A 448848-nucleotide genomic window follows, 5' to 3' on the forward strand; every position below is an offset into this window, starting at 1 on the left:
GTTGAACCTAACACATAACATCAACATGGTAAAATAGATGCAAGGAAACACAGTCAGGAATACCTGACTTATTATAGGAATACCCTGTACCATCTGAGGAAAACAGATATGCATATGGACATTGATACACATGCACACTGAGAGATGCGCTGGGTCAGAAATTACTTCCAGAGCTAAGGTGGAGTCAAGACTGGAGTGTGAGGAATAAAAAGGAAGCATGAAGGTCAGCTGGAGGTGAGGAAAAGAGCAGAAAGAAGATATAATTCAAAAACTGCAATAGACCTTATGCTGTCCTACCACAATGGACAAAACAGTGAGGTCTACCTTCACCAAGTCCAAGACAGCCCAGTCCTGCAGGCAGGAGGCCAAACTGCTGTGAAGGGAAGATGATTTGAAAGTCAAGGAGAGACAAGAGACAGTGTGCATTGCAAGCAGATGAAATAGAGGTTCCCTACTGTCAACTTTGACAGCAAAAAACCTATGATGAAAATAGGGAAATCTCAATGGGGTTCATATGTGTCCACTTGTTGCAAATTGTCTATGGTCCTACTAGAGTCAATGGTGGTCTAGTCGGTGTAGTCAGGGGCAACTAATTAATGCAGAGGGCTAATTAATCTGATAAGAAGCAAGCTTTTGCTTTAGGATGAGACAAATCATGATGGTGACTTTTTTGACTAGGTTTCTATTGACTAAAAGAGCTCTAGGGTCATTTGCTGACATGTACATGCTGTACATGTACAACTATGTGAGTCCAGCTGTCTATCCCTAAAGTGAAGAACAGCAAGGAAAAGTCAGTGAAAACAGCAAATACTGGCCATTACATGCAACAGTGTTCCAGGAAATAAACATGATTTCCTGGACCTCTAAAAGGCAAGCACGCTCCTTTAGGTTTCCAGGAAATGTTTTCTGGGCTCTTCTAATGGCAAGACCATCAGTCAGTTGGTGATGAGTTTTGAGAGAGTGTCTCCATGAGCAGCTGACAGTTCAATTTCCTCACACAGTGCTTGCTCATGTAGACAGTGTGTACAGGCAGGCAGTGGTTTCTGATACTCTTGGAGGCCTCTAATGCGGTTTTGTTAAGCTGGTCTTGAGATGTTCTGTTTGTGACCAGGAACTCAGACCCAACTTCTGCTGTGTTCTGAGATGGCCAGTACAGCTCTTTCTTGATGCATTGCCTGGCTGTTCTGCCAGGGTATGATAATCTCTCTTCTTAGCTAAATCCGTAATTATACAATTTTGCAAACTTCTTAATACTGACCAAAACTCTGGCCTTACAGCTTCAGGGAATCTCTTGTACGTGCAAAACTTATTATTGCACTAAAGCATTTCTCAGAAAGAAATGAGAGCTTGTCTTACAGTGTAGCAGCTTGGCATTAGGGAATAGAGAGATATGCAAGACCGTAAGACCTGCTAATAGATCTTCAAAGCATGGGGGGAAGAACAGCTACAGGCATTCAAATGTTGGTAACATACATGCTACCTAGAGGTCCAAGATCTGAGCTTAGGCCACTTCCTTCCTTACATCAGAATACTTCTGCTAGTGAAGCTGGCTTTCTTCAACACTAGGCTAGAAGGGGAGATAACAGTTTAGTGTTTTAAGGATGGTCAGGAAGCCTGGTCTTTTGTTAGGCAATGAGTCATTGGGATATCTGATTAACCACTGATTAACCACTATCTCAAATACACACCAAGGCCAGACAGTGGTCACAGGAACTCAGACAGTACAGCCCATGAGAATCAGCCCCTCCTAAGCCCATCCTGAAAGAATAATTATGCAATTGCCCCTGTTCCAGAACCCACTAAGGCTTTCAACAGAAGAATGTTGCTCTGCTCTGCTCTGCAAACCAAGGGGGATTGTTGCCAAAAGGACTTATTATGGAATGCTGGAGTGCACTAGATCTCATAGGCCTTAGCAAACAGCTACAATGCAAATGCATCTCCATAAAGGGCCTCACTGTAGAGAGGATGTCCTTGCAGGTCACAATTGCATCTTTGGCTGCTAAAGGGAGCCCTTTGATTAGAGATTGGCTAGGTCATCCTGAAACTAATGTAGAAGAGCTTGGCAAGTAAAGACCTACACAAAAAACCTGCATTTTGAGATAGGAGATATGGAAAGCCTGAGTAGGAGTATGTCTGGAAAGGATATACTGGAAGGATATACTTGGAAAACCAAGGAGAGCTTGTTTTTTGTGTGTGTGCATATAGACTTGACCTTGTATTTAGACTTTGTATGTTGGTACCTTGATGTGATGTAGCAGTTTGGTTAGCTGTTTTCAAATGTGAGTCATATGAAGGGGCAAATAAGAAAAAAAGAGGAAGAAGTACTGCCCCACTAACTGTGGGGTAGAAGACAGCAACCAGGTCTGCCCAGCAGTTTTCTCTGGGTGGGATTTGCACTGCTGTGCACTGTGAAAGCTGTCACAGGAAGGTCTCTCTGCTGTGTAGAAACACATTGCCAGCAACCACCCCCCTGCACAGCTCATTCATCTGCACTCAAATCAATGCTCGCACTTAGCCTACAGATAGCTCACATCCATCACAGCACTGACAGTACCTGTGGCATCAACAGAGGCAATTAAGTGGCATAGGCTGTTGCACAAAATAAAACAAAAATGGTGCAAAACATGGAATTAGTATGTAGGAGCTAATACAGAGATGGGTTAAGTGCTACTTTGATTTTCTATTCTTTACACATACAGAAATACATGAAAGCATATGCACATATGAAGTGTACTATGCAGATATTGAATTGTTATCAGAACTTGTTGAATGGTGCAGATAGTGCACAACCCCAGAAGAATGACAGCCAAGGATAATTATTTATTATATTCTAAGAACAACACATTGATTCTTGTAATTCCTTTTGCATGCCATGGATTTTAGTGGGACTTGGAACCAGTTTAGCTGTAAAGCAATAATTGCAAACTCTCTCACAAGCATTTACCATGGATCTGAGGAAAACTCCCTTGTGTGCCTCAAATGCCCACTTTCTGTGAGAGGACCTGGAACTGAGAGCTGCTGTTGGGTGCTCACAGCCAGAAGGATGGCTCAGGGATGGCTTCCACACACTGCTCACCCAAGATTTCCAGGTGGTTGGTTGCCTGAGTACCTGCAAACTGGTAGGCTGCTGATAAACTGGCTGATTTCTGATGAAAACAGGAGTTTGATACTGAAGTGAAAGATGAGGCAAATGTGTGTAATGACAGGAATTTCTGCAGCAGCAAAAGGTAAATTTATCTTTCTGCATAATTTCAGGAGACTGGGAAAATCTAGTTTCTTCACATAGAGTATGGATGTCCAAATTATAATTAAAAAGCCAATCAAACACTATTCTTTTAAAATTTTCATGGCTTCTGAGGCCTGTATCTTGATTTTGGAGGTTTTTTCTAGTGACTTCAGAATCTTGACTCTTTCATTTGTCTCTATGAAGTTGAGCTTAGGACACTTGAGCTCCTATGCAATAGGCACATACCCATTCCTGATTGCAGGGGCATTGAAAACATCAGCCCAAGAACAATTTTCTTTGCAGGACAGCGTACTTTTCTTCATCTGTTTGTAAAAACAGAAGGTGGACTTACAAAAACCACCTCTCCACAACAAAATTGGTGTACATGCAAAGAAGTAAACAGGATGGCTTAGAGGAATAGTAATGATTGGGCATTCAAAGTGCAAGTTGTTTTTAATTGATTGGAAATGATTACAATTGCAGCAATACTTCAGGGTGGTCTGTGGATTCTTTTCAGTTTGGTGGTCTTCCATTTAATAGTCTGAGAAGCACTACATCTGCTGGTTTAGAGTCTCAGAGGGTCAGCAAGTCACTGCTGTCACCATGAGTGGGTAAGGAAGAAGTGTCCTTGAGCTGCATGAGAGAAGACAAGGAGGCTGCTCACAGAGAAACTGCAACCCACTTAGGTGGAGTTTGACTAAGTGCTATTTTATTAATTGGCTTTGTAATGTCTATTTTATGTTCCTCCTATCTTGAAGTTATAAGGTAGAACCTCAGGTTTCCAGATAGAAGCTTGGATTTTAAATAGTTCCATGTTTGTACGAGAAAGAACCATAAAATTATGATGTCCAGCTAACATTGCCCTTTTTAATGCCAAATGCAGCTGGCAAAATAATTTTATCTCTAAAAATACCATGGATCTGTCCTTTGCCAAGCATTTGCTGTATTTTGCTGCCATTTATGTGATACCTTTCTTTTTCTAACTAAGGCTATTAAAGATAGCCATGAATGCATCAAGTAACCCTACTGCCATCACAACTTGCTGTCTTATGTGGCATTAGCATTCCTTTCAGTGCAAAGTTTAGTTTAATTTTATATTTTGTTTCAAGACTGTATGCATTTACCATAGTGGCAGCCCAGTCTGATTAATTTTATATTTATGGTCCAGAAAAAATATCATAAACATATGTGATAATTTCAGAAGGACAGGTGATAAGACGTGGACTCATCTTCCATCTCCTCTGCACCATTCATGAAAACTCACCCCAGTTCAAGCATCACATGTACTTCCTTGCAGATTCCACCTTTGCCCTTTTCCACTAACTTTTCCACGAACTTCCTGATCTTTTGTGATCTCTCCCCATTCTGGCTCAATCACTCCGATAATGTCAGTCTGGAGAAAGTCCTTTCCTAGATCTGTACAGGCTTCTTACCAGTCTGGGAAGTAGTTCTGAGAGGATGCCAACACCTCTTGTTGTCTGCTTGCTTGATCCAAATATTCCTGCTGAACACAGTTAATAGCCAGCTGCCAGACACACTCTGACTGGATGTAAGTGGATTAATCCATGTATACTGAGGGTAAATCTGCACATTGTTTTCCAACTTTTAGCATCCAATTTTATTACTAGTGTTACAAAGTCATCAATGTAGTTAAATCCTTTTTTTGTATCTCTTTGCTCCCAGCGCCGTGATTGTCTCGCACTCTGCAGTGATTCTCCTCAATATGAACGTATGGACACTACTTTGCACTTTAAAAGGACATAATGGTCTTCCCCATGTTTCCAGACTTCCTCTTAATATCTAATGAAGGACACTAGACACTGATGAAGGACAGAGGAAAGAGGATGAAGGAGAAGAGATTAGACAATAAGGAATTAAAAGCAGGAGTCTGCTAGTTTGAAAGAGAGTTGCAATCAGGTGTTGAAGGAAGAATTAACAGAGAAATGGAATTAGGAAGAGAAAAAGAGAGTAGCAAATGGGAGGTAAAGAGAGTGTTTAGTAGACCAAAAGATAAATTAGACACCCTGATACATCTTCCTGCTGGAGGAAGAAAGATATGTTCCCAAGAAAGAGAGAAAGCGTGAAAGCTTGCAGTAAGTCTGACACACAAAAGAAATAAGGGAAGCAGGTGGGGGAGAAGAGTTTGTGGGGAAAAAAGCTATCCAGTAACAAGGAGTCCCATCTGTGTTAGAGATGTACTTTCTGTTAAAGGAGAGCTGTATATTTTCTGTAACCTAAGCATTTTTAGAAACACTACGAAAGAAAGAGAAAAGCTATGAAAGAGAAGCACAAAAAGTACTGGCCTGTTTGTCTTAAATAAAATATCCTTCAATTAATTGTTTACAGGAAGGTTATTCACCCACCTTGTGAAAGGGAATGTTAAATACTTTGGATGCCATTCTTGATCTAGAGTCTATCCATGTTGATTTTGAATGCCAGGGATTGTGCCAGATGAGTGCTCCCTGCTCTGTGTTCCACGCTGGGGGCTGCAGGTCACACTGCCCTCTCCACCTGGAAACACAAGTCAGCACCTGAGTCTAGTGGTGAGGACAAACATTTTAGGACATGTCTGGGTCCTTTAATTCCAAGACCTGTTTAGTAAAATGAGCAGGTGTGCTGACAGCTTACCTAATCCAATTGTACTGCTGATGTCTGCAGAGGTAATCCATCTGGAGTGCTGCTTCCCTGGATAATGGCTGCTACAGCCTGGCTTATCAAGACAAACGTTTAAAGAGAATCCCCAGGGAAAAGTGACCCTATCTTTGAATTCCTGCCAGCTTTCACTCACTTAAGGTAGTGCACATATGCCTCCTTAATTGAGAAGAAAATCTGATTTTGAAATTGCCATGGAACTTGACAAATGTGCCCATTGTGTACAAAGGGCCATGTGAATGCAGAATAAAAATTAGGGTTCACAGAAGCAGAACACATCACCTGATCTCCCCATTTTGCAGTGAGTACCAACTTCATAAAGTATTGGCAGCTCCTTGCTGCAGTTACAACTGCAGTGTGGAGTACCTAAGTCTGCCATCTGCAGCTCAAATATAGCTTATAGTCGCTTGTTTCACTGTTGGAATTGCTTTTTGGTTTGGCTGCTTGCAGTCTTCTCCAAAGCAAAAGAAGGAATAGAACTGCCAAAGGTAAGCAAAGTGGTTCAACCAGCAGAGGATGGAAAAGCTTAACTGGGCGAGTAAGCTCAATGAATGCTACCAAAGGTTTCTGGCACCGGGATGTCTTCTGCTGTGGAAGCAGGTGCTATCAGCTGATAGAGGAATTGCAGCAGCAACACGAGCTTTATCTGCAGAACCATGTTGACACTTAGTTTGCCTGCATGCCCTGTCTCCCCTCTATCAAGGGACGAGGGACCAGTTCACCTGCTTTTACCTATTTTTAGCTGCTGTCAAATACAGCAGAGCACCACAAAGTGATCTGTGAAAACACACTCTCCAAGCAAGCCACCACACTAGTGAGTGAGTTAACACCACCTCCTAACTAAATTATCCTGCACCTGCAGGACAACAGAGGGAGTCTTCTTACATCCTTCCAGATTCCTGATGTAGCACCACATCCCAACACATCCTCTTCTGGGTACAAGAACTTCACTGTGAGAGTTTTCTCAGGCAAGTCAAAGGACATTTCCACCAGCTAACAGGCCTTCCTGGCACTGTGCAATGCTCCAGACAGAAGTGCACCATTTATCTTCATTTGTACAGTAATATGGTTGGTTTCCTATTATTCTGAAGTTCATACTGATGATTCTACTTCTATACTCAGATCTGCTTTTGTCCCTCAGGAAATTTTGGTCTTCTCTGAAAATGACTGCTTCATACAGTGGGGTTTTAATTCTCCATTTCATTTGCGTTAGCATGGTAAAAAGTGGCTGCAGCAAATCAGAAAATTTAGTCTGTGTCTTAATGTCTTTTCTTTATCTCCTTCTACCTGGACAGATTGCTTATCATGATATCTATTATCACCTCCACTTCTCATTACCACTTGCTGACAGTAGCCAATTTGAAATCTTATTCAGATAAGTCTGTTCCCTCTCCCACACTAAGCTCACTGTGAACTACGATGGGTTCATTTCTCTGAGTTCAGCACTCAAAAAGGAATGGTACATTTGGCAAGAGAAATCCCCACCATCACACCCTTATCCATCACCTTTCTAAATCATTTCTTCCCACATCTTAAGAAAAGTCTACCATTCTGGAGTCACCCTCACCTGGAAAATGGTCTCTACCCTCCTATTTGCTGCATTCTGCATGATTCCCCATCAATCTATCTCCTAATAAACCACTTCTGTCTGTCCCCGGTTGTGCACCTGCACATGCTTTCTCCTGGACTATTGCAAGACCTATTAGTATAGTTTCAGGTCTATATTCCTCGCTTGAAAGACCTCTGTTGGCTTCCTACCAGCTACAAAATCACCCTAATCATCCCTAAGTCCCTTAATGGGGCTAATGGTGGTATCTGTGGACATTGCTGTAGTCACTCTGACTGATCTCCACGCTGTGGCTCTCAGACCTCAGACCAACTGAGCCATAACCCAGGACCTTCTTTCCTATTACAGGGTTCACTGCTGCTGTCACACCAGCTAAAAACAGGATTGTTTTTTATGCTATTATACACCTCCCCTATTAACACATCACCTCTTTCAAAATTACAGCTCTGGATTGCTCCAGTCTATTTTGCTTACAGCCTCCCAGCCTGTGCCCCATGCTGTGCCTTTACTCCTACCAAAGCATTCCCTAGTTTATGGTCCCATAGCTCCTCTGATTTTATACTGCTACACTTTACAACGTTTTCCCTTGCTACAATTATTGTGCTTCCTAAGCTTTTGTATGTACAATGCCTTATAAAAATAAATTGAACCTCTGCTCTTGTTACTATTTTCTACCCATAGGGGAAAGTAATTCATTTGCTTGAGGAAAGGGGTGTGGAGAAGGCACCAGCACGAGGTCAAAGCTCCTCAAACCTAAAACAGATTACACTTTGCTGAAAGGCAGACAGGATAAAATGTTTCTCCAAGCACTTTTCCAGACATTTGGAGATTAAAGTTAGAAATAAAATTGGTTTGTATGTATTTCCCTTCAGTTTGTGACACTTTATCAAATACAGTAATTTTCAAAAATGTCTCAATAATAAATCAGAAATAAAAATTCAGAGAAACCTATGAATCTTCACTTATTTTTCAAAGATGCTTTTAACTGGATATCATCCCACTGATATGCATGATCTGTCTCTGCATGGATATTCATTACTGCTTTATCTGCCTCACGTGCCTTTTAATAAACATATTAAAGTGTCAGCTAGATTCATTGCACCTCTGGAAGGAAGCAATTTTGCATCCTTCACTTAAAAACTAGTTTTGAAACGTCCTAAAGCAATTATTCCTCAGTGAATCACAACAGACAGCTTGGTATTGTTAGAGAAGAAGTGCCTAAGGGTAGTGCTCTTGCCTTTTCCTCAGGAACCAGAAAAACAGCAATGGCACACTCACAACTCTAACCCCTCTGCTCTCTATGTCTCAGCCCAAAGAAACTCTGCTTTTACGGTGATGTCCTCAAAACGTGCAAAAAGACATTTTCAAAGGGCAGTTACATAAGAATGCAGGAGTGTATGAAGATAGTTAATAGCCAAACCTACATAAATTTTTACTCTGAATCTTACAGCATTTTATTTCTCAAAAAATAAATTATTTATGACACTTTTTCACATCAGTTGCTCATAATGTAATCCTTTCAGGAGGCATTACATCAGTCACTGCTCTCCTCTCTCACAGTAGGAATTGTGCACAACTTCATTTGCAGTTTGTATTAATTACAGGAGAGGGCAGTAAAAAAAGTAATTACAATGCATCGCCAATTGGAAGATTCCTTCAACTTTTATTCCTTCCCAGTCTGGCTTTACGGAGGCTGTAGCACACCAAAGTCAGACTGGGCTTTGAGGCAGAAAAACTATGAGATCTGGGCCAACATAAAATTTCAGTATCTTCAGGTAAATTAAAAGGTTTGGGTTGCATTCAATATGAACAGGAATGATTATTTAATTATGTATTATTTAATTATTACTTAATTATGCTAAATATTATTAAAAATGCTAATTCTATAGTTCTATATTTCCTTTCACTTTCTCCAGTAAAATATTTTGGGAGCACTGCAGAATTTTGGAAGTCACAAGGGGAGATCAATCCATCAGCACTGGAGACTTTGTTCAACATGAAAACAGTATGGGGGGATCATGCCACCATACCGAAAAGATGTGGGATCATCTGTGCGGATCTGAGGATCTGAGTACTCAGGAGGTGACTCTCTTCCTCCCCCCACCTCATTCCCTTTTGTTTGTGGGGCACTCAGTCCTTCAGGCTGAGAAGCAGAGGAGAGGATGTATCAGTAGATGCCCTTGGGTTTCTGGGTGAACAGCCCAGGCAGCTGCTGGAGGCTGCAGAAGGGCACACTGTGGCTGTGCTGGGGGCTGCTCACCTCTGGGAACTACAACAGGTTTTAAGGAGCCTGTGAGAGAAATCCTTCAGAAGGGACAATTCTGAAGGTTACAGCCTGTAACAGTACTAAATGCATTTTTCTTTTAATTATTAGCTTTCCTAAATCTACATGAAATACGGGAGATGGTTTGTTGCTAGAGGATATTTTTCTTGTTAAATCCTCTGTACAAAGGTTAACAAAAGGTGACTTCTGGGGATCATAAGACCATACCTGCAAGTAGCTGGAAAAATTGCTATGTGCATTTCTGTTCAGAACCTTTAAGATACAAATTCTGCTGCAAGTGCACAAAGCTTCAGTAATGAGATTGATGCAAAACCCCGTGAAAACCTGGACCACCAAAACTGGAGTTTAGAGCCTTTTTTATGTCCAAGGAATAACTCAAAGAATTTGAACCGCTTATGTGATTTCATTATTATTTGTGCCTGTACCTTCATTATTTATTTTCCTCAATGCAGAGATCACATTCAGAGAGATAAAGACAAAAATCTAGTTCTACTACTCATTTCCATGAGAGTTAATAGCCCAGCTACTTCAGAAGAAATGACACATAGCTCATCAAGCCTGAATTTGGTTCACAAAATATAAAGTGAAATATGCTTATGCAAAACAAAATACCATAAAAGTCTTAAAGGATGAAATCTCACAGTCAAGGAACCCACAACAGAAGCAAAAACTGAACAGGAGAAATTCTAACTCTGCTACCACAAGATTTCACAATTTTTTATAAGAAGTGTGGGTAAAGTGATTTATTTCTTTAAGCGGGTTGTTTCTTTACTTAAACCTCCCCAGTCCTCAGCGATAAGCCTGCTGCAAATAACACGAGTGAGGGTGTGCAGATACTATTAAAAATGCTGCAAAAATGGAAAGGATTTTCCTCTCAACAGACCTCAAGTTCTTCATTTAATTTTTGGTAATACTGCGTTTATTAAATTATTTTCCCTAACTTCAAAGTTAATTCCAAAAGGAATTGAGGATGGAAAGAACTACTTAAAGAACAAAGTGAGTAAGCCTACTTTACATTAACCTGCAAATTGAGACAGACAACCAACAATTTGAGAGAGAAGAAGCAACCTTGAAGATCCACTTATGAACATAACGTGGTTTCCAAGAAATGGATGCTATGAAAAATTAGTACAAAACAGAGGGAAAAGGAGGGAACTTCCCTGAAATATTACTGGGGTGAATATGTCCACCATTCTTGAGCAGTGTCCTTTTCTTCCTGACTTGGTTTTGTGCTATGTAGGTGTGAGTTGGAAATACTAAGTGGATTTAAACTTAGTTTAATTAAATCCTGTTCCTGTCAATCTGTCTCCTCTTGAATAAATTACATCATGATATTTTTAATCAAGGCAAAGCCAGAGCAGCTCAGCCCATGGGATCAAAAACCTGGCTGTGCCCTTTTCATCATTGCCTGGCTCTTGTTTCAACTATGAATATTTTGAAAAGTAGTTTGCCTGAATGGCACTGCAAAGCTTCCCACCACCTTAACAGGAGTCCAGTTTTGCAAAACGAGGACAAGATTATGATCAGTGGAGAGTAATTTGCAAGAAACTTTCCCTTTCCATCACCTCTTGCTCACAGCTGCCTACAGTTACAGTGTACGTCTGCCAGGCATGAATTCATGCTCCAGGATGCTCTGGGTCATTGCTGTGAAGCTGCAAAGGGTCTGCTTTATTAAGCACATCCTCTGCCCAGATTTCCACTGACACAGCATCGTTCTATCCTACCAGCACACAAGACACTTTTTTTATACATCCGCTGAGCATCAGACGAGCGCAAGGTACATCCCGTGTACTTTTTGCAGGCATCTGATTCTCTTACTGGTACTGTGCAAAACAGAATCAGTTCTAGACCAGATCATATCAAGCACTGTTTCTAGTTTTATTAACCTGGGTCCCAAATCTTCAGTGGCCCTTGGTCTCATACAGCTCTTGTCCTCCTGACCATACTTGCACAGACCATATTCAGCCCTAATTAGGGTTTGGATTAGGAACTTGGCAGTGAAATGATTTATATATAGGCCATCACTTATTAATGCACCCAATCTCCAGTGATACAGAGGAGGCAGGAGACATGAATCTTCAGAATGCAAATTTTAACAGGCAAATAAAAAAGGCAATTGTTCTGTGGCAGTACTTGGGGAGGTGCTGGTATGCACCCTTGGAGTGCTGATAGGGTGTAAAGGCATTATGTATGGGCCAGTCCTATTTCAACCAATGGTAAAATAAGAAAAAAACCTAAAAGTGTTATGTTACCTTATTAAAAAGTAAGTCACTGGCAAAGAGTGTTACTCTTTGGCTTGTGAAAATGTCATCATCTATGAACTCTGTGATTTAGCCATTTTGAGGTGATATTCAGTAAAGATGTTGACAGTAGTGGGAATATAATCTGAATGGTTTCCTTTGTTATAGGCAGAAAAAGCACCTATGAAAAGTATGTGGGAGTGTTCAAGGATTTAACAGTGAAACTAGGTAGTTGTTCACTAGTCTTTCACTAGTAAGAGAATCAAGGCAAAAATATTTAACCACTACATTCTTTTGGTGCCTTTTATTTAGTTATCCTGGAGCACTTTGCAAAGCAGATTTAGCAGCCAAAGAAGTTGAGTTGCTTCATATTCAGTGTTACAAGGTCAATCACTCAGGGCAAGCCAGGGACAGGATCCCAGCAATTCTGACCCTGGGGTCTGCTCCGAACCTATGGAGTTCAGATTCATCAGGGTAAATATAGTGCAGCGTAAGTCAGTGAAAGCATTAACTATCAGATGGAATTTCACATGCATTGAGAAGAGAAATGTCCAATCCTGGTTGTTTTATCATAAACTATTATTTAAAATGCCAATTAATATTTAAAGAGACAATTAATTCTATTTTGTTTGGATATGGTGATGTCACAATTCAGATACCAACAAGCCTCTCCTATAATTCATTTTGTACATTACCTTTTCATTCCTACTGAAAAACAGTCTTTACCCCATATTGGTTTGAAACACTATCTACATTGACTTTATTGATCTAGTTCTTAGCTTGAAAAATGCTTCCACTATGTCCCCTGGAAGACTCTTTAATAAAAAGAAACACAGCTCCTTTAACTTTTCTTTATAGCCTATTTTGCAGAGCTACTGCAATCTTTGTTGACCTGGCCTGTACCCGCTCCAAGGTAATAATAACCTACTGATGTGTGCAGGGACGGATGTAGTGCTCAGTATTTGAAATAGTGCTTGACAAGTGTCTCATACAAAAAAACATTACTTTTTTTTGTAGTTTGTCTTTTATCGATACAACATTAGGTGTATTTTTCTTTCTGAAGCATTTGTTGGCATGAAAAGTCCAATTATTGTTTTCATACAAGCTCCTCTATTGTTTGATTGTTCCATTTAGCACCTATTTCCTGGGCTGTTTCCTTGATCTTGGACTAATTATTTTACAGAATTCTACACTGAATATCCATTATCGTCTGCTGGTCTAATCCACCTAATGATCCATGTCCTCTAGAAGCAGATTGCATTATTCCTTATTGTTTGCTCTGCTTCTGGCTTTATCATCTCTCCCTTTGTAGACTGAGGACGTGGCTTCAGCTCTTGGCTACTGAAGAGGGCAGTGACAGCACAGGTTTAAGCAGATGTCAGGAAAGGTTACCTCCAGAGGTAATAGTATTATCCCCTAGCACAACTCAGCATAGCCTAAAAACCGCCTGAAATGAGAGCAGGCACTATGGACACTCACAGCTACAGTTACTTGAATCAATGGATTTAACAGAATCATGGGGAGTGGTGTTTCATATCCATGCTCTAAATGGTGCCAGAGGCACCCACTTCATGCCTATATGCTACCAATGATTTCTCCTACCAAGACTGACTTGATGGCAATTTTATACTGTTTTCAAGGTGTAAAGTAGTTAAGTGCTGTCGAGACCAAGCCCTTGTTTTAAAATACGTCTTTTGATTATTTTGATGTAAAATTGTTGAATGCATGAATCAGGGCCCTTAAAACTGACTCAGAGCTACTCCAACTGTAACACTGGTGAAACAGTAAATAATTGTTCAGGATCAGAATGTCACCTTTATTTCTGTTTTAAAAGACTACAGGCCCACAGTAAGCAGAAATAAGTTGGAATTTTGAAAAGAACTGATGTTCAAGCTCGGATTTATTGTCTGACAGAGCTGCTCATCCTCACTACTTCTCCTGTGGAGATAGTTCCAGTGAACACACTGCCCACCAGACTCCTGACTGAATTAGAAAAACCTACTGAATAGGAAAAATACTTTTTCTTACAAGATGAAATCTTGTCTACTCACGCATAGAAGTCACTGAAAGTATTCATAATGTCTTCAAAATACAAGTTCACAGCAATAAAGTTTCTGGGAGGTTGATGTTAGTCACTGGAAAGAGTTTCTTTAGAAAGGTGCCTCGATTTCCATGTATTTTCAGAAATAGATACCTACTTTGTTTTCTTTTGCATCAATAAGCATTAAGGGGTCTATATTTGGTTTCCTACAAATAGGCTGTAAAATACTCTAAGGTATCAGAAACATGGGGGCAAACATAGGCAAGACCCTTGGGAGACCCTTCTGAGATAGCAGTGGGAGGTGCAATCGTATTCTTCAGGTGATGTTAAAAAGTCCACAACAGCCAGGTATGGACAACTGAGCTGAGCCCTGAATAGAGCTCTGGGATGTGTACCAAAGCCTGCCCTAGCACCATGGGGAGATACTTTGAAGAAATCACCTGTGGTAGTAAAACACCCTAAAAAATGGTGAACAGTGACAAAGAAGGGCAGAGGGATGGGGAGAAGGTGTTGTAAATGGCAACTTGGTTATCTCTACAATGACTATGTTAGGTGTTATTTTTGCAAAACCACAACACCAGTGAAGCATCACACGCTGCCAGCCCACCCATTGCACAATTAATATTTTTTTTTTATAAGCTATGATTTATAAGATCTCTTAAAAGGAAGGAAAATATATCCATTGCACATTCAACTGCCTGAGAGGGTAAAGCACTGATAAGAAATCAATGTTGCATAGAGGCTCTACAGGGAGAGCACGTCCTGGTCCCAGACGAGCCTGACGACGTTTGCATTCTCACAGAGAAGAGCTAATCAAAGCTGTGACACGGTTAAGTTCCCCTAAATTAGAAGATAAGGAGGAAGGGGAACTGAAGTCCCCAGGAAATTATTTGATACTTCATTTACACTCAAGAGGCAACCCAACAACTGTCACTGTCAGAGGGGGGACAGAAATGCAAGAGAGAGGCTGATTCCTTAAGATAACACTGAAGGAGCAGAGCACTGCTGATTTGTTTCCTCAGCTTCTATGCCCCAGAGAAATCTCACAATGACAAGTACATTGGAAGTTGCTTTTGTTGTTTATTGTTTCTCTCTCAGAACTTGATTTGTAATCAGGAATTTAACCTTCTCTTTTCCACATAGCTTGTTTCATAACTAAACCTACTGAGCTTCTGAAGTTGAGGTAAACCTGGCAAAGCCGTGCACGTGTTACTTCAGAGGCGATGAATCGAGGGAGAGTGTAGCTTGCAGGCACTCATTGAAGGGGAGCAGGTCTGCAAATTCAGAAAATTGGATATTTTGCTCACCATCTGGAAAGTTTGCCTTTGGGAGCTTGGAGCAGCATGCACTACAAGGAGAGAACTACCACTGGCAGGGTGATACCAGTGAGGCATATGAGGAATCACAACAGCAACTCTCAAACCCTGCAACTGCTTTAGCCAGTCTGCGGCTGAAATTCATTTGAGTTCAATTTCTTGCCAGCCAATCATCATCTGCATTTGTCTAATGGTAAGAAGACATCTATTATCAAGTTCTTGTGAATATAAGTGTGGATTGATCAAGTCCTCCTGTAGCCTCATCTTTGCTAATTACACAGATTTGGGATGTTGGGGCCTTCCAGGCTAAAGCATGTCTTCTACTTTCACTGCTGTTCTGATCTTTATGTGAACCATTTGTAATTCATTAATATCCTTCATTAACTGAGGAATCTGCATTACACTTAGCAGTGTGTAATGACTGACAAATACTCTGACTTGTTTTTCTTCTGCATATGCATCCCAAATCCCATCTACAGAGAATTTCCTATAATTCACATGGGATGTAGATTATTTATAACTTCAATTTGTAAAATTAAATGTAGTACTAAATTAAATAATGTACAGAAATTAAGTAATATTGTGTAAATCATACTAATATACCTTTAAAATCAAAATACAAGTACAAGTTCTCCTTTTTATTTTTCAGATGTGTGTTGAAGGTTGTTCCAGATCCCATAAGAAACTGTTATCTGGACTTAATGCTTTGTCTGTCTCAGGTATATCCAACTACTACATTATTAGAGTGTATAATTCTCTGAGTGGGGCTTTCAAAGATCTCTGGAAGTGATCCTAGGATAATGGCTTTATGGAGGATTCCTGTTTCTTTTGTTGGCATAATGCAGTTAATGCTGCTAGTCCTACAAATCAAATGGAGTGACATTACACTTCAACTTTCATATTTTAGTGCCCTCGAGGTTTTTATTCAGTTTTACCTTGGGATGATACTATTTCTTATTTGTCAGGACAGATATGAAATTTTATGGCATCCATGGAAAAGAGATACCGCACATTTATTTTTTCTCTCTGGTGTTAAGACATGTAACAAGAATAGATAAGAAATCAAATGCTCAGATGGTTTAGATGCAAAATGAAAATGCTAACCCTTGTGTGTAGATTTGTCATGAAAAAAGGTGGAATGTTTAGAGACTGATCCAGCCTGTGAAAAGGTGTCTCTTTTTCACTTTCAGTATTATTTATGAGACTTATAATTATTGGATTGAACAAAGCCTGTTCAGTGATACAGTATTGTGTAGAGATTATGAAAAGCAGGCACAAAGCTTGAATGCGCAAGTCCTTCAGCAAGGAGAGGTTGTTCTGCTAGTGGTAGATGGCAGCTTCTATCCCCCCATCCTGGGGGACTACAACTTCTGGGGAGGTGCAAACCACTCCACAATCGTCTTAGTTTACCTGCCCCCTCAGAAACAAATAATGCTTGCAGAGGTTCAGGGAGGCATCTAGACAGCCACTGAAACAGAGGTACTCTAACTTCCCATGCATGAGGGCTCTGGAAAAGCAGAGAAAATTCACCCAGGGATGCAGATTTAAGATGGCTGCAGAGGATGAGCTAATCTCCTGCCTGGGAGCTGGTCCCTGCTTTTGTATCAGTGAGTCTTAAAACCTACAGCTGAGTTTCATCTAACACTTCAAAGTTCAGGGCAGTCACTGTGACTGTGCTGGAGTTGTACCAAAGTGGCATTGAGAACCTACTCTAATGTCCACAGTCATTCTGGCATTGTCTTCCTTCCAAAGAGAAAGAAATTAGTAGCTTCTTAGGAAAAAAAGGCTTTTTCAGTCTAGCACTTAAATTACTTCTGACTAGCTAATATTATTATGTTTTGCTTTCATGTGATATGTAGGAACTAAGAACAATCTCTCTTTTTTTGGTGACTTGTCTATCTTTGAACAGTTGCAGCAGGAATTTTTGCTTCTTTTGGACTCTTACAAAGGAGGAGTTTTTAGGGTTTTACCTTGCTTTGATATAGTTATGTATTAAAAATAGTTATGTGTTTAAAAGAAGATAAAAAATCTGTAACAATTTTGTTTCAGGAGTCACACTATACAAAGCAAAAGTAAGGAGTAACTAGAAGAGGTTCAGTAACCTTCTCAGACAAGATGAAATACTTAAACATCATATAATTCAAGGAACAGGAACATACTTCACACTGAGAAAAGACGATCTATCCACTGAATTACTGTAGGAAGCATTTAAACCTCTGCTTGAGGGACAAATAATGCCATACACTGTCCATGTAAAAGACACAGTTGACAAAAAGACTTGAAAGTAATCTTTCTGCAGGCAGATTTCTGTGTGATCTTCCTTGCTCTGCTCCTCTGGACAACTGAAAAAAACCGCAAAAAAACCCCCCAAAAAACCAGATTAAAAAACCCCCACGGGTGGGGAGAAAAGGTTTTGCTCATATAAATTTTTCTTGGATTCAAAGACTCATTTATGTAGAAAGGCAGCTCAGCTTGCTCCTAAATGCAATTTCTGTGGGCAGCATTAAGTCTGGTAAACATCTGTTTTTACAGTCCTTTTTCTGTCCTGTGTCCTGGAGGTGACAGCATGTGAGCTGCTGAGTCCTGGATCCACAGAGCTCTGCAGTCATGAACCACCTTCATCCCACATTCAGGCTTTTGGGTGAGGCAAATGGCCCACATTTGATGTAGCAGCTGTGTCTTAGGAGAGGTAAGCAGGATGTTTATCACGGTGAAAATTGGGACCCACCAGTGGAGGTTCAGGATTTCTGCTTCCTCCTGAAAGGTAAATCCTAGGTAAGTCACAACCTGATGACGCTGGACAGTGGTCTGCTGACAACCACCAGACCATGAACTGCTTCTGAGGTGTCTGCCTCAGTGACAGAGAAAAGTGAGTCTATTGTTGGTCTACCAAAACTTGCTACACTGGCTCTGTACCTTCCTTGGAAATGTTTATGGGTCTGCAAGCTGGAAAAGGCTGAGGCTCTATGTGTGGCTCTGCTTGGAAAGTGGTGACTGTTCTGCTACAGCACTACTGAGAAAACTATCTCAGGAATGTGCTTCATTCACCCCGTGCAGGTAGCAGCAAGCATGGATTCCCCAGCATGCAGCAATTCGAGATCCAGCGGAGAAATATGTGAGAGTGAGAAGGGAATCAGCCAGTTCTCCAGGTGGCAAAGAGAATGTGATGCATAATTACTGAGCGGTGACAGGTTCAGAGGCACAGCTCACTCCTCCTGCAGACCTAAGGGATAGCTCAAGTTCTGCTTATTATGAGAAGCCTGCAGGCTCCCCGTCCTCCCCCAGCTTCCCAGCTGCTCTTTCCCAGGATGGTGCCACTGTCACTTACTGGCTGCCACAGAGGCAGCATAGGATGTGCCACTATGGCTCAGGGTGTAAAGCCACCAAGGTGCGTGTGTGAGACCAACTGTGTCCCGAGGTGAGGACATCCACTCTTCAGGAAATGATTTTGCTGAGCACTCAGATGGCTGGGAGGAAGTTTTCTAGCAGGAAAAGGATACAGAAAGCTGTAAAAGCATGAAAACGGCCTAGAATAAGGAAAAGCAAAAAAACTCCAACAAACCAACCTACCACCCTCCCAAATAAGAAACAAAAACAAAACAACTAACAAAAACCAAAAACAAAACAAAAACAAACCAAAAAGCAAGCAAGCAAACAAACAAACAAACAAGAACCCAAAGCAGCAGGTCAGGGTCAGGCTCCCCTGCAATGCACACCACTGAATACAGAAGAGGGACCAGCAGCCGCAGTGAAGCTGTCAGCTGGGTCAGGTTTGGCAAACAGAAGGGACAAGGTGTTACCTAGGGCAACAAAACATCCCTAGCTGCTTATGAAGGTGGCTGCATCTTTGTGGCAGGTCTGAGAGTCTGCCTGCAGCAATGGCCCTCCCTGGCTGGCAGCTGTGGAGGGCGAACTGATGCTGCCAGGCAGGTCATCAGCCCCCTAGGCGGGGCCAGGGCTGAGAGCACCGCGGTGCTCAGCACTGCTGCCCTTTGAACCAACTCAGAGGTGCCAGAATGCATTAGATAAACATCTTCATTCAATTTAAGCAAAATAATTTATTCATAAATGTCTCATGAGAAAGGAAGGCACACCTGATTTAATATTTTATGTAGCTGATGTGATTTGCAAAGGATTTGCAACTGACAGGTTGGTAAACAACCTTTTTAAAACCCCTACAGGAGAAGTGGGCAAATGGTTGGATTTAAACTTCTGCGGAGAACATTTGGAACCCAGACACTGACATGTCTCTTCCTCTTAACAACAACATAATATGTTTACAATTTTGTAGAATGTATAGAAAAAGAATAAAAAGTTAGAAGCTGTTTTCTCTACAAATGCAATTTTGCTGAAATGTGTTGAAAGATGTCATCAATTTCAATTACATTTAAAAGAAAAAATCAAAAATTCAAGGCTGAGATGGAATCTTCCTTATGCTTAATTCCTTACAATTATCTTTGCTGCTGATATACTTAGATGTTTATATTACATGTTTACTATTTTTTCTTAATTCATTTTGTGCAAATGAGGTAGTTCAAAAAGGTCATATCAGCATTTATGAACGGAATATTCTGTAATTTCAAAATTTTCACTTTTGTTACCCCTGGGCATAAAAATCAATCCCATCACCAGTACTGACCTTGGTGGTTGTGGATTACACTCTGCATCCACAACTGTGCAACACAAAGCATAAGCAGAGAATGTAGTAAGGTCGAGAGGAAATCCTATTGTGGGACTTCACAGTTCCTTTTTCCTTGTCATGCATCCGGCATTCCTGGGAGCAGACTGAAGGAGACAAAAATCTAAGTGAGTTCTGTACAAAAGAGGCTGTCTACAAATAATTGGCAGTGATTTGCAGTGAGGACTTTAATTCCAAGTCTGTCTCTTTTATAGAGTAGTTGGGATTTAATTATACTTGTTGCAAAGCTTTCCCAGCATTCTTGAGATTACTGAGCACATACTTAAAGCAGCAAACACTGCAAACTTTATAGACCTCGGAAAAGTGGAAGTGCTGTTTAAAACTGCTGTGGCATTTTTTAATCATGCTAAATGGATGGCCAGCAAATCATGGGTCAGTCAATGTAACAGTGATTCCTAGCAAAGGAATGGGAAATGGGGTTTTGTCAGATTAGTGTGTCAGAGTGAGAGTTCCATTCAGCCTTTGACCTCCTATTGTGTTGTGTTTTGATTTAAAAATTAACACTGTCCAATATCAATATTGTAAGTACTAAGTGGATTAAAAATTAAGTGTTATGTTTTATGGGGTATTTCTTAAGCAGAATGTTTAATAGAAGGTACCTCTGAAAAGTTCTGCAGTGATGAGTGCTTGGCCTAGTATTGGTCTTCCTTTTTTTTTTTGGTTGGTTGGGTTTTTGTTTTGTTTTGGTGGTTTTTTGTTTGTTTGTTTGTTTTTTAGAAAGTCTGCAAAACTTCACACAGTAGTAGAATAGTAAATCATGATGAGATTTCTGGATTGCTTTATAAACTGAGTACATATCGCAGGGGTGGGGGGGAACCAACAAAACCAACAACAAACAAACCAACCCTATTGCAGCCAGTGACAAGATTCTGGCTGCTTTTGACAGAGATGAGGTTCTACACGACTTGTTTTAACAGAGTCAGACAAAGGTTAACCTACTCCTACACAGAGATTGCAGTTGTGCCTGTGAACACTGGGACAATGCATTAGGATAAACAGGACTGAAGATATTCATAGGTCATGATAGGTCAATCAGCTGAACAAAAGCACTGATGATCAGACTCCTGCTGCAGGGCTGCACTGGGAAGGAAGAACATTTTAGCCTTTCTGAGATGGAGTCCCAGGCCTGAGCAGGTCCTGGAGCATACACCATGTTACCAAACAGCTCAGCTGGTCCTGGGCCAGATGCTTCATGCTTTCTGTCATTCATTCTGTATTTCCTAGTTAATGATGCTGTGAGCCAGCCTAGATGTTTCTTCCACCTCAAAAGTCAAAGTACTATTTATAAATTGGCAAAGGTTCAAAAGTGAGACAGGCGAGTAATCCAACATCTGGGAAGTGCATATTACAGTGATCTGTATCTTTGGCATCTCTGGCAGCTTGTCTTTTTCAAAGAGCAAGAAGTAACTTGATCAAGGTCTTTATGTGGGAAGAAGATACCATCTGATATATTGCACTTCTCACATCCATTAGACAAACGTGCAACAAAATCTAATACCTGGGAGCTGAATGTAGACAGATAATTACCATTCTATGATATTCTAAATCTTCTTTGGGGTCTTGTCACAGGCTGTCCTAGACACTTTTCTGGACAAGTAAATCTGCAAAACAGACCTCACATTTCAGTGTAGCATCTTGATTTCAAGACCCACATTTAGCTTCTGACAAGTTACCGTCCTTAGCTCTGGGGCCCCTCAGGGCAGGCAGAGTAAGGAGCACTGGAAAGGAAACAACCACATTATTTTTTTACTCCGAATTGTTTTCATTTATGAGCTATAACATTTGACACAGCCAAAGCCTGAGGGCAGCCTCCCTCTTCTGGGTCTCCCCATCCCAGGCACACCAACCCTTTACATCTCCTTGGGGGTGGCATTTCCTGTGGTAAGGGAGGGACAAAGGTGCTGTAGGCTGAAAGTCAGCACCACCTCTGGCCTCTGCCCACCATGGACCTCTGCAAAGAGCCATCCTCCATGGCCCTATGCTAAAAATCTTCATGGTATAGCAGGGAAGAGCTGCATGATGCTGAGGGCCCTTGACCACCTTCTCCCATCTTCTCCATCCCTGGTGTCTGGCAAGGACCAAGGCAGTGCTGTCAGGACGGGGCCTCCAGCCCATGATGACTTCTACTGGTCTTTCATAAGACCAAATGGGATTTGTAGTTTGCCAAGGGGAGCTCCCAAACTGCGAGATGTTTTCCTAAATACGTAACCTAAAGACCAAGTTTTTGGTGTGGAGGCAAGGCGTTCTGGGTGAAATTGTTACAACCTGTGTTTTGCAAATGAGTCTATTGTAGTAATTTCTCAAAAAGACACATTATGAATCAAAAATCAATTTACATGCTGAGAAATTCATTTTGAGTAATAGTATCAAGGGAAAAAAACCAAACCAGAAGTGCTCTGTTGCAATATTTTCAAAATTAAATGGTCTTGGTTTTGTTATCTAATACTGTTTCATTCTAAAATTGATCTGTGTTTAGTGTTAATAAATGGTAAAAATGTGTGAAAAGCGAGTAATGTATCTGACTGGATATTAGTTTTCCCTAATTTATTTTCAGTTTGGCCACCAAACAGAAAAATCAATTATTCTCACAACTCTATTCAGTATAAATAACTGCCTCTCTCCTAATACACTGCTCTACACCGTTTTCTCCTCTGTTATGGAGATTCTTACTTTTACCAGCTATATTAACTTGTGGTTTTCCCCAGATGATGACTTCTGACATTTTCATTCACATAATTTCCCCTTAAATTTTTCTGCTATTAGTTGTGATTATAATGAGTTAGTCTCTCCTGTAAGTTTCATTAATGTAATGTTTATTGCCTCCTACAGATAATGAAGCTACTAATTAAAATTGTATCCAACAATGATCCACTGGGTATGTGGCTAAATATTGCTCCAATGTTGGTTTTGATTGTTTTCATTGTCTTTCAAAAGGTTTTCAGTACACATTGTAATGAGCCCATCCAAGTAATTTAGAAAATTTTGGAAAAGATACTATAAAATACATTATCACGTTCTTCAACAGAATCAGAATGCTATCCCCCTTCCCCTCTATTGCCACCTAGCTGGCCAGCACTATGTTGGATAAAGCGTATACTGTGTGAACTCCCACTGTTTACGCTCTTTGGTTTCATTAGCCTGTTCTTGTTAGTGGCCATCTTCATCTATTTTGCCCATCATTGTACACACTTATTTTATGCAGAATGTGTAAAATTGCCTTTTTCCTACTGCGAAAGTCTTGATACTTTTTTTCAGAGCTATTCAAGTGTTGGCTCTACTTAACAGCTGTTTACCTTGGTACCACCATTAAGATGAAAAATTAGTTTAGAGACATTTTTGGGGCCAAAGATGATTTCTGCAGTACATGTGAAGTAAACATTTATTCAAATGACTGCCTGGGGCTAAAAACAAGGAGACATTCCAGAAGTCTGTTAGAATCAGGGGAAGGACCAAAAGACTACATAAAGTGTTCTTTTATTTCTCAGTGGAAAGAGAAAATTTATAATGGATGACATGAGTGCTGAAACTTGGTGGGATTGTTTTTTGCTTCCTCGTGGGTATTAAATCTGATCATATGGTTAATGCCATTATCTTCACTATAAAGAGGTAAAACTCCAGGTGTGGGATTGGAATAGGTTTAAGACCACAAAGATGGGTTTGCTGATCAGGGAAGACCGTGCAAACTACTGAGGGAATGGCAAATCTTACAAGACAAGAGGCTGAGACAATATCACGGTGTACATGGGAGATGACAAGTTTAGAATATTAGGAAGATTATAAAAGACAAATGTAGAGTCTGTGTTTAGAAAGGGATGACAGAGGAGTATGAACGGGGAGCATACAACTGAAGAAGTTACAAATCAGTAAGCTTTAATTCCTAGAGTAATATGGGAACGAACAATGGGTTTTTTTTGAATACATGGAAGATAAAACCAAGATGAGTAACACCTAAGATGGATTTATCAAGGAAAGATCTTGTAAAATTTAATTTATTCTGCTCTAATACAGGATAACTTGCATTAGTAGATAAAGGCAAAGATACAGGTACCCTATATCTTGACTCCTTTAAGGCTTTTAATGCCCTCTTAAGTAATATTTTCATATCCAGACGAGAAAACCTTGTTTAGGTGAAGCTCCTGGAAGGTGAATACATAGGTAGGTGGCAAGGAACACTAAAAGAGCAGCTACTCATAGCTCACCAAGATATTGAATGTCTGTATCTTTACCAGTTCCACAGCAGTCTGCCTTGGGTTTGGTGTTACTCAATACTCTTATTAATGGCTTGAACAGTGACATAGGTTATATGCTTATTAAGTCACTAGATTATATTAACCTAAGTGAGCTGCAAGCACTCTGGAGACTAAAGCATTTAAGTACTTAAGCTGTGCCCAGGTTAGTATAACTTGCTTGTCATCAAGGCTAATTAATCACATTAGCATCTTGCTAATGTGACCATACTGCTTGGGGTAGCTGTGATATCCCTGAATGGCACTGCATTATGCCACAGAGATTCTCTCAAAGAGAGAAATTCCATACTTTCTCCATTTAATCGCCTTCCACAGTCTGCTCCAGGTCAAGATGCTGATTTACTGGTGGGTCACTTAGGTACATTTAAACATTTTACCAAAAATCCTCCTGGAAACAGCAGACTTAGTTGTGGCATGTTGTGTAATGCTCACTTTATGCTGGAATATCATCTTGCACAGCATCAAAATCACTCACTGCAGCTCCCAAGCCTCCCTTGCAGATTCCTCTATCTGAGTATTGATCAGGCCCTGTGTGTTAGAAAGGTCTGCATAGTCCCTAGTATCTACACTAGAGGAGTGGTAATTTTCCTGCTTTACATGAAAATATATTAGATTGCAGGAGGACTATGATTCTAGCAGATCAATGCCAGAGGAGTTAATATCACCTACTTTTGCCTCCCTGCTGTACAGGTCTAAAATTAGAAGCAAGCAGAAACACTGTGCAGCATCCTAATTGGCTTGTCGCTAGGGTAAAGTAACTGGCCAGCTTCTGACTTACTGGAGATCAGAAGGTCCTCTTGCTACATCCTTGATGGTCTGTTGCTTAACCTCTCAGGAAAAAATATTTGGAAATAAATGTAATATATATTTAAATAGATTAGAATGTTAATCTATTTAAAGCATCATTTTTTAAGCCGGTGTGAGGTAAAATATTTTTAGTCATTCTCCACTGTGAAAAAAATTACCTGAAAACATTGTAAGTCACATCCTGACTGCAGTAATTTTACCTTGTTAAAGGCAAAGAAGGGGACTTCACCACTGGCAGGTACAATTTTTGAGAGCCTCATCAAAGTTATGTTTAGCATCATGTAGTCCTTATTCAAATGACTGAATATTCATGGTAGTAAAGTTACAGCCACCTACACGATGCTTGGGGCTCCAGAAAGAAAAACTAAAATGCATCTTGTTGGCAGAAGAGTTTATGTACTTATCTTGGACTGGGCTGGTCCAGAGAAAAACAAGTCCTTCTTTATATGAATTCCAGTCTAGGAGACATAACTTAACTACACTTTGGTTATATGAAAAACGTGTCTAGACACCAGCCTTAACTGTATGGCTTTCTTTGAAGATGTAGAGTATATTGCCTGCAACACAGTATGTCACAGCACCTTTTGTATTAAATCTACCGATCCTCTGGCAAAGCTGCTGCAGCAAGACAGGCAAGATTTCTGTCATTTCGGGAGTCTCTGCTGGTGTCTCTGAACGGCACAACACAGCAAGCCACCTGCAAGCTCTGTCTGGGTTAATTAGCAGCACTGATAAGCAGGCTATGGTAGTGAGGCAGAGCCCTGCACTGGGTGCCTGCTGTTGGGGGTGAGATGAGATGACTCTCTCAGAAATGCCCTAGCAGCTGCACTGGGCCATGTGGAATGCCCTCGGCATTGTAAGAGAGCTTAGTGGACCTCAAGAGGAAGCATTTCTTGGTGGACTACAAAGTTTAGCTCCCAAGTGCCCTATAAAATGTTTTCTTCTAGACAATGTGTTTCAGAGTCATTCTGCAACTCCTCCAAGTTCGAGAGGCTGCAGGAAGGAAGCTGAAGCAGGTCTTAGCTGAGTCATGTGTCATGGTGCATTAAGATCTCTTCTTCCTTGCCATGGATCTTAATAACTATGTTCTCACTTTCCCTATACTTACTTCATCAGGTTCATCCCACCTGCTTTTCCCTTCAACAGCCACTGTTCATCCCGCTTTTTTGCAGGTGAACCTACCCTGGGCTCAATGAAGTCCAGTCTTCTGCTGGGAAACCTGCTACTTAAATCCCTCTCCTGTGCTTTTCTTTCTTTTCAAGGCTGGTGGGATCTTTTCTTCCTTTTAGTCTTTGCTTCCACACACAGCCCAGGTACTTCTCACTTTCCTCAAATCCTTTTCCTCTCCTGGCAGCTACTGATCCTTGCCTGACCACCACTCTCCCAAGTGCCCCAGCTGTGTATACTGAAGTGGACTTCTGTCATTTGCAGCCAAGCACGTTGGTTCAGGGTAGACTTTGGAATACATGACTTTTTTTTCTGATAATTGCACCCCATTCCTCAGTGCTTTGGGATATCGAGTCCTGCAGCCTGCTGGAGATGTGGCTCCAGCGTGGCCACACTGTGCTTTCCCAAGCTCTGCTCTGCTTTATGGATGCCCTATGGGACTCCCCCTCCGCTATCACCACCAACAGCAGGACTAAATTGAAGAGGAATGGGGCAAATCTTCTAATTTTTAAAGTAGGCCTAAATTGGACCATTTCTGGCTGAAACAGTGACTGCAGCAGCAGTTTCAGTGACACTGGTAACAGCAATTCTAGCCAGTCCTTTGCTGTGCCTCTCCCACAGTCATTAACACAACAGAAATAGAAAGAAATGCCCTTTCCTGCTACACAAGAAGGAACATTTCACCAGTGCAGATGAATCCCAGGAGAAAAGAAAGCCAAAATGTGCAGAAACTATAATAAAAAAAAAGACATAATGTAAAAGTTAATGCTTTTTGATAGACAGCAAGTGCTCACCAGTGGTGAAGCTGTGGGTTGCCACGGTGACAGAGCTGCACACTGGGGTTGCTTGAAGGCAATCACCCTGCTGCTCTGGGCAAGCACACCAGGGACTGTTTGCAGCCCTGACAGGACAAGGGAAAAACTCATCTGGACTGACGCATGCCTTAAGATGCTGCCTACCAGCACTTAGGCTGTAATCAAGCCTAAAATATGCACAGGTTATCTCAATCACCAGTGAAATGGCACAAAAAATCCTGCTTGGCCTTCAGCGTTGTCCAAGCTCCAGCTCACACTGAATGCTGGAAAACAGGGAGTAGAGAAGAACCCTTTTGCTTTTTCAGCTTCTGTTTTGGATGCCCCACGTACATGTGAGTGACACCACAGAAAGCTGGGAGGAAAGTCTCAGAGAAGTGGAGCAGTTCATGTACCCTTCACACAGCAATAGATATGAAAAACCTCCTGACAGCCTAGATCCCTCTGTCTACCAGGAAAAAAAGCCTCTGAGGCAGAGCAGCGTCTTAAGAGGGTTGTATGGGAGAAAGTGCTCAGAGGGGTTGGCAAGAGACAGTCATGTGTCTGAGCAGGGGCATCTCCCTCTCATGAAAGTTTGCCTGTGTGAGCTTGTTTTCATGTGCTGAACAGTTTTTCCCAGTTCCCTCAACTGTCACCAAAACTTATCATTCATTGTCAGACACCTTTATTGGTATTTATTCATTAACACATAACTTCCTACTACCCCATTCCGTTCTCACAGGCTTCTTTCTTTTTTGTATAAGTCTTCTTTCTTGAAAACTCCTCTCCAACCATACATTCACTCCTTCCCCCCTCTGTCTTGCTCTTAATTTCCCACCACGTGAATATCAATAAATTCCCAGATGTGCATTTCTTGCTAGATATTGCCCACGACCCAGCATCTGAATTAATCTGTTCTTCTTACCCACAGTATCTAAGCGTTTCCTGGCACAACACACAGCCTCTCCCCCCAAACTAAATATATAAACAGTTCTCAACCACTGCTCCACCACTGTAAATAACTGACAAGTTCCAAACAGAAATGTTGTGATTAGAACCATTAACCAAATAACAAGCTTTTATTTTGTGTTTTGTGTAATGATATATATATATACAAAAAATTAGCACCTCTGTGGTCGGCAGTATGGTCCAGGCCAATCTGGTACACAATTGTACTTTTAAAGGCTATATAAATTCTCTTTGAACTTGTCTATTTTTAACCACACACACACACATACAAATGTTTTTAAAAACAATATTATGGTTGGAGAATTCAGTACTGAAGAGGACGTGCCAAAAAAAGAGCTGTCTCTGCCACTTCATTTACATCCTCTTTGTTTTGCATCGCAACGCTCACATGCTAATTGGTAAACAGGATCCTGCCTTATCAGGTGCGGGAGACAACAGCTGCTGTCCAGACAGATCAGGGTGATGAGAATGCTGTTTCACCTGTTGAAGAAGCTTTTGCCGAAAATCCTAGCTTAAGACTCCGACTTTTTTAGATGAGACAAGGTGACAACCACAGGGCAGGGACCCAGCTGATTCTGAGGGAGAAAAACAGTGGAGGTACAAGAGGGTTGTTGGAGAGAAAGGAAAATCTGAGGATTAAGATGATGAAAGATGTCCTGAAGAACTGGGGCCTATCCCTGCTTCTGCTACAGAATTCTTCTGTGATGCTAGGCAAGATGCTTAAAATTTTTATAGATGAGCAGCATCTTGGTATGACTCCTTCTGAGGCCTCATTTTCAGAACTGCTGCAACCAAAATCCATGGGAGCTCTGCTTTGAGAAATGATGTCTCAGCTGCCTTTTAACTCTTCTGTCCAGAATATGCCAACCTTCTATTTCATGGAGACATTGTATTTTCTAATGCAGTGAAGCACATGTATAACTGTGGTAAGAACCATAAAAATACCTCCAGAGTCTGTCTTCAGGAATTCCCAAGAAACTTCCATACCAAAAATTGAGACTAGAGGATTCAAAGCTCTAGAGAGGGACACAATCAGAGTGATTCAGATGCCCCAAAACCCAGATGTCTAGTACCACTTCCCCATTTTCAATGCCGCTCCTCCATTTTCAATGCAGTGAACTGAAGGACTCATGGGTATCACCTAGAGCCCACATGAAATCTGTGCTCTTTTGGTGCCATAGACCAGAGAGAATATACTAGAACGACCAAAATATTGACACAGGTCTTGTTTCTCAGCTTGTCAGCAGAATCCTAGTTTCTTCCCCTCCTTCTGGCCTTTCCTGTTCTTGCCCAGACTGGCTCCCACATTTACCTATCCCTAGGGTCTGAGCCTTGTTCCCCAGCTTCTTTTCCAGTCTTAGTATTTTGTCCTCCTCAGCTTCATTGGCCCATTTCTTCTACAAACAACTTCTTTCTCCTCTCCCAGTTCCTTCCCAAGTCCCTATCTCTTCTTCCTGCAACATAATTTCCCAGGTTAATATTTCTTGGATGTGTGCACATGTACAGATCCACTACCCCTAAACCTCCTATTTAGCCCAAATTCCTTCCCCACTACCTCATCTCTTTTAGATCTCTCAGAACTTCTTGTCCAGCCTTCCCTCCAACCTCCATTCCTAAATTGTCCTGGGCCACTTCAGGCCTCCGTCCTGCCTTCTGTGTCTGGTTTGTATTGTCTCCACCTCCATGCTCCACAGCTTTTTAGAGGTCAGGGAAGAGAGGCATGCTGTACAGAGCCTTGGTGTCCAGCTAGCCTCAGCCTGAAGAAAACAGAACTGAGCACAGAAGAACCACCACTCCTCCTGGTGCTTGAGGCTGGAATAAGTTCAGTTATTCCCCGAAGGCCACATATGAGCATTCCAGTCACATGCAGCAGCTGCAGCAGGAGCATGACATGCAGCAGAGCATTTGTGGGCACCTCCACCAGCATTGGACAGAGCACACTCAGTGGAACCAAATCGCCAGGAATTTTACCTGTACTTTGCATGCTTGGACCCACTTGCCTATGAAAGAGGCAATGTGAGTATTTGGGGTCCACACTGCCTATGCTACCTGTGTCTAAGTGTACCCACACCACGTGTGCCACCCCACTACTCTCCGAGGGCAGTGCCCCTGCAGCCTGACTGCACGGAAACCGCTATCCTCGTACTCCTGCTCTTTGCCCACAGCTTTCCAAGCTGTCACTGTCCCCAGACACGAGCACGGGGGGCCTAAAACTGTCAGCGGGTGCTGCCCCTTCCTAAACACCTTTCCTGGAAACTTGGGAAGTGCTGGTGTGCCGCTGCATTGGGCTGCGCCTGCTTACTTGCAGTCGTGAGACAGAAATCAAACTTTGCCTGAAACAGAGGAAAATTTTTAAGGAATGCCAGGAGTCATTTCAACGGGAGTCTCTCTCCTTCCCCTGCTCCTCCCGGCGCTGCGGAGCGCCAGTATTTAACTGAGCGCGGCCCCTGCCGGCACCGCTCGGCAGCCGGACCGCTCAGCTCTGCCCAGCCTCGCTGGGCTCCGGCTGTGCCATCGCTTACCGCTGTGAGCTCGGGCTCAGCGCACAGGTCGGGGACTGCGAATCCGAGTGTCACTGACACAGGAACGATTATTACCAGATGCTAATTGCCCGTTAATGTATGCTAATCACTGCTGCATGCCAGCACGCTCGGCGCACCGGGAGCCAGGCCGCGGGCACTCGGCTGGAGCGGAGCTGCTCCTCTCTCTCCACGGTGTCGCCTCGCCCCGCGCCCACGCCGGGAGCCGCCACCGCGGCCCCAGGGCTGCGCCGCGCTCGCACAGCGGTGTTCTCCGCGGCTGCCATCCTCCCCTGAGGCGGGGAACAGCCCCTGGTGATTCCTGCCTCCCCCGGGCTCCAAGCTCTGCCCCGAGGAGGTTTCCTTCAGGCGGGAGACGAGCGTCTCCGGGCTCTCCCAGCGCCAGGGCAGACGCCGCCGCTCCCCCGCCGCAGGGGACCCAGCAGGTGCCGCCCCCGGCTGGAGAGGTGATGATGTTTTGTGCGGGGACGGGAACACCACACACAGGTTCTAAACTTTAAAATTCGCTGCCTGAACGCGTCTCCCTGGACGCGCTTCGCTGAGCGGCGTCGGGAGCGCCTCCACCCGGCAGCCGCTGCCCCGGCCGGGAGAGGCGCCCGCGGGCTGCGGGGCTGAGGGGAGGGTCGCGGCCGCAGCGCCCCTGCCGCACGCAGGGCTGGCCCTGCCCGCTCGGGGATAGGACACCGGCGGACCCTCGCCCCTGGCTGCCCCTCGGGAAACGGCGCCTCAGCCTTGCCCGTCCCGCCGCGGTGGCGCAGGGCGGCGGGACGCCCGCGGCGGGCGGTGTGCGGTGTGCGGTGTGCGGGTGGCGCCCGGCGGCGGAGGGCGGGCTGCGGGGCGGGCGGTGCGCGGCGGCCGGCGGCGCTGCGCTGCGCCCCGATAGGCGGCGGCGGGCGGTGTCGGTGCTGCCGCCGCTGCTGCTGGCGCTGGCGCGGAGCCGCTGAAGCCCGGCAGAGGGGCTCGCCGGCTCTCGCACGCAGCGGCGGCGGCGGAGCGCGTCGCGTCGAGCGGAGCGAGCGGGGAGGCGGCGGAGGAGGAGGAGGAGGAGGAGGAGGAGGAAGGGGAGGGGGGACCTTCTCGGAGAGGATGCCCGGAGCGGCTGCAGGGACGGCGGCGACAGGAGCAGGCTCGTCAGGAGCAGCAGCAGCGGGGATGCTCCCGGCTCAGGAGGCGGCCAAGATCTACCACACCAACTACGTGCGGAACTCGCGGGCCATCGGCGTGCTCTGGGCCATCTTCACCATCTGCTTTGCCATCGTCAACGTGGTGTGCTTCATCCAGCCGTACTGGATCGGGGACGGCGTGGACACCCCGCAGGCGGGCTACTTCGGGCTCTTCCACTACTGCATCGGCAACGGCTTCAGCCGGGAACTCACCTGCCGGGGCAGCTTCACGGACTTCTCCAGCCTGCCCTCGGGAGCCTTCAAAGCTGCATCCTTCTTCATCGGGCTCTCGATGATGCTCATCATCGCCTGCATCGTCTGCTTCATCCTCTTCTTCTTCTGCAACACAGCCACCGTCTACAAGATCTGTGCCTGGATGCAGCTGACCTCGGGTGAGTGGGGGCAGCGGCCCCGGCGCTGGGGGGCTCCGCGCCGTCCTGCCCGGCCCGGCCCGGTCCGGCCCGGCCCCGCGGGACACGGGCGGCTCCAGAGAAACTTGCGGCCCGGGCCAGGAGGGGGTAGAGGAGCTGCGGGCGGGCAGGGGTGCCCCGGCGGGGTAGGTCGGGGAGGGGATTCCGGGGGTGCCGGGACACCCCGGCAGCGTTGCAGAGCGGTGCCGGTGCTGCCCTGGGCGGCCCTGCTGCCCTCCTGAGGACCGGGCGTGGGCCGAACCGGGCTCAGACCGCAGCTCCTCGCAGCCCTCCGAGGGTGCCCGAAGGAACCGTCCGGTTTGGGTCTGTGAACCGACCCGTGAGCATCACACCGCTCCCGGGCGGGCGGGCGGCAGCGGCCGGCTATCCTCCAGCGCGTGGTCTGCTGGAAAGGTCAGGAGAAAATGGCAGTGGGGACACTTGGAGCAAGCGACGGGGGGTGAAGGCAGCTGCCAGCCTGTTGAAGGCTAGTCCCGAGCCCACGTTTCCACCTGGGCAAGGCAGAGCCCACTTCGGCTCAGTGGGAGGGGTTGGCGAGGTTTTTTACTGGCGAATTGGAAGGGCAGCCGAGGTCGTTGAATGTGGCATTCACGAGTTTTAGTTGGGGTCTGTTTTGTTTGCTCATAAGGTTTATTTCCCGCTGTATAAGAGTGTTAAGAAAAAATTAATTTCAGTTGCTAATTTTGTCTCAGAAGATCTGAATTCGTTTGACTTTCCCCAGAACATCCCGTGTCTCCCTGGGGAAAGGATATGATAAGACAGAGGGAGAACACCAGGACATCCCTTTTTGCATTTCCAGCACAGCATTCCCTCTGAGTTAGTAGAGAACTGGTGATTTGTGTGCAGCTGGGAGGATAAGGAGGAGAAAAGAATGATCTGTAGAGTTGAGATAGTAATAAAAGCAGTTTTGGCAAGACAGAAAATATCAATTCTTCCATCATTTGGGAAGAAAAAGGCTAAAATCAAAGCATACCTTTTACATATCCTCCTGATAAAACCCTGAAATTGTTAAGTTTTGGTTTGCAGGAATAAGCTGTTAGGGAAACTGAGCAAAATGTCTCCCAAATGGGCTCACAATCACTTTTTCAGTCCCTTCAATTGACCTACATTCATTTCAGTTTTCTGAGCAATAATTCTTTTGAGTTTTTTTGCTGAACAGCTTCAGCATTACTCAGTTTGCCACCTAGTCCATAAGACTTAGTGGAAATCCCTGGTTTGTATGAAACTGCTTTAACCATTTCTTTCTGTGATGCTTTTGTGTGTGTTATTATATATATGCTGTTTCTGTCACTGAAATTTCCTTATAATTTCTTTTTTTATCACTTGGGGATTGATCTTCAGTCATTTGAGGGGGGTAGATTTTTCCCCAGTTTCCGTGAGTTTGGGTTTGGGTTCCTTATTTCTTCATTGGGAATCCCCTTTGATACTGGTGGCTACTCTTGTCTATTCAGTGGCATGCCTTCTGATATGGTCTGGTTAATTGTACACAGTCATGTCACTTGGCTCCAGGCAGGGCAGACTGTTTCATCTTTGCACTGCTGATGTCTCCTCTGCTTCATTAAGGACTTCTGCTTTCAGCTGTCTCCTCTCCTTATGGCTCTGCTGCTAAAAGGTGGCATGAATATTCACTGCTTTGGTGCATTTCAGCCTATTTTGTTCACGTCCAGTATGCAGTAGGACAGCACAATTTCCAAATCCCTTGCACTTTCCAACATCAGAGATAATGATGTTCTATTTATATGGTTCCACTTCTTCCTGCCAACAGACACTAGTGCAAGGTAGATAAAATGAATCTGATTCCTTTGCTGCATTTCTCTACAGGTGAATAATAATGTTAAGAAACCACTGCATGCAGCTGACCTACTGGAGCTCAACCAGTCTGTACCATGCTGCACATGTGCAGGTGCGACACTGAAGATATGTTTTCAGGCAAAGCAACCCAGAATTTTTGTCATCTCCAAATCTAGTAGATGCACTGTTGGCATTAAAAGTTAATAAAATGAGTTTTGTATCAGCAGAAGGATCATTTCTCAGACTTGCTTCCCCCCCAAATTAAAACAGTAAGGGAGTATGTGTATAGCCAAGTGGTTATTGGTCATCTTTCCCAATTTGTATGTGAATGCCCTGGAAGAACTAGAACAATGTTGGGTGTTGAAAGAGCCTGACTTTGTTGTCTGCTGAATGTTTTACCTTAATTCAGCATTTACTTGACTGTTCACTTCTGTATTACCTAAAAAAGTTTCCTCAAAGGGAGAGAAAACTACCATAAAGTCCATATTAGTTTGGGATTCACCCCTTGAAGAAGAAAACAGTGGTGGGAAAGAAGGAAAACTTAGAGTACAATGTGCAGGACAAGACAGTTATAATGGTAGGTTTTCTATAAGCTACATGACCTACTTCTGTTACTATTTTACTGTTTTGAGAGCATAAGTAATCGACAATAGTAATATTAAGACACTTGTTTCACAAAAAACAATACAGTAATGTCATCTACATATGCAAATAGTTCTGTGTAGTACAGGAACAAAATTGAACCTGAAGTAGTAAAATAAACAATTATACGAGTATAGCTCTGATTTTGCTTGCTATTATGTACCTTCATAGTGTTAGCATTCGGTTAGATCATATAATACTTAAAACTGATGTAATTTAAATCTTCTTAGAATCAGGGTTCTGACGTGGGATCATGCTTAGTTTAGGATTGCAAATAAAATCTTAGGAACTCATTTCTTTAAAAAGAAGATTTTGATCACATTCTGTCCTGCATGAGTCATTATAAATTGTCAGCATGATATAGCTCTTGTTTTGAAGAGGTGTTTTTTAAATAAGAAAAAGATAAACAGTATGTTGGACACATGCATTTTCATTCCTTGTTGCTGTCTAATCATGTCTATGACTAGACATGTTTATGACATGATTAAGAAGAAAAATCCTAGGAAAAAAGCTATTTCCTTTGTGTATGTGAGTACAACATACATTAGATGACCTTATAATTTGGCCATGACTTAGTCTGCTTGTTTTGTTGTGTGTGCCTAATGCTGTCAGGGTACACTTGATGCTTTGAGAGCCAGTGTTGGCAGCCTCGTTCTCCATCCCCTAGACTCCCCTTCTGCAATTGCAAGATCATATGTACAAACACTTGGATGTACATTTAAATTTGAGCAGCTGCATGAACAGAAACACTTGGTGAAAACATTAGAAATTAGATATTATTGTTCTTTATTACCCCACATCCAAGGGTTGCAAGAAACCTCACAAATAGAGATAATTGTTGAGATTTATTCTTTTACAAGTTAAGTAAATTAAACACTTCAGTTCTGTCATTGTGATTTTTTCCATTATTAGACATTTGTCATTACTTTTTTCTTTACTAGGATGTTACATGTTACAAGAAAGAAGTAGAGAAAGCAAAACAAAGACATAGAAGTGTCCCATGGACAAGTAGGATGAAATCCTACAGGAAGAATCATCCCATGCCCACAGGAAGAAGACAGTCAAACATGAAACCTCTGTGCTTTGGCTAACCACAGGTCCATCTAGTCCAGTGATCTCTGACAGTGGTCTGTAACGTGGACCCACAGAAGCATCAGAGCAGCTAAAACTCACTTTACGCTCAGTACTTTCTGTTCTCCAGCACTTGTACTCTGGGATTTCCTCAGATGGATCTTGGCATTTAAAAGCTCTTGCTGATATTTGTTTTGTTGAGACTTGGGTTGCTTTTTAACCTGTGTAAACTTTCATCATTTACAGTGCCCCAGAGCAAGGAGTTCCACAGCTTAATATGTGCTGTGTGAAGATTCAGTAGTGATTTTTTTGTGTTTTAAACCTTTTGCCTGCTCATTTCATTTGATCCCCTCAGCTATCGTACTTGAAGAAGCCATGAACAGGGGACTTGTAGATGCATTCCCTGTGCTGGCTCTGATTACACCTTTGCTGTATCCCCTCAGTTACCTGTTTTTGAGACCGTTGGGTTCTTGGTCAGACCTCAGTTGTTAGGTTGTACCATATTTGTGATCATCCCTGCTGCCCTGCCTATGACCATTTCCAATCTATTGTATCTTTCAGAGGTGGTGGGACCAGAACTACACATGATATTCAAGACTGACAAACCAGCCATTCATATAGTAACTTAATAATATTCTCTCTTTCGTTCTTTGTTCCTTTCCTAGTAGTTACTAAGACTCCCTTCTTCCCTATTAGTGAACAATGGGATGATGTTTTTGCAGAACTACCTATTATAACCCTAAGATCTCAGTCCTGAAGTGGTAATAGTCACCTTGGAGCATCTAATTTTGTGTAGTTAGGTTTTTTCCCTTCAAAGAAATTTCTTCATATTTGTTTATCTACACTGACTTTAATTTGCCTTTTTATTTCCTAGTCACTCGATGTTGTCAGGTTTTTCTTCATAGTCAGCCCTTATCTTAGCTACCCTGAATGAGTATCAGCAGCAAACTTTGTCACCTCACCATTTACCCTGTTTTCCAGCTCATTTATAAATAAGTGAGTAGCTCCCAAGTTCCAGCACAGATCCCTGCAGGACTCCAGCACTGACCTCTCTCCACTTGAAAAATTGACAGTATTTTCCTACCATCTGTTTCCAATTATTTATCCTTACAAGGACATTTATTTTTATCCTCTGGGAGGTTAGGGCTTTTAAGACTGATGAATGACAGATTCATCAAATGTTTTTTGGAAATCCAAGTAGACTTTGTTAACAAAAATTCCAAAGCTACTTGTTGTTTTTTACATCTTGGGAGAACTCTAATAATTTTGTGAAAAAATTACTTAAAAGAGGTGTGTTGGTCCTATCTTACTCACTTCCTTTCATCACACAAATATGCCATGTTTGTACATGTGCTGACATACACTGTTTCCTTCACAGTTCTACCAATTTATGTGGTACAAGTGTCAGACTTTCTGTGGTTTCCCAGGCTTTCCCTGGGCTTGTTTTTAAAACTTGTTTCCTATTACTCAATTGACAATTCTTTGAAGCTATGAGAGGTTATTACATGCTACAGTTAAAGGTTCACTTAAAACAGGGAATTGTTTCAGAATGAAAAGATGGAATTCTTCATTGCAGCTGTGTGCAGTGCTGTCTGCAGGACCAGGTGACTTTTATATAAGAGTCTTAAGAGGCTTGACCTTGATGCTCTTGGAGCCTTTGTTACTGCTGTTTGTTAGATCTTGGTATAGGGGTAAATTCAAGAAAGCTAGGAAAAAACCCAGCCTAGCACCAGAGTTTGAGCAGGGTGTCTAGTGGAATCAGACAAGGATCTTGTTTGTAGTCTCAGTGACCTTAACAATTTGTTGAGAGAGTAACTTACATTTATGGCTGCTGAACTTTGCAGGTGGTACAAAAATTATTTGTTTAATAAATTGAGTTAAGGATTGCTAATTCCATTGACCTGGCTTTGAACACTCCAAGGGATGGGGCATCCACAACTTCTCTGGGCAACCTGTTCCAGTGCCTGACTACCTTCTCGGTAAATAATTTCTTGCTAACATCTGATCTAAACCTATCGTCTTTCAGTTTGAAGCCTTTCCCCCTTGTCCTTATAAGAAGTTTCTCTCCATATTTCTCGTAAGCTCCCTTCACATGCTGGAAGGCCACAATTAAGTCACCCCAAAGCCTTCTCATCTTCAGGCTGAACAATCCCAATTCTCTCAGCCTTTCCTCATAGGAGAGGTGCTCCATCCAACTGGTGGCCCTCCTCTGGACTTACTCCAACAGGTCATGTCCTTCTGTGCTGGGGGCCCCAGAGCTGGATGCAGCACTCCAGGTCAGGTCTCCACAGAGCAGAGCAGGGGGCAGAACCCAGTTTAGAGAGTTGTGGGGAACTATGTCAAAGGCTTTAAAGAAGGCCAGATAAATGACATCTGTAGCCTTGCCCTTGTCCACTGATGTAGTCACTCCATTGTAGAAGGCCACTAGTTTGGTCAGGCAGGACTTGCCCTTGGTGAAGCTGTGCTGGCTGCCCAGAGTCACCTCCCTGTTCTCCATATGCCTTCGCATAACTTGTGGGAGGATCTGTTTTATGATATTCCTAGGCACAGAGGTAAGGCTGACAGGTAGGTAGTTCCCAGGGTCCTCCTTCCTACTCTTTTTAAAGGTGAGTACAATATTGCCATTTTTTCCAGTCACCTGGGGCTTCACCTGGCTGCCGTGACTTTTTAAATATCACGGAGAGTTAGACAATTCCCTCAGGACTCAGGGATGCATCCCATCAGGTCCCGTAGACTTATGTGTATTCAGGTTCCTCAGGAGGTCATGAACCTGATCCGTACTTACAGTGGGAAGCACTGTACTTCCCCAATCCCCATTCTGCAGTACACTGGCTTGAGAGGTGTGGGAACAGAGGTTGCTGTTGAAGACTGAGGCAAAAACAAAATTGTGGAGTACCTCAGCTGTCTCCTTGTCTGTTGTTACCAGTTTTACAGAATTGCTGATTGGAGCGGTACACCTTCTTTGACCTTCTTTTTCTGGTTGTTATACCTGTAGAAGCACTTCTTGTTATTCTTTGTGTCCACTGTCAGGTTCAGTTCCAGCTTCAAAAAATATAGGAGGTGTCCTATTGATGAGAGAATTATGAAAATTATGTGTTACAGGAAACAGTTATTTAGAAGAGAAATGAGAGACTTTGGTAGATGGACATCTGCATGTCAGCTCTCACTGCAGTGCTGCACTTAAGAAGTCCAACGTCATTCCTAAATGTGTATGCAAAAAATGGGACTGCCTTTGCCCACAGTGGTTCCTATGCCTGTTCTGTCTAGGTCAAACATCTTTCAAGAATCCCTTTCAAGTATAAAGTAGAAAGGATCTCAGAACTGATTTAAATAAATGAAAGAAGAAGATCTAAAAGGATGAATTTTCTTGCTATTCAGAAGAAGATTAAAAATTGACAGATGATGGCATATGAGGACCTACAGGGGGAGATTTCAAGTCATGCAGTGCTCCTTAACTTGACAAATGCTGTGTTTGGAAGCTGAAGTTACACAAATTTGCATTAGCCATGAGGTATGTACATTTGTAACCTTCTAAGTTTCATTTTTCATTTGTTAATTGTCTTTACTAACTCACCAGAAGCAAAGGACCTTAACAAACACTGCTGCCAGCTTTTGTTGCCACTGTGTGCCCAGTTATAAAGCAGGAGGCACATCGGAGACGAAAAGGAGAGGAAGACAAGTCCAGGGACATTGAGGATGTTTTGAGCTGAGTTTCAGTACCAATGCTGACTTTAATAAGAGCATAAATACCCCGCTTACTACCCCCAGGGTGAGGTGACAGGATGTTTAGTGGTCTCTGCGCAGTAGTGGGTGTTGGTCAGACCATCAGGTAGAAAATTCTGAAAAATCAGGACCATGGTAAAATGATGATTGCCTCTGCATTTTGGGGAAATGGGATGCTGAAGCTGTACAGGCAGGCAGGGAGGAAGGAGAAAGGCTCTCCTTGCCAACAGACTGTCTCATCAAGCCTATAAGGACATCTAATTCAAGCAGGCCTGGTGCATATGCTTCTTTTTCCCAGAGAAGATCATGCTGCCAGTATGATTTTCTGTCTGTTCAGCTCCAAACAAAAGCTTCCCACTGCACTTCATAGAGATCCCCAGAGCCTCCCTCTTCCTTGCCTGGGAATGCCCCATGGCAGCCTCTGCTCTGCTGCTGTCCCAGTGGCTGTGATGAGTACTACCATTCCAGCTCAGGAAGTTCTCATGTCCTGATAGTAGTCCAAAGGTTAGCTGAGTAGGTTGGAAAGATGAACTGGAGGTTTTAGTAGGAAGTTGTGGGTGAAATGAGTGATGGGGCTGTACATGCTTTTCAGTTTCGTTACTTTGAATTAAACATTTTAGTGTATTTCATGCTTTGGCTATAAAATTGAAGGTAAAAGGTATATCTTGTGGACAATAGAATTGAGGGGAAAATGCAGTGCCCAGTGTGTCCTCTCTAAGTCATTTCTGTCCCCAAATATCCTGTGCCCACAATACCAAAAGTTCTCCCTTGCATATTGTCATCTCATGCCTTTGGTAGCTAAACTCTCCCAGTTCCTCACAGGGTCTTCATCTATGCAGTTGACAGAGGCATAGCATGTGCTATGCCTGGCAGAAAGCTGTTTGTCTTTTGGTTTGATGTCCTGAAGTTGCCATCTACATTTGTTAAAGGATAAACTATTCCTGTCTTTCCACTGGTGGGAAATTGGGATTCTTTCTGCTCTGTCCAGGAACCAGCTTTTTCACAAAACTTGCAGGAGTTCAGTATTTTGGAGACTTGTAGCATCAGTCAAATTTGGTTGAAATTGGTCATCAGGCTCAAAATCACACAGCCACATCAGTCTTGATCCCAGAGGGAACCTGTCTAAAATGTATCATGTAAAAAGTGTGTATCTTTTATTTGTATGAGTGATTTGAGATTTTGATAGCAAAACTTGGTTTTGAAGGATAAAGGTGTTTTGGGAATGGAAAAGAGATACTTTCTTTTGGTTTAGAGTGTAATAAAAATTTCAGTGTCTTATAACTCTCCCAATTGCCTTTTATGAACAACCTGGGGCTATGGTCCACGGTTTGAAAAACAATAAGATAACAGAATAGTAAGATACAGAAGGAAATGCATAAAGTTATCTGGGCAATTTAAGAACAAATTCCATTTCACTGGGAAAAAGTATATATGTGAGGGAAGCGAGAAGGGGAGAAAGAAATTGGGAGAGAATTTCGAAGAGGAGTATATCACCTATTGAAATGTGGGGAGCTGAGAACTTGGATATAGCTGGGAAAGAGAAATGGGAGTGGGGTTTGGGAAAGTGGTTGATGTCAGTGCAGCTCTACTTTCTTGCACCTGAAGGGGCATCAGTGGCATAGGATACTCAGCTGCTGCCGAGTTCTTTCAAAAATTCCATCTAAAAGTGTAATGAAGAAAATTACTATATGGCAAAATGAAGCCAGAAAGAGTGGTAACATATGGATATTTTCAGCAGTAAAAAGGCATGGAGGAAAAGGCAGCTAGATTTCAAACATGAAGGTTATTTTACTGTTTGAGAAATGAACCTTTTTAGTACTGTGGTATAAACAGCATTAGCTTTGATCTTGCAAACATAAAGACAGCAAACATATCAGAACAGAAAATCTGTGGTATGATCAGACAGTGTGGACTCAATATTTGAAAACTAACAAGATCCGGCTGTGAGGAATGGCAGGGTCACAGTACTAAGGCATCACAAAGGAAAAAATAAAAACATTTTTGCTCAGAAATGGCAAAATGAAGAAAGAGATGTGAACAAGGCTATAGCCTGGAAAGTCTGCAGAACTCGATAACATCGGTTGCTATCAGCATTGTTAAAAATGCAGTGGCAGCATGACAGTGAATAGCTAGAATATGCATTACTGTGTGGAACAGTGTGCAGCTCCCAATTACTAAGAGGGAATTATGGCTAGAATCCTTAAAAAGGGGAATATAATAGACTTCAAAATCTGTCTATTCTAAGAAAGATATTATCCATCTTCACATTGGCATTCAGAGATGCAGAAGACTTGAAACAAGCTGGCCTTAGAATGAGAAGGTCATACTTACCAGGGGAAAAGGTTCCTTTATTTTCTCCTTGAGAAGCCAGATGCAAATTTATGAATTTCATTGATTTTAAAAGGTAGCTGATGGCCTCTGTGGAGAGCCTCTTTGACACAAGCACATCATGTGTTATTTCAGAGAATATTATTCAATCAAGTAATTGAGAGTGCATCAGTAGAGAGATCTACTGAATAAACGGTTTGAAATAAATTATTACAAACAGTTGATGAGTTGTCACACATTCCACTTTCCTTATTTTTCTGGTTATCTTTCAGAAAGGAAAAGTTTATAGAGAAGAAAGCTAGGCTGGCTGTGCTTGCAAGGTCAAAGACAAATATTCTGAGTTGAGAGGTTTAGAAAAAGCTATTTGTGAAACCTTGGGAGGTTGTTTACTGCTAAAAGTCAAAAGTCACGTGCTTTACTTTGCAGAAGTTGATGGAATAAGGTGGGTGATCTCATACAATTAGTGTGGCCAGGATGTGTATTGTATTGCCGTGCTAGACTGTACCTTTGCAACCTACAATAGTTTATTTGTTGTGATGAGCTTTGTGTGCAGCAGAAGTGTGAATAAAATAGGACAAGGTCCCTTAAGATCAGGGAAGATTTTAGTAGGGAGAAGTGGGTTAGGAACAGTGTCTGCTTCTCCTGTCTGACCTTTTGCCTCTTCTTCTGGAATAGCAGGCTTCTGGAGTGGCTGCAGAAGGGTGAATGCTCCTCAGCTGTATGAAGCTTAGTCTGTTGATGGGGGCAAGAGCCTTGGAGAGGGTTGTTTTGCCCAGATGACAGTGTGTAGGCATGAAACACCTCCATAAACACCTCTGTGCCTCTTGGAGAGACATTTCCATACCGAGCCATTTCAGCTTGCCAGCGCCCAGCAGAGGGATGCAGTTGCTATGCCTGTACCTGCAAATTAAGCATGTCCAGAACCACCCTCTGCTGCAGAGTCAGCTGGCACACTGGCCAGTGTCCATTGTATTGCATTTTTTTACCTTCTGAAACTGGGTCACTGGACTCATACTGCCTGTTGGGAACCATTCCTGGCATGTCCTAACTTGCAAACTGTGCCCTGGCAATATTTTGGAAGATTGTTAGATAGAACAGACTACAACCACTCCTGTGACACATGCTGGGGGACAATTCTAACAATTTAATAGTGTAGACAGTTGAGTTTCAAAGCCTGGGAATGCTTCCTGGCACTGCTAAATTTATCTGCGTAGACACAACCAATATGTAGCCAAAGTTCAAAATAAGGAGCTCAAGAACTATCTGTGTGGGAAAGTTGAGATGACGTGGGATTTAAACTTTTAATTTAAACCCATTTATAATTTATACTATGGCAACTCAGTGCCATAGTATAAATTTCTAATTTGCTTTGTTTAAATTGACAGTAAATAATCTCTGGATGAAAAATTCACATGAAGTTAAAGTCAGCTTTGAAGCTAGACTTAGTAATGATCTTGAAAAAGAAAGGTGTTTTAACCTTTGGCAAGAGGAGGAAGTTATCAAAAACACAGAATTGAGCCACAGAAAAGTTTTTAACCTAGAGATAGTGCGAGAAAGTTACCTATGAGCCTAAAAATCATAAATGAGTCTTATCTCTGATATAGACTTCATGTTTCAAAATCAGATTTCCCACAGGTGTTTTCAGCTTGGCTAAGACTTATTTGAACACTATAGAACTGTTATGCATTGAGTGCATATACTTTAGAGATGTTCAGTGCAGTTTCTTAAAGAGTTAATTCAAAGTTTTAAGATTAGTTCCATGGGAGAAGTATTAGCCCTTCCATTAAAATTATTCATCCTTGTAGCTTTATGTTCCTCAAAGAAAGTTAATTATTACTTGGTTGCTGTGTCTAAGTATTTAACCTTCCTATTACTGATGAAGTTATATTAGAACATCATTAAAGTAAAAAGCTTGAAATTGTAATTCATGGCCATTATACTAGAAAAATATAGTCCAGAATAGTCCAAACATGCAGATGGCTTACCAGCCACAGTCACTTGTATTTAGTTCATGCCAGGCATTTGTATTTGATTGGATTCATCAGTTGGTGAGGCATCATCAGGTGGCTCACCAACAGTCATTTCCAAGCTGACACTTCACATTTGTCAGCCTTGAGGAGCGAGGTGACAGTGGTGTCATGGACTCACTGGCGCAGGATGAAAGGCTGTGCAATTGAGGATGGGTAAAAGTAAGTGGAGATATTAAAAAGCTGTTGAGTCACAGTCTTGAGTAACCTGCTGTAGGGGACCGTGCTTGAGTGGGGAGGTTGGACCATGTGATCTCCAGTGGTCCCTTCCAATCGTATCCATTCTGTGATTCCGTGAGTGAAGAGAGGACCTGAGTATACCTGTTCACCAAAGGATGGCAATGGGATGGCGGTGTAATGTAGCTGTGAAGAGGACATATGTGATTCTGGCACGTATTTGCAGCTGATTTAAGGCAATGTTGACATAATTACAGGATGCACTGTGATAGTTCTTGTGGGATTGTGGACACTGATGTCCAATTCTAACTGAGATGGCAGTAGCTGTGAAAAGGAAAACCAGTGACATTTCTTGCAAGGAGAAAACTAGGAAAACTTGATTAGTTTAATGTAGAAAGGAAGGCTGATAAGATGTCTGTGTCTGCTGACTAAATACACATGGAAGGGCTAAGAACAAGAGGGAAAAGAATTGTTTGAGCCAGTGATTTTTACTTTATTTGGTTTCCTAAACTTTTTATAAAGGTGATGCTACACGTTATGTAGCACTGTCAGAGCAAATCATAGCCTGTTGGCCTACTTTGCTTCATGACACTTTAAAAATCTCAGAAGTAGTTTATGAACCTTCTGAAATCCATATACTGTAGAGTGGAAACTAATGATTTTAAAATCGTGGCTAACAGTGGGACAAGAACAAATGTATATTATCTGGGTATAAATCACTTCAGCCTGGATATTAAAAGGTGTTTTCTAACTATTAGAGCAAGAAGGTTCTGCAGCAACTTTCTGAAGTGAGGAGATTTTGTAAAATACTCAGCTGTGCACTAGAAACAGATGAATGTCTGAAAGAGATAACAGAATGAAGTGTTTGTAACAGCATGCCTTGTTCCTCTCTCATTTCTCAAAACGAACTCATCTGGGTAAATGCTCTTTTCTATTCTACTCCCATTTGTTCTGTGTTTTAAACAGTATCACTCAGTGACTTTTAGAATTAAAAATAGATGGTGACCAAGATCCGTAGATCTGTCAAGTGGGGCTCATTCCTGCCTAACATTCTGACCAAACAAGCAAGGGTTTTTTTTAAATTCCCAGCAAAATTGTAAACATAGGCAACAACAACTGTTCCAGTAGTGTGCTTCATATTTTCCCTTTGCATTCAAAATTTTCATTTGACTTGGATATTAAATTTCCTTAAGAAAATGTAACTTATATTATCTAAATACCAGTGTTTAAAAGTGAAAGCAGTTGGAAAAGAAATCTTTAAATATTCTAAAATACCAAGGCTTCAGGAAAAACAGGTTAGAAATTACCAGTTTTATGACTAACGTAACATGCAGTTTTGGTAAGGGTGTTTCCTGGAGAAGTTGTCGTTTAATAGCTTTCCATGCACCTAATTGTTTTATGATGCCATGCTGCTATGTAAACCATCTTCCTAACTAGCTAAGAAACATGTTAGATCTCTTCATCTTGTTGTTGTGCAATTGCATGTTTAATGTTTTGTGTGAATATGCTGGTGTCAGATTTGTTGGGCGTTGAAGAAGGAGCAGGCTCATCAGGTGGTCCTTGCTCACCCAGGATGGGTAGCAGAGCAACACCAGCTTCCCTGCTCCATCCTCGCCGCCTCCTTTCTTGCCTCCCGTGGCAGAGGGGGAGAAAGGACGGAACACTTTGTCAACAGGATAAACAAGTGTTCAGTGCATCAAATGACTGTATATAAGGCACACCCTGAGCTTCAAATGAAAAACTCTTGGTCTTGTACATTTCTATGAAAGCTGGTGCCTGCAGTGGGCATACTTAAGTGTCTGTTCGGGATTTTGCACCCTTGTAGGGGCAGATCTGCAGATACAAGTATCTGAGTTTAAATTTAGTCTCACTGAATTCAGGGTGTTTCTATCTGAACTTAAGATGGTATATTTAATACCCAAGTATTAAACATATAAAATGACAATTTAATTTTAGTTGTATGGTACACTGGAGGAATTGTGCCAAGGCAAAAGTGAAGTTGTCTGGGAAATAGTAACTGCATTTTTGTTTCTTCCCAAGAGACATAGTTTCTTTTATTCCCTGGGGCTGCTTTTTCACAAATCTAGTCTGAACCAAATGCAAAGCAAACTTCTACAGACAGCTCCATTTTACTTTACACTTCATCAGGTGATGGGTAAGCATAGATTCAACGGCAGGGATATGCCAGAGAACATGCAGTGAAATGCTCAACTACACACACCTGGCTTAGCCTGTCAGGCTGCTGTAGGGTGATATGTCCATTGGCATTGGCAGACCTAACCTGGCTCTGGCAAGGCCAGTCAAGTGTTTCTTCAGTACATCCAGAAGTGTTCAGAGTTTTAAAATGTTATGTCTGTCTCTGGTAGCCAAGCCATCAAGCAGTTGCCTACATCCAGTTGTCTGTGTTTAAAATACCACAAGGATCCTGTCTGACCTCTAACTGCTTTTGCAGCTGGACACAGATCTTCTACATCTACATCTACACACAGATATCTCACAAGCAGTAGAACAGCTCAAGTGATATTAGGCACCAACACACCGGCAAGGAAATCAAACCCTGGTTCTACTCTCAACTTGCCTGTAAAATTTCTGCTTTGGTTTCTCAGTCTGGACCTGAATCCCACCCTCTGTGGTTATGAAGTTGACCTGATCTCAGGCTCTAATTAGCCCTAGCAGTGAGCTCTTCTGAGTGGAGCCACCATGTGTGGGTGGCATGGCTGTTTTGTCATGTGGACAAGCCTTCAGAGGTCCTGGCCAAGGGTCAATGCAGCCAGCTAAAACTGCTTTGTCCAGTGGACTGCAAGGGGACCATCCATGGGGCTGGCTCTAGGAGTATTTTAATTTTGGTCAGAAGCACATTTTTAAAGTTTTAAAGACATTTTAAAGTCTCTTGCAATTGTTCCAATTTAGTGTAAATTGGTTCACACTGTGGAGCAGTGTTGGCATATGCAAACTGGGTTTCTCTCCCGGATGTCCTTCAGGATTACACCTGATGCACTTCTACCACTGATGTGTCTGCCTTCCACCAGACCAGACTAGACTTGGTCCAAAGTGAAATCTCTGACGCACACATGTTCTGGATACTAGTCCTAGGCTCTGTTTCACTTTTTAGAACCACTCCGTTGCAATACATAACTTGCTAATGTATATAGGCTATGCTCTTATACATTGGATTTCATTAAATTAGGCTTGCTTGTGTCTTGGATTTATAAAGTTGAGTTTATGGATGATTAAACAAATATTTTGTTCTTGATTAGCAATAATCTGTCAACCATAGTTCCTTCTTAATGTGCTTTTGCCTGGGATTAAAATAAAACTGCAGTGTCATAAATACAGGTATCAAAAATATGTTAAAAGAGTTTGAATTACCTGATGCTAAAGAAGATTAGTGGATAGTGTGTGAAGAGCTGCAAAATGCGTATTGAAAATTGCTAAAGAAAGCTGTTGTTATTTATTCCTTCCATTTATCATAGTACTAAAAGTCAGGTTCTCATAATTTAAGTAAATGCCTCAGTTCTGCTGAGCTTCAGTGATACCTGGAAGAGAGGAATAAATACAGGTAATAATGTGCACCTAGCATTATTTTCTGAAAAATTTGAATAGTCTAAAATGAAATTGAATTAGTATTTTTTATGTAAGTTCTACAGTGTCTTAGTTTTTGATGCTGTATCCTCAATAGACATTGTGATAGGTCTAATTTGTATGTGGATTTAGCCAATTGAGAATGGGAGCAAGGAAAGTCATTGTAAATGAATGCTCATTCTTTTGCACTGTAAAGTAATGTATTTAAAATGTGATTTCTCAAGCTCTTCTAGAATATATTATGGTATTATTATCCTGTTCTAGAATCTGTTAGCATCACTGAAAAACTGTCTAGTTGTTTCAACAGAATCCATCAGCTGAGTAAAGGATTTAAGCACATGCTTTGATGGACAGGAAACTCATGTTTTAAATGCTTGGCTTAATTGAAATCCAAAAAAAATCCACCCATCTGATGTTACGGATGTCAATCAAGTATTTCTTGTATACTCTTTCTCATTATTTATACAGATACGTGCGTTACAATAAATAATGGGGTAGCAGATCCCTACCAGAAAATTTAGAGGTTAACTTCTAAGGACTGTTCAGCAGTCCTGACTTAGTACTGAGCAATCTTACTCCTGCAAATAATCCCATTTTGTCTATGCCATTGGGTATTAGAAGATCTATTAATTCTTGTACCCAGATAAGCTTTTAAAGAGGAATGGCTGTATGGTCATTTGGTACATAACATTCTGCTAGCATGGAGCCACATTAGGATGCAGTGGGAGATGGTAGGGTGGGAGTTAATATGTACTTTACTACTGCAGATCTTAGTAGGAGACTTAAGTTAGCACGAGTGAAATGAATTAATTAGGCTTATAGCTAGTGTACCAAATTGTCTTGTGCTGTAAAATGTATAAGCACATATCATATAAAAAGATCTACAGCAAGAATTACCCTAGCAGCAGCTTGGAGACAGAGTTGTAAAATTAAGTATAGTATCACTCTTTAGAAAAGTAGAGTATACTCTAAGTGTTGGGTTGGTGCAGTGTGAGTCAGTGTGAGCAGGATCCAATTGCTGGCTGTCAATGTAATCACAGGCTATATGAGTGAAAGTGAAGTATTTGTGCAGTTAATATTATGAAGATAAACTGTTACCTAAGTAACCAGCCAGGTGACTGTCAGTAATGCATTTATTTTTCTTATCCACCTAAATAATATAATTAATAATAATTTTCCAAACTTCACAGTTACCCAAAGCAATGTGAAACCCTATGTTGAGGTTAATACCTTCTGTCTGTTCCTCTCTCCTTCCCTCTCTTTCCACTGAGATTTATGTTCCCACAGAATTATGTCCCTACTGAGGCTGCAAGCCCCCTGGAGCAGGGGCTGGATTTGATTTGATGTTTGAACAGAACCCAGCATAAACTGAATCCTGATTGTGGCCTCCAGCCTTGACTGCCTTGCAAATTGCAGTAGAAATAATAATTATTGTTTGAATTTTATTTGAGTGGTGTGAGTAGCATAAGCTTGATGAGCTACCCAATTTGCAACAATAGTAACTATGTACTGAGCAGAGCCTGCTGTGCGACCTTGGGTAAGTCATTTCACCTTTCTGGATTTTTCTGGCTGTAAAATGAGAGCGAGATAATTTCTTAAAAAATGCTCTACAGGCATGGACTGTTATTACTGCGAAGAGCTGATTGCATGGAGGTTCTGGTTTGCTTTGTGCAAAGTGACCCCTTACCCTTAGAAAAACTCAGAGATCTCTAGGCATCTTAGTAGTAGTCAGTGTAAACAAGGAAAAATGGTAATTACCTAGAAAAGGAAAAGGCAAAATTAAACATATTTGTGGATGTACATCACTGTGAGCAGCCATCTGTAGGACAATAAATAGTGAGATATATATATATAAACACACTGTGTTGCCATTCCAAACAACATATTCTGTGTGTTTATCTCTGCATTAATGAGGTACTCAGCTCGGTTTTGACATCTGTCACTTTGCAGTCATGGCAGTGCAGATCTGAATTTGAGAAAAAAATTCATGGGAGATTATTTTAGCCTTTCATTCCGTGCACTGGAAGTACATATGATGCAACACATTTGGCCAAACCATGTTTTCCCCTTGGATGACAAGACTGAAATGACTGCATAACATAAGCAGATGACATAGTTTGAAATGCATCAGTTCAGGAACCCAAACAGGTACTGAGGCCATCATCACCATGGGCAGACTTGAGAGGACTGCTTTCATACAGGGAGGAATGACTGACAGATAAGCAAGGTTTAGCTAATCCTATTTATTTGGTCACTTCAGCATTCAGCCAAGTGTTACACTTCCTTTTTGACTTGCGTTTTCTTTCAGAAGGGAACTGCAGCATAGCCAGATATATAGCTCATGGCTCATTTACTCACAGTGCCAGCGCGTGCCACCACAGTGATTCTCTTCTGAACTTACATGAGTGACAGATTGTTCAGACCACTGGTTCTCAGCATCCCCCGCATACTGGTATGCTGTAGAGGCTTCTGTTGGCAAGAAGTGCTGCAGGGAACAGAAGTATAGTTGATACATGAGGAGTTACCAAAGACAGTTGAGCCACATCCTGGGACCTTGCAGATGAGTGCCCTAGCTTTAAGTTCCCACAAGATTTAGCATTTCACTTTTTTCTTCTTCCTATACGTGTTTGTTCTGCTTGTTCAGCTGTGGCTGCTTTGAGTGGATAGATGATGGGATGCAGGAAAGATGGCATGCATAGAGAAGAGGATCTATTTACAGAGTGACTTGGAAGAACAGCAGCCAACACTGATTTTCTGCAACTGAGTGGAAAGAGGCAACCTCACCTTGATCAGAAGGACAAAATCTCGGAGCTTTTCAGTGCACTTCACTACAAAGCAGAATTTAGTCTGTCTCAATAAATAAGGAGGACTGTCTCCTTCACTGTTGTCTCCACTTAGTGATATATTTTTCGTATGAATGTATTTGCCCTTTTTTTAAAACAGTCTGTGAAACTGTGCTAATTCTCACATAAGGCATGCAGGTGAGAAAATGCAGGTAGCACAGAATTAGAGGAATGGGTAATTAGCCACTCTTGCACAGTCATGGTTGATGGCTGCCCAAGTGGGTTCCACTGTAACATTTTAAAAGCAAATGGGTAGTCATTTGTGGTGCACTGCTGCAAGCTAGATTCCCGGTGTCTGAAGAATAGAGAAGAACCTGCAAATTGTCTCTGAGAAATTCTCAAAGGCTGCTGATGCTGGGTATGCTCTGGTTGTCCTTTACTTGCAGCTCTGGCAAAAAAAATGATGTGAGCCTGGAAGTAAAGTGATAATAGTGAAACTCCAGGTAAATAATCCTTGCTATTGTACTACAAGTATATCTGTTTCTTCTCTAATGCTAATACCCATATGGGACGAGTTTCCTTCCAAAAAGCATGAAAGCAATAAGAAGATAAGAGTTTTCACCCAAGGCTAGTAATCTGGCAAAGATCTGGATACTATTCCTGATCTGTGAATTTTAGTGCTACCTGCAGAGATGGTGGATGGATAATTTCAGTCACAGACACTTAGAAAAATCTGACATAGGGCACTGTTCCAGGGAAGCAGTGCCAAGAAGGATAATTTTATTCTTCAGTGAGTTTTTGGGTGGTACTTACCTTATGCACTGAGAACCTTTTATAGGTTATTTCTTGAGCCACTTTTTGTCGATGAAACTTCTGCTCCACAGCCAGAGAACGCTTCTGTCTGGCGAGGGGAGAAAATCCATAGTGTTGGCAGCAGATTTTATGACATATTGGGTGATGTCATTAAGGGAGCTGTTAGCAATCTGTCTTATACGGAGCAGCTTTGACTATTCCAACGTAAGGCAAGTGATTTAATTCCATGTCTGCTCGGATTTCTCCAGTGGAATCAGTGGAGGCCCAGGAGCATTAGGAGGCACAGTATGATACTCTCCTGATTGCTTTGCTGTTATTTCCAATTTATGGCCTAAAATGCATGCCCAGAGGGGCTCATGAGGGCTTGTTACAGGGTGCTGCCCCCATTCTGTTGGGTATGGTGACTGTACAGGGTGAGCACTCTGGAATTCCAGGAATAACTGGAATGACTGTAGCATCTGACTCCGGGTTGTGCAAATGGTTGCTGACAAATGGCAGGGGAAAGAGGACTCTGCAGGAGTGTCCATGAAGAGGCACATGAGGAAGTGCTCTTCCTAGTGGAGGGCTGTACATTAACCCAGCTTGTACCCATGCCCTGAAGCTTTTTGTGACTGTTGCTTTCTATCAGCCTTTATTTCACCCACAAGTGACTTGATCTTCCCAAGAGGGGAAGGTGAAGGTATGGATGTCCCACGGGGAGGACAGCTCACTAGAAATGGAAAGAGAGCACGTTGCCTCTTCGAAAGATCCTCAGCTCTTCAGTGCAATATTCTTTTCTGTTGGATATTTGTGGTATAGGTCAAAGAGCAGAACAGCACAAAATTATCTTCAGCTGTGCTTTGGACATGCTGCATAGCACATCCAGCCTCCTCCTGCTTTTCCTGTGGGACACAGAAAGCTGGCTCTGGACTGCCATGAGAAACAAACAGGTCCTTCTTCCCATCCCTGAAGGATACATGGTGCTGTGATACTGGTGTGGGGATACAGGCTGATAGCTCCAGTTTGTTGCCAAAGGAAGTGGGTAGCAGAAGCACAGGTTGCTTCTGAAAAGGATTAGACAGTTAAGAGAGAAGACATCCAGTGATGGTTATTATATGTACTAGTCTGCACCTTTGTCACTGATTCCCCCTGTGGGGAGCAGGTTGGTGGGAGTAAGGATGGTGTGATGGGGGAAAAGCACTTCAAAGTCGTCTTGCTTCTGAATGTCTGATATTGTCTGCTGTTGAAAGTGTCATTCCAGGCTAGATGAACCTTTAGTCCCACCAAGTATATCTATTGTTGATTATTAATTGCTCCTTTGCAGGTAGGTTTAACAGAGATTATTTGTCCTTTCTGTGGGCCATGGCATATTCCAGCACTAAGTGCCAGTCAGAGCATTGCCTGGGCATCAGCATCCTAGTTGGAGTCTTGTAAGTGCTTTGGGAGACTTTTTCTCTTTATAAAATGAATTCATGGATCTACAGACTTCAGTGCCAGACAGATCCATTAGTCAGCTTTACTGGGTAACACACACCACAGAGTTCTACCAAGCAATTGCTGTACAGAGCAGAACAGTATACTAATATTGGTTCCTTTACTCTGCTAGAAACTGTAATGAGGTGCAGTGTGTATTTGCTGCCAGAGTCAGGATCATTCTTTTCCCTTCCTGGGAAATGACTACTGAGTTTATTTTCTCCAGATATCCTATGATTTTAAAAATACTGTTGTGGCTGACTTAGTAAATGGTTGTGCATAACATCTGTGAATGAGAAAGTACCCTAAAGTAGGAGCAATAACTCATAATGCACAGTTAGCATTTATATAGTGATTTTAACCAACTGTTTCAAAATATTTTGTACATAAGGATAGACATGGTTATCACTCTCCCAGTTCTCAGCAACTGAGGGCAAAATGCTTTGCTGTCTGGCAGTTTTTCTGTTCCATCAGTAGCAGAGTCCGGAAAGGAATCCAGCATCTTCCTCTGCTCTGTTGTTGTCTGGGTCTAATCAAGCTGGTACAATTCAGGCACAGCCTATTATAGGGCCTGTGGTTGTGCAAGTGGTTGATCTTGAAAGGAATGGAGGACTATTGCTTCAGTGACTCAAATGCCATGGCAGATGGCACTTCTGAAATGAGAGGGTTGTCCTCACAGTCCTCGGAGGTGGTGGGGATGATGCAGTGAGGCTGAGAGGTCAGAGGTGAGAGGCATAAGGTATGAATATACATTATATAGTAGGAATCAAGAATTGGCAGCCATGTGGACTTAGGTGCAACCGCTGATGATACTTAAATTCTCAAATCTGATCATAAACTAACCACGAGTGAACTAACCATAAGTAGTCATGAACCAAGAACCCCTAGAATCAAAAGTCTGCATGAAAATAAAACATCACAAAACCCAAATATGTTTGGGAAGGGCTAAGAGTCATACCCTTTCAGATTTGGTCTACAACTCCAAAGATTGATGTGACATTTTTGTGTGCTCATAGATCTCCAAGAACTGTCTCTTGAATAAATCACAAAAAATCTGAGATACTTGGTGAAATTCTGAGGGTGAGCAGCAATGGGGATGAAATAACAACTACCCCAGAAACTGCAGCCTAAGCTTCAGTGCTAAATAATTCCAAATGTACTTTTCTAGGATGGAAGAGCAGTCTTTAAGTCAGAACACCAGCTGGTGAGACAAAAATTGGAAATATAAGTAAAAAGACACTGGCTGAATGACAATCCTGTTTTTAAAAAAAGTTTTATTTGGAGGACAGAAAAATGGCAGAAAGGGTAAATATGCCTACAAGAAAACATAGGACAGTTAAGTGCTAGCATGTAGAGAAGTATTAAAAATTGGAAAAATACCTGTCTAAAAGAGATAAATTTGGCTATGCAATGATTGTCTGTAACAGTAAGGTTTAATACAGAAAACCAATACTTTGGGGTTTTTTAAATCTTAATTGTGTAACTTCTAATAAGCTACAAGGCTTACATTCTTATCACAAAATTCCTCTAAGCAGGAATTAAGAAAAAAGCAGAATGAGATTTTCAGTTTCCAAAAATAGTTTGCCAAGGGTGGAGGTTTTTTCCCTCCTTCTGATTGCAAGAGAATCACTCTGCAGTGTTTTACTGAAGAACAAATAGTACTGAGTAAAAGAATAATTGAAAAGTGATTTTTCATAGAATTTTCTCCCTTTCTATTCTCTATGCCAGATTTTGTTGTGCTGTCTGTATGAAATATTCACGATGGTACTGACCCCTTTCCTTGTGCAATTTGTCCAATGTTTGCTTGGCGATGTTCAGAAGTAGTGGAGCAGAAAATCCCTTGCTACAGCCAGCATTTGCTGGGATTACTCTTCACACTGGTATATGTTGAAGGAGATTCACTGGACGAAGTGATGAAATGGCTGTATGGCTTCAAGACTAGAAATCTTTTGTGAGTGTGATCCAGACAAACACCCTGGAAAGCTGTGTTCTTTTTGTTCTTTTTTTTGAAAGGCGTAAAAAACCTGAATATGTTGAGCAGTTCTTTGAAATGTGCATATTTGGGCTTCAGGTTAACAAAAGAAGTGAAGATAGTGTTGCCTTTTTGCTTCTTTTCAATACCTAGGAAGAGAACTTTGGGGTCCGACTGGGGCTCCTCATTTCCAGAAATAAAGCCAAGTATTTGCTGTTGTGGCATACTTGACCGTACTGACTTCACTGCATTGCACTGTGAAGGGCATTCTTAAACGTGGGACTTAAGTCTCAGTTAACTGAACTATTAGGATAAGTGTATACAGAAATACATGTGTCTTGCAGAGTGACTAACGGATTTGTGTTCTCTCTTTCGATAATTGGCCGATTTTCTTAGAACTCAGACTTGGTAACTCATCAGAGCAGCGACTCCTGGTTTCTGAGAAGGACGTGCTTCTCGCTGGGTATTGCCAGGGAAACTGCGATCAGAACATTTAATTACTTATTAACTTCTCCTGTCTCCATTATCACCTTTATTGTTGCCTTTTTCTCATTATGGGCAGATAACGATGGCTGACAGCAGAGCAGGTGCAACCTGCAGAGTGAGTGAGCCCCTTGGCTGCTCTGTTGCCTGTCAGATGTGTTGCAGTGGCCACCTGGCTCCGGCGCTGGCATTTTGCGAACTGGAAGCACTGGCATTACCTCTTCCAGCCTAAGTAGCTGTGTACGAGAAGCAGAGAGGACAGCATCTCAGACTCTACTTCCTTCCTGAACTTCTCTTGTGTTCTCTAGGTATCTCATGCCATTTTTATTTCTCTGTAAAATCCTTCCCAAAAAGTCTCATCTCTTTTTGGCTCTTTTCTGCCAGTTGGCCAAAAGGATTTGTGGCAAACACCCAAGGGGACAATTCTCACTGAATTCAGCAGCTGTTACAGGAACTTACTTAAGCCTGTCTGGATAAAGAATGTTTCCTGAGCAAAAGGGCAACCCTTTGGTGATGGGGGTGGTCAAGGAAGCTTTTAGTCATATGCTTGCATCTACTATTGCGCTCCTGGGATTGTAGGCAAGTAACATTCCTAATTTTGCTTCTATTACTCGTCTGAGCAGAAGAGGATGTTATTCCGGCAAATGCTCAGTGATTCCATGTAGTGGGGAGGTTGTTGAGATAACCTGATGAAACAGAAGTACGGATGGTGTCAAACATGCAGATAAGGCAGCAGGAACATGTGCATGGAGAAGAGCAGGCCTGTGATGTTGATTGCATGGAAGAGCAGCCTGGAAAGGATCTCAGCGTAAGTACACAGAGCGCAGTGCTGCGTGAGTGCAGCTGTGCTGTTCCCTTTCTGGGGCACCCATGGTATGCAGCTGGGATCTGAGCCTTGCTGTGCTGAGCCCTGTCCAAGAGGTACAGAGATCACTGTCCCCCAGAAAGTTCCATGCTCATAGCAGGCAAGGCAGGAAGGGAAGCAGTGGCAGGGAGAACAGAGATGGCTTAAGCACGACACCTAGAGAGCCAGGAACACAGTCTGTATCTCTTGATTCTTGCTCCAGTCCCAACCACTAAACTCCACTGGCCAAAAATGGTCTTGGGAGGGCTCTTTGGGCTAATGTCCATGGATTGAGCTGAGGTGTTCTTAAATAATATTCTACCAAACTTCGCTGAGAGATATTAGTGGTAGTGGCATGTCATTTGCTTTGCAGTTCTTGTTTCAAATTGCTTGGTCTCTTTCTCTAAATCATGACAGCACAGCTTGGCTCTGTGTCCAGTCCATCTCTGTAGCTATGCTCACTAGAAGTTTTTATACTGAATAGCTGCCATAAATGTACAATATCAGCTTTCCTAATGTGGTTAACTTAGTATTTTTTCATTATTTGATTCTTACAATATCAAAAGGTCTGAGTGCTTTTATGGATGGATGACTAAAGAATGTATTTTTGTGAAAAGGATCTCTTTTTTTTTTAGTTAGGAAGCGATTCTAAAAATGCCTGAAAAATCCTTAATGATATTTATTCTACTCATCTGACCTAAAAATAACTAAAGCAATTTGAGTAGGAATGAAAAAGCGCTTGCATATGAAGTTTCAGCTCTAAGTGGAAGGCAACCTACACTCAGATCAAACAGTGAGGTAAAAGTTAGGATTTTCTAGTTTAGAATTGCAATTTTCATACTTTGCAAAAGTATTCTTAGTGGCTTTGAGTGTATCATACTGTTTCTTTAAGTCAGCTGTGTGGGTTACTTGCTGCTGAGGTCTGTTGCAGAAATGTGAGTGTTATCGTTTCTAAAAGTGCTTAGTAAATCATGTCATGCTACTTTGTAGTTAGAATGTGTTTGGATATAACCTGTAGCCTTCATTTCCTGTAGACCATGCAGCATTGGTTGGGTTTCCTTGGGAATTATTGTTGGAGAAAAAGGGATTAATCCATAACCTGCTAAGAGCCTGTTTGGGCCTTAGGAAAAAAAGATTTCTCATTCCTGCTTTGCACTCTCTGATCACTCTCTGATCTAAGAGTGTTGAAGCACTTTGCAAACTTCCATGAGCTGAGCCTCCTAACCCCAGCAGCAGCAGGGCAGCTCTGCTGATAGTTAATGAGGAGAAAATTGATGCTCAGAGAAACACCAACAGTCTAGGCTCAAGAGTCTAAGTCTGAAGACACTGGTTTTCTGAGACTGGGTCAAGGTTGCTTGGGAAAGGTGTGACGTGTCCAGGTATGTAGCCTGTAGCTCCAGTCTCTTAATAACCAGATTCCCCCTGCTGTGACTACCAAACATGCCTCTAAATGGAGCTCCATGCAGAGTTGTAACTTCTTGAACCTGGAAAGGCTGACACTATTAGAACACAATCAGTGACCCTGACATGATAATATGTCCTAGATTAACCAAAAATGTAGTGCTGTATTTTTCAATGAGATACAATTTGGTATTAAGTGACCTTTTCTGTATTTTTCTTTCTTTATAAATGGAGATGAATCCAGGTTTGTCGAAGGCCATAGTTCTTGGTGCAGCTGATGATAATCTTACAGTAAAACTGTGTAATGAAAAGCCTGTTACTGTGAAATCTCCGAAATCACAGTCATCTTGTGTGCATTCAGGGAGTCGGAGACACCAAAAATGTAGTCTCCAGGAGTCGTGCATGGGGGCTAAAAAAGCAGCACACCATCTATCTACAGTGCCAGAAGAACCTTGCCTTAGCTCAATGTAAGAGCCTGGAGAGTAGCGTGAGATTGTAGTAAGAAGGGAGAAGCACCTTTTTTTGTGGCTGAGATGTACACTGGTGTTCAGGCTGGTCTCTGTGCTAGAATCTGGTCTGGAGAGTGAAGTGCCTTTTCTTTCATCTGGAAATTCCGTCTTTGTTGATTTTCATAATCCAGAAGGACAAAGGGGATCACCTTGAACATGTTGTGTGACCTTCTGATTAATGTACCCCATGGGCCATCCCTGAACTAATTCAGGTTTATACTAAAGAAAAGAAAACAAAAAAAAGAGTCAGAAACTGGATTCTCCTGCCAGTCTAGCAGATTCCTAACCAACTGATATTTCAAAACTTTTAATATTACTACTTCTACTTTAGTTACTATTTCTTTTCCAGTTTCTTTCTAATTCAGGTCTGGATTAGAGAACACCCTTGCACATGTGGTTTTTCCACTCCCACCAAAGGCTTTGCATAAGCAGAGGGATGTAAGGAAGGACTTGTTGCAGAAACACTGGAGGGTTGAATAGGGGCAGCATGGATCTAGCTCACTTTGCTGACAGTGAGAGTGTAAGGGAGCAAAGATACTCTACACAACAGCCTTGGTGCAAAGGACTGTGAGAAGACAGAGCCTGAGTGTGCTTGCAGTGAGATGAGCTGGAATTCCCATCCCTAAGAACTGGAGGTGTGGAAGGAAGCTATCTAAGCAGCTTGTCATCTTAAGCTTGTTTGGATAAGCTTTGAAGCTAGTCAGCAGATGAGATGGCTTAAGAAAAAGATACTCCACAGCGCAGCACCTTCTGGGCTTCTGACCAGTAAACCCAAAGCTCTTGGGCCTCAGAACCATGAACCCCAGAACCCATGGTTCTTCCTCTTGTGCTCTAGGAGGAATGAGCCAACAGCATCTGGACTGTTTGCAAAGTCAGATGTCTGTTTCCCATTTCTTCTTTTCTCCATCCCTTCTTCTCAGGGAGCATGTCTCAGCAGCCCTGCGGGGCAGGGCTGCATTCTAGCCTGAAGCCTGAGACAAGGTGCCTGGTTTGGCTTGGCTTCTGAAAGCCTCCTGACACAAAGCAGCAAGGATCAGACTGCACAAAGGTCTGTAGTCTGGTCACTATGTGAAATAACTGTCTAGGGTAAGTATCTCGACGACTGATTGTTGTTTGCAGTATGAACATGTTTCAATTGCTCTGTGGGGGACAGTTTTTTCCACTGATGTTTGCTTTCCAGTGGGGAAGGGGAATGCAAACCAAAGTTCTCAGAGAGGGAAGGGTGCTGGGAGCTCCTGTCCTGCCTTATCAATCATAACTAACTTTTCTACTTCTGTAGTTCAACATATCCTGAAACCACAGCCTTTTTACCCAGCCTATTGGGCTGCCAAAATTCTCCAGTCATCACCCTGGTGCCAAGCCACTCACTCAACCTGCCCATGTATCTGATTCATCCTGCTTCCACTGCTGATGATCCGTATCCTCATTCCTCTATCTGCCGTGATCAGTGAGCTACCTGCCTGTCAGGTCTGTCCAGCTGAGATGCCAAAGAGAAGTCCAACATTAATTGCTGGTATTTTATAAAAATACTTTAACTGTAAAAGTGTTGCATAAAATGCTGACTTCTAAGGAAGACCTGAATTCCCAAACAGAAATTGATTGTGTTTCCTGACTCCGTTTCCAAGATAATAATTTCTTACAAATCCCTAAAGCCATGAAAGGTCATGCAAAAAAACCCCACTGATTATTTATGTTAGAACATGTGTATTATGTTCTTTCTGTCAAAGTCTATATAAAGAAACAGAAGACTTTATTTAAAAAACCCAAGGAGGCTCACGGCTGCCCAACTTCACTGCAGTAGATAACAGCCCTTGGAAATGGCACCGGCAGCTCGGGGCAGATTGCTGGGGATTAGCAGTGTTGTGGAGGAGCACGTGTAACCTCTTAACTGGCCGTGCTCTCCAGTCTCCAGCCCTGCTAATTACCGTGTAACACAACTAAATAAATAATGCATGCTGCACTCCTCTGCACTTACAAATAGGTGAGAGTAACACAATCGTACGGACGTTCCCATTAATGGTGCTCTGTGGTGCCCTCTCTGCTTGAGTAGACAATTTGTTAGGGCATCTGTCCTGCTGTTTGCTCTGAGACTCAGGAAGTGGTGATGCTTTTCATTTCTTCATTTCCTAGATACGTGCTAGGAGTGCTGTGTCTCACATCCCTAATCCATAATGATGTGGCTGGGAGCTGTCGATTTACATGAATCACTCGCATTCTGGCTTTGGCCACTATCAGTTCACATTGTAAAAGGTTTGCAATTGCTTTACCCAGGGATGAACAGCAATAAGGAGACATTTCCAGTGTCTGTTTATAGGATTTAGTGACAAGATTGGTTCAGAAATAATGTATGTAAAGGCATTTTCAAATCCATCTGAGGAAACATTTGAGAAAAATCGTTGTTTTCTGGGCTAACCTCGTGATGTAATTTCAAGATGATCCATAAAACTGATTGGAAATTTTAATAAAAAGATTTTTCATTAGAAGATGCTGATTTGCAATGATCAGACCACATGCAGCACTGTGCCAGTTCCAGCAAAACCAAGGGTAATAGGAAAGGCATCTCCTGTCTAGGGCAGGAATTACCCAAGAGAATGACTCCTTCAGAGTAGCCCATTGTGTGAGATGCTGAGCACCTTCTATCAATTATTTCCCTTGAATTGGAAACCCTAGATACCTAAATCTTAGAATTGTCCCCTGACCAGGAGGATGCCCTGATGGTCACCCTCATGGCTGTCCCAGGATGCCTCTCCCTTTTATGGAAAACTCCAGAAAGGTTGTGGTTGAATTGCAATGAGGAGTGGGCATCTTTTAGGTTTAGTGGAAAAGCCAATCCCCCTCCAGGGTAACAGCACACCCAAGACCGTTCTGCAGAGCTGGAATCCAGCACAAACCAGTTGCTTCCCCCTTTGCCTGCAGAACAGTCACTCCTGGCAGTGCACAGGAGCCTCTGAGGTGTCATTTGCTGAGCCATGTGCGTGCTGAGCGTGGCGTGGAGTCCTGGGCACTCCTCTGCTGTGCACCTCCCCACTGTGCCGCCTCCAGCTGTGCTCCTGCCCTTCCTCTGCAGGCAGGGACCAACCCTGCCTGTCACTCACCGGTGAGGCTGGGAAAGGAGGAGAAATTTACTTGCATGCACTTCCCTGCTGTGCAGCTCCTCGGAACCAGGTCTTAAGGCTATTGTGGTGTTTGCCCCTTATGGAGGAAATAAATAGACCAAATAAATAAATAAAGGGAAAAGGCCAAAGGCTTTTTCTCAGTGGCTGTTCTTTAATTGTGTTTGACTCTTTTCCCCTTTTGCCTCGTAACTTACAGGAAGCCCTTTAGTATTATCTCATTAATAAATGAATGAGGCCTTATTAAAGACCATGCATTCCCATATACTTTCACAAAATGTAATATCTGTCCTTCCTGGCCTTTATAAGAATTCAGAGTATTTCTTGGAGTGTTATTATGGTGTATTACACTGCCTTTTTCTGTATGAGGTTAATAATGAAAGCTTGCTATAACCAGTATTTCGTCTGTCCAACATCTCATTACTGTTGCCTTCTGAAGAAAAAAAAAAAAATTTGGGTACTTTCCTCACTGAAAATTAATTTCCTTGATCATAGAGAGAGTAACATTACCTGTAACTGTATAATTAAGAACTACAGCCTTTAGCCATTTTTGGAATATCCATATCATAACATAGATGGTAATGTAGTCAGATTAACTCTAAAGATGAATGTTTTATACTTTGTCTTTTTTTGTGGCTGTGGTTGTCATCATGGCTAGGCTTCGTGAACGAAGATTTGAGAAGGGCTCTACCCACGCTTGCTACAAGCACGCTGATGGCTAAAAAGGCCAATGCGAGATAGACAAGTCCGGTTGCAGAAGGCACAGCAGAAAGACTCCCCAGGTGATATCGACAAGATGCGATTCTTTCTGCATTGTCTTTTCTCCTCGAGAGTGATCCTGCGTGTGTTCTCAAAAGCAGCAGCAGCGTTATAGATGGTGTGTCTCCAGGCCTCCCGATTGGAGGCCAGGGTAGACCAGTGGTGGTGATCAGTATGGCCAAGACTGAGGGATTGTTTCAGGCAGTCCTTGTACCTCCTCTTCGGGGCTCCTCTCTTGCGGCAGCCAGTGGCAAGTTCCCCATAGAGCACGATCTTAGGGAGGTGGTAGTCCTGCATCCTGGAGACGTGCCCTGCCCAGCACAGCTGTGTTCTCAGCAGCATGGCCTCAATGCTCGTGACTGCTGCCTGTTCAAGGACAGACGTGTTGGTCGCATAGTCAGTCCAGTGGATGTTTAGAATTGCACGGAGGCAGCGCTGATGGAAGCGTTCTAAGAGACGCAAGTGGTGCTGGTAAATGACCATGATTCAGATCCATATTAAAGAGTAGACAGTACAATGGCTCTGTAAACACTGATCTTTGTACTTTTCTTCAGGTGTTTGTTTTGCCACACTCTTTTATGGAGTTTACCGAAAGCTCTGTACGCCTTTGCTAACCTGTGGCTGTGGTTGTATTGTAGAGGCATATCCATATTAGTATGTTGGGCCTGGGTTGTTCACTAATTAATTCAGTCATTATTAACATAACTTGTTTAGATAGTATTTTTGGTTTCAGTCAGTGCTTTCCCATTTGCATGAATATCTGTAATATTCCAGATAAAAATACTACAATGAGTTTTCTGACATTATAGATGCACTAAGGGAGGCTCTGAGAAGCTCCACAGTGACAGCTGCCTGTTGGTGTAGGAGTGACTATGTTTGGGTTTAGGAATTTTTCTGTTTTGTCATTATTACTGCATATTCTTGATAAATAGACCACATGGAATGCTTTTAAAAACTATACACGAGCCTAACAGTCCTTAGCAGTTCAGATAATTTTGTTTGGCTGGATACTGATATAGAAAATTTAATTGGAATACTCTCCCATTTCCCAGGTGATTTGAAAATGTGATGAATTTGATGTTCCTGTAAATGCTGGCCTGATTATATGGCCCATACATTAAGAAAACTTTGTTGGCATTGAAGTGTTAACTACAGCACATCATATTGTATCATGTGAAGGCAAGTCCTGAAGTTCTTAATGGAGTTCATGAATGCAGGTGACTAGTGACCAACCTGTTGGGTTGCACCCTGCAGAGCTGTCGAGGTCTGACATGAGGTGGTTTTATAAAATCCAATCTGGATGATTCCTTTCTTCTGTTTCAGTAATGCCAGCAGTGTGCTAGGTACTGTACAGGCAGTGCCTAACCCAAATAGTTTACTTTTTTAAGTCAGCAGACAACAGATGAGGGTGAAGGATAGACTATATTTTCAAGAATGTCTCTTCAGAAAATATTTTAATGATTTCTTTATTTCATCATCATTCCTTGACTATGTTTCTTATACATGTCAGTATAGAAATGAGTGTAAGGGAGGGCTCAGGGATGAGATTGTACCCTTACAGAGCAGACTAATAATCTGCTCTATGGCCAAAGGATGGTGCCTTAATCACAAACATTATGTGTAGGATTATTTTTTATTTTCTGTAAAAACTTAGGAGAGCAGACCTCTAACCCATTTGCACTGACTTAAGAAGGGCAAGGCATAGCAGCAATATCATGTTCCAGAAATCAGTCACAAAAGTTTGCTTTTGCAAGTTTCTTTGCCGTGGCTAATCCATACCCAATGATCTGTTCATGGGCCTCTCTGTGCAGGGATTCTCTTTGCAAGTTAGGCAGGTTAATAAAGACTCCTCAGGGATGCCTGGGTAAACCAGTGATTTGCTTTTTGTCTCACTCTTACTCAACATTTGTCTTGGGAAATAGTGGCTGCACTGAAAAGGGATGAGCTCTAACTTTGTCATTGAGTAGAGGACAATAAGTCCAGCCCTTTTGGTGGACACAACTATTGTGAATTGTTGCTTTGAGAGGGAAGTGCCACACTGAAGAGAAGACCTCACCGACTGCAAAACTGCTAATACTTAATTGAGCTCAGGTTTCCAGCTGTCCTACATTCACTCATGGCCATAATCTATTGTAAAACTTCTACTGTGGGATTGAAATCTTTGACTAGTTTTGTATCTGGCTGTTTTAGAGACCATCTCTCTTCTTAGCCTGCTCTGCCTATGCTGCAGAGCACAAAGGTGAAGGATGCTTGTCCCAGCTTTGCTCAGGAGCTGCTGCTTCCCGTTGATAAGAAGTGTTGCCTCCCCAAGCCTTCACTTCTCCCCTGCTGTTTTCTATCTTCTTCAGACTTCAGCTTCATTTGCTCTTTGTCTAAGCAACTTCTAAGTCTATGACACCTAAGTCTGAACAGGAAGTTTTTGAATGTCGTGTATGTGACCATAGAAAACCCAAATACACCTATTTATTGATGTGTACATTTCTGTTGTAAATGCTGCAACTTTGTGCTTTCCTGCTTGTAACTGTTCTTTTCTCCTTTTAATTATTTATATCTTTTTATATCAAAACAATTTGAATCTATTTCTGTTGCAAGATGGTGTAGGGTAATGATAGACGTTTATGGATTTCTTTGTTCAGCTGTAGAAAGTGTTTTAAAAGCCTTGTAGTTTTATTTTTCTCTTGGAATGTCATGCTACTTACAAACTAACGTCTTCATCAAGGGTCACTTATGAAAGGACAATGCAACTTCCTGTGCTTATTGACAGTCCTTGGAGCTTATTTCACTCCCTGCTTTTTTCTGGAGACTGTATTTGAAGTAGGTAAGGTCACTGAAACCATGGTGAGATGTGAGAAGATCCAGAAAAATTAGATGGCTGAAATATCAGTGATTGCTTTTAACTTGATTTCTCTTTTTCTGTTTGCAGGCAGATGGGAGAAAAGGTCTGTACTGCAGTCATTTACATGATTGCCTTCTTTGTCCCTTGACCTGAGAACCTGATTAGTGGTGGGGAGCATAAGCATTATGTAGTAGTAAGGGAATGAGAGGCCAAAGTGGATAAGAGTTTTCTGTGTTTAACCCTTCCCTGTTGTTTTACTGAATACAGCTAATTTCTGTCACTTTCATACAGAGGCATTTTAAAGTTGAATAGTGCTTAAAGGGTATATTTTAATATATCTGGCTTTCTTTGTATGAAATGTCTGCATTTAACAGTTGATATTATTAACAATTCGAATATAACTGATGAGTTTTCTGTATATTGTGTCGGTCTTTGTGGTGAAGAAACATTTTTGCAAACTCTAAAAAGCTCAGGAGGTTTATTACTCATCTGAATTCATCTCTTCTACCTGTAAATGGTGGTGGGTGGGAGTCTTAGAATTGAAAACAGAAGTATTTAGCAAGATAAATTTGGAATAGCAGCAACATTCTGAATTTAAAAAAAAAAAAAAGAAAGATACAGAAACATAAAAACTCAGTGAAGAAAACGTGGACCAACTTTTTGGGAATGAGGAAGATGGAAGAGAATTGGAGAAGAAAATCTATATTTCCCAGAAATCTAGAAAAGGTGATGAAGCTGCCTGTGCGAACAAGTGTGCTTGATTTCATGCCTAATGCATGCACAGAGCAGGGAGTGATGGAAGCAGACTGAGTGACATCAGCCATATCATGGCCCAGCTGCTGTTCAAAATTGCTGATGACTACAGAGATCAAGCCAGTGAAACAAGGAGCCTGCTGGTCAGCAGGAAGCCCACCTGAGAACAGCCACACGACCCCAAGGGCCATGGGGGGAGAAGTGCACTAATAAACATGCTTTTGGGTGTGTCCCAGATTGATTCCAAAGCACACATGACATAGGGGTGCAGGAGTACAAGATAAAAACTTTTCAGCTACAGACCAGCAATTCAGTGGTAGTTATCTTTCCCAGAAAGGTTTGTGAACAGGAGTTATTTTTCTAGCCAAGCCCACAACTAAGAAGCTAAAAGGCGGGCGGAGGGGTGTGGTTTTACCACAGAACTTGTGATTTGTTGGCTGCCTTAGAATAAGTTATCTAATAGAGGAAGCCACAGTTTAATTACTTGATGCTTTTGAGGTATGTGATGTGATCTAATATTAGCAAGGAAAATACCATTCTAATACTTCATTATGACCTTTAAAATTGCAACCATAATTTCTGCTGCTAGGGCCGAATAACTTTCTGCTGCTAGGGTGAGATAACTTAATTACATACAATTCGTGATTGAGGTAATTTTATATAAAAGCTATAAATATAGACAACCTTGAATTTTAAAGAATAATTAGAATAATTTGGAAGCCAACAAAAAGAATTGATGAGTGTTTTAGATAATGAGCTCCTGTTATTTTAAATCTGAGCACAATTGTAAAAGTAGTCTAACAATGTGGACCAAGTAAGTATATGACCTTTTCAGAGTTCAGGTAAAGGTAAATGTCTTTGGTGTCATATCCAGGTACTGTGTAACTGTTTTGGGCTAACCTGTAGGATTCTTGGGGATTTTTGTTAGGTACAATTTTCCGAATGCACATAAGGATCCTTCAGAATTTACCATCTCTGGATGCACAAGCACGCTAATGTTTGAGTCAAATGGAAGCAGAAATGGTACCTCTCTCTCTTAAAGTCCATGTTGTTTTGCTCATCAGAGTGGTCCATGAAGACACTGTGCAGTTTGCCACATTGCTAATTCCACTTATACAGTTGTCAAACAGAATTTATATCTAAAGATTTTTAATTACCTTGCAAACTGAACATTCTTTTGCTGACACAGTAGATCTGAAACCTGGAACAGCAGAATCCATACAGTGAGTGAAATGAGGATAACCAGGGTCAGTCACCCATCTGCAACTACCAGACACATCCGTGGTGAGGAGGCAGCTCCAAGATCGGGCAGGGAAGTCTGTCAGTGAGGGTTGGCATGACACATGGCCAGATGCTCCCATACCTAGAGTATATCCCAGTAAAGGCCAAGAGGAGAAGTCTAAGCCCAAACATAGATCTCTAAGCCAAGCTTTCTCCACACATCCTTTTCCCACAGCTGAGCTCTTTTCACAGCAGTCACACCCAGGATCACATCACTGTGCTGTGCCAGAGAGGACCACAGACAGAGCAGCTCAATCCCTGGTTTGAGGAGAGGGGGATACGGAGCCTGGTGGTGCACACAGGCCATCAACACACATAGCAGATGGTGCCAGCTGCATGTCCCTGTTCCTAAATCTGTCAAACACAGCCACAGCTTTTGGCTGGGCTCCTCAGGTAACTCTCTTTTCATGTGACACAAGCCCTGGGAGCCCCCAAGGTTGTGGTAGGGTTCTGGGATTAGGCTATCCTGCTTTCCTCTCCCCAGACCTGCCCCAGTGCTTCCCCTTCACCTCCACTGCAGCAGAGCAGCAGCTCTCCACCCGCCTTGCCCTTGGAGGCTGCTGCTCTGGGGCCATTCATGGGGGCTCCCTATCTCCATGGGAGACCCCTGCCAGCCACACACTGCCAGCTAGTCAAAATAAATGGCAATGGATAGTTGTGACTGTTGCTGTTTTCCATTGAGAAGACTTGTGTAAACTTCAAACCCTTGCTGGTGGTTTTTGGGAAATTGTAATCCTTTCCAAAATGGTCTGTGTGCTGGTTGTGACACCAAACCACTGATCAGAGAGATTTTAGTTGACATCCTCTCTGGAGCACATATACAGAAATTCATCTGAGCTGATGCCTATCTCAAGGCACGTGCTGGTAAGGAAGATAAAACTGCTCAGTTTGTGGATACGTATTTCACTGTGGATTTGGCAGTGATTGTGAATACGATTTCCATGCTTTTAGTGAAAAGCTCTAGCTGTCTGAGTAGGCAGAAGCTAGAAATGCTAACCCAGAAATTATATCCTCAGAAAATAACTCGACTGTCTTAGCTGAAAGCGTACCTTCAAGGGGCTGATCAATTCAGCTGTCTTCTTTAGATCAATTGACTTTTTAAAAGAGGATATATGCAGAACAGTAAAAAAAGGTATCTTAAAAACAGACCAACTCAGGGTTCAGTAAAGAGCCAAGTGAATAACCCCATGTAATTCCTTCCCATGTTTTTTTACAATGCTTTTCTTTATTAATTTGCAGGAAATCCAGGAACAAGGTCTGATGATGGGCACTGAACACATATATATGCTAGAGAATGACTGGATCCTTGCATTTTTGGGAAGTTAAACCTTTTCTATTTTTTTCCAAACAAGTGGACATTAGATATTTTGTTTAAAACTTGACATTTTAAATATAAATAAAATTAAATTGCTGTGACTTCTAAGAAGTCTTAGGTTAACAAGATATAGTGAGATCTGGGCATTGTAAAAAAAAGAAAACTTTCATGTACTGGGACAGTTTCTCTCAACAAAGACAGAAAGGATGCAGAGGAAATTCCTCATAAAATGTGCTAGCCCTTCAGGTCTGAGTACACAGGCAAAATCAGTATGGATTAGGTAATTTTCTTCCAGTCTGTTTTAGGATATCTCACTGCTTCTCCACCTGAGTTCTCACTTTCTTCTTTCCTTATTGCACACATCCCTGTCCAAAACAGTGCTGTGCTGCCCAGGCTGTCCAAGTGCCCGTGTACACCTTTGCAGATAAGCTCATCTGGGCTAGTGCTAGCCAGTCTCTGCCCTCTGTCTGAAAGGCAAAACAGTGGCTGATTTTGGTATTTTCGGCAAAGTTTAATCCACATGTCATAATTAGGGCTGTTCCTTTACTCTCCATCATTTTTTTGCTGAACAATTTGCTGCACAGAAAGCAGAGAAATAGTTCAAAGCTTGAGAGGTGGAATTGTTATGCTGACAGGTTCTGTCTGCCAGGTGATTTCTTGTAGTGAACTCAGACAGCCCAAACCACTGAAACCTCTGCAAGTATTTTCACTCCCTGCTTATTTCTCTTCCAGCCTCCAGAGGAGTGAAAGATTGCTTTTCTGGTCTGACTGCAGAGCCAGGGGATGTCATGGTTGTCACACAGAATGTGGTATTTGACTATAAAAATGGAACCTAGTTAATACAGCTAACAGTGGTCATGGAGAAAAAGTGTGGGTTTTGGCTTGGGATCTTTGTCCTTTTCAAAACCCTCTTGAACTCACCATCTTCATGTCCATCATTTAGTTTATTTTTGTAGAGGATGCCCTATCAAAGTATCCCTCTAGAAATCTCAACATTTTCAGGGATTTTAAATTTTGAAATACATTCATAGTATTGTGAAAAGAGAGGAAGGGGTTGCACTTGTATTTTTTCTGGTTTCCATGCAGTCCTGCAATTGAAGCCCCTATACATAGGACGCATCTAGCTGCTTCATCACCCGTGGATAAAGAAGCAGCATTTCCCTTTCTGCAGATTACAAGATGAGAGAAGACAGTAATCTTTTTCCTGAGAATGCTTGCTCCTTTGAGAAATCAGATTTTGGTTTCCTACTTAGAGCAGTGTTTGCAATCTATCACTCTGGCGAGGCTGCCTCGACAAGGCATCAGCATTGCTTCCTTGTGTGAGGCTGCACAGTCACAGTGGTACAGTTTTTCCAACTATGCAGCAAATTACTCCTCAGGTTTGCAGGGTCTGTTTGAGATGTCAAGGTGGATGCTCAGTTTTGATCAGAACGGCTTCGTCTACAGGTCAAGGTGCAAAGAATCTATGATTGTCACCACTTTCAGGGACTTGTTGCTGGTTTTACAGTGATTTTCCTCCATAAAATTACTCCTTTGCTGTAGTCAGTTGCCATCCACTTCAACTTAGCATGTTCTTGTGTCAGTACTTTCCCAAATTGTTGCTACTTCCCAAACTTATACTAGTTTATTCCATCCAGTATCAGAATAGGAAACATGAGTAAGCCAAAACAGGGACAATCACAGGAGCCTTTGTAACTCTGAAAGTGACAAATCACAGGCTGCTGGTGCAGAATGTTTCTCACCCAAATCACAGAGAGTTTCACAACAGTGGTTATTTATTTATTTTTAAAATACTCTATAATAGGAATGGAGTCCTACAGAACTCTACATGTCTGTGAACGCCTGGGGAGCTGGGCAGTTCAGTGAAGAGCTTCCTTTCTTTATGCTGATGGAAATTTTTGTTTTGCTGGTAACACACCTCCAATAAACTTCCAGGTTTTGGAACAACTCTCAGTCCTTTGGCTTTAGGTTCAGATTAACAGTTGTCTGTTTATCTCAGACCCAGTTTAAATATTTCAGTTCTTGCAGAAACTTTTTTTAGCTGGCCTTAGGATATCGTTTGCAGATAACATGGGAGCTGAGAGAGGTGAACTGTGTAATGCTGCCTCTGTAGGACTGTCAGATGTGGCAGGTACACTTCCCAAGCCCGAAGGGTCACTGTGCATTGCTGCAGTCTGTGTTCAGCTGTGAAAACACTGTTTCCTATAGCCTTTCTATCCACTTCACCTTGCCAAGACTCATTTTTATATCTCACTTGGTTGAACCTGCTACAGAGTTAGGTTATCATCTATCTGCAATACTGGATATGAACTACTTCAAGTTACTTGAATTTTCATGGACTATAGAATAACTTAAGTTGCAGGGAACTTCAAAAGATACCTACCTAACCTGTCATAAGGTGTGTTTTCTTCAATTTTGATCTGATTGTACCTTATTTTTTCTTAATCAAAACTCTAGATTAGCCCAGACATTGGTTAAACTCAGTTATGCCTTTCCTTGCTAACTAGCAGTTCCCTTCCCTCTTGGGTATTGCTGTCTGGCAAAGTGGAAGGGAAGTGGGTTGGTGTCCTCCAGTGTCATTTCCTTGCTGCCCCTGCACTGGCAAACTAAATGGCAATGGGAGAATGATTCCTGGTTATTAATCAGAAGCACCTTAGACCTCTAGGCTGGAACAAGTCCTGTAGGTTGTATCTTAAATGACACAGAAAGTTCATATCCTGGCTGCATCTGAAATCCACATTGCAGTGGGTCTGCCCTGTAGGACTCAAGTGAAACGCTTCCCAAGAGAAGGAAATACTGTCCCTGTATCTGGAAAGCTGGTGGACTGGGACCTTTGGATGTCATATGTACTCAATATGGTCAATATTTACTTATGAAGTCTCTTGAAGCTGCTTCTTTTTATTTCTTTAACCCAGTCAGGGCAATGGATTTAGGGTTTTTTTCAGCTTTTTTTCCATCTTTTGGGATCTTGCATCATGTTCACAGCAAAAATGTGTCCCTGCTTTGTTCACCTAAAGGTAATGGCACCTCTAAATTCTCCAAAAGCCTAGGTCCCAAAGCTGCTGTATCCCATCTTTCTTTCCTCTGGAAATGTCCCAGTAGTGGGCTAACTGTTACACCGGTGTTTCCCTTGAATGAAGAACAATTTGTATGCTGACATCCGACTGTGTATAATTTGTTTCATCTGACCCACATAGCTACTATGTTTTTTCTCTTTGGTTTTGTTTTTTTTTTTTCCCCTTACAATGCCAAATAACAACTATCTAGCTGATTCTCATATATCTCAAGTTTGGTGCCCTGTTTTCCTCCATTTAATCACTTGCTTCCTGAACAGAATAGGGACTTTATTCATAAGCACATCTTTTCTCTTATGCTTAAACTATTCTTATTTTTCTACCTATTTTTCCACTGAGCAGGCATTAGCTAAATGAGCTCCTGTACTTTTTCTACTAAGTCCTTATTCCCTTTGACCAAGAAATCACTTTTAGCTTCTTTTTTTTTTTCCCCCTATTAAGTATCGTGATCTTTAACTTTATATGTATTAAACATAGAGCTGTGCTTACATGGCTTGTGATGGTTGGTCTTTCTCACAAGTGCCACATTATTGTTATGGGATGCTGTTACAAGGCAATATTGAATGTCCTCTCGGAGGCCTCTGTTGCCTGTAAGTCCAAGCCCACCTGATAAAATACATGCTGATTTACTGACACTTCATCCTGTAAATTCTCAGTGGTACAGGGCAAATTTTCTGCATTCTTTAGCCATTTTAGTTCTCCCTAGATGGTTCTGATTTAGAGCACTTTTCTCTATACCTAAAAATGTCTGGTAGGAGGCTGTTCCTCTTACATATGGGAACTAGCTCCATCAGTGATAGAAAAGACAGGATCCCAAGCTGCCTCATTGAGTCTCTTCCTAAAGTTTAAATACTCTGAGTGGCCCAAATGGACATCCAGTGGGTCTCTTCCATTCTTTGGTCTTGCGTATCCTTAGAGTTCTGCCCAGAGCTGATGTTTGTGGTGTGTTTTCTAATATCCTTGCTATAGCTTATTTCCAGATTTACAAATTCCAGATTGATGGAAGTCTTTATCCATACTGCAGGAGGAACTCAGTCTGCACTAGCTACACATGTGTTTTTGCTTTGCTTACTGTTCCAGTTGGGAGTTTTCATCAGAGCTCTGCCCTTGCTTGAGTTGTCCCTTGTGGCCATACCCTGGGATTGTTTCTGTGGGCTGTCCTCCTGTTTCTTCACCTATATGGTTTCCCTTAAACAAGAATGGCCATGCCCTCCCAAATCCACGCACACGTACCCCATATATCCCTGCACCCCAAATACTCAACATTGTTATTTCTTTCAGAACATTTGAATACTTACTATGCACTGTGCCTAGATTTTAACTAGAGATGTGTGTCTCTCTGTCATTTTTCAATATGTAAATCATGGTAGCTAATCCTGCTGATTTCAGTGAAGTTTAACCTGATATGAAAATACTCTTTTTTTTATTAACTTGAGAGAGTCAAACCACATCCTAAAAACTGTCACCATTAACTGTGGCTGTTGGGACAGCTGCATTTGAAGTTCAAGTGTGGGTTGACAGGTGGTCAAAACAATTTCTCCCCAGCCTAAGGGAAGAAGTATTTTCCATTGAGAGCTGCAGTGGACATGGTAGAATAAGAAGGAGATGGATGAAGAGGAGAGGTATGGGTCTAAAGACACTGTAGTAGGCTTTATAGATAATTTTTCTGGAAGCAAAATAAGGCAGTGACTTGTCTACTGATTCAAATATGATGAATATAATGAAGTAGGTGGATAGATTTCTTTTAAAATGCAGAGGAAAAGACAGTTGTACATCAGGATATAAATGAGAAGTTTTGAATATAAATGAGATGGCACAGTAAATGACAAGATGTATGAAGAGGAAGCTTTTTGGCAAGGAAGGTAACTTGTTTTGTTCTCTTGCTCTGTAGACTTGAGAGACTAAAAGAACAAAAATGTAAATAAGTGCTTGGAGTTTAGTGATGTGTACAAACCTCAGGCTGGAGTCTTGCTTAGCCTGGAGGTACTGAACTGGAATTTAAAAAGCTGCATTAATATAAAGCTGGAAAAAAAGAGATAATCAGGCTCTATATGAACAATATGGGTTCATCATGACAATCTGAGTTCATTGTGACAGGTGAAGGATTTGTATAGGCAAGGATACTTCAGATGGCAATGGAAGGAGTTCAGAAGAGGCCGTTTTAGCCAAGGAATTGCTATGTATCCAAACACTGTCATGCATTTTCTGGCTTACATTAATGGCTGTAAACATTCCAGTAGTAAGTGACTGCTGTGGCCAAGTTCATTAATACAGAGATCTGGAACATCTGTTTGCACAGGCAAATTAGCACAAACACGTACACATTGTTGGTCCTACTGAGTTCCATAGAAGTGTTTGTCTGAATCAGAGTCTGGGAAAAGTGTTTTTATTTTTTCAAGTGTGATTGACATTGTAGGATGTTCTATTTAAAAAAAAAAAAAACAACAACAAAAACCCAAAACCAACCCCAAATGATTATTTTCCACTCTTAGCCATCTTTTTTCTTTTAGCTGTAATTCATGTGGAAGGACTGATGGTAGAAGGAAGATTGTATCAAACAGTGTGGTGCTGCAAAGTTCTCCTACACAAATAATCTATAATCGGGATTTCTGTTATTTCAAAGATTGTGCTGAATACTTTCTGCTTTTCTAAGGGAAGATTCTAATTCATAGAAGATTGTTTTGATTTTTTGTATTACCAGAGAAATTGTAGACAGAAACAAAAACCAAAGTAAAATATGTGAGGTCCTGATTTGTGTGTTTATGTTGGAAGTGTGGCTATGGACAGGATGAGTGGAGGTTTTCCTTAGTTATTCTCTCCAGCAACAAAATATTAATTTGTCCTTTGCTCCTGAAAAGGTTCTGTTGAGTAACTGAGAACAGAGGAGCCACTCATGAAATATCTTTACCTTTTTCTTAATCCTTTCCTCTTCAGTGAGGTTCCTTTTCAGTTAAAGGAGAAATAACCATTGTACTGTTGTGTACAGAATGTGCAGCCTGGGGATCTACTTTTTGGGTAGGTTTACAGCCTACTGCAGTGTGGGTTAGGGACACTTTAATGCACGTGCATGAAATTGTCTTCGTATTTCTGTGAACATCAAGGGCTATTGTTCCACAATATAAATTATTGACTGCAGGTTGCTTTGGTAAATGTTTACCCTTAGGTCAATAAATCCTGATATTCATCTCAGCAGAAGTCAATATCTACTTATTAGTATTTTTTTTTTAAATTAAGATTATTGATAAGAGTAAAAAATATCCAGGTGCAGGTGACAGGGTGCTGATAAACATCGTGAAGATATCAAATTAAAATTGTTATGGGAAAGAGAGGTAAACTACTACTATTTAAAAGATTAGTCTAGCTTTTAAAATGTATCAGATACATCTGAAATGTAGTGAAACACAGAATACCAGTTCTTGCACCTCAGGCATCCGCAAAAAAAAAATATTTACTTAGTCACTGTATATTTATCAAGTAGAAAATTCACACAGAAAATATTTTGAGATTCAGCAAAATAATATGTTGGATGGCTTAGACATTTAATTTATTATTGTGTATTTATTATTGTGCTTGCTTCTTATAAAGATAGATGTAACTATATAACAATATAACAGCTAGATTGGCAGAGACACAACATCATCAAATATTTTGAATATGTGCTCTTTTCCCTCATAATGTGGCAAATACTGTGTCAACAGATAGTCAAGAACATTGTGCTTATAGGCAAGAGAAAAAATGCCTAGAGATATAAAAATGTTGTTTAATGGAGTCTGTTAGCATTTCTAGTGGACCTTTCATTGTTGAAGTTTTCTCAGAAGCAGGATAAAATTTCTAGTCAAAGCAAGAAGATATACAAAAGGAAAAATAAAGAAAATAGCCTCACATTTTGCTTTCATCAATGGACATCAATAAAATGCTTACTTGGATAAATTTATACTCTCTCTCTAACTCCCTTTCCCTCAAAAAATTACAGAAAATAAGGCAAATTTTATTTTGATTATTGTTATTTATCTCTAATTCTACATCACAATAGAAACCAGAAATATTTACAAAGCATCCAGATCCATACTGGACAAAAGGCTGCATGATGATTGATTTGGTAGTAGTCATATTCCAAGATACCTTTTATGTTTCTAGAGCACAAACATCTGTAAGGGATGTAGTAATATTATTTCATTGTATACTACTATTTCTTTTCTTTTTCTGCAAGTCATGAGGGAAGAAAAAGAAAGGAAATACTGGCTTTTTATTGGTACTATGCTTCTGAAGATAGAAATTGTCAAGAGAAGGATCCAAAGTAGTAGTTGAAGGAAACTACTTCATGATACTTTTGGTAATGTAGGAAGGAGGAAAAATCAAATGAAAATAATTATTTGCCTTAAGAAGGCAAATAAAGATAAAAAAGTCTTCACAAGAATACAGGAATCAAAAGCAGTTGAAGTCATATAAATGTAAAGGAAAAACTATATGCTCACTGAAAAGTGCAGCAAATAAAACTACCTGAACCACATTTTGTGAGAAGAGTATCAAAGCTGAACAAATTCTAGCTTATCTACCAGAAGAAGAAATCATGAGGAAGACATTTGTTGAATAATAACTGAAAGGATGTGATAAGACAATCTAGATCTATTTAAATCTACCTTTCAGGGTTCCTCACAAATGTGTTTGTATCATTAAACAGAAAATCTATTGGAGGATTTAAAAATAAATATTTTGAGTTCTGTCAACCTTGAGAATTGTAATTGCATTAAAGTCAGTAACTTAAATAGACTGAAAGGTTTTATAAGCCCTTTAAATTAGGTTTAAAATTTGAGGAAAAGCCCAGGACTAATTCTATATAGTAACAGTCTGTAAAACTGCAGACCGATATGCACTAGGTCTTTGCTAATGTTCTGACAAAGTTTCTCACCCAGAAGCATGCACTGACTTACTGTCAGATGACTCACAGGAAAATAATGCCACAGATGAGAATGGGTTTTTTATTACCACTGTCTCAAAAATAATAATAAAAAAATGAATTATACTGTATGTTGGAGAGAATGGCCATGGGCCTTATGACTGCAGCAAGGCAACTTGGGTCTTTAGACATCTCCAAAGTAGTCATCCACATCTGAAGCTTCCCTTATAGCTAAGAGAGAAAAGTTGATTGTTCCTATTTTTGGATGAGATAAATATCTACTCCAAAAACCTCTGAAGTTTCTGGGTTTTTTCATTGCCTTTTTTTATTTAGCCTTTAAGCAAAGTCTAGACAGCAACTCAGATATACCAATTTCCCACCTGGAGCCTACATCTGAACAGGGGAATCCCTCTCCAGATGCTTTAGACTGCAAACATCCGTATTTCTTGGAGCCACTTTTCAGAAAATATATAACAGATTTTGGCCTGTAACCTTGTAACCAGATGAGAAAAAACAGATGAACCTTCACTTTATTATCTTGATGCAGTGAGGGCCTTTGACTGAGTTGAAAGGCTGATTTTAAACTTTAAATGTTTCTGTCTGTGGCCCCTGCTCTCTCAGTAGCTAAATGTTTTATACTCAGTCTGAGATCTAATTTTCTTGCAAAGGGCTGCTTTAAAGGGAAAGAGAGTAAAGGTCTTTTAACAACTTTTATTTGCTGAGTTAATAGAGCAACTAGTGAGGAAAAAGAAGAGATCTTGTGTATCTGCTTGATGTTCTGAAACTGCAGTCTCACACAAAATGACCTTACACTTGGATGATATTTTACTTCATTTTACGTAAATTGTATCTTCTGTTTCATCTCCTTTCTGTGAAAATTTGTTTTAACCAATTACTAAGCTATGAAATAGATATTTCTTAGGGTCGCTTGTCACTTATACTGATTGAGGAAGTCAAAGTTCAAAAGTTTCATCTCATAAGCCACTACAAAAGGTATTTTTTAAGTATGTATTTACATCATTTGACAGACTACTTACTATTCTTCCTTTTCAAAAGTGATCACAGGAGGGAAACCTACTATCTAGAATAAAAATATATATACACTGGCTAGGCAGATAACATATTCTGTGTATGAATTACCCACCTCATGTCTTACACCTTGCCATGTGGGTTTGACACCTCTAAGATTTCTAGTGGGAAAGTAGAAAAAAGAGGTTGTGAGAAAGAGACTGCAAATCCAATTTAGGATGAACATGTTCTGTTTAAGAGTCATGGTTTCTGAAATAAAGAAGAACGTTTGTTTCCAAAAAATCGTTGTCCCTTGGAAAGCATTTAACCAGCATTCAGTTAAGGCAGATAATCACTTAAGGAGAAATAAAATACACCACTTGCATGAGGAGAGAGTAGGCAGCTGTTGGGATAGGAGTGGTAAAGCTTTTCCAAAATCTCCACTGTGGTACCTCAGTTTTTATAAAACATCTTTTTAATTCCATAGGTTTACACTGTAATTGGCTCACAGGGGTTGGGTTGCACAGTGACAGGATAGATCACAGGATGGTAGGGGTGATTTACATGCCACAGCCTTTGTTTGAAGTAAATGGCCACGTAAATTATGGCATCTGTAGTTGTCTCCCATTAGAGGAGATAATACTGTTGTTGTTGAGCTCATTATATTTGCTGTATTACTTTAATACAGGCATATGCTCCAACAATCTGCTCAGACATTGCTTTTGGGTAGGTAGGAGCCCAAGCAAAGCTTTTCCTGTGGTAAACAGAATGGATGTGATTGTGCTGAGGTCTGAGGTACTCGGGCACTGTGGCCATTAAGAGGGGCTGTGGTGTCCTCAGCTAGAGAGTAAATCAGGACACCTAATGGAGTGTGAGGTTCCTAATTCTTCTCTACACTTGCAACTTTCCTTTGGATGATTTTGGTCAAAATCCAGAATAAATAGGGCTTATTTGTAACGGGGCTTGAAATTGCATCCTGAAAAATTAAGAGGATCAGCCTCACAAATCTTATTCATTGGGTTTGCTTCAGGTGGAGTATTCCTGTGTTGGCACCTGTGTGAGCTGTGGAGTGAAGTGAACCATGGGCTACGTAGTGTTGTCCGCTCACACTGCACCAGGGCTTCACATGCCAGCTTGGCTTATTCCCAGCTCAGTCCTTCCAGGCTTCTGACAGTGTTCCTTACAGCCATCGCAGTGGATGAAGCTCTGCTAAGAACATCAGCTTTGTTGCTAGTGTTCAGCCATGAAATATGATGTGGGCACTTTCTTTTGGTAGTTTTCTTCTGCATATGAGATTGGCCATAGCCCAAAAAAAAAAAAAAAAGCAAAATAAATTCTCAGACAAACTCTTTCTATATTTTGTGCAGCTTGTTCTGTTTGTTGAGCATGGTACAACACTTAGGCCTGTCCTTGGCTTAGAAAAACCTGCTCTGTGCATCTGTTGATTATCTCTCTCTGAAGTTTCTGGAGAAGGAAACACAAACTCTTGCTTTCACTCTTTAAAGACTGGCATTTGTAATGGGTTGAGCTGCATCAATCCCTGTTACCTCTGTAGTAACAGAGGGTGCTGGGCTTCTCCCCAGCTTGCATCCTGTTGGAAGGGTGGAGCTCACCAGCCCTTGCCCACCCACCAGCCTTGAGCAGGTGGAATGAATCTCTGTGGACTTCAGGGGCAGCACTGCAAACAGCCAGTTTAGGTGAGATTAATTACCCTTTTTACATGGAGTACTTGAAAGCATCCTAATCTGTACAGCTAAATGCAGGACTGCTACTGAATGTATCCTACTGTTGCTGGATGTTTAATATATCATTATGTTTAATGACTGCCATTATTTGTGTTAAAATAGTGCTGAGATGCTGAAATTGGGCATCTGTGCCTATCTTAGTTTTGGCATTTCCTGTCTGTGAAATCCTTGGCTTTACAGGTCTGAACTTCTTATTTATACTTGGGATAATTAGCATTATTGTTCATAAGGGAATACACCAGAATAAAAGATTCAACAGAAACTGTTATCTTTAATTAAAATAACAGTTTAACTAATATTTTTCCTGTAGCTTTGCTTGCATTAATAATAATGGTGGGCAAGGTTATTTGGGTATAATAGCAATTTCTGTGTTAAAATGGCTAATCGAACATAAATGAGTCAGAATCAGTTAACACTAGTAAAATAATTAGCATTTGTTGAAGGAAAAAAGGGACAAGAATCAATACGGAAGAAAAACATTTACACCATCCAGAAGGGTTTGAAAAATTAAAGGGAAAAAAAATCTTTAGAAAAATGTACTTTCAAGTGTCTTTGAGAAATAGATCAGAAACAAAGTAAACAGCCATTGAATGTTCAGAAATTCAATGTTGTGAAAGTGAAAATCTTTAGGAATAATTAAGGTGGATAAAATCACCTTGCATTGCTAACAGTAGAAACAAAACCTTAATCACAGAAGGAGTTAAGCTTGATAAGGCAAAGATACCAGTGACAGTGTCCCAAATAAATCATTACCAGGCTGTGATCTTACTGTCACTCCAAAGATCACAGTCTTAATTTTTTTAAGTGGGAAATTTGTTTGCATGGGGACTGCACAATTCTGCTCGATGGTTTTGGAGTGTTTTTACTCTAAAAGTAAGGAATGTCTAGAAGCCTGCATGTAAAATGAAACAGTGGCATAAATGAAAATATATCAGAGGTACACCTTAATAAGAATGTATCCTCACCCCTACAGTGACCATTTTGATAAACTTTGGTATGCTGAAGTCAGGGAAGATCTTAAAAAACTTAGTTGAAAATTGTGTGAGTTTGGTTTTTTTTTCTGAGAATGCATTGGGCAAAAAATATTTCATAGCAAATGTAATGCATACAGCTCAGGGAGTATGTTCCAAAGAAAATCTATTCGATCGAGAAGCATCAAAGCATTCAAGCAAGACCTTGAATGAGTTATTAAACAGTAAATAGTCTGGGAATGAAGGTAGAAAAATACATATGAAAAGGAAAGCAGAGGATGTGATGAGCCTTCTGCAGCAGCTGTTTTTTCCCTTGGCCTGTAATTTAGATATGAATTTATTCTGCCGTGAACAACATATTTTTTATATCTTCACTCACCACTTCTTTATCTCATGTTTTTGGGTTTGGAGTGACTTTAATGGGAGCAAGGAACAAGACTTAGCATAAAATAAAGATGTCATCCCGAGAGAAAGGTCAGGGTTTGGCTCCTGTGAGGGTCAAGTCCTGAAATATTAAAGGACATAACCACTGCTGATTGCCCGCTGGAATTTCCACTAAATTGTTGCCTTAAAATACTTCAAGTTTAAATGGAAAGTGTCATTTTCCCCAAGTAAGCTATTTCTCTTTAGCTATTAATTGGAGAAAGAATACTGTGGGCCATCTGTTATTCTGCTCAATTTCTGCAGGTTACGTAGCAAATTTTAGTGATTTTTTTTTACAGTTCAATGATTTCTTTAGTGCTACAGTATTTTAGGGTAATTATTTCAGCTGCTAAAGATCCTTTAAAGTAAAGGTTTGCTATAAATGTACACATGCACAAAAAGCATAGGGCAGGGTGAAAGAATATTTATGAAAAGCATTTCATCCCTAGATTATCAATATAAATCCAACCAACTCTTGTAATAATAACTTAAAGCTTTAAGATGGGCATTTATCAGCCTACCCAGCCTTGTTTAGGAGTCTTTTTTCAAACAGCCTAGGAGCAGGGGTCAAACTGAGGTCTCTTGTCTACAGCATCTCTTTTTATATTAGCTTTCTCTCTCTGTGAATCTTGCAGCATTTGTTCTTGGTGGCCTATTTTCATCAGGACTTTGCAGGCTTTTGGACATTGGGATTCAGAATCATTGGTCTACAACTGGCATCTTTAGACTTTGGGACTGGGTTAAGAAAAAGGATGTTCGTTGAAAAGGTTTTTTAACTGGAAAATAAAACTTTAACAGGAGAAGGAGAACAGGAAAAAGGCGAATATTTTTCCAAGAGACATCTGCTTGGCTGCTGTATTTTTGTCTTAAAAGTAGACACACTTGTAGAGTGGTAGGTTTTGAGGCTCCAAGAACACACTATAATCAGCTAATGTAAACCCCCGGATAGCACTGGCCACATGTTTTTCTCAAATGAGTTTAGGTTTGAAATATGACAAATTTTTTAGAGAAAATCTTGGGAAGTGTTCAGTGTCTAGTGATGTGACATTTGTCAAAGAACTGGAAAGATGTTCCAGTGGTAAATCATCCTTCCTATAGAAAGCATACACCATATGTCTGAATGGATGCTCCTGATTCAGTTTCCAGTTCTTGGGTCTGTTTGCCAGACTGAGGAACCCTCTAAATCTACTTTGTGTTTGACACTGTGTGTCTTGGGCTATGAGCAGAGACTTTTTGTTCTTAAATATCTTGAGCACCTTGAACCTTTTCTTATTAACCATGTTTTATCGTTCTCTCAGCTTTTGGTCTGAACTCTCTCTGACTATTCAATATCTGTCTTGAGCTGTGGGCACCAAAGCTGGACACACAGTTTCACATCCTAATCAGTGTTTCCACATTCAGGGATTGCATTAATTCTTTTGTCAGAACATATTACTCAAATGCATGTTCAGCTGAAAACTCCTCAGTATCCCCCACTTCTTTTCAGCCACTCCTCCAATTTTTTTCTGATCTGCCAACTTTATTAGTAATGATTTTGTGTTTTGTTGCATATCAGTGATAAACCTAAAGAGGAGTAGGGCTAATAATGGTTTTAGTATCCCACTGGAAACACATGTTCAAGAACAATTCCCTGAAGAACAAACAATTACTCAGATTTTAATCCTTTTAATGTATGTCATGTTGATTTTTGTATCATTCAGGTTAATCAAAACATCATATAGTAAGCACCATCTAAAGTAGCTTTTAGAAGTCTATTATGTCATCATGGTTACTTTTAGCAACTTGAAACCCCATAAAAATCAAATTAGTTTGACAAATCCTGCTTGCTATGAGCCTGTGTTGATGGGCAATAATTATATTAGCCATCTTTATTTCCTTATTAATCAAGTCCCTCTCAGCCATTTCATTATTTTCTCTGCTATCTGTCAGGCTCACAAGCTTTAATTACCTGAGCTGCCCGTGTACTTCCTGCTGAAAATACTGGTAAAACAGGAATTTCCATCTGGTTGTCTGAAAGTTTATGTCCTCACATACGAAGAACAGTGTCAGTGGCACAAGGACCTCTTAAAATTCTTGATGTCATGTGGAGCAGATTATTTAAGATGGTGAAAAGACTAAGAAGGATAATATATAGCTTTGTTGCTTACAGGGTGTTAGCAATCAGGGCACATTGCAGGCAGGCAGAAAGATAGTATGTGGCTTATGTGCAAAACAATTTTCTGATTGCAGAGGATTTTAACATTACCTCATCCATTTGGAAATATGAGATACTTGATAAGTGGGAAAATGGTACTCGAAAGTAGTATTCATAAGTTACTACTTTCTGAGCATTTTTGCCACTTATCTCTGGACCCGTCAGTCAATATTTTTTTCTCAGTCAGTAATCAAAAATACAAAGAAATTAGAAAATTGCTGAAGTTTTCTACCAGAGAATTTTTACTAGAAATCCTTGCTTATATATTCAATTTTGCAAATATCAGTGTCTTGCTCCAAATTAGAAACTCTTCTTTTTCTCCAGTGAGAGTAAAAGATGCAGCTGTAGTTACATTAATTCCTTATTTGTAGATGCGGACTTACAGACCCAGTATGCTCTAGGAGAGATCCCACTTTCTTTCCTTCTCACTCTCCTGGCCACAGTGCCCTCATCAGCTGAATGATGTTAGCAAGGATCTCTGATCCCGCCAAGATCCTGTAGGCTTTAGAGCTCAGCATCCCACAGTTTGGCCTGTGTCTGTGCCGGTTTGCCCTGGCAGGGGTACTGGAGACTGCAAGCCTGGTGGGAAAACAGGTGAACACGGGCAGGACCTTCAGGAGTGTGTGCTGATCTTGCAGACCCACAGGAATGGGTAAATTTCATAAAAATACGAAGCTCTGCTGTTCCTCCCCAAACTGTGTAGCCATTCACTGAGAAGTGCCACTGCCAGGCTGTCCTCACCTGGCCATCCACTGCCCCAGCCAGGGGCAGGACTGCAGCCACCTTAAATCTGCAGACACACCGCAAAGGTGAGGCTGGAGCAGAGCCTGACTGGGAATTTTGGGAGGGTGGTTTCAGAGTCTTTGGTGAAGTGTGTCCACCTGTGAGCTGGGGCCTGAATCTATGCAATGGGAAAGCAAGCCCTGCAGTGCTGATGGGGAGGAAATGCAGAAGCAAATCCTGTGAGGACATCCTCTCCTTTTGCTCTCTATATTATGCTCTCCTTTGGATATAGAGGTGTTTATCTTGGTCTTGGTCAGCTAAAGGAAACTGAATATCAATAAAATGGCTACCCAATTCCATTTTAAATGCCCATGAGGACACCACTATTGCTGCTGCATCTGAGAAGCTCCACTGCCTACCAGAGGACATCTGAACAGGATGTACAACCTGATGCATCACTGAGGGTGCCAAGCAGTCAGAAAACAGGTGGTGGAAAGAAAAATGGTTTTCTAGAGTGCTCCACCTTTTACAATACCCACTGCTGCAGTTAATGCAGTATTTTCTTAATGCCTGAACTCTCATGCAGTTTTAGGATGTTTGAGCCAGAGAAAGGTACTGCTGAGGAGGTGGCTGCCCTCATGTTGCATATTTAAACATTGTTTTCCTTAGCTGATAGCAGGTTTGTTTCTTGTGCAACAGTCTGCTAAGCCATGTTATAGTTAGGGATTCATTGCACCACCTCCTTCGTGCTGCACGAAGGTCTGCAGGTCTCCCAGCAGAAAAAGAAAACTACTCAGGCAAAGCATGGGAGAAGACTAGTGTTAATTAATAGATCAATGATTATCTATGCAATAAGTGTATCTCAATGCTCTGGCAGTCAAAGATGTGAAAATACTTATTCTTTGATCCATAGCAGCAATAAAGATATTGAGTTTGAAAAAAAAAATAAATCAAAAAACAAGTGCTACTTTTTACTTCCAAGTTTCTAAAACCATGTTTTTTTAGTATCCTTACTAAAAAGACGTAACTTTAAAATTTAAATCCTTGGTCTTGATCTTACAGTTGATGTAAGCAGGCTGCTGGGCTCCCCTTGAACGTCACCCTGCCTGTCTTTGCTGTTGTGTGAGCAACAATTGGTCAAAGTCAGAGGGTAAAAAAACCTCACAAAATCACATATTGAAAGTCTTATCTTTGCATCAGGATGTGGTTATCTATTTGGTAGGGGATCTTGTTGCTTCCTGGCCTATATCACTGCCAATCACTTGCAGCAACTGTGACTTAACCATGACATTGAAGAATCCTTGCTCAGGAAAGAGGCTTTAGCACAAGGATGCTGATTTATGGTACAAGATCATTGTGCTTTTCCTTGCACTAAACGTGGGACGTATGTATATTTTTAGATACTTTCATTTTAAAATGTTCATTTCAATCTAAGACCAAGTTTCAATTCCTCATTATTTCTTAGGTTTTCTCATATCACGCCCATTATTTTTTATCTTATAAATAAAATGTGCTTAGGGACAGACGTTTACACAGATGGTATATCTTAATGGGCTTTGTACCAGCCGGGTATTAGGTACTGTTGCCCATAGTAGTTAATTTTCAGTTTTGAATTCAGAGGTAGTAGCATTTTAATATGGCTGGTCAGATCCTGTGACATTGGAATGCTGTAAAGTTTGTTATTATACTCACTACTCTTTGAATTAGGTTTACTGTTATGTCATTTGGGGTTTTAGGTTGCCTACTTGGCATTTCTTTGTGCACAGCACAAAATGTGCAAATTTTTGTGTTCACAAAGTAAAATGTGCTGAGAACTCTCAGGTTCAGTATGACTGTATCTGAACACAGCATTTTTCTTTGTATTTCAAGTGAAGTCAGTATTTGTGCAAAATACTATGTTAAGATGCCAATCCAACAGCTTTATAAGTCTGCTTTTGGTTTGGATGTCTAGTGCCATTCCCTGTATCCCTCATTCTCTGGCTCACAGGCTGGCACAGCTGGAGGAGTCAGTCTTGCACATCTAGGGTTTGACCAGGGCTAAAGGAAGAGGGGAATGATGCTGCTGTGTTTATATCCTGATTCCCCATTGATGTCAAGAAAATATTTCTTCAGCTCCATAAATATTCAAAAGCAGAGGGAAACTCCTTGCCTTTGAAATTGTTTGTCAAGCTATCAAAATTTACAGGGAGCATGAAGGATTTTTTACAGAAAGTCGTCTGCATAATTCACCCATCTAATTTCTTATCAGATCTGTCCTACTTTCTGCTGACTCAGGCTGGTGTGATCATGTAATCCTATCAAATGTTTATAAAACCTACAGTTTCAGTTTGTGGCAGGGAAATGTAGAGAGTATATTATGTTTTATATAGAGATGGATTGCTGTTCTAAGAAAATGAAATAAAATTCTGACTGATTTGTCTTCATTGCCTATGAAAATGGTTTATTTAACTTGATGAAATTCTCTCTGGAACCAAATCCAGTCCACTTTACTGAGTTGTTACTGCAAATGACTCTGATAAGGTTATGTGTGTAAATGATAGGGCATGAAGGACTTAACCAAAGATACCAGGAAGATCCACCATAATTTTATAGCCCTGGGTACTTTCCATTTGCCTCTTCTCTTTAATTTCTTACCAACACCTGTGTGCTCATGTTTTATGCTGATGGGTGCATAAGAGATCCCTTCTTTGGCAGCATTTGCTGTATTTTGGCAGTGAGTGACTCATGGAGAGCAGAATTGTGCAGGCAGAAAGTGGTTTCTCACAGCAACCTCCAGGTCCACAATGCCAAACAGTGGTTTCTTACATCTGTTTGTATAAGAGCCTGTTCCCACAAATGAAGTCAGAGCAATGACTCTTGGGTCCTCACATTCACTGGTGTGGAAACTGGGCTTGTAGCATTCTCCAAGTAATTCTTGTTCAAGAGCCCACACTTCTTTACCAAGATACCTAATAGAAATTAATACGTTGTTAGGTTAAATGATCAATAAATAATTAATTTTCTTTCCTTATCACCTTCTGTGGGAACCAGTAAAATACTTCCTTGCAGGTCAGATTTGAAAAGCTGTCTTTGATTTTACTAGGAGAGATTGTAGAATTTGGAGCTCCCAATTGGTTATCTTTTTATGATGTTTTACCTGATTTTGGTGACTCAAAAGAGGCTACTGAAGGGAGCACAGTGCTGTTAGGGCTACGAGAACCATAAACCAATACTTTTCAAATGAGGAAGAATGGTAAGGCTGGGAGAATATATTCCATTTCTAAGGCTTCTTCAGAAAACAGAAAAAAAGAAGCAAGAAAATGAACACCAACTTCTTACCTTAACACAGTGTAGCACCAACCACACCAGGCCTCCATTCATGCCAGTTAATTATTTTGGGAAAACGGGTTTTCACAGGCCAGGATTAGTGTGGCTGGCATTTTCAGGTGCAGACTTCTCTCTTTCTGCCTGGAGTCATTGCAGAACAGGCAGTGAGTATAAACCCCTGCATCCCTGCTGGGGCTGACCTGGGCAGGCTGCACCCCAATACCAAGAGGGACACAGTTTGCAAGTGGAGGCACGTGGCAGGTGCTGGTCCCTCTTGCAGTGGTAGTGCTGCAGAATGGCTGATAGAGCAAAAGCTGTGCTGTACTTCCAGTGGATTATAAATAAGAGAAATTATAGCAAAGTTCATCACCTACTGTTGCTGCTTCTCTCTCGTCCCTTCCTCGGTGCAGGATGGCACTTCTCAGGCACAGCTCACTTGAACTATGACCCTGAATGCTGCTGATGCACATGAATAAGCCAGGGGTCATGGGGACACTGTGCAGAGGGGTGAGGAGGTACATGGCTCTGCACAGGGGTTGCATTGAACTGGGTCATCCCCATCCACAGCCCTGTTTGTCTGTGAGTCCCGCAGAGTCTGCTGATGGGGGCACTGACCTCCTGGGAGGAGGCATCCAGCTTCATTTCAAGGGATGACAAAGCCAATTGCAGTCAGGATTCTGTGCTTTTTTCCCTCGTGTGACTGCTCATAGTTGTGTATACCCATCATTGGCTCAATGAGATCTGTTTTTATCTTGTTTTTTGTTTGTTGCTTTTCCCTTTATTCTCTCTCCTTGGAGGTACCTTCGGAGATGCCCAGGGAGCAAATGTTGTGGCCTGGTTTATCAGCTTCATTCACTGTTTATTTAATCAGTGATCACCTTGGCTTGTAAAGGTTTGGTTTTCCTGCTCAGGGTCTATCGATAGCTTTCTTTTGTTTTATTGATGAATTTCTGTCCATTTTGAATTTTATACCTGCTTTTTATATAGGATGAGGGGAATCAGCACTCGTAGTTTTAAATGTTTGGAGGTGCCTGGCCAGAAGGTAAAACCCTGTTGATTCACCTGATGAAGTTAAGATGGATGGGCTGCAGAAGGATGAGGAGCGGGATTTCACTGTCAGCTCACATATCGTACCAAAAATAACAAGAACCCATCAGAGAAATCAGTCATGTTCCAGAAAACACTATTTAAAATTGAGGGACATCCTTGCCCAAATTATGTTCTATGGTCAGCCATCAAAGTGAATTAGAGATACTTCCCAGCAGGATCTCTCCTCTTTGTATATTTTGTTGACTTTAGAGCTTTTATGTTAGAGATTTTTTTGAAGTGCCCCAGCTATGTTTAATGGCTAGGCTCAGAAAATCACAAACTCGTTGCAGCTGCAGCATCACCCTGTAGAAATGTCTGGCAAAGCAAATAAACCCAGGGTATTTTTAGTTTTCTTTGGTGAAAGCAGAGGGGCAGTGGGAGCACCTACAGAGAGGAGAGAGACCCAGGAGAGAGACTGCCCCAGGGTCCTGGCATCTCCTGTGCCACCTGGCTGGCTTTGGTGGGACACGTGATTACAGCCGCTGCCCACACCATCTGTCCATATTTGTTTTGCTTTAGGACATCAAGGAGCCCAACATGATGAGTCCTAGTAGTGTTAAGAGGAACTGAATCTATAATTTGGAAAACTATTCTCGTTCCGTTGTGCATCGAAGGCATTTCAGTAGAAAACTTTGTATTTCCAGCAAGTAAAAACTTTTGTGCTCCAGTGGTGGTTACCAAATTTCATCTTCTCAGAAATCACAGGGCATGGAAAAATTTATTAAAAAGCTCTCTTCACTTTGTGGTTGCTATTCCAAGTCAGAGGCTGCACATGTTCTATATGGGCAGCACTGGAGGGGCTTGTGTGTTGGAGGAGAAAAGGATGAAGAGTTATGGCTTTGTGACCAGACATCCTTAGGCAATCTGGTGGTGCTGCACAGCAGCTTCACTTCACAAGAGACCCACAAACAAGGAGCAGTGCACCTCAGTTTGGTAGTTTGTGTTGATGAAAGCACATGGCACACGGGACTAGTTCCTCCCTTTGTGTGTAAGCCAGCACAGGCAGGACACAGAAACAACCACAAAACCACGGATGAAATGCAAAGAATAAATTTATTTTTGTTGCCTTGCCAACCAGGAGATCTCTGAAGCAGCACCTGGGAAGAGGCACAGAGGTGGGGACACAGGCACAGCAAAGCCTGTCCATGTTAGAGAGTCACCAAAACTGCAGTTTCCACCCATATTTCAGGGATTTGTGCTTTGATCTTTCCCACAGCAGGGCAGGAGTCTCGAGCATGTTCGATAGGTGCTTTCAAGTCTATCACAGACCCATGCTGCCTAAACAAAGATGTGCTGCTTGTCCAACACACAAGGCCAAACAACAATTGGTATGATACATGTGTCATTCAGGACTCCAGCTGCAAGTCACTCCAGCTAAGTGTGTTTACAATCCTCCTTGGCAATCTTCCTTATTTTGTTACACTTTGCTATTGCTCTTGGTAGTTGCATCTAAGTTATGTGTAAAAATAATGAAGGACTAAAGTCTGCTTTATTAACATCATTTTATGGAAGAGGGGCATACATGATGTAGTTCTGGAAAACACTGCATAGCAATTACTCTTTTGTTTAACCTCTGGTTCACCTTCCTCCTTCTTAGTGTTTAAGTCTTGCTGCCAGTAGTTCTAACTGAATAGAAACCTGTGATGGAAATTAAACATTCAAAACCCATGCTGGTCACAGCAAAATAACCATTATCCTTAATAGGAATTGTGTGGGCATGTTGAGTGAGGAATTCACCACTTTGCTTTTAATTCCATGTCATTTAGAATTACTGAATGAATAGGAGTGTGTGTATCTGGGCTTGTTTTCATCCCCCTAATGTACAGAAGATCAAATCCTAATTAAGGAGAAATAAGTATAAGTCTGTCCTCTCACAGTTCTCCTTCCTGTGTTCCACTGAAATGGTTTTTGAGTATGTATAGGTGAAGTCAAAGATTAGCAGTAGTTTTGGCCAAATTCTGATTTTTAATCTTGCAGCAGGTCTGTCTCATTCACTGGCGAACTCATAGAACAGTAAATATAATGGCTCCATAATTAGCCTGGTTTGTAAACAAGTACTACTATTTAGTTGATAGTGGAAAATGCTCTTCTGCTGCATTAATCAAATAAACACTTATTTGGGCATATAATTTGAAAAATGTGGATTTTTTTTATCTAATACACTGAGATTTTTCATCGGTATGAAGCTGTTTTGCTGTTGTCTGACTGGCCTGTGCCCTCAAATCGCTTCTGGCAGTGAGGGGAAAACGGGGTGCCTGAGAGATATCAGGTCATTGGAGGTTGCACCTACAAGTAGCATATCCTCATTAGGACACCCTGTTTGCACAGTAAAATGCTCCTGTCTATCCCAGAGATTGTCAGGCCTCCCTGACTGTACTACAGACCTTCTATTTTTGGTCCTCTTGCTTCTTGTCAGCATATGCCAGACCCAGCCTGAAGCAGAGCCAAGACCCGTGGGAGCCTCTTCCTCCTTCAGGCACTTACCTGCCTGCAAGGTACCATGGACACAACCATGGCATCCTGTTCTGTCTTGGTTTATGTCCCGTGGTGGCACTGTCATCAGCTGCCTGTAACACAGCAAGTGCTGGAAGTAACAATGATTTACAGCAACTGCTCTGTCTCGCAGCTTTAGGAAGATCATGCCCATAACAGGAGCTACAACGCATGAAACATCTCTTGTCTTGTAGTTCACTGTACTGGAAGAGTACAAATTGTTCTGAAAAATAGGTTTGAAATATTGGATCCCCACCGACAATAGTTATATGCCAGTTTTAATGAATGGTTGTGAGTGAGCTGGAAAGGATTTGAAGGGAGACCTGTGCAATACGAACACTTTGAAAGCAGCATCAGCAGGGGTTTGAGCGTCCCCAGGTGGAGTCAGGATGACCAGACTGACTTTTTGCAGCTTGGAGTATGACAGTGGCATTTCTTTTACAAGAGGCAATTTGTTTAGTGTTTTAAGAGAAGGTCCTAGGTCAGACTACCTGGAAAAAGGGAGATGTCAGACCTACAGGATTTATCTGAGAAACCTCCAAGAGAAGCACAGGGAGAAAGTTCACATTGGTCCTAAAAATATTGTAGGTGGCAGTTCCTGGGAGAAATGGTTCAGCTTGATTCACAAGTAGCAGTGAGTGTTTGCAAGGTGCAGGATTATGAAAGGAAGTTTGCTTTTGTACTTTGTGAAATGAGCATATTTAAAATGGAAAGAAAAACTCAAAATGCCACAGACCATGAAATGAAAATTTAAAACGCTATTTTAGGACAGAATTATGCAATGGATTCTGTGCAGTCTGAGGATCAGGCTGCAGTCCTAGTTTTGACAGCCAGACACCTACTCTGGCCACAAGCAATTTGGCCTTCTTCAGAGAGCAAAGATGTTTAGGTTTGTGTCAGTGGTTTAGTGACCAAGCCAAAGAAACCTGCAAGTGTAGCACTCTGACAGCATGGGAGCATTACAATGCTTTTGATATTTCATTATTTAGGAAACACTGAGAAAACTGGAAATGTGGTGATGGTGGGCACAAAAGAGCAGGGTCTGGAGTCAGCAGGTTAGCATGGGACTGTCTGATGTGTTGGCTCACATGCAGAGGTGAGCAGCGTGGGGCCCAGCAGGATTTCACTCCTCATACCTGCTGACAGTTGTCTCTAGCTGTGTGTACAGTGTATTTTTGTGTTCAGTTAGAAAGCCAGGGCAAAGGGCATCTAACACACATGCACTTCAGCTGCCTTCATCTTCATCTACTGCTGGCATGAAAGCAACTGAACAAGATCTTAATAAAAAAAGACCAGTATCTGAAGGTTATTGCCTTCCTGTGGGATCCCATCAGTCTCAGCTATCTTGCACATCCTAATTAAAAGAGCCCTCTGGAAATATTAGAAAGACATGGGAGGAAAATCTCTACTGGAGAACTTTGAAACAAGAGCATTTCCTTCCAGTAAGAGACAAAGGCCAAGCCTTTATGTCATAGAGCAGGGTATACATTTGCCACTGTACTAAAAATCATTGCTAAAAGATTTTGTATGGTTTCATTTCCATAATATACAAGTGCCTCACAGTCCTTGTTCATCTTCATCCCCAATAAGTGAAGAACAGAGCAAAACAGGTTCTGTGTAGATGTAGTCAGCAAGATACAGAGGGCTAGAAGACTACCACAGACTACAGGTAGGTTGCTGAAGGCGTTTAAGCACATCACGTTCTTTAGCCTAAGACATCTCTCATCATATGGGATGATCAGGCCATAGCAGGGAGCTGAATCCAGCTTCACTGAGTCCTCCATCAAACCCTGGATTATCTGTCAAAGCAGAGCAGTTTAGAAATGCAAAGATAAATGGATGTCTGTTTGATCCTTATCCCAGTTTGATACAATGAATTTAGAAAAGATGGGATTTGGGTGCAACCTTTGATTTCATAATGTTGTGATCAGCATATTTAGTACTTCTGATCTATGCTGGTAACATAAGAATTGTATTTCAGAGATGTGGAACAGCAGGCAAAGTTTCTTATTTTGAAGCCATGTTTTATTCTTAATCAGAGCAAGGACAAATAGTCCATCAAAGTTCCTGCTCTGCATCATCTGAGCAGAGAAATCAGAATGAATGATGTGCCAATGATGAATAGGCCTATTACCTTGTAAATGGTACTGTATAGTATCAGCTGGTAACAACACAAGATGCTGATGCATTTTTTTGATTTGATGATTTAATGCATATTATGTTATTTTAGTTCTCATTCTAGGGGCAATATGGACAGGAAGATATGTATCTGTTATTTATTGAAGTTAGAGTTGAAAAGTTTGCTTCATATAACCATCTAAAAATAAACCATGTTCTATATTAGTAATAATTAGTAATAATAATAACAATAACATTCTAGAAGGTACACTTTTTCGCTATCACGCTTGGAAAATTTAAAATAAAGCTAAAAGTCTCTCACTGTGGGATCTTGCCTAGTTGCAGACAGTGGAGGATTTTCAGGGTTGTAAAGTTTGGATAAAAGTTGATGATCTAAAGTTTTGCCATAAAATTTTTGGATACTCTCTGTTCTGGGATACCATTGTTGCAAATAATTCCATAAAGAATTGGTAAATAATTCTTTCTATAGAAAAAATTAGTGATATTTTGGTCTACTTAGATCACCTGCTGTGAGTTAGAACCAGCTAATTTGCTGCATTTGGTGTAGGGAACAAATCATTACGTTGGACAAAATGGCTAAATTCAATTAATTTCTTTCATCAGAAAGATGGTGTTTCTGCTCCTTCAGGAAAAAACCTGCAAAACAACTTCTTATATGGAACCATAATCACGAAATGAAGTAGCATCTACAAGAGGTCACATAGGAAAAGTCTTAGTGGATGTCAAGGCTCTCTGCTCAAGCTCATAGCGTTGCTCAGGCACCAAAAAATTCTCTGAAGGGGCCTCCAGCACTGAAGGCTGCTATCAGTAGTCTCATGCAGCTTCTTCCTTGGCTATACCACCTTTTGTCTGAGAAGTAGTTGGCTTAGTGTCCTCACTGCTCAGTTTGTATGCTGATTAAAAGTGCCCTTCTTTCTTTTGGTATAAATGTGTTAGCAGTACATCTGTACTTGTTTGTTCTCTTGGTGTCCTTAGTGTCTCTGTTAGTGCCCAGATAGTAAAGATGCAAATTCTTACCCCCTACTGTAATTATACTGAATAATCATCGTCTCTCTGCTGCCCCATGGTATCCAAACAAACTGTGCTTTTTTAGCCTCTTCTTGTAAGTCAAACACTTAATCCTCCATAGCATCACAAATGCCTCATCTCTGTCCTTGCTCCACTCTCAGATCATCTTTCTTAAACATTGCAAGCATGCTGCATTTGCACACACAACACTGTGGGGGAGGTCTCACCATTTCCTGTGTAATACTGCTCATGTTTCCCCGTCCCTGTGGATATACTTCTGATATGTTCTAGGATCCCTTTTGTCATGTCTGCATCTTGGTTTGCAGTGATTCTGTGATCAACCAGTACTTCTGGATATCTAAAAGTGTCTGTCTAGGTACTGAGGTGTCTGTCCCCTAGCATTTCCAGATGATGAGGTCTCTGCTTATGCCAGAAATGCTTATTATTAGTCCCTAGTTGTATGGCCTTGCACTTTGCACAATTGATTTCCATCCATTTCTATTAATTCAGACCTCAAGGTCATCTGATTATTACTATGTGCAATCCCAGTTCTATTCTGAATTGACAGAGTTAACTAGGTATCATCAGGAAATTATTGCCACTCTCTTGCTTTTGGTTACAGTCTTTAATGAGATTGATCCCCAGAATGAATCTTTGAGGAAATCTTCTGGTAACCCAGAGGGTTGCTCTCAGGTTTCATTGCAAAGGCACAACTCGCATCTGCTGGAATTTATCTGCATCTTTTCAGATATTGCCATCTGATTTGTGGCAGTGTCTGATGATGACTGGCTGCCCCTCCTTGGCTCCCCTCTCTGCTGTATTGGCAGTCTGAAAAGCAATTTGGGAGGAGGTGACAGAGTGCTCCACCCTAAACATCCACCTCCAACTGGGGTTTGTGGGCATCTCCTTCCCTCTCCTGGTTTCCCTTGCAGAGAATTTGTCCTTTACATAAATACTTAGAGTCTGTGGTAACTTTTAATCTTTGCTGTAAATATCAAGATTGACTTAAAGTCAACACATTTTACCATAAATAGAGCGCATTTCATGACAAGTATGTAATTAACTTTTTCCTAATTAATTGTTGGCTGCTTGCCAAATTAGTTCAGTCACAATATGTATTATTTAGAATGATTCCCAGCAAATTATTAGTGTGGCAACCAATTGAAAACACTCAAATGTCAAAACTTCATCAGCCTACAGTTTCATTCGGAGGCAGGTCTGAGTGGTGCTGCAGTAAATTAAAACATGTTTTTTTCCATAGTTGTGTGAGCAGCATTTTTTGCCTGGGATTGATGCCATCCTCAGAAGTTACAGTCTAAGTCTGTACCTGGATAAAGCTGGATCCTGGAGTAGTTGGTTTCAATGATGTTAGCTTAAGGGCAAGTTTAGCCTTATGCTTCTGTATGTAGAGTACTTCCAAACACAGGTGAGCCACCTGTGTTCCTGCAATAATATGCAATATTGGGAAGTGGCGAATTATTGACTTTTAGTTAATAAAAAATACAAAATAAATTGGCATACATCTTAATTTCATTATTTGAAAAGAATATTTTGATTAGGCTTGAAACAAGACGCTTTCATTCCAGTGCCAGGAAAGACAGAGCTTTCCTTTCTCTGCTTCACTCCCATACTTTGAACTCTGACCCCGGCATTCCTGGCTCACGCTTCTGTTCCAGCAGGGAAGCGAGGGCACAGATGAGGCATCTCACTGCATGCTTTTAGTGACTGGTGACCTTCAGCTAATGGAGAGATCCCACCCTGCTGTGTTTTCCAGGTGATCTCATCGGCAGCAAGGCGTGCACATGGAATGATGCAGCATCCCTCTCCAGCAAGGTTCCGCGCTGCCTCACAAGCTGGTCAGGCAGGGTGATGTGACCTTGGCTCGTTTCTCTCTTACCCCTGGATATAGGGGCTGCTCTGCAGTACAGGCAAAGGATTTCACCTGCAAAGAAATCCTTTTAGTGCTTAGACCTTTCTGTGGGACTTGCCACAATTGCCATCCTTTAGTTTTCTCGTCATCCTGGAGCATTTAGAAAAGAGAATGATGAAAAAGGATTAATGCAGGTGAGGCACTGTAGGTTTTGATGAGGTGGTTATGATGATTGGGTTTGTTTTACTTTTACACATGTCATATTAGAGGACAAGAAATGCTGTGTACCAGTTATGGACTGGTATTTACATAGGATTGTTTAAGTTGGAGAAGACCTTTAACATCATGGAGTCCAACTGTTAACCCAGTGCCAAGTCCACCACTAAAGCTTGTCTGTAAGTGCCACATCTACACATCTGTCAAATACATCCAGCAATGGTAACTCCACCACTCCCATGAGCAACCTGTTTCAATGCTTGGCAATCCTTTCTGTGAATAAATTTTTCCAATCTAAATTTCCCCTGGTGCAACTTGGGGCCATTTTCTCTTGTCCTATCTCTTGTTACCTGGGAGAAGAGACCATCTCCCACCTGGATACAACCTCCTTTCAGGTATTTGTAGAGAGTAATAAGGTTCCCCCTGAGCCTTCTTTTCTCCAGGCTGAACACCCCCAGCTCCCTCAGTCACTCTTCTTCAGACTTGTGCTCCAGACCTTTCACCAGCTCTGATTCCCTTCTCTGGACCTCAATGACTTTCCTGTAGTGAGGGACCCAAAACTGAACACAGGATTTGAGGTGTGGCCTCACCAGTGCTGAGTACAGGAGGATGATCAGTACCCTGGTCCTGCTGGCCACACTGTTGCTGGTACAAGCCAGGATGCCTGGGTAGAGGTATGCTGACTTTAATGCCAAACTTGCAAACTCACACCTTTGATTGCGACTTGCTGTAAAAGCGTGGTAAAATGTGAGCAAAGTCTGGCACCACAAGGTGTCTAGAGGAACCAGAAATTGTTTAGAAACAGTGTCCTGAGCTACCGTGAGCTCGTTGCTGACATGGGGGCTGCAAACCTGGGACGCAGGAGATGTCACTGCAGGAATCAGCTGTCTCTGGAGGAGAGGACCTGGCGTGCACTGGGGCTTGAATCTTTCCTTGACCTGAAGATACTTTTATGTGACATATTGTGTAATTTTATATTTTCGTTGCGGTGCCACATTGGAATTTTTTTAGGTTGAGCTAACCTAAATCCAAATAAACAAACTAAACCACTGAGACGGTTATTTGGCTGCAGTAATATCTGCAGTCAGCAGCTGCCCATCAGAGTTGCGGTGTTGAACCTGAAGGCTTTGCGCTGTTCTGTAAGTAGATCTGTTGCAAATTTGAATAATTTAAAATCCTATCAATTTAGATGAAGCAAAGAAGATCCCAAAGAGCTGCATTCTGGTCTCCACTGCCTCAGTGTGGTCTCATAGCCATGCACCATCCCAGTATCTCTGAGCTCTGGTTTTCACCCCAGAGTGAACCCTTTAATTTCCACTATCATACATGAGAGCTGTGTCTATACCTGAGGTGACTGTCCGTGTGTGTGAGCCTGTGCTGGTGGACGATGGTGCTTCCTTCACTTCCTTCTCCTTGAACACCTGAGTACAGTGGCTTTTCACCTCTGGAAAGACAGGAGTTCTGGCAGTTAAAGTTGGCAAAAGTAGATGACTGTTTTCTACTGAAGATGGCTTTCTTCAAAGCAGAGGTCAGCTGAGCTGTGTCCTCAAAGTGTGTTTCTTTCTATTTACTATGTGAATCTCTAGAGTCAATTATATGGTTTAGTGGTGGACTTGGCACTTCTGGGTTAACAGTTGGACTTGATGGTTGTAAAGGTCTTTTTCAACCTAAATGATTCTATGATTCTTTTATTCTATACTTTAATGTAGAGTTGGGTGAGGTGAAAATACCCCTGTTTTGTGTCAGCATTGGGGATATGGTAGAAATATCACATCTGTCTTTTCAAGTATAGATTATAAACTTTTCAGAGCAATGCCTATCTCTTAGAGGCCCATGTACAGCACCTTGCACAGTGGGTGCCTGAGCTTATCTGAGGTCTCATATGGTCACTGCACTGTATCTCCACCTACTTTATCACTTCTCTATGAAGACTAGTATTTTCATTTTATGATCAGTAGAAGAAAAGATACATTTCACATTCTGTTAATGAACAAGTCAGTCTTCAGTAATAGAGAAGTTAGGTTTAAAATGTTTAGCAAATGTTTTTTAAGCTAATGTACTGCAGTGATCCCTTTTAAGTTAACCGCTGTAGTATACATTAAATGTCAAAGTGCTCTAGACTATACAACACAATATGTCAGCATTATGCAGCAGCTGAATGCTGGATGCATTTTAGATGCCCAGCAAAGGAAGAGAGATGCTACATTGTTGGGAATTCTTCCCGACTTTCAATCAAATAGCTGATCTGCAATGCCAAACACAAACTACATTTCATTTAAAAATGCTGCTAGGTAGTCCTTGATTGAACACTCTGAACCTGATCAGAATCTAATTTGGGTTTGTATTACAGAAGACACTTATATTAGCACCTCTAGGAGATCAATAACAGGTTTTAATGCATACTAATAAAAAAGGTCCTAATTCCAAATACAGCTTTAAGTTTCGCAAGAGCACCATAGTTCTTGCTAATCAAATCTTTGTTGAACAAGAAGCAGTGAAATGGAGTACTGTTTTCAGACAAACAGCTAAGAATTTCACTAACAAATACCACAAAAGGAAACCACATTAATCTATTTTTCACAGTTGTGAGTGCAATTAAATGGCATATTTTAGGGGAAAATGCTTTTTCATGGGGGAATCCTAACGTCTTCCTGACTGTTAGTGTGGCTGCTCAGCGCGTGCTGCAGTAAAAAGTTTCCCTTTATGGCAATAAAACCAGCAATAATCTGTACAGTTAAGAAAATATGGAAGAAATTATGTCCATACATGATTGCTCATACTAGCAAGTAGAGTATTGACTGGTGGAATAATGTTGCTCATAGGAGTTGCCATGGTTATACAAACTCAATATTAGGCTAATTGATAATGAAGACAACCCTTCGTCTCTCTTCTATCGTACCCCAGCCGATGCTTCACTGGCAGACTGGAGCCCTAGGAGTGCTGCTGCAATGATAACTGTATGTCAATTCAGTAATAGTGTGTTAATTCAAAATTCTATATAGACAGATACAGTCTGGTTTTCTAGGATTTATTCCTATTTTCTCCATTACTGTGTTAATTACATTACTGGATTTTGTGAGCAGAAACTCAGCGTGTCTCCCAGATTTCGGCAGCTGATGCAAAACTTGAGAAATTGATCTTGGCTATTCTGTGTAGCACTGCAGGTGATGCACTGCGTGGGAGGTGGAGGAAGATTTTATTGATCTGGTAATGTCATTCCCCGTACTCCTGTCCTCCTACTGAACTGACCATTTAGTCTCTGCTGCAATAATATACACGGTGCAGAGCTACGTTTCTCTCTCTAGTGCAACACTAGCCTCACAAAGAAAGATGCTTATGACCTCTCTTCACTTTACTAAACCACATCTATTCCTTTGGACTTGTATTCTGACTCTGTGTTGTGGATGATTCAGGTTTTTGGGGGTTTTTTTGTGCGTACATTTATACTCACTCAAAGTATCTGAGATTATTTTTGCTGGGCCTGCAGGAAGAATGACACCTGTATGGTTTGTCGTAAAAACCATCAGACATGTAAGTCTGCATTTGTTCACTAAAGCAAACAAAACATCCTGAATGCCCAGGGTTATATTCATAAAATGACAAGGAGAAGGCACTCTGTGTGAATATAAATCAGAAGTTATGCATTGGAGCCTCTACTTTTATAGTTTAGGCTTTTTCACTCTACAGAAAAAACTACAGGAATTTTCAATTAACAAGGCAAAATTATTTCTGCAGTTATGTAGTTAAACCCCACAGCAGTCTTGTTTCCACAGACAGGGGCCATGGCAAGTGAGGGTTTGTGTCTGAACTCCACCAGGGAACTGGGAGGGGACAGTCTGGAGTCACTGGGAGGTGATTACCAGAGCTTCCATCTCACCATGTGGAGATTACTGCTGTGAATGAGGAGATGGAATATGGGGTGGCTTGGGTTTAAAATGCCCAGCCTTTTCGTTCATAGGTAACAAAATGCCCTACCTAATGTTTTACCTAGAAAACAAGTGTCCAGCATCAGTGTTATCCTAATGGGGTCCTTCTGTGAGCGTTCTCCTTCCCTAACTATGCAACACCCTTTCCCTCTGCAGCTGGCACTGGAGGAAGGAGTGCTAGCACCCCTTTCAGACAGAAGTGTGCTGCTCAGCTCTGGGCTAGCTTCTACATGGTATCACCATGCCCTGCAACCACCAGAAATGGTCTTTGCACCAAAATGAGCACACAAGGTCCTCCAGGCAAGGAGGCTGTTTACACATGAAAAAGAGAAAGAAATGGTTGCTGGAGAAGACATTCCTCAGGTCTATTTTGGTCTCTCTCCCCTCTACCCTTCCGTTCCTGGCAGGCTGAAGTCGCAGTTCCCACGTACAGTTCCACTGAAATGTGGGCTGCTTTTCTAATAGGATGAGCAGACAGAGAAATGTGTGGGTTTCCCTGGTCCTTGGCAGCGCTTCACTACAGCCACCTCTGAAGTTTCCACTCATCTCAAATGTTTGCTTGCCAGACTGTGTAGGGTGTTTGTTCTTCAAATACCTGTGGCATTTGTTCTTCATACATGACCTTCTTGTCATTTTACCTTAACACAAAATAACAATGACAGTAAACATATTAAACACGTGAAGCTTGCCTATGCAGTGGGATGGTCAGGATTCTGCTTGAGATTAAAGGCTGCATAAATGTTTACAAATCTGATATGGAAATATCACTGATAGAGTGACGTGTTACTTATGACCAAACTGGCTTTGATTTAATAAATGTGGATTTCTCAACATTTCTCAAGACTATTTGATATTATTTGCCTGCTAATTTGTTGTTGTTCTTATTCAGGAATGCATTGTCTTTTTTACATTTGTAGTCCTGAATGAGGATTTCTCACTTAAACTCTTTTTTCCCATGCTGTTTTTTGCTCTAGTAGAAACTATTTGAGAAAAATACATTTGGGTTATTGTTCATTCTATAATAGTGAGGTTACTAATGCAAAAAGAAATCTAGATATAGTCCAGAAGTTTTTATTAACATTTTATTTGCTGATGTCTTAAATCTAGAAAGGTTATATCAAGTTTAAACTACATTAGCATTTGTATTGAGCACTAACTATTACCTAATGACTTTAGAATTACAGTTTACTGCTGTGAATACTTAATCTTTCTTACAAGCTTTTAAATTAGAAGAATAAATGCTACTAAAAAGAAAAAATCAAGTTATGTACATGGTAGAGGTTGCAAAACTATACTTTATGATTAAATCTGCCATAGTATTTGAAGTTGATTTAGGACTCAAACGATATACTTATTTTTCATGGAGAACTATATGTGGAACATAAATAAATCTAGATACAGTTGAGCCAAATATAAGTCAATAAGATGGAGAAGAGAGGGGCCCTAAACTATATCTCCTTGCTTTTTTTTGTTGCCTTCTATATACAAATAAAAAGCACGCCAGATTCTTAGCTTTTAATATTTCAGACATATGTGTTGTCTTAGGACCCTGATATCAGCCCTGTCCATGTCTATCTGCAGTTTGGGAGCCTGAATTCATGGACATGTTACAAATTTGTGATCATTTAGAGGGAATTTTAAAGAATGTTCTTAGTTTTAAGTGAGTTTTGCCAAGGGGCTGCTGAGAAAACTGATGGGGCTGCTTTGTTAGGGAGGGAGAAGTCCTAAAACCTGGAACATTTTGAAAGTTTAATTGCAATTCTTCTTGCAATGTTTATCAGGTGAATTATATGTATTATATAATGTGAAACACTGTGCTAATCATAGCAGTGATTATTATGCAAAGCCATTTTCGAAGGTAGGTCTTAAAATGCCCTAAGGACACAGCAGGGAAGTGTTGGGGAATTCAGGATGCATTTTCACACTTTTATTCTATTTTATTCCCTCACATTTCACCCCACCTCACGCCAATCATTTGTTAATTAAGTGTAGGGACTTTCCTTGTTGTCATTTGTCCTGAAATTGTACCTTACCTCTGAGATATACACTGAAGGAAGAACTCGCCATTCGGGTGTTGCTCTGCTTTCAGTCAACGTTTGTAGATCGGATACAAAAAGAAGGTGACCGTGAAATGCACCTTCTTGATGCTGCAATCACAAATCAACAAACACAAAAGGAAATAATTTGCAACTCTTTTTCACTATCATAAGGCTGTAGAATTCAGTTTGCATTTTTTTCCAGTGAAAACTTTGAAAATTATGATACAGTGATGCTCACTTAGAAAAAGGAAGAATAAAAGGGTGCGGGATAATAACACCATTGCTTTCTATCATCTAGGTTTCATATAAATTTGATTATTTCACAGCATCATCACTCTAGATAGACTTTTACCTATACCAGCAGTGGAAGCCTCCATCATGTTAGTGCACAACAAAATCCAGCACAGGTCACGGCAGTCAGGCTGTGACTCAGGACAAGGCAGATTCTGCTTCCAGCTGCCTTCTGGTACCCAGGAGGACCCCAGTCTTTTCCCTCCACTCACTGTTGCATGAATTTTATTTTATTTTGCAGCAGTTCCCAAATTTATACTTACTCTGAGTTCTTCTACACCAAATGACTGTACACTAAGAAGACAGTTTATTCACTTGCCCAATGATGTCACTGACATAACAGTGGAGATGGTTCTGTGACCAGTTATTTATAGGAGTGAATAGTAACTACATAAGAAATGGACTGTCAGCCATTAACTCAATGTATTTCCTAGGACACATGGTTGGCCAAAGTTGAAAATGTGTGACTTATTTCATACTGGAGATTTGTTTTAAAGCTTATCTCTACTTGTAGGACTGTTCTCCTCTCTTATTTAGTTACTCTGTTGTTGAAATGATAGGATTCAATCCTACGGTCTGTGCTCAGATCATAGCTGCCGTGGCTCTCAGTCAGGGATATCATTGCCTGAAGGTGACAAGTAAATGTTCACCCACATGTGCAGTGGTTTATGGGGGGGAGAGTTCGAGACTAGGTATGCAGTCTGCATGGAGGTCCAGTCAGCCTGTGGACCTGTGGGGTGGTCAGACTCACATCACTCCCCTCCCAGGGAAGGTTCCTCCTCCTTCACTGTGGTCACAGTGATGTGAAGCCTTTGGCCTTGTGAGATGGTGAGAACTCAGGTCACCTCCTCCTCAGCAAGCAGACAGACAGATCTTTCCTGACAGGATGGATCAGGTGCATCCAGAGAAGTTGTCTACACTCATCTCCTCACAGGGCTGGGGAGGGTCTCTTAGGTTTGTGGTCATGATTAGGTCCAAAGAAGGCACTAAGCTGTGTAAATCTGCCAGGAGAGCACTCAGTGTGGGGGACAAGTCCAGATGCAGGCACCTCTCAGGATTTGGCCTGAATATTGCTGAATGTTGCATCCATGGGCTGAGACACAGAACTCCAGCAAAAAAATCAACTGCAGCCACCAATTCCTTTTGTTACTGTGGGCCCAATCCATAGCAGGGCTAGAGCTTCCAGCTGTCAGTGTCACCCCCTGATGTCCCACTAACCACTGTGAGGAAGGCAGGCTACCCAGGCTGGCATTAGGAACCTGAATACTGCTGTAATTCATGGCTCCAGGGAATTAGCTTCCTACTGGAGGAAAGCAACAGTTGTCCTCCCCTTCCCAGGCATGCGCTGACACTGGCTGATTTCTGGAGCACAAAAGTGTTTCATCCATCTTCCCAATTCTAGATGGGACAAAAATTTACTCCAGCACTTAAAACCTAAATAAGGAAATTTATCAACAAGACTGTGGGAACATCCCTCTTCCATTGTCATCGTGGAAAATAAGTCTAAGATTCTTCAACTCATACTGTGTATTTTTAGTAGGTCAGGACTCTCCTTTTGTTTTTAACATGGGCATTTATTTTTGTGCTATTTCCTTCAGCAATGCAAGCAGGGTTGCTGTGGGATGGTAACCATAGTAACTGCAGAACACAGAAGACGTAATTTCAGCCCCAAAATGCATATTACTGGGTTTGTGTTTACTGGACAGGAATTGTCTCATTCCCTAAACAACAGAAGGAAGGGAAAAGTTATTTGTTTCACAGCCATTAAAGGAGAAACTCAGCAGACAGTGGAAGTAAATGATGAATCACACACCAATAAATAGTTTCTTTTCCTAGAAATGCCTTTACTCAGGGGACTGGTAAGCATAACCCTGAGGAACTTCAAAAATGCAACATATGCATTAGGTGCTGTTCTGGTAGGTACAGGAAGCCAGTATAGACAGGTTAGACCAAAAATAAATCTAAGTTCTGGTTTTATATATCTATATATATATAACATATTCAATGACAATATGTTATTGTTATTTCATTGTAATAACAATGAAATAACATTTCATTCTTATTACAATAAAATAACAATAAAATATTGTTATTTCATTGTAATAACAATGAAATAACTTGGTCTGAGGCTTTCTTATCCACACTGGGCATTTCATCATCTTTGTGAACACTGTCAGGTGATCTGAGGGGTCTGCAGGGCTTTACTGACATGGTGCCAAAGTCATGTTTCTGTGTTATAGGCAGTGTGTAACTTGCCTCTTACTCCAAAGCAGATGCACCAAATACAGCATTAATGCAGTGTGGGGCTCAGCCCCTTGTCTTTGATGTCCAGCTTTTAATGTTCACCTACAGAAGGCAAGCGGGGATCTCCCAGGGTTTGCCTCTAGGTGATGGAAACTCAGCACCTCAGGAAATCATTCTGAGGATTGAGGCCCCATGACGAGGAAAGGGAAGCTGGGGAGTTAGAGCCAGAATTTGTTTCATAAGATTTAAAACTGTTTGGCAGGAAATAAGCACGAAATAATACTGGAAAAGACAAAAAATTATTCTGCTGCTCTGCTGTCTTCAACCTGATAGAACTGGCCTGTTATGTGACAGGTCAGATATGATGTACTGTGCATGACCAAAACCTTTTTACTTGCTTGACAGAGGTCCCCATCTGACCCAGGGTGGTGTAGGATATTGCTGCAGAAGGCTTGTTGCAAAAAATCTAGTACTTTCTGTCCTACTCCCTTTGTCCATCTAAACAATCCTATTGTCCCTGTGCGTGAGTGTCCCAGAAGAGGCAGCACTATGGCTGCAGTTTCTGTTTCCAGCTGTGTAACAGACCTGGATATTTTAGGGACCAAACCAAAATAACAGTATATAGTAATTTGAGGTGTTGTCCTCTGTCTTCCCCTTGATAGCACATAGACAGTTGTATTTATTACTGAATAAAATCACTTACTATAAACGGGCTTCTGCACTCAATAGTTTTTGGGATTCATTTTTATGTGCATTTGAAAATTAATACCTTGATGAATCACACATCAATAAATAGTTTCTTTTCCTAGAAATGCCTTTATTCAGGGGACTGCTAAGCCTAACCCTGAGGAACTTACTGCTTAGAGTAATGAGATTATAACCAAGTTTTTAATAACTTAATAAATTACCCTTTACTTGTGAACTGATATTTACTTTTCCTTGCTCTCAGAGGGAAACAAATTTTAAAATGAGTGAAACTGAGTTTTTCAGAATAATGACTCCACAAGTCAGATATTAATGAAAAACAATAATGATGAGAAAGAACTGTTGACTTAATATGAAAAGTAAGGCAGCTTAGTACTCCTTAGTTGGTCTAATCCTGAAATTGGATATACTTATTTATCTTTTCAGACACCTCCTCCCATTATGACTTTGCACAGACTTGATTTTAGTATTAGTATTTTCATCATCTGGAAAGACTGACTCTCCTCCATTATACCCAAAAAATGTTACCATGGGACAAATAAGCATTTTTGCAACAGTGGAGAAGAACAAGCAAAGTAACAAGTGTGTAATAACAAGCACCTTTCATGGCTACACTTCTTTGCGCTTCCCCGTGGATTAACAAGGGCACATACAAATCCCCAGTGAATATTTCAGGGTTTTCCATGCTGCATTTCTTCCCTACTTTGATTTCTGGAACACATTTCTCATGAAAATGTTGGTGTTTCCCCAGGTTTTGCTCATGAAAACAATGAACTGAAACCAGTGAACTAATTGTCTCTTGTCCAGCAGAGAAAGTGGGAGGATACTTCAGCAACTGCTGCAAATTTGATAGCAACAATAACCACAGCAGTAATATGAATGGTTATTCACTTCATAGCTCAATTACAATGAAACTTCGAAAATTATTTTTTTGCCCTAAAGAAAAAAAATCCCTTAGAAAACTTTCAATGAACAGTGGAGAATAAACAACACAATAAAAATATTTAGGAAATGTAACAATAACTGATGAATAAATTGATTGTGAAAAAAATATGCTTTAAAGATTCATGAATAAATGCAGCTTACTGAATCACCATCACAATTAGCAAAACATGTCTGTATGAAAAATGTATTGTCAAATAAATGTTTTGTAAGTGCAAGCAGTAAAGGAGGCTGGCTCTTGTACAAAAATGAAAGAAGATTAATTGGTATTTTTAACTGAATTGAAGAATATACTTTATTCCTGGGAAGAATTTGATTTCTTACCTCAAGCTGTAGACTTGTTCCCTTTCAAAAGGTTGCGAAAATATTTTTTCAGCATTCAAAGGATGTCTTTCCATGTCCCTTCCTCCCAGCAGAAAAATAACAAAAACACCTAAAGTTCAGATGTTTAGAAAAATATTGCCCTGAGATCTGAAACCAAATACAAGAAATTCCCTGCTGAAAGCGTTTATTCTCCCTGCAAGGTAGAGGCAGTGACAGGTGTATTTATTTTAAAGGGAAGGTGCCCCTGCCTGTCTGCATCACAGCCTGGAGGAAAACACTAATAACTCCACCTTCAGTGGCTGTGGAGAAGGAGACTCATCCGTTAAAGCAGTTCCTATGTAAGGACTGATACCACAGGAGTAACATCACAGGCATCCACTGCAGGTGGATGAAGCAGGACACAGCGTGGTGGATGTCAGATCTACTGCCGGGTTAAGTGCTCTTCTTTCTCAGAGCCTGGCAGTGAACAAGCAGGACCAACCCTAGCTTTGAAATCTCTGAGGAAGCTACTAAATAGTCTGCTAATCCTTCTGATGGAGGCATTAGTTTCAGTGGCTTTGTCTCTTCCTAGATGGCATTGATGTGTCATGACCAGAACAGGAGCTGTGTTTGTGTTTGCATTGATTGCCTTGGTTTCTTACCATACACACCTGTTGAGCATGAGCTGAAGCATGGATGAGAAAATATATTCTTAGCATGTAATTTGTCATAGTAATTAGGAATATCCCCAAAGCTCCTTGATTTTGTGAGCTCTCCAAGCTTGCCTTCCCTTCTGGTTTAAGACTTCATGTTCAATTTATTTTGGTTTGCAGTGTATCATTTGTGCTGACATGGTTTGACTTGGTTTTGACACTGTATTATTGTCTTCCCAGCCTTGCTCTGCTGGCTGTATGAGTGTCTGATGATACTCAGTGGCATGCAAATAAATAGACAATTACAGTTGGTACAAACATCCATTGTATTTCACAATGTGCAGACTCCGTACTTGATTTCCAATCCTAAACATGTGTAAGTGGTTTCAATAAGCTGTTTTCTGAAAATACCCATTACCGTCAATCCCATGGAAAATATCCATTTTAAATGTCTTGATTCTGCAGTTAGGGCTTGACTGGCCCAAAGATCTGAGAAGGGTCCTGCTTACCTGCTGGGGTGCTGCACTGCTCCTTCAGCATCTCTCTCTCGTTTGGGTACTTGCCCACAGGCCTAGAACCTATCCCAGCAGAAGGAAAGCTCAAACAGCTTCCCACTTTATGTTTCATTTACACTTAAAAACTTACAATATTTTGCAGTCTCAATACAAGCTGGATTTAAGTGAAAGGAACTGTGAAATATCCCAGTGTGATAGTGTTAAAATGAAGGACAGTTGTGTTCAGGCACACATTCATGTTTCTTTCCTGTTGACCTAGACTGCAGACAGGAGAAGTAGGATCCACCTCTCCTAGCTGTTGAGTGTGTTCATCACTGCAGAGTGCCAAAGGATGATGTATAGAGCAGTCACGTCCTGCGATAAGAAACAACAAGATAAAACAGTGCTGTTTTCCAGCAGATCCCATGACTTTTTCCCTGGCAAAAATTGTAGAGGAGACTCTGACTTTTCTGCATGGAGGGACAAGCTGTTTTAGAGAGCACTGCTAGAAAGTTGTAATGTTTGGTGATGAGATTCAGGAAGCAGACTGTATGAAGTTTCTGTGCTATCCACCAGAACTACATGGTACAGCCCGTCTTTACCCAAGTTTTATTCCTGGGCTTAGTAGCATTCAGCCAAATCTACTAATAAAACTGAATGGATCAAATTATCTATTCCACATTCAAAAGTTGTATGTGCTCAGAGAGATAGAAATAGAGCAGTGAAAAAAGGCAGCCGATTGAAATGTGAAGTCAAGTGATTGAAGAGCTTTATAAACATTCAAGTTTCACATTTCTGGAACACATCATGAGAAAGCTCATACAGGTGTTCTGGCCTGCAAATCCTGCTGTGCATCCTGTTCTCCCTCTCCTCTATTATGAGTATCTTTTTCATCTGCTGTAAGTAGGATCTTGGTCCATGAAGCTCAGCTTATTGGCCACTTTCCTCCCTAGCTATCCATCCAGCTCAGTCTGTGCTTTATCTTAAATTCCCATCTCTGTGATAGAGTAGCAGAAAGTGGGAAAACACTTTAGCAGAAGTCTCCAAGACTTGAATTCAAACATAGCATTTCCATGCTCCTGCACTCCATTACCTCCCTTTTCAGGTTTTCCCAACCCCTAACAGAAAATTTCAATAGTAATAATTGTTCCTATATCAGTCATTAACAACATCAAAGAAATACAGTTCATTACTAAATAGGTGTTAGTTATAGAGAGGTTCACCGTGAATAATGAAATCCCAAGCACAGTGGCAGTAATGCTAATCTTTGTTTTGCAAATATTCCCCAGGGCCTTTTTCAGTAAAAGAGCTAAATGCTCTTCTGCAAACATTGGGTCTTCTTTAATTTTTTCCCTCATTTTCCCTTCTGTTTTTATAACCACCATCTATTTTTAATTTCCTAACTATGTGCTTAACCCAGCAGTATTGGTTTGAACTCTTTATGATGGGCTTGCGGGGTTGAATTCAGCAATTACAGACCCTGCAGTCCCAGTAAAGCTGATTTTGGCTCTGTGAATCTACATTTGCGTTTGTTTATGCTGAAAAGGTTATTTTTTGAAGAAGGAAGATCACTGTTGGACTGCCCAGCAGCTCACTGTTTCACTGAGAAATACAAAAAAACATTTGATTTCTTCTTACGTGGTTGCAGCTCTGCTCCTGCTTCGTGGGGAGGTGTTCAGCAGGGATCCTGGAAGAGGCAGGATGATATCCCCACTTCCTTTCCCTCATATAAAGAGTACTGTTGGCTTTATGGAGGTGTATCTTTTGCAAAGCAGTATAGCTGTGTAGTATTGCTGTACATCCAAAAAAATCCATAATGGCCTCTAGGATGGAGTAGATCTCTGTTGCCTAAAATTTGGGATAGTATCCAAGACTTAAAATACTTTTGTATGAATACATATTCATAGTCATAAACAATATCCAAAGTGTAATACAGGGTTGTAGCCACTGGTGATAGCTCATTTTGAAATATTGTAATCTAGAAAAGTAGGCATAAAGGTTTGGGTATTTCACTTAGTATTCATATTAGATGAACTTTCTTATTGGATCATAAAGTCACAATCAAAGCTTATGCATGGTTGCTTTTTGGGATATTGATCCATGGCCATGCAGGAAGCCTGGCAAAGCTTCTGTTAAATTATTGCAGCCCTCAAGAGTGACTGAGCAAAGGATTAATGTAGAAGACTGTTAATCAAATTAAGTGTTTCCTAAAATTCTGTAATACATTTTATGCACAAAGGAAACTTTGCTAAGAACTCATTATTACAACAGAAATTATTTATTCTATTGTATTTCATAATACCAAATGGAAATTTATTCTGCTCTTCAATGAAATCTGGTGTTCAAACGCTATAGCATGAAACCTGGAAAAAAGCCTGTGTTGTGTATAAAGACTTTCAGCAGGAAAAGAATAAGTACAATGTGAACAAAAAGGTGAAATGGAGGTTCATGTCTTTTTTAGTCACTCATATATCATTTGGCACCATCACGACTATCTCTTATAGACAGCACAGTCACAATCACCCCTGAGATCTGGTCTCCAGAGTTGCCCTCTGGCACTCTGACTCCCTTGCATGTTCTTGAGAGCACTGGATCACCTGGATCCCAGTGGGATCTTCCACCTCTTGTATAATGTTAATTGACTATTGCTGATAATTATGTCTGGATTAACAGAGCTAGTAATGCTCATCTGGTCTGGTGGGTGGACTAATTAAGTAATTCCTGTAAAGAAATGCAAAAATGAAAATACTCTGCAAGTTCTAAATAGTAATATTTATGTTACCAAAATCGTGGGAGGAGTATAATGTTGCAGTGTGTCTGTGTGGGCTGAGACTGTGTGCATGGTCCAAAGGGATGACTCAGATACATCCCCACTTCTGAATTCACTGGGACTTCTGGATGTTCACAGCATACACAGGTGTGCTTTTCACATGTGGCTTGTTGTACACAGTAGGTTCAGCCATATTCTTTTTTCTTCACTCCTAATCTACAACAGTTTTAATCACTCATTTTCCCAGACTCTACAAAAATATATTAGGAAAAAAAAAAAAAGCAAACAGAGATATGTAATCAATATGCTCTTTGCATATAGGAAACCACTTATTTATTTTAAAGGCTGCCATTCAATATATGAATAATTCATAATATACATGAAGTTTATGTAATTTAACAATTACATATATCTAAGTCTGTGCTTGACAGGCCTGACTTAGTTGGGCTGATAAATTACAGGCTGCATTAAGTAATTGGAATGATTTAAGGCTATTCCATAGAAATGCAGCTGAGGGACATTACAGTAGGTCTTTTTATTTTTAAAGTCTGTATTTTAAGAGCTTAAATTGCTACCATAAATGCTGTTTTAAACTTTAACCATGCAAGTAGGTCCTTTTTCAAAACCGGCCATTTATTTGTCTTATGATAAACAATAATTTATGATACTCAGTGTTGGCTTTCATTGACTCCCCAGTTCTTTGGCAGTGCCATAATGCCATTTAGTTGCTTATGGAAAAAAAGACTACATCATTATCATTTGTGTTATTATGTGAGACAAAAATACTTCCTGTGTTTAAGATATAATGGTTTGAAGGTTGGAGAGAGGCCTGGGATTTATTTTGAAAGTTCCTGTCAGTGGCTTAAGTCCTTTGGGTGACTTCACTGTGATTATGTGGAGGACTGGAGGATAGATCCTTCTGCTCCTTCAGCATCTCTGGGCAGGTGGGATGGTGTATTGGGGTATGTCTGCCTGTGGTTTCTGAGCCCTGTTTTAATGCCTGAGTTGCTAGCATGAGATTTTTTTTTTCTTTGGTAAGTAAACCACTTAATAAATTGCATCTTGAATGTATGCAGTATTTCTTAAGGTCAAGTTACGCCACTTCGTAATAAAACACAATCAGTAACCAATGAAAGAAGCCATAGGGTAGTGTATCATTTATCTTGAAACATTCTGCTCTGAATAAGAATTCTGAATTCACTTTTCAGTATAAATCGTGATCTCTCCTAGCTTCTGCCAGGGATGCCATAAAGTATGTCATTACATTAATCAAAGTCCCAGCATCCTGGCATCCAAACTATGAATTATTGCCGTAGTACAAGTGCTCCAAAAAGAGTACCACGTCTTATCCTAGCCTTGCTGAGAAGCATAATGCTTCCCATATGATGGCAGAGAGGGCAGGAGACTTTGTAGAAATGCTAATTAAACCCTGTCTTTGGAGATTAGATTGATTTGATAAATACTGCTTAACACTTATTTATCTCTTTATTATGTGCCCATCAACCATCTATGGCCCTTTTTAATGATTTATAAATAAATTAATGGATTTATTAAATATTTCCTACATACTTTCCAAGTAGACTCATGAAACTCTTGAAATTCAGCAAAAAGATTTACAGATCTTGCTACATAATGCAATACTTGATGTTATTATTTAAAATTTTTTCAACACTTGACTAAATGTTCGAAGGAGTTCAGGGTCAAAATCAGAGTTGTAATTTTTTGAGTCAAACCCTCCTCAACCTTTGGAAAAGACTGCTTCAGGATTTTCTGTGAGTGACTGACCTCACAAATTAAGTCTCGGCATTTTACTTCATTTTCAGGGAATTATCTTATTTAATTTGTGCAGTGAGCAGCTATGCTAAGCATTTACGTAGGCTCAGAAAGGATCAGAAAAACACAATAATGTGTCTCTGCGTAAATATTTTTATGAGCTGTGAGTAGACTGCATTAAAGATTAGGTAGGAAATATTTGGTTAATTCATTTATATATTTATGAAGTTCTTTCATGTGTTTGAAATGGATTACAGAAGGATAATACAGTGTCAGGAAAAAGCCAGCATCAATTTGTCTAGAACAAATCATGTCAAAACTAAATAATTCCCTCCTAGGACAAAGGCAGGAGACTTTGTGGACAGAGGGAGAGCAAAAGGGACATCACATAAGTCTTCCATTTCCATCTTGCACGTGGATCTCAAAGTGAGCTGGAGAGGGAACTCATCTAGGGAAAATTGCGGTAGGGCAAGTGAACATCAGCTTCAATGGCCTTGCTCACAGAATGCAGACTGTGGTTTAATTTCCAACCAGGAGCTCCCCAAAGCAGTCCTGAGCCTAGAGCTGCTCAGTGCTTACATCGATGATATGAGTGGGGAGCTACGGAGGGTGCTTATAAAATCTTCATGTGACAAAGGAGCTGGAGGACAGGTTTAGGCTTCAAACTGGTCTTCTAGACTGGGGTAAAATTCTGAAATATATAGCATACAGCTTGGCAAGTTTCTGTAACTTTTTCTCCCGGACTCCCTCTCCCATTAGCCATCAGCTGCACAGCACAGTTGCTCACCTTGCAGGCACAGGTGCCTTTTCCAGGTCCTCTTTCTAATTCAGTTCTTCCAAGTAGGGGGCCTGCCTGTTCACAAAAACAAACAAACAAACAAACAAACAAACAAACCTTGACTTGGCATTGGACCCTTCACTTGGATTTCTTTATCCAGACATTGTGGCAAGTGGCGAGCTTGACTCTCTGCAGGGACTGACCAGAACACGCTGAGCCAAAATGCTCAGCAGCCTGAAACAAAACCAACCCCAGCCACAGCTTCCCTTCCTAATGAGTTCTAATGAACTCCACACACTTTGTATCGTTCATTTCTCTCGTGTGCTTTTAAACCAAATATCTTTGTTATCCATACTCCATGCACACAATCTCTGCCAGTAGCCACACTATCTGCGTGGCTTGTCCAGTTTGACTTCATGTTTGAACAGTCCCCAGGTGCATGTCCCTCCAAACAGTGGTACGTGTGCCTGTGTAAACTTCTGTCAGTCTTTTCACAACCTACAGACATCCAGCTCATCAGCACATGATGCAGTTGCACAACTGCAGTATTGAGCCTGCATCTTTTTAAAGCTCCATGGCATTGCTGTGAGCAGCAGCAACAGCTCTTGCAAAGTACTAAGCACAGGTAGCACCTGCTCAGTTGTGACTTCATTACACAAATAGTCCAAAATGCAGCAGCAGGGTCCTCTGAGTGGCAAAAAATGAAGTAAGAGATGCAGTGGATTTCAAGCAGAACACAAGTCAGCAGTGTCATCATTGTCCAAAAAAAAAAAAAAAAAGCAACCACCATTGCAGGATGCAGAACCGTGATATATAAATAAGATATTGAATAAATGATGAGAGGTGTGCCCCTGAGAACTGGTGGAAACTTAGGTGGAGTAATATCTCCAGATTTGTGTGCTGCACTTCCAGAAACAAGTGGGTTATGCTGGAAAGCAGCAAAGGCAAACAGTAAGGCTAATTAGACATTTAGAAAATATGGTGTGATAGGAAAGCTTGAGAGAAAACTTGAGAGAAAACTTGTTTTAGTCCAGTGAAGAGATGGCCTGTGGAAGCAAGGTGTCACTTCACACCAAAAATCTCTCATCCCTTTTTCTACTGCCTCTCCCAGGAACAAGATGCTCTGTATCCCTGTAAGCTGGATAAGAAGTAGTTTAGTAAAATGGAAAGACACAGAGAAGGTTCTATTTTAAAGTACTGAAGCTCTGGAGGAGTATGCTGAGGAATATTGCAGTATCTCCATCACTGGATGATCCTGATAACAAGATATCAGTATGTCGGGAGTGGTTTTAAGTATCATTGAACCTTATTGGATCTGGCAGAGATTAGCCCATCTCTCAAAGACCTTTCCTTCCTCTCCACAGGAAAAAGGGTTTTTTTTCCTGAGTAAAACACTGGCTCTGTTAACAGCACTGAAGTTGCTGTTGTATTTATCCTGAGGCTTCTTTTCTTGGAGGAGCAGGCCATCACAAAGCAAACTTTCAGTTTTTAAAAAATGAAGATCAAAAGAATATTAACACATTTAAAGGAATCTTTACAATTTCATAGATTTCAAGCTGAGATTTTTCGTGGGACTTACTCATATTTTTAAAATGTTTGGACTTGGCAGGCTGCTAATCTGTTAGTGCATAATCACGCCAAAAATCCACAGTCCCAGTGAAAATTAAAGGCAATATCACTGAGTAAGAACTGCTAGTGTGACTTGGGTGTTTGCACAATTAAACCCTTCTTCACAAACTCCTAAGAACTGTCATCTTTGAACCCCAAAGCAATTTAGGAACATTATTTAATGTTAAAAATCATCTTGGCTCAGGACATAACTGAGTTCAAGCAGCTTTGTGGAGCTGGCTGCTTTTCAGTGGAGAAAAATAATCCCTTTGGAAAGCAATTGGGATGAGTGTTTGTAGTATTTGGAGTGCTAAAACAAATTTAGGGCAGATATTCTTAGATCCACACTGGCAGCCATCTAAGTCAATGCACTGATTCAGTGAACCCCATGTAACCCTGTCAGGGTTTATTCCCTGTGGTGGGTTGATCCTGGCTGGATGCCAGGTACCCACCAAAACCACTCTCTCACTCCCCTTCTCAGCTAAACAGGGGAGAGAAAATATAATGAAAAGACTCATGGATCAAGATAAGGACAGGGAGATATCAGTCACCAGTTACCATCACAGGCAAAACTTCGGGAAAAAATTAATTTAATTTATTACCAATCAAATCAGAGCAAGATAATAAGAAATAAACCCAATCTGAAAACACCTTCACCCCACTCGTCCCTACTTTCCTGGGGTCAGCTTTACTCCTGAATTCTCTACCTCCTCCCCACCAGGAGTGCAGGGGTATGGACTGTGGGAGTTGTGGTCAGTTCCTCCCACTTTGTCTCAGCTGCTCCCTCCTCCTAATGGGGAGGACTCCACACCCTTCCTCTGCTCCGGCATGGGGTCCCTCCCACAGGAGACAGTCCTCCACGAACTTCTCCAACATGAATCCTTCCCACAGACTGTAGTTCTTCACTCATTGCTCCAGTGTGGTTCCCTTCCATGGGATGCAGTCCTTCAGGAGCAGACTGATCAAGCATGGTTCCCCTGCAGGGTCACATCCTGCCAGCGTGAGCTCCTCTCTGAAGGTACACATATCTGCCAGGAGCCTGCAGGATCCACAGGGTCATGTCCTCCTTCAGGCGTCCACCTGCTCTGGCATGGGATCTTCCAGGGGCTGCAGGTGGATCTCTGCTCTCCCCTGGACCTCCATGGGCTGCAGGGGCACAGCTGCCTTACCATGGTCTGCACCACAGGCTGCAGGGGAATCTCAGCTCTGGCCCTTGGAACACCTCCTGCCCCTCTTTCTCCTCTGCCCTGGGTGCCTGCAGGGCTGTTTCTCTCACATACTCTCAATCCTCTCCAGCTGCAATTGCTGTTGCATAGTTTTCCCATGTTTCTTAAACATGTTATTCCAGAGGTGCTACTAACATCATTGATGGACTTGGCCTCGGCCAGCAGCTGGTCTGTCTTAGAGCCACCTGGCTTGGACTCTATCAGACATGGGAAAACTTCCAGCAACTTCTCACAGAAGCCAACCCTGCGAGCCCCCAGCTATCAAAATGTTGCTTTGCAAACCCAATATATTCTTCCTTCTGAAATACAGGACTTTGCATTTGTCCAAGTTGAATTTAGTAAGATACCTCCTAGCCCATTCCTCCAACCTGTTGAGGTCCCCCTGAATGGCAGAGTCCATATCAACTGGACTGCCACTTCAGTGTCTTCTGCAAATTTGACCAAAGAGCACTCTGTCACCTCCTTCAGATCATTGGCAAAGGTGTTAAACAGGTTATGTTCCAGGATAAACCCCTCTGTTACCCCACTTGTGATAGTTGTCCCAGTAGAGTGCCACTCATTAACTACTACCCTCTGAACCTCACCACGCAACCAGTTGGTTTCCTATATAGTTGTCTATCCATGTTGCATCTACTTGGATTCAAGAATATTGTGGTTGACAGTGTTGAAAGCTTTGCTTAAGTCAGGGTAAATGACATCCCTTGCTCTCCTCCTGCCCACAAGGCCAATTATTTTAATGTAGATGGCCATCAGGTTGGTCAGGCATGATTTACCCTGGGTGAATGCATGCTGACTGTTACAGTCACCACCTTCTTCATATGCACAGAAATGTGTTCCTGGAGCACTCGCTTCATGATTTTCCAAAGCTGATGTAACTGACCTGAAGTTGTCCACAAGGACCTCTGCCTTTATTGAAAGTGCATACAATCTGCTTTTCCCCATTTGTGGGGAACCTCTGCAGATCTCTGCAGCCTTCCAAAGATTATAGACAGCAGTTTTGCAAGGGTCAGCTGTCAGCTGCCTTGGGTGCAGCCCATAAGATCCAAATATACTCGTATGGTCAAGTTTTCTGAAGTTATCCTGGCCTCACCTTCACCCACAGCTCGTAGCATCTCTCCTTCTTAAACCCTTTCACTACATGGAGACCTGGGAGACATTACTGGTGAAGACTGAGGCAAAGAAGAGACTGACTACCTCAGCCTTACCTCTGTTCACTGTCAGCATGTCACCAGAATTTGTAGAATAAATAATTTCTCTCCGTCAGTCTCTTGGTTTAAGAACTGAAGGTGCTTCTGAGTATGGGTGGATTGCTGGAGTGAATTACCTTCTTTCAGGTAACTGTGGCTATTAGAGGTATTAGGAGCAAGCCTGACCCAGACCAGGAATCTTCAGAGAAGTTCACAGTTTGCTGCTGGGTGCTCTGAAGATTTAGATGCTTTGGATCAAAATTTAAGGGGCTTGATGTGAATTATCTAAAGAATTTCAGAAGTTTATCCGTTCATTGCTGCTATGATTTTTAATGATTTAAAGGCTGTTGGGAAGGAGGAGTGTTTGGTTGGTTGGGGTTTTAATGCAGAATAATATATTGAGGCAACAGTTCACACATTTTGCTTCACCCCTGTATAAGAGGAGGGGCTGGCTCAAGCTTAGCCATAGGGACATGGTGATAATTCCAACTTAGTAAGAAAAAATCTGTGGCTTTTATTAGCACAACCATGTAAAGCATATGAACTGAGTGTGTCACAAATAGGCACTTGGAGTCTATATTCAGTATGCTGTGTAGTCCATACTCCTTAAACAGAGCCAGAAGCTACAGTGGTTTTGTTTAAATGTGGTTAAAAAAAATAGAGGGAGGAAAAATTGAAAGAACTAGGTGTTATCTCAAAAACTTAGTACTGTGTATCATCTGGCACATGCTGTCATGGAACAAACTGAGTAGTACAGTGGTGTAAGCAGATGCTAGAAAATTAATTAAAAGTCTAGAAGGGACTGCCACAAAGCACAAGCAGGACATCAGGCATTTGAGAACTGAGAAGAGCATTCCTGGGGAGGAAAAAAAAAACGATGGGAAGAAATCTGAAATTCTTTTGTGTGAAGAATTTACAAAGGAAAACATGGTGAAGGTGTTAACACAGGGAAAGGCAGGCTGCATATAGAGGTGCAGATACTAACAAAGTACTCTGGAAAGAGGTATATGTGAGCACTGACATCTTTCCAGAAAACCTGAAAATCAGAAGAATAGGTACATCATGCCTTCTGGCAGTGTTCTTCAGATTACCCAACAGCAAAATGATCCAGGAATATACACAAACTCAACCTGGAATCCTACAAAATTATTAATGGTAAAATGTCCCTAAATGAAAGCAGATAAAAAATACATTTGAAAATGCATTTATAGCATTCTGGGAGATAAAAGTAGCCTGAAAGATGTGCTGAATGAGATTGCAAAAGCGTGTCTATGTGGATTTCCATACTATATCCTTCAGTGTTACATGTTATCAGAAAAACAGGGAAGTCATCAGGGCTTCATGACAGCACTTATTTGAAATAAAATTGTAGAGGTGCTTTTATAACCCCTTCTGAATCTTGTGAAGCATTTTGAGTCATAATTCTTGGTGTGTCCCTCTTAGTCCAGAGTTTCAATTGCCAGAAAGGCAGCACACCTGGCCAAGAGTGTCATGCAGGTGTTGGTGTGGAGAAAATAACTCCACAGCTTGGTAAAACACCATCACACCGGGACCTCCCTGTAGTTTGTGACTCAGTTCTTCCTCAGAAAAAAGACAGCTGTTTGCACTGATAGCTATTTATCCATGACTTCACCCTCCAGTCTTCCCAAGTTGCCACACTGAAGTTTCACCCAAAACATCCATCCTCGCTGCCTTTTTAAAGATCTCAGCTATTATGAATGTTCACTGCCTTCTGGGACGTTTCTCCTGGCACTGAATTAGTGTGGACTGTGATTGCCAACATGCAGAAGTTGGAAAGCTTTTTCTGACCACCTCAAAGACACATCTCTACCTCAAGATCAGAAAAAAAATCTCCATGAAACAGGCCTGTCACAGTTAGATCTGTTGTGGTCTAACTCTTGAAGGTCCAGGATTAAGCTCACCACAAACGTGAAATACCCTTGCCTTTGTTCTTCTTCCTCACTGGGTTTAGCCTTCTGGTATCTTTGTCAAATAGTGCCTCAGGTCTATTAAAAGTGAAAGAACATTCTGTGCTGTATTGAAATAGCAAATTTTATTTGTTTGTCATTTAGCAGCAAGGAAACACTGCAGAGAGTAATCCTACCAAGGATTAGAGAGTATTTTGACAAGTAGTAAGCGCTCAGGTTCAGCTAAAGCCTGCTCCTTTCCAGGCTCCTCAGTAATCCTGGTTTAGACTAGCAGAGTAATTAAGATGTTGGAGGAAAACAGAGTCCTCAAAAGGAAAGATACAGATGAATTTGTAAAGTTCAAGAGCAACTGCACTATGAGAGATAGCAGAAAATGCAAAGAACGGTGCAAGTCTTAGAGAAATAGTGTTTGAGGGAGACATTTTAAATTATTTCTTCTGAAAGAATTCAGAAATCCTAAACTTTTTATTAGAGCAACAAATCGTCCTTCACCCCAGCACTGAAATTTCGGGTGCTATATGCAGTAGATAGTGGAGAAGAAACTGCTGTTTATTCTGTACAATATTCATGTTGTATAAAGGCTGGATGAAGAAATAGGTACCAGCAAAACAATTCCGAGAAAGTTAGTTTGCCTTTGTGTAGAAATCTACCAAAGGAAAACATACATTTGAAGCTCATTATCCCCAAGTTCTGGTTATGGTATTCAACCATTCTTGACACATTTCCTAGTGGTTATTGCCAAGTGAAAACATTTGATGCTTGATTCAGCAATAGACTGTTTGCAGTGTAATTACCAGTCTTACAAAAATTTGAACAGGGTTATTGCTTGTGAAGCTGAAATTATATCTAGCATCTGGACACACTGCCCTCCCTCTTTTTCCTGCCCTTTCCTTTTCTTCAAAGAACCAGTGTAGTTCATCATTATTGCTGTTGGAAATAAAAATGATGAAAAGTGGTAAAAGTATTCCTAGGAATATCTTTTTACTTTAAAATTTTAAGAATACCAACAAACAAACAGAAAACAAGAGATAACACACACAGGCTACTGAGAGCTCCCACTGGCTTTCATTTGAGGAAAGATGTTTCCTGACTTTTTTCGCTAGTGTGTCCTGGTAGTATTTGATAACACAAAGGCAATAGTGACTGGGGTCACTGTAACATTCAGAGAAACAATCAGCTAACTAGTACCAGGGTTGGCTCTCCTACAGAGAAGCACATTATTTTTCCAGAGACCATATAAGTAGGAATGCTACTGCTTCAATTAATTCAGCCCAAAATTGTGGATCTGCCCCCATTCCTAGTGAACGCAGGTATGATGCAGACTCAGCATATGATCTGTGCTTTGGTGGGGGGAATGAATCCTCTAAAAGAGATGGTGGTTCACCTGGCCAGACCATTGGGTAGTTACTGCATGGCCCAAGAGTAAGTTAGTCCAGGATAAATTATCCTTGACAACCTTTGGGAGATCTGCTTGTCTCCCAAGACAATTAAGGAAGGCACTAAAGGCTGTAAGAGTTGTTTAGTTCAGAGAAGGTGTCACAATAAAAAGGCATAAAATAGAATTAATACAGAGGACTTGAAATGACAAGTAGGAGGGAGTAGTCAATGAAGCAATGAATGTAAAAGAAGTATGTTGAAAAGAGACATTAGGAAATACATTATTGTATTATTAAAAATTGTTGAAGCCAAGAGTTTAGCAGGATCCAAAACCAGATTGTATGTTTATATGGATGAAACTTGGAATAGTAGAACTTTGAAATTTAAGGCTAACAACAAACAGTTGGGAATCATCGAGTTTCAGGACTTGTTTTCATTGCCAGGAGGAAATTTTCCAAGGAGAAAGAACATCTCGTAACTCTTCAACATCAGGCCTTCTTGTAGGTAATCCCTAAACATCTGGTACTCAGCATTACTGTCAGCAAGAGTTCTAGGAGGTGGGCAACAGTGTGATGTTATTTAATAATTTGCATTAGGGGAAGGAGATCCAAAAAGTATTTGGTCTTATGCATGCAGTTGCAGTTTTAGTTTCAAATTGCCCATCTGACTTGGTTTGTCTGGCCAAAGTGATCAGCAAAAAAACCCAACAATACCTTGGTAGAGGTAAGCCAGAGATTTTAAGCAGCCTAACTTGATTCTTTAAACTTGATTCTTTTGCAGCAGTATAGCCATATCAACTTTACAAGCCAGGCTGTGTTCACAGCTAGCAGAAGCAAGCTGTGGTGGAAACAATGGTCTGCAGACAAATTCAGAACTACAGGGAGAGGCAGAGCAAACTTTTCTTGGGAAACTACTTTGATTTTTCCATTATAATATTTTGTATCTTTGGCAAAGGTGGTAATGTGGATTATTTGGAATGCTGGTTTCTGAAAAGGCCTCAGTCATCAGGGAAGTTTTTAGTTTATATTCCAAATAACCATGTACCTCCTGTTTTCTAGTTGGTGTATGTTCAGGCAAAACTTGCTTTGTGAGTAAAGCCAGTTTTGCCTGACCTACTCCTTACCTTTGCATTTTCCTTTACCTGAGCTAACATGAGACATTTGTACATAATACAGTTTATAAATATCTGCTCCCACCATTTCCTTAATGCATCCTTTTAGCTCAGGCTGGCATCCTCTGTGATATCCAGGTCCCACTAGTACAGCTTGTAGCTTTGTCAGATCACTGGAGTCTCTCTCAAACACACATTCCCTCAAGCTGGTTCTGTATCCTCTGCCTTTGTCCTCTGTGTCCTCTGTCCTTTCTCTGTTTGACAAACACACACTTTGTGTATGTCTTAAAGAAATAAGCTTTGCTACATGTAGAACAGTCATGTAAGATGCAGAGGCAGGTTAAGGAATTAAGGCAGACACTGAGTTCCTGGGTCCAAGAGTGTGAATATTCTTGTCCAGTCTCATCTTTTTGTATGGGCCTTACTGTTGACAACTCAGTTTTTAATGCACAGGTTCCCTGGAGCCAGAAATGTGTACAGAATGGCCTCAACCTTGGCAGTGTTGAGCGCCTCGATGCCCATCTCCTGTACAAAATGAGAGATGCACAAAATCTATGTGAATGAAGTGATTGCAGGGTTGTACCACACCTTCATGCTGCTTCTGTGGCTTCACACAAGTTCCATTTGTTGTGGCTTTGTTTCTCCTGTGATAAGAGATAATGCTGCCATCCTTGAATACAAACAACCAAGTGCTCAAGAATTTCCCAGAATTTACAGTGTAGGTGACTCAGTCCCAGATTTCTTATCTTCAGGAGGACAGGAGTGGACCACCACTGTTGCAGCTATGTTGCTCTGTATCAGTGAAAGGAAAATTGATTTGACCCAAGAGAGCTCCACTGCAGCCTGAAGGAGGGGATGCCTGCCATGCTCTCCACAAACTGCTGCCATGAGGCAGTCCCTGGATGAATGGCAGAGTTCTGATGGGCTCTAACAGCAATGTCGTATTGCTGGCTGAGAGCTGCTGTTCTCCATGAGAAGTGTGAAGGGAAAGTCTCCTGTGCCTTTGGAACAGCATCATGGGTGGGTAATGCCTATTTTAAAACCTATTTTTATTTTTATTTTAAGCTTTTAATTGGGTATTTTCGACCCAGTGAAGTTGTATTGTTTACAGGACTGATAAGAGAAAATTGAGTCTCTCACCTTTTGCACATGAGCATGATTCGTCTTTGAAATTGTGTATTGCAACATAAAAAAAGGACACGGCATTAGGGTCATGCATGTCACCGCTCTTTAAAGGCTGAACTTCTGCAAGAGATAAATTTTAATCTTAGAAGAAACTTTTCTAGTTCTGAGGCTGTAATGAAGGATTTGGACCAGATCCAGCAGAGGAGACATCTATCAATTAAGTGCTACAGTGCTTACCTTTTAGGGTGCATCATCCAGGCAACTAAGGCCAAACCCAAGAGTCATGTATCTCCAGTTCCTCTGCAATGCCTTGCAAAAGACAGGAGGCACAAGAAGATAGTTGCTTAACACTCTACAGACTCAAACTGTTCCCAGGGTTCCACTTCTATGTGGAAACTGTCTTTGCTCTAAAGAAAAGAGGATGAGAGGACCGTAATGTGCAACAGAGAACAAGTTCTCCATAAGAGTTTTAAATCAGGAAAGGCAATGTTACTTTCCCACTAGTTCAGCACCAGGTTTATGAAGAACCAATTTTTCATCCATTATATCGGATGCTGCCGTCGAATTTCCATGTAATGTTCTCGTCCTTTGCCAACTGCTTTGCAGGGACTTTGTTATATTAAGTTTCTATACGAAGAATCACCCTGAATTCAGAGAATTCAGATCCAATTTAATGAGCAAAGGCAACTCTGTGCAAGACAATGAGGGAATTCTCCTGTCAGATATAATCTGTGTTCACAGGACAGAGGATCATAGCTGGTACCTACTTTATCAGTTTTTGAGAAAACTTTTTGCTTTTATGCAGTTTTTCACAGATCTCAATCAATACAGAATTTATCCCACCAAAATCAGTCTGAAATGTCTATTTCTTCAAATTTAGTAGAAACTGCAGTTCCAGTGGGACTGTGAGGATAGGTCAGGAAGAAATTGAAAGGGTGAAACAGAGGACATATCAGAAAATGGAAAATGTAGATGGAAAAGTAAGGGGAACTGAGTGAGTTGGAGGAGTACTTTGCAAAGGCAAAGGAACAAAGTCTGTTTTGTAGGTACACTGAAGTTCCACACCATTAAATTCTCAATCTCTCTGAAACTGCTACTATTGTGTCACATGATCAGTGCCCCTCCTGCTCTAGGTATCTGCCCTTTATTTCATGCCATCAAATGGCCTCAATTATCCTCTGGTCTTGTTTGAATTAGTTTTCAACAAGATTCACAGCACCAGCAGATGTCCTGCCTACCACCATTGTCACTATCTGTTCTCCTTGCTCAAATGTTGGATTTTTTCCTGTCTCCATTAAAACAGAATTTGCTACTTAAGATATTTTACAATCTTATTTTTTACCCCCGACATATGTTGCAAAAATGTTGATTTCATCTTAGGGAGAAATTATTCACTTTCCTGTAAGAGTAGTGAGACACTATTCCAGGTTGCCTAGAGAAGCTGTGGCTACCCCATCCCTGGAAGTGTTCAAGGACAAGTTGTGTGGGGCCCAAAGCAACCTGGTCCAGTGGGAGGTGTCCCTGCCCATGGCAGGGAGATCAGAACTAGATGATCTTTTAGGTCCCTTTCAACCCAAGCCATTCTGTGATTCTGTGATCACTGAATTACAATGAGACTTAGATGAAACTTCCCCCTTGATTTCTGTCTCACTTAGTGCCTATAATGAAATAGTATTCAGGCTTTGGGGGGAACATTTGGACCTTTCAGGGAGTTTCTGGCTGTTTCCTGTAGTCACTCCATCAACCATAGCATTACTGCCTGGAAACAGCCTGGGCTGCTTTCCCAGGAGAAATATGAAAACCCTGTAACTTTGTGGTTAATTTTTCCAAGCAGAGAGCATCCTGACAGATGAAGCAAAAATTTAGGGACATGTAGCTTTTTATCTTCAACACCTATGGCACTGTACTACAGCAGTATTTAAACCACCTGTCTGGATTGTACCCCACTGCACAAACCTGCTGGGCACTTGCTACCGCGGGGAGACAAAAAATTGAGGTTTAACACTAGAGGCAAAGCTGGGGAAGAGTGAGCTGGCAGGGAGCATGGGGGAAAAAAAGCAGGCAAGGTGGTGCTCCTCAAATAGCGACAGTGTTTATGTTGGACTGTGTGGCTGGTGTTAAGGGCTAGGGGAAGGAAGCCCGTGCCTTACAATTATACTTGGTTCTTGTTTCTTAAGGTTTTTTTGGTATTTCTGCAATACGAGAAGCCCTTTTCAATCTCTGTGTATGTGTTTGCTACAGTAGTGTGACAGAAAAACGCTGAAATTGGCAGCCCAGCAGGGTCAGAAATGTTCCAGGGCAAATCTAACACCTGAACAACCCAGCTGCAATAAATTGATTTGTGGAGGGTGAAAATGGAAGGAAAACATTGTCCTTTTCAAGGCTTTTGGCAGGCTTTTTTTCCCATCTGTTCATTCATTCCTGCGACTTAAACTTATAGGTTAAGATATTTTCTTTGCCCAGAACCCTGTTTTTCACTTTTTCTTGGGTTTCATTTCATTCTATACTTTATATTTTACTGTGATCAGACTTTACCTCCTGACCACAGACTTCAATATCAAAGCATTTTTCCAAGAACAAAGCACTTTGCAGGCTTGTTCCAAGACACACATAATGTTCAGCTTTCTAAAAACATCCAGCTTGCTAACTGCTACTGAATTAGTACAGAAAAAAGAGTGGTACATTCTAAGTAAAACATGAAGTTTGTCTATCTAAAAAAATGAATAATACAGATATGGGCAACTGATAAATTCTACACTAACCAAAAGTAGACTTGAAAGTATACATAATTCCTCCTTAATACAAATGGATATGGGATACTTCATGAGATTTTAGCTCCCAGTTGACTTTAAAAGTGTAAAGATCAGTTGCATAACTTCAGAGATGCATTTAAGCCCAAAGGATGACAAATATATTACAGTGTCTTAAATCACAAGAAAAGCTCTAGGCTGGCCTGGGACTCCTAAGTGCTCAGACAGAAATTAAAGCTGTAAAGTGAAACATCAAAATCCTCTTGTGCCCTCCAGAGGTCTGCTGGGCTTTGCAGGAGGGCTCCCGACAGTGGGAGCAGCGAAGAGAGCCCCACGGACCTGATTCAACAGCAGCATCTGTCCCTTTGTACCTAGCAAGGTAATAGCAAGGGTGAACGTGCCTCTTGCTGTCTTGTCCATCAGAGCCTTTGAAAGGTGGTTTTAAGGCCTCTGAGCTGTCTGAAGGGAATTAATCATGCTGTACTTCTGGGAGGGGCAGAAAGCAGCAACAGGGAGGTTTGTATTTAATACAGGTTCACCCACAGCCTGCGGAGAGCTCAACTCTATAGCATACCTGAAAAGATGTTCCCAGTGGTTGGTATTTCCTACCCTGCTAAAGTAATGTGTTTCTGACACAGCCTGTTATTATTTGTTGGCTCTGCTGTTGTTCAGAGGAGGCCTAATCACATGGCAGGACTGGGTACTGCACAAACATGGGGCATAAAGGCATCCAGGTATAACACAAGGTAAGACAGGGGATGACTGTATTCAGTGGAGGAGAAAAAGGAGTAAGATAATATAGTTCATCAACTTGCTGTTGTCAAGTGGGATTTTTTTGAGACATCCCCATAAAAGGAAAAATTTGTCTTGCCTGGCTTAGGCTGAGGTGGATGTAGTTGTCTAAATCACCTGGTCCCTGTAATCCATGGAGAGAAATTAACTGAAGAATAGTGATTGCCTCTCTCCGGCCAGTGTCTGAGCTGCTTAGGACGTGTCTTGGCCAGAATGGGTCCTTGCCAAGGACTCTGTCTGGGGATCAGAGATGCCTGAAGACAATTTCAGTTCCCCTAAAATTTCTTTTTTCATGAGACTCACAGAGATATGGTGATAAACTTCCAACTGATGCAGTAGAAACTACTCTAGCTTATTTTTTTTTACAAAACATGCAGCAAAGGCACCCTTGTGAAGAGAAGATGGGAGGGTATAATTAGCTAGGGCTGAAAGCAAGGAAATATTAACAGCACTGTTCTTCTGAACACAGGCACTCCATACAGAAAATTTGATGGTTCTTGGCTTTTATCCCTCAAAGATGGTCGAAAAGCCAGAAGCTTCTTTCGTTATCACTTCTTCAGCTTTGTGTCAGGGAATGTAATTTTGTGTCCCCCCAGACTGCCTGGCATCATTTGCTGGCTGGCTGCTTCTGGCAGTAGGGAGCAGAGATGGGCTTCCCTCCCTATGCTAGGAGGTGACGTGGTCCTGGGTGTGACAGCCTTACACTGCAATAAGGTCTACCTCCCATCTCAAGCTGTCTTGTATCTGATGCAGTAAGAAACCAAAAGTCACCAGATCCATGGCTACAATGCCAGTTAAAATAAAAATTTTTACTCTCTGGAGCTGTCCAACCTTCCATCCCAGCACTTGCTGAAGCAGGGTGTGTTGAGCTTGGTGGAGGGATCCATCCAGCTTTTTCTATTTCTGTTTCTATTCCATCTAAATACAGAAATCTGCTCCATCACTACCATGAAACAGTGGGTAAAACAATTTCTTGACCTCTCCTGAGCTGGTATGAGGCTTTCCTCAGCCCTGCACCACCTTCTGCTTTTTCCTGGGAGCAAGCTGTTTCTAAAGGCCTGCAATGCTTGAGTGCCACCTGGGCTACACTAGCATATTAGTGAAAGCTATTTAGGACATCAGCCAGGATGAAAATTCAGATTAGGGTGAGTCTTTTTGAACAGGTAATATTCAGAGTATGAAGAATTATTTAAACCCCATCAAAATGCTTTTCCCAGTGAAGATTCCATACAGGATATATTGTGTTGAAAGTGTTGTCTCCTCAGCATAGTGTTTTTACATTAAAACATAAAGTCTACCCTTAGTGCACTGAGGACGGAGGTGGTTTCCACTATGCTGAGGAGGCAGCTGAAGCTGTGGAGAACAGGAGTAGGGAGGCATTGGCCCCCAGGAGTGACACTGGTGTCCTCTTTCAGGAGGTTTTCCATGTGTTTTCTGAGGACAGCTTGCATGGAGGAAGATTTAATAAGCTGGCAAGCCAGCACTGCCGCTGGCCTGTGCCTGATGAAGGTGAGCTGGGTACTGCCTGCACCCTACAATTCCCTCCCTGTTTTCCAGCTGCTGGCAACAAAGCCCTCCAGGCACATCCCAGGGCCAAGGTGGTGTCCCTGGCTTGTGCTGTTGAGCTGGTGTGGGCTGAGTGTCTGGGGCAGGATGGTTTCAGCACGGCTTTAGTGCCTTTCCCTGTCCCTGGATCAGAGAGGAAACTGCATGCAAGTCAACCAGGCTGCAGTCCCCCTCCAGCCACATAAAGCGTCCCTGGAGATGTGTCCAGTGGCTCTGCACTGGGCTTGAATGTGCATGGATGGCAGAGGAGACATATACAACACAGGCAGAGATGCCCTTAGCCCTGGCCATTGCCCAAGGTAGATTTTTTAGGGCAGTAGGAAGCCATTGTGCAGTGTGGCTTCTCTTGCAGTGAAAAGTGTTTTTTCTGTGTTGTCTCCTGTAACTGAGCTGCTGATGGTCCCCTATGAGTGCATGAGACGTCTGTACCAGTAATCCTGCAGTACGTGGGATGAGATTGCCGTGGGAGCAGTTTCCCACCAAGGCCATCTATGCCACTAATCAGCACACACAACTAACCAGCCTCAGTAGCGGCTGCCTCACAGAAATGCTGAATATCCAGGCTGTTTTCTGTGGTTTCCAACTCTGATTATTCTTGTGAGACCATGATATCAGTTTTCTTCTGCTCTGTAGCATTTCACTCTGGAAAGCCAAGTGTGAAAATACAAACATAAGAAATGCCATTCTAGACAGAAAAAGGGTCTATGTCACCCCATCCTCTGAACTCTGTGGTGGTGAAAGGGCTTGGGGAGAGAACATGAGTCTGACCACTTTGTCCAGCCATTTCCTTGAGCTTCTTCAGCATCTCTGCCTACTCCCCTTCCCATCTATTCTCGTTAATGGTCCTTTCTAATCTTTTTAAAAGCTTTCTTGTGCATCCTGCTCCTGCAGCATCGTCTGCACAAAGTGGGATTGCTCTGACCTCTCAGGGCCTGTTCTGAATGTCTTCCCCTGCTGTGGTGGGCCTTGGCAAACAACAACTCTGCTTTCACCTTCCCCACTGCCATCCCGGAGTGGTGTCAGCAGCACAGGCATAGGAACATGGCCCAACACCTTCCATCCTCCTCTCCCTTGGTCCTTGTCCTGATCTCCACCAGCACCAGCCTCCTTTTTGCAGCTGTCTTCGTGACAGCTGAGAACACCTTTAACAAGAGACCTCTCCAAGGTCTTCCAAGATTTGCCCCATTTTTAGAACATGATGTGATAAAATTTCTTCAGCTAATGTTGTGCCTAAATATCTAAGATATCTGAAACTACTGCCCATGTCAGTCTCTTTATTTTTACAAAAAGTTGATCTTGCAACAGGAATGTTCAGTGGCAACCACTGGTTATAAGTTGGAACTATTTTCCCACTGAGTAATATTCAAAATGGGCATATGTAAAATTCTGCTTCTTTAGCAACACCACCAGTATAACAAAGATTGCACAAATTTTAATGCAAGCTGTTAATGTTCTGTGTCTGATCCAAGGTACGCATTTGATCTTTGTCAAATTTTGACAGACAAGAAAACATTTGTGAGCAGTGCAAAATAATTTGTGGAGCAGCTCACCTGTGCAAGGTTTACAGCAAAAAATGAAAGGAGATAAATCCTATAAATTAATCAGGAAGGCTTTTTAAATTATTAAAATATTCTCTGCTTTCAATTAGCTTTTTAAAAATGATTTAAAAGCTGCAGAACATTTAAATTAGGAATGCATTTAAATTAAGGCATAATTTTTCTATTTATGTATTCATTTACAAGCTCTCTGATATTGAAGCTTACAATACTTTCTAGGTTCTTGAATGGCTTTTCAATGCCATAAATATTTTATTGTGTTAGTAATAAATACTTGTTTATATACTGGAAATTCACCTGTGTATTTAAATGCTGTCATAAAGATACAACTAATAAAAATACGACTTTTGTGCTTACCTTTATTGTCAGGGGACTCAGCAAGCTGTTGTGCTTTTTTTAGTGCTGAATACTGATTTCCATTCTGGCAAAGACTTTGTTAAGGAAAATAAGTTTGGTGTCAGTGCATTGAAAAAGCTGGAAAAATGTTGACAAAGTGAAGTGCATTTATCTTTGAAAAGCTATGTATTTTTAGATAATGCCATTATCCTCTGAGGCCCAAAGATTTTGAATCAGGGAACTTTCCTATCCTGCTTCTAAGTATGAAGAGACAACAGTTATTAAATTTAGCCATTAGATTAAGAAATATCAATACTTTACTTGTAGCCAAAATGGAAGATGACAAGATGCAGAACAAAACAAAGGCAATCCTTTTCTTAAGTTTCTAGAAAAAATTGATTGCTCTCAGATAAGAAAGGGCCCTATTTTGTGAAGCATGATGTCATTCAAAGGAATGAAACTATGAAGAGATAGGTGTGACAGGGTGTGACACCCTTATGTCTACCATCATATGTCTTCTCCATTATCTTCAGTCTCTCTTTTTGTGCTAGCTAGGTTATGTTTGGAACAAACTTTCTCCATAGTCATTGTATTTTGTTCATTTCCCATGGTTTTTTGCCAGTTTGTTTGTGTGCCTAATGTTCAGAAAAGGCAAGTTAAGCTTAACAACATTCTTCACTGTAGTAGGGATTAGGAGCTTTTAGTGGTTGTTGGAGCACTTTCTGGCCCATCAAAATCTGCCTTTGTAGTTAAGATGAAAATCTTATGAGCATTCAAGTGAAACGGAGAGAATCAGCCATCCCAGCAGAGGTAAATGGAGCCACTTTTACTTTATGTGATGTCTAAATACAGGCATTCCTTAATGCACCCAAATCCTTACCTGAGGGAACTTGCTGCAGATATATTTCCACAGGGTCTGTGTATGAGCTTGGTCAGGGATAAAAATATTTTGGGGTCTAGTCAGTTCCAGTGACTCCCTTGATAAAGTCTCTCTTATGAAGATGACTTGCAGCTCTTGTTTCTGAATGACTAATGCTGGAGGTATTTGTATTCATACCTTGCTTTCATGGATTCTAGTAGTGAAATGCAACAAATATCTCCTTACCTTTTACAGTACAAGAGCTTTAAAAACCAACAGGATGAAAAATAGATCTCAACAAACAGCGTATTCTGAATATTTCAGTTATTTGTAAACAATCTCTCAAATTTAAAGTGTTGGTCATGGTTGAAGATGTTTTGGTAATTAATGACCTGTGCTTGTTTTGCAGCACAGTGCAGCTGCTGCATAAATGCTTTGTTGCCAACATTTTGTTCACTTTCTTGCTTCTGGTTCTCTCAGCATTTACTTGCATCTGCCTTGTATCCAAACCCGCTTAAAACCTCTTACTTTAGATGAGATTGCTTCCACTTTTAAGGGAGATTAGGGACACTATTGTACCTCAGGAACATGGTTTATTTTCCTCACCCATCTGGACACAAATTTTTGAAAGGGATTTTTAGCGTCAGTTTTACATCCCTTATGTATATGCTAGCTTGGATTTTGATGTTTTCTGCAAAGTAGACATGTATCACAAGATACATCAAAAAATATTATGGGTTGTGTGATACTACCATCGCCCAGTCCTTCCTCTACATATATTCGACAATAATATTAAAATTAGGTCTCGCTCATTTATCTTCCAGTACAAAAAAGCCATCTGTTGTGAATTCCACATTTAAATGTTTTAAAGTTGAATGAATAGAGTATGGCAACATTCATGACTCACAGTATAACATTAAAAAATAATAATGATGCTCAAAGAGGTTGTAAAGGAAGGATTCGTTGCCAGCCAGCTGATGCTGAGGCTGTGGAGAGAATTATAAACTGCCTTTTCTAACCCATGCTGATGGTGACCAGGGGAAACTGGTCCATGGTTAATTTATGTGATGTGCAGTGAGGTAACCCAGGCAGTAGTAAGGGCTTTAGAAATGCAGGAAGTAATAACAGGTGAATTGAAAAGTCTCTGTTCTGATTTACTGGAAAGGAAAGAGATAAAGAGGTGAATGTAAGAATGGGGGCATAGTCTGTAAGAGGGGCCAGCAGCAGGGCAGGTTCTCCAGAGTCACCGTGAGTTCCACCAGCCCTGTGACAACAGGACAGCCACTGCTGCAGCATCTTCTGCAGGCAGCCTTTCTCCTTTATCCTCCCCTGTCTTGCTCCAGCCCACTCTTAATACAGACTCTTATCAAATGTGTATTGGAACCAGCATTTTCTTATATTTTCTTTCCTTCTGTGTTCAAGGGAAATCTTTGTTGCAGTGTAATTTGAGTGCCACTACAGCTGGAGCTTGCAAAAAGCAGCATATATGTGTATATGTAGTTGAATTGGCAAAAAAAGGAGACTGATTGGCACTGGAAATAAGGGCTTCTTGTTTCCACTCGTGAATATATTTATTGATAAATCAGATCTTATGAATATCATCTAGAATTTTTCAAGAAAACTCAAGAGCATGATATTCTTGTATAAGTTGTGTATCCTGTAAGCATGCTGCATTGCTTTTACAGTGTGTACATTTAAAAAAATTATGCATTTCAAACAACATTGAAGTTTAATTAAGGTAATTGTGTTCTATTTGTGCAAATTTGCTGTAAGTATTTTTGTCTATAAATGTCTGACACGTTACTATTTCCAAGACTTAATTGATACAGGAAGATGTTACAGAATAATAGAAATGCAGGCCTGGAAAAGGCTTAAGTCCATTTCACTGCACAGACGCAGAAAATTAAAAATACACTTTATCAAATAAAGTAGCATTATTTATCCCAAAATTTGTCTCTGAACTTTTTTCTACTTAATCTATTAATTCATTATTTAAACTGGTCCAGTCAAGAAGCAGAAATAATACATGTAGCTTAGGCAGTGAGGTACACAATAAATGAGGTATGATTATGCATTTTTGTACACTGCTTTATGACAACTGGTGTGTTTATACATTTAAGTGGACACTGAGCACAGTTTGAAGCAGGTAGACTGTTTTTTGAATAGGGCAGAACAAATGCATGGTGCCTTCTCCTAAGCTAACACAGCCAGGCTGACTGGTGAGAAATCCTGGCTTATTTCTGCAGATCAGTTTCTTGAATTGATCTATGTAGTTGCTATATCTACAAGCTGTGGAGCCAATTAAACATCTGCTAATGAGTCCTATTGTTAGATCAACTTGAGAGTATGAACACATGCAGAGGGTGTCTAAGGGTGGAGTTGAAAATTCCTATGGGCACCTAGCAAGTGCATGAAAAGCCCTGGATCTTACTGAACTTACACCATCTAAGCTTTGAGTGTGGGTGCATTTGCTGGAGTAGGACCTTCACATTGCAGACCCACGGGCCAGGCATCCCAGCATTTAATCAGCTGTGTTACCTTGTGCTCTTCCAGATGATGGGCACTCTCTGCCTTTGCAGTACATATGCAAATGTGCAAGTTTTGGAGGAAGAAATTATATTATCTCAAAAAGCTAATGTGATAAGTTGTGTCCATGAATCCCTGGTATTACTAAACTGTGGTTCAACATAAATATGACAACCAGATTTTGACCTGACTTAGCTCCCTCACCCTAATTCTATAGGAAAAAAAGTTAGAATAGAATAGAATAGACTAGACTAGACTAGACTAGACTAGACTAGAATAGACTAGACTAGAACTAGACTAGACTAGAATAGAATAGAATAGAATAGAATAGCTCAGTTGGAAGGTACCTACAACAATCATCTAGTCTAACTTCCTGGAATATGGGTTATGAATTTATCCTCTAAATGGATCTACCTAGTCTATTTTCTAATCTGTATATTTATTTTTTTACAGCATTCTGCAGTGTTGCATTCACAATTCAATTACTCATTTTTTAGGGGGAAAAAGCATATTTCCTTTTTTGTTCTATAAACCTTCTACTTGATGATTTCACTGTATTCACTTCATAGTTGTTGTGTTACTAGAAACAGAAAAAAAATCATTCCCTATGCACCTTTTTCATGCCTTTCACGACCACATTGTCATCAGTCTTGGCAGCACAGGAGCTTTCCCACTGCTGTATCCAGCCTACCCGTGAGATGAGACAGAGGCTCTCCTGCAGCACAGCTCAGACAGATACATGGGGTGGGATCCTCTGCCTAAATGCAGCTCCTGAGCAAAGTGGAGGGATCTGTGCTGAGGCTTCCCACAGCTTTCTTTGAGGCTGGGCACCTACAGCCTGTCTAATCCTGCCTGAGCCCAAGCAACCGAACTCTGGGGGAGAGGGGGATGCCTTCAGATGCCTGACGCAAGGAGAGACAAAGACCAAGCCCCTAAATACAGCCCTCTGAAAAGTCATTGTCTTGTGTGTAATAGTATCACAGCACTTGACAATGTCATGATCCTTTTTTTGCTACTTGTGCCATGAAAGACTGAAATATGTACTTAATTACTAGACCTCAAACCAATCATTTAATTTCTCCAAGTCTTTTGTTTTCCTCTTGTTTTCTCTGTGGTCTTCAGCATGTAGTTCAAATGCAACTATAGATGTGGTATTCAGAGCTGCACAGTAGTTCTTTCCTAGCACTTCAGTTCCGTAGAGGATACTGCAGTTTACTGGCAAAACCACAAATTCTGCTAGGCCAGAGGAGAAAGTTCTGGGGAAAAGGAAAGCAATTGTGTTCTTCCAGAGAAAGACTGATAAATTTTTTTTTAATTTGTGACACCAGACTGCAAAATCATGAGGCCTAGATTGGGAATATTTTTCTGAAGTCATCATCCCTTCCAACGTGATCACCTTTTTCCTTTTATGGCATCCTCCAAATACTGGATATGTCTTGGTAAAATGAGTACCATTCTGTACCCATGTGGCCAACTGGCTGGACATGACTTACAGCTAATCTGCCAAATCACATCCAACAGGATGAAAAACAGACCTCAATAAACAGCATATTCTGAATATTTCAGTGAAACAGATAGTTATGCCAAAACTGTGTCAGGAATTAAACTAACAGTAACAGGCCAGTGCATGTGTCCGAGCCCCAGTGGTTAATTTATTTGTATTGAGGTTACTTAAAGTATTGTTTCCTTGGCTCGTATTAATGAGATGTTTCAGTTTTAAAGGTCATTAGAGGTCTTTTCAATTAGTAGCCAGAGACTTCATATGAAATAAATACAACAGCATGCTGCTCAGAGAACCTTCCAACCTGCTGACCATCTGCTTTTTACAGCTGCCTGACATACCAAAGGGTGTCTTTGCACCTGTAAGTTCTGCAGCATAAAAATCCAAACTCAAATCCTGAAGGATTTTCCACAGTGAAAAAAAGACATTGCCTCTGTAACCAGGGGCATGCTGACATAGATCTACAGCCTCCCTGTGCCACCCTTCTGGAAGACAGGGTGATGGCAGAGGGTTGGGAGCATGGCATGACAGCACCTTCCAGCCCTTGCAGAAATTCTTATATGCAGTAAGGCAGACTTTTCTGGGAGCTGACCAGACACTTCTGTCCCTGTGGTGGCCACTGCCACTGCCTGGCACCAGCTTGCCCTGTTTGTGAATCTCATCATTAGCATCTGTCACAGTAGAGAATGGGTTTTTCTCTTCTGTACAGTGGAAATTGGGATAAATTTACTCTTCCTTGTGGAGCAGCCATTCCTTCAACTCATCCTTTCTCCAGCAGCTCTGCCTCACTGAGTTAGCAGTTTGTCCTTGAAGCTGATGTGTTCTGGCGTGGGTCAGAAGGATGGTTTAGTTTCTACAGGTGCTGCCTCTCCATTAATGCCTTTTCCTTGGGGCATTTCTATTTTCACTGCCTTTCAATATATACCATGCAAGGAAGCATGTAGCCTTAATTCCCTACTCTAATCTGTAATTTGAGCCTTTATTAACATTTATGAAATTTTAATGACTATTGCTTTCTGCTACCCTTGAAGAAACACACACAGAAAAGAGCTGGTTGCTGGTACAGCAGTAGGACATGCCTGCGGAGGAGAAGGGGGAAATCTCTGCTAGAGAATTACCATCTGCAGCTGTTTGCATTGGGTCATTAATGGAATACACTGCTGCTCAGTAATGCTATGCACTGTATTTTACACCATTACCATCCTCCAGCACTTTTATTTAAACACAGTAGCATCAGCTATATGTGACACCAGACACTGAAGCTGCATTAGCATGCGTCTTTGCTCTCCAAGAAGTTTTTAAGTTAGGTGAAGTCTTTACATGTTGACTATTTTGGCAGGCTATATTGTTCTACAATTTATCAGTTGATAACTTTTGCTGCCTCACAGACATTGTGTTTTCCCAAGTGAAGAACCTTTGGCTGAGCTCTGGAAATATATGCGTTTCACAGAAATGAAAAGTTATTAAATCAGTACTGTGGGGGAATGCAGGGGAATGATCTGTTTGTAATTCTGGGAAAAACAATTTAGAACACTGTTTTTAAAGCTTAACGAAATTACTTAAAATCTTTCACAAAAACAACCAACCTTTTTCATCTGGTCTCCAAGGATTTTGTTTATCTTTCAGATCTACTTGCTGCAAAATACTGATAATGCAGAAATTCCATGAGGCGTTAAATCTCCATCTACCAGTGGCTTGCAGAATTAATCAAATTACCTTTTAAAGTTAATGCAGTCGGTGAGAAGAGTTTAATGATATTCAAAACCTTCATGGTAATAATTACAGATGAAGAGGGTCAGTCAGTTGAGAATTAATGCAAAAAGTGCACAGAATGATAATCTGAATTAATGTATCAGACCATGCAGAAGGCATAGGGAGAGTGAGCCATGAAAATAAAATTTATTTGCTTCCATTCAGAACAGTGAAATAAACTCACATGTGTGAGAATTTGAAGTAAAGGACGAATTTGAAGTTTAAGCTATGCTAGAGAGGAGGTGGCAGGTTGAGAGAGCTCAAGGAAGGGAAGAAAAGGAGAGGATGAATGGGTATTAATCTGGATTATCTCACAAAATTTGGAGCTGTCAGTCTTTCCACCACAACTCAAAGACAGAAACTTTTTCACAATTTTCTCTCACCCTGAGGCTCTTCACCTTTTTGATTTTCTGCATTCTGCATGCCTATTTTTCCCACCTTTTTAGAAATTATCAAATATTCAGTGAGGGTAGGGTTTTAACTGTCCTTTCCCATGCAGTTCATAGTTCTTTCTCTAACAAAAAAATGGTACAATCCTGAAAGGACATTCTTAAAAATTAATTCAATGTACCCCCATTTAAATTGAGTCTGGATAATCTCAGGCTGCACTCAGGTCTCACAGAAATGGCAAAGGAGCAGTCGTGTCCCAGCAAATGTGGAACTGAGCATTCATATGACCCAAGCAGATTGCCTCTGAGCACCTTGCCCTTCTGGTGACTGTCATCAAAAACCACTGTCACTGAGGATGTCACAGTTCCTGGGTACGTGTTTTGAGGTACCACACAGTGATGTTGCTGTCAGTGAAGATCTACTCAGCACTTTCTGAAAAACAGGTTTATATTATAATGCAACTATTCCAAATATCTTCAAAATTATAGTAAATTTTTGAAAATCTTGAGAATCTTGATCATTTTTTTCCCACTTACCATGTTTATCACGTGTGTGTGACTTAAATACATACATGTTTGTTCTGTTCCTCTGAAAGACATTGTCAGTTGCTGTCTTTTCCATATTATTGGATCAGCTCAGGCATCCTATTATAAATGTCCCCAAAAACTAAGGCAGTGTTGCCTTTGTGGTTAATTGCATATTGAACTTTCTGTGTGCTGTTTTCACATTTCAAGCTTCACTGCATGTCAGCCTTCAGATCCTTATTTTGCGTGTAAGAAGGGACTATCGAGAGTCTCCTGCAGAGAACTTCTTTATATAGCACTGAGATTATGCAATTGGACTGTAAGGGTACAAATGATGTTTCTGCATAACTACATCCTGCGCTCTTCAGATTAGCAGTGCTCAACTTGCAGTTGTCATAAAGTTCCACTGACAGTGGATATTTGCAGAGGCCCAAGTTGATCATGGTTGGATTCTTCATTGCAATCACAGAATCGTTTAGGTCGGAGAAGACCTTTAAGATCGGCAAGTCCAACCATTAACCCTACACTGGCAAGTTCACCACTAAACCATGTGCCTAAGCACCACAACTGCAACATCTTTTACGTACCGCCAGGGATGGTGACAACCACTTCCCTGGACAGTCTCTTCCAATGCTTGACAACCCTTTCTGTGAAAACCTTTTCCCTAATATCCAACCTCCCCTGGTACAACTTGAGGCCATTTCCTCTTGTCCTGTTGCTTGTTACCTGGAAGAACAGACTAACACCAACCTGGCTACAGCTCCTTTCAGGTAGTTGTAGAGAGTGATAAGGCCCCCTCGACCCTCCTTTTTTCTAAGATAAACACCCCCAGCTCCCTCAGCCACTCCTCATAAGACTTGTGCTCCAGATCCCTCACCAGCTCTTGCCTCTTGGCACCAGGAGGGGTGCCAAGCAGATGGAGCCAGGCTTTTCTCAGTGGTGCCAACCAACAGAACAAGAGGGAATCAGCAGAAACTAATGCATGGGAAGTTCCACCTGAATATGAGGAAGAACTTCTTTACTGTGAGAGTGACCATGCACTGGAACATATTCTTCAGAGAGGTTGTGGGGTCTCTTTCACTGGAGATATTCAAGAACTGTCTGGATGCAATCCTGTGCCATGTGCTCTAGGACGACCCTGCTTAAGCAGGGAAGTTGGACCAGATGACCCACTGTGGTCCCTTTCAACCTGACTGATTCTGTGATTCTGAGTACAGGGGGACAATCCCTGCCAGGGTCCTGCTGGCTGCACTGTTGCTGATACAGACCAGGATGCCATTGGTCTTCTTGGCCACCTGGGCATGTACTGGTTTCATGGCTGTTGGCCAGCACCCCCAGGCCCTTTTCCACCAGGCAGCTTTTCAGCCACTCTATCCCAAGCCTGTAGTGAATCCTGAAGCCGCATCAACTGTGATGATACGCCACTGTTACAACTCTGCTTCATCTCTGGAGGCTGCTTTGTTGTCCTTGTGCTTCTGTAGGGGACCACTCTTCTCCTGTTGCTGCTTTTGTCCTCCAAGAGTATTCACAAGAAAAAGCTCAGGAGCTGCTCCCAACTCTTCCACAGATCTCATGGTAGGGCTGTGCCTTCCTGGGGCTGTTTTTGCTGCTTTATGGAGCAACCAAAGGGCAAATTGAGCGCATTGTACTCTGGTTTTGTGCTTCAGTAGTCCAAAGTAGTGACATAAGGACATACATAACTGCAAAATCAGAGGCTGAATATGGTTCAGCTACATTCAGCAGAGCTGACCTTGCAATAACACCTGACGTATTGTCCCACTGAGAATTTTAATCAAAGCACTTAAAAATACTGCAACCCCTGTTTTTCTGTTGCATTACAAAGAATTTTGGCACTTTGCTTTGCTTTGCTGCAAATATTTTTGTTTGCATGTTTGTCATTTGAGAATTGCAGATAATTGGTTTGGCTGCGTTTGATCTCACAATCTGGCAAAAAAAAAAAAATTTAAAGGAAAATTCCCCAGGGTGTAAGCATTCCTTTATGAACTACTGAGAAGGAAAATGATTATAAAATGTTACAGTTAATCCCTTAGTGATCTTGACATTTGCAAAAGGAATAAGTGTGGAAATACTCTTCAAATTCCTATGATTAGGGAGCATATTCAACATAGGCAGACAGTTGTTTTAAAAATAAATATTGGTGTTCTGTGTGACACATAGTTATATGGTCAGATGCTATCTTCCTCTTCTGTACTGATTTCATCTGAAAGATGAAATAAGATTTTCCAAATAAAAATTTGTTATTCCAGCTATCAAATGTTTGATAGCTTTGGAGGATTTTCTGAACCATTTTCCAGTAGTTTTTTACCTAGGCTGAAACTCTGGTGAGAACTGGCTGTAGACAACATTAAGTTTCCTTTAAAAAACTGAGCACAGAAATATTGTTAGCCAAATTGAAAATCAAGTCCAGGTTTGTGATGCTTCATCCCTATATATGTTTCAAACCAGTCAAAATACCTCCTTCCCTGTTCCCCACTCCCATCACCCTCTTCCCAACACTGCTTTCCAGCAGCTAAGCCATGGAGGAGGCTGTGCTGCAGTGTAGTGCAGGTTAGTTCGGTGTTCTGGTCCAGATGTTACCACAGGGTGTGAAGTGACAAAATACACGCATCTCCTACTGTGTCATTAGCAATAAAGAATTGATCTACAAGAAATTAGGTCTTGACAGATCATGCCCATTTTTTATTTACTGCTTCCCAGACAGTGCTTTTCCTGGAGCAAGGCACTTTGGTGGTGGGGGTGGAGTAACTTGCATGGAGAAGTCACAGCAGCTGCCATGCAGCCGATAGGCTCCCCCCTATTCCATAAACGTGTCATAAAACCAAAGATCATATTTAATAGCTTTAAAGCAGGTTTTGGAGTTCAGTGCTCTATAACAAACGTCCTCCCTGCTTGTGATAGGAATACATTAAACTCAGCCTTACACTTTCGTTGAGGATGTTCACCAGACGCCCCAGAAATTCTCAACAGTCCTTTGTTCTGAGCATGGAAAAGAAGAAAACTTCCAGCAATTTGCTTCTGCCTTAGAAAAAGTATCCTGCCTTCTGAGATCACTTTACAGCTTTAACTGCTGACATCGCATGAGTTTTTTAGAAAATGCCAAACGTAATGATGCTTTTGGCCATCTGTTTCTCACTCATGCCCTATCTCTCTCTCATTGGAAAAAGATGCTGTACATCCCAGGCATGTTACAGGATGGCAGTCCAGGTAGGTCTGTGCAGGCAATACACCCCAGGAATCACAAGTCCCTGTAGGTACTTGGCTAAGTCCCCCTTTGAACTGCTGCAGGAAAAGGACAATTAACATCTGTCCTGAGGAAATGCATCCAACTCTAGTCTGAACAAAGTTTAATGGTTAGCTACAACTTTTCTAGCTTGGTAGAAAGTCACTGCCACAGCTGGTAGCCTGTGCTCAGCATAACATCACAGGGTTATTAAAGTTCAGGTGTGCTAGTAGGGCTCTGAAGGGGAGTTTGTGCAGACATGGAGCAGGTACATTCAAATTTATTAGTTTCTCTGTTTCATTTCTGATTTGTGAGTGGCCATGACAGCATGTGCACTTTGTGTAACATGATGCAAGTTCTTTTAACACTTAGCAGTGCATGTCAGTCTTGCCCAGGGCTGGACCTGTAATGAAAACAAAAGCCATAAGCTTTCTACCTTTGCATTTCTCATTTTGAACTTCCCCAGTGCCATCTGCAGTCCATGAGCAGCTGCTTCTACTGCCTTTGCTGAACCCAAAAATTCAGTTCTCTTGGCATATGATGCATATACCTTCTGGCATCAATCATAGAACCATAGATTCATAGAATGTTATGGATTGGAAGAGACCTTTAAATGTCATCCCTGCAATGAACAGGGACCTTCAGGTGGACCAAGTTGCTCAAAGCCCTGCCCAATCTGACCTTGAATGTTTCCAGGGAAGGGGCATCTCCACCTCTCTGGGCAACCTGTTGCAGTGTTTCACCACCCTCAAAAAAATTCTTACTTATATTTAGTTTGAATCTACCCTCTTTTAGTTTAAAACCATTAGCATTGTCCTGTTGCAACAGGCCTTACTAAAAAGTCTGTCCCCATCTTTGTTAGAAGCTCTCTTCAAGTATAGAAAGGCCACAATAAGGTCTCCCCAGAGCCTTCTCTTCTCCAGGCTGAACAGCCTCATCTCTCTCCATCTTCATAGCAGAGCTGTTCCCAGTCCTCTGATCATCTTCATGGCCCTCCTCTGGACCAGTTCCAACAGGTCCATGTCTTTCCTGTGCTGAGAGCCCCAGAACAGGATGCAGCACTCCAGGTTGGGTCTCATCAGAGTGGAGTAGAGGGGCAGCATCACCTCCCTCGACCAACTGACCATGCTGCTTTTGATGCAGCCCAGGATATAGTTGGCTTTCTGGGATGGAAGCGTACACAGTTTGCTCATGTCCAGTTTTTCAGCCACCAGTACACCCAAGTCCTTCTTGTCAGGGCTGCTCTTAGCTCCTTCATCCCCCAGCCTGAATTGATACTGGGGGTTGCCCCAACACAGATGTAGGTCCCTGCACTTGCCCTTCTTGAACCTCATGAGATTCCCATGGACCTACTTCTTGAGCATGTCCATGTCCCTCTGGATGCAACCCCATCCCTCAGGCAAACCACTCAACTTGGTGTCAGCTGCAAATTTGATGTGGGTACACTCGATCCCACTGTCAATGTCACTGATGAAAGATATCAAACAGTGCTGGTCCCAACACGGACCCCTGAGGGACCTCACTGGTCACTGATCTCCACTGAGACATTGAGCCATTAACCACTGCACTCTGAGTGTGACTGTCCAGTCAATTCCACTCAACAGTCCGACTCATCAAATCCACATCTCTCCAGTTAAGAAAGAAGGATGTTGCAGGGGATCATGTCAAAGGTGTTAGAGCAGTCCAGATAGACAAGATCCATTGCTCTTCCCTGATGTAGTCACTCCATTGTATAAGATCACTAGTTTGGTCAGGCAGGACTTGCCATTGGTGAAGCTGTGCTGGCTGCCCCGAATCACACCCCTGTTCTCCATGGGCCTTAGCATAGCTTGTAGGAGGATCTGTTCCATGATCTTCCCACAGAGGCACAGAGGTAAGACTGATATGTCAGTACTTCCCAGGGTCCTTCTTTCTACCCTTTTAAAGGTGGGAGTAATGTTTCCCTTTTCCCATTCACCTGGGACTTCACCTGACTGACATGACCTTTCAAATATCATGGAGAGTGGCTTGGCAAATACATCAGTTAATTCCCTCAGAACTCTGGGATGCATCTTGTCAGGTCCCACAGACTTAGGTGTGTTCAGGCTGGTGGTAACAAACCTGATCTTTTCTTACAATTGAAGGACTTAACTCTCCCAGACCATGTCTTGTGAACCATCCACTTGAGACGTGTGGGAAGAGAGGTTGCCAGTGAAGTCTGAGGCCAAAAAAGTTGTTGAGTACCTCAGCCTTCTCCTTGTCCATTGTTACTAGTTTGCCAGCCTTGTTTGTCAGGGGAGGTATGCTTGCTTTGACCTTCCTTTTCAGGTTAACATACCTGTATAATTCTTATCATAACATACCTTATCATTCTTCTGTACGTTTCTTGTCAAGTTCAACTCCAGCTGCATCTTGGCTTTTCTAATCCCATCCCTACACAATTGGGCAGCATCCCTATACTCTTCCCAGGAAACATGTCCTTGCTCCCATTGCCTGTGCATATGCTTCTTGCCCTTTAGTTTGACCATTCCTGGAGGTGTTCAAGAAATGAGTGGACGTGGCACTTAGTGCCATGATCTGGCTGCCAAGGTGGTGATTTGTCAAAGGTTGAACTCAATAATCTTGAAAGTCTTTTCCAACTGAAGTGATTCTGTGATTTTATCTCTAGCTTTGGTGTGTGAGACTTAAGCTTCAAGGAATTGTAAATAAAATAGTTGATCTATGGAAAATAATACAAAAAACCACTCATACACAATATTAACTGAGAAATAGCTTTGAGGGGAAAAATTAAGTAGCTTTTAGCCGGTAGTTAACGAACAAATTGTCCAAGCCTGCTAAAGAAATGATCTGTGGGTAGGAGAGATAATTAATTTATATGAGTTCAAGAATTCCTCCTGAGATACCAGCTGGTATGCTGCATTACAGTATGAAATATTCAAACCATATAGTTCCAAGAACAATCCTAGAAAGTCACAAAGAGTCCAAAGGATGAGATAGCAGCTCACTGGGCAATGCTGTGTTTCACTTCGTATCTAGTTTCTGCAGTGGCAAGATGATGCTTCTGTGATGAAGGTGTGGCGGGACTCCCTCAGCTATGGGACCTGCCAGGCCAGTCTTGGAAACTTGAGCATGGGAACACTTGATGGTGGCCAAGGGCATGAATGTTTTGGAATTTGTCCAAGCTCTGATGATGTGCTGGATCTTCCACCGCTGCCCTTGTGCCACCAGGGACATCTTTGGGGCAGTGTGCGGTTGTGGGCTTTCAGGTGCTATGGCACTTGCCCAAATGTTTTTGCATTTTCAAGGAGACAGCAGAGCTGCAGAGAGGTTTTTTGGGAGGCAGATTGGACATCCTGGAGCAAAACACAGTACATGATTGAAAGTCTACATGTCTTAGGTTTCTCAGTTGTAAAAGGAGGAGAGTATCTCTACCACATGGACAGTTTAAAAAGAATAAAGCTGTAATCTACTATAGAAATTCCTAGAATAGACAGTAATATGGAACTGTGCACAGTACAGCTTTCCATGTCTTGAATGTGCTTGAATGATGAATGATGCCTTTCTTGACATTAATGCAGGGAGAGTTTGTGGGAGGGAAGTCTTTGTGTTATCTGTCCATGTCCCAACTAGCACCTGCTCAGCAGGCAGTTCACAGGCTTCAGGCTTTCAGAAATAGCTCAGGTCTTGTTTACGTTCCTCTTCTAAATAAATGTCAACTCTTTCATCCTCCATGTGGAGCCAGTGCCACCCTTAATGCAATTACATCAGCTCTGTCCCTGGGACATCCCAACCTTAGCTACACTGGTTTACCCGACCTGTAGAGGTGAAACTAAAAGCATCATGTGCTTTCTCTCTAAAATGGGACAACATCACCACATTCTTCAACATTTACATTCCCAAATCTCTATATCCCTATAAAAAATAACGGTATTGATGGGGGTTTTCTTTAAGCAATAACCCTACCTGAATTAGATTAAAAAAGAGTTGATCTTTGCAGTGCTGCAGCTAGTGGACTGCAAATCCCAAGAGAAGACCGTGGTTTTACAGGTGATGATGTTCCAAAGCTCCTTTTGGGCTTTGAGTCCTTCTACCTATCCCTAGAGGGGGAGGTCACGACACTCCACCACACTTGTACCAGCAGGTCATGAAGATTCATGCCACTGCATTGGACATGGGGCTGCAACAAGAGGGCTCTCTGAACCATGGCCTTGCCTGAAACCAGGGAGCATGTACTCTGAGGTCACCATTTTTTCTAGCTAATTACTTGTAAAGAAAAGGCAAGTTAGATATTGGAACCTTTTGAAGGTCCCTGAAGACCTGGTGTTTTCCTTATAACTAGTGAGCCTATTACGTGGCTGGGCTGTTGCATTTCCTGAGAGTGCAGGATAGGGTTTAATTAGTTCACTGTACCAAATACTCAGAATGTACAATACCCTGGATGTGATACTTGGTACTGATAGTTATAGAAACAGTTATAATAAGAAGAAAACTTTAAAATCAAGTCAAGAGTGTGAGCTTCAATTTTTCTAAGTTTTGCTTAAACCAAGAATAAATTAACTTCATTGGGTTGGGCATGCTACAAAAATGAGCAGAAAAAAAATAGGTATGCTTGCCTAATACTGAGCTCTTACCCCCATATCTGCATATTGAAATTATGGATTCATTAATTCTCCGTAGTCTGTTTTTAAATTATTTTTGTGAACAGTTTATTGCTCTGGAAACAAATGCCTTTTTTGAAACAGAGAGCTGGCAAGGATTAGCAATGACTCTGTGGATTTCCCCAAAATACATTGCCAGTCAATTTTAGTTCCAATATTTTTGATTAACAGGTTATTTAGCATTCGTGCTCTTTTGATCTTTGGCTCTTCACTGGGATTGTCAACACGGCTGCAGGAAAAGATCACTCACAGCAGTGTTATCAGGAGACCATTGTATTGGTAGCAAATTATGTATTAAATAAAACCCATCTGGTACGATTGCTAAAACAAGGTATGGAGTATTAAACAGAGTAAAGAGAAAACATTAATTCTAGTTCCTGAAAAGAAACAACTGCAATTTGGCTTTGTTCAGTTCTGTGTTCGGGGGAGATGCACGCAGGAAAAGGGAATGTGGTGAAAATACTTCAGTCCCTCCCTGAGCCTCTTCTTATTGACTGAAAGCCAAAGGTGGCACTTTCAGTGCCACCATCCTTGCAGCTTAAATAGCAGTCACTACACTATGGTGAGGTTAAGTGGTATGGGCAAAGATAAAACAGTGAATTTAATCAATGTTATCACAGTTTCCCTCTAGTTCTGTTGACATTTTTCATGTCCTTCAGTGTTGCATTTTCACATGTACACTGTGCACCTTAGGTAGCCAGCGTGCCTTTGAAGGATTTCCACCTTCAGGATTGGCAAGAAGGAGCAAGCTGTGGGGGCCCAAGAAAACAGTAGGGGAGGTACTGGATGGAAAGAGTGCTCATAGTAAACCTTCCCTTATGAAACTACATGTATAACACCTTTTTTTCTGTGGAACTGTAGAGAATCCATTTTCTCTGCAGATCACTTGTGGTTTGTGTGCATGAAAATGCAATATTTCTGCTGCAGTGAAGAGCTTTCCCATGTAGTTTTACAAATTGCTTGTTGTATTCATGTCTTTTTTTATCGCTTTATTCTTACTCTTCTTACAAAGAGAAATAAAGGAAGTATGACTCCCTATAAGCTACCCACAAACCACAACCCACAAACCATAGAATTATCTCCTTTTGGGCCCTTCAGGAATCTCAGTAACTTGGGCTCATGAAGCAGTAGATCTTTTGTTTGCAACCCAGTTATAAAAATGTCATGCAGTAGCTTACCCTACATGGGATCCATGGATCCCATGTTCCTGGTATTGTGGATTGTCTTCTCCATTAAAAACACATGAGTTATTTCTCGTTCATTTTCACCAAAAATTCATTTATGGGAATTGAAACCAAAACCCTTAGAACTAAAGTATTTACCTCAAAAAAAGAAACGGATGGGACAAAAAAATTCCCAATTGTGTGATGTCTGGTAGCACGGATTAGAAAACTCTTGTGGCCTAGGAGACCAGAAGGAAGAGCTGATCACCCTTCTGCTCCTCACTGGAGGAATGTGATCACGTACAGCGTGAAGAACATTCCTCCACCAGGGCCTCCTCATGGATGTGTTGTCTGTGGCTTGTCAGCTCCCAGGGGCAGACATGCAACTTTTGGGGCAGACTCTGCATTTTTGCAGCAAATATGTAAATAATACTCAAGTCCTGAAAACATTGCCTTTCCTACCTTTGTTATATGTACTTAAATTCATGTTTACTGGAATCTGCAGTCAGTGTTTTATCCAAAGATCCTGACATCCCAGAAACTTACATTGAAATGCCTGAACACTGATGTTTGGTTAGACTATCTAATTGATCATAAGCTACCTGATAGTACCCCTCCCTGATGGATTCAAGGAAACACATTATTTAGTATAATCAAACCTTCCTTTCTCACAAAAATAGATCAAATAATTTCATACTGTCTCTACTCAAACAGCCCAGTCAGTCTCTCTTTGGCCTGGAGGAGGTTGAGTCGTTCTCTGCTGTTAAATGAGGTATTGATTTCCTATTTCTGCTGGCTGACATCCTGTCATATGAAAGACTTTTATCAATAGATCATATGTCAGCTGTAGTTATTTCATATATCGTATTATTATTAACATCATCATCATTTTTATTAGTTTGCGTTTCTGCCTGGGCTGCTCTGGAGTACTAGCATGTCTTTCCCCTTGCTCCTTCCTCTAGTTCTTTTTCAGCAAAGGAGACCTTGCCAGAGAACAAACTTGTGCCGCCTTATGCCAGAAAGATGTAGTAAAATGAGGGATTAAAGAGAAAATTGCCCTTTCCCGAAAACCTACTGCTGCATATGCTTTCTGTATCACCCTGAGTGAGCTGTTCCACCTTTCCTTGCCTGGTTTTTGCTGGACCAGATAAAATATGAGTTTCTCTCCTTCACATTTGTGATCGCAGAACTTCTGGCAGGGCAAGAGCATTTCCTGTGTGGGAAACAAGTTGGGTTCCCTGCTTCCAACAGTGACAGGTGCCCAATTTCCCTTTTCCCATCTTTGCTGCCCAGGGTCAGCTGAAGCCCCAGACCTCAGCCTACCACCAGCATTGTTGTACTGGAGCTGCCCCACCAACATGGATTGTCCATATATCCTATGAAGTGAAGTAGTTGACTAAAGGACATCTTCCTTTTAGTCTGACCTCATTCCTGTTAGTATTTTACACAGCTTGGCTTCACTAAGACACTCCTGTTACATGAAAATTGTTGAAGGCTGGATCGAGACTTTGCTTCAGGAGAGAGACATTCTGCTACCTGTGTTGTCAACCCACACGCCTCATTTTTCACAGGATCCACAGGGACTCCAGGCTGCTCAGAATTAGCCCGTGTGATTTGTCATATCTCCTTTTCCCAGGCTTTTCTGTAATGATGTGTTTCTGTTGTGCCTAACGCATTTCTGTCAGCTTTCAGGTCCATTATTGGCAAAAGGCACAACTGGAATCTAACAGAGGAAAAGCACACAAAAATTAATTTCTACATTTGCATTCTTTTTTAGCTATGGTATTCCTTTCCACATCTAGCACAAAATAAACAGTAAGCTATTCTCTTAGAAAGAAGTTAGATTAGAAGTTAGAAGTTAGAAAGGCTTTTTGAGCATTTTCAGAAGATATGGGTATTCAGTGCAATTGATTCACCTTGTTTTAGAATTTTTTTCATGTACAGATATGTAAGCTTTATTTTGGTCAAGAAAACAGCAAAGCCTTATGTTAGAGAATTTGTATACTTGTACAACTAAGAATATCTTAGGAAAACTTCTATTTAAAAATTATTTATGACTTGCATTCAAAATAAATTAGCTGTGTAATTTTAAGACATCTACTAATGAGTTCCATAAGTCTTTTTCTATAGAATTAGAGATGTTTCGGTTTCTGGTTGATAGCAGTTCTGCCTTCTCATGCTTTCAAAAGGGCAAAGCATAGTTCTCTGAAATAGAGAGAAATACTGTACAACATCTGGCCTTCAAATCTTGAGAGAGACAGTTATTCAAAACATAAAGCTTTGCACTAAAACCCATAGCAAGTCTTGTGATGCAGAAGGAAATGCTTTCATTCTGTTGTCTGCAGCTGATAATCTAATGATGAAATATTTTAGATTTGGGCTGTTTAAATGACAGACAATGTCAGGAGTTTAAATTCTTTGACTTAGAAAGAAAATAGGAGCTAGCAGGAACCTAAGTTATATCTTAAGAAACTTTAAAATGTGTTTATGCATAATATAGATTTTATTTTGTGTGTTAAACAATACATTATGTACTCATCCCACATTTTCACAGTTTGTTTTCAACTTATCACATTGGACTTCTATTTCAATGCAATCATGAAAAAATCCTGTATCTGTAATTTGATGTAATTGGGCTGTGATGGGAGCTAATGGACAGATAAAATACCTTTTGACAGCTTTTCAGAATTCGTGGGGAAGGGAAAATACCAATTCAATTTACATAAATTCATCTTTGACTAACAGGTTTGATTATGATTCTCATAACTGGGGAAAACACTACCATACGCCAGGATTACTCCTAGTGAGTCTACACAAGGAATTAATCTCCCCAGTCTGAAAAAGGAGTTATCTGACATTACATCTTTTCCACTTTCACTTGGCCTTCAAAATCATACCTTCATGACTTTTCCTTCTGACTTTGCAATGAACCTTTCCTAATTTCCCAAAAATTCTTCCTTTGTCTCCGCAAACTACTTACTTGTGGACATGAAACCTGTCATTTCTCGCTCCTCAGAAGGCATCAGCAGTCACCCAGTGATCAACAGCAAAATTGTTGAGTATTGGTATGAAGCAATTAAAAATGCTGACTTTCTGAAGTCAGAGGAATTTTACCTTCATTACTATTATAGGATATTTCCCCAAATGAGTTATGTGCTTGCACCAGGAAGGAATCCTTTCAGATGAATCCAAGTCCAACAAAAAGTAATGCAAGTTGTATATTTCTTTTTAAAGCAAGGTCTAAATTGTTAATTCAGCCCAATCTGAGTCAATCTGTCTTTTTTTAAAACTATTTGAGTGGTGATTTTTTAGGTTATAATCCAAGATTGTTACCTCGTTTAGCAAAACTCCTAAGCACACATTTAAGAACATACTCATTGGTTTTGATAACTTAAATTCAGGGCTGAAATCCCTGCACAGCTGCAGAGCTACTATTAATGTTTTCACTGGCCATTCCATGCTTCATAGATGAAACTCCTGTTTGAGCCAGTATGGCAAGAAAAGCCACCAGGGTTGCCCTGATTAAAGAGTTTAGCCTTCACTACACCATCAAGAGAAACAGACGGTGCTGACATGATCACTTTATCCTGTACACTTTGAGTTACTGTTTCTGGTCTGTGGACTCAGGTAGACAGTAAACATTCACGTGGAGATTATTAACAACATGTAGAGAATGGATAGAAAATTTAATTAAATAACAAACAGCCTTGCAAGCACCTGTTCTTTCAAAACCTAGTAATCTGCAAATTTATGTCTCTTGCTTGATTGGCTTTACAGCTGAATTATAGTGAGATATTTTGTGGTTCCTGCATGTATGTACAACCTTCTCCTGCAGAATTATTTTCTCAGCAACATGCAGGCAACCATTTGACTGCACATCCCAGTCAAGACTCACAAGTGACAGGGGTAAAGTTGCAGGTATTGGAACCACAGTGTCTCCTCTGTGTAGGCTGTAGCTTTCTGTGGAGTCTGTAGGATCCTAACTCTCTCAGAGATCTTTGCCTTTTTGTCCAATATGATTGAACTGGACAATGGATCAGAATATTACTGGTAGCCGAAGGAAGATGAGAGCCCATTTAAGTATGCTTTTAAGTGCAGTCCAGAGTGATGTGAGAAGCTGGTCACCAGAAGGAGTATTTCCCATGTCTGCTGGAAGGTGGAAATAAATAAATAGGATAGTCAGGATCACTCAAGATGTAGAAAACAGTGGCACATTTTTCTGGGCCTCCCAGGGCACCTGAGCCCAACATGCTGCTTCTTCCAGAGGCTGCTGCTGATGACTTGGAGGATGGTGCTCTGGGGCTCATGGAGACCCATCTGGCTTTTCTGAGTGATTTGCAGACAGATCCTTTGGAGAATGTACCTCTTGATACATTTTTAGCACAGAGGAGATGAGTAACAGGAGACAGTTCTTCACTCAAACTTACTCTTCATTCATCTCTCTAAATGTTTTCTACCCCATCACCATTTTCCAGGCTGAGGACTTTGAAGGTGTTTCTCCCTCACATGAATCTGCTGTTTTCTTGTACAATTTGCACCTCACTTCACCTGCTAGACATGTTCTCAGTCCTGTTTTCATTCCTTAATGTCAGGGAAGATGAGAGATTGCAGCTGACAAGTTTTGCCTTAAGATTTTGCCTCACCACCCCCTTGCTGCATGGTGGTGTTTCTTCTCATAGTTTGAGCCTGGTTGCCCCAGCAAGCAACACAGATCCTAACTGAGGAGGTACAACTTTGTTTTTCTGAAGGTTTCTCCTCCCTAATGTAGTCAAGATCTTTCTTCATCTGTATCACATGGGAGGCTCAACGTGATATTCCACTAAATTTACAAAATTAGCCTGGATATTTTAAAACATTACATAGAGCATACTCAGTGTAAGCTTTGGGTTTTCTTCAAGAGCCTGCTTGCAGTAAACCAAGATGCAGTTTAGATTTAATTTATTTCTCTCCCCAGGTTATCAGTCACTTTGCAGGTTTCACAGTCAGAGTGGATTTCAGAATTATGTCTGCCATTACTTCAGTGTTGTCTGTGACACAGAAGCATGTGGTGTGTGCAGGATTGTAACTGAACTCTGTGATGCTTTTTAAGGTTCTTTATGACTGCTTTGCCAGACTTGCTGCAAAGAGGCAAAAATCTTTCCCAATTAAGATTATAAGAGTTTTTTATTACCATGACAAGTCTACCTAAACACACATGAAAACTACATTAATTAATTGTAAATTTTTCCCTGAATCACGGAAGCTGCAGAGGAATGTCAGGGCTACTCAACAGCAGTTTTCAACATTTACAATCCCTAGCACATACCTGAGTTTTTCACCTTTGAAAAAAGCATCATAAACCTTCATCTTTCTGTGTTACTATTGATAGCTGGAGGAAAGGCAACAGAAATCTTATCTCTAAACCAGCTACATCTAATAACTATGGTTTGTTATGTTAGCTCAGACTGGAGCCTTTAACTATTTTAGAGTGAGATTGTTGGGCTAATTTCAGTTAGGTACTCCCATAGGAATGCCCCTGTACCTCCTGATTGATGGAAATCTATTTCCTATGCAAAGAAGGTTGTAAGAATTGCAAATTTCTCCGTCTGTGTCTCTGGAACTTCAATAGTTTCTGGAAGATTTCAGAGTTCCTCACGCCCTGGCACTCCTGCAAAGCTCATAAATGCTGTAAGAGCAGAGACCTTCTGGTCCAGGTAGCATATAATGCTCGTAAATTTTATAGCAGCAGGGAGAAGGGTTGGAGGCAAAAATGACTCTAGTACTCCAGTTTTATGAATGCCACAGGTGTCATTAACCTGTTGAGTTTTCTTGATCCTAGCCAAAATAAGGTCAAAGAGGGATACCTTCTGATACTTAAATATGAATACATTTTACTCTCTTCCTGTTTTCTTAGACCTGATTTCTAAAATGTCAGCTGCATTGGAACAAAAAAAAAAGTTTTGTCTGTCTGATTCTCTACACAAAGAAGAGATTTCTTGTGAAGTCAAATAAACTATGAAGAAAACAGCAATTTGTAATAAAATTTTTGCATCCTTAATGTGAATGTGGATTTGTGTTTTCACATCTTCGTTTGCGAAGCCTAGCCATGATGATGAAGCAAAGTGGTACGCTTCTATTTTAAGAAGAAAAGAGACAAAAATAAATAAATTATACAAGATGATAGTCCCACAAATTGCCAGGCTCATGCAATGCATTTCATTCCTTGTAGCTAAGAAGTTCTTCTAGAACATCCTGGTTTTTTCAGGGACATTGATGTCATTGTCCCAGCTGCAGATGGGGCTCATTGGGACACACTTGAGTTTGATCCAACCCACCAGGGATATCCAGGGCAGGGTAGCTGCCAAAGACTAGTGCAGGCTTGAGTATTTTCATAGAATTGTAGAATCATTAAGGTTGGAAAAGACCTCTAAGATCATCAACTATTAACCACGCACCATCGTGTTCACTACTAAACTGTGTCCATGAAGTGTCACATCTACACAGTTTTTTGAGCAAGTTTTTTTCAGATTTGAGTTGAATATTGAGTTTGCCTACAGTAGGGCAGATGGACCCCTCCACACAGCCACAGGGGTGCATTTCAGTTTGAAACATGTAAGTATATGCGCAGCAAGCACCTGTGGCTTTAGCAATCAGAGCATCAGGAACCATGGCAGGGAGATGACTGAGGTAAAGACTAGCTTCTTAATTTTACATACACCAATTCCTTATGCAGTAATCAACTAAAACAGATTCACATTTGACAGAATCCATTCAAAAGGGTACACATTTTACAGAGTTGAAAGCATTTCATTAGTACTGTTTAAAAAGCAGAATACTATGCTCTATAATTTATCAATTTAAAAGGATGTTGTGCTCTTCGAAGCACTCCCAAGAAAATTTTTTGGCTTCAATAAGGCTTTTAAGAGGAGGAAGCAAACAGGTTTTGGGTAAACCAGTTATTACAATTATTATGATTTTGGGTGGATCACAAGAAATATAAAAAATATCCTGAAGATTGATCAGCTTTTGTTACATACGATATTATAACTTTCATCTTTCAGACCTCACCTTACATTCTGTTGGTTTGTTATCTACTCTGGATCATGGTACTTCCTTACTAGTCACACCTTATGTTGACTTACTCTCATTGCTACATTTCTCTGCTGTGTTGTACCTGTCCTTTTTCTTGCAAGTTTTTAAGTACAATTTCAGGTCTCTGTTACTGCAGTGTAGCTGGAACCCCTAAAAGATACTGATATTTTGGAAATTTCAGTTAGAGGATCACAACCAATTTTTAGCCCCATACTAATCTCATGCCTGCACGTGCTCTTGTACCAAATGAAGTGAATCGGCTCCATGTATTAACAGTCCCAGGACACCGGATTGTTTCAGTCTTGGATCTGCCTATATCCAAGTATTGTGTTTTCTCCAGGAGGTGATTTTCCCATCAGTTTTGCTCCCTCACTGTGCATAGAATATATGGAACCAGGCAAAGCCAAAATAAGGGCCCTTGCTTCACCCCCATAAACCCCATGTCCTTCTGGAGGCCTCATAGGAGCATTTTGTGTTTCCCCTTTACTCAAACCATCCTTCCTGGAAACTGCTCCTTTCCTGTGTCCACAGCACTAGACATATAAAGTACACCGGTGCCTTGGACCTGTGCATGGAAAATGGTGTGATTCTGTCATTTGCCATGTCTGGGAACATCACCACCACCAGGGAGAGAGGTCAGAGACCCTCAGACCACCTGCATTTCACACCATGACCTGGTAACTTTAGTGAACAGAGATACAGCTCCAGCTGAGTGGTGGGATGCAGTGCAGGAGAAGGTGTCTGGGGGGCAATGGTTTCTTGAACCACACTCTCTTGAGCTCTTCAGGCATAACTAGTGTGAGGGAAGACAAAGCTGCTTTGAAGGCTGAGAGATGGGACCTGCTTAAAATACTTCTGAAGCAAATACTTTGAAAACAGGAGTACAGGGACAAACTTAGAGTGAAAGTTAATGGATAAAATCAGAACTGATTTCCAGGATGAGCTTCACAAAGCATGTGGGGAATGATCCCATGCGTATAGCAAACCAGAACAGGGGAATGCAATAAGGGGCAAAGCCCAAAGCCTTCACTGGGTCCTTCGAAGCCACATGCTCAGAATAAACAAGGGGGGTTATCCCACTGTGAAAGGGTCAAATAATAAAATATGTCCTTTAAGATACAGCATGTGAAATTATGCTTTAAAGACCTGCAGCTGCCCAAAAGCCCTTGGCCTCGTTCTTTTCAATCAGAGGGTTTCAACATGATTCCCCAGGGTGCCTGTCACGCTCTTTCTCCAGGGACTCTGAGGAGAGCAAAGGGTAACAAACCAGTTGAGCTTTGCTGCAGGGTTAATGTCTGCCTCCAGTCTCTAGTAGCTGGCTAAAGGTTATCCCACTGATTATATAGATGCACAAGAGCAGACTCCTGCAGGTAAGCATCCAGGGGTTAAGAGGGTCAGTGATTTACCCTGGATAAAATTTATCTGTACAAGTTAGCTGTAAATTTAGCTGTACAAGTAGATAAACATCACTTCAGCTCTCTGCTGTGAGCAGGAATGGACTCAAAACAGCATCACCCCATAATGGCAATGAATCAAATCAAACAGAGTCATACAATTGTTTGAGTTGGAAAGGACATTAAAATCCTCTAGTTCCAAACCCCCTGCCATGGGCGGGGACACCTTCCACTAGATCAGGTTTCTCGAAGTCCAGTCCAACCTGGCCTTGAACACTTCCAGGAATGGGGCATTCTTAACACCTTTACAACCTGTTCCAGTGCAACATCACTGTCACAGTGAAGAATTTGTTCTTGGTGAATTTTAAATAATAAATTAATAATTAAATAGTAACTAAATAATAAATAATAAATAAATAATGATGTGTCACATCCTCCATGTGCTTTCACAGGTAACACTCTCAGGTCCCATATGGGCTAGAAATGACACACCTGACGGGCATCTGACAGGAAGAGAGAAAGAAACACAGGTGTTTCTGGCAGATACTTTGTGGGTGGTATCATATGGTCAGGTATATCAGGGATGCATTAAAACTGTGCTTTTTATATACAGTAAACTCACAGAAAATGAGAGTGCAATCCTATCAGAAAAGCCGTGTCTTCTTCTTGCTCCTGTATGAGTCTGGTATGAGCAACTGAAAATACTGCCTTTTAACTGCTGGCTCTAACAGGTCAATGAGAGGTGAGACAGGAGGTCTTTGAGAAACTTACAACCATACCCTGGCAGGGGTCAGCCCTTTCTGCTAGAAGATGACTCCATTGATTTGTCCGAGGAAAGAAATCCATATCTGTTGTGCAAAAATTGCAAGGGTTTCTGGTTACAGGAAGATCAGGCAGCATATGAATGTGATCCCATACTGTCTCCTTCAGGTCAAAGTAGTGTGACCTGTTCCTCATCCCCATGGACTCAAGATCAAACAGATCAAGCCTTCACCTGAAACCTCCGACAGGTTCCCTAATGGGTATCACCAACAGACAGAATTCAATAAAAAAGGTTCTTCATTAGACTAAAATGCAGATGTGAATCCTTCCCAGATTTTTCAAGCCCAAGAGGAAAGGTTCTGTGTTACTCTGTTCTCCACAGGTCCAAAAACCAGATATTTTGAATTTCAGCTTTTGACACTATCTCATGCACTGGCAAAAAAAACTGATTTCAGTGGGGAGAGGCCAGAATGAGCTGCAGGTTGGTTTTGAACCATGCTGCTGGGAGCCAATGGCTTTGCCTTTCCCAGGCATTGTGCTGGAGCATAGCTGAGTCTCCTTCAGTGCAAGGACCTACCAAGAGAGGAAAATCAGCTGCAGGCATATGATAACTGAGGAAAAGGGCTAAAAATACCAGCAGAGTTCTTGCTGTTTCTGCCTGGTTCCAGGTGGCAGAGGTTCCAGGTTGGTCCCCAGCTGAGCACCAGGTCATGGCTCTCCCTGGCACAGGGGCTCTCCAGCCCCAACTCTGACCTTCCTTCACCCACGTAATACAGACTCCTTGTGCTGCAAGTGCTTTTGATCCATCTCCAGCCATGGACAGAGCTCTCTGGGGTTCAAAATCCACCTTGTCGTGAGGTTGCAAACGCAGCCCTGCTCATTTTTCCTCCCCAGAGTCTTTCAGTCTTTTTCAAGCTTCTTTGAATGTAGGACTTTGCTTTGCACAGACAGGTTTCTGGGTCAGCTTTATCAAATAATCCTGGCACATTTTATACTGGTAAGAGAACTTATATCAGTTTCACAAATGAAAGAACTTTTAATGCAAACGACTTTTTTTGGTATAACTATTTCTGAAGTTATCTTTCTAATTGTGGGAATACTTGTCTTCATAGTTGCTTCGTAGCAAGAATCATTTGAGCCCAAGTGAGGTAAATAGTCTTTCTGTGCCTTTTTTTTTTTTTTTTTAATTGGGAAGGTGCTGCCCTTCAGATATTTGCCAGTAAATATCACCTACATATGAAAAAAGAAAACAAAGACTGTGCTTCAGAATATGTGTTTCCCAAAACCAGGCTTGGTTATCACAAGGTAATCATACAATTTGATCATTATGATCTTTATAATTTTCCACAAACACAGATTTTAAAAGCACTTGTTTTTGTCTGTGTGCTTTTGTGAAAGGTGGGGGACTTTTTTCTTTCTGTGCCCACCCTCGGGAGTGGAGAGCACAGCATTTCCAGTTGTATCCCAGAGATGCATGTGGCAGCTGTGGCATCTCAGAAACCTGAAAACTTGTGAATTGATTAAAGGCCAAAAGGGTCTGGGGCACTGAGAAGTTGCTGTCACTGAAGTCCTAAGGATAAAGGCTCTGAGGTACCTCCTAGAAGGTTTAATTCATTTCTCCAAAGCTTTATAACTGTTTAGCAGCTGCCTGCTCCATCAATATGCTTGCAGCATTACTAGTGTGCTTACAGTCTGCCATAAAAGAGATGGGAACCTTCTCCACTCCCAGGCAGCATTTTCAGACTGCTCCAATGATTGTGTAAAAGTGGGAATTTACATACTTTCCCCATCTGACAGGAAATAGTACCTGAGAATCATTTTTGCAGGCATAGCTTTTAGACAGGAAAATCTAAAAAGATTTACTTTAAAAAGTAAGAGGGTAACATTCATCTGGATGCAGGTTCCCCCAGAACTTTGGGCTTGATTCCTGAGTCACATATATTCTTCGAAATACATGTTCACTCCAAATGAAGCCATATCTCCAGCTTAATACATTTTTTGTGGTGAACTCAACCATCCATCTCAGAGGTTGAATACTCTAATTCAGAGTGTTCAAGATTTACTAATGTAGCTCTCAAATTGTAATGCAGATAACAGTGCCTCTCTGTGAAAGCATTCAATTTAGAGATAAAATAGAAAAGGGTTCTATTCTGCATTTCAGTATTGATATAATTTAAATGCCACAGCAGTGCAATTCATTCTTGCATGCCTTTGGCTAACTGCCATCACAAAAATGGTGTGTGGGGAGAGGGAGAAAGAGATAAGACATTATAGAAGAAGTATAGAGGGAAAAGGATGATTTTTATGGTAGGAACTGTACCTGTACTATTATTTTTGTTTCACAGCTCCAGTAAAACTGACCATAAATTGTCCATGGGCAGGCTTGACCCATAAAATACATAATTTTTTAAGGTTTGGCAACTATTTTTCTATTATCGATTCTATTAATTATTTAATCTGCAAAGAAAGAAACACAGAACAGAGAATTGAAGAACAAGACTCTCAGAGATTTCCTAGGTTTAAACATTCAAACAGAGTTACCTTCAATAGATGGTTTTAATGCACTGAGGAGGCTTTCATCTATATGTGTTGCAGGGCTGGGAGTATGGACAGACCAGCTCTTTGAATGGGGAAAGCTGGGTATTTTGCACTCAGATTTCCCTGGCTGTATTGTTTTAGAATTGCTCACATTAGAATTAGTGGGAATAAATTATTTTTAACTAACTCTAAATATTGTGACTCGTGAAACAAAAAGAGATGTGTAACTGAACTTTAACAAACCCGGGACAGTCTCATAAATATTAAAAAGTGATACACTTCATGCAAAGTCCCTTTAAGGAGCCTGCCCATTTCCAAAGGACAACCATATCTCAAGTCTGTTTAAATCAAACTTGGTGATGATGTTTCATTCAAAATAAAAGATGGATTAAAAGTTACTGCAAGAGCTCATTCCCAGTATAACTCTCCCATTCTCAAGCCAATACTGTGGTCCAAAACAAATGTTCAGGTCATCCACAAGGTATTTCCATCAAAACAATGAAACAGCCATCAGCCTTCACCTGTTTTCTTACAGTAATTCTTCTTTTCACTTGAATTCCTATCTAACAGTTCTTTTAGGTTGTCCAGAGACAAGCTGGTTTCTGCAATCTGCAAATGCTGTGTTGTTCACGTAGAGGAAAGCCCAAGTGTGATCATTTCAAGTTAGCGTATTTTAAGAACACAGAATTAAATTGCAAAATATTTTGGCTGTGTTACAATGAGGATTGCAGCAGTAAGGTGTGCTGTTTATTTTTGATTAGGAAAATAAACTGTAAAGGGATAAAACAGTAGATCAGAACTAGGAAGTTGGATTTGTTCTGATTGTGTCCTCAATAGATTCTGATTGCTCTCTGTGTCCAGCAGTAGGATTACTATCGGCATAGTTTTGATTTCTATTTGGAAACACAAAAAGTATAATATGAAATAAGGCTACTCCTTATTTCCTTATAACCCAGTCTGTCAAGTACCCCTGAGCATGTGTGCCTACAGTGTGGTAGAGCTCAGCAGAGAGTTGGTGTGGAGATGGTGGTGGAGCAGTGCTTGGTGGTCTTCAGTGCTTGCAGCCAGATTCAGTGTGGCTGTGTAAGCCAGCATTAGCACTCTTTCCTTAGGCAAAACACCACACTGGTGTGGCTGGACTGCACCTCCATCACAGCCAGGGAATTCCAGGAAGTGCTGCACTGCGTGGCAGAAGCACAGGTCTGTGCTTGTTCAGTCATGTTTCCATCATGCACCACTTTGTGCTGTACATTCCTAGCAGCCCCTGAAACTGTAAAAATCTTACTGTGGTCAAGCTAATGAGTAGCATAAAAACACAGATAGAAGTTTATATCTCTGTTTCATGTTATCTAATGTCAGTGTGCTCTATAGTTGTTTGATCCTCTGGCTCACTCTAGAAGGCTCTTCATTACTGGATACCTTGAAATAAGGATATCCATGGGTTATTTAGCTTTTTTGTTTTCTAATTAAAAAGAAGATATTTCCTTAGATATAGATAAGTGCGGTCTTCAAAATACTTGAAATATTTCTTTGCTTTTGATTTATGGCAGGGCAGAGAACAATATTCTTCATATATCCACTTTTGTTCACTTACTTTCTAAACAGTCACAGACTTTGCAGTTTGTCTCTGATATAAAAATTTTTTCTGCCTTTATTGTGTTATGTCCATTAATTTTTGCATTATTTTGAATTCTTTCTGTTGAAACTCTGTTCTTTTGAGGTATGAAGCTCAAAACAGACATACTGTTGAAGACAAGGGTGAGATTGTTGAAGACAAGGGTGAGCATTTTGTTTATTTTGAGACTTTATGAGTTAAGAATTTTTTGTCCTGTTCCCTGTGCATCCCAACATTTTGACTGTTTGTGTAAGCAGAAGTCCATACTGAGCACAGGGCTTTTTCTTTTGTGGCTGCATTACATTTCCAAACTAGTAATGCAGAGGAGTTGTTCAGACCATTTCCCTCACATTTGTCTGTGTCCCAGCTGTCATTTTGGCAGGACTCTCTTGATGATTTCATCTTGGTTTTTTCTAGTTTTGAATAATGTAAAGAATTTTTTTCTATTTTTATCTATTCCTTGTTTCTCTCAGGTCATATATAATTACAATTAGCACCACTAGTTTCAGTCAGGACTTCATCATGCTCAAGTGTAACTTTCCATCATATACAGAAGTGACCCTTTATTAATGCATCTGTTGCTACAGTGTTTGCAGGCCACATCACTGCTTATCTTTCACACTATGATTTACTTATCTTCTCAAATAGAACTCTGCCAGTGATTCTTTGAAAGTGCTGCTGAACCATGTCAGCTACTTGCGTCGTAGGGTGGTGAAAATGAAACAATCCCTCTGAGTCCCTCTCTCTGTGCAGCTTAAGAAGTGCAAGAATCGCAGTTGCGACCTATCCATTTGCCATTTGTTTCTCTTACTCTAGAAAAGGGCATCTGAAAAATCTTCCCCGCTACAACATTTGACTTATGCCTTTCTTGTTGACTGATTCTCCCTATTACATCCTTGTCTTTCTGTATCTTAAATTAAATCAACATTAGATACCATTGAAGCCAGACATCCTTTGAAGTTTCATGCTGATAGGCAGATATCAGCAAAGCAGAAGGATCAGCTTAAGGAAAGGAAGATATAGCTACTTTATAAATGCATTTTCTTTTTTTCTCCTTCATTCTTTCTTGTGCTCCTAAAAGGAAAGTAGCAGCGCTCTTTGATCTTAGAAGACTGCAACACATTGATGAGTGGAACAAAACTGTTTCCTTGCTTATTATGAGAGACAAAATGTTTCATTCTTTCACATAATTTTAGTGTTAGATTGCTCTGAAAATTGCAGAACAAAGCAGCTGATACTAAAAGAATTCATCTCAGCTTGTTACAAGATTCAAAAACGGACTGGAGAAATGCATGGTATGAAAAACCCATTTTAGCCATTAAACGCTGTATCTGGCTCAAGAAGTCCCTGACCTGTAGCACACTGCAGAGCGGGGAAATAACCCTATGCATTCCTTTCTTTCTGTGATATCTACCCTTGGCAGCTGTTGAAGGAAAGGTACTGGGCAGAATGGAGACCTCTGTGAGGTCTTGCTCTCTGGGGACACATGGGAAGGACAGTTCACCACCACTGAGTGGTGGTGCCTATCTGGGTGTGCATGGAAAGTCAGATTTATCCTGGAGACGCAAGGGTGAGCCAGTACACCTCATTGTAAGGTACTTGGGACCTCTCTTTTCCTTTACAGACAGCATGGGAATTGGAGCTGCTGGAAAATTATCTGATCATTTCCTCCTGAGCAAAAGCAAAAGCTTCCCTAAGGAGGCAGGCGCTTCAATACAGAGGATATTGTTGCTTTGTGAAATTCTTTAATGAAGATTATGCAGACTGTATTCAGCATCTTTGAAACATGACGTCTTTGATCAGTTGTGTGTGCGAAGATGTGCTCAGGTAAAAGACAGGGAGAGAATGCATGGTTCCTTTTAATTAAAATGATTGATTACTACAGTATATGATAGTCCAAAACTGATTAATGTTCTTAATGAATTACTTCAATCTATTTGTGAGTTTCTTTTTAAGTCTCTTGTGGATATACATTATCAATACCTTCCTTTGCTAAAGCAAATTATTTTTCCCCTCTTTTTTTAGGACAGTTATCCAGATAGCCATATTCAGAATTAAGGATGTTAGAAATCTGAGGTTGCTTATTCATAGGAAGCAGATTTAAGTAATTATTATCTAAAAATACAACCTTCTAATAACCTTCCCCAGAAAGGCAAGATGTAGCATAAGACAGTAGTAATTACAGAAGTCACAAACATTGAATTATGCTTCTGAGTAACAGTTTAAACACTGATTAGTGTGGCTGATGCTGGTCAGTGTTTTGCCCTTTAGGAGGACAAGATATAAATCCCAGTTTATGACTGACCTTATGATGCTGGGACCCCTTACCACAGCCTGGTCCTGACAGAAGATCCCCTGCCTCCCATGGCACTGCCCACAAGGTGATAGTCCTGTGTCTCTCCCAGGATTCAGCAGCCCTTCTCAGTGGAGGGATGCTCAGGAATTGAGGGCTTTTTCAGGGATCGCTACTCTCGGCTGAATCAAGAAGAATTGGCATGTCCACACCAAGAGTTTGGCAGAGGTGAGGGCAGATTGGTTACCTGATTGATACTGTTTCTGCTCGGTTGGGAAAACAGCAGGTCTTCCCTGCTGTCTCTGATCCCATTGCACATCCCATACATGGTGGCAGAGCTGTGCTGTCAGAGAAAAGGTCCCTATCTCTCTGGGATTTCTGTCTCTTTAGTAGAAGTTGCTGAAAGAAAATGTCTCTTAAATCTCAAATTCAGTAACTCTGGAACAAGATCCTTAAATCAACTAAGTTGATTTAAACACCTGGTTAAATACTGCTGAACTACTTGGCAATAGTTAAATTCACCTTCATTAGGTGATTGATGCCAGTGCCACTCTCCCTATACTGCAGTCATCATCAGTCATTATTGGTTCCTTTAAAGGATCCCAGGAGATCCCTCACCAAAGGGTCTGTCTTGGGTCAGTCATTCCAGAGAGGATAGAGAATCCTATAATTTTTTGTTTATCAATCATCCCTCCTTCCTCAAGCTGAGGCATCTCCTCCTGTGGGGTGCAAAAGCTCATCTGCTTCCTGTAGGTCTTCTCTCCTGTTTCTTTTTAAATACAGCTCTGCACTGGCAGGAGCCTTTCACAGTACGAAAGTGTTATGTCTGCATAACTCGGGGACACTGTGGAACCTTGGCTGTGGAAAGAAATACTCATTCTTCCCACTGCAGGATGGTGTTCTGCTTCCCAGTTCCAGCTGATCAAGCAGCAGGAGTTTATTGATACTGCTGCTGTCAGAGCTGCCCATCACTTTGGATGTCTCATTTTACCTGGAATGATGAGGCCCCCTCCATAAGAAAGACATGGACCTGCTAGAGAGAGTTTAGACAAAGGATACAAAGATGATTGAGGGCTGGAACAGCTTTTCTGTTAAGGCAGGCTGAGAGAGCTTGGGTTGTTCAACCTGGAGAAGAGAAGTCTCCATGGAGACCTTAAAGCAGCTGTCCAGTACCTAAAGAGGCTTCAAGAAAGATGGAGACACACTTTTTATCAGGGCCTATTGAAATAGAACAAGAACACGTTGTCCAGAGAAGGCTGGATGGGGCTCTGAGCATGAGGAAGAGCTGAGGGAGAATGGTTGTTCAGCCTGGAGAAAAGGAGGCTCAGGATTACCTAATCAGTCTCTATAACTACCTGAAAGGAGGTTGTAGCCAGGTCTGTTCTCCCAAGTAAGAAGCAACAGGATGAGAGGAAATGGCCTGAAGTTGCACCAGGGGAGGTTTATATTGCATATTAGGAAAAATTTCTTCACCAGAAGGGTTGTCAAGCATTGGAAAAGGCTGCCGAGGGAAGCGGTGGAGCCACCATCCCTTGAGGTATTTAGAAGATGTGTAGATGTGGCACTTAGGGATACAGTTTTGTGAGGGACTTGACAGTATTTGGTCAATGGCTGAACTCGATGACCTTAAAGGTCTTCTCCAACCTGAACTATTGATGATCTAGTTGAAGATGTCCCTGCTCACTACAGGGGATAAATGACTTTTAAAGGTCCCTGCCAACCCAAACTATTCTGTGATTGCATGATTCTATGACTGCCTCTTGCCTTCAACACAGTATGCAGGTATTTGGTGCCTTTTTTGGCTGGATGGGAAAGTTCTGGATCAGCTCCATCCATTCAGAAGGCTTCAGCATTAGATATTTCTTTTCTGCTTTAAGTTCAACCCATGAAGGTAGTATCCCTGCAAGAGTGGTACCCATGACACAATAGTTCTCGTATCCAGGGCTGGCGCATCCCCACTGCAGTCACCTGTGATGTGAGGCAGTTAAGCAATTTTATATGGTGAGGAAGTAGGCTGTTTTTTTTTTTTCTTTTCCTAAGTTCTCCATGCTCATCAAGTTTGAAAGCCTAGGGCAAGATTAATTAAAATCAATGGAGCAGAGCAAATTAAGCACTTTAAAGTGCTCTTTGGGGGCTATCAAAACTAGAATAATTCAAAATAAATAGTCAAATGTCTGGGGCTTGTTATGAGACTATTTTATCATTCAGCCCATTCATCCACTCTATCTCTTCCTTATTTCTTTATCTGTTTTTCACAGAGCTCAGCAGATGCTCTTTTCTCAGCATTTCACACCAAGATGTCTCTGTGCAATCTCAGGACTCTCCTCCCACACACCTAAAATAAAAGTCACACTGCAAACACACAGCCTAATCCAGCAACTCTTACTCACACTAGTAAGCCTTGCAGATATATAAATAGCATGGTTCAGGTTAATGAGATGGTTTGTGAGAAAAAAGAGTAGATTCACAATTCTAAGTAGCAATCACAGAATGAAAATCTGCATTTTGTTTTAAGTAGAAGTACAATTTTGTATTATGTGTGATTATCAGAAAAAATCCTATCACTTGCAGGTATCTCCTAATGCCTCAAGCTGTCTCCCCAGTTGTCTTCCAGATCAAAACCTTAACTGGACTCAGCATCCTTCATATGGGAGGAAATGTAAGGGTAGATATTCACTCCATGAAATCTCAGCTCTGTTTGGCTTTGAGTTTTAATTCAGTCTGTGCCACCTGAGTGGTCCTATATGACTCTGTCTGGTAGGAAAATCTGCTAATTAAGCTTCTGCTTGAGTTCTTAGTACCTCTTTTAAAGTGATTCCAACCATAGGGTCCATTACTAGTGGATGGACTTGTTCTATACATCCTAGTATAATTCCAGATGTTATGAGGGGGCTATGAAGGCAATAATTGAAATCTCTAGCCAAATAGGCCTTGTCTACTTAGAGTGTATTCAACCTGATTACACAAAGTGAGCAGTGGCATTCATAATTCCAATTCCTATTTGGCAAACCTGAAATGGAACTTATCGCTTGAAGGTACAGGAATCTGGAAGTAAATCCTTCACATTACAGTGTGTCTTCGGCTCTCTGTGGTAGGAAGTAGGCTGTGAGTCTCCAGGTCCTGACTGCTTGTGCCTGTAAACCCTGTGCTGCACCGGGCTGTGCATATTCTGAGTCAGCAGGCTGCTCTCAGTGCTAAAGCAGAGGTATCGCACAGTGAGTAGGAAACACGGTTATCTGCAGCCCAAACTACAGTCTTGTTATTTGTGTGGTAGCAGAAAACAGATGAACACTTGTTTCAAGCTACCACATAGAGTGGTAGTTCTTTTTCTTACCTCTTAAATAGTTTTCAATTCTCCCCATTTAGCTGGGTGACTAGAGTGACAGTGAAGGGCACTTGCATCCAGAAGGCTCCTTTGCTTCCTGAATGTGAGAGATATTGCTACCCACAACAGAGCTACTGGTCCTCTGACTCCTGTAATCATCTTGTAGCTTCTGAATACAATTTTTATTTTAGAAGAAAATTTTGTGGTTTATTTCTCTTAAATGCACAGAGAGACTTTACTATGGGACGATGCAGCACTGACCCGGGACTTCGTTCTGAGAATACTATAGTTTTGATCCTCACTGAGTAGTTTCTTTTTTTCACATGCAGACATCTAAAAGTGGGAGGTGCAATTTTGTACACGAAACTTGAACATAAGATAAACTGAAGACTAATGTGTGGTCACTAAACTCTCCTAGAGACACACCAGTCTGAAAATTTCAGCTCAATAATGTACAATTAACAGTTTCTAGATTAATACAGTACATCACAATGCCTGATGGAAGGCTAGAAAGGTAATGCAAGTGCTCCCAGGGACTTAACAACTCTGACTGGTTGTTAGATTTTGTTGGTATAGTTGACAGACAAGAGAAATGAAGGAGAAAAGTAACTTAGATTAAAAACCTTTTCAATGGCAAATTGCACAGCTGAGACTTTACTTTTAGGGCACTTTGATATAAAAATTAACAACGTGGTAGAAAAAGTGGAAACTTTCCAGGTTTTAGTTGTTGAAAATTTAGAGAATACTGAATCTAAGTCTACAGAGACCTTTTCCTCTAATTACCTCTACAAATTATTCTGAAGGGTATTGCAAACAAAGTTATCTCTCTGCATGGGTGAGAAAAAGACTTTTTGCCTCTCCTCACTGCTTTAAAACACTGAAAGCTAAAAATAAGCAATTCAGATGTTCTTTTGCATTAGGGACTACTAACAAATCTTTCTTATGTCTAAAGAGCCTTTTCAAGATTTGGGTCTTGTATTGGGTGTTACCCTTACAAAAACTCAGCTGAATTTTTATTTATTCCAGTTAATAAAAATTAGCCAAACATTAAAGAAAATTTCTTTTGGATCAACTAATACTTTCAAATAACTAATCCATTTTGGGCTGACTTGCACACAGTGTTTGCTTCTCACAAACATTTGGGTGATGAGTATTTACTGGCATGGATACTCACAGCAAGTGAATATTTACTCTAAATATTCAATTAATATTACTTGCTTTCATGTAGCAATTAAAGGCCCCCACTGGGACTGGAGCTCCTGGGAGCCAGTTTACATGAGGAAATGTTTAAGGTTCCCATCCATGGCTTCCTTTTCAAGGCCAAGATCTCTGCCATTCCTCTCTAATTCATTCTCCCCTCTCTGATTCCACATGTGAAAAAAGGTTGCAGGTAAAAAATTAATAAAAAAAAAAAAAAGAAAGTCTAAGCTCCTTTTGTCCTAAGCCCTGTCCAAAACCTTTTTTGATCCATGTACCTCTTTCTCTGTTTTAATGTTGACATGAATATTTGGCATCATTGGAAAATTTTAGTTCTGAAAAAGTCATTGTTCATGTGCTTTTAGAGGAAAATCTATTTTATTTTCTACTGTCCTCTGAGGTGATATAAATGTCACAATCATGTACGGACACGTAGACACATAGCTGCTGTTCTGTCATCTAATAAAGAGGAATATAAATGAGAAAGGCTTCATTGTATATATTTTATTCTTTAGAAATAAGAAGTCCATTCTATAGACTGGTGCCTTCCTCAGACCACTAAACTGACCAACCTTGCTCAAAAAACAGTACTCTGAAGAAAATGTCACAGAATGGCAGATGTGATATAAAGACTGTGGACTCCTTTGTATAGTCCTTTAAATATTGTGCATTTCAGTGTTAATTAAGCATTTTGATATTTTGGAAAGCTAAGGCCTAGAGTCATTTCATGGGGCCTTGCTCTCAGAAAGTTAATCTAGAAAAAGTTGTTCTTCTAGGCTTGCTCAAAAGTCAATAGAGAGGCTGAAAGCATGCACCTCCAAGGAGTGAGTTTGCCATGCTAGGATGAGTGCCTGAGCTGTGTGGGATGAGTCACTCCCTGGATTTGCTTCTTTCTTCTCACAGAGTCTCAAACAACAGGCTTAGAAGAGAAGCTCTGCTCCTGGAGCTTCATGTGAGCAGGGAAGATGCCACTGAGCACAGTCATCCTTGCTGGAGTTCTCCATAGTGGCAAGAACCACACAAGGAGCTCTGGTTTCTGCCAGACAGCATCAGTTATACTGGCAAGAGGCTGCTGCTGAGACCCAGCAGGACATGAGGTCGTGGTGCTCAGGCTCAGCTGCCCTCCACAAACTGATGACTGGGAATTGTGAAATGGGTGATAGGCAGCCTGTGGTGGCAGGAGAGCAGACGTGGACCTCTGGGACAGCCCTCAGAGAGGCAGAAACTGCTGGGGGGGTCTGTCTCCCCATCCCAACATTGGCAGATCACTGGGGGAGAACATGCTTTGTTCACCAAGAGAAGGATGAAATAACGAAATAATATGCAGACAATATTCCCTATTTTTTTTAATCCTGCTTTTCTGGTTGTCGAGTTGCTGCCAGCGTTGCTGCCTGTGTGCACATTTGCCACAGGAGAGCATCACTAGCTATGGACAATGCTCTCGAAACTGCTGTCAGAGCAGGGCTCCATCCTTCCCTGCATTACTGGCTGTAGAAGTGGCTGCCAAGAACATCTTAAATATATTCTCATGATTCAGTCGCAGCTGAGGATTGCATAGAGCAAGGAAAATGTCTCATGGTGGTAATCCTACTCACAGCCCAGACCCTGTGTCTGTTATCAGGGGACTCTGCTTTAAGAATCATCCCCACATGCCTGTCAGGCAAGAATATCATCCATCACAGTGTGTGACAAAGGCTTTTTCACCTACAGCAAATCTCATCTGTTTAGAAACTCTGTAAAGCCCTTGCCAAAATACTTATCTTTGAGTACTTCTCCCTAGCCATAGAATTCCTCCTCACCACCAAAATCAAAAATAAGTTACAATGAACTGCTATTGTTCAAAAGCCAGTATCCTATAATAATCATATTAATTCTTCTCCCATCCATGCTGTAATGAAAAAATGTCCACACCACTGTTCGGTTTCCCTGGTTACAGCAACTTTCTGTGATTCAGGTGTGAATTTCTGATGCTAAACAGGGTGTCTTATTGCGTTTTTACTGAGGTAAAGGTTGTAGGGGATTGGTAAGCTTTTGTCTGTCAAAAAAACATATTCTTATTAATTGCATAAAAATGATAGGTTTTCACTCTGTGCATGTTTGCCTGTTTTAAACAATTGGAGGATGTCATGATTTAACCCCCAGTCAGAAACTGATTCACAACCACTCCCTCACTTTCCCCCAGTGGGGTGGGGGAGAGAATTAGAAGAGTAAAAGTGAGAAACCTTGTGGGTTGGGATAAAGATAGTTAATAGGTAAAGCAAAAGTCTTATACACACAAGCAAAACAAAACAAGGAATTCATTCACCCCTTCGCACGGACAGGTAGGTGTAACTATTCCAGAAAAACCAGCACAGAGGAGTAGTTCATAACAGGAAAGTGAAACTGGAAAAGCTTACTGTGCTTGGGTACTGAAGATACAGTTTCTGAGTAAGATTTGATCAATATTTGATTTCCATCTTCATAATCTTAAGCAAAGCAATTGGATATTCTGAATACCTAGGGCAATTTTACTTTTGATGGTCATAAGTTACATTCCATAATGCTGCTTCAGCTTCAGCAACAGAGGAATAGTTTCAGCTTTCTTACCTGTAGTAGTCCAGGTTGGGGTGGTTAGGGAACAGTTTCAGAATCCCCTTTGCCAACCATGTGAAAGCAATGGGGGCAGCTTGCAGGGTTAAGCACTTTCTCACATTTGTACTTCCACCCACACTGCCTCTTCCAGTGCTAGTGTGGATGCAATGATTTCTCTTGCCCAGAGGATGCATTTAGACCATCCCATTTTAGAAGGTTACAGCTGAAAATATTACAAATCTCACTCTTTCTCCCCTTTCATAATGTATGCTTAACATTCATTCCACTTGGACCGTGAAATTGGTTACATGGAGAGTTTTACATCTATTCCAGCACTGGAGGAGAATGGTTGGAAGTAAGCATCCTTAAATGTGTGGTTCTTTCCATCATACTTCCATGATATCATTGCTTTGGCCAGCAACTTTTTTAATACATAGAGATAGTGAATTTGCTTTTTTTACAGATATTCCTACTCTGTACAAGAGAAAAGGCAAAAGGCAGTTTGTTATGAGTTTTGTCAAATTATGTTACAGAATCCCACAATAGACAGAAATTAGTCTCTTCAGTTTTGTCAACTATATGCTATTCTGACACCAACATTACCAACATGTTTTGTCCTGGCATGTGTCTGTTATAGAAGACAGAAACTGCCATTTTAGATCAAAAAGTAATTTCCTTGTGTCTGGTATCCTGTCTTTGACAGAAAAAGTATAAATGAAGATGAATAGGCCTTCAAAGAATGTGGGTTTTGGGGATTTTTTCCTTACCTAAGAGAGTACAAGGTGATCTCTCTGGATTAGGAAACATTCCACGTGTTCCAAAATCTAGGTGTGGCATGGGATTATTGATGAATAATGGTTTATTTTTAGGCTTAAATAAAAATATCCTGTCCAGAAGTAGTAAGGAAGTGTTTTTATGTGACAGATCAGGAGTGGGTAATCTTTAACTAACAGATAACCCCTCTCCTGTAAACAAAGGGTTTTTATCTGAGAAGATACCACAGTGAAAAGCCAACTGCCCATCCCCTCAGTCCAAGCAAAGCCTCTGTTCTGAAGGCAGTCAAAGGGGAATGTACATGTTGTATAAGCACATCTTGTGGACACCTAAGGGAGCTCCACACCAGCTCACCTGTACAACACAGGATGATGCTGCACAGAGGTGATGGCTGGCCCTGTAAATTGTAGCCACATTAGTACAGTGGCCCTGGCCCACCACCTCTGCCTCTTAGCAGAGCAAATATCCCCCAGCAAGGTGCACACTGACAACCTGCATTGCTCCCCCTCTCAGAACTTGCTACTTCAGCATTCTCTGGGGAAACCCTACACTTTCTTGTACTGTGTATTTCCAACCTACTTCTGCATACGTTGGGAGAAGTGTGGGTGTGCTTCAAGGCATGTAAGCCCCAAAGCAACTGTAAAGTCTCACAAGGAAATTGTGAAACTGGCCTGACCAGGCCAGTATAAAAAGTGCATCTCCTATTAAGAGTTGCTATTTTCCTCTCCAGTGTCATTTGCATGGTGGAATTGGGTAACCCACATATGCCCAGCTACGCTGGATTAAATTTCCCCCAGACATTGTACAGTTTCTGTGAGGTCTCTGTGACTGCACTGTTTGTGTTAAGTGCAATGGTGTTAAGAGGAAGCTTCAGCTGGAGAGCTGGAGGAAATGGGAAGAATAAGGAGATGGCAGTAGAGACTAAAGCATCTCTGGGAGCAATCTCTCAGGTTAGTAACTCATAGTCTTCAAGAGGCATCAGGACAGTTGCATATACCTATTTGGCAGGATGAAAGCCTTACAGGTTCTTAAAAAAACTCAAAAGTAATAATAAACTTAATAAATTAAAGTAATAATAAACTTAAAAGTAATACAAGTAAAGGTTACATCAAATAAAATATGGGGGGGTTTCTTAGCACTTGACAGCTTTCTCTATGTTAAAGACACTTACTAATTATTTAAAATTCAGTCACATGAGTCAATTTGGATCAGATTCCTTTTTCCTACTTGTAGCTGTGTAGGTGGGTCTCTCTAGTAAATACTGAAGGAATAGAGAAAGGTATTTGCAGACCGATGTATTCAGAGAACTTCTGTTTTGAGTTCCCCAACAAGTGCCTGGCTCGGCTGTCACATTCATGTTGTCAGCATCATCTAACCCTGTGAGGAACAAAAAAAAAAAAAAAAAGAGATAAAGAGAGCATTCAGTTTAGCTTTGTGTGATATTTTAAAAAAATACCCTATGGACTCTTCTGTATAACAAGATTTTTACCTTTGTTTCCCCTTGAAATCAGGAATATGCAATCCTGCTGTCTTCTTATCTGTCAGTCCTTCTCAGAAACGTTATTATCAATGGGCATATTTCAGTCAGATATAAAGCAGAAGAGACCCAAATGCCATGTCTTTCTGAGAGGTCTGACACTGACTGGTTGGACAAAAGAGTCCCAAATTAGTATATTCACTGGATGAAAAACTGTGAGAGCTTGGTGGTTATCAGTTTGACCTCGTGGTTGGCTGGTGACAAACTGTGTACTGACAAGTCAATAAACACATGGTTCTCAGCTCTGTGCTGAGAAACCATTGCAGCATCTGCTGCTTTTTATTTGGTCACCACTTGGAGGATAAAGGAATAAGGAGATCTCTTTCTGCTTGGAGAATTTGAAGAGAAGGAATAAGAGACTTAGAGATGCTGAGGTATTGCATCTGAGAGCTAGTGATACAGGAGACAAAGCTGTAAAAATATTGCCTTGTTCTGCTGCTCCCCGAAAAACCTTTTAACCTGTATTTTTAGAGACAATAGATTAAGTACTAACCAACATTTTCACTTCACAGCACTAACCTTAGAACTAACACACAGAATAATGATGAGCCCCCACAGCTGTTTGTAGAGCATTCTCAAATTATCCTCTTTTGTATCTGTGTGCACATTGTTCATGTTGAATTCTCTGAATTCAACATCCTTCCAGGACATGATTACTTAAAGCACTGTCCATATATCTCAGTAGAACCCAAGTATTAATATTTTGAAAGTTTGAAATGGTTGAACATCAACATGAATTACAGAGTCTATTTTAATTATCTTGAACAGTTATTATTTCAATTCTGTGACTGTGAAAATAAAAAGAATAAGATAGGATGGAAAAATAGATGAGAGGAATGATACAGAGATGATACACATAAATGATAATGCATGGATTAAATACAGACCGAAAAAGCAAAACGGTAGAAAGTGCCAAATAGTGCCTCAGCTTCCAGGCAGATTAATAGCAAGGGCCATTATTTTGCTATTCATTTTGAAACGGCATTCCCTGCTGACTTAAAAATTGAGTCATGATATTGCCGGGATATTTCCATTACTGTTTTACTTCTCTTTTGCTGTTCTTTAGGAGTACTCTCTTGTTAGCAGAATATTTTTTACTGTATTCTTTCCTCCCATATACCTCCTCCTGGCTACACTTTCTCAGTTTCTTTTACCAGTCTTCTCTTAATTTCCCTATCAGAGCTTCCTCCATCATGACAGCTTCTCATTCCTCCTCCTTCCCTCTCTACTCAACCCCTACTCTTTTCAAGCAACCCTCTTGGTTTTTGCACTCTCAAAGGACAAAGGGTTTGTCAACAGTCAGCTTTTTCTGCCTTCACTCAGTGCTCTCATGAGCATGCTCTCTGTCATCTTACCTATGTAAAGTGAAAGAAATGCATGCAAACAAATGTGATAACATCTTCTATCCCATTATCTTCTTGTTGCCACTATTATCTTCATCAGCTTTCCCTTCTGCCACCTCTCTGCCTTGTCTTGGGTGGGAAATCACATACAGTCCTATGCAGCAAACTCTTTGAATCAGCGGAAATGCCTTTCCTTTTCAATGCTCTATGACAAGTAACGTAAGTGAGAGTCTATTCCATACTGCTAACTACTATGTATTTCACAAGCCCTGAATTGGATGAATCAACACCAGGGAAACCCACTTTTTTTTTTTTTTTTTATTCCCCTCACAGTGTGTTTCGACTTCACTGCTTAATCAAGTGACGCTTAGTTCGTTTGAACTGACTGATGTGCAGTTCTCAATTGTCAGTTCCCACGGTCTAATCAACAGCTTAATAACACAGAGTAAACAGTCATCATGCTCGATCCGAGCAACACGCTGCACGTTGAGGCAGTGATCTTGAATCCAAGGACAGAACTCATTCTGGAACCACCCTTCTTGGGCCAGGTGAGGAAGCAGGAGGAAGACTAGCCATGTGGTGCAGTGGATGAGTAAATTTGGGTTTGGGGTTTTGGAGACTTTTTTAGTCAAAGAGAAAATTTGGCACAGGTTTGAATTTTCTGTAGAAAAAAAAAACAACACCAAAAAACAGTACCTGAAGGTAGTGAAATGAATGCTAGAGAAAGTGGCTGTAGCTCAGTAGGCTTTGTAAGTTGTAGAACATTTGGGCAGAAGTCTGTTTGGAAAGTGCTAATGCAAATAAATTTAAGAGTGGTTTCTAAAGCTGAGTTCATCGGTTATTCCTATTAGAGATGACAAATTGGAAATATATACCATCCCTCCGAAAACACTTTATGTAGCTGTTTCTTTCCATTACAGCATTAACCAAAACATCTATATGAAAATATTTCAAATTATTTGTAAGGAATACGCAACTCTTGAATCAGTTCAGACTTCTCATAATCTCACGTTATAAGACTAGATGTCCTGAAAAATAAATTTACCAGATGGATATATTGATGACACTCTGATGTTCTTTTATGTGTAAAGATGTAATGACATCATTATGCTCTAATGACATCGGTGCCAGTAATATCTTACTAAAAACATTTTTAATAAAGGAACACTAAATCCACAAATCTACAGGTTAAATTTACCATTTCAGTGGGCATATGCCACACATATACCACAGGCAGAGCTCTGTGTACGCAGCTGTGCAGGTGCTGTAGGCAAAACACTGCCTGTAGTAACCTGCCTGTGGTAGCTCAAAATCTGTGTGTTATGACTGGAGAGTTAGAGATGTTGCTTGAATTCCATCTTTAATTTTTTTAGTTTTGAATTACAAACAAAATCATAATGTTGTAGTTAATAACTAGCATCAAACGAGCACTTGACAAATTGGATAACAGAATTTGTTGCCAAGATAAATAATTTCTTCCAACTGGAAAACAGAACGTCACTCATAATCTAAAAGAATTGTGTACAGAAAATGTATCTTCTAATGGGATAGCAGCACTGATGTAATGAGTGTATAATTACTTTTTTTTTTTTTTAAATTGTTTCCCAAACTACTGTCAGTAGGGAGACATCTGTTTGGCTTGACATCTCTATGATTTTCACTGTTTAGGTCCCACTCCTGGGAGTTACCTTTGCACTGCTCACAGACAAAATCACTTTCCATTCATAGTTTTCCATTCAAAGAGAACAAATATTTATCAGAAGAAAATTATACTTTTTGAGAATCTAAACTGAAAAACTGTTAAGAAATTTGTTTATGGTCTCCCCATCTGTAGTGTCTTACCTCTTTTGCAGTTTCAGTGCATTGTGCTTTATTGTTTAAATTTGCTTTAGCGTTTGTGATGTGATGTGTCCAAGACATCATAAATGGTTTGGTACTAATTAGAGGGAAAACACAATTATACGAATGGCTCTAAGGCAGTGGAGGCAGATCAAAAGAAGGAAAATCCAAAGTTCACAAAGTTTTTCTGCTCCAATTTTGATGATACTTCTGAATTTAGAATTATCAGACAGAGTGCATTTACATATTAAATGTTTGGACACAACTTATCTAGAAGCAAATAGTCATTTGGGGGCCATATTGAGCACTTTGACAAGGCTAGAGGATAATAGAATAAATCTCACACTAATATATATCCCGCTTAACTCCATCACGGACAAAAAAATTGCAAAAACAGGGGGCTAATGCCTGCAGTAATATTTTTTTTTCAGACATACTGTACTAAAATGGTGTTTCTATATTATAAATACTGGTTTAACCAAAACAAATACTAAAATCTGGTTTAATTGGTACTGCTTTCCATGAGGACAACATGTTAACCTATCTAATGCATGAATAAAAGCAGGCAGTTTATTACAAGGCAGATGATCAAGCTTTTTGTGATAGAAATCTATGTGTTACCTGAATACCTCTGAGGTGTCTACCTGTAAGTGAAGAGGACTTTGGTCAGAAAGAGGAAACCAATTTGTAAACAAAAGTGTCTGAGATATCCCTTGGCTGAAGAAACTGAACTGCTGTCTTCTATCTCTGAAGATGTTGTCTAATTTCTGCCAGCTACATCATTTTTCTGTCACCCAGATTCTGTGAACATTATATTAAATTTACTGCACATTCATTGTTTTATTTAAAATATGAGACTAACTCCAGTGTGACTGCACTGTGTGAGATCAGAATTTCTCTATGATTGGTGTATAAATGGAAACTCAGGTACTTTGGAAACAGATATGCTGAGGGAACTGCAAACTCTAAAGACATAAAGAGGGTTGTATTTCAAAAGGTTTAAGTAGGCTTTACTTTAAAATGAAACCATTTTAATCAGAAATCATTTATTCAGAAATGGTAAACTGTCAAAAAGAACAATGCTATATGAGAACTACGAAGGAATTAACACCATAATCATAGATTCATAGAAGCTTTATGGTTGGAAAAGACCTTTAAGATCTAGTCCAGCCATTAACTGAGCACTACCAAGTCCACAACTAAACCATGTCCATAAGTGCCACATCTACACATCCTACAGATACCTCATACCTATAGTCACCAGAGGTGGTGACTCTACCACTTCCCTTGGCAGCCTCTTCCAATGTTTGACAACCCTTTCAGTGAAGAAATGTTTTCTAATATACAGCCTAAACCTCCCCTGGCAAACCTGAGGCCATTTCCTCTCATCCAATTGCTTATTACCTGGCAGAAGACACTGACCCCTCCCCCCACGCCCCGGCTACAACCTCCCCTCAGGTATTTTTAGAGAGAGAGAAAGTGCCTCTTAAACCTCCTTTCTTCTAGGCTGAACAACCCTTGCTTCCTCAGCTGCTCCTCATAAGATTTGTTTTCAGACCCTTCCCCAGCTCCATTGCCCTTCTCTGGACATACTCCAGCACCTCAATGTCTTTCTTGAATTGAGGGGCCCAAAACTGAACACAGAATTCAAGGTGTGACTTCACCAATGCCAGACACAGGGGGAGGATCACTGCCTTGTTTCTGCTGGCAACACCATTTCTAGTACAAATTCCTTCTAATATGATTATGGTTACGCATTAGAGTATTCATGATCTATTCAGAGCATAAGAACATCCAAACCCTAGTTCATCTATACACAGTTTAACAGAGGAGAGATAACATATTTAACACAGCTGGAGCCAAAGTATTTTCTTTTACAAGACCAAATGTCTACTTTTGCTGCTTGGCTTATTATTTCTACAGCAAAAGAAAATAAATCCCTAGACTGTGGAGCGGGAGACAGAAAGAGGTATGACAAAACCTCTTAGGATGATGACTAAATTTCTAATTAAATACAGAGCTGTTAGTAGCATGTGTACCCTAGCCTTCCTCACCTACACTTAGCACTTACGCCTTTCCTCATGGCACTTCACGCAGTTTGGATTTACACTGCAGAAATATTATGTTAGACAAAAAAAAAAATTGTAATACACCCTGGAAGAAAATGAAAGTACCTTCTAATTCATTGTTATGCATGTAGCACTTCCAAAATATTTCTCTCACCTGTGATTCACTTGAGATAATTTACAGGGATGTATTCCAGTTTATAATCTTTTTCTTGATCAAAATTTGATTCTGTTCCAGAGTCAGACCTGTCCCTCATTTTTTCAAATGCCAGTGTTAATAAAACCAGGGGAGATGCACTGGGCAGGATTCAGCTTGAAAATTAATGCTTCAGTTTAGATGTCTGTATGTGCGTACTCATTGTCCAGTAAGTCCCTGTATGGTTACTGGAGATGTAGTCAATACAGTCAGTGGAACCTGAAGAGCTATGCAGCTCACCTGGAAGCAGGTACTTATAACTGATGAGTAAATTGCCACCTAGACTCCACTGGCCATATTGACCACATCTCCATGGACTGCAATTGAAGTGTAAACAGTTCAATTTATCTGTCCTAATCTTGTGTGTACATTGCTGACATGACTGCTGGTTGTTCTTACTCATGTCAGATTGAATTACTGAATGGAGCTAAAGAAGTCCTGAAATCAATGTCATTTGGAAATATTATAAGCAAGAACCTCTTATATAGCTAGGAAATTGGCTGGTTAACCAGACTTGCCTGAGTGTTTGAAACCACAAAACTGACGAGCTTAAAATCACCAGTTGCAATTTTATGTATTTCCATACCTTATTTCCCAAAAGTTTTTGAAGAACCAAGGACCATAGCGATCATCTACATTGAGTCTCTGATGAATACAGATAATTACAGTGTCAATAGATCAAGGAAAAAGTTTTTTCCCCTAGTCACTCCCCTTAATGCTACTAGATACGGATCAACTGCAGATCATAGACTAAGGAGGACTAACATGGCTCCGTAGCCATGTACCTCCTGCAGAGGTTATGGCTATAGGCTGTAGCCAAATCCTCCACTTATGGAATAAAAGCATCTCAAAAGTTTTTAGTCTCCCTGCACTGGTTTGGAGAGGGCATGAGGCTCAGAAAGAATATGCTCACATTGGAGCCTTTGAAGCTCCAGTGTTTGAGACAAGGATCATAGTTCTGCAGCTTCAAGATGGATGCTGAAATACCAAAAATGTCCTACATGTCCCAATGAATAACTGTTCACCTTGAAAATTTTTCAGTGAAGAAAATTGTATCTGGTAAAAATTTTTATACAAAGTTAATGAATCAGACTCCCTATTTTTTCATAACATGTGCAGAGGGACTGGCCCTGGTGCCTATTCAATCAATTTTGCACTTGACTTCAGTAGAAGTTAAGATGAGCCCATGGTGAATGCACATCCAGAGGAGATTACACCCAGGTGCTTTTCTATTAATGTTTAACCAATTTAAAAAAAAAAAAAATTCTTATTTCTTTATGTTTACAAAATGTACTCTCAGTACTTCAGGTTGGCTTATACATGTTGTCTTTCTCCACAATGTATTTACTTAGAAAAATGTAAGCTCGGGTGTAGCCTTTGATGTTGAAAGGGGTGTTTATGTGTGTCTTTACTTAGCAAATTACTTCCCAGCCAAATGTACTGAAGTACTTTAGTGTCACACTGTGAAGCACAGTCTGAGTAGTTAATGTTACCTGGAGCGTACAAGGCAAAGAATGTTTTGATGGTATTCATGCTTGCAGCTTTTCAGGTCTTGTGCATATATACTGACAAACATTAGATATCTTGCATGTATTTCGTCAGTATCAGCCATATATAAATCTTCCCTGAGCAAATTATTCAATATTCAATATAATCTACATAGTAAGTAAAATGTACTGATACATCTGGAAGTGTTGCCTGGAGTTGAAGCTCTTACATGCATTATGATCCCAGGCACTATTATTAACCTATCAGGGTGTTTAAGTATGTCAAATTAGAAGTCTGACAGCAGAAGACTGGTTAACATTGCACAAGGAAAAAGGTGTGTGTTCAAACATTTCTCCTCACATAAAAGCTTTAGAAGCGGTGTTATGTATGAGGCCTGAAATCAGTCAGCTCAGGTCTGGTGTGCTTTAAAAGAACAATGAGTGAATTTCATGTGTTTGAAAGTGAAGTTGTGGTAATACTCTTCTTGATTCCTCTCCTGCAGACCAGCCTTATGTGTGCTGGCACCAGCACGGTTGCACCATCAGGTTCCTGTGGTGGTGCAGGGAGGGAGTGCCCAGCCCAAGAAGAGGCTTTGCCCTGAGGGATGGCTTTTCCAGGGCAGGACTGAAATGCAGTCTTTAGATGATATGTCTGTGCTTGGATCCAGAGAGTTTTCCACCATAAATGTCAAGAGTTTGGGGTGCAAAAACATGGTTCCCCGCAGTTTCCCTTCCTAAACAAGGGTGGGATTCAGCAACAAGGTGTAGTGTGTACAGCAGACCCTATAACCTGACTTCCAGGTTCTACCACCGGGAGAAGGAATGATTTTAACATGCTCTTCAGCTGGTGGTGAGCATCTGGGTTGAAATCTAATTCACAGGTCTCTGTGGATTTGGGAGGCCACGGTGGGCACAGGCTCCTGTGTGCATTGGACCTGATGTGGGTCCCGGCGAAAAACTTGAAGGGGTGGATTTGTTTTAATTTACTTTTAATTTGTCAGTGCACTTGTAGCAAGCATGGGTAGAGCCCTTCTCAAATCTTCATTCGCGAAGCCTAGCCATGATGATGATAACTTTTAATTATTTTATCTTCATATGGCCCTTCAGGTGTACTTTCAATACTTTTTTAGAAAATGTCCACATCTTTCACACTGAGATAGCTATTTAAATACACTGTGAGATTCCCAGTGAAATCATGAGAGCTGACAGCACAGATATGTTTTGTATGGAATGAAAGCTGCTATCGGACCCTAAAGTGTTGGACCCACAGAATTCCCATGTGTTAGGGGCAGTCAGCCAGAGGCAATCTTTGAAGGCACCGTGATTCTTTGCCAACAGGAGAAAATATATAGTTTCTCTAATGCTCTAAGATAAACATTTCACTTATTAATGTGGCTCATAGAATTTATGATTGCTGCATCAGCAGAGATAAAATGCAGCAATCATGGACTAAAATATTGCATCTCCTGTAACAGGGCTTGGAAGAGCAAATTTACTAATTTTTCTTTTCTGTGTATCATGGGAAATGCAAATACTCAATAGCATCTGAGTTTGCAAACCTTCAGTATGACTGTTCATAAAAGCAAATGGAGCAGTAGGCCCTTACCAAGTTCAAATATTTCCCTCAGAATTAGCCCTAGAGCTGTAATCTGTGAACACTGGAGCTTGGGAAACAAAGATGACTTTAAACTCTGGCAATTTGACTTTTAATTTAAGCATAATGAAGCACAACACAAAAAAAAAAAAAAATAAAAAAAAGAGAGAGAAAGAGCAAAACAGATTTGAGGAACATCTAGTAAAAGACATAAAAACTACTAATCCCTCCGGAAAAAACTTCAGAAGGAGGAAATCTTCCAGAAGTCCAAAAAGATGATCAAAGTAAAAAGTCTCTGAGAAGTGTCTGATGAAAGTCTCAGGGAAGTCAGGAATATTCTAGGAAAAGAACTTAAAATAAATCTTCTCTACACACAGTTACTTTGGAGGAGTTTGGGGAGATTCCCACACTGGAAATCTTTCTTCCAGGAGACTTATTGGATGCTCTTTTTCAAATTGAAATGGAGATAGCAAAGTTCATGGAATAAATAGACAAAATTAATTATACTGTATCAGAAGGATCAGCAGGAACAGACAGCCTTGCAAAGGAATTTAAGAATGAAGTATTCAACATTTCAACAGCATTGTCTATAACTGCTTGTTTAATATTTAAAGTTTCCTCGATACCAGAAGCTAGGAGATAGTTAATTTGATACCAGTTTACGAAGAGTTTAGAGGAGAAAGAAGGAACTGCAGAACAGTAAGCTGATGGTAAAGTGATAGAAATGTTGAATTAGTGGCTGTGGTGGTGGCCACATTGGAAAACATGACATAAGAACTGGGAATAGTCAGCATGAGTTTTAGAAGCAGAAATTATGATTCAGTAGAGTAGATCTGCAAAATGCTCAGACAAGGGCATCAGAGATGAGCAGAGGCAGCAAATCTCTGCCATACTAAGACAGACTGAAGAGGCCAGGACTATTCATGCTTGCAAAGCCATGACATACCAGAGATAGAGGAAGGGTCTGTATAAAAGTGGGAGATATATGGGTAAGTAAGTCTGGTATAATAATATTGTCCACTGTAATTTCCAATGCAGGAATTAGGAACAATTAAAATAAGATAGCAGGTGAAAATTTTGGAACAATTTCTTTTTTTCTTTTTTCTTTTTTTTTTCCCCTGTCATCTAATGGATAAACAAGCTGTGGAACTCTATCTCAGGACATTATGGACACTGCAAGTTTATGAGAATCAGATGGGAAAATTAATTGAGGAAGGAAAAATTAATGAAATCTCCCTAAATATAAGGATACCTCTACTGAACTGCAGATTGAGGCTGGCAGAATGCCCCAGGGAGACACTGCTGCCTACTGCTAGGGACACGGTGTGGGGAGATGGGAATGAGGACAATGATAAAGGGAGGAAATGACCTAGTGCACCTGGATTTATATTGTTATATTCTTTTGAGATCTTGGTTACACCTTCTTGGGTGTCCACACACAGATATGTGGAGGACTGGATCAGTACAGATACTTAGATTGCCCATTACAGCTGATTTTCAAAGGAGCTAAAACAGTCAAATGGTGGTAAGCACCTAAATAATGTATACTCATTTTCTGTCTAAAAAAATTCTTTTCCTTTAAAACATAGCATCAGCAGTGGCATTTATTCAAATGGAAGCTTACAGACCTTATCTTCAAGTGTTACGGAGTTTGTTACAAAGAAGTTTTGCATTAGCAAAGGCCTGTTGCTCTGTAGAGGTTAAATGCATTACTGGAAGTGACAGAGCTGTGACAACGCAGTCCTCCTGTCTACTGGCACTGGAAAAGTGCCAGCAGGTCCCTGTGGGACCCCTTCTTGCTGTCAAGGTGAGCAAGGCAGTGAGGTGCATCTTGTGCGCTAATATTTTGGGGGGGAAAAATAAAGAAAGCAATCTCGACAGAATCTGTTAGAGAAGTCTTTAACACTTACATTTGTAACTGGTTTGTGAGGATTTTGATGCATGAATAACACGGATTAAGGATAGTTAGAGGGGTCTGGGCTCTAAACGTGTAGGCATGTAAACCATTCAGATACAGTTAAAGCCCTGCAAACCCCAAATAAAGCCAACTAAAGCCAGATCCCAACAGGAATATTTGCGTGTTTGAAAAAATATGCATTTGCAGCTCACTAGAAGGGAAAAGCAGGAATATGCCTGAATGACTGACAGCACCGAGGGAGCAATCAGCTTGCAAATGTTGCTGACATGTTCAAGGAGGAAGATAACAGGCTGGAAAAGACAGAGAAATAACTGCAGGAAGCACGTGGAAAAAATTGACTGAGAAATGGGGCAAATCCTTGCAGGGAAGTTAGACATAACATTTAAACAGAAAAATGAAAGAACAGGTTGGAAGGCTGAAGAGATGAGAGCGCAGGAGCACTTCCCAAAGTTGGGAAGACCATCAGATGCCACCTCTTATCCCACCCTCCTGTGCTCTAGATTTGTTCACTGTAGTCCCTTTTAAATCTCTTGGACCTTGGGTCCTCACCAGTGCATAGTTGTTCACACCAAAATCATTTCAAACAGTTCAATTTTATGTCCCCATTCAGCCCCTTTGGAGGGATGGAGATCTCACTTCAGTAACTGTGGAAACCCTGGAAGCTGCAGCCAGCCAGTGCTCCTACCTGCCTAATTCAATATGAGGGCACATTACAGGTGCACTCGTTATCCTCTAGTGCACTTCTGGATTACAAACAAGATACTTTTGCAATGTTCCATGGGATACCAGCATTTCTCCTGGGAAACCTCTGGAAAAATTTCCTCTACAGAGATGGGGACTGTCATCTTCAGCTGTATGGACAACAGACAGCTCAGAGCTCACTTACCAATCTTGTGATTAAATGGACAGTTATTCTCAGCCAGGGCCGTTTTGGTACCAGTGTGCCTGTACAGGGAGGGGACTTGAGAGGATTCTTACTGGCTGGGTTTGAATCACAGCGCGTTAGCTGAGTTTCAGCCATGAGACACAAATTAATTGATTCTTCAGCAGGCATTCATTCATACTGGAGGCTGCTTGGGTGTCTTCACCTTCACATATAAGGTACAGGTACCCAAAGCTGTTTAATAGTGGCACACATCTCTGAGAGAGAGGTTTTTTCACTTCCTCAGTTCAGACAAATACGTAGGTAAATGTTGAAATCTGTTGCATTGTAGACAATGTATAAACCCATCCATTGTGTGCTGTGTGGAAAGAGAATTGGCAGAGAGAAAAAATATCCTGAGCAACAGATGGTAGATGACATGATAACTGTCTGAGCAGTGATAACCTTAATCTAATTAGTTTCCTAATCAAGATTAAGAAGAGACCAAAGGCCTGAGAGAAGGTGAGGAAGAAACTTGTAATCAATAAAACAAATATAAGAGGTTGAAAGACATGGTGATTGATAAGATACAGGAGTGAAGAAGTACAAGAAAAATTACTGTATGTCTTGTCAATATGAAAACAAGATAGTCAGACCTTGCATCCAACAACATGCACAGAACAAGAAAAAGTGGGCTATATGACAGAATTACAAACCATTATCATGGATAACCGAGTGACCAGGAAGGATCAGCAACTTAAGCAAAAGTATAACAGATAGAAATAAAAATATAATACAAAATAAAATTAAAAGTATATTAGAATATAAAAGAATAATTTTAATAGCATATAGGAATTTGATAAGAAAGAATCTTGGCAAACTTCTCAAGAAAAATCAACCGCCGATAAACCTCAAACTACATCTTTTCTACCTCTGATGAAAATGCACTTTATTTTTGAGAGATTCTCAATAAAAACAGGGCACTTACAGTTTTTCTCAGAAATTCTCTTGAGTTGTATTCAGTCAATAGAGTTCACAATGATCAACCTGAATGCTTGAAGCGTCCCCACTGACCTGCTGCACTCTTTATTGGCAAAAAAATTTCAGACAAAATGTTCCACTCAGTACTGCAAAAAATGAGAGGTACTTTGACATGGGTAAGAGGGAAGGCATTAGCTGACATCCCTGCCTGGCAAAGGATGTCGGGGCAGCAAATCTGTATTGAGAGAAGGCGAAATCCAAGTAAGTGAGGCCATCAGTGGGTGTTTCGTCGTAAGGCTCTGAGTATGGCTTTGCATAGAATCTGCCAGAAAGTCAGCTCACTATCAGATCAAGCTGGTTATGTTCAATCAGAATGATTAAATTTCTGTGTATTTTGTTTCTGAATGGCCGCAACTATTTTATTACAGAAATAATGGTTAGTTTAAACAGCAGGATTCCTTTTTTTTTTTAACAGATAAAATAAGGATAGTTATTTGTCTGGTTTATGACGCCCCTGCTAGGTAGAAACAAGCTACCCCCAGGCTGATACAGTGACATCATCGAAGTCCCAAGGACACACAAGGCAAAGCTCCAAAGAACCAGTCCTTAATTGTGCCTTTTAAGTAATTCATGCATTTGTTTTCAGGAGTACATAAGTTAACACATGAAAACATAATTTGGATTCACAAATTACTTCAAACAAATTTATACTCAACACCTTATTATCTAGTTCCCATGGTTACCCTATTAGTACAATTCAACATAGCAGTTTCTTGCTAGTTAAAAATAATACTAGCAATGAATCCAAATAAAAATACTTCATTTTTATTCTCTGGTCAAGGTAGTTCCTATATATCTTATATACCAGTATACCTACAGCTGAGATTACTTTCATCTGACACTGTTAGGTGTCCGTTTCTCTGGTCTCGGGTTGCTGCAAAGTCCCATCTGCACAGAGTCCTGCATAAATTACAGGTTGTCTCAACGATTTTTATGTTTCTTTTGGAGCTTAATGAGAGGCAAATCATGACATAATATTTTGTCTTCTATACCAAATATATGGAGTCCATACAGAATGCTCCTTTACAGATTCTAAGGAAGTTTGATTTTACAGTCTATATTTTTTGATGTCTTAGGAATTGCATAGCATCTTATGCACTTTTCTGTGCATTTCTGAAGTCTCCATGTTTCCCCTGGGCTAAGCACTTGAACCTCTCCTTTCCTTCAGAGCTTGAACTTGGACTTATGGAGAGAATTACAGAACCTGTTTTCCATATACCCATGTCTTCTTCATCATGGCTAGGGGGTTTGTCACCAGATTTAAGGATGTGCCTCCCCAAACTAAAGTTTGTCAAAGAATTTTTCATGAACTCTCAAGTAAATTTGGTATACTTCCTACACTCTTGTTTTGAATAGGTCAGAAACTCTCAACCCCATTACTTTGTAGCACCACTGTGGAATTGCAATCTCAGTTATACTCCTCTTTCCTGTGGCTCCATCTCTACATCCAGTTGGGTTAAAGTCTGCTTGCTACCTTTGGAAACAACACATCTCCTGGTTCTTGCTTCCTAGTGAGCTAGTGGGCTGCATGCACTTGTTGGGTTTCAGAGGTCACCTGAAGCAAGCCCTCAAGCTTTATATACAGTTTTTCAAGTACCTACCCAGCTTTTCTGGCAGACCATGTCAATCTCACTGGGGTTTGTGGCCTTGTCAGATTTTTCTCTTTGCCTTGCATTGGTGTTTTGCCTTATATTATTCCAGTCCTTTCAATGTCTGAACATGCATTTTAATTTCTAAGGCAGAAATCACTAGCAATGGGATATTAATAGGCATATGCCAGAAATTTTAAATGGAGGGAGACCTACTTTCTATAACTTCTGGGCATCAGTGCTGAAAATCAGCTTTGTTGTTTGCTGTGGTTATTTGCTGTGTTGGAAGTACTAAGAATTACTTTACCTCAGAGGCATTGCAGCACTAGAATAGTACACATACTGGACTTCCAAAATGTTCAAAAGTGTATTAAATCTTTATGTTATAAACCTAGTCAGGACTTGAAATTGCGTGTGCATGCACACAAGGATTTGCTGACAACTACAGTGGTAAACTCTGCTGTATAGCACAAATCTTGGGGTTAATCGTCAAGACTCAAAAAAAGATACAGGCACAGAAATATACTTCTGTAGAAGTGAAATTCCAAAATTAACCCCTTCCAGTTAGGCACTAGTAGGAGTATCAGGATTACCAAAGCCCTGAGGCTTTGGTTGCAGTTGTACTGAACAAAATATAACACATTATTGATCAGACAGACTTGATAGCAAGTGGAAGATGAGATGTGTTTGCCAATATAGAGGAATTATGAGATAGTTATAGAGATTATGAGTTCTTCCATATTTTTTTCAAATATTTCCAATTTTATCAATTCTGCCACATCAAAAGCCATGAGTTTAAAATGCTCAGGAGTCTCATAGGCTTGGCCCTAGGTGAAGGAGGGGCCTCTAACAGGAAAAAGACAGAAGACAAAAACATCTCCAGTGTTATCGATCTCAGTCCCCAGGGCTCTCTCCCACCATCCAAAGCTCAGGTGCTCCGTGAGGGAGGCATAGCCACCACTGACACCTCTGCTGCTGTTAGCTTCAATGAGACATCAGCTCCTGAAAGGCAGCAAAGTCTTGCTGCCAAATGTCAACTTTAATGAAGAAGCAATGCAGCCGAGCAGTCTCGGGGCCTATTGTCCATTTCTCTTTTCTTCCGAGCGAAGCTGTTAGGAGATCAGGAAGAGCTATAGCGGAGATAAGTGAAGAATAGCACATGACAAGCTGTGCAGGCGTAAAGATGTATGTGTGTGCCTCCGGGGCATTGAAAGGAACTATACAAAAGTCGATGCCTTTATCATCTGTTCAGAACTTGTCTTGCTTCTGTGCCAGCCCATTTGCAATATCGGTTAGCACTGCTTGCGAAATCAGATTTAAATGATTGTAATGACTTAAGTTAAATCTTAACATTCCAGCTCAATAACAAGTCTGCCTCCTTCTGCTTCCACCTCTCTCTTTTCAGGGTAGACTGTCCCATGTTGCTTCCTTCCAGCTGCCTGTCTTCTCTGGATATTCAGGTTCTCCCCTTTGGGGGCTTTTAGGTTTGCATTTCCTACTCTCCCTTGCCTGCAGCGTAGAGGTGCTTCAAACCCAAAGTGTCCCACTGTTTTCCTATTCCACAAACCACTCTGAGCTGCAAGCATGCGTCCCCTTGTTCAGAGGAGAGGGGAAACTGGGTGCAGGCTAGCCTTGGAAAGGCTGCTGATTTTAAAAAGGAGAATGCAATAGGTCTTCCCATACAGAACTCACTGGAGCCCTCTGACAGAGTACATGGAAGGATCCCCAGCCCTGCAAGAAACTGGTGAATCCTAAACAGATTTTAATACTTGGAGGAGGAACCACTGTTTTTGAGAGGGCTCAGAACTGTACTGGAGTACAGTTCCTGCATGTCGAGGAAAGCATGGCATTGAGTCAACTGCAGCTGATTTCTCTCAGAACATTAACACTTTACAAAAGACAAAAGAGATGAGAGCCTTCCTCTTTCTCCCCCAGAGCACTCAATTACTTTTTCCTTGCTCGTGACAGAATGTTTTTTTTCTGTCTTATGGTATTTCTACTTGACTTCAGTCACTTCTTCTGAAACTTCACTTTCTCCACTAAAGTACATGGGGAACACAAAGATCCAAGTGAGGGCAAAGGCTTTGTGACTGTCATGCCCACAAACAGGGAGTTGAATGCCTATAAATTGTTGATCTTAAAACACTTCTCATTTCAATATTAAGTCATATTTCCTTATCATGATGCAGTATATTCTTGGAGTCATAGTCATGCTTTGGCAGAGAATGTCACAGACACCATGAACCTGCATCTCAGCTGAGAGATTACAGTAGAGAAATCTGACTGATGGCTGGCTAATGATCTTATCCACTGCCAAGCAATTTCTTGAATCTTTCAATCACCTTCTGTAGGAGAGATTTCTCCTGCTGGACAGTGACCAGAGCAGGCACAGGTATCTGCCCAGCAGCCTTTTGAACTGCAGCTGTTTCACTGCTTCCCATCTGCCACCCTTGCTGAGGGAAGCCCTGCAGATGGAGGAAAGCTCAGCACATTTAGGAAAACTACCCCTCCACTCCATCTCCTTTTATTTCATTTCCTCTTGCAAGTGTTTTTATTCTTTGTGTTGCTGCATGACAGCGAAGCAGAGGTCAGATAACAATTAGCTGAATTCTTTGAATTCGCTGTCTCAGTTGCTGAGTGCTGACCTGTGCTATTTCATGTACTGGATGATGAATGAGTTGACCCATTTTACAATAATCTCCATTTTATGACTGTCAAATTCCCTTAAACGGTCATGTAAACGAAAGTGTGAACACAATAGGACATTATAACAGATGTTTCTCTGAAGCAGAGTGTAACTGTAGGAGGGTAAACAGTCAGCAAGGGGCTTTGCTGACTACAGTACAGGGCAGGGTTTATGCAGGTGGAGAGGCTTGTTAAATTTATGATCAAAAGAAAATAAATCCAAAGCTTTTCAGCAAAATTGCCATAATGCTGAAGCCTGGAGTTTGACTTCAGGGCTGCTTCTGCCCCAGGGCCCAATTGGGTGCTGTTTGTGTAGTCTGTGTGTCCAGCTCTGCAGCTATTGCAAAGATCATATGCTGAGAAAAATGATGATCCTGGGTTTCTGGTATCTGAAGACACTTGATGTAAGGGCCCTATGTTCTTGTACATATGTTAAAGGCCCAAAGTAGTTGAATTCAGCCTCACAGAGAAACACATCCTAATAATTTTTTAATACACTGATCAAACTCCATCTTTAGTAACTATTGAACAGCATCAAGTTTGACAACTTAAAACTTTTTTGGCATGGCTACAGCTACTGAGTTTGTGCCAGAACCTCTCCCCTGACAATGCAGAATTGCCTTCTTCTTTACAGCCTAAATGTATTATTGGATGGTTTATATTCATTTGTTCAGATGCCAAGACTGCCCTTCCAGTTAAATAGCTCTTCCCCCTCTCCGGGATCCATTCTCTTGTGTTTATACAGAGTAATCATAAAATTATTCAGCAGATCAGCACCATAAGGCATGCAGATCTGTTTTCTAGGCAACACTAGTGTTTTTTTAAAGGTTTTCACCTCCTTTTTTGCAAACAAATTCTTACTGGCTGTAAAGTTGCTAGTTTTCAGGAACAAAAGACTAAACCCAGTATTTATCATGGACTCTATTATAGGCTTAGATGTAGAAATTTTCTCTTTATCTTAATATCTCTTGCTTTTGAATATCATTTCCACCTCAGAAGCCTGCAGAATTTTGCCATGTTTATCCTGAAAATAGTGGCTGGTGCACTTCCAGTCTTCCTCTCTCACCAGCAGGTTTAGATTTGCTTGCAACTGCAGTAGCTTCAGAAACAAGATTGGAGGCTTGATTTAAAAACCTTCCTACCATCTTTGCAGTTCAATGTGTTGGTTATTTCAGTGCTTGGGCTTGGAAGGTCCATTCCCCCAGCCTGAGTACATTGTGATAATTTTCTGTGCTGCAGACTTGGAGGCAGGAGTTCCTATTTCTGAATACTCAGGCCCAGGATGTCATCATCCTCCTGTTCTCTGTCATCCTTGTCATTGAAAAATGAGGCAAAGAATTAGGTCCTAGCCCCAGTCCCACTCCATATCTGCTTTTCTTCTTTTTTTGTTAACCTAATTGAAGATTATTTGACTATTTGTTTCAATTTGTCTTGAAAGAGTTAGCACAGCTTGACTTTTGGCAAGCTTTTAGTCCTGCATTATCTAACATTCAGAATGTGCCTTTCTTTGCTGATTAGTCTCTTTTCCTGTAATTTCTAAGGTCTCTGGTCACATCTTCTTCCCTTTTTCCAAGGCTTTTTGTGGAGATAGGTGTTGAGGGTAGAATGAAACCAAGTTTGCTAGTCATTCATACAGAGCTGAAAGTATCTCTGAAATTTTTTTCATCTTGTCAAGATACCTTAGAAAATTTACTTCTTTGTCCAAAAGAAATTCAAAGCTTACCTCACAATTGAGTATGAAGCTCTTCAGTCTAGTTAACTTGTTAGCTGGTTTCTTTACCTTATCAAAAAGTTTGTTCCTCTGAAATATGCATTAAAACTCAGTTCAGAAACATTTTTATTCATATTCTCATTTTATTTAAATTGAATTGAGTCATGGACATTGAAAGTAGGATCATTTGCAACTCTTCCTTCTCTTTACCAAAACCATGTTTAAAATATCTTTGCTATTTGGATCAGTAACTTGGGATGAAACATCAGCTGTATATATCTCAAGCAGTGTTTAGCTTATGCCATTCATAATAGCAGCAATTCTCCAGTCAATGTGCTGTAGCCTACACAGTATTTATATTGAATTTATTCATTAATTAGATCTAGTACATTTCAGTATGCTATGGTTTGATATGTTTTGGCTGAAGAACAGGTCCTACAAAGAGAAGTTAACATTAAATTAGAAAGCTGTAACACTCCTCTGTGACAGCATTCAAAATAACCACTTTCACTGGTAAGTCTAGCATGTGAGAAAAGTGCCTTTTGGATATCCTCACTGCATCAAACAATCTGTCTGTGTGACGACTGACACCCGGATCGTGGCCCTCAGCACGTGCATTTGCAAGCACCTCTGTCATTCCTGTGATCTCTGGGCATGGACCCCACCTGGCACACAGAGCTCATAACACTCATCCTATGGCACAAAGACATGTTATAAAAACTCCGGTGGGCGGTGACACAGTTCTCATGTTATTTTAGACACTTTAAACAGAAAAATGAGAAGAAAAAAAATCATTAGATGGCAAGGCCATTGGACACCACAGGAGCTGATACAGCATAAAGGTAACTTTTGACATGTACCTTCCTGTGGGTTTCTAGCTATACCATCTCCCATACCTGCTTAGCTGTAAAGTATTTTTATCTCTTGTCATGTATCATTTCAGTTTACCCACTTTTCATCAGTTAGTCGCCTACCTCTGCTATAACTGTTAGCAATTTGTTGTCATGACTTTTCCAGGGATTTTTTTTCCAACATAGTGGTTAGGCCTGCATCCATTAATTGTTCCCAGCTTCTATATGTTTTCTGGACAAGGTGCTATAAATACCTGTTTCACATAACTGTGGTTGGAAGACCAGAAGTTCTGTTCTTTAGCAAGGAGTCATTGGGATGCACTTCATGAGCCACCTGCCACACACTTATAAAAATCTATGGTGCTTTTAACATTATCTTTATACTCAAGCTAAGATAGTTGTTGTACTAACTAAATTATTCATAGAACTACATTAATCTCAAAGTTTAATTATAGTAGCTAATGATCAAAACTAGGAAGTGAAATGGTCCCATGATGGTACAACCCCACAAAGAATTTCTGTCTCTACCATATCAAAGAATTCTCTATCCAAACATGAATCCAACAGTTGAGGTCTAAAGCAGGTCCCCTTAGTGCAGTAATATTTCTCTTACAATTCTTCCCCTGAGTGATCTTAACTACAGTAGATTGCACCATCTTTGCTATTATTTTCAACATATTTACAGTTTAACACATTCCTCACATATAACATTATTTTACTTTCCATCTTCCTGAATAATTCATTCTCTATAGTGCTTGTCTTTGAGTATAGTTGTCAGTCAACTATATTTCTGTTATCCAGCTTCACATCTTGCAGTAGCTGATCAAATTATTCCATTTTACTGTCTAACATAACTAGCAGGCATCAAAACATCTGTTGTCTGTCAACTCAGCCAGGTTGTGGTGAGTCTTCTCTCCCTGACTGTAACACCTTACTACCACTTTCCACAGTATTATTTTCTTTCTCTTTACTGTCCAGCCACCAAATATTTGGTCTTCTTTTTTTTTTCCCTTAAAATCAGCATGTGAAATATACATATCTCTTTATATGTGTATATACACATGTATTCTTGTCAGATTTGGCGTTAAAAAGTCCACGGCCTAATAAGTCAAGTGGCCATAATTGCACCAAGTCTTTTATATTATCACAGAAATGCAGTGGGAAGTCCTCCTCCTTTTTATCCCCCTTAGCACCACCGATGTGTTCTCAATCCTGTCGAGATATTCAGGCTTCTCTACATCACCAAGAAAGATGATGTGAAATAAGTAGATTAAAGTAGTTACTACTGAAGCCTCTCGCATTCTTATCACATGGGGCTCTAGGGTTTTACTTCAAATCAGAACTAGTTCCATCTCCTAGACCATATGCCCCCATTGTATATGTTGTTTGAGGCTTTCTGAAGGAAGATTAACCCACAAACCTTTGCTTCTTCCTTTGCAGGGGGAGGTTTCTGGGAACATCACGTCAGTGTCCTGGAGCAATTCCACAGGGCACATCCCTTGTCCCACATGGGAGCCCAGGCCACTGAAGTCCAGACAGGATTTCATCATTCTGGATCTCCAAAAACACTGCCCTTGAATCTTGAATTTCATTACGCTTTTCTCACTGACTGCCTCAAACCCAACAGCAGTCATGTGGTTAACAACCCTCTATGAGTACCACCAGGAATTTTCAGTCTGCTTGAGCGCAGATTAAGAGGCTGTGTCATCTCCTTGGGGAGCCAGTTGGCAGCTCTCTGAAGAACCTTTTCAAAGATGGACACTGTATCTGGCAGTCTTCAAACAGAGTAGCAAATAAGGTCTTATATGGCATTTGCCTCTTTTTATTGCACGAGAACTATTTCAGGTATTAAGGACACTTTGCATAGTTCAGGAGTTTTCTCTTAGGCACAGGTTTTGTGGTGATGAAGCCCACACGTTGAATCAGAATTTTAAGGTCCACATTCAGGATTGAAGATTTTTTGGAAATGAACTTCTGTGCTCCTCCAGAAATAATCTGTTTTACATGTGTGTTTCTGTGGATGGAGTCAGTAAGTGGAGAGAATCATGGCATTTGCTTCAGAATTGCATATTTGCTCCAAGCCATGACATAAATGTAAACACAGAGGATTATTATCTCACTCATCAGTGCAGTCCATATCACTAGGGTCAGTCTCAGTTGCATGGATGTGCAGCCTCTGTGTTCCCTCAGGACTGTATTTGACCCTGTGTCTTCGGCCACCTTCATTCAGCCTTTTTTTCTTTCCCCGGTAAAAGCTCCTGAAAGACTGGTCTTAATCACCAATATGGCAGGCAAAAACTATTCAGTTTACTGGAGTTCAGAGGGACACTGTTTTGTCAATACGATTGCTGGGGGGCAAAACCTCTCAGGTTTTAGAACCACAGAGGCTTGAAGTCTCTTGAATGTGTGGGTATGGAAAGAAAAGAGCTGGTTGGCATAATTACCATTCCAGTTTTTTTACTCCTTTATCAGGAAACTTCCCATCATCATCTTCTACACACAACCAGACTGGGTATGTTGTCAGGAAAAGAATGAAGATGAGGGAAGAGTCCTGCTAGAGAGAATTTCTCAGCACTATTTTCCTGCATAACGTTCAGCCTTTTTATGAATAGAACCTTATTTCATGCAATGATATAATATTAATCTGTCACCGTATTTGGCACAACCATAGGATCATGAACTATTTGTTTGCTAATTACCATTTGAGCTCATGCACAGAGCATGGGCTGTGATAATATTGGCTTGGTCAGAGTCACAAGTCTGCCAGTGCCAGCAACAGTTCAGTGTCTGTTTCCAATCTCTGAAAGTGTTGTACCTGCATCCTTTCATCCCAGGAGGTAAAAATTCTGGGTTCTCTCTCATAGTATGAATAATTTGTCTTGTCACTCAGAGCCCTAAAGGAAAACCATGTGGCAGTTTCTGTTAGCTGTTCACATCAGAAAATACTTTTTAAGAGAACGAGCAAGTATATATAAGGTGTGTTTAGCCACTGTTTGTTATTTTTTTATAAGCTTGAAAAGCTTTACAAGACTCCAGAATTAAGGAGAAAGCAGCTGTTAGGGTGATGAGGCACTGGAACAGGTTGCCCACAGAAGCTGTGGATACCCCATCCCTGAAAGTGTTTAAGGTCAGATTGAATAGGCTCTGAGCAACCTGATCCAGTGAAGGGTGTCTCTGTCCACAGCAGAGTGGTTGGAACTGGATGATCTTTAAGGTTTCTTCCAATCCAAACCACTCCATGATTCTTACCCCATGTCTTGTAAGAATCATAGAATCATTTAAGTTGGAAGAGACCTCTAAGATCATCGAGTCCAACCATTAACCCTGCACTGCTGAGTCCACCACTAAACCGTGCCGCTAAGCACCACAACTACATGTCTTTTAAATATCTACAGGGGCGGTGACTCCACCGCTTCCCTCAGCAGCCTCTTCCAATGCTTCCACAACCCTTTTGGTGAAGAAATTCTTCCTAATATGCAATCTAAATGTCCCCTGGAGCAATTTGAGGCCTTTTGCTCTTATCATGTTGCTTGTTACTTGGGAGAAGACATTGTTCCCCATCTGGCTAAAACCTCTTGTCAGGTATTTGTAGATAATGATAAGGTCCCCCTTGAGCCTCCTTTTCTCCAGGCTAAACAACCCCAGCTACCTCAGCTGCTCCTCATCAGACTTGCGCTCCAGACCACTTACTAGCTTTGTTACCCTTCTTGAACACACTCCATCATCTCAGTGTCTTTCTTGGAGTGAGGGTCCCAACACTGAACACAGGATTTGAGTTGTGGCTTCAGCAGTGCCAAGTACAGGGGAATGATCAGTGCCCTGGTCCTGCTGGCCACACTGTTGCTGATACAGGCCAGGATGCCTTTGGCCTTCTTGGCCACCTGGGCACACTGCTGGCTCATGTTCCACCAGCTGTTGACCGGCACCCCTGGGGCATTTTCCTCTGGGCCTCTTTGCAACCACTCTTCCCCAAGCCTGTAGCACTGCATGGGGTTCTCGTGACCCAGGGGCAAGATCCAGCCCTTCAGCTTGTTGAACCTCACACAATTGGCCTTGGCCCATCAATCCAGGCTGTCCAGATCCCTCTGCAGAGCCTTCCTACCCTCCAGCAGTTAGTCCTGCCTATCTTGGCATGACCTGCAAACTGACTGAGGGCACCCTCAATCTCCTCACCCACATCATTAATAAAGATATTAAACAGGACCGGCCCCAGTACTGTGCCCTGGGAAGCATCACTTGTGACCAGCTGCCACATGGATTTAACTCCATTCACCACCACTCTCTAGGCTTGGCCATCCAGCCAGCTTTTTTACCCAATGAAAATTATGCCAGTCTAAGCCACGAGCAGCCAGTTTCTCTGGGAGAATACTGTGGGAAACAAGGTCAAAGGCTTTAGTAAAGTGTAAGTAGCAACACTCCCAGCCTTTCCCTCCTCTACTAAGTGGGTCACCTTGTCGTCAAAGGAGAGGAAGAAATGGAGGAAGCCCAGGGCTCTCATTACACAGGCAATAATCCTGCCAGGAGCTTTCTCAAGCAAGCAAAGGAAAAATGATGTGGATATGATTCTCCTAAGTTGTACAGTTGCCCAAATGGTTCTGAATGGTGTCAGTGACACTAGTCAGTCATTTATCAATTTCCCCCTGCTGCTTCTTCTCATGAAAGCTCTTGATTAGCTGCAGAGGTCCTAGGCTGGGCTGCCCACAGGCTCAGGAAGGTGATGCTGATCTGATGTATTCAGATGACACATAGAAGACTGATATAGATTTAACTTTTGCCTTACTTGAATCAAAAATTCTGTAGGAACTGATGATTTTTAAGTCTTTTCATTCAGTTTGCAAACTTTTCAAATCCAGAAGTTTCTGAATTCATTAGAACACTATTACTATGTAGTAGTAAAACAGCAGTAGCCTTTGTTATGTTTCCAGTTCAGTCACATTGCTATTAGAGAAAGTGGAATTTTAGACAATGATACAGGACCCATGTTTGTGTTATAAAATCATCTCTTAGCAGTTTCACTGAAATTGCATAAAATTATTTCCATTTTTCAAATTTGTTTAAAACTGAAAGCAATTTCCTTCTAGAGAAAAATCTTCTAATCCTCCTTAGAAGGATTTAAATGTAAAAATTTCTAGCAATGCAGAGTAGATCTGTGGGTGGATTTCATACCTGTCTTTTCAGTCTTGTAGCTGATACATGTTTCATATTATTGAGCAAGCCTGTGTTCGTAAAGGTATTCAGTGCAAAATATTCCCTCAACAAATAAAGACTCAAGGTTGACTAATCTTACTTATGTTGAGCTTTAAAGGTAACGTATTATTCCTGCATCTGAAGATGTTGACCAAGTGGACGTCAAGTAGAAAGCATGTTAACTGTATAGGGAAAGGAGAATATAATATCCCTTCTTTGATAACTGTCTTTATGCAAAGGAATCTAGTCCAGCCACCATTTGCCTGTGTGTCTTATTACCAAGAAAAGTCCAACTGCAATCAACAGAATGACTCCAGAAAGTTAAGCAAGTATATCAAAGCATGCAGGAACAGAATTCAGGAAAGATGCGTTAATTGGAAATCTGAGGAACACAGCTGGGAAGCTGTGCACTGAATTCCTGAGATAAGGGTCCAGTTTTTTAATTACCTAGGTGGAAAAGAACAAAGTTAAATTACTTTTAGGAAGTACTAAGAACATGTCTGATCTGCTATGTAATAAAAAACCAAAGAGATGTCAGTATTTACTAATTATTTGTGGACAATTAGCAGAAAAATCCCACATCTATTGATCATTAACTGAGCATTAAGCTTCCTCTTATGTTGGGGATGATTAATAAAAGTAAACTGGCTTTGGTTGTTGCTGTTATATAGTGAAAAGGACTGTTGCCCACAGTTAACTGGGTAAATATGGACATTTTTATGAACACCAGAAATTTGCAGATTGGCTGCATCATTTCAGTGGAGTTCCTTGCAAGTGTGAGGGCAATGCCTATGTTGACTGTGAAAAATAATCTTTCTGGAAGTGTGTGTAACCAGCTCAAGAAAACAAATTATTTTACTGTTTGTCTCTAAAATCTTTGGAAGATCTTCTGTAGTTGTGTAAATGAGTTAAGGCAGGCAATAGGCAATTTACAGTTTGTCCAATCTGCATATTTTGTGTAGATTGGTCCTTACCTAATCGTCCTTGTTTCGGATCTAATTGTCCTTGAAAGTATCATAAGCTGTTATATTTTCACACAAATGAACTGTTCAGGAAGAATTTTTCAAATGCCTTAGGTGCAGTTTTTATTCTATGTCAGATGTTTTCTGCAGACATGCTTTCAAGGCTTTGTCTACAGCAATTGTGTAGCTGTCGAAAGGAAACTAGCATTCCTGAGCTCTGTTTACACATCTCTTTTCCACTATTTCATTGTACTGATCCAGTGTAAGTCTGTTTTTATTTGGACATTATAGCTATGCAAATTGACAGTGCTTGTGCTTGTCCAGGAAAGACAAGAAAGTTGTCACAGTTCCCACAGTGAGAGCAGCTGTTGGTTGCATGAGATACTTGGTGTATCAGCTGTGGTTTCAAAGCAGAGATCTGGCTCAACAAGTGCTTAAAAGGCCGAAAGCCACACAATGTGTTCTTGTCAATTAGCACATTTACCTGCAATCTAGAGCATAGTGTATCCATATAACATTAAGACTTATAAAAGATGGTTTAGGAACCATTGTATCTCATCAGCTATACTAAGAAAGAATGGCTAATGCTGGAAATGTTCTTGTTTCCAAGTTAGAAAAGACAGTACAAAAAACTACTGAAAGCATATGGGTTTTCTGATTCTCTTAAGTGCAATAGAAACTGAGGAATGAACCCATTCAACATAATTTTTTTAATATTTTTTCTTATGTATTTCTACATTCTCTCCTGCTGAAGATGACTCTACCTGGCTTCAAGACTGGTGTTACCAGGACAGTTTAGGGGGGTTTGATCATAGGTCAGTTTTTATACAGCACCAAGTCTGCCAACAACAAATGGGATCCCACCTTCTCAAAGGATCTTAGCTCAGGAGTTAGCAGAGCTCATTGAGAGAGCTTTAAACTAGATTTGAAGGGGAGCAGGGACATAGCCAGGCTTGAGAGAGAAAAAATGTGGGAAGGAAAGAACTATGGCTACCACACTAGTAACAAAAGGAGGCTTAGGTGAGACTATCTCAATCAAGCACAAGCAGACACAACCACAAGATAGGACAATGGGGCATCCCTTTGCACTCCTACTGGGATATTGACACAATCAAATAGTTCTATAAAATACCCATACACAAATGCACACAGAATGGAGAACAAACAGGAGGAGCTAGAGATCTGTGTGCACTCACAGGGCTTTGATCTGATTGCAACAATGGAGGCATGGGATAGCTGACCTGACTGGAATGTTGTCATGTGGGGCTATGCACTGCTTAGGAGAGACAGACTGGGAAGGCAGTGGCCTCACTCACTGTGCCCCACTACATGAGGCAGCATTTGGGATGTGTCAAGGTCTGTCTTGGGGTGGATGATGAGCAAGTCCAGTGCTTACGGGTTAGGATAAAAAGGCAGAATAGTAAGGGTGACATTGCTGTGAGTGTTTGCTACAGGCAAACACTGATGAGGAGGAAGGGGCTGAGGCCTTCTATGGGCAGCTTGAAGCAGTTTGAAAGTCACAGGAATTGGTTCTTGTGGGGAACTTTAACTACCCTGACATCTGCTGGAGAAGAAATACAGCAAAGCACAAACAGCCCAGGAGGTTCATGTAAGACCTTGATGACAACTTCTTGTCATAGGTAGTGGAGGATCTCACAAGAAATGGTGTGCTGCTTGACACTACAACTTCAGGAGAGCTAACTTTAGCCTCTTGAGGGATCTTCTTGGAAGAATCCCATGGGAACAACTGTGGCCTTTGTTCCTGCCACAGTACAGTTGCCCCTGCCCAGCAGAGCTAGTGATCGATGTTGGCTGTCTTTCCATGCAGGTAAAGGCTTTTTGTTTCTTTTGGTGTTAAAAGGACCAGCACTTTTTTTGTGTTTGAGATGTCATGGGCTGGCTCCACAGGTAAACCAGATCAGAAGCTGACAGTAATGTTGATAACTTATTTTTCCTAGAAGAACAATGTCATTAGTTGTGTTTTAAGGAGCACAAATTTTATGCATAAAACATATTTCAGTTAAAGGGGTACTGCCAACTGACAAGAAAAATGTCCCTTTCTATTACCTATGTGTGTTACGAGCACTTAGATTACCAGAAGTGATAGGGGGTTTTTTTCCTCTATTTTAACCTGGTTGGTTTGCTTGACCTCTTGACAGTAACCCAGTGTTTCCTTTCAATATCCAGGTTGTTAATCATTTTGCCCTTTTGTTTTTGTGTGATCCTTTCATCTTAAAATTAAGAAATCGGTCTCACTAGGAAAATGTGATTGTAGTGATATGAAATCTAACCAGTGACTCAGGATGTAACAGGTTTTTTTAAGCAAGGTGTGCAATTGATACTGTATCTCAGGTTTTTGTATTAAATACTTAATCACAGCATGTAATTCTGTGACTTGTGTTTTAGTAGCCTAGCTTTGAAGCTCAGAATGAAAAAGTACATTGCTTTAGTGATAACTGTGTAGGTTCTCATCAAAATGAAATTTTCGTCTCATTATCCCATTGTTCTCCTTTTCTTTTTTCTCCAAGCTGCCTGTCTCGTCCTGGGTTGTATGATTTTTCCTGATGGCTGGGATTCAGATGAGGTAAAACGGATGTGTGGTGAAAAGACAGACAAGTACACGCTGGGGGCTTGTTCAGTCCGCTGGGCATATATCCTGGCAATTATTGGAATCTTGGATGCCCTGATCCTCTCATTTCTGGCATTTGTGCTTGGAAACAGACAAGACAGCTTGCTAGCAGAGGAGCTCAAGTTGGAAAACAAAGGTAGGACTGCTTTAGAAACACTATTGTTGGGTGGCCTTGAGGGCAATTGCTTAAAACCAATAATCAGTTTCATTTTATTTTATGCTTAAAAGTTGTCATGCTGGCTTACTTCCTACATTGCTGGGAAAGAATAAATGCAAGAGGCAAGAGGTAGTTTTGGTTTCCAGCCTCCAAAAATCTAAGAAAGCTTGAAATTGCCATAATTGCTGCACTATGCATGACTTAGCTTTTAGAGCTGTAGATGGGATGTTATTGTGTTACTCATTTTACAGTATTTCATTACCATTTCAGTTTCACTGTCTCCATCTTTTTCTGTACCTCATGCAAGATTTGTTCATTTGGTTCCTTTAGGATTGTGCATTGTAATACGAATGTCTGTGATATGGCATATTTGTTAGCACAGTACACAGTAAGTGGGGAGTGCTGGGGACTTGGCAATGAGATGTGTAATGGGACTGCCTGTAATGCAAAGCACCAGTGGACTAAGGATCAGAGTCAGGAATGAAGAAGACTCCTAGTTCCTGTTTAATTGTGTTGCTTTGAGCTCATTAGTCAGCTCATGGGAATCTGGGATGGTGTAGTAACTGAATATTCATGCAGTGCATTGGGGATAAAACACATTTCTAGATTAAGAACATGAAACTGTCTCGGACCAGTAGTTTTATCACGCAGTTGTGAGAAGAGAAATGTTTTGTGTGTGTGTGCAAGCTTGGCTTATTTCTGCAGGCCCTTCCCCTTGTGCTCCCCCAGTATCCCAGTTGAGTATCTGATGTGATAGATACCACAGAGGCCACGTCCCTGCCTTGTCTTTTTAATGGGCCTGTTGTCCCTGGAACTGTCTAATCCCTTCTAAACCTGCTGATATTGTCGGCTTCTCCAGCACTGTGTGGCTGAAGCTCACTGCTGACTGCTAAAGAAGTACTTTCCTTTATCTGTTTCAAATTGATCCCCTGCTAGTTTCACTGACTGTCTCCAAGTGCAGGATTCTGCATTCAACTCATCCACCACCTTTGTAATTTTGTAGGTTGCTTCTAATAATAGCAGAGATATTAGGAGCCTTTCACCACTGGATTGGAAATCAAAAGCTGTTTGGCAGCCTGTGTTATACAAAAATAGCTGGTCTCAGTCCTGCTCTAGAAGGACCATTATCTGTATACCTGACAGCACCAGCACAGAGGCCCCTGCTTGCTGGATTGCAGTCAGCACCCTCAGCCCAAAGATAAATGGACTTGAAGATTGAACTTCACACACTATTCCAGACCTGGGTGGAGCATACTAATGTTGTGTGTTTAAGAAAGAGTATGTCACCTGCAATTGCATGTGTACATCTGTTCTGCAGGTAAACTGAGGGCATCAGTTTCAAGGACTGTCCCTGTGGCCCTTCTGTAAGCATAATATTCATCTGCACTTGAAAATTACAATACTTATCAGAAGGGCATTCACAGCTATGCCACAAGTCCTTTTGGCATTGCCGTTGTGTCTGATTTGTCTACACCACACAGAGCTCATGTACACAACAACTACTTGTATCAAAGAAACTCATCTGTTTTGGCACCTTGTGAGAAAAAACAGCTTCTGGAGTCTCATCACCTCTCACATCGCTGGCACAGGGCCTTGCCAGAACATTTGGTCCACAGCATGTCAGAAAAAAAAAAATCATTCAGCAGCTCAATTTCCTTGGATTCAACACATACCACACCACTGGGTTCAAGACAAACCAGAACTCAACAGAAGGGGACCTACCCCACTTTTCCCTTCACAGTCAAGCCTAATGATCACCACTTTTTAAACTGTCTTTCAAATTAAAAGAAGAAGAGTGAACTTCGCTTCTGAAAAGGACATTCTCTCCCCTTTTCATGAAAAGCTTCTGCTAAGCAACAACAGGGCAAGTCTAAATCTCCTTGCAGCCCTCCAGCATTTCCTCATCTGCATATGTTGCTACCAGGCAGAGCTCCAGCCCTGAACACACAAGAGGGCTTTGACACTTACCCTATAAACTGTGTCCTCTTGTTCCCTTTCAGGTTAAGAGAACTACTCATCAGCAGCAGTCTGCATGCAGAGTAGCCATGCCTCTCTTGGAAATGGTCAGGGTGCTGAAGTACTGACACATGCAAATATCACTAGCATGCCTTCCAACACAGACAAGAAAACTAAGGATATAAGCAATACTCCCCTCAGCTTTCCAAGCTGCTCTTACAATGTGAAGTCAAAGTCCTCATAACAAGGAGCCATGAATATTAGACATGCTCCCATCCTCTCTTCCCCCCCATCTGCCTGAGATCTACCTTCAGGCTTTACGCTGTCTTCTGCTTCTGGATTAGCACATATGAATGAGGAACATCCCTTTTGCAAGGATGAATCCCTGTGTCCTGCTGGTGCCTTCCAGGCATAAAAGCTATGGCTGGATAGTCATGGCTGTCCATTGGGTGGGATCCCAGTGGCTCCTTCCTCTTCACGGTGATGTTGGCGTGGACATCCTGTAGACAGTGATAACTAAAGCGTCCCCTTAAGGGAAAGTCGTGGCTCCATCATGGCTTTACAGGAGAATGCATCTGGGGAGCATTCAACACTGTACCTGAGAGGAAACTCTACTTGCCCTATCAGCTCATCCTCTGCTGCTGGGACTTTGTCCTGTGCATGTAGATGACATTATGCAGTAGCTCAGTAGGGAGTAAAATACAAATTAGGTCTGAGAGTCACAACAGTGTTCATTTATGTGGAAAAAAAACTTCAAGGACAAGAAATTACTAGGCAATGATCAGACATCTGGGCAGTTGTTTTCTTAATCATGTAATAGTTCTGTCAGGAGCCTTTGATGATCAGCTCCCACAGGCTTATTAATGAGAGTCTGTGGTAGCTGAGCAAGTACCTGGCCCTGCAGCTGTTTCTGAGTGTTGGTGGCAAAGAAACAGTTAAACAACAGGATGGTAAAAATGCAAGAAGATGACTGAAAAAGTAAAAGCTGTGCTTTTCTGTAGACTCACCATGCTGAATTGTCCACCTGCTCTCTGCTTTTGATGCCCACAGTTCTGTATATTTGCCTAGGTTAATGAATGCTTATAAATAAGGAATTGGACTGTTAAAATTAGTCATGGGAGAAGATGGCTGTATTTTTACCATAAATGAAAGTTTGCTTTTTTCACTACATTATAAAAATAGTGCTTATTCATTTCTTAATTTCTTCGGTGTGAGAGTAAACTACCATGCAGCTTTCACATCTGAGAAATATAACTCAAGTTTGGCAGACTTTCTTCAGGTTATAGTCTATTTAAAGCAGTTTCCCAATCATGCAAATTTTACACAATAATCCATTACTTTTTCCTTTTGAAAAAAAAAAGTGTTTATAAAAAGACTTTCCCATTATCTTTATGCCATTAGCAAAAGTAGGGAAGACAACAGTATTGCGTGGTTTTCTTTAATTTATAGGAACTAATGGTTATGACTTAAAGGCCTGTATGTCATTAAACTAATGGCATTCAGGGTGATAACAAAAATAGTCAGAATTCATCTTAGCTTTAAGCTTCCTCAACACCATTTTGAGTCAGCCATCAACATCAGGCATAAACCTTGATGTGTTGTACAATTACATGATTTAACATTTTGAACTGTAATGTCTTAATGACATAAAAATAGAGTTCTGGCCAAAGGATGAGGACTCCAAATGAGAAGTTTCCGAAAGAAATTGTGAATGCAAGGCAGTTATGTTTATGGTAGAAAGTGTTAATATGGTCTGCATCATGAGTGGTAAATACAAGAGCATTCAGAAGACACTATTCTGTTAAGTAGTTTCAGTCAGAGCAGGTGGATGATGTACGTTGTGAAGAGTTGTGGTTTTTCTAATGGATAGAACAGCTTCACAAGCTGTTTATGTTTAACATTTGATTCATCTTTGGGGCCCATATGGTCACAGATATTTACAGTAAAAATTTCCAGGAATTACAAGCTTAGAGCTGAAATAGATAAAAGGTGCTAGGAGATAAAAGATTTGAGGGATTCATCTACTTTACAGTGATTGCAACTTACATGGACTCAGACTACACCACATCTCTCCCAACAGCCACACTGCAGCTCGCTCGTCACAGAGCTCGGTGCAGGATGCCCAACCCAGGACTTGCCAGTTGGTTGACATTTATACCTGAATTTCTCTCCAGGTTGTAGAAGGCTGACTCCATACATCTGACAGAGCTGCAGGACCTGTAGAGTAAACATGAAAAAGATAGAACCTAAGAACATGCTTTCTTGGTGACAAAGTAAAATTTAAAAAAATAGTATTGCATGGAGACTTGTGCACCTTTGGAGAGAGAATCATCTTCTATAAACAGGAATTGCCTACCCACATGTCACTGCTGCAACAGAAAACCTTCTGCAAAAGCCCTAGTTTCTGAAGCTGAGTGACAGGAGGCCAGCAGCTCACCTGTCCCATGGAGGGACAACATGACAGGGTGCACATCAGCTGTCATTCTTCAAAAGGAAAATAGCTCAGGTCACAAGACGTGCAAACCACTGCAAAATTGCAAAGCCCTGCTTATCAGCATGTAGTTCACGTGGCATGAATTCACAAACATTCAGGCCAACTTGTTCAAAATTAGGTAAATAACCATGAAAAACCAATTTAAGTTTTCCCGTATAGCTACAATGCATAAAAGAATTACCATCAGCCCCAGTAGTGATAAGGAGCACAAATCCAGGCAGAACAACATGTATACCCTTGTATACTCATGTTCTCTGTATGATATAATTATATAGTCCCTTCTTTGTGAAGATCTGTACCCATAACTCCTCATGAAATATAAAAAGTCAGTGTATGCATGTTTTCATTTCAGTTAGCATGTACATTACAAAAATAAAAATGTTGTTGAAAATAAAATGCAAGATTTCTGTTACTCTCTTCCCTTTTTTATACTGGTACTTCTCTTCAAGTCTCCTTCTATCCTTCCTTTCTAAAGAGTTCAAGAGTCACCCACTTCAAACTCTTGCTCCTTTGGTGTATGGCTCCATGTCAAAGCATTTAAGGTGATTATGAACTCAGAATCAACTTGGCCACTTGACTTCCCATTTGAGAAGGCAAATGTGGAAGAAACTCACTGGGGAGTGATCTGTGATGCATAACTGTAGAAAGCCCACCACATGCATTTGGCCAGGCTGCAGGTGGTCAGAGGAATCTGAAACTATGTCAAAAGGTTTATGTCTTGCCTCAAAATAAGAAGTATTGAAATATCCTCCTTTTCAAAGGAAAAATCAGACTCTTCTTTGAAGCCCACAGTCATGGGTTCCATGTTGGGAGTTCCTGGCCCTCATTTCAAGCTTCAAAACATGATCCTGTGCCATGTCAGCCAAGAATGAAGTTTTGCCACAGCTGTGAAGAACTGGCATGCCCTCTTTCAGCTTCAACCAATAAATGGCTCATCTATCATACCACCATTGCAATTAGATCCACTTGTTAATTTCATTTTTCAATTATACTCCATTTTCCTTCAGGTATCACCTCTACAAGGAGCTACAAGGAGCTCTGAGTAAAAGAACAGTAGGCAAGTAGTACAAGACATACTCATCTAAAAACAGCTTGAAGCCAAACTAACAGATTTTTTTTATACATCTCCCCTCCCCCCAAGATTTCCTTCTTTAAACATTGGCAATCATTTGCCTGTGATTTCAACTACATAAATAATATTATAAAAAACAAAAACAAGATAAACCTGGAGATTTCGTTGTGTTTCGCATCAGAGAGAACCTAATCTCTGCAGGGTGAAGATACTCATAGCACTGCTGGAGGATGTATGCCCACAGTATGAGGTTTCATTCAAGGAGTGTATGAACAGCCATTGGAGCAAATACAGAATCTTCTTTTGCAGTGTCTTAGAGTCATGCACTCTTTGGCCCAGTGTTTGTTGAATTCTGTCACATGACACAGAACAGCTCAAGCAAGAGGATTTTTGGTTTCCCTCTTCACAGCAGTCTACAGTATGTTGTGTAGGACACTGATCTTCTGACTGCCTCGGCTTGAGGATGTTCTTTCTTTAAGTTGAATGTTCTCAGATTCCAGCTGTGATCCCCAACAACGAACTATTTTGGAGGTTTTAGTAGAAACTGAAGAGAAGAAATGGGGAAGCGAGGCCAGAAGTCAGGGTTCTTTGATACAAACATACAAGACAATTCCAGGACTTCCTTTTGAAAATGTCTGGCCAAAGGGTGAGGACTCCAAATGAGAAGTTTCCAAAAGAAACTTTTGTGTTTACAAGCATGTGAGAAGCACGTGCATATGTATGCAAGAAGCTACTTAGATTTTTTGTTTGGTATTGAGTGGCAGTAATGCAAAAGCATGGGAGCAGTGTTCAGAATAGCTGATTCCTGATTCTCTTACTGGACCTGTCATTTGATTTTTTCATTTCTCTGTGTTTTAAATGGAGAGGAACAAGACTGACTTTGTTTGATGTGTTGTGGTTCAGCAATGAAAAATGAACTAGAAAAGGCAAGTTATGGTGGAATTATTATTAATGTATGTATTCTAAGATTAAGCCCTTATAAAAGTACTTTATCAAGAAAATACTTTACCAATATGCTAAATGATGATACTCTTAAGGGGAAGCAAATGAGACATCAAAACTAAAAGTTGAAAGCTGATTAAAATACCTTATTAAATAAAGGTCAATCTTGCAGTAGAGCTGATTGATACATCAGCTGATCCAACAGTTCCCTTCCAGCTCTACTTTCTATAATGAGAAAGTAAAATTAGTCCTAAACATATGCATTAATTACTTAGCTAAGGAAGTTGGAGACCATGAATAAAGAGTCCTAGTTCCCCACTGATTAATGAAGGAAAAACACAGTGAACTCCCCTCTGTCTCATAGAAAGATGTATCCCACTTGCTGTTACCCTCTGTAAGGAGTCTCATACAATAGCTCAGTTAAAGAAATTATCATTCCATTTAATGAGCTCATGATAGGAGGGACTTAAAGGACAGGAACTTAAAGGACAGGAACTGGTAGCAAAAAAAGGCAGCCTCAAAAAATTCTTCTTAAAAACAGTATAGGCAACTCAATGCAATTATATGGGCTCTGTGCTCAGCTGAAAATTCTGTAGCACAGCAAGCCACAGCAGGGATGTGTTAAAAAGCAGCATGGGATGACGGACGGGAATGGGGAACAAAGTCATTAGACAGTGCTGCTACAAGCCACCAACAAATCTCCAGGCTGGTCAAGACAAGTCCTTAATGAGCCTGGACAGATCTGGAGACCTATGTTGTTAACTTAAAAGGAAGTCTATGCCCTGTTACAAACAAGACTGTATTTACTGAGCTAAGAGGCAACAACTTTGACTGTACCATCACTAGGGTTTGCATTAGAAATGGTGTTTTGAACTTTGAACAAAAAAGTCAGAGATATTTCACAATACGTAGAAATATAAAAGGGAAGTAGCTGGCACGTATTTCATTCCAGGTAGGGCTAGTCACACAGAAAGATTATAATAGCCCTCTGTCCTTCTCCCTTACTGACAGGAACCATGTTTATAGGAGGAATATCAGAGAATGGGAGAGCTCATGACTCAGCTGCTCTTGCATAAATGTTTTTTGACAAAGTGTTCATGCAGACGAAATAATGAAGACAGGCTTGTGCCAAGAATCTGGACTATGACTGGGAACAGCTGATCTAGAGGACATTTCTGCTGCCCAGTCCAGCATGCCATTTCCAAGAGCTGTCTGCGCTCTCCATATGTTCCTACCAACCTTAATGTCTTGGCCTCACACACAGAGGAAGCCTGTAGCACTGAGCTGTAATTGTTCCTTCTTGAAGCAAATTCCAGTATTTTTTTTAAAATCTTTGTCATTATTTTAAAAGTCATTTGTTTCAATATCTCATTCCACTGTGAATTTGTTGAGACTTTCTTCAGCAGTTTCATGATGCTAGAATAATTTTCTATCTGCAAACACCTGAAAATAAATGCAGCTAAGCTCTCCCTTTCTGGGCATAGAGTCAACTGAAACAAAGACTGTTTGTTGTCAGTAGCTTTAGAATAAAGGAGCTATCAAAAAATCCAGATGAAAGGAAGGCAAACAGCCCCGTTCCCCAAACTTACATTCAGTGAGACATTTAAGTCATACCTAATGAGATATTTGAGATATCTGGCTCTCCATGCTTTCTGTTACAGGCACAACTTACTACAGTAACAAGTGGAAGTTGGCCTGTTAGGTGTTGACAGTGTAGATTTTTTTAGCCAGTCATATGGTTTTAGTCTGAAACCTTGAAACTATTCATGTTATTTCTGGACCAGTTACAGAGATAATCTGGAATGTCTCATCTTCTCCTGAATAATAAGTTTGGTGGACTCCAGTTTGTTGTTCTCACTGAGTTCTCCCTGGATGCCTGGAAAGCCTGGCCTTGGCACAGGACCAGGTTAGGGCATATATATATATATTTTAGTTCCTTGGCTCTGGAATGACCCTGCTTTGCACAAGGTTGTGTGGACTCTGCTGTGCTCTGCTGAGGTCTTTGTCTGTTGACTTTGATATGTCTGTACAGTTTTTCTTGATAGAATACTGCACTCAAGATTTCTATAGCTGTGTACTAACTTCCGTTGCTAGAAATGTACACAATAGAAAACAAGTGAAATTATAATACAAAGATATTTTAACAAAGTTTTTCCTGTGTCTTATACCTGGAGGACATTTTTTTCTTAATTCGTGCTTTTAAAGAAAGTGTTTTATTCATATCACATGGTCCATGTTATTATGTTAAATCTTTCAGACATTTGGCATGTAAGCACTCCAGCTGTCATCAATATTTTTATGCACCTAATTCAAGGGCATTTAGCATGAAATGTACTCAACAGACATGGTAAAACTGAAAATAGATGTTTAGCTGCAATCCTGTTTGATTAAATATATTTACAGCACCACAGCAGATTTGATTTTAAAAACCATCTTCACCCTAGTTTTGTAAATCTAAAAATCTTCAGGATGATAATGAGCTGGGATGAGGATGTCATTGCACAACGTTATTCATCTTAAAATGCTCTTTCATCTCCGTGCATTTACACACTTCTGGGTGACAGCATTTGACATAAGACAGACCCTCATTCCTATATGCTATTTCACTCAGTTCCTGACTTCTGATGTTCCCAAGTGATTCTCTCCTAATCTCTGGTTGTATTGTTCCTCTCTACTACGTGCATGCTGAAACCAAAACTCACTGCTTTTTGTATGACTTTGTGCCTGAGGGAGGCTGAAAGGATCAGCATGGCCATTTAAACTTCTCTCCAGTATCACGCAGGCCTGAGTCCCCTCCAGCTGTGTAAAATGTGGAATCAGAGTTGAACACTGTTCCAGGAGCTGTTCTGACTCTGCTGTACCCAGAGGTGTTAAAACCCCTCTGCTTCTGCTCAGTGTTTCCTCTTCTGCAGCCAAGACACTCAGTAGCCATTCTGTCTGCAGCATTGCTCCAGCCCGTGCTCAGCTGGCTTTCCACATGCTCTCTCAGTGTGGGCCTGTGTTTCTTACTCCTTGATGTATCATTTTGCATCTGACCATGCTTACAGAATGAGCCGTTTGGCAACAGACACGAAGATTTCCTTGGTCCTCTTCACCACAGCATCTGAGAAAGGAAATGGAGATTGCCACTGGCTCACAGCAGTATGGAGAAAATCCAGATGGTGCAAGTCTATCTCCTCCTTCCTCACTAGGAGATGAGAAGACATGAAGATGAGGACACCAGGAGCCACCTTCTTTGTTTTCTACATGTGTGCTGAATTGAGACACGAAAGCACACCAACATAGGTTCAGTTCTTAGAACTAATAATGTCAGGGCATTCTGTGCCTCCTATAACTTTGTTTTCCTTCCACACTCCTCCAGGCAGTTCTCACTGCCTTTGGATAGTTCAGTCAATAAAGGTAGATCTTTGCAGTATGAATACTCCCCACTGTCTGGTACAGTCAGAGACCCTGAATGCCCTGTAGGGTCTAACAGGTGGACAACTCAGGTGGGCAATCTTGAAATACTGAGTAAATCCAGTAAATCCAGCATTGCTACCAGCAATTACATGTAAATGTGGGTATTTTTTAACTTCCTGTACACAGAGGCACTAGATTAGCTGTACTTTTACATTTATAACAATATATGTGAAAGATGCATGCACAGTGGATAAGAATTGAGAAAAATAGCAGTGTTATGTAAATGCCTGCTAAAATGGATGCATCTGGAATCTCTACAAAGTACAATAATTCTGTTATTTAATGGTTACTTCAAAAAGAGCACGTTCAGAAGCCAAATTAGATTGGTGTAACTAAAGTGGACTAATTTTGTGCAAAATGTTTACTACTGTTCTTTTTATTCTTAAGTAGATTATTGAACCAAAATCCTCAAATCTTTTGCACTTGGCATGTTGGACATGATTATGCAGGGGAGAGAGGCAGGCTTTATCCTGTGAAATCAGTAAGGATTTTAGAAGGCAAGAGTAAATTTTAGCCATTAGAGTAATTCATACAATTTTTAAATGATCATGAATCTTAATTGTATGAATCTTACTTATACTAATTCTTGAGCACAGAGTTTCAAACATTATTTTTCAGGTGCTTTAATGTTTGATGTGTATCAAATACATCCACATTTCCTTTGAAGAACTATCATACCACTCTGGCAATAACAACTGGCTGATCCCTTGCAAATAAAACTGATAAAGCAATAAAGATCAGACATCATATATCCTGCAGAGACAAGTATTGGTCTACTAGAGAAAGTGGAAGTGTGCTAGAAATCATTCAGTGTGCTTCAAATATTAAGGAGCAGAAAACATTGTCAAAAAGTTGATTAGAAATTCAGTACAGAAGCCATGCTGGCAAAGTACAAAAGTGCTGCACTTAGAGAAACAGCCACAAAAACAGTGTTTGCCTCCTTAGTAAAAATTCTGGATTTCACAACATGGAAAGAAGTAATGCCAAATGGATAAGCATCAACTTTACTCTGGGAGAATAAAAATTTGTATCAGTGTAAAGGGGGAATTTCTGTGCCCTTTCAGCCTGCAACATGTTATTGTTGAATTTAAAATGATGGCTGAAAATCTCTGTGCATTCACTGCCATGTGGCCTCAGCACTTCCAAGCAGAGGCAGTAGCTGTCTAAAGAACAAAACTGCCCTCCTTTGTTCTGCCTCAGTTTTGTAAGTATGCTCCCTGCTGCTCTGTAGATGTTAATTCTTAGCCCATATGGACAAAGATGACATATTATTAAGTACAATAAATCTTCCCATATAACCACCAGCCCAGCTATTTTCCTGAAGGGGACTGACAAGCTTATCTTAAATAAATCCCTAAAAGGGTTCTGTGAAATGATTAGAATTTGTATGTTTACAATGATGCCAGAAGATGAGCAGGTTTATACACTGATCAATCATTTATACGCTAGTGAGCAGCTGACATCCGAGCCTGTGTCTGCTCATCTATCAAGCAGTTCTCACAAAGGTTAGAGGCAGAAAAGTTGTACTCAGACACAAATATAGGTATAAAAATGTTATAAAAATGCTAAGTACTGAGGATTACAGCATGAACTGATAGGATTTCATATTTCAGAGTAATTTCTGTATAAGATCCTGGTCACAAACAATTTGCCAAGGTGTCACCTTCTTCCCTGAGTCCAACTGAAGCTCATCCATTTCCTTTCAGTGCGGTTAATGTGCCTGCAGATATATACAGATTATGTGCTCATCCAATATTAGTCTCAAAACCCCTCTTTGGACAGGGCAATATTGACCTTTGCCTTCTGTACTATGGGAAGTGGTTTTGGAAGGACAAACTGGGAACCTCTGGAGAAGCTGGAGCTGCATGCGAAGAGGAAGTCCAAAGACCACTCTTCTTTGGTCTCTGGCTCTCATAGGGTGTCTACTTCTGAAGGGACCAATTTTCCTAATTTATAGGCAAAGACTAGATCTGACTTAGTGAAGAAATATGAAGAGAAGTCCAGGGAGGGAAGTTTATGGTGCTATGAGGTCCAGTAGGAGAACAGCAACCAACAGTCTGAGTCTGGGTCCAGTTGGTTCACCTGAAAGGGTTAGTGGCATCTTCACATTATTTTTCTTTCCACCCAAATCCTTACTTTATGCCCATGGATGTGAGCACACATGCTTTCAGTGGTGCCATCCTCAGCTTCTGTGCTTATCACTTCACCAAGTGCCTTCTGTAGTGTGCTCTTACAAGCCTTGAAGCATAGATGTCTTACATGCAAGAGCACCAGGAACATGCAGGACTCTTCTGAGCACTGGGAGACCAGGGGCAGTTACCATGGCAGGGAAATGAGGTGAGTACTGTGAGAGATCCTGGTGGCCAGTGACATTGGTCCCCACTATGGCACACTATGTGCTACATATATTATTTTTTAATATTCTGGAACTACATCTAAAACTCATCAGGTTAGTTCAGCACCATCTATCCCCACTAAAGTTGGGTTGCATTCTGTCTCATTGTTCTTCAGAATGTTCTCTAAAGCCCTGCATAGCATTGAAATCACAGTTATCAGCCTTTATTTTTCTAGATCCATAGTTAGGTTGTCTTTTGATGTAAATTAAGGTTCCCATCAAAAAAGTTGCAGAGAGAGGAAGTATATTTCTTTCAAACAAGACATTTTAATGAATAATATTAAACATTCATTTTTCTTCTTTTTTTCAGGTTTTCTGGGCTGTGTCTCAGTTCCACCCTGGTTCTGCTTTATTCTTGCTTTTCCCTGTCTTTCTCCCCTCTCTTTTCATAGAGCATATCTTTATATCCCATCTGCTTAGAAAATATCTTTATTTGAATTTTATTTAAGACCTTCAACTTTCATAAATCCAGTACTAGGTGTTTTCTCAATTTATGTTTTCATAATTACAGAGGGATAGGGGAAGATTGTATCATCATATAAGCAGACGAAAACCAGAAGTTAAAGGGATTTTTTTTCTGGAGTTTTTTTCTTTATGTATATCTACTATTACTTTATAAACATTAACAGTAAAAGTGTTGAAAATATTATTGTCATTCTTAGGCTGCTTGGAAAGAGGTGAATGTTACCATTTAATATGTGGACTGTTATAGCTATAGCCCTCCACATTGACCAACTCCTTTTGTTTTTAACAGGAAAAGAATGCAGCAATTTATCACTTGTCCAGTCTAGTTAATGTTTTCTGCCTTTTTATAAGAGTGGAATTTGTGAACTTGGCTAGCTTTGACAGTTTGAGGTAGTTGGTACTTTTCATTTCTAGATCGTTGACTCAAGTATAGCAGATATTGGACAAAAATTGACTGAAAACTGAATCTGGAGGATGACTGATGGCTGAAATATGTAAGAAAGATTGGTTTCTGCTCAACTGACACTAGACAAATGCCTATAGCAAAAAAATACATATACCTTAACCCTATGCTACTAAACATTCTAACTAGGGAGACTCAGAAATACAGAACACACTTACTTTGGATGCCTTTGCCGCTGGCTTGCTACCTATAGCTGTCTTCTACCTACTTCCAGAATTGGAATTTATCTAGACATGCCTCTCAAATCTCGAACATTTGGTTGTCAGTATTGAATATGGTGCACCCGAAAAGCGAGGTCCCTTCTGAAGAATGGTAAGGGTTTGCTCCTGACAGGACTGTCCTTGTGGACAGGGCATGTGATGGAGATGGGTGCCATGTAAATATGTCTGGAGAGAGGTGCTGCATTTTGTCAGGGCTTTGTGGGATAACCAAAGGTCAACTTTTTGTGTCATGTGTCTTGGAAAGTACAGCAGTCTCTTGGCATTCCTGGTCTGCTTATCTGCCCTTGTGTTTATCAATCCCCATCTCTAACGACTTTTAAACAAATTCAACAAAAACAACAATTTCAACAATTTCAACAATTACACAATTTCAACAAAATTTAACAAAGGCTAACATCATAAAAATATAAAACTCCCAGAAGTGTTTTGAAGATTAATGGCTGAATTAAAAAATAATAGCCAATGATTCTACTAAAGGAAAGCCAAGAAGGAGATTCAGCTCTTTACAGTACTTTGTTAACCAAGTTAGCACAAATCTCATTTCAGATATACCTCCTTTCCTGCCTTTTCTGGATCATCTGTCATGCTAAATAAAGTAGGTAGAGTGCATGGAAACATGGCAAGCATTTCTATACGTGTGTCTGTATATAAATATATATCTATCTGTACAAAGGTGTTAGGAAAGTGGAGTGAAGCCAAGAATCCTGTAGGAGAGAGGCTGTAAGAGACATTTGGGGCATTTGGGAAGCATGGGAGTTTAGGGCATGAAGGGAGTTGGAAGTACCAGTGAGGGATCTGAGGACATGAGAAAGATGAGAGTCATAGATAGAAGGTGCAGGAGTGCAAGAGGAAAAAGGGCATTGCTGTGGAGGTGTCATGGGGACGTGACAAAGGACCTGGGTCATTAAACTCTGGCCATGTAAGAGAAGAAGGACACATGCTGTTCATTGAAAGTCAGGCACTGATTCCTTGTACCACTCATGCAACATTAGACTTATTTAAAGCTGACCAATATTCAAGTATCTAAATAACTCACAAAGTATTTAATGAAATAATTCAATTTGACTTTAAGGAAAGTGATACAGTGGGAAGTCATGGGAACTCCATTTTTTAATAGAAACTGTAAAAACTCTGTTTCAGTTCATCCAAAAACTATTTTTTCCACCGCTTGCTTCAGCCACTGAACTGAAAAATTGGCTATTTACCTAACAGTTATGCTTTAAAATATTTGCAATGGAAGCATGGCCAGTACCTTTCACTCAGAGCTTTGGTGTGGGGGTAGCTCACAAAACATGCCAGGGAACTGGCACTGCCTCTTAAATTCTGGCTGATAAGATCTCTGGCTGTGCTTTGGAGAATTTGTTCCCTTGTTCAGATGAAGATAAACAAAGTAGAACCAACCAACCTGCCTCTGCTGATGATAATCTTCCTAGGAGATATTATCATTTCAGCAGCTGCTGTAAGAAACTTTTCTGAAGGTTGGTGCATACAAAATAACCAATTTTCATCTACAGATTACAGTTTGAATGTGCCAAGTGCTACCAGGGCTTAAGATATCACGTTTGTGAGATGCAGCCTACAATACTGATTAAAGACATGATGTTTGCTGCAGCTGACTAGCTGAATCGACCACGGGCCACGTCTGGGGAACTTCTCCTTGTTTCCAGAAAACAGATAATACCCATTTCTAATGAGCAATAGGCAAGCAGTGCCCATAGTATAAGTGGTTTGTAGATAAGCAAAGAGCTACATTCAAAAACCCTGTCAATCAACACTTTGCAGCAATTTACTTTAAAGAAAAGAAGATAAAGAAAAGCTGGCCTAGGAAATTCAGTATTTTGAAGATGCAGCATTTCTCTTGTTATGGCTGAGGAAAATGGGGGATAAAAGCATGTGCCATTAGCACGCAGCCTTGCTGGCACTGCTTCAGGGTGTGCTGGTCCAGGCCTAAGTCACCTTTTAGTCTCAACCCAGACCCACTACCTCCAACAGGCAATGCGGGGCATGAGTAGGCTTTTTTCAGTGGAGTGGGCCTCCAGGGTAAACTAACATCACCTGATTTCTTCTGCAGCTGCAACAAACCACTTCAACCCTGTAAGATTTGAATCAACTCTGTAATCTTCATTATAACAAAACTATGAAGACAGGTTTTTCTCCTGAAACAAAAAACCTCACTGTCCTCTGTTCAGCTCACTAGACTTAGAGATCAACATGGAGTCAGATTATAACTCCTGGTTCAAAGCATTTAAAAAAAAATAAAAAATTAGCAGAACACAAACGTATTGGTACCCAAGCGAAAAGTCTTCTTAATTCAACTAATTCACATGCTGAGACAGTTTTAGAAGAGCGTTTGGTACATCTAAACTTGGCCTGCAGCAGCATATTCCTCCATGCATGTGATTTCCTGGAATCTTGCAACGTGGTGGGGTTTGGAGATGCTGGCCCTGGAGGGACACTCTTGCTCCAGGCCTGGAGGCAGCTGCAGCAGGATGGCTCCGTACCAGCACCAAGCCCAGTGCGATGCACGTCAGCACAGCTTTGAGCTGACACAGCCGTATTGGGTTTAGGACTCAGCTAATATCTGCACAGCACCTTGTGCCAAGTGAATGTGCTTTGAGCTGCTGGTTTGGTCTCTGCATTCCAATTCCTCTGTGCTTTTTCCTCCGGATATTGCTGAGATGCTGTTTCACAGAATCATAGAACAGCAGAATTCTTTAGTTTGGAAGAGACCTCTAAGATCATTGAGTCCAACCATTAACCCAGCACTGCCAAGTCCACCACTAAACCATGTCCCAAGTGCCACACCTACACATCTTTTAAAAACCGCCAGGGATGGTGATTCAACCACTTACTTGGACAGACTGTTCCAGTACTTCACAACCTTTTCCATGAAGAAGTTTTTCCCAATACCCAATCCAAACCTCCCCTGGTACAACTTGATAGATAACGGGACAACCAGTGGGCCAAACTCTGGGGAGAAGCTGTTTGGGAACGCATCTTCCATTGAACATGCACTCTTTCCCACACAGTCACCAGCATAGACATTTCCTTTATAGACATTTCCTTAATATTTCCCTATTTATATTTGTAAAGGAACATTTTTAATATTTTTATCTTTGGCCATGTGCATATCACCCAATGTAAAACAGTGCACAGATCCCAGAGCTCATAGTAACCCACACAGGGCAGAACCTGGCTCAGGTCTTCACAGTCTTGTAGCTGCATTATTGCAGTACTGGTTGAGCTAAGAAACCCAGGTGACATTCATGATTTATGGGCTCAAGGGGAGAATTAACCCCCTGTCACGGCTGCATCTCCCCTTTCAGACACAGGCAGCTGCACAGGGGTACCTCTGAGTTGTGTTATTTTGTGATGAAGAAACACCAAGTGTCCTCCAGCATCACTACCCAATCCACCTCTTGGAGAGCTTGTCTAGCCCTCTGCAATCAAAAGAAATACATTTAGGGGCTGGAACGAGAGAAGTAATTCAGTGCTGGAATAACTACAGTTGGCTGGATTCAAAATGAGCACCGTGTTTTTGCTGAAAAGCACACAAAAAGCAGAACAGAAGGAGGCTGGAATAAGTCCTCACCTTGAGGCTAGAGTAGGAGGAGTGGGCAGTCAAAACACTGTTTCCAATTCTGTGACTTTGGACAAAGCACATAACTGCTCTGTGCCTCAGTTTCCTGCGCATTCTGCAGAGGCTCCAGCACTATTTGCTTACCTCCATCATCTTCTGTAAGCATTTTTCAACTAACTCATCTGAAACGGTTGGAGCTGCTCTTGAGTTCGATACAATAGAAGTGTGTATTAATGTAAAAAACAGTTTGTTAAAAATAACTCATCAAACTGAGGAAGTTGAAAGGAGGTGCTGTTTTGTTCAAGCAACGTAAGGGAGAGCCAAAGGGGGAACAGCACAAATCTTGTGCTCCTGCTCAGAAGGACAAGGCCAGGAACTGCAGGTGCCACGTCTGCGTGACATGGCTGGTACATCTCAAACTGACCAGTGTTTTTCTGGCAAGCACAGAGGTGAGGTGTATCTATTTATAGCAAGCAGGACAGGATGTGATGGGAAGATGGTGCTGCTGGGGGACAAGGTGACACCTGCTCCTCATGGTGCTGAGCAGCTCAGCAGGAGGCTGCCATGCTCCTGGCTGCCAGACAGAATCCAACCAGGGCTGAGTGCTGCTCTCATTAATGCCATGCTCTCATTAATGCCGTGCCAGGCTCCTCTCCACTCTGGTCAGCTCAGGGCTTTTCCTTTTCCACTTATGCAAGCAGCAACCCCTGAATCTGTACTGCACAGGGAAAATGTGTCTCATCAATCAGTGAGTTCAGCAGGACTCGTCCGTGTTGAGTGACTGCCATGGGAAACTTCAGCTGCCATAGCAACTGTTCTGGGTGAACTGCTGGAGATCAGCTGTAAGAAGCATTCACCAATATAGATACACACAAATAAAACTCATGCCATTGCTTTGATACCAGTCTTTGTTTGCTACAAGCATTCATCTCAGTGATCAGCTAATGCACAGCAAATTCCAGGAAAGAGAAAGTCTAAGCAAGAAAGTTGCACATCATACGCAGGTTTTCTCTTTGCATTAGTTAGAAATCCCTGGAGTTTCTTTCTCCTTTCTCCAAAAGTTTCAGATATTTGATCAGGAAGAAGAAAAACACACCACGTGAAGTTAGGAACCATACTCCAGAACAAATAAGAACAACAAGCAGAATACAGAGCAGCTCAGAGTGGCATAAGCAGAGAGAACAAGCAGGTTGAACTGCAAATAGGACATGGGAGGAAATCAAACCCCATTGCTACAGAAATCACCAGCAGTTTTCCAGTCAGCATTTGGTCCAAATCCATTTGTCAGGGAGAAAAATGAGTGGGCTTTTCCAGGAGCAGCCATTTCTGCCCCCAGATCAGTTAGGGGTGAACATGCAACGTGCTGTTGAGCACCAGCATCTACCATCGCCCCAGTACTGCCCAGATCACTTCGGCCAAGAGCTGGATAGTCCAGCTCTGTCTTCAGCAGATCAGTCTTTCCATGATTGTGAGACTGTTATGATAAAGGAAGTGAATAAGGTACAAAATGTTACCCCGTCCATCAGGAGGTACCTCCATCCATCAGGAGGTACCTCCACTTTGTATTAGGTTTGTGTTGCAAGGTTTTGGTAGCAAAGGGCCTGCAGGGGTGACTTGAGAGGCTCCTGTGAGAAGCTGCCAGAAGCTTCCCCCATGTTTAATAGCGCCAGTGCCAGCCAGCTCCAAGGTGGATCCATGCTGGCCAAGGCTGAGCCCATCAGTGACAGTGGTAGCACCTCTGGGATGGAGACACCCATGGAAGGGACCCACGCTGGAGCAGTTTGTAAAGAACTGCAGCCTGTGGGAAGGACCCACACTGGAGAAATTCATGAAGGACAGTCTGCCATGGGAGGGACTCCATGCTGGAGCAGGGGAAGAGTGTGAGGAGTGCTACCCCTGCAGAGTAAGGAGCAGCAGAGACATGGGATGAACTGACCACAACCCCCTTCCCTGTCCCACTGCACTTCTGGTGGGGAGGAGATAGAAAATTCAGGAGTGAAGCTGAGCCCAGGAAGAAGGGAGGGGTGGGGTGAAGGTGTTTTAAGATTGGGTTTATTTCTTGCTATCCTACTCTTAATTGATTAGTAATAAATTAAACTAATTTTCCTGAGTCAAATCTGTTTTACCCATGATGGTAACTGGTGACTGATCTCTCCCTGTCCTTACGTCAACCCACGAGCCTTTTGTTATATTTTCTCTCTCCTGTCCAGCTGGGGATGGGAGTGATAGAGCAGCTTTACTGGGTACTTGGAGCCACCAAACGTATTTACCTGGGTTTCCTTGGCAGTTGTCTGCATGGTTAATGTTTTAGCAGCACTGGAAACCTCCATCTTTAAGACCCTGAAAGAGCATTAAATTATGTATCATTCTGTCCACATTTTCTTAACTAACAAAAAAGTATGAAATTACTAGAAATTGATCCATTTTGATATGTGGCAACATGACTTTTTGCCTGAGCAGTTATTATTTTCACTTTGAGGAGAAGAGAAGCAGCTTTTTCCTAACAGCAGCAAGACAAAACTAAGATTTTCATCCTAATAAGTGAACTAAAATAAGGATAGTAGATCATAGGTCTATTTGTCTTTTGTATACACACTTCTGGTCTCCCTTAGAGTATATAATCACCATTAGTAATGAGTGCGTTGTGGCACAGTATGATGCTTTGCATACTCTACTAGTGATGAGTAACGTATAGTAGCTGATGCAACAGCTCATCACCACTAACTGAAGGAGATCCAGATGCTTTCCCCTCCTCGAGAGTCTGCCCCAGATGCAGGCTCCATCCTCCTCCTCATGGCTGCTGGGTGGCATGTTGGAGCTCCCAGAGCAAAAAAAGTGAATGCATTCCTGTTGTGGCAGTGGTCACATCAGATCACAGAAATGTCCCGCAGCTCGGTGGCACCCAGACAGTTATTGCACAGCACACGGCTCTGTGGGTTTGGGAGGGAGAGGAGAGAGGGAGAGTCAAACAACCATCTGATGGTGGCAGCAAGATTGACGTGGCGGTTTGCTGACCTTCCAAGTTTCTCGGACCCTTTGGAAAGCCTGGTGCATCCTGAAGTGAGCAGTACATATTGTAAAGGAAGTATTAGCCAGCTGTGCTATTTTATCTGAGTCTAGAAGGGATCTTCCATTCAGGTAACTGCACAGAAGCCCTCCAGCATTGGCACCTGTTTGCATTAAATGCTGCATTCACTGTAGTTAACTGCAGTGCCAATGTGTGAATGAAACTGGGTCATACTTCTGCAAAACTAAGTAAGGCATTATTAACGTGCCCATCAACATATGATATGTTTTCAAACTTCATTAATTCTGTACAAAAGCAATGACAGGTATAGTATTGTTTTCACAGCTGGGGGTGAAGGATGTAACGTACATAAACCTGCAACATCTGCCTCATTTGTGGACTTACCATCCTTTTCTTAAAATGAGTAAAATGTAGATGAACATTGGAGACATTCACCTGAACTCCTCAAAGCAAGTCAGTAATTACTTACTATTAATCCTTTTGTGCTTTAATTCTGTGAATTGTAAAACACTTTCCAGCATGATGGAACAGATTGTCTGATCCACTTGGGAGCTGATGAAACTTAACACCAACAGACTCTTTGAGACACATTTCCCTGTCTTAAAAAAGTACATGAATCCAAGTGCCTTACACCCTTGAAAGTAAAGCTGACTTTACCAGAGCAGGGTCCGGGGGAAGCAGAATAAGGCACCAGTTTCCGTGGGTACATGGATGCCTAAAGCCTTTCACACAGTGGGGTGAGCCTACTGTGCCAAACCCACTGGGAGCTTTTTCACTGACCTGAAGGAGAGCTGGATCAGACCAGCATCCAATTCCTCCATGAGAAAAGGAGAGTCAGGCCACGTGATAAAAACACCATTATCCTTCGCAATGAGAGCTTCCACGCATGAATTGAGTGTGCTTTGTAATCACATCTTCCCTCAATTCCCTCATCCTTCCTCAACACCTGCCTTTAGACATGCCCACCTGTGCACAACCACTTCATGTTGGTACCACACAATCTAATGGAGTTGATTTCCAAAAATAAGTGGTGTCTCTCCAGCAGTCTTATAACAGCATATATTCCTGTATTTAAACTTCCATGATTGCACAAGGAATATATGTAAGGAAATATTTACAGACACTCTGGGACTCACAATTTTGGAGTCATATCCATGCTTTTTTTCCCACTGTGTTTAAAAAGGATGTGCATAACGGCACTACAATATTATTACATGGTGTAATTACACAGGCTAATTACATGATTATATGTCTTTACACTAATTAGACAATTAAAAACCATTACAGAAATGTTGTGAATGTATTTGAATCAATTAAATTATTTTTAAACCCACTGAGGCAACTAACAAACAAAAAAAAACCATCAAGGGGTAGCAAACAAACGTACCAAACACATGGTATGATACCCCATTGGGTCTTGTGAGAAACACCTTGGTACTGCTTTACTCTCAGATGAATGGGAATGTGAAACATAAAAATAACCATTTTGTGCTCCATGTACTTGAAGCAGAATTTTGTAACACCTTCTAGCATGGTTGCTCTACAGCAAAAGATTCATAGCCCAGATCTGGTGCCTTGAGGACCTGGAAAAGGTGGTTGTTAATGGCAAGTCAAGCTGCTGATTCACTGGATTTAACCCAGCCCTATCTGTCACAGGCTAGAACCAAGTGGGATGGTTGTGAATATGTACAGAGAGCAGGGAAAGTACAGAGCAGAGCTGTACCAAGAGATTTGGACAGAAAGTAGACAGCCTGGGGGTTTGGTGCCTGCAGGAAAGATGGGGGAGACAGAGCCAAGGTTGGGCTGGGATGCTGGTGGCAGCCTTGCTGCACTCAGGCTAACAAGGGGAGGATGCTGGAGGCTGTCAGACAGATAACAGAGTAGGAGCAGGGATGTGCAGGTACATCTGCTCTGTCCTGCCGTGTCAGGGTGCCTGACAGTGAGGACCGTGGCAGCCACCTTGCTCAGTCGTGGAGGGCCTGATGAAGACATGGGGATGCCCCTTCTGCTGGTAATAGGCACAGCTGAGCCTTGTATGGAAAATCCCATTTTCCAGAGAGCATCTGCCAGCCTATTAGTGAGAAATTGTACTGATATCTGTTTCTACTGATTATGCTTCTGCTCCTTGGAAGCAAAGACTTCCTTTTTCAAAGCTGTCAATATAATATTTTCTGTAAGCACTAAACTCACCTGAGAACATTTTAAGCCCTGGGACATTTCCAGCGTGAAAGGGAATGTGACCAGCTCATTTATCCCAAACCTTGCTAAGGAACAGTCTCATTATTATCACAATGCATAGAAAACAATAAATTATTTGGTTTCTCTGTATTTTGCTTTACTTCTGTCTACACACCAAAGAGTATTAATGCACTGACAGGATTTGTGTATAGATTAATGGCAGATCAGCAGCATAATTGATGCAGAATTGGTCATAGGTTCCCAGCCCTGTCAGCAGTGAAGGAGTAGGTGTTTTTCTGGCATGAGCCTGCTTGGGGGAATCCCACTCCCAGACTTTACGGTTCCTGTTTATATGTGAAATTGAGAACATTATTTAGGCTTTGATAAGCCATGTCTTCTACCCGCAGCGTAACCATTAGAAGCTCAGCAGATGTGTTTCATGAGATATATAACCCTTTCAAGCTCCTTTTTATCCTTAAGGCACAATAAAACCTTCACACAAGATAAAAATAGTAAGTCTATCTTCCGTAGTTTTGTTCAGCTTCATGTAAATTTGTTCTGTTTGCAGTTCATTTTGTAGTTTCATTCTCCATTCATTCCATATGGTTATTTAAAGTATCTCTATCGGTGTCTCCCTGTATGCATCTCCCACTCCTCTCTGGGCTTTACTTTTTTCTTTCCTGAGCAGCAGGGCTGCTCTGTTCGAGAAGCTGTTCCTTTTTCCTCTTCATTTCTCACCGTTCAATCACATTTTAATAAACTTCTGTATTTTCCTCACAGTCACGATGGTACATCCCCCATAAGTTCAGGCAAGGCTGAGACAACAGTGTCTGACATATATATGGAGCCTGTACACTGGTTTCAGGCACATAACATCATCAAGTTGATTACAGCTGTATCTCTTGGCCAACACTTCACACATCTAAGAGGGTTAGCTCTGCTTCTATCCCTGTTTGGCCTGAGCAGAGATGCAAGAAAACTCCAAGCAGAAAGGCCAGAGTTAGCTTCAGGATAGCTCATAAAGGCAAAGCAATGGAAAAGGAGTAGCACAGGCTAAATGTATCCATAAATAAATGCATCTGAATGCTGGATAATACAGATGAATGATGCCTACATCATTACACCTAGCACTGCTGTAAGCCTCACTAAGTAACCTTCAGGCCACAGCTATCCTCATTTATCCTTGATTACAAGCTGTAGTCACTCTACCAGATAACTGCAACATAGGCATCTCTTCATTTGGTTTTGCCTTCCATCCCCGGTACGTCTCTTTTGTAATAGGGTGGCCAATGACAACACAGCCATTAGCACAGTTCAGGTGGGACTCACATCCAGAAGACACCTGCACACAGGTGTTGACACGTGAGGTACCTAAGCTCTTGCATCCAGGGAGATGTAGTCAGTACTTGTCAATGGAGAGCTGAGTGCTGAGTAAACTTGTCCTTCATGAGATGCACATCAGGTGCCCACATTTAAGTGCCCACTGCCATTTGAGATTCCTGAGTGGATACAAGATATCCACAGTGGTCTAGAGATGAACTACCATGTAGATACACCTATTTTCATCCAGTGACTTTTAAAGGAGCCTTGTGGGCTGGCTTTGATTGAATTCCTGCTTTTTAAACTGTTAATAAACACTACAACCTTCGTTCCAGTATAAATGACATTGAACTACAACGGCACAACTTATCCATAAGAGAAGAACAGACACATATACATCTAGTTTGGGATCCCTGACTACAACTGTATGAATGAACTGTACATGAATAATGGCTGAAACGCTGTCCCTGGCTTTCCAGGCTGTTAACATACTGCTTGTGTATTTTCCTCACTTTGGATAGCAATGTCTAGGACACGATTTTGGAGATAACATAGCCCAGAGCCACTAGGCATAGAGAGGAGGTCGTTTTGGGTGGAGGGGACTGAAGGGAGGCAGGGCAGGGGAGGCAGGAATGGATGCTTGCTGTGCTGTGCCTCTTGCCCTCAGAACTGGAGAGGAGAACATGGTCTGTTTTCATTTACTGGTGTAGACGTAACCCCAGGCTCCAATGTGTAAAGCTGCTCTGGCAGGATCTGCTGCAGTAATCTCTCCTATAGGGTGTTTTCCTACTGTCTCTTCTGTTCATTACCTGTCCCAGCATCCTCTGGTAAATCTTCCTCCACATTCTCTTGCATCACCCTTGTTCAGTCTGCCTCACAATGAAAAGAGCTTTCCATTCCAGCTCTACCTCATCACAGTAAAGACACACTGCGTGTGATCTGAATTCATCCCTCCTGATGGAATTTACTTTTGTTTACTTAAGTAACAGCACAATATAAACCTTAATCTGAAGCTCCTCTTGACCTTTGCAGTTTTCAGTCTTTTTCTCTGCAGGGCTTCCCATGAACTGGAGAAGACAGTTAGCCTTTTGGGCAAGGGCAGTAGGCAGTGAATACTGTAAATTATTAAGTGTGTTTACCTGGTTGGCCTGGGTTTAGGAAAAAAAAAAAAAGTGACAAGTAGTTGGAAATTAAGCCAAAGAGCAATATCTTGTGGTTGCACCTCACTAAAAGACAAAGGCATTTCATAAACATAATGACGTGGAAACTGAGTTAAATTAGGTATCAAATACATCTGATAATATATTGTTACAAAGAAAATTGAAAAATGAAAGATTTCAAGTGGCAAGTCTTCAAATGAGAAATGCAGCGCTTTGTTTGCAGATCCCTGTTTGCTGTGGGGTTTTTCTCAGGGGCAGAAGAGGAAGCAGGGGAGCTGTAACACTTGCAGCATAACCAAGGGCTCGATCCCACATCCCTCATGCAAACTAAATTCCCACAGCCAGTTTTCTAAGTAAACAGAGTCAGACCTTTCCTTAAATATCTGCCCTCTGCTGAGTCATCAGTGCAGGAGGATGAGGTCCTCTCTTAGCTTGGATGCAGAAATAGGATTAACACCCGCTCCAAGGCTTCTCTCAGTCCCTTCTGCTGGCTGTTCATCCATCAGTGTCAGTTCTGCTTTCCCCCCAAAATTAGATTAATCTGTCATTCTGGAAGTGATAGCTCAAACTATTTTCATACAGTACTGCTGCAAAGGAAATGTCTGAAGAACTTCTTTGTCCACTGACTTACTGTGGTCCTTTGCTCTGAGAAGGTGACAGTGACTACACCAGGCTGCAGCCAGACCAGATACATCTGTGGGATTGCACTGATTTCATTTAAACCAGATTCACGCCCTTTTTAGTTTCTGAGAACCCCAGTACAGTTTTCTCAAGGTTTAGATCATGCCTTTTACTAAATATTCCATATCTATAACCAGACCAGAAAGAAGTCTGAACAGTTAAGCCTCCTGTAACTTTGCAAGGCAAACTTCCTCCCTGGCATCACATCAATCAAATTCCAGAGGAAATGCCCCCATGATATATTTGATTTAATAACTCAGGCACTTCCATACAGCCCTAATTGATTTAACCTGTGTCAGTAGGCAAATAATTTGAAAAGCTCTGGCACCTGAATAACTTCTGGATAATTTCTGTACATCTTGGTTACATAACTAAATCTGGAAAATAAGTTCCTCAAACTGCATGTATGGCACTTGGTTTGGTTTCAACAAGTTACCTCAAAAAAGGTTTCCCAGCCATTCCATTGCATGTGATGTGTTTTCTCATTATGCGACTGTTGTCAAAAGCTCCAGTGGTTGAATGTTGCCATGGAAATTTGGTACTGGAGTAAACAATCATGGCATCACACAGCAGGCATTGGTGAGGCTGGCTGATACAGGAGACAGCCCAACCCTGACCACCTGCTTTTCACTGGTTTTCAGGGTTCAGTAAGTGTGTCACATGCATGAGTCATAGATAGCATTGCTTCTAAACATGGCCAAAAATGCAGAAGAAATGAAAAAAATAGTAAGTGGAGACATTTTTTTCCCATGGTTGGTTCCTGTCAACCATGTTATAAGCATTGTTGATTTTCTCTTTTCTGCAAATATACTTTCTTCCAGAAGAAATAGAATTAAACCTTTCATTTCTCTTGCTAAATAAATATAATATCAAGGCAATGATGCTGTGTGAGCACAGTAAAATAAAATCAAGCTTTACTTTCTATTAGGAAAGAAAATTATAACTCGAGGAAGACAGAGTTTTGCTAGGCTCTAACTAATTGAACAGTGTCAACTACTTAAGGTTAGAAATTTATTCCTTGCAGATAGAAAGATTACTGTTGTTGTTGGAAAATAAAGACTGTTTATAAATCATGATTGATTTATTGATACAAATTATTTTTCTTTTCCAGACAAAAATATTTACATTTCAATTTAGTTCACAATTTTTCTTCTTGTTTTTAATACACACACGTACAAAAGTTATCAGCAATCTAGAAGAATATGCCGAAAGTTTAGACACCTCAAAATTATCTTTATGGGTGTATTCTATTAATAACATACATAATCATTTTTTTTTTCTCAGATAAGAACATTCAGGACAAAATGCACTGGAACATAAAAATTCTCCCCAATTTGCAGGGAACAAACAACAAGATTTTCTTGTAATGAATTCAGAATAGAGAAAATATCTCAAAATAAATTTTTAATAACCAAAGGGCCAATGCTTAGTTTGATCCCCTGTCATTCCTCAGGCTGAACTGAAGCAGAAGTAGCCTCAAGTGTTCATCAGTCTGATACAGCACTTTGTATTCCAGGAAAAGAAAAAAAACCACTTTGTACTTTTTCCAGTCCAAAACTCTAAAAAAAGCCAGAAAAGCATTTTGCTCATCAAGGTCAAATTGGGTAGATCCCAATCCACAGCAGTAAACACACAGTGCTGAGGTGGTGGGGATTTATGGACACTTGCAGCCTGTCCTCAAAGGCTGCTTCCACACTGGGATAAAATGAGCATCCAGGAGCTCAGCCTTGCCCTGAGTGGCAGAGCACGCCCATCTTCCCTCCAAAAGAAAAAAATTATAATTAGTATGCTAAAAAACTAAAGAAATATCTACCCCAGAAAGAAAATCCGAATGATGCATCATTTAATCATGAACAGTACTTAACGAAATGCAAATGCTCTGCATTGCTTAGACACAGAAGTCTTATTGCCGGTGTAAGTTACACTGGCAAGGAAACACAGGGGAGGAGGGAAGCTACAGGAGGGCCTATCTGTGGGAAGTGACATCTCCATGGCTGACATCTCCACATCTCACACCTTCACCAAACTCCAGCCCACTGTGCATAGGGCCCTTCAGTGAGGGGGCTGCAGGTACCTGGAAACGTGTTTGAGCTCCCTTGGGATACAGTCCTGTCGCCTCAGTTCAGAAGAAGGTGCCATAGAGGAAGGGAGAACTGGCACTGGGCTTGCAACCTGGTCCTGTAGGACCTTGGTCTCTTCGTGCCCCAGGTTTGTCTGCTCAGCTGCACAGTTATAAACAAAACACACATTCTTGCAGTCCTACAGTCCACTACTCTCCATGGAAAGCTCCTTTCCTTTGCCTCCCTCTCTCTCTCTCAACAGGTGAGTAAGTGAGCTGTGCTCATCGTGCAGTAAGGGGTCACTAATGCTGAGGGTGAGGGTATAGGGATGGGGCTGGGGTCATAGGTAAGCAATTGGCTGATGCTAATGGGATGAGGGGCCCAGTAATTTAGCCAACAGGGAGAGCAAAAACTGGATCAAGCTACAGCTTGATCCTGCCTGACAGTGTGAGAAACGCAGGGTCACTTTGAAGAAGGCATTTTGTTGCTTTGGTATGTGTCTAATGAAGGGTGACCTTCAGCAACCTGACCTACTGAAAGATGTCCCTGCCCTAGTGGGCCATGGGCTTGAAGTAGGTGATCGTTGAAGGTCCTTCCAAGCCAAACCCTTATGACTCTAGGGCTCACAAGTCCTTTGCTGATGATGGGATAGGGCAAGGAATTACAGTGTTATGGTTTCATCCCACTTGTAGCCCCAGGCTCCATGTTGGGTGAGCAGGGTGAGGGCATGAGCCACCAGTGCTGGTGACCCAGAGCACAGCACTGTGGCTGTCAGCTGTCACTGCTCCAGGGGCAGGTGCTGCAGTGTGGCCAGTCACAGGTGCCCACAGATCCAGCATACCCTGGGCCCAGAGCTGCAAGGGTCCCTCCTGCTTCTCCCTCAGTTGAAACCTTCTCACAGATCAAAAAACAAACTTGAAGTGTTTAGATGATACACTCAGGTACGTGGTGTGACTCTTGGGGTTGGTCCTGTGCAGGGCTAATGGTTGGACTTGATGATCTTTGTGGGTCCCTTCCATCTCAGCATATTCTGTCATTCTGTGAAACTTGCACTGCACAGAACTCAGACATCACTAACTGCACTGAGCCTCTGCCACCCCAGCTGTTTGCAAACCTGGATTTTATGAAGCCTGATCACTTCAGTGAACGACCTCTTGACCCTGTGTGTCCATCCATCACACAAAGCAATGTGTTTTCCAGGAGGAATATCTACTTGGACAGTCAATGATTTAATAAGCTTTTCTTCCTACACAGAGTTTATTGATTTTCGTTTTTAGTGAGAGCAAAAGACTATATTGTCAGAGTAGGTGTTCTGCAACACTTGCATCCTTTCCTCATGTATCCTTTGTTGTATTTCCCTCTGTATGATTTCCATCATCCCTTTATTGCCACAGATATTCTTCCTGTCATCTCTGTGCCCTGAAGCATCTCATTTTCTTTTCACTTGTACCTTGATTAATGTCTTCATAAGTTCTGCTTTCCTCTACTTTACTGTGGAGTGGTTGCTCTAGAAGGCTCTTTTCTGTGAAAACCACTGGGGTTTGGGTTTGGATTTTTTTGTAGTTGTCATTAATTCTCACTTCGTCATTTGTCTTTAGCAATTCCAAATATTTTATCCTGATGTCTCTATTGATTTCTTTATTGTTCAAGTTAACAAGGTTTTGTTTAATAGTTGCTAAATCAGCTGATTTAAATGTTCATCTCTATCAGGCGGAATGCTATGCTTTTAATTGTTGGCAAATGTGGCCTTTGTGTCTAATTTGCACCTCACTTCTGATTGCTTAATTAGCAAAATAATAAAAAAGTCAATGGATTATACCACAGCCAAACTTGTAGATGCTCACAACAGAGAATGCAATCAAGTCTTTCAGCTTTCTGTCAAATAAATCATTCTCCATCCTTCTGAAAACATGTCACTGACACATTTGTTCTACCATTTATTATCCCTATTACCCCTTTCTACCTCTTAAAAAGAAGAAAAAAAAAAAAAAAGGAAATATTACTGTGCTTAACCACACATTAATGAGTGGTATTTCTCAAGAATGTAACTCTTGCATCCCAGGACCAGCTACAGAAGTTGCTTTTCCTGGAAAGTAATGGGGAAAAAAATATGTGGGGGGTCCTTGAGGAAGGAGCACAGGCTGATAAGAGAGCAGGATCTTCAATTTCTTACTATATCGTCATGAGACCAGGCAAATGCCTACTGAACATCCATGATCTGCAGCTTGTCACTGGAGGTAACTGTTTGGGAACCATTCATGAGCTAAAAGAAAACTACTCTCTCCAAGGACTGAATCCTCAAGGGTGCCCGATGTGCTATCTGGGTTAATGCAAGACACTGCACGTTCAACCACAGTCCACATGTCTTTCTTCTCCCAGGGCTGATCCACCATTGCTATCATTGTTCAGACTTTCCCTCTTCTATAGTAACTATATAGGGATTTTGACAATTCCTTTAAATGCTGAGTAAAGGACTCTCCATCCTGAAAAAGTCTAGAAGCGTCATGGTAGGGTGTCAGCATTCTCGGCTTTTTTCCCAACCTAGATTTCTTCTCACTGAAGAGATGCATTTTGTCAAAGATAAATTGATGGAAGCCTGAAACAAAGTTCCATGGCGCACTCACCTTCCTGTTGCAAAGCCAAGTGTAGGAGTTCATTTTTGCCGGCATCTTGTCATGAGACTGACAAGATAAAGGACTAAAAAGTAGCTACAATCAGCTTCAGAGAAGGTGGGGATTATTGTTTTGCTACGAGTGACATCATACCCACCTTGTTTTGAATCTTTTAGCTCTGTTGAGTCCAATCCCACCAACGACTGAATATTATAATTAATAATATTGGGAACCCTTTGTTGGATGCAAAGGCAGAGCCACAGCACAGCTTTTCTAGTCTGGGCTGCAGGACTGACACACAGATAGAGCATGCACAGCTGAGCTCACCACATAAGTGAGAGTGAAGCTCTCTAATATGTATTTGAAGGATGTTGGTGATCCACTGGGGAAAAAACAATTGTTTAACTCTGGAAGATGGGGAGATAGAGCAGGGGGAGGATATGTATTTCAGTGAAGAAAAAGTATTGAGTTTCAGATAGAAAACTCCCTCAGAATGAGAACAAAGGTTGTTCTCTTGAATAATCCCCCCAAGGGAGGCAACACCCCCTGGAGTTGTGTCAGCCTGGCTCAGTGCCTCGAGTTGCCCACCCTGCCAGGAACAGATGGGAGCCAGCATGTTCCCCACTGCAATGCCCTGCTGTCCCCTCTGCTCCAGGAACAGTTTCAATGAAGACAGACAAGCAAGGGGTTCATTGTGCTGCCAGGCATTTTGGAAACACAGGCAGCCAGGCTTTTAGGACTAAATGATGGGGCTGGTTCTTGGCATGGCTATCCCGATGGAAGAGGAGAAGGAGCAAACAGGGTCCTCCTCACCCTGCAAGACTCCCAGCTGGCATGCACACCCCTGTGCATCTCCAGACAGCTCATAAATGGTCCCAGAGCTTGAAGTTGGAAGACACAACTAGATTTTATCACCACTCTTTAAATCACACAGTTGTGCCCATATTGGCATGGACTGACACATAGCATGTATAGAAGAAAATCGTTGCTCAGAAAAGCTTTGAGACATCTTCATCAAGCACTGCAGACTCCTTTTCTTCACTCAGCAGCTTGTTTCCAACCCTCACTATTAACATGTTATGCCTAATTTCCACTTCAGATATATCTGGTTTCAGCTTTTAACCATTCATCCTTTTTGCACCAGAGCTCATTTCTCCCCATAAAGAGTTATTCACTGTAATCAAGACTTCTCAATCTTCTTTTTTATAAGCTAGACAGACAGCACTTTTTAAACCTCTCTCTCCCCATTAAGTGCCTTCTCTAGTCCTTGGCCCACTTTTGCAGTTCTTCTCTGCCTCTTTCACAGTTTTTCAGCATCCTCAGTGGATGCTAACACTGCAGATAGCACTGTCAGCCTCAGCTCCTGCCTCCATCTCAGCATCCCCTGTTTAGCCAGCTACGGTCTCATTAGCCTGCTGTTATTAGAGGACTTGAGTTTTTGGCCTCTTGTTTGGCCTCTAAATCCTTTAGAGAAAAAGTTGCACTTAACTAGAGCAGCTGCTATTTCTTTTTCTGTGGAGATTAACTCTGTATTTGGCTGTGCATAAAAACAGTGGATTTGTCTGACCAAGCAACAGGTCTCATATTGCTGCCTTATCTTCATTATTTAAACATAACATTGATTCTTTTGCAAGCTACAGATTTTATCAGCCTTGATCTAATGTAGCATCTGCACTGCTGATGAGCAGTCTTAGATCTAGGAACAACCTCTATACAACCCTACCAGGAACACCCCTGTTTAATGATGATGATTTATTGTCCAATGTGCTCAGGAAAAGCAGATCTTCATTTTTGTTTCCTATGTGCTTTATTAAACCTACATAGTGCCAATGTTATACTCTCCAATATCAAGTGAAATACCATAGAAAGTCTTTTATATTGCATATACATTGCATAAGTCCACATTTTATATAAGCTAATCTGAAATCTGGGGCAGTAGCAAAATGTTTGTCTATGCTGCAGGCTTCACTCTCACTGTGTTAGTTTGGCAGCTGGAGGCAATCTCCAGCCATAATCGCAGAGAGCTCTGCGAGTGCTTATTTACTCTGGCGCCCTACCTGCCTCGTTAGCAGAGCAATTAAAGAGCCAGTTCAAGAGAGAAACCCCTCCACATCAATTCACTGAGAAAGTGATGACAGTGTCAGAGACAAATGTAATTTGTTAATCAGCATTTTTCTGGCATTTACACAGTCACTTACTTGATAATTCCCTTGCCCATGCAGAGGGAGAACCTAACTGCAGGAGACTTTTATTTAGATGTGGACGGGAGACTTGGCGATCTCCAGGGAGCATTCTCTTCTACCCAAAATCCTAGACAGCACACTGCAAACCTGAAGATGCACATGGCCAAAGGAGGTAGCCTTGGCTAGGAACAGGTACCACAGCCAGGGACCAAGGCTTTGTCCCCTCCTGGCCCTCCAGAGGTCTCCAGGGGAGCTGTGAGAAGTCCTGGCAGACTTTTCATCTTGACAGACACCTGGAAAGATTTAATACAGTAGAAGGGAGGACAAACAATAACTGTCTTCCTGGAATACAAGGGAAGGAAACAGCAGGGGTCCATAGAAAAGCTCTTGAGTAGAAGAAGCTCTCCACTAACCAGGAAAAGCTAAACATATCCTCTGTGTTTTATGCAGACCTCAGCAGGCTTTCATTTCAAATGCATCCTGGCCTTTACATTTTCTACCATCGAGCACAGATAGCCTTTCTGCATTGTATTGGCTTTCCTGGATCCTGAGCTTAGGAACCCATCTCTCCCCTCATGCTGCAAGCTACCTACCTACATCCTGCTTTGTGAATACTTGAGGAGGGTTAGATCCCTAAAAGGTTGATGCTGCAGCATCATGTCTTCACACTATCACCACTTTGTGAATCTAACAGCCCCGGAGTGTTCTGCACAGACAGCAATGGTGGTATAGGTCAACACTGACATCTGATTGTCAAGGTTTTTATGGCTGATTTTCACAATCAAAATCCAGAAAAACTCGATCCAAATACCATTTATTTAATATTTCAGTACTACTGTGACAGCCACAGGAAAGCTGATGAATTTTGTCTCCTCTCAGAGCCAGGAACTCCTTAGGCAATGATACAGGTTCTCAGAAACTGCTGAACTGCTGTGCTGAAACTCTAAAGAAAAAAGCGCAACCGGAGGCAGGAAGAAGTCACAGAAGTTTCCAGTGCAAATTTTTAACATTAGAGGTGTTTATTAGCAACTGCAAACAGGAGTGTGCAAAGCACTCTGCAAACAGCACAGCAGGCAGCAGAACACCTGGTAGAGCTGCCTCCCCACTGCAATGGGGCACTGGCTGTAATGGGACTGGGGAGGGACTCTCCAGCACCCCACTGCTTCCTGTGCTTCCTGGCTGTCAGCCATTGCCTTCTGATGATAAAGCAAATTTTAGAAGTTCCTTTGTTTAAAGCAGTTGTTAAGTTTGGAGAAGTAACTGGCTTTCTGCAAAGAAATAGGTGAAGTCTATACCTAAGGCATTCCCACTGAGCTGAATGCAAGTTTTCTTTAGGTTTCTTTGAAATCTTCCTCTTTCATTGCAGAATTTCAGACAGAATTTCCTTTTTCAGCCTTTCCTGCTGGAATAAGGACTTTGCTTCCTCCACATGTGTCAGCAATGTGGCAGCTGTTAGGTTGTGAGGAAATAAAACAGTATAGGAGACTGGCAATGGTTGACCTTTTCAAAAGGAGTTTTGGGGGACCCAGTTTGAATTGACTTTCAAAAAGAGAATGTCCAACAAAACCAATTCCTATGCTGAGAAGTTTAATACACCCAATGTCATTAGGTACTTTTGAGAAGCCTGGTCCCAATGTTCAGAAGACGACAAGGGTAAGGCCCAGCTCTTCCATCCTGTGTGACCATCCACCCAGCCCCATGGGGACCCCCTGACCTGCATGTCTGTGTTGAAGGACGATCCCATTTCCCCACAGCCAGGGTTTCTTCCCAGATCGCTGTGGCTGTGCTGTAGTGACTGGTTACCTACCCAGCTGTGCTGGGGTGACTTTTATTGCCCTGCGCTGTGGAAGCTGTTCCACTTTTTATAAATATCTCAAAGTTCACTGCATGGGGGGACTGCAACTAGGGCTTCCTCCCTCTGATGAGAGGAGTAGGAACAGCTGCTTTGAGTTAGACCCTTTTGTCTGCAACCACTGGCTGTTACAAAGAATTATATCTTCCTTCCCCCTTCTGCACACAGGTGGTACTTGGTTTATAGTTTCTCTGAATGCTTTATGTCACAATTTTACCTTTGAAATATGCACCTTTTAGAAGTCACTCTAAATTCTGATTGTGTCTCTGTTTCTCCTGAGGAGATGAGAGAACACACTATCTGTGTCCAAATTACAGAGTTAGCTGCCCAGGTGCCACATACATGTCAAGTGGGATGAATAGTGGGAAGAGGAGCATGGCAGCAATTCACAGCCATTGCTGCATATTTTACTCCTTGTACTGCTAATATATTAAATTGCTGCTTACAGAGAGAGCAGGAAAGCCCCTGGAAAAAAATGCAGAGACAAGGATGCTGGGAGGCAACAGGAGTAGCTGTGACACCAGCTGTCTAGAGCCATCTCCTTAGGCTTAGCACCATTCCTGTCCATGCCAGCCCGCAATTTCAGGGGAGCTATAGCTGCTCACCCCAGAGTTGAATTTGGGTGACTGCTTGTCTTTGAATGTTCCTGATCATTGCCTACTACATTTGCTAATGATAAGGAAGTGCTCAGTGTAAGGGAATTTACAGGCATGATGTTGCAGCAAGCAGAGGAGGGATCTTGGCTGTGATCAGACAGGTGCTTCTCTCATGGTTTCTGGGTCCCCTTGTCCTGTGCAGCAAGAGGTTGGTGCCAAACAGCATTGGCAATTCCCAGCTCCTGCCATAGAAAGCAGAAAGAAGCTGGTGGCCCTACGAAACACAAAGCACTGGAAGGATGTTCAAGGAATCTGTGCTCGGATGGCACAGGGAAGAGGCGCCCTGTGTGGATGTACCCTCTGTGAGCCATGCCATCCAGAAGAGAAGGACCACAACAGTAACGTCATCTTGAAGATGTCTGTTCTCATGGTGTGGAAACTGTCTTGAAGTTAATTACAATGGCCCTACTATTACAGTTACACACAGCATTTATCCAGTATTCCTCTAAAGGAGTTTATCCTGATCCTGCATGACTGTGATTCCTGATTCGTACTAGTCTGAGATCTGAATCTGACCCCTTATCTAGTGTGCTGCATACTGATGGTTAGAAAACTTAATTTGTCCTAGAGTAGCCTGGTTTTGTAAGAGGACATTGCACTGAGAGCCTTTTCTTGTATAATAATTTTCCTTTAGAAAGTGATTACTCATGGTTCCTATCAGATCTGAATTGCAGATATCTGGGGGAGTATAGCACTGGGATATTTTAGATTGAAATCACTCTGTTATCTGTTCTACTGCAGCTCTCTTCTAAAGTAGATTTTATGTTATAAATTACTTTATAGATTTGTAAAGCATGACATAGAAACATTATATACCCTCTGAGTGCTTTAAAATTAATTTGTTCTTGAGCGTGTCCATGTATGAATGAATTTGACATAAGCTTTTCAATTTTATGCTTCAGTACAGAAAGTGTACACAGTACAAACTGTAAATCAACTGCCACACTTACTGAAATGACTACTCAGCTATGAAAAGAGTCTGCCCAATATTTAAAGAAGATTTAGATACAAAAATAATAATGTGTACGAGAGAGCTGACATACAGCCTCGGGACCTTCTATCCTAAAACTGTGAGATTAGTGAAGTAGCATCAGTGTGCAGATCCTCCATGTTGGGGCTGGTTGACAGAGAGACCAGGAAGCTGAAGGTGGTCAGCTTAAATCGTGGTGTTGTCTTGACCACCATGTTGGTGGAACTGAAGGATTCACAAGGATTCACCAGCAGCTCTCCTATGTGTGCAGGTAGAGCTCACAGGCATGCGCTCTCAAAAAAAGTGTGATTTTAGTGTGCAGATTGATGTTCAGAAGGGGTGAATGGCATTTAGAAACAGCATTTTTAGTTATTTTATTAATTTTAAAATGTAGCTTGGGATCACAACAATTCTTGATGAATTTGGGTCAAATTCAGCAATAGCGGCTCTAGACCTCCTTTGCCTGGGAGAGAGGAGCCACCACTGCTGCTCTTCCATCACAATGAAAGGAAGTTTTGGGGAATGTTTCTGAAATCTGTTCTTTCAATATGATTTAGTTTGGTGTAAATGGCTTCATTGGCTATTGCCACCAAGCTACAACCCAGTGGTGCTGTGTCTCTGCTCAGCTGCTGAGCATTTGTAAAGTTGCAATGAAATGTGAAATAGTCACAGTAGGAGAGCTGGAGAAGATCTTATTTCAGGTGACCTCTGGCTGGAGCTAGAGAACATCTCTAGTAAAAGAAGGGCTTTGGCTCAAATCTCTGTGTGTAGCAGACTATGGTTTTGACCTCAGTGAGCATCTTTCCTTTGAACACCGGGTCAGGGAAGAATAGCTGCCGTACCTTATTCTTCCACTTTGTGATGCCAGTCTTTTTTTCCTCGACTTTTATACCATGTCCTCAAATCATGTATTTTGCTGATCTGAAATTAATTTCATTTCAAAAGGTTGACAGAAATCTATTTTTTTTTCTGTTTCTGCTGCTGAACCAAAAAAAAATCAGTGATTCTTACAGCTGCCATGGTGAGAACCCTGAGCTCATGCTGCCATGCTCAGAGTCTAGGGACACCCAAAACAAAAGCAGCAACTAAAAGGGAAAGAAACTAGAAGAGACCTCACCCAACTGCCATAGAGATAAGTACTGAGATTGCTGTTGACTGTAGTGATTCAGTAAAGAAATCTTTGTCCTTTATATTACAGGGAAGTTTACTATAAAAGGTACGCGTCTCAGAAGCAAAACCAAACATTTTAATGGGTGAAATAACTTCAGGAACAGACCTGTAAAAATCATGCATTGATGATAATAACAGAAAGGGATAAAAATTGAAGGTGTGATTAAACAGATTAAGTCCAAACTATGTTGCTTCTCTGAGAAAACAATGGAAATAAGCTTCAGTCAGGAAAAGATGTAAGAAGAACAGTGTTTCTTTTAAATAGTGTGTTAAATGCTGTGCTCTTATAATAACAGGCACAACATGGTGTTTTTAAATAGCTTAGTTAATAGAGGTTCCAGCACCTCTGCATTGTGCGACTTAGATACCATCATTGGCGTGTTTTGCACACAAAAGAGCTACTCAAATGAAAGTATTATTATTACTAATACCCAATTCCTACTAAAAAAACAACAATGCTTTTTATATGGGCAATTATTAATATAACTACTAGCTATCCTAGCATAAAACTATTAATAGCTGCCTGCATAAAAAAAATGTTGGGGTTTTGGGTGTTATTTTTTCAAAAGTCAATGGAGAAACCTTTTCTCCAAATGCTTTTATCAAAAAATATGACAGAACTACTATGATGTGGTACACTTCTCAGCTCAGTCTTGCTATTGGCTCCCCCCAGGGTGCTCTGGGAGCTGGGCAGGTGCTCAAACCCTCCCTGCTCAGTGCTTTGCTGACAGCAGTGCACTGCAGAAACCAAGTCAGGGCTCTCTCTGCTTCTCTTGCTCACCCCTTTCCCAGTCAGCATGTGAAAAGGAGAGAAATGTCTTCTCCTCCTCCTTGCAGGCTCCAGCAATGAAGGTGGGTCTGGCTCTTTAGTGCAGATCTCCATCCAGCAAAGCTTTTAAGCATGCAATTAATACATCCCCATTTAGAAAAGTGCAGATGTAGGTACCTTTTGCCAAGCGAGACCTGGGAGCACACGCCAACTAAGGGACTTTGGTAAGTGCTTTGGTGAGCAGGGATGGGCAGCTGATAGGGGACCGCAGAAGGGCAACAGCAAGCAAGGAAGGGGGGGCAGCACCAGTGGCATTGGAGCAACAGGAGCAAGGAGAGCTGAGTCAGGCCATGACTCAGAAAAGGCCACTCCAATTTCAGTGCCTTTATTGGCTTTGGTATCACCTTTTCCAAGTCACTTCACTGTGCCATTAGAGTTAGTTACAGCGACCTCTTTGACAGTATCCTTCTGAGATGTACACAAATGAAGAACACATTGTGAAAGCCAAGTGTCAGTGATGACACTTTTGAAGAAGTTACCTGGCTTCAGTGGTAATTTTCATTCTTTCTCTAGAGAATGAAAGAACTTGCTTGAAGTTCTTGCTTCTGACCTTGGGGACACATCTGGGGCCTCACATCTTCCACTTCTTCACACTTTTGCAGTCAGGATCCCATTAGCTTAGGGACAGGGAAAGAGACACAAGCCAGGGCAAAATGCTCAGCTCACGGGCTCAGACTAATTCTCCGAACACCATGGGCAGATCTAAGAGCAGCCAAGGAAAAGTAAAGCACAACCCCTCTGCTTGTGGCAGGCTGTGCATGCCACATTCATGTGATCCAGCATCAATGCCTGCAGGGAAAACAGCAGCTTTCAGGCAAGTTAGTTTCAAGGATGGAAACAACTGAGTGTATTGGAAGGAAGGTGAGATTTCTGTTGCAGGGAGAAAAAATTAACATGGTAAATAAAAGAGCAGATCGGCTGAAGAGCACAGCTTCTCAAGAGGCCCTTGGCACTGCCTGGGGCCAAAACCCAGCTCAGCAGAAGAGCAGGGCACGAATCCAGATGTTCATGTTGTCCCAGACTACATGCTCAGAGTACTCCCCAGTACCCAGGTAGCCTTTCACCACAACTGCTACTTACCTTTGGTATAGGGGCTGTACATTTACTGGAGTGTTTGGAGCACTAGATTAAAATGTCTCTGATGATCTCAATTTGGAAGCCCTTCTTCTACAAAATGTTTCACAGGAAAGTTTCTTTTTGGAGATGTACATACCAAAAAATTGCTAAAGACTGTATTGTTGAAGACAAATGTAAGAGCTGCTGTCATCTAAAATAAGCAGCTAGTGCACTTTGATGTACAGCAGAAACTTTTTGGATGTTACAAAAATAGCCCCTTGTATTAATCTGACAGGTCCAGCCCCCGCAGAGGTGTACAAAGCCTTAGCACAAGCAAATGCCTTTTGATGCCTTGCTGAGTCGCTACATCACCAGCTCCTCACGGAAAGCCTTCACCTAAATGTGTAATGTATGCTTCACTAATTGCTGTGATGTGTAAAACAGGGCGTGTGAGGATGATACAGGTTACAGGGGCTGGACTGTGAAGTTTAATTATAAGTTACAAAATCTCAGCATCATACAGATTGTTTGCATTAGTGATCTGAGGCTTCTTACATCTTACTGCAAGAAGTCTATAGCTTTAGCTCATCAAGCGCATTCATTTTCCCTTAAGAATAGGAGAATTTCATCTTCAGGAAACAAATTAAACAAATACTTTTTATACTAAATATGCTTAACCTAAAGCTTTCTCCTTATTATTTCATAAATGCCTTGAGATTATAGGGGCTCAGCTAGCTTAGTAAAGATGAATTGCATGTGATCCTGGGAATACAGCCATTGCATTAGTTATTCTTCCTTTCCATGGCATCAGGCTTTTTGTAAATAATCTGCATGTTTAATCAATGGAGACTAATTAAGAAAAAGGGGCATGCTTTATTGTTGCATTAAAACCTGTTCATTGCCATAGGCAAGATGTCATCAATATTTCTAGATGAAAATTACTACTTGCAATGTGCATCATGGAGAATTTTACTGTAACCATTAAAAAAGCTAAAAGAATATTTTATCACTGGGTACAAACAGCCATATGCAGATTTACAACTATGTAACCAAATGCATAATTCATACGTGTATACGATATTTTGGAAGAAAGGGATTATAATGAACTTGATTACTTCAAGGATCCTAAAAGACAGAAATCTCTTTAAACTACCTCCAGAGCAAGTCTGCTCTAAATAAGACCAGCCAAGTGCTAATATCAGTTATTCCACTCTAAGTATGTACTTTCTTTATCGACTTTAACAGATTTTTCCTTAATTCACAGTGGTAACAAAACAGTTACCACTGCCCCAAACCAGCTGATTTATATGCCAAATAGCATGGCAGAGTAAATGCCACTTAAGGCCAGATCCATCAGCTTTTTTCATACAATCACTCACATTGATTTAAGCAGAATCAATCAAGTCAGCAGGATTCAGTCAGGCAATGTCTATATTAGCAATAGGAGCAGCACTGTGGGATGAAATAGCTTGTGCTGGGAGCCTGATGTCTGTGCCAGTGGTATGCTGGAGAGAGGATGTTACTCCAGCTGAGCTCCTGCTTGGCCCCACAGTTACCCATTAGCAGCTGGAACAAGCACAGCAACTGGGAAATTCCCTTCAGAAATGTTCTTATAAAAACAAGGATGTGGACACATCCCCAGATGGCCACAAGCCTGCCAGTATCTCACACACTTCATCACAGTTTAGTGAAGAAGAGGTGTTATGGATCAGTCTTCCCAGGACACCACAAGTGCTGGGTCATTCCCGTGGCTGGACTTGTTCAAGAGACAGACGTGCTATATACACTTAACCTGCTTAGAGACCTATATTGTATGTGTATTTTGAGGTCCAGACTGATAGAGAAAGAAAGGTTCAGTGAAAGGGACACCCCTCAATGAAAGGTGCCAAGGAAGAACTCAAGGATGGACAAGAGTTTCACCTCCAACCAAAGGAAAACGTTGTTTATTAACCACTGAAGTGACAGCTGCTACTGCAGCTATGTAATACTTCTGTATGTATGGAGGAGAAAAATTACTTAAATAAGCCCTTAACTAAAAGGGTGGCAGGAGTGTCTCCTGCAGAGAGGAGATGTTGCCCAGAACAATAACGCTGTGCAGATTCCCCAGGATACCTGAGCAATGAGATTGACTCTACTTACATGTGTGTTATGCTAACTGAATGATAACTAAGTCTTCATCTCCATGGGGATGGTGGGCCTAAACCAAGGCCCATGGGACAGGCAATAAGTGCCCAAGCTCCCCTGAGTCTTCTCTGTGGCATCCTAGGGAAGGGACTGCACATTTCCATGTCCTGAGGTAGCAGCACAGACTGTGTCCTGCAGGGCTGGACAGGCAGGGACATCCTTGGGGAATCATGGGGAAAGCTCATGTGTCTGATGAACGGCAGAGCATGGGGTGCTTGGGAACCTCTGTCAGTGCTTGAATAAGGAATCTGTTTTCCTAGGGTATTTCCCAAGTGTATCCAATCAGTGTAGTTCTTCTGAATTGAAACAACTGCCAACTAATTTGCACAAAACAGCATCAGTTCAACTTAACCAGGATGTGCCTGAGGGAAACAGGGAGCCAAGTATGATTACATCGCTACAAATTCCTGATTGTTTGCTCTCGCAATGCAGAAGGATCAAAATAAAATAGGGGTACAGTAAAAACACCATCACTTTTTAATAAGCTATTTTACCTCACTTTTTTCCATCAGTATAAATGAGACAGCTGCTTTGCTTTGTATCTCAGTACTCATCCAGGGTGCATATCCTTGAGCACCTCTATCTGTTCTATATTTCATTGCTGAAATAATGATAGAGATAAGCCAATAGAGCTGCTCCAGTACCAGTATACAAAACAGTCACAGCTCTCAAGAAACACAGAAATTAAACAAATTCTTTTTCCAAAAAAAGTAGTATACACATACACACTTACACATATATACAAACTTTTTTCTTACTGCCTACTGTGACTTCAGAAAAGGTAATATATTGATTATTTTCACCAGGGACATGCCAATCATGTAATCAATGCATTTAGGTATTTCCAACTGTGTCTCATTTCTCTGCTGTTTTTTGCAGCTCTTCTGCATTAGACCCAGCTGGAAAATACAACTCTGATGATATTTTGACTATTTGTGATTTATATGTCAAATCCACATTAAAGTCCTTAAATTCTTTTCAAAACAGTTTTCAACTGATAGTGGAACCATTGGTGTGTTCTTAGTTAAGAAATTACTGCTTTAAGACAGTGTCTCAAATTCTATAAATTTTAGCATCTCCTTTCAGGCTCCTCTTGAATAGCAGAAGTTTAGGCCAATTGATTACTCTGCTACTTTCTCAGGAGATAATCTTGTTTCCTCCATCTTGTTATGGATTTTTTAGATGTTCAAGTAGTGGTATGTGTAGATGTAGAAGTACACATCTTTTCTTGGTAAAAATCCTTCAGCTTCTGGATGACTTAGTATCTGTCCTCATCAGACATGAAAGGTTTATACACTATACATAGTACTGTAAATTCACAATAAATTGCAGTAGATGACTGAAGGTACTTTGAAATCCAAAGTATTGTTAAGTTCCTCTGGGCTTTCTCAGGGCATCATGGGCACAACATCTCACCGGAGCAGTCTTCTGTGGGTGCGTAATTAAAAGCACGATGCATGGCTAACCTTAAAATCTGAGCCATTAGGAAAGTCTGTGCATATAAGGATTTGGTAGGCTGGGTCCTTCAAATGCTACCTATGATTTTGGAAGTATAATCAAAAATTATAAGTAGTGTATCAACAAGATCTAGATGTGTAATTTTTATTTTATTACTGCAATTTCTCCCCTAGCAGAAAGACTTCTTCTGTAGATCTGTACATACTGAGATGATAACTGATACAGTTTTATCTTTGATCTAATTCATTGTAATGATTTGTAGGTATTTGTTTCTTAATTTTGCATCTTCATTCAGATATTTTTTAAGTAGTTAGATAACCATAGTGTTTAAAATTGCCCACTGATCAAAAGGTATTACTGGGTGCTTTCGTTCTGACATGACAGCAGAAAATCATCTTACTGACACAAAAATTCTTTGCTTGTTTATGTGTTCATTTATGTTCTGTCACTATTTCTTCTCTGTTAATCCTGTTTTTTTCATCTACCTCCTTAATAATCCATTAAATCACTCACCTGGCTTTTAGAAAGTTCCCTGTCTGGATAAACTGAGATAGAAACCATTCACACTCTTCACACCACTGCCAATAACGAGATTATTTACCAATTATACTATTATGTGCAAAATCTCATTTGATTATACCTTAACTATTCTGTTTTTCCCTCCCTACCTCACAGATGATGGAAATGCTTAAAACAAGTTAAGGTAGTATGACACAGACTAACGTAAGTGTGAGCATGGCATCCAGGGGACAAGCTGTGAAATGTTTGCGCGCTTCTGCCAAAATACATTGCATGGCTTTCTGCTGTTGTCTCGTGTTTCTGATGTTAGGCAGCATGTTCAGCAACATGTGTTTCATTTATATTCCTAGCTCAGCTTTGGGTTTGTGTAGCCTTAATATTCTGCCTTTTTCAGTAGCTTGTGGCAGCTGCTAGTGGCAAATCTGCAGGCTGTGTTTGTCATTCTTGAGAAGCCGTCAGAAGTACCTGCTAGGATCAGGACCCCCCTGGATATGATTGTTTAGAAATCTGAGGTAGAAATGTTGAAGTGTGTAATTCAAATGGGTCAGGAACAGAATCAACCCTTCTGTGCTTGCTGGTGGAAAGCAGCAGCTCCCAGTTTGCCTTTTCCAGAAGTCAAGGCTGGTACTATCGCAGCTGGCTCGGCTACAGCATCTGTGCCTTCACAATGTGAATGCTTTGTGACGACTCCTCTGTTGTCAAACTCTTGCTTCATGTGACAGATGACACTTTCAGATTACAAATGTTGTTTTCACAGTCTCTGTTAAAAAAAGACTATTTTTGATGCAGGCAAATATGATGTTTTCCTGTGTTTGTAATACTTCTTTTAATCTTAGCATGTGTAAAGCTTATAAAGGTGAGACCAATCACAGCAGCTTGAAACTTACTTATCCACACAGGTCTTCTGGTGCTGCCTGTTATTTTGAGAGACAGGACTCAATTATTCCCTCCCTGGGTTTCTCTTCTCCCAGGATTGTCACTCATATTTTAGGCATACTGGCGGGGTTTTTTTGTCATGAGGCTGGTCAAATATTGACAGGTTGCCCAGCAAGGTAGTGTCACCTCCATCCTTGGAGATACTCAGAACTTGACTGGACATGACCGTGAGCAACCTGCTCTGGTTGAACGTTCTTAGAGAAGGGAATCGGAATACATGACCTCCAGAAGTCCCTTCCTACTTGCAGTTGTCAATGATTCTACAATTTCATGACTGTACAGGTGGGGATTAGAGTTAAGCCACTAAAATAACTTAAGCTATGCTGTAAGCCATCATTCAAAACCAGATCACCATATATCAGTGTGCTGGTCACTGTTCCACTTTTCTGGATGATAAAATGGTGATTATCAGATGCTGGTTATTACTTTCTGTATACCCAGTTCAACCACTCGCAACTGAGTTTACACATGTAGGTATTTGTTCTATTTTCAACAATATGTGCAACAATCTATGCAACAAAAATATGTGCTGAATAGCATGTGTTGTGTGAGAACAGGATGACTTATCAGAAACATCTCTACTTTTGAATTATTGGAGCTATGCCAGCTGATACTGACAGCTGTCTACATGATGTTTTTATAGCTCTTCTCAAGTTTCCCGTGTAAGATCCCTACCTCTGTTCCTAAGACATTAATGATTAGACTGTCAGAGCTGAGAAAATCCACCTAGCGAGCAAGGTCACCTTTGCTGTTCTTAGTAACAAAGAAAAATGCCAGGCTAACGAGGCTCAGGAAGTCCTAATTAACGTCAATGGCAAACTCAAAGCCAGGGGAAAATAGGGCTGGCAAAATAATTCTCTCTAGAGCTAAGATTGTTTTTTGAAACCATTGTAAAAGAAGCCTGGAAGTTGTATTTTCAAATATGGTTAGTGCTGGGGATGGGTTGCAGAAAAGAAAGAGAATCAATGATGGGTTTGTGATTTCCCTGCCTCCTTCTCCTCAGTGAGTTCCTCCTAGCAGTCAGAGCCTCTGAGACTCAATCAAGGCCCCGAGACAGGAGCACTGTATATCTCTGTTCCCACCAGCCAAGAAGTCACCATGCTCCTGCTTCAGCTTGGCCCCTTCACTCCCCAAGAAAAGTGCCTCTCTGGTAATACTGGAGCCATGACACGTGCAAAGCTGGGCCACCCCACACCTCACACCTCCTCCCCTTGCTGCCAGAAATCCATCTACCCTCGTCCTGCACAGCAAAACAAACAAGGGCCAACATTTACCCACAGTTGTCGTGCATAAATAGATGTCCCATAGACCATTTTTTGTAGGAGACTCCTCACAGATCTGTCTCTAACACCACTTAAAGTTCCTGAATTTGCCTTTGAGTCTTGTAAAATGAAATAGTCCCTTCTCCCAAAGCACCCTGTTAAGCATTTTTACTCCCATTTTCTTCCCTTGAACTACTCTTAGTCCAAAGTTCAGATTCCCTGCGTTGGGTTAATCCCCCTGATTGTCATGTCCCTCCTCTCAGTTCTCTGCCCCCCTTACAGGTTTGATACAACCAGCTGTTCCTCAGACACCCTTATCTGGCAGAGAGCTGCTAAGTCCTGCAAAGTTTCAGCCTATTCAAATGTATAATCTGGGTGTTTCATGCTGATCTCCTCACTCAGCCATCTCTGGTTTCTGTGTCAGCCCAGTGCTGCTGGAAGAAGCTTGGTTTCCCCACTGATTGCCTTCTATGGCAACTGAGTTGGAGACTCTTTTTTTGTAAGTGTGAGGAAGCAATCCATAAATGAGAGTGGTTTTGTTTTCAGTGCCCATATGTGGATAATAGCACCTGCAACCATGTTTTAAATTCCAGAAAGAAATATTCAAATCAGATTTGATGAACAAAATTCCTACCACCTTTCAGGAGTGGGAGAGTAAAACAATTCTCCGAGGATGCTGTGACCTCCCAGTGTTGGAAAGCCTTAGGGGTATATTATTTAACATCATCATAAGTGACTCTGGTGCAATTAGCCTACCTTGGGACAAGGAGTGGTCTGCATGACCCCTGAAGTTCTCTCCTGCGTGTTTTTGTATGATTCTGTTATTTTTAATGATGTTAAGAGCCTCAGCCAGAAAATTTAATCACAGTTCTAAATTGCGTGCATGTCTAAGTGGCTGACACCAGGACACAAATTTGCCAGTAAGAGATGACAGACCTGAAGAACCACTGCAGACTGTTGAATGTCATCATCTCCCTCTTGACACACATGCACACAAGAGTGTAAGTCCACTGTACACTGCCACTGCCTGCCTGTGTAATAACAGGCCAATTTACATAGTTAGTCAACTCCAGCAGTACCCACAGAGCAGATATTGTAGCTCACTGGATCATGCTCTCATTTGTTCCTCTGCCTCTTAGAGCTTCAGAGCATCCATACTTCATTAAATCCTGTGACTCAGTTACCTCCTCCAGTTATGTCATTATGGGCAAATGATGGGAATAGTTTTTCTAATGACCTACAGTGCAGTTTTATTACTCACAAGAAGGTTAAATCCTTCAAAGAATTATTCACAGAATGTCATCATTGATCCAAATGTTCACCTGTAATTTCATTCAAACTTCAGCCACATGGTCTCTGACCATGTCAGATTACGAGACTGGTTTCTTGTCCTGGTGGCTTCTCTCTGAAGTGTTTCAGTAACAGGAACATGTGCCTTTGGATTTACCATGACAGCCTCTGCACTTCCCAGGCAGGCATCTAGCTCCTCATATTGATGCTGGGTGGCCTTGAATATGTCCACACAGCTACTGTCTTGCTGCTTCATCTGCCCCACAGCAGCATTAAGCAAAAGTCAGTGCTCTCCGAAATGGTCACTGTCTGTCTCACTTGTCTACTGTTGGGTTTCCTCTGTTCCCTGTGTTTAGGTATCATCTGCACCACAAAGCTAGGCATGCCCCCCTCAGGACATTTCTTGTCTCATGTCCTAATCCCTGGCTGTCCTTAGCTGATAGATACTTATGCTAGCCTCTGTCATCTCCACAAGGTCTTCTGTCCTGACATTTCCACTTCACCCATCCCTCACTCATGCTGCTGTTGCAGTGCCACCACTGGGGCTCTGGGAACCATGCGTAACAAAAAGGGTGCACACCACATCTTCCTCTGCCCCCATCTGCTGTTCTCCACCACATGCTGATCCTCTCCAGTGTTGCCAGCTTTGATCTCAAGGTCAGATTACTCAGGGAGTAAACAAGAGTATAAGTGTTTTTCACTGGGCTGGTGTGTAGGCACAGCTCTCCTTTCCCCAATGCTCCTGTTGCTCACAAACCCAAAAGAATAGTGCTTGTTAACTTTCAGCAGAAACATACTCTTATTCATTTTTGAAAGTGTGTTCATGACTCAAGCAAGGAGTGCAGTCCCAGGCAGCGTCCCTGCCCCACCCAGAATATTAATATGACTTCTGGGGACGTGAAAGAGCTTTACGCAAATGGGGACTTGAGAGAGACACTGGACTGAGCCCAACAAAGCACATTGTTTCCTGGAAGTGCCTAAGGAGCCCTAACGAATTCAGCAGAATGATCCATGGACTGAGAGGTGTGTTCCTATCTAAGTGCTTTTCTGGCTGACAGCCACAGACCAACTTGCTCCTGAAAGCCCATGGGACAGCTGGGAAAGCAAAATCTGCCCAGTGGAATACCAGTGTCTCTCTTGCCCAAAGACTGTCCAACTTCCTGATGTGTGAAAATTGCAGTCTTTATCAAAGACATCAAAAAGCTCAGCAGACCTCAAGCTTTCCTTCATTCAACAGAGCGCAGTTTTAATCCTTCATTAGGACTGGCCAGCCTTTCTGCATCATGTGTCCCCAAAATACCGACATTTTCCTACAGCCAACAGCCACCAGTCAGACCATGAAGATCTGAAGCAGAATGAAGATTTTCATAGACAAGAGCAGGGTCCCTCTCCTACACTCACTATGTAGCACAGGTTGGCTGGGCTTGTGCTGGTATCTGCAACCCCAAACCCTGCCATACCAGCGGGACTCCTGTGTTAGGTGGAGGCTGTCAGTCCTATGGGAACCACAGTGCTTGGAAATCAGAGCTGAACCACTCATCAAACATAGCCAAAGGATGAGAAATTATCAACTGCCTTAAGGGTTGGATTTGCAGTATAATGTTGGCTTCCTTTATAGTGGCGGCATGTGATATCCCTTCTCTGCGTTCACACCACACAAAGAACTTAGCAGGCACAAACCTAGACAGGCCAGTAGCCTCTCACAACCTGTCAATATATTAACCTGGCAAGTTATTATACATGAGTTGAGTTAGAGCAGTCTGATGCTCTTGCACACACTGCTTTACCTGTCTTCCTGATGAACAGCTATTTTGGATTTTGTAGTCATTCAACACACTCATCTGTAAGAACATTTTATTATTTCTTAAGATATATTCCCCTTTTGTAGTCCTATTGACAGTCATGATAGCACCATGAGACCTCAAGCACTCATCTTCTTAATCACAGCATTTTCAGCAGAAAATGATCCTCTGAAATTCAGATTAGAGACAAAAAAGACTCCATCCTGGTGTCCATGGAACTAGCTTTTTTGTCATTACAGATTTCTGTTTCATATCAAAATGTGCACTGAAAAATATACCTCTTGATGCAGAAAACCATCTTCAACAGACTTGAAGTAGTGTAAAGGGTAATTAATAGGTTAGTCCCATCTCTAACCTCTGTGACGCAATTACAAACAAAATGCAAAAATATTCCCCTGCTGACAAATCTGATCTGTCATTAATTTTGGTCCTCACTGGAGGGAGAAGTGTGGTTAAAGGCCAGGAGACCATGTACCTTTGCAACTCCCTTTGTCAGCCAGCAAAAAAAAGGCAGCAGGTTTTTTTTTTTTCATTTTGGTACTGACTTGAGACACACAGAGCACCACTATCTGTGTGACAAAGAAATGCAGAAAAAAACAATTTCACTGCAATGAAGACATGCAGTCATCTTCAGTCTGTTACGTATTAAGGGGAGGGCAGTCATTCTCCAGAATGTCTGAAGCCAGCTCCAAAGGCAGAGCTCATATATTCTCAGAGGTGTTGAGCTCAGATCAGCTCTGAGGGGGAGAAAAACATGCCTCTGTCCAGTTCATGCCAGAGGAGATCTCAAGAAGTAAATCAAAGGACACTAGGGACAGATCTTTGGTAAAAGCATATCAAAACTTTGTCTAATTTGTTTGCACTCCTGTTGTAAAGCAGACTCAGCATAGACAACATGATCTACAAATGGAATATGTTACTAAATCAGGACATAGCTTACTGGAAGGATGAGTAATGATTTCATCTAAGGCATTATATCTTCCTATCAATAGCATATCTCTGTGGGGAGCATGTTCACCTCTAGCTGAAGATCATATAATCCTTGTAGGAAAGACTTTAGGAGCCTGCCTCAAGGACATGGCACACCAAGCACACCCAAAAAACATGGCACACCCAAAAAACAGTGGATCAGATGGTCTCTTGTTGAGATCAGATGTGCACAGATATGTACAATCCATGGTACGTGCAATATCCAGCACATAATCCCTTCAGTTTGTAAAACTTGCTTCTGCCCAGATATGTGGGAAAGGGACACTTGGTTAGGCCAGCAGAGAAAGGGGTGATTATCCTGCATACTGAAATGATCATAGGCACTGTGACCTCTGGATCTGAGGCATCCCAGGCACACATTCATGGGATTGGGGTGTGATGCAGATTGGACCAAGTGAGCATGGATCACACCGTGGGTGGTTCTGTGCCTGTACACCTCCATCCTGCTAAACTTTTGGACCAAATATATAAAACACTCAAAAGCTGCCCAGAGAACTTCTCTGAACAGAGCCAGATTAATGGGTTAATGGTTGGACTCAATGATCTTAGAGGTCTTTTCCAACCTTAATGATTCTTAATGATTCTATGATTCTAAGAGTACGTGTATATGGGGAGCTGTACTGGGTTAAATATCAAAATCACAGGATCACAGAATTGGTAAGGTTGGAAGGGACCACAGTGGGTCATCTGGTCCAACCTTCCTGCTCAGGCTAGAACTGAGCCCCTTGTCTTATCTCACGTGCCTAGCCCTGTTGGATTGTAGCTCGTAAACCTATTAGCTTCTGCATCCAGGCAGCACCCTCAGTGCTGTTTTCCACATTCTTCCCTCTTCTCTCCAGGCTGATCCTGTCATTTAATCCCTCAAAAGCATCCTACAAAATTATCTATTACTGTTTGTTCCCACAGTAGAGCCCTGATAGCTTCATCCTCAGTTTCCATGCCCTTCTCTGTTCTGACCCTCTTGATGCTCACCTTGTCCTCCCTCAAAATGTCACAACTAAGATCGATTCCATGCTTCAATTCCTTAGCAAACCACACTAAATCATTTCATCTTCATCATCTTTGTCAAGTTTGTGGTGCAACCTTTCAAAAGTTTCCATAAAATCAACTCTATGGCTTTTGCTGCTTATCTCCTCCTTTCCTCTGAGATGACTCATTTACGTTTCCTCTTCACAGTGCCTCCTTCTCACATTTCAGGCCTCCTGCAAAACAAAACCTTCTCCCAGAGTGCCACCAAAGCAAATTTCAAATCATACCAGTTTTCAGGTTTTCCTCAGGTTTGGAACATTTTCAGGAAATCAGTCTTTTCTGTGCTGCTTTCAAGTCATCCTTTGACCTCCCACCTACTACTCCTGCCTCTGGTGCTGAGGTGTTGCCTTCAATGGGACACAGGCAGTAGCTCTCTTATGGTCCTCTGTGGAGACAAAGTATGGGCAGCTGGAGGAGGAATCAATGCCATGACCCTGCCCAAGTTAGCCTTGCTTGAATTCACCTCAAAGTAAACCAGAATCAGTCTTCTTCTGCCATTTGTTTTTAGTACCAGGGGCCATCCTGGGTTCAAAACATGTTTTTTGGGGAGGAGATGCAGCTGCTGCATGTTTCCTGCCTCCATTCTAAGTTATTAGAAATGGAGAGTATTTTAAACACCTATAAATGATGTGGCATTACATTAAAATTATATTGAGTTCCCTTTGGAAAGTGAAAAGAAATCCGTGAATGAGGTTTGGATAGGGAAAGTGTCTGGGGATGTCTATGTCCAGATTTATTTTTTTTTTTCTTTCCCAGGCAAAAAATAAAGGAAAGTGGCACTATGACCACATGATACTGTCTCAGTAGACTCTCTCGAGCAAAGTTCAGCATACTACTCACCATCCAGAGGACATTCACTCACCTCTTCCTTGTGTGTGGTGCTCGAGCTGGGTATGAGTCTTAAAAATATTTACCATATCCAAGCAGCTATTTCAGCTCTCTGATTTACAAGAAATTATTTGCCTGACAGCAGCCGCCTCTGAAGTAGTTTGTAATTAATACATCCATTTTCAGATTCCTTAAAGATAACATAACAGATTAGAAAGATCAGAGATGCCACAAAGATTTCTAAATAACAAGAGTTAGTTGTGATTAAATAGATCATTGTAGAGTGACAAATAGACTTGTCAATTACATATCAAAGTTAATAAACAAGAAAGAAAAGGAGTACTGATGATTTAAGAAAGCATATACAATAGCAATTCATTCAAGTCTGTAACCCAGACTGCTTTTAGGTGGCTGGCAATTTTGAGTGCCCTGCACTAGACTTAAAAGGTTAAGTTTTGGTGGGGGTTTTTTTGTTTGTTTTTTTGGTTTTGTTTTGGTGGGGTTTTTTTAAGATGAAGATGCTACAAAAATTACATCCAAAATTACAGGGTTTGAAAGGGCTAAATCCATTTTACCAAAGTCACCCATGATGGACATTATATCCTGCAGCAAAAACTCTGAAGTCATTTGTATTAGGTTTTCAATTATGTTGGAAAATATGCACAAGTCATAATTTAACTGCATTGCTTGTAAATTTTATATCTAATTAATTATAACTTATATAAAATATTATGATACTCCATTCACATGATTAGAATTTAATTAATTTGTAGTTTACATACCCCTAATAATAAATGTTTTTGTAGGACCTTGGTCTAGAGGCTTTTCATCAGCTTTAAAGGGAACTCTGTCACTGACAGTGGTAAAGTTTACTGAGTACTACAAAAACTGTCTGCTTCACATAACCTTTCATGAGCACATTATATGAAAGGTGACAGGCAGTATTTATAGATTGTGTGAGGGAAAGCACAGGTAACACTCAGACTCCCTTGAAAAACCTATGAACCAGGTAGCAACTTGCCACTGCTGGCCTGGGGATTCACCGTAGTGCAGTAAACAGCCAGTGTCACTTCCCAGGCAGAAAATTAAACACAAAAAATCATCCAAGTTGACTGAGTATACTTCATTCCAGTGATGTGAGGGTGTGACAGTTTCCTCTTCCTACCTGTTGGTTTAGGAACTGGTTTTCTAATTAAAGCATCCTGAAGATTTATTCCAGCATCTTTTCAGGAACAGCAAACTTAGTCAGACGAATGTGGTTTTAAACACTCTCTGATAGAAACATCTTAAAAAAAAATAATACTTTGCTCAGAAGAATAAAAAACAGGGACCATATACATCCTCTGGCTGATAAACGCTCTGTTATTTTAGAATGTTACAGTCACGTTTCTTGCTAAGGGTAGCATCTGTCTAGAGGAATCCAATTAGGTAACACTGACCATTTACACAGCTAGTCAGGAATCCTCATTTTCCTGTTGTTCCTCATCATCCATGATACTATGAGAAGGTGCAGCAAACTGTTTCCATGAATTGCAGACAGTTTCCCCCTCTGCTTTAGCCTGGGACACACACAAGATCACTGTAAGCCATGCTGCTGGGGTTGAGGGACCAGCCTTTTTTCCCGTCTAAACCTGAAGTCACACACACCACTTGAAAAATCAATGACTGACTGGGTGAATATTGTTGGGGGGGGAGGAATTTTGAAGTGAGGTCAGTGCTAATTCACCCTCAGGAGAGGAAGGCGGTTTAGTGGCTGACACAGTGCCTTGGCTGCAGGTTCAGGACAGTGGGGCAGGCATGTCCTGTGAGACCTGGACTCCACTTGCCTGTAGTTCCCCCTCTGGGATTATAAGTGCTAAAAAGAACTGGTTGGACATATTGGATAACAGATGGATATATTCATGGCAGAAAGACTTGCAGGGCCCTTACATGCAACCATGTCTGTTGAGGTCCCCAAGTCCCCACAACACAAATTGTTGAAGGACGGTATGTAATTTTGAGGAAACATCACTATGGATTTCCCTGCCCTGCCCTGTCCTACATATCCAGAAAAAAGGTATAGTCTGAGTGGACTTCTGGTCAAACCTCACGCATGAAAGGTAAGAACTTTGTTTTCACACCTGCCTATTCCTGGGGAATGCCTGTTCCCAGGCTCCTTTGGCCATTGCAGACCTGTCCTTTCACGTGCCCTCATACTCTCATCGACCCTGTGCTTGTCTCATTACATATTTATACCATCACAGTAATGCCTCTTCACGCTACCCCATCACAGAGCAGGAGCTCCCCAGAGTGTTGGCTCAACACAACATCCTTAGTTCACAAGCCTAGCCCAGGTCACTCTCACTCCCAACACTGTGTCACTTCTTTCTCGTGCAGCAGAGATCTCTGTTTTACTGCCGTGCACAACACACAGATTTATTTGCCAGAGTTACTAAATATATGAGCTGGTACAACAACCAGTTTCCGCCAAGGCTGCAGGAAAAGAGGCTGTAACCTTCTGTCAGAGCCACAAGCTCCATGAGAAAACAGAAGGTTCCACATGAGGGAAGCACGGCACATAACCACTTAATAAAAACAACCCAAGCCCGCCAGGGAACTGGCAGAATTTACAGGCATTGTGCTGGGAACAGAAATCCAGCCCTCACGGTCAGCACAGCACTATTAGCAAACACACACAGCAGTTAATATTTTGAGGTTGTTTTAGCTATATTTGTGTACCTTGATAGGTGACATTTCCAAGACACTACGAGTCTCTGCTGAGTTGGACTTATCATGAATAGTGAACTTGCAGCTGAGCTTGGAAAAATCCCTACATCACAGAGAAATAAAGTTAAGTTTGCAGAGTCATTTATGCAGGGAAGGGTATTCCCCAAAGTTATTTATCAGCCTTCTAGTCCCCTTCAACCAGAGACAAATGCCTTGTGCTACCACTACAAAAAGTAGACCTGGAAACCTACCTCTGCCTTCACCAAGGATCAGCTTCCTGCCTTTCCCCAAGTCTATTTTCTCATTTGTTTCTGTTAGTGCAGCTAAACATGGGTGGGAGTTCTCTCCTGGGTGATGTTCCCAGCAGGTAAAACCTCCTGTGAGGTTTTGTTCTTCAGTGGTTCCTTGGCCATCAGGCTCTCTGCCATAGGGATGCCCATATGGTCTCTTTCTTGATGGCACTCCAGCATCAATCAATCCTGCAGGGCAATCATCTCTGTCCATACTCCCAGGCACCCTACAGATGGTTGTAGGTAAGATGATGGCCAGAGCCAGGTCTGCAAAGGGATAAATGGAGTCATTTAGAACAGTGAGGTAGGAGTTGGACAACAGATTTCATTAAAGTCAAACCTAGAGCTACTGGTGACTCAGATGGACATGCTGACAGCAGCTGTAAGCAGAGCTGAAAGAGCTCGTGAATGACACCTGCGAATAGATGTCTCTGAGACCCCTGCAGACAGTTTAAGGTAGGGAAATTCCTGCTGGCCACATATGGAAAAAACCTGTGGGCTTGGAGCCCTACTGTAAAAGCTGCTGAGACCAAACTCTCCTCCCCAGCACTGTCCTTGCCCAGCTCTTCATCACAAGGAGCACAGGGGAAAGCCCTGTGATTCGTAAAGCTGCTGTAACCCAGAATGAGACAAATGGAGGGAAAAATGTACTCAACAGTTGTTTCGGCACCTGATTGTTTTTGGTTTCTTAGCAACTGTGTGAAGAGAAGCTGCTTGAGATCTGAGCTGTCTGGTCAAATCCAGCAGGCATCCCTCTACGGAGGACAGCTCTCCTCCTCTCTGCTCATCCACACAGGGAAATGGCAGAAGCCCTCCCAGGGCAGGGAGGGTGGCAAACAAGCCAGCCAAAGCAGAAAAACAAGATTGGCCCCTTGTCCTTCTCTCCACTGAGGACCAAAAGGAGAAGGTACTCATCAGACTCCTCATGTGTGGTTCCTCCAGACGTGGAAATCTTGTTTGGGATTAGACTGCTTTTATTTTAAAGAGAATGGAAAGGACAAGGAAATCTTGCACTAACAGCTGCAATCAGTGACATTCCCAAGTTGCACCCAAAACAGGAACCATGGAAGGGAAGTCAGCCTCTTCTGTGCCTCAGTGTCATGGTCAAGCTGGAGGGGTACCAGAGGACGCTCCTGCAGCTCCAACCATCAGCCACTCCAATACTGCAAATTAAAAATTAGAGTTATGGCTTTGTGCAGTGGGATCCCAGTGTCCTCCTGCACAAGGCATTCACCTCCCCTCCTGGCAATGCAGGTGGCTCAGTTACAGCACCCTTCACAGGTTGTGATCACTGCTATTGAGTGCATGAAAAGCTGTTTACGTCGCTTTTCCCTGTGATCAGCAGTGTCAGTCTCTCGCAAGTCCCTTGAGTCCACAGAGAGAAAGGGCTGATTTTGCCAGTTTCAGATCTCTGTGAGTGTCTCAGCTGAAGGAGTTTTCAGCACTGGTGCAGGGTTTGTGTGGGTCTTGGTATAGGAGCAGCCATTTCATTGTGTTGGTTTTCAGGGACAGTGTTTAAATCTTTAATTCATGCCTGTTACTGACATACTGGCCGTGCTTACTGCTAATAGCTTATTTCCATCCATACTAACGCTATCTCATTCAGTCAGATATAAGTAGGAGGATGCTGACCTGTAGTTAATCCTACATGTCCCTGACTGTTAATTTAATGACTATTAAATATTAATGGGAGCAGAGAACGCAAGTCAGATTACCTTTTCAACAGCTTAGTGCCCCTGTCACCAGGCTACAATGTCATCCTTGATCTTGCTTTTTTTTATTCCCTTTCTCCCAGTTTCATTTACAGGACAAAGAAAGATGCGTTTTAGAGAACACTTTGCAGTCAGGCAGCTATTGCAAGGATTAGGGCTGTACCAGGATATCCCACCTCCTAGGCGGAGTTCCAACCACCACGCTGTTGGATGAAAAAGGGGTGTGGTTTTTCGTCCAGACCTAGGAAAGGGCCCTACACCCCAGCTCAGTGGCTATGCTAGAGAAGGGGAGAATGCACACAAACACAGACACCCATGACCTAGATCCCCATCCTGATGCTGTGAAGAAAACAATCAGTGTTCAAGGAGAGATGTGAAGGGTATCTGGTGGTTGCAGTCCAACCCAGGGCATGGGAGTGCTGGTCATGGATCTACCTTTGCATATTTCATTAAACAAACTATGGTCTAGTACTGAGGGTGGACCCAGAGTCTCTGGTGCAAACCTTCAACACTGCAGTGCCAAGTGCCCTGTTGTGTTCCCAGTTTGGTGGTAGGAAAACTCTCCTGACTAGTCTGGAGTACAGAAGTGAATCCTACCTTCTAGAGGAGAGAGCTGAACATCACTCTTCCAATTCCTGTTGAGCATTAGCATGCCTTGATTCTCACAGGAAGCATCATCACTTCTGGTTATGCTTCAGAAAAAGAAAGCGATGTCCCCCACATTACCAACCAGAGATCATTTAATTTGCAAGCCTCTTAAATTTTCAGACAGTGGGGGACAGTGATGGTGGTGTTAAGATCTTTTTCTCTACATCTTTCCATGACTTTCTTTCTCATGGTATTTTCTTTTGATTCAGGCAGTTGTGATTGCATCCATGTCTAACTGCTGGAGGTATTTGTCTGTGCTTAAATCTATGTATCTTCATGTGATTATATTTTCCTGATTAGAAAGCTAATGAGATAAAGCAGAAATCAATCAAAGTAGCTGGGCTTGAAGTGCATTAATACTTAATACTACCTTTTACTATTGTAATTATTACTTATTTACTTTTTTAATTGCTATGTGGTTTACTTATCTCTATGAGAGACGTTTCTCAAGAGTATCTTTCTGGCTATAGTGTTTTATTTTTACAGAAAAATACAGGCATTTAGTGAGATGGAAATTACTTCCTTATTATTTAAAATTAATTCAGCCTGTCAAAATGAACTCATTGCCATGCACAGTGCTTCCTTTTTAATTCAGTCTCAGCCTTTCTAGCAATTGAAATTCTGTACTGAGATGATGTACATAGCAGGCTTTTTATACATATTAAACCCTACATATTAGGAGGATTAAGGCCACATATACATTTTAGAATAGGGCACATAATTATGAAACAAGTTTTGCAGCAGGGATAAAAGACTGCCAGTTTTTCCATTGGTTTTGTAAACTGCTTTGCTAGCCAGGAATGAAGCTGCAAGAATGCCTAATGGGAATAAAAGGGACTCTGTTGCCTGCTCCTTCAGGACTCTAAATTTTGCTAAATCAGGACCAAAGTAGAGAAAATATTTGCATATAAATAATTGGGATGCCAGTGCTCCCTCCTTTTCTCTTCTTAGAATAAAAAAGAAGAGAATGGAAAGCAGAAAAGGACAGAGGAGATTGAAACCTGTGATGGGTATAGGAAGAGAAAACCTTAATAAATGGGAGAAAATTGCCTGTCACCTGTGGAGGGAGCAATGAAAATAAGGGGGGAAGGGAGAGAACTTTCTGACAGCAGCATCTTGCTGTTTGGTTGGGCCTATGGGAATTTCTTCAGGATCAAGAATCAATTAGGACAGGAGGGGAGAGAAGAAAAGGCAGCTTTAAAAGGTCTTCCTACTTCCCACTCTGTCCTCTGAGCCTCTCTCAGCTCCTGCTGCATTCCCTCCTCAGAGCAGCTGAACACACTTGTGGCAGAGATTCAGTCCTCTGGAGTCAGCCCAGCGTGTGAGGAAACATCCCCTTGGTTCACCTGCCCTGGGCTGGTGTCCTGGTCACAATCCCTGAAAAAAAGGACAGCAGGAAGAGTTTGGAACAGCAGGAGTGATCAAGGAAAACCCTTGCTTGGGAAGGCACCTGAAAAGATTGCCACTCCCATAATTAAGAAGATGACCGTGGAAATTATTTTTCCATTTACCAACTGAATCCAAAAGTAATTAAAAAATTTCAATCAGTGTGGGCATGCCACAGACAAGCCTTTCAGTGTTACTCGTATCTCCAAGAGGGAGGATGTGGGGAGCAATAGACATGGCAGTGTGATCTCAGTCCCTGTGAAGGTGATGGAGCACATAGTCCTGGAAACTATTTCCAAACACAAAGGGCAAGAAACTGATTGGAAGTATTCATCATGGATTTACAAAGGGGAAATCACACCTGACAAAACCTGAAAACCTTGTACAGTGATGTGACTGCCTCAGTGGTCAAGGGAAAAGCAGTGGGCATTGTTTATCTTGATTTTAGACGGGATTTTGACAGTTTTTGCCACAAGCTGATGAAGTGTTGGGTAAATAACTAGACAGTGAGGTGGACTGAAAAGTAACTGAACTGCCAGGTGTAAAGGACTGTGATCAGTGGTACAAAATCCAGCTGGATGATGCAGCAGATAAAAAAAGGGGAGAAGTGTTAATGCACTAGGGGATTGTGCTGCTGTCCAGAGGGACCTCAACAGACTGGAGAAGTGGGAGGACTGGAACCTCGTGAAGTTGGGGAACCCCATGTCCCACCCCTTGGGAGGAACAAATCCAGGCTCAGTAGGGACCTCAGCAGTGTATGGAGTCCAGTAAAGGAGATAGAACCAGACTCTTCTTGGCAGTGCCTAAGGACTGCAAAAGACACAACAGACACAAACTGACATGCAGGAAATTTCATTTAAACTTAGGAAAACCCAGCGTGCATGGTCAAGCACTGGAGCAGGCTGCCAGAGAGTTGGTAGAGTCTCCATCCTTGGAGATACTGAAAACCTGACTGGACGTGGGACTGAGAGGCCTGACCCTCTGAGCAGTGGTGTAGGACCAGGTATCCCAGTGGTCCCTGCCAACCTCTACAGTTTTGTGAGTCTGTGACATCAAGACAAGAAAACAGCAGGCAACTGGCAGGCAGAAGATATGAATTTTGGTTTAATTGTTTGCAACAAAAGGCTGGTAAGAAACAAGGGGTTGGACTTGCCAGAGAGATGCAGTGGTGAGCAGGGGGATCACCACTGTTGCAGGGGAGGTGTTACAGCACACCCTGTATATGGCTAAATCACAGGGGGTGGGAGGTATCTCCCACTAACACTGTCTTGCTAAAATTTCATGCAAATGAAGGTCTGTGAAACAAACTGCAGTGGCAGGAACAGCCAGCTTCAAAACAGAGTCTCTTCAAGGAGGAGCAAGTAACAAGTGAAAAGATGAGAGGAAATGTCCTCAAGTTGCACCAGAGGAAGTTTAGATTATGTATGAGGAAAAAATTCTTCACTGAAAGGGTGGTCAGGCATTGGAACAGGCTGCCCAGGGAAAAGGCAGAAACACCATCTCTGAAAGTGTTCAGAAGATGTGCCAACGAGGCACCTATCTATGGACGTGGTTTGGTGGTGAACATGGTGATGCTGAGTGAATGGTTGGAGTTGATGACCTTAGAGGTCTTTCCCAACCTTAACGATTCTATGACTCTGATTCCCTACCCCTGGAATCCAAAACCTCAACAACTGCAGATGTGCTTTAACTTGTGCTACTTTGGTGGATGTTTCTGGTCAAAGAGGCACCTAAGAACTGCTAAAGTGCCAAAACTGTGTGGATAAGGGACCATGAGAAGAAATCAGACGTCTTTTCTCCTGTGCTCAGAGCCTTTTTTGTGCCACCAATTGTGTAATTTCTCCAGAAACACATCCGAGGTGGAAACACACCTGGGCTCTTATCTTCCCCTCTGTGCTTTGTTTCAAGTGTTTGCAATTAACTGAGGATCCTGACACTAAACTTTTTTGGGACAGCAAGGTGTTAGTGTTTTGCAGATTTAACACAAATTACTGTGAATCATCAGGAGTGTTTTATGGATAAGGTTTCTGAGGTTAAACAGACTGTGTTTTAATTTAAAGTATTTCATCTGTGCAATGCAACACAATATAGAAAAAACACCACATTTTTCAGATAAACTAGGAGATTTTAATATTTTTTAATGAAGTCTGATAGCTTCAAATATTGTCTAATGAAGGAACCTAAACCTGAGAAGTTATTATTATTTCTTTTTGAACATTTAATAACAGTTTCTGACATATTCCAATTTTACACTGTTTTGAATTATGTTACAAGTAGCAGTAATTAATTTTCTTAGTAATGTAACCTATTTTGGAATCACCAATACTGCCGTGAGTGAGTGGGTAACTCTAGGTACCGCAGTCCCCTCTAGTGGGGAAAATCAGACCGTGCTGATTTTGCAGGAGCTGCTGCATTAGCACTGGCTGGATGTAGAAGCTTTACGTTTCCCCCAGATATCCTGAGGACTCCGAGTCGATTTTATCTTTTTATGGTTTGTTATTTATTTATGGTATGTTATTTTTGTTCTGAAGGAGAGAGGGACATGTGAGGCTTGGGTTCAGTTCCTACTTGTGAACCTACTTGTGAGCCGTAATTCCCTACATGCCCTCCAAATCCTCCTGCTAAAAACCAAAAAGTTTTGCTTGAAATACCTAATTTCCACAAAACATTTTGGAAGGTAATTTTTTTTTCATCAAAAGGAAACCAGGTGATTCATGAAGGACAAGTTCAGCAGAGATCACCGTCCAGCTCCTGGCTCAGCAGCTCATCTAAACCCATTTCAAAATCCTTATGCACTGGCATTTTCTGATTCAAAACTATGCCCTTGTAACTTTCGCCTGTTCTGGGAACAAGAAGAAGTGACGTTTAGGTTTTAGGAAGCCATTACCACCAATATAATAAAGAATCCCCCCTCCCCAAGAACCATTTGTTACATTTCTGTTATGCTGCAGCTCTAAGGGAGAACTGTGTCAAATGCCCCACATCCCTTTTTATTTTTCTCTTACATAATTGTGGTCATGTTTTTAATTAAGTTAAAATAGGATATTGCACTGAGCTCCTCAGCAGCTTCTGAATTTTGTGATCTATCCCATCAATTGACTGAAATCAGAACACTGTCTCTGCTGGTACCACGTGCACTGAGAGCAAGCGACGGATATTTGCATGAACCAATTTATCTCTTAAAAATATTTCTTCTTGACTGAAGAATAAATTGCCTTTATCCTAATGTGGTAGGTAATGAATTGCATTTAAAATGCGTTTATTTTTAGCAAACAAATGCTAATGGCAGCTTGCTGTTAAAAATAGACAGTACAGTTGGCACAGAAATAAGGGCTGGGGAATTGTTCTTCCCTGATCAGTGGAAGTGCCCTCTGTGTAAGTCACCTGGGGAGAAAACATGATGTTCCTATGGAATTTAGTCCTTCTAACTGGGGGGATAGTGAACAGCAAGACACCACTGTCACCTGAGCCCTACTTTACAAATAGCCCCTGCAGTGCAGTCTCCTCATGGGGCTGTCGTACCTCCTGGGGGGGCAAAGGGTGTAAGATGGACATGGTGCATTTTTCTGTTCCTCTCTCCCTGTTGGATGTCAGTGGGTGCAATAGGGGGGGTTTATGTTCCTCTGGCTATGCCTGGCTACGGGGAGCAGGGGAATTTTGATGCAGGGAGCACCACAGCATCACCAGCTCCCACTCCTCTCTCAGCAGCTGCTTTTTTGACCAAGGGGCATTATCCTGGACAGGGTTTTCCTAATGTCTGTGAAATTTCCCTGGCTGCACTTTGAAGTGCATTACTTGTCACATTCCCAGAGAGAATGATTTATTCCCTTCCTTTTGGCAGCAGCTTTTTTCATAGTTAAGAGCGTTATGTCCAGTAAGTCTCCTTTCCTCTAGACTAAACAGATCAATTGCCCATGTTTCCTTGTACATTAAGAGTTCCAAGGCTTCTGACACTCTTGTTGCTCCACTCTTGTTTTTACCAAGTCGGTCCACTTCTCTCTTACGGTCTAGTGCCAAAAAAACTAACCATGCAGCTGAGGCCTTGCTGAGCAGCCTGGTAGACTCACTTTGCACACCTTGCAGATAAATTTTCCTGCTTGTTCATAATGGTAGGGCATTTGCCTGTTTTTCACAATGCAAGGGCCCCAGGGACTCATGTGGTCAGTTGGTCCCTAATTTTTGTATTGTACAACTCCTTCTTGTGCCCACACATTTATTGCTAATAAATTATGTCCTATTTTTTGGACCATTTCTCTGATTCATTTTAATACTGTTTCTGTCCTACAACACACTTGAAGCCCCTCCTGAATATCTGTGACCTACATATGGAGGACATCCTGTATTCTGTTGGAGATCCTCTTTTCCACTATCTTAAGTGGTTAAGGAGAGTATTTTAACAACATCAGATCTATGAAGATGCCCATGAAACTCTAATAAATGCAGTCCTTCAGCTGGAGAGTGAACCACTAATCACCACTCTAACAGTATGTTTCTGAGAAGTTTTGCATTTATTTTCATAGCATCTTATCTAAATAATGTTTCCTAAATACTATGAGAATGCTTTTCAGATTTTTCAGATTCATGGTTCAACTCTTTTAGTAGTCTGGCTTATAGAAGTGGAAAACAGATAACCTTCCAAGCACACAGGAGCTACATCAACTAATGTTCAGCAAATACTTGTTCTATACTTTCACTAGTTGTTTTTTTTTTTCATTTCATCCAACACTGATGGTGCTGCTGCAATACAAGGGCTGGTCTTCTCATCTCATTTTAATTCCTGGGTGAAGTGCCAGTTCTGGTAATTTGGTTACCAGAGAGACATACTCACAAGGTCTAGCTGCACCATCCAAATCTCCAAGGTGTGGCAAATGATGCCTGGGAGCAACTCGGCTGCAAAGCTGTGCTGGACTCCTGCTGTCAGCCCTGGCTGTATCAGCACTCTCCTCCCTTGGAAAAGAGGCAGTCTTTTTGCTTGCAAGTGTTGTCCTACGATTCTCAGCACTCCTGAGGTTGGATCTGCCCTGGGAATAGTTACATGGTGCATCATGGAAGAGCTTGCCTGTCCCTCTCAAGCCACACAGAGGCTATGTTCTTCAGCTTCCAATAAAATACACTAGAGCACATCTGCTCCCCTGCACAATTCATCCCCTCTCAAGCAGGGTCCCAGTGAGTCCCTGTGGGCCAGTGAGTTTTCCAGGACTGAGAGTTACGGAGACCAGGGATCTCCCCCTCGGTGGCAGCAGAGACCACACAGACTCCAGAAGCCCCTACTCACAGGGCTGAATGTCTGCCAGCCTCCAACATGTCCTTGCACTGGGGCTCCTCTGGCCCCAGACAATTTTGCATTGAAACCTACTGTTACACAGTTAGAAAGGAAGGGATGGTGTTAGCTTTTCTGTGAGAAGTTTTCAGTCACAGACAGGGAAGTGTTCTAGAAGTGAAGATGTGACACGATCCTGCTCATACAGGCTCAGGTCAGGAGACTGGCAGCTGCCACCATTTCACTGCAGAGGCACAAGCCTTGTATGAAACACAACCCTTACTGAAGGGATTACAAATCTAATTTTGAACATTATTTTCCAGATTTTGCTTGAAAGGTACATTCAAATAGGGCAGCATCCCCTTCTTCCTGCCGAAAGATCTTACATACAGAGCTCTAGACAAAAAATGCTGCCTTCATTTGGCAGAAAGGACCCAGTTTTCATGAAGGACCAGATAAGAAAGCTCAGTCTAAGTTGTTGCTGGCTGAAAATTACCTAAAGAGACTAAAAATTATAAGCTTAACCAGGGAAATTCCAAAATCCTGAAAAAAGTCTAGTAAATATTATTTATTTTATACATGATCGAGAGAAGGTTCTTATTTTGGAGGAAAAAAACCCAATGGGAAGTCCTTGATTATCTTCAGTGCTTCTCATTATAATATGATCTTAGGAGTTGATTTAGTTCTACTGGGTCAAAAAAGAATCAGAAAGGTCCAAAAGGGTTTTCAGCAGATGTACATTTTAACAGAAAACATGGCTGGGAGCCTAGATAAAAAGGACTAATTAAATTAAAGTAGAACTGATTCCTTATTTATAGATTTAGCATTTCCTGTGACCAAACCCATTATTCCCTAATTTTAGACTACAACCTAAACTGGGGTTATAACAATTAAAAGTCAGGGATCCAAATTAACGAAGATTTACCCGTGATGTCGTGTGTTTCATTAGCAGGTAACATGAAGAATTGCTATTTTATGACCTGTCACATATTTGAGTCATCTGTCAAGTTTTATCCTTACATGTTGAAGTTATTTGACAGCTCTAAAGTAGAAGGAAGCAAAACAGAAAAGAAGTTTTTTGGCTGGTGTCACACTGTCAGACAAATTTAACAGGTAATAGTCTACAATAGGCAATTAAAACACATTGGTCTCTTATTACAGAACAAATTTTACTCTGTGGGGCCCTAGGGAAATGCATCTCATAAATGTGCTATTTTTCTATAAGAAGACAGCACAAAATATACTTTCCCCGCATTAAAAAAAAAGAAAAAAAAAAGAAAAAAAAGAAAAAAAAAAGATAAAGAAGCAGAAATGCTGCTACTTCGCAATGCGCAGATGAATAGATGAATACTGATTTGGGGACCTTACATAACAGGGAAGCAGAAAGAACCACCTGCAAAACCTCAACACTTGTCTTCTGCTGGGGTGCAGCTGCTGAGTCCCCAAATACCAGAGTCAGGGGAATCACAGACCTATATGGGAACATACCCATATGGAAGATACAGTCTATCTGTTGTCCAGATAAAAAGCACAGTAAAGGGAGGAGATTGGATCATGTGAAGAGGAGGAAGGGATGAATGTGAAATGCCTGTGGAGTTACCTACAGGTTTAGAAATGTCACAACTGCTCACTGCTTCTTGTTTTTCAAGTTCCAACCCTGAATCATATGTTGAACTTGAATTTCAGCTTAAAAAAAAAAACAAAAACAAAACCAAAAAAAAACAAACACCCTCCCCCCCAAAAAAACCCAACCTTCTGCTCATCATAATTGCAAAGAAAACCACTAGATCTCAGGAAATTAGAAAGAAATAAGGCTTTTCAGGAGCTCATGTTTGTATGTCTCCCTGGTTTTTGAAGGTTTGTGGTTCATTAGGTCTTTCTGGAAAGCAAGGACTTTATTTCATGAGCAGTGCTAGCAGGATGGGTCTTGCCTCTCTTCTAGTCTTTTGTTCCAAGTGTAGAACAAAAAAGGGGTCATTTTCATTTTTATGTATTTCTGTAGGTAGGTAGTCTAAAAGAGTCTGTTTCCAAAGTTGCCAAGACTTTGTTTATCAGAGCATTTTCTTTCATTTTCCACATCCCCCTAGAATAGCTCCTTTCATATGTTAAAAAAGGAGCTACCCAAGAAAATTGCAGTCTCAACAAATCGGTATTTTGCACTGAAAATTCCTTCAACATAAAATTCCTGTGGGCAACACCAGGGAAGTACAGGAGAGTGAAGAAATCTGAACTACAGCTTTTTTTTCCTGTCTCCAACCAATATGAGACTTTGCTAGCAGTGGGTTTTGAGGATCACCTCAGGGAAGAAAGATGGACACGTGCTGATGTAAGGCTTGTAGGAATGACCACCAAACTCATCTCCAGGGTTCAGTGACCCATCACATTGGGAACACCATGAAACAACCACATTTACCTAACTGCAACCACAGCTGATGCTTTCCACAGTGTTGCCCACGTGGAGCGAGCCACTGCACTGCCACAGGTGCTCGATCCATGGCACCAGGTGCTCAGCAGCGTCTCTCAGAGACAGCCCAAGATGGGCACCCGGCCACCTGTCCCTGGTCTCCATAACAGAGGCTCAACTGCCTTATCAGGTACATCAGAAAAAAAAAAAAAAAAAAAAAAGGAGGTTTTCTTTTTCCTTGAGTTCTGCTTATTTTTAAATTTGCCAAGACTGATTCAGCACTTGGCTCGCCCTGGCTGTGGGGACTTTGCCGCTGGCAATGCCCTGCCCTGTGGTCTCAGAAACCCAGGCAGCCTCTGCTCTGCCCTAGGGCTGGGGCGATCTGAGAGGATGTGACCGCCAGGAAAGGACTCCAAATCAGGAGATGTTTCAGTGTCTGAGGCGATGAAATATTTAATCCCTGCTCTCTCTGGGAAATGCATCATCACAGATTTACTTATCTGCTGCTCACTGACAGCAGCGGCTGACAAGGACGATGACAGCTGACACACATTAACCCAGCTGCGCAACACCGGCTATCACTCCACAGCAGAAATCCATCATTATTATTTAAGCACTGAGGAGGTGTCTCAGTTGGTGCCAAATACCAAATACAGGCAGCACCTGCACTGAAAAGTCAACACTGACAGGATCTGTTGAAGGAGAGGGGCTCTTGGCAGGACCCTCAGCCCTGGTAGACCATCATGGCCAGCAGCAGTGACAGCAGTCCCTGAGCAGCCTGGCACCAGGGGTACACACAGGGTCTCCTGCACCCCACTGCTGACCTGGCCATACCCTGATGGAGCAAAATGAGAGGGAAGGATGGACAAAAATTACTTGTTTAGAGGGTGGGAGGGTGGAAGCCTTTATTGGAGTTTTGCTAGAGCTACACAGCAGGATAGTGCATTAACCCCCCACTAAAGACTGCAGGTGGAGGGAAAGGCTCCTCAGGGAGTGCTGCTGCAGATGTAACTATGCAGATGTAACTGGACCTGACTTGTTTCCCCTTTGTCTAAGCTACTCCCATTTTTTTACAGATGAGCTGCAATTCTGAGCAAATCTATATCAGTGTCTTCTTTATCTAATGGGTTGTTCTGAACTAGTGCCATGCCTGAGAAAGGGGTGACTGAGCTTTGAGGAATCCTGGTGAAACTGGGGTTTGGTTTGAGATAGTGGGCTAGAGCTTTTCCCTCTCCCTGTTAGTATTTTCTACTATACTGGTTGCTGTTCGAGACTGCCCTGCTGTCTCTTGCTGTTACAATGGCATCCTTACACAGAAAGGTGGATTTTCACACAGAACTTGTCTTATATTCATCAGTGGGAACAGCCAAACAACTGGTAAATTTTTCATGTGTCAATGTGAATTGAGCATAGGGAAGAAAGGGGAAAGAAGCCACCAAAGATTCTAAGCTGTGGACCTGATCTTTTGCTGTGTGAGGTGTGATCCTTCCAGAGGAGGGAATAAGGTGGGCTATTTATGGCACCACATCGAGGCCTGCCTAAGACTACAGGGCTTGCTGGATACACTGGGATGTTACCTTCCTGTTCTGTGCCAGAGGAGGAGCAACAACCAGGACACGGTACCACACCTGTCATTCAGGGCTGCTGCAAACCAGCCTGCCTTTCTTCGTGCTTTTCTGCTGGCAATTTCCTAACACAGCCCTTCCCTTCCTCCTCTGAGAAAGGTTTTTTCCCTCCACACTGCTAATCGCAGTTTGCCTTCTGTGCCGAAAGCTCTTCAGGGAAGGAGTCTCCTCTTTTCTTTTGCAAGAGTGCACTTAACACTTCCACAGCAACTCAGAAAAATGTTTAAGGGAATAATATAAATTAATAGCAATAATAAATCCTTACACATTATCCAAAGCCTGCATAAATTGGTTTTGGAGCAAGAAAGGGAAGATGGCAGAAAGGATGCCTTCAGGACCGTGAGCATCCAACACTCTCCTTGCTACACATCAGACAGGCTTCTATGACAGATGGTATTCACCAAAAAGCTCACCCTCTCCTTAGACCCAGGTTTTGCCAACTCCCAAATCCAGTCTCTCTGCTAGATGAGTATCATCTAACCCCACAGAGATTTTTCCAATAGTTTAACATGTAATCTCATACCTTTGGAAATGATCGTGGGCCTTATGCCCAGTTCCAAATACTTTCTATGTGCCTGGAGAGCATATAGGCAGCTAATTAACATTCCTGTGCTCAGGTAAGCTAATCATTAAGCAGCAGTTTTGAAATCTCAGACCAAAGCTGCTCCAGATCTGTATCTTTCTGTTGCTCATAAACATGTAGCTTGGCACCTGTACCTTTCTCAAAGGCAGAAATGGGATCAATGTTTGCAGCTCATTAGCAGGTTTTGGTTGAAAACCAACATTATAGCAGCCAACAAGTCCTAGAGGAGTGTGTGCTCAGAGTGAAGGACCCACGGACTTGCTTTGATGAGCCCTTGCCCCAGAGGTGCCCTGGACCAAGTCCTCCTGCTGCAGGACCCTTCCTGTCCACAGTGAGCCCCATCAACCAGAGCCCTCCTGGGAGCCCCATCCCAACTCACTAAATTTTCTCTTCCTACCAGTATGAGTCCCTACAAAGAGAAAGTCTGGAAAACTTTTGGAGATCCTTAGCTGTGCCTTTGCACAGCATGGAACCAGGTGGGATTTGTACCGTGCTCCCAGGTCACACAGCTTTGGCATTGGCTGAAGAACAAGGAGATGCATTTCACACAAAGAAAAGAGAGTTTAGAAGTTTTTATTATTCTGCAGCATTTAAGGTTCATCAGCATTGATATTTTTACTATGTTTTCTGAGACATTTAAATTGAACTTTTTGCAATGTTTTAGTTATTATATTATAACAAAAATCAGCACGTTTTTTTCAGGAGATTTCTTTCACAGAAATGTCATTTTAACATGCCAGAATGGACAGATAACTTCCCTTCTGTTAGGAGGAAACACTCATTTATGAATTGAGATATTGTCTGGAGAAATCCAGTCTGTTGAAAAAAGAGCAGAACTCCATTTCTGTCATAGCACTAAAATAAACCTCATTGTAGCAGTTTCTTACACAGAGATCCTGGCTGGCACCTTCAGCAATCTGTTTCAAAATCTTGGCTTCTTCCCAGGGCTGAACTCCTACTCTCTCTCTGCTGCACAGAAAAGCAGGCTCAAAACAACGTGAAGCCTGAGCACCACCCTGCAGTCAGTGCCTGGCTCTTCCCAGCCCCCCACCCTGGGCACTGCCTTCTGCCCACCCTGGTGGCCGAGCCCAGACAAGCAACAAGATTTGTTATCCCAAACCAAAACTGTGCTTAATTATAGCTTTATATATTTATATATATATATATAATATTTATATATATATTTATATTATCTTTATATATATATTATAGATATTTATTTATATCTATGATATAAAGCTAATAAAGCTAGATATAAACTGTTATTAACAAAATAATAATTAAAAAAAACACACATAAAATTGTACAATGACAATCCAAATATTTTGTGACGAATCTAGCCAGGACCTTATCAAGGTACCTCAGTGACACGTCTGGATCCTCAGAGGAGCTCTCAGTGAACAAGTACACATCAAAATTTGCAACAGTTTTTAAATACAGATGATGATCACGCAGCTTAAAGGCTGGAGAAACAAACAAATCTACCTACAGGTCCTCTGGGTTCCAGGGGAGAAACTGAGAAATAACTATAGTAAATGGGCAGAATATAAAGAAAGTGAAACATTTTCTCATTAAGCAGTTAAAGAACAGGAAGAGTTTAGGAATCACTGTTCAGGGACTCCTGTTTAGTGACAGCAATTTATTTGACCATCTGGGCAAAGAAAGACTGCAGCAAACCACATGGAGGAAATAAAAATAGATGAACAACAAGTGACTGATTTTGCTTGACTCAAACCTACAACTCTGCAGAGCAGGAAGCAACTTCTTGTGAAAGGCATTATTGATGAAGGCATTTCAGCCTCTTGCCAGTCCTTTCAACAACATAGTAGATCTCCCAGGCCAGCAAACCTGTCTTGAGACGTGACTCCCATCCCAAACTTGAAAGAAACATTACCAAGTACAAAAGACAAATTGATGAGCCTTCTGGAAAGGGACCACTGGAGGAAGGAGCATCTCTGTGATGTTCCACAGTAAAAGAAAACTCTTTGGGAGAAAGAATAGGAGGCTTTTTGCTGTGTTTATTCATTATGATAAAAATCTTCCTTTTCTTGACAGGCACAGAGCAAATATTGAAGTGGAGGAAAATGCTGCCCACTGTTTAGCAGGATCTGATCGCTACAGCTCAGTGTTTCAGTACCCACCTCGAGCAGACACACAACCTCCTCCCTTGTCCAGGGCACACTGCGCCGTGTGTGGTGGTAGCAGAGGGATGGTACAGCAGTGCAGCACCAAACTGCCCAGCTGAGGGACCCAAAGCTGTTGGTAGCAAGCCATGGGGAGTGGAGCCATCACCCAAGGGAGCCCCGTTTCCATCAGCCCAGACTGGTGCCAGCAGATGACAGGGGTGACAGCTACAGGTTGCTCCATCCTTGGATAGGTCTCTCTTCCCTCTGCCTGTCACTCTCCTCCTGTCTTTCTCACCGACATATATGCATATGTCATATTCTTGGAGCTGTATTCAAACCAGAGGAAAGCCACCCAAGGCAAGGATTAGGAAGGGTGGCAGGGAAACTTGAAGCCTGCCCATATCCAGGATTTTGGAGCCTGTCACTGCCACTGGATTATATTTAGGAGTAGCTGAAGGAGGTTCTTTCAGAAATAAGAAAACTGTCAGGCTCTAAAAAGGTGCCTTCTTTAAGCTGCTCTAACTGCAGTTCACAGGATTTGCAGTCAAAATTCACCTGCTCCTCCAGACACAGTCTCACTGACAAGAGCAGCTAAGCTGACTGCCATGTGTAGCTTGGCTCATGCCTTCCCACCAGGCTGCTCTTGCATCCCTGCACCTAGGCCAGTCAGTCCTTAAGCTGTTTAGCTGATCTTACTGAGATGGGGTTGAAATATTAGACATACCTTCTGCAAAGCCATTTGCTCCCCAGTGGAGGTAGTCATGGAGAAAACTGCACACCCCAAAAGGACTAAAAATACCCATCCTCAAGCTTTCCTCAGACAAGATCTCTGACAGCCTGTTATAAACAACTAATCCAAAGCTGCCTAATAATTTGGTATTTCAGACTGAAAATTTCCATGCATGGGCAGTATCTTCTCTCTTTAATGCATGCTGTTAACTGCTTTAGGATAGTTATAACTATATCCAGGATTCACCTACCTTGCTTTGTCCATCTCAGGCCTCCCATGTCATCCAGGTCTACAGACTCTCAGGAGCCAACAGCACTCATCCATCCTGGGAACCATCCTGAGATTAAATGAGTCACCCCAGGAGGGTCCCGTTCCTCTCCAAGGGAACCTCACACCCAGAGTCTGACTGTGAGAGAGCTGATGTTATGTGAGGTCAGGCATCTCTAAGCCTAACCTCCATCTTCTCTCTCCTCCCAAAGAATCTCCTCACCTTTCTCAAAATTTTCATCTGGAAGAAAACAGGAAATTAATGAAGTCAAGACCACAAGTGGGTAGATTACCCTGAGCCACCCTGGGCTCCAGACTTAATTTCCAAATACTTGTCTCCTTTCATACCTTTGCACAAGGTGGTCAGACTTAATTATTCAATCCTTTCTTTTTTAAAAAATAAATTTGTCTTGACAACCACATCTTTTCCTGTAGTTTTTTGCTTACTATTGTAACAGCTTCAAAAAAAGATTCTCTCTAGAGAAATAAACAATGCAGAAAACAATGTTTCCCTACCATGTCACTTTTCTTCTTTGCTGTAAGGCTGGTGAGGCAGTGGAAACAGGTTGCCAAGTGAGGTTGTGGATGCCCCATCCCTGTAAGTGTTCAAGGCTAAGTTGGATGGAGCTCTGAGTAATCTGGTCTAGTGAAACATGTTCCTGCCCATGGCAGGGGGTTTGGAACTAGATGATCTTTAAGGTCCCTTCCAACCCAAATCATTCAATGACTCCACAATTCTTCCCCCATAGCACACTGCCCACCACCAAACAGCCTCTAAACTGACAGCCATTTCCTCCTGTCATGTTTAGTCTCCACATACAATGGAAAAAGGGGAAAAAAGCAGTGTAAGATTAAATTGCATGTTAAAAACACAGGAGTTGGCCAGAGTCTGTCAGGAGATGACTTGCATTCAAAACCCCTTCTCAGAGAGGAGTGTACATGTGGCTGGAGCCAAGACTTGGTCAATGTTTTATGTCTAAAAGATTATATGTGCATATAATCAATCCTTTATATCACTTAGCTAAGATTTCAAAGTTTTGCATGCTATTAATTACTTAGCAAGGATCTGTTGCAGCAAGGAATCTCTCAGCCTCGAGGATTAACCTTGAGAGGTGTCTCCACTCAAGGGGACACCCTGGCATGCAGCCCACTGCCGTGCAGGAGAGCTCAGTGGGCCCTGGGCTGACCACTATTTATAGAGTAAGAAGAGTGACTGTGGCCATATTTGCATACCACCAAGACATCTGGGTCACCATTCCAGACAGCCCTTGGCTACCATGGCTGACATCCAAGCCCCCAAAGTCCAGAGGAAGCTGGATGCAGCCATCACAGCCCCACTGGTGGTTATGGCTCAAGTGGAGAAGGGGATAACATTGCCACATCATCCTCTCAGATGCTAGAAACGTCCTTATGCAGAGCCAGACATTTAGAAAATTCTTGAATGCTCCTGAAATTATTTCCTACAGTCCTAGAAACACTTCCTACAGCCCGTGCCCAGGAGTTCAGCTGCTGCCATTAACAGGGTGCACAAATACCACCCAGCAGATTGAATAAGTCCCACTGTTACCCCCAGCTCTGATTTCACAGGGCTTGCAAACTGAATTGGTAAAAACCTTGTCATTTTTTATGTGATTCAATCTTATTTTATTGCAAGGAAGTGCTGCAGTAGAAGACTGAGCTCAGACACCCTTCTGCTCAGATGAGCTTCTCCTCTAATGCCATATGGACAAATACATCACACAATTTCAATCCCAAAATTCTGTGAAAGTTTTAGCAACTCCTCAAGGTTTACTCTGTATTCTCTTTAACTCCTGCCCTCTCAGGTAGTCTTCAGTAGCTGTGAGTGACAGCAGAGCAGGCAGTTGCCAGATCGAGTTTGGCAGGAGGAGGAGGAAACGCGTTTGGGCAGCTCTGGTGTGGACAGGTCATTTATCACATTTTGTTGAGAAGATGCTGAACAGTGAAACACTGAAAGAGGACTGCTAGCAAAACAGCTGGGGGATTTCTGTCCATTCTTCTTTCCATTTCTATAGGGTAGGCATTTCCATACTCTTTACTGTGGCTCAACTGCGATGCAGGGGAGGCAGCAGAGAGCACAACTCATTCACCTCCTGGCCACACAGCTATTTCCAGGATGAGCTGTGGACAGCTTCTCCAAAACATGTTAGAGTTCCAGCTTGGATCACCAGGACTCTTACGAATCTGGAGAGGGCTTGAGTTGGTGCCTGCCTGTTCACTGAGAGACAGATTTGCCCCAGAGTCACTCTCTGGGTGATGCGTAAGCAACCCCCCATGAGGCCGAGGCAAAGGATGCTCAGTTCTTCAGGGCAAAGGCACCCACAGCAGGTAGGCAAATGGAAATACACATCATTCCTCTCTCATCACACAGAAAACAAAATCATTCTCTCAGGCCACTCAAATAGGATTTGTTATGTGTTTTAAAGAGAATATCTTCAAGGAAATAAGAGATGAGGGGACATTGGCTGCCCTCTGCAGCTGGGCATCTGTCTGCCTTTTGTGCCTTTTAACAACACATCTGGATATTTGTCCAGGCCCTGAATGCATGTAGGTCTTTGAATTTTGGAGTGCAGTGGATACAAGTGGAGTTTTAATACACTTAGCATTGCACCAAACAACAACATCATCAACAACAACAACAAAACATCTACATGTGTCTGTGAGGAGCTGAGTAAGGTCAGTATGTCCAAAGAAGGGCAACAAAATTGTTGAAGGGTCTGGAGTACAAGTCCTGTGAGGAGCAGCTGAGGTAGCTGGGGTTGTTTAGGTTAGAGAAAAGGGGGCTCAGAGGAGACCTTATTGCTCTTTGCAACTACCTGAAAGGAGGCTGTAGCCAGGTGAGGGTTGGTCTCTTCTCCCAAATAACAAGTGAGAGGATGAGATGAAATGGCCTCAGGTTATATCAGGGAAGTTTAGATTGGATATTAGGAAATATTTCTTCACCAAAAGGGTTGGAACATGCTGCCCAGGGAAGTCTTGGATTCACCACCCCTGGAAGTGTTCAAAAGGCGTGTGGTTTTTGGGTGTGGGTTTTGGCAGTGAACATGGCAGTACAATGTTAAGGGTTGGAATTTATGATCTTAGAAGTCTTTTCCAACCTTAACGATTCTGTTATTCTATAAGCAGAAAAGTGAGAACTCCAAGCATCCCATTAAGACTGAACTTGTCCAAATTTTTTTGGCCTACAGCCCAGGCAGAAGTGTTATCCAAGGTGCCTCAGCATGTCTATTTTCAATTGCAGACCTTCAGCATCAATGTTTCATCCTTCATCCCCTCCCATCCACTAAACACAGTGCCAGAATTCAATAGAGATGATGTCGCTCCTTAGGCTGGAGGAATACTGTGGGGGTGCTGGGAAGAAATCTCTGGTGCTTCATTGACCCATGGGCTTCTGCAAGCTGATGTGGTTTTGTAACAGTACCAGTTTTGGTGTGACCATGAAAGCCAGTTGGCCTTTAGCACAGTAATTGTGTATGTTTGGAGTCAGCAATAAAAGATTAAGACTTGGAAAAGTGTTGTTTTCTAGATGCCAGTCAAATACATGGCAAAGAAGATCATATAAATATGGCTGGTGACAATTAATGCTATAAAGTGGTAAGATTGTCTGAGGTGATATATACTCAGACCTAGAAGGTCTACCTTTCTCTATATATTTACTATTCATTTGACTGACTTTACCATAACAGCATGAGGGACCATCTGAAATCAGTACATCCTTTATACCTTGTCAGGGAGCAACCTGGAAGTTTCCCCACGATTCATCTTTAACACAAAGGAATGTCAGTGGCCTCTCTCTGAAAATGTACATAAACACTAAAATGCTCCAGGCTGACTGTACCCCAGCTCTGCAGTCAACAGTAGTGACTGCCTTAATTGAATTGGTCAAATATGAAAAGTAACTGTGCTGTGGCGACGTCAGCCTAACAGGCAGTCTTTAAAGACTTTAAATAGGGAATTTAACAGCAGAGCACATGGGTGCTTGGGTAATACAGCTTTCATGAAGACTGCTTTCATTAACTGATTTCTAAGCAACAGTATTAGAATTGTAAGTATCTATGAAACTTCAAGGAGTCAAAAGCCTATGATGTGATACAAAACAGACTGAGGGATGTTGGATGTGAATTACTTATTTCTGCCTTGTCAACTAGGCACCTTGGTATTTATTAAATTTCATTTCCGTGTGTATAACACCTGTGTGCAAAATTTGTCAAAAGAACTAATAAAGGTCTTAGTATGTTACAGCTGAAACACTGAGTATTGCTGGAAAACCAGTAAACAATGTTAGGGGTTTGAATAACACAGCTCCATTAAATTCTGATTAAAAATAATTGAAAGAAATGGCTCAATGGGTTCTATTAAGTTTAGATGGTTCCTAGGAGTATCAGGGCATATGCTCATCACCCAACTATGGATTGATTAAGAGGCTCACAAACCCCCATTTCTCACTTAGCAAATAAACAGATTGGAGGCTCAGGCAATTTTTCATTCCTTTATTTTATTTAGGTATGCTGCTTACCTATATTACCATATTAATTACATTGGTAACCATATTAATAAAATACACAAAAATTCTGGACTCAAACCACTTCTTAATAATTTTCATTTATAACACGTATGTCCATTTCTCATCAATTCTTTATCCTTCATTTTTGTTACATGGGTGAAAGGCAGCTCATGGAGCTATCAATGGCAACTCCTCTTTTACAATTGGAAACTACAATCCCCATCACATACCTGTATCATAAAAATGGTTTTACCACATTATATTTCATATTCATTTTTTGACACAAGCAAAACTGTTCTGTTTTTCAGGGCCCTCCTTAATTTACCTTATGCTTCTTTCGTATTTATTTACCACTTTCTAGTCTCAGCAACATCAATTAAAAGTGTCTTGTAAAATAAATCTGGACGATAGATACATTCTGAACACATGTACGCTGTAACAAGCCAGAAATTTTCCTAAAAAACAAACTTTGCTTGAAAAATGTCAATTTTTTGGAAGCTGATGGGGAAGCAGGCACCCAGAGTTCATAGCAAAAGGGTTTGCCACCACCAGGCTCACTGGTTTGTGGTACTACCATCCCAAGCTCTCAGGTCTGGGTATCCTGCTCCAGGGCATCACACTCCCTGGGTCTATGGGTGAATTAGCTGCAGGCCAATGTGATCATGAGAATCAAGGGGTGTGGGGAATTTGTGGGAATGGGAGAAGGTGGCTGGTCCATGTAACACAGGGTGTGGGGGGGAAATTAAATATTTCAGTCCCCTTACAGTAACATTTTTAAGAGTTTCTATTTCTGAAATTCTTTGTTCACTGTCATTTCACGATGAAATTCATTCTTTCTCTTTTGTTTTCACAAGAAGAGTGATTTCCCTCTAGTTCTGCATTCAAACAGCCTCTGCAGAGGCCCCTGTGTTACAACGAGAGGAACAGGACTGTGATGACCTGTGGCCTCATAGGACCTCTGACCAGTGACCCTTTCACAGGAGGCAGTGGGAGGGGTTCCCTGCCAAATGACTGCATGGTTTGGTCCCGTAAATCCAGGATAGTTTAGTTAATGGTGAATTTGCAGTGCTCATTTGGTGCAAGACCCTTCTGTTCAATGCCAAGTGCTGGAGTAGCCAAGGCATTTGCTTGTACGGGAGTACTTGCAAATAGACTTTCTCAGTAAGGCCCCATTCCCATGTGCTGCCCCCTCTGGTGCAGTCACTCCCAGTGAGGAGGGGGAGCCTTCCTCACCCTGCTCCTGGTGCCACCACAGCTGGTGTCTGCTCTCCCTGTCTGCAGCGCTGTTTGCAGCACATGGAAAATGGACGGGTGAGAATTAATTTTTAAGGGAGAGTGTGGGTTGAAAACACCTCTGCACCTCTGTCCTCATTTGAAATTTAACACAGGGTATTATTTTATCATGTTTGCAAATGTGGATTGTGTCCTCAGGGGAGTGAAAGAAGTTATTGATACCAGGCAGAAATGTCAGGATTTTAACTCAATTCACGGTATTCATCTAGTAAATGTCATTCTTGCCCCATATGCACTGTATCTTTGTTTTCATATCACTCAAACTTTAGATGAAACAATCTCATTATTTTGACTCCCTGTGTTGATTAGCTGGTGAAAAATGATTTTAAAGAATTTCAGATTACAAATCCTATCTGCAGATTAATTTTTTCCCTTTTCGTGATAAATGGAAATGCATATAATGAAGTGTATTAGAATATTGGTCAGAGGCTTGCTCTGAGCTAGAGCACAGTGTGAACATCTTTATGTTTGCTGGCAGTAAACCAGCTTCTCTCTTCTCTCTCTTTTGCACAGTCCTACTAAGCCAATCCTCACTAGAATGAGCACAAAACAAAATGAATAACAGCTTTTGTACATCAACATTAAAATGGGAAGGAGCTTGGGAAAGCCTCTGACAGAGAAGAACGCTGACGAGTGCAAAAATGCCTGATGGATAAGCACCACCTTCTAAACATAGATCAGCCAGACGTGGAAGTGATTTTCAGAAGAGAAATGCAATCATGGATTACACACCAGCTCATTAGAAACTGTTGCTGAATACAGCATCCAGAAGACATGCATGAAAAGTCACATTTGGGGAATAAATTAAAAGGGGTGTAGTTGTTGCTAGATAAACATATGTAATATATATGCATTGAAGAGGTTTGTAAATGTCATTTTTTTTATTCGGACGGAAAGCAAAAAGCTTTAAAACCTTTCACAGTAGAGAGGCAGTTAACTCCAGACTATTCTTATCCCAGTAGCCAAGAAGCTGATAGGACATCTCTCTTTAATAGCATTCATAGACTCCGAATGTTTCCATCACCTAGTGGAAAAAGCATAACTTTTACTGCTACATTGCTGCACTTCATTTACTTCACTGTATAATAAGTTGACTAAAACTGTAAAGCTTCTCAATTTTTACTGCATATGTGTTCCAATTAATCTGTCTGTAACAAACTTAAGACTCAAAAATTGTTTCTGACCTATATTCTAGTTCTATGAAGCATATATACTATAAGGTATGTCTGACTGAATATCATAATACTATAATTTCCCAAGATGCAGAGAATTGTTTGCATTTGAAGTGACAAAATAAAGGCCCTTGATTTCCTTTTTAATAGGAGAAAATAATTTATCCCTTAAATGTAACAAACAGCTGATCACTCCAGGGGCATTTCTGTTCTTCTCTTTGTTCTGCCACGTAGCTGCTGAGCGGTGCTCTCTGGCCTGTGCTAACGCCAGTCCGATCAGATGATCTAATGAGCCCTTTTGGCCTAAAGTTCAAACTCAATAAGCCCCTGAGTTTAAACTCAACACAAAAATTAAGAGACTAGTAAGCAAATAAATATTGCAAATAGCCATGTGAGGGATGGGTGCACGGAGGCCCAGGGTGCTGGTGGGGCTGGTGATTCTCTCCACAGGGGCTCAGCGGGTCCCAAAGGACACTCTCACTTCCAGAAGCCACTGAGAAGTAAAACAGAAGTAGGCACAGAATATGAAGAAAGATCTCACAGCAAAATGCCAAGCACCAGGCACAGAGCAACAGAGGGAAGCAGGGAGCCCCTCTCCTCTGCTCCTCTCCAGCACCTCCCAGCAAAGCAGACGTCTATCCTGGCTCAGGTCTGGGCATGTCTTCTGCCCTCTCCTGTGTATCACAGATGAATCCAGCCCAAAATGAACACTGCAGTGCTAGTTTCTTCAGGTTTTTTTAAGCCTGTTGCTTCATTCTTTGGCTTTCAGGGGAAATGGCTAAAATAATAGTTAATTGCTAAAGTTGATCCCCAGTAATGCAATATGCTGAAGACATGAGGTAACTATGAGTTAAAACTGCTTTTTAACTATTGGCTGCACAACACAAATTATTCTGGAATTTAGTGCATGAATCTCAGAAAATTTATTTTACTTTTGAATAAAAAGTTATCTTTAAGCAGACTGCCAATAAACAAACACAGGGAATTAGATAACTCTTCTAACTACCAAGGCCCCAATGTGCTGCTGCTTGTCTTAGAAACTGAATGCTGAATGTGGATGTCGGTCAAGTAAATTTGTGTGAATCTGGGCAGCATTAAAAACAAACAAACAAATAAAGCAAAAAAAGAAACCCACCACTTTTTTTAATGCAAAACTGCTCTTGTATCTGTGGGTAGAAAACTCTCCTGAATTCTACAGGACCAGTGTTAGATCTGGTCAAAAACCCCACCCAAATCAGTCAACCACCATAAACACAGTTTCAGTACCTGCTGCTGACCCAAGGTAACGGAAGGTAAAAATCAAGCAGTTTACACATGAGGCTGCATAAACGCATTAAGGGCCCACTTCAGACAGGTTTTTAAATCTGTGATTAGTCCAACCACTGTCAGCTGGAAAACGCACATCCTTAAGAGCCGGGCGCATTCAGGAGTCCCTGTTAAATTGTGTCTCAGTGAAGCCCATCCTCATTCACTGCTCTTGTCGGCTCACAGTCACACTCACACCTCAAAGCCTGTGAAAGGGTTTGCTATCTGGATGTGCTATTGTATCACCATCTTCATTTGCTCCTTGAGTTTACCTCTACCCCACATTATTGCAGTCACGGCACTTTTGCTGTGACAGAAATCACGGAAGCAGGGTTTCTCTGTATTATATTATTTTGTTTTGCATCATGGTGATGGTGTAATGTAAAAGCCCTTTTAAATATACACAAACATTTCAATAAAAGTGTCATCTCAATACATCACAATCCTGTCAGGGCAGCTCAGTGAATATTTACCATTTGTACACAGTCAGAAGGAGAGACGTACCAGGATGTACATCATTAAATGTTGATTCAGTAAGAATAGTATGTTTTATCCTTTTAAATGTTACCACTTTCCCATCCCACTATTGTAACTTGTCAATTGTAATTTTTTTTTAGGTCAACAAACTGTAAAGAAAACTGTTGAAATACCTGATTTTCTGTAAAAAATAATAACGACAATAATTTTTGTTACTTTAAAGTATGCTTGGTATTAAATTACCTAATAAAGTTCAACAATGAATTTTGTAGCATACTAAAATAAAGCGTGATAGTGCTTTTCTCCAGCTCATCTGTGGTAACAGCTGCTGTTGTTGGGATTACTGCCCTTCTAAATACAAGCTTGGCCACCTCCTACACGTCTGCACCTACACAGATCCCTCAGGTATGTAAAGTCCAAGCAAAATTGGATCCCTTAATGAGTGCAGGAATTTGTATGCGTGGGTCAAATTCATAGTATAAGAACCTTGTTGGTAAGTCATCTCCACCCTCTGGTACCTGACTACATATATGTAAGGGCAACAGTATGAAGTTCCTGAATATTTTGTTTGGTATAAAGCCTAGTTTATAGTAAGAGAAAGGAGAGCGTAAATTATTTATGAGTTAATTATGATTAAATAGAGAAATGCCATGTTTGTAGGATGCTGAAGTCCTGCTCATTTTTATAGGCGATGCATTTCCATTATTTCTAAATAGAATGGAAATCCCAATCAAGTGATTTGGAGGACATAGTAAAGCTCAGAAATTGGTCCCCCAAATTTCACTACACAAAAGTACGCTGGAGCCATCAGGGGCTGTCACAGATGAACATCATCTCAGAGCTTGCATCAACAGGAGGTAAGTACTTTCTTGTCAGAGATGCTGGATTTGCCTCCATTCTGCTGATGCAGCAGTATCTGCATTTGGAGATGATTTAGAAATTACTGGGGTCTAATTATGCGCAAACTTCCAGGCTCTGACACATTTCGATTGGAGTAACGGATCAGCTTCCCTCACACCATCCATCTTCCCCTGTTCTAGGTAGGAAAATATAATGCTGGGCCCAGCAGCTTTCTGTCTGTTTTCACTATGGCAGTCCAATGTCCTTCAAGCATTTAAAAATTTTAGCAGTTTCATCTGATTCTCAATGAGGATTTGAAATGGAATAAGATCTAGAAAATTTAAAGTAAATTTTAAAAACCACCCCAGATTTGTCCTGACTAGTTTACACATTGAAAAGACAGCCATATGCTGAATAGGTTCTGAGGTAGTGCCAGAAAGCAACATTTTTTTCCCCATGTGCTAAAGTCTAGAGGTTTACACATTCCTCCTTTCCAAGGAGCTCAGCGCAGAAGGGAATGGCTTTGCCGGCTGTTGGAGTAGCTGGCAGTACCTGCACACATTAGCCATGCTTGCAGTCATTCCACCTTGATCTGTGATCCTCTCTGGCTTACATTAATATTTTGACAAGAGGCTTTCACAGAAGGCCCCGAATTCTGCAGAAAGTATAATGTGTAGTTTAAAAATCCAGGCTCTTCCCTTTACACCAAGTTTGTGCCGTGGTGCCACAAACACAAAGCCAAGGCTTGCAAGGATCACATACTGCTGTGACGCTCTCTGTTATCCATCTGTCTCTCTTAAATTTTTGCTTAGTGTTACTTTATACTGCCTTCTAAAATGCCTTTTGCATTTGAAAAAGTAAAGTGATATATCCTTCCTTTCTTCCGGATAGTCTCGTAGCCCCACGGTGGGCAGTTACACAACTTTCCACTTCACAAAGTGATGAGGGAGGTATTGACTGTGCAAGAGACACATTTCTGGGGGGAAAGTACAAGCAGACAGATCGTGCTCATCAACACCCAAGAGGAGTTGTGGCCCCTAATTGCCTACAAGACACTACAAAGCTTCTCTCCTTTTGAAACCATTCCAAAAGTTGCTGCAAAGCACTTCCTGAGATCACCAGTGTGAGGCCAGCCTCAGAGTGTGAAAGTCAGCTCAGTTACCTGGGAAAAGAGCCTGGGAGTGAAGATGGTCCAAAAAGGTAGAAGATGGGGCTGAATTTACCTCCACAAACTGGCTTTAAATTAGTATAACAGTGTGGATTATTACTCCTGATTTTGTCAAGTGCAAGTTAGCTTTATATTAGCCTAACATAGCCATAAGGATCAATAAGGAAAACTATTTATGTCAATATTTTGTTAATAATTTCTTCGGGGGAAAAATGAAATAAAGATTTTCAAAATCCTACACGCTAAAGTGGAGTCTCTTTGATATGATTACCACATATTTTAGAAAATATTTCCACAGCTTAACAACAGAAGATGCTCTAGATTATCAGTAACATCATCAGTTACACTGACTCAGAAATTCCCTGTTGGGTCTTGGCCCAAAAAGGTAGGAATTTCACTCTGTCATAGCAAAGACTTTGCATTGCATCACTTTGACAACTCTCAAACATGGCCTTCTCACAAGACACCAGGCAAAACTCTGGGATGTCAGCACAAGTGTCAGGCTTATAGGTATGCAATTAGCACTTTGATTCTCCTTTATCTGACTTTATGCCAACACAATACCAAATTAGTAATGAGCTAGGTGGGAGACATTTAAATCTGAAAAAGAAAATTAAGTGTCCTCTATTGTTGGCGACGGGGTCTACGCCACCATGGATATCAACACCAACTTCGATGCGTGGAAGGTGCAAAGAGAAGATATGGAACCAGGACTGTGAAATCAACCCCAGGAACTGTTGTGCAGTAGCTTGTGTGTTGAACTTAAAAACCTATTATTAGGTTACCTACCCTCCATTTTCCCTTCTTCTTCCCCTAGCCGATAAGCCCTGCCAGGCTTGGCAACACTTCCCCCATTGGTTAGTTTACCATAAGGTACTCTCCAATCATGTTCTCCTAAGTTTTCTCCTCCCCAGTTGACACCCATTCCTGGTTATGTAATCCCCGTTACCCTATAGAATGTGGCGGATTTGCATGCTCCGCCTTGTTACCTCCCCTTTTTCCAGATAGTTCTTTCCCAGGGGGTATAAAAACCCTCCATTTTGTTAATAAAGTTGGATTAGCTTTTGGCTTCCTTGGTGTTCACACTGTCTCTGTGTCTTCTTTGTGGGTCACAGCTGCGGGTGAACTCTACCTCGGAGCCCTTGCTATTGCCTCCCCTTCCACCTCACAGGGCAATCTGCAAGAACCCTCTCGCTAGTCTGCTCCCTTCCCAAAGAGCAAGGCTGCGACAAATGGCGCCCAACGCGTGAGGTTGTCCTGTGAGATTTTCTTCTTGGATCATCTCCCACCAACCTTCGCTGGGTATCAGCTGCGGGAGTTCCTGATACGCCGCAGTCCGGCAGCCTCCCCCGGCAGAGACTGGACAAGAAGTCCCCCTCATCGACGGAGCAGGCGACCGCCGAGAGAGGTGAGCTGTCGGGGAAGCCCCTACCCTTCCTAACCCTCCTCCAAACCCCCAGTTTCGGCGCATCGACTCACCATGGGATCCGCTCTACGTAAACCCGAGCGCCCAATATATAAAAAGATAAGAGCGGTAATCGAATACCAGGGGCATAAATATGATAAGGCATCTCTGAAAGCCCTTGCCACCTGGATAAACACCCACCAAGTCCATCTCCCAGATGAACTTAACATCAAAGACTGGGATGCCCTCGGAGCCACTCTTTGGAGGGCAGAAAAGAGAGGAGATAAGATAGCTGCGAAATCTTTGATTGCCTGGAGACTCATATACATGCTGCTCCAAGATCGACAGAAAAGTGGGCTTTCCACCCCCACAGTCAATTCAGCTACAACACAAAATGGCGACCCTACACCTCCTCCCCCCCCTACTAACATGGCGGGAGTGACCTCCGGGAGGGATGAAGGACAAAATGGCGCTAAAACATATACCCACTGCATGCCATGCGACGACAATACCGGCGTCGGGAGACATCTTGTTCCATGGGACCACGAGGGAGGGCACATAGGCGGAGTTGAAGTTACAACCCCTAAGGCGGAGCCGCCGAACTACACTCCCCCTAACGTCACTTCTCCATTTGTCTCCACCCCCCTCGGTGTCATAGACACTCCCCAGTTACATCACCTTCCGTCTCCACCCTTCATCCAAAGACACACCCCACTTCCGGCTGCAGACTCCACCCTTCCTGACCAACATGGCTGCGCCCATGGTAACAGGCCCGTACCTAAATCAACTGAGGCCTACCCTCCACTACCGCCCAGACCTTCCATTAAACCCACTACTCCCCGACCATATTATCCGTTACATCCCACACCACCTGAGGAGCCACAGAGGCCTGAGCCCCTGGCCAAGGCTCAGGTCCCACTTCCATCTGTGGCCTACAGGAAACTCTCCTTCAAATCCAAACACTCTCACCGTACCGTTACCCACACCTCTAGTCCTCACTTAAATCAAAACACTTCTGTTTCTCACCCTAACATACAACACTTTCCTAATTCCAGTCAACAACATTCACTTCCATCCCATTCAAAATCCAATTCCTCTGCTAATGACACTTCCTCAGAAACTGATGAGGAAACAATACCATCGTCTTATAATCGAACCACACCTTCATTGAAATCTAACACTCTTAGAGATAAAAAATGTTCATTTCTTCCTTCCAAAACACATACACCCCCTATATCCACATTTAAATATGTCACTCCTACTGGAGACCAAGGAGATGTATGTACCTTTCCGGCTACTACTACTACCCAGGACTCTGTAACACCAGGTCCTTGGGTTGACGTTACCCATGAAGTCATAGAGGCACAAGAGAAAGCTTGGAAAGTCTTCCATGAGCAGGCCGCACTTGCTGGCGACTTGGAGATGCTCCAAGCTTTTCCCATCGTCAAAGAAGACGGCAGACCTCCTCAGTGGAGACCTATTTCCTATCTAGTCCTTAAAGACATAAAAAAGGCTATATCCGACCATGGCTTGAATTCCCCATACACCCTCAGCCTCCTAGAATCTTTTTTTAATGCCTTCGACCTTACACCCAATGACATCAGACAGGTTACCAGCGCGTGGCTGACAACATTAGAATACTCTGCCTTCGAGGCAGAATGGAAATTACTCATTAAAAAATATGTTAAGGAAGGCGGGGACATCAGAGGGATGACTCATGAACAGGCCATTGACAGGCTATATGGGGAAGGTGCGTACACCTCCAATGCAAGGCAAGCCATGACACACATTTCTCTAATCCACAAAACTAGTGAATTGGCGTTCAAGGCCATTAAAAAGGTGGCTAAAGTCAGTACAAACACTCCTTCGTACGCCCTAATATTCCAAGGGCCAAAAGAACCATTCTATGATTTTGCCACGCGTCTAAAAGAAGCCATCTCGAAACAAATTAGTGATACAGTGTCACAGGATATACTTTTCAAATCATTAGTGGTCGAAAAAGCTAACGAGGAGTGTCAAAAAGATATTACGTCCACTAAAGAACCCTACATTACTTGACATGATTGAGGCATGTCGTAATGTAGGATCCACCAAAGAAGAATTGAAGCTTGTAATGTGTGCCGTTAAAGGCCAATGCTTCAATTGTGAAAAAGAAGGACATTTAGAAAGACACTGCCCTGAGAATAATCCACAACAACAACCGTTAATTACCCGCAATCTGCCAAAGTTTAATTGTCAGAGGTGCGGTAAAGGGAGGCACTGGACTTCTTTGTGCAGATCGGTGGCAGATGTCAATGGTGACCCCCTTCCCCGAAGTCACCTAAACTCCACTCCAAGAAACAGGTCACCTTTAATACTCCTCCCCCACAACGAAAAGTGGATGAGGAGCAGGGAAACTCTCTCCCGAGCGCCAAGGGGGGCGCGATGACAACAAATTCCTCCCTGATTCATCTCCCACGGACTCAGTCCGAACCAAATCTTCATTAAAATCTACACAATACATCACACTTTATCCCTGCACTCCATCTACCACACTACTTGGGGAAGAATGTACAGTTGCTACTACGCCTCGCAAAACCCTAAACAAAGGAGAATGTTATTTAGTACAACCTGCAGAAGAGGCCTCCTCTAGAGGCATTATAGCCCAGACCGAACTGATTAATAACTGCGATACTAACATTTTTACTATCTCTTTCCGAGTTCTTCTCCCACCTGCTGAGGTCCATCCACAGGAACCAGTGGCAACGTTGCTACCTGTGTCTCAACTAACACAATTAATACAGGAACAGGACCAACAAAAAGACCTTACCAAAATCGTCAACTGGTCAAGCACCATCACGGATACACAACCGCTTTTGACAGTCGACACTTCTTCACCCCTAGGAACCGTTTCCATCAGAGATACAGGAACAAAATGGATACCATCACGACGGATAAGAGTTTTTCTTGGACCTCCATCTTCCTCGTCCTCTTCACCATAAACATCGTTCCAGCTACGCAACGGCCCGTTCCCCAACCTCCTCCTATGCCACCTGCGGGGTCACCCCTGAGGGGCAACATTTGGGTAAAACTCGCGCATGCTATAAATTCGGACAAAATTTGCCTTACCGACCACAACATCGATGACCCACTAAAATCACACATAATTGCCATATCTGATAGTTCCAAAGTCCAAAGATTTTTTAACGATTACTACTTCAAGGCAAAAATCGATTCGGAACCCCAAGAACTAAAAATCTTAGGCACATTCAAAACCAATCTTTGTTTTAACTTCCACAAATCCACAGAAAACATTAGACACATTGTCACCCCAGATTCATTATTCTATCGTAATGCATCTTTATGGTGCGAGAACCCGAGTTTCCGAACGGATATGAAATCCCATGACTATCCCACACCGAAAACCCTTCCAAAAGGGATATTTCTAATCTGCGGTGACAGAGCCTGGGCAGGAGTTCCATCTCTCCCCCAGGGAGGCCCATGCACAGTTGGCAGGTTGGTGCTTCTTGATCCGGCAACCCCATCAATACCCAAAAGAGTCAATGAAAATCCTGACCCCCTAAATCTGAAAATGGAAGTCGTCTCTCTCACATCCATCGACTCAACACACGATTTCGACCTTCTAAACCGGTTAGACAACCTTACCTTTAGAAATCAACCAAATTGGGCACTGGTAAAACATATTGACCCCATAAGCATTGCTTTATACAACATTACCTTAGACTCTTCCGTTTTTTCTCACATTTCTCCAAATTACCGTGCCGCCATAGATTACTTTATGCTTTCTCGTACAATCGGATGTGATGAAAAACCAAATTTATGTTGTTTAAACTTCCAAAATTACCCTAATTCGACTAAACATATATATTACAGCATCACTGAATTAAAAAATCTTCTCACCGCAGCTAAAGTCCCCACCAACTTCTATTCCAAAGACATTTTTGAGAGTATAAAAATTCCCTTCCTACCTAATTGGCTCAAACAAATATTCCTCATCTGTCTTTCATCGGCCTTTACCTATTCCCTCTCCTATGTGAAAGATTCCATAATCAAGCGAGTTTTCCCTGCCAAATTACAAAACAGAAAAGGAGGAGATGTTGGCGACGGGGTCTACGCCACCATGGATATCAACACCAACTTCGATGCGTGGAAGGTGCAAAGGGAAGATATGGAACCAGGACTGTGAAATCAACCCCAGAGACTGTTGTGCAGTAGCTTATGTGTTGAACTTAAAAACCTATTATTAGGTTACCTATCCTCCATTTTCCCTTCTTCTTCCCCTAGCCGATAAGCCCTGTCAGGCTTGGCAACACTTCCCCCATTGGTTAGTTTACCATACGGTACTCTCCAATCATGCTCTCCCAAGTTTTCTCCTCCCCAGTTGACACCCATTCCTTGTTAGGTAATCCCTGTTACCCTATAGAGTGTAGCGGATTTGCATGCTCCGCCTTGTTACCTCCCCTTTTTCCAGATAGTTCTTTCCCAGGGGGTATAAAAACCCTCCATTTTGTTAATAAAGTTGGATTAGCTTTTGGCTTCCTTGGTGTTCACACTGTCTCTGTGTCTTCTTTGTGGGTCACAGCTGCGGGTGAACTTTACCTCGGAGCCCTTGCTATTGCCTAACCTTCCACCTCACAGGGCAATCTGCAAGAACCCTCTCGCTAGTCTGCTCCTTTCCCAAAGAGCAAGGCTGCGACACTCTATTTGCTTCATATTTTTTTTCCCATTAATATAATGAAATTAGTTAAAAGTGTCACTGGAATATTCTGAGGCTCAGTTAAGTTCCTGATGTATTTTTTGAGTTTCTCAAATGGCAGTTGAAGGTAATGTAAGATATGCTCTTCAGGCAATTGAGCTAAGAGAGTTGGTAACAAAGTGCAGGAGTTTTCTAGAAGCTTTAGGCTATAAGCTGCTATATGTGTCATCAAGACAGGAGCTGGTTTAGTCAGTATAGCTGAATTTTAGGTATGCTTGAGAAGGATAAGGAATAAAATAACTCAGGAATTCTGAAAGAACTTCCTGCTTAATACTGTTTGAGGGTGGTGGGGTTTTTTTTTAATTTTTATTTTATCTGCTTCAATTATATATGAAAGTCATCATTTACAGGTTTTAATGAACTTTGTTTTAACTAATGTGAAAATTCTTTCAGCCACACGATACCTTGAGGATGCTGAAAGAAACGGAGGGGCTTTCCTAGAGCCTCACCCGGCACGATGGATATTGCACATACCTGTGCTGCCCTCTAATGGATAGACAGCCTGCTCGGGAGTCGGTACTCGGGAGTTACTTACAGGCAGCTTTGCATTCGTACGGATCAAGGTAACAAATCCAGTGCAAACATAACCTCCTGTGCCTCCCAGATATAGGGCAAAAACCAAGAGGTGAAACCATCAGCATATTAACCCACACTGGACAAAGTTTGAGAACTTCGACATTTTTATTTGAATTTCTGAAGACTGGAGAGAATAAGCTTCATCTCTGTAAGTGTGGATGAGAACTTTGTTTAACATTTTAAAAGGATTTTTTAGAGCTATCTAGGGATAGCTCCTAGGGACAGGGTTCTGCATTTCCAAGATAGTACAGACACTAATCTCTATTTAGCCCCTCAAGGAATCATAGAATCACAGAATGGTTTAGGTTCAAAGGTACCTTAAATATCATCTAGTTTCAACACCCCTGCCAGGGGCAGGGACACATTCCATTAGATCAGGCTGCTCAAAGCCCCATCCAATCTGGTGGTGAACACTTTCAGGGATGGGACATCCACACCTGTGAACAACCTGTTCCAGTGTTTCACTCCCCTCAAAGTAAAGAATTTCTTCCTAATATCTAATCTAAACCTACTCTCTTTCATTATGAAACCATTCCCCCTTGTCCTGTAACTACATGTCCTTGTACAGTGTCCAGCTCTTTTCCCACCAGTCCCCCCAGGTCATTCTGCACAGGGCTGCTCTCAATCCCTTCATCCCTCAGCCTGCATTGATATGGTGGATTGTCCTGGCCCAAGTGCAGGACCCTGCATTTGTCCTTGTTGAAACTCATGAGTTTCCCATGGGCCCATTTCTTGAGCTTGTCCATATCCCTCTCGATGACATCACATCTCTCAGATGTGTAACTGCACCACTCAGCTTGGTGTTATCTGCAGACCCACCCTCAGCTCCAGCATAAGCTGGGCAGGCCAGCTGTTCCCAAAGCTCTGAGTGGTGTTTGGGAGCATGAAATGGAGGGATAGAACAGCAGAAGTAGGAGGCATCAGAAAGAACGGAAAAGTTAGGCAGCTTAAGTCAAAGCCCTGCACCAGAAGACAACCATAACTGGTCAGCGTCCCTCCAAATTGCTCTTGTTAAATAGCACAGGTTAATGAAGTTACTGAAATAATGACTCTGAGATGATATTAAATGTCGGATTAATGAGCTATGGTCATGCAATAGAATATTCAAGAGCATCTTAAAAGGTGACAGAACATGGAAAATCGATGGTCCCTTTAGGAACAGGACATCATATTTGGGTCATCTGTCATGGGTTTATGTGGCTGAGTTTTGATAGCGGGGGGGGCTATAGGGGTGGCTTTTTTTAGAGGCTGCTAGAAGCTTCCACTGTCCTATGAAGCCAATGATAGCCAGCTCCAGGAGGGACTTCCTGCTGCTGGTCAAGGCTGAGCCAATTAAGAATCATAGTAACACCTCTGTGATAACATATTTAAGAACAGAAGGCATTGCACAGAAGAAAATTCCAGCCCAGGAAGAGCGGAGGAGAACATGGAATAACAAGCAGACTCCAAGGTCAGTGCAGCAGGAGTGGAAGGAGGGGCACAGGGCCCCCCGCCTTCCCCTCTAGCAGGGAAAAGACTGAGAGCTGAGGCCCCTGCTGCTGGTGAAAGACCATCGGGGTGTGGAGACTCCCTGCAGCTCATGGAGGAGCCCATGCTGGGACTGGTGGTTACATGAAGGAGGCTGTGACCCCCTGTGAGAGGCCCAAGGATGGAGCGGGGTCCTGCCGGAGACCTGTGGCCCGTGGAGAGGGAAATCCATGCTGGAGCAAGTTTTTCCCAGGTAGGACTTGTGGCCCCTTGAGGGACCCACGTCAGTACAGCTCATCTGTGAAGGACTGCACCCCCATGGAGGAGTGACCCACAGGACAGAAGATTGGGAAGAACTGCTGCCCAAGGGATGGACTCAGGTTGGAGAGGTCCATCAAGGACTGTCTCCCATGGGAGGAACGCTCACTGGAACAGGGGAAGGACTCATAGATGTGGCTCCTCCCCATAGCTCGTGGTGAAGACCATGGTGACACAGGTGTCCCCCTGCATACCATGGAGGACCATCAGGGTGCAGAGACTCATCCGCACCCCGTGGAGGAGTGAGCCACGGGACAGCAGATTAAGAAGAACTCCTGCCCAGGGGGTGGACACAAACTGACTACAAACCCCCTTCCCCGTCCCCCTGCACTACTGGGGGGGAGGAGGAAGAGCTGAGAAGGAAGGGGGGGGGAAGGTGTTTTAAGACTCTTTTATTTCTCACTCTTTAAGTCTTATCCTGTTAGTAATAAATTTAAGTTCTATCCCCATGTGGAGTCTGTTTTGTCTGTCAGTAAGTGACTTCTCTGGCCCTTATCTCTACTCATGAATTCCTCAGCTGTTTTTTTTTTTTTTCCTCTGTGGAATCTGGGGAGGGTGATGTGGCGGCTTTTAGTGGGTATTTGAAATCCGACCAGGGTCAAACCACTACGCCATCCTAGATACCTTTTGCTCTGAGAAATGCTAAAATGCTAAAATCTGATTATGGATTACTAGGCTGAAGGCTGGGAGTGACTAAAACCCCTAATCCCAGAGGAAGAATGCAGGGACTTTAGAAGCCATTAATACATTGACCATGAGAAAAAGTGTGCTGTGAGGGTGCAGTGAGACCCAGGCTGTGGTAAGCATACCAGTAACAATGAGCTCTTCCTGCCTGGTGAGGCTGTGCAGCCTCTCACTGTCCCAAAGTGATGTCCCCAGGCCCCTGCCACTCCCTGGTAACTCCAAGGGAGTCTGGAGAACAGGAACCAGCAGCAGAGCCATCCTGCTCAGGCACCACCTAAGGAAGGAAAAGGCTGAGGATATGGCAAAGCCCAAAGAAGTAAACTGGAAAAAGCCCAAAGCCAACACTGGGGTCTGGACAGGATTTCTAACAGAGAAGCTCCCATAACAATAAGAAGATTTATCACCACACACGTATATCCCACGCATTTCATACCAAGGCACCTGACAGTCTTCTCAGAGGCTTTAGAGAATGGGCCTCCAGAATGAGTTTGTAAAATAACATGACATTGCATATATGTGAGCCAACTTAAATAATGACTCTGCCTGCTGCTTTTGCAGGACAGGAGTCACTGTTTGGTGTTCTGTTTGGTGGAGCTCTGAGGAACTACCACGCCAGGTGATATTTCAGTTTGCCAGTCAATCGTTCTTGGACTCTGCTTCTGTTCTCACAGGAAGACCACACCTCAAGCTATCACCAAATAAAATTTGCACTTATATATTCCTTCTCCTTTTTGCTGCTTTTCTACCCTCACAGGCTCCTTCAAGGTATAAAAGCAAAATACTAATAATGTCTGTATTCAGAACTCATAAAAAACTCACAAACACAGCACAGTTTAATGTTTTTCAGTAGCAGGGTGGGTTTTTTTTCCTTTTTACAAGAATTGTGGAGGATGAAGAGTTCTGGGGTAAACTTTTACAGACTGGAAAATGCGTGGATGAATCTCAAAACCTGAGATCCATGCCTGAGAGGCCCGGTCACAGCATTGCAGGAACATTCCTGTTAGAGGGGCTTTGGGAGGCCTTTAATGCAACCTCCTGCCCTATGGGCACAATCCGTTCTGGTCTTATAAACATCAGTGGTGAAGGGTACACAGTGTGTCTGGGTAGACTGCTCCAGTGCTTAATTAATGTCACAAATAGGTCAATAATTAAGTAAATATCAAAGAGGAGATGTTGATACATGATAACACAGCAGCTGCTATGTTTGTGGCTGTAGTCATAAGGGAAACCATTCTAATCTTCCTGCAGAATGTTTTTAACTCTTAGGCATGCACACAGAGGTCAGATTTTAATGTATTTATTGTGCTAACTTATCATTGGTACTGAATTGTTTTCTTGCTGTAGTTGGAAGGCATGTATTTCACCTAAGCTTGTCCATCCTACCTGTAATACCTAAAGACAGAAAGCTTTATTACTGTGATGGGAAGTAATAGAGGTATATAGACCAACAGGGAAATTATTGGTCTGTAGCCCTCACATTTGTACCCGTGCTTTGTGCAGAATTCCCCAGCCAGGGTCAGGTTGAGCTAACACGTGGCTACCAGACCTGTGCCTGCACCAGTAAATTAACTCTGCCTGAATTTCACGTTGTGAAGAAACACCAAGTTTTTGTGAAACCTGTTCTGTTTTGCAGGGGTAGATTGGAAGATTTGCAACAAGTTATCAGTGAAAACTGAAACATTGTTATGCAAAGCTGCTGTTGAAACCCAGAATGAAGTGAAAGCAGCCAAGCACAAATTCCTTGTGCTTATGTAACTTGGTGGATATAAGAGCACACATGCTGGCTTGGTGGTGTAGAAATCAGTGTTACACGCAGTGTCTGTTCCCAGACCGTGAATTCTGTTCATCTAGGACCCTTCTCTACTACTGGGGGAAGTCTTTCCAGACACTGGGAAAATACTCAAAATCTGGAGACAATTGTGTGGGTGTTACATCACCACAGCCCCTGTTTCTTCCAGGACTTAAGCAAATCTCTTGAAGGTAATCAGTTTACTTTCCCATTTCTCTGATCTTCCCTTTCCACTATCTCTCTTCTACTTTCTAAGCAAGAATATTGCCAATTATCCTATTTTTTTTTAATTGAGAGTTTCCGATAACGAGTGTTATTCTGAAAACACAAGTAATTTATTCTGTACTTCTCAATAAAAAGATATGGATTAATTGTGTTTGTTTTGTGGCATTTTCTTGGTGATGTTGGGGTGGGGCTTTTTTTCAGTTCTTAAATTGACTTCTGAGCACTCATTAATGATGAAATGCAGAAAAATATGGACATCACATATTCTAAAGTTTTCTAAGCCAGAAGGCAAACAAAAACTGCTCAAAGCTCAACTGCAGTCAAACCTCATTATTTTTAAGCCTATCTCATGCTACTTTGTAGTCTGATTCACTATATTTTAAAGCCAAGTACCGCAGTAACTAGCTAAAAAGAGCACTCTTCCAAGGATGTGGAAAAGAACATGCCAGCCAGATGTCGTCCCAGGCCAGAAAATGAAGCAGCACACAGCAGGGAGAACAGGCTCTGGGTCTGAGCTGCCTGGTGCAGTGCCTGCTGGGCACTGTGCCAGAAAACAACAGCCTGAAGCAGAAGTTTTCCCAGTTCTCACTCCTGTTCTCTCCTTTTTTCAGCATGTTTCTACGTTAGGATTTTACAGATGAGGCTTTTAACCCACAGTCCAGCACTCAACCTGTTGTCTTTCCTTTGTGTTCTCCTCTCCCCCAGATGCCAGATGGTTAGGATCAACAAGAGACTTTTTAAGCAAAGGGATTTATTGAATACAACAGGAAGTGAAGGGAAATGACTTTCCAAAAAGGTCAAGGGAGAAGTATTTATGAAGACAGAGTATTCCAGAGCCCCTGTACAGCCCAGACCGAGATTAATATTTTGCAGATTGTGTTAGCTAGATGAGAAGCCCAGTGATACCTCCCAAATCCAATCAATGTCAAGTGAAGGCCCAGTCAAAGACACGGATATGCCGCAGTGTTGTAAAAATTTTGGGGTCCTCTTTACCAGGCAGAAGCAGAGAAATTTGTCTTACAGTCTCAGGTCTTCATCAGCTTCATCAAAGCATGAGCCCCAGCCATATTTTTGCCTGGGCTGTCCAGCATGCTAAAATCCCAGATGAATTACTGAGAATGTGGTGTCATGGCTGGCTTATGTCAATCTCAGCATGAGCTGTTGTCAAGAGGAGCAGGCCTACCCTCCCCTGCCTGCTCCCACCGCCTCTCCAGGTGTCAGTACTGGTGCTTGTCTATCTGCACACTCAGCTGCACCAGTGAGCTGTTTCAGCCCACTCTGTGACCACATAAAAGCCAGTGCCAAAATGCACTGAGGAGCACCAGCATGGGGACTGAAAGGATTGACATACTGAAGAGTAAGTGTGGTGCATCCTGATCCCATGACAACACAGTTACTGTGCACAGTCTGAACAACTCACCCAGCACCTGCATGGGAGGTCCAAAACACACTGTCTATTCTCAGGACTGTCCCGAAAGCAATGGCCTGTGGCATTGCTGAGGTGAGTCAGACACATAGTCAGCTATAAATGCTACCTAAGACAGGGAAGAGAGACTAGAGAGGGTTTTAATCTGACAACAAAGCCTTTCATACACTTGGAAGTTAAAGCTACTCAGATAAATATGACAAAAATGTGTAAGTAGGAGGGTCATTCATTCTTACTACATAGCAAGCTGCCTCCGTTTCAAATTTTGACTCAAGATTTTCAGGAAAGCAACATTTGTCCTCGATCAGGGCATTTCTGAGTACAGTGGTATGTGTATGGAGATGTGTATCACTGCACGTAAGACACAGACAGCCCTGACAGACAGGCTTTAGCAAATCTTCCTGCTGTTGTTCAACACAGGACTTGCCCTTAGCTCTTCCCTCTGCCTCCCTACCAGGGGTTCCTGAGCCCATCATGGGGCTCACAGAAGGGACTTTGCCACTTACATATAAAAAGTCATGTGATTGTTAGAAACTGGCAGTTAGGATGAGTATACAGGATCATCTAGTGACTCCTCTGAGAGCATTAACATCAGCAGATGAGTTAGGAAGGAGGGGAAGAGTCACAGACAGTTAGGAGGGAGGAGAGGAGTCATGGCTTGGGAGAAGCAACTTAAACTGAAGGAAGAGAGTTAATTTACCAGCACCCTCCAAACAGCTCACAAAGCAGCCTGGCTTTCAGCTGACATAAGATATGTTATGTGAATGTGGTATAATTAATGATATATGGCTGAAAAAGGATTTCCAAGTTTCAGTAAGCTTATATGAACACAAACCAAATTTTAGATGAACGTTCCTGAGCAATAAAGAGTTGTGGATTCATGGTTGATGTTGTTTGCCATGGCAAGTTATTTATGTATAGGTGCTAGTGAAATTACCCAAAGGTGGCAGGAGAAGCAAACAACCTTTGGCCGAAAGTGAAGCACGTGCATTGCACTGAGCACCATCCTTCCTTCGGTGTGTTCTGCATTCCTTCAGTTTCCATTTCATCGAAGCTTGACTGAACTCAGAGTTCATGAGAAACACGGGAGTGAGTCCCAGCAAAAGGATATTTTCCCCTTGTTTTCCTGTGTCCTATACAAGCAGGAGCAGTGAAAACAATGAAAAGCCAAGCTGCACCCTTTTGCTCTGCACGACTTCCTGAAATTTCTCCTGAGCCAGATAAACTGGGCTACAGCAAAACACAGGTCAAGGTCAAAATGGCATCTGCTAGTATGCTGTGGAATTTGGGAACAATCACATTTTCACGCCATCTGCTTCTTTACGATAAATTACTTTGTAACCCAGGTGTATAATAAGGTGTAAAGGGAAAACTTAAGATGAATAATCCTTCTAGCTTTTACTAGTCTCAGCTGAGAAACAACAGAAGTCTTGTTTTGAACTAAGGAAGGACAAAAAGCACTAAAAACTGCACGGGAAATGGCCCAGAACTGCACAGGACTGGGAGGAAAGGCTTTCAGGGCTGCAGGCGGAGGTCTGGCTGGGGAGCGGCAGAACCAGCCGCTCTGTCACTGCCCTGGAGCGACAGCCGACCTTCACCCGGAGCAGCGCATGTGTCGGCCGGCCCCGCCAGACCGACCGACCCGCTCGGATTAACCAGTTCAAACTGGGTATTTGAAATAAGCCGCAGGAACTTTCCCGGAGGGGATTAGCGAGTCCCTGCAGCGCCTGCCCTGCCCTAACAGCAGGTCTGAGGGCATCCCTGCCATCGCAGCTGCAGCGAACAGCTGAGGACGGGTCACGTCTTCAGCGGGCACCAACCAAAAACGTGGCAGACAGGACGGCACTCTGTGGGGAGCGGTGCCAGCTGGAGGTTTCCATTCCCACCCCGGCTGTCACTGCCCTGCCTGACGGCACCTCGGTGCTGCCGCTCACTTCTCAGGCTGCCCACAGAACGAACAAAACCAGGGAGCTGCATCATGGGATGGGAGGAAGTGCAAGCAAGGACAACCTATGGAAGGGTCCCAGGGGGAGCTGTGACACCCCCGAAGTGCCCATATCTGTTTTCATTTTAAACCAGTTTTACAGTCTGGACTGGACGGGGATTCACATGCATTTCATGTGGCCTGCACTACCCGCTGTGCCTCACAGGAGATGACAGCTGCTGCCATCAGTGGTTTACAGTGGTTTACAGTCCCAGAGTGACTGCAGATGCCCAAAGACCAGGGCGAAGCCTGCTCACTTCTTTCCTTCTGTGACTCTTCCCATGGCTGGACAGATCACTTGGTGGTTTCTGCATCCCTTCCCTGCCTTGAGGCAACATCAGCTTCTCTGACCCAGCTTCACAGGCTTCACACGCTTTCTCTGGAGTCTGGAGCAGCTTTACAAACCTCAGAGCTCTGCAAAGGTACCAGAAATGTCCTGCTGGCTGTTGCTACCACCCAGGACAAGAGGTGACTATCTGTGAAACCAACCAAGTGGGAGGTAGTGGTGGCAACATCCAGAAGGAAGGCTTGGGAAGGGGGAACCTACTTGCCACCAAACCTTACAGCATTTTTGCTGAGGACGCCTTGTTTTCTCAGGTTTCCTGGTTGTGTCCTGCTGTCACCAGTCTGTACAATTCCACAGACTAAAAGTTGGAGGTTTCTTTCAGGTGAATCTTTGGGGAATTAGGAACACAGCTCCCAAGAGCATCATTTCCCCAGCCCAGGACTGTACCTGCAGACTGACGAGCGCTGTGCACATGCAGGCACATGCCAGACTGTGGATGCACTGCTCCTCTGGAACTGCCATGGGACAGGAGCACATTAGTGCACACCAGAAAAAAAACCAGCCTTGAAGAAAAACTGTGTAATAGAGGAATGTTGCACACAAAATAATATTTGGGGTCATCCAAGGAAGATGGACAGGACAGAGGGCAGGTAGAGCATGTACAGCATATTCCTTATTACCCTCTTGTGATGTTCAGCAATTAACAAAGATACCAAACCAATGCCAGACTCAGACTGTCTTACCAGGAACTGACACGTTACAAACCACAACCTAAAAAATCAAACACGAGGGCCTCACCTTCTTGATAAAAACAGTGAGAGTGGTTTCTTTATATCTAATCACTGATAAGGATCTGATACATGGTCTGGGACAGCAGAGATGGAAACTGTCTTATAGAAAGTAATATAATCCAAAGTCCTATGTATTTTCAACCTGTTCAGCCCTGTCCCCTCATAAAGAAGGCATTTCAGTATGCAGCACTTCTGTTAATTGAATGCCTTCTTAAATGCAAACGAGGAAAGCCACACATAAGTCTCTCAAGACTCCAGATAAGATTTGCAGCTGGCATAAATAAGCAAAATGTCAGCAAGGCCAGAGGAATTGCTCTGTTCCTCCCTCTCCTGCTGCTGCAATCCCTGAACTTGCCCCTATATTTCGGTGCTCCTACAAGGAGTGGAGTACAGCACCAAGCACGTTCTGCAATCCCTCCTCCCTCCCTCCCCAGCCCGCCCTTGCCGTGCTGAGCTCCAGCCCTGGCCCTTCCCCAGGGACACCGGCGTGTCCAGCGGGCTGGAGGGAAAAAGAGCTAGGGAGTGTCTGGCCGGGGCGGGAAGGGAGGCCTGAGTTCCTGTCATTTCCTCTGTGATTATTTCAAGATTTTTTCAGTAAAAGTCTTTACAGGATGGGTTGGGCTGTTTTATCAGAGCCAGATTTTGGCAGACCAGTTTTCAGGGAGGTCCTTTTCACCCTGCAGCCCTCAGCCAGAGCCTGCAGACCTCACCTCTCCAAATCCAGCACGGCCTGGCCCAACTGATGGGCAAATTCAGCCTCGCTGAGGGAGACAGGAGGGACTGCCAACTCTCCCTGCAGTAGAACAGACTTTTGATTTCATTTAAGAAATAACACCTCAACTGGTGACAGGCAGTCCTGATGGTTCAAACACAAATCTCCCAGTAATTTGCTTGACGAGGGTAAGCTTAATCCTTCATAAGCAAGGAGAACACTTGAAACTTTCCAGCAAGACTTTGCTTTCCCAATCTCTCTCTCTTTTTGGCCTCACATTTTAAGCAGAACAACAGCCAGCAAAGTGAGCAGGAAACAACAGCTCCTTCCTGCTGTGCAGCCCTATCCAGCAGGGAGCTTGCTGGCTCTGGGGCTGGGCTTGGGTAAGAGCCAGGGCTGACCAGCATCCCTGTCTGAATCACAGAATCATACAATAGTGTGGGTTGGAAGGGGCCTTTAAAGGTCATCTAGTCCAACCTACTGTCACTCTCCTGTTGCCATTAAACCTAAGTAAAAGACTGGAAGACAGATTATCCCAGCTGAATCCCAGTAAACAGCAGCAGAGCAGTAGCTCTGTGGCAGATGAGATAGATAATGCTTTTTTGTTCAATCATTTCTAAATTCTCTACATTTCACGTGTTCAAAATTTCTAGACATTTTATGTGACACACGACAGAACAGTGTCCAGATGGAGACTGGTGACAAGTGGTGTCCCTCAGGGGTCTGTACTGGGACCAGTGCTAATCAATATCTTCATTAATGACATAGTGAGATTGAGTGCACTGTCAGCAAGTTTGCAGATGACACCAAGCTGAGTGGTGCTGTTGATATGCCTGAGAGATGGGATGGCATCCAGAGGGACCTGGACAAGCTCAAGAAATGGACCCAAGGGAATCTCATAAGGTTCAACAAAGACAAGTGCAGGGTCCTCCATCTGGGTTGGGGCAACCCCCTATACCAATACAGGCTAGGGATGAAGGGATTGAAAGCAGCCCTGTGCAGAAGGACTTGGGGGGACTGATGGGAGAAAAGCTGGACGTGAGCCAGCAATGTGCACTTGCAGCCCAGAGAGCCAATTGTGCCCTCAGCTGCATCAAAAGCAGCATGGCCAGCAGGTTGAGGGAGGTGATTTTCCCCTCTACTGCACTCTGGTGAGACGCCCTCTGTGTCCAGCTGGGTCTCTCAGCACAGGAAAAACACGGACTTGTTGGAGCAGGTCCAGAGGAGGGCCACAAAGATGACTGGAGGGCTGGAGCAGCTCTCCTATGAAGACACACTAAGAGAGTTAGGGTTTTTCAGCCTGGAGAAAAAAAGGCTCCAGGAGAACCTTACTGTGGCCTTCCAGTACCTAAAGGGAGTTTATAAGAAAGATGGGGACAGACTTTTCAGCAGGGCCTGTTGCGATAAAACAATGGATGATGATTTTAAAGTAAAAGAGGGTAGATTTAGACTAGATATAAGTAAGAATTTTTTTACAGTGAGGGTGGTGAAATACTGAAATAGATTGTCCAGAGAAGTTGTGGATGCCCCATCCCTGGAAGTGTTCAAGGCCAGGTTGGATGGGTCTCTGAGCAACCTGGTCTAGTGGAACGTGTCCCTGCCCACAGCAGGGAGTTTGGAACTAGATGACCTTTAAGGTCCCTTCCAACCCAAACCATTCTGTGATTCTATGAGACAGCATCTGTTAGGGGAAGTGAATGTACTGTGACAGGGTCATAGTGCAAAAGAGGTTTTTAACACTTACACTAATTTTAAAGAGCACAGGCATCGAAGTCCCTGTATAAGATATGTATCACATGTCCTGAGTGAAGAGAGCAGAGTTGAGCCACATCCCTTCCCCTTCTCCATGGTCTAGCTTTCGGAGACCAATTGTTACATTATACTGCTTCCCTGGATGCTCTTTATCTTGGCTCTTACAAAGCCCGTGTGAGGGAGCAGTATTGGGCACTTTGGTATTTTCTGGGCTTTCCCCTGTACAAGCGTGTCCTGTTTGAGAGGATGCCAAAACTCCTCCTCCCATTCTGTCCATAATCCACTACCTGAAGGGTCTGGCTCTCTGCCTAGGCAGCTGCAAAGAATTAGCCCAGCTGAGGTTCAGCACACAGGGAAGGAGTGGAGAAAATACTTCTTTTTTGCCATACAGTCCACTCAACCTTCAAGAAACTCTGGAATGAAAAACCATAAGTAAAAGTGTTGAAATTGACTGTAGAGTCAGTGCTCCTTGTGGCAACCTTGATTTGAATCATTTCAAAAGTGCCCTGAGAGGCCTTATTTGTTATTTTTGCCTTGCATCCCATCCTTCGTACCTACAGGTTTTAAGAATTTGTTTAGACTAAAGCATTTTAGAAAATACATTTCCCATTCATCCTCGTATCATTGGTCTTTATCTTTCACAATGCTTCCAAGAGCTGTAACAGTTGAATATTGGCCTTGAGAACTTCTGAAGTGTCCAAACATTCAGGAGTTCTAGAAAAAAGCCAAATTATAAGCCACTCCCTGCTGAAAAGAGAGGTTTTCTAAATAACTTCTATAGTATTATTCTTAAAATCATACCTGAAAAGGACCTCAAAAAGTATCCCAAGCCACCATTTTCCCCAGGATAGGGTCAACAATGCACACCAGATATGTTAGCCTCTTAGCCAGTTCCAGCAAGGATAATTACTTGCTGATGACCAAGTCAGAAAGTATTTCTCCCTGGACAAAGCAGTGGATTATTTATTTCTTGCCCTGATACTGATTATTTTTAGTAGGTCTCACGTTTCAGTTCCAGAGCTGACACGAATTGGTTTGAGGTGAACTGAATTATTACAAAGGGGTTTGATTTCACGTCTGGCAGGACACAATATAAACTGGAAAACTACTTGCAAGTAGAGGGAAATACAACCACTGTTAGTTCTTCCACCATCTTCTTCAATACTGATCAACATGGACACCTCCATCCTCTTGTCAGTCTTGCTCATGCACAAAGCTGCCCCATGGTCTGTCCCTTTCCAACCCAGCATGGCATTAACTCAGGTCATCCTTGGGGTCTTCCCAGGCTAATACCAATACAAACCTGGCTCTGAGGATCATCACCATTATTAACACCCCAGAATAAAAGGAAGGGAAGATGTACCAGATAGTGGACAAGATGGGGAGAACTGCACGTCCTCGTACTGTCACAGGGGAAGTCTTTGTAGTATTATCAGTCCTACTTGCCATTCTACTGGTGAATGCATCCACCCTGACAAAAACAATCTGCAAACAGCAATCAAACCCCTCTCTAGTAGTCTGTCCCTTTACAGGAAATAAACAATGGCACAATTACTCAGTAGCATCTCATAGAAGTCATGCTAATTGCTTTTGCTGAAGCTCCAGCCTTCCTTATCAAACCTGCCAGGCTGAAGTAGCTGAAAGTCTATAAAACAGTAAATAATTAGCTCTGAAAATCTCCTTTTTGCATCTCCTGGTGCCTCTTTTGCCCGCAACAGGGAATAGTTGAGCAGGAACTCGCAGGATTTCTGAGAACTTGTTTGCCCTTTGTGCCACCTTGATGCGCACTTTAAATCAATTTAACACTTCCAAAAAAAATTAAGCATGTAAAAAATATTCAAGAGAGCAGGGGCTGGAGGTGCTGGGGACACCCCTCCAACTGGGCTCCTGCCATAGTGAGAGCGAGGGCTGACATGGCAAGGGCAGCAGTAACCCCAGCACCATTCCTCTGGGGGCAGGTTTTTTTGTAACAACACCTCTGCATACTTACTCTCCTTTGCAGGAAGGTGCCAATGGCTGACATTTGGGCGAGAGGTCCTGTCTGAAGCAAGCATCGCTCTCCAATCCATTGCAGTCACGTCTCGTGAGGGAACACCACAAGACTCTCCTTCCCGAGAAATACCTGCCTTCTCTTGCTCCCCTCTGTGGTTTAATTAAAGCATTTTAGAAATTTCTGCTCAGCAGCTTCACCCTGTAGGAACTCTGTTGGCTCCAAGATTTTGGCTTAGGAGTGTAGCCTGGGCATCAGGGCTTACCCCTCATTTATTTTTACCAGCTCAAACATGCTTTAACCCACAAAACCTCCTTAATGAAGCTGCACTTCTTAGCAAACCCAGCTCTTTCAAGACCATACTGGTACTTTATCGTTCCAATCACCTTGTTTTCTGATAGGGCCCTAGTGCCTGCCTGCAAGCATGTTTGTTTACACAAGACATGCTGGTCCTCAGCAGATTTCTTAGTCCTCACTCAAAACAGCCACTGCAAAAGTACAGCAACAGGAGGCAGATGGGGTTTTGTACCTGGCAAACACTTCATGTGCTTATGTGCACAAATGCAGCCATAGGTACTGCGATCTTTCCCATCCTGCCAACCTGTGTGGGTCAGTAGTGATGGGTTTGTCAATACAGAGTAAAGATGCCTAATGAGTGACCTTCATCAGTCATTGACACCTGGTTCACAGGTTGTCCCCACCAGCAGGGAGACAGGACAGCAAGTCTCTACATGAGGTCCTACTCCTTTGGGAAAGGTTTCCTTCCCTCCCAGAAGCTGATCTGCAGCTGGGGCCTCCGGCAGGAAGCCAGCAGTGCAGGGCAACGCTGATGCATTTGTGTCTTGATACCACTCCTGCAATGGCCACTCTGCTTCCTCACACCTCCCCCTTTGCTACCACATTCTGTGGAAGTTGGGAGCAGCAGACACCCTCCTCCTGTGCAGCAGCAGAGCATCCATGAACACCAAGGAAATCTGAATCCCCTGAGGCAGGAGGAAAGCCAAGGCAGCTGCAGTGCCTGTCCCTCCAAGGTTTCACCTACACTCCACAGCTCCATGTATACAAATTAAAATTAACTTATTAAAGTAAATTAAACTTGTCTGAAACCATCCTCTGGCAGAGAAAGGCCCACACCCTTACTATTGAAGTCGCAGCCTCCAAAGCAGCATGGCTTCACTCAGGCTGCCCACTGGGAAGGGGGCCTGGCATATGCTAGTTCTCAAATCTTTGCTCAAACTCATCTGGAACACCCTCTTTGCCTCAGGCCAAAGCCAGGCTAGGAAACACTGTGCTGGTATAGATGGCTTAGCTCCACTCCACAAAAAAAGCTCCCTGATGGTATTTAGTTTGACACAGGGCATTAGTCTCACCCAAATTTACCTCCCTGCTGGACTTGTGATGGCTACAGAGATGAGGTCTGACTTTGAAATCAGTGGCCCTGTTAATTCACTGCCTTTAACAAAGAGAAAACACTTTTATGGATGTATGTTATTTGTGGATTTCTCAGATCAACCTGGGTCTTAAAAAATCCAATTTAGTCAATCAGTGTGACCAAACCTGCCTTTCCCATCATACTGTACCATCTGGTGCTCTTCACATTTGGGACAAAAGAGGTTTGCAGCTGACCTATAAAGTATGTTATTAACTTACACCTTGTTTTGGCTCTCCAGAAACCAGTCTCTGGGAATGCAGACCTGCCGCAGCAGATCCGAGAATGGCCCATGGTGCCCTGTGTTCCTCCTGGGCTTTGCTCCATTCTTTAGGCAGAGTGACTTCTTTTTCAGAAGAGGGAGTACCAAACCCACAGAAAACAGTTACCCACTAGGAAAGGCTGGTTTTAATTGTGATTAAATAATCCTTTCAAATAAGTTACAAGTATTCTTAGATGGCTCTTCTAGCAAAATCCTCTAAACAAACTACTTCTCTTTTATTTCAAAAGCTAGCACATATGTTCAAACCAGTGAATGCTGAGAAAATAAAATACTTAAGCTTAACAATGGGTTGAATTATTAAATATATTGATAGTTATTTAATCAGTTATTATAAATCTCAAAAGAATTGCTTTAAAAGCCTGGAAAAAAAAAAAGTAGTCAAAGAATGTAAGGGCTGTCTTCACTCTTTTGAGGACTTTAATACTAAAAAGATGCTGCCATATCAGTATTAAACATCCTTTCTGTATGCTAGTGATTACACAGGTATAAAGGTGAAGGGAATTAAGGTCACCAAAAAAGAACAAGTTGTCTCCACACAGCTTTCTGTCCTGTGTGCTAATTGTGCTTTGTATAGGGCTGAGACACTTTGCTGAGAAACTTCTGAGGGAACGTTTTTTAATAAACAAGTTTAATTTTTAATAAGGATGCTAAAAAGTTTGTTAAATGCTGTGGGCAGGCAAAGTGATGGCATGAAATCTGAGGAAAAAAAAATACATACACATATATCCACACCAAATACCCCCTGGTGCTACAGGGGGAGGAGTGATTTTCGGTAGGATTTGGGTAAAACCCTCAATTATTAAAAAAAGCACCAAATGACTAACACTGACTCACTGCCTTGGCATACCTACCTGCAGTAGGCAGGTTTCCTACTGCTATTTATAGTTGTGTTCTGGTCTGGTTATGACATGCTGTCAGTAAAGTGGTTTGAAAAGTGTTAGCCTGGGGTCCAATAGTTCTTTTGTGCTAGTCAGTGTCCTATAAAACATGCTTTTTTAAATTTCCTCCCCATAACTCAAAATTCAGCCACCAGTTTTCCTCCTGCAGTCCTCCATAATCCCTGTAATTTGGCTTGCTAGCACTAGTGGATTCAATTTACGGGTTTCTTTCCTTGTTAGCTGTTGAGTCCTGTCTCTTCCTGGCTGCTTGGCCCAGAAAGGGCCTCTTCCTTATTCTGATTGGGAACAAGAACCCTTGTAGGACACAGAGATTGTCCTGTTTTGTATTGCAAATTCACAACTCAAGAACCAAGTTTCAGAACACTTTGTTTGGAAAGAAAAGCTTTGGCCTGCATTTATAAAAGTGGTCAAGTATTTCAGGAGCTATTTTTGTGACTAATTTTTTTAAAGGAATTAGGTGCTTACACAATTTTTAGGCTCTGTGGCCCTCATCTAACATTAAAGAGCAGCTGGTTTGGCATTATAGGATATCCTATGTTCTTAAGGAGACAATAAAGAGCAATGGTATGTTTTGCTTCATCTTAAAGAGCATAGTAAGGTCTTTTGAGAATTAATTCATTGATTAAAACAGAGATAAATATAGGGAATTATATGTTAAAGTACAATATTATACAGAGAATTTTATCTAAACAGAAGACAGAGAAAGGGCATAAGAGCTGTGCCTAGATTTAGGGGAACTGGATGGTCTGACCTGCATGGTACCTGGCTAAAGCATCTCTCTTTTGGCCAACATGCCTTGGTTTCCTTCCTTGGGGAGCCAGGAGAGAGAGAGGGGGAACATTTAGTGCATACTGTTGTGAGTAAAAAAGTAGAACTAGAAGACAGAAAGTGCTTAGGAGCTCCAGCATGTATCTTGGTATGGCAGGCAAATAAGGAAAAAAACAGTGAAGCGGAAAACAAGCCAGTTGCAAATGGCAAAAAGATTTGGAAGACCAGAGAAGGGTGACACCTTAAGTTAACCTACAAAATAGGTCAATAGGTATTCTTGAGATTTAGGATCCATAACATTGGTGGATGGTTAAGCAGGTAATGGGGATATTTGACATTTTTTAGACAGCATTGAAGAAATGCTGGAGACATAAACCACTCTCCTTCAGAGCCCAGTCCCTCACTAAATGCTCAAAGGTAGAATTCAAGATTATTTGATATTTGTCCTTCAAGGAGCTTCTTAAATCTGCTGAAGCTTATGTTTTTATCTGCACAAAGCCCATCTAGCCATAATCCACCACTGAATGAAAGAAGGCCTATTTGCTCTGGCACAGTAGGGGCAAACAGGATTCATGGATTGATTGATGTAATTAAGCATCATGGCTTCAAATAGGTGCTTTTCTGTGTTTGGGAATCAGTTTCAAGGTCATTTTGCAACTGGAAGTGTCACAGAAGAGAAAGAGCTCAGTCCTATAGCAGGGAAGGCAGTATCTTTCTCTTGGCAGTAGATTAACCAAGGAAATGTTGATACAAGGCAACGACACACTGTCCTCCTAAACATGCAGATGAGTCTACATAATATTTGGATATGGAAAGTGCAGTGCTGTTATCAGGACCCTTTGGTGCCACCATTTTAGAAATTTAGGTCAATCAAGGTCATGTAGCCACGGAGACAAAAGGCCAGGGTAAAATGTATTGACAATAAAATATGTCTAGTAGATTGTGGGCAATTTCAGCTGAGTCACTTGGACAATGATGGAGTAAATCCCAGCATTGTGAAGAGCAATCCCACCTACATATTTTGGAACTATTCCAGTTTGCTTAGCACTTTCCACAAGGCTTTTAGCAGGGATGCCCTTTCACCATTTTGCTACATGACTCTTCTGCTTTTGCAGCTTCAGTCAGTTCCCAGACCATAAATTTTAAGTCTCAGATGTTACATTTATGCTACAGTTTGTTTCTCTGGGTTTTTCCTGCAAGATTTAACAATTACAGTGATATTTAACACCGTAAAAATCTGCAAGTCTTTGGGAGAAATTCAAGTCTTTACAACTTGCTGCACGGAGTCATATTACTTCTATGGTTTATAAACTTTTTTCCTCTAACTCCTTGTTCTACTGCCCAGAGGGCAAAACACTGGGTTAATTTAAAACTTTTGTTTATTGCATGCTAACTGGCATCATTTGAGAATGTCTAGCTATGTGTGTTGCTGGCTGATGAGTTCTGCCATAATTTAGCTCCCTATTGTATATCTCACCTTATTAATCCATGTGTCTTGTTTACATTCCGTTGGAGAACCGTTCTCATGTAAAGCCTTTGTAACTCAATTGTCTGTCAGATGAGATTAATTTGATCCTCATCTTGGAAACAGAACCTCCACATAAATTAGATCTACCTGGATACTAATGAAATTATAACAAATGTTGGTATGTAGTTTCTCTCATTTTCTTTTTAATAATAAATGGCATAGAAAAATAAGCTTTTAGGTAATTACTTTTACTCACAGTTGGTTAGAGTAAGAGAAAGAGCCTAACTTTTTTTTTTTTTTTTTTTTAACAAGCTGTTAGAAATGCAGTTTTGTGTTACAAAACTTGAGGCAGTTCTATCTCACCTAGTCTTTCAGTACCTGAAATGGTTTCTATCTCCTTTCCTATTCAGTATGACAAGAGAAAATTACAGCTGCTTAGTAGACTGTATTTCCATTCTTTGTTGAATTTAAACTCTCCTCAAAGTCTCCTCACTGAACACAGCGTTGTGACAGTGCTATTCCAACAGAAGAGGTGACACAGCACTGAGCAGCTTTGGTGGAGCTCAGACAGCAAACTGACACCTTCATATGAAGTTCCACTAAGCCTCCTCAGTTGCTCTGAAGTACAGAGACACTACATTTTATGATACTACATTTTCCCAGGAATCCTGATACAAGCCCTTTGGTGTTGATAGCACTGAATGCAGGTAAGATCCAACACATTTCACAACCAGGCACTCCTCTCCTGGTTTTCCCTGGAGTCCCTGCAGTTTTCAGTAACCAGAGCAAACAATACACCAGAGGTCATCTTCACTCAGTCTCATGGGTCATGAATTGATGAAGTTGGAGCAGAGCCTTCTAGAGCAAATCTACAGGCTTAGAGCGAGGACCCTTTTCAGCACAGTGGGTAAAAGCACCACTTACCACACCATAGATGGGTGAGGCCATCACCTGCATGCAACCCCTTGTGGATTTATGCTGTAAATCAGATCAGTGCTGGGCTTCTCTGGCTTTAAAGAACATCACCACCCTGCCCCACAAGTGTTCTGGTCTTCAGTGCTGTTTATAGGAAGCTGCTTTAATCCAGCCACTACTATGGTGCCCCATGGCATGGAAATCAGCAAGGAGGGACAGAGAACAAGATAGAAGTCTGTAGGCTGGTATTGCCACCAAAGTTGCCACATCATCACATTGCAGGATGATTTCAGCTCTACCAGATAGTTCCCTGAAGCACCCAAGGCAAGAGACAGTCTGTGATCCACCCCTCCACAAACAGCATAGACATCTTGCTACTCGTACTTTCCCTGTACCCAAAGCTCTGGGGCTGGAGCATCTAACAATTCAGTGTGGGAATGCTTGTGGGGCAAGTTCAGCTTTCCTTTTGCTCCATCTGATGGTATTTTAAAGGATTTGGAAAAGATTTTCCTTCTAATCATATTGAACAGTCCAGGGTGAGGGAAGGGTGCAGAAAATGTAAGAAACAAACAGAAATTTTTCTCATAGGATTTACTTTCATCCTACTTTAAAGTCTCCCTAATAAATAATTCTTGCATCCACACAGTGCTAGGGTATTTCAAAAGGACAAGCTGAATTTTTTCCTTATGCAATAGACACTGAACCTCTTTTTTTGAATATACTTAATCAATGCATGCTGCTATCTTACCATACACATCAATCGGATACTCCCCAAGGTATATACGTCAGAAACAGGAAAGAGTAAAGTCACACAACCAACAAATCACTTTGGGTTTGTGCCTCACTCTGAAGCACATGTTGAAAGTATTACTGTAAGACAGACAATCCTGGGAAGTAAAGCTGCATCCTAAGGGTATGTGACAACAGACTCATTTTTTTATGTCAACATTAAGAGTCTGAACGAATCCAGGCTGAAGTGTTCAGAGGTTTGCTAGACTGGAGCAATCTATCAGGTGAACAAGGCCAAGGCACTTCCATTTATGCAGTTAACCCCATCCTAGAGGGAAGAGATTAACATACCACCTGGCTTCTTTGGATTTAAATAATCCCAAAAGACTTCTTTCACCTTGGTTGGTGAGGGGCCAACACATGAAGACATATACTCACACATCTGGCTGCACAGTGGGATGCTCTTAATTACTCTGCTTCTCCACCCTCTCCTATGCAGAAGAATGTGCACAATGCCAGCCCAGGGACCCACAAACTCCACGTGTTGCTGTATTTATCTTGTTCAGGAGACAGAAAAGTTGACAGCAGATAAAGGCAGATACTCCAGACATTCAAAGATTTCCTGTTCCACATGAAAAGTCAGCTTCCAGGTGTTGACTCCAGACTGCTTCTCCTACATAGCGCTTGCCAACTGGGCTCCTGCTAGCAGGTACCTGTTGGGATGGTAATTTTTTTTTTGTTGTCCATTGCCATATGCAAAGGACTTATAGGAGCACTAGGCTTTTCAAACCAGGCTTAAAAAGAGCTTGTGCAGCCAGAATTGGGCAAAACTTACAGGCGTTAAAGATTTGGCTCAAGTCCCTTCATAACTGAGCCACTCCTTGCAATGCTCAGTTTCTCCAACCAAAGTACTCTTACATAAAATAAAAGGCTAGGATATAAGGTCTACAGAGAGCAAGCAGACCATGGTATCAGTGCTATTTATAAGGCAGATGTCTTGGAAGGAAAAAAGCAGCTTACAACACTATTCTGTCAGAAACATGTGTGTCTTTTTTTCTCCCAGAAGGGTAACTTTCAGTATAAACCTGCACAGTTCAGGAGATATAGACAGTCAGGGTCTTATTTGTGATGCACCTCAAGCTCCAGATAAGATCATGAAAATTACCAGGCTGTGAGTTCTGCAACACTCTGCTTCTTTTTTTTAAATCATTTTCCCAATCTTGAAACTACAGGTCAATTGACTGCTGCCAGACTCACCTTGTGTTATTTCTGAAAGCTTTTCTTTGTAACAAATCACCAGTGAATACCAACCACTGCCTCCTTGAATAGGCCTCACGTATTTCATCCCTGATAAGATAGGATGATTACAAACTCCTACAACTCTCAGGGTTGAGAGAACTAACCTTTATTTACTTCACAGACCCTGACAATTACTGATGCAGTTACACTGGAAAGTTCGTCAGAGGTCTTAATTAGGCTTCTTACAGCTGTGCATCCTCATCCCCGTGAGAGCCATCTGCCCACAGCTCTGCCACCCCAGGCTCTGTGAACATGAGTTTCCATAAGCAAATTAATTCCTGAGCAAGAAAATCTCCAGGTGAAGGTGCTTCCAGGAAAGCAGCACTAGGGACATTCTTCTCTACTGCAGAGCTGAGTCACTTGCCCCAACATGCCAGTGGAGGAGCCGTCTGACTGGAAACTCCCACTCCTTGATGAGATCTAAGGATAATACTCCACCTACCTCGGATGTGAAATTTCTCTGAAGTTCTGCATGGCTCTCTGTATATATAAACCCGCTCTCTTGTAGCCAATACCTTTCTGTTCAAAATTCCTATACCTACCAAAACATTATTCTACAACCAGTTATGCAATCATAACACAGGTCTCCTTCCAGTGCTCTCTTTATAATCCCAAAGGCTGTCAGACAGTGGGAAGCACAAGACATTACACAGGTCTCTGATCAATCACAGGCTGATGAAGACAGGGCAGTGGGCCTGACAGCCTTCACTCAGGCTAAAGGTAACAGCAATTAAGTTCCTTTACAGAGGAAGATGGCTGGACACAGCAGGAGTCACTACCCAAGTACAGCAGGTAGGATATGAATTTGCAACAGAAGGAGGTGCTTGGAGACAACCGGTTACAGGAGCCTTTGTGAAAGAATCAGCAGGCCAGCAGATAGAGTAAGCAGTGCCAGTCTTGATCAGGAAGGAAGCAGAGGCTCTTTGAAACATCAGCTTAACTGAAAACGGAAGGTTGGGCGTGGTCATTAAGAAAAGTACTAATTTTTGTGTGTCCCTGCTACATTCAGAGATACTGCGCCAAAGATGTATGGACTTATCAATGGGCTTTTTCTCGTCCTACAAGAACCTAACTGTCTGGGCCAGGAGGAAGCAGTGTGTGACTGCAAGACACATACACTGGAACACTGCAAACAGTACAGAAAAACAATCCTTCCCTGACGCGTTATCGGGCCTCAAAATCATAGCACAAACTCCTCTACAGATACTCAATAGCCTGTAAAATCAACACAAGTTATTTTCCTAAAATACAGACTGCAGTTGAAAGGGAAATTACTGACTTAATGAAGAAGTTAGTGAAGATTCTACAGATTGTATTATTTGGGAAGTAAGGATAAAATCATACTTGTACCTCCTGATCTTAACATTTATGATCAAAGTAGGCATCCTGTCAAAACAAATATTTTGTTTACTCCTTTAGTTTTTCTTATAGAAAATATGCATTAAAGCGAGTTGATCTGCACGGTGCCTAAGGGGCTGTTTTGCAAAGGATATCAATGGGAGGAGATGCATCCTCTTCCAAGCATGGCATGGGGGAACACTGCTTAAAAGCAGAGGAGTTACTTAGCTTGATATAGTTATTAGAAGTACGTGCCTAATTTGGGAATTCAGTTAACAAAGATGAAATAATAAGATAACAGTTCACAGCTCATAAAAATTTATTGCAACAGGTTTGGGGGGAGGAGGGATTGTTTTGGGGTTTTTTTCTGTTTATCACCTATTAATTACCTTGCTTGTATCTGCTTGCGGATGGCTTTCTGTTGGGTTACTTGCCTTGGAGCTCCATATCTCATTACCTTGCCAGTGCTGCATCCATATTGTTTAGGACTTAACTTGTCCCATGCCCAGCCACACATACCTGTTTCCTTCTGTCTGCACTAGTCTGCAGACACTATACGATCATGGATCTGGCTGTAAAATAACACAACACTGCAAATAAAGAACCCTTTTCAACCAGAGCAGAGTAAGAACCACATGAGCTCCAGAGTCAGTCCCATACTAGTCATGTATGTCCATTTAATGGAAAATGATGGGCAGCAAATGTGGAAACATTAGATGCTACAGATTGTGCATATAAAAAATAATATCCAGGAGAGGAAACAATGCATGGAAGAAATCAGCTTTCCAGATACTGTGTAGCAGCCATACTAAGTGTAAAATATACAAAAGGCATTCTTTTGCACAGCTGGTTTATTTCTAAGACTTCATGTAATTAATTAACATCCTCCACATTCTCTGCACCAAGAAAAGCTTGAGAATTTTTTTTTAATCTTTTAATTTTCTTTTCTCTAACCACTACAAAATAAATTATCAGTGTGCAGTGCCAAAAGGCAGGTTTCTTTTTATCATGAACTTACAAGAGATTATTTGCATGGTAGGGTGAGAGACTATCTTACACATTTCAGCTCTGCTCCTACAACACTTGGAGTGTTTCCTGGACTTCTGTATGTGTATGGCTAGTGTATGTGTATGGCCTGGTGGAACTCTAAGAGCTCTAATTTGCTCATTAATCTTTAATGAATAGTCCAACTTGCTAGAGTACTTTCACAGTAGCAGGCCAAATTCCATCTTGCTTTTTATTTCATTCTAGTGCAAAAATTCTCAGTCACCAGAGGGCATCATTACAGAGAGCTTTATAAGTTTCACATAACTGATGCTGTAAAAAAGCAGATTTTGGAAAAAGTGCCTGCTAATAGTCATGGGAGTCCTTATAGAGACTGTGCCATTCACAGGACAATGGAGTATTTCTGCTTGCCCTTTCCTTAGACTCAGCACGGTGCCACACATACTCTGCATTGCTGCAAATACTTCAAAGAAAAATACTACTGCAAATAGTTTAACTTAATTACAAGCAGATCCAAATCAGAGAATTAGCAACAGAGTAATTAAAAATGTGCGTTTCATCTTCAGCCATCTCTTCCTCTCCCCACCTTCCTCATATATCTTCTTCTTTTAGCTGAATCCATTGTCATAAATCTAAGAGATTATGACAAACTAAAAGAAATTGAAATATTACATACCATATTTCCTTTGACTTTATTTATTTAAGATCTTATTTCCAGTAAACACTTTTTTTTTTTCTTCTCAATTCTGGCTTTCACAATGTGTTTCATCAGCAAAGAAAAATAATTTACGATCCTTTACCCAAAGGGACTTAAAAAATGAGGAGTCAGTCTCCTACTGGTAGCATATAGCCTCCCAGCTCCCAGTAGGGAGTCTGTTCAGCTAATTCCCACACCTCTTCATGAGCTGTTGCTGCCAGACCTGCAGCTACGGTAAGAATAAAGCAGTTCCTTTCCAAACACATGTTTTCAAGGACTTGTATATTTTTGTACAGTATCAGACTTCACATTATGACATCCTTTCCACTGATTATTGATAGATTCATTTGAACTCTATTCATGCTTATCTGTAAAGATAATCTTGCACGCAAGGACAGAATGTGGCAATAGTCAGAGCTCAGAGTTGGCTCCTAGCACGTCTAAGAAAGAATTCCATATGGAATTTAAACAATTCACTTTTTAAAAGACAGGAGTTAACTGCTGCAATACTGAGTAAGGATTTCTGCAAGCCAGCAACTCTGCTACATACGCCCTCTTACCTGCCCCCTCCCTTCTTCCTGTAAATGCAAGATGCTACTTTTCAGGTATGTCATACTTATTATTGCATATTGTAGGGGAAAGCACGTGCACACACCTACTGTGAAACACCAGATGAACAGGATGTGAAGCATCAATTTCGATTCAGCCTTTTACAGTGTGTTTAGGAGTAAATCTGCAAATGATCTCTCACCAGCAGCTACATCAGGCATGACAATGTCAGATTTTCAAACTCTGCGGTTAAGCTGTGCAGGCACAAGGAGCCTTTTGTTGATATTTTAAGGTAGGTAGGGTTCATGAAAGAACAACGACGACCACACACTTTGCTCAAATTATTAATGACAACATTCTGTGCTTGGGAATGGCTGCTTTTGCTAAGGAGATTTGTCTCTGCATTCATTTACATTAGCTATTTCAGCTATGCAAACCACTCAAGTGAAGTCCTGTGCCTTTTGAAGGGCTTCATGCAGTACTTTGCAGAATACCCAACTACTCAGAAAACTTTCCTTCTTCATCTCTGCCTGAAGCCTTTCCCCACCCTCTACAGGAAGAGAAAAAGGAAGGACAAAGACCTCCCAGGGCAAAGGAAAAGTTCTTCCTTCCCCTCTCCCCTCAGTACTCTGCAGATTCCCAAATGGTAGTCTGGACTATTTTTCAAACAGCATCAGGTATTGTCATGAGATGGTCCCTCATACTTAACAAAGCAGTTAACCATTCATGGTAGATGTTCCCCAGAGCAGGCTGAAAACATCTAAGACTGGACCTGCTCTGCTAGAAACAATCCTTACAATGTGATCCCCCAAAACTGCTTGTGCTCAAATGTGTTTTCAGCCCCAGACCCTGAAAAATTCTGCTTGTGGGCTAAAGGAATTTCTAGTCTTTACTGGATCAAATTCAAGTATGCCATCAGGTACAAGCAAATAACTTTCAGTAACTTCAAAATATGTACAAACCCTTTATTTGATCCATTTTGTTGTATCCACACTGTTGCTGTGATAGTTGGTACCTCCCATTAAATTTACATAGCAACATTAATTCTGTGCATTTCTACAGCATTTTCTTTTTTCTTGAAAACACTTCATAGCCATTACTTGCCCTCTATAGACACATCACCCTGTGGCATTTCTGTGACCTGCTAGAGAGAACACAGAAAAGTACTAAAAAATGTAGTCACATTGCCAAATTCATACCATTATTGGCAGAGTAATAAATCTGTACAAAGCTTCACTGATAAGTAAGTAGTAAAAACTATAATAAGGAATAGAATTAATAAACAGATCAACATGATACACTTTATAAGAGCCTAGATGTTTGTTGGGTTTGGTTGTTGTTTTTTTTTTGGTAAATGGAAAATCTGTATCAAGCACTGTAAGACTTCTCAGAAGGGCTCTGCTTTCAACCATGCTCCTCAACAAGACTTTTAAGACAACCAAACAGCCATGGCTCAGGAGGGAAGGTCCTTCCAGGGGCAAACCATGGACCAAATCCATCAGTGCAAGAAGGATGCTGTGAGTGCATAAGTTTATTATTAGCTCAATGGAGAACAGGAAAAATCTTGGAAATTAGGTCTGTCAAGGTTTGTTAAATGCACAAACGCCATATTCAGCTTAGGATGTGAAAATTGTTGGAGGCTGGGACAGCAGCAAAGGAAGAAGCATTTATATCTGCTTTCTTCTTAGGCTTTTATCAAGGCACACACCTACAGTGTCTGCTGGAGTCAGGATCGGTATCAGCCAGATGGATCTTGGCCAGGCCCCGTATGGCCATTCTTCTTTTACATTCCAGCTACTGCTCTATAGTAGTAATCCTCAGGACTTTTCAGGCAGAGAGGTACCTTAATAGAAACCACTATTTTGCTCGAAATGTCACACAATGACAGGCAGCCCAGTCTAAAACCACTCTGAGTCAATAAGCCTGAAATAAGTTACACTTTTAATCCTTGAAGAGCTAGGAAGACAGAAAAGTGCTGGCAAGGCACGTTATGCTTACCTGTGTTTCCAGATCTTAGGAGTATCAGTAAGTTTAGGACTTTGCATCAGGCCAGAAAAAAGGTAATATTTGTGTCCTTTGAACAACTCTGAGTCCCACATATCAAAAAAAGTGAAATTTATTTCTTTAGGCAGCAAGCCACTGAAGACTTGTGTTTTCAGGTGAGTCATAGCTATTTAGTTAATTTTGTAAATCAATGTACCTCTTTTACTCTGGGTTCTGTGCTTCTGCTTATGGTCGGGTATCTAGAGAAATGAGTATTTTCAGGCATTTGCAGTGAGCAATCTGAAGAAAAGTATTTAACTAGACCCATAGTTGACTTCAAGGGAGACGCAGCACGTTTTCCTGATATTACTGCAGCCCAAGGAGGTGAACCATTATAAACATACAGTATAACCCAAACACACACACACACAAATCTAAACTTGCATATTATTAACAGTCATTGAAGTCTAAAATTCAACTTCAAATCTAGCCCACCAAAGAAATTTAGTATTTAATGAACACTGCTACTTTTGTGTGAATCCAAAGATTTTATTTTTGTCTTTTGGAAGATGTCTAGTTTTTTCCACTCAAAGCTTCATTTTGAATGGTCATACTGTACAGCTGGAGTGAAGTTTGTGGACCCATCAGCAAGTAACTCCTACACATCAGAGTTGCACTGGATCACGATGTAGGTGCCCAAGCACACTCCAGTCTCCCCCAGACTAAAACAGAGGCCTCTGCTCCTGGGAAGCTGCTTGCCTTGCAATGCTACCGGAGAAACGGCACAAGAGGGCGCCTGATGCCTCCAAACGTCTGAAGCCTTGACTTTACATACGTTCTTTTCTGCAATAGTAGGTTGTATTTCCTAATGATTGCAGTAAGGGGACACGACAAAGCCCTGAGCAATACCATAGCTGTATATGGTTTAGCATCAGTTTTGCTACCCTACTGAAAGCATTTAAGAATATTTTCATAATCTACTACATAATGACTGGATTCTCTGTTAACAATTTTATGTTTTCTAAATAAAAGTCTGTACTAGTTTTTGTGGGAGGAAAAATCCTGCTGTATGTGAGATCTAAATGGTAGGAAGCAGGAGAAACGGATCCGGACAGTAAGACAAAAGCCAAAAAGGTTAAATAATTGTATGTCTAATTTAGTCTGGCAATCACCCAAACCGTGGACTTTGGCAGATTGCTTGTTGGTTATAACAGAAGCCACTTCCTCTGCAGCAACAGGCATATCAACACCATTGTCTGCTTCCTGGGGATGGGCTTGGGGTGTTTCAGTGCTCTGGGTGGGAGCTCCAAGCTGCGCAATGTTCTTACATGGAGTCGAGTGACTGAAAAACACAAAGCTACAAACCCCCACCAGTGCCCCCGTGGGGAATTCTCCCATGCATATCTAGCTAAGAAATGAATCGGGGTATTTTTCTCCCTGCCCTGGCTCCGGGCACTCAGACAGCTCCACTGAGTAGAGAGGAGGAAGGCTCTGCCCATGGCTCCTCTACAGCTGCAGATGACTCATGCTTGGAAGAGCCCCTTTGAGCCACATTTCAGTTTTCCCAAGTTCATTTTTAACACACTGATTTCTATCACTTTAAAGTTCCCCACATAATTGCTGCTTGCACAGCAGAGACTGGCCTGGTGCATCAGGGACAGACCCCACGAACCAGCAGGCCCAGGCTGCTCCCCAGGGGTGAGGGGCTGCCTGCTCCCTCTTGGCAGCCACACTCCTCCTTCTCCTGCAGCAACATTCCCAAGGAGAAACTGCTCCATCCATGCTGCCTTCTTGGGACAGGTAGAAACAGAGAAACAAACCCTGCTGCTCTCCTGGTCCATGAAAGGAACACTGGGCAGATAAGACTTTCCCAGTGCTTTCCTCCCACGACCAGGACTGTCTGGCCAAAGGAGTAGGGATATGTTTGAAGCTCCCATTCCTGTTTTCCACTGCTTTGTTTGCTTTAGGGATAAGCATCTTCCCTACCCTTGCTTTCTCTACAGCTCCATGCAGGGCTATGGAGGCACACACAGAGTTATGGTGGCTACAGGGGTTCACCCACATTAGGTCAAGACAGACAAGCCTGTAAGTAACTTCTTATGAAAGATGGCATGAGGAAGGCACTTCTACTACCTCTTCCTCCTGCTCTGCTTCCCACTGCATGTAGAGGAGGCTCAAAAGAGGGACTTTCCATTTGGATTTCAGCCATCAGAGCAGAAGCAAAGTCTTCTTGGAGGGGCACAAGAAAGCCTCTCTTGTAGGGGTTTGGGCAGACCACGACACCACGTCCCCCTACAGTGGTGTGCAAGAATGACATCATTACACCAATACATGAGACAGGAAGTGCAACCAAGCAGAAAAACCACTGAAAGTATCTGTGAAGTGCTGCCAAGAACACTAACGATGGCAGTAAACAGAAAATGAGAAAAGAGGTTTGGTTCATCTAACTTCTTCCAGCTTTAGTCATCTCTAGTGCCACTTGTAACAGTAACAGTAGATAGTAAAAAAAATAGGTCCTTGGAAAGACACTGATCAGGGCCATTTTTTTCTCCAGGTGATGGTGACTCTCTCATGCCTTATCCCAGTCCTCAAATTAAATTCAGTACTTTGACACTAGCCCAATGAACCAGATGAACTGGCTGGGATTTTTACACCACCACCCCCCTTTTTTTTTTTTAAATTATACTAGTGCGTTACCAACAATCTTGGTAAGCCATTCTTGCATTTGTCTTCTAACTATGTGGATTCCTTTGTTTTCCAGAAAATTGCACTGAGGTCTGCAGTCTCCTTCAGCATAGCTCACTTGTTTAATTGCAGCTGCTCAAGCCTGAGCCGGGGCTTCTTTGCAGTCCCCCAAGAGTCACGTATTTCATCTTGTATTGAGTGTAAACATACAGGGTCACCTGAGCCACACCTGATCTGTTAGACTTCTTTCCATCAGTCCTAGAGATGTCTAAGCAGATCCTAGAAGCTCACAGACAGCCGAATTTGTGTCCCCTACCTGCCTTTGCGTTGAGCAGCTGACAGAGTGGCAGCACCCAGGAGCAGGGTGGCACTCGGCAGCGGGGAAGCAAAACCGTCAACAACCACAGCTTTCCAGAGTTACAAATGTGCATATAACTTACAGATAGGACCTCACAAAACCACAAAGCCAATCTGATTGCTGACTGCTGCCAAAACAGGTTTCCCCTCCTGCTTTCCTTGCACTGACGTTTATTTGACTCTGTAACCAGCCATCCACAGAGCTACACTCACATCAATCGCCCACTGCAAGAAAAGTGAGGTTTCTTCTGCTGATCCAGCTCACTGCAAGTTCACCTGCCTGACAGTGCTGGTATGCAGGTGGACTGGCTGGGGAGGGAAGGAAGCTCACAAATCCTTTGATTTACGATACTGAATCTGTACAGCATAATACAAAATACTGCAGCCTTAGCAATGTATCATTCCCCTCAAAAGCCTGTTCATAAACTGCCTGTTTGTACAAACATAAATGATCCTACGCACAAACTACTAAATGAAATACTGTTACTCACATGACATTTTCAGTTCCCTGCTGTTGTATTTGTAACATCTACCTAACATTTAGAAAATACAGTAAATATGTCGTTACTTCTCCTCATAATTCAGCATCAGATCTTATAAACCTGTAGGTATTAAAAATATAATTAACCTCCTTTACCTTCAGGAAATTTTATTTAACAATCCTGTTTAACTATTATACAGTTGAAATATAATAAAAATATCAATGGATATGTAGCAAATGACAGATTAATTCAGCCCCAGCTTTTACATGGGCTTCTCTACAAAATAAACCCTGAAATCAAAGACCTTCCAAAAAAATCCCAACCTTAAACAGGATTAAGCAGTCTGCTATCAAATTAAGTCAGCCTGCTTTCTCTCATTTATACCCTCCTATAGATGAGGGCAGAGAATCTGACCCTCTAGAAACAAAAGCTGTGTACAGCTGTGACAATGACATTACTGAATGCAGTCACCTGTGGTGTGAGCTACAGTCCCCAAATCTACCTCCCTTAATTCTATAAGTGTGCTCCCCATTGTACAGGCTTTCAAAAGAAACCAAACAACAAGAGAAAGAATAGCGACTCCTGATTTAGAAGCCACAGTGAATAATTCTTTGCTTCGGTTACAATGGGGGGTACACGAATGAATGAATTAGCTGCTTTTGACAGTGGCAGGAACTGGGTTGCCTTGCCTGTTTCCCAGGGCTGTTCTACTTCTTTGCAGCAGGTGCAGAAACAAAAAATGAGAATTTCTTACATACGTTTCTTCAGAAAACTGAAAATTCTCAGTGCTGCTATTGAGTCAAGGCTCCACAATTACAAGAAGTTTAACTGTTTCTGTTCAGAGCCAGCTCTAAAAAAGGTAAAGTCAAAAATGTAAGGCTGTGCTGTCCAAAGGCAGAGTGCAGTCTTCCATTCTGTAGAGATCTCTTATCACATTCCTCACCAATACCAGTAGCACATCAACAATGGGACAAAACACAGGGTATGTCTGGAACAGTCACCTAAAGGAATTTATGAATTCCTGTTATTTAAAGGACAATATTCACAATTGCTGCTTTTTCCCTGGAATACAAGCCTCCATGCTGTGGTACATAGCAGCACCTCCAGGAAGCCAAGCCAAGGCCATTGGCTCCTGAAGCCTCACTACTGGTGTCAGGAGCCTTCCAGTATGCAAAGGAGGCCTACAGAACACTGGAGAAGGACTTGCTACAAGGGCAAGGGGGAATGGCTTTAAACTGAAAGAGGGCAAGTTTCAATTACCTCTTAAAAAGAAATTTTTTATTGTGAGGGTGGTGAGACATTGGAACAGGTTACCCCCAGGGAAGCTGCAGATATTTCTTCCTGGATATTCCATGCTAGAAAGTGTTCAAGCCCAGGCTGGATGAGGCCCTGAGCAACCTGGTCTAGTGAAAGGTGTCCCTGCCAATGGAACTAGATGATCTTTAAGATTCCTTCCAATCCAAATCATTCTATGATAAGGGGAACACTACTGACTGAACCATTCCCCTGATGACTAGCATCCACTGGAAAGGTAGAAGAACAACATCTATTTGAGACATGTTTTTTAAAAATACGAAAAAGAACTACAGTGAAAGGAACCCAGGTTAGAAGGCTTTGTGCCCTGATATCCCACATAGCATAATCCTGTGGAGCAGCAATGACAGTTTGAGTTATTGAGGCCAGGACTAGATGCAGGGAGCAGGTCTGGAAATGTTCCCTGCTGAGACCAATACAATTTAGTCTCAACAAAGAACTTGAAAGTACTCCAAATGCAGACTGAACCTATCCCAGATTGTGTACTTTCAACAAAACAGCCTGAATAGAACCATGAAATCACAGAAATACACTACTAGCCACCAGTTTACCTGTGTGCTCATAGAAGCACAAAGGTTTTTACCTTCAAGCAGCTACTTAGCCTTGAATACAATTCAAAAAAGCACTGAGCCACTTTAGCAATACTGTACAATTAATGACTGATACAGCTGTACATTCACTGCGGATTTTTGGCAGCTACAGCCACATCATGAGACTGGTCATTTATTGTTACATACAGACACTGAAGAGACACAGAAAGGACTATTTTCCCTTAACTTGTAATTGGGTGTGTCCTTCCAAAAACTCCGCAAAGGCGGGCTTCATTGTGCCAACCAGGAGGAGACTATCCCCAAAATATGGAGGTGCCCTAAATGGTCTCTCACTCTTGGGGTCACTAAGAGGAGAATTCGTTCCTGGTGAGGGAATGAGGCTGCCGTGCCAGGATCCAGCACACAGGAGCTCTGCATGAAAAACCAAATCTCGTCCAGAGGGAACTTCTGTTTACTTGAATGCCTTCCCTATAATCCCATTTTATGGGCCACATGTTTTGGGAATGCTGCACAGTCAGGAGACTGGCAGAGACTAAAGGGAGGTGATTCCTTTCAGAGGACTGCAGAAAAGCAGGACACAGCCTCACTCTCATGGAAGCCTTCTGCTTAGCTACATTTGTATTATCATAACAAATGTTTTGGTCTTAAACGGGTACTGAACTCTAGGAAAAATACAAGTTGTTGTTTTTTTACAGTAAGAAAACCGTAATATGAGGATTTTAAAATTCACATTGAAACATTTCTCCTGTTTGAAAATCAAAAATGAAGAATGAAATACAGCACCTCAGCTTTCTAAAAACTAAGCTCCAGGATGGTAATGGAGGTTAAATTAAAAAAAAAAAAAAAAGTGAACAGATTTTACCACTTTTTGCTTGATAACTCCTTTCTTTAAGGATAGGTCCATTAACTTGCAAATGGAATAACACACAACTGAGCAATAAACATGGGTAGAGATTCAGAAACACTAATCATTATCTCTTTGGAGGGGTATTAGTTCTAGATACCCCACATTCTCTCCTTTGCAGTTCATGACTGAGCAGTGGTGAAGCAATGTTGAGGAGAATTCACCATGCCTGAAGCAAAATGCATACTCTGTAACTCCTTCCCCAAGACAGTAAATACTGGCATGGCTGCATACAAACAACTTTCAGGCTGAAAGTATGTCAATTATCAATTGACTGACATAGCTAATAAAACATTCTCAGCTACTTTTACCAACACAAAACCTTTGTTCTCTATTCAGGGAGCCTAACGTTTTAATCCCAGCCCCCCAGCCTTTCGGTAAGGGCCCAGTGCTCAGTACCTGGCAGGACCAAGCACTTGTTAAGCTGCTGTGGTTCCTTTGCATTAGTATTTTCCATACAGTACTTCGAAACAGAAAGCAGGCAGAAAATACAGTAACTTATAATCCTGAAGAACAATGGGCATGTCTGTGAGCTAGTTTTCTACACAGGATGTGGGGTGGGCCTTCTTGAGCTTGTGTAATCTGTCTGGAAGTCCAAAAACCACACTACGAAAACATGCTTTTCCTTTAACAAACAGTCACACACACACACAGAGTCTAACACTAGTTTATACATCTGTCATTCACCATTAAGGAAAATTTTCATTAAAAAATGCTTGAAAAAAATCATATTATGCCAAATTACATCCACAGACTCTATCTAACTAAAATAAATAGCCCTTTTTAACGCAGCAAGAACTCTATTTAGGGATGGAAGATTCACTTATTTAAAATGAAGTGAGAAGTTGCACCTCTGGTACTGCTTCAGGTGCCAGTTCATGTCCTAGGATCACTAGAGCCCATAGAAGAAAACACAAAGGCACTGGAAACATTTTAATGGAATGTGCTGGGAAGGATTACCCTATGAAGGGGTTTTTCCAGATACACTAAGACATTAGGTTTAACAACTTCAGGTAGCCCTTTGCTTGTTTCAGACACTGCTAAGATCAACTCTGTCCCTTTCCTCCAAACAGCACCAGAGGAAGGTCCACTAAAAGAAACTGTTTGCTGTACAAGGACTGGACTAAGAACATCAGAGGTTAAAAGCTGAGAGAGAAATGCTGTCCTTCAGAGCTCTCCTTTAGCACTGCAGGGTAAAAAGACAGCAAACCTGAAATAACGTGAAAAAAGAGCATACGGGAGTAATGCACTGTTTCACACTATTCCATATTCAGAAAGCCTAGCGCCCAACCGGAGTTGATCTTCCTGAAAATTGGACTATCATCACTTCCCCCCAATCCCTTTCCTGTTTGCCTCTTGAAGCTGCAAGACCTGGTTTATCAAGAACAATTACTGAAGAACTAGAGTTCATATGAATTCTCTTGAAGTTTTTCTTCACAGTAAATGTGCCTATCTTGTATTTGACACTGGAACTCAGTACTGTAACAAACTGTTAGGAATACTTTCCTTCTAGGAAAAAAACAGCTGTATGAAGCAAATAGGTATGTCAAAATATTATGTATCAATTTACTACAGCAACTTCCAGGTTTACATATTTTTAATTCCTAGTGAAACTAAATAGTATTTAGAAGCTCTATCATATTTCCAGTGCTCAAAGTTTTACTGAGTTAGTATTTTTGAAGCTACAGCAATGGTTTTTCTTTCTTTCTGTGGGAAATCAGAAAGAATAGGAATTAAGACCGAGCAACCAGGGAAAAAAAACCAGAGAACATGAATACTCCAGCATACTGAAATTTATTTTTGCACACTATCAGGTTTCAAATGACTAGAAAACATCAAGAAATCTTTCCCCCGCTTTCATATGTTAATTGACATTAGCATATTATGTTCATTTAGGCAAGTTACAAAGGAATAAATCCTCAGCAATGTTAGACACAGGAGTTCCTACCACACCCTATGATATTTTGACAATTACCACACAATTTGAGTCAGAAACTATTACATTCTGCACAGAACTGTTTGGCTTCTGTCTTCATCTCCAGCAAGTTCCTGCCTGAGAGGATGCACTATGCAAAAACAGCTCCTGCAGCCATGCAAGGAAATCCCAAACCCCAGCAGGAAGCAACGTCTCTGTGATTCAACATGTTGAGTCTTTTCCTCTGAGAAACCAGCGTAAAAAGCCCAGCATTAACTGCACTGAAAAAAATCCTTATCCTGTCTGCAACACAGATCCTGGAAACCACTGAAGTTTTGGGTGACTGAGCCTGCCTCCCTCCTCGGACTTCAACGCGTATTCCTTTATTGTACTTTCACCTATGGTAGTTTAAGGGAGAAAGGAGAAAGACTTGTTAAACGTTGCAAAACAACTGCACTTCACCTCCATCAGCTGTGCAAGAACAGAGGAAAAAGCTTTTCTGTCTGGATTAACTAGTTTTGATCCTTTCACTTGGAAAAAACCCCAAACCACTCCACAAAAACATAATATGATTATACCATTGTCTGTCACTGCAGTGGAAGTAAAGCAACATATCTCAGCAAAGGCTTCCCGTGTGCTGAGGTGAACTGCTGTAAGAAGACTGCACATTACAGTAACTGCACAGAAGGAAGGTACAAGCCATTTTCCAGGCAAAATAACAATGAAAATTACCAAAGAGTTTTGTTAACATCACAAGCCACATAACAGAATTAAATTCCATTCTGCTCCCTGCCGTTTCCATCTGGCTTTAATTTGCTAGAGAAGATCGAAGCCTGTATCCAAAAAACAGACTTGAGTTGTAAACATTGGTCTCTGCCAGCATTACTAGTAACTCATGAGGTACTGGAGTTACCACGGAAAGGCAAGGGGGGTGGCAGAAAAAGGTCTATGAAAGCAGGACTTGCTCTGTCATTAAGCTCATTGTTTTTATTGCATTATTTTAATCCATGAAATGAAAGTGAAAAGTGTTTGATGCTCAGAACACACACACTTGCAGAAAATCCAGTTCTACTCATCTTCGTTATGTTTTGTAACACCATGAAATCAAGCAGGAAAAAGTTAAGAAATGTCAGAACAGACTGTCTGGGCCACTGGACCCCCCTGTTTTATAAAGTTTATAATTACATGCTGCATATTGTTGCCTAATTTATTTCTTGTCGTGTTATCAGTAAAAGATCCCCGCTTCACTTCTTGCAGAAATAGTTTTGTTAAACTGTGACAAACTGAGACTACAGCTAACAGCATCTCATGGTAATATTTAATGCCTTTAATGAGACTTTGCCCCGTCTCTGCCTTAGACTTCCTATGTAACAGAATTCCTCAATCCAAGAGTTTCTAGTTGCCTGATGTGCTTTGGAAAATCCACTTACATGATTTAAAGAGTAGCAAAAAAAAGGAGGAAGAGATGTTTCTGCAGCAGTATGGGCCTGGATGTACTCTGTTTCACACCATACAAAATCTCTGCCTGTATTTTGACTAATCTTAGATCCACTCCGAGCCCCAACTCTAAAGTTATATTCAAGGGTAGGAAAAAGTGATCTCCCTGTTAATCAGATCACTCCCTTGTTCACAGCATACTCCTACAAATGATAAACAGCTGAAGCAATAGAGCACTACGCTATGGTGTTGGAACAACAGCCCTTAGGACTGGTGAAGAGCACTCAGAGAGAACACCTCAAGCCACGACTGCCCCTCACCCCCACAATGGGCCCCCACATACCAATTCCTAGTTGAGGCACATTACAAAGCTGGCAGTGTTTCAACATTGAGTTGAACTCGTTCAGTCACCCTTATCAACACGGCCCTACCGCTAATCACTTTTCACTGAGTTGGGTTACTACCCAACTAGTTATATTCTTTCTTCCAACCAGCCCAAACAGCCCCATGACTCCTCCAGTCCACAGGCCAAGCTAACAACTCCACCAGCTGTCTCAGTGCTTTCTGTTCATCCCATGATTCCAGATCCAGCAGACTGCTCCAGTGATTCCTTGATGACAGGTGTCATTAGCTGACAGACATCAAGTTTCAGCAGGTTTCTCACGTAAGGCTTCCTGTTCTTCTGCTGTTGCTAAAGATGGCTCCCTTCACTACAGGCCTGGATAAGCTCACCATGTTATTTGCTTGATATCCTCTTACCTCAACAACTGCCTTGTCCCCTTCCTTTAGCTTTCAGTGTGGCCTTCATACCTAGAAGTCCTTAATTTCATCTTAATGCACTCCCTTTAGCCTTATTACGCGTGTGTATATCTCTCTCTCTCTCTCTCTCAATTTACACATATATCAACCTACTACTTGCATCCTAATATTTTGATCTTTAAACAATATCAAAAAGCTTTAACCAAGTGGTTTCTTCTTCTTTTCTACTCAGATGTTGGTGTAATTATAAGTAATTACCAGTAATACATGGTCATACACAGCTCAGAGCAGTCCAGGGTGACCACTATATGAAGAATTCATCCAAGTCTTCTAAATTTAGCTAATGTTATTCTCAGCCTGCAAGGGACATGTGAACAGGCTACATTATCCATGGCTAAATGACATCTGTTTCACGTGTCTAAGGCGTGTATAACCAGACCAGCATCAGGAATTGTGAAAGGCTTATTGTGAAACACAAGCTTCTTAAACCACACCCATCAAAACCCCCCACCCACCACATGGATATACTCTTTTCCCATGAAAGGTTCATAACTCAGACAAGTTTTTTGGTGAGTTCCCAAATAAGCAGTAAAAGACTTTATTCTGAAGCATAAAACCAAGAACTGGAGCATGATCCCCCTTGGAGCCCCAATTTTACCACCTACAACTCTATCAAGAACAACAGGAGGTGCTCTGTTTACGTTTGGACCCTTCCATACCCACAAAGGACTTGTCTGCAGTTTGCAGGTTCCATGGGCTGAAGGGAAAGTATGTTGACTTAAGCCCCTGTCCTTCATGTGATTCACCACTTCAGCTTATGTTTATATTGTGCTTAATAACAAGGCCTCCTTTTTATCTTTTGATAAAGGCACTCCTATCAACATTTGACTAGCTTAGTGTTCACACGGTTTAGTTTATTACCTAACTGTAAGAAAATGAGAATCTCCTGGATGGAGCTGCAGTGCAAACTGCACAAATCTATAGAACTATGATGAAGAAGCTTAACTAGCTGCAAAATAACTGATTTTCATCTGCAAGTAAAAAATACATTTGAGGCCAAATGGAATTGTTTAACTTTCTCACTAGTCAAGTGACCACACGGCTATGTTTTTTTAACTGAATGAGCATGATTCAGACATCAGGGAATTAAGGTCTGACTGCCTGTGCCTAAGTAGTGATGCAAGAGGTTGCAAGTCTTTCTGTAAGTAGACACTCCATTTTTTCCGGAGTTCAAGATTTTGAAAATTGTTTTCTCAGTTGCTATCCTCTCAGACATAGCTAGTTTTCCATGGCAGTTAATACCAGCATGAAATTTTTGCTTCAGCAGGATGAATCACAGTAAGAAGTAGATTTGTTCAGTTTCTAAAGTCTTGATTTTAAACGAAACAAAACCCCAGACCAAACTGCAAACCAATATCCCTGAAGAGAGTACAACCATCATCACTAAGTAAGTGGAAAATACGCAGAAGACCGGAGAAAAACACAGTTCTACACAGTAGTGACATTTCTGTGTAGCTGCTGGAGGAGCACACTAGGACAAGCCTGCTGTTCCATATCCTGCCTCCACACATGGGGACACTTCTGCATGCCAAAGCTAGTATTTAACTGTTTCTTGCCTGTGTGATTCTAGGCCTGTTCTGCACATGCTTCACAGTGCCAAGAAGCTTCATACTTCTAGGGGGATTGCTGCAGACTGATTTTTGTCACGAAGAGTGATTATTTTTACTAAGGGTAAGTCAAATCAATTGCAAACATGAGATACACACAAGAGACCCAGACACTTTTCCTCCCAAAGTTAACACCTGTGTACTGCTGCCAATACTCATGCAACAAGAAAAGAAATAATTGTGTTGTCTTACACAATTTTTACAGTACCAGTAACCAGGACCATATGCATTTTTTGCCTCTGCCCCTTAAGAGAAAATCCAAGGCACTACTATGAATTTCTTTATGCCTCTATGGATTAAGATAACAAAAAACCCTGAACTGTCAAGTGAAGCAGGTTGGTATAGCTCAAACTAGGTGGGTGCTGTTACAAGTTATCATATTCCTTTGTATGCATCAACATGTACAATTAGGAGTAATCTGTAGCTATGTACATGAGAAGTAGCAGTTGATGTGAAGACATTAATGGTCGTTACCTAAATGCATCAATGCTATAATGACTAAGAAGCACTGGAATATTCAGTTTCACTGATTTCTCATGTTAGTCATGGCTGTGTACAGCATCAAAGTTCCCATAACAGCAACTGGAGTTGCTGGAGACTGATTCTAGTTACAAGCTTTAGTAGCCATGTTTTGGGGACTGTTCATACCAGAACTATCAAATAAGCTGCAGCTTGTTTCAGTTTGATGCCTTTGTGTTGTTTCAAAAGGAAGAATATTGTCAAAGTGTTGCAATGTAACTGCCGTAGCTGTGCTCCCCCCTCCACAAAGGGAGTCAGGAAATGTACTGATATTGTTCAATTGGAACTGATAAACCAGCTCAGGGGTTGTTACTCTTCTTCTCATCTAAGGTACCCCAGGTTCCTGGGGGAGGGGAAGACAGGAAACAAGCACTCTTCCTGCTCCCCCAACCTAAAAATAACTGAGACAGTCTTGCTGCAACATTTAAGCGCAAGCACTCAATAAAGCCTGAAATATTTATACTCTGGTCAAGCAGTCACAGAACTCTTGGGTTTTGCCCACTATTTTTTTTTTTATCATTATCCAAACAGATCAGGAGATTGTGGCAGGAAAGTTTACTTTTCTGAGGGTAGACATGAGCCTGTTGCCAACTGTGTTCTTAAACTATAGTTCTCTTCCTGCCGGTCAGTTAAGCTGTCACTACAAGCTACAAGCCTATTCTGACTCGTGAGCTTGAGCACCAACTTCCCCCTTTGAGCACCTCTTGCTCTCTCTTGAAAAATCTGCAGGTTTAGCAGAGTCTCTCTTTCACATTAGAAAACAAAGGAAACAAGCACCTCTGTAACAATATTCTGGAGAAAACCCGAAGTTAAACAGTGAGCAAATAGCTAGGGAAAAAAAAAGAAAAAAATCACATACATTACAAAATAGAAATGATTACATACAGTCAGCTGCTACCAAATGGATTTTCCATGACAGTATAAAAATCAGACCGCAATAAATCATGTTCTTTCTACTACCATCTATAAACACTAAAGTTAAATTCCCAATAATTGAGAGTTGTAAAACACAAGACTGATTATGCTACTCAGACAGACTTAAGTGGTACAGAGCATTGGCAGAACTTTGGAGGCATGCATGCTCATAGGCTTCCTTACTCCAGTTTCTCCTGCATTTAAAAGGTTACTGATGTTCTGGCTGCAACTTCCCTTTCAGAAAGCTACAAAAGGAGATTGGGCACAAACACACAGTTCCAAAACAGGATTCAAAGCAAAAGGTATATCTAATTAAAGATAAGCACCATCCTATTCTGTGCCGCTGATTCTTCAGCAATCTTCCTCATTCTTCAGCCACTTTCCATCACTTCTCACAATTTATCTACTGTATAGAAAACCTACAAGCTGATTCTGGCAGTCTGTTTGGCAGGTGAAAATTCAGGCATAAAATTGTAATTCTTTGAGCTAGCCTCCAATCCAGTCATTTTCTTTTAATGTCTGGAAGTAACACAGAATCTTACTTGTACAATAGCAAAACTATCTTAAGTTTTTAAAGAAAGAGTCCTTAAGTTTGAGAATAAGAAAGTTTAAATAAACCTTACATGCTGTATTGCTAGCTCATACATATTACCAGCTGAGCATGATATACCATAAAGTATACCTAGTTGTACCCATGCAGAAAGCTGGGGAAGGAGACAATCATGGAATTTATTTGCACATAAAGATGTCTCCCAGTCACCCTCCCGAACCCTGAGACTCCAATGCTTACTCAAATTTCACATATGGGCAGGAAACCAAAGTATACCACATGGCCAGAAATCCGTAACAGTTCAGACGTGAGTTCCCAATAGGAAGGAAGTTATAGTTAAATACAAGTCCAATCTGTGTTTCCCTCCACGAGCTCCAGAAGATGAATGGAAAAAAGCTAGGCTTTCCTGTTGCACAACAGCTAGGAATCATGTGATGGAGGATGCAGCATAACTGCTTGAAATAGGGATGTTACTCACATGCAGATCCCACCTAAACCAGTCTTTCAGAATTCCATAGTTGCAGACAATGCCTCTGTTTTCATAATTTCTGTGATCAGCAGATCACAGACATACATACCCCTGAGCTACTTAAAAGTTGTACAATGTTCAAGAACTACAGGTTAGGCCTGCTTCTTTTCCAACCAAGACAGCCAGATTGTAGTTAGGTTTCCTTCTTACAGCCCACCCTTTTGCTGCAGCTAGCTCTATTGATGATGCACACAAAATCAGAATTTTTTCAGTCCCATTTTTTTAAACACTAAGTGAACAATAGCTTAGAAAACCCACACATGTTGATGAGAATGCTTTTCTAGCAACTGTTCTCTGGTTAACATCAGGAATACATCCTTTGGTTTAACCCATCCCTTTAAAGAGCTGCAGTTACCTGTAGAGGCTCCATCATTCTCCCTTTGGTCATCTGTAATCACATGCAAGTCATTCACATATATTGCTATTTTGTGCTTTCACTGTTTCAGCTTATATGTGCTGAAAAACAGCTACTTTAAAGAGGCTAAATGGACCTCGTGTACATGCTGTGTATGTGTACTATGTTTTCAGAAGATTATATTCAATTCTTATTTTTCCCTGTAAGAGACAGAGCAGGAGTCCCCTTCAAACATTTCTAGTTGAGCATCAGGTATTTGATACTAAGGGAGTTTCAAAAAGGTATCATGTCAGACATGCTCCTGCTTAATGAGACTAAAAAATACATATTAAAATAAGTGCTTACTTTAGCCTTATGTAAGGGAAAAGCAAATGAGTTTAATGAAACATCTCATCTTTATTTATCATATGACAAACAGAGCAAGATTTCAGCTTATGAACCACAGTTGAAGTGTTTCTAAGCAGCAAAGACCTCTCCCTCACTCCAGTGCCAACTGGGCACATCCAAAATTCAGATTCAACCAAGAATCTTAGAAATATACATAAAGAAAAACGAGGTCTACTGGACCTGCTTTGTTGGACGCAGTTCAGGGTTTTTGTTCCTCTTTGCTTGTCTATTACTATAGTAGGAACCAACAACGTAGAAGGATAAATAATACCAATTGTAAAACAATACCTATTCTTGCATCATGCAAGAAACACCCACTACTTAAACTGTTACTTCAGACATCCCTTAAAGGCTTTGGATTTGAAATGTGATCCAAGACTGCAACATCTTATTTCTAGAAAGATGCAACAGATATTTTAGACATATAATATGTGCATTCTAAACAGAATGTAGAGTTTACATGAGTATATGTTATATAGAGTTTACATTTATGTACTGAGTTCAATCAGTACATAAATGTTGCTCAACACTACTCAAGCAAAGAAGAGGCACCCAGAGCAAAACACTTTTCTCAATACATAGGTGGGCTACAGGGAAAAATCCAACCTTCATGCAGCATCTACAGACACACACAAGTACTTTTAAGCAAGCCACTTCTATACAGAAGCAGCATTTGTACACAGCTCTGCCTACTTGTGATATGTTATTTACAAAACACATTGGAAGGATGTGAGGATTAAATCATAGAAGAAATTTGAAGCCTACGGACCTAATCAGACTAGGTAAGGCAGAGCCATTACACTGAACAGAAAGAGGACCAAAGTATATGAATATTCTTACTAGGTTGCAGAAATATGTGGAATTGGAGGAGTTTGTTTTGTTTTAAATGAGGAAACAGTTTTAGAACCTACTTCAGTGTCATTGCATTATTGAAATATGAAGGACCAGTTAAGTAAACAGACAAAAGGTATTATACCCTTCAAACAGATTACCCTGCTTGCTAACTGTAGGATGAGGTTAAAATAGGTCCAATGATAAGTTCCCCTCCCTCCTATAAGCACTAACACTTAGCCTCAAGGTAGAATTCAGATAGCTGCTCTTCTCCTTGATTTCTGTTAACAACTTCAATTTACTTAAATGGGAACAGGATTATTAAAACAGAAGACAAACCAATTTATGTAACAGCTGCACTTATAAGGCCATTAATATCTGTGCTGCACAGTCTGCAGCGCACTATTTGCAGGGGACAATCTGCAGAAAGTGTGGAAGAACAGCTTGCCTGTTCTAGAAAAAGAAAAAACAGAAGACCCTGCACTGTCAACTCTAAGAAGCAGTGCAGGCTTAGCTACAGCCTTCAGGCTACAGTCCCAATAATGCTTTGAAATGATGATTCCTCCCATCAGTTAGGTCTACACTAGCAACTGCAGGGTCCCAAGAGTGTCTCAGAAGAGTTCTAAGACACATAGGATCACTGTATAATTCATTTTATAGCAGCATGATTCTTTTTCTTCCTCTTCGTAGTACTTTCTCCAGTTTGAAATATCCCTGTCTACCAATTTTAAGAGACAAAGTCAAGTCTAAATGTTTCACCAGTATTATTTTTTGCCCCAAGCCACACAATATATATTCTCTGAAGTGGTCTTTCAATTTTGCAATTCCCACCCCAGTACAGCAGGAGTATGTTAACACCCATATACAGTGTCTGTATTTCATGCCTAGTCTAAAGGACGCAATGTGAGACACGGAGAAAAAGCCATTTTTTAAAATACTAGCTCTGCTTGCCTACGAAACCCATTTGCATTTTTATACGATTTTCCAGAGTTAGTGAAAATTCAGAAGTGGCATACAGTAGTGCCACACAATTGTACTACAAATCAGTAGCAGATTAAGCAAACCTGTTATGTTGAAGATTCACAAGAAGAGACCCCATTTCAAGTGTTCCAGCTCTCAACTCTTCTTGTCTTCCCTTGAGAACAGCGAAGCAGGTTCCCTGACAATAGCCATCAGGATTTGTGTAAAGTTTGGCTAGACTGTCAAGCACCACAGACCTAGAATCACAGAATTTGCCAAGCTGGAAAGGACCCATCAGGATCATCAAATCCAACTCTTAGCCCTGCACAGGACCATCCCTAAAAATGGCAGCATGTGCCTTGAGAGTGTTGTCCAAATGCTCCTTGAACTCAGCTTGGTGCTGACACCACTTCCCTGGGGAGCGTCTTCCAGTGCTCAGCCACCCTCTGGGTGAAAAACTTTTCCCTGATATTTAACCTAAACCTCCCCTGACACAGTTCATGCCATTTCCTCAAGTTCTGTCACTGGTCATGAGAGCAAAGCGACCTGTATCTTTTATTATTGGTACTGACAGTCAAGGACTCAATAGCACATTACCACTATTTTCTAGTTATTGTCATCTCTCCTTCCCGAGAGAAGTCAGCACACATTCAATTCTACTGTCTCTGAAGAGGAGATACTCAGGTTCAAAAATTATTGTTAGCTGAGCCCAGACATCGTGGCTCCTGCATGAAGTATAGCCTCTCCTATGACTACACAGAGATAGGAGACAGAAGCGTTTCTCAGAAACAGTTTAAAAATAGGATCTGACAACTGCCCAGCATGCCTTTATAAGCTTATGAGCTTGTTCCAGCACACGTATGCTGGGGTACTGGAGCACTGGAGATGAATTCAAAGTGTAGCACCACTCTGATAAAAGAAATAGTTTCATTTTATGAAGAGTAGTCTTCTAAATCGTATTTGTGATATTTGTGACAATGACATTTCGTAAGATGTTCCTATAAAATTCTTTGATTAGAAGGCCCATAATTGTTCTGGATGGAATTTGAGACAGCTTACCCTGGCTCAGCAGATAAGACCACACTGTACAATCTATCATCAGCCTGACAACATTGGGCCACAAACACTGTGACCCAAAACAAAGCAGCAAAACCAAGAGCAGCACAGTTGAGCGCTTACCCCAGAATAAAGCTGGTAAAACATCTCTTAGGCTACAGATTCAACTCCTGTCTCAATATCATGACCAGCTATAGTCTCACAGTCTCTTTGAGGGATTGCTTTATCTGCACTAATAAAGAGGCACAGTTCTACATATCTGATTTTTTTTGCCTTATTTCACTAAAATTTGGGGAATCTCATGTCAGTCCTCTAAGCTGCTAATTAAAGGCAGGAACATGGGAAGAGGGAGTTTAGCACAAGAATTGGATGTTAATGCTTGTTTCCCAGTTAGCTCTTCAGTCTATGTTCTTCTTGTGCCCCCCCTATTAGTTCTGACACCCCATATCTGCCACACAGGGTAGTTTTGGACTTGTATTTGGTTCATCTACAGCAGTTGCACTGAGACTGGGTCAAGCAGCTATCAAAGATCCACACACATGACAACAAACTGGATGAAAGACAAATACTGCTTTCCTTAGATAAGATACTAAGAACTGAACTCCACCAATACAAAACTTCATTAGTTGCCAGTCTACTGAAGTCTGCTGGGAACAAATCCATTATTATAGTCAGTGGTACTCAATGTCAGAAAGCTACCCATTCTGAGTGCACCATTCTGCTGTCAGACATGACAGAATGGTTTGGGTTGGAAGGGACCTTCAAAATCATCTAGTTCCTAGCCCCCTGCCATGGGCAGGGACATCTGCCACTAGAAAAGCTTGTTCAGGTCCCCATCCAACCTGCCTTTGAGCACTTTCAGGGATGGGGTATCCACAACTTCTTCAGACAACCTGTTCCAGTGCCTCACTACCCTCTAATAATCCCTTCCTAGCATCCAATCTAAGTATCTCATCTTTTAGTTTAAATGCATTTCCCTTTGTCCTATCCCTATCTGCCCATGTAAAGAAGTCACTCTTTTTTGTAAGCCGCCTTTAAATACAGGAAGGCTGCAATGAGGTCTCCTCAAGAGCCTTCTCTTCTCCATGTTCAAAAACCCCAGCTCTCTATCCTGTTGAGTACTTCTAAAACTCAGTGAGTCCTAACAGACCACACTGAGTAGAACTACAGCAGCCCTCAAAAGCTAAACTTTTAAAGAGACGTAATATACTGCTGCAATCAACTGCATTTCTACTTTTGAGTAATATCCACTGCATGGCCATGCCATATTAACAAGCTTGCAGACAGAGCAGTCACAAGAATTTTCAGCAGAGATAAGGGATCTCTTTTGTACAACACGTAATAAGCACACAAATATACCAGCTAAGATTTGCTTGGTTTCTAAGCTTACAAGGAACACATAACGCCTGTTGTGACAAGAGCACCTGCAGCTGCACTTCTGGGGTGCTGGAGCCCACAATTCAGTAACTTCTGAACTCTGGCACAGTCCAAGTCTCCAAAGCTGGTACTGTTTTGCCCCATTTTATTCCTGAAGATCCTCAAAAAACTTGTATTACTTGGGAACCACTGGCTATTTACAGCATCTTCATCAAACTGTTACTGACAGGGCTTTAGGGCTAGTGCTGCATTATAATCAGTCTGAGCACTACCTCACTTATGAAAGTAACTACAAGGAGTTTAGTACTGCTCTCCAAAGCAACTAGAACTTCATCAGAATGAGTACTTCAAATAACAAGGTCATGCCAGAAGGAGAAAACAAACCACTACCCCACCTCACTACCCAAAGGTCATAGCAGTGAGCTGAACCTGGTACAAATTCCCACTAATCCCAGGATTAGGAGGCCACACAACAGCTTTAAAGTTGCTCCTTTAAGTGAGGAACTCAACTGTTAAGAACTGTAGGACCAGCCAATAACCTGTTTTCCTCCTAAAGAAAAACCTTACCAGTCACAACTTTTTCAGAAGGACTCATCATAACAAAGCCTGAAGTGGTGTGCAAAGGAAGTTCCTGTTGTGCTGCTGTTTGAGTGGTGAGCAGTCTTTCCATACCCAGGTGAATAAACTGGTAATGCAAATTCATTTGACTAGTGACCACCGTGACCCACAGGTATCACATTTTATAAGTAGCTCAGAACTCATTCTGTAGGAATAATTCTTCATTGAATACCCCAGCTATTAGACTACCAGCCACTTCTGGAAGAAGCAAACCTATTTCAAGTTTTAGCCTATTCCAACAAAAACTGAACTTAACTAGGCTACAGTTCAAAAGAAGTAACATTTTACTTAACTTTTGTAGGCTACAATTTCAGTCAGTCTAAAGTGATCTTGCCACTTACAATTGCAAGTTAATCTACCAGTACCCTACATACATTAAAAGTTTAGAATTGTGCTTGACTCCTTGAGCAGTGATTCTAGTTACACCAGCCAAAAGCCTTGAAGAGCTGCCTGTCAAAATCCCCTAATAATTGTATCTTTGCTGAGAAAAAGTATACCTAATTTCACCAACAATTAAAACCTGCACATCTCCATTTTCCCAGCAGCTGCTTCTTTCTACTCCTGTTCAAACAGGAGCATTTGTGAAGCCACACAATGAACAGTCACATTAGAAAGCCATCTATTACAATCAGGCTTATGTTAGATCCATTCTTCACTCCTACTTCCCCTGACCACTTACAGAAGAATGAACAGCTGAGAAAAGGTGCAGGATCTTCTTTCAGCATGGGCACCACTTCAACTGTTTCAGCTATGACATTAATGCATACTTGGATCTATTACACTGTTAGTATCCCTCTCCTTTCTCCCCTAAATACCCTTGAACTCCTGTCAGTCCCTTTGTAGGCTAAAGGTAAACAACAGTGTTTAAATAACAGGTCTTCGCAAAGGCTCAGACCACACGTACATGCACCGACAGGCTTCGACGGCAAGTCAGAACCACAACTCTTACTGCTGGATAACGTCCAGCCAATTGAAATATTCTCATTAAAGGAACGAATTGAAGTTCAGTAGAAATTGTTACTCTCCCTGGTAAGCTGAGACCATAAAATGTAAACTACGTGCCCGTTTTTACTCAGTCTCCCCCTCCTACAGCTCTTTCCCCTCCCCTTTCCTTCCAGATTAACACACAGCTTGCATCAGACTGTCCTTCGGGCAAATCCCCTCCCCTGAGATTTCCGTCTCAGAGAAGTACGCGCACTTGGTTTTTACTCATCTCCCTCGGCAGAAGTAGTTCGGAATACATCAGACGTTGTTTTAAGACTGCACTGCAACACTGCTGGAGCTGTTTCTTTCAAGATAACTAATACTGCTTCCCCGAGAACAGCTAATAAAAACAATCTAGAAACAAGAAATTATTACCAGCTCATTAAAACTTGCCTTCATTTCTATAGCTTCATGAAAGCACAGCCACACCTCTGCTCAAGTACTGCTGCAATAAGCTGCCAGTTACTGAGAACTCTCAAGGTAGTCCATTTCTTGGTTTTCAAGCAAAATCTGATACAAACTGAGCTACCTAAAAGGTCAGTTTAAGAATTAAAACTCTAGGTGCCAATTTAAAGTTTTTCATTCCCACGTATTCTATATAGAGTATTTTATAATTTAAGCATTCAAACAAGTCCCTTATTCCCTGTTTCATAATTATAGCACAGAAGCCTAAATGTAATTACTAATAAAATATGGGGGTTTTCCTCATTTTTTAGTTCAAATTAATGCTCTTGCTTTAACACAACTGCAAAGAGTATTCACACATAAATCTGTTCTGTATTAGAAGAGTCACTGTACACTGAAAGGCTCTCTGGAAGCTTCCATTACAGAAGGAGTATTTACCTTGTGTCAAACTATGCCTACACAAGAATCAGTAATCCAGTGGTCAACAAACTAACTGCCTCCTCCTAACACCATTTCCAGTAAGCTGCCTTCCCCCTCTCTCTCTTAAAAAAAAAACCAAATCAAAAAACAAACAAACAAAAAAAAACACAACTAAAAAAACAAAACCCCCAAAAAGGCACCTCGCAACCTCTAAGATACAAGAATCCTGCTCTTTATAGTTGTCTGCACAGAAATAGGTTGGCACAATGCTCAGTTGACAGCCACCTTCAGACACTCAAAAAAAAGGGGGAGATGCTGAAACTGAGCTTATGTCCTAAAAGGTAGGCTCAAATGAGACTCTGGACTTTTGAAAGCTTCTCACTGTGTCATTCTTAATTACTGTCTTCTCCCTTTCTTTCCTGGTATCCTCTACATAAGCTACAAAGGAAAAATGTAGGGCTATTAGATGCTTCCAATCCTGTTTTTCCACCCCTCCTCCCACAACACATGGATGCCCTGCAGGCTGTATATGCAACCAATATGGACTACTTAGAGTAGCTCCCAAGGCCCCAGCCAGTTCTTATGTAACTGGACTCCACCTCACCGTCTTACTTATGTAACACATATTAAGGACCATCTATTATACAGGAATCTTCTATATTAGTCATACGCTCAGTTACTTTCATTCCAGTAGTTCTCAAAACACCACATTCGTGAAGTATTCAAGCTTTATCCCCTACCCTACCAGGTTACTAGAGTGGAAGTAAAAAGAAAAAAAAAATCTTATCTGGGGATAAAATAACAACAGAAAAAGTGAAACATTTACAAATAAAATAAACCTCCACCCTTAAAGCATCAGCAATTTTAACTGTTAATTTGTTCATTGGGTCAGATGCAGTGGCTAAATTTACACCGTGGCATACAAGAACAAAACATGGGAGCTGGCACTGCACTGCTTTGAAAGCTCAAGAACTTCACCCAAACAGTAAGAGGAGTTGCATTCCTTAACGAAAAGCATTAGGATTGGAAAACATACATTTTTCCACTTCCCCTGCATTAAAATATTTAAATAAGAGAAGACCAAGAAAATATATCTGCCAATCTTGCAAGCCTACCCAGACCTGTGTAACGAGTTCATTTTCCTATGAACCTCAGAAAATACAGCATGGGGAGTCCTCACAATATTCGCAAACCACAGTTTTCATCTGCACTAAGTATATACGTTAATTCCTATGTTAAAGAAACAGGCCACTGTGGCCTGACTTTGGAATACACACATCACCCCAAAGAAAAGCTGCTCGACTCCGTACAATGGGATCCAACAACACACAAATAAAAGAACAGCGATCCACTTTTCCTGTTCAAATAGAATAAAGTCATGAACACCTCGCAGATTCTCCCTTGGCCCCCCTGCCCAGTACCCCCGGCAGAGCAACAACGGAGCAGCCACGACCTCCTCGTCAGAAGAACAACTCCGCATAGCCTGTGCGTTTTCCTCAGCGGCTTTAATGAGGTCATTTGAACATCGCTTAAACGGACTGTTTCGGTAGGAACCACTCGGTGACCCCGGGAGCCTGAGGGGCAGCGGAGTGACCCCGCACCGGGCGAGCGGCACCACCGTGAGCGCACCCGGCTCCCACGCTCGGGCGGAGCCAGCAGGCGCCCGGGGGGAACTTTCCCTGGCGGTGGGTAAAGCCCTGCGCAGAGAGGGGGCGGAATGAAAAGCTTCCCCCGAGAGCAGCTACACCCTGGAGGTGGGTGGAGAATAAGGAGAGAAGCGAGAACCTTCCTCGGCAGCAGCTACACCCTCGTGCACAAGGCTGATGGGGGAGGGGAAGCAGCGCGGGCCCGCCGGCGGGGTGCGGGAGGAGGGGGGAAGCCCGGGCTGTCCCGGGCAGCCGCCGCCGCCTCAGCCAGCTTGGTCCGCAGCCAAACCCCACAGGAATGCAACGCGGTCACATGACCTCCGGCGGACGTGCAACTCCCTTCCCTCTCCAGGGACACCCTGCGCCATCTTGTACTGACGCAGTTACAAAGGCAGGCGCGAGTTACTCCCCTCTCGCTCTTCCCCCGCTCCTCTCCGCACAGCCCCGGCACTGTTCGGGAAGAAGCCCAAGCCTGGTCCTCCTTTCCTTTTCCACCAGCTCTTCGGGGACGCCCTGCCCGCGGAGTTCCTCCCTGGCGCTGGGATCATGGCGCCCGTTTTCTCTCTTTGCCTCCCCCGGCAGCTCCCGACCCTGCCCAGCTGCGGCTGCCCCTGCTGCAGGATGATGTCAGCGCCAGCCAATCAGGGCGCGCCGGGCCACCCCAGCCGGCCCGGCCATTGGCTGCCGCGCCGCTCCCGCCCCCCTCCTGACTCGGGCTCCGCCGCGGTTCGCTGCGGAGCCGCAGCCAAGGCACAAGTGCGGGGAGGGGAATAGGAGGGGAAGGGAAAAAAAAAAAAAAAAAAAAGGCAACCCTACACAAAAAACCGACAACCAAACCCACCAAGACGCCAGCCGCCATTTCGCGCAACAACAGGCAGAACCCGAGCGAGCAGCCCCAGCCAAGCGCCCTAAGGAGAAAGAGAGAGAAAGAAACAAGAGACACACGCACAGAAGAGTTAGACAGGAAAAAATACCCATAGACTCCGCCATGATCACAAGACGTTTAATCGCCTCCCCCCCCCCTTAGACTTAATGCCCCATTACAGCCGCCTCCTCTGCGTCCAACCAGCTAGCAGATCCCTTCACCTCGGCTCCCTCCTGCCGCAGCAGCAGCTGTTTAGAGCCCCAAACTCTCTGTGCTCAAGGTGTGGGGGGACGCTAGTCTATGGCGCTGCTGCTAACTGCTTCTCCAGTCACCCGAATGTTGCGGCTCCATCGAGGCAGGGTAAGAGCTGCCAGCCCAGCTTTTATCTGGTGCCCCGAGTTTGCGCACTGAAGGAGGCTCGCTCAGCCCCTGGTGGGCGTCGAATGAAACCCCAGCCGCCGCCTCCCCTCCCTCAATCAGCCGTATCGCTGGAGGGGCTGAAGTCGGGCAGGGGAGACGGGGCGGCGTGCGGGCAGCGCGGGGAGCTGGGAGGCGATATGGTGGCAGGAAGAAGGGCTCGGTACAAATGGCAGAGGCTGCGTCTGCCCTGAAACGGCGAGCGAGCTCCTGGCTTTGCCAGCGCCGCTGGTCTGGAGGGAAGCATGCTGTTCCTGCTCCCTGAGCGCCGTTCCCTAAAGGGCAAATGAGGCTCGTTGGCTGTTCGTCTCGTTCCCCGCAGAACAGAAATCGCGTGCTGTCCCACTCGCTTTAAGGAAAGAAGCTCTCTCCCACTTGCCTTATACATGAGTCCTAAACGCTTCGGGGAAGATTCTCAGCCTCGAGTGTCTTACTGATAGATTCAGTCAAAACCTCCTGAGCAGGTCTCGGCCAAAGCACCCGCTTCTTGCTCGCCCCCCTCTTCCCTGCCCCTCAGTAAGTTCCTCTGCCTGTGTGGGATCCGGCAGGTCCGTCCGGCTTTTCGCGCAGCTTGTGGCGAAAATGTGCTCAGTTTAAGGTTCAGAAAGAACACGCATGCCGAGAGCATCGACGTGAGGTCGTGAGGAAGAAGCCGGAGGTCGGGGTGGGGGAGAGCGGCCGAGGAGGGAGTTTAGGCGTTTGTTCATCGGAGGATGCAGCTCTGACTCAGACATCCCCGCTCCCGCCCGCGCTCGGCCCCACAACAGGCCGGGACGGAGCCCCCGCCCCTCCCGCGCGGGCTGCGCCGCCGGGGCTGCGGATCGCCCCCGGCGCCAGCCCCCGCTGCAGCCACCCCTCCTCCGCTGCCCTACTTCCCTCCTCACGGCCCCCCTGCCCAGCCCCTGCCGCAGTCTGGTGCCGCGGCCGCGCCCAGACCCCCCGAGCCGTTCAGCCGTGTTGCAAAATGGACACTGAGGGCTCGGCGGGCGCGGGCTGCGCTCCCGGCCCGTAAGCAAAATGGCGGCTGTTTGGCTTCGCCTTGGTAACCCTGCCCCTGTCAGGCGGGGCGGGTGAGCCCCGTGCAGGGGGAGGGAGGGGAGAGCGGACGCCATTTTCCCAGAGAGAGGCAGTGACATAGAAGGGAGCGTAGGAGGCTGGAGGGAGGGAGGCACGGGAGCAGCGGCGGCAGCGGCGGGGTTTGTACACAGGTCCCAGGGCAAGGGCGCCTCTGAGCTGGTCCCTTTAGGGTTCTGCGCACTGAGCTAGGTTTGGGGGGAGGGGGGGGTCTCCTCTTTCCCTTTTCTTTCTTTTACTAGAGCCTCCTGAGGGCTGAGTCCTGACTAGGGTAGGGATATCCGCAGTGGGGCTGTTGCATTGTTTTGGTTGGGATAGAGAAAGGGCTCAGCTGAGGGGTCCTGCTGCCTGGCCTGTGACCATTACAGGTGAGTCTTTGGTTTTTATCGGCATATTCTGCTGTGGGTGCTTTGGGGGAGGGGGGGGTGGCAGAAGGGGAATGAAATGCGACGGGAACGTCTCATTACCCTAGGTGCGAGTCTAACTCCTTCCCCTCATGAAATGTGTTTCATTTCTGTTTAAGTTACCTTGAATTTGCTTTTCCTTTTGTGGGGTTTGGTTAAAAAATGGCAGGCTGTCGCTATATCTTGTGAATATGGCGGGTTACTGTAACTGGAGGAGCTGAGGAGAATTTTTTGGCAGTTACGCCAGATTTATGCATTATGCTTGGAAAATGAGCCAAAAGGAGCTATTATGTGACAGCATAGGCTTCCTTGGGCTGGCGGATTTCAGAACGGGTTTGTGCCTTATTGGGACTGCGTATTGAGTTTTACGAAGCTTGGGGAAGCCTATTCTTTTCCTCCATCCTGTATATTTTTGCTTTGTGGTACTAAAATGGCTCGTTATAGGCCTAATCTCTCTGCCTTCCACACCCCCGCCTCCCTGCCTCCCTCCCTGTTAATATCTCCGCTTCGTGGTGTAACCTGGACAAACGGAGAGCAGTCCCCAGGAGTTTCTGTGCCAATTTAAAAGGGGATCATTCTCCCCACCCCCTTTCTCCAGGCTGTAAGTAGTTACACTGGTGCATCCCTTTCTTGCTTTAGTTTCTGCAGCCAGCGTTCGTGTTCCCTGGGTGGCATATATCAGTCTCTCTCTCCTGAAGCGATAAGTGTTGGTGGGTTAGACCTTATTGCTGCAGACATAGGGGAGGAGAAACAAACGGTTCACTGTGTAGTACTAAATAGGGTAGAGAAACATAATATAGCCTGATTATAAAGGTCCTGTATTCCCCCATACTCGGCCATTAGGGAATGTGCGGTGTTTGAAAGCCCTGAGGTCCCCTGAAATGCTACATGCTACGTGTCGTCAAAAGCAGAAGTTCAGTGCTGCATTTAGATTTAGGAATGTTTTAATCTGTTTATTTACAGTACCTTAAAGGAATAATAATGAAGCGTTTTTGTTACTCAGGGCTCAGATGGGTGAAAAGAGAGAGATATCCATGGGTGCAGTTACAATGCATGATTAATTGATTATCATCACTATACTTTTAAAGTTACTTTTAAAAAAATGTGGAGCAAATTTTTTAATTTCCCTCTTTTGTCCTTTAGAGATTCTAAAAATGGCGGCCTCAGGCTGATGTTGTGGTAATCTAATCAGCTCGGGTCCTCCACACCCCATGCAGTGCGTTTGTCTGCAGCATATTAGAGTCTTACTATGTTTAAATGAAAAGGTTGTTCCCTTCAAATAACGTACAAAACATCTCTTGACTTTACTACGATTTAAAAATGCTGTGTTCCAGCTGATTAATTTTATTGGTTATGTGTGTGAAAGGCAAGTGAACGAGACCACTCTGTTCTGGGAGAAGGGGGGTGGAAAGAGGCAGCAGACTCAAGCAGCTCCTTCGAGGGGTGTGTATTTGTTGCTGTAAGGTAATATGTATGTCGGTTTAATAATTTGGAAAAGCTCCTGCGTTTTTGATAGACACTGTACATCTGTCCGTCCTATTAATGACACAAAATCAGTAATATTTATCAACACAAGTAGTGGATTAAGATCACCTAGACAGTCAGCTAAATTCTTTGTGGAAGCACATTTGTGAACGTCATGTTCACCTTCCAGGAAACACCTTCGTTGGACATCAGTGTAGTAATTCCATATATTCATAGTGTGAGAATACAAAATGAACTTAATACTTAAGGGAATAATGCTTGCGAGATTATAACCTGTTACTTTATTAAGACACGGAATTTACTGTGTGATCTTGGCATTACGTTTTTCTTCAGTTTATTTTGTGTATTGCTGTATAGATTGTGTATGTGGTAATACACATCCAAATGTTGAGGGAAGGTGCGGTTCGTAAGATCTGATTTTTTTCCTAAATGAAATACGAACCTTTTAGTATCACCACTATAAATATGTTTGAGTGGGGGGAAGGGAGGTCACAAGGATTTATTATTTGGTAGTTGGTGTAGTGTACTCTGATATATGCTATGGAGGCTGCAACTGTATGTTTTAAGAAACAATAAAAAAATTTTCACTTTTTTTTAATGCCTATCTTTAATCTCATCCTTAATTTAATGAGATATGAATTCCTATTCCAATATAGCTTTAGAACCTTCTGGATTTAAGCAATCAAAAGTGAGACATTGAAATGGAAAAACTGTCTTCAATCTCTGAAGAATTTTAATTTAGATACCGTTTAGAAGCACTGATGTGTGGTTTAAAGTGTACCTAAAGTTGAACAGTAAGATAATTAGACTTCTAGGGTGTTATTAATGCATGCCTTTAGTGTGTTTCGAGGCCAAAGTCTAAGGGATTTTGTTAATTCTCCAGTAATGCATGCTCCTATCATCTTTATTTAAAAATATATGTTTTTTTTCATAAACCATGTCTTACTCTGTTTATTTAAAAGTACATATATAAAAGTCTAAAGAGTGTATGGGCCTTTATGGAAACCTGTTGCCTTTTTCTTTCCTCTCCCTAGGTTGAAAACTCCTGTTCTTGATTTTTTTCTGATATTATGACCTAGAGGGCTATACAGCTCTGCAACTCTTCATGGCCTCAGTCGTATTCTCAAGCAGACATCTGATTCACAATTAGGAGAAAATAATTTTGTACACTTTACAGAAAGTCTTGGGGGGGAGTAATGAAATAAACCCAAAAATACTAATTTTCAAATTTTACAGCTTATTTTATAGATTGCCAAATTTTATGCACTAGAAACCTCTTGGGAATTTGTAGAGATCTTCAGAGTTTTCCTGTGTGAGTTTTAATGAGTCAGTTTGCCTTCGTGACTCAGTTTCTCCATTTGTAAAAACAGATCTGTGATTTGTTTTAAGGAGACAACACTACAAAACAAATTCTACTTTATTTTGTACTCCACTGATGTTTGTATGTGTATATTCATAAATAATGACATACCCTGCCTGTAAAACTAATGTAAACTTCTTGAAAGAGGGAAGGTTTGAAATCTAAATGTCTTTTTTTTTTTTTTTTTTTTTTAAGACACATTTCTGTTTCACAAACATTTTGTTACAAATGCAATAATATGGACTGGAGTTATGAAACCATTTATGTATCTTGAAGCTTTTCATATCTGAAGGAAAAGTTTGCTTAACTGTCACTTAGCTTCTTGGGTGAGCTTTTTTTGCCATCTGGGAAATTCCAGAGGGGAAATAATACTGACTCTTTAGACTAAATCTGGGGAAAGTTTCTCTTAGAACTAAGTAACCTCTTCAGGTTACTTTGAGGTAATGCAGCTCCTAATTTCTTCTTGGGCAGTTTCAGCACACACCACTGTTAGTATTCTATTGGAGAGCAACAGAAATGCAGAAATCAGTGTGTCACTTAAGGCTGTAGTGTTTCTCCAGTTCTCATCTCAGTTTGATTTAAGGACAGTCTTAATTTTGCATGCATGCTAATACTAATTTTAGTAAGGACTATTTGTGGGACTGATTTAAGGAGTGGTGTATGTAATTGTGGAATCTTAGTATTGTTCTAACTAGATTAATGTAAATGAAGATTTAATGAAAGTATTTTGCTGTTGTCATGTGACATTTTAACAAAATCTGATGGGAGGGATGAAGATGAGTGAAAATATAAAATAGAGTCGAATTTAGATTTTTTGAGTGATCCTAAAGAAGTGCATCTATGTTATTGGCCTTGTGACTTACATACAAATGACCATTTGTGAATCTCAAAAGCAAATTTTGTTGGACAGTTTTTTGAACAGGTACAGTGTTTAAATGTTTCCACTGTGCAAATACTAGTTTTGATTTTATTGTTAAGAATGAAACTTAAGATCTCTCTGTAAAAAAAAAAAAAAAAAAAGTTTTAGCAGATGTAGAACGTGGATTAAGAAAAAACCACCTTTTTAAGTCTTCCAAATTCTGGATTGTTTAAAATATTAGTGGGCTTTTGAATGGTGCAAGGTGGATATTTATATCTACTTCAGTGTTCACATTTTCTTAGTAACCAAAGAATTGTGCCACAAAAGTTAACCTAATGTCTTTGAAGATCCAGAATTCTGCTCATGACCTTCATGCTACAGAAAAAATCTTCTGCAGTTGTGTTCAAAGAAAAACTGTTGTTACCTTTAAGGCATAATAAACAACTTACTTAAAAGGAGCCTTTTCAAGATTTCATATACGAACTAGGAGATATTGAGATTATTTTTATTTCCTTTTGTAGATATTAATGTATTAACGAAACAGGCAAGATTTTAAGCTCTGCTGGTGGTTAGAAAATTTTAATAATTAAGATTATCTGTAAGTCTTTGAAGACAGTTTTATTGCACAAAGTGTTTTTTTTAACATGCCCAACTTAAGTGTTTGCTTATTTTTAAAAATTAAAATATTGATAATAACGATGGTTCATCACAGTGTCCATTCAAGTTATGTGTTTCAAAAGTACAAGTGAAGAATATATTGTAGTAGCACACAGATTGCATCCTGTGCAAGTGGAATGTGTTAGTTTTGCATATTATATTGCAAGAGTGCTATCTCATTTCATGGGATAGCTCATACACTGCTGTGATGGTGATGCAGTGTTGTAAAATCTAGGTGAGACTTGGAAGGGCCCAGCAGTTCTGCAAATCAGGCACTTGCCAAAATAACATCGTTCCTAGTTTTAGAATTTAGTTTTAGGTTAACACTTTCAGTAGCGTAGATATTAAAATTTCATACTGCAGGCTTAGGTTAAGGAAAGTTCTTTTATTTTATTCTCCATTTGCAGTTGTGTTTTTTGTATTTTATGGCATCATAATCTAGGTAATCATTTACTTTTACATCTTCATCAGAAAAATAAATTGCCATCACGTTCAAAGACGAGATGATAAAACTAGATTTTAATGACATTATTGTACTTAAGAAGGAAGATCTATAGTCTGTTGTTGGTCCCCTTATCATAGAATGGTGTGAGTTGCAAAGGACCTTCAAAGTCATCTCATTCCAGCCCCCCTGCCCATGGGCAGGGACACCTCCTACTAGATCAGGTTTCTCAAAGCCCCACTCAACCTGGCCTTGAACACTTCCAGGAATCCACAAAATCCACAGTTTCTCTGGGCAACCTGTTTGAGTGTCTCAGTACCCTTGTCCTATTGATCACTGTCTACCCATGTGAAAATCACGCTCCGTCTTCTTTCGTAAGCCTCCTTTAGGTATTCAGAGGCTTCACTGAGGTGTTCCCAGAGCCTTCTCCTTCTCAGAGAAGGCTGAACAAACCCTTCTCTCTCAGCCTTTCTTAATAGGATTGATGCCTAGGCCTCTGGATCATCTTTGCGGCCTCCTCTGGATCTGCTCTAAGAGGTGCACATCTTTCTTGTGTTGCCGACTCCAGAGCTGAATACAGTGCTCCAGTGGAGTAAAGGGGCAGAATCACCTCCCTGGGCCCGCTGCCACACTGCTTTTGATGCAGCCTGGGACACTTGGCTTTCTAGGCTGCAGGTGCACATTGCTGGGTCATGGGATGCTTCTCTTCAACCAACATCCCCTAAGTCTTTGTCCTTAAAACTGCAGTCGATCCATTCGCTGCCCGACCTGTATTGGTGTTTGAGGCTGCCCTGACACTGGTGCAGCACCTTGCACTTGACTGTGTTGAACTTCATGAGGTTCACACAGGCCCACCTCTCCAACCTGTCAAGGTCCCTCTCGATGACATCTCTTCCCTCTCACATGTTGACCACACCAAAGAGCTTCATGTGGTCAGCAAACTTGCTGAGGGTGTGCTCAGTCTGTATTGCCAACAGAGTAACTGTCTCTATCAATTTCTGAGGAACACCAGGATGCCACTCATCACAAGTCCCCACTCGGACATGGAGCTGTTGACAGCTCACAGCTCTTAAGAGTGCAGCCATCCGACCTGTTCCTTGTCCACCAAAGGGTCCATCTGCCACATTCATGTCTCTCCAGTTCAGAAAGGCCAGGATGTTGTGTGGGTCAGTGTTATGTATCAGTCATAGAAACTGCTGAAACAGCCTGTATTTACCAGTTGAGAATTTCAAATGGTGTACAGGATGGTAGGTTTGCATCTTTTACCCTGTGCAGTTATTAAAATTGGTCTGGTGTTCATCACCCTTTAACTCTACTAATTTGAGAAGGGCTAAAGATACTTTTTAACAGTCTGTGCTGCTCTTGGCTTACCATGAGTAGACAAAGGGACCTAACTCCTAATTAGAATGGCTATAATAAGGTTTATTTTAAACCATATCACAGGACAGATGATATTCCTTGTCTAGACAGTTAATCCTGGTTTAACTGTTGTTTTAAAGAAACTTTTGCAGTAAGGAATGTTTTTAGTTGCGTGTGTTAAACTGAAGACTTAAGAGTTACAACTTATCTATAGCTTTTGAGGAAGATACAGAGAGATTACACCTCTCGTTTGGTTTCCAGTCATTCTAGAACAGTGAAAGAAATGTGAATACATTATATACAATTGATAAACAATACAGTAGTTATTTTACTGGTTATAAGGGTATGGTTCCTCTCTCAGATGCTTTACCAAGTAATTCAGCTAATTATTTTCTTTTTTTTTCCTCTTTTGCTTTGGGTAGGAATGCTTGATGTGAATGTGTAATATCATTATGCAGGATTTTTATGAATGACTGTGATGATGGTTTTTTTTTAATGTTCTCTACTGTCTTACTTTCCTGTCACATCTGCTGTGCTAAAAGACAAAAGCCAAATGCTGCATCTTTTTGTCCCCTTCTGCGTGGCAGTAGTATTGAAAATTAAAAGCTGTGCATTGAGCTTCCATTGCTGGACAGAATTTCTTTGTGCTTATTCAAAGATTTTGTATTTCATATCTCTGTTACTACAATTAAAACCACATACTGTAATCTCCATTGGCAACACAAAACTATAAAATTAAAATGCATGGTATCTAAATTACTTGACTCAAATAATACAGTTTTGCAAGGTATTTGCAATTGGAAATAAATTTGGTTTTGTTTTCTTGAAAACAGGAAAGATCTTTTGATCTTACACTTCTGTATTTTCGGTCTGTCCTTGAACATGTTCTGGTTCCCCCAATCTGTTCTCTCACTACTTCTTGCCAGTTTCCTCCCCAAATTTTTGTGAAGAACATTGAAATACTGCCAAGTTGTTATCAAAAAATACAATCCAGGTTGAACTCTGGTTAAAATAACACAAAAGTGTTCATCTAACTGCTTGAAAGAAAAAGTCTGTGCTTGAAAGAGTGTGACTTTCTGACTTGCTTGTGTTTAGATTCCTAGGTGTAAGTGTAGCAATTAGGTGAGTGTCTACAAATTGCTTCCTCAAATAAAAGTAGAAGCGCTGTTGAGCTGTTCATGTAAATCAAATGCTACTGATAAAACAGGGGAACTGGTTTTTGGAATCTACATAGATGAAAGCATGTCAAAACAGAAACATGCTCAGCTAAAATGTCAGACTTGAAATAAAAAATTTACTTCTTCTGTAGTAGGTAGCTAATAATTACAGTAGACTCCCACATCTTACTAAGCAGCATAGACAAATTAATTAGTTTATTTGATATCGTGAAGCTGGCAAAATATTTAGATTGTTGAAGGTAATACAAATATGTATTTTTAGCCACATGTTTTTCCACCTCAAAAACCTTACTTCTTGAGGGAATATTGGTGACTGAATGCTTCCAGTGATTGAATCACCATGAGGTATACTGTTATATTTAATAAAAAATAAGTCTACTTAGCCCTTACAGTTGTAGGGTTGCATGACTTGCATTCTTACAGAATGTGGAGTGAATATGCTTGCATAAATGTTTTATATATTCAGATATTTGTCAAGATTAATAGCTTAAGGTAACAGCTGTAAATGTTTTCTTGATGAGTAATTGCTAAGTCAAAGGCGTTTTGTCTGAGTTTAATCAACAGCTTTTTATCGTTTTGTGGTAGAGGGAGGAATAAAAGTTTGGAGTAAAATAGCTGACATAAAGAATGACTTGAAACCAAGGTCTTTTTACTGGGAAACTACTTGCTTTCTTAACTTTTTGAATTGTTCTTTAAAGGAATATTACATTTCTCAGTGATATACTATAGCATGCTAATGTTAGGGAGCTAATATATACTTCTCTAAGCAATAAGCAATATTGGTATCAAAAAGTATTTTTTTTTTTTCGCTTTCCAAGTGTGGTACTTGTTTTGGATTTTACAATTCCTTGAGTCTCCAGCTCAAATAACTGATTTTTGAGTTGAAAGGTCTTTGTGTGTATGGTTTATTTTACAAAGTACCGCAGGTCTTTAGTAAACTTAAAGACATCAAGCAATTGGCAGGCAATTGCCAATCTTGGGCATTGAGTTCTGTAAATACAGTGTCTAAAATCTCTAAGCATGGCATTTGTATATCTCTACTTACTGCTTCTTTGATTTCTGTTCAATAGACTAATTCTTACTCTTTCTGTAACTGCTTTTACCTTTATTTCCCTTCTATCACTCATTCTCTTTCTCTTCCTAGTCCCATATTTTGTCTAACTTCCCCTGAGAGAAGAAAAGGAGTGAAGAGAGAGAAGAGGTAAGGGCAAGTCTTCCATATTTTAAGGGCCTGGCATAAACATTTGAGGAAGAGACATCGCTTTCCATCATCAGAATGCACAAGAGCAGCACTGCTGGACCAGATAGTATAAGGAAGGTAGCCTACCTCCAGTGGAAACCAGCTTTTCTGTATGGTAGAAACTTAGCTAAACTGGCAGAAGGAGTCTGGGTTTATACTTGAAAGAGTGGCTTCCTTTTCACAGACTGGAGTCTGTGTAATGCATCACCTGTGTACTGAAAAATTGATACTCAAAGCTGTTACGCATAACTTGGGTACCATGGAGGAGGCAGGGGTTTTTGTTTCTTTGTTCTAGATCCCAAACTCAGGACCAGTTCATGAAGTTTAACTGTCATTCCAAACATGACAGAAGTCTTCAAATTTAAAGTCCTGAATTTGTCTCACAATGTTCATAAGTAGGCCAAAACAAGTTGCCCAGAGAAGCTGTGGATGCCCCATCCCTGGAAGTGTTAAAGGCCAGGTTGGATGGGGCCCTGAGCAACCTGATGTGGTAGAAGGCATCCCTGCCCATGGCAGTGGGGTTGGAACTGAATGATCTCTCATGTCCCTCCTAACCCAAACTGTTCTGTGATTCTGTGCTAATGAACTTGTTAATTCACTGTGCTTACTCTTACTCTGTATTGGCACTGTTTCAAAATCAAAGCTGGAGGAGGAGTCCTACCTTGTAGTTGGTTGTAGTAGCAGTGTTTCTTAACAAGTTGGTCTGGTAATAACTAGGTCTGCGTCATACAACCAGTAAATGTAATAAAACAGAAATTTGATAGGGTTAGGAACTTAGTACCATTGAGCAACCTAAAGCTTAATGAAAATCCAAAACGGGATGGGGGCATCTCTGAGCAGTGTCCTGGGAGAAGCTGGGAGAGGAAGCATAATGATTTTACCCATTATCTGTCATGTGTGTCTCTTCAAACCAGGACATAACAGGTGGTTTTTTTGGGGTTTTTGTCTGTCTAACAGGGCACTTGAGAAGGAAGTTAGATGAATGTGTGATTGCTGACTGTGTAGGTTGCTGTGGACAGCATAGGAGGTTACTGAGGGCCTTATGAGTGAGGCTAGAAGCAGTTAATATTGTGATGAGGAAGATGAGGAGGAAGATAACTGCTGTGAGAGGTATATAGAGAATATTAGGTCAGTGGGAAAGTTTGGGCACAAACTACAAAATACATGGGACATCAGATTTTTTAGGACAGGTTGTTCCTTCTGTATGATTTGCAGGAGTTGGTCATTAATAGGTCCTAATTTATATATTTGAGTGTGCCTACTGTGTCTTATTTTCTCTACTCCTCTTTCTGTCTCAGCACAAATTAGAAGTAAACTGCTAACTTACTTGTTATCATAGAAAGCAACAAACAATAGCAAAGGTCTGAATTTGGACTCAGAGTTGTTTCTAAGCCTGCATAGTTCATACTGCAGCTACAGTGGTGTAACACTGGGAAGTTGGATATCCAGCCTGCTCTGTTAGCAAAATTTATACAGTTGTGGAGCCTGTCAGGGGAAACAGAGAAAAATTCCTCTGGGTAAGATTAGTCATTTATTCATGCATTCTGCTTTTAGGTCTGATTTAAAGATGTTACCTCCTTAGAAATGGACAGCAATGAATAAATATTGGTTACTTTGATAGGTGTATTATGTGATCTGTATATATGCTGCACATATTCTCCAGATTTATGTGCTGCTACATGGATATATATACACCTACATGCACCCTGTCCTTCACTATTTGAAGGATATTTAGAGGATACCATTAAAATGTCAGTTTCTATCGCTATTTTTGCAAATAGCCCAACTAGTGTGTAGACATGAATGCTCAGAGCAGTAGCAGAAAGCAACAGTTTAGCAAAACATTGTTTTATTTAGTAAAATCTTAATGTTTTACTCTCTTTCCTCCCCCAATTAAAAACAAAATAAAGTTTAAGTAAAAAACCAAAAAGGAACTAAACAAACAAAAAAAACCCCATAGACAGGGAAGCCAGGTAGGAAAGCTCAGATTGTTGGCTCTGTGAAAGTTCAGGACAGTAGTTTTCACACTGTGTGGACTCTGAGAAACTATTGATATGTGCATTGTTACTGAAATTTCTCCTGTGTAGGTTGTGCTAGGGCATAGGTGCATCAACTTCGCTTCCATCCATTCCTGTGGATTTCGTGTGGGCAAGGGTGGTTCCCAGGACCACAGGTTAAAGTTGTTGGCATGTAAGTCTGAAGGAAAGTGTGACAACAATTGCTTTTGCTCATGATTGCAAAACATGTACACACATGATGTAATCAGAGGGAGAGAGAAGGAGAATGATTATGTTGCATTCTCAGTAAATGCAATTTACATGTAGAAGATGCATGCTGTGGTAATAGAACACAATAAAAGAGAACCTTTTGGTCATCTATCGCTATTACCTTAGATGATTTGTATTAGTAAGTAACACTAAGATCTACAGAAATCAGAATTAACACAATATTACTGTCTGAAAGCAGTAATATTATTTTGGAAGTCTTTGCATTTTGCCTGAAAGACCCTGTTGAGATGGGAAATTAATTAGTTTTGGAGTAATCCTTTGTAACTGGAGGCAGCCTGGACTCACAGCACCATGAATTTTCTACTGGGAGCAAATGGGAGTTAAGAGTTTTGGTTTGGACTTAGTGCTGTAGATTGCTTTTACATTCCAGCTGACTTGAAGTTACAACTGAATTAGCGCTGTGTGCTGGTTCAACTGGAGGGTCTTGCTTGACTCAGGACTGTCGTGCAGATAGTTGGTGTTTTAACTGATTTATTTTTATCTGAGTCTGGTGACTCTTCTTCCTTGGTCAGTGCTCTGGTGGAAGCTTGACTATACGAATCTAGTTGGTTGTTTCAAGTTAATTCCCTGAAGAGTTGTGCACATCCTGTGGAAATGAGCCTTTATGTGCACTCTGTGTATTCTGGTAGTGCTGCTCCAGGAAACGGTTACTGATTTCTTGCCTGGATTGTAAGGGTATGAGGCAAGGGATTTGCCAGTACTCTCAGTTTAGGAAAGAGAGCGTCTTCTGTACTTGTGCTCAGGGGAAATCAGCACTGCTTAAACATGAGGTGCACTGCCCATTGCTGCTTAGGTTGGGAACTGCATAAGGCTGTAACTTTTTAGGTGGTCAGGACTGGTAATTATTCTCAGACATTTGAGTTACTCAGTTTACTACAGAGGGGTAAATTATCACTTCCACCTTTTATGTGTTTTTAATGTGTATTTAAAGTCATATAATTTGGTTTAAGGGAAAGATAGTTGTCATACATAGATAGGTTAGAAAGTTTTGATTAATTTTTTTCAGCTCTAGTTATGTGTTTTTTACATGGACTTTGTGAAAATACAGAGTAGATGGATTATAGAGATGGTATTTTGGTTAGTATATTAATATTTCTGTGGTGGCATTAGTTAAGGACTTTGAGGTAAAGTTGCATCCATCAGTATAAAATCTAAATAATTTACCTTAACCAGCACTGTTTCATCTCATTAAAAAGCCTAATTATAGGCTAATTATAATTAGATTTTTCTCCTTAAACTTCTGTGTTTAGGGAGGCCCTGGTAATTTTCTTTGCAGAGATGTTCTGTGATGAAATCTCCCAAGTCTTGAAACATCTAAACTATCAAAAAACTAATTTTTTTTATCTTGTAATTGTTGACGAGGGGTGACTGATGGGTGGAATTGGCAGAAAAAAATTCTTGGAGAACTTCAGATGTATATTGAAGTCATAAAAACAGTAACAAAAAGACTCAGTATTTCTGTAATGCCTAGTGATGAGAGAAACTTGAAGAGGTTAAAACAAATATTATCTTGCCCCTTGGCTTGAATGTTATTCCTAATTTCTCTAGTAAATGTATTTTCAGTAATTTTTATATGCTTTTTGCTTTTCGTATTTGTCACGTGACAACAGAATCTGAGAATTGATTAATGGCAAATGAAAAACAAGCAACAGTGACACTGTCTATCTGAAGCTGTCAGATGTATGAAGTATAGTAAACCTGGCTTCCATTAATTTTTCCCCAACTTTTTTTTTTATAGTGTTAGAGGTAAATGTGGATTAAAACCCCCACTGTATTGTGATAAAAATATTATTATAAGCAATATTATCTTGATATATTAATGTTTCTTTAGGAATTTTTTTTTCATCAAGGCAAACATGTTGTTACTGTCAGTGCCACTGCCTCTTACCTTTGATTTTTATGAAAAGTTTTGCGTCTGTGCACCTAGATGAGAGCTCTAGGATTCTTAGAGATACAGTATGGGGTCTAGGAGGCTTCCTAGTCCTATTTCCTCTTTCTTCTCCTTTCTTAAAAAATGTCTTGCAGAGGTGAACTACCAGTGTAGCACATGACTGTACCTTTCACAGTACAGCAAGTACTGCTTGGTTTCTTCTGGCTTGAAAAATATGCTTCATGATTAGTAAAAGTAAAGGTAAGTTAGAGTTCTCTGAGCAGATTTATATTGTTGCTTTCTGTTTCAGTGTGAGTACTGGGAACTCAGTTTCTGAATCTGTAAAAAAACACAAGTGAAAGTAGGTGAATGTTGAAAAAATATTTTTTCTGCCTTCTTGGGAGTAAAAATTTAAAAGAAACAAAAAGAAACTTACATATAAAATGCATTGGAAGAATTTGCCTGGACTCTTGATACTTAGAGGATGATTGATAGCTGGGATTATGAAACCTTGTTGGAGTCATCTGGACAGTTTGGCTACACTTTCAAGTTCTTATTTTTCAAGTGTGCTTTAGGTGATCTGTCATCTGCTTGTTTCCCGAGTCTGTTGTATAGATTTTGATGGTCCTACAAGAAGAAAGTGGGAGGGGAAAGATAATGCTGATAAGCAGGCCTGGAGTTCCCTCTGAGCATGGCCAGTGGGTTTTGTTTTGAATGTTTAGATCGTGTATGATTAGGTTCAAAACTGCTGATGTAGCTTCGGGTGATTACCAATTTACCTTCTGATTCAAGAGCTGAGACCTCTGTATTTAGAGTTTTTTCCTCCTCTCTGTACCAGTGAAAAGGTTTTCTCTTCTGATGTGACACAGTTGATCTTTGTTAGACCACAGATTAATGCTGTAAGTGGAATACCTTGGGGATAATATATAAGTTATTTTCTGTTGTTTGATGCATAAATTATGTTCTCTGTACAAAGCCACAGAGATGAATATTTTGGAATGTATTGTGCTCTTACACCTCTGTTGTTAGAGCACAATTAATTTTAAAAAAAAGTGTCCTAAAGTGAATAATAAGAAGTATGGTGAGGCTTCAAATATTTTAGACTTAATACAGCTGTTAAGTCAAGAAGCCCCTTTGTATTCTCTAGAGAGAAAATGTGCCATAGAAAGTGTAAACCAATGTGATTGAATGGTAAAGTGTGATGAGTTTCATGCAGGAGGTTGATCTTGCACAAAATAAGTGGTTTAAGCACATTAAACAAAAAGTTTTTTGGGTTTAAAGAGGAAAATTGTGCTATAAGGGCAAGAAACTTTTACTGCAATTAAATAAAATCAAAATATATTTGAATAAGGAATATTTTTTCCTATAATAAAACTGAACTGGTAGGGTGATAATGGGAAAATTTGGTGAATCTTAAGAAATTCCAAAATTCTTTCAAAGCTTGGAGTGTATTATCACTAAAAGAATAGAGTGGACCAGAACAAAATTGGAGGACCTCTACTCTTGTCAGTTAGGGTACAGTAGATGAGTTACTTTGCCCAGTAAAGATCTGATCAATGAACTTTGGGCCAGCGGTTTTTATATTGTGGCTTTTAACTATATGGTCCTGAAATTAACTGGACAAACCAGTGTGGTATTCCTAACGTTCAAATTCACGTATTGTGGAAGAAAGACTTTTTTTCAACAGTAAATTGTGTATAAACTGCTTGGATTGTAGGAAGACAACTTTTGTAGCACCCTTCTTTCTACTCTTGGCCAATTATTTAAATGGATGCACCTATGAGAACAGTTTCTTAAAGGCCCTGGATGACGGATTGTCAGAGTTCTGAAAGAATAACTACTTGAAATAGTTGGGTACTTGCAGAAATTGGAAAGTACCAAATTATGACAGCAGATAGTATTTTATGACTCATCTAAAATATCAAGCTTCAAAGGATAACCAGTCACTTTTAAGATAGATAAAGTTCCCCCATGATTGCGTTATTTTCTTTCTAAAGTTCTGGGAATATTTTAGTATGTCATGACAATGCTTCTGGTTCTGACTTGATCAAAAATAACTGCTTTCCGTCATCCTCAGTTTGATATCACTGTGGTGTTCAAAATTGGATGACCTATATATAAGGTCACAGTTCTCTGTAATAAGTGGGTGTAGTGTAATTAATTTATCCTAGATCCCTCCCACCCCCATTAGAGGCATTTGTTGGGGATGACTTCTCACAAATAATGACCAATATTCGTTTGAATCAACTTGGTTGTGTAGGTATTTTGAGCAGGTGACTGCCTCCATTCTCCCATACTTAACTGTAGAAAAAGGAAAAACCTTAGAGGGTTTTTTGTGTGTGATGAAGATGGTGGTAAAAAATAATGAAGTAATATTACCGTCACGTTCTGCTTCCTTTTAGATGAAACAGCTTTTTAATGCTGTTCAGCAGAATAAATTTTGATTCCTCGAGTTTCTGGTTTTATTGTATTCTAAGGCTGTTAGAATTTTTTGAGTGAATTTTGACAAAGCTCAGAATAACCTTCCATAGGGTAAGAAATTAGTCTTGGCTGTGTTCCCCCTCTTTTTTGTTTTTGTGTTGTTTGTTTGTTTGTTTTTTTATAAGAATGGTGATGTATTTGCTTTGTCAAAGATTGTCATTAATTGAACCACGCATTAGCAGTTAATTCCCAATCTATACATAGCTCTAAAAAATAGCATAGCTCTTCTTTTTCTGTATTACTTTGAAGAAAGATGCCAAATTTCACTTGATTCTCAGATTTGGTAACCAGATCTCTTCTTTCTGCATCGACAGTGGAGGTCACTTGAATATATAATGATTGGGTAACTTCAGTTGTTTTTAGGTAAGTTTGGAGATGTCATAGCCCATGAGACAGGTGTCTAAGCAAGTTCTTTCTTCCATTACTCTCCTGGGCATTTTTGCCTACATTAATTTCCAGTTGTTACTCTACCAGACCAGAAGTGTCTAAAGGAAATGCTATTAAAAAAACCCCACACCATGACCAAAAGCAATTTTAAGTGCAAGAAGCATCTTAAGTGATGGTCTTGATCCCAGGCAGCAATGTCCAATATGTCTTTTGGACCTACTTTGAAACACTAAAACTGCTTTTCTTGAATTATCTAGTAAGAGGTATAAAATAAAAACTCCATTATGCTTTGTTAGCATAGGTCACTCTGCAGGTAGCAATGGAACAGCCTGTAACCCTGGGGTAGCTGATTTACCTGGACTTTAAAAATTGCATGATTTCCTTTCAGTTATTGGGTATATTTTTTACTCTTTTTAGAAGAAGAGAACTAAATGGTAAGTTGATGTTTCCTGTAAGTTGTAGGTATGGCTGTTCAGAGTCCCATCCCACAAGTAGAGGAACCTATATGGCGGCAAGAGTGCTCACGTAAACTCTTGGGAGGGGCTTGGGGTTTTTTCATGCCTACTAATAAAAATACTCAGTACCTGCTTTTGGTTTAACGGGGTTTTCTCTCTTCTTATTCATGAAAATAGCATGTTTGTTCTTACTTTTATGCCTAGCTAGTGATACAGTTTGTTATTTGTGGTATTTAGTAAGAAAATACTCCGTGTTTAAATGAGGAGAGCAAAATACTTCTACGGTTTTGGTGGCCTGATTGCTTTCCAGTTCATTGTGTTTGTTGTCTCATGTAATAGGACCAAAACACAACTTTTCCTGTCTAGAAGGGGAATGAACTGTAGGTTTAGGCACTTCAAACATCTCTGCATGTTCTTATGTTAATTGCCAAACTTCAGTAGTGTTACAGAATTTAGGAGGTCAGATGAAGACTTGCTGCCATCTCATACTTTAGAGATGCCTTGTACATGCCCCTTCATTGTTCTGAGGAAATCAAATGTAATTCCATAGTGCTTGTCTGAAGTCCATTTTACACCGGGGGCTTGTTAGTTATTTCTTGGCAATCTAGTGTTTGGCAAGGATAGGCATGTTAAAAAATGTTGATCTCAAAACTGTTAGGCTTTTGTAGACTTCAGCTAAGATACTACACTTTGGGGTATGAGAGAAGTGTACTTAGTACGCACTGTATGTGCTTCATTGCAAATGAATGGTGTGTGTTCTTGCAATTTTGACATCTTGGAAGGAGTTTGCAATTACTCATTTTGTAAGTACTGAAGTTATTGGGCTATTTTACTTCAGTTACCTAGTCACTTGTGGAAAGCTGTATTAGTGTGTAAAAGTGCATTAGTTTACTAATCTGTGAATAACTGAGGTGCTTTTTACATCTCCTGTACTTGGCTGGGTGTTCTACCTTGTGCACTAAGAGAAGTGGGAGAATGGTAGTAACGGGCAATCCTTGTGCTTGTGCAAGTCAAGCAGATTGTGGCTTTGCTCTACAATTGAAAACTGCTACTGATTCTTTTTATTTTACTACTTAAAAAATAACTTCTAAAAGTGACACCAGAACACTGTAATATCTTCTAATGGCAATCTTTTAAAATAAGATGGAAATTTTTTCATTATTGTGAATCATTAGAATGAATTTTGCTTTAAAAAATACTAAATGGAAGTTAAGACATTAAGTAGTTGGGTTTTTTTTTAAAGTACAAAGTAAAAGTGAACAATGCTGTCTAAGACCTGCTTGAAAAATTCTGTAACCAGTTTTTGTTGAAAGGTGTATAGCAACTGGGCTTTGACAATGTAAGGCAGTAAGCAGATGTTCTTCATGTTTGGTAAATCTGCCATAGAGTGAGTCTCTGTCATCTCCCTGAATATGCTGTGGGCTTTAATCACTAATTTGAATGATAATATATTTTGTCAGTTTGTAATGTTTTTAAGTTCAGTCATTATGATCATCGCAGTCTTAAAAGAAGTGTATTTGAAGTTAACTTTTAAAGATGATTGAAATTCAATGTTTTCCTTTTGCTAGTGTAAAATAAAACTAACGAAATAATTGTGGCAGGTACAGGTGAGAAATTCTTTATTAAAATCAATGTGATATAAAATTACCTGGTTTTAAAATGAACTGACTGAGTCTCCTGCACGTTTTGTTTTGTTTTTGGCAGGGTTTGTGGATGCACTTAGATGTTTGCAATGAGCACTGTGGCTGGCATGCCCCAGTGTTTTGGATACCAATGCATAGGACTCCGTAGTAATCGAATTTATCAGAAACGAACGTCATGAGCATAGTGATCCCATTGGGGGTTGACACAGCAGATACTTCTTATTTGGAAATGGCTGCAGGCTCAGAGTAAGTATATGAACGTGATTTGTAAGTTTACTTACGTATTTTAAAATTATTTTTATCTTTTCCTTCTGAGTATTTTTTGAACACAGTTGGAGAGAACTTAGGAGTGTCCTTAGTTTTGTTGAATCGTTAATTACTTTAATTAATAACTGTCACTTTATTCTTAAGTTAGTGTCTTCCTCTTCAGCGGGAGCAAAGCTGAGAAGCTAAACTTTACTGTAGATGCATGTTTTTCTTGCTCATTAGAAATAAAGATGCTACTTGTTTTGTTTTTTCATGCTTAAAGTACTTGACATTTCAGTTTCCTTTTTAACTGTGTAAAAAATATTTTTGACTTTGCATGTTAGAAAGGTAATGTTGTGTGTTAAACTGCAAAACAGTAGTAGTAATTGAGACAAGGGTGCCTGTATTTATGAAAATTGAAGGCCTAGCTTAGTTAGTTAATACCATGTCTTCACAAAGTTATTTCTAATTGGAAACCTAATATAAATTCACTTGTTACTCATTTACTTAGTGAGTGTGTATAAAGGGTTAAAAGAGCCAGTGAAATCCTGAATTCAGTAAACTCTGCTTTGCATGAAATAAATGTAGTGAATTTCTGCATTTTGGAGGACTGGGAGGGTGACTTGTGGATTTTTCTGTTACTTTGTTTTGTGGGAGGTTTTTTTGTGTTGTGATTGGTTCGGCCACACCCCCCCATCCTTTCCCCCGAGTACTGATGGGCCAGAGTTTAGGTACTGATGGGCTACACTTTAGGTATTGTTGATCACTGATTGTTGCTTTTGCATTAGTAGAGTGCGTGATGGGCGAGGTTTTGTGGGGAAGAGTTGGGTGTGAAATGACGCTAAAGATCAGGATAGTTCGTGTAAGCCACAGACAATCTCATATAGTTCTTTACATATACATATGAAAAAAACCAATATAAATTTCTTAGCAGAAATGTGAAATTAATAATTTTTATTGAATTGGGGTTTGGTTTGGTTTTCTTCACCACTTGAGATGGTGTTACTCTTATCCTTCCTCTGAGCCTTTCTGTAGTAATGTTAAAGGCTCCCTATCTTTGGTTGCCACAAACATACATTTGCTTGTGTAAGGTACTGAAAAAATGGGTTAGACTTCTAGTTTGTGTACATGCTTGAGATTTTCTTATAAATATAAAACGTTTGAACAGGTGTATTGGATAACACAAGTTTCAATAGCTTGCACTCATTACTTGCTTGAGAGCATGTGCTAAGCAGTATTAATCTGTTTAGGAAGTGTTTTCCTTCCAAACTTTGAAGGAAAGTTTGAACAGAACTCTTTAACAGCTTTTAAAAGGGATATTTCTCTCCTGTGTTTCCAGTTATATATAAGGCTATTCTAAGTTTGCACCATTTCTCTGAAGAGAACCAAGAATTTGCATTTCATTTTTTTGTCACATTAAATTTTTAATGTTTATTTCTTCATATCATGAATACTAATTACCTTGGTACAGAAGCTTTTTAAATTTAGTGAACTGTTCACAACTCTTTTCATTATCTTTTCCTGCACTTTTATGTTTAGAGAAGGTCATGATTCCCGAGGTTGCTGACATTCCTTGCAGACACAGCATGCCGTGCTGAAATGAAAATAAATAAATGTAGTTGTCAGTATAAACAAGATAGAGTTCAGAGTGTGTTATTTGCTTGATACCGTGGCAGAGCAACCCAGTTAGGAACTGCTTTTCTTCAGATGTTAAGTGACTGTTACCAGTTAGATTAATTCTTATCATCTCTGCTGTACTTACACTGAAATATGTGTAGTAGGTGCATGATTGGCTTACGCTGATTGAGGAGCCATGTCAGTGTCCAAAGTGAAGTGTGACACTGAGGTGTGTCCCTAACCTACCAGTTTACACAGTCGTAAACCTTTTTATCACCATCTATATGATCTATATCTTTTTTTTTATGGTACATTTTCACTCCAGAGAGTAACATGTTGTATATAGATTGTATTAATAACAGTCAGAGATGGTCTTTGAGCAAGTTCTGGGATTCTTCCACGAGGGAAGAGTTGGAATTTCTCCACTGTGAGTGGCAGGTCTGATATTACTTCATCAGTTGCTGAAGCATGAGCAAACACAAAAATGGGGGAGTGGCAAGCCCTATTATGCATGAGAAGGAGCCCAGGAAAATGCTCTTTGTTTAGTACCGTCCCTGCTGAAATATTTTACCCTATGCTTTGAACCAAGGCATAAACCTCTTAAAAAAAGTGGATAGTTTATGTGATTAATAGTTTCACATATTATTTTAATAATTGTAGCAAGTAGGTATGTAAGAATAACTTATTAAAAGGTTTAAACGTCTTAAAAATTGGATGAAATACTCCTGTTCTTGTATGTACTTCAGTGGGATCTCCAGATAGATGATCATAATACCACAGTAGTCAGAACACATATTTGGCATAATTTGTAGATCTTACTGAAGATGAGTATGTGTGACTTCTTACTGGTAAGGACCAGTAGCAGAACCAGCCATTTCGGAAGGTTCAAAATGTTCCTCCTGACTGCAGAGAGTACAAGTGTAGCTTAGAGCACAGGTATAAGCTACATATTGGGAAGTGCCATTGATAGTACTGTTCTGGTTTTTAGAGAGAAGGCCTGTATAATAAACCTCACAGTCACAGTGTGCAGATCGCTGTGTTGAGTTCAGTATCCCTAAGAAAAAATCATGAGCATTGTTGTAGACTTACATACAGATGATCTTGGGCCAGCCTGTACTTGCAGGGCCTGCTACGAGGTGTTCAGAGAGCAGAACCAACTCCCTGGTAGAAAAGCAGTGCTTGTTTGTTAGGGAGGTATTGAAGCCTGACAGATGTGTTTGGATAGATGAAATGTCATGCAAAATATGTTGTATTCCTTTATCTACGATGACCTTCAGCCGGATAGTGCTCAGGTGTGCTGGTACAAATGGAAAACAAACCTGAACTTGAAAATCAGACCTTATCAACTAGCGTGTGGCAGACTGATGTTGCTGAAGCATGTGTGAAAGCAGAAGGTTCCATTTGGAGTTTTGACACATTTTCAGGAAGTACTGTTAGTTAAGTGTTCATAGCCTAAAGCTTGGATACCCACTTGCCTTTGAATATTTTAGTTTTAATGAGATTTTGTTTCCCGTTTGAAGACCTACATTCTTTAGAAGTCGTTAATAGCCCCAAATTCTAAGGACTGATTGTATATTGGTTATTAGTCAAAAATGGCATACTTTTAAAAAAATTATTAAATGGTCAGAAACAAAGCAGTATTTAAAAGGAATAGGTGGGGGAAATCACTTTTTAGGGAAGAATTGCTTCTAATCGTTGACAGTTGATTCCCTTAGTTTAGGTTAAGTGTAAGCTTGTAGGGACTGTTTTGGTAAACTGCTTTCCTGTGTTGCTTTTAATTTCTCACTAATGCCATCTGCTGACAATACACAGAAATGACCCAGAACATGAGTTGTTTCACTTGCAGAGTGAACATCCTGTGGAGTTTTGTTTCTTAGTTTTTTTAAAATACAGGCATCTCTCCTTTTTTAATTGATTTGATAAAATACTATGTTCCTGTTTGCAAGTTACAGGAATCTCTTAAATCATTGCAACCCAGGAGCATTTTATTTTGTTCCTTGTGAATATTTTGCACAGTTTTTAATTGCTAACCACAGCGCTTAACAAGTACATATAATATTTTAGCAAAATAGGAGTCAGTTTATTACAGTAATGATTATTTAATTTAGGAAGTAATATTAGTATTTTGGTCAAACTTCAGATACATTGTAATGCAAACACTTCAGTTTTGATGAATACCAAAAATAACATAAATATCTGCCTTTGTTGGACTCTGAGACTGTAGTTGTTTGAGGTGAAGCTGAAAAATGTGCTATGACCAGAAGGCTGACAGGCTTAGTACCTCAGTCTGTTACAGAACTGGCTTATGTCCAAAAATGCAAGCAAGGAAAACCTTGTAGTGGTCTCACAGATGTGAACGCTTACACTTTTCTTCCTGAAAACTTACTTTTTGGGATGTCTGTAAGACCGCCCATGGTGAGATTGGGGGGTGGACAGGATGTGTACAGTACAGTAGTTTTGCCTTGCTGCCTGGGCCCTGCTCCTTGAACCTCCAGAAATTTAAAACCTAATTTTTAAATTAACTTGTATCTCATACTTTAATCATCTGTACAATTAAATGTTTTACCAAGAGACATTCCTTCACTAAATGTCCAATTCTGAGATGCCCCTTTCAGAAGAAGGGTTTACCTTTGAACAAATAATAGTATAGAATGTGTGTGTTCTGTTTTAAGGTCATGCACATGGTGGGCACAGCAGGGATGATAAGGATTTCAGTGACCTGTCTGCCACAGTTACTTCTGTGTGTGATTCCCTGGAGAAATGATACTCATTCTGTACTGCTTATGGGATCCTTATCACTTTTCTGTTGACTGTAAAGGAAACCTATGGTGGTTAATTTCTGGCTTCAGTGAATGCTCTGCCACCTCCTTCCCCACCCCAGTGTAGTGTAGTGGATAAATGGAACAGCAGCAGTTACGTTCAGAGCTCTGGTGAACATCTGTTATAAATTAAAGTAGTATCTGTGCCCCCCAGATAAGCTGATTTTACTCTAAATTTGTATTTGTTACAACTCTTAATGAAATACTGAAATGCCTTTCTTTATCACCTGGTTTTTCTCCCACTGTTTTTCTGGTTCTCTTTATTCAAATAAAGCTGTGCTTTTTACTTACTAACTTGTGATCTGAATCTGTTTTATGAGTATTTAAATAGTTGAAGATAGATATATGTATTTTGTTTTTGGAAGCCTAATGCTTCTGCTACCCACAACTCTTATGCCTCTAAATATTAAACTTTGTTCTCTTAAGTGGTTTATAAATTGCTAGAGTAGGTAGAAATGGATTTAGGGAGGAGGCTGTACTGTCTTGCCTCAGATTTTGCAAGAGATTTGGAGTATCTTTTCATTTTTTTTAGATAGTAGATGAAATACATGACCTCTCTTTTTAGGACACTTACATTCTGGCATCTTTCACTGCATATTCCTGTGCTAAAGTAGCTGGTATTTAGGTCATAGTAATACTTATTTTTAATGAAGGAAGTTCTCCTAAATTAATTGTGGCATTGCTGAAGGGTGGATTGTACTAGAATTCCCCGTGCCTGTCCTGTATCAGGAAGCCTTCCTGCTCTGAAAACTGAGTATTTCCCAACAAGACTGAGGCTGAGCATTGAAGGCAGAGTGGGTAAGAGTAACTCTGCTACCACTTGTCCCATTCAGGAGATGGTGAAGAACAGCAGTAGAAATAATGCAATTGTCAAGACCCTCATGTACTGGAGAAGAAGAACTTGATTTCTGCCCTAGCCATGATGGAGGGTAGCTGATGCCTCATTCATTGGCATTTTGTTGGGCTTGATCATCAGAAGGATTAACTGGGAGACAGATGTATGATTACCACACAGATGTGTTATGTTGGTGAAGGCAAATTGGCTGGAAAGGCACAAGTTTTTCATCTTTTGTGGTTTTCTTTAGTAATGGGTTTTATAAACCTGGTAAGTTTTGGGCTGCTTCTAGAAGTTAATTCCAGCAAACTCCAAATAAAATCATATTTTCAAGTTGTGAAGTAGTATAAGAAAGTAAATAAGGATTTTTGGGGGTTTATGAGGCAATGAAGTGTCAGAGTTAGTCTCATGCTAGTCAGAAGTTGTATCTTTAATGTTAGTACTTCATATTATTTGTGTGCTCTTGTGTTTGCTCACTCTCTAAAAAAGCAGCTGATGATGGTTGGAGACACTGATCTTTTAAAAAAGATGGTTTTTTTCTTGGACTCCAGAAACTGAAGTCTTTACCCACTAGTGCTTTTGACTGTTGTGGGTTTTTGGGGTTTTTTTGTTTTTTTTTTTTTTTAAACAATTCTGTCATGTAGTAAGCTCACATGGGGAAAAGGTCATAAGAAGAAAGGGACTACCAAAACCTTTAGTACAACACTTTCAAATAGATGTCAAAATACTGTATTTTGTTTTGAGAAAGCTAATAATTAATTATATTTTTACAAAAAAGTATTACCAACAAATGTAAGTTGCTTGTGTCCTTTAAATCAAACTAGTATGGCTTCATGGCAAAACAGAGCCTCTACTGAATATTTTATTGTCTAAGAAAAAAAAAATCAGTATCTATTCTTTTTCAGAAATACCAAGTTTGTTTTCAAAATCAGCTCCAGGAGTTAGTAAGATATATGTGATGGGAAATAGACTTCACTTGTAATAAAAATAAGTAAAGTGAACCAGGCCTGACTTTTAATGGGAGTCAAAGCCACTTCAGTTTTAGGTGTTGGTATTTTGCCGTGCCTTTCAGTGTATAAAACAAACAAACAAACACTTTAGGTAACCTGAATTCCTTTGTCCTACTGTGATTGAATTACATTGTGCAGTGAAAAAGATTCTCTCAGTCATGAGAGTATACTTGCATGCACACATGAATATGTAACTGCTGAAGAAAGATAATGAATGTGTAATTTCTTGTGCTCAAATTGTGTCTGTTCCTGTTTTAGTATCCTTTATCTTTCCTGTCTTTCATGTTGTGGTTTAGTGTATAGGAAACATAGTTTGTATATTGAAGAAGGCACTGCCTTTGATTACAAAAACTTCTTACAAATTGTTAGCAATTTTTTTTCTTTCTATTCAAAGATAAATCGATAGAAACTACCTTGTTTAGATAGATTTGCCCTAGTTAGGATTTCTACTTGTGGAAACAGTAGGTGCGGGTGGTGCCCTGTCACTGCCGCTGTGTGTCACTGCAGGGCTCTTATCAGTGAGCAGTGCTTGGAATTACAGCTTCAGTTCTCAGTCAGAATTCCTTTCTGCAGATTCTGTTACTGCTCAGTGTGGTTTGAGGTTTTTTTTCCTATTACCACTCTTGGTTTTTTTGGTTGTTTGGGTTTGTTTTTTTTTTTTTGAGTGAGGGGGTTGCCGGGAGGGTGCAAGTTTGTTCCTGCCCCTATATGTGCCTTCAAACAGAATCGGCAGGGAATTAGTTAGAAATTGTGCAGCAAATGCCTTCAATTTATTAAGATAAATTACATATTAACTACATTTGTTTCTCATCTGTCTTTTGCCTTGCAGACCAGAATCTGTAGAAGCTAGCCCTGTGGTAGTTGAAAAATCGAACAGTTATCCGCACCAGTTGTATACCAGCAGCTCGCATTCACACAGTTACATTGGTTTGCCCTATGCAGTAAGTTTTGTGCTAAGTATTCTGTACAAAATGTATTATGTAAAATCAGCTGTTCTTAGATGGAAAAACTGATTCATGCTTATATTTCTATATCTTACTGGGAGCTGGGTAGGTTGACTAAAGATGGTTGATTAGAAGGAGAGTACAGAACATAGTGGACTTAAATGTTAAACAGTTAAGAAATTAGAAAATAAGATTGAATAATGACAGAAATAAAATTTTAACCTTTTACTAAAAAATAACTCTCTAAAGTTCTTTGCCAAGTGAATTCATACACTTGGGCTTGAATAACCATCAGTGTATGAGCATTTATGAGTTGTTATAACTTATCTTTTAACAAAAATCTAGGACCATAACTATGGTGCTCGGCCTCCTCCAACGCCTCCAGCTTCTCCTCCTCCATCAGTGCTTATAAGCAAGAATGAAGTAGGCATATTTACCACTCCCAACTTCGATGAAACCTCCAGTGCTACTACCATCAGTACGTCAGAGGATGGAAGCTATGGAACTGATATTACCAGATGCATTTGTGGCTTTACACATGATGATGGATATATGATCTGTTGTGACAAATGCAGGTAATGGATATTAAAATAATTTAAAAGGTAAAAATTACTTAAAAGTTCAAGCTGCACTGAAAGGAAGTGTAACTAAATGATGTTTTAATTATGTTGAGGGACAGGGAATTTCCTTCCATCAAAAAAGTGTTTGTAGGTTATGTGATTTTCTAATAGGTAAGATAGCTGATTAAGGCCAGTGAGTATTTTATACTTTATTCCAGTCTGTCTTGACTACTCCTTCTTTTGTTCATGCCTTTAAGTGCGCTGCAGCTTAATAAGGACATATCTTTTTTCCCTTCTGAAAAGGATGTGTCTCTGGTATTTTGTCCAGGTTGTTTGTTACTATGATAAAACAAAGACCAAGGGATCACTTCATCTGCGTGTACTAATAAAGCATCTTGGTGAATTATGTATATGTAAATCAGGCAACTTGAAGGATGCAAAGTAATATGAAAGAAACTTTTCAAATACAGATTTCTCTGTGCGTGATCTTTATGATAAGAACTCTTTGATTTTCAAAGGATATAGTTTTAAGAATTTTTATTAAGTATGAAAAGACTAACCTAGATTCTTACAGGAGAAGCTGAAGTTAAATGTTTAAACTTCTGTCATTATGCATAAGCACCTACTTGATCACAGTATAATAGAAGACTGCTATTAAATACTTGGAGTTGGAAAAATTAACAGGAGAAGACAAATCTCATGTTTCTACTTAATATTAGTCCCTATTTTTACCCTCGATATGCTTAATGAATGCTGCTGAATTTATTAGATCTTCATGTATTTATGATTGTTACAGCTAATTAAAACACTAAATTGAGTTCCATTTTTCTGTCTGCTTGCATAACAAGCTTGTTAGTAATTTCTCGTGGTCCTTGATTCTGATAACCTTTGCCCCTTATTTTGAAACATATTAAGATGTTCTCTCAGCAGTGCAGTTGTAGGCAGTCACCAGTTAGTCTGTTTCCTTTGAAGAAGCAATTACCTCTGAGGAGTTGGAAAGAGTTGTGGTAAATCCGCAAGTGGGAAGATAACGATTTTTGTGTCCCTAATCCTTCTAGCAATGTGGGGATGAGCATAAACTACTGTTTTAGGTTAGCCTTCAGCGAGCAGCCTCTGTTCCCTGACTGTGGGAATCAGTTAAAGCTCTTTCTGTGCTACACAACAGTACTACCAGTCATGCCACGTGTATGTTTTAAATGTTCTCTTAAAATTTATAAGTAAATAAACCCATATCTTTGTGTATATTTCTGTGTCTAAAAATAAAAATACATATCTATTCCTAAAAGAAAATGGAATCCTTTTGTTTAAAAACAGAACACTTTTTGCTATGTAGAGCATAAGTGTTGTTGCTGTGGATATTTGTCTGTCTTGTTCTCTCTTGTGATAATTTACCATTTTATTTCTGGTGTTAAGAGGAATGTTTCCAAGAGAGAAAATGGGTCAGCTGGCACGCTGGTGGCAAAGATGGTGATTGAGATACAGTTTTAGGCAGTATTCAACTTGAGTAAAGATCAAAAATGATGAAGAAATAAAAAAAAAAGAACAGCTTCCTTTCTGTCTCTGTGTGTTGTGCACACAGTTTTTAAAATTGTACTTAAAAGTTGAGGTTTTATTTGTTTTTTTTCCTTAAAGTGTCTGGCAGCACATTGACTGCATGGGGATTGACAGACAGCATATTCCTGACATATATCTGTGTGAACGTTGTCAACCCAGGTGAGTAATTTGGTTTATTTTGAATTCTGAATTAAAGTGGAATGAGTAGAGTTACGAAAAAGACGAGTTGCTGGGGAAAACAAAATTGGTCACTCTAACAACCAGCAGATAAAACAGACCATGTAGAATAGCCCTGACAGTTCCAGTTAAAGAGCTGCATTTCTGATGCAGGCAGTCTTACCAGCCTCCATGCCCTTGTGCCCAGTAGTCACTGTTTCACTTCACTAGGCAGCAGGAGTAAACCCTTGAAATGCATATGAAAATAGCAGCGATTCCTGGATCCTTTCTCAGTTGGATCAATACACAGACAGTCTGTTCCATATTTCATTTCGTGGCTGTTGTACATTAAGAACTCTTAACAGTGTTCTCAGGTTATGGCCCTGTTCTCATAGGCTGCAGGGATCACTTGGAGGATTTCTTGCTCTGGAATGAGTCCTTGCATGTGCTCTCCCTCTCCCCACTGCTATCCCCCATTCTCTCCACCTTGAAGTCATATGACATGGCAAGGATGGCTTTTTGTTCTGACTCTGGTAGGCAGGTTATACCTGACTGCCATCATAGTTCTTGTCCTGCCATGTAGAGTATAAAATGCTACTGTTGCTTATGTTGTAGATTGTTAATTAAACAGCAAAAAAAAAAGTGTTCAGAAAATTTGAAATATCAGGAAATTGTTCTTTTCTTTCTGAGAAGTAATTTGAGCCTCGTCATCATAGAATATTTGTTCAGTATTGTATTGTGATGATTGTTCTGAAGAATCTGCAGGAAAATGGTGTAATGCCTGCTTATCTGTAATCCCTGGACCAACTGTCAGTCTGTTCTGAGCTATCAAATTTTGTTTTGTTTTGTTTTCAAGTGATTTGGATACGTGTATGTGCCTTACATCAAAATGGAATGGAACAGTGCACAATTCGTGTTTTCTCAGTATCTGAATATTCACTTAGTTTACCGTTTATTCTGTAATAGTCATTGGGAAATGGTAAAGGTCTGTTTTCATACTTAGATGCACTGATTTATTTTCTAATTACAGGAGTTTAGATAAAGAAAGGGCAGTGCTGTTGCAACGAAGGAAAAGGGAAAATATGTCAGGTGAGTAAAACTTAAACTTTTTCTTCAGTAAAGCTTATAGGTATAAATCAACTGTATAGAGCTTAAGACTGTATACATGGTTCGTGCAGCTTTGACAGCCTTCAGCATTTAAGGTTCAGTAAATCAATGCCTTTTATTTGACTGTATTATTACCAAGATAATGTCGTATCAGAATTGTTACAGTTCCACGTGTTTTATTAATGGCTGTCAGAACTACTTTTTTTCATATTAATGTGGAGTAATTCAATCTCTTGAACATTCAGGTTTCTTTTGAGATGAAAGGATTTCTAAGTCTAATTTCTTTTTGAAAAGAAGTTTTGAGAGGAAATCCAAATTCTGATTTGTTGGATGTAGATTGGGGGTGTGTTTTGGTATGGGTTTGGGTTTGTTTTGACAACGAGAAAAGTTGCTGAACTTGGGTAATATGATGTTTTGAGGATTTGTTTGCCTTTGATAACTAGATGAGGCATGTAGTGCAAGTACCCACTGTGTTTTATGAAATAAGCTCTCCTACCTGTTGACACAATTTTAAAACTCACCTGGCCTAATGTCAGGAGTTCTTTCCAGCCATTACCAAAATATGTTGTAGTAGTTTTGATTGACAGGTGGTACTTTCAGGCTCTATTACAAAAGTAATAAATGAGGAGGCAGTCATCTTCTTGAACGTGTTTTAAATCATGTCTCTAAAGTAATGGAGTGTGTTTTAAGATTTCTTTAAAAAATACCATGTAGGTAAGGTCCTGATGCCCACTTAATATGACTTCAGAAAATCTGAAATGTGTGGTGTGGCCTAGAAGTCTGTGTGGCTTCATCGTACTTCTTGGTGCAGTTGACACTTCATGTTGTCTGGGGCTAAACTACCTAAAGTCTGTTAAAGGCATTAATGTCTTACTCATAAAACTAAATCATTGTCTGTTTTGTCTGTTTTTCATTTTAATGAAACCAAACTTCTTTTGTAAAATTTTTGTTAACCTACTAGGTCAACAAAATTTAAAGTCTAAAATTTTTTTAGAATTCAAAATTATTTTTGCTGATTCTATTTAAAGAATAGAACAAGTAGATTTATAATTTATGTGGAGTTAATGAGTTCCCTGAGTGGTAGGATGATACTGTGAGAATGAACTTGAGTTTACATACAGGATAGGGGAAGTTGATGGTCTCAGCTCTTTAAGTCATCTCTTGGGATTTGTAGGCACAGTCTGATCATTTACAATAAACTTAAAAGGGAAGAAAAATGAAAAATCTTAACAGGAGCTGAAAAGAAGTTGATGTTCAACCCTTAATCCTGATGAGCAGTCTTTTAAATCTGTTACATGTATTCAGTAGGAGAAGAGATTACTAAGTGGTAAATCTCAAGTATCCAAATAGAGTTAAAAATAAAGACAAATTCTGGTCCTCTTTAGCCTAAAACTCAGTCATAAGTGCAGTGTTGATTACTGTGATTTATAATACATAACTTGAATGTGTGTGTTTGCATCTTTATCTTGGCTAAATGCACTTCATGTTGACTGTTATTACTTAGTTGAGGAGGACTTAGTGATTTTGGGTGTGAACTCTCACAAGACATTAGTAAAAGGGCCAGTTTTCATAGATGATTCCAATTTGGAAAAGCAAAAGTGGCATCAGTTCAAATGCATCTTTTCAATGTTTTAAATATTCAACAGTAGCAGAATGTTACTTGTAATTCACTTAATAATAAGTTACAGGTGTTTGATAAAAGGTAAGATTGCATTATTTGGATGTTTTTTGATGAGTGTGTATATATAGGGCTTTTCATTTAGATATGGGAATTCTTTACAGTACAGTGGTTTTTATTGTAAAGATACCTAAAGTATTGCTGGTTTAGCAACAGTAGGGAGCAAGTAGTAGATCAGTTGGTTTACTTCAAGAAAAGAGCTTTTGGATGAACATTTTATATAATACAAAAACTGTGTGTCCTAAATTTCTGTGTGTAACCACATCACATCTTTTCCAGGCACAATATTCAGCCTGAGGTTGTATGTGGTGTTGGATTTTGTTGTTCTGGTATAAAAGTGTAATTCTGATGCTGCTTACTGTGCATTGGATCATTGGATTGCGTACTGTGGTTCGGTGAAGGGAGCACCTTAGTTAAGCCCCTACTAGTTGAATACTGGGTGTTTTGGATTTGGGGTTTTTTTTGTGATTTTTTTTTTTTTAAGGTAAAATATCTAGATGTGCAACTTATTCAAGGATAAGTTGCTTCAAGCTGCCTGGTCTTTAAATTGATGCTGTCGAGGTCACTTGCTGCTTATAGGTGAATAAATCTGGGCCCATAACTTTGTGAAATTTGGAGAGTTTGAATCTTGCCTTCCAACATGGAAACTCAACATCTTCACTTAGTGTGCTTTACTAAGGCTCCTCAAAGTGAAAGCAGGTTATATAGGTTAGGAAGGAGTGTCTCAAAACAACTCTATGTAATTATATGTTCAGTTGAGGTAATTATTCTTTACAGTAAGTTAGAGCACAGTGTTGAAATGTATCTTCCCTAAGGAAGACAGTGTTTTGTGGGGTTTGGGGCAAGGGGAGGAGAGGTGTGTGGCTGTGGCACCATGATTGTGCAGGCATTAGTGGAGGGACTACAGAGGGCCTTGGGTTTCCATTGCTCAGGCTTTGGTTATTCTGCATTTCTTCTTTCTGTGTGCTTTTTATGCTAGTTGAGAAAATATTCCCAGCAGAAATGTAAACAAATTCAGAAATTGTTATCAATTCCTGATTTATAAAACATAATTATGTAACTTGATAAATTGTTCAAAAGAACAACCAAGATGGTTAAATGGGATTGTTTACTATGCACAGAAGAATCTTGTTAAGGAATGTTGTGAGCAAGAAAAATCCAGAGTAACCAATAGCTGGAGTTCTTTATTTAGTAAAGAAGGTTTCAAGAATTAGGACTGTTGAGTGCACTGATTAAGACAACATCCTTCTGAGCTCAGAAGGAATGTTTCCTCTGCTCTTATATTAAGTATTTGTAAATCTGGCATCTGTGCAGTATGAGAAAAAGGTTTTTTTAGTGTGAAATGTATTTATTGAAAGCAGAATATTTGGAAAAGCTGCTAAAATCCAAGAAGTCTGTACTGAGCACATGTGAACAGCAGCCTCTTATCTGTGTGCACCATCTCTTCCAATCCTCACCAGCCTTCACAGCCTTTCATCCTGACAGAACTAGGGTAATCCTGTTTCAGGTCAGGATATGTGTTTGACATAAATGCTGATGACTGCTAAATTTCAGGCTTTGGCCATGAGGTCTGTGAGTGCACAGCACAAAAAAAAATATCTGTCAGTCTGTGTGTGATCATCCCTTTTCCCCAAGTAGCAGAATGTTACTGTTAGGGGATTTTGAGTAGAAAGCGCTTTTGACTAAATTGACATATTTACCCTAAAAAAGCACTTGATACTGCAAATTACAGTTGAAATAGTTGATTACAACTTACATGTATTAATTAATAGGGCTTCACAAGAAATGCTGGTCTGTTATTAATTTTAAGCCCTTCTAGATTACAGTCATCTGAGAGAATCCTAACGCCGTATTACAAGTAAAAGCTAAATATAAGTGAACAAGTTAACAAATATATTCTTTTAACCTTTTTTGTTCTGATTCTAATTTTGCTTATAATGGAATATGGTAATATAATTCCATTCAAAGAATGGAATTACTCTTGTACCTTTTTCTTATCTGGCATTACAAACATCTGTTAATTGCCAGTTGCTCGCGTGTTCTTCCCTTTCATGCTGTTGCAACTGTTGGTGAACTTTGCATATGAGTGCTTGGAGCATTTGTCAGCATGAATTTTTGGGTTTCGAAGGGAGATGTCGAGTAAGTAGTGAATGTTCTTTCTGCAGTACTTGATTGTTTACAGAATATTCTTTGTTTCAAAGATGGGGATACCAGTGCAACAGAGAGTGGTGATGAGGTTCCTGTGGAACTGTATACTGCTTTTCAACACACACCAACGACGATTACTTTAACTGCTACAAGAGTTACAAAAGTCAATGATAAGAAGAGGAAGAAAAGTGGGGAGAAAGAACAGAACATAGCAAAATGTAAAAAAGTAAGTGAGTGTAATTTCTCATATTACTTTGTGTTATAAATTATAACTATGTGACATCTCTTACAGAGGGACACTGGTTTTAAAAATCAGTTTATTTTAGAACCTAGTTTTAGCTTGAAATGTATTACTCTACAGTAATGGTGCCCCCCCCCACTTATTTCAAGTTACTATATCTTAGCTGTGAAAGTTCAATTTTATAATTGAGGCAGAATTTCACATCAGGAATTGCATTTACTGGACCATTTGATATAGTTAGAGATGGTGCAGAAGAAGCTTTGGGATGTCCAAAGAAGAATTCTTTTAAAGTGTTCTTTTGTGGTTGTTTTACATTGAAATGTTTGCCATCAGTTGTCCTGATGTGACTTCATTTATTTCAGTTGAAATTGTGTGGAAGTGTGCTCTCAAGTTAGCTGGTAAACTGTTTTGGTAAACAGGACATTATGCAGTTTAGCTACAGGTGTAAACAGTATCACAAATGTGAAGACAAAATATGTATGAAGAAGTAACGTACATGGATCTTACCAAATCAAGTTGCTTTTTGTAGTTCTGTTTCATTGGCTTGGATGAGAGTTCTGCCTTTTAAATGAAATCAGAATTAGTTACTGATGTCTTGTAAGAAAGTTTTAGAAAAATGTTTCCACTTCAACAAACAATTCTGAACACAAATTTACTACCATGTGTTATTCTGTTACCTCTACTGTTTTGGCTTGGATTCTGAAATTCTGGAAAGTCATGTGGGAGAAATGTAGGGGTCCCTGGACTCTACTATGCACTTAGGTTGAAATGCTGAATTGATTTTTAAAGTGCATTTTGTGAGATGTAACCTCTTACCTTCTTGAGATTTCACCATAGTTTGTTCTGTTGTTTTCACCTTGCGTGTTTTACTGAAAAACTGTTAATTTGTTAATAGATTTTGAACTCCTTAAGAGATTTTGTATTTCTTCCAGTGAATATATATATATCTAATTTTATTCCAGGCATTTCGAGAAGGATCCAGGAAATCTTCACGAGTAAAGGTAACGTGATTTTGTTTGGATTTTGTGTCAAACCTTAATTGTACATTACTTAAATAGTAAGAAGCATTAAGAGTGTAATTGGGACTAAACATTAAGCACTAAAATATTCTCTTCTTGATAACTAATGTATTACATATGCATCACAGTGATTTTAAACTATGCATTGTATTTTTATGTCCTAGAATTTAATTGAAATAATGTAGTGTGAATTTTTATCCTGAGAATAGGTGGTTTTGAAGAGCTAGTGGATGAACTGGGACTCGTCTGTGCTATACAAGGGAGTAAAGTTGAGTGCACACCTCATTCAAACTTAGTAGCTCCAGCTTTTTATAACACTTACACAGCGAAATAATGAAGTATTGCATTTGAAAGATAAATTAGCAATTCTGCTCTGTCATACACTCCCTGTATACATCTGATGGGACTCCACTCACTAGTACTGGCACAGCCTGAGGAGTCATGCTGGGAGGTCTGCTTTGTAAGATTTAAGTGTTACACCAGTCCTAAAGTTTTCTGTGAGATAAAAATATGCATGGTGTGAGAACTAGGTATTTGCCTTAGTTCGTTGATGCTTGGGATATATAAAAACAAGTGGGATGTAATTTATGCTTCAAATGTATAAAATGTGGCTTCTGAATAGTGAAGACAGAATTGGGGAAGAAAAACCTCTGCTGTGGGGGTTTTTTTTGAATATGGTGCTTCTAAGGTTCCATTGTGGTTTTTTCATGGTTTTCTTAGCATCACACCTTTTTTAATGCTGTTTGTGTGTATGGTTTTCTTCCTGCACAAAAGAAATGTGAACAGGTAATTTGAATTGCTGAACTACTTGTGTTTTATTAATATTTAATAGTGTCTCTGCTCAGGTGGATATAGAAAAGGGAGCGTTGGCTGGCTGCTGCTGTCCGTAAGGAGCTTTGGTTGGCTGCAGCCTGGCTGCTTCTTGTGAGGTCTGGAGGTACAATGGCACTTTCTTTAAAAGTGAAAGGATCTGAAGCAATGCAGAAGAGAATTGTGTAGTGAGGAGCTGAGAAGGAGGGAAAAATATGTGCAAAGCCTGTAACATTGAGTCACAACCTTAACGTAGTAGGTGTAGGAATAGTAAAGTTTAGTAAGTTGTGCTGCGGAAGAAAAGATATAACATGACCCTTAAAGTTAAAAGGGGAGAACCAAGTCTGTGTATTAAAGGATAAAAGCTGGAGTTCTGTGTATTTGCATATGTTCACAAAAGTTGAGTGGATGGAGAGATCTGACCCTCCAACTCCCTCACTCATAGATTTGTGATGCAGTGCATTTGTGGGAGGAAACAATGTCAGTCTCCATTCTCATCCCACTAAAAGCTAGAATCCCTGTCGAGGAGGGAGTGTATTTCTGAACTTGGGTGATATTTGTGAAATAAAATTCTTGAACAAATGTAATGTGACTGAATTCAACTTGAATGTTTTTAAGTAATGCAGAGTTTTATACCAGACTTCCTAAAAAATCCAAACTTTAAATCAATTCAGTCAATACCTCTACCCTTCATTTTGTGTCTTCTTGTAGAATTATTTTTTTAATTTTTGAATATCTTGGCTTCTAATATCTGGTCACTTACTTTATTTTTAGGGCTCAGCTCCAGAGATTGATCCTACTGACACTTCAAACTTTGGATGGGAAAATAAAATCAAGGCATGGATGGATCGTTATGAAGAAGCAAATAATAACCAGTACAGTGAAGGTGTCCAGAGGGAGGCACAAAAAATAGCTCTGAGATTAGGCAATGGAAACGACAAAAAAGAAGTCAGCACCAGCAATCTGATTTTCAAACCTCCAGTAGAGGTAATCAGCGGTGCCTCTTTGTGTTATTACGTGCTCTGTTTGCCATGACAAAAAATGTTCGTATATATGCCTTAAAAAAAAAACCAAAAAAACCAAGTAAAAACACCTGGAGTCTTAATATCAGAATTTTAACATTTTTCAGAATTTGAAGTTTATTTTTATACATTCTATATCATCCCTGGTTATGTTTATATTTGCATATCATTTATCCTAAAAAGTAGCTAAGGTGTTAGTCAGAGCCTGAACACTGGATTGTCCTTAGACTCTCTGTTGTCAGGCAGTCAGCTTTGTTGTTGTTTCTCTGTGGGGAATATCAGGAGTGGTTAGAGTAGATAGAGGCATAGAGGCTGAATCTGTTTGGATTTTTTTTTTCCTACGATGTGTATCAACATGTTCATTGTCTACATTTTTCTTAAGGTATGGTAAGTGTTCTGGATGTTCATGAGTGATATTTCTGATACTGAATCTTTATTTTATTTTTTTTTACTCGATTCTGTAATTTCTAGTTCATGAAGGAAATGTGCAATGTCTTTTTTTAGCCTTACTATCAGTTACTTGAAGGCTTAAAATCAGAGCCGTATAAAAGACCATAGCACTTTGTAGCAGAAATCTTGAGGAATAGTTACTGTAGCAGATTAATGGAAGCATCTTTGCTTCTTTTTCTCGAAGACCATCATGGCATATGGGACACCCTCCTTAGAGGAATATCCCTACTTACAGAGCCTTTTGCCTACATAGAGGCTACTTCCTTTTTGATTGGTGGTGACAGTTATGAGAGGTGTGAGTTCACTAATTGCCAGGGTATGTATTGGTTTTTAATTAAAAACCGTCCTTCCATCTAAAGACATGTAAATAAATCTGGAAACTCTCTCAGGATTCTTTTATTATGTTACTTTCCTGTTCTATTTTTCCTTGAATGAATTGTGAACGTCATTTTATGTCTGCATGTTTTGTTTTGTTTGAAGGAATTGGAGCCTTTTGAAAGTGTTGTGCAAAACAATGCAGCAATTCATCCTAGTCATGGTGAGAGTTAAGTGCACTAAGGGATGTAGTACTTGAATTGTGAGAACATGAATAAATTGGTTTTCATCCATGTACTGGAGAACTAGGGCTAGAGCGTTCTTTTAATCTAAATTCATAACTAGTCACATTGGTAAGGGAACAGGACAGTTTGGTCACTTCAGTCTGGAGATTTAATTACTAGAAGGGTTTTTAATTCATATAAAATTGCTTAATAGTTGTGAAAGTGTAATCTACTATTAATAATAATGGAAAAATGATAGTGATATTTCATAAATGAATCTGTATCTTTGCAGAGTTACGTGCAAAAAAACAAGAAAATTTTAAAAGCTGCCAAAGACTTGCCTCCCGATGCACTTATTATTGAATACAGAGGAAAGTTCATGCTGAGAGAACAATTTGAAGCTAATGGATATTTCTTTAAAAGGTTTGTTTATTCCAGATGTTTTGGTAAAGTAACTGTTAAAATGGTGTTTTGCCAAACTCTTACCTCAAGTACAAGTGAGTCTTAGTTATCAGCAGTCTTTTGCATTTTACTGTCGTCTCATTAAAAGCAGTGACAGCTGGAGTCTGGTCTCCCCCTTTCTCTTCTGAATATCCTTACAGATCTGTTCAGGAGCTAGTTTCCTCTTTCTTTGTTCTTCCCTGGTCACAGGATTCCTACATTCTCAGTTGGGTAATTTTGTACGTTAAACCAGGGATGGACAGGTTCTACCATCCTAAAATAATTCGTAAGTTAGTGGCAGAGGCATTATCTTTTGTGAGAGAAACAGGTTTTTTTAAGTCCATCAGGCTGAGAATAAAATTGAACAGAGGTTGACCTGGGCTCATTTTACTGCCAGAGTTCTCTAATTGCTGCCTTGTTCCTATGGGTTGTTTTCAGTGCTGCCATTGACTGCATGGACACACCTACTTGGGAATTTTCGAGAGGCCCATTGGAGGAGATAGAACACACAGCTTTTGCTCAGTAAACATGGAAGGGCTCTCTGGCACTTGCAGTAGCAGAACTTAAAGCTATTTATAATTTGTCCTGGCAAATTATTTTGGATGTCCCAAGGATGTCCCCTTGCTTTAGGGGGGTTATGTGTTAGTGGGTTTGCTGATGTTAGGCAAGCACATGGAGGTGTTACCTTTTTTTGTATGGTTCTCTGTGGCTTATAAATTTCTAACTGAATTTTATTTTAGGGCCTGACAGAAGTTTTAAGAAATTTGATAAATCTTAACCTTGTGTCTTCCATGTCTAGTGGTTGACCTGTTACTGTTCTCCCTTTAGATCTATGCAGAAGGTACAGGACTGTAACTCCAACTTGAGGTATTCTGAGAAAAAATTTGGAGAATGTACCAGTTAAAATCATGAAGCTTGAGTACAAACATGTCATTCTTAGATTAACACACAAATTTGATGTATTGTGTCAAACAGCATGTTTCAAAACTGACTAATGTGAAGCATAAGTGTTATTTAGCATCTTTAAAAATTGTAAAACTACTGGTTTTCTTGTATATTTTTCAGGCCGTACCCGTTTGTTTTATTTTATTCAAAATTCCATGGGCTAGAAATGTGTGTTGATGCAAGGACTTTTGGGAATGAAGCTCGATTTATCAGGCGTTCATGCACGCCAAATGCAGAGGTGAGCATATATATGAAGTTAAATTAGGTTTTATTTACTTAAAGTCCCCTTTTCCTTGAAATTCCAATAATTCAATAATTTAAGCAATTCCTACAGTTGTTATACATGTACTTAGAAAAAAGAAAGTAACTCATGATAATATGATATTTCCTTGAATATAGGTGAGGCACGTAATTGAAGATGGAACAATTCATCTTTATATTTACTCCATCCATAACATTCCAAAGGGAGCAGAGATTACTATAGCATTTGATTTCGATTATGGAAATTGGTAAGTATTTGAGAATGGTGTTCATTTGGTTACTTTGCAATTCAGAATGGCTTTGGTTTTGTCTTTTACTTTCTTGCATGCATTAATAACACAAGGCTCCTCAGGCACTGTATTTGCAGCATGTGCGTGGGCAGAGTTTCTTCTGTATTATTATTACTGCACTTCTGTGGTCTGCTCTTAAGCCAACTTGGATGCAGTGCTGTGTAGACATGCCTTTGCTACCTGACCTGAACCAAGTATGACCGTAGAGCACTACCTGTATTAATCAGCTTGGGTTCAGACTACCTCAGCATACCTGGCACTTTTAAGAATTGTTCTGCATCCCTCTGTAATATCTTTATCAGTGACATAGACAGTGAGATCAAGTGCACCCTCAGTAACTTTACAGATGACTGGAAGTTGAGTGAAAAGCTGGACACGAACCAGCAGCATGTGCCTGCCAACCACAATCTGGGCAACATCAAAAGCAGTGTGACCAGCAGGTTGAGAGAAGTGATTCTCCTCCTCTACTGTGTTTGTGAGATCCCACCTGGAGTACTGCATCCAGGTTGGGAGTCCTTGGTACAAGAAAGTCTGTTAGAGCAGATCCAGAGGAGGGCCACAAAGATGGTCAGAGGTCTGAGCACCTCTCCTGTGAAGACAAGGCTGAGGGAGCTGGGTTTGTTCAGCCTGGAGAAGTATTGGGGAGACCCCATTGTAGCATTCCAGTTCTTAAAAGGGGCTTAAAAAAAAAAAGAGGGGGAGAGGGACTTTTTACATCAGCAAATAGTGATACAGAATGGTTTTCAACTACAGGATCATAGAATGATAGAATGGTTTGGGTCAGAAGGGATCTTTAATCATCCAGTTCCAGTCCTCCTGTCTTGGACACCTCTAGACCAAGTAACTCAGAACCCCATCTAACCTGACCTTGAACACTTCCAGGGATGGGGAATCTGCAGCCTCTCTGGACAATATGTTCCAGTGCCTCACCACCCTCACAGCCAAGAATTTCTTCCTAATACCTAATCTAACTCAAAAAATGTGTTCAGGGCCAGGTTGGATGGGGTTCTGAGCAAGCAAGTGGTATCCCTACCCATGGCAGGGGGTTTGAAAGTAGATAATCTCTAAGGTCCTTTCTAAAATGAGCATTTATGTATCTCTGTGATCCTTCACATGAAGAGAACCTGAGAAGTTGCTGACTGATAGTTTTTTGGGGTTTGTTATTTATCCTTTTAAAGATACATCGTAGTTGTGCTTAGTACTTGCAGCTGACAGCTCTGTCAGTTGAATGTGTTTGAATAACATTTCCTGTGTATCCAAGTGCAGCTTGAAATTGTGCAAGTGACTCTGAGTTCAGTGTGCTCATTCTGTAAATCGTGTCTGTCTCAGCATGAAGAATTGTCTGCCTTTAGTGCATCTGTTCAGTTTTTGGTGGTTGTATTTCCACTTAGGATTACACTGAGATTTTAGATGTCTTCTGTCTTCCAATCAGATAATAACCTGAATTTAAAAGAATTTTGTGTGGCAAAAACCAACCAGTTAACAAGTACATAAGATTTCTGAATTACAGCAATATTGTGTATCATGGTGAAAACTTTAGTCACCTGCTTTTTAATGTGGTTGCATTACAGATGTTTAATGTGAAATTCATCAGCTTATGTGATTTAGTATTGAAAGGTCTCATTGCTGTACAGCCTAATCAAATACACCTTCTTGCATTTAATTACTTGCAGTAAATACAAAGTGGATTGTGCTTGCCTCAAAGAAAATCCTGAATGTCCAGTTCTCAGACGTTCCGAGCCTACAGAAAACATCAATACTGGATATGAAACCAGAAGGAAAAAGGGAAAGAAGGAGAAAGATGTTTCAAGAGAAAAGGAGACTCAGAATCAGAACATCACATTGGACTGTGAAGGAGCAGCCACCAAAATGAAAATCACAGACAATAAGCAGAGAAAGCTCTCTCCCCTCAGGCTCTCCATTTCTAATAATCAGGTATTGACATAAAGATGCTCAGAAATAAAAGCTTTTAAACACAGATACTCTCCTTTTGTAGCTACTAAAGGAATTTTAACAAGTCACTGCAAAGGGATATGGAGATTTATCAAAAATCAGAATGCTGGATAAGCTATTCAGACTTTTATATATATATACTGTTCTCAGTTTTACTTAATATTTGATTGTATTTTAAAATACATTGGTTCCCATACCACTTTTAACTATACTTTTTCCCTCTGAATTTCTTTGTGGCTCTCTTATGTGAATGCCTCATGTTGTGCTTTCAGGAGCTCAGTTCATCCTAAGTGCCTTTTGATTAGTTGCCTCTGTTACTTAGGAGCGGAGTATTTTAAATGTAGCAGCACCCAGAATACTAAGTGTTGAATGCAGCTCCATGTTTAATAGAACTCTGCAGCTCTGTGTTTAATTCAAAATACACCTTACTCCCCCTAACTGAAGCTGAATACTGGATAATGGGCAGATAGTATGGTAAAGCCACCTGGTAATGTATCATGATGGTAAATTTTAAATTAGTCTTTCTTTTAATATATCCATTTGAAAGAGCTGTTGGAAGAGATCTGTGACACGTAAATTACTAACTTATTTTGCAGAGCAGCTATTAAAGATAACTATTTAACATTACTTTTGATGTAATGCTCTGAGGAGTCTTAGTTCTGTGTAGCTTTTAGTTTTCCCTAGTTTGCAAGAGGAGTAGAGCTTCTGTAAAACAGTCATTTCCATCTTTCAGGAACCAGATTTTATTGATGATATAGAAGAAAAAACTCCCATTAGCAATGAAGTAGAAATGGAATCAGAGGAGCAGATTGCAGAAAGGAAAAGGAAGATGGTAAGTTGGGAAGCAAGTAGCTGCCTAAAGTCATCACTAAGGCTTAGTGACACCTGCTATTCACATGCTAATTGCTGCCTTTTTGTAGGCGTGTAGAATCCAGTATGTGTGAAGTCAGATCCTTACATGAACTTAGCCTTAAAATGCAAGAGTTGCTATTTGAGAATATTTCATCTGGGTTGATCACTGCTTTCTGACAAAAATCTGCTTTTATCTTCAATTGTATAGAACTTTTTTGCTGCCTTTAGATGATTTCTACAATGTCTCTCTTAGATTTAATTATTTGCTCTTTATTATTGCCTGCTATTTGTGGTGGTCATTTTTAGATATTGTTTTGGGAATCAATATTTTTGCCTATTCTGTTTGAGTTCCCAGTTTAAAAGCCCCAGAAATCCTGACTTTTAGAGGTTGGTAGAACAGTGTTACAAAAAGTAGCATTTAAAAATGTGGGGTTTTTTGTTAGGCATTCAAAAATTTGTAGCACGTTCTTAAATCTGAAGCAGGACTCTCTTGTTTGTCAAGGTTGGTATGAATGCAAACCTTTCTTCAGGAGTCTGTAGTAATGGCAGTGATTGTAATATCTCCCTTTAATCTGAGCTCCTGCTGAACTTGATCTTCATGTCAGTATACATTTAACACATTCTGAAGTACTTGAAAAAATAGGGGGAGAGTATTTAATTACATATTTATATGCGTGAAGGATTATGACTGAAATTGATCGTGATTATTGTTAAATCCATCAGACAAGAGAAGAACGGAAAATGGAAGCTATCCTGCAAGCTTTTGCCAGACTAGAAAAACGAGAAAAAAGAAGAGAGCAGGCTTTGGAAAGAATCAGCACAGCAAAAACTGAGGTTAAATCGGAATGCAAGGAAGCACAGATTCTCAATGATGCTGAATTTATTCAGGTAGTTATTTGGAGCTTTATTTTAAACCTAGCTTTTAACATGGCATATTTTGTCAGTTTGGATGTCGAACTGCACTTCAAGGTGTATGAATTTCACCCCTTCCCCCCCTCCCTGAATTAAAATATATTTGACCAAAATTTAGGTGGTTCTTTGATGACATTATATTAACTCCTAAATTTTTTTCCCAATAAGACACGTATGGAATTGTTTAATGATGAATTTCAGTTACATGAATTTATGTAGCGATGCACACACCCCCAGCTGTGTAATTCAGTCTGTCTTTGAAGTTCAGGATAGAAGCATTTACCGATGTTGACTTCAACCACAGGAGGGGGCCTTCCTTTAGGCATTGTCTGTAACCAGTGGAGAACGCTTTGCTTCTTTGGTTGTTTATTCAGGAACACATTATAATCCTTTCTGTTATTTTAAAGGAAAGGAGTTATTAAAGTATTTTTTTCTGAGTCCTTGCAGATGATACTTAATGTCTTATAAACAGCTTTTTACTCTGTGGTTGCTTCTTAGTTTGCAAATACTCTATAGATGCTCAGTTCAGGTTGTTTCCCTGAACAGTTCTTGTCAGCATTCTGTTAAGTACCTTTTGTGACCATGCTGAACACCTAGTAAATTATAAATTGCAGAAGGAATATTGGACGGAAAGACATCACAATGTAAGCAGTTGATTTTGAGCTTACAGATAAATTAATGTGGTGTGTCAGTTCTTGCTGTCCTGGTCTGACTGGTGTGTGTGAGTACTCTGCAAGTACTTGGGAGGAAAATACTTGAAATCTTGTCATTTGCCTTTAAGGAGAGAAATACTATCTCTGAAGTGTTGTAGTTCTGACAAAAAAATTAGAAAGAAGCTTTTTGGACCTGTAAAAGAAGAGGGAAGTGACATTTTCATGTAAGAAAGATAGGTAGCTCTAAATGTGTGTGGGATCTATTTACTAGACTTCTGTCTTGTACCAGGAACCTGCAAAAGAAGAAACTGCCACCAAGCCCACCCCAGCCAAAGTTAATAGAACTAAACAGAGAAAAAGCTTCTCACGGAGTAGAACTCACATTGGCCAGCAGCGCCGGCGGCACAGAACTGTCAGCATGTGCTCAGATATCCAGCCCTCTTCTCCTGACGTGGAAGTAACTTCCCAGCATAATGAAACTGAGAATGCTGCACTGGTAGCTGAGCCTGAAACAGAAACTGTTGTTACAGAAATGGTTACTGAAACAGAAGCTCCAGCACTTAGTAAATGCCCTACTAAGTATCCTAAAACAAAGAAGGTATGTGTCCTGAGGGATAGGGAGAAGAGACTGGACTTTGTTACAGAGTTTTTAAAAATTACAGACTGCTTCGTCAGTATGCAACTGCCTTTTTTTTTTGGTGTTTTTTTTTTTTTTTTAATGCTGGCTCATTTCTTTAAAAATCACCATTGTATAGCCACTCACTGGTAATAGATTAAAATTTGTAACATCCTTTGGTAGAACTTCTTTTGGATTTTAAGAGACTTCCAAAATACATCTTTCAGAGCAAGTTTGGAAGAAAATGTTTTCTAAATGGGATTTCTAAGTGGATTGAAATACTACACATAGCCAAAACATACTTAAAGCTGTTAATTTAAATAAAAAACCAAGGAAATAAGTTGCTTTTCCTTAAGCTTCAGATAGCACACAGAATATCTCCAAGGAAACACTTGATTTCTAGTACTTCTCAAATGTCTGTTCTGAAGTGAATGTCTTTAAACTCCCAAAATTTACGTGCCTGTTTGGAAGGAAGATTCTTTAGTTCTTTGTTTTTAATTTTTTTCCATTGGATTACATTGCAAAAAACTTCTAAATGGCACAGTATGTAAAGACATTAAAAAATCTTAAATCTGCAAGTGCACATAAAGCAATAAACCTTTCTGCTTTGAAATTCTACAGACTGCATTAAAAAGTGTTTTTAGCATGATTTACAAGAAGTTCTGAGAATTTTGTACAGTGGAGGAGTAGGGGAAGGAAGTTATAGGTTGAAACTTCTTGTCAAATGAACAATAACAGTTTCAGGATGGTTTCATCTTAAACCCCCAAACACACCTTAGATTTTTTTTTTTCCAAGAGCATCTGAGTCATCCTGTAACACTGCTTTTTGCATCACTATTAAATTCTGATGAGAGAAGGGAAGACTAGAATTTTTCTTCCTTTCTTGTGTGTTGCATAGCAGGAAGGAATGAAGATGTCCCAAGTCTGAATTTTACTGCGCTTTTTTGCTGTTTCATAGTAGTAATCTGAATTCACAAGTATCTGTGAAGTGTCTCATCACATTGCACTCAGTGTTCCCCAAGTGCAGAGAAAGTCCTGCTTTAAAAATTAATTAAATATAAATAGGTTTATAAAAGGCAAGCAACTTAAATATATTATGATAATCTGTGTTAAAACCTTACTATCACATTAATATTATTTAGCGTGCTATTTTTGCATGTCCTTAATTTTGAATCGTCATAGAATTTAGGAGGTTGGTTTATCTCTTAGTAGAAACTCAAATCCACTGGCATGTTTTTTAAAAACACTGAACTACCTAGGAAAGAATACCCTTTTTTGACCAGTGTACCTTAGTCCATGTGTTATAATTTAATACAACTATAGTTGAAGATTCACGTTCAAGGCACCTGCCTGAGATACTGACTGAGGCACAGTCCTCACAGTACAGAAATCTGATGAGGAGTTTAAGTTTGTTCTGTTAATGTTACACTATTTCTCCTCAGCCTAGGTGCTCTGGCACAAGTTTAAAATTTGGTTTGGAATTTTGTTACTGAATTGACATTCTTAAAGTGCAGTTGATACAGGCAGTTGTATAGTATGTTCAGTGAGAATTAAATTCAGAAGAAATAAATGTAGTTTACAAAAAAAAAACCCAAACAAACCAAAATGCCCCAAACTGGTACATAAACAAATCTATGCTGATTTCTTCTGCTATCCCCATTATTTCACTGAAACTGTCCTCATTCTTACTGTGTATTTTTAAACTTGCAGCCTGGACACTAACTGTTTCTGATTTGTGTAATAGTTGACTAGATGAATAATTAGACTAAAAAATTTTTAAATGCCACTAATAAAAACCCTCATAGAACAGTAATTTTTTTCTCTCTCTCTCTGTTTAGCACTTGGTCAGTGAATGGTTAAGTGAAAAGAGTGATAAAGCAGGGAAACCTACAGACAGTCTACCAGAAAGGCCTCTACGCATAACTACAGACCCTGAAGTTCTGGCTACTCAGCTGAATTCTTTACCTGGGCTCACTTACAGTCCACATGTTTATTCAACTCCAAAGCACTATATTCGTTTTACTTCACCATTCCTTTCAGAAAAGAGGAGGAAAAAAGAACCTGTGGAAAACATTACTGGCTCTTGTAAGAAGGTAATGCTTCCCTTCATTATGGTTCCCCATCCCATATTAATTAAAAAATTTAGACAAGAAAAAAAGCTGGTTGGCAAACCATTTCAGTGGTGTTGCACGTTTTGAAATACTCATCATTAAACATCTAAGTCGCTATTGTGAACTTGTCTTACAGCGTTGGTTGAAGCAGGCTTTGGAAGAAGAAAATTCAACAATGATTGATAGATTTAATTCACCATCACAAGAGAGATCTAGAAGTCCAGCCATCAATGGTGAACATAAAAGTCCTTTATTACTGAATGACAGCTGTTCCTTAACAGGTGTGGAACTTTTACTAGTACACTGCATAAGAGTTATATCAAAGTAGCTGAATGTGGAGAACTGTGTTTTTTAAAGGGATGGTACTTTCTTTGAAATAAGTGTTTCACTGCACTGCGTTTGGGATTTTTCCCCCCCTTTAATGTATATTAGATAAGAAACCACCATATTTCAAGGCATTTACAGTCAACAAAAGACTGATGTTTTTGACTATTAATATTCAGAGGTCAGGTGTTAAATTACTATCGATACTGTTTTGTACATTTAGATTCCTTTAAAACTCAGTAGGCCTGTGTAGCACACAGGGGAAAAGCTGTGTAATCTCATAGGCGTAATAGAGAATGGGAACACACTAAAAACTAAACACACTTCCATAAGGATATGGAACCTGTCAGCTGATTCCTGTTTACAGTCCTGAACTGGGAATCTCTACTTTTTAGCTGAACAGTCTTGAAAATGCATAGAAGTTGACTTTCCCTTTTCTGGAGACACAGACAGTTCTTCCCAGCATCTTAACACACAAAATTCAGTTACTGATATATCTGTAGGCTATTAAAGAGTTTATTTTTCAGGAAGTCTGTAGGCTGTTAAAAGTTCATCTCTCAGGAAGCCTGCCCTTAAGAGATTCTTGTAACCATACAGTTTTTTAATGTGGAATTCATAATTTCATTACATAAAGTGACAACTGTAAGTGATTGCTGTATCTAGATATCTTCCAACTTTTTTCTAATTTTAACTCACAGATCTAACCACACCACTCAAAAAGCGAAGACTGTATCAGCTGTTGGAGTCTGCATTCTCAGAAACCTCCACACCTACTCCTTCTCCCTATGCCACACCAACCCATGCTGACATCACTGCCTCCGAACCATCCTTGTTTGCTACTCCTCCTAGGGTAAAAACAGAAGATGAAGCTTGTAGAAATGGTTACAAACCCATATATTCGCCAGTTACTCCTGTAACTCCGTGTATACATGGAAATACCATGCACTTTGAGGTGAGATTTTATAAAGACTTTAAATGTGTTCAGAGGATGTGTTTGGACATTCCAGTGTAAATCAGTATTTGTACTCCTCCTACAAAGTGGGGGATTTTTATTTCTCCAAGGTAAAACATAAATTGACTTTCAATTTCTTCTTATTTATTTAGAATATTTCCTCACCTGACAGTTCCCCAGAAATAAAAAGGCGAGCTTACAGTCAAGAGGTAAGGAAACATGCCCAAGATACCCTGTGAAGGGTATCTTGATTTCACCTGTATTGCTGCACTGTTCTTAGTAAATGCTGTTCACCAGCCATTGCAGGTTTCTCAGAATGTAAAGGGTAAATTCCCTATAGGTTATTTGCTTACTGCTTTTTATTTCCACTTTACCTAGTTACATTCTCTATTTTAAACTGGTTTCTTTCTTTTTCTGTTTCGCTTAAAACTCCTGATGACTGTAATGCAAAGGAGTAACTACTGTAATTTCCAGACAAGAACAGAAAAAGAACACTTTGCTTTCTAGGCTGTAGTTAGGTTCAGATTAACATTTCTCGTTGTTACCAACATCTCTTAATTGTTTTTATTGATCCCAGTTATGCTCAGAGTGAGAGATCAGAGCAGAAAGGTAGTAAATGGGCTTAGGTGGATTAGTTGAAAAGCAGCAAGTGCTGTTGGAATGTGCCTGGGTGCTCCCAAGCGTGCAGAATGCATGTGTCCTGTTCTGTCTCAAAATTCAGAAGTGTCTTGGAAAAACTTTTCCTTCTCCCTCTTTGAAATAAGTGTTTTGACATTGAGGAGAATCTCTTTTATGCTGAGTTGAAGCAAGTACTTTGTAGCTTCCTGGCCAGGGACTTGCTGCTGTTGGCACTGCTCTCCTTCTTCTGCCAGTCATAAAATTAAGTCTGGCGAATAATGTTTATTTTTATTTTGGTTAATGTGCATTTTCTTACAATGCTTTAACCTAATACATGGGAATAGTAGAAATAAATGTCTGGCTGTAGAATTGTTTCTTAAAACTGATAAATTCATGATACTTTAAGACCTTTAATCCCACTTAAAGGCACAGTTGATTGTCAGAGTAGTTGCAGTTTTGATGGAGTGTGAAAAAATAGTTGATGTGTGTTTTCTTCACACAGGGTTATGACAGAGCATCGATTCTAGCACTGAATTCTTTCAGAAATTCCAACCTGACAGAAATGGGCCTGCAAGAAATAAAGACTATTGGATATTCTAGTCCAAGGAATAGGACTGATGTCACACGGCAGTGCACTGGAGAAATGGAATCTGTGTCAGACCTCCAGCTGGGACTCGAAGTAATTGAGCAAAGTGCACTGCATAAAAACCTGGAAGCCCCCACACATGATAGGACTGATGCAAACAGCCAACTAGAAACTGCTCATTGTGGACGGGGCACAATTTATTCTTCCTGGGTTAAAAGTCCTGACAGGACAGGTGTAAATTTCTCAATGAATTCTAATTTGAGGGACTTGACCCCTTCACATCAGTTGGAGGTTGGAGGTGGATTCAGAATAAGCGAGTCCAAGTGCCCGATTCAAGATGATGGAAGAGGCATGTTCATGGAAGCATCTGTTTTTTGTACTTCAGAAGATGGAATTGCACCTGGCTTTGGAAGGACTGTCAATAACGACAATTTGATGGATGGAAATTGCACACCCCAGAATCCTCCACAAAAGAAAAAGGTTATAATTTTAAGAATCATTTGGTCTGCCTTTCATCAACTGCTAATGATATTTCTATAACAGAGAGAGCCCTAATGTAATAAAAACCAGCTGGTGGCTCATCTTTACATGCTACAGTGTAATAGACATTTTTGAGGGGAAATAATGAAGGCATACAGCCATCAGTAAATTTTTTTTTCCCAAGTAATAGATACAAATTTACTTCTATTTCATATGAGTCTTAAATTAATTGCTCAATAAATTGCTTTTCAGGTTTGAAAATGGTTGCTTATGCCATCTGGTGTTACACTGTTCTATTATACAGGATATATACCAGCATCATAGAGATGATATATGTGAACATCTGTTATGAATTACTCCGACTTTGAAGTCAGAACTGCACAGAAAGATTTAGTTCCAAGGAATATTTTTCTTGACTTAATTTGGTTGTTGGTTTGGGGTTTTTTTATCAAGTACTGTGTTTGAAAAATAAGTGCAATTTAACTTTGCTACTCTCATGAAACAGTTCTTGTGGGTAAGTGGTGTGGTCACGGGCAACTTGAACCGGGATTGGAAGTTGCTTTGCATAGCTCTTAGATTGCATTGTAGTGTCAGGTGAGAGTCCCTTTGCAGGAAGGACAACAGACATGTAATGCAGTGATCTCCAGTGCGACAGCTTGCCTGTTCTGTCTCATCAAAGACTGTAGAAATCTTTCTTGTTTGAAAGATGTGATTTATTTTCTTTATGGAAGTAGTGATGAGGGGGGCGGGGGCATTTTCTGTTTCTGTACATACATGCACAATGGGGTTTTGGTTTTTTGGTTACATTACAGCCCCTTGTATGTGCCTTCTCCCTTGTGGGCAGGGAGCATCCTGCTGGGGAGCACTCAGGATTCTTCCTTCAGTAGTTCTCCAGCAAAACTGGGTTTTTGTTTGCTTTGCTTCAAGCTGAGACATAAATGGAGCGAGATTGGTAGGAGCTCCTTTCTTACCTGGTCAAGGTCCTGAGGTTTATAGACACTGTGTGTGTTGCTGTAGCCCTGCTGTTTTGACAAACCCAAAAAGAAAACATAAGCCAAAATTTCTGTAACTTTATGTTCTTTTTTGTGTGAAGGCTAAATTGGTCTTCACAAATCCCAGCAGCACTTAGTGCTTCAGTAATTCTCCCCCCTTCTCTTGCTGACAAGGATTCTTGCAGATTGTCACTGATGAGGGCTTATGCTACACTAAGCCCTGAATAAAAAAAGACATGGCTGCCCCTGACACCCCTGAATCCCAAAATCTAAAATTTTCAGTTTGAGGAAGCAACCAGAGAGAATTGCATCTGTATCCCTGAAGGAATGGGTTTTAGGATTTCCAAGGACGCACACAAAAAAATTTGCAACTCTTGACAGTATAAAAAAAGGATGTGGTGGGCTAGATCTCACCAAAGGTGAAAGGTGAGAATTGAGGAATTTTGTAGGAAATGAATAGAAGCCTTTTTCCTGGGATCACATGAGGCAGGTAGAGCAGGTCTGTGGAGGAGGTTTTTTTCATATTTCAGTGTTTCTGTGGACATTTGCTTCACTGTTTTCTCTCACCATTGCACAGATTTGTCCCCTTTCAGTACAGTCGTGTATATAATGACCACACTGCGTAGGTTTTGTCTGCTTTTAACATTTAAGCTTTCTTTAAAGCAAAATTCTTCAAGGGATCTCTGTCACATGATGTGGAAATACAAAATTGTTTGAAAGCAAGATCAGTTCTTAACCTAAACTTTCTTAATGAAAAATCAGGTACTTTTAACTGTTTTTACACTGACATGTGGTTGAGTCTCTAATGGATAGAGATCTGTTTGAAAGCAAACAAAGAAAAACCCTTAGGACTGCAAACAAAGCAGGCTGCCTTGCTTTTCTCTCTGTGTAAAAATGGATGACCGCTTTCATTGAGGACTAAGCCAGTTAAACATTAATTTTTTTCATTACTGCATGTTAGTTTCTTGGTTTGGATGTTGGATGGTTCAGAGCAGGTTGTTGATAACTCAGAGAACTGATAGACGTTAAATGTCATTTTCACCAAAGTAGTTTAATTTCTGAAATAAAGTAGGTCTGAAGGTCAGTATTTCAGCTCTTTGCTTCAAATCCTGAAGATTCATAAGTGAAAATATTGGAACACTTATTTTTCTCACTGATGACAGCTTACTGTTTAAACTGATAACTGTTCTGTGGAAGGTCTGCGTAGGGATTTTACATATATATATAAAGTAGAAACCATTTTTCATGTGTTATTATTTTTGGTAATAAACTTAGAATTAGCTTAAAACTGTGTTCTTAATCCCTCTCTTTTAGCATGCAGTAAAGACAGAAATTCAAAATAAACTCTAAGAAAAGAATGAAAATTTAAGTTGCAAATTCTGTATGTTAAGAAGAATGTATGAAGAGCTTTGATATATGCAGCAGAGTGAAGCAGAAGGGTAGTGGGTTTTTCATACAAGGCAGTCAGTCTGAGAGCAGGATGTGACCTCTTGAAATTAACTTTACTATATCAATATACTCTTACTAATGTGCAGTTCCAGGAGAAACTGTCCCCTGTAGCTACAACCACAGGTGAACTTTTTGCTGACTTGTGTCATCTTCTTCTTCCTTGAGGCAGAATACATACTTGTTCTCTTGGCAGAAGCTTTTTTATATCATCTTTACAGTTTTTAGTAGCTCAGTGCTCTGTAAATTCACTGCAGATGTGGTGAAATACCTTCAATTAATCTACCCTCATTTTCTTTTAGAACCAATTAAATGGTATGTCTTACTAAAATAATTCATTTAATTGAAACTGAGAAATGAAATGGGTAAAACTTGCCTTCTAATGTTTGTTTTCTGGGTTTTCTTGCTCCTTAGGTGTCCTTGTTAGAATACCGTAAGAGACAACGAGAAGCTCGAAAAAGTGGCTCAAAGACAGAGAACTTCCCCCTGGTTACTGTATCTCCTAATGCTGCTGGTGGAGGAAATACAAGTAATAACAATGGTGCTAATGATGGGTATAACAACAGTGGTGAAAATGGGGAGCAAACTGATAATACTGCAAGCCTGCCTTTACCACTGCCAGCTACTGTTTATAGTGCAGCTCCAGAGGACACTGGCAACAACTGTGCAATTAAGGAATCTTCCTCCAGTGAGAAGAATGAACCAGAGGTTCAGTGGTAAGCCACAAACTATAGGACTAAAGTTCAGAAGAATTACGTACTTAAATCCAAGTCTTTCCTATTTGAAATTAGTATCCATTAAGGTTGCAGTGGCAGGTTAATGACTGGAAGTCCTTTCAGATTAGTGGAGTTGTCTTATCTCTTTCCTCAGAAATGCAGAAAACACATCATAAACATTAAAATATATGAAAAATTACCCGTAAGACACTGGTTAAATTATTTTAAATCTGCTTTAATTTTGTATTTTTTGAGAGCAGAAGATGTATTAATTTGAGCATTTGTGTCCTTGTATTTCCTCTCCTTTGTCTGTGGACTGAAGAGAATGTTTTCATGTTAAATCTCAAACCTTTCCAAAAGGAACGTAGGGGAAGAGGGTGGACCAAGAGAATAATCTGTATTGATTAGCAAAAGCTTCTGGAAGGCCTTAGGAGGTCTGTGTTTCAGTCATGTGGCTGGAACACGTGTGGGATGTTTGCTGTAGCTCAGTTGCCACGTGCAGGGCTGCAGCCCAGCCACGGCTCCTGCTCAGGGAGGGAGCGTGTGGTGACACTGCCAGTGTTGTTCAGGATGGTTAAATGGTTCCCTTGTTTGCAGACCATATGGTCAGTTGAATGCCATGCCAGGTACTCCTAACAACCAAAAATCCTGAGGAGAGACGGAGTATAGCTGGGGATGAGATAGGATGACTTCAGTCCGTATAAAACACTGCACATATTTTTCACTGTGGTTTTGGTAGCCTTAAAATAGACAGCCAGCTGTGGTGACACTGTCTTCAAAATGTTAGTGCAAAATAAACCCTGCAGATGTTCTTCTTGCTGTAGTGAAGGCCTAAGTGTGCTGGGGAGGCACATGGGCTAAGAAGTTGAACATCCTTCTGCTCGCATCCTCCTCACATCCTGAAAAATGGCTGTAAGTTCACTGTGCAGGAGACACTGCACTATATTGTAATCAAAGGATGTGGAAACAGGCTAAACAGGGAAGAATTAACTATTAGGATTTTGCAGTAACCCTGCACAGCAGCACCAAAATTTATTTCAGTGCACCAGTATCATGGAATAATGCCATATGTCCTTGCCATAAAGGAAAGCAGGGTTTTGTGGAGTGCTGCTAACTATGATGTTCTTGATCAGGTTATGATTGTGAGATGTAATCGATTGTAAGAGGGAGATCTAACTGTCACTGCATACCCACTATCTGGCAAGTAAATGTAGAAGCTTAAAGAGAGATATATTTGTAGTAGCACACTATTTACAATTCTGGATCCACCATTAAAGAGCAGATTCTTAACAACAAACAAATAAGCTGATTGTTTGCAGTTTTGGAAGACAGTTTTCTACAACTGGACACTAGGAACCAGTACTTGTGACCTTTATTTTTTTACTTTTCAGTTGCTTAGAAGACAAAAATCCCACAGATCTACAGGCATTCCCTTATTGAGAGGAATTACTAGTCCTTGTAATGTAACAAGGAAGGGGGAGAAAATAAATACAAACCACTTAACTAATAATATTTCTTATGTACAACCAGTTATTTGGTTGTTACATGCAGCCAACACTGTAAACTCTCTGACTCAGTATTTGCATATACATTGTCCTAAATTTGGTCTGTGGGAGTACATACTGAATTTAAAATGTGCGTCTCTCTTGCAGGACTGCATCAACCTCTGTGGAACAAGTGAGAGAACGAAGTTATCAGAGAGCTTTACTTCTCAGTGATCATAGGAAAGACAAGGACAGTGGTGAGTTGATTTATCATGTTGATGGTGTGTAAATCTAACCAGTTCCCCCATGGTAGTCTGTAATCGTTCTAATACTGTGTTTGGGTCTGCTTCATCTGTAGGGGGAGAATCACCTTGTAGGCCATGCTCACCGTCTCATGTTCAGTCTCCATCTCATTCAAATCTCATTTCCCAGTTGCAGCTTAAGGTCCCTTCTTTGACTGAATTTATGGAAGGTCAGTAAGCAGATGACCTTGTATGACACTTGAATAGTCTCTTGTAACAGCTTTAAGAGCTCTTTTAAAGTCACATATAAAGAGCTTAGTGATCTCTGCAAAACATTTGATTTTCCCACTTTGATGTTTATTTCTGCTTTATTTCTGTAGAGCCTGATTCTGAAAATCCAGAGCCAACTTCTGAATGTCCGTCCCCCGATACTTCACAAAGGACTTGTAAGAGTCCGTCAAAAGCAAGCAAGGTAATGCACAGTGTTTGTACAATCAGCATAGTAATAGCCATATACATGTGATTTATCTTTAAAAATGTTAATCTTCTTGTTTACTACTTAGGTTACATACATACATGTTCATCTATCTGTGCAGTAATTTCACACAGGTAAACACTTGTAAGAATATTTATCCATACACACTGAAAAGTCGGTTTGTGTGCTCTTCCTTCGGTATCTGTACCTATTTATAGATGATTTTGCATTTAGACAGAGAAGAGATTGTGTCAGTGGTGTTCTGAGGGGTGAGTGCTGAAGAACTGGCACTCAGAACCAACAGCAAGGATGTGATTTACCCTTAACAGCAGGTTGCCCTTGTTATGCCAGGGTTTAGCACTGTTTGTCAGTCAGGGCACTGATAATACAGAGGAGGATATTGAGTAGTTGCCTGTACCATATTAAATGAAGTAATTCAGGTTGTAATGTTTAGTCTGCTTGCTTGCACTACCTCAGCTTTAAAAAGTTAAATCACTCTAAAAATGGCTTTATTTTTGTAAATGGTTTTGTCTGGAATGACTTCCTTCAGATTCAGAAATCCAAAACTTTTAACACAGAACAGATCTAGACTTTGATCTGATGGGTCATATTTCTGTTAAAATACAGTTACTAGTCTTTGAAGAATTATTGACACGTACTTGCTAAAAATAATGTCTTTCTAAGCCTAATTTTTCTGTTGTTCATGTTTTTCTTACACCATGTTTTCTTACCCTGCACCTTGACGCTTCTTTTTGCCATCGGGGAGGGTATTCTGAGATCTTTTCTCTCTGCTGCATGCATGGTTAAATATTTTGAATGTTTAGCACTGACTTGACTTTCTTTTCATTCCAGCCCTCTTCACCGAATCCTGTAGTTTCAACACAGTCACTTGGGAAAACACCCACAAAACCAGATTCGCACTGGGAAAGTGCAGCTAATGCACCCGAGACCGAATGTGCAAACCATCCAAAATCGGAGCTGCAACAAAAACAGCTGACAAACAATGTCCAAGCACTTTCAAAGAATCATCCATCTCAGTCACATCTGCGCAGTTCTGCTGAGCAACTCTCACATTCACAGAAGTTGCCTTCTGCACCTTTGAAGCTGCATTGCCCCCCTTCGCCTCATGTAGAAAATCCTCCCAAGTCTTCTACCCCTCACGCGCCTGTGCAGCACGGTTATCTGTCACCAAAGCCTCACTCACAGCAGTTGGGATCTCCGTACAGACCTCATCACCCACAGTCACCTCAAGTTGGAACACCCCAGAGGGAAACACACCGAGCCTTCTATCCGGCAGCACCGACCCTTCAGCCCAGTAATCAGCCACAGGCGAGCGGGCCCCTGTTCACTCAGACAACATCAGGACAATCCTCAGCTTCTTACAGCCAGTTTAACCAACAAAATTTGAACAGCAATGCACCACCTCCCCCACCCCCTCCACCCCCTTCTTCTACTTACTATCAAAGCCAGCAGCCCTCTGGAAACTTCCAGAGCTACAGCCAGCTGAAGGGCAGCATACCCCAACAGACTGTGTTTTCATCTGGACCAAATCAAGCACTTCCTGGCACTGCAGGTCAGCAAACAGTGCCGGGACACCACGTAGCTCCAGGGCATTTTTTGCCGTCTCAGAACCCCAGTATTCATCACCAGGCATCGGCATCCGCTGCTCCGCCACCGCCTCCACCGCCGCCTGCTCCAGGGCCTCACCTTGTCCAGCAGCAAAGTACTCATCAGCAGCACTCTGTAGCACACGTTGTCGGTCCGGTCCATGCCATGGCAGTGGCTCCTGGATCGCACATTCATTCTCAAGCTGCTGGTCACCATTTGCCACCACCTCCTCCGCCACCAGGTCCTCTCCCCCACCACCAACCTCCCCATCCTCCAACGGGACACCAAGGTTTGCAAGCACAACACCAGCACGTTGTAAACTCGGCACCTCCCCCCCCTCCGCCCCCTCCCTCCAACGTCATCGGCTCGGGCCACCACCCGGCATCAGCACAAGGGTTACACCACCCCTCTCATCAAGGACCCCCCCATTTCCCTTCAAACGCTCACACGAGCGTGTCCTCCTATTCCTCACAAGCCCCACATCACACGACGTTAGGACCTGGACCTCAACATCAGCCTGCTGGCACAGGACCTCATTGCCCACTCCCTGGTCAGGGTCCTCACATCCAACCTCAAGGACCAAACAGTATTGCAACACCTACTGCTTCCGGGTTCTGCCCTCACCCCGGCTCCGTGACCCTTCCCCACGGAGTGCAAGGGCAGCAGCAGGCCTCGCCGGTGCCGGGACAGATCCCCATCCACAGAGCACAGGTGCCGCCCACTTTTCAGAACAATTACCATGGGTCAGGGTGGCATTAAAACAGATCCCTTTAGTTATAAACATTTTTAAAATGTTCTGTAATATAAACTGTGTATATTTAATATGTACCTATTCAAGGTACTTTTTAAAGCTTGTACATGATACTTTGTATAAAAGCAAACACCAGTGCTCTTCCATTGTATCCTTTCCATTTTTTGCTTTTTAAAATTCCTGAAAATGTGCTGTTAAGCCAGTATTAGGTATTTCTTTTTATTTTGTAAGTGGACATTCCAGCTGTTTTTTCTGGCAGTAGGTTTGATGCTGCATAATGTTTAAAATTTTATTGTTGCAGTTAAATTCATTTAGTGAAAGTTTTCTATATTACTTTTATACATATGTAATTAAATAAGTACACAGGCTAAGTGATGGCACTAACAACTTTTTTTTTTTTTTTTCATTTTCTTCTGTCAACAGTTTTTTGTGTGCATAGAGATAGGAAACAATGCAATACAGATTTTTATAGTTTTGGTGTGGACATGGCTTTTTGTTTCATCAGTTATTTGCAGAAATTGTAATTTAATGTATAGACTGTTTCTAATGTCTGACGAGTGCTGTAAATACTGTATTTCTTTCGCTTGTAAAGTTGCTTAAAGCTTCTTTCATTTGATATAGTATTGTATATAATAAGTCTTTTGCAAAAAAAAAGTGTGATCTTTGTGAAAGTAGTACAGTATATGATCTTTAATTTTTTTTAATATACTGTCACATTGCAGCACTGGTTGGGCATTTTAATTCATGTTAATAAATCACAATTATGTCAGTTTTAACTACTTGTCCTGAAAGGGTGGTATGTCAGCAGGGAAGTGGCCTTAGGTCTGTGGAATGCCCCCTCTGCTCTCTTGCGAGGCTGTTCACTTCCCTGCAGTTTCCAGCTGTGGCTTTACTTCTGTAGCACAGACAGATGGGGAACTGGTGGAGGAGGGGAGGTTGAGGAAGAATCCCCCCAGGCACAGCAGGGTCTTGGGTCAGTTTACTGATGTTAATTGGGCAGTGAGGTGGTACGGAGTGTTGTGTGCTAGAGGTGTTCTGACCTTGGCTACAGCCCTGGCGCCACTTGCAGCTGTGGTACATTGTGGTTCCTGTTTCCCTTCTTGTAGCTCTTCAGGCCCTGCTCTTGGTGCAGACTCTGGGGAGCTGAGTGCCTGATGCTGTAATGGGGCACAGAATGTTACAAACTGTGTAGCAGTTTGGTTTTTTTAAGGGCAGTGGATTATTCCTGTGGTGGAAGAGCAGCAGCTGCTGTTGTGCTTATGGGTGCAGTTATTCTGTAATGGGTGAGTGACAGCGTCCTTCTGTCTCGGCAGTAACTGCTCTCAATTCTGCTCACATAACAGGACGGTGCTCAGTGGCTCCACCTCAGAACCAGAGAGGAGAACCAGTGTGGGAGGAAAGCTGAAACGGGATAGGAGGGGAAGTGGCTGCTCCTACTCACTGAAAAAAAGTGGTAATTCTTTTTAACCTGTAGACAGAAATTGGGGCCACTTTAAAGTGTGACTTGCCTCTAAGTTAGTTAAAATCACATACATAGAAATGCTTTCCTGAACATCTGCTGGCTCTGCAGAACACACACTATGAGGAGTGCACTATGTTTTGCATTAGCCTGAAGTAGCAGAGGATCAGGCCATCAACAGCAGAAAAACTGAAGCCACTCCAGCTAGGAGTTGCTCATCACTGATTTTGAAAAAAATACACCTTGACCTCTCAAGCCCACTATTCAGAACTGGTGGTGTGCTCCTGCTTCCACACCTCCACGAAGTGACATCATCATTTCGAGTGTAAACACACGCTGTGCAGGGCAAGGTCTTAGTGCAGCACAAGGAGCTGCTGCACTGGGGTGCAGTGGGACTAGGCCTCAGTGCCTCAAGTGCTGCTGCAGTGCCATGGCCAGGCCAGAGGGGAGAGCTGTGCCTGTTGTGCTCACTTGCCTGCCTTGGCTTGATCTGGCACTTTAATCCAGTGCCAGCATTTTGTGTGTATTCAAGAACACGTTTCTAACTTGCAGCAATGGGCACTGCAGGGGCCAGGCTGGCTGGGAAGTTGAACATAATTTTTACCTCCAGTTTGAGTCCATTGTGGGATCATCCTTCTCACCAGGGTTGTCCTTGCAGCCATTAAAAGCAGTTCCAGGGTTAGGGGTGAAGGCACGTGGTCCTGAAACCCAACTGCTGTCAGGACCTCAGCACTGGATGAGCTTCTCCCGCCCTGGGCCTTGGCAGTTCTCTGGAGGAGTGGCTGCCCCAGCCCTTCGCTTGTGACAGGAGTTAAACAGCTGGTAGGAAAGACTCGTGTTGGGTTTTGCCACATTTCATCCAGCCTCTCCTGCCACAGGGCCCCTCGGGTTGCACTGACACCAGGGGAGGTATTTCATAAACCAACACAAGAAGCTGCATTTCTCTGGCCAGGTTATGCCAACCCCCTCCCCCCACCCCTCCAGCACAGCAGCTGAGTCCTGGCTAGGCAAAGATTCCAATGACCAGCAACACTGTCTGAAAAAACAAAACACTTTAATTAGACAACTGCAAGCACCTCAAACAACTGGTTATTGTTACAGCATGGGGCTATCTTCTCACAATCTAGTTATTGCAAAGGCATGTGAATAAATTTCATATGGACAAAGTCAAGAAAAAAAGTGGCACCGTAGTTACATGAAGATCAGGAGTAAGCTTACATTCATCCCACTGACTTCTAAAAGAGGCCCAAACACACCTCCATACTGTACATTCTAAAATCTGTATTGCCTATAAGCTTCAGCCTATGCAGCCTTTCCTAGGAAACACGTAATTGTTGCGTGCAACTTACAATGGGCAGTCGTATGTCTACGGATGGGAAAGAATAAAGCTAGTGCAATTTGTTTTAGAAACATGTAAAGCTATGAATGGAATGAGCATGATCTCGCTTCTTGGATTATTTTACCCACTGCCCTGTAAATATTTGCAGCTATATCCTTCCTTAACTGACGCCAAGCACACACTTTTATTATAAAAGATCAGTAATTCTACACAGAGAGTGGTTCTCATGCTCTACTTTTAATTTTTTTTCTTTTTCTTAAGGTATAGTACAACTTACAGTGCTTATAAAAAGGCAACACCATATGGTACCATGTCTTCACTATCACATTGTAGGGAAATTGCTATTTTTCTTTTCTTAAAAGCACTTAAAATAGGCAAAAGTTCTAAAAGGGATTGCTAAATGATAATGCATACTTTATTAGAAAGAAGTCTAGCCTTCCTTTAAAGTGCCGTTTGGGGAATGAAATCCTGTAAACCAGAGCCACTTTGTTTAAAATCCAATGAACGGGAACTGCTACAGAATAGAAAGTTTACACAATTCCTTAAAGCAGTTTAAAGTCCACTACATGCAATTGGTTTGCTATAAAGCTCTCTAAAACTTAAGTCGCTTTACTCTGAAATTGAGTCCCCAGTCCCATATTTAAATGGAAATAAACATTTACAGGGTGCATTTACATACACTATAATACAAGAATGATGTCCCTTTGCCAGAAGATAAAATTGTACAATTCCTCGCCGTTAACCCAGTTCTGACTTGATAAATTTCTTACACTTGTAAATTATATAATATGCATCAGCTAAAATATTTTTTTTTTTCATAAATAGTTACAAAACTTGCCAAAACACATGGGGGGAAGTTTCCTTTGTTCAAAAATCTGACATCTGAATGCCACACAACACAAGAAACAATGCTTAAAGACACGTTAAGTGTTTTCTGAAGAAAGTGGGTGAGTAAACTACTAGCTGAAGACAAAAAGACTACCCTTCCCCAAGAACACAGTGCACAAAAAGCAAAATGTCAAACAGTACCTCAAGCAAAATAAAGGTCTGAGGATTGAAGCCAGCTCACGTGTGATCCTGCTAAAGATTTTGTGACAGTCACCATTTAGGTCCAACGCATTGGAAGTGGTTGCTGGCTTTTTTTTTTTTTACATCTGGGAGATTCTGCTAAGAATTCAGCCACGGATGCCTAAGGCATTCTCCAGCTGAAGCGCGTTTCTCTGGGACCATTTCTAGCATGGGGATCAGGAAATCTGTAAACTGTGCAGCATCTTCATGAGGCCAACCGTACTTCTCCACAAGCACATCAAAAAGACTCCAAGGTTTCAGCTTGGTAATGTGTCGGAGTTCTCCTGCAAGCAGAAAGATGAATAGCATTAGGAAAACACCTCGTTATCCCTGTTAGTGACTAATCCCTGTTTTGTTTTTCTCCCACTCTGCATTCACAGCACCTTGACCAGGCTGAGAATCATTGTTGACGAAGGACAGCACACAGCAAGCTTGAGGTCCTCACAGGAGACGAGTATGTCCGATGTCAAAACCAAGAAACCATTCCTACAGCAGACACCCAGACTCCACTGATGTTTCCTGCTCTCTCCACTCTCCCACACACAAAGACTCACACACAGGCTCACACCGTGGGCAAAGAAGTACTGCAGGCCTTTCCTTCTTCATCAGCCAATGAACCCAAGTTTTACAAAATCTGCTCTGATCCCAAGACAGAGGTCTCAGAAACACAGGTCCCTGCCCTGCTCCGTGGCATTTGCCAACAGTGCAGCAGAGCAGTGATTCATCCCTAACCAAGCTGAGCCGGGAGGTTTGGCACTCAAGGGATTCTGCTCCATCTCCCAGGTCAACACTCCCGGGAAGCTTGCTCTGAATCCTTTCTGAGAAGGAAGCACCTGCTGCTGCCCTCGTCTCCTTCAACAACCCCTGAGACAAGTGGAGGCAGCAGCTGCAGGATCTGAGTTCTCACAGAGGGGGGGAATTGCACATCTGGCCGCCCTGGTAACGTGTCTCAGAGCAAAGCAGAGGTGAGAACCCATCTGCAATTCAAACCAGCAATATTATCCAGGTCTACCCACAGCTCATCTGGCACAATGGGGAGGACTCTTCAGTTTCCTGCTCCTCCACTCCTAGGAATGGGGCTTAAAGCCATGAGATGGGCCATGAGGTATGTGATGAAGGGATTACCATAGATTACCAGGTTATCAGGCCAGATGACCCTTATTGCTGCAATCAGATGGGTGGAAGAAGGACTGAGGTGTCACCCTGTGCAAGTCCCACAGCCTTTGTAATGGAGGCTCTTGATATCCCTTGTTTACATGTGGCTGCCCCTCCACCATTTATGATGGCATAACAGGGAATTTGACAATGGTCAACTCCTCCACTTCTACCAAAAGGATCAATCTGACATTTGAAACCTTCTGTGAAGAGGATGAGACGAGTCAATAGGCTTGCTCATCTCTCTATCCCAAAGCAGGGACGCTTGTCTAGTAAGATTTGTGCTTCCGACTGTGTTGGAGCATACCCAGGAACACTTGTACCCAGGGCTTGCTATACACTTATATTTTGTAGATCTAGTACATTTATCACCAGCAATCTCACGAGAACCTACAGCCTGTTGCTTCAATAAACTACACTAGTCACAAATCTGCATTTGTGAAAGTTCTTACTGAACATGACCAGACTTAAGAGCCCCTGATCTGTTCCAAGCAGTAACGAAGCCCAGCTGCACCCAGCCCTCTGATCTCTGAGGACCAGATGGAACACAAGGGCAGTTGTTTTCTGCCAAATTTCTATACTCTTAAGGCAACCTATGACCATCTCCCTTCTTCCCAGGCATATGTCTGAGCCAGACAGTCTCCACTGTCTGGAGCAAAAAACTTGAGAGACCCTTGTGGTGCTTCTGCAATGTCCCCTGACCTGCTGAGGAGAGTGACAGGGTCTCCCCCACAGCAGGAGGCTGAACGTGGCTCCTCCACAGCTTCACAAGCTCATTACACCATCTGGTAAGGGGACATGCAGGCCATACTGTATTTAAGCAAAGTTGTCTGCCAGGTTGGTGGTTGTCCCTGGCTGTAACCTACTGCCCATAAAATGCCATCAGGCATCTGCTCGCAGTCAGAGTTCCTGTACATCCCCGTGGCTAGGGAAGTTCCAGGGCAGAAGAAGGAACCTGTGTCAGACTGCCCAAGAGGCTGAGCATCTATCTCAGTGCAACAGAACAGAACCCCCAAAGGCTCAGCAGGCCACATTTGTGCTGGCTCAGCCCCTTCAGCAGAAGGTCCTACAGGATGCAGTGCTTGAAAAGGCAGCTCTCCAGCCCCTGTCACAAGGTCCCCAAAAGAGCAAGTGTGCAAATGATCCATCATTTGCACAAATCCTGCTGAACAAAAATCCTGCTGGGAAGAGAAACTCAGGATGAGCTACCCGCAGCTGGCCCACTGTCCCCTTTCCATCTCACAGGGCAGCAGGGTTTCTGAGAGAGGACTATAAGCAGAGGCTGCATTCTCCTGGTTTATGTCTGAACATTTACAGCACAAAGGTGTCTGTCGGTACCCGACAGTCAAACTCTAAAAGGCTCCACTCTGGGCCCACAGCTGTCCCACTGTATGAATGTACAGGAAGGACAGCACACCTCAGAGCAGCATATCCATTTCCAGGCTCACTCTCAGCCCTTTAAATCTTTGTGCAACTCTGAAGCTTAACTGCTGAAAATCTTACCTTTTGGAAGGTTTCCAAAAGTGTGTACTGATGGCTACTTACAAGAACAAGTAGTAACTTATATAAGCATAGACTCAAATAATGCCTAAAAGCAATAAAAAATAGTGACCTGTTACTGAGTGCAAGCAAAAAATTACTAAAAAAAAAAAAAATCAAAATCAGGCTGTGTCCACAGCTTCTCCAGCTGACAGCATTCATTGCAAGGGTTGTCACAAACATTTACCAAACTAGGCTATCTCTGGGGGAGGGGGTGTGTTTCCATGCAGCACTGTCTCTCCACCTCTGCATTCCCATTATATTGTTTCCAGCATCTTTCCTCCCTCAGATTTGGTAAGGTAAGACTGCACGGTGAGGCTCCTGGTGTCACTGCAGAAGGCAAGTTTGAATACTCCTTATTTTGTAAATGCTCACACTAAGACCAGCACAAAGAAAAAAAAAAAAAGGAGTTTTTCTGCTGGGGAAGAAACTATTTTAGCACTGAGGACTGAAATTTTCCACAAGAAATTCTGTGAAGATTGTAAAAGCATTTAAGAAGGTAGGACACAGTAAAAATTATCTGTGTGGGGGCCACAAATTAAACTAGTGTTTCAGTTTTCAGTAAGGATCATGATGCGGACCATGCAATCAAAATAGTGTAAGTAAAAGACAGTTAACACAGCTGAGGTGGACAAAAAACCCTAAGAATTAATTTTCATGTGGTGGGTCCGTCTCATTTCCATCCTAAAGCAGGAGAGAGCAGCACAGAAAATGGAGGTGTCTGCCAACATGTACTTTCATCTGTTTAATGAGGCTTGTACCAGGCAGGGTGAGGAGAGCAAGCCTGTACCTGTCTGTAAGGGAGAAATTAAAAGCACAGGCCCCACTGGTCTGACACCATCCATATTCAGGGCATTACCATCAATTTTCAAAGAAATGCTAAAAATGTAATGAAGTGAGATCTTCCTAGCAGAAGCTCTTTATTTAGATTTTTCATAGTGAAGCACACAGGAAATAATCTGCAGAGGACAACAGAGTTGTCAGAGCTGTAAAACCCCTGTTGCCAAAGTGGAGGCAGCAATGATCCCTCTGAAAAGTGCAATGTTAAGTCAGAAGGAAATCACTGAAAAAATTTCTGAAGGACCTGGGGGGGAGATGCTATTTAAAGCTCTCTCTGCTGACGATAACACAAAAAAACAGAACTAGTCTATGAAATTTGCCAAAGACAAATTTAAGATGTGTCACCAGGCAAGAGGAGGACAGATTCTTGAACAGTAAGACATGGATGACGTGAAGGACTGGGGAGGCAGCAGTGGGATGTATTCTGCTGCTATGCACATATGACATGGTCCCCAGAACTAACACAAGGACTGCTGGAAAGGCCTCCCAGCACAGCAGATGGAAGCGAGGGAGGTGGAGGAGAGCCCTCCCCTTCCTTTCCCTTCCAGGATAGTAAATGAACAGCAGTACTTCTCACTGTTACACCTTTCAATGGGCAAAGCCAGCACCTGGCCAGCACCTTGCACAGGTTTAGCTCACAAGGAAACAGGGTTAGCAAATACCAGAAGAAAAATAAAAGTGTTTCAAGTGTTAATGCCAAAACATATTAATCATTTTTACAGTCAAAATAGCTTCTATGAAGCCATGGAGAAAAGGACTCCCTGGAGTTATTACTGGGCTCAATCAAGATGAGACCCTATAAAAAGTATGTGAGCATTTGTGTTACAGTGACTAAAAAGAGATTTGCAAATGCTTTTCCTTTTTACAATGCACCCTCCAGCTTGAATGTCACAAACTGCTTCAGTCAATTACTGAGAAGGGACTCAATTCTGTAAACTCTTTAGTTGCTAACACCTTTCTTTTTGTGCCTGTGACTTCTATGGCTCAACTCAAATGCTTAAAGCTTCTCTCTGAGGTCAAACTTACAGACAGGAGCAAAAATCATGGCTGATGTTTTCAAAACAGGGGCCTACAGCAAGTTTTTTAAGCCCACCTTTACACCACAAAGAGAAATTCTCTGAAGAGCCTCATGCCTGTGCCACAGGGTTTCTGATCTCCAGTGCTCAGGTCACAAGCAGATGAAAACAAAATGCATCGGCTTGCTGGCCTATCTCTGCCAGCCCACCATACACAAATCCCTCCTGGGGGCACCACAGGCTGGCAGCACTGGGATGGCCAGGGAAAAGGATACCTGGTGCCCGATTCAAAGAAAAGATGCTCAAGTGAGCAGGAAACCTGCCACCTCCATTCTTCCTCCACAAAGCAATAGCAGAATAACTGTGATGATCTGAAAATGCACCTTGGGCTATTACTCCTTCATCTTGCATTTGAGATTTTCTGCTTTGAGTTGAAACACGTGCGATTGAGTCCACTTAATCTTCCATAGCAAACTTGCACTTACATTTTCTGTGGTGGGTGAACCCAAGCCTTTTTAAGGTGCTTAAATCCCACCCTCTGGGATTTAAGAGGCACCCTCAGTGCCCCTGAGGAATGTCACTGAGGTTCAGGTCCTAGAGGACAACAGTGACAGTCTGCAGTTGAAGATGCTCATGGAAGGAGGAGGAACTCTCCACTTCACAGGAATTTTACAAACTGCCCTCTTCTGTGCACTGCCAACACTGCAGTTACCGAGTAACTGTTAGGTCGTTTTACGGTTCTGGGACACCACTAGAAAATGCCAACCCATCTGCTGTAAGGTGAAAATTAGGAACACGAGATGCACTTTAAGGGAGGGTCAGGCTGGGGGAAGTGAGGGCTGGCAGAGGAGCCTTTCTGCAGGCCCTGCCTCACTCCAGCAGCCCCATTCCTTGTCTGGGGGTGCCTGTGGGCCTTGAGTTTGTTCATCTCAGTTAAAGGAAATTGTTCTAAGCCTGCTGATACAGCCTCTCTCTCTGCCCCCTGTGGCAGCTCCTGAAGCTCACTGTCTGCTGAATAGGGAAGTGATTGTTTTAAAGCCACCCCTTCTAAATTTCACTGGGTTTCCCCCAGCTCTAACACGGTGGGTGCTGGCAAACAGCTACTCTGTCTTCAGCTTACCCACTGAATTCCGTGTTACGTAAACCTCAACAATTCCTCCAGCAGCCTTCTCCGCTCCACACTAAAAAGACTCCCCCAAAGGGCAGTTGCTCCCTCCTAGATCATCACTGCTGCCCTTCTCTGCACTGTGCCCAACACCATTAACAGCCTCCCTGAGGACACCAAGGCTGCAGAGGTCCCTGCCAGACCAGAAATACGCACGCACAGAACAGGCAGCTCTCCTACAAGGGAGGATGAATCACTGGATCGTGTCCTGCCTCATGACCCCAAGCTGCTGCAGCCAGCACTGCCCCTCAGCCCCCCAGCACCCCACGTGTCCGATGCCCATGGTGGGTCAGCGCCAACCCTGCCCACGAGCTGCCTGCAGAGTCACGGGCTAGGGGAATCCTGTCCAGCAGGAAAGCACTCACCAGCTGCAGCTGACAGCCCCAGATGTTCCCCCAACCACGTCAGAGGATGCTTCAGACACACCCTGTCCCTCGCTGCAGCACAGTGCTGTCTCACACACCGAGGGGACAAAAGACACTTGAGGCATCACCTCGTTCCCTCACGTGTCAGAGGAGCCACCTGCCCTGCCTGCTCCCATGAGACCGACTGCACGCAGCCGTGTCCACTGCCCAGCTATTCCCTTCCCACCTCCGTTATTTCTTACCAGTAGCACCTGTTGGACCACCACATACGATCCAAAGTTGCCGACAGAGGATTTTTCCATCACGCTACAAGCTACGCAGAGAGTCCTCACATTTGCACGAACATCAGACAACAGATTCACACAGACACTTGTTAACATCCACACTTTGTTGAGTACTTCCCAAAATGAATTTTAAATGAAATATTGAAATGAATACTGCAAATTGCGGCTTTTCTCAGAAAGCCAAGTTTACACCAAAATTCTTCTTCAATAAGAGCTCTCCATTTAAACGGATATATTTCTTCAGTACCCATAAATGAACACACTCTCCTTTTGGATAGCATTATGCTTTAAATTAGTGTTGCATAAATACCGTTACCTTTTTTGGTGAAAAACTCCTTGGAATATTTCCCCAACATAGCGTATTTTCGAGGGATTTTTCCCAGCAGTTCAATGATCAATGCTATGTGGTCTGCATTGGAGAACATTGCCAGCAAAACAGAAACATACAACAGTTTAATCAGTACATTGCATGCACACACTAACACTGGCCCGGTACAGACAGAAATAGATTGATCCTGGTAAAAACCACACGTGCACACTGCTTGCTCAGTGGCTACTTTGGAAAGATGCTTTCAGCAAAACTTCCTTCTCAAAACAGACAAGTTTTGCCACGTAATTTAAAATGTACCAATAGATATTTTTCAGAACATGTGGCCATAAAAAAATAATAAAAAAAAAATTTGTCAGAGGTTCCTGCGCATTTTGCTTTTCAAAAAGAAAATTTTGTTGTGTGATTTCAGGAAATGCTCCTCACTGGGACGTGCTACAACCAGCAACAGCAATTCCACTTCTGTCTGCATCACGGCACCTTTCAAAAAGAAGAGGTACTACCTCTGCGATTGAAGAATTCCCGAGAATATTTTCCAGATAGAGCAAAGTGCCTTGGGATATTGCCTAGCAGCTCTATGATGTGTGCTATGTGGTCTATGAGGGAGAGAAAAAAAGGATACGGGAGTGGAAGGGGCAGGGAAAGGATGGGATAAAAAAGAAGAGGAAAGAAACTGGAATTAGTAAAAAATCAGAAATAGTTTCAAATCAACAATGTTTGCAGCAAATCCATGCAGAGGTTTCCAGGATCAGCAGAGCTCTGGCATCATTAGTAGCATTTAGGAACAATGAATGATGCCCACATTACCACTGCAAAGAGCATTTACAAGCAAACAAGCATGAAAATGGACAGGTATACAGATGGAAGCAGAAGTTAACTCTGATTTAAAAAAAAAAAAAAATTAGTAATTGCCTAATTCAAATAAGAATACACAATGTAAACATTATTCCAGTGTCACTCTTATAAAGAGGAAATACTATCAAGTTCAAATTTGTCGTTTCTTTTCTAAACTAAAATGTTGTTATTTTCAATCAGGTTTCCACACATATGCAGTCTTACAAGAAGGGCAGTTTAATTCCTTCAGGCAGTTGTTAAGTAGATGAATATCTGCAGAAGTGACTTTTTGCCCACCCACTGCTAGTGGTGGAACTTAAAACTAAAAAGAAAAAAAATCATATTTATATTCCAAAAACAATGTGTATGAACAGTTCTACTCAAACACAAAACTTAACCCCACTGTAAAAGCTCACTGGAAATTTAAGAAGAGGAGTATGAAAATATGCAGAAACTCTTATTGTGTCTCAGAAGATTCATACCTTCATCCCTGGAATAGTCTTCACCAGAGTGTGGTTCAAACAAATAATCTCCAGTCGCTAGTTCAAACGCCTATAACATAACAGACACGTTTGTGGTATTTCAGAAAGAATGGGTTCGATCATAAGATGTCAGCAAAACATCACAGCTGTCTCAGGACCGAGAGGGAATCAACATTCAATTAACATTCAATCCAGGCCTACAACTGGATCTAAGACTGAGCAGAGGGACCATCTTACCTGGGGACCATCATTCCTGCAGTGCCAGGGCAGCAGGAACCTGGGCTCCGGAGAGCCCCACGCTCAGCCTGGGGCTGGAGGCCTGGCTTTACATCCTGATGTGTTGTCTGGTGATCATGTCAAGATTGTGGGAGTTTAATGAGGCTCAGAGCTATTTCTAAATATATAATAAGAACTACACATGTATCTGAAGGCTATTTACCTGCCAGATTGCACACTGGAGACTGAACTAAAAAAGGCTGAATCACAAATAAAATCCATTTATAGCTATAATTAACCACCTGAAATTAGCAAACAGGGTAAGCTTCTTCAAAGACTCAAAATCTAGAACAAATTTTTTAAAAATATTTTTGTTGAATCAGAAGTCATCAAAGTAAATACTGCAACGATGGGGTAAACAGTGAGACTGACACTGATGGGGAATCCAGAGCAGACACCATGACATTTGATCCCTCCAGGCCATGGCAATGCTTCAATGGGATGAAAACCACGTGCCATGGTAAGGCAAACCTGAGTTTCTCTTTATGGGTGCAGTGAATATGAAAAGCCACAAAGCACTGAAGTACCTATGAGAGCCCCTGCTTGTGTACAAACATGGATTCCTCTAGTTTAATTTGTTAAATTATTCTCTTTCAGCTCTGGCTCAGCAATTGCCCAAGAAGCTACAGGAATCTAATTTTTTCCAGGTGGTTTAAACACCAAAATATTTTCTATGTCCAAGACCTGGGAAAACATCTGATCCAGAAAACCATTCCAAAAATCAGGCAGAACTTCCTGGCACAGTTCTAGGATGGGACTTCATTCTGTTAGAACATTTACTACAAAATATCTGTCTCCTGAAAATAGACAGTTTTCGGTTCCAATTTATAATCTGGAGTTGTTAAATCACCTGTAAATTCAGCCTATTTATGGGTACTTGGCTTTTTCAAGCTGTGAACTACAGTGTCATCCAAGTGGGCTACAGCCAACATAATTCACTGCAATCACACATACCAGCCAAGAAAACAAGAACACCCCTTGTTGACATTTCTGTCGATCCTATGAATGAGCCTTTAATTTCTGAACTCACTATCACTTAATAAACAGTCATTCACTTTTTCTTTTATTCTGCTCTTAACATTGACAGTTTTCATTTTAAAGCTGTAAAAAGTCTGAAGGACTTGATAAAACATCAGATTTCTAAACTGAAATAAATTTTAACAGTAGCCAGAAGACATCACTGGGAGAGACTCTAAACACAACACGGAGAACATTGTCATTCTCTTGAACATAAGACTGAGAAGATCCAAGTGTCCCCTCCATATCTCATGGTACCAGCTTTCCTAGAACACACACTGATGGGGCTGATTTCTGAGCACATTAAGAATCTCACTGCTGTAACAGATTCCCAGAGAACAACAAAAATGTAGCTGAATTTAGCCACAGAGGTAGACTCCACAAGAATACAGTTTCTGTCCCAAAAAATGAAGTATTAATAGCTTGATATGTCTGCGTGGGACTAGAAAGATTAAATTGAAAAACTGTAAAAACTGTTCACAGAGGAGTACAAGAAGTAACATATCGCTGTGATACTCTGAATTTTAGATTGGTTTGTGTATCACAAGAGCTGCAAACTCTCATAGACTTGGGATATTGGTACCACCCTCTTGCTGGAGAGAAACTAAAGCTTTTCAAAATTATGCTGCTTCTTTTTTTCATTTTGTGTATAGCTCTGACTATCCCAGGAAGGGCTGGAGCCACAGCACCTCACATTTATTTCCTGACTCTCCCTAAAGGACTCTGCACTGAGAATGAAAAACTTCCAACTCAGATGCACACAGGGACAACTCTGGAGACAGGTGCTGGGATAAATATTTGTAATAATTCTTAGCATCCATGAAGGACAATGTCCCACAGTTTCAACTGTGGCAACCTGGTAACATGTTCTGAGATATTTGTAGGACGGACTGGTTACACAATACACAGAAATTAACTGAGCCTCATTTAAGAAAGAATAAAACCCAGACCTAGGTTTTTATCATAAAGAATCAGCATTAAAAATACACTAATAAACACATAAATAGCTGCAAGAAGGACAATGACACCTCTGGATTGTATCAGTCAGGGTTCTTCTGCTCTTTAAACCCATGTCCAAAGGCACGGTGCAATGGAAAGCCCACCCCACTAGCGAGTCAGTGCCGCTGGAAGAGCAGCTCCCTCAGGAGCAGACAAGAGCTGCAAGATGGGAAATTCCAAACAAGGAAAAAAAATTCTTTGGCAACACTGGGACAATACTTTGGCTGAGCACTGGGACAGGCTGCTCAGAAAGGCTGTGGAAATGCCATCCTGACAGGTATGTACCCCTAAACTGGATGAGGCTCTGAATTTCATGTGAAATTTCATTTCTGAAAATCGCCTAATTTTCACGTCAACCCTGGTTCAAGAAAAAGGCACACTACTAGAAATCTCTTTTAAACCTAAATTTGGCTATATTTTTCATGATGCTACAAATACAGATTAACCATATTTTACTTACTTTCCCTTTGAAAGTATTAATTTATAAAAACTAGTTTCTTGACAGAAACTCCAACTTCGAAATACCATGTTTTTTACTTAATGTTGACATTTACCTCAACAGAAGCCAGCATTTCATTTATGATATAGAGATAAAAAAAATGAGATGCAGCACACTCAACATATGGCACAGAAGCCCAAGGCAATCATCCACCCTTACTGACTGTACTGGCAATTCCTACTTACCACTTTCCTAAGGTTATCACAGAAACCCACTTAAACTGCTCTTCTCCATCTGCAGATGTAGAACCTTTCATATATATGGTCACAGTGCTGTTTTATAGGCTCTGGAGAGGCTCTGTTTCTTTCCTGCCACACGATTGTGTATGAACCTACCACACCACTGAACTGTTGGCATCGCTGTTGTATATTATGGATCCATGTCTAATCACAGAACTGGAAACAGCCACATTTTCACTGTGTGACAGCTGTGTACTCAATCTGGTGATTGAAAAATGGATGTATGCCTAAGGAAAGCTGCCTGGGAGAGGACTAGAAGAACAATTCTCTTGGACTGCATCAGCTTCCCTGAACTGAAGCTCCAACTGAAAAAGAACAACAAGCTATAGGCCAGAATTATTATTTTGACAGATGAGATCTGGCTCTTGGCCAGAGTTTCTCTGCCCCAGCTGAAATAAAGAGACGTGAATGAGATGACTGTAACTGCTTTGGTTTTAAGAACACTGCTCCACAGGTAAGTGGGAGCATGGAAAGAAGAGCAAAAAGCTTTTTGAGACACGAGCACAGCTCCTGACAGTTTGTTCTCCCATGGACATCTCCCTCTGAAGAGCCAGGCAATGGAAAGAATATGAAAGGCATTTTGCATGGTTAGTGCTTGGTAAGAAAGGCCAGATACACAAAACAGAGACTTGCATGGGATGCTTGGGAAAGGAAAAAGGGTTCCTTTATTTGCCATACTCCTATCTCAGAATCACGCACGTCCCAAGTGGTTGCTTTGGAAAGTCAGCTTCTCTGGAAAATCATTTTCTGTTAAATGTTTCAGGTTGTCCACCCACCACCTTCAAAAAGGGTGTACAGTGATTAATAACAGCATTCTGTACTGTATCTGCCTACTGAAAAATATGTGCATAACGACTTCAGGTTTTTCTTCTCTCAAACCCACATTTTTGATTTTCCATTTTTCCTCAAACTACTGCCTCTGTGCAGGCTGAGGCTTGTCATCACACCTTTGGTATGTGCCACTCACACATACTAGCATGATGATACTCATGATCCCATGGAGACATGATCATTTTTCCCTGCTTACAACACTGCGAGAGTAGTTAAGGACAGTTACCTCTCCACCCCACGCTAGAGGACATCATACAAAGAAGTAAATCGGGGGCACAAGCCCCCAGTTACCTACAAGCACCTACATGTAGGTTTAATTTTAGCATCCTGAGTTACTATATCCTGTTAACTCTTTATTCTGTTCCTCCGAGTTCTCTCACACAAACAGAAATGCTCATACTAAAAACCCACCACTGTGAGCTTCCTTCCTTGCCTGCTTGCTTGTAGTAGCACCTCCCTCATTTTGAAAGCTCTTTGCCCATCCCCTTCCCTTCACACTCACTAGTGTTTTCTTTCATCATGTACATTCCCTTTGGGTAGATAAAACACTAAGTACAATTTTCACCTTCTCTGACTTCCTGCTGATCTGAAGCTATGATCTATTTGATAGTTCTTATTGTAAAAACAAGATATTGCAGGAATCACAACTCTCCACAAAAGCCACCTCAGAAAAGTGTTAAAAACATATCTTGTTCATGTCCCAGCTTGTGATAAAGTCATCTCCTCCCTGCAGCTCAAACAAGAGTGCTCATGATGAACAACAGAAGTCATGATGAGACTCATCACTTCAGGTGTTTTCCTGTCTCCAATCCAGAGCATAAACAAGGGAAAGTGGGGGAATCGTGGTGCTCGCAGTCATTTCCAGGAGCAATATGAAGTCTGCCAGTACTAACTCCCTCATCTTGCCAGGATTTCCTGGCAGCAGCAGTGGAGTACTGTGTTCCATGTTTTCTGGGATTTAGGAAATGCTAAATCATGCGGTGTCTGTTCAGTTTCTGCTCTACAGAAAGCAACCCTCTCAATACTGAAAATGTGGAAATTCAGCCTGATAACATGAAATCATCAAGAGTGGTTTCAATCCTGTCAAAGGTACTGCTGGCTCCAAATCTATTCCTTCTTGGGGGTGAAACAGAGATGCACCTCCCCATTGGCAGAATTAAATTAGGGCTTAGTACAGCAAGGGAACATTTCCTGGAATTTAATAAATATGGAGAGAAAATCCCAGTGTCTAGTTTTCCATGAGAGCAGCTGAGTATTCCACTTAAATAGGCCACATTGTTAAAAGAAAAATACAAGAGCACTGTACAATTTCCCTAGCAAAATTTAAAAACCTCCAGAAAATGACAGCAACAACCACTCAGCCTGAGGTCACCCAAGTCTAGGGAAAAAATATAAGTTACTTTTTTGCATGCTTTGCCGAGCACAGAATAAGTGAACAACTCTGTCATGGTCTGCAAAAGCCCGCTGACATCCAACCTCTTTCATTAGCTCCCCAGCACTTTGTGCATGCACTGATTATAAGCTTCCAAAGATATGCATCATCCTCTTTTCTTTTTTTTCTCCTTCCTTTTTTTTAATTTAGTTTTTCTTAAAGACTCTGAGACTCAGATCACCTGAGCAGAGGACTGGTACTGGCCTGGGGATACTCATGTTCATCCTTTAAATCTGATTCGAAGAAGTTTGGGGTACAAGAACTGGGCCACGTCAAACCATCTAAAATTAGAAGACTCAGCTCAGAGGCTGCTGGCTTACAGTGCTGCTTATTCACTGACATAACATCAAAGAAACAGCACTGCAAGGTTATTAGCACTGAGTTATTTTGCCCTTTTGTGCTATTTGGGTGGAGTTATTACACGTCCCCGATTAAGTCTGCTTCCAGCACAAGTACTCCTGACCAGAAACTCTGGCTACTCTCATACTAAGGACAACACCAATAAAACAGACTATTCTTTCCTGGAAGCTGCATTGAAACCATGGAGTTCATGCCTAGACAAAACTGATCCATATCAGCAGAGGCCAGGTAAGGAACCCTCTCCACATAGACATGACATAACAGGTCCCAAAAGCAAGACTCCTAAGGGGGTATTCTGGAAGTTGCTGTGCACAAAGGAACACAGATGTTTTGCATGCCTAAAGCCCATTTAAAAACATCATTTCCATCCTCATTACTAAAGATTATGTAAAACTGATGGGCAAATGGTCTGATAATAAAAACCAGTCTGCTGCTGTTGTGATAAACCACAACCTCTGCGCTCCACTTACCACACTTTAGGCCATAAATACAAGCCAACACAAGAACCGGCAGCTTTGCTTCTCTTCGTCAATGCTATTCTCAGTGAGCAAGACTATTTCATTAGCAAGCCCAAGGCAGTGAAAACCTGAGGTTCAAATGGAGATCCATAAAGCACAAGACCAAGTTAAGATCCCAGGTGAATCCTGGTACCATGCATTCCAAGTCCTTGACCATAAAATGCAGGACACATAAAAAGACTGATGCATTCTACACACACATAAATCTCTGACACAGAAACCCTATGGGCACTAAATTTATTTTGTTGCTGGACCACTCATTTTGCATAGTACTGCTTCCAAAAATGCCCTTAATGACTCCAGACTTGTACAAGCAAAGAAACATGAGAAATTCCTCTCTTTGTTCTTCGAGTCTTGGACAACATGGCTAATGGGGTACTTGAGCTGTATTTTGGCTGAAGAGAAACACCTCCTGGTCCAGCAGACAATCCTTTTGAAAACACACATAACAGTAAAAATTATGGAACGAAGTGAATTAAGTATGAAAAAGGGCAAGGTTAACCAGAAGGGCATTTTCTAAACCACAAGTAGGTACAACAAGGAAACCAAATCTGAGAAAGCAAGTTTACAGTGGCATTATAACACTCTGGTACTTCACAGTTCTTGACTGCTCTAGGGATTGGGGAGATTAAAATCATAATTTCCAAAGACAGCCTAAATAAGTTATTTGGGAGTCTGCAGTTCCACATTAGGAATGTTTCCCTGGCTGTCAGTCTCTGTTACAAGTCCTCTGCAGAAAGAGCTATTAAGGTCTTCAAGGCAATCCCTACCTCAGAGCTGGTTTTCATCTGATACAGGATCAGTGCTCACAGTGCTCTGACCCATTTTCTCAGCCACGCAGGAATGAAAGCAGGTTCTGGGAGGTTTCAAATGATGAATTTTTTGGGTGAGCTTGAGAGCCTGCTCTCTGTTTTTCACACAGCTATACAATGATGACAACTGAATTCAACAACTCTGTGTCAGTGCTGTAAGTGTATAAAATTTCTACTGCATTTTTTAAGGGGAAAAAACCCAAAGTCTATGTCAGAAGACAGAATTAAAGCGCTTCTGTCTCAAATGCTCTGCTATCTTTAAAACCTGCATAACAAAAACCCAGAAATATCATTTTCTGGTTAAAATATTTCATATGTAATTGTGAATCTGAGTTAAGATACCTCCAGGGGCAATGATGCTTTAGTTTTTTGTTCCCTGAGTTTGAAGAAAGCAGTAATGCTTATATAACATGTAAGAGAAAGTGTAAGAGGCTGAGCAATCCCAGGTATTTTAAGAATATTTTATTCCCCAGGTATGACATTGCTATTAAATACCCCACTACCTTTAGACACAATCCTAGACACATCTCAGCCTTCTTTATGTGTCTTTAGCCACAAGACTGTACATAAAATTAGCAAGGGCAGGTACAACCCTAAAGAAACATGAATATAGGATATAATACCATAAAAGGTTATCAAGTTCAACTGGGCTTTACAAAATATCAGGTAACAGGATTCTATAATGATTTTGTAGTTAGTTAAGATGAAGAATCATTAAGGAACACAACTGTGGAACATTTGGAGAAAACTTCTACATTTTGTCCCCAAATAGAAGAGTAAAGTTGGAAATGGATCTTTTTTTCCCTTGTACTAGAGCAAAAGCTTGTATTCAACTCCAGAGAAAACATACTTTAATTTCACTTATGGGTTAGTTACTTCCAACACATGGCCTCCTGAGCTTATAATATGTAGGATTTTATGTTCCTTTCAATCCTCCTCCTCCTCTCCCTCTGAGCTGTGCAATTCTTCTCAACGCCCACGCCTGCAAACTGTGTCTAGTATTTGAGTCTTCTCCTCCTCCTCACACACTTACTCTTTTCAGACACGTATTTGTAAAATATAAAGATTTGATTAAGTTTTCACTTTTAAAATAGACAAAGGTATTTTTAATGTATTTTTTGGAAATACACACTGGTTTTAACGAGAAGATGCACGTGGCTTGTTTGTCCTCAAAGAGATACTACAAACAAGAGTGTTTCAAAAAGTTGCATGATTAAGTTTCCACTTTTCTGGTTCTCCAAAGATTTTTTAAAATCTGCCATTTCCCATATTAAAACTAATTCTACAGAATGTTACCACATATTTTACACTAATAAACTAAATTCCTTCTCTTCAGAGTTTAGAATCTAAAGCTGTGACTTGCAAACCTGATCCAATCCATGTTTTCACTGCGCTTGGCAAGAATTTAAAGTATTTCACTGTTTTGCTACTTGACACGAGAGAAAAGAATGTAAACACAGCAAACAGTAGCACAGATTCTAAGACTGGAAGGAAATATGCAGTTGTACTATTTTAGTTATATTTTGAAATTTAAAATATACATCTATTTCCCTCTAAACTTGCATGTTTTTGACTACCAGTTTAAAGTGCACCACATGAAAATTAGAAATGTTCTCCAAATTACTTCCTTTTGATTAAGAAGGCTTGAGAAATTGAGATAAAGGGAAGAAATCATCAGTAGCTAACTGATACACCATGACTCATGATAATGTATTTATGTCAAAATGTCAAAAGCATCCCCACCAGTTTTCCTCACTAAATAAACAAACCAGTTCTTAGGAGGTTTACTCTTGTAAAATACACATTGCATTGTTCTTACCATACATGCTGTACTCCAGATATCAGCAGGTGTACTGTAACCTGCTCCTATTAAAACCTCTATGGATCTATATTGTCTTGTCTGGATGTCTTCTGTGAAGTGTTTGTGCTAAAACAGAAAGAACCACATTAATGGGAAAAAAGGACAACAAAAAGGGCTGTTCTGAACAGTGAGCAGCTGAAAGGATGGAGTTACACTTACCACCCAGCAGGCATTTCCCAGGTCAGCAATTTTAACTCTAATTTTATCTGCATTTCTTGGGTCCAGTGGATTCACCAGTAAGTCAGCAGCACGAGTTTTTGCTAGCACAAGCAAAATGCAGAATAGTTAATATTTTGAGTGTACAATTCGTTATCTCTAAGTAGTTTTGCCTTGACACTTCATCCAGTGTTGTCATACACTGAGACATAAAATAATCTGCTGAATGTTCCCAGAAATTAAAGCAACATTAATAGGATTTCTTACCTTGATTTCTAAATATCCTTATACACTTGAAGTGTACATTTTTTGCATTCTTTAACTACTAAACAACTATTATTAGAATATCCATAGTAGCTTCTAAGCAAAATCAGTGCATATTCAGACAGAATTCAGACAGAAAATGTTAAAACTCAGATCCAAGAACTCCACGTGGAAGATACGCTCTCAGAACAGTTTGGTTGAGAACATAAACCCTGCACTTCCATGCCTGGCTAAAGTAAATATAATTAGTCTGGATTTTTACTTTTTTTTTTTTTTTTTAAATCTGCCCCAAGGGTGGAAAAGACCCACCAAAACCTGGCTGATTGGAGAGCCTGGGGACTGTCACCCTTTTCACAATTAATTCAGCAGTGAATCAAAGTTCTCTGAAGGTCCTATCTGCATCGAGTATGATCCAGACTGAAAAGGCAGAACTTCAGTGGAATTAATCTTGGCTCCTGGGACACTGACATCCTCTACCTAGACCAATGGAGGAGCTGCTTCTCTCTGTTTTGACATGTCACCTGCTGGTTCCTAAACTGCACCGGAAAGAAAGCAAAGGACTTGAACGTGGAAGACAGAACCAGGTCCCACAAACCACAGAGCAGCAGAGCTGGTCTCAGTTTCCTTGTCCCTGAGCTACAAAGGCTAAATTGGAAATCAGTGGTAAGATAAGAAAGAGGTACTGGATCCAAAAGCACTTGTGGTTCTAACAATCTGTTAAATTGGTGTAAGAATTCGACAGGGAAAATATACAAGACAATAAGAAAAAACACTGGATGTCCTAATAAGGAGTCAGGAGTGACTGAAATCAGGTGAGGATCTTCAACTGCTGGCACAGGAAGCCTGAATTGGTCATCAGAAGAGCACTGAATACTGGCCAACCAGAAAAGAAAGTGGCAGGGTCCCCCAGGGGAGAGAAAGAATGAAAATACAGGACTAAATAGCAGAAGACAGAAGGGGAGTGACCTCAACAAACAGTCCTCTAAAAAAGCTAGAATGTAGTCCAAGACTCAAGTTTATAAAAAGCACCAACACAGGGCATAGAAGTAAAATACTTTAAAGGAACTAGTAAGACTAGTGAGCTTAATATTCAAGTCTTCCCTTACAAGCACGCTGCATAGTGCAGCCTAATTTTTTTTAACACAATCACATGCATTAGTCAAGAAATAAAAGGACCTTTCTCAGTTCACTAGTCTTTGCAAAAAAAAGAAAAAAAAAAAAAAAAAGAAGACGGTGCTAGATAAATTCTTCCCACACATCTTGCTGAAGGTGAAGGACTGCAGTAAATAAAGTGGAATGAAGGGGGGGTAAAAAGCCTCATGAGTAGAATATCTGAATATGACATTAGAAACTGCTTTCTTCAACTGTCTTCTAACAGAGCAGGTAATAGGTAAGTGCCCATACTTCTGTGTTTTTCTTGGGAACTTATGATATTTATGTCCTGTATCTTCTGAGAGATGAATTCTTGGATCATGAATTTGACAAACACAGATCATTCACAACTGAAAGTGAAGTCAGAGGGAATACACCTTTTAGTAAGTACTTTCAAAAAAGCATCTAAAGAAGCTTAACCTAAGCACAAAATTAGTGAGCACTTCTGTGTCCTAGTTCCGTAAAACCTAAGAAATATCACCTTAATTCTCACAGTCTCAGCATGACAGTGTACTCAGTAAACATTCAAACACTGGAAGGAGGAGAAGAGTCATGAGGAAATTACAGATCTATCTTCAGGGCATTTGGTCCTGCAGTGAAAATTTTAAAAAGATAAAAACTGCTCATCTACTGAACATAACTTGGTCTGTGCACCAAATGAGTCAAGTACCCCAAAAAATGAGATCATGTCACTTACTAATGTGTAACAATGCCTAGAGATTAGTGTCCTTTTCTTGTACAGAAGTAGACTTAATTAAAGTTATAGTGAAAAAGTAGCACCATTTAAAAATACTGAATAGCCTGCAACTCTTGTATGCTTCTTCTTTCTAAATACTTTCATATGCTTTATTACTGTTTAACACCACATTATTACTGATGCCATTAATATTCATCACATTCAGCTTTTCCTGTTTCTGCAGAAGTGAGCTATTGCTGAATCATAGAATTAACTGGGTTGGAAGAGACCTCTGAGATCATCAAGTCCAACCCTTGATCCAACCCCACTGTGATTACCAGATCATGGCACTCAGTGCCACATCCAGCCTCATCTTCCACCACCTCTCTGGGCAGGCCATTCCAAAGTCTGATCACTCTCTGTGTAAAGAACTTATTTGTAATATCCAACCTAAACCTCCCCTGGCAGAGCTTAAGCTCATGCCCTCTTGTCCTGCTGCTGATTGCCTGGGAGAATTTACTGTCCTCCTTTCTTTCCATGAAAGGTGTGTGAACCGATGAGATAACATCAAGGAGGAATAAAGTAGGTTTGTTTCTCCAGCTATGGATATAAGGGACTTGAGCACAAGTCCTATGAGGAGAGGCTGATCGAGCTGGGGTTGTTTAGTCTGGAGAAGAGAAGGCCTTAGAGGTGACCTCATCACTCTCTTCAAGTACCTGAAGGGAGGTTGTAGCCAGATGGGGGTTGGTCTCTTCTCCCAGGCAACCAACAACAGGACAAGGGGACATGGGCTCAAGCTCTGCCAGGGGAAGTTTAGGTTGGATGTTAGGAAGAAATTCTTTACAGAGAGGGTGATCAGGCATTGGAATGGCCTGCCCAGAGAGGTGGTGGATTCACTATCCCTGGAGGTTTTTAAACAGAAATTGGACATGGCCCTTAGTGCCATGACACAGTAATTGGAGTTGGATCAGGGTTGGACTTGATGATCTTGGAGGTCTTTTCCAAACCAATCTATTCTATGATTCTATGATAAGCCGCTTCCCTGATGACAAAACTGGCTTTACTCCCTGGAGGCATGAGGATTTTACACATCACCCCAGGAAAACAGCAGTAGAGTCTTTCTGCTTAAATACAGCCAGCAGAACAAATGAAGAAACTACCAGGCATCCAGGAACCTCCTGTATATTGTTCCAGGGACTTCAGAGTGTAAGGAGAGGGACTAGAAGCCTCATTTTCCTGGATCTTAGCATCTTCCAGAAATACAGCTCAGTTCAGTTGTATTTTATTTCACATTTCTTACCTTATCTGTCTGACTCTGTAATAAATTGAGTGAATTACTCTCATAAAGTCTTAAACCAAGAAATACACTTGGCTGCATTTTTCAATACAGTTCTATTTAAATTTAGTAACTTCATCTGTGACAATGTTGATGGCAGGCTCGGTGATCTTCTCCCTAAGCTATCTCATTTTCTTCTATCCGCTTACAGATTTAGTCTCTCAGTATTTTCTTTATTAAAGTTGAAACCCATATATTCATCATTTAGCCACAGGCACTATAAATAAGACCTATGTGTAATACCCTGAAGCTATTTAATTCAGTGGCAAAAATCCAGCTCTTCACAATGACACAGAGATTTCACCTTCCAAGTCTTCAAATAAACAGGATTTACAGGCAAAAGTTTTGGATGGGAGCAGTTCTGATGGCCAGAATTTAAATGTCCAAACCAAGGCTGAATACAGAAGAGTCATAATGAGTTGATGGTTGGCAACATGCCCTGGTGAGTTTTAAAAGGTTAAGAGAGGAACTGTTTGACACAGAAAGAACCACTAATGAATGAAAACACAGCATATTACACAATTATTCAATATGCCTGAGAGAAGATCTGACAAGAAGTAAGAGATAGAAGCTGCAGCCACACAAATTCAAACTTGCTCAAGTCTTCTGAAACAATTCAGAGTACCAAGCAGTAGAATACACTTCAGCCACACTAGATTTCTAACATTTCATTTGTCCAAATCAAAAGTAGGTATGTCTTTGAAATAAATGTTTTAAGCCAAACATAAAGGTTACTGGGCTTAACAGATGGTGTATTACTGACTTGTTATAAAAGGAAGTCAGGTTACATGATTTCATGATCACCTTCTACCTTTAAACTATGGGAATAATGCTTACTTGCAACTATCAATTTCCTTTTCTCTTTCCTGTGCAGACTGACTTGTCAATGCAAATATTTCATCTACAACAATTTATCTATATTTAAAAACAAGTTCTAGAGCAGAGAAAAACCATAAATCACAGTTCTGCAAGAAAAATCATCCAGTTCACTTTAACAATGTTTTCTTAACCTAACCACTGCCTTTGTATTCCACTTATCTGTTTTATTTAATGTAACACACTCATGCTACTGGACAGAAGTCACTAAGAGGAACACTTACTTTTTGGCAAATCCCCAGTGCTTGAAGCTGAAACCGTTCTGCTCCTGTCATGAGATGGGCTGCTCTCCTCTCTTTCTGTTACAGTTGATCCTTCAGAAACAGCAGAACCACAAGCTACAGACTCTAGAGCCCCAGAGAACACTGAAGCTGAAAACTCAGAGAACTGTGACTCTGGTATTTTATGACGTCCATTTGGCAATTCACCATTAAACTGTTCATAGGAGCTGCTGTAAGAGTAATCGCTTTTTGCATTTGGCTCATCAAGATTATACTCCTCTGCATTTGGACATTCTTCCTCTTCCTCATCTTCATCTTCAATCTGTTGTTCCAATAGGAATGGGCCGTTCACAATATGGCCATTTGTTTTGGGGGATTCTATCCACTTAGGGTCTGTAGAGTCAGTGTTGACAAGATCCTGCTCAACATCGTCATCCTTTTCAGTGTTTTCCTTCTCTGTGTCTTCTTTTTCATCCTGATCTTCTGCTTCACCTGAAAAATTTCAGTGAGCAACACATTAGGTCATACATCAATAAACCAGATTGAAATCAGGCATTCACCATTTTTAACTCTTCAGTAACTACTTGACTTCTGACATATCATAAAAGGAAACACTGAATATCACTGAAAGACACAACAACCTTAAAATCTAAATTAAAGGCAAAAGAAAGGACTAATAAGGCTGTTAGAAAAATAGAGAATGGGAAGTGGTTCAGGAGGAAACAATTCAGAAAAGAATAATGTTATGAAGGGAAGAGGTATGAGACCTTGAAGGAAAGCTTTATAAATCTACAACTCAACCTGTGTCAATCAGGGAGTCATCATAGAAGCAGGAGAACTCTCAGTAAGAGAAGACCAAAACCAGACCAAATCGAACTACAGTCTCAGTAGTTAAACCTTCATCAGGACTGAAGAGCTGACAAAAACATGAGGGAAGCCAGAACTGAGCTGGACCATAACAATTATGGTTCAACTCTCCATGACTAAACAGGAATTTTAACAAGACATCTCAGAAATTTTAGTGAAGAAGCTGCAATCATTATTACCTCCCAGATCATTCAAACAAGCAATGCAAGAAGAAAAGGGGAAAGCAACAATGATTCCAACTACTACATTAATGTTATAGAACACAAATGTATCCTATTTTTCTTCTACTTCGCCAGGATATGCAGTTATTTCACTCAATGCACTACAACAACTGAGCATTCTGTCAAATTTTCTACGTGTTCTTTTGTGGTATTTGATAGCTATAGACTGCTATTGATGGTTTTCTTCACTTCTGTAGTAGGTTTGATTATGCTTTACCTTTTTAGGCTTTGTAGTTACAATTTTACCTACAGGAGAAAATGACACTTAATGATCCAGGACAGTTCGAAGATTTTGTTCTTGGCACCAGAGCAACACTGCACAATTACTCTCCTGTCTGAAACAGTAAAACTCCAGGTCAATAAAAGCAGGTAATACTAACCATCATCATTTCCAGGTTCCTCATCTACTACCTCTTCTATATCAGCTGTTTTTAGTTTCACCTCTGGGTGGTACTCATCTTCTTGTTCATTTGATGGTACAGCTGAGGTTACATTTTCTTCTATTTTTTTCCTTTCAGCTTCCCGCTCTAGTTCTTCTATTTCCTGCAGGCGTTTTTCTAGCAGCTCAGCTTGTCTCTTCTGTTTTTTCTTCAGCTTTTTCTTTTTGTTTTTGGATATTTTTCCAACCTTAAATATTAATAATTACAAAAACCCCCAACTTATCAATTATTCTCAAGGCATCTCAAACCAAACTCAATTGCAGTATGATTTTTTTTTTTTAAATACTAGATGGTAATTAATACAGTAATTATACCACTGATCCATTTTACTTCAAATCAGGAATGATTAGGGTCATATGAGGCAAAAAGCAACCAAAATTTTACATAGTTAATCATGGTTTTACATGATTGTTTATTAGCTACATGAGCAAAAATACATCTAAGATGCCACAGTAAAATTCCTATCATCCTATAACCTCAAATAGGCACAATAATCTTAAATGTCAATCTAGATTAACATATGATACTGTATGTGGAAGATAATCTGCCATCATATTAGTTACTTGCATATAAATTTAATACATAACTTCTCTCTCTGTACAATGCAGGTAATGACCAGCAAAAGAATGCTGAGAAAAAAGGCACACGAAAGCTAAAGAGACTGAAAACAGTGAAAAATTTTAAACAAATCCTGTGTTGTTCAGCTATTTCCCTGTGAAAGGAAAGTATTTTTATTATTCCCTTCTGGCCCCAAACATATGAGTCACAAACAACAGATGGCCATTATGAAGTTTCACATTTTATATAACATAAGGATTGAAAAACTCAGGTACAACAATAAGGAAATGAAAAATTAACACATCTGAGCTAGAATTGAAACACTTTCTTACATTTTAACTTAATTATGACTTCTATTTTTACTATTTGATAAATGAGATCTATCCATTTTTCATTCATTGTTTAGATATCACAGCAAGAAATCCTCATGTAATTATTTTCTCAAAGGTTTATCTGTAGATCCTGTTATCTTCAAAAGAAGCCACGGGATAGTCAAAACAAGACAATTAATTTGACAGTTCTGTTAATTTTCATCCATGTTGTATGGCCATTGCAATGTACTATCTGTACACACAGAAAGCAGGTTTGACCATAAGTATTTCTGAACAGCTGTATTACCATTAGTTATTTGCTATATGCAAATGGCAAAAAGATCTTTCAAACCTCATAAAACTCCCTCTCTTCTAAGGCCTTGATGATTAAGGCCTTGATGCCCTTAAGCTATCTGCAATGCACGATATTTGGTGCATGCACCCATTTTTTCAGGATTTCAACAAATGGATTATTCCTCAGGAGATGAAAATGGCAGTGCTTAACTTCCTTTGACACAGCTATAGAACTGCATGTCTATGAGAGTTTCCATCAGAGAAATACTGTGCTTAAAACTGGTAAGGCCAAAGACATGAAAAGAAAAATGTTCCTTGAAAGATAAAAGCTTTATTCAAAGGCAGCTTTTAAAAAAGGTAGAGACTACTAACAGTCTAATAGCTATTAATACCCACAGACACACAGAAAATAAGACAGTTAAGTTGAATTATATAACAATACTTACAGGTTTTTGTTGTGGAGCTGTACTCACTAAAAAGAAAAAAATTATAAATGAAATAAAGATATATTTTTACAAAAACAACTTTAATGAAAGCAAAATGTAGTAGAAATCATGTAAAAACATTCTTAACTAAATAAGGCAGTGATTTTTTTGCTAGCCAGATTTATTACTCTTTACAAATGTTGCCTGATATCGATTTGATGTCTCCACTAGAGCACCTGGAACTGGAAGGAGTTAGGAGCAATTTGTGTTCAGTATGTTGTGGCTGGGGGACTTTATGAAAGTCAGAAAGGAAAGTCTGAATCTGTAAAGAGTGGACAGAAAACATCAAATGACTGCAGAGTTGTCACAGATTAAATGTATGTAGTCAGATGACTGAGCAGGTATAGACACCTTAAACAGTTCAGGGAATATCAGCAAAGATACAACTGTGGTGTACTCAACAAGAAAAGCCAAATATTCATGTTTCCTTTATTCTGAAACAAGACAGTTTGATTGCTAGGACTGGAGGCAAGAAGAAGTGCCTAAGGCAAAAAGTAAAACATCACAGAAAAAGCACCTCCAGCAGGGCCTCTTCCTAAGCACCTCTGAGAAGGATCCCATCAGTGACCAGGTCTGATGAGATTACAACACTGACTGTGAAAACAGCAATACAGGCCACATAAACCCCCCCACCAATAGCCCAAACCAGTAGAAATAACCAAATATGGGAGACAGAAGCAAAGTGGGAAGTGAGAAAGAGGAAGTAAACAGGGCAGGAGAACCTCTCATGAACTTCTTCAGGCAACAGGCATCTGGCAATTAACAAACACAAAATAAACCACAGACAGAGTTGTTTTACAGGTTCACATTCTGAGGTAAGTTCAGGGAAAAACCTCCTTGTATGCCCCTGAATGGACAAGGTTTTCAAAAATATTCTTAAAAACCTGAGCACTATCACTGCTATAAAAAGAGAAATTATGCAGAGCCTATTCTTGGAAATGCTGTCAAGAAAACACATCTTCAGCTCCTGTGTCTATTTAATTACAATTTGATAAGAACAAAGTGTAATAAGAACCCCATCAGTCTATTCCTTAAAATACTATTTATTTTAATGTCAGGAAGAGATATAAAGGCTGCATGAGCAAAATCAAGTTACTTCCCACACCAAAACCACATAATCTTTAGCTGTGATTACACATTACGTAAAATTCATAACAATATACTCACAATTTAGAAGATTTTGCATCTAAAAATATATAATGCTGTGAAACAGATTCTGACCACTGTATTTGTCCCTGATAGAGCAGGCATTTTTATTATACCTCAGAGATTTTAATCTGTGATATACTTTCTGACAATATTACAAAGGTACTAATTTCTTCACTGCCTAAAACTGATGTGCTCAACTGGCAAATTAATAGCAACCATAGTACCAAAGATCACTAGAAAAGCCACAATTCCTCCCTGTTAATCTTTACTGATTGCTGTGAACCTCTTCACCTTGGTTTCTCCTGGCTAAATATAATGTACAGTTCCTATCCAAACTCTTGGCAAGTTCAACATGGAGTATTTTATACTCTAGGAAGGAGGGCATACTGCAAGTTCAGTCAGTGCAATACAGTCCATTTTCAAGGGTGAAAAACTACAAATCTAAAACTTTTTATTGCATCTTGAGAATCAGCTATAACTGACAAGAAGGCAGATAATTTCAACAAGGATGCTGGTGAACTTGTAATGGAACTAGACATAAATTAGATATGATTACTAATTATTGTCAATACTAGAGATGCAAGCTTCCAGTGTGACTAAAACCCAGGCATTAAAGCGTGTGAGGTAGGATGAGAGTAAGTTTATATCTATAAATCTTCTTCTGTATCTGGGGACCCTGAGACTTGAACATGCAAAACCAGGAAGAAAGCATTTCTCTGACGGTTTCCAGAGCAGGAAAAAGAATTAACCAGACATTGATTTTTCTCACGCCATTACTTAAAAAGTTAATTTTCACTGAACAAAACACTGTTAGCAGTAATATACTGACGGAATTTTACTACACTGCACTTAAATACACTGTCTTACCTGCTGAGCCAGAGGGGGGAGGAGCACCAGCTTTCTGCCACTCGGTTGCCTCAGCAGCCATTCTGCGCACATAGGCATCATCCACACACATCAAAATATTTTCTGGCTTTATATCCGTATGAATGATCTTGCACTTGCTGTGGAGGTAATCTAGACCTTGAAGTACCTAATTACAAAAGCATTTTTGAAAAAGCTCCTTGAAACTGCAATTAAATATTTTATTAATAAACTCAACTCTCATCTGCGTTTTAAAATAAAGCAAGTTTTATCCCAATGATCAAAAGTACTCAAAAATTGGAAAAGAGATATTTCCAAATCATAGTGTAAACCCACAATTTTCCACTGTACCACAGAATTATAGAACTTTCTGAAACAAAATTGTTTGATGCACAGTAACATCAGTGCAGTAACTGAAGTGTTTCATATCCAACTTTCATAAATCAGTTTTCAGAACATGTGTAGAACACGTTTTGTCCAAGCAGAAGAAAGAATAAGGATCTAGATTATCTTCACTGACATGAACAACCTGGAAACCTTACCAGACAATGCCACTTTCACTAGTCCAAACTACTAATTCCAGTCTCACAAAAATTGAAGCTTTTTAATCGCCCAGGACTAAGCTGTTCCTCTTTTCTCAGGTATGAAGTGATTGAATTACTTGGAACTTTTACCTTTTCTTACATTCACAAGGCAATTCAGGTTGGAAGAGTGTGTGATTCAAGCCCTCACCATTTAAGTCATACGGATTCAAAATTGTATTTAACCTCAAAATCGGATGAGCCTGCTCAGTCTTTATCCAGTTCATTTCCAACTACCTCCCAAAATGCAGAATGCAAAATACCATAGACAGCTTGTTCCAATGCCTGACTACCCTCATTGCAAAGAATTTCTCTTTCTGTAACTCATATACACTGCTTCTTGTCTTACTCTGTTTATTGACAAGAGAAGCTTGGATGCCCATTTCCTCTATCTGTGCTGAGGAGATGAAAAGCTTCCCCCTTTAATAGCCTTTTCTTCTTGAAACCAACCAAACCAGTTCTCCCAACACCTTTTATTCATCATATGCTGCTCACCCTCTTCACTGCCTTTCACTAAACTCACTTCATTAACCCAATGTCTTACACTTGGAACCCAAAACTGTACAGTCCTAAAGAACTGAAAAAGATTCCTTATTCTGCTGCCTACACTCCTGCTAATTTGGCCTACTCCATGGTTAGCTCTGGCTATCACAGGAGCCCACCACTGACTCACATTCAGCTTGACTGCCACAACCCCTCATGCCAAGCTTGACATCAGTCTTCACATTTTCAACTCGCTTTTTTCTATTCATAACCAGTCCAGCAAGGTGCATCTCCAGCTTGTTTCCTTGCTGATATGCAGCTCACCCCATGCTGCAAAGTCATCCTCCACACACTCCAGAAACTTCCTTGAGTGCATGTACCACACAGAGCAGACATCAAGGTGGTTAAAAGTCCCCCAAAAGAAGTAGCTTATTCCAGTTGTCTAAACATGCTACTTCTGAAACTGGCAGCCTGTGGGGGATACATACCAGGATGTCACCCTTGTTGGACTCCTCTCTGACCCTGGCCCATCCTACAGTAGATTTAAGCATTTAAGCTCACAAAGGAGGGCTAAGGAGAATCTCCAACCTTTTTGGGATGCAGGGGGAAAACAGAGTGACAATGGATGAGGAAAAGGCTGAGGTACTTCATGCTTGCTTCACCTCGTCCTTCAATAGTCAGATCAGTTGTTCTCTGGGGATCCAGCCCCCTCAGCTGGGACACAGGTTCATGTGTGTCCCCATAATCCTAGGGGAAATGGTCAGTGATCTGCCACATCCCTTAGACACACACAGGTCTCTGATGCCAGATGGGACTCACCAAAGGGTACTGGGCTCATTGGCTTGGAGGGGTGCACTGTTTCCTGGGTAAAACCCTGGGTGGATGGCTGGGCCCTGAGAGTGGTGGTGGATGGATTGACAACCAGCCTATGGCTGGTCACCAGTGGTGTTTCCCAGGGTTCAGTGTTGGGCCAGTCATGTTTAATATCTTTATCAACAACCTGGATGAGGGGATTGAGTCTGCAGATGACACCAAGCTGGGGGAGCGTGCTGATCTGCTAGAGGGCAGGAAGGCTCTGCAGAGGGATCTGGACAGGTTGGATCAATGGGCCAAGGCCACTTGTGTGAGGTTCAACAAGGCCAAGCGCTGGGTCCTGCACTTCAGTCACAACCACCTCCCTGCAGTGCTACAGGCTGGGGGCAGAGGGACTGGAAAGCTGCCCAGAGGGAAAGGAGCTGGGTGTGCTGGTCGACAGACAGCTGAACATGACCCAGCAGTGTGTGCAACATGGCCAAAAGCATCCTGGCCTGTACCAGCAATAGTGTGGCCAGCTGGACCAGGGCACTGATTGTCCCTCTGTACTTGGCACTGGTGAGGCCACACCTGAACTACTGGGTCCAGTTCTGGGCCCCTCACTAGAAGAAAGGCTCTGAAGTGCTGAAGCATGTCCAGAGAAGGGCAGTGGAGCTGATGAAGGGTCTGAAGCACAAGTGTGCTGAGGAGCAGCTGAAGGAGGTGAAATCTGTAAAAAAGGAGGCTGAGGGGGGACTTTATCACTCTCTGTAACTCCCTGAAAGGGGGTTGTAAGCAGGTGAGGGTCAGCCTCTTCTCCCAGGTAAGAAGCAATAAGACCAGAGGAAATGTCCTTGATATGAGCCAGGGGAAGTTCAGATTAGATATTAGGAAAAATTTCTTCACTGAAAGGGTTGTCAAGCGTTGGAACAGGCTGCCCAGCAAAGTGGTGGAATCACCATTCCTGGAGGTATTTAATAGATGTGTAGATGTGGCACTTGGGCACATGGTTTAGTTGTGGCCTTGGCAGTGCGGGGTTAACAGTTGGAATCAATGATCTTCAAGGTCTTTTCCACCCTAGATGACTCTGTCATACATGGTTTTTCCTTGCTGAAACACTACTTCTCCTTACAATCACCTCTCAGCAACTTGATTTTCACAGCTTAGCAAAAGAACATATTTTGAAAGAACACTTCCTAATGAAATGTTCTGAAGTGTTTTCACCTTTTTAAAACCCTGACTCTACAAAAACTTAAATACAGACAGACAGCAATTTTTCAGAGAACAGGTTATTTTCATTTATAGTCTATTCTTCAGAGAGATAAAATTTTTCTTCATCATCATAATGTATTATTTCCCACAGTTCTGATGATATATTTAAAAAGCATAACATGTCAACCAAAACTGCAATTTAATATGAATATCCTTACATCCATGAAGAAAGACTCATTGCTTTCAACTTTTTATTTTCTAAAGCAGCTCAGGAAACTCCTTTATCAGTGGAAAACCTTGATTAAAAAAAACACAACTTCCCAAAAACCCACCAGCATGCAGAAGTGCAGGCTACCCAGAAAGATGCTCTTGCAAACCACTGAGATTACCAATAAAATTATCTTACCTTAGATACTAATTAGTAAGAGTTCAGTTCAAATATCATAATTCTAGCCTTCAAATTGTTAACAATGGTGGGAAAACATAATTAAATTAAATAAGTAAACCTAATTATTAAATAAAGCTGATTATTAACAAATCTTACCTGTCGAATTATACTTTTTACACAACGGATAGGAAGGCCTTGATAGTTGGACTTGATTATCCATTTTAGAAGATGATGTCCAAGCACTTCAAAGACCATACAGACATCTGGGATTTAATTAAGGATAATTTCCAAATAAACTTGTTGATGAGATCAACACAAGCATTTGCTTGTGTAGTGGCTACAGCAATCATCACCTAGGGGTTCCCCCTAAAGTGAGCAGAACATGGTATATGCTTTGGTACCTTGTCTCAATTAGATATAAACACATACAAAACCAGTGCCCAACTGCAGAACAAATTAAAATAAAACATTTTAATCATGAAAATCTTGTCCATTATTTCTACATGTTAACGACACTAGGATAAACAAATAAGTAACTGTAAAAAGTAACTAATTCATTTTTGTTCTCTTTGAAACACTTAAAAGTACTGATTTGGCCTATTATCTCTAGTTTCTCATAAATTTTAAATTATCTGTATAGGAGATTTTAATAACAGAAGTGTGCAACAACAGTGTTTTAGAAAACAAACCATACTAAAAATCTTTATTAGGTTCAATTAAGAATCACTTGACAACAAATACCAGAGTAGTAAGAGAATGGGTCTCTTACAACTTACAAAGCCAAAAAGTTTAATGTGACTCAGCATTTACTACTGGCCATTGACAGAGGCCAACATGAGATTACTAGGGAAGATTATTAGGAAAAAATCAAGGTACAGGAACTTCCTGTAATTTGTAGTTCAAAGCCTTCCTAAGTTAAGCAATTCTACACTTATATACCGGGGTAGATTATCCTTCTATTGAGAAAATCTTCAGATATTAAAGCTGATTTTAATTTTTACCAACCACAACACTCTGGTAAGAAGTTATACAGTTTGACCATACAGAATTAATCCTCAGATGAACTGGGAATGACCTTAATGTCCCTGGAAATTGGAAAGGATGCTAAAATCTTAACCATACGGTACTATAACCTTGCAAAGAATAATGTAACACAAATAACATAAAATTAATCAATGGATGGATACTGCAGGAAAATCTCAATGAATTAAGCTGAACTATCTCAGTGACCATTCATATGGAACTACACTGTTAGTGGAGAAACCTTACCTAACTTCTCTAAGTTTTATTAACTGGAGTCTTGACAATGATCTTGAGTCACCATCTTAACTTGTGTCAAAATGAGACTTACCTTGTCAGTTTATCATTTACGTTCTTCTCAAGTACCTACTGACATGCACAAAGCTCAAGTTTTAAAATCCACATTTCCTATAGTGAAATTAGACCAAAGGTAAAAGGTCTCAAGACTCAAGGTCAAAGCACCTTGTGAAGAACTGTAACAAAACTGCTGCTAACTTCATCTCACTTCATGATCCTGAATTCCTGTATTAGAGAACAGTCATTTCCCAATCACACCAATCAGGTCCACTCAGAACATCACAAAACTCTGTTCACTCAGAAGAGGAAACAGTCTTGGTTACTGTACCCCACAATGAACAGCAGTCACTAGCAGAGCACCCAGCCTTCATAAAGGATGAGCAGAGCACATCAGCTCTGCAGGGCTTATTAACTGAGCCCATGCAGGGAAGTTGCAAAGCTACAGCAACACAGATTTCATAAAGGCAAGACGCTGCAACATTCAGAAATTAAATTCAGGACACCCACCCACAGTACTTCAGATCACTGCTGCTGCAGACTCTTCAGTGCACATTCCTGCCGTTCCTTACACTTACTGAAGTGTTAAGCCTTGCCAGTAACCACAAGGAAAAGGGGAGGTAGATAAGTGAATGACTGAAATGGGAGGGCACCAAGAAGTAAGATGTAAGAGAAATGGCAGAGGCAGACAAAAAGAGCAAGGGTCACAAGAAAGAAAAGCGATGTCTACTTGAAAAAAGATTGCAACATTTTGCTGGGAGGACTCTGACAAAGTCAAGGCATATTCAGTACCGGAAAGACAACTGAAATGGGGAGAAGACACAGAGCAGGCTCAGAGTTGGGAGCAGGCATGTGAAAATGTGACTGTTGTCTGATTTACTATCCTGGTCTCAAAAACATTAGCTGTAAGCCAGACTATCCCCAACCAAGAGTTTGGGAAAAGCTATGCATTAACTATTAGGTAACCAGCCTTGCAAGCCCCTGGATCTTCCTACAGCATCAACATCCTGACAGGTGAGTAGGTCCAAAAAGCCCAAAATAAACCCACCCAGTGGACATGCCTCTTGTGGAACGCTCTTCAAAGCACTATGGGGGGATGTCTGAAAGGGGGAAACAAAGCAAAGCAGCAAAAGTGAGAGCAAACATAACATTAACCAGCTGACAGGCTTAAGTACTGAGAGCTGTTCCTTCTTGACTCAAAACACACATTACTAGAGCATTTAGGTGAGGGTTAAAGGATAGGTAAGCTAAATGAAATAAGGCTCTAGTACCAACACAGAAAGACTTCAAGAGGTATTTCAGCTGCTTCTGGATGGGGAGAGTTTAGATGCCATGGCATTTAATTAATGCTGAATATTCTTTGGAGGTACATTTATTACAATCATTATAATGTCTGATTGTGTGGGAATGTTTCCTTCCTTATTGTTTCCCTTGTCTCTCCAAACTCTTGTTCCTTATGTGATTATCTGAACCTTTCCTTAAAAAAATGCTACACTCAGATGAACCTTTATTAAGGTTCTAATAAATATCCAGTGCAAATAAACATAATAGTCTACACTAACTTAAAACACCAAAGTACCAAGTTCTGTAATTCTGTTATTTCATGAAAAAATCATAACTGCCATCTTTTTCATATATATAAGTAACTAAAAAATTTTCAGTCTAACAGAGCATAACACACATTATTAAAATTCCTCTGTATATAAACACTTATTACAGCTTCAAAGAGAAAGATGACTGTTTGCACATACACAGTGCAGGCCAATGGCTCTGCACACTCCCAGCTCTGTTCTACACTGTTCTTGACAATTTTCCCTGTTTGGAAGCTCCATGACATTTCGTGGTATTAGCCAGCCAAAGGATTCACCCACCACTCTTCTGTCTTGCTTTAACTTTTAAATGTAATCCATAACCAATCATTAAGCCTCTAAGAAGCATATGTTGTTTTAATTTATAGTCAAGGAACAGATCTTTAGTGACTTGCTCAAAGGAAGCTGGAAACAGCAGACCACGGAAAAAATCCTAAATTACTCTATTCCTCTCAACCTGTTCAACTCAGTGACACTAATGTAGCACTAACATGGCATTTTAAAAATGTTAACAGCAGCAAAACATTAAAATCAATTACCTGCTCCCTCCCAAGAGAACATGCACCAAAGATCATTTTCCCTAGAAGATAAAAAGGAGTTGATCAAATAATCAGTGCAACCAACCATGGCTCAAAAAACTCAGGATGAAAAAGATACATGGTATCTTATTTTCATTGGCAGTCACTGACAGACTTCAGACAGCTGCAATTCAAATTTGAGCCCAGTATCAGCCCATCCTGTGCACTGGTACTTTTCTGGAAAATCTACTTCTCAGTAAGGCAAGAACATTTGCCTTCCACAATAAAACTTCTATACTGCCAGAGTTTTCAACACAAAAACTGTAATAGAATAAAACAACATCAGGTGTTCAATTTTAACCTGTTAATACAAAGCTACCTGAACCCTTAGCACATGATCCCTTTTGGCTTTGTCAATGTGCTATATTTCAAAAAGACATAAGTTTGGATATGCTCTCAAAATATGATCACTAACAAAATCCACTCTTCACACTTAGAAATGGTTCTCACCTTTAATACAGCTGGTATACATACATGTGAATCCTCGCAAGAATTTAAGAACATTATGAGAAACTGCTCTGATAAACAGGTAAGAGTTGTTTCTGTGTATAGTTATGAATGCATTTTCTCATTCCCTATTTCATATTAGTGTTTTACCATAAAAACAATAAATCAAAATTTTTTATTTCTAAAAATAACTTTAATTATTCTTCAATTGTACAGCTGTCAGCTGAAGACCTGAAGTGCTCTGGCCACATTATATTTTTGTGAACAGTTAGACAAAATATAGGTATTTATAAAATGCTTCTTCATAAGCATCTAAACTCATAAATTAAACCTATTTTCTGGTAGCACAGCAGCAGCATCAAGAAACCCGACCCTGGGTTCTTTGCCTCACTGTGTTAAGCAATTTCTTTGATCAACATTTATATTCAGTTTGAAATGACTACTAGCAACTGTATGGTTTATTTTAATTCTTTCTAATTTGATGATAAAACCCAGGGGACGAAAGCAGACTGTACTATCTTCACTTTCTACCATGGTATCTGACCACTGAAGCAACTACAGAACAAATTAAAAATAGGAAAATGGAAAAGGAGTTAAGGCACCAGTCTATAACTGAGAATACCTGACCCCACACTCTCATTCTCACTCACCACATACCCAAAGACCCCATAACTAATGTCAAGAGACAGATGAATGAGATGAAAACTGCTGCACACTTCTCTCTGGAAGGATGCTTTCTAGTGAGCATTCAGATTTACTGACAAGTCACCTACATTCCTCTCCTGGAAGATGAGAGCTGGTGAAAGTCACCTTAATCTGATCTGCTGAAGGTTGAAGGCACATGACCAAAATGCAGGACAAAGCTCTCTAGAAGAACTGTCTCTGTCTGGTGGTATGACACCAGGAATGGTGAAGTCTGCTATTAGGGCTCCAAAACTCAACAAGCATGCACATAAATACCAGCTATAACAGTAAATGAAAGCACATTTGCTAAATGAACCTAACTGCTAAAATATGTAATGAGCAAGGATAACTCAGTTTAGCTCAATTCTAAAATCAAATCTATTTACAGACCTAAAATTTTCCCCAAGAACAATATTCAGTCATATTTTACTTTGTGTCTCTCCTTTCCCCTGTCCCCACCTCCCCTTTTTTTTTAAAGGAAGCATCTGAAGGTAAAGCTTTACAACCTTTGCCAAAAACAAGGTTAACACCTGGCCAAAGATGATCACATGATCAAGACAAGAACTTCCACATCTTCATACTTCCCACAAGAAAACAGAAACCAGCTTCTTCATGACAATGACACTTTCTCTTTACCGGTCCAGAACAAAACAATATTTCTTGTAAGCTTCAGTTACTACAAATGTTTTCATTAAAACTCTAGTTTTAAAGCAAACTATCTTGTAGTTCTACCACACCATGACAGGACTCGTGATTTTTATTTTTTTTTTTTAAATTTTGCACTGTATTTAGAAAAGCTAAGCTACTTTTACTGCAGGGAATGCATTACACACTGGACTATTCTTTGCATCTGCTTATATTTTGGTGTTTCTACTTTACATATTTCAAGTACAACTAACTAGAAAAAGTTCAGAGCTAAATGCTTACTTATCTCAATAGCCCATTTTTAAGGAAGATGCCACGTTTTCAAAAGGATACGAATTCCATTCATCCCAGAAATTTTGAAGTCATCAATTAGCTGTACAACCATGTCCTTGTTGGGGTCATTAGGGTCACTTTCACGAACCTAAACCAATAATGCAAACACTGACATTTTAGGAAAAAATTCACTTAAAAATACTAATTAGTTAGATTCATTATTAGTAGAAGTACTGGTACTGAACACTGTATTGCAAGAGTGGTACTTACACATTTGAGCAACTTTATTTCATCCAAGGCTGTCTCTGTATAATGCTGGGCACTTTTTACAACTTTCATTGCAACAAACCTTTTTCCCCTTGAAAAGAACAGAAACATTTTTAACACATGCTCTGAGTCAACATGCTTTAAAGGTTGGGAAATTTTAAATAGAATACTTCATAGTCTAATGTATTCTGACAGAAAATACTGAAATTACACTTAAGAAGAACTTTTAATAGCATTATTAAAGGCCTAATTTATTGCATATTTTGTTGCCTTGGTGCTAATGTCTTTAAAAGAGGAATCTGCTTACACATTTTATCATTTAATCATGGTATAATATATTTTTTATTAAAGATACAACAGAAATAAAAACATTAGCTTATTCTCGCATGTTCAAGACATGAGAATTCAATAAGCAAAGCTTATTTGTCAAAGAAAACAGAATTATATTTATTCTGAGAGCTTTTATAAACTATACCCTTAATCAAAGTATGACTGTAGTCATCTGTCTGCATAAAATGATAGCAAACATTTACATAACTTTACCATGCACATAAAATTTACTGCAGACAAAATAAAGTAACATTTTAAGAAAAAAAGCATATGGAAATAAATAGTTTTCTTACTGCATATCCCAGCATAGCCAGACTGTAGAGAAGTGTCCCCATCCTAACTTTCTAATAACATGATACCGGCCATTGAAAAGATCACCAATTTTCACTGGATGATAGCCTCCTTTCATGAAAAAATGAGTAGAAAAAGAATATTCAGAAAACAAACAATAATTCCCAGGTTTTCAAGTCATTCTTGTACCATAAATTTTCCTCTTCAAATTGTCCTGTACTATAAATAGGAAATCTAAAGCAAACTTTAATGTCAAAAATTCTGCCTTGCTTTGCTTGGAGGGAAAAAACTCATGTCCTGTAACTACTGCAGAGTTTACTCACCCTTCTCTCTTATGGCTTTTATTTATGGTAATATTACCATCTGTTCTGTATTTCCTCAGGCTTATCTTCCACTTCACAGACAGTACAGAAGAGATCTACATTATTTCTTTATCATATTTGAAGCTTCTCCAATCAACATACTTTGGATGATGGCAGAATCTCAACAGAGATTGTTTTAATTCCCATTTGCTTTCTAGTAATAACAGCAGCAATAAAACACTTCCTGAGAAAACGTTAAGAACAATGCAGACCTTATTGCTGCTCCTCTGTTTGGCTCGTGACCCACAGCAGCAATGCATTTTTCTCATGTCTGAGGGTTTTGCAGTGAGGAAGAGAGAGCAGGCAGCTCTGGGCTTTGTCTGAAATGCTCTTTAATTGCTAAAGTCTGCAGTCCTAACTTAAACCACTACACAGGTCCTCCAAAGCCCCTTGAGACAGAAAGGCCGACAGGACAGAGCAGGCTGGAGCTCAGGTTTCTAGACAGTGTGAGGAGGTGTAATGAAGCCTTTTATTTCCTTTGTGTCTTAAGAGGCATTCCTCCTCCCAGTCAAACACAGGGAAGCCAGTGATCACACAAGATTTTTATTCAGACCTTAACACCAACAATAACATCCACAATTCTGCCTAAATTGCAAACAAATAATAAAGCTGCACCATGAACCCTCCAGGACATCACCAGCAGCAGACTCAGAGCGGCTGTCAAGGTATCACTTCTTTGTCTCTTTCTGGTCCTTCACGATGTCCTGCCCAGCTGTCCTTTGGCAGGATCCTCCATTATTGACTATTCCATTTGGAATTGGGAAAACCTCATAACGCAATCTAAGTTGCTATATTTTTTTGAAATTCCCTGAAAATCTTGTTAGATCTGGTACCCAGTTAAGACAACAATGTGAATTTATAACTTAATTCCTTGGATTTGAAACAGGGATGTCTCTCTTATCTCCTTTTATCTGTGGAACAGTGATGTCAAATCTGGATATATTTATTTTTTTTTCCTGCTAATAACATCTTCTGTCTTAACAGAAGCTCAAGGATTTATTTATGAACTTCTCTCAAATGCTTCCAGAGCAGATTAATAAATTTAACACAAATGTACAACAGAATTATAAAGATTACATATTCAACAGAAGGATAAAGCTTAAATAAAGTATTGTGTTAGATGTTGGTATGTCTAACAAGCTCTAAAACACACACAGCTTTGATCTATGTATGTTAAGGTGTAACTTCAAGCTCAGCACACAGCAGACACTTGGAGGTTCGCTCACAGCTCCAACCAAAGCTGACCCATCCAACACGGCTGCAGCTGCCCAGGCTCCCACTCAGGATCCCACAGCCAGAGACTCCGACAGCTCAGCCAGAGCATCAGGGGAGCAGCAATCACAAGTGTCTGTCCTGGCAGGGCAGGTGTGAGCCAAGCAACAGCAATTTCAGAAGGGCAGAGCAAGTCCCAGCTCTGGAGCACTGACCTGACCCCCTCCCTGCCCACTGGGCACCAAAACGAGTCTGATGTGCACAGGTAGCATGAACAGAGCAGTCCCAGCTCCCTAGCCTAGCACGAAGGTGAGGAAGATACATCTTTTCCATGAGAATTCCACACAGATCTGTGAAGACCCTGATATGAGAACAACCTTTATACTCTTAACCCATGAGAAGTGCATACTTACTATCACACACCACATTTCACCTCACAAATCATTAGGTATACAGACACCAAGAAGGCCCTAGTTCAGCAACAGCACAAGACAAGGCATTACAGGAGGACTGAGACACAGGGATCCAGACTAGGATTAAGTCTCAGGACTGCCCTCAGGGGAAAATTCCCCACTCCTCCATCACTGGGAAGCAAACGTTCATGAAAGCTGCCAAGGTAACTCACCTAGCAACCTAAAAAGATACCTCCCACTGTGCCAACCTCAGTGAGGATGTGCACATTGCCAAGCAGAAACTCCTTCCCAAGAAAAAAACAGACCACTTTTGGAACACCTCACCTATTTTACTCTCCAGGAACAGCAGGGGGGACATGGACTTACTGAGAGTGTTGACTATTATGCAGTCCATTTGCAAAAAGAAACAGTATCAGCCACATATGAAGGTCAACTTTGTTGCAGTTTCATTATTAGAGCAATTTTGCTGAATTAAACACACATATGTGAATCCACACTGATGGAAAAATCTAAGTTTTAATTTGTCTTTTTAACCATCCTTCTAGTAACAGCTGATGAAGACATTTAACAATCTGGATAAATATAATCATTATTTAAGACAGCTATTGACCATTTTAAAACAAACAAAAAAAAAGATTACTACTTGGTAAATTTTTTCCATAAAACTCTATACAGGATGATTGAGTCATAGAGTGGAAGGTTAAGACAACATAGAGAAATTCTACCTTTCCATTACTGAAAAGGTTTGCATTTGTAAAATGAATCAAGTCTGATGACCTGACAGCAAAATTTATGTAGAGACTTCCACATAATTCACCATCACAGGATCATTTCTTCAGATCTGAGTTTTTGCTGAATTTATCATTGCGTGAAAACAGTGGGAAGTATGAAACATTATTCCCTCTATAATAATCTTTCCTTTGCAAACAGATAGAATTTAAAAAAAATTAGAATTATCTTAATACCTAGTTTTAACACCTCTCTATGGTCTGCAAACAGATTTCAAAATTCAACAATACAATTATTTCTGGAACACTTGGCAATTTTCCTAAATATCTAGTTCTATTAAGTCATTCTCTAATAGTTATATGACTTCAGATGTAAAGCACTCACAATTCATGCACTGCCAGAAGGATGTTAAGTGGGCCTTCAAGTACACAAAACAATGTCCAGAAATAATTTTTTTGCACTATGCAAAACAGTTGCTTTTTAACATGTTAACAGCGTAACATTCAACGAAGAAGACTTTAAATACAGGTAATAATATGTTTCTAAGAATAGTTTAGGCAAACAAGTGCCTTGTAAGTCAGTTTTTTCCATACTTGTGCTTCAAAGTAATCAAAACCTTTTGATAATTTCTTCCCATCACAGACAGAAAAGAAAACACCATACAGAGGAAATCAGACAAGGACATCAAAGTCAAATTAATAAACTGAGGGTTGATAAGTTATTTTAGTAAACTCTGTGTGTTGCAAGTGTAACAATACTATATATGTAAAACCCACGTTATTTTGGTCCCCACACCACTGTCATAACTAATTTTAGCAATACACCAGCATATGTGATAGATGCCAAGTGGTAGCATATTCTCTGAGTATATATATTTCAGAAGATACTTTCCACTGTCCTAAGCCACAACAGGAGCAGTTTTGGAAATAATCAGTTACCACTCCTGTACACTTTACTCCCTGATCATTCATGTCAGCAACATGTGCACTTACAGGTTGTGGACAATCAGGTAGTAACACAGTTAAATGCACTTTAAAAACTGCTGTCATCCTGAATGTAACGAATGTAACTATTTCAGTTCTTCATGATACAGAAAGTATTTCTAAAAACAGTAACATGAAAGCATTTGTGAAAAATTAACTATTTGGGAAAAATTAGGTACTTTTGGAAAAACAATACAGGCATTGGAAAATATACAATGTATAAGTGGCACTGCTGATAATGTGACAACAAAAGAAAAACAAACCTGTTGTAGTATTCACAGCAGCACACACAGGGAAAAAAAAGTCTCTCTCACAGCTAGCTAGCTACATGCATGCAAGAAAGAGGGTCAGAAAAATGAGATCATTATTCCTGAATGCCTCCTGAATGTATTGGTAATTGTAGCTGGCTCGTTGTATGTTTGTATAGGGAATTATTCCCTTTGTGAACGGGATGAATGGGAGACATCTCCAGGGGGCAAGGAAGACGATCAGAGAAGCAAAAAATTCCAATTACATCCATGACACAACAGGCTCTTGAAAAAAATCGCCAAGTGTTTCAAGGCTTTACAGAGAAGAAGAAAAACTCGCTTCACTGTCTAAGTACCCCTTGAAAAATTATGTAGTTGGACTTTTGATATTTCCATTCCTTACACAAATAAATATTTGAGAAGTATTTAATATAAATTCAGTGACACAAACAGAAGGAATGGCACAGATTTGAACAGGCCCTGGAGGAAGCCCCCAGGGAACAGAGGTTAGTCTGCTTTACACAGATGGCTGTTAAGTTGACTCTTTCACATCAGGTGCTAATTCAAACAGATCCAACTTGCATTAAAAATACTGCTGTGACTATTTACTAACCACCATGTCACTGAGCCCAGCACACAGTAACATATCCTTAAAAATAAAATTTGTAACAAAAATACTCAACGGGAAGTGAACAGGTCATATATTGAATTCATTAAAAAAATTAATTATATACTCCTCATCAAAATTGCCCTCCTATGAAATTTCAGACTGGGGTTGAGAAGAGATCAAGTATGCTCTGAGCTTCACTCAAAAACCCTCAAAGGCTGCCATTTTGAAGACAAGATTAGGAATAAAAGAGACACTCCATTAATAAATAATGATTTCCAAATCTTTATCTACCACTCTGTAAATACAGATTAGGCTACCCAAAACAGGAAAAGCTATTCAAACTAATAGAACATCTCTCAAAAATAATGGAAACAATGTATTTACAAGCCATCCCTGGAATTTTTTACCAAATAACTTATTAATTCCCTAAATTGAATATAAAATATACAAACAGAAAGTCTCTATAGCCCTAGATCATCCCAATCCCACTCAATTCACATCCTTATAGTGAGCTTCCCATCAGCTGAACCCCAGCAGACTAAAGGAAGGAAATGCACTGCTCAGTCTTACAGGAAATTAGGGTCAGAAAACAGGTAAATCATCCACCAGAACAACAAAACCACTGCTCTCGTAGAAACAAATAACAATCATCCCATCCCAAATGAACCAAAGCTTGAACTATCTTTAATACACTTTAAAAAATTCAAAGCTTCAGGATCAGAAAAATTTAGAAGAACCTTTAAGCATGTAATTTTTCAGGAAGCCTGCAAGCATTCTTAGTATAACATGTTTTAAAGGCATACAAATCTCACTCCTGACCTGCTCTAGTTAAACAGGTAACTCATAAGCAGGCTGTAAACTTAAGACTATTTTTTTGTTTTGTGATCTGGTTTCTGCAGATGGTGGCATTTTGCAAGAGATACTGGAACACAGACAACAATGGATTGTTTGAAATTAAACACAGCTCCTATTTCAGGAAAGAATTAAGTTGGGGCCTTGAAATGCTTAATCTCAAGGAAATACAGACTTTACAAGTAAACAGATGTTTAAACAAATCCTTAGTCACTGATGGAAGATGTCAGAGATACCAAGAGAGTTATCTTAAGGAGCAAATGTGTTTTAACAAAAATAATAGAAAAAAACCAAAACAAAATACCTAAGCATGCCTTAGTGACATGTTTTTCTTTTCCCTGCTGAAGACTTCAACATTTAGCTGAAGTTTACTGGTTTTGGCTTTCATTATTGGCATTTGTAAGCCACTTATATTGAAATGTCATATATTAATAAAACTTTTACACCAAAGTGAAATAGTCACTTTCTATTGTTAAATCTGAGAATACAAAACACTTATTCCAGGCTGGGAGAGAGGTTTCTTAAAACAGCACATCTCCAAGCTTCACAGAACCTCCTGATTAAGTAAGACTTTATGCTATTTGACATAGGAAGTGTTTCTTGGTATGAGGAATACAGAATACTGGATACAGTCAGTGTGCATAGAGTGCTTTTTGGCTGTTCAAAAGCATTAATCTGAAGTCATAAAATTTTAATGTTTCCTAAAGTATATTCATATTCTTGAAATCTACAACAATAGAAAACCCAGAGTTGACAGACCTGTTATTTATGGTTTTACATGTAAGCACAGTATACATTTTACCCTAATGGGAACAGATGTACAACTTTAGCAGTGACATTAAAATAAACTTAAGTATCAACACTACTGTACTGCAATCAGACTTTTATGCATTAACAATATTTAAAAAAATTAATATAGCCAATACAAAAATTAAGGAAACTGAGATAAAATGAAGATGTAGAGAGCCTCAGACAATGGTGAGGGCTGTGAAAAACAGCATGTGGAAAAGAAGCATGTAACATCTCAGGACAGTGCAGGTGAGAAAAGAGGAAAAAAACCCACAGTTTACAAAATAAATGTAGGTGTTGTTAAAGACATCAAGGCATTTTAGAACTTTTTGGAGTGAGAGAGGATGTTTGTCTTGGTTGGGGTGTTTTTGTTTCTCTTACAATTCACATCAGTCAAGAAAAGTTTCTTCTCTCTTCTTTAAACTAGGACATCAGGAGGAGAACAGGGATGCGGTATTTGCATATTTATTACAAAATGTATAAATTTAGGCTAAGTAAAAAACTAAAGCTGAAGACAATTATGTATCTGGACCTGAAATGAGTAGTTGTTCCTAATTCTAGTATAAATAAATTCCATTATTAAAAACCAGCTCTTTAAAAGCCTCCCAAGAACCGTAACTGAGACTCGCACTGCAATGTTCACCCTCACGGACAGGGGTGAACTGCACACACCTTTACAGTAATCTGCGGGATCCTCTTGCTCCTCATCGTCAGACCCCAAAATCTCCTCCTCTGGCTCTGGCGGGGTGGGCTCCGGCAGGGGCGGAGGTGGGGGCGGGGGTGGAGGTGGAGGTGCAGAGGGAGCTTTCTGTTGAGGCTCTGGCCTGAAAACAGAAGAGAGACCACACTTGGTGAAGAGCTTCCTCACAGGGGTCACCCAGCCCTCCAGGGGGGACGAAGAAATGCTTTGGGTTATACCAGTGAAGCATCTCATGCTCTCACTGCCATCTTTCATATCCCCCACAGGACCATAGGGAGGCGTGGACAGAGAGGCACCTGACCAAACCAAAAGCAGGTCTCAAGTGAATTTGGACTGGAACAGCTTGGAAAAGACACATAAAGTTTATGAGCTGGATACTGACAAGCTTTTAAAACTCCTGACAAGCAAATGAGACGTTAGACCCATCTTCTTGAGCACAACTGAGAAGAAACACTTTTCAAAGAATATCAAGTTACTGAAAAGCTCCTGCCTGCTAGCTGAAGTAAGAAAAGACCTCACTAATACAGAGCAAGAAACAATCTTCAAGAGACACTGACCCAAACCTTAATGCACTTCTCCGCATCTGTAACTGCTGCCAAGACTATGGAAAGCTGTATCAGTACACAAAGTACTGAAAACAGCTATTAGAAAGTAAGAGAAAAAAAATTTATCTTCCTAAGTAGCCTATGATGCACTCCCAGAACATATGCTTTAAGATGTCATATATACCATATGCTTTAAGATGTGCAAAATAAAAATCCCCACAGAAAACCAAACCACCAAGCCCAACATTGCCAGCCAAGAGATGATCTTCTGTCTTGCAGCTCCAATTTAGAAAAAAACAACCGAAGAAGTGAAATATATATTTTATATCCTACTCTGAGCAAGGCTGTACTTGGTATTTCTAAACACCTATAAACTACTCACATTTTGAAACTGAGTATTTTCAATACACTTAAGTCCAGGGTTGAAGTGTACCTGTCTGTCAAATAATTAAGAAAGACCTCTCCAAAACAGGTTGATGTTATGTTTTGTATTCATACTTCTTACAAATAAAAAATATATACTTGCCAAATACATTTGCAAAGTAACTTAAAGCATCTGTACCATCAAAAGCTGCTTACATTCATATCTATTTCAAATCTAATATGTCTGAAAAAGAGCATAACAACAGTATTCTGACAATTGTATGATTAAAAAAAACCCCAGAAATCTAATTTTTCAGCACCCAGAAAGAAGGTTCAAATACTTCCTTGATCATGAGTAAAAACTGCATTTATGTTTATCCCACTCCTAAGTCCTTTTCCTCATAATTCCCCTTTCTCTTTTTAAACACTGCAATTGTTCAAGACAGACAGACAGAGCATTTGGTGTCAAAGAGAACACAGTTGGTCATAAATAAATTCCACTGGCAACATTCCCCACCTGCACAGCAGCTGCTGTTATGCCTTTGCTTTAATGGACATCACTGAAGGTTGTATGCACTCCAAATTTATGTGCCTGCTACCCCTCTCAGATAATAAAATTCTTCAGTCAATAAATGGTTAGATTTAAAAAGGAGTTTTTTGAACTAAGTTATGATGAGAAATCTAACCAAATAAATAAATTTACATAATTTTTAACCACATAAGGCTTTGGACAGAATAGAAGAGAGAGAAGGGATCCATTCATAGGATAAACAATAAATACAACTGCACATGCTCCTACTTAAATAAATTACGCTGGTTTTTTTTCCTTCCTGTTTGGCTCCCAACAAGCATCTCTATATTGTACAGAGCAAGGAAAGCAAACCCCAAATGGAAGGTGCAGCAGATTCTCTGACCAGTTCTCTCACTACAAACTAGATTTCTGGCCCTCCAACAGCCTGGTTTCACGGTGTCAGCAACCTGACAACACCAGTGCCTGGTCTGGTGTTGGCAGGAATCTTTACTCAAATTATCATATAAGGACCTACAATTACAAACCCTAAAACCTGATCTGCTGGGCACAAGACTCATCTTGGATACACAGATCAAGAACTAAGAACACTTAAAATTAAAAATTAACAGTTGGACTCGATGACCTTCAAGGTCTTTTCCAGCCTAAATGATTCCATGAGCAAGAAGAACGCACGGTAAAACAGCCTGTACTTCATCAGTATATCTGAAGGAATTGTGTGCCAGGAAACACAGTGCTTGGAGTCCTTGCTGTACCATTGTTTTACTTTATTCTGACCACAAATATCCATGTTATTTTGGTCACGTGAGATGGTACAACTACAGAAAAGGCCAGGGCAGAGTAAGGCAATGCAGCACAGGGGTTGTAAGTTCAAAAATCTGTTGAAATTGTGCCTATTTTTGTCTTTTAAGATAACAACTACTTGCTCCATTTCTTCACACAATGAAAGCAGTATTTTAAACAGAATCAGAAGCATGTCTGGAATCGACATTCAAACATTTTGTTACCCACTTTCAAATAAACATCAAGTCATACCAAGAATCTCTCTATGAGAGAGAAAGGAAGTGTACAACACAAGATTTCTAAAAAAAAAAGCTAAATTTATTCCTAAGGAAATAGGTTAAGAAGACAGGGTTGCTTCTGAGTCTTTCTCAAGCTACTGTATTTGATTTTGGTTTGAAAAGGGTTGTTTTTTTCCTGTCTCCAATCCTAGTTGATTTTGGTATTCAGGAGTGTTTTCCAACTCTCCTTTGTGCACATCAGGAAGGAAGGAAAGATATTACCTTATTTCCTTCTGGAATTATTTATGATTTTTATCTGCAAAAAACAAAACACTGCTTTAAACTGAGGAAAATCTTTGATTTGCCCTTTTTAGCTTTGTGTGCACCTTTTGAAAAAATCAAGTATTAGTAGAGAAAGATGACTGAAGGAAAGAAATGCTGCTGAGTTATATCAGCCTGATGCTAATTCTGCACTCTTGGTTTATTTTACTGGTTTTTTCCTTCAGTTTAGGATTCTTAGCAAGAGATTCTTGTTGTTCTCTCATTTTGTTTACTTTTCTGGGGGCTAAGTAAAGATCAAGTTTTCAAACACTTGGCTGCTTAATTTCTGCTTACAAATTGAATAACTCATCCTGGCATCACCAATCTTGCTCCTCCCAATACAGTTTCACAGTTTTAGGTAGGACATCAGTCACTGAGAGTACTCCAGTTCTGCCATTTCTTAGTGTCCACTTTATTGAATTGCAAAGATAAGCTATGACAAATGCTCCAACAATGTCTTAATTTGCAGTTTATGGCATGAATACATATTTTATTCAGCTTAGATTTCATTTTTTTCCAGTATAGAGTTTGTGAACATGTGAATTATTTCTTCTTTTAAGTGGACTTCAAAACATCATTTATACTAAAAATCCAGCCATTAAGAAAGCTGTGAGTAATAAATATGTAACCTCCATTTCCCCGTCAGAAATACAATTGTCAAATACTATCATAACACAACAAGCTATTCAACAGCTGTGTTATTTCAAGTTATTACTCTTTCTTATTCCTAAAATGTTATGTAATTATATGTATGCGTTAGGTAACACATGCATGCAGAGATAAATATTAAATTTGTTTTCCTTTTATTCTGAAGTAATCACTTGGTTCTCTGTGGTCTCCCACCATTAGGTTATTCATCACCATCCAAGCATAAACACTTAATTAATAGAAGAAGATGACACACCATTTCTAGACTCACAGTATTCCGCCAGCAGGTATGCAGAGAACTGACCATCTCCCCAGGCTACAATGACAAACCTTATAACTGTCTTGAAAGAAACATTACAAAAAATTAGCAAACAGTAACCAGCATGTTTTGTGTCTTTTAATTACTGTCTTTTCAATGGAAAAAATAAATTTACAGCAAAGTCCAATCAAAATACAATTAAATCCTATTTTTACCCTGCTCTTAGAGGGGATGCTTAGTGAAAAGAACAAAAGGAAAGTTGAAGCATTTCTCTTCTACAGTGAACTTGAAGCAAAATACGTCAAAACTCTGCATGGAGTCTTATAAAAAATCAACTGCCCACTGTTATGAAACACAAAATCACTGACAACTTAATTTTACTGCTTTCCATCATCGACATGTTGCTTCATGTTACCACTGGGGAACAGCCAACAGTAAAAGCAATTTCCCTAACATTAAAACCTGGAAATTCTGGGTAAAAATATACCAGGAGAAGTTCAGGAAGAACTGTTCAGGTTTTTTTGTTGTAGATGTTGTTGGGATCATTTGCTATTCTTTTGTTCTGGAAAAGGTAAAACAAGAGTAGTGAAGGTGATTAAAATCACAAAATGCCTTCCATATGGGAAGCATCTGAACATACCAAAACTCTTCAGCCAGAAAAAGAGACAGCAGAGAGCTACAAAATCTTGAGAGGCACAGAGAATGCAAATAGGAAATAGCTGTCCACTGCCTCTCCCCAAACAGACTGAGCCAAGTTGACATAAAATGGAAAAAAAAAAAAACCAGTCATGCAACAAGATGTTAAAAACTAAAGCCACCTTTTCTCCTTGGATATCGTGGATAAGAGAAGTCAGTTTCAAATAGGGCTCAAAAAAACTCATGGAAGAAAGATCAGCTCACAGTCAACGCAAAAACCCCTTGGACTCACGAAGCCCCTCAGCCTGAGACCACTGGATTTGGAACAGTGTTCAGCACGTGGGGGCCCAACCCTGTGCTCTTCCCCAGGCAACTGCTCCTGGCCAGAGGGAACACAGATGCACCTTGGGCCTGTGCTTGTGCAGACACTTCATCTTCAGACACTCTTTTCTCTTCCTCAACAAAACCAAAACAGACTTTAGGTCTCTTTATCCAAAACTCAGATGGACAAAAAATATGCTTTTATTATCAAGTAATGGATAAGGATGTATTGCAGGCTATTTGTTCTATACAACAAGATTACCTGAAGAAATCCTCATGTTCCCCACAGGGAACAGGCATGTAACAGCAGGAGTCCTTCTCTATGAACACTGCACTGCACACATGGGGACTAATTTTAGGTAAACAGAGCTTTACCTCCAATGTAGCTAAAACCTGCAACTGATTCTTCTTTTAGGAGAACAGACTTTGTCAAACCAAAAAAAAATTGGGAGGGAGACAAAAATTGGTCAGATTAAGATAGGAACTACCTCAATTAGAGGGGAAAACAAAACTTCCCTTCGGATTTTCAGATGAGCACAACCAGAGACAATTTTTTGCTAATAGAAAATGCAATTAAAGTTAGGTTAAATGACTTCATATATTTAATTAAATAAAATATAGAATAAACTGTGTTCTAACAATGTTATTAACCTCCTGACATGTCCACAGAGGCGCTTCAGGGAATTTCAATCTCAAGAGGTAAAAAGAGGAAGCAAGGGGGAGAGTGAGCATCAGAAGAAATGTGCTGTAAGGCTCCTGAGAGATGAGAGCTTTACGAAATCTGCAAGTGGTTGTGGGTCCATCGGGAAGGAGCTCCAGCTATGCTTCCCTCCAGCTCCAGAAGGCAGAATATTTCGTGCTCCTGGGCGAGGCTTGCAGGTGCTGGAGAGTTTAAAATCTGAAATCTCTAAACGCAAGTTTCCTCCAGCTGTTATTAATTATTTTAAAGACTCAGCTATT

The 448848-nt window shown here is 41.1% G+C and overlaps 3 protein-coding genes and 1 long non-coding RNA gene across 19 annotated transcripts in view; 2 read left to right on the forward strand and 2 right to left on the reverse strand.

The window, feature by feature from the left end:
• Nucleotides 1-31619: 31619 nt before the first annotated feature.
• On the forward strand, nucleotides 31620-278106 carry LHFPL3 (LHFPL tetraspan subfamily member 3). Of its 4 annotated transcripts, none has more exons than XM_050323650.1 (4): nucleotides 31620-32101; nucleotides 197961-198197; nucleotides 241338-241385; nucleotides 275384-278106. In XM_050323650.1, the coding sequence occupies exons 1-3, from the start codon at nucleotides 31633-31635 to the stop codon at nucleotides 241352-241354; spliced, it is 723 nt and encodes a 240-aa protein (XP_050179607.1). In that variant the 5' UTR covers nucleotides 31620-31632; the 3' UTR covers nucleotides 241355-241385; nucleotides 275384-278106. The 4 variants fall into 4 exon arrangements, with proteins under 4 accessions (XP_050179607.1, XP_050179608.1, XP_050179606.1 ...); XM_050323651.1 differs by having other exon boundaries at nucleotides 241338-241365; XM_050323649.1 differs by lacking the exon at nucleotides 241338-241385.
• Nucleotides 278107-321426: 43320 nt separating this feature from the next.
• LOC126644370 (uncharacterized) lies at nucleotides 321427-339025 on the reverse strand. The gene is made up of 3 exons (XR_007629920.1): nucleotides 338065-339025; nucleotides 337820-337886; nucleotides 321427-337592 (listed from the first exon to the last, which is right to left on the reverse strand). It is a non-coding gene; the product is annotated as an uncharacterized LOC126644370 (long non-coding RNA).
• A 412-nt stretch (nucleotides 339026-339437) lies between these two features.
• KMT2E (lysine methyltransferase 2E (inactive)) lies at nucleotides 339438-396681 on the forward strand. 8 transcript variants are annotated; one of them, XM_050325139.1, is made up of 28 exons: nucleotides 339438-339702; nucleotides 348223-348279; nucleotides 357504-357688; nucleotides 364799-364910; nucleotides 365259-365488; nucleotides 367106-367186; nucleotides 368214-368272; nucleotides 372170-372342; nucleotides 373320-373358; nucleotides 374961-375173; nucleotides 376490-376620; nucleotides 377704-377821; nucleotides 377983-378092; nucleotides 379808-380069; nucleotides 380821-380919; nucleotides 381663-381827; nucleotides 382794-383102; nucleotides 384959-385213; nucleotides 385368-385512; nucleotides 386254-386507; nucleotides 386660-386716; nucleotides 387628-388191; nucleotides 391044-391345; nucleotides 392998-393086; nucleotides 393188-393301; nucleotides 393452-393543; nucleotides 393635-393680; nucleotides 394399-394529. In XM_050325139.1, the coding sequence occupies exons 3-27, from the start codon at nucleotides 357618-357620 to the stop codon at nucleotides 393668-393670; spliced, it is 4080 nt and encodes a 1359-aa protein (XP_050181096.1). In that variant the 5' UTR covers nucleotides 339438-339702; nucleotides 348223-348279; nucleotides 357504-357617; the 3' UTR covers nucleotides 393671-393680; nucleotides 394399-394529. The 8 variants fall into 8 exon arrangements, with proteins under 8 accessions (XP_050181096.1, XP_050181090.1, XP_050181098.1 ...); XM_050325133.1 differs by lacking the exon at nucleotides 393635-393680 and having other exon boundaries at nucleotides 394399-396681; XM_050325141.1 differs by lacking the exon at nucleotides 393188-393301.
• Nucleotides 396682-398401: 1720 nt separating this feature from the next.
• Nucleotides 398402-448848, reverse strand: part of SRPK2 (SRSF protein kinase 2) — a 140148-nt gene continuing 89701 nt past the window's right edge. For 4 of the 6 annotated variants that reach the window (XM_050325142.1, XM_050325146.1, XM_050325145.1 and 1 more), the window contains 14 exons: nucleotides 443238-443389; nucleotides 436370-436478; nucleotides 435750-435837; nucleotides 435540-435627; nucleotides 430106-430212; nucleotides 426497-426662; nucleotides 424442-424467; nucleotides 422773-423019; nucleotides 421308-421796; nucleotides 416783-416883; nucleotides 416582-416689; nucleotides 407780-407849; nucleotides 406967-407059; nucleotides 398402-400055 (listed from right to left, as the gene is read on the reverse strand). In XM_050325142.1, the coding sequence (XP_050181099.1) occupies nucleotides 399871-400055; nucleotides 406967-407059; nucleotides 407780-407849; nucleotides 416582-416689; nucleotides 416783-416883; nucleotides 421308-421796; nucleotides 422773-423019; nucleotides 424442-424467; nucleotides 426497-426662; nucleotides 430106-430212; nucleotides 435540-435627; nucleotides 435750-435837; nucleotides 436370-436478; nucleotides 443238-443389 (2029 nt within the window). In that variant the 3' untranslated portion in view covers nucleotides 398402-399870. Of the gene's footprint in view, nucleotides 400056-406451; nucleotides 406545-406966; nucleotides 407060-407779; nucleotides 407850-416581; nucleotides 416690-416782; nucleotides 416884-421307; nucleotides 421797-422772; nucleotides 423020-424441; nucleotides 424468-426496; nucleotides 426663-430105; nucleotides 430213-435539; nucleotides 435628-435749; nucleotides 435838-436369; nucleotides 436479-443237; nucleotides 443390-448848 lie in introns of all 6 variants that reach the window. The other 2 variants (XM_050325147.1, XM_050325143.1) reach the window with 2 other exon arrangements.

The sequence above is a fragment of the Myiozetetes cayanensis genome, unplaced genomic scaffold (genome assembly GCF_022539395.1).
Source record: "Myiozetetes cayanensis isolate MyiCay16 unplaced genomic scaffold, myiCay2020 scf3, whole genome shotgun sequence".
Classification (NCBI taxonomy): domain Eukaryota; kingdom Metazoa; phylum Chordata; class Aves; order Passeriformes; family Tyrannidae; genus Myiozetetes; species Myiozetetes cayanensis.

What these genes read in the sequence shown, in the direction of transcription:
- LHFPL3 (XM_050323649.1), top strand. Translation starts at nt 31,633, where the DNA reads ATGCCCGGAGCGGCTGCAGGGACGGCGGCGACAGGAGCAGGCTCGTCA. An exon ending in CTGGATGCAGCTGACCTCGG is followed by an intron (nt 32,102 to 197,960) that starts GTGAGTGGGGGC and finishes TTTTTCTCCAAG; the next exon opens with CTGCCTGTCTCGTCCTGGGT. An exon ending in GCTCAAGTTGGAAAACAAAG is followed by an intron (nt 198,198 to 275,383) that starts GTAGGACTGCTT and finishes TCTTTTGCACAG; the next exon opens with TCCTACTAAGCCAATCCTCA.
- KMT2E (XM_050325133.1), top strand. Translation starts at nt 357,618, where the DNA reads ATGAGCATAGTGATCCCATTGGGGGTTGACACAGCAGATACTTCTTAT. An exon ending in ATGATGCTGAATTTATTCAG is followed by an intron (nt 381,828 to 382,793) that starts GTAGTTATTTGG and finishes GTCTTGTACCAG; the next exon opens with GAACCTGCAAAAGAAGAAAC. An exon ending in TAGGAAAGACAAGGACAGTG is followed by an intron (nt 393,087 to 393,187) that starts GTGAGTTGATTT and finishes CTTCATCTGTAG; the next exon opens with GGGGAGAATCACCTTGTAGG.